This window comes from the organism of the source record quoted next, unplaced genomic scaffold (genome assembly GCF_019419815.1).
Source record: "Pyrus x bretschneideri cultivar Hongxiangsu unplaced genomic scaffold, Pyrus_bretschneideri_v1 Contig32, whole genome shotgun sequence".
NCBI classification, from domain to species: domain Eukaryota; kingdom Viridiplantae; phylum Streptophyta; class Magnoliopsida; order Rosales; family Rosaceae; genus Pyrus; species Pyrus x bretschneideri.
This window is the reverse complement of record NW_025999635.1, coordinates 3,393,612-3,916,990: the sequence shown is the minus strand read 5'-3', so window position 1 is coordinate 3,916,990 and position 523,379 is coordinate 3,393,612. Positions and strand designations below refer to the sequence as shown.

The 523,379-nt window shown below is 36.8% G+C and overlaps 72 protein-coding genes, 8 long non-coding RNA genes, 1 other non-coding gene and 6 pseudogenes across 121 annotated transcripts; 41 read left to right on the top strand and 46 right to left on the bottom strand.

Annotated features, from left to right (window-relative positions):
- Positions 1-6,172: 6,172 nt before the first annotated feature.
- Positions 6,173-10,947, top strand: LOC103952795 (cytochrome P450 714A1). Its single transcript, XM_009364478.3, has 5 exons — positions 6,173-6,522; positions 8,871-9,097; positions 9,200-9,444; positions 9,574-9,925; positions 10,139-10,947. Exons 1-5 carry the CDS (start codon positions 6,225-6,227, stop codon positions 10,565-10,567), a joined length of 1,551 nt encoding a protein of 516 aa, XP_009362753.1. The 5' UTR covers positions 6,173-6,224; the 3' UTR covers positions 10,568-10,947.
- Positions 10,948-11,719: 772 nt separating this feature from the next.
- On the top strand, positions 11,720-18,278 carry LOC103952796 (homeotic protein female sterile). 11 transcript variants are annotated; one of them, XM_009364479.3, is made up of 13 exons: positions 11,728-12,194; positions 12,313-12,404; positions 13,080-13,125; positions 13,293-13,339; positions 13,505-13,602; positions 15,187-15,420; positions 15,751-15,793; positions 15,920-15,986; positions 16,162-16,207; positions 16,285-16,383; positions 16,734-16,802; positions 16,906-17,077; positions 17,221-18,278. In XM_009364479.3, the coding sequence occupies exons 6-13, from the start codon at positions 15,211-15,213 to the stop codon at positions 18,078-18,080; spliced, it is 1,566 nt and encodes a 521-aa protein (XP_009362754.2). In that variant the 5' UTR covers positions 11,728-12,194; positions 12,313-12,404; positions 13,080-13,125; positions 13,293-13,339; positions 13,505-13,602; positions 15,187-15,210; the 3' UTR covers positions 18,081-18,278. The 11 variants fall into 11 exon arrangements, with proteins under 11 accessions (XP_048446744.1, XP_009362754.2, XP_018504332.2 ...); XM_018648816.2 differs by having other exon boundaries at positions 13,252-13,339; XM_048590787.1 differs by having other exon boundaries at positions 11,720-12,194; positions 13,080-13,339; positions 16,906-17,071.
- Positions 18,279-19,941: 1,663 nt separating this feature from the next.
- On the top strand, positions 19,942-22,124 carry LOC125480202 (annotated as a pseudogene).
- Positions 22,125-22,565: 441 nt separating this feature from the next.
- On the top strand, positions 22,566-25,806 carry LOC103952798 (annotated as a pseudogene).
- A 1,957-nt stretch (positions 25,807-27,763) lies between these two features.
- Positions 27,764-29,194, top strand: LOC103952801 (protein SRC2 homolog). The gene is made up of 2 exons (XM_009364490.3): positions 27,764-28,364; positions 28,455-29,194. Exons 1-2 carry the CDS (start codon positions 27,908-27,910, stop codon positions 29,045-29,047), a joined length of 1,050 nt encoding a protein of 349 aa, XP_009362765.1. The 5' UTR covers positions 27,764-27,907; the 3' UTR covers positions 29,048-29,194.
- A 191-nt stretch (positions 29,195-29,385) lies between these two features.
- LOC103952800 (autophagy-related protein 18c) lies at positions 29,386-32,260 on the bottom strand. The gene is made up of 5 exons (XM_048590607.1): positions 31,974-32,260; positions 30,642-31,502; positions 30,210-30,465; positions 29,910-30,033; positions 29,386-29,618 (listed from the first exon to the last, which is right to left on the bottom strand). The coding sequence occupies exons 2-5, from the start codon at positions 31,395-31,397 to the stop codon at positions 29,525-29,527; spliced, it is 1,230 nt and encodes a 409-aa protein (XP_048446564.1). The 5' UTR covers positions 31,398-31,502; positions 31,974-32,260; the 3' UTR covers positions 29,386-29,524.
- Positions 32,261-34,342: 2,082 nt separating this feature from the next.
- LOC103952802 lies at positions 34,343-38,301 on the bottom strand. 2 transcript variants are annotated; one of them, XR_007260574.1, is made up of 2 exons: positions 37,756-38,301; positions 34,343-36,963 (listed from the first exon to the last, which is right to left on the bottom strand). It is a non-coding gene; the product is annotated as an uncharacterized LOC103952802 (long non-coding RNA). The 2 variants fall into 2 exon arrangements; XR_007260573.1 differs by having other exon boundaries at positions 37,783-38,301.
- A 3,564-nt stretch (positions 38,302-41,865) lies between these two features.
- LOC103952803 (RING finger and transmembrane domain-containing protein 2) lies at positions 41,866-46,665 on the bottom strand. The gene is made up of 8 exons (XM_009364491.3): positions 45,724-46,665; positions 44,751-44,827; positions 44,475-44,643; positions 44,013-44,101; positions 43,749-43,913; positions 43,570-43,647; positions 42,750-42,853; positions 41,866-42,326 (listed from the first exon to the last, which is right to left on the bottom strand). Exons 1-8 carry the CDS (start codon positions 46,340-46,342, stop codon positions 42,221-42,223), a joined length of 1,407 nt encoding a protein of 468 aa, XP_009362766.1. The 5' UTR covers positions 46,343-46,665; the 3' UTR covers positions 41,866-42,220.
- A 6,475-nt stretch (positions 46,666-53,140) lies between these two features.
- Positions 53,141-55,827, bottom strand: LOC103952804 (hydroxyacylglutathione hydrolase cytoplasmic). Its single transcript, XM_009364492.2, has 7 exons — positions 55,674-55,827; positions 55,436-55,558; positions 54,769-54,930; positions 54,265-54,343; positions 53,917-54,030; positions 53,647-53,823; positions 53,141-53,465 (listed from the first exon to the last, which is right to left on the bottom strand). Exons 1-7 carry the CDS (start codon positions 55,718-55,720, stop codon positions 53,391-53,393), a joined length of 777 nt encoding a protein of 258 aa, XP_009362767.1. The 5' UTR covers positions 55,721-55,827; the 3' UTR covers positions 53,141-53,390.
- Positions 55,828-56,624: 797 nt separating this feature from the next.
- On the top strand, positions 56,625-58,540 carry LOC103952805 (60S ribosomal protein L10). The gene is made up of 4 exons (XM_009364493.3): positions 56,625-56,734; positions 57,258-57,759; positions 58,032-58,113; positions 58,302-58,540. The coding sequence occupies exons 1-4, from the start codon at positions 56,725-56,727 to the stop codon at positions 58,380-58,382; spliced, it is 675 nt and encodes a 224-aa protein (XP_009362768.1). The 5' UTR covers positions 56,625-56,724; the 3' UTR covers positions 58,383-58,540.
- A 1,075-nt stretch (positions 58,541-59,615) lies between these two features.
- Positions 59,616-62,028, top strand: LOC103952807. The gene is made up of 4 exons (XM_048590778.1): positions 59,616-59,621; positions 59,784-60,257; positions 60,640-60,912; positions 61,334-62,028. The coding sequence occupies exons 1-4, from the start codon at positions 59,616-59,618 to the stop codon at positions 61,601-61,603; spliced, it is 1,023 nt and encodes a 340-aa protein (XP_048446735.1). The 3' UTR covers positions 61,604-62,028.
- Positions 62,029-65,955: 3,927 nt separating this feature from the next.
- LOC103952808 (probable inactive receptor kinase At5g58300) lies at positions 65,956-69,748 on the top strand. Of its 5 annotated transcripts, none has more exons than XM_048590709.1 (4): positions 65,956-66,084; positions 66,171-66,522; positions 67,676-68,975; positions 69,093-69,748. In XM_048590709.1, the coding sequence occupies exons 2-4, from the start codon at positions 66,472-66,474 to the stop codon at positions 69,704-69,706; spliced, it is 1,965 nt and encodes a 654-aa protein (XP_048446666.1). In that variant the 5' UTR covers positions 65,956-66,084; positions 66,171-66,471; the 3' UTR covers positions 69,707-69,748. The 5 variants fall into 5 exon arrangements, with proteins under 5 accessions (XP_048446666.1, XP_048446668.1, XP_048446667.1 ...); XM_048590711.1 differs by having other exon boundaries at positions 65,961-66,306; positions 66,447-66,522; XM_048590710.1 differs by having other exon boundaries at positions 65,961-66,306; positions 66,439-66,522.
- A 3,599-nt stretch (positions 69,749-73,347) lies between these two features.
- LOC103952848 (probable inactive receptor kinase At5g58300) lies at positions 73,348-75,433 on the top strand. Its single transcript, XM_048590408.1, is given in 4 exon segments — positions 73,348-74,069; positions 74,072-74,214; positions 74,217-74,598; positions 74,708-75,433. Coding segments are annotated over 4 exon segments (1,641 nt in total). The 5' UTR covers positions 73,348-73,558; the 3' UTR covers positions 75,313-75,433.
- Positions 75,434-76,773: 1,340 nt separating this feature from the next.
- Positions 76,774-77,743, top strand: LOC103952809 (thioredoxin H-type-like). Its single transcript, XM_009364496.3, has 4 exons — positions 76,774-76,794; positions 76,882-77,010; positions 77,233-77,355; positions 77,461-77,743. Exons 1-4 carry the CDS (start codon positions 76,774-76,776, stop codon positions 77,623-77,625), a joined length of 438 nt encoding a protein of 145 aa, XP_009362771.2. The 3' UTR covers positions 77,626-77,743.
- A 217-nt stretch (positions 77,744-77,960) lies between these two features.
- On the top strand, positions 77,961-80,041 carry LOC103952849 (annotated as a pseudogene).
- Positions 80,042-80,553: 512 nt separating this feature from the next.
- Positions 80,554-83,179, bottom strand: LOC103952810 (methylesterase 17). Its single transcript, XM_009364498.3, has 4 exons — positions 82,741-83,179; positions 82,497-82,637; positions 81,719-81,853; positions 80,554-81,043 (listed from the first exon to the last, which is right to left on the bottom strand). Exons 1-4 carry the CDS (start codon positions 83,026-83,028, stop codon positions 80,762-80,764), a joined length of 846 nt encoding a protein of 281 aa, XP_009362773.2. The 5' UTR covers positions 83,029-83,179; the 3' UTR covers positions 80,554-80,761.
- Positions 83,180-91,993: 8,814 nt separating this feature from the next.
- Positions 91,994-94,978, bottom strand: LOC103943708 (protein FAR1-RELATED SEQUENCE 5-like). The gene is made up of 5 exons (XM_048590777.1): positions 94,882-94,978; positions 92,606-94,735; positions 92,441-92,517; positions 92,295-92,357; positions 91,994-92,044 (listed from the first exon to the last, which is right to left on the bottom strand). The coding sequence occupies exons 1-5, from the start codon at positions 94,976-94,978 to the stop codon at positions 91,994-91,996; spliced, it is 2,418 nt and encodes an 805-aa protein (XP_048446734.1).
- A 480-nt stretch (positions 94,979-95,458) lies between these two features.
- LOC103952811 (protein NETWORKED 4A) lies at positions 95,459-98,822 on the top strand. Of its 3 annotated transcripts, XM_048590410.1 has the most exons (4): positions 95,459-95,597; positions 96,154-96,262; positions 96,389-97,917; positions 98,266-98,822. In XM_048590410.1, the coding sequence occupies exons 2-3, from the start codon at positions 96,154-96,156 to the stop codon at positions 97,888-97,890; spliced, it is 1,611 nt and encodes a 536-aa protein (XP_048446367.1). In that variant the 5' UTR covers positions 95,459-95,597; the 3' UTR covers positions 97,891-97,917; positions 98,266-98,822. The 3 variants fall into 3 exon arrangements, with proteins under 3 accessions (XP_048446367.1, XP_009362774.2, XP_048446366.1); XM_009364499.3 differs by lacking the exon at positions 98,266-98,822 and having other exon boundaries at positions 96,389-98,112; XM_048590409.1 differs by lacking the exons at positions 95,459-95,597; positions 98,266-98,822 and having other exon boundaries at positions 95,689-96,262; positions 96,389-98,112.
- Positions 98,823-100,560: 1,738 nt separating this feature from the next.
- LOC108867625 (protein ENHANCED DISEASE RESISTANCE 4-like) lies at positions 100,561-102,298 on the top strand. Its single transcript, XM_018648822.2, has 3 exons — positions 100,561-101,029; positions 101,186-101,387; positions 101,869-102,298. Exons 2-3 carry the CDS (start codon positions 101,267-101,269, stop codon positions 102,153-102,155), a joined length of 408 nt encoding a protein of 135 aa, XP_018504338.2. The 5' UTR covers positions 100,561-101,029; positions 101,186-101,266; the 3' UTR covers positions 102,156-102,298.
- Positions 102,299-107,601: 5,303 nt separating this feature from the next.
- LOC103952812 lies at positions 107,602-112,691 on the top strand. 3 transcript variants are annotated; one of them, XM_048590504.1, is made up of 4 exons: positions 107,602-107,968; positions 108,122-108,323; positions 108,763-108,788; positions 108,879-112,691. In XM_048590504.1, exons 2-4 carry the CDS (start codon positions 108,203-108,205, stop codon positions 112,317-112,319), a joined length of 3,588 nt encoding a protein of 1,195 aa, XP_048446461.1. In that variant the 5' UTR covers positions 107,602-107,968; positions 108,122-108,202; the 3' UTR covers positions 112,320-112,691. The 3 variants fall into 3 exon arrangements, with proteins under 3 accessions (XP_048446461.1, XP_048446462.1, XP_048446460.1); XM_048590505.1 differs by having other exon boundaries at positions 108,763-110,288; positions 110,391-112,691; XM_048590503.1 differs by having other exon boundaries at positions 108,763-112,691.
- A 99-nt stretch (positions 112,692-112,790) lies between these two features.
- Positions 112,791-117,145, bottom strand: LOC103952813 (uncharacterized aarF domain-containing protein kinase At5g05200, chloroplastic). Its single transcript, XM_009364500.3, is given in 11 exon segments — positions 112,791-113,140; positions 113,267-113,383; positions 113,709-113,887; positions 114,256-114,353; positions 114,457-114,722; positions 114,974-115,129; positions 115,216-115,404; positions 115,557-115,670; positions 115,906-115,967; positions 115,970-116,047; positions 116,586-117,145. Coding segments are annotated over 11 exon segments (1,662 nt in total). The 5' UTR covers positions 116,809-117,145; the 3' UTR covers positions 112,791-112,960.
- Positions 117,146-117,603: 458 nt separating this feature from the next.
- On the bottom strand, positions 117,604-119,176 carry LOC103952814 (probable RNA-binding protein EIF1AD). Its single transcript, XM_009364501.2, has 4 exons — positions 119,019-119,176; positions 118,691-118,766; positions 118,476-118,602; positions 117,604-118,014 (listed from the first exon to the last, which is right to left on the bottom strand). The coding sequence occupies exons 1-4, from the start codon at positions 119,130-119,132 to the stop codon at positions 117,822-117,824; spliced, it is 510 nt and encodes a 169-aa protein (XP_009362776.2). The 5' UTR covers positions 119,133-119,176; the 3' UTR covers positions 117,604-117,821.
- A 566-nt stretch (positions 119,177-119,742) lies between these two features.
- LOC103952815 (E3 ubiquitin-protein ligase SHPRH) lies at positions 119,743-129,359 on the top strand. The gene is given in 20 exon segments (XM_048590488.1): positions 119,743-121,012; positions 121,114-121,320; positions 121,441-121,502; positions 122,051-122,516; positions 122,798-122,997; positions 123,445-123,725; positions 124,019-124,259; positions 124,373-124,542; positions 124,614-125,189; positions 125,422-125,588; positions 125,769-125,985; positions 126,084-126,278; positions 126,422-126,499; positions 126,501-126,539; positions 126,747-126,989; positions 127,200-127,404; positions 127,825-128,030; positions 128,198-128,349; positions 128,444-128,705; positions 128,829-129,359. Coding segments are annotated over 20 exon segments (5,070 nt in total). The 5' UTR covers positions 119,743-120,197; the 3' UTR covers positions 129,117-129,359.
- Positions 129,360-133,209: 3,850 nt separating this feature from the next.
- LOC103952821 (transcription elongation factor TFIIS-like) lies at positions 133,210-135,114 on the bottom strand. Its single transcript, XM_048590382.1, has 2 exons — positions 134,911-135,114; positions 133,210-134,478 (listed from the first exon to the last, which is right to left on the bottom strand). The coding sequence occupies exons 1-2, from the start codon at positions 135,064-135,066 to the stop codon at positions 133,495-133,497; spliced, it is 1,140 nt and encodes a 379-aa protein (XP_048446339.1). The 5' UTR covers positions 135,067-135,114; the 3' UTR covers positions 133,210-133,494.
- A 1,191-nt stretch (positions 135,115-136,305) lies between these two features.
- Positions 136,306-141,313, bottom strand: LOC103952819 (rhodanese-like domain-containing protein 7). The gene is given in 7 exon segments (XM_009364506.3): positions 136,306-136,608; positions 137,908-139,345; positions 139,467-139,760; positions 140,074-140,172; positions 140,277-140,416; positions 140,419-140,527; positions 140,897-141,313. Coding segments are annotated over 6 exon segments (1,371 nt in total). The 5' UTR covers positions 141,260-141,313; the 3' UTR covers positions 136,306-136,608; positions 137,908-138,979.
- A 4,261-nt stretch (positions 141,314-145,574) lies between these two features.
- LOC103952818 (WRKY DNA-binding transcription factor 70) lies at positions 145,575-149,067 on the top strand. The gene is made up of 3 exons (XM_009364504.3): positions 145,575-146,352; positions 147,270-147,371; positions 148,425-149,067. The coding sequence occupies exons 1-3, from the start codon at positions 146,015-146,017 to the stop codon at positions 148,891-148,893; spliced, it is 909 nt and encodes a 302-aa protein (XP_009362779.2). The 5' UTR covers positions 145,575-146,014; the 3' UTR covers positions 148,894-149,067.
- Positions 149,068-149,712: 645 nt separating this feature from the next.
- On the bottom strand, positions 149,713-152,565 carry LOC103952822 (WRKY transcription factor 55). Its single transcript, XM_009364509.3, has 3 exons — positions 151,990-152,565; positions 151,362-151,493; positions 149,713-150,436 (listed from the first exon to the last, which is right to left on the bottom strand). Exons 1-3 carry the CDS (start codon positions 152,469-152,471, stop codon positions 149,953-149,955), a joined length of 1,098 nt encoding a protein of 365 aa, XP_009362784.2. The 5' UTR covers positions 152,472-152,565; the 3' UTR covers positions 149,713-149,952.
- Positions 152,566-156,105: 3,540 nt separating this feature from the next.
- Positions 156,106-159,742, top strand: LOC103952823 (transmembrane protein 87A-like). Its single transcript, XM_009364510.3, has 5 exons — positions 156,106-156,479; positions 157,191-158,124; positions 158,525-158,620; positions 158,756-158,892; positions 159,156-159,742. Exons 1-5 carry the CDS (start codon positions 156,199-156,201, stop codon positions 159,343-159,345), a joined length of 1,638 nt encoding a protein of 545 aa, XP_009362785.2. The 5' UTR covers positions 156,106-156,198; the 3' UTR covers positions 159,346-159,742.
- Positions 159,743-159,969: 227 nt separating this feature from the next.
- LOC108867626 lies at positions 159,970-161,851 on the top strand. Its single transcript, XR_001953587.2, has 2 exons — positions 159,970-160,390; positions 161,242-161,851. It is a non-coding gene; the product is annotated as an uncharacterized LOC108867626 (long non-coding RNA).
- Positions 161,852-165,161: 3,310 nt separating this feature from the next.
- LOC103940652 (putative F-box protein At3g16210) lies at positions 165,162-166,885 on the top strand. The gene has a single exon (XM_009350807.3). It carries the CDS (start codon positions 165,249-165,251, stop codon positions 166,626-166,628), a length of 1,380 nt encoding a protein of 459 aa, XP_009349082.2. The 5' UTR covers positions 165,162-165,248; the 3' UTR covers positions 166,629-166,885.
- A 4,186-nt stretch (positions 166,886-171,071) lies between these two features.
- LOC103952825 (two-component response regulator ARR17-like) lies at positions 171,072-172,357 on the bottom strand. Its single transcript, XM_009364512.3, has 5 exons — positions 172,219-172,357; positions 171,787-171,866; positions 171,613-171,696; positions 171,448-171,518; positions 171,072-171,361 (listed from the first exon to the last, which is right to left on the bottom strand). The coding sequence occupies exons 1-5, from the start codon at positions 172,355-172,357 to the stop codon at positions 171,265-171,267; spliced, it is 471 nt and encodes a 156-aa protein (XP_009362787.2). The 3' UTR covers positions 171,072-171,264.
- A 2,619-nt stretch (positions 172,358-174,976) lies between these two features.
- LOC103940650 (tRNA-aminoacylation cofactor arc1) lies at positions 174,977-179,259 on the bottom strand. Its single transcript, XM_048590381.1, has 12 exons — positions 179,100-179,259; positions 178,910-179,011; positions 178,640-178,810; positions 178,343-178,408; positions 178,011-178,076; positions 177,702-177,836; positions 176,550-176,743; positions 176,290-176,380; positions 176,076-176,144; positions 175,664-175,755; positions 175,515-175,578; positions 174,977-175,225 (listed from the first exon to the last, which is right to left on the bottom strand). The coding sequence occupies exons 1-12, from the start codon at positions 179,178-179,180 to the stop codon at positions 175,121-175,123; spliced, it is 1,236 nt and encodes a 411-aa protein (XP_048446338.1). The 5' UTR covers positions 179,181-179,259; the 3' UTR covers positions 174,977-175,120.
- Positions 179,260-184,316: 5,057 nt separating this feature from the next.
- LOC103940656 (probable LRR receptor-like serine/threonine-protein kinase IRK) lies at positions 184,317-188,308 on the top strand. Its single transcript, XM_009350810.3, has 2 exons — positions 184,317-186,302; positions 186,558-188,308. Exons 1-2 carry the CDS (start codon positions 184,897-184,899, stop codon positions 188,008-188,010), a joined length of 2,859 nt encoding a protein of 952 aa, XP_009349085.2. The 5' UTR covers positions 184,317-184,896; the 3' UTR covers positions 188,011-188,308.
- A 4,614-nt stretch (positions 188,309-192,922) lies between these two features.
- LOC103952827 (U-box domain-containing protein 62) lies at positions 192,923-197,169 on the top strand. The gene is given in 8 exon segments (XM_048590713.1): positions 192,923-193,926; positions 194,045-194,369; positions 194,462-194,543; positions 195,614-195,671; positions 196,202-196,294; positions 196,398-196,492; positions 196,577-196,647; positions 196,766-197,169. Coding segments are annotated over 8 exon segments (1,329 nt in total). The 5' UTR covers positions 192,923-193,445; the 3' UTR covers positions 196,890-197,169.
- A 335-nt stretch (positions 197,170-197,504) lies between these two features.
- On the bottom strand, positions 197,505-200,949 carry LOC103940654. The gene is made up of 7 exons (XM_009350809.3): positions 200,407-200,949; positions 200,215-200,320; positions 198,704-199,804; positions 198,464-198,526; positions 198,163-198,383; positions 197,955-198,073; positions 197,505-197,824 (listed from the first exon to the last, which is right to left on the bottom strand). Exons 1-7 carry the CDS (start codon positions 200,473-200,475, stop codon positions 197,716-197,718), a joined length of 1,788 nt encoding a protein of 595 aa, XP_009349084.3. The 5' UTR covers positions 200,476-200,949; the 3' UTR covers positions 197,505-197,715.
- A 763-nt stretch (positions 200,950-201,712) lies between these two features.
- LOC103940649 lies at positions 201,713-202,955 on the bottom strand. The gene has a single exon (XM_009350804.3). It carries the CDS (start codon positions 202,619-202,621, stop codon positions 201,899-201,901), a length of 723 nt encoding a protein of 240 aa, XP_009349079.1. The 5' UTR covers positions 202,622-202,955; the 3' UTR covers positions 201,713-201,898.
- Positions 202,956-208,483: 5,528 nt separating this feature from the next.
- On the bottom strand, positions 208,484-211,317 carry LOC125480201. The gene is made up of 5 exons (XM_048590775.1): positions 211,296-211,317; positions 210,154-210,373; positions 209,910-209,997; positions 208,923-208,992; positions 208,484-208,763 (listed from the first exon to the last, which is right to left on the bottom strand). The coding sequence occupies exons 1-5, from the start codon at positions 211,315-211,317 to the stop codon at positions 208,726-208,728; spliced, it is 438 nt and encodes a 145-aa protein (XP_048446732.1). The 3' UTR covers positions 208,484-208,725.
- Positions 211,318-214,108: 2,791 nt separating this feature from the next.
- LOC103940646 (chalcone isomerase-like protein 2) lies at positions 214,109-215,748 on the top strand. 2 transcript variants are annotated; one of them, XM_009350801.3, is made up of 5 exons: positions 214,109-214,264; positions 214,407-214,490; positions 214,599-214,754; positions 214,946-215,172; positions 215,438-215,748. In XM_009350801.3, coding segments are annotated over exons 1-5 (630 nt in total). In that variant the 5' UTR covers positions 214,109-214,263; the 3' UTR covers positions 215,600-215,748. The 2 variants fall into 2 exon arrangements, with proteins under 2 accessions (XP_009349076.2, XP_009349075.2); XM_009350800.3 differs by having other exon boundaries at positions 214,111-214,270.
- A 1,961-nt stretch (positions 215,749-217,709) lies between these two features.
- On the bottom strand, positions 217,710-218,732 carry LOC103940645 (RING-H2 finger protein ATL74). The gene has a single exon (XM_048590616.1). It carries the CDS (start codon positions 218,649-218,651, stop codon positions 217,998-218,000), a length of 654 nt encoding a protein of 217 aa, XP_048446573.1. The 5' UTR covers positions 218,652-218,732; the 3' UTR covers positions 217,710-217,997.
- Positions 218,733-226,042: 7,310 nt separating this feature from the next.
- LOC103940643 (transcription factor RF2b-like) lies at positions 226,043-229,249 on the top strand. The gene is made up of 4 exons (XM_009350798.3): positions 226,043-226,630; positions 227,522-227,654; positions 227,886-227,970; positions 228,427-229,249. Exons 1-4 carry the CDS (start codon positions 226,140-226,142, stop codon positions 228,801-228,803), a joined length of 1,086 nt encoding a protein of 361 aa, XP_009349073.2. The 5' UTR covers positions 226,043-226,139; the 3' UTR covers positions 228,804-229,249.
- A 5,682-nt stretch (positions 229,250-234,931) lies between these two features.
- Positions 234,932-236,813, top strand: EXP2 (expansin). Its single transcript, NM_001302280.1, is given in 3 exon segments — positions 234,932-235,146; positions 235,451-235,763; positions 236,194-236,813. Coding segments are annotated over 3 exon segments (762 nt in total). The 5' UTR covers positions 234,932-235,001; the 3' UTR covers positions 236,498-236,813.
- A 666-nt stretch (positions 236,814-237,479) lies between these two features.
- Positions 237,480-241,559, bottom strand: LOC103940641 (mini-chromosome maintenance complex-binding protein). The gene is made up of 14 exons (XM_009350794.3): positions 241,235-241,559; positions 240,897-241,010; positions 240,699-240,806; positions 240,338-240,469; positions 239,894-239,938; positions 239,676-239,795; positions 239,422-239,580; positions 239,179-239,253; positions 238,898-239,011; positions 238,530-238,732; positions 238,323-238,458; positions 238,010-238,234; positions 237,787-237,854; positions 237,480-237,702 (listed from the first exon to the last, which is right to left on the bottom strand). The coding sequence occupies exons 1-14, from the start codon at positions 241,400-241,402 to the stop codon at positions 237,588-237,590; spliced, it is 1,782 nt and encodes a 593-aa protein (XP_009349069.2). The 5' UTR covers positions 241,403-241,559; the 3' UTR covers positions 237,480-237,587.
- A 778-nt stretch (positions 241,560-242,337) lies between these two features.
- Positions 242,338-243,372, bottom strand: LOC103940653 (glucan endo-1,3-beta-glucosidase-like). The gene has a single exon (XM_009350808.1). It carries the CDS (start codon positions 243,370-243,372, stop codon positions 242,338-242,340), a length of 1,035 nt encoding a protein of 344 aa, XP_009349083.1.
- A 7,158-nt stretch (positions 243,373-250,530) lies between these two features.
- LOC125480227 lies at positions 250,531-268,404 on the top strand. 2 transcript variants are annotated; one of them, XR_007260618.1, is made up of 3 exons: positions 250,531-250,979; positions 252,747-252,832; positions 267,863-268,404. It is a non-coding gene; the product is annotated as an uncharacterized LOC125480227 (long non-coding RNA). The 2 variants fall into 2 exon arrangements; XR_007260619.1 differs by having other exon boundaries at positions 250,531-250,670; positions 267,863-268,403.
- On the bottom strand, positions 253,001-258,167 carry LOC103940642. Of its 3 annotated transcripts, XR_007260615.1 has the most exons (5): positions 255,803-258,162; positions 255,229-255,641; positions 254,816-255,127; positions 253,626-253,742; positions 253,001-253,472 (listed from the first exon to the last, which is right to left on the bottom strand). It is a non-coding gene; the product is annotated as an uncharacterized LOC103940642 (long non-coding RNA). The 3 variants fall into 3 exon arrangements; XR_007260616.1 differs by having other exon boundaries at positions 254,816-255,638; positions 255,803-258,167; XR_007260614.1 differs by having other exon boundaries at positions 254,816-255,641; positions 255,803-258,164.
- Positions 266,440-337,428, bottom strand: LOC103953755 (superoxide dismutase [Mn], mitochondrial-like). 2 transcript variants are annotated; one of them, XM_048590821.1, is made up of 6 exons: positions 337,053-337,428; positions 336,602-336,648; positions 336,388-336,513; positions 267,855-267,908; positions 267,409-267,489; positions 266,440-266,785 (listed from the first exon to the last, which is right to left on the bottom strand). In XM_048590821.1, exons 1-6 carry the CDS (start codon positions 337,348-337,350, stop codon positions 266,717-266,719), a joined length of 675 nt encoding a protein of 224 aa, XP_048446778.1. In that variant the 5' UTR covers positions 337,351-337,428; the 3' UTR covers positions 266,440-266,716. The 2 variants fall into 2 exon arrangements, with proteins under 2 accessions (XP_048446778.1, XP_009363817.2); XM_009365542.3 differs by lacking the exons at positions 266,440-266,785; positions 267,409-267,489; positions 267,855-267,908 and adding exons at positions 334,704-335,071; positions 335,675-335,752; positions 336,224-336,280 and having other exon boundaries at positions 337,053-337,409.
- Positions 271,205-274,007, bottom strand: LOC125480223. Of its 2 annotated transcripts, none has more exons than XR_007260612.1 (5): positions 273,739-274,007; positions 272,256-272,507; positions 271,887-272,169; positions 271,640-271,802; positions 271,205-271,506 (listed from the first exon to the last, which is right to left on the bottom strand). XR_007260612.1 is itself a non-coding variant. In XM_048590820.1 (5 exons), the coding sequence occupies exons 1-4, from the start codon at positions 274,005-274,007 to the stop codon at positions 271,669-271,671; spliced, it is 933 nt and encodes a 310-aa protein (XP_048446777.1). In that variant the 3' UTR covers positions 271,205-271,506; positions 271,640-271,668. The 2 variants fall into 2 exon arrangements, 1 of the variants encoding a protein (XP_048446777.1); XM_048590820.1 differs by having other exon boundaries at positions 271,640-271,797.
- Positions 272,516-274,302, top strand: LOC125480228. The gene is made up of 2 exons (XR_007260620.1): positions 272,516-273,640; positions 273,749-274,302. It is a non-coding gene; the product is annotated as an uncharacterized LOC125480228 (long non-coding RNA).
- Positions 280,045-281,276, bottom strand: LOC125480190 (glucan endo-1,3-beta-glucosidase-like). Its single transcript, XM_048590759.1, has one exon. The coding sequence runs from the start codon at positions 281,274-281,276 to the stop codon at positions 280,149-280,151; it is 1,128 nt and encodes a 375-aa protein (XP_048446716.1). The 3' UTR covers positions 280,045-280,148.
- On the bottom strand, positions 281,713-283,362 carry LOC125480224. The gene is made up of 4 exons (XM_048590822.1): positions 283,084-283,362; positions 282,863-282,903; positions 282,471-282,534; positions 281,713-282,082 (listed from the first exon to the last, which is right to left on the bottom strand). The coding sequence occupies exons 1-4, from the start codon at positions 283,337-283,339 to the stop codon at positions 281,913-281,915; spliced, it is 531 nt and encodes a 176-aa protein (XP_048446779.1). The 5' UTR covers positions 283,340-283,362; the 3' UTR covers positions 281,713-281,912.
- Positions 283,895-289,608, bottom strand: LOC125468164 (potassium transporter 2-like). Of its 4 annotated transcripts, none has more exons than XM_048590811.1 (10): positions 289,320-289,608; positions 287,580-287,681; positions 287,169-287,403; positions 286,847-287,092; positions 286,710-286,763; positions 286,296-286,556; positions 285,958-286,010; positions 285,747-285,864; positions 285,282-285,536; positions 283,895-285,132 (listed from the first exon to the last, which is right to left on the bottom strand). In XM_048590811.1, exons 2-10 carry the CDS (start codon positions 287,616-287,618, stop codon positions 283,910-283,912), a joined length of 2,484 nt encoding a protein of 827 aa, XP_048446768.1. In that variant the 5' UTR covers positions 287,619-287,681; positions 289,320-289,608; the 3' UTR covers positions 283,895-283,909. The 4 variants fall into 4 exon arrangements, with proteins under 4 accessions (XP_048446768.1, XP_048446770.1, XP_048446767.1 ...); XM_048590813.1 differs by lacking the exon at positions 289,320-289,608 and adding an exon at positions 288,670-288,724; XM_048590810.1 differs by lacking the exon at positions 289,320-289,608 and adding an exon at positions 287,843-288,579.
- On the bottom strand, positions 299,550-299,744 carry LOC125480271. The gene has a single exon (XR_007260650.1). It is a non-coding gene; the product is annotated as a U2 spliceosomal RNA (small nuclear RNA).
- On the bottom strand, positions 301,625-302,226 carry LOC125480226. The gene is made up of 3 exons (XR_007260613.1): positions 302,062-302,226; positions 301,875-301,952; positions 301,625-301,783 (listed from the first exon to the last, which is right to left on the bottom strand). It is a non-coding gene; the product is annotated as an uncharacterized LOC125480226 (long non-coding RNA).
- Positions 302,646-305,515, top strand: LOC125480144 (annotated as a pseudogene).
- LOC103953750 (alpha-galactosidase 3-like) lies at positions 314,091-318,717 on the top strand. Its single transcript, XM_048590819.1, is given in 16 exon segments — positions 314,091-314,422; positions 314,719-314,777; positions 315,036-315,092; positions 315,177-315,208; positions 315,515-315,578; positions 315,581-315,617; positions 315,716-315,788; positions 316,201-316,259; positions 316,349-316,414; positions 316,506-316,589; positions 316,964-317,028; positions 317,125-317,207; positions 317,592-317,682; positions 317,790-317,848; positions 318,093-318,233; positions 318,354-318,717. Coding segments are annotated over 16 exon segments (1,293 nt in total). The 5' UTR covers positions 314,091-314,213; the 3' UTR covers positions 318,468-318,717.
- LOC125468176 lies at positions 318,693-328,272 on the bottom strand. 2 transcript variants are annotated; one of them, XM_048590815.1, is made up of 9 exons: positions 327,845-328,272; positions 323,571-323,765; positions 322,195-322,287; positions 321,263-321,445; positions 321,074-321,176; positions 320,808-320,990; positions 319,664-320,073; positions 319,071-319,525; positions 318,693-318,986 (listed from the first exon to the last, which is right to left on the bottom strand). In XM_048590815.1, exons 2-9 carry the CDS (start codon positions 323,667-323,669, stop codon positions 318,929-318,931), a joined length of 1,584 nt encoding a protein of 527 aa, XP_048446772.1. In that variant the 5' UTR covers positions 323,670-323,765; positions 327,845-328,272; the 3' UTR covers positions 318,693-318,928. The 2 variants fall into 2 exon arrangements, with proteins under 2 accessions (XP_048446772.1, XP_048446771.1); XM_048590814.1 differs by lacking the exon at positions 327,845-328,272 and adding an exon at positions 324,894-325,092.
- LOC103953757 (tRNA (guanine(26)-N(2))-dimethyltransferase) lies at positions 328,629-332,039 on the top strand. 3 transcript variants are annotated; one of them, XM_048590818.1, is made up of 6 exons: positions 328,629-329,287; positions 329,547-329,747; positions 329,845-329,944; positions 330,199-330,399; positions 330,490-330,552; positions 330,720-331,134. In XM_048590818.1, the coding sequence occupies exons 1-6, from the start codon at positions 328,647-328,649 to the stop codon at positions 330,747-330,749; spliced, it is 1,236 nt and encodes a 411-aa protein (XP_048446775.1). In that variant the 5' UTR covers positions 328,629-328,646; the 3' UTR covers positions 330,750-331,134. The 3 variants fall into 3 exon arrangements, with proteins under 3 accessions (XP_048446775.1, XP_048446774.1, XP_048446773.1); XM_048590817.1 differs by having other exon boundaries at positions 330,717-331,134; XM_048590816.1 differs by lacking the exon at positions 330,720-331,134 and adding an exon at positions 331,499-332,039 and having other exon boundaries at positions 328,632-329,287.
- Positions 332,208-333,941, bottom strand: LOC103953756 (40S ribosomal protein S26-1). The gene is made up of 5 exons (XM_009365543.3): positions 333,786-333,941; positions 333,606-333,698; positions 333,418-333,502; positions 333,099-333,232; positions 332,208-332,471 (listed from the first exon to the last, which is right to left on the bottom strand). Exons 1-5 carry the CDS (start codon positions 333,786-333,788, stop codon positions 332,397-332,399), a joined length of 390 nt encoding a protein of 129 aa, XP_009363818.2. The 5' UTR covers positions 333,789-333,941; the 3' UTR covers positions 332,208-332,396.
- Positions 337,429-347,036: 9,608 nt separating the features above from the next.
- Positions 347,037-348,038, top strand: LOC125480200 (putative F-box/LRR-repeat protein 21). The gene is made up of 3 exons (XM_048590774.1): positions 347,037-347,406; positions 347,544-347,619; positions 347,724-348,038. The coding sequence occupies exons 1-3, from the start codon at positions 347,069-347,071 to the stop codon at positions 348,036-348,038; spliced, it is 729 nt and encodes a 242-aa protein (XP_048446731.1). The 5' UTR covers positions 347,037-347,068.
- Positions 348,039-348,441: 403 nt separating this feature from the next.
- Positions 348,442-352,741, bottom strand: LOC103953753 (UDP-xylose transporter 3). 3 transcript variants are annotated; one of them, XM_009365538.3, is made up of 9 exons: positions 352,602-352,741; positions 352,314-352,507; positions 351,618-351,765; positions 350,871-351,055; positions 350,692-350,759; positions 349,883-350,015; positions 349,328-349,489; positions 348,976-349,248; positions 348,442-348,847 (listed from the first exon to the last, which is right to left on the bottom strand). In XM_009365538.3, exons 3-9 carry the CDS (start codon positions 351,736-351,738, stop codon positions 348,731-348,733), a joined length of 1,059 nt encoding a protein of 352 aa, XP_009363813.2. In that variant the 5' UTR covers positions 351,739-351,765; positions 352,314-352,507; positions 352,602-352,741; the 3' UTR covers positions 348,442-348,730. The 3 variants fall into 3 exon arrangements, with proteins under 3 accessions (XP_009363813.2, XP_048446813.1, XP_009363815.2); XM_048590856.1 differs by lacking the exons at positions 352,314-352,507; positions 352,602-352,741 and adding an exon at positions 352,125-352,223; XM_009365540.3 differs by lacking the exons at positions 352,314-352,507; positions 352,602-352,741 and adding an exon at positions 352,167-352,223.
- A 915-nt stretch (positions 352,742-353,656) lies between these two features.
- On the top strand, positions 353,657-356,332 carry LOC125480259 (reticulon-like protein B16). Of its 3 annotated transcripts, none has more exons than XM_048590878.1 (5): positions 353,657-353,995; positions 355,365-355,428; positions 355,518-355,659; positions 355,806-355,875; positions 356,099-356,332. In XM_048590878.1, the coding sequence occupies exons 1-5, from the start codon at positions 353,842-353,844 to the stop codon at positions 356,275-356,277; spliced, it is 609 nt and encodes a 202-aa protein (XP_048446835.1). In that variant the 5' UTR covers positions 353,657-353,841; the 3' UTR covers positions 356,278-356,332. The 3 variants fall into 3 exon arrangements, with proteins under 3 accessions (XP_048446835.1, XP_048446833.1, XP_048446834.1); XM_048590876.1 differs by having other exon boundaries at positions 353,672-353,995; positions 355,248-355,428; XM_048590877.1 differs by having other exon boundaries at positions 353,677-353,995; positions 355,248-355,428; positions 356,062-356,332.
- Positions 356,333-356,503: 171 nt separating this feature from the next.
- Positions 356,504-358,549, bottom strand: LOC125480261 (macro domain-containing protein VPA0103). Its single transcript, XM_048590879.1, has 7 exons — positions 358,260-358,549; positions 357,660-357,708; positions 357,478-357,580; positions 357,273-357,368; positions 357,114-357,188; positions 356,889-356,958; positions 356,504-356,801 (listed from the first exon to the last, which is right to left on the bottom strand). Exons 1-7 carry the CDS (start codon positions 358,476-358,478, stop codon positions 356,727-356,729), a joined length of 687 nt encoding a protein of 228 aa, XP_048446836.1. The 5' UTR covers positions 358,479-358,549; the 3' UTR covers positions 356,504-356,726.
- LOC108865358 lies at positions 358,546-362,782 on the top strand. The gene is made up of 13 exons (XM_048590873.1): positions 358,546-358,825; positions 358,933-359,097; positions 359,454-359,549; positions 359,655-359,789; positions 359,920-359,988; positions 360,067-360,163; positions 360,268-360,370; positions 360,798-361,005; positions 361,212-361,325; positions 361,831-361,962; positions 362,172-362,252; positions 362,382-362,498; positions 362,600-362,782. The coding sequence occupies exons 1-13, from the start codon at positions 358,703-358,705 to the stop codon at positions 362,684-362,686; spliced, it is 1,527 nt and encodes a 508-aa protein (XP_048446830.1). The 5' UTR covers positions 358,546-358,702; the 3' UTR covers positions 362,687-362,782.
- A 214-nt stretch (positions 362,783-362,996) lies between these two features.
- LOC103953827 (phosphoglucan phosphatase LSF2, chloroplastic) lies at positions 362,997-365,853 on the bottom strand. 2 transcript variants are annotated; one of them, XM_048590875.1, is made up of 5 exons: positions 365,375-365,853; positions 364,392-364,597; positions 363,987-364,157; positions 363,535-363,746; positions 362,997-363,328 (listed from the first exon to the last, which is right to left on the bottom strand). In XM_048590875.1, the coding sequence occupies exons 1-4, from the start codon at positions 365,634-365,636 to the stop codon at positions 363,543-363,545; spliced, it is 843 nt and encodes a 280-aa protein (XP_048446832.1). In that variant the 5' UTR covers positions 365,637-365,853; the 3' UTR covers positions 362,997-363,328; positions 363,535-363,542. The 2 variants fall into 2 exon arrangements, with proteins under 2 accessions (XP_048446832.1, XP_048446831.1); XM_048590874.1 differs by having other exon boundaries at positions 362,997-363,318; positions 365,375-365,848.
- A 3,413-nt stretch (positions 365,854-369,266) lies between these two features.
- Positions 369,267-371,405, bottom strand: LOC103953761 (adenine/guanine permease AZG1-like). Its single transcript, XM_009365550.3, has one exon. The coding sequence runs from the start codon at positions 371,195-371,197 to the stop codon at positions 369,467-369,469; it is 1,731 nt and encodes a 576-aa protein (XP_009363825.2). The 5' UTR covers positions 371,198-371,405; the 3' UTR covers positions 369,267-369,466.
- Positions 371,406-380,882: 9,477 nt separating this feature from the next.
- LOC125480244 lies at positions 380,883-382,839 on the bottom strand (annotated as a pseudogene).
- Positions 382,840-384,682: 1,843 nt separating this feature from the next.
- LOC103953762 (uroporphyrinogen decarboxylase) lies at positions 384,683-387,452 on the bottom strand. The gene is made up of 6 exons (XM_048590773.1): positions 387,196-387,452; positions 386,640-386,761; positions 386,427-386,537; positions 386,050-386,295; positions 385,558-385,716; positions 384,683-385,236 (listed from the first exon to the last, which is right to left on the bottom strand). The coding sequence occupies exons 1-6, from the start codon at positions 387,308-387,310 to the stop codon at positions 384,721-384,723; spliced, it is 1,269 nt and encodes a 422-aa protein (XP_048446730.1). The 5' UTR covers positions 387,311-387,452; the 3' UTR covers positions 384,683-384,720.
- Positions 387,453-388,059: 607 nt separating this feature from the next.
- LOC103958684 (5-amino-6-(5-phospho-D-ribitylamino)uracil phosphatase, chloroplastic) lies at positions 388,060-390,996 on the bottom strand. The gene is made up of 11 exons (XM_018650245.2): positions 390,827-390,996; positions 390,640-390,759; positions 390,331-390,399; positions 390,105-390,209; positions 389,895-389,949; positions 389,676-389,749; positions 389,443-389,526; positions 389,213-389,353; positions 388,955-389,020; positions 388,619-388,728; positions 388,060-388,408 (listed from the first exon to the last, which is right to left on the bottom strand). The coding sequence occupies exons 1-11, from the start codon at positions 390,929-390,931 to the stop codon at positions 388,240-388,242; spliced, it is 1,098 nt and encodes a 365-aa protein (XP_018505761.2). The 5' UTR covers positions 390,932-390,996; the 3' UTR covers positions 388,060-388,239.
- A 3,516-nt stretch (positions 390,997-394,512) lies between these two features.
- Positions 394,513-397,052, bottom strand: LOC125480189. Its single transcript, XM_048590757.1, has 7 exons — positions 396,895-397,052; positions 396,638-396,793; positions 395,903-395,990; positions 395,720-395,806; positions 395,420-395,476; positions 395,219-395,304; positions 394,513-395,060 (listed from the first exon to the last, which is right to left on the bottom strand). The coding sequence occupies exons 1-7, from the start codon at positions 396,966-396,968 to the stop codon at positions 395,033-395,035; spliced, it is 576 nt and encodes a 191-aa protein (XP_048446714.1). The 5' UTR covers positions 396,969-397,052; the 3' UTR covers positions 394,513-395,032.
- A 3,676-nt stretch (positions 397,053-400,728) lies between these two features.
- LOC103953765 (WEB family protein At2g40480-like) lies at positions 400,729-403,585 on the bottom strand. Its single transcript, XM_009365556.3, is given in 5 exon segments — positions 400,729-401,707; positions 401,710-401,815; positions 401,817-401,941; positions 401,944-402,475; positions 402,967-403,585. Coding segments are annotated over 5 exon segments (1,764 nt in total). The 5' UTR covers positions 403,222-403,585; the 3' UTR covers positions 400,729-400,961.
- Positions 403,586-409,998: 6,413 nt separating this feature from the next.
- LOC103958682 lies at positions 409,999-411,122 on the top strand. Its single transcript, XM_009370983.3, has one exon. It carries the CDS (start codon positions 410,258-410,260, stop codon positions 410,897-410,899), a length of 642 nt encoding a protein of 213 aa, XP_009369258.2. The 5' UTR covers positions 409,999-410,257; the 3' UTR covers positions 410,900-411,122.
- A 6,544-nt stretch (positions 411,123-417,666) lies between these two features.
- Positions 417,667-419,618, top strand: LOC125480131 (LOB domain-containing protein 15-like). The gene is made up of 3 exons (XM_048590474.1): positions 417,667-418,135; positions 418,359-418,611; positions 418,931-419,618. Exons 1-3 carry the CDS (start codon positions 418,122-418,124, stop codon positions 419,336-419,338), a joined length of 675 nt encoding a protein of 224 aa, XP_048446431.1. The 5' UTR covers positions 417,667-418,121; the 3' UTR covers positions 419,339-419,618.
- A 9,354-nt stretch (positions 419,619-428,972) lies between these two features.
- Positions 428,973-431,022, bottom strand: LOC125480127 (peroxidase P7-like). Its single transcript, XM_048590449.1, has 4 exons — positions 430,746-431,022; positions 430,247-430,438; positions 429,964-430,129; positions 428,973-429,627 (listed from the first exon to the last, which is right to left on the bottom strand). The coding sequence occupies exons 1-4, from the start codon at positions 430,953-430,955 to the stop codon at positions 429,236-429,238; spliced, it is 960 nt and encodes a 319-aa protein (XP_048446406.1). The 5' UTR covers positions 430,956-431,022; the 3' UTR covers positions 428,973-429,235.
- Positions 431,023-433,817: 2,795 nt separating this feature from the next.
- On the bottom strand, positions 433,818-438,348 carry LOC125480239 (protein NRT1/ PTR FAMILY 5.1-like). Its single transcript, XM_048590835.1, has 4 exons — positions 438,164-438,348; positions 437,844-438,061; positions 436,109-436,665; positions 433,818-434,815 (listed from the first exon to the last, which is right to left on the bottom strand). The coding sequence occupies exons 1-4, from the start codon at positions 438,270-438,272 to the stop codon at positions 433,924-433,926; spliced, it is 1,776 nt and encodes a 591-aa protein (XP_048446792.1). The 5' UTR covers positions 438,273-438,348; the 3' UTR covers positions 433,818-433,923.
- Positions 438,349-453,955: 15,607 nt separating this feature from the next.
- Positions 453,956-455,523, top strand: LOC103958678 (peroxidase P7-like). Its single transcript, XM_048590800.1, has 3 exons — positions 453,956-454,228; positions 454,315-454,506; positions 454,796-455,523. The coding sequence occupies exons 1-3, from the start codon at positions 454,019-454,021 to the stop codon at positions 455,348-455,350; spliced, it is 957 nt and encodes a 318-aa protein (XP_048446757.1). The 5' UTR covers positions 453,956-454,018; the 3' UTR covers positions 455,351-455,523.
- A 136-nt stretch (positions 455,524-455,659) lies between these two features.
- On the bottom strand, positions 455,660-458,147 carry LOC125480217 (MAP7 domain-containing protein 1-like). Its single transcript, XM_048590801.1, has 4 exons — positions 457,754-458,147; positions 457,258-457,393; positions 456,768-456,831; positions 455,660-456,164 (listed from the first exon to the last, which is right to left on the bottom strand). Exons 1-4 carry the CDS (start codon positions 458,040-458,042, stop codon positions 456,036-456,038), a joined length of 618 nt encoding a protein of 205 aa, XP_048446758.1. The 5' UTR covers positions 458,043-458,147; the 3' UTR covers positions 455,660-456,035.
- Positions 458,148-460,366: 2,219 nt separating this feature from the next.
- Positions 460,367-461,055, bottom strand: LOC125480105. The gene is made up of 2 exons (XR_007260496.1): positions 460,800-461,055; positions 460,367-460,657 (listed from the first exon to the last, which is right to left on the bottom strand). It is a non-coding gene; the product is annotated as an uncharacterized LOC125480105 (long non-coding RNA).
- Positions 461,056-465,142: 4,087 nt separating this feature from the next.
- Positions 465,143-466,239, top strand: LOC125480230. The gene is made up of 2 exons (XR_007260621.1): positions 465,143-465,339; positions 465,833-466,239. It is a non-coding gene; the product is annotated as an uncharacterized LOC125480230 (long non-coding RNA).
- Positions 466,240-472,304: 6,065 nt separating this feature from the next.
- On the top strand, positions 472,305-474,664 carry LOC125480241 (BTB/POZ domain-containing protein At3g56230-like). 2 transcript variants are annotated; one of them, XM_048590837.1, is made up of 4 exons: positions 472,305-472,717; positions 472,955-473,131; positions 473,422-473,641; positions 474,307-474,664. In XM_048590837.1, the coding sequence occupies exons 1-4, from the start codon at positions 472,556-472,558 to the stop codon at positions 474,501-474,503; spliced, it is 756 nt and encodes a 251-aa protein (XP_048446794.1). In that variant the 5' UTR covers positions 472,305-472,555; the 3' UTR covers positions 474,504-474,664. The 2 variants fall into 2 exon arrangements, with proteins under 2 accessions (XP_048446794.1, XP_048446793.1); XM_048590836.1 differs by lacking the exon at positions 474,307-474,664 and having other exon boundaries at positions 472,314-472,717; positions 473,422-474,041.
- A 12,288-nt stretch (positions 474,665-486,952) lies between these two features.
- Positions 486,953-489,090, bottom strand: LOC103958674 (transcription factor SCREAM2-like). Of its 3 annotated transcripts, none has more exons than XM_048590405.1 (4): positions 488,833-489,090; positions 487,734-487,871; positions 487,421-487,594; positions 486,953-487,342 (listed from the first exon to the last, which is right to left on the bottom strand). In XM_048590405.1, exons 1-4 carry the CDS (start codon positions 488,908-488,910, stop codon positions 487,328-487,330), a joined length of 405 nt encoding a protein of 134 aa, XP_048446362.1. In that variant the 5' UTR covers positions 488,911-489,090; the 3' UTR covers positions 486,953-487,327. The 3 variants fall into 3 exon arrangements, with proteins under 3 accessions (XP_048446362.1, XP_009369246.2, XP_009369249.2); XM_009370971.2 differs by having other exon boundaries at positions 486,953-487,320; positions 488,833-489,085; XM_009370974.2 differs by having other exon boundaries at positions 486,953-487,320; positions 487,421-487,591; positions 488,833-489,084.
- Positions 489,091-495,528: 6,438 nt separating this feature from the next.
- LOC125480175 lies at positions 495,529-497,936 on the bottom strand (annotated as a pseudogene).
- Positions 497,937-498,049: 113 nt separating this feature from the next.
- Positions 498,050-501,479, top strand: LOC125480176 (ribosome biogenesis protein NOP53). The gene is made up of 12 exons (XM_048590676.1): positions 498,050-498,374; positions 499,051-499,223; positions 499,302-499,347; positions 499,455-499,480; positions 499,723-499,803; positions 499,911-500,021; positions 500,177-500,247; positions 500,358-500,477; positions 500,560-500,682; positions 500,767-500,833; positions 500,940-501,016; positions 501,139-501,479. Exons 1-12 carry the CDS (start codon positions 498,206-498,208, stop codon positions 501,143-501,145), a joined length of 1,071 nt encoding a protein of 356 aa, XP_048446633.1. The 5' UTR covers positions 498,050-498,205; the 3' UTR covers positions 501,146-501,479.
- A 634-nt stretch (positions 501,480-502,113) lies between these two features.
- On the top strand, positions 502,114-504,063 carry LOC125480237. Its single transcript, XM_048590833.1, has 6 exons — positions 502,114-502,271; positions 502,374-502,449; positions 502,556-502,663; positions 502,783-502,881; positions 503,158-503,283; positions 503,751-504,063. Exons 1-6 carry the CDS (start codon positions 502,242-502,244, stop codon positions 503,921-503,923), a joined length of 612 nt encoding a protein of 203 aa, XP_048446790.1. The 5' UTR covers positions 502,114-502,241; the 3' UTR covers positions 503,924-504,063.
- A 161-nt stretch (positions 504,064-504,224) lies between these two features.
- On the bottom strand, positions 504,225-506,962 carry LOC125480236 (amino acid transporter AVT6C-like). Its single transcript, XM_048590832.1, has 5 exons — positions 506,590-506,962; positions 506,186-506,338; positions 505,692-505,895; positions 504,909-505,374; positions 504,225-504,473 (listed from the first exon to the last, which is right to left on the bottom strand). The coding sequence occupies exons 1-5, from the start codon at positions 506,945-506,947 to the stop codon at positions 504,347-504,349; spliced, it is 1,308 nt and encodes a 435-aa protein (XP_048446789.1). The 5' UTR covers positions 506,948-506,962; the 3' UTR covers positions 504,225-504,346.
- Positions 506,963-510,449: 3,487 nt separating this feature from the next.
- LOC125480154 (amino acid transporter AVT6C-like) lies at positions 510,450-513,491 on the bottom strand. Of its 2 annotated transcripts, XM_048590562.1 has the most exons (6): positions 513,309-513,491; positions 512,628-513,211; positions 511,732-511,884; positions 511,437-511,640; positions 510,860-511,325; positions 510,450-510,763 (listed from the first exon to the last, which is right to left on the bottom strand). In XM_048590562.1, exons 2-6 carry the CDS (start codon positions 513,025-513,027, stop codon positions 510,643-510,645), a joined length of 1,344 nt encoding a protein of 447 aa, XP_048446519.1. In that variant the 5' UTR covers positions 513,028-513,211; positions 513,309-513,491; the 3' UTR covers positions 510,450-510,642. The 2 variants fall into 2 exon arrangements, with proteins under 2 accessions (XP_048446519.1, XP_048446518.1); XM_048590561.1 differs by having other exon boundaries at positions 512,628-513,491.
- Positions 513,492-515,090: 1,599 nt separating this feature from the next.
- Positions 515,091-518,964, top strand: LOC125480155 (alpha-soluble NSF attachment protein 2-like). The gene is made up of 9 exons (XM_048590563.1): positions 515,091-515,253; positions 516,107-516,156; positions 516,244-516,316; positions 516,845-516,924; positions 517,463-517,614; positions 517,995-518,154; positions 518,239-518,286; positions 518,421-518,501; positions 518,634-518,964. The coding sequence occupies exons 1-9, from the start codon at positions 515,109-515,111 to the stop codon at positions 518,712-518,714; spliced, it is 870 nt and encodes a 289-aa protein (XP_048446520.1). The 5' UTR covers positions 515,091-515,108; the 3' UTR covers positions 518,715-518,964.
- Positions 518,965-519,839: 875 nt separating this feature from the next.
- Positions 519,840-522,648, top strand: LOC125480164. The gene is made up of 2 exons (XM_048590643.1): positions 519,840-520,250; positions 520,803-522,648. Exon 2 carries the CDS (start codon positions 520,898-520,900, stop codon positions 522,563-522,565), a length of 1,668 nt encoding a protein of 555 aa, XP_048446600.1. The 5' UTR covers positions 519,840-520,250; positions 520,803-520,897; the 3' UTR covers positions 522,566-522,648.
- The last annotated feature ends 731 nt before the right edge of the window (positions 522,649-523,379 follow it).

The following is a 523,379-nucleotide window of genomic DNA, read 5'->3' as shown; positions in this document are numbered from 1 at the left end:
TTTTCTTCCAAATGTAGGTAGAAGCCTTTTGGGTTTCCATAAGGTGCTTTAGCCCTTTTATAAATAGGGCTCACTTGGAAGTGCTTTTAAAATAACTAAAAGCGCATTAAGAAGAAAATGTTTTTGGGTTCCAAAAGCACTTCAAGTGTTTTTATAAAATTTACTTGCATTTTTATAAAAATTGGTTCAAAAAATATTTTCACTAAAAGAAGTTTCAATCATTTTAAAAGTAATTCCAAACAAATCTGTAATCTCTAACATGGTGCAAGTGTTTGTGTAAGAAATACTTATGCTCCTAAATGATTTGTTAGAAGCATGTTTATTGGAAGCACAACAAATGTTTTCTTAAAATTCCAAGTGACTTCTGAAGAAGAGTTATTTCTTCAGCCAGCACAAATAAATTCTTTTATAATTTAGAAGCACTTTTTTATTTTTTCACATGTCGCAATAAAATACTTTTTTATTATCTGAAAACGCTTTCTTCTAATAACGGCGTCAAAAAATGCATAAATATCTTGTAGTGTCATACATTATGCCTAAATTCCAAACTGCATGTATGGAAATGGCAATGTGAGATTTATTTAGTACAACATACATAAAGTATAATGTTATTTAGTATTTTGTTCTCTCTTATTGGAGGTAACAAGATAGTATCACCACTTTATCCAACCAAGAGATCTATTTCTGTCTTGGTGTAACCAATTATTGAACCATATAGTCCAACACGAATAGATAGTTAGATAGTGATGAACTCATCCATCTAACGGCTACGATTATGTTCTTACTTAAGGACTACCATGCAAAAGTGATTGTTTAAACTGTTGTGTTAGACAAAATGCAATAGATTATGACGAACTTATATTGCACTAAAGAACGATGAACTCGTCAATATAGCGTATAAAATGGTGTTGGCTTAAGCGACAGTTAGCATGTATAGACTTGGCATTTAAAACTATCGTGCTGACACAAACTCAACTGATTATGATAAATTGAAACGTTAAAAAAAATGATGAACTCATCAATCTAACAGCTACAACCTCGTCCATTCACCCAACAATTCACCAGTGAAACTGACAATTGAGTTCACTGAACTCATTCTGTGATTTATGGAAGATGGTGGATCCCTCTCATTCCTCTCTACGCCCAAGTGTGTGTGTTGTATGGTTCAAAATTGTTGAGACGAAGTGTAATGAAGCTGGCTCTTGTCCTTCAAAAAAAAAAGAACCCCAACCTGTCTGATGGACAACAGGGAGTATCCCTAGTCCCCACACATTGTTTAGCCACGGGTCAATCCTATGTTCAAAGGACGGCGCGGTCCACCGGTTCCTGTACTTTCAACGTGCATCCAATAAAAGACGATCCCAAACTTATAAGGATCTCTGCTTTACAAGGGTCGGAGAAGGAACGTCTGTTGTACATAACCTTAACTTGTTTTGCAAATAAGCTATTTTTACAACTCATATCAGTGATCTTTTTATCATAAAAGAGCAACATTTTCATTGCATAAAAAGTCGCCCTCTCTATTTGTACTCAATAATGCATAAAAAAACATTGCTGATTATTGAAGCATCATACTTGTGCTACTATTCCTATAGTCCCCTACAACCAATAGCCATTAGCTGGCACCTGGCAATCACCGTTTGAACCGTCAGATCAACAAAATTACCTTGATTTAGTAATACCGGAAGTAATTGGATAAATAATAATAATAATAATAATCCAAGAAATGTGTGCGTAGCACACCACATAATTGTACAATGTCAAGAGGAATTTTCTCGTGCAATTGTTGTCTGGATCGTTAAATTATGTTAATTTACCAATTAAAGATGTGTTTGCGTAATTAATAATAGTGATTTGAGCTATTAGATCATTATAGATGTGCTTGTATAACGGTACCCTCTGTACGTTCGTATAACAAACAATCTCGGCCGCAAGTGCGATTAGGGCATAATTAGTTGAGATTGGAAACAAGAAGATAGTTTCAAAGCCTCTCAAACAAGATCAATTCACAGGATTAAGTTTGGTCACTTCTGTGGTCCATTAGATCATTGAGATAACTCAAGTATAAATTATGAAGTGGTCCTAAAAAGTAATTAGGAACCTCGAAGATCTTTTGTCAATTTCTCACATACGAGTGTGTGCGAATTGCAATGCATGTGTTATTTTCTAGTAAGAAAAATATTAAGATATTCTTTTAAAGTGAGACTCTTTATAAACTCTCAGTCATCTCACCCGGCCAACGTTACAAAAAACAGTGTGCTAAAACACGAATTGACAAATAGTTCATATAGAGTTTCACTTTTGAAATAGTTTCCTTAGCATTTCTATTTTAGTGATTAAGATAGTCTTTAGCGAGTTTCGCTGCAGACAATTTTTTTGTGGTGGGCGATTTATAAAAACTAAAAAAAAAAAAAGGAGCTAAGATCTTTTTGTAAGTTTTGAAAAAGACTTGTGGTATGAACTGTCCTTGAAATAAGATATCGTACCCTTCCCCTTCCCCTAAACATTTTGTTTTCAAAAAAAAAAAATTAAGACAGTTCTTAGGTAATGCTAATCAAACTAAGAGAAGTACTAAGGAGACTTTCTTAAAGTAAAACTCTTTATGGACTTTTTGATACCTCAATGTTTGACGTCAATTATCATGCCAACATTATAAAATATTATGCAAAAAAAATTGAGGTAACAAAAAACTCATAAAAAGTCGTACTTTTAAGAGTGTCTCTTTAATATTTCTCTTAAACTAATTAAGTTAATTATAATTGCATTTCTCATGTAGTTAAATTAATGTTTTGTAAATCACTATTTTTGTGTAGCTAGCTAGCTTAGGTGGAGCCCGGGATCGCCAGTTGCACTGTTGCCGCTCCCACATTACTATAGCCCATCCCGCGTGCATCTACAACAGTGATGGTTGTTGAAGGGACTCGAAGCGTGTGATTCACATAGTTTTGGAGTCGCCATCTATTATTCCAAGATTAAAATCCGTTGTTTAGTCTATGTTTTTAAAATACTTTATTAATATAATATTGACAAGATGTTTTATGGTCTGTTCGGTGTCATATTCAAAAAAATTTATCGTTTCTCTAAATACTTTTCAGAAGCATTATTTAAAAATAAAAAAAAAATTCTTTAAGATTTAAAATTTTGTTTGATATGAGATTTAAAACTTTTAAATCTTAAAACTTGAAGTGGATAAAAAGATCCAAAGAGAGAAGTCGCAGGAGTGGGAGAAAGATGAGAGAGAAGGAAAGAACGAAAGATAGAGGATCGAAGGAGATAAAGAGATAGAGGGGAGAGATAAAGAAGAAAGAAGAGAGTGGACCGGAGGAGTGAGAAAGAAGAAAAAAAATTAAGTTTTAACGAAACACTCATATTACTGTTCACTTTTAACAAAAATAATATTTTTATTCTGAAAAGTCACTCTTGGTACTATTCACTCACAACATATTTTTGTCATTTTGATTAAAATTCAAAGTTTTCAAGTCATTTTCATTAGTTTTCCTAAATATAAAAAAAAAAAAGAAAAAGGTGTAAAGAAAGAAGAAAAGAGAGAGATTCGGAGTGAGAGGGGTAGAGAGAAAAGCGAAAAAGGAAGAAAAAGAAAAAAATGGATTTTAAGTTTAAAAACTCTAAAAAATCACTTTTAATGTGTTTAAATTAGTTTTGAGTTTAGTTTTGAGTCATACCAAATAAGTTTTTAAGACCTAAAACTTGAAAAATATTTTTTAATTTAAAAAATGGTATTCAAATAGAGTACCAAATATGTTCTTACTTTCTTACATGTACTATTGCTAATTTGAAACAAAATTTTAAAAAGTTTATTTTTGGGAGAGTGTAATTTTTGCTCACCCCTATATTAATTATTATTGGATTGATTTGAATTTTAAAATTTGTGTAATAGATAAATTAAATTAAATTCATCCAGTTGTAATAATAGAGTGGTGGATATCATCATTACTTTAAAACGATGAGCACAAATATTTCTTTTTTAGGATAGGACTCTACCTAACCTACTCGTGTTGAGTGGGTGTGAGAGAGGTTTCACTTTGTAATTGTGCTCCATTTTTACTAAAATGTTATCTTTGCTTCTTCATTTTTTGACACATTATAAATAATTTACAATAAATTTGAGGGCTTTTTTCTCTCGCTTCCACTATCAAGCCCAACAAACAGGAAACCGTTTCTACGGTTGCAAGCAACAGGCTCTAAGCATCTTGTTTCGTCACGTATGAATTCCGATTCTTCTAACTCGAGTGTAAAAAGGAAAGTATATTGTTCAAACTAACTTGACTAAATTGTTTCGGAGACGACAGCTCTTCATATGTATCAAAACATATGCTGAACATCTATACCGAACTTCCTTTTTTTAATTTTGAATCTTATTATATGTAAAAATGCATGTCATCAGCACCGTATTTAACTTGCGGACATCAATGTCTAAGATTGCCGACTAACCCTAATAAAATTAAATTCAATGAATTTGATTTTGTCCATTTCGTCAATCATGTCATCGGCGCAACAAGTACATGATCATTCATTATGATAAAAGAGTTAAAACGTGCCTTTGTTTTGCTGCTCCTTTTTGGGCTTCATGCCTACCGACTTGCAAATAATGCTAATCCATCCACGTTAAGAGAAATGATTATGAGACTTTTTTAAAAATAAATTTTTGGTGGACTTTTAGTTTTTTTGTGTTTTTTGGCACAACATTTTATAATATTAGTATAGAAATTAACGTTAAACTATTAAATGGTAAAAAATTTTACTCTAAAAGAATCTCGTTAGCATTTTTCTCTCTCTTTTATTCTCTTCCCTCCTGTTAAAAATGGTAAGCTCTTCAACCTTTTATGTGTTTCCACGTACAGATTATTTTGTACAGATTTACTGGGCACAGCCCTATTTTATCTCAATAATGCTAGACATATCAAATCTGTATACAATTTTCCTCATTGATGATTTAGTACATATGTCAATATCTTGCCCGTCAAAGTAAAGGACAAGAGAAGTTGGTTACTATTTGCATTTAAATTTGAATGAAGTAAAAAAAATCAAGAAGAATTAAGAATCGGAAATAAATACAGGTATATAAAAGGAGAAAAATGATGTATAAAATTGTGAGGAATGGTATCTATTTTTTTCATTTGCTTTACTCAATGTATCTTTTCTACTGATTACTTGGTATGTGTATTCTACTAACAAATTAAATTACATAATTAATCCATTAAAATCATAGTTTCTAATTTTCTACCTCAAAAACATGAATTATGTAGTTCAATTTGTCAGTAGAATACACGTGTCAAGTGATGAGTAAAAATAAATAAATAAGAAAATGAAAATAGGGAAAGTAGCTAGCATTCTTCAAAAATCATTTCTCAAAAATAAATTATTTTCAAAGTGGATCCAAATTAGAATAGATAAGGTCGTATCACTTGCTTAGTAAACAAAAGGGGGTCGGAACCTTGGTACCAATTTTTTTACATAACTTTTAACACATATTTTTGTGAGAATCATTCCGTAATGTATTTTAATGATTCGAACCATCCATCTTTTAGAATATCATTCATAGATTATCTTTTGTAAAAATAAAAAATAAAAAAATAGACAAATCGAAAACCAAAAAGACATTCATTTGTAGTAAAGAAAATAGATGAATACAGTTTTAAATTTGAGTGAATTTTGGTAGACATGATATTTGAGAAACAACCTAAAAGATAGAGGATTCGGATGGTTGAAATACTTTACGAAATAAACTCCACAAAAAACATGTATAAAAAAATAGTGTTACGAGTCTGTCTCCTAAACAAAATTGGTAAATGCTTCAGTTCTATATAGAAAAATATTAAGCTCTTTATATATATATATAAGTCGTTCTTTCTTCTTTTTTTGTCGAATATATAAGTCGTTCTTCATTGCACACAAACTAGAATTGACATGTTTTTTTTTTTTTTTTTTTTTTTTTTTGCTTCAATAAAATATTTATAATGTGATTTACAATTAAGAAAGAAATAAATACATCTTTACTTGTATGGAGCTAAGCAACTGTGGTAATAGTTTTTTGTTAGACAATTAGTACATTTTATAATATTCAAAATAAATATAAGTATATTTACTTCAATAATTCAAAATGACAAACGTTTGATAAGAACATTTCTGCTGGTTCATAGCCTATATATATCATCACTCTAGCTAGCTACAACTGAAACTGAGAGAGAGAGAGAGAGAGAGAGATGGAGGTGTCTCTTCTGTTGAGAATAATTTCTTCCATGGCTGTCGTGGGACTGGTTGGCTTCTTCCTCCACCTCTACAGCACTGTTTGGCTAAAATCCGAGAGGGTCAGAAGGAAGCTCCGACTGCAAGGCATCAAAGGCCCTGCACCTTCTTTTCTGTATGGGAATCTTCCCGAGATGCAGAAAATCCAACAACTGCAAGAGTTGAAGCCTCCAAACCTGCTGGCTGCTGAGTTTGTAGCCCATGACTACACCTCCACTCTCTTCCCATACTTCGAACACTGGAGAAAACAATACGGTATTCATTAATCCTTCTCTGCTTGTTATAATTAGTCCCATCAAATCCCATCCGATCCAATGTTTGTTCTTTAAGCATTTATCTGTGGCCTGCTATATATGTTATATATATGAATTTTTTTACGTAACACAAAAGGCTATGACTCCTACATATTTCTGTAATTTTTTTTTTTTATTAAACATGAAAACGGATAATTTAATTATCAGGGAAATAAATCCAAACAAATGAATGGATATAATAAAGCTAGAAGAAAATAGAGTTCATAAGAATTTGATTTTTGCTGGGATATGTCGAATATTTTGGAGATTGGAGAGGGGAGTCAAGGGTCCCGGTCAATCAAATGGGATTTGGCGGAATCTGGCCTATGCAAACCATTTTTAAGATGCTTGGATTCCATACACACCTGTCATGTTTGACTAGTGCATGTCAAAGCTAAACCATGTTAGAGTTGTGGATATGTTTTTTCTAGAAATATTAGAGAAATCAAAATTTTAAATCAAATTTTATGAATATATTGTTGTCTGTGATTATTCTTTGTCTTCGAAAAGATGAACTGTCATGGCAGAAGCTACTATTTAGTTCCCTTAAAAAAATAATATGGTTGTTGATACTTATTTTATATTGGTAATACATCATTTAGTTTGTAAATTTAATTCAAATTTTGATCTACCTTACGTTTACCCTTTAGCCAATTAGTATGAACAATGTGTCTTTTCAATTCATGTTTCAATCTTATATAAGTTAAAATAGATAAAAATATCGTGTGTTTTTTTTTCCGACAAGAAGCGATAGAGAGATTTGTTAATACATAACAAGTACAAGATGCCGAATGAGTACAGCTTTTTCAAAGATCAATTTCTGGATTCGAAGTGAATAACACACACTTAACAATGAAGGTAAAAAGAAAATATCATAGTCTGCAAATGCTTAAGCCAATGTTTATACAATGTATTCATTCTTCTGTATTTATGTTCAAATTTCATTTCTTTTGCTAATAAATAAACATCATGTCAATTTCTCGGGCCCTAGAACTAATGAATAGAATCCAAGGTGTACAAATAGAGAAATATTAAATCTTGTTACTTTCAAATTATATTCTCTTTATTTTAAGATACAATTAAATATGGGATGTCAATTTTTTAAACTAAGTAAAATAATAATTTTTTTTTTATATTTTTACTGCATACGATATTATCTACACAAATAAGCGGGAGAGTTAGTTAAGTCTCACAATGGACTAGCCATAATAATCTGGTTCGAATTCTTCTTTGGTGAGAATCAGTTTAAGACCTCTCACTTACAAATATAGATAAATATCTTTAGATCGTAGCTTTAAGTGACCACTTTGTTTAAAATTTTAATGCAATATTCTAGAATTTTACTGTTTTATTTAGGATGATTGGAACATTGGAGGGCCACATCTACTATATAGTAGTATTAGATTATAAAAATACTTATTCTCAAAATTATCAACCAAAATTGTTGATGTGGCATGTCACATCCCGGCCCGGGTCCCCACCACAACCCTGGCCCGATCCACCACCGTAGCACGATATTGTCCGCTTTGGGTCCCGACCACGCCCTCACGGTTTTGTTTCTGGGAACTCACACGAGAACTTCCCGATGGGTCACCCATCCTGGGAGTGCTCTCGCGCGCTACTCGCTTAACTTCGGAGTTCCTATGGAACCCGAAGCCAGTGAGCTCCCAAAAAGCCTCGTGCTAGATAGAGATGGGAATATACATATAAGGATCACGCCCCTGGGCGATGTGGGATGTCACATGGCATGATTGATAATATAACAAAAAATAAAAGTTACTTAATAAAAGTTTGAAGATTTGGATGAAGGTTTACGAGTATTAAGTAATGATTAAAATGGTTGTACCATGGGAGGGCCATATCTGAACTACTCGAATGATCAAAATTGGCTTCATTTCTGTTCTTTATTACCTTGTTCAATTCCTTTGGTAAGTGGGCATATCCTCCAAATCATGTATTAATATGCTCATGATCAATTCATAACTATTTTTTCAAATGACTAAAAACGCTTGAACATAACTGTAAACGCTCTAACATGATTTGGTTAGAAAAAGTCAAAATTCAAAAGTGTTTTGTCAGGAATGATGGGAAGAATTTTCAGATTTTTAATGAATTTTCCGATGTGCCTCTAATAATAGTGTGTTCAGCAATAACACTTAAAAGCAAAAGTGTTTCCTTCATAAATATTCTCAAAGAAGCTCTTATCTTACTGTACTTTCTCTTTCGAACGTTGAAAGATGTTCCAAGTTATAATCTCTCTTTTATCTGATGGTAAGAAAAGTAGTGACATGAAGTACGAAATGCTTGCAGGTCCAGTGTACACATATTCCACAGGAATGAGGCAACATTTGTATGTGAACAACCCAGAGATAGTGAAGGAGATGAACCAGTGTATGAATTTGGATTTAGGCAAGCCTTCTTATGTAAGCAAGAGACTTGCACCCATGCTTGGCAATGGCATTTTGAGGTCCAATGGCATTGTTTGGTCACAGCAAAGGAAGATTGTTGCCCCCGAGTTCTTCTCAGACAAAGTCAAGGTAATTAAACCCAGTTTCGAATCAAAATTTCGAAAGATGAAAAATTGTTTTATTCCATGACTAATATGTAAACTAAGACTTATCATTGAGATAATGTGGCAGGGCATGGTGTGGCTGATGATGGAGTCTGGACAGACATTGCTTAGAAAATGGGAGGACTCCATTGAAGCACAAGGCGGTGTGAGAGCGGAGATTCAGGTGGATGAGGATTTGAGAGATTTCTCTGCAGATGTTATATCAAGAGCTTGTTTTGGAAGCTCTTACGTAAAGGGCAAAGAGATTTTCAAAAAACTTAGAAGTCTTCAAGAAGTGATATCCAAGCAAAACTTCCTCTTTAGTAATTTGGGGTACGTAAACTTTCCATTATTTAACAATGTACACTAAACTGCAGATCTGAGCGTAGCCAAATTGGCAGTTTAGATTACATTAGATTGTCACTACACGAAAAAATAATTCATAAATGTTGAACAATGCAGTGGATTGAAGAAGACAAACGAGATAGGCTGTTTGGAGAGGGAGATTGAGTCTTTGATCTGGGAGGCAGTGGAAGAAAGAGAAGGCTCATGTGACCAAAAAGATTTGTTGCAGACAATACTAGAGGGAGCCATCAATGACCAAACCCTAGGGAAATGTTCATCCAAGCGCTTCATAGTTGACAACTGCAAGAACATATATTTTGCAGGCCATGAATCCACAGCTGTTGCTGCCTCTTGGTGTTTGATGCTTCTCGCTTTACATCCCGAGTGGCAAGCCCGAATCAGGACGGAGTTGGTTCAAGCTTGCCCGGATGGCCTGCCGGACGCAAACTCCCTCCCTCAGTTGAAAACGGTACGGGTGTTTACATTGCTCGTTATGTTACTTAATTATGTTCAATGTGAGTAATGTTTTGATACCATACTATGTTGTCACTATACATTCAAACAAAGTCTTACTAAGTTGACGATCCAGATTGACAGTGTGACAATACAACTACGTATTGTCTCCACATTGAAACAATAGTCCACCTGAAAACATAACATGTTAGATTGTTTGACCATGCAGATGGCCATGGTTATTCAAGAAGTCATGCGTCTATATCCGCCAGCCGCATTTGTGTCGAGAGAGGCACTCGAAGACACTCAAGTGGGAAACATGACCGTTCCAAAAGGCTTATGCTTATGGACATTGATCCCAACATTGCACAGAGACACAGAAATTTGGGGACCAGATGCAAATGAGTTCAAACCAGAGAGGTTCACTGATGGAGTCTCAAAGGCATGCAAGTTTCCCCAAGCTTATATACCATTCGGGTTGGGGCCTAGGACATGTTTGGGCAAAAACTTAGCCATGGTTGAACTGAAGGTTGTGCTCTCACTTGTTATCTCCAAGTTTTCTTTCTCTCTATCTCCAAAATACAAGCATTCCCCTGCCTACAAAATGATTGTGGGGCCAGGAAATGGTGTACATATTATTCTCCAGAAAATCTGTTGACAGATTTAAAAATAAGCCAAAATGATTCAAGCAGATGGAAGAGTATCTTCTCCGGATTCATTTTGTAGGGATTTTAGGGATCTCCACATCTTAGCCGTTCACTATACATCATGCAGTCAGTATTCGTCAAGTAGTATTTGTGTTTAATTTTAAATAAAAAGGTCAAATAATTTCTGACCAGACGATGTACGATGAATAACTAAGATGTGAAGATCCCTAGGATCTTCACAATTTGGGTCCGGATGGGATCCAAATCCCAAGCAGATAGCTAGGTGTTTGTTGATCGGAATTATATCGATAAGATATGTCATGTTTGCAAAATGTGGGATGGTGGAATGTAGATGAACGTTTTCTTATATAAATTATTGTTCTTTTTAAAATTTCGTTGCCCGATTACTATCTAGTATTTATATACATATGTCAAGTTTTGATTTACTTGTAATAAAAACTGACTCGTTATTTATTAGGAGTTGAAATTTCTTCACATTTCATCTCACTTGAAGGTGTTAACAACATTTACTCATGAAATCAATAGTAATTGTTTCATAACCAAATAAACAATACAGAAAGCAAATTCAGACATAACTTAGTGAATTTACATCGTCATTCCAATAGGGCGATAATATGCATTCGAATGAAATTCGCAAATTTACATCGTCATTATAATCGACCGATCTATGGATCTAAAAGAAAAATGTACATTACATTCGGATAAGAGGAATGCACTCAAACAAAGTCATCATGAACTTCTCTCTAATAAACCAAATAAGAGAAAAATAAGTGCATGATAAGGTGTCACGGAGTTAATAACAATCTCCTTATAAAATCATGGAGTCACATACAACATAAAAGAATGCACAACAATTTTTGGTAATGCTATCTACACATTTTTTTTCACGTCTCATAACATTCTTTATTAATTTTTTTTATTCTCATTAATGCATTCGATTTGATAACTAAAAATTGATAAAAGTACATAAAATATAAAAAAGAATGTGTGAATAATCCAACCCTAATTAAATTTTTTTTTTTTGTATTGTTGACAAAAATTCCTTGGTGTAACCCTAGAAAATTGATGTAATGTAAGAATATGTGGGTGATTAATGTAATTTCACGAAAAATAAAAAAATTGTAGGAAAGGAAAACTTGAAGAAGTCGTAGTGTCGTACCAAATTTACGCGAAACATGATTGAATTGGCGCCTATGTTGTTTCTGTTGCAACTTTGTAACTTGCATTGAAACCATCACGAGATTTTTTAGACGCTTTGCAAATTGCAATTCTATACAAGCGTATCGAACTCCTCCTCCTCCACCGTGTTTCCTGAAATTCACAGAGACCAAAGAAGCAGCATCGATTCAGCACCGCCTTCTTTTACTTCAATGGCGATAATGGTGTCAGATTCCGACCCAGAAGAAGGAGGTCAGTGCAACCCATCAAAGTTATGGACTTTTGGGCTCTCAATCCTCCCTTCATATGAAGAACCACTGAAATTACCCCAAAAGATCACAACTTTGAGTGCTCCAGCTGCTTGGAAAATCTTCAGACTCTCAGAGTGTGCAAGAACACCTTATCATTCATCTGGGTCCAACAATTCTGGGGCTTTCATCATTGCTTACAAATTTGAGAGTGAGTATTTGTAAGAAGACCCATAATTTTTATTTTTATTCTACTCTGTCTTTCTCTCTTAGGGTTTTGTTAATTTTCAGCATAGGCAGTTTATGCAATTATTGAATTGATTTTGCAGTGAGAGTAGATATTGCAAGAATCTTCTTTAGTACTTGGGATTGGTTCAAACCACCATAAGTCGGTTTCCAATGGTTGCCGAGATGGATACTGGTATGCCCGCCTCTGCATTTTCCTGTTTATTTAAGTGCCGTTTTTAACAAAAATTTAACATAATTGACTTGATTTTTAGTCATGAATGGTTACTTACTTTTTTCGTTGTAGTATGTACCATATGAACTAGCCTTATCACATAATTGATTCGTGTTCGAAAGCATTGAGCACAAGGCATTGATCAATAAATAGATGTAGAAACTAATGTGGTTTAATCAAGAGCTTCTAAAAGTCCAATAGTGTATTAGTTCTAGTCTCTAACGAATGAAGTATATTTGGGAAACACACAAGGAGTTTGTAGGCATTATCAAGTGCTTCATTTACTGATTTAGTTCAAAAGTTCTATAACGGATGATGCATTTTTCAGAAATCATATCTAAGCTAGATATGTGTTTTTCTTTTTTGTTCATTCATCAAGAGAGTTACTTAGAAATTGCCATAATAGTGAAGATTTGGTTTGTAAAGGCTTCTGAGGAATGAATTCAAAATCACACATAGAAATGAAACAAAGTAATAATTTGTTACTCCTCATTTTATTTTCATTTACATGACTTTTGAAAAAATTAAAGCTCTTGTTCATTTTAATCGCTTTTATCACCGCGAAGTAAATCTGAGTTTAACCGCTAAGTTTTGTTTTTGAACCATGCATTATTCTCACTATCAGTGTTTTGCCAGATGTGACAAATGCCACTGCGCTTGTTCAGCAGAACGCATTTGTCAGGTAAAGTGCTTCATGCGCCGGGTGTCCCGTGCTAGTCATTATTCGTTCATATCCAATAAAATCCACCTAGCTTACCTTAAATGGGGGTGGTATTTATTGAGGCACTTTATAAAATGGCCTTCTTAGGGTTTGTTTGAGCAATGAGGATTGACGTTATCGCGGCGCAGGTCTTGTAAATTCTTTCTCTGGTCGGTTTCTTGAAGAAGAGCAATTGGTAACTATTGCTTTTCTTTTTTGAATGAAAGTCTTGCATTTTGTCTTCAGTTGTGTTTGATGGCCGTAGGAGAGTCTACGAAGAACAATTGCAGATCCTGATTGCTCTTTGATAATCTTTCTATGTTTTTGTATTTTCACTAATCATTTTTGCTGCCATGATCAGGATATAAAGGGATTGAAGGTTTACCAGTGGTGAATTGTTTTGAGTAGATCAGTTGCACGTATATCAGATTTACAATAATCAAGGTAATCTGCCGGTAGGTGAGTCCTGCTAGAAAGGAAGAGTATTTCTGATAATCATAAATATAAGAGTGAAATTTTTTTTTTTAGCCCATCCCAAAAGGCTTTGTACCTTGTTGATTCTTTAACTGTTTTTATATCAAGTGGTGTTTTGGGCTTAATTGGATTCAATCCTATCATTTATGTTGTGGTTGTCATCAATTTATGATATTGATGTGTTAAGATTTTGCCTCTTAGAGAAGCTCTGATGCCAAAAATGTTGTGATTGGTAAGAATTGATGGATTTGGAGTAGTCCTGGAACTTCATTGATGTAAAAATTGTTGCGGCTGGTACAAAAAATGATAGATTTGGAGTAGGCTTGGAACCAGTTGCTTTGGCATCAGATCTTCAAGCACACTAGCTTGATATAAAGCTAAACCCAGAGTCGTATTACTTTTGGCATCTGAGCTTAGTTCCAACTTCCAACACCTGATTGCTTATCAGATTGTTAAACAGTTCATGCCCAAGGGGGAGAAGTCAAATGGATGGAGGGAAAGAAAACTTTGTATACTCTACTTTGGTTATAAATTAGAATGTCAAAGGATCATAGGGTTCTGCCATGTCCTAATTCGAATCCAAGTCCAGAATGCAGGTTGAGGGATTTCTAGGTGCAAAAGACAGAAAATTTCCTCATAGAAAAAACAGGTCCATCAAATTAGCAATATAATGAAGAAACAAATAAATAAGGAAAAAGCACATTTGCTTTGTTCATTATGTAGCCTGTCATTCAGTATGCGTTTTTTTTTTTCATGCGTCTTCTTTTGTGGAAAATGCCAAAATATGGTGGTGGTAGTACTCATTGATGCAGAAACAGGTTGCCTGTTGTTCTTTTGGAATACGTATTCTACTAGAATTGGACTAGAAAATTCCCTGAAGTGTCGTTTTAGGAGATTGAACTGCGAATAAGAAATTTAGCTTAAGAAAGTTAACATAATTACTCATATTTCACTGTGAATAAGAAATTTAGCTTATGAAAGTTAACATAATTACTCATATTTCATTCTTCAGAATAAAAGACGATTGTGGATTTGCTTTTTTGGGTTTGCATTTATTGTAAAACTTGCAATGTTTCAGTTGAGTAATACTGAATTTGTGTTTTATCACTAAATCTAAGATCAGGTGGCATCAGTTCATTCAATTTTTTCCGATTTTTCTTTTATAATGCAAATCAGTTTTTTAAATGAGATGAAAAGGGGGTCCAATCTAAAAAATGCCTGAAAGATGTGATGGTTTCCTATCTAAGAGGATGTGAGAGAATATGAAAGTTCAGTGAGTTTTCTAACTATGCTCTTAAGTGAGTTTTGTAGTAAGAAGAGCACCTATCAACTTGGTTTTGTGAAGTCTGAGAACCTCCCCACAAATTAGTTTAGGAACAAATATATCCAATGTAACCCTTACCTGTCTACTAAAACTAATTTTTTGTGGAATCACAAGGAATTTCAGTGCCTTTAATTTTTCTGATACTTTTACTTTTCCAAAATTGAATATATAACATGAATATCTAATAGTCTTCTTGAAATTACCATGCTTCATCCCTAATATTTATCACTTGATTTATGGATCAGGAGCCTGGAAAATAACAAATAGCAATGATGTCGAATGGGGAAAGAAGAAGAAGTGCGAGATTGGTGGAGCTTGAATCAAGGGCGGAAAGTAAGGGCACAGTAATATGTTATGCAGAAGAGGATGTGTCTTCTGAAGAAGATGCTTCCTGCCAGAAACGGAGAAGAAAAAGGGTTAAGAGTAGACCTGTCCAAGATCTGGCTGCAAGTAGAAATGAGCATCCATTGATAACAGAGGTATGTCTTAGTAATGCTATGAAAACTGGAACAGTTATTGAACAAGAGGTGGAAATGTTGAAGTGTGTTAACATAATATGTATTTATGTATGTATACCTGATATAAAATAAATATATCAGACTATATGACGATTAATTTATTGTTTTGAGTTTTTTTAATCAAGCATAATTTCTTAGTAATAAAATCTGATAGGCACTCTGCATTATTTTCTAAATACTTATATTTATTTAAGTTATTTTATTTTGAATGGAAGGACAAGTTTATTTATTGTGGATTTTGCACAGGTGTCATTGTTTTTTATTCTTTTTTCTTTTGTTCATAAATTGTAGGTTGGTAATTCGAGCAACAACAATAGTACAAATGCCGGTGGTGGTATGTACTTCTTCTTTTAAGATTTAAATTGCAACTTGATATATATATATATATATATATATATATATATATATGCTATGATGGAAAAGACTCACTAATTCATTTTTCTTGTATTTAATCAAATAGCTGTGCCATCGGAGACGCCTCTACCAGAATCAGGGAAGCTTGAACTGCTTCTTAGTGTTCTGCAAAAGTAAACATTGGGTTATGACATCTTTTCTTAATGAGTATTTATAGTTAGCCATGCTATAATATTTATGATGTGAAATTTTTCTTTTCTTTTGCTCGTATAAGTGATTAGCCCCTTCTTCAGTGAATTCCTCATCAAGAAAGTTAATGCCTTTATCTTTCTTCAACTTTAACTACAGGAAAGACTTGTACAATATGTTTGCAAAACCAGTAAACCCACAAGAGGTTTGCCTTCTTTATTTATGGTCTTTCCAAGTGTATATACTTGTGTAGTTGCTAATATATGGTTCTTGATGTGAAAGGTTAAGGGGTACAATGATATCATTAAAGAGCCAATGGATTTCGGCACGATTTCAGAAAAACTCAGTGGAGGAACCTACAGAACACTGGAAGAATTTCAGGTGTGATTCTATACTCCTTAGTTCTCTACTTGTTTTTCCTTTCAGTAAGGCTCGGAAGAGAGAACTGGTATTTGAGCTTCTGTATTTAATCTGCTCTCCCTTTCTGTATTTGCTGAAAATTTGAGTCAGCATGTGTGTACACATTTGTTTCAGGCGTAAACAGGTCGGCTGGGTTTGGTTCATAAGTTTCCTTATCAAATTTAGTCTTTGTTCTACTTTATGGTGGTAGGATTAAAACAAACTGTGTTCCATATCACATATGTGATTGTAACCTTAATAGTGAATTATTTGTTAATACTGATACACAAATCTGGTGCTTTAGTTTTGATGTTCATTTGGTTGATGTACAGCATGATGTGTTTTTGGTATTCAGTAATGCAATGTCATACAACGCTCCATCTTCCATTTTTAATCGAAAGGTCAGTCCACTGAGCACTGTTGTTATTGTCAAGGTTGACCAACATTTTATGCTCTTGAAATCTCCATTTTCTCCTTAACTATATTCAATTTATGGTTGTCCAGGCTTGTGATATGAAAAATCTAGCAGTGGAGTTGTTTGAAGCCCTAGAGAAAGATTATAAAAGTTTTGAAAGTGCATGTTCCTCGAAAATATCTCGAGCTGGTAAGAGGAGCAAGAACATCATGAACAGTTCTGCTGATAGGTCAACTAATGGGATGCCTTTAAGGGGTCGGTGTAAGTACAAACTACGCATGCCCTAAGTTCAACTTTGAAATTTTCATTTTGGCTACAGTAATTATAAAGTACTTGACTACTCTTATTTCATATGAGATATTGATCAAAGACTTAATTCAGTATTCTGCATTTGCTTGTAACAGCGCAAGGGGTTGCTGAGCAGAAGTTACAAAAAGCCGGAGTTCTTAATCCTTGTAATTCAACTTCAAACTTTCAGTTTAGTGATCTAGATCTTAATGTGGCATTATTTCAGAATGGCATCATAAATACTCAACCTTCAACTATCCTTCGGAGGTCCACCCCATCTCTATACTCCGGTGCTCAAACAAACATTGAGCACCATAATGGTCAGTTTATTGGGACTGCACCCTCAATCAATGCCTTGTTTAACAACAGCATTGGGAATGATGTTGGTAGGGGTAGGAATCCTTTTATAGCTGATCTGCCTGCTTCAGATCTAAAGGGGGACTGTGAAAAGGTTTATGGCCAGTCACCGTCTTCTTCCATATGGTGGCGATGCCCTCCAATTATTTCTAATTCAAGTCGGAGCCCAGCCTTTGGCTCCACACATGGGCTGAACTCAAATTGTTTTGGAGGTATACAGCATCAATTTCAACCTATGGGTGGTAGTGGAAGCACACCGTATGGAAGTAATAGTTTCGAGCAGGCGAGCCAAGGTCTGAACGGGTTGAGGCAAGCGGGGCTAGGACCACAAATACCTGACTTTAAACCATTCCAGCAGCAAGGGCAAGGCTCGGGCACACCAGCCTCTGGAATCAGCATGAGGCCTATAAATTTGTCAGACATAGATCAATGGTTTGGGCATGGTCGGAGTGGAGGGGGATCAAACACTGGAGCTCCTCCTGCAAGCTCACAAGGGCTAGGTGCCGCGGAAACAAACATGTTTCCTTGTGACTTTCAGCACTCACGGGGATCAAATGCTGGAGCTCTTCGTGCAAGCTCTGAGGGATGTGATTGGAACCCGTGGAACTTTCGGCCATGAAGGTTGGATGAATATGTTGCGTGACTAAACATGTCAGTGTGCCCTCAGTTCTATTTTACTGTACCATTTCCATTTCGTGAGAACATAAGAGTTTGAAGTTATGCTTTGTTGTTTTTATGAAAATGCTGAGATGAACTCAACTTTCGGTTTTGGTTTTTCCTAGACAATTACAATCCATCTCCTGCTTGTTGCTTTCAATTGCCAACTTTTTGATTGATAACATTAGCTTGACTAAGATCGGAGCATCGTTGATAACCATCCACATTGGTTCAAAGGCTTGTAGTTAAAAAGGTTAACATTTGCTTCTGTCTCGAAGGTTGTAAGTTCAAATTTCCTCTCTCATTATCGCTTGTATATATATAGTTGTACACGGGTTGGATTTACTAAGCTCGCTGCCTTAGCTGGCCTGTGGACAACTGAAGGAAGGCACGACATTTGAAAATTTGATGAAACCAAGTATGTCCCCGGCTGCAAAAATGGGCAATTTTCGAACAAGAAAACAGAGCTATCTTGGGATCAAAGTCAAATCGTGAAACATAATATGTTTTATTTAAGCTAGTATAAATAAATAAAAGACTAATTCTTTGAAATTACGATGACAAAAAATTTGAATTTTGATCGACCTGGGACTGGAAGCATGCACTGTTTTCTATTCCACTTTCAGACTCCGGTCGTATGCTGGGCAATCACTGAACCATTCAAAGTTTGAAGGTCTAAATATTCCAACCTACTAATATCAAGCATTACCTAAAAACTGCTTCTACTCTATATTAAATATTATATGATTACGATTCACAAGTGCTTTTGTTCCATCATTCAAACAGAAAAACTCCTCTCTCCCCTCCCATGTGTTAATATTTTTCTATTCACATTACCACTTTTCACTACTACAGTGCAATTTTGTAACAATGAAATTATGATACGTTATTATTTGAAATCATCCTCGTTATGATATGAGTGTAAACCATGCTATACTAAAATTTTGCTAGTTATTTTTTGGGTTGCCGCCACTAGAAGAACTTCTAGCTCCGTCCTTTATGAAATGGGGTGAACTGACTCGTGAAAAATAAGGACGGGGCTTTGTTCTAGTGGTAAAAGTCAAAATACTCGTACGTTTTCTTACTTCATCAGGGTGAAAAAGACCATCTCTATTTAGTCTTATTCATGAATTGACCCCAAGTATAACACACACATGTATGTATTGTATAAATACACATAAGTTTGTTTACTAATTCAATAATTTGAGTGTTCCAGGATTCTGTCATATTTTCCACCACAAGTTTTGTAAACACATACTTTCTTTCTAACAATATGTATATTTTGTTTGCAGATGTAATACATGTATAAACACTATTCTTTGACACATATTTTCAATTCTTTCTGCACCTTAGACAATATTTTTAATCTCATAGTAACACGCGAGCATAACTATTTGTACAATCTAAATCAAAGCTCTAACAATTGGATATTGAGTAGTTCACCGTTCATGCTTGAACGTAAAACGTTGAAATTTCAAATCTTGAAATATTTCAACCTTATTTCCTAGTTTCTATGATTTATTATTATTGACTAGATTTTTAATTTATGCGCATAAACTAAATATCTTGTCAATAATAATAAATCATAGAAACTAGGAAATAAGGTTGAAATATTTCAACCTTTGACGTTCAAGATTTGAAATCTAGTCAATAATGTGGACTAAAAATAAGTTTATATTCCTTAAATAAAGATTATATAACTTCTTTAAGAAATTTGTTGTGGAAATTGTTAATCTAGAAATATATATATGTGTGTGTGTGTGTGTGTGTGTGTGTGTGTGTACACCCTCATTGCTCATACTTGATTCATATAACTCAACTTTATGGAGAACCCCATGAGAGCTGGTTTACCTTTGATGATCAGGTTTCTAACTATTGCAACCATTATTCCATTTTTCAGTGTCGGTTTACGCAGTGGAAGTCCGGGTGTGCCTTGCAAGAAGGTCAGAAGCGAGCGCTTCTGATGTTGAAGAGTGATCTTAAGGATCCTTCAAATCGGCTCTCGTCATGGACTAGTGATGGAGACTGCTGCAATTGGACTGGAGTTGTCTGTGATCACTTAACTGGTCATGTTCGCGAGCTCCGCCTCACTAATCCCAATTCCCATCAGGACATCCATGAGTCTTTTGGAGATAACTACTACAGTAATACTTGGTTGGGTGGTAAGGTAAATCCTTCCTTGCTTCATTTGAAGCATCTTAAGTACTTGGACTCGAGTTACAACAAGTTTCAAGGATTGCAGATTCCTAGCTTCTTTGGTTCTCTTAAAACTTTAAGATATCTTAACATCTCAGAAGCTGGTTTCCAAGGATTAATTCCTCCTCAACAGGGAAACCTCACAAATCTAACGATATCTTGGCCTCCACGATGACACACTGAAGGCTGAGAATCTCGAATGGATTTCTGGTCATCCCCACTTGAAACACCTAGATATGAGTTTTGTTAATCTTAGCAAAGCATCTAATTGGTTGAGACCAGTAAACATGCTCCCCTCTTTGGTAGTGTTACGTATGGTCATTTGTCAACTCGATCACATTCCACTTATTCTACCTGCCATAAATTTTACTTCGCTTTCCATCCTTGATCTTTCCGAGAACAGATTTAATTCTTTGATGCCTAGGTGGGCTTTCAGTCTTACAAATCTTGTCTCTCTTTCTCTCAAAGGTTGTGATTTCCAAGGTTCTGTTTCGACCCATCCCTCCACAAATACCACTACTTCTCTCAAGGGAACTTTAAATCTCTCTCACAACCAAATGTATGGGAACCTTCAAAATATAGTTGTGGGACGTCATATTGACCTAAGTTCTAGCCAATTCAATGGGTCATTGCCTTTGGTTTCCTCCTCAGTAAGGATACTAAATCTTGCAAACTCTTCACTTTCTGGATCTCTCTTCCACTTCTTCTGTGATAGGATGGATGAGCCAAAAGAACTTACTTCTCTTTATCTTGGGGACAATCTTCTCACTGGAGAAATTCCTAATTGTTTGATGAACTAGAAATGGTTGTTAACTTTAAACTTGAAAGGCAACAAGTTAACTGGGAATATTCCAATCTCCATAGGGTACTGGAAACAGCTGAAAGCACTGCAGTTGCAAGATAATCATCTATCCGGAGAATTGCGTTTGTCCATGCAAAACTGTTCGAATTTGCTTCTTGTTGACCTTGGCCAAAATAAGCTTTCCGGAAGCCTTCCAACATGGATTGGAGAGAGCCTTTCGAATTTGAGGGTTCTGAACATTCGTTCAAATAAGCTTCAAGGACACATTCCTCATGAATTCTGTCAGCTGAAAAGTCTCCAAGTATTGGACCTTGCACATAACAACCTTTCCGGAATAATACCAAGATGCTTCAACAATTTCAGTGCCATGACCAACACGCCAGATGTTTACAAGGTATTGTTGATGTACGACACTTATCTGGATAATGTAAAGTTGGTGACAAAGGGGAGAGAAGCAGAATATGGTTGGATAATGCTTAGATTGGTAGTAATCATGGACCTTTCAAAGAACATGATATCGGGAGAGATCCCTGAGGAACTGACCAGCCTCCACGGTTTGCAATCATTGAATTTATCCAAAACTCTTTTGACCGGAAGAATCCCTTCAAAACTTGGTAACATGAAATGGTTAAGAGTCTGTGGATTTATCAATGAACCAACTTGATGGTGGGATTCCCCAAAGCACGAGGAGTTTGACATTTCCGAGCAACTTAAACTTGTCCTGCAACAATTTGAAACTACTCTAAGGAACTTGCGGAGCTCCACTGGACAAGAATTGCAGTGCAGATAGGATGGTGCCGCCAACAGTTGAGCAAGACAGAGGAGGAGGATACCGTTTACTTGAAGATAAGTGGTTCTACCTGAGCTTGGGACTAGGATTCTTCTTCGGTTTTTGGAGCGTGCTTGGTTCTTTGCTGGTAAACATGCCATGGAGCATTCTTCTTTCGGGATTCCTGAATAGTTAAACTTCACGATGTAGTTTTTCAATACATGGAGCTACTTTTATAGATTGCAAGACTTGGTTTTTACCCGTTGAATATAAAAGTTTGTATTTCGACTACATTTCTCATGTGATTGTTCTATATAACTTGTATTCACGAGTGAGCTGCCACTTGTGAACTTTTTTATTAATACTAGTATTGGCTGATTGTTCGACACCACCGACCACTCAATTTGGTCAGAGCACCACTTCGAGATTTCCTGTGTTCCGATGGAACGCTGATCCGTCACTTTTCAAGAAAACGAAGGCTGGTGACTTTGCCTTCCATTAATTTCGGGAGAAGATGAAAGTCCAAAAAAAGAAAAAGAGAAATCAAAGCTTTGATTATTTCTGTATGAATTTTCAACCTTTCAACATTGTCAAAGGTTCAACAAGTCTGACTGTCTGCCATTGTGCATGTGTATATATATACGGGCGCGCACATCACCTACTTCATAAACTAACACTTTATGGACATAACCATGAGAGTTGTTTTCCTTCTAGTCAGGGCTCTAGCTATTGCAACCATTTCAATTAGTTTTGGTTCCTGCAATGAAAATCTGGGCTGGACTTCGCTTTGCAAAGAAAGCGAAAAGCAATCCCTTTTGATGTTCAAGCAAGATCTGAAGGACCCTGCAAATCGGCTTTCTTCGTGGGTTGATGAAGAAGATTCCGACTGTTGTACTTGGACCGGAGTTATCTGCGATGACTTAACTGGTCACATCCAGCAAGCTTCATCTTGGTAATTCCAACCCTTCATTGAATTTCAACTCTTCCTTGGGTGGCAAGGTAAGTCATTCTTTGCTCAATTTAAAGCATCTCAACTACTTGGACTTAAGCAACAATGATTTTCAAGAAGCACAGGTTCCAAAGTTCTTTGGTTCTCTTAGAAGTTTAAGATATCTTAACCTCTCAAAAGCAGGATTCGCGGGAATAATTTCTCATCAGTTGGGAAATCTCTCGAGTCTACGCTACCTCTCTCTCAGTGATTACAAGCTTAAGGCTGAGAACCTTCAATGGATTTCTGGTCTCTCTCATTTGGAACACCTGGACATGAACTCTGTTGATCTTAGCAAAGCATCCGACTGGTTGCAAGTCACAAGCATGCTCCCTCTTTGAAAGAGTTGCATATGTTCGACTGCAGACTTGATCGCATTCCACCTCTGCCTTCAATCAATTTTACTTCACTTGCCATTCTCGATCTTTCTGCAAACATGTTTGCTTCTTCGATTCCCAAATGGGTTTTCAGTCTTGAAAATCTAGTTTCTCTTTCCCTCGGTAACTGTGGTTTCCAGGGTCCAATCCCAAACTATCCACAAAACATCAGCTTTCTCAGGGAAATTGATTTCTCGTTGAACAATCTCAGTCTTCCGATACCCAAATGGCTGTTCAACCATAAAGACCTTGCTTCTTTGAATCTAGGATACAATTCTCTTGAAGGACCAATTCCACATGGTATTCTAAATATGACTGGTCTTAAAGTTCTTAATCTCGAGTCGAACCTCTTCAATTGTACTATACCTGAATGGCTGTACAGTTTTAGCAATCTCGAGTCCTTGTTTCTTTCTAGCAATCACTTGCAGGGTGAAATTTCAAGCTCTGTTGGAAAATTGACATCCATTGTTAGTCTTCGGTTGGATAATAATCAGCTGGAAGGGAAAATCCCAAAGTCATTGGAAAAGCTTTGTAAGTTGATGGATCTTGATCTGTCAATGAACAACTTCACAGTTGGAAAGGTATCAGAAATCATCGACAGTTTGTCCGGTGCGTGTGCTTCAGCTAGAATGAAGTCTTTGTCGTTGAGTTATTGCAATCTTTCTGGTCATTTGACAGAGAAGATAGGAGATTTTAAAAATTTAAGCAACCTTGATCTTTCTGGTAATTCAATATCAGGTCCCGTTCCAGCGTCACTAGGAACTTGTCATTCTTATTAAACCTAGACATCTCTGACAATCAATTCAATGGGACTCTTCCAGAAATTATTGGTCAGCTCGAGTTTCTTACGAATTTGGACGTGTCATATAATTCATTAGAAGGCGTGGTGTCTGAAGTCCATTTTACTAGGCTCACAAGACTGCTGGAGTTCAATGCAAAAGGAAACTCATTAATTCTGAATACTAGTAAAAACTGGCTTCCTCCTTTTCAACTTCACCAGTTATACTTAGATTCTTGGCATTTGGGGCCTGAATTGCCTAACTGGCTTCGATCACAAACTCAAGTTTGGTCTCTAAGCTTGTCGAATACAGGGCTTTCGGGCGCAATTCCAACTTGGTTTTGGAACTTATCTTCCCAATTACTTTATTTGAATATCTCTCACAATTAATTGTGTGGAGAGGTTCAAGATATGGTGGTTGGCACTTCGTTAGTGATCGACATGGGTTCTAACCGGTTCAATGGTTCATTACCTTTGGTTCCCTCCACAGTTTATCTGCTAGATCTTTCCAATTCATCCTTTTCCGGATCTGTCTCCCGCTTCTTTTGTGATAGTGTGGACGAACCAAAAGAACTCTATCTTCTCAATCTTGGAAAAAATCTTCTCACCGGAAAAATTCCTGATTGTTGGATGAATTGGCAAAACTTGGCGGTCTTAAATTTGGAAAGCAACAATTTAACTGGGTACATTCCAAGCTCCATTGGATACTTGTTCAACCTCAAATCATTGCAGTTGCTCAATAATCAGCTATCCGGAGAAGTGCCTCTGTCCCTACAGAACTGTACCGAGTTGTCTGTTGTTGACCTTGGTGGGAATAAGTTTATCGGAAGCTTACCAATGTGGATAGGGAAAAGCCTCTCAAATTTGATGCTTCTGAACATCCGTTCGAACCAGCTTCATGGAGACATTCCTCATGAACTCTGTAATCTCATAAATCTCCAAATCTTGGACCTCGCGGATAATGATCTTTCAGGGACAATACCAAGATGCTTCCACAATTTTAGTGCCATGGCCACCTTGTCAAATTCGAACAGTCCGAATATTTTGTTGTTTGACATTTTTTCTTATGGGAGGTACCTAGTCGAAGCAATCTTGGTGACCAAGGGTAGAAAAGTGGAATATCGCGAAATTCTTGGATTGGTAACTAGCATGGACCTTTCGAACAACATTATATCCGGAGAGATCCCTGAGGAACTGACCAGCCTACTCCATTTACGTACACTGAACTTATCAAAAAATCTTTTGACTGGAGGAATCCCTTCAAAGATTGGAAACATGAGACGAATTGAATCTCTTGACTTTTCAATGAACCAGCTTGATGGAGAAATTCCTCAAAGCATGAGGAGTTTGACATTCTTGAGTCACTTAAACTTGTCTGACAACAATTTGACGGGACAGATTCCAGAAAGCACTCAGCTCCAGAGCCTTGATCCATCCAGCTTTATCGGCAATGAACTCTGTGGTGCTCCACTCGACGATTGCAGTGCAACAGGGGTGATACCGGCAGCCGTTGAGCAAGACAGAGAATACAATCTGCTTGAAGACAAGTGGTTCTATGTTAGCTTGGGATTGGGATTCATGTTCGGTTTTTGGAGTTTACTTGGTTTGTTGCTGGTAGACACGCCATTGAGCAATGTTATCTTAAGATTCCTAAATAGTATAGTAGGAAAAATTTATGGTGTAATTGTTGAATAATTTTGACACAATGCTGTTCTTTTGCTTGGTTGTAATTTTGTCGCAAATGTTACAATAAGAATTACAATGACACAATCTTTTCACTTTGATATGACCTGAAAGCATTGTTTTCAAATTTTCGTTGCACCAAGTTTCTGTTTAAACATCGATATAGAGATGTCTCATGGATTCATCCCCATCACGTACTTGATTCATTTAAGTTATATAACACAACTTCATGGCGATGCTGATTAGAGCTGTTATACACACACACACACACACTACTGATGATCAGGTTTCTAACTTTGCAACCATTCCCGAATTTTGAGTGTTGGTTTATGCAATGGATATCTGCGCGTGCGTTGGTGAAATACAAGCACTTATGATGTTCAAACAAGCACTTCTATTGTTATTTGCCAGTTCCCAGCCGGAACTCAGAAGATTAATTTGGTGATTATCCACTTTTATGATGATAAAAGTGAAATTTGATTAAGCAGAAAGCCTTGTTTTCACCTCTAATGGTGTTCAATTAGTGAACCATTCAAATCTTCATTGCTGACCACAGTTTGAATGGTTCAGGGAGAAATTCCACAAAGCATGAGGAGTTTGACATTTCTGAGTCCTACAACATTTTGACTGGAGAAATTCTAATAAGCACTCGGTTTCAAAGTCTTGATTTGTCTGGCTTTATCGGAAATGAACTTTGAGGACCACCATTGAACAAGAATTTTAGTGCAAATAGGATGGTACTACGAATAGTTGAGCAAGATGGAGGAGGATACCATTTACTTGACTTTGAAAGCTAGTCGAGATTGGATTCCTCCTTTTCAACTTCAGCGTTTATGGTTGGATTATTGGCATCCAGGGCCTGAATTTCCTATGTGGAATCAGACAAACGCAATTGGTGGTTCTAATCCTACCCAATACAGGAATTTCAGATACCATTCCGACTTGGTTTTGGAACATATCTTCGCAGTTGCATACTATAAACCTCTCTCACAACCAATTTCCTATGTGGATTAGAATATCGCTCGAATAAGAAAAAAGCTTTCCATTACTTGTTGCAGAATACTCACAAGTAGAGACATCTATGACATAGCAGCCCTTTGCTCGGAAGATGAGAGGTAACAAATTATACCAATCTCGTTTGAATGCCGAAAAGCTTTCCATTACTTGTTTCAGGTCATTCTTCTAAGGGTGTGGCTCTGGGGATGTCATTTTGGCATCCATTGCAATGATGTATATATGAAGTGTTCCAACTGATCCTGAAGGCAATCAACAGATGAATAAACGTGCGGGTCGAAAGCTATTGCAAGCTCCACCCCTTTTAAATACCTTAGAATGCAAGAAGACTAAGAAATCGTCAACCCCAGCCTCGATATACCCTTGGCTGAAGCATCGACATTCGAGACCCAAAATGGACTCTTTTCTTGAAGGAGGGAGGGAGTAAGCTAGTCTAGCTGTAAGCTTAATAGTCTCATTGTTACAGATAGCCTTCAAAGTCATATTTGTTGGATTTTTTAGGACATGAGCTAGAGTGGGGGAATCCGTCAGGTGTGGAATTTTATCACAAAATGCCTCGATATTAGTTAGAGTGGGGCAATCATATTTAAACCCATTATTTTCCTTTGCACCCACCGATGTGGGATTCCAACACTCCTCTCACGCGTAACCCCATTTAGTGGTTCACACATGAAAATCTACACAGGTCAGCTCTATGTTAAGAGTCTAGACTTGTTTTCAATGAAACTCAAAGGCCGACTCTCTGTTAAGGGTCATGGCTTGTTTCCTTCTTGGTGACAAGCTCATTGGCATGCACGGGCTCGAACTTGGCTTTGATACCATGTTGGATTTTTGGATCAGCAAGTCTGTTGGGCTCTACTCTAACAACACTGATATTGTCCTTAACTTTACCAGCTGTCCAATCCATTAAATATGTTTTTTTTTTTTTTTTTTTTTTTTTTTTTGAGTTGAGCGTTTTCTATTGTTAATTAATAATTACCGATTCCTGCCCATCTGTGAAGCACTTTTGGCTGGGAAGAAGTTTGACAAAAGGGGTTACCGTTACCCCACAATGTCGGTACGGTATAAATGTTATCTCACCTCCAAAGTAAAGTAGCAGTTCAGATAATGCTAAACAGCTTCCCTTCTTTTTCTTCAAGAAAGTTGTCTCTCAGCTCCTCGCTTTCCTTCAACTAGCCTGGCATGGGGAAGCTCTGGGTTGAAGTGTGCTTGATATCCGCCCGAGGGCTTAGGCGTTCGTCTTCGTTGTGGAAGCTCCAGTGGTATGCTGTTGGGTGGACTAATCCGAATAACAAGTACTGCACCAAGATCGATGCCTCTGGAAATGAGAATCCGGTGTGGAGAACCAAGTTTGCTACCTTGATTGAGGGCTCGGAGGCGGACTTGCAGGATCTGGCTCTGCAGGTTGAGGTGTACAGCAGAGAGCCTATCTTCCTCCGGGAAAAGCTTCAGGGGACGGCAACTATTGTCCTGAGAGAGTTTCTGGCTAAGCATAACAAGAACTCTGAGGCTCCGAGGCATGGAGCTGAAGAAGTTGGGAGCTACCAGTTGCGGAAAAAGAATTCCAACAAACCTCAAGGGTTCGTCGATGTCTCAATACGTATTTCTGAGGATATGGAAGCTCGAACCTCGTACACAGGTATTCATAATTCATTGAAAAACTTCCAAAGATCTTGTATAAATTGAGTTTCGAATGTGATGTGATTATCGACTGCAATTCTGTTTTTAGGCAGTGAAGGAGGACCTATGGATAACAGCATTACTATCACCTTTGCTACCGGAGACGGATCTGCACCAGCGATACGACCTGTAGCTCGACAACAAAGGCCGGAAGATCAATTCCGTATCAACTCCCTAAATGCACAACCAATGCCTTTCCTTCCAAACTATTCCAATCCATCTGCAGTCGGACCAAGCTACCCACCAGCCAGCGCAACAAGTTACCCGCCGGCAGGCAGACCAAACTACCTGCCAGCAAACAGACCAAGCTACCCCCCAGCAGGGGGGCCAAGCTACCCACCAGCAGGCGGGCCGAGCTATCAGCCGCCTAGAACTCCATCACCGCCTCCCCCACCTTCTAATGTTGGCTACATACCTACTTTTATCCCGAGAACAGATCGAATGCAGGAGACGTATATCAACATGCCATCATCTGGAGCACCGCCTGGTCGTAGAGGAGCAGCTGGTGTTGGAATGGGAATCGGTGCTGGAGCGCTGGCGGCAGGTGCTGTGATCTTTGGTGATGACTTCATGTCAGGATTCGATGTTCCTTCTGGCTTACAGGATGCTAGTCTTACCATATCAACTGATCCTCCTTTCTGACCATGTTTGTAATTAGCGTCAGCTTATGAAATGAAAATCTGTTGGTTGCTTTTTAATTACAACTATTAAACATCCAAACAGAGATTTGTAATGGAAAGGGTTTTACAGATATTGTAATTATTCTTCAATATACAAGTATTTCCCATACGACCATTGTACTGGACTAATAGACTTTTCAAGCCAGAACCTGGAACATTTGGACAAAATGCACGATCAAGATTGTTCGAGAAACCAGATTGTTTCGGTTTCAATGTTTTGCGCCGTTTCTGAAGCTGAAACAACACTGTTATGATTGATAATCCTAGCAATTTATGGGACAGGTTTTGCTTCTGGCAATGTAGCTATAAAGATTGCTTTATTTTACGAGATGCGGTGAAAAGGAACACAACACTTCCAAATATTTACATCCAACAGAGATTCCGTATCAATATTTACACAGGATGAAAGAATGTATAGTTGCATGAATCATTCGAAAGTCTATCTTGGCCTGCCTTCGGTTTTTAGAAAGCGTACATATTCCTGCTGCACCATCTCACCTCCATTCACTGGATCAAAACTGCATTTGTAGAAACTGATAAACCAGAAGAAGAAAAAAAATCAGCGAAGCAGGTGTGGGAGACAAATGAATGGGTAAAAAAGAAGGGGACAACTTAAGGGGGATCAATTTTAAGTAAACTTCATTACGAAACAAAACTACTTATAATTTCAATCATGGACCTAGATGAACTGTTGAGGAATAACTTGTAATTTCAATCATGGACCTAGATGAACCGTTGAGGAATAATTACTCGAATATTTCAACTATTTTAGGCTAGCGGAAAATGCAAGGACAAATAGAAACACATAGAAAGAGGGAGCATACCTCCCATCCATGCCAACAATGATGACACTGTTTTGAGAACCAAATGCGGTAATGAATTGAGTGTCTTCTGGCAAGTGGAACTGAGCAAATGACCATTCGGAGCTAAAATATTTTGGTAAAACCCCTGCAATTGTCCAAGAGATTATTTTTAGAAGAAAACACTTAAAACCATTCAAGGGCAAGAAGTTACGGAAAAATCCAAACCAAAGTCCCTTGAACACTTTAACAAATAGACACGAAGTATCCAAGCAGATGACACATAGTAGTCTTGAAAAGAAATTTTGAGCACAATTTTATTACCTCTCATGAAAGACAATGACGAACTAGAATTGGCACCGGTGTTTGGAGAAATAAGAGGATCCAGGGAATTTGAAGAGTTCTGCTGAAACATTGCTGGCCCTTGAGCAGAATTATGAGCAGATAAATCCTCCCCGAGTACTCTAACTCTGAGGCTGAATATATGCACAGTACCTTTGTCACTCGATGCTGCCAACCACTGGACATTTGGAGATAGAGCAATACTGTAAATTTCGGCTCTATCCACTCCTCTGCGTACCTACAGAAAGGCAACAGATTAATATATAAATACAAATGAACTTTGTTCTTCTATTCAGTAATTCACAACATGCTAGTTTAAAAAATTCATTTTGTCATACGGAATCTGAAGCCATTCATCATAAACTTGAAGAACAACCATAACATATTACTAAAAGTTCACATGCAATATGCTACCTCTTGTAAATGAGTCCCATCCATTGTGTTGAATATTCTTATCAAAGTACCCTTATTACTAGCAGTTGCAAGAAGCAGCCCGTCCATTGTCAGGGTGAAGCATGCAATATGAGAATCATGAGCATTGATTAACTTCGTCACATTCAGCCCAAAATGTTCAATTCGAACTTGTCCTCGTTGAAGGCCTGGGCAAGCCAGCACAGATGTATTTGGATGGTGTGAAAGGCAGCACAATCCCCTAGGATTTGCTACAGTCTCAATCTGATGCAGCAGCTTCAGATCCATAAAGTTATAAGCATATATCTTGTGCTCAAGAACAACTACTATGCGATCGCGCCTTAACTTTACTGCACGAATCTCAGACCTGAATGAAAATTCACCAATACATCGGCTCTGATGATCATCCCAAATCATAACCTTGTGAGGCGGATATTGTGAATTGTCCCAGCTACCAACAAGTACAAGAATGTTGCATCGGAATAGCATCTCCACAATTTTGAATCCCCCACTTTTCAAATCACGTCTAAAAGTTTCTTTGAAAGGCTCGCAGTTGTAGATGCGAAATCCATTGCTTGTGCCGGCAGAGAAGCAACCGTTGTCTTGATTCCAAAACACAGAGAGCAACTCCGTTTCACTGTCATTAATGTCTGGTTCAATCAGGCTAAAAGAACCAGAAGCCCCAGAATCCGGTGATTTGTGCCTGGCAAGCCTTGCGGGTGAATGTATTCCTCGAGATGTTGACACTGTTGAACTCATGTCGGAATCAGGCTCATTTACAAGTTACAACCCATTTCCACAATCAATAATCATGTGACACGACAGATAACCCGGAATCAAAGATGGATAACCACAAGATCAACTCTGCCATTCCAATAAAAAAAAAACAAAAAATCAATGCTAGATTCTTCAAATACAAGAAAAGCAGTTTATATCAGTTAAAGCTGAGAGGAGATGACCAATTACTCATCAGGAGCAACAATGTCAAACAGAAAGTATAAAAACTGAATAACAATATCAAATCAACCTTGTGAAGAATGCTAAATCCAACTAATTCGAAACAAAAAGTAACCCGAAAGAGATAAAACTTAAAAATTCTATATAAATTATCATCCTTTAGAGAAAATCTCCAATACCCATTATCAAATTAAACTAATTGGATTTAAAACCTAGCAAATCACCATTAAATTAAGCACATTTCGCAATAAATTATCCATCTTTTCACAGTACAAGCAATGAGAAGATCATGATCAAGTAAATCTGGACAGCTTGATTTTCAGATACGATCATATTCCAGCAATCAATAACCATAATTACGAATTTTCACAAACTTACAGTTGCTACATCGCCAGTGATCAGCAAAAAATTGAATCTTTCTTGGAGCCGCAGATGTTCTATCAGAAAAAAAAAAATGATTAATCGAATTAATTAATTATATTCATGGGAGAAAGAGAGAGGAGGGGAGTGGAGGAGAACAGCAGGAAGGAGACGAAATTAGATTCAGAGTTTGAGAGTCGATTGCTGAATTTCGATCTAAAACTGGCCATCAGCACCAGACGAGGCGAGAGGAGACGACAAGGAGACGTCTGTTTTTCCCTTTTTTATTTTATTTTCGATTTTCTCTTTTTATTTCCTTTCCCCTCTCTATTTAGTTTTAATTTTTTAAGGTTTGTTTTAACCGAAATAATCATGAGATTGCTATAACTCTTTACTTAGGTCATTGAGATTTAAAATCAATAAATATGATTATGAGATTGTTCATCGTCAATCATTTTGGTTCTTTTGTGAAAAATCTCGGTTAAATTGAAAAAACCATCAGTTCAAATGAAAATGTTGATTTGACAAAAATACCCTCAATTGAATAGAGATTTTTCACAGAATAAGCAAAATAGTTGACGGTTGGCAGTTTCAAGGACCAAAGTAAAGAGTTATAATAATCTCATGAACCATTTTAAATTAAAAAAAAACTTTTTTTTTTATTGAAAATTAGCCCAATTAGGCGTTTTGGTCTTTGAACTGATATTTATAAGGTTCCTTCTCGTCTCAATTAGTCACAATATTTATATGTATTTTGTATCCAAACGGCAGGAATAGGATTTTCTCTCTTTTTTTTTTTATTATATTCTTTTTTCTTATTTGAAAAGCCACGATTAAATTATATCAATATCTTATATCAATTTTTTATAAATAAATAAATAAAGACAAAATAAAAAATATAAGAGGCGGAGAAGAAATGCGAAGGCAATAAGAAGAGAAGAAATCTTGCTCCCAATCGGCGATTCGGTAGCCAACCCAGGGGTAATTATCAAGATTGAACAAGGATGGATGAGAGGCTAAAATGAGTATTTATTCTTTGGGGCTTTTGGATCTAGGTCCAAAAACTTAGATAGTTTTTGGGACCGAGTCCAGTTATCCAATTACTTATTTTGATATCAATTTTACCCTTTCAGATAAAAATATTTAAATTCTTTAATTTTTTTTATCATTTATTCAGTTTTTAAATTTTGAATATTTAAATACTCAAACTAAAATATTATCTAGTAACTACCTACTATTTATGAAGAAAACAAGACCGATATAATCTAGTAACTACCTACCTATTGTATAGGAAGAAAATGTTTTATACCTACAAAGCAGATATAATCTACATGCAAAACAAAAATAAACTACCTATTGTATTGGAAGAAAAATGCTGGCAACCTACATGGCGGAACATAAAAATATAAATATGATATAATATACCTCCATTAAAGGAACGGATTTGGAGGGAAGAACACAAAAATATCACCAATGAAAAGAAGAGACAAAAAAGAGGAGGATTGATAAAGGGAATTGTTTGGAAGAAGGAAAAAATGAGGGATGAAACAGACTGGGGGTTGAGGTGATTATACGGCTATAACTAATCCTACAATTAAGGGATTAGTTAAACCACAAATTATCTCATAATTAAGAAATTTTGTGTATTTACTACAATTCGTAAGCCTAAGGGGTAAATATGGTACAAACCATAAATAAACATACATGGAATCTCAATTATTGGACCTATTTCAATGAAGTGGACTAATTCTACTAATGGCTCACAAAATTGGATCTATATCAAGTTATCCCTTATTCTTTCCCTTTCCTTTTTGTTAAAAGCTGTATTGGAGGAGTGAAAACTGATCATCTAATGCAAATGATATATAAAAATAATAGCAACCTTGTGTACTAACCTTTTCAAATTGCAAGTCTTTTTTTTTATTTTTTTATTTGAACAAATGATATTGTCCTCACTAAGAAGGAGGAGATGTAGTTAGCCTCTAAATAAATAGACAAGCAATACTGTAGTTAAAATTATATTTTCTATTTTCATCATTTAATATTCTTTCTAAACACCAAAACCTAAAAATTCTATGTTCTTAACAACTGCTTTATAATTGAATTACCACCAGCAAATATTGGTCATTTATCATTACTCAAAAAAAAAAAACAAAAAACACACACACAAAAAGAATCGTGTAAACGGTGAAAATAATAAAAGTTTTGATTATTTTTCAGACCAAATTTGTAAACCGTATTATAAGTCACAAATATGAAATAAGCATGTTAATCAAAACTTAAGTAATAATTCAATCATCAACAACCACGTCATATGATTTACAGAATGACTATTGTTATAGCGACTCTTAATTGACGCTCTACCAACTCATATTTTGGGCACAATATTTTATAATGTTAGCACGAAATTAACATTATATTATAAAATTACAAAGAGTCCATGAAGTATTACACTATTGAAAAAAATCTCCTTCACATTTCTTACGAAACTTAAATTATAGTCAATAATAAAACAATAAATTTGAACTGATCCTAATGAAGTACAGTACTGGAGCTGCATCAACCACATTGGAACTTGAAACTCCTGAAAAGAAAAATAAATAATAAAAGGATCACAATGATAAAACAACCTAGTTCAGTCTGCAGCACATTCTACAGATGCTAGTGGACGCACTCCAAGCTTGTCTCAGCAATTTTCCTTAAAACGAAAGCTGATTTCCAAAAGAGGACTTAAGGAATGAACTCCATTCGTTCCAAATATGGAAATATACAGTCATCACATCGCCACATAATCAAACTTTAAACACCACTCACCGTCCAGTTCCAGAAATAACTAAAAAATACAGACCCAACTCCAACAAAGCTTTGATTCGAATATATAAAATGCTGGCTTTAATTTCCTTACTTGTTCCACAAATATGGCAATTATTTTTAAAGTATCTGGTTAAGTACGGATTAAGCATCTGATATTACTAGATAAATCGCTGTAATTAAAAATTAATAATAAATCAACGAAAGACAAGACAGCATAGAAGACCGGACGGCTCAACTCCAGATGAAGTTAAAAATGTGACAAAAGGTACGTCTTTCGATGAACACATGCAATGCAGGAATGAGAATCGAGGCCTTCTGCCTCAAATATACATATATATATATATATATAATACGTGTATACCTACACACACACAGACACAAATAAGCAGAGCAATGCTTGGCCAATATTGCAGAAAACGCAGTTTTTTGTAACCTTAGAAAAAGAGCACAGTTTCATGGAAAATTTTCAGTGAAATGTTATGAATGGTGAGTGCAAGCATGGTACTTGATGCTGCTGCATGTTACTGGCACGGCATGCACATGATCTGAACTTTGAAGTACATGAGGAAAAGGGAAAAGTTACTGACTGAAAACATTATCTAGAAAAATGGGAAGGTAAATAGAGATAAAAGCACCTGCCCAAGATTTTCTTGTCGGGTGAAAAAAGCAGAGGAAATGAAGGGGACTGGGTAAACTGATTACAGGAGGACAATGGGAAAGCTGTGATCAACTCAATGGACAAGAGAAGGCACTCGACGTAGGCCCCTTCTTCATATGCATGGTCATTAGTCCTAGCTAGAGTACACCTACTAGAAAGTAGAACCCATGAAGTTCAGCAACTGGGATCATCTCCGGATCTTACTCTCGAAAGCAAACTAAGCAAAACATCTCATTCTTTCATTTTTGATACTATGGCCAAAAATAAATTTAAATATTTAAAAATTCTCACGCAAAACAAAGCAAGATAAAAATGAAAGGATAGAATGCTTTGCTTAGTTTGCTCTAAAAGCTGGGATTAGGTGATCCCAGTCCAAAATTCAGGACGGGCTTTTTACTATTGAAACAAAACAAGTGCATGTATACATGGAGGCAGATTCTCTACCTTCTCATTTTTCATGCTCTCCTGTTTTGTGTAGTTACGGTTAAACTATGTCAACATTTTATATTATTTTTTTATAGAGATAATAAGATAAAAATAAATAATAATATAAAATGTTGACATAGTTTAACCGTGACCACACAAATAGAGAGCACAGGAGGAGGGCACGGGAAGTGGGAAGGCAGAGAATCTGCCTGCTGTATACATCCAACAATTTACTTGCCAAACTATAAATTTGAACTACAACACTTTTCAACAAGAGACCACCTAATCTACGGGTCAGATTGACAGTTGCTAACAGTATTTCTTGCGAGAGAATATCAAATGGTTAATCATCACTTAACTTTAGCACGTAAGATATGGGAAAGAATGACGATGATAATGATCAACTCTTTTAACTGATATATAAGCATATGAAACTAATTAAAATTTTGGCAGCTAAACCTTAACTAAAGTATGGAGAAAAGTGGAGAGAATGGAAAGGAGGAGCTCCCTTCAGTCCAAGCGCAGAGAAAGAGGGATGTAAAATATCTCCCGCATCATTCACACAACCACAGTAGCAAATTGTCTGATGATTTCGGAAAGGCACAAGTCCCACATCCGATGACGGTCCATCTGCAGTCGCTTCTAGTCCGGTCTGGAAGTGCCACATCTGAGAGCAACATATGTATGTGCAGCAGGAATGAAGGAAAGTAATAAGACAAGCCGGATACTCCTTTAATCTCTACTGAGTGCTTGAGTGAATGAGTCGGCAGCTACTTCGACAACCCTATCAAATCCTATCCATGTGTGGACTGAGGAAAGCTCTCTCTCACCATTTCTTCATTATTCACCATGTAACTTTAGACCTAATTGATGTATTGCATAGTAATTTTGTATCAATTAATAAAGCAAAACCCACCATGCAACATTTTAATTTCTACTGGCCTACACATTCACTCCTTCAATCCGTCGTACGGTAAGTTGCTTTCTGACATTCATAGAAACCAATAAATTAAGCTCATGGAAATTAAACCCACCATGTAACTGCAACTAGTGCTACTGTGCACCACTTTCACTACGAAGCACTCAAATCAATGAAACCAACATCAGCATCTGCAAATTAAAAACAAACACATATTGAATTCTTAGTCCAAAAAAGAGATTTGAGTTCGTTAGTCAAATTTTCATATGGAAGTGGGCTAGCTTGCTATTTCATTATATCGAGAGCTGTTTCCATTAAAAAAATGCCCAAGGCTTAGCTTAATTAAGAGCAACCCTAATCCTTTCCATGGATTCTTAGGGGGAAAAGGGAAGATCTAAATAGGTAAAGATATATAGACTTCAAAAGTGCGAATATTTTTCTCAGCCCGAAATATGGCTATTTATCACTACCCACAAAATTTTCTAATTCATTGAGTAGGTCAAACACGCACAATTTAAAGTTATGATTATCTCAGATTCTCATGAATCCCAGAAGGCTACAATAAATTAAGACTGTCTATTTCAGAAATCTAGAGTAGTTTACTGATAAGAACCCAAGTTTCATCACGAGCATATAAATTTACAGTTAAAAAATAACTCGTTAAGTGAATTTAAATAGAAGATGGCATATTTTTTTACAGTTGAAAAAAAAATTGGTTCTTTGAGGAGGCTAAGCTAACAAGTGAATCTTTAGCAAACTGAAATACAAAGAGGCCTAATCATACAAGAACCCTATATCGCTTAAAAGAAGAGGCTAATAGTAATATAAACAGACTTAAATCTTACAAATAAAACCCATTTTCTGCTTCAGACTAAATCAATTTAAACAAAATTCAAATGGACCAAATACAAAATCAGACCAAAGTACTGCAGCTAGAAGAGAGAGTAAAACCCCCCCAATCCCAATAAAAACTACATAAGTACCAATATATAGAGAGACAGGAAAGAAACCATTGACTTGTGATGAAACTTCCAAGCAGCTAGTAGTATTCCATATCTGCAGAATATAGGATCCACAAACAGTGCACAAAATAGTGGAAGAGACTACTACGAAACCCTAGAATCTAAGTAATTAGAGGCGTTGTTCAAAACCCTAATCCATATTATTTTCCTGGCAGGTGAAGAAGAAAAGGGATTTGCAGAGAAGAGAGAGAGAGTTTTAATATGTCCAAGGCAAAAGCAAATGATGGGTCATTGTCGCCATGGCCATATGAGAGTCAGACACAGGAAAGCGACTCAAGATCTAAGCAAATCTAACGCAGGCGAGAGAGGAGAGAGGGTGGTCACCTTTCTTCTTTCAGGAGATTTTTCACCATAAGATAATCACGAAGATAACCAAGAAAGGATTTGTGAGAGATAATACTAAGCAGTCTCTCCTCTCTCTCATTCTCTCTCTCTCTCTCTCTCAAACGCACACACGGTCACACTCACCCACCCCAACACGCACATGTAAACAACACTATGGCTGACGCAAACAAAGGAGAAGAATACACACACACACGCACACACACACATAATACATGGATTGGATATGAGTTGGGGGTTGGTACTGTAGCATTTTGTCATCATGGTACATAACATACATCAATCCTAATTTGACCCAAAAAAATCAACACAAATGTGATTTCCACTACATATACATAGAAGGAGATCATCTTCGGATCTTTCCTTCCAAAATTCAGGATCAAGTGATCTGGATCTTTATCAAACGGTTAAAAACAGAGAAGTTAGCAAAAACTTTTAAAAGCTATAATAATTTTTGGCCGTTGAATCAAATTTTAAAAATCCAGATCACTTGATCCTGGACTTTAGAGGGAAAAATCCGGAAATGATCTCTTTCCCATATACATTTACTTTCCACCACTGCAGTAAAGCTTCATCTTATACAAAGCAATTTATTTGAGCAAAGACAATAAAATATGGTAAAAATAGGGTTAACTATATGTTACACATTTGGATGTCGTTTGCAAAATAAAACACGCGGTTTTAATTTTTACATTATATCACACTACATGGTTTCTGAATTGCACTAATTTAACATCTCCGTCAATTTCACAAACTAATTAGACTGTTAAATGCTAATATGACATAGACTTAGCTCACATTTAAAGCACACGTTAACTATCAATTTCATAAAATGATTAAAAGAGTAAAGTACTATACACTAAAATTGATGGTCAACACATGCTTAAAATGTGCCTTAAGTCTATGCTACATTAACACTTAAAGTTTAATTAGACGGTAAAATTGACAAAAAAGTTAAATTAATGCAATTCAAAAACTACGTGATGTATTATGCAAAAATTGAAAACTCATAGCGGATTTTACAAATGACTCCCAAACTTCTTGTGTAAAATACAATTAACCCAAAAAAATATTATGGAATGTGGACAACCGACAGCCCACGTCTCTCTCTGAGAGCCTACTGCGTGCACTACCACAGTCCCACTCCCACTGTAGCTACCACTTGGGGTTTTCCTTTCAAAGCCTCTGCGAGCAATCAATGAAGGATGTAAATTGTTCTGTTTCTAAACAGTAAACACCACAGTGGCAGTAGTAGCCAGTAGGGGGGCATCCTTTCAGTTTTAGGGTTGGTATGTACGCACAAAAGACAAACAAATTCATAAGTCAAGTCCATGTCCTTTATATCGTTTTCTACCGAGACAGGTTTACTATCATCCTGTTTCACGTGATGTACGAGAAACGCTATCATTGTTAACAATTTTTTCACCATAGGTACTGTTTCTTTGGGATGAAATTTTTTGAAAAAAATGGACAAATTTACATGACAGCCATAGCCCTTGCCTAGCACAGCTATTCCGTCATCGAGTTCGGACCTAGCTATAGCTACAGTTCCAGATTCTGATTGTATCGGGTGTTAAGGAGGGAATGCACAAATTCAGTCGGTTCTCTGATTGTGGAAACCAGACGGGCATCTGTGCATTTTTTTAGCTAGTCTTGTTTGCCATCATCATATTGTATACAATGTCTGAGCCTCTGAGAGACTGCAATATTCCGATTTTTCACCATGGCATAAAATCTACACACACTCATTGCTCAATGGGGAAGTGCGCAAGAATCAAATCAATTGCTGAACGACTGTCAGTCCTGCGTTATCGTAGCCACTACCAAAAGACCAGATGGTCTCAATTTTCAGTCTGGTTTTAGCGTCATGGCCAACTAGAAATCAAATTACAACGAGAATGTTTGCGGGTGCTGATGTTTTAGGGTTTTGTTAGAATCGGTTTTATTAGAAACATATTGGAACTTTTGTAAACGCTATTATATATAAAAGTGTTTTTGATATACAAAAAGCACTTTTGATTTTTTAGAAGCCCGAGAGTCTATGACTATTTTATGTAGAAAGCACTTTTGTTCAAAAACGTTTATGCTAAAAGTGTTTAAAATTTGAACATGTTTAAGTCTAGCTAGTGTTTTTCCAGAAAACGCTTCTACAAACTATAGCTCTTTAAATTTTATGTTAGATGTAATCAGAAGTGTTTTTAATTAGTTGTAAAAGAAAAAACTTTTAACCCTTTCAGAAGCAATCTCAAACACATCATTAACTATTCTAAAAAAACTCTCAAGTAGGCCTATCAAGTTACATGTACAATAAGGAAATAGATGCTTATTAGTAAAGATGTTGGGGAAACCCTAGCCTGCTGGTCCAAAGATTCTTCGAAGGCTCTATTGCTGGTAAACATGAAGGGGAAATATTGTAATAAACTGATAGCAGTCAGAAACTTCCAATGCCCAAGAAGCCAAAAAAATAACCAAATGATGCAAATTATAGGAGTCAACTCCTCAGCCAAAGATCCATTATGCAAAAACAAATAAAGGGTTTTGCCAAATTGTGGTCCCAAAAGACTGAAACTATTTGATTAGCATAAGGAAAGTGAACAAGTAAAATATTGGATTATTGACCAAATGTGTGAATGCATGAGCCGTTTTTGTATTACTTTTTTCAGCACTAAAAAATGACATGAAGATTGGACGGATGACCACGATGGTACTACTTTGATTCCACAATTCTGGAGCCATATACTGTGGGGAGCAGCAACAGCAAGCCAGGCTATGTCATTGGACCACCAACAATTCTGGATCCTGCATTATCCTTGTTAGATTCATGTCACTCATAAAATAAAAATAAAAAAAAAACCACCTTAAAAAGTTTATTGACTTTGAATGTAAAAGCTAATGGACCACTTAGGCTTCTTATATATTGCATTTCGTGGCATGCAGCTACGTCATGAAGTGTAATGGCATGTTTGGACCAGGAATTTTCAAATAGCAAGGCAATTGGACAATAGTTAGAAACGAGCCCTACAGATAATTAAATGGAGGGTTTTGAAAGGATTATGCAATAGCATGTTCACTTACGTGAAATGATATCGGTCGTTTTGATTCTTGATTTTTCTGCATTTACTAAAACATGAGTATTATAATTATTTCACGTTCTAATTATCTTAAGTTTACTAACGTATGGAATATATAAAAAGGGTGTGGATTTCTGCTACAAATCCACTTCAAATCCATATTCCAATGCAATATAAATAAAAGATCATATTAACTGGGAGGCTTCTTGATCTCATTCTCATTTCTTCGTTTGCGGATTCATAACTTCACCCACTCAAAGTATGTAAACATGTGAAGGAATTAGTAACTCTTATTTATGTCCTTGTAAAGGTTATGTAAGGAGTGCATTTCATACTCCAATAATTTTGTTTTCCCTTTTTTGTCAAGCAACATTCTTTTAGATTATTTCTAACTCGTTTAACCTTGATCTTTTGTTACTTGCTAATCTCACATCGGAAATAGGGCAAGTGCCTCGGCTGTTCATCACTTCACCTTTGTATAAAACCCCTAATCAGTTTCTCGTAACAGGAAGAATTCTTTAGTCCGCAGTTACGGGACACAGGAGTTAAGTGCGACCAAAATACAAGGTAGGTGAGGTATTTTGTGTTATTTTGTGTTCGCGATTAGACAGTCAAGTTGTTTTTGCACCCAAAATCCTCTCCACTTAGAGAAGAGAGATGCATGAGAATGACTTGTAATTATTAGTGAAGAGAGAGGAGAGTTGTATCTGTACAAAGGAGATAACACATGAAAAGAGGTCCCCCGGTTATCAGAGGTTACGGTTTTGCATCTACTGTTTTTCATCATCCATTCGGATCATGGATGACCTCATGATTGCAACATATTGACATAATATCGATCCGCATCTCGTCTCCTCTAGTTATACCTTGCATCTGATTACCTGGAGGCAACCTAATGATGATACAACGCTATCAGACATACTTTCATTTTTGCCTATATAACAAAACCAAAGCGAGACCGTCTCAAGAATGCTGCTCATATATCTACGCTCCACACGTAGAACACTCGGAGTTCAGAAAAACTGGAAAAATAAACTCGTTGATCCGTCCCCAAATGTTCGCAAATCTGCAGGTTTTACTACTGACCTGCATAGCGGGCAAGTTCTTTCTCTCTCAAACCTGAAAAAAGGTAAGTAGTTGTTAGTTAGTTGAAAGGGTTAAAAGGTGAACATAAGCGAAGCACTACGACATTGTAAAACAGTTGAAACATAAAAAATATCAAGCCACAGCCAGTAGTGACCTAGTAGGATTCTAGTTTAATTACAAAGCAACAACATCCACAAAAAGTGTCATGCAGTTGACCCAACTAGCAAATAGATGGGTCCCTACTACTTGGCGCGAAGCAAAACTTGCCGCAGAATTTTGTTCCAAGGCCATGACCATTTTAAAGAGAGTTATTTGGCTCATCATTAATACTTATAAACAACAGGCAAGAATCATTACAAGACAAACCATAAGAAACTCACATTCCAATATTTCTGATATAATAACGCGATCATTGATTTTAAAACTTGATGAGAAACATAAGGAAAATAAGCTAACCATTCAGAGACACAATCCTCGCAGAAAATATGTTTACAGCGCAACAGAATCGGAGCATGCATCTTCTCCTGGCAAATGGCGCAAAGGTCTCCCGCTGTATTTACCTGATTCAATACACGTGTGAGCTAGAATGCGTAAGTAACAGCTTAGGCAGAAAAACAATAACAGTATTCACTACGTAACACTAAACATGCTTTAATGCATGCAGAAGCAAGGGAGGAACCAGACTTGAAACTACGGACCTAGGGAGAAAACAACTCCCAAGTTCTAACCAAAGTGTCTCCTAGGGGACAAGAACAATTACCCACCTTTCTAGGTGACAAATGTTAAGCTATAACTGGCCATTCCATAGACATGCTTGCATGCATAAAAACATATGTGCACATACAAGGAAAATCATCATCATTGCTTATTAGATGAACTCGTAGCATGAAAAGAGATATCAATGTTTTGATTTGAGCTAGGAAAGAAGCCTCAAAGTTGTTCCAGTAAACAAGTTAACCAAGAAACTTAAGGATAAGGCACACCACTACCAAAAGGCAGGAAGATGTTACTTATAAATAAAAGATTAGAACTTATAAAAACTTCAAAATTTATGTTACTAACAAGATTCTACTTTGGTATCAGGACAATACAAACCAAGAGTAGTATGTCAAAGATTAACATTAAACAAGGATAAATAAAGGATGGGTAGAGCTTGTTTTTCCTTGGGTAATGAAGGATGATAACTTGAGGCTAAACTCGTCAAAGAAAAAAAAAAAGTGATCTCAACCCTTTCCAGAATCCAAAGTAAATCAAATAATTCAGTTCGATGTCATACCTCTTCTAATGTTGCATGAGACCCATAATGGATATCCTTTCGTGACAATGCTCTTATGGAAGCAAAAAAGGATTGGACCTAAAAGGCAATATAACAAAATATAACTAATAGATTGAATTCAAGTGCCACAGAGTATATCATTATCTTCCAGTACAACAGCTTACTATTTATAGGCTTACCTTCTCAACAACAGATGTTAGCTTAAAAGTTAAATATAATCCCGTCGTAAGTGAGGAGAAGAGGCTCCCATTGTCTTTGTTGAGGAAAAATCTGTACCAAACAGGTGTTGGTAACAAGGCCCGGTACAGCAACAGTGAATACTCAACTACAGTTAACATTTGACCCTTCAAAATGAGATAGCAACGTTCAGAGAGTAATTCCAAATTATGAGATACTTGAAGATGATATGATTATGGAAATTCATAGTCTCAGCATCATATCACCTGCCGACGATAATTATGGCCTCTGCCATTCTTGTAGTATATAAGCAACAAACACTTGAAAGCCATCCCTGCCTGCCTCACCATGGTATCTGAAAGTAATAGAATTTAGAGAAACTCTCCCACAAATTCAAAGAATGACAAGCATTGCACTACAATAGCAGTGGGCCAGTGGCATAGCGCAAATAAACAGGCAACATTAAAGGGGCAAACAGAGGACAGAAGCATGAATTCTATATAGAACCAGAAAAAGCAACTGCTCAACCCCACATTAACAGATGGGTTCTAAGTTAACAAGTTGATGATTTCAATACAAAACTTAAAACATATTGTCATTTTATCCCCAACATCCACTACATCCTCTTCTTACGGTTGCAACAGATCAGCCGTCTTCTCTACATCTAATATATCAGTAAAACAATTGTATTCACAAAATAATTATAGCAAAAAAGACCGTTTCCTTACCATTTACCAAAATGGTGAATATGGCATGCCAGAAAGGCGGTATGGCTTTTGGAGGAAGCATTGCCAATGGGTACAGAAGATCATCACTTCGATACCACCAGTAAACACCAACTACATGAAGCACAAAAGCACCAGCAATACTTACAAGAACTGAGATTTTTCTATCTCCCTGCAGAAACCAATGATTGTCTAAGATATTTGATCTGGCATTTGAGCATATCTTAGAGCGGAAGAATCTACAAAAAATCTCATAGAATTAAAGATGTATTAAATCACCTTTAGAGCAGTCTGCTTCTTAACAACATCATTTGACCTATACATGACAGCTGACACCCATATAGTGACAAAGAAACCTGCAAGTTCACAATCCAATAAGCAAATGAATACAGCACTGCAGTAATAAAAAAAGTGTAGTGCTATCCAGTATCCACACACCCATTTTAACTTCTCACACACTCTTCTCAATTTCGGTCATCGGATCAAATGAATTGAAGAAGATCAATAGCCAAAAATTAACAAGGGTGTGAGAGAAGTAAAAATGGGTGTGTGAATAATTTTAGCCTAAAAAAAATGCAAGAGAAATGCATTAAAACCATTTAGGTGAAAAAGTGATCGCCATTCATTTGCATAGATAATGCCATTGACAGCTTAATCACACCATTTATGAGAAAGGATATTTTTTAGCAACCGACAAGCTTAATATTCAGACTTAGTTATTCTTAGGACTGAAAACTATTAAGCGGCCTGGCGGAAAAAAAAACTTGCTATCAAGATTTCAAGTGTTCGTGTACGATGGTACAGTCTCTCACATTGGCATCTCTATGATAGTTGATAATAAGAACAAAGCACTGAGCTCCCTAAAGCTAGTATTTCTATTTTATGTCACCGACTATTAGAAACAGTTTCTATATCTTTAACATCAACTGTTAACGTTACCAAAGAACATGGATATGACTCAACTCCAAATGGGCCAAGAAAATCCTAGCTCCATCCAAACTGCAAAACAAAGATACACTAGAGAATGCAAAGCATAGGCCCTCTAAAGTAACATAAACAGAACCGAAAACACTACAGCTGCACACTTACAAAGCAAAGGCCGAGTTTTTCGTTACACATTAGTTGATTCAAACGTAAAGCTAAAGCCAAAATCCTAGCAAATTATAGCTGATTGCAAATTAAGAACAACTAGAATAACCCACAACAGGCACTTAAAATTTGAAGTTAGTAAGCAAGTGGTGAAAGTCTGTACCTTGCAAATGCTGACGAATGAAGACAACGAGCAAGAGCAACGAAAACGGAAGAATCTGCTCAATCCACCTAGCTATCTGCTGAATATCATATCTCTGGTAAGCAGAATCCCTAGAACTATCCTCCGCGCCATTCCCAGTATCCCCAGCGTGGTCCGGAGACGACGGAGCCACCAAGGGGACTCTCTCGTCCGACCCGACCCCATTGACCGTACCCGCCTGATTATCCAACGAATGAAGCCTACCCAGCGACCCACCATTCTCCTCCCCTTGAACAGGCACCGTCGCACCCCCGTTCCCACGGTCCACATGCTCGCCGGCGCCGATAATCCGAATTGAAACCTCCCTGGTGTTGCTTGACCCGGAGGTGCAGGCCGTAGGGGAGTGTGGCCGAGAATCGGCAGCGACTCCAGCGTTGACCACGGGAGCATCGGAATCGCGGCGGGAAGAGCTGGGAGAGAGTATTCCGGAGTAATCCAATACGAATGAGAGCGGCGACTGGAAGAACCGGAGGGCGGGGAATTGCCTAGACCCAAACGACGACGTATTGCTGTTACTGTTGCTGTTATTCCCAGTGGCTCCCCCACTGGCGGGACTACTACTTCCGGAAGAAACCTCCATGAAAACCGAAAACCCTAAAAATATTCTCTTTGGGGTTTCAGAAGAACCAACCTTTCGGTTTTGTACCGACGAAACGGCGACGGATTCAGAGACGACCGACCGTTGAAGAAGAAGCACTCAAAAAACGACAGACCAGACTGAATAAAACGGGGCCGCCCTATTTACTGAGAGAGCTGCGACTGGAAATTCCAAAGCTTGAACCAAAATTTGGGGATCAAAGCTTTCGTTTTCTTGCTCGAGTAAGATGAACGGTAAGCTACGCATCGTCGGCTTCCTCGTTGGTCCCTCCTCTCCCCTCTTTTTTCTGTCTTGCTTTTTGTTTATTTATTTTATTTTATTTATTTATTCATCGTCATTGCATTGGCATTGTTTTGGCCGTTAGCAGTAACGTGTTGACTTTATTCCACCTTCGGCGTGGTCACCAATCCGGTCGAACTTACCGAACCGGTCAGTTCAAACGGATTGACCGGTCTATCAGGTTGGCTAATTTGATTTGGTTTTGATAAAATGTCTATGAGTATTTAACCGAATCAAATCAATTAGCCTCAGTTAAACTAAATTACTCGGTTACGTATTAATCTTTAAATTATTCTGGTTTGCACGTGTAGTATATTCATTGGTTTGTGATTAGATAACAATTTTGAAGTGCAATAAATTGAAAAGGGATCCTCTCTGGATCTCTTCCACCAAGTTCACCCATCAAGGTTACTGAAATTTAATCAAACGGCTATAAACATGAAGCTCCTTTAAATATTATTATAATTTTAGCCGTTGAATCAAATTTTAATGATCCGGATAGGTGAACTTGGTGGAAGGGATCTGGAGGAGAGGATCCCTTTCCTAAGAAATTGTTAAATGTTGAAGTTTGAAGTTTGCTCACTGGTTAAATTTTAAGACGATTTACTGAACAAATGAAAATTGTAGAACACTACTAAAAAAAGTTTAAAAATGCAAAAGAAAAAAATAATTAGGTTGAAGGCAAACATCGCCTAAATCTACTTGTCTAACATATCTTCGGTATGGTTCGATTTCTTCATTTTTTTTTTTTTTGTTAAACCTAAATCGAACGATTCTATTGTAATTGATACATCCTCAAATTTAGGGTGAAAATGATTCAACTGTACAACATTTCTTCAGTTTAGTTCTATTTCTTCAATTATTTGTTAAAACTAAACCAAACGATTCTATCGTAGTTGACATGTTCTCAATTTTAGGATGAAACCGATTCAATCCCGATCCGGAGTTTGGACAATGCAATCGACCAACAACTCCACTAATTATTTCTCTTTTTTTAATTGCATTTCCCAGGTGCCATATGCTTTTATTTAATTTCTTTAATGAGGGTCATTTTCTATAAAGAAAATTCATAATATGGATTCGAATTATGAGATTACTTGTAGGTAGGAATGAGCAAATACTCATTGGTTATGGGTAACTGCGGTTATCTGTCCATTTAAATTTGACGGTTACAGTTATGGGTAACCGTTTAGATAAATAAACGATTATGGGTATAACCATTTACCCGTGAAGTTTAAATGGGCGGTTATGGGTATTACTCGTGGTTATAAATTGATACCCATTTAACCGTTTATTTTAATATATGTAAAACTAAAAAAAAATAAAAATTAGTTTCTAACTAGGTTTAGTATCCCGATATATAATTGGTTATAAGGGGCCATATAATATATATATATATATATGCCTCACTTGAGAGAAAAATATAGTTGATAGAACGGGTTAATGTTTAATATATGTGATTGAATGTGCTAAAACATTAGATTGTTCGACAAATTTGTTTTGAAGTTTTTTGGAGCTTTGACCAATTCAAGATAACAATTACCTTGAGCATTTAGAAACATGTTATTATCAGATGATGCGTACATATATATATTATCAGAGTTGTTAGAGATTGAAGTGAAACGGGAGCCATGTATTATTCTATTTATTTTCTTCAGTAGTATCAGATAAGAGAAATGAATGTAGAGAAGGACAAATAAGGAAAACATGATTAATACTTTCTGCTTTTCATCTTTTTGTACTACTCATACGATACAAGCATACGTCTCTTTTAATGCATGTAAAAGACCTACATACCAAAACAATAAAAACCAAACTTCTACCATTTAAGCAATATTATTTTGACTTCTATTCTTTCACTTTCCACCCTAAGCCATATGTGGTTGTTTTCTTTATGTGGGCATTCACACCAATTTTACAACATAAATCATTACTTGAGTATTTATAATTTCAACAACTACTAATGTTAGTGAGAAACAATTCAAAAAATAATTACAAAAAACAAAAAGACACAACTTTGTATTACTTGTAGGGCAAGTAACCCTATTATTTTTCTTTAAAAAGGCACAAGGTACAGAGAAATATTATCACAGTCATTCCCAAGCCTATCTTTTCTCTTTATGCAGCTGCACCCCTCTCTCTCTCCTTCAGTTAAATTTAGGTCACAACGTATTGTTAAACACGCTCCTGACACTGAGCTAAGGAACTGAATGCTTGTTTACTACAAAGCCATTCACAATATTCATCAAGCAATCCAAGTAATCTATAAACCATAGTTTCAATTTCGATATTTTTTCAACAATGATTGCATGAAACATTTACCATGAAGCATGAACTCTAATTTTACGTTTTTTTTTTCTTCAAATTATGGATTCAACTTAAATTTGTTGTTCTTATAATTGTGGTGAATTGAATATGCGTGAATAAGAGAAGAAAAAAAATGGGATTTTTCAAACCCTGCACGCATGGGAGCCGTAGTCTAAAGCCGCGCTGCCCGAGCCACCAAGTCGTTCCTGCTCCAAAACTCTAAGATCCAAAACAAAGCCGTTTCGCATCACCTTTCTTACAGACCTGGGCTGCCTACAATCGACCCTCAACCCAATTGGGCATATGCACCAAACCGTCCCACTTGTTTTTTTTTTTTTTTTCTTTTTGCCTTGTTTTTTTTTTAGCTTGCATGACATAACAAGCCCATGAGTTAGGCCTTGTTTTTCACTTTTCCTTCTTAGCCCAATAATTGGGTATATAATATGTTAACCCATTTACTTCTACTTTGTTGCTCAGCAACCCAACAACCACTATTTTGGCCCTGCAAGCCACGATGGTCCCATATTTTGAGTTGTCACTCATTCTTTTCACACATAGGTCCTGAAGCTATTCCCGTTCACTACATATGTATATTATGTTTGTTTGCAGGTATCATGAACATAGAGTTCGTACTTAAACTCGAACTTGAAGTTTTGAAAATAAGTGCCATAGAAATTAGAAGATTCATAAAACAATACACGAGTAAAAATCCGAAGTTCTTGTAGGTGATTTGTCAGGATTACATGTAGATGATGATTTTAAAAACAACTGTAAAATTTAGTTTGTGCAAATTACTTTATTGTCCATAATTTTATTTTGTAATAAAAGACAAAAATGTTTTTTCACCCTCTTATAGTTGACAAAAAGAGTTTCATTAATATGTGTTTAATTAAGTTCTTCTTACAAATCTGTTATGTAACTTAAAATAGGTCCAATTTTACGGAAAGAGATCTTCTCCAGATCCCTTCCACCAAATCCATCCAATCAATCAATCCAGATTCTTGAAATTTAATCCAACGGCTACAAACAGGGGGCCCCTTTAATAGTTATAATAACTTTAGCCGTTGGACTAAATTTCAAGGATCCGAATTAGGTGATTAGGTGGAAGAGATCCGGAAAGGATCCCTTTCCCAATTTTATGGCCTAACAATTAGATTAGTCCAATTTTTAGTTATTTTTTCTATTTAGGTCTATGAATAGGACTCCATGTGTCAGCACTTTATGTTGTTAGGTTGATACTTTGCATTGTGATTACTATTTTACTCTACTATAGCTATTCAATGGAAAAAGAAAAAAAATAGAAAATAATACGATCGGTACTTTTCCAGCTACTGTCCTTGATTATAATCGCTAAAAAGATAGCGACTAACTACAGAAAAAGTCGCTATCTTCATACCGATCGCTCCCTTTTCAAAAATTTTTTAATATTTTTTTTCAGTTTGTTATTTTTATTTTTTATTTTGTTAATGTTGCTTTTATTTCTCTTAACATAACAACAAACTATCATATTCGTGTTTTTCAAAATATATTTTTTCCATGCAAAATATATTATAATTCATTTTTAAACACTTGTAATCAATGATTTAAAACCCAAATTTAAAGATATTTTTCTATTTTCTCACTTTAAGAATCAATAAAAATAGTTTAAGTACCTAATAATCGGTAGGATCACATCCAAAGGTTTTGCAATATTTTCCTTAACTCCAGTGCAAAATATTTCTTAAAGCTAAAAATTTCAAAAATTTTTTTTCACAAAAAAATTGTGTGCTATAAGCCAAAGTTAGAGTCATTTTATTCGCACCACATATTTCTAAAATTAATTTAGGACATTTCCAAAATTTCGGACACCTATAAATCTCTTGGGGGGCCTCACTATTAGTTATGTTATTTTTCTATTTTTTTTTTCAACTCAGGTACCCTATTAATTGGCATAAACCTACATTTCAGCTGATCTTTTACAATATAAACTACCTATCATATAAGTACTTTTACAGTCTAAACTACATGTCATATAAGTACTTGTACAAGCTAAACTACCTATCATATTATAATATTAGTCGGCATAAACTTATATTTCAACTGATCTTTTATAATATAAACTACCTATCATATTGTAACTACCTATCATGGTGGAATAAGTAATTTTACATGATTCTAACAGTAAGATGTAGTCCTCCATCTTGGTAACGTTAAAAGCCCCTGAAGCTAACACAATCAGTGTCTAAAGCCTCTTGAGCAATTACTTACATAAGACAATCAATGTATAATGCTGGCGAATCATGTAGACTAGAATCATGAAACAAATACCAGAAAAAATGAAGCTTACTGTTGTAAACGACTCAACGAAAACATGTAAAATTACTTGTAGTTCTCATAGCTTCATGTGAATTCAAATTCAAATTTGGATACTAATATGTAGGAATTGTGAGAAAAATTCAAAACTGGAGTCGGATAGAGTTTCTGATGAAAAGACGAGATTTGATGAGTAATTTTTTTTTTTTTAATACAACGATATATTTTACACTAAAAAAGATGAGAGTTTTTTATGAAATGATGAGATTTGATGTGTAATTTAAAGTTCCATGTTAATTTTGGAAGAGTCATGATAAAACATTCAACGGCAGTCGGTGCAATTTTGTTTTCAAATTATGAACACTTTAATTGCTCTACTTATTAGACCCTACCTATAACTGTGCAATACATTAGATCCATATCAAAACATGCGGATCATGATCCTTTCCTGAGTAAAGGGTGATGATCCTCTTGACCAAGCCCATCGGACCGTTGAAATTTTATCCAACGGCTACAAATAGGGAGCTCCTCTAAAAGTTATAATAATTGTAGCCGTTAGATAAAATTTCAACGGGTCGATGGGCTTGGTCAAGAGGATCCTCACTAGGGATGGGCAAATACCCATTAGTTATGGGTAACTACGGTTATCCACTCATTTAAATTTGACGGTTATGGTTATGGGTAACCGTTTAGATAAATAAATTATTATGGGTATAACCATTTACCCGTGAAATTTAAATGAGCGGTTATGGGTATTACCTGCAGTTATAAACGGGTACCCATTTAACCGTTTATTTTAACATATGTAAAACTAACAAATAAATAAATTAGTTTCTAACTAGGTTTAGTATCCCCGAGATATATTTGGTTATAAAGGGTCATAATATATATATATATATATATATATATATATTTATGCCTCTCTTGAGAGAAAAATATAGTTGATAGAATGGGCTAATGTTTAATATATGTGATTGAATGTGATAAAGCATTAGTGTTCGACAATTTTGTTTTAGAATCTTTTGAAGCTTTGACCAATTCAAGATAATAATTACCTTAAGCATTTAGAAACATGTTATTATTAGATGATGAGTACCTCTATATATATATATATATATATATATATTTAATTGGCCTCGAGTTTTCAATAAATATTTAACCCCAAAATTAGAAATCGATTAAATGGCTTGGATTGATGAACATATGTTTCTAAATAAAAATCCAAATATTTATCAAATTAGCCTTTTAGCATACTGAAGCGTACATACATACATACATACATACATATATATATATATGTATACAAGAATATTAATTATTCTACAACCATGCATGATTCTTGTAATAGATTGATCGTCAAATAATTGGAAGACATCGCATATATTCATAAATAATATTGACGTTAATATAAAAATACATGTTAAATGTACTTATAATGGTATTTAATAGTTAGAAAAAAAAATTAGGACAAATTTCTTTTTAATTTTCAAGTTGTTAAAAAAATAGTTAGACGGGTAAAAAAAAAAAAAAGTAAACAGGTACCCGATTATAGGTAAATATGTATGCAGTTATGAGTATGGTTAACCGTTTATAAACGGTTATGAGTATGAATATACCCGTTTATATAAATATCCAACGGGTAAACAGTTATGTGGATAAAAGCTTAAACGGTTACGAGTAAATAATCGCGGTTACCCGTCCGCCATAACCGTTGCCCATCCCTACTTGTCGGAGAAGAAAAGGCCCCACCAAGCTTTTTGAACAAGTAATATTATCTGCATCTCATAATGAACCGGTAATAATGTGTTTCAAACTCATTTTTAACGAGAAACAAACAGACTGTATTATTAAGTGGCACCACTAAGTTATATTTTAATAAAAAAAATTCAGAGAGACCAGAAATCAAACAATAATCAACTTACCTGCCCACTCTCATGGGGTAGGTTGGCCGAAATCAACAATAATAAAGCCAATAATTATACATCAAAAGGAAAGGAACCGTTTTAGGTGTCGACTGTCGACATATGTTTTACAGACATTCATGGTCCAACCAACAAGTAACAATAACAAAAGACATTGTCTTTACATATATAAGGTCCGATTTCTGTTGAAACGAAAAACCGAAAGAAAGATGACATGTACGGAGTGTCAATTAACCCCTCCAATTGTCCTTCCGCTGCCTTATCTCCCGAAGAGCTTCAACGGCAGTTTTGCAACCGACCCTTTCCTGTAAAACAAGTAAATATTTCTTCACAAGGAAGCATTGTATGGCACAACTTGGCGATAAAATGCGTGCTGTTGGACAACACTTCGGGTTCAGTTACAAACTGTGACATCAGTTTCCATAAGATTTCATCTGTTATTTTATTCCAATTGCGAACCATGAAATGGTAGGAGAATAAGCAAACCTGAAGCTCTGGTAGATCGGCACGGATAAAAGGGTTTGTCTCCATCTCTTCCTCGATGGTTGAAGGAACTGTGGGAAGGCCTGCTTGACGCTGCTGCTGTGCCCATGATAGCTTCTGCTTTATCTTCGCATTGTCCGGTTCAACCGTTTGAGCAAATTGCAAGTTCTTCACAGTGTACTGGAACAATACAAAACATATCATTAAGTTTCTGATCCGAATACAACTTCTAATAGTATTGACTATGTCACTATAACCAGAGTCTTCTTTTACCTCGTGGCCACAGTAAACTCGGGTTGGCTTTGGCAATGAAGCCAAAGTTACGCATAGTGACTGATGCATCTGCTCTGCGGTTCCTTCGAAAAATTTCCCGCAACCAGCAATGAACTACACACAGGACAGTCAGAACATATCTAATGGTAAAGGCAAGGGCTAAAGATAAAATCTAGCCGCCCGCACCCCACACAAAACTGACACCATTCATGAAATCTAGCTTTTCAAACTATTTGGAAATCCATGACAGATGAGATATCGACTTCATTATGCAAGGCAATAACTCATATTTTGCACAGTGCATTCAGATAAAAACTTAGACTAAGGAACTCAAGTATGCAAACTTACCAGTGTGTCTCCAGTAAAAACAGCTGGGTCCTCTCCCTCTTTGCTAGTCACATAATAACTTATGTGACCTTTAGTGTGGCTAGTGAAAGCAAGACCGAAATTATAAACATCGAAAAGGTTTTGGTACATACATTGAAAAGGTTAAATCATCCACTAAATAAACCATCAAGCTTAAAGGGCAAATGTAGAATTACAATTTGCTAAGATAGCATGGAAGCAACAAATCAATTGATCAGCTGGTTCTACAACTCAAATATATTTTTAGATTGCCTCTTATTCTCTATCACAACTATATGCACCCATGCTTCGATCCCAAACAAATGCAGAACTTGAAAACAATCGTGTACCCGAAAGGCAATGATACGCTGTTGCTACTTTCAAAGCACACAGTCCAAAAATAGGAAAGGAATTAGTGCAGAGACCAATACATTGTTATCACACGGCAGATTTATGAAAATTAGATACTGATGAACGAAATATCTATATCTATAGGAAGGCGTATACCAAGGTGTGTGAAGACACAATATATGAACATCAGCCCCGAGCGAAATCTTATCACCATTTTCCACCTTATTGGTGCAGCCGTTCACATTATCAATAGAACCGCCATACACCTTAATCACCGGCACCAACTGCTTTATCTTTTCATTCCCACCAGCGTGATCCCTATCACATACGTTCAGTATCAGCACAACAGCAAACACAATTAAACCACATCATGTACCGGGATGCATTTTTGCTCACCACCATCAAGTTGTGGTAACGCTCACCACCATATTTACTTATGAGTTTAAATTTTGAGATTTGTGTCTATCCATTGCACATATCTCAAAAATTAAACTCATCTAACAGTAATAAACAGGATGTTGAGCTCCACCATCACTTGGAGAACTTTTTTAGTGTGCTGGTAACATAGCCCAATACAACAAGTGTCATAATACAAGTAGTTGAATTTTTTTTTTCCAGGTATCATGACGTGTACCCGGCCGTGTTTCCACACACTGAAAATTCTCTCCACTTGATGGGTGGTGGGCAAAAATATTCAATCATCCACCCAACTAAGATATATATCCCCATATATCCATTTCTGGAAAGTATTAAATACCCAAAACAAATATGGTATGAATATGAGGGATTGAATGGTAAATTGGATGATGAAGTCTAAACATACCAGTGGTGGTGAGTGGTGAGGACGAGCTTGATATCGACGCCGTGTTCTTGGGCTGCTTTCAGAACCTTCTCAGGCTCAACTGGATCCACAACCGCCGCTTCTTTTGTACTCTCGTCAATAATTCTAATCGCAAAGAACAATTGATTTTAGAACTGAGCAATAATTAAGCATAGTTAATTGATAAAACCCTAATTAGGAAAATCAGAAATTCAGATGAAAAGGAGGGAATCGGGCTTACAGGTATGAGTAGTTGTCCTCCAAGCAAGCTACGTGATGGATTTTCATCGTCCCTTTTTTGGAGATTTTCTGGAATCCTCTGGGTCTGTGGTGAACAGTTCAGGCAGGAGCTAGCAGCTAAAGAAATGAATAAAAAAAAAGAAAAAAAAAGAAATACACAACAAGTCAGCAGGGAGGGCCACGTTGGTACTAGCTTACACGTGTCGCTAGGCTATGTAAGTCATGCGGCGAGAAGTGTAAGCTAATACCAACTACTAGGGTCGGATCCTTTTCTAAGAATCATGTGATCTCATCTGATTATCGTATATTGTACGGTTAGTTTTTGTTAGGTACTATTTATATTTAATTTTAAATTTTAAAATTTGAAATGATTTCTGATCACACGGTGTACGATGAATGGGTGAGATCATTGGATCCCTAAAATCCCTCGGATCCTTTTCCAACTACTAGTAGGTCTGGCAAACAGATGTGTTTGTCATGTTCATTTCTTTTTTGTATCATATTCGTATCTTAACGAATCGAGTCGTGTTAAACTGGTTATCGTAATAGGTTCTTTATAGTTGATTTTATAACGACAATATTCCTTAAAGTCGTATCATTTTGTGTCGAATTAGCAGATAAGAAATTGTCATTTCTATTGTCTACCTTTGATAAACGATGTGTTATCGAGTTCTTAACAGTCATCAGATAACGATTCAACATGTTTATAGATTTTTAACAAGTTATTCGAACAAGTTGATCTAAAATCTTTTATTTTGTATCGAGTTAGTGGATCATATAAGAAATTATCGGCGGACAGGCCGACCAACCAGGGAGCGGAAGAATGAAATACATAACAGGCAGCAAGCAGGCAATCCGACGCACAACAGTTCAGAGCCCGGTTGACCCTAATTAAAAATATTTTGGGCCTTTAATTGGGCCTTTGTGATGAAAACACTTGGGCCGGAGTAGGGTTTTCGCGGGGAGCCGAGTATAAAATGCCCGCGATAAGGTTTGTGAGGCGAGTTCCTCCGTGAAGCGTAAACAGGAGGAGGAGAATCGAAGAGCTCGCCATGGGGAGGAGTGAGTCCTTCTTTCTTGCTTTTATCTTATTTTTCATATTATTATTTCTTCCTTCTTCGCACATCGATGTATTATACATGTATCTATCGAGTTTTGTATGTTAAGATCCAATCGAGTTTACCATTTTGTTAGTGCTGGATGGATTTTGATGTCGATCTAACCTTATGTGCTTGTAATTGAACCGATTTTCGTAATTTTTCTCTGAATTTTGTGTTCTTAATCTGGAAGTTTATGTTTTTAAACGATTTTTACGTGGATTTCAGTTTTTTAACACAGAAATGGGATTATTTTGTACGTGATTAATTTGTTAATACTGAGATTATCTGTTGTTAAGATGCTGTGATTTCGGTTTAGTATGATTAATTTCTGTGTAAACTTTGCAATTTCTTTGTTGCGTGAGAAGATCGTACGTTTTTTAATTGGATTTGTATAAATGCGATTCGTTTAGATTGGATATTTGTAAAGTCTTTTGTGCGGTAATCATGTTTTGGTGATAATGTGGTTCTGGTTGGTAATGTTGTAGGGCCTGCGAGGTGCTATAGGCAGATTAAGAACAAGCCATACCCGAAATCGCGTTTCTGTCGCGGTGTCCCTGATCCCAAGATCAGAATTTATGATGTTGGAATGAAGAAGAGGGGTGTTGATGAGTTCCCCTTCTGTGTCCATCTTGTGAGTTGGGAGAAGGAGAATGTCTCGAGTGAGGCGCTTGAGGCAGCTCGCATCGCTTGCAACAAGTACATGACAAAGTATGCTGGGAAAGATACTTTCCATTTGAGAGTGAGGGTGCATCCGTTCCATGTTCTGCGCATCAACAAGATGCTTTCATGTGCTGGAGCTGATAGGCTCCAGACTGGAATGAGAGGTGCGTTTGGCAAGCCACTGGGAACATGTGCTCGAGTTGCTATTGGGCAAGTCCTCTTGTCTGTTCGCTGCAGGGATAGCAACAGTCAACATGCACAGGAGGCCCTCCGCCGCGCAAAGTTCAAGTTTCCTGGTCGCCAAAAGATTATTGTCAGCAGGAAGTGGTATGCTTTTGTTATTTTGCCTTTTTATGTTTCTGCCTTGCAAGTTCAAGTCTTGATGCAATTTGATTTTTTCGAGATGGTATGCTTCTTACGGAATTTGGTATCAATGTGCCATAGGCTTTAAATTTTATTGGAAATAAGTAGATTTCTAGGTGGAACCTCAAAGTAATTATCTACCAAAACTCCGAGTTGCAATTAGTTGTTAGGGACATTGTTCACGAAAGAATCTTTCAGTTTTTATTGCTGATGCTTCTTGATATCCTTTCTCTCAGGGGTTTCACTAAGTTTAGCCGTGCTGATTACGTGAATTACAAGAAGGAAGGCCGAATACAGCCAGATGGTGTTAACGCTAAGGTAATACACGATTTTTTCATTATATCCTACATTCTATTATTTGTTATGCAAGTTATCAAAAATGGAAAGGTTGGATGCCGATTTCTGTGTTGTCATCCTTCAACCTTACTATTTACTTTAGTTTCCGAAAGGTTTACATGTATGATCAGCCCTTCGTAACTAATGATTCTTAATATTTGATTGTGCAGCTTCTTGGATGCCATGGTCCTCTGGCCAATCGTCAACCCGGAAAAGCATTCCTCACTCAACCTTCCTCATCGACTGCTTGAAATATGATATTGCTTTTGTCGTAGCATCTATGTAGAACTCATGCTGAGTATTTCTTTTGGGGTTCGTCTAGTTCGAATCAAACGAATATGGTATTTGGTATTTGCGATTTGTGAATGCCGGTTAGACTTATCTAAAGATGCAGTATCATTTCACTAAATGTTTGGTTTATCATTTTGTTGTGCATTCTTTGGAGGTATTTTGCCACTCGTTGCATCCTGACCACTGTCGGTCTACTCTTTTGTGAACGATTTCGACTCCCGACCACCGTCGGACTGGCAACACGGTTGCTCGAGTTAACCTTGTATCAAGGGCTTGATTTTTTGGTACAAATAGTGTGCAATTTATCATGACTTGGGATCCAAGATTCATCTCCTCGTGCATTGATTCTCCTAAAGAGTTCTAGTTACTTATGCCTTATTTTTTAAAGGAAGTTTTAATGAAATACTTCTGGTATTGTTCACTTTTAACGAAAAATCACATTTTTACCTTTTTGTTGGTACTATTTACTGCACCTTTATTTGTCTTTTTTCATTAAAATTAAAGTTTTTTTGAACTTTTCGTTAGTTTTCTTTTTGTAGAAGGAAGAATCATAATTTGATTCCAATTTGATTGAGCGCGTAGATTGATTAGTATATAATTAGCAAGTAGTGAAGTCACTTATACACTTAATTTCTGACCTTTTTGATTAATTGTTGACGAGCATGTATGTTGTATGGAAACTGACAATAGTACAATTATCTAGCTCAAAATAGTTAGAAAAATTACAGTACCACGATGTATTTAATAAAGCGTATAAATAAACGAATCGAAATCCTCTTTAAATCTTGTAGTTCGAAGTTAAGAAACCAAATTAGTCGAATTACTCATCTCAAATTTTATTATCATCGCTAATCTATCTCACTGGTCCACCTTACAAAAATCAAGAATCGCAATTTCTCTCCCTATCTCGATTACGCAGTCTGTCGGCTTTGGACGAGATCCGTAGGGGATCTGAATTCAAAATAAACGGGGTGAGAATTGTAGCCAAGTCCCGTATGTCGCAGCTTCTCGCACTAATGCTAAGACTTTGACCAACTCCCAATTGAGCTAAGGTCCATTTGCAGGGTTTTTCATTTTCCATTGGAAACAACGGTTACCTGCCAGAATCCATGGCGGCTTCCCAAAATTCACCGCGCGCTTAGGAGTCTTCACCCAAGAGTGCAAAGAAAATAACCAATTTTTAATGGTGGGAAATGCGGGCAGGTGAAAAAAGCCGTTGAATTTGGTAAATCGAAATCCGACTGGAGTCTCTGCATTTTGGTGAAGCTGAATCCGAATCCCTAATCGAATCCCCAAATCACACGCACGCCCAAAATTCAAATGTCAAAACCCTCGTCTGGGATCATCCAAGGCCTGCTTAGATTCCACCGCAATCAAATCTCAAAACCCTCGTCTCCGTCTCCGCCTCCGTTCTCCACCGCCAGGAGGAGCTACCACTCCACCAATGGGCCTCCTCCCCAATTCCCCTCTCACCCAAAACCAGTTCCCGGCAGCGGTGGCGGAAGCTACTCCGGGCCGGGACTCGGTTACGGCCTGGGCATGAGGTTCTTCTCCGTCAAGCCATCGAATTTCAGCAAAATCGATGCAAGAAGGTGTTTGATAAGCCGCTCTCCGCGGTGTCATCGGCTCTCTCGCGGTATCAGGGGGCCATTGGGTTGCAGATTGAGGCGTTCTGGAAGAGGAACAATCTGGTGCTGTTGGGAATTGGCGCAGTGTTGGTGTGTGCTCTGCTTTGGCGGCTCATGTTTGGGATTGCTAGCACCTTCATTGGACTCTCTGAAGGCATGGCCAAGTATGGCTTCCTCGCCCTTTCTACCGCCATTGTCGCATTCGCTGTAAGTTCCTTTGAATCCCTAGCTGATCTTGTAATGACATAGAAGTAGCAGAGAATGCACAAATTGCTAGTCAATTTAATGATTTATAAGTAGCTAAGAATGCACAAATTGCTACTCAAGTTAATCATTTAGAACTATAGTTTACAAGCTCTAGTGGTCGATTTGTAATGAAGTTATTCAGATTCTTTTCCAATGGGTTTAGTTTTACTGTTTTTCGGAGTCTATGTATGATCAAAAGTTGAAGCCTTTACAGATAGGATAGCATGAACTGAAATTGTGATATTTTCTTATTTGGTGTATTTGTTTTCCTGGTAGAGGACAATCTTGCTTTTCGTTATAGATTACTACTTGAGAGTTATGTGCTCTTTTTTACTACTCTTAGGGCCTTCACATCCGCTCGAGATTCACAATCAATCCTGATAAAGTTTATAGAGTCGCCATGAGGAAGCTTAATACATCTGCTGGGATTCTCGAGGTTATGGGTGCTCCTCTCTCTGGATCAGATCTAAGAGCCTATGTAATGTCCGGAGGTGGGGTTACACTGAAGAAGTTCAAGCCAACTTTTAGGAGCAAGCGGTGTTTCCTCATTTTCCCTGTGCGAGGTTCTGAGAGGAAGGGTCTGGTTAGTGTAGAAGTAAAGAAGAAAAAAGGCCAGGTTTGTACTTGTGCTATGCTGGATGCTCCCAAATTTTTCTCTTCATAAGCATGCGTTTTTATTTCAAATTTCTTCCTTGATCTCCTTGTGTGCTTGCAAGTAGAAGTTGAAACTAAACTAATTTCATGCACTGGTTGATGGTGCGTAAATGTACATTGCTAGAATGTATCTTGGTAAAATTATACTGCAGTGTGTGCTGTGATTCTTCTGGTAAAAAGTTTCCTCGTTAAACAACAGATTAAGTGCCTGTCAAACAGAGCAGATTGAGTGCATGCTCTGGGACATGACTAATCAAATGATGCTTTGCATTAGTTAGTTAGTAGATGGAGGTGTTGAAAAGCCGTATATTTTGATCTTATGACTTGAAGGGTACTTGGATGGCCAAGTTTTTCTCATTGAAGGGTGTCATCTTCTTATGCAGTATGATATGAAGCTACTGGCAGTTGACATTCCCATGGCATCAGGACCTGACCAGCGTTTGTTCCTGATTGGTGATGAAGAAGAGTACAAAGTTGGCGGTGGACTTATAGCTGAGCTTAGAGATCCGGTTGTGAAAGCAATGGCTGCAACCAAGGAATTCGATAATCTTGACCAGATTGAAGAAGAGGAGGATGCTGAAAAAGCACTTCAGGAGGCCGAAAGAAAGCACCATGAAGAAATTGAAAAGCTTGAAAAGACCCCTTCACAGTGATTGTTTTTCTAGATTTTGTTCATGCCCCTTCCAAATACAGGAGTTTGTAAGTAATGCGCAAGTCTTCGGCCATCATATCAGATTGTTGGTGTCGGCTACCCTTGCATTGTTTTGCAGAGTTGAGTTTTACTGGTTGAAGTTACCTTGTACCACAAACAGCCAGCTTTGGAAATTTCGAAGTTAAGATGGCCCCAAAGAGGCAAATAAGAATGACAGACTAACAGCTGAAGCAGAAAGAATGGCTTTGATTCTTTGTTTCTCTGATTTGTATATTCATCCTCTTTCGAAACTTTGTGATCTTACTTCCGATTGTTTTGACTGTTTTTTATGTGGATGAAGGGTGAAAGGTCTTGTAATTTTCCAGCACTTTCAATTCGAGCTCTTGCTTGGTCATCAAACATTGTTAATTTGATTCTTCTTTTCAAGTGAGTGTCCCTTCCATTTGGGAAGGGCTTACATACACTGCTGTAGCGTCCGCTCCATGTAGGTTGCTCTCCATTTGGGACTGCAGAAAACACCTAAAGCTGTTGGCAGAAGCCATAAAGCACCTTTAATTTTACGTTATAAGATGTAATATTTAAGCCATATTCTTAGGAGCTATGCGAGCATTTGTGATTGAAACTTTCAATTTCTCCATGAAATTAACAAACAAGTTGAACCGGCCCATGATCTTTTAAAGTTCACTCTTAAATCTGCTTCAGTTCTCAAAGCTCCTATGGTGTTGAACCATAATCCATGAAACTGCAAAGACTAATATGCGAAGTCCGTGAAAAACTTCAGTATGGGCTTCCAAACCACATAGCCCGTGTGCCGGAACACACAAACCAGTAGGGGTGGACACGGTTTGGTTTGGTGCGGTTTTGAGTGAAACCGAAATCGAAACTGAATTTTTTTGCGCTTCAGTTCGGTGCGGTTTCAAACGGTTTTCGGTTTGGTTTTTAAGAAAAAATGTACAATTTGCAATTTAACATATTAATAAGCATTTCCCAATAGCAATGGGAAAAAGACATAAGCATTTCCCAACAGCAATAGGAAAAAGACATTTGTTATGTAAACAATTAGCATGTTGCATGCAGTTGTGATGTTAAAACATGTTTGTGCAACAAAAGGGTGTCCCTAACAATGTTTATCATAAAAAAAGTTGAATAAATTTGAATTCATTAAATGTGAGCGAAACTTTCATATTAGAATATGTGATATCATGCTTCAAATGAGTGGACTTCATTAGATCATTGTTCGACTGTTGATAACAAGATTAGTCCACCCTTATACATATATGTGTGTGTGATGGTATAAAATAACAAAGGTCCTTCAAGTTAATGAACGAAAGAAAGTGATGAATGATGATATTCTAGTGTGGTTGAGTCCGTACTAAGTGTATAGATTTTAACAAACAACCAATTAAAACATGAAATTTAATATGGACATTTAATTAAATATTTATTAATATTTACGGTGCGGTTCGGTTTCGGTGCGGTTTTCAAAAGCCAAACCAAAATCAAACCGTTTTCTATGTTGCGGTTAGGTTTCAAAATCGCAAAACCAAACCGTTCGATGTGATTCGATTTGGTTCGTGTTTCGGTTTCGGTTCTAAGTGCCCACCCCTACAAACCAACCCTCTTATTCTTGAGAGCAATTTACATATAACAGGTTCATCGTCATGTAATGTCCGATCCAATAATATAAGTGTTAAAAACTCTTACACCGAATTCCGTATTATTAGAATGAAAACCCTAATTCTATCTCACTCACTGTTGTCCGTAGTGCGCAACCCTACAAAATAGTCCCTTGCAACTGCAAGTGAAAGAACTGTCACGCGGCGTGAGTTTGTCCATCCATCGCACTGCATTGGTTGTCTAGATAACATCAGCTTGATAACATTACCAGAGAAAGGATATCAAATACAGACGGATCCCTTTCCACCAAATCTACCTAATCAATAAATCTGAACTCTTGAAATTTGATATAACGGCTAAAGTTATTATAACTTTTAAAGGGACCTCCTATTTTTAGCCTTTGGATAGGGCTCATCTTTACTGATTTGGTGGAAGAGATCTGGAGATGATCCCTTTCCATCAAATACGAGAACAGCAACAACAAACTACTCATACAATAAGGTTAGTCTTAGTCACTGACATCAATTTCAGATCAAATATCTTTCCTCGTCTTAGTTCATATACTATATTTTCTTGTCACTCAATGTGGCTCAATTAAATGTCAAATTCAATACTTGATTATGGATGACGCATTTGATATAATTCATATGATGTCTTCTCTTCATTGATGAGTGAAATGTATACAATTTGACTTATTTAACTGACGAGTTTAATACTTAATTATGAATGACAAGTTTAATATTATTCTTTTGCTTTTTTTTTTTTTTCACTGATAAATTAAACGTACAAAATTGAAAGCACTTTTAATAAGAAGTTAATACTTGATTATGAATCACGAGTTCGGTATTCCTGTTTTCCTGGCAGTACTAGTACTGAAGTTGTTGGGAATTACCAACTCTCGGAAGAGACAAATTACCGTGATATGCTTCTGTTGAGGGACCATGTTTTCCATCAGAAAAGTTTCAGAAATTAGACCCTTTTACTATATAGAGGACCCTACCATGTGAGAGTTGACGACTTCTTTTTATTTAATTAGGGTTCTGAACTCCGAGGCAGATTCTCTGCTCTCTTACTTTTCATATTCTTTTATCTTGTGTGGTCTTTATTTTGTGTGGTCACAGTTAAGTTACGTTAACATTTTATATTAATTTTTTTATAGAAATAATAAGATAAAAATGAATAGTAATATAAAATGTTGACGTGATTTAATTGTGACCACACAAATCAAAAAGCACGAAAAGTGAGAGGTCACAGAATCTGCCTCCTTTAAACTCTGGTGGTGTAAAGTGTTGGGTTTGAAGTCAAATCAAGGATAATTATAATGGAAATGTATCATCTACGTATCATTTTCATCAAATCCACCTCATCAATTAATTTGAATTCTTAAAATTTAATTAAACGATTAAAGTTATTATAACTTTGATTTGAGATGGTAACTAAAGATGTGTAACTCTTAAAAAAAAAGTACAAAGGTTTTTGTTTCGGGACAAGCCCTTATACTAGAGAAAGAATTGGTCTCATAGCGTCATATATATAACACGTCTCAAAATTGTATACAAGGCACCTCCCAAAAAGCATGAGAAGTCATGTATTTTGGTCACATTTAAGTTAACCCTCCCACCAATCCACTTGGGACGCCCCAAATTTCAAATCTGGTTTCAATACTACAAAGAAAGGAGGGTAGAATTGGAATTTTGAAAAATTTATTTTAAATGTTATTGTTCACCTGTGTCATGAGATGAAAAAACTGATTTAAGATATTTACCAAACAATTAAAAGGCATCAACTTTTTTAAAAATTTCAGCAATACCAAATTAGTACTTAATGTGAAAATTACTCTAATCCACAGTCCTACCAAAATTTATCTCTTCATGCGGTATGCGAGTTTTGTGGCAAGAATTGTGCAATAATGATTTGTCCCAACTCCTAACCAATACCAAATAAAATGACAAGTAAGAGGCAGGATAATGACATGGGAGCAGTTTGCTCTCCAGTTCCTGTTCCAACTCTCCTCATTGGAGATGAATTGTCTGCCCTCCTGTTTGTGTGGTCACGGTTAAGCCACTCAATATTTTTTTATTCTTATTACTTTTTATTTTATTATTTTTATAAAAAATTAATATAAAAAATTAACGTATCTTAATCGTGACCATACATCACAAAAAAACCTAAAAAAAATATGAAAATAAAAGGGCAGACAATCCACCTCCCTCCTCATTCATTACTTTGACTGAAGCATGCCTTCATGGATTCTGTTCCCTATCCCACTATATTTATTTATTTTATATTAAAGCAGCTTTTAGCTTTTCTGGTTGAGAAATGTTCTGTTGCAATTCCTGTATATACAAGGGATATTATATTCACATCCGAAATTACTTCTTCTACATTTTTTTAATTTTTTAATATTTTTTTATCAAGTGTTAGTAGTGTGTAGAAAATATTAAAAAATTAAAAAGGTATGAAAAAAATAATTTAGGATGTATGAATATAATCTCTCTATGTATAATTGCCGACGTTACTGTTAAAGAATAAGTTGATTGCTCTATTTAATCATATCAATTATACTCCATAACTGACATTTTTACCTCATAACTCCTCGAATCCAATCGTCAATCCATTAACTACCCTAGAATGATTGAGTGGTTGGAACAAATTTTAGATCTGTGTTTCACACGTCTCGTTCCAAGTTCTATTTCTAACGATAATGAATCATAAGATGATCATTAGGAACTAAAAAACCATTGCGAAACATCTCGACTCTCAAAAAAAAGGGATTATCTTAGCTTTGTCACCAGCTGATCCTCTTTTTATAATGAAAAAACAACCACCAATTCATCAAATAATTTCGTTTCTCTATCAGTTATGGTATATTTATTTTATTTTCGTAGGAGAAAATAAAAATTATATTCCCGTTTTATTCAAATAATTAGTTCATTTTCCTTTGGCTTTAGTCCTCAGAAAAGTAGGTGCAAGAAGCTGGTGTCTCACTCACTCTCACCCTCTTCAGCCTCTTATACTTTGCTTATTTTCACACACCTTGATTTCCAAGTAGCACAGAAATCTGTGACAAATTGATCAGATTTTCAGGTAGATTCTTTCTGAGCCTCATGGGATTAAATTTTAGATATAAGTTCTTCTTTTCCACAGTTGTATAGCGCATCAGTGTATTTGTATATTTCTGAGTTGGTATTTCTGGCATTGTTACTTTTATTTTGTAAGATCTGCAGCAACACTTTGGCTCAAAATGCATGAATGATCATCGCAAGTCAAATTACGTCGTGGAAATTACTTGGCTCCTTACATGTAAGAATTCGGGATTGTTCAATTTATAGTTTCGCAGCAGTAACTTTTCTTTTCGTGCTTCTTCAATTGTGTATATGTATCAGCAAGTGATTGACAATTTAAAATGAATGACTCGTTATAGGTAAAGAGTCAAGTACCGTTCTTTTTTTTTTTTTTAGCAAACCTGCAACAAAAGGCAAACAAGTCATGTGAACTTCTGCACAATACCAAGGGAAACCTGTAGCACACAACAAACCTTCCATCTTTCACAGAATATTGAGCTTTTCCCTTTTTCTTTAGGAAGATTATCTTCTTGGATTCGATCTTAGTCACCACTTTGCTTTGTATATTTGATTGCTTTTCCCACTTGTTTTAAACTTTGAAGTGCATAATTTTTTTCTTTTAGGGGAAAAGGTTCACTGTAGCTTATATTTTGGTGATGATCAAGCTCTCTTTTCTTTTTTTCTTTTTCTTTTGGCTAAAGATGGTGCACTTTGCTTTTTCCGAATTTACAAAAGTTGGTAGAGAGATGCCATTCCTTTTTTTCTATATGTTTGAACCATGAAATTTTGCAGTTAATTTGAACCCATGATTAATCCGTCTAAATATGAGATTACTTGTCACTAATCCATGTCTTTGTTTTTAATCTTCTGTGCTTTCCTAGTAGGTAAAAATCGATGCAACGCGTCAACAACCACTGTAATTTTTTGAAAGAAATTCAATAAATTTCTTATGTTAATCATAAGAATTAAGACAGGCTAGCTAGCATGTTTATTTTTCGGAGAACTTTTTTTTTTTTTTTTTTTTTTTTTGGAGAAAGTAGCTAGCTTGTTTATTTGTCCCTAATGGAATCTGTCTCAAGTTATGTGACCTTTGATGCTGAGTTGAGTGGGTTTTATTTTATCACCTTTTTGTTTGGGTTGTGTTTGATTTGATCCGAAGTTTGAAATCACTAAGGCATAAAGCGAGGCGTTTTATCTAGCACAACGCTTTTCAAACACAGTTGTGATCAATCCTCTGGGATTTTCCCAAGTCATTGAGTGGTTCTTTGCCACTCTTTGCCATCCTAACCCCGAAATGTAGACGAATTTTCGCTGCTATCTGTATCCCTTTTGCATGATTCGTTAACTTTGTTTTCGAAGTTTTCTAATTGTATCATTTTCTTTCTGAGCAGAAAATCATGAAGCTTCAGGTCTCCTTTTGCACGCTTATCTTCCTTTTCCTTATTCCGCCCTTCCCTTCCTCGGTTTTTTCTGACCTGAACTCCGACAGACAAGCCCTCCTCAACTTTGCTGCCACCGTTGTCCACATCAAAAAACTCAACTGGAATGCTTCCACACCAGTTTGCACGTCTTGGGTTGGAATCACTTGCAGTCTAAACAAAACGAGTGTGACTGCCATCCATCTTCCGGCGATTGGACTTTTCGGTTCCATCCCTTCCAACAGTATAGGGAAGCTTCATGCCCTTCAAGTCCTCAGCCTCCGCTCCAACTTCCTCTATGGAAGTCTGCCTTCTGATATCCTATCCATTCCTTCCTTGGAGTACCTTTACCTCCAACACAATAATTTCTCCGGCGTGCTTCCTGCCTCTTTGCCTCCTAACCTCGTTGTCTTGGACTTCTCCTTCAACTCCTTTTCCGGAAGCATTCCAACCAAAATCCAGAATCTTACACGCCTCACTACGTTGTACCTCCAAAACAATTTCATCTCTGGAGCCATCCCCAATCTGAATCTCCCCGCACTTAAGCTTTTGAATTTGAGCTACAATAACTTGAATGGCTCGGTTCCATATTCCCTCGAAAAATATTCGAACTCTTCATTTGTTGGGAATCCTCAGTTATGTGGAGAACCTCTCAACAATTGTTCTAAAACCACCTCCTCTACCCCATCTGCATACTCTGCTTTCTTGCCACCCTCGCCAACCATTCTGAAAAATCACCATGCTACACTCATAAAAAAACTCAGCCCGGGATCCATTATTGCAATGGCATTTGGGTGCTCTGCAGTGTTTATTCTTCTAGTCCTGGTGGTTGGCATATGCTGCTGGAAACGGACTAACAAAGTAGGTGGCGGGATGTTGAAAGGGAAGGCTGCGGGTGATGGAAAGGGTGAGATGCCTAAGGATTTCGGGAGTGGAGTGCAAGAAGCTGAGAAGAACAAGCTGTTCTTCTTTGAAGGTTGCTACTACAATTTTGATCTTGAGGATCTACTGAGAGCGTCAGCTGAAGTTCTCGGCAAAGGAAGTTTCGGAACAACTTACAAAGCTGTGTTGGATGAGGAAACAACGGTTGTGGTGAAGCGGTTGAGGGAAGTTGTGGTGGGGAAGAGGGAGTTTGAGCAGCATATGGAGCTGGTGGAGAAGGTAGGGAAGCACCCGAATGTCCTGCCTCCTCACGCTTATTATTTTTCCAAAGATGAGAAGCTTTTGGTGTACAACTACATTCCAACAGGAAGCTTGTTTGCACACTTGCATGGTATGATGCCTAATCCAAGTCCTAATGTCTAATTATAGTTACTTTAATTTATTTCGTTGTTTCGATGGATAAGGCTTTGTTGTTATTGTTGTTGTTGTTGTTCCAATGGATTTGTAGGAAGCAGTGATGCTGGGAGGTCTCCACTAGACTGGGATTCAAGAGTAAAGATTTCGCTCGGAATTGCCAAGGGACTTGCCCACATTCATTCTGAGGGTGCAAAATCTAGCCATGGCAATATAAAGTCCACAAACGTCCTCCTCACCCAAGAACTCGAGGCTTGCATCTCGGACGTAGGGTTGAGTCCTCTAATGAACTTCCCTCCAGCCATGTCCCGGGCCATGGGATATCGTGCTCCAGAGGCAATTGACATGCGGAAAATCACTCACAAATCTGATGTCTATAGCTTTGGTGTGCTCCTCTTAGAAATGCTGACAGGCAAAATAACGCTTCAATATCCGAGTTATGATTGCGTGGTTGACCTCCCGCGTTGGGTTAAGTCTGTTGTGCGTGAGGAGTGGACAGCTGAGGTTTTTGATTTGGAACTTCTAAAACAGCAACACAGTGAAGAAGAGATGGTGCAGATGCTGCAGATTGCTCTGGCATGCGTAACAAAATTGCCCGAAACACGCCCCAACATGGAGGAAGTAGTCAGAATGATAGAGGAACTCCGGCAATCCGACACGAAAACTAGGCAATCCTCCGAGTCGGAATTTAATGTGCAAACCCCATGAAAAAAACTCTAGTACTCATTTTTTTTTTTTTTTTTTTTTTTTTTTTTTTTTTTTCTGTTTAAGCATTGTCATCTTGTTTTGGAATGCAATTGGAAATTTGGAAATAATGTTCAATGCTATTGTGTTTTCAGCATCACAATCTCCAATATTACTTCTATAAAACTAATCACGCTTGTAATACCGTTTGAAGAAGGGGCTCTTTAAAGCACTTAAATTTTTATGAAAAATTTGACGTATTTCTAATAAAAGATAAGCACTTGTGCTTCTTAAAAAAACATTTGAAATGGTACCTAAAGGTGTGTGAATCTTAAATTTTTTAAAGGTTTTGTCTTGGACAAGCCCTTCTACTAGAGAAAAAAATTGGTCTGATCACGTCATATGTAGGATGCCTCTCAAAATCATATATAAGGGACCTCCCAAAAATAAATAAGAAATCATGTATTTTGGTCACACTTGACCCTCTCACTAATCCACTTAGGATGCCCCAAATTTCTGATTTGGTTCGAGATTGATAGCGTATAGAGAACGGAGGGCAGAATTGTAATCTTGAAAAATTCATTTCAAATGTTACTGTTCATCCGTTTATGAGATGAACATGACTGTTTTCTAAAACTGTCTTTACAGTTTCAGCTTTTTGGCTTTTTTTTTTACCTAAATATGTGAAGAAAAAAAACGATTTAAAATGTTTACAAAACACTTAATCGCATGCTAGTTTTGTTTAAAATTTCAACAATACCAAGCTGGTACTTAATGTGAGAACTACCCCAATCCTACAGCCCTAACAAAATTCATCTCTTCGCACATTATGCGAGTTTTGTGGCAAGAATTGTGCAACAATGATTTGTCCCAACTCCTAACCAATACCAAATAAAATGACGAGTAAGAGGCTGGACAATGACATGGGAGCAGTTTGCTCTCCAGTCCCTATTCCAACTCTCCTCGGTCCTTTCTTTGAGTAAAGCATGCTTCCATGGATTCTGTTCCCCATTGCCCTGTATTTATTTATTTATTTTATATTAAAGCTGCATTTAGCTTTTCTGGTTTGTTATTCCTACGTATAATTGCCAATGTTACTGTTGAAGAATAAATTGACCCCTCTGTTTAATAATATTTTAATTATTTCCTTTATACTCCATACCTCACATTCTTACCCTCCAATCACCAATTCATTAATTACTATATAGTGGTTTAGTGGTTGGAGCGAATTCTATGCCTGATTTTATATAACTCGTTTTGAGTTTGATTTTTGATGCTAATGATCTACAAGATGGTGGTCAAGAGAGGTTAAAATGTTTTATGAGTCTTCACAACTCCTAAAATAATAGACTGTTATAACTTCGGCACCTGCTTATCCCCTTTTTTAAAGAAAAAAAAATCAACAATTTATCAAAAAATCCGTTTCTCTATCAATTATGGTATATTTATTATTATTTTCATTAAACTAAGGGGAAAAAAAATTATATTCCCGTTTTATTTAAATAATAAGTTCATTTTCCATTGGTTTTCGTCCTGAGAAAAGCAAGTGCAAGAACCAGGTGTCTCACTCACTCTCAGCCTCTTCAAATATTTTCACACCCCTTGACTTTCAAGTAGCACAGAAATCTGTGACAGATTGATCAGATTTTCAGGTAGAATTTTTTTCTGAGCCTCATATGATTAAATTTTAGATATAAGTTCTTCTTTTCCACAATTGTATAAAGCATCAGTGTATTTGTATATTTCTGGCATTGTTCTTTACTGAGTTTACTTTTGTTTTGTAAGATCTGCCGGAACACTTTGGCTTAAAACGCATGAATGATCATCCCAAGTCAAATTACGTCATGGAAATTACTTGGCTTCTTACCTGTAAGAATTCGGGATTGTTCGATTTACAGTTTAGCAGCAGTAACTTTTCTTTTCGTGCTTCTCCAATTGTATATATGTATCAGCAAATGATTGACAGTTTAAAATGAATGACTCATTATAGGTAAAGAGCCAAGTAACTGTTCTTTTTTTAGCAAACCTGCAACAAAAGGCAACTAAATCATGTGAAATTCGGAAGTTTTAACGAAACACTTATGGTACTGTTTATGTTTAACGAAAATGATATTTTTACTCTAAAAGTCACTCATGATACTATTTACTTACAATATCTTTTTATCCTTTTGATTAAAATTCAAAGTTTCTAAACATTTTTCGTTAGTTTTTCTTTTCTTTTTCTTTAGGAAGATTATCTTCTTGGATTCCATCTTTGTCACCACTTAACCTTGTATATTTGATTGCTTTTCCCACTTGTTTTAAACTTTGAAGTGCATAATTTTTTTCTTTTAGGGGAAAAGGTTCACTGTAGCTTATATTTTGGTAATGATCAAGCTCTCTTTTCTTTTCTTTTCTTTTTTTCTTTTTTCTTTTGGCTAAAGATGGTGCACTTTGCTTTTTCCCAATTTACAAAAGTCGGTAGAGATGCCATTCCTTTTTCCTCTATATGTTTGAACCTTGAAATTTTCCAGTTAATTTAAACCCATGATTAATGAGGAGGAACACCGTTAGTGTTCTACCTGTAAAGTTTTGTATCTTGTTGAGAATTTTATTTATTGGTCAAGAAAGATGTCGACTGCCGAAGACGAAAGCGCTGCAGCACAAGTCCTAAAGGAAATGATGGAGAAGCTGGACGCAGTCAAGCAAGGCCAGGTTTCGTATCGTCAGATAACTCTAGCGCCTGATGTATCAAGTCCTTTATTCAACTGGCAAGATCAAGACCCGGTTCCCCCTGGCAGTGCTCCGCCCCTGCCACCAACCACTCCTCCAGTGGTTACCTCTCCTCAGATTGGGCAGCCCACTTCAAGCTCTGCAACTGCGGATCGCCCTGTCTCGTCAACCAGCCAGTTTCCGGTCAATATGTATGGGATACCTGTCAACAATCCTATAGAGGGTCAAGTCACACCGACACCTCCTGCGGCCTTTCCATCCCAGTTAGACTTACCTCCTACCGACCCAAAGTTGGTGTTGGCAGAATGGAAGAAGAAATTTGGTTGAAATCATGGTTTTTTTTTTTTCTTTTTTTTTTTTCTTATATCTAATTATTACACATATAATTAAACTAATGACATTATAGAGGACACACCAATATCAACTTTATTTGTTCATTAATTAATACCAAAGCCATTAATACTTATAAAGTCAATACACTAGAATTTTCTTTGAAAGAAAATTCTAGTGTAATGACTTTATAAGTATTAATGAACAAATAAAGTTGATATTGGTGTGTCCTATATAATGTCATTAGCTTAATTATGTGTGTAATAATTATATTTAAGAAAAAAAAAAAAGAAAAAAAAATCCATGATTAATCCGTCTAAATATAGAGATTACTTTTCACTAATCCATGTTTTTGTTTTTAATCTTCTGTGCTTTCCTAGTAGGTAAAAATTGATGCAACGCGTTGAATTTGTATTTGAACAGCCAATTGAAAGAAATTCAATCAATTTCTTATGTTAATCATAAGAATTAAGACAGGCTAGCTAGCATATTTATTTGTCCCTAATGTAATCTGTCTCAAGTTATGTGACCTTTGATGCTGAGTGGAGTGGGTTTTCTTTTATCACCTTTTTATTTGAGTTGTGTTTGATCCGAAGTTTGAAATCGCTGAGGCATAAAGCGAGGCGTTTTATCTAGCACAACACTTTTCAAACACAGTTGTGATCAATCCTCTGGGATTTTCCCAAGTCATTGAGTGGTTCTTTGCCACTCTTTGCCATCCTAAACCTGAAATGTAGACGAATTTTCGCTGCTATCTGTATCCCTTCTGCATGATTCGTTAACTTTGTTTTCGGAGTTTTCTAATTGTATCATTTTCTTTTTGAGCAGAAAATCATGAAGCTTCAGGTCTCCATTTGCACGCTTATCTTCCTTATCCTTATTCCGCCTTTCCCTTCATTGCTTTTTTCTTACCTGAACTCGGATAGACAAGCCCTCCTCAACTTTGCTGCCACCGTTGTCCACATCCGAAAACTCAACTGGAATGCTTCCACACCAGTTTGCACGTCTTGGGTTGGAATCACTTGCAATCTGAACAAAACGAGCGTGACTGCCATCCATCTTCCGGGGATTGGACTTTTCGGTTCCATCCCTTCCAACAGTATAGGGAAGCTTCATGCTCTTCGAGTCCTCAGCCTCCGCTCCAACTTCCTCTATGGAAGTCTGCCTTCTGATATCCCATCCATTCCTTCCTTGGAGTACCTTTACCTCCAACACAATAATTTCTCCGGCGTGCTTCCTGCCTCTCTGCCTCCCAACCTCGTTGTCTTCGACTTCTCCTTCAACTCCTTTTCCGGAAGCATTCCAACAGAAGTCCAGAACCTTACACGCCTCACTACGCTGCACCTCCAAACAATTTCATCACTGGAGACATCCCCAATCTGAACCTCCCCGCACTTAAGTTTTTGAATTTGAGCTACAACAACTTGAATGGCTCGGTTCCATATTCCCTCGAAAAATATTCGAACTCTTCATTTGTTGAGAATCCTCAGTTATGATGGAGTGCAAGGGTGAGATGCCTAAGGATTTAGGGGGTGGAGTGCAAGAGGCTGAGAAGAACAAGCTGTTCTTCTTTGAAGGTTGCTATTACAATTTTGATCTTGAGGATCTGCCTAGAGCGTCAGCTGAAGTTCTCGGCAAAGGAAGTTTCGGAACAACTTACAAAGCTGTATTGGATGAGGAAACAACGGTTGTAGTGAAGCGGTTGGAGGAAGTTGTGGTGGGGAAGAGGGAGTTTGAGCAGCATATGGAGGTGGTGGAGAGGGTAGGGAAGCACCCGAATGTCCTGACTCCTCGCGCTTATTATTTCTCCAAAGATGAGAAGCTTTTGGTGTACAACTACGTGCCAACAGGAAGCTTGTTTGCACCCTTGCATGGTATGATGCCTAATCTAAATCCTAATGTATAATTATAGTTACTTTAATTTATTTTTGTTGTTTCAATGGACAAGGCTTTGATGTTGTTGTTTTTCCGATGGATTTGTAGGAAGCAGTGATGCTGGGAGGTCTCCACTAGACCGGGATTCAAGAGTAAAGATTTCGCTCGGGATTGCCAAGGGACTTGCCCACATTCATTCCGAGGGTGCAAAATCTAGCCATGACAATATAAAGTCCACAAACGTCCTCCTCACCCAAGAACTCGAGGCTTGCATCTCGGACGTAGGGTTGAGTCCTCTAATGAACTTCCCTCCAGCCATGTCACGGGCCATGGGATATCGCGCTCCAGAGGCAATTGACATGCGGAAAATCACTCACAAATCTGATGTCTATAGCTTTGGTGTGCTCCTCTTAGAAATGCTGACAGGCAAAACCACGCTTCAATATCCGAGTTATGATTGCGTGGTTGACCTCCCGCGTTGGGTTAAGTCTGTTGTGCGTGAGGAGTGGACAGCTGAGGTTTTTGATTTGGAACTTCTAAAACAGCAACACAGTGAAGAAGAGATGGTGCAGATGGTGCAGATTGCTTTGGCATGCGTAACAAAATTGCCCGAAACACGCCCCAACATGGATGCAGTAGTCAGAATGATAGAGGAACTCCGCATAAAAACTAGGCAATCCTCCGAGTCTGAATTTGATGTGCAAACCCCATAAAAAAAACTCTAGTACTCTTTTTTTTTTTTTTTTTTTTTTTTCAGTTTAAGCATTGTCATCTTGTTTTTGGAATGCAATTGGAAATTTGGAAATAATGTTCAATGCTATTGTGTTTTCAGCATCACAATCTCCAACATTATTTTAGAACTTGCATTGTGCAAGAATATCAGTTACAACTCCGTAAGTCTGTAATAGGTTTTTCTCGTTGATACAAGCGATATTAAGGATGAGAGTACCGAATACAAAATTTCGGTGCAAGGTCTAACTCAATTCCCTAAAAATGGTATAGTCATAGTTAGGTATGTAAAGTCAAACAATTCAATTTGAAATTACTTCTAAATAATATGACAACTAATTTTCCGTAACAAACATTAACAATTTATTTTTGCAAACAATTGGACGTACTAGGTTTTTTCCACCATTATCAATCAAAGACAAAATCAAAACATTTTCCCTCATTATATTTCAGTTCGGATTTTTACAACTCATAACTTCTGTTTAGAAACTTGAAGGCGTTAATAAAAATGCAAGTAATTATGGAAAAACACTTAAAATATTTCCTATAAGGCTACAAGAAGGCATAACTAGTGTTTCTTGCAAGAAGCATTTCGAGTGCCTTTATAACTTGTTAACTTTTCTCTAAAAACACTTTCAATCATTTAGAAACGCCTTTCAAACGAACCCTTAATATTACTTCATATTGTCATATTATTTGTGTTTAGTCCAAATAAAAACTCCAAATATCTGATGATTTGTATGAATTACACCTTATATGGCAAGCCAGCTCTGCTGTCGTTTGAGCAATATATAATTTTCCCATTTTTCTTGAATCGACGTCCACAAATTCAACTTTCCTATCATAATCCCTTTCTTCCATCTTCTTAATCCCAATTTCTGGGGTTTTTTTTTCTTTATCCTTGGTTGCGGATTAAGCTTTAATCACCATGAAGATTAAAGCTTGTCAAAGGTAAATCTTCTAATTAATCCAAACCCATCTCTTTGTTGACATAATGCCATTGTTTTGATCAAACATTTCCCTTCATCCTCCATAATTTGGATATTTTTTCATGTAATTAATAAAATTTTACATGAGCATTCCACTCATTGAAATTATTGTTTCATGAAATTAACATCAATTAGCCTTGTATTGTCTATCTTTTTTACTTGGCATTGAAATTCGAAAGCTCAAAGTAATACGAAAAATGAGGGTGTTCAGGTTTGTTTGCTCTTCATTTCAAATGTAACACTGCCTGTAAATTTCCACGGAGAAAAAGTTGGAGGAATGAAGAACGGGACCCTTTTTCGGAGGGTTTTTTATTCATTTTATGCTAAGCGGATGTCTCTAGACCAAATTGACACGATAAGTCGCAATAGCATGTATTGGCTGCCTGACAAGGTTTTCATTTTTACTTTGATAGATGTTTCTGGTAAATATATTCCTAGTTCATCTGTGCACACTCAATGGGAATTTGCTGCTCTATGGTAAGTTTCTTTGTATGCAAATAGAAGCCTCTCAGGTAAATGACATTTTTCTGCATATCTTCTGACAAAATGCTTCAATTCTTGCAGTGTTCCGGACACAATATCGATGAGGTTCATCAAGAGGGTCATCATCTTGCTGGCGGAAATGTGCACCTTATAAAGACCATGGAAAGTTGGGAGGAAAAGTTATCAGAAGCAATCAAGGATGGAAAAATTGTAGGTTTGCAGCACTCTTAACTTCCTGATTTCGTGAATTCACTTAATTTACATTTTCTTACCGTCATTTCACATAATGTAATGACCTGTTCACATCATGATAAACAAGCAAACCTTCGTGCACCAAATGTAACCAAAATGGGGCTCATAAGAGATGATGTGTAACCCTAAACCCGAATATTCTCTCTCATAAGATCTTCTCTATTGAAAACTGTCCAACAGGTTGTTGCAAATTTCAGTGCATCTTGGTGTAGGCCCTGTATTATGATTGCACCAGCCTACTGTGAGCTTGCAGATAAATATCCTTCTCTCTTATTTCTAACCTTGGATGTTGATGTTCTCGCTGTAAGTGCGAATGATTTCTTATTTTATTGCATGATTTGAGTAGACCAGATTTATAGAATTGCAGCTGCCAATGAAACGTTCCTTCCATTTAATCTGGGGTTGCAGGAGTTGAGTACTTCATGGGATATAAAGGCCACTCCGACATTCGTTTTTCTCAAAGATGGAAGACAAGTGGACAAACTCGTTGGAGGAAACAAGCCTGAGCTCCAGAAGAAGACAGCAGCCGTCGTGGCTCAATTAGCAACCCAGTCTCCAAGATACCTCTTGTGATGAATTTTTTCGTTTTTCATTTCTTCTGGATATTCTCATGAAAATCAATCTGGCCTCAGCGTGTAGAATGATGTCCATATGAACTAGATACATAATCAAATCAGAGATTTTTGAGATCTTCTCTTCCATAAATATATCTTTGTTGCTTGCAGCACAAGGTTTCTGGAGCTGAAGGAAACTGAATGCTATTTTAGTAACCCTACATAGACAAGGTAACTGCAGTACAAGGTTCTGTTAAAGCCCTACATAGACAAACTCTTGACACCGATACTCCCACACTCACAAACAGCTCATATAAAAGTTGATATTAAATTCAATTTGCATCCGAATGAAAAATGATAAGAAGACCACATTTGGACAAAATTCAGAATTATTTGAGAGGAAATCTCTATGAAAATGAAGAAAAAAACCAATTTTACATACATCCGAATACGTTTCTTGTATGTCAAGCTTTCTCAAACTATGTACCGGTTCAGCATTGCCAATTTGTATACCAGACAAGAAGGGACAGAGAGAGACAGACATATATATAGAAAATTGTCCCAGACATTAGTGTCCTTTTGGTACTAACGGCTTTTCAAACAAATTAATCGTTAATCACAGTGCAAATTTCTCGAAATATAGTAAAGGAAAACCAAAATCTGTCAAAGTTCCAAAATCAAAAACAAAACAGAGGAATCTCCGCCCCATTGATCTTCTTAAATCATCACTTATATCTTTAGCAAACCCTTCCCGAATCCGTCACTCAGTCGCCGAAAAATACAACTTTCTGCCATGGCAGGTGGAAAAAAAAAAAAAAACCATATTTTCGTCTCTCAACAATGCCAAGACTCAACTCTACCATTACAAGGCGATTGTCATTGCCGGCATGGGATTTTTCACCGATGCTTATGACCTCTTCTGTATCACTGCCGTCACAAAACTCATAGGCCGCCTTTACCACTACGACCCTTCAAAGAACAAGCCCCGCGCTCTGCCTAACCACATCAACAATGCCATAACAGGGGTTGCTTTGTTCGGGACTAGCAGGGAAACTCTCCTTTGGCTGGCTTGGAGACAAACTCGGTAGAAAAAAAGTTTATGGAATCACATTAGTCACAATAGTGGATGTGCTCTGGCCTCCGGCCTTTCCTTTGGCCACAGTACTCAAGGCGTAGTCACAACTCTCTGTTTCTTCCGATTTTGGCTCGGATTTGGAATTAGAGGGGACTACCCCCTCTCGGCTGTGATCTTGTCCGAATACGCCAACCCAAAAACCCAAGGTGGGTTCATTGCAGCTGTGTCTGCAATGCAAGGAATCGGCATTTTGGTTGCAGGAGCCGTGGCCACGTTCGTGTCCAAACTATACTTGCTAGCCTATCGGCTGATGATTTTTGGACTAATCCTGTCTTCTCCACTAGGCCAGAAGACGATTTTGTGTGGCGAATCGATGCAGTCCCTGCAGTTCTGACCTTCTATTGGAGACTAAAAATGCCCGAGACTGCAAGGTACACTGCCTTGGTTGCGGGAGATCATGACAAGGCCAATGCAGACATGGCCAAAGTCCTCGAAAGGGACATACGGGTCGGAGAATCTGGTACCAAACCCCTAGTTGATCCAAATTCCACATATGAATTGTTTACTAGGGAGTTTCTTATGCGGCACGGCCACCACCTGGTTCTTGCTAGACATTGCATTTTACAGCCTCCAGCTCACTCAGAAAGATATTTACCCTTCAAGTGGACTTTTACCTAGGCCTTCGACAATGAATGCAACTGAAGAAGTCTACAAGCTCTCCAGAGCAATGCTGCTAGTAGCACTTTTTGCCACGGTTCCCCGGTTACTGGTTTACTGTGTTCACAATTGACAAGCTTGGAAGAAAACTGATCCAGCTCGGCGGGTTTGTACTGATGTCGATTTTCATGGGAGTTCTAGGGTTTCAGTACGGAAATCTTAGGGGATAGGAGTGTGAGGATAAAAAATCCACCTTTGAGTTCTGCAAGGGTCACACCAAATTGTTCACTTTGTTATATGGGCTGACATTTTTTTCGCAAACTTTGGACCCAACAGCACGACTTTCATCGTGCCGGCCAAGCTTTTCCCGGCTAGATTTCGGTCCACATGCCACGAGGTGTCAGCGGCCGTGGGCAAAGCGGGGGCTATACTTGCTGCATTTGTGCTGCAGAGTTACACTCATGAGGTTGAAGGGGTGCAAAAGGCGATCCAGGCGCTTGCTGTGATTAATTTGGTCGGATTCTTCTTTAATTTCTTGGTGCCAGAGACGAAGGGCCGGTCGCTTGAGGAGGTTTCGGGGGAGGAAAATGATTTTGGAGGCAATGGTGTGACAGCCGTTAGTGCAGATGAGAAGGCAGTTGAAACTAGTGCTGCCCTTGTTAGCAAAGATAAAGTTCCAGAAGCTGAAATAGTAATGGTTTAGAGATATTTCGTGCGATTTGTGTATCCCAAAAAGGTCTCCTTTTCAATGAGGTTTATAGTTTGCATGTTTGATCACATTTTCCTCACTATCTTTCTGATTTATCGAAAAATGAGATGTCAAAGTGATGTTATTTCAAATGATTTCCTTAAAATTTTAGATGAATAATTTTGATTGTGGATGATTTTTAATAGAGATAAATCTTCAAGAATCTTCAAGAATTTCCAAGTGTGTTTAATCCTACCACCATGAATTAAAGATTTACAAGAAGCCACCAAGTTAAAGAGAGGATGCAAAGGATCACAAGCACCATACATATCTCCTGTAATTTTAAAATCATACTCAATAAAAAGAGGAAATCAATTATGTAGAGAAGCCACTCTTAATCCATGTAAAATCGTTCCTAACTCAGCTTGCAACATAGAACCACGACCAAGATAGAAAAACTCGATGATATTAATTAGCAGAAGCAACAAAAACAAAAGCAATTATATGAAAATGTCTCACACTCCAAAGACGTAACCAAACAATTCATATACTAATTGTACCCAAAATAAAAAACATAAATTCATGTTTACCATGCACAATCATTTTATTACAACTATGTTCCCACACATCCAATTGGTGAAATTTAAATCTTCTTATTCCCCAATGTTATTTAAAAAAAAAAAAGAAAAAAAAAGCCAATTAAATATGAAAAATCCAGGCTCCTAGTCCTAGCTACTATTTAAGTCCACCAAAAGAAGCCGCTGCTTTTACAAGGAAGCCAAACAGCAAAAATGGGGTGGAGAACATGGGGCTGTGATCACTATCCAAAACATAGACCTCCGACGGTGGCCACCTCTTTACCATCGCTTCTTGTTGCCCTGGTTTTACGACATGGTCATGCAGCGTTCTAAAGTAAACTCGCGGCACTTTGTCAACGACGCTGTCCTCTGCGAAACGGGCTGACGTTATTGCCAAGAGCGGTCCTGGCCTCAAAAGCATAGCAGCTAGCGTCGAATCCTGTGTGAAAATCGGGATGATATTATTATTAACATGCGTGCATGAGCTGCATATGCTACCGACAGTCCATGCTTTGACGGTTAATCGTAGTAGGACTCTCGTTTTATCAACAACAAGAAATCATCACGAGTGCATGGACGATTGATAGGAAAATCCTAACATGTTTGTGTTATACTAATTAAGATGAACTAAAACTTGAATGCAAGTACATCAATCATGTGAAGGGCGGTTTTGTGCATGACGTATTATCTCTTAGGAATGTGGAATAAACTAAAAACTAACCTAGCTAAACCCAAAAGAATTAACCATACTAGAACCCTAAAGTAATCTAAGCTCTTCATGATGATTCTACATGTTAAGAATTTACCATGTCAATAAATTAGACAAAATTAACAACAACAAAAGATCGAATAAAAGAAATTTTCTCAGCACGTCAGTCTATAAAAAAATAATTTAAAAAAAAAAAAAGTAATTCAGTGCACATATTGGAATTCATCATGTGAAGGATGCTGATGCACAAGTTCAAGACCATCCAATTTGCTTCAAAAGCAAAGCAAAGGACTAACACAAATTGCCAAGAGGCCACCACTAAAAGAAGAAAGAAGAAAGAAAAGGTTGGCACAACCTACTATTCAATCCACTTGTGATAGAATTATTGGTTTATATTATTTATACCTCTTGAGGACTCAATTGGTATGAGATTTTGCGTTGGAATTCTTTCTTGACAATGGCGCTTGTTGGAGGTTTATCAGATCCCAATCCAAACCCTAACTCATACACATCACCAAACTCAGATAAATCTGGCACCCCCTGTTTCACACAAACATTATTATCAATAAATTAATTAATTAATGATAAAGACTTGGAACTTAGTTAACTAATTAAGAGTATTCATCGTTGAAACTGAACTTCAGAATTCGATTTTTCTACCTTTGTTATTGCTTGTAAAAAAAAAAAAAAAAAAAAAAAAAACAATAGAGAGAGGTAATTGGCCCCATCTCATTCATTTGGGCTTGATTGGAAACATGATGCCTTAATTTGACTATATGATTGCTATGCATTGTGATAGAATAAAAAAATTTGAAAGGCTACTAATGACTTTGTAATCAAAATTTAATCAGTTTCCACAATACCAACTTTGGGTTTGTTTCTTCACCAAATGTGCTTCAAAGACTAATGGTGTAATTAATTATTTAATTATTTCTTAGGAGATAATTAAGGCCGAACAACCATTTTGTTTTTTATTGCAGTTGGCAGCCATTACCAACATTGGGATCTTACAAACTACAGCAGACCTGACTAATTAGTAATTTCCAATCAAAATTGTATTCAACCTGTCATGCATGACTGCCTACTCACAGTTTAATTCCCATGTAAAATTCAAATTAAATCATAATAAAAATATAGTTTAATTAAAAAAGGAATTAAGTAGGAATTAAAAAATATATATTACATCTTTAAAATCTTGATCACTGGAGAACCCAAGTTTGAGCATTGTGGCTGCAACATAGACTGCTAAGAGAATTTTCTTTGGGAACTTGAGAGTGGCCTGAGTTACATTCAGCCCTCCAGCACTGTGTCCCACCAGAATTACCTGCACAGAAAATATTAATCAAGTAGACAAAACAATCCCCCAATCATGTTTCCAATAATTAAACATGGAAAAAAAATCATGATTAGTGAACCAAATAAAAGACCTTTTCATTCTCAGGGAGAGCAGACAGCAAGTCCAGGAGTGGCTTGTTGTAATCATCAAAAGAAAGGACTGAATTTGCATCGGATTGATCGACGCCGGCGCTCTTCAGATCGACACACGAAACTTTGTAGCCGGAACTCTCCATGAGACACCGGATTTTGTACCAACACCATGCCCCGTGACTTATGCCATGGACCAGCACAAAGTGAGTAGTAGCCCCCAAGGGTTCTTCTGATATTTCCTTGTCCGCATCTACCATGGTTTCTTCCGTAGCCTTCTCCTTTACCATGCCTTCTGCTTCCCAAAAGCCACTGCTCTCCAAAGCTCTTTTATTTTCCTCTTTCCCAGAGCCCGTCTCTCTATATATACATGCAGTTGAAATAGTTTAATTTTCTGCACTTGTCATGAGTTTTGCTTTTATTCTAATCATGCGCATAGTCAAATATTAATTAAGGTAAAGGATATACAGCTTGATGATGTAGAATGTGAATCATTTATTACCAGGATAATGAGTTACATAAGATAATAAGATAATGATTTACATAAAATGAAAACGCCAAGATAACAATGCCCAAACTAATCATACGATGCCAAATGAAACATAGTGTCTCTTATCTCCATTCTCAACTCTTACTTTATGCAGGTCAACTACATTGCCAAGCAACAAGCATCACCAATGAATCAAATTGGATCAAAGTCGTATGCCACTTGGCACCAGTGCGGAGTCACTTCAACGCAGCTTTTCGTATGCTGCACTCATATGCTAGACATGTTAGAAATAAACAATATAGCAGTCCTGACAAAACGATATCTTTGAAAATGGAGGCTCTGTCATCGCATACAGCCTCCTTCTACGGTTTATAAAAATAAAAATAAAATAGTCGGTTATTAAATATCATTTCCTTGTTGTATTATCCATATATTGCAGGCCAACAATATGCTGGGACTTTTCTACTTGTCAATCATTATCTGACTCAAATTAATAAGCCAGTTGTTTGCCCTTAATTATTATTCTTTTTCCTTCTTTCCGAATTGACTTGGATACACTTGGCAAAAAAAAATTTCTCAACCGTGTAATGAGGAAAATTAAAGTACGTGGAATTTGAATCCTCTTTGGATGTTTATTTTTAAAGCCGGACAATAAAGAAATTTAACCTTTAGTTTATATATGAAAGAGAGATTAGGGCTCTTACTTTGTGTCAAGTGAGCTACTGTAATAAATTAACGGTGATCGTCAAATTCAATTGAGTAATTCAGATTGCTTGTCTTTAGAGTCTGGATGGTAAAATTCGGAGAAAATCTTGATCCGAAATTTACTGTTTACCTCATTTATCTATATGTTCTTGCATCCTCGATTGCACTCAAAATTTTACCGAATTTTACCAAAAGCATAATTGGTGTGAAAAAAAAACTATACCCAAGGTAAATAATCATAGTGAATAGTGAATGACCCAGTTGACTGTTTGAGCCTCCAGAAAGTTAGGAATTTTTAGGGAAAGAAAAAGATTAGCTAAAAAAAGTCTAAAAGATGGATCATGATTGAGCAATTACAATAGTGTCTTTCCAGTTTTCATCCTTTTTTTTTTTTTTTTTTCTGAAAAGTTGAGACAGTGAACAGAGCATCTACCTCTCTCTTTCTTCTGATCTTTTATCTTTGGAAAAGGGCGCCTTGGTGATGGGAGCATATAACTGCCAGCCGAGCGATGTCAACTACAAGTTGATCAGAAAAATTGAGTCCCATTTGAGCTATTTAAGTAGTAAAAAGATAGTCTCTTTACAATGCAATGCATAGAAAATAATGCTAAATACAAGTGGAAGGGACATGAAAAAAAGTCATGGAAGCAAGGGAGAGATATTTTAATTAAGTGTAGCTGTCATATATACATATTGTACACAAAAGACTTTTATTGTGACAATTTAGGGTTTAAGTCGTTCAACTCTTTTCCAATTGCACTAATATCGATCTCCAACTTTACCGTTCATGTCTATATGTGACTGGCTCCATGCACGGACGCATTAGGTCAAAAGGTACTGGTGCAATTGGACACTACTAGAATCAATTTTTTGAATGAGTCATTTCACTTTGATATTAATCCATGGACAATCTCATCTCTAACGTGTGACAATTATATCTGATTCACAATACCTAAGTAACAATTGCTTCTTAATGATAGTCTTTGAATATCAGAATTGGTGGCGGTTTAAGTTGATATGGGACTGGCAATATAGGTGTACTTGGAAGACATTAATCATATCACAGGACCAACAGGATCCTCTTCGGATCCTTTTGGTGAGGATCCTGAAGATCCATGAATCGTGTCGACCCGTTCATCGTACATTGTGCAATCAGTTTTTGTTAAGTACTGTTTGTGTTTCATTTTAAATAAAAATATTTAAAATAATTTGTGATCACACGATATATGATAAACGAATAAGATTGACGGATCCTTGGAATTCTCACAAAGAGGATCCGGATTCATCACAAGAAGTGAAGTTTTGTTGGGCAGTTTTTATCTTTGATTTGATATGCCTCCTAATTGTCCCTTCTAAATTAGAAACTGACAAGAAGTATTAGCTAAAGTCCATTGGCATTTTTATTATTTCCACTTACTTGTTGGTTGAGAAGACCACTTCCACTTTGAAGAATATTGAGACAATGAAAACGTCTAAATTAGTGCCATTATTTGATCTTTGATTTTAATTTAAGTACTGGAAACACGGTTTCTGTATCATATATCACAGACAACATTGTTTTTGCTTCTCCATTTTCTGAAGCAAACATTTACATCGTTTGTATTGGCCTCTTGCAAATCCAGGTTATGATTATTTGTTGAACCAAGAGTTTTGCGTTTTCGTAGTAAAACAGTTTTTCGAGTAGGAAATGATTTCCGCACTTATTTTTCTTCTTCTAGCCTGCACTCGTTTCTTTTATTCTAAACTGTTGGATTGAACAAATTAGAGAAGAACCAATGAACAAAATGAAAGAATAAATAAATGGAAGTGCAAAAAACATCTCCTATTATCATCTTTAATTTGAAATTTCACCATTTAAAATTAGAGAAATGTTAAGGAGACTCTTTTAAAAGTGGAATTCTCTATAAACTTTCTACCGCGTCATGTTTTTGGCATACTATTTTATAGGGTAAATTACACTTTACCACTTTAGGTTTGGGGTCGATTTCAATTCCTTACAACATCTTTAAAACATTTTAATTTCATACCTCAACTACTATTTTATTTCAATATAATACATCCGTTATTTTCCATCCATTAATCCGTTAAGAGCTGACGTGGCTGCCACATTTATGCCATGTGGCAATTTTTTTTTAAATTTAAAAAAAAAAAAAAAAAACCAAGAAACCCAGAATCCCATCCCTTCCCCGCAAACCACCCCCCCCCCCCGCGACTCATCTCCTCCACTCTCTTCACCTCCCCCGACCCCAGAACCCAGCCCATTTGAGCTACTCCACATCATCTATTCCCTTCTCTCTCTGGCTTTTCAATTCCAGAAAATCCATTCCAAAAATCAAAGGGCAATGGAATCAAAAACAAAAACCAACAAAAGTGCAAGAAACCTAGAAGAAAGAATGGTCCTTGCAGGACTTCGAGATCGGAAAACCCATCTCCTCCACTCTCTTCTTCTTCCGCTTCTTCTTCCCTCTCAACCCACTTGGCGATGCCGCGAAGAGGCCCGTCTCGAATATGACTTTCCCCGACAAAGTCGACAGCGAGGAAGAAGGTTTTGTCAATGGGGATCTAGGTCGAAGATCCGAGACCAAAATGTAGCGGCAGCGAGGCGGTGGGTTTGTGGGGATGGAGACGTCAGTGGGCAAGGATGGAAGAGTAAAGGGTTGGTGGGTTGGAGAAGAAGGAGAGAGATGGGGGAGGTGGGGGTTGGGTTCTGCGTTTTTCGTTTGCTTTTTTTTTTTTTAAAAAAAAAGAAGATTTAGGTTTTTTTTTTTAAAAATTTAAAAAAAAAAAAATTTGCCACGTGGCATAGCCACGTCAACTCTTAACGAATCAATTGATGGAAAATGTAATAGATGTATTATATTGAAATAAAATAGTACTTGAGGTATGAAATTGAAATGTTTTAAAGATGTTATAAGGAATTGAAATCGATCCCAAACATAAGGTGGTAAAGTGTAATTTACCTTATTTTATAATATTGGCACAATATTGACAATAAATTGTGAAATGACAAAAAATCTGTGAAAAGTCATCTTTTTAATAATCTTCTTGGCATTTCTCTTAAATTATCCAAAGTCACATTATTTTATATATTTTATAAGATTCGATATGCGCAACTTTGATCTTCCACAACACCATGTGTTTGAAACCAATGATTTGTATATTGCCATTACCAAAGCGAATTATTAGCAGAAGCTGAAGAGGACGACGAAGTAAAGACTAATACTCTATTACTAATAGGATTCTTCCTTGACTACATCCACTACTACAAGTCAAGAACTGCAATTTGCAAAAAGTGGATTAATAATTTAATCTGCTTCTTTTGCCACAGACAGTGTTACGTGACGTTGTGACAGCTTCCAAAGTTAGTGATCTTATTCAAAAGACATGTAGTCCCGCACTGGAAAAGTAAATTGACTCATCAAATTCCAAGATCACAAAAGCCATTTCGAAAAAGAAAGGATGTGTATCTGTTAATTATTAAGGAACAGAAAAGAACGAGATAAAAAATTGCAACATGACAAATACAAAAAATTGCAGAGAACTGCAGCCTGACAGCTGAATTTTGTAATAATTAAACCAAGACTCGGGTAATTTTTAGGAAAATAGTTGTTTGGTTCATGGATGGGTTATATACGTACATGCATGTATTGAAGCAACTGCATCCTGCATGGATGCATATACAAAAAGCCTGTCGTTCTTGTGGGCACGCAAAGTTCTCGATTAAAAATTAAATAGTGCTACAGAGTCCCCGGTACGTCCAATGTGGTTCTGGTGCTGTACTGGTCGCTATGGATGGATGAGAATATGCATCTATATATATGTTATATATATAGGGTTAAGTCCAAGTTTGGTTGTCTCCGTCACGAATTGAGATTGTCTTCGGATCTCTGTATTTGGAGTAGACGGATTCAAAGATTCGGATTACTTATTTTAAATCCTACATCCTATTAGCCTATCCACTAACTCACTTTACACAAACTAAGGGTTTTGATCTCTCTCCCTCTTTTAAATGATCCGAATTTTTGAATCCGCTAACTACAAACTTCGAGATTTGAAGAGGATATCGATTCCTTCACCACACGTTTGGTAGTCTCCACCAAACAATACACACACACACACACACACAAGTTTCTTCCAAATAAGATATCGAAGTGGTAAGTCCACGTTTGGTTGTCTCCCCCACGAGTGCCGGACTGCATTTTCCATCTCTTCCATTTGCGTTGAGGGAAATGACATATGCAAATTCTTGTTTTATTCTACTAAATCACAATTAGATTAGACTGTGTTTGGTGTGCTTAATTGCTATCAATACTTATTACGGAAAAACTCAGGTTACCCAAACATAACATAAACCTAAACCTAACCCTAAATTTTGCAAGGTCTCGTAAAACTGAGTAAAAGCAGCAGGAATGAAAATCGGAAAAGTCAATACTGTCCTTATTGTTTCTGTAACCTATCAGGGTAAAGAGATTATATATTTCCTAGATTCACTAATTAACCCTAGAGTTCTTTGTCGTACTTGGCTGTATTTATACAATGATTAGTGATTTTTACTCTTTTTTCCTGCACTCGTCACCTTGCAAGTGATGAAATGTCCTAACGGTTAGAATTTTTTTTTTTTTTTTTTTTTCAATCTATTGCATCTTGAGTTCGAACTCTACTTATCACTTATAAATTATAACAAAAAAAACTCGATAGAAAGCGTTTGACAAAAAAAAATAAATAAATAAATAAAGGCTAAATAAAAAAGAAGAAACTAGTCCGAAAGCAAAGGATGACAAGGTTGCTAGGGCGGTAAGGCCCTTGAAGAAAGCAAAGCATGGCTGCATCCCACTTCATTTTTTTATTCTGTTTTTGGGTCAAGAACTAAAAGCCCATATCTTCAACATGTTTAATGAGTTAAAACTCTTTACATGAAAAAATAAATGAAATCAAATTTGGATGCGTAAAAGGGAGCCCATTTATTCTGTACGATGTTCCTACGATCAATGTAGATTAAGAATTGAAAACTCTAAGTAATACGAGCTTCAAATATGAGTGTATATTGAGAAAAAAAAAGGTTGGTTAAAGATGAAAACTTAAAATAACAAATAATTAGCACAAGTAACATGCATTTTGAACGTCAATCGAAACTAACTTATAGAGATAGACAACAAGTCTAACAAGAAAAAGACTAAAATTATAAAGTTAGAATATGCAGTTAGATAAAATATGGGGTCGTATGTTTTGAATAAAGAATGTGATAAAATTCTAAAAGAAATAACTTTGTTTAGCCTATGTGTTGTGGGTTCCCACCTTGATGAAAATAATGGAAAACAAAAGGAGATAATCTTATAAATTTGAAATATCAAAATTAGATAAAATTGCCAAAATTATTTAAATAATTTCGGTGTACCACAAATTCAACTCTAGTTATTTTGTTGAATAATCAAAGTTGCTTAGACTTGTGACATTCTTACGTAATTTTTATTTTTTCGAGTTTTGTGTTTGAAAAAATTTGAGATTTCATTATAAAATTAATTAGCAATATAGAAAGTAGTCCAACTTAATTATAAATCTATGCAAGACCCTCCTCCCATCAATGTGAAATTTATTCTTAACACACTCTTTCACGTACAGTGAATTTTCAATCATATTACGTGTACAACACAAATGAGGTGATGTGGAGTGTGTGTGCCCGTTAGACTTCACACGTGAGACAATTTGACTCCGATACCATGACGTGAGATTCATTTTCAACAATGTTAACAAAAAAAAATTGTTTACTCACATCCCCTAGTAAGAGTAGATAAGATATGTTTTGCAAATAGAAATAAAATAAAATCAGATTTTTTTATCAAGTTTGGAATGTTTTCCCGCCATAAATCTTTGGCTGTTCCGCTGGCAGTGACGGGACGCCGCTGGTCCATCATGCGTTACAGCCCTACTTGTGGAGAAATTTTTGAGAGTGACGGGAACACCACCTCAACAAAGTCAGGTGGTGTTCCCAACCAATTAAATGTTGACAGCTAGATGTTGTCATTTGTTCACTTAAAAAATACTTGAAAAAGCTGAAAATTCAAAAACCAAAAGATTCCTCATAACTCTGTTAACATCTCCGTTTCTTTGTTTCAAATCAAAAGCTTTTTGCAAACTTCAAGGGAAGTTGCAGACTCAATTCCCTCTTCTTTCTTTGAAAAATAACAACAATTCCCTCCATTTCTCACAAACTCAAACCCAGACCAAGGTATTATGAATGGAGACTTAAACCCAGACCAAGGTATTACGGATGGAGACTCAAACCCAGACGAAGGTAGACTCAAAGAGGTGGAGGAGGAAGAGGAAGAAGAGGAGCCCTATGTGGAGTTCTGGGACGAGGAACCGGAGGGCTGGAGGTTGAGCTAGGCCCTGGAACCGTAAAGGATGATGGCGGCCCGGTTGTAGGAGCGGGCAGCGTGGCAAAGGTCCCGAGCCACTTGTGCGTGCGCTTACGCAACTCACGAATCTCAGCCACCCATTTACCCCAGCTCCGCTAACGCACGCTGCGGTACCTGAACTTCTTGTTGTCAAGGCCTCCGTTGCCCTTACACTTTATGTTGTTGTTGTTGGTTATTTTTGTTGTGGCGGTGCAAGCGGTGGTAGAGCTGCCCTAAACCTAATTTAGCTTTCTGCATGTATGATTTTTAATTTTGTTAGATTTTTATGGGTAGAATAAGTGGTCTGAAAACCTTAAATGTTGAAGTTGTTTTCTCAGACTCAAACCTAAATTTCAATTGAAAAGAGCTTTGCGTCGTCGGGTGATCACAACAGGGCAACTGCCAAATCTTTTTGCTTTTCCAGTTTAGGGGTTTTCCAAATTCTGGATGGAGACTTGGCCTCATCACAACAGGGTTGCCAGCAATCTGAAGTCCATCTTCTTCCTCATCCTTATGGTTCTTAGTCTTTATCATTTAATTGGTGTAGCTTTGCTAGGATCTCTGTTCCGGCAGTGTGTGATTAGTGCTAATGGAATTTCAGCACTGTTTCTGAGCTACTGTTCGAATTGTTTTATCTAAGTATGCATTATACATTCAATTGAGCCAATGAGGCATGTGTGCCAACGAATTTTGAAGAGTTCGGCTTGGTTTTCTCTCTTTGTTCTTTAATATTTAAGTGTGAGGCGCCTGTTTGTTGACTAACCGAGTCCCTTCTCTAAGTTTTTTTAGTAGATATTGTGTAATTTGTTTTTATGAGCACTTCTTTAAGCTGTCAAGTTCCCAAAATGTACAAGGAGATATTAAGTTTAATAAGTCAGGAACTATGATCAATCCAAATGCAGTGAAATTAGGGATTTTACACTAAAAACCAGTTAGCTTTAGACCATAGGATTAGCATTTTGCACATGTGAGTATCATTGAACACAGCCTGTGCTCTGTTCCTTCCTCATACAACACTTGCAGAACTTCAAACAAACTCTATTTATTACCTGTTCACAACTCGAAAACAAGAAAACCTTATGCCGTTTTACTGGAGCTACCAAATGCAATCTAGAGGTCTAAGCAAGAAAATTGGATGATCAATGGTTCGTTATCAACTTCATTGATCATCTCTAGTCTCCACTAAATGGTTGAATATATCGATCCAATCCATTAAACAAATGTCACCCCAAGATTTAATGAAGGTAAAGTTACAAGACTTCTTATGTCCGTGTCCTGCATTCTATATTTGCAAATCTGACACTTTAAGCACTATATGGGGTTAAATCCCAAACTCATTTCTGGGGTTAAACCAAACTTCTTGTACTATCACATTTTAATCTAAAATCAACTTTAACCATTTTCAAGTCATATGTATTCTAATGTCAAATTCCAAACTTCTTGTACCATCACATTTTAATCTAAAATCAACTTTAACCATTTTCAAGTCATATGTATTCTAATGTCAAATTCCAAACTTCCAAGCTACATATTCTAATGTCAAATTATGGAGCTTCAGATTTATGATAATAAGTCTAACATAGTACAACAAGAAAACATTCTTTCATGAACTTGATGTTTGTCAAAACCACTGAAATCTTGACGTGAATTCTAAAATGATCAGAATTAGGAGTTACAAGCATCTTCATGTTCCTCAAAGCCACAAGGAAAGGCATCCTGCATTACATAGAATTTAACTTCAACAAAGAATTTACACAAATACCTAATTCAAAGCAAAAGGTAGAAGGAAAAACACAATACCTGATTTAAATGTTCATACAGTTTTGACTTTGGAGCACATTGGTGAAGGCAAAGTTTGGTGGGGAACATGACCAACTGTAGTTGGGACTCTAAAAGAAAAATGAAAATTGTAATATATAAATATTGACAACACCAACACAAATTTCAAACCTATATACTTGTTTACCTGATTAGATAAAGGCAAACTAGTCTGGACATTGGTGGTTGACAATCTCGTGGTTGGATAGAACTACAAACATTGATACGAGACCCAACATAAATAATTAAATAAAATATATAAAATATACTTAATCAAACATAGAACTAGTTTACCTGATTAGTTGAAGGGAAACGAGCATTGGCATTGGCGGTATGTGAAGGACCACCACTACTTCGTGGTTTGGTTTTCTCTGAACCAGTAAATAACAACTACTATTAATATATATATATCAGAAGAATAACACAGATGTGAACATTTAAAATGTACAAGTTTCTTACTAGATGAGCCAAGAACATTTGATGTCTTCTTTTTACGTTTCTCCATATGACTTTTCAATCTAGCATTACTTATTCCCTTTGGCCTCACACTCGGAGGATTCAACACCGGTGCCTCATCAGCTGAGTTATTGACTCCATCAGTATCACGAACAGTAGCATCATTCAAAACGTCATTGCTTTCTTTATTAGCAATTTCTTCCCCATTTGACTTCATTTCTTTGTCAAGCAATTGTGCCATTTCTTTCAATTTTTTCATTGCAATTCTATGACAACTTTCTGTCTCAACTCCCATACTCAATATACCATAAGCAATCCGCATCAAAGTATTCCAACGTAACGTCACTAACAAATTGTCACTTACATGTAAAGATTCTCCATGCTCATTTTCATTCCATTCTTTCTTTGCGTCTTTCGTCCACCGCTTCAATATGTATTGATTGGGTATTTGAGAAACTTCTTTTACATTCATTACCCGTAGAGCATGACGACATAACAAACCCATGGATTCAAACCTCTTGCAACTACATGAGATGTTGAAAGTTGAGGAATTGAATTTGACAACATAAACTGTTCTGTGACCCTCCTCATTAAGTTCAAAGGTTTGGAGGGTTCCATCACTTTCAACTTCACGCATTTTAAATTTATAAATTTTTCTCGTGTAGACACTTGCAGCACGTTTAAGAAAACCACTGTTTTTAGCTGCTGTAGAAGGCAAACCTTGCTTGCAACGAAAGGTTTCTTCTAATTCTTTTGAACGCATGCCATTTGCTTGTTTTTCATAATGAAGCACAAATTCAGTAAGAGTCATCGTTTTAGTAGACATACGGTGGAAAACATTATTCATGCTCTCACTTCTTTGTGTGGATTTTATCCTCACAGAGAAAGCATCTTGGCTAAACACTGGACACCACTTCTCACGAATGGCATAAAGACCTTTAAGCCATTTTTTTTGTGCAACGTTAAATTCCTCAATCATTGCATCCCAAGTATGCTGAAATTCTAACTCTGTTTGACATCCGTCAAGACACTTGTTGAATAGCTTTTTGAACTCAGGGATTCCATAAAGTGTTGGTATATTTCTTGTAGCATTCGTTGATATATGCCATGTGCATAAACGATGGCATGTCCCAGGAAACACCACCATAATGGCATTTGCCATAGCTTGACATTGGTCAGTGAAAATGGTTATAGGCTTTTGATTCCCCATTGATTCTAAGAATGCCTCAAACAACCATTCAAATGTAGCAGTCTTCTCATCCAACAAAAAGGCACAACCCAGCAACACATTACTCCAGTGATGGTTAACTCCAACGAAAGGAGCACAAATCATGTTGTACTTATTGGTTCGATATGTAGTATCAAATACTACTACGTCCCCGAAGCACTCATAATCAATTTTGGACCTTCCATCCCTCCAGAAAAAGTTAGTCATTCGGTTTTCTTGATCAACTTGCACCGTGTAGAAGAACATTGGATCTTCAGCTTGCTTGCGCTTAAAATGATTGATCAAGCTTTGAGCATCCCCTGCTTCAAGCATAATTCTTTTTTCCCTACTAACAAAATTGTAGCAATCTGTTTTCGTAAACCCAACATTTTGAGACCCACCGACTTCTTCTGCTAAATATAAGTACGTATTTGTAGTTCTTATACCTGCATTCGCCATGGTTTTAATCACACCCATATGAGCTTCTGAAATTTTACGATTTGATCTTAAAAATTGTCTTTCCTCTGGCATTGCAAGTTCATGATTGTGTTCAGGATCAAAGGTAGAGACTTTCCACTCACCATCTTCTAGTAAAAATCGAATTTTGGCTTGGCAGCCTGTTTTCTCGTCCAATCTCTTAGTCTTTTTCTCTTCACAAGGGTCACTATCTTGCCGAAAACCTTCTTTTGAACAACAAAAATTAAGTGTTGAAAGATCTCCATTTTTGTCATATCTTCTTTGTTTCTTTCGAATGCTAAAGCCAATGCGTGCTGCATACTCATTATATAGATCATAAGCTTCTTGCTCATTTTTCACAATCTTTCCATACAAATCTCCAACATAACTCTCTTCAAGACTTACAATAGGTGGAGTTTTTTCTCGAGCATTGCATTGAATATTTTCTACATTGCTTTCAATATCAATGACTGCATTATTCATTGGGAGATCAACAATAATCAGATTTTATTAAAAATAAATATCATGGCCAAAAGCAAAAAAGCAATGTCCTATAATCATGCAAAATGTTTTCAGACCTCACACATACAACTTATTCAAAGGCAAAATCAAATACCTTCATCTGGGTTTGAGGCTACCTGCAGAAAGCTACCTTCGTCTGGGTTTGAGTCTTCATCCGTAATACCTTGGTCTGGGTTTAAGTCTCCATCCATAATACCTTGGTCTGGGTTTGAGTTTGTGAGAAATGGAGGGAATTGTTGTTATTTTTCAAAGAAAGAAGAGGGAATTGAGTCTGCAACTTCCCTTGAAGTTTGCAAAAAGCTTTTGATTTGAAACAAAGAAACGGAGATGTTAACAGAGTTACGAGGAATCTTTTGGTTTTTGAGTTTTCAGCTTTTTCAAGTATTTTTTAAGTGAACAAATGACAACATCTAGCTGTCAACATTTAATTGGTTGGGAACACCACCTAACTTTGTTGAGGTGGTGTTCCCGTCACTCCCAAAAATTTCTCCTACTTGTGAGGGTTTAATTATTGGAGTAGTTGGTTAAGTTACGAAAATACCCATCGACACAAATTACGACACTGAAAAGAAATGGTGGGTGGGAGGGCATTTTGGGCACATAGAAATCCGTGACAGAATGCGCGGGCAACAAATTTTTCTCGTTGTCCCCAACCAAATGTATCCATTTTGAATTTTGAAAAAAGCCGCTTTTAGCTCAAAACGCAAAAGCACCGATTAATCGCTTCGGTTATCCTTCTGATTCGGGCAGGTATTGGATCTGGAGCTCTCTCTCTCTCTCTGAGTCGCTTCACCTCTGTTGCAGCAAAAGGTGAGTGACATTTCGCTCACTCTTCTAGTTGATCTGTCAATTCACCTTTTCGGCTTTTGAGTTTATAGAATCGATTGCGTACAGATTATGCTTTTTTCAGAATCGCTTTTTGTTTTAATTCTTGCATGTGGTTTGGTGACTTGTCAGCTGCAATGGCATATTCGATGCTTTCGTTTAAATTACTAATTAGAAATGTATAGGAATTCTTATCTCGGATCTGATTCGAGATTTGATTGATTTGATTTTGCATCTTTCTCATGTGAATATGTGTTTAAAAGAGTACTTAATTGCCTAATAGAGAGTTAAACTAGCAACTCTTGGTCGCTCTGAGTGATTAAGAGCGTTTATCCTTTCACCCGAGGTTCTGTGTTTGAATTCCTTCCAAATATCGCTTTGTATAGAACTAAGAAGAATGCTAGCTACCGTTCTCCGTTCACCTCTTCCACAGAACTTCCTGTTCTCATCCGAATCGGTGTCAGAATTTAGATATCTACTAATTTTTCCTGTTTTTTCTGAGGATTTATGTGGTGTGTTTTTCATCATTTGACGCCAATAGATGGTTGATATGGAGAGAACAGAACTGAAGGAGTCAGATTCAACAGAACTGGACAATGGTATCACCCCAGATCGTTCTACTTCTATGTGGCTGGTAGAAAATCTTGAAGGTAAGTGGCTATTTTCGAGCCCGTCTGGTTTGTTGTTCTCTGTCTTGCTGATTATATATTGTTCCTTACCGTAATGTTTCTGTGCTGATTTGTCCTAATAAGTGTTCAAAATGTTGGTTCTTATAGAGATGGACCAAAGGATTAAGCAAATGATGAAGCTGATCAAAGAAGATGGCGTTTCTTTGCCAATGAATGACAAAACGTTTTCTCAGAAGAAGCCTGAATTGGTTGAGGAATTTCACAGAATGTATCGATCGCTGGCTGGATGCTATGAACACTTGACCAAAGAAGCGCATAAGGGGTTTGGGGATTCTGAATATGGTTTCGACCAACGCTCTCCTCTGCTGACTCCGGATGCTAAACATGGTCTGCAGAAATCCGGCCATCAAGTTGTTGGGTTAGATATATCACCAAGCTCAGATGGTTCTAGCCCAGCTCTTTCTTTAAAGAATGGCAGTGAATCATCTTCCTCATCATCATCGGGATCCGAGTCAGAATCTCTTAACTCCTTCGTCAGCAATTACTTGGTTCCACCTCCGAACGATGATTTTGACAGCCAGGGATGGCAGCAGAAGATTACTGAGCTTGAAACCGAACTTTCTAGCTTGAGAGAGAAGCTCCAAATGAGGGAGGCTGACCTTAAAATGGAGAAAATGCGGGTGTTTGAGCTGCAAAATCAGATAGTTGAGTTGAAGAGTCTGGCATCAGACAGAGAAAATGAGATTGGGAGATTGGTGGGAGACTTGGAAGTGACTAAAGAAAGGCTTAAGGGGTTGGACGAAGAGATTGTAAAGTTGAAGGATGAACATGCCCATAGAATTTCCAAAGGCACTCATCAAATGCAAGGTCTGGAAGCCCAACTTGACTTGGAGAGAAAGCATGTTTCGGAGCTGGAGGAGAGGATAGTGAGGTTCAATGCTGATATACACGGCCGTGATCTTGAGGTGATGCAGCTGAAGAGTGCATTGCATGATGCACAGGAACAATTCTCTCTTGAGAAAGCAAACCTGCAGGCTGACATTTCAAGTTTTTCAGAGAAACAAATCCTTTTGGATACAAGAGTCGAAGAATTGAGCTTCAGAAGCAAGAGTTTAGAAGACGAAATAAGGCAATGTGAAACGGATAAGATGGAAATGGAAAGGCTGCATGTTGTCCGCGAGATGGCATTGCAAGATGAAATAAGCCGCTTGAAAGTAGAACTTGCTGACAGAAATGGACATGTGGAAGCTGTAAATAAAGACTTCGACAGGTTTAAACTGAAATATGATATGCTGATGGCGGAGAAAGATGAGCTCAATGCTAGGACTCAAACTCTTATGGCGAATGTGAGTTCCCGCGACAATCAGATTCAGGAAATGGCGGGACATCTTAGTCTGTTACGAACAGAACACGAGGGTGTGATTGTTGGATCCGAATGTGCACATAGACTAGTAGATGAGTTGAAATCGAGAGTGGAGGAGTTGCAGCAAGAGGTGACAAGGCAGAGTGTTGTGATCTCGGATGGGGCTGAGGAGAAAAGAGAGGTGATCCGGCAGCTTTGCTTCTCGCTGGAGCACTACAGGAGCGGATACCAAGAGCTTCGTCAAGCATTTACCGCGCACAGGCGGCGGGCGGTTGCAGCTGCGTAAACTCGGTTTCTTCTATGGAATGCTCTAGTATGTTTCTGAGGCTCACTTGATGTCTCTTGCATGATGTGCTGTGTTTTTGTTTAGGGTCAAAAGGTCAATTCAGGTGGGATGTTATATCAATGTTTAGTTAATTATGATAATAAATGCTCTAGATTTTGAATGTTAAAGAACAAAAATGGCATGAAAAAGCTTTGCTAATTGTTGATTAAGGTGTTAAACTCAGTCTTCTCATTTGTTTAGGGGATAAAATGGTCAAAACATTACCATTGAAAGAGGTTTAATAATCTATTGTCTCTGCCAGTGAACATACAAGGCAAAAATAATACTAATAATAATGTACTCGATTACGCATTAGGGTGTCTTTGATGTGGTCAGGCTGCCAAAGGGGAGATTTTGTCATGCCAGCATCGCTCAATTTTGTGAGCTCCTACAAAACTTATTTCACCTCACATGGCCTCCATATGCACAAGTGACTTCAAAGTTCAATCTGTTTGTTTGGTCGGTGTCAGAAACTAAACAAAAGGTAAACACATGCGGACATTTCAATGATTATGTCGAGTGTAAGCTCTTGTTAAAAAAAAAAAAAAGATTTTTTAGTGTGTTCGGAATACGGAAGGATACAAGTGGAGGAAACTTTTTTTTCAAATGTTTTTTCAATTGTATAAAGACATAGAGTATTCTTCCGTGTTCTGAGCATATTGAAAAATCTATTCTAAAAAAGTAGGTAAAAGTTAGAGAGATCTCATGGGCCAATCCATTATCCAATGGGTCTTAATTGGATTCATTACACAATTTGATCTCATGATAAAAGTCATTCATTCTTGAAGTACTTACTATAAATCTTCCTTACCCATTGAACAATTGATCAAATATTTTATTAATAACATTGTTTGTCTACTTGTGATCATAATTAGATTGTTAATATTTTTTTATTTGAGGTCTCCAATATGTTTTGTTCAAATCATAATAATTATTGTGGACGTGCTTATTTTAGTAAAAAAATATTACATTAACTTACTAACTAGTTAGCATTTTTGCTACTAATGACATATCTATGATATCGGCTATATATTCAATAATATGTAACCTAGATTTCGCTTACTATTGTAATTGTAATTACCTTAATAATTTTCTTTCTTTTTTTTTTAAAAAAAAAAGACCAGCTAGTGATCGAGTCACGATAATCTATATTTTTTGGGTTGTAAAGATTTACAGAGGTATCTTAGTTACTATCGTGTGATTCGACAACGTCATGAATCAAATCTTGAACAAGTAATGTGAAATACAAATTTGAAATTTGTCTCAACCATGATGCCAACCCCTTGGTGGTTAATTAACCTAATAATTTAATTTGACTTGTTTTATGTGTTAATCCCCTAAAGTCAAAATTTGGACCCACACAAAAAACATACCGACTCTCCTCTCCCAAAGGGGAGATAATCTTCTCCGGATCCACTTTGTAAGAATATTATAAATTCTCACATCTTAGTTATTTATCATACATTGTATGATCAGTTTTTATCAAGTATTGTTTATGTTTACTTTTAAATAAAAAAATATTTTATCGCACAATAAATATTAAATAATTAAAATGCGAGAGTCTTTGGATTTCCACACTTTGAAATCCAAATCCCTCCTAAAGTGCCGGACCTACGAATGCCACGTATGAGAGACAGCTCATACACTTCTAGAAGTTTGACTTTGCAAGCCAATGGGAATTTTTTTTAGAGAGTTTTAACGAAAAATTTACGTTATTGTTTACTTTAACGAAAAATCATATTTTTACACTAAAAAATTAATTATGATACTATTTACTTTAGCCTTTATTTTTCTTTATTATTAAAACTCAAAATTTTCAAACTATTTTCATTAGTTTTCTTTTTTTTAAAGGGAAAACTGTTCTGGGATTTCCCAGCAAAAACCCAGAAACAGGGTTGGGAGGAGGCTGAGTGGCTGAGGCAGTTGACTTTCACTTGGAGACTTGGAGTTTAGTAAAATACCAAAAATACCCTACTTATATAACGGTCATGCCAGCAAGGTAAAAAGTGGTTCGTTATTATCTCTAATAATTAATGAAATCTTTTTTTTATCAATTATGAAAAGATAAATTAATCTTTTATCACACAAAAAAAAATGATGAGCAATAATGTAATTTCACATGTTTAAATTTTACTGTTTTTTATTGAAACCTCACCTACAAGTGATGTTAAAATACCTCTAATATTAAAAAAAAAATTAAAAAATAAAACCAAAAACAAAAAACAAAAATCTCTCACTCCCCCACCAAAAGGGAAAGGACCCAAATAAAAGGCTAGAGTGGAGGGGAGTTGGTATGGAAGGGTCTACCACCACTCTATAACGTTACCATAACATCATAAATAACATAAATTATTTTTCTCACAAAAACGCTTCATGATTAATTCGATGTATCATCACTTTATGTCGATCTAAAAACAATGTTATCCATGCTTCCACTCACATCCAAACACATGGCTTTGTGTTTCGTTGCTGAAAGTAAGATGGTGGTAGACCTTATTACACATGAGATGTTCTCAGGTAATCAAAGACACCACATATGAACAATATTAAATAGTTGCTTTACTTTTGAAAATATGTGACAAATATTTATCGGTCAGATGACGCTACTTGGACTATGTTTTAGTTGCAAGAAATAGTCTTTGGTAAATTATAGGGGTTTCACTAGTTTTTTTGTGTGGGCATAGGATAACATAGTTCTCCATCTAAACACAAGAATTTCTCGTAAGCTAATCTCGAAGTTATTTATCTCTCTCTCTTCTCTGTAAGTCTTTGAGCTTGGGCGTGTCTCTGACGGTCAGCAGTGGTCCGACCTGATAGAAGCTTGTTCACCACGGAAAATAAGGCCAATTCCAAATCCTCTATCATCAATTCCTCTGTTTGGAAATCAAAGACTTACCCCTTTCCACACTCCCAAAGACTTTGAGGAGCTTTTCCATTACTTTATTTTTATTTTTATTTTTCAACATTTTTGCCAGCACCTTCCTTTGCCTTCTTCACCCATTTCATGAAAACCAAACACACCAACAAATCCATTGCCTTTTTCTGTCTCTCTCTCTCTCTCTCTCGGATCTCTCTGAGGTTTCACTTCTGTTTTGTTCAGGTACCGCTTCCTTAATTTCTTCAAATTCTGGCTCAGAATTTCCTGTTTTTATATCTTTTTGTTATTCTTGTTGTTATTTCATGGATGTAATTTTTTTTTTTTTGGGAGAATCAGCTTTTGTTCTGATGCCATAAACATGTTGTGATTGCATTGCAGATGGTGTTTGGAGTTCAATAAGTTCAAAGTTTGAGACTTTTTTGTTGGAACTGGAAACCCTGTTGTTTGTGTTGGACAAAGATGTCTTCTGAATTGACAACAAAAGTTCGACTGGTTCGATGTCCGGAATGCCGGCAGCTTCTTGCGGAGTTGCCCGAAACTCCGGTCTACAAGTGTGGCGGATGTGGCGTCACTCTCCAAGGTATTCAAAATCAAATCATCCCACTAATTTAATCTGCTATCCACTTTCTTGTCTAATTCATTTCCCACTGTAAACAATGGCATATACTATTGCGGTTTTCTGCGATATTTTTATTGATAACGCGATATTCTGTTCCAAACTTCTACAATTTATGAGGCCGGAGATTCAAACTCGGGTGCAGGGGACCTGGCCAACTGGCCTAACCCCGTCAGTGAGATTTTCCGCAAGATTAAGATAAAAAAAATTCTGAAGTGCTAATAGATTAAACGACTAAATTGTCTTCTTGGATTGCTTAATCTGTTTAATATACGAAATTGCATGTTGGACCGATCATTTCTGTCTATTGATTCAACGTTCTGAGTAATTGAGCTCCGTCTTTTTTCATCCGCGCCGTTTTATGGATAATAACTTCCGCATGTTGCTACTCAGTTTTTTAGTTTATGGTTCGGATTAGTTTCCTAAACCATCCTTCTGAATGCAGCGAAAAGTCGAATAAATGGGCTGAGAAGCAAGAGCGCTAGCGTAAACGACACTGAGGCAGCTCATAGGATTGGTTTGGATCGCGCTTCTGAAGATGGAAAATCCAGAAGCTCAGGTCGTAATGCAGCTCTTCCCGAATCCGGAGAATGCTTTTCAGACCAAGACAATGAGCGGGATCAGATTATGTCTTCCGAAGTCAATGAGTCTGGAAATTGGTTTTATGATGTGTTGTTTTTGTATGGTAGAAGTTTTTGTTTAGGGTCATATGGTCAAATCAGTACTTATTAGAGAGTCTGCCAGTTAACAAAGGAAAATAATAGCCCCTCATTATTATGGTACGATGATATTCTTTTTTATTTGGAAGTGAAATGTTTTAAGTTCGAATTTTATGGATGGCGAATTCGATACCAAATTAGGTTGCATTGTGTGGTTTAGCCGAACTTTTTTTCCTTTAGTGTAAAAATATCGATGTACTAAAAAAAAAAAACAAAGGAAAATTATAACAATAATGTACTCAATTAGGCATTAAGGGTGTCTTTGTAAATGTATGCAAATTTATTTTATATTATACATGCCTTTGTAGAATTAAGTAGCACAAGTCATAAATTCTCACATGAGTGATTGTATGCAATTGATGAGTTGTGATTATAGGACCTGAATTGTTTGCCCTCACATCCCATACTCTTCTATCCCCTTTTATTTTTGTGGTCACGGTTAAGCTACGGCAACATTTTATATTCCTATTACTTTTTGTCTTATTATTTCTATAAAAAAAATTAAGGGATTTTTGAACTTTAATCCTTCAAGAAGATTAAAATTAAAAAAAAACCTGGTGTTAGATTGAATATTGATTTTAGTCTCTAATGTGTCCTTAATTCAAAATAATTAATGTGCATTTTATTTAATGTCTCCCATTAAATATTTAAATTTATTAATACAAAAATTTTAATTTATTTTCTGATAAAAAAAGAGTTTTTTATTTTTATTTAACATTCTTCAAACTTGAATTAATGTACCTAAATGTTAGTACTGAAATATATTATATTGAACTAATATATTTAAATGTTAGTACCGAAATGTATGTACCTAAATATATACACCGAAATGTATTAATATTAAATAATGTACCTAAATGTGTGTACCGAAATGTATGCACCGAAATGTTAGTACCGAAAATGTATTATATTGAATTAATCTACCTAAATGTTTGTATCTAAAGTACATCGAAATATATTGTATAACAAAAATTAGTTTATCTAAATGTTCACAACAAAATATATTACGATGAATGAAATGAAAATAAAAATTATAATGAAATCAAATTAATACATTAAAAATTAGAAAGAAAGAGATAAACAATTAGTCTGGAAATTGGTTTTATGATGTGTTTGTATGGTAGAAGTTTTTGTTTAGGGTCATATGGTCAAATCAGTACTTATTAGAGTCTGCCAGTTAACAACGGAAAATAATAGACACTCAGTATTATGGTCTGGTGATATTTTTCTTCATTTAGAAGTGAGAGGTCTTATGTGACATCCCACATCGCCCAGGGGAGCGATCCTTAAATGTATATTCCCATCCCTACCTAGCACGAGGCCTTTTGGGAGCTCACTGACTTCGGGTTCCGTAGGAACTCCGAAATTAAGCGAGAAGGGGGCTAGAGCAATCCCATGATGGGTGACCCACTGGGAAGTTGCTCGTGAGTTCCCAAAAACAAAACCGTGAGGGAATGGTAAGCCCAAAGCGGACAATATTGTGCTACGGTGGTGGAATGGGCCCGGGAAGTGGTCCACCCCGAGCCGGGATGTGACAATTGGTATCAGAGGTTAATCCTGGCTGTGGTGTGCCGACGAGGACGTCGGGCCCTTAAGGGGGGTGGATTGTGACATCCCACATCGCCCAGGGGAGCGATCCTTAAATGTATATTCTCATCCCTACCTAGCACGAGGCCTTTTGGGAGCTCACTGACTTCGGATTCCATAGGAACTCCAAAGTTAAGCGAGAAAGGGGCTAGAGCAATCCCATGATGGGTGACCCACTGGGAAGTTGCTCGTGAGTTCCCAAAAACAAAACCGTGAGGGAATAGTAAGCCCAAAGCGGACAATATCGTGCTACGGTGGTGGAATGGGCCCGGGAAGTGATCCACCCTGGGCCGGGATGTGACATCTTAAGTTCGAATTTTGTGGATGGTGAATTCGATACCAAATTAGGTTGCATTGTGTGGTTTAGCCGAACTTTCTTTCCCTTAGAGTAAAAATATCAATGTACTTAAAAAAAAAAAAAACAAAGAAAAATAATAACAATAATGTACTCAATTGGGCATTAAGGCTGTCTTTGTAAATGTATGCAATTTATTTAATATTATACATGCCTTCGTAGGATTAAGTAGCACAAGTCATAAATTCTCACATGAGTGATTGTATGCGGTTGATGAGTTGTGATTATAAATACACAGACTCGCTATAGTAACATCATGAACAACTATGATGACATTGCTCGATTTTGTGAACTCTACCCATCAATGATCTACAATATAGATGACCATGCTAGCATGAGAAAATCAAGAGATTTTTTAATGTGACTGGAACACGGAGTGGTACATCACGTATCATCATATCAATGGTAGAATATGTGTGCTAAAAAGTTAATAACTTAAAAAATACAATTTATCACCACTTTAAAAAAAAAATTACTCGGTGTATCACCCATATTCCTATCATAATAAAAAATTTCTCAAAAAAATTCCAAATAGGACAGCCTAACCACGTCCTCGGTGAGATAACTCTCACAAACAAGCAAGACTGCTTGCATTCTTCCACCAAACCAGACAATTCCCCCACCCCATCCAACACCTACACCCGCTTCGTACACTTAGTAGAGCTACAATGCATATGACGTGGTCACAAATTAGAGTTTTTCATGCTAGCATTGCTCAATTTAGTGAGCCCCTATAAAACTTAGGAAAACTTATTTCACCTCACATGGCCTCCAATTGCACAGGAGACTTCAATCTGTTTGTTTGGTGGATGTAGGAACTAAAAAAAGGTAAAAACATGCGGACATTTCAATAATTATGTCTGAGTGTTGAGATGCTATAAAAAGCGGTAAAAGCTAATGAGTTCTCATAGGCCAATCCATTATCCCATACGTTTTGTTTATTGGCATTCGAGTGTAAATTTATGAGTGTGTCGGAAAAACGGTCTAATACATTAAATGTACTAATACAATTAGTTAGAACTTGAAAAATAAAAAAATTTCAACCAATTGTACCAAAAGAAATATTAAGAAGATTCTCTAATACGTAGTGACCTTGTATAGACTATGGACTATATGTCACATCATGTTTTGTGTACAATGTTTTATAATATTGATATAAAAATTGACTGTTAAATAGTAAGGTAGCAGAGAGTTCATAGAGAGTCTCACTTTAAGAAAGTCTTCTTAGCATTTATCTTATACTAATTACACTTAATGTACTTGATCGTGTTCTAGTACATTAAAATATCTTTCCAAATTGTTTTTTGGGTTACCAAGAAGGACAACAAGGCATGCAAATGCAAAGCAAAATACTTGGGAACACAAACAAGAATAAAACAGGAATAAGAGAACAACGGAGAAATGTTTGATAAATAAAATGACTTATGTAGGGGTTGAAATGTCAGTCAAGTCCCCGCATGGAAACATTCATGCGCGTCAGGACGTCGAAATCAAGTCGTCACATGGAGAAATGCTGAAACCTTCTTTCCCTTGTGAATGCAAAGCCATGTTTCGAAGCACGAGCGGCCGCGTCTTTTTCCAAGAGGTACCCTTGCTTAGAGGAAATCTTTGGTTTTATACTTGAGATTCATCAACTCACTTATAATTGCGCTCAAACGCTAACTAATTAATAAGTTAATACGACATTAACTACTTAATTGAATTCGTTCCACAATTTAATATCAAGATCAAAGTCATTCATCCTTTAGGTATTCACTAGAAAAATCTTTCTTACAAAATTTCACTCAAATAAAACATCGTTAAGTCATTGAAAATTTGACAAACGTTTCATTGATTATTTAGTACTTTGTGTTTGTCTATTTGTGGTCATAATTAGATTGTTAAACACTTTTTAATTTAAGGTCACCAATATGATTGGTTTAAATCGTCATAAATATTGTGAAATGTGCTTATACCTGTAAAAAAAAAAATATTGCATTAACTTACTAACTAGTAAGCATTTTTCCTACTAATCACATATCTATTATATCGTTTATACATTCAACAATATATATCCCAACTTCCGCTTACTATTGTAATTGTAATTAACCTAATAATTTTTATTTTTTTCATTTTGCATAAAAATGGATTAGCTGGTGGCATAGTTTGAGGCATTTCAATCACCCCATAAGCACTATCATGTGATTCACTAACGCTAAAAATCATACTCAGAACAAACCGTGTAAAATACAAGCTTGAAATTCGCACCAATCATTGAATTACCTCGTAGTGGTTAATTAACCTAATATTTTGATTTGACTTGGTTTATGTGTTGATCCCCTATTGTCAAAATTTGGACCCACCCAAAAAACGTACCTACTCTCCTCTCCTATAGTGCCAGACTTACGAATGCATGTATGAGAGACAGCACGTACACTTCCAGAAGTTTTGACTTTGCAACCCTTTCTCTGTTTTTTCTGGGATTCTTAGTAGCCAATGCGGATTTTAGAAAACTGAAAACTCCCCTGGCATTTCCCATCAAAAACCCAGAAACAGGATTTGGAGGAGGCTGAGTGGCCGAGGAAGTTGACTTTGACCTAGAGACATTGGAGTTTAGTAAAATAACAAAAATACCTACTTATAACGGTCGTGCCAGCAAGGGAAAGAGTAGTTGGCTATTATGGCCAACTGGTAACCACCAAAAGCGAAGGACTCAAATTAAAAGGCTATAGAACCACGACAAGTAGTCTAGTTCAAAATTGCGGACATCAATTTTCTAAAGAAAATAATTAAAGGTCTTGGGTTTGATATTTTGTAAGTTGCGAATCTGCTTGATTGTAATCACGTCTAAGGAGCAATTCTCAACTAATTATCTGAATTCAAAATAGATGAATAATCATGATTGGTTGTTAGTTGTTCTCCTTTTAAAAAAAATAAAAAATTAAATGGCTATAATATTTTGCTTTACATTGATTGATTTGAATTATGAGGGGGAAGGGAGTTAGTATAAAAGGGCCTACCTACGCTCTATAACGTTGCCCTAGCATTTTTGAATTGATAACATAAATTATTTGTCTCACAAAATCACTCTATGATTAGTTGAGATATCGTCACTTTAGAAACTTGTATCCGTCTGAGAATCATGTTATCCATGCTCCCACTCACAGCCAAACCGATTGTTTTGTGCTTGGTTGGTTAAAGTGGGATGGTGATGGATACTCTCATGTAATCAAGGACGCCGCGTATCAACAATGTTAAATAGTTATTGTACTTTTTGAACACGTGACAAATATTTATTGGTCAAGTAACTCCACTTAAACTGTATTTTAATTTCAAAAGAGAATCTTTGATAAATTACAGGGTTCTCACTAGTTTTGTCTACAAATATAACAATAACTTAGTTTTCTGCCTAAACACAAGAATTTCTCGTAACTTTGACATTTCAATTCCCTATTTTAATCTCAGAGTTAGCAATAGGATGACACGTCAACAGTGACGCTTTAAATATGGTCGGCGGAGACATAATTCATCTCTCTCTCTCTCTTCTCTCTAAGTCTTTGAGCTTGGCCGTGTTTCTGACGGTAAGCCGTGGTCTGAACAGATAGAAGCTTCTTTGCCACGGAAAAAAAGACCAATTCCAAATCCTCCATCATCAAATTCCTCTGTTTGGAAATCAAAGACTTACACTTTTCCACACTCCCAAAGACTTTGAGGAGCTTTGCCATTAGTTATTTATTTATTTTTTTCAACATTTTTGCCAAATAACTCCCTTTGCCTTTGCCTTCTTCACCCATTTCTCGAAAACCAAACACCCCAACAAATCCATTGCCTCTCTCTCTCTCTCTCTCTCTCTCTCTCTCTCTCTCTCTCGGATCTCTCTGAAGTTTCACTTCTGTTTCGTTCAGGTACCGCTTCCTTAATTTCTTCAAATTCTGGTTCAGAATTTCCTGTTTTTATGTTTTTTTGTCGTTCTTCTTGTTATTTCATGGATCTAATTTTGTTTTTTTGGAGAGTTAGTTTTTGTTCTGATGCCAGAAACATGTTTTGATTGCATTCAGATGGTGTTTGGAGTTCAATAAGTTCAAAGTTCGAGACTTTTTTGTTGGAACTGTAAGCCCTTTTGTTTGTGCTGGACAAAGATGTCTCCTGAATTGACAACAAAAGTTCGACTGGTTCGATGTCCGAAATGCCGGCTGCTTCTTGCGGAGTTGCCCGAAATTCCGGTCTACAAGTGTGGCGGATGTGGCGTCACTCTCCAAGGTATTAAATCAAATCATCCCACTAATTTAATTTGCTATCCACTTTCTTGTCTAATTCATTTCTCACTGTAAACAATGCCATACTACTGAGGTTTTCTGCGATATTTTAATTGATAACGCGATAATCTGTTCTAAACTACTACAGTTTATGGGCTGGGGGATTCAAACTTGGGTGCAGGGCCTGGCCAACTGGCCTGACCCTGTAAGCGAGATTTTCTGCAGGATTAAGATAAAAAAAATTCTGAATTGCTAATAGATTAAAAGACTTAGTTGTGTTCTTGGATTGCTTAATTTGTTTAGTATATGAAATTGCATGTTCTGTCTGTTGATTCACGTTCTGAGTAATTGAGCTCCTCCTTTTTTCATCTGTGGCGTTTTATAGATTTGGATTTTTGGTTTATGATTCGGATTAGTTTCCTAAACTATCCTTCTGAATGCAGCGAAAAGTCGAATAAATGGATTGAAAAGCAAGAGCGCTAGCGTAAATGACACTGAGGCAGCTCAGAGGATTCGTTTGGATCATGGTTCGGAAGATAAAAAATCCAGAAGCTCAGGTTGCAATGCAACTCTTCCTGAATCTGGAGAATGCTCTTCAGACCAAGACAATGAGAGGGATCAGAGTAAGTCTTCCGAAGGCAACGAGTCTAGCACCTCAAGTACTCCTAAGGCTGCTTATCCTGAATCAGGAAATTGCTTTTCGAAACAAAACAACGAGAAGAATGAAGACAAGCCTTCCGAAGAACAGAAATCTAGCATCTCAAGTCAGAATGCAGCTCTTCCATACCAAAACAATGAGAGGCATGAGAGTAAATCTTCAGAAGGCAACGAATCTATCAGCTCAAGTACTCGTACAGTTACTTTTGTTGACTCAGAAAAAAGCTTTTCGGACCAAAACAACGAGAAGAGAAAAGATGCGGCTTTCGAGGACAAAGAGTCTAGCATCTCAACTCATAATGCAAGTCTCTCGAACCCAGGAGAGTCCCTTTCAGACCAAAACAATGAGAAGAGTGAAGATAAGTCTTCCGAAGACAAAGAATTGAGCTCTTCAAGTAATAATGCAAGTCTTTTGATGTCAGGAGAATCCTCTTCAGACCAAAACAATGAGAGGGGCCAGAGTAAATCTTCGGAAGGTTATGAATCTAGCAGCCTAAGTCCTGAGGCTACTTTTCCAGGAGAATGTTTATCGGACAACCAAAACAATGAGAAGGATCAGATTAAGTCTTCAGAAGGCAACAGATTTAGCAGTTCAAGTCCAAAAGCTACTTATCTTGACTTGGGAGAATGTCTACCGGACCAAAACAACGAAAGCAATATGGTTGAGTCTTCAGAAGGCAACAAGTTTAGCAGCTCAAGTCCTGAGGCAACTTTTCCTGACTCGGGAAAATGCTTCTCAGAACAAGACAATAACAAGAGTGAAATCAAGTCTTCTGAATACCAAGAATTTGGCAGCTCAAGTCATGGGGCTACTCTTCAAGATTCAGGAGAGTGCACTTCAGATCAAACCAGTATGAAGGATCCTGATAAGTCTTCTGAAAATTGTGGTCGTGAACAAGTTGGAGATATAAACTTACCAAATGAAGACCAATATAATCAGAGTGATCGAAATGATTCTCGTGATTTTGATAGTGAGCAACTTGAAGTTTCCAGTGAATTTTGTTCATCGACTGAGTTTGCAAGTGATGAAGTTAAGGAGACATTACCAAAAACACAAAAAGGTGCAGAAGTATTAACAAATGATGGGAGCTCACCTTTAGGAGAAACAAATGTGGAGGTAGACATCAACAAGGAGATTGATTCTGATTTCCAGAACTCAAATACTGTAAATCCAGGAGATGCGAGGGGAAGTAGTTCAATTGTTACTGCTCATACAGCCGTACGGGAAAGCATTTCATCGGATTCCTTTGAATCTTCTCCTAATGGACGACAGGAGGAACCTCAGAATAGTGTTCCCAATGGCTTTGATCATGTAAGGTCTCCTGATGCATTTGAAAATATAGTTACTGCTCATATGCCGGAAAAGGAAAGCGTTTCATTGGATTCCCTGACATCTTCTCCTAATGGACAACAGGTGGAACCTCAGAACAGTGTTCCCATTGGCTTTGATCACGTAAGGTCTCCTGATGCATTTGAAAAGAGAGTTACTGTTCATATGCCGGCAAGGGAAAGCGTTTCATTGGATTCCCTGACATCTTCTCCTGATGGACAACTGGAGGAACCTCAGAATAGTGCTTTTTCCAATGGCTTTGATCATGTAAGGTCTCCTGATGTATTTGAAAATACGGAGTTCTTCCCCAGCATTGATCGTAGCGGTGCACCAAGAGATCTGTCAAAGTCCCCAGCAAATAGAAGTCATCATGCTTATGATGCCAGTGTTTCTTCTTATGATGGCATGGATGATCAGTACCTCAACCGAACTGCACGTTCAAATATTTTTCATTCTGAAGAACGAACCAGATGGGATAAATTCATGGCAAGTAGCATGATGAATAAAGATTCAGGATTGCAACATCAACCAAGGGATCCCTGGTCAAATTTGCCCATGAAGAATGATCGTGCCATGAGATACAGAAAGCGGGATCAAGATGCATCACTGCCGCCTAGAAGACAAGGTCATCCAAGCAGAGATTGGAACAGATTGCAAAGTGATGAATCTATGTATAGGATGGCTTTCCCTCGAAGAGTTTCCCAAGGTGGATACGAAAATGGAGGCCCTACAAGTCAACTCCATAATGAGTACCAGCACAATTCAGGCTACCAATCATCTGAAATGTCTGTGGAGGCTGAACAGGACAAGATGACACTATTGAGAATGGTTTATGAACTGCAGGATCAAGTTAACAGTTTGAATGGAAAGGCGAGTGGAAGGGTTGCCGGAGGAGCCACTTGGAAGGAGAAGAACATGCCCCAGTACCGTAGCTATGAGGCATTCGAGAAGGAACTCTATCATGATCCAAACTATCAGAGGTATCCGAGAAGACACAGGCCAGGCAGCCTCTATCCCCCCCAGCACCACCGCAAAAACATGCGCATACCTTTCTCGAGTCAGGCAACAACCAGCAGGCACCAACCTGATTCTTCATATTTGCATTATGGCCCCCAAGACTGGCAGTGCTCAGCACCATTGTCTCAACCCGTTCGTTGCAGCAACAACAGGTTATGTAGGGTTCACCCTGGTCACAGTTGCTGGACATCCTATGACAAGTCTCGTCCTTCAACTCCTGAACGGTATATGGGAACTCCTGAACGGTATATGGGATCTGATTCTCCTCTTTGGGGCCATGAAACAATGTCTGATGATCTGAGGCACCAAAGGCATGATGCGAAGAAGCTTTACAGAGAGACACAACGTTTGGCTAAACGACATTTCCGCCCCATAGCAGGTGGAGCCCCAATCATAACTTGTTACAACTGCTCAGAACTGCTGCAGATACCTGCAGATTTTCTCCTTTTCAAAAGGAGATACCATAGACTTCGATGTGGGGCTTGTTCGGAGGTGCTCAAGTTTTCGCTCCAAAAGAGAGCTCATATTGTCCCCTACGAACAGAATGCTATAGCCCCTCTGAGTGAAGTTGGCGACTATAATGCTGCCGCTAATGGCAGTAACTTGGCTCACCATGCGGATCCTGTTTCATGCTCTGATGATTATGGTTATGGACCCTCTTACTACCATAGTTACTCTTCTGACGGTGATCCTGGAGCTTTTGCACCCTCCAACTCTCCCCAAGGTGATTCAGAGGACCAAAATATGTCACATAATTCATTGGATCCAATGAGAGAGAGGAAGAAGCTTGCTTTGAGAGAGCCTCAGAACAAAGATAAGAATCCAATTGTAACATTTGTGTCAGCAAGACCGTCGTTATCCTCAGAAATCGAAGAGCTGCCAGCAAAGTCGAGTTCACCACTTCATCGACTCATGGGCTACGCTTCGCCAAGCCTAGTGATTAGAGGGTCTGGAACATCTCGGACAGGGAGAAGCTCATACCCATTGCACAGATAACTTTGAACCCAAGTAACTAACAGATTCCTCAGAGTATGATTATATGAAGCTCCCGAGGGTTTTCCTCAAACGGAAGAGCTTCTTCGTCTCACTCACCGGACCCTGAAGCATTGCAATGTTGGATAAAGTGGATAGAGCCCTGACGGAAGCAAAGGTTTCCCGGAAGTGATTCGACGACAGACACTGCTTTGTTTTTGCCATATCTACATGTTAGGACTTGGAATTTTTTCGCGAAAGGACTTCCCTTTCGTTCTTTCTGATATAGTATCCCACAAGTGAGTATATGTTATATGTAGAAATCAAGCTTTCGATTGTTGTGTGTATGTACATGTTTACCAGACTACTATTTGATTTATTTGTTCATATGCAACATATCCTTTGCAATTTGACAAAAAAAATAACACATCTAGTGCAATTATATGGTTCCTTGTTTGCTTCTAGTAGCAGTTATCAAAGAGGAGAAGGATCCCATATGATCAATTCCTACGTAAAACCATACATGCTTTGCTTTCGTAAAGTATTAGATTACAATCTGTTTCTTGTTCTCGACATTGTTTCTATTGAATGTAACCCCGAATGCAGGAGTACTTTTTATTTATATTTACACAACTTACCAGAAGCTGCATCTGCACTTCCTAGGTTCATCTGAAATCGTTCCTGTAGTTGGTTCTCCGATTAGAAGCGATGGAAATCCTTTGGTCTTGGAGCATATTCAAGTCCGGGGCCAACAAACGGGTGTACCGGTCAAAATACAAAAGCTGCTTCAGGAGAAGTGCAAACTCTCGAGGAAATTTCAATCCATATGATTCACTAACCCGAATCTGAAATAAGAGCATGCAAGCAGCTCATGACATCGGAACAATTAGTTAAAAAAATGATGGCATATGCTGCGGTAGTACCGATATATAATGCTGGCATGTAAACCTAAAAGGGAGTCAACGGCTTACCACATCGAGAAAAAGTGCATTCATTTGTCTCTCATCAACAACTAGATTTGCTGAGACAGCGGTTGCATTTGTAGATGGCTCCCTGGCAGTTGCTATGACTACTTCTGTATCCAAATCCTGCACATGAGGAATTGTTAGAAGGAATGTGATTGCTATCAATAAGCTTGTTTCAGATTCAAACAAACAGCTATGCCACTTCCGTTCTATATTCTAAATTCGGTATTTTCTAGCTATGGCACAGCACAGCTCTTTTAGGCAGCATTCTTTTCTGCAATGGAATATTTACAGGCAAGGAAAAAAAAAGTTATCTTTTGGCTGCACCGTTCTGCGAAACATTATTTCCCCTCAGCTCCAAAATTGTCCCAGGAGAAGTGCAGACCAAAAAGATAACCCTATTTGGAAAGCAAAACACAATTACCAAACTCATGAGTTTAATGCTTGCCTTTATTGACGAGAACATCTTTTCCAAGTCACTTGCAAAAGCCTTAACATCAACATTTGTGCCTGTAGCACCCATTTCAATCAGTGCGGATGCCATTGATTCATATTCTTCAGTTGCAATTGACGCCAGAAAGATTTCCATGGCACCTCATGTTTTTGGAGATATACGGCCAACGATTCCTGTAAATTTAAGTCAAACGCAAGAATGATTTCACATAACTGAAAGGCAACAAACCAAAAAAATAACGTCAATAACATTTGAACGGTGGACAAATACAGAGTACTTCTAAAACTATCAAGCAAATGGTAGGTACTGCATATTGGGACTATGCACGGTTGTTAAAGAACAGACAATTACCAAGTCCACAAAGATATACATTATACACTGACAAAAAAAAATATCGATATCTTTACTCGATCCTTTTTTCTGCACAGTAGATAAAGTATAAACCTTAAGTCATATTTGTGGAGATTGTATAAACAACTGAAACATTGAAAGAAACCGACGACAATCACAACTATAAGTACAGCAATGAGTACAATTATACCAAAATCAAGAAACCCAATGCGGCCATCACGCAGCAACCAAAGATTGCCTGCATGCACATCTGCATGGAAGCTTTCACAGGCAAGCAAACTGCCAAACCTACAGAGACATTTCATACCAAACGACGAGGTAAAAATTTGACAAATAAATGAACACAAAAACTACAAGCACATGAATGGTGGATAAAATATTCTAGTCCTACAACACATTAAGGGCAGTTATGAGACTGGTCTCCGGATTAGAGACAAAGGAACTTATACTGTTCAAGTCAGTAAGAGGAATTCCATACAGCCTCTCCATTGTTAAAATTCGTTTGCTGCTGCATTGGTGATACATTTTTGGAGCCGTAGCCTGCCTTGTGAGTCCCATAGCTTCTAAATATCTCCTAAAGGACTCAACGTTTGCAGCCTCCTTGTAGAAATCAACTTCTTCAAGCATGGACTCCCGTATATCTTGCACAATACCAACCTACTGAAACGATGAACAGATTACAATGGAAACTTCTATCTTCCATCATTTTCCAACATATGAACCAAAGATGCTGACATCATCCCAAAGATGTTATGCTTTCGGAGAATATAACTTGTAAGTTGTAACTGAAGAAACTAGCAGTGTAAATTATTTCTAAGAGTATGAAAATATTTACTATGCTTATACCTGTCATCCAATATAAGTGTTAAAGTCATTTGTTGCATATGCAGAAATTTATGTGCACATACCAATGAAGCGCGGTTTATATCAGGATTCAAGAATTCCAAAATGCAGACAACAACGTAGATAAAATTGAGATCGGCAACCAACATATCTTCTATTCCAGGTTTCAAGATCTTTATTAATACATCTTCTTCGGAGCCTCTTAGCCTTGCACCATGAACCTAAACAAAATACATCACAATTCTTATTCCTAAGCTTAGCGAATGGTTTGAGGAACATGAGAAATTTGATAGGAAGAGAAAAGAACTTGTGCTATCGAGGCCGAAGCGAGTGGGGTTGGGTCGACATAGTCATAAACGCTTTCAATTGGTCTCCCCAATTACTGATGCAAGATTGCTTGAATCTCCGCAAAGGGTACTGCAGGAGTTCTGTCAAAGCAGTTCTGAAATTCTTCGACATATTCTGATGGGAACAATGTTGGAGCAGATGCAATGAACTACCATTTGTAAGTAGCATAGCATAGTGATTGTGTACGTTGAATGAACAAAGATAGAAAAGTAAAATAATAATCTTTTGCTAATTTACAATGGATATAATGAATAAAGTTATGGAGTGGCGATCAATAAACAAGAATACAACAAGAGTTACCTGACCCAACTTAACGTAGGTCACCCCCATGCGCTCAAACATTTTCCTCAAATAAAGGGGGGACAGCAATCCAAGCTGCAGTTGGGTTGGTAATCCAGCAGATGAGTTTGCTGACTACAAACAAAAGGAAGGGTCATTTACAAGTATGCTCTTGAAGAGTTTGCTTATTCAGATAAAAGGGTCAGTATTAATGAATGCCTAGGTGTTAACAGAACACTCAACTGAGTGAAGTCTTAATCCCAAGTTATTGGACTTGGCTATATAAACGCATTTTTCCATTGAGCCGTTTCAAGAACTATACCAATTGACAATTGAACAAGGTGAAAGCCAAGCAAGCAGTTCCTGTTACCTTTGATACATCGGCAAGCCACTCCCCACCAACCCCAATAAACGCCTGAATACCTTGGACATCCTAAGAGCGCCATGTGGACCTGTGCTTACTGATGTTTGGAGAATGTCCTCCACCAGTTTAGGCAAGTCTTCAAACCTATCTGGTAACAGCATGAAATTTCAGCTTCAGCTTAAAACCTCAAACGAATAGAGTGATCAAGAAAGAAAAGAATTCAAGCCTAAAGAACACAGATGCTCATGACAAGGTCTAAATAAAGGCGTAAATCAAAGTTTCCTTCCCATTCTGAGAGGTGATGCAATTAATTGATAACTGCATGCCAAACAGAGGAGTTGTACTTCTACTTCAACAGTTTTTACACCTAAGTTTCACTTCTGCATGTCCATGAAAAGGCAACAGCCAATCACTCACTCAAAGAAGTGAAAAAATGAACATCTTTCGAGGTACCCATCAAGCAAAACACTGAGAAGTTCGCAACTTCATGATTCAAAATATCAATGTGACCAGAGTATAACCATTACCAGAAGTATAATCTACTATTCATGTTCATATAGGTAACAAATAAATTATTAGAAAAAAAAAAGCCCATAAATCAAATAAAGATTTAAGCTTGAGATAAACCCAGAATCCAAAATGCAAACCCAAAATCCAAAAGTTACCGGGAGAGAGAAATTAAGCACCTTGAAGGCGGGAGGAGTAAAGATCCTGAGTTTGTGAGTAACGGGCAAAGAGAGTGAAACCCTTTGAGTTTGAGCTGCAAATGAGCTGCTTCAATGATTTTAACGAACCCCAACTACCAATAATCGACGACGACGTGGAGCTTAGAATCATCTGACGGCGGTGATGATGGTGCAGTGACGGCAAACGACCGCCTCTCACGGCTGAGACCATCGCCACAGCCATCTCTTCACTTCCACAACAACGAAAATATTAAAATTTCAGGAAGTGAAATCGGAGCTTGGCATTTGGAAACCTTCACGACGTGGTTCTGACAATTGCTCTTCGTCTCTGTCAGCTTGCGAGTGTCCGCTAACTACTATCTCCGTCTCAGTCCCTCCGTCATCGCTGAGAGAGAAAAAAAGAACAAGAAAAATCCTTTGCATTTCTGTGTAACGTTAAACGAGTTGTAAGTGAAAGGGAGGACGCCACGTGGCTAGGCTGTTCCCTGTTGGCGCCATTCTGAGACCTCCTCTTACCCTCCGTTAGATTTCTCTCCAGTCCGGAACTGCTTCAATTTTTGTTAAAGTGCAATTTGTCTCCGAGACACAGTGGTTAAAAACAAAGAAATTTTAATGAAATACTTTCGATACTGTTTATTTTTAACGAAAACCATATTTTTATCTTTATATGATAATATTCACTACATCTTTATTTATCATTTTTCATTAAAACTAAAATTTTTTTGAACTTTTCATTAGTTTTCTTTAAAAAACAAAGGTCGTATACAATTACACGGGCAAAAAAATTGATATGGGCATTTTACCATTTTTCTTAGCTAGAACGTTCTGCAATGACTAAATGTAAATTATTCATCTTTTGTCGATAGTTGTAAATAAAAATGTATATATTTACATGATTACATCTCTGGGAGATGTGAAAGTGTTTGAGATGCTCATATCAAAACCGATAAATGTAACTAAATTACTTAGGACTCATTGTTTTGAAAAATACGAAAAAATGCGAAATTGGATACTCGAATGATACGACACCGAGGCCTAAAGTCCAGTTCCAAAATTTCAATCATAAAAGTTAGGACATTCTGTGTATTGTATTGGAATACAAGATTACATACATAGTCAACCCAACAAAAATTCTGGACTAAAATTTGAACTGTTATCCTCACTTCAGGTGATTCATCTACATCCACTGCAGAACTACTCAAAAATCACTTTCTGAACTCAAAGTCCTAATCTGACTTATGTTGAATCGGAATCCGATTCTGTATCCGATTTCCAGTCAGCTGGTTTATTCCTGTTTGTATTGGCCTCTAGTGGAGGAAGTCCATCATCATCGCTTGAGTCGTCGAGCTCATTGTCTTCTTTTTGGGAGGTGTCTCCCTGCAAATTTCCATCGCATCCGTCTGAAACTTCGGATTTGAAGAGTTCTGGCCTGAAATTGGGCGGCAAAAGCAAATATAAGGAACAAAAGATCACTAAAAACAACACTGAGAATCTTATGATCACATAAACACCTTAAAGGGTTAAACAAGAAGTGCCACAAAGGCTACAGATTTTACCCACACTTCCACGAGCAACCTTTTCCATCCCTCAATACAATTATGTGCAATGCGCAAAACTACGGTGGCTTGTGGATTACTATTTTATAAGAACAAAACTTTTTGACATTTTCAGCTTTCTCAAGTTGTGATACAATGCTGAATCAGTATACACTTAACCATAAAAAGAGAAAGTCAGAGCAAACATTGAGTTTGTTCGCGGGACATTTCAAAGTTCAATATGAAGTAGCCGAAACATAAAAAGGTCATCGCACTATTAAATGTGTAAGCAACACAAGCTGCCCTTTTGTTGAGATAGTGACAAATAATCTTAGCATGGGAAGAGAATACACACCAGTCTGGCAATTTCTTCAGCACTCGTACTTGTTCGTAAAATAGAACTTGCGAAACAATGCATGCCACCTTGCTGCCAGATTCAAGAACCTTCTCCTTCCCACTTGCATCAACCACAACATAACTCCCTGCCAATCGAAAATCGACTCAAAATTTCGCCTTTTGGCTACATTTGCTAGAATACGTTGAAATGAGATACGTATATAGGAAACCAACCTCGTTTAATCCACATGCTCTTTGAAAACTTGGCCGGAAACAGCGCCAAAGATTTCTCTCCCTTTGCATCCATTACCTTAAACAATTACAGCAGAATCAGAAGCAAGTTCAGCAATTCTAAACACATTATGCAATCCAAGCTCACATTTTTGTTTTGTTACAGCATCTGAATCTAAAAACTAGCCCAAACCCACATCATTTTTTTACAAATTGATCGATAACCACTACTGCATTTTCACAAAGAGAACGATTTGGGATTTAGGGTTTTAAAAGGGTTTTTATTTCCGGGCCAAAAACCCTAAAATTGAATTGGAATAGAAGCGCCCACCTCGATGAGATTCGAGCCGCGGAGAGAGAGCACCTGCATTACAGAGTGACCATCTTCGAGCGTAAAGCTCTGTTGCTCCACTGCCCTCTTCAGATTCTTCCTTCCTCCTTTCATTTGGGGACTCAAATTAAAAACCCTAGTAATTGATCAAGACTCGGCCTTTAAACCCTATTTCCTAAAATTGTACCGAAACGGCGCCGTTCGGGGTAAAAGATATGACGTAACTAACTGCAATGTATTTACGGAGCGAAATTGGATGACCTTTTGTAACTATCCTAACCGACTTTATCTGGATTCAATAAATGGCTGTAACCCAAGAAAATATAACGGGCCAATCAAAATGCTAGAAACTGTAGAAAAACCGAGAGGCCGTTGACTTGGCCGTGAAGTTACGTGAGTTTAAAAAAAAAAAAAAAAAAAAAAACTAATAAAAAGCCTTTAAAAACTTTAATTTTAATAAAATAAATAAATAAAAGTATAAGAAAATAGTACTAGAAAAGATAAAAGTATAATTTTTTGTTAAAAATAAACAGTTGTATTTGATTAAAACTCTTTTTTTTTTTAACAGGGGCACAAGATAATACGCAAAAAGTCGAATACAAAGTGTGCGCCTTGCCGAGTCGCAATTCGCGCGTGAGCTCAGTGTACGCGGGAGGAGGGAGAGAGAGACTCCACGCCTCTCTTGAATCCACTGCTCACACAAACAAGAAGTTATCAGGTTCGAAATTCTCCATAAATTCTTGTGTTTTTGTTCGATTTTTAATTTCCTTTGAATTAATTCGTCGTTTCCGTTTTTGTACTTCCACTTAATTACATTGTTCCAGTGATGAACATATCTGGATAATCAAAGCTCGTTAATTTAATCATATGGGGTTAAAATTCTGTGGCTTTTTGAATTCCTGAATTTCCCAATTGTAATTTGTCAATGCTTCTCGAATTTCAAGGCAAAGCTTTCTCTTTTGTTGGTTAAATTGTGTATTTAATTAGTTTTTAGTTTTTTTTTTTTTTTGGGTGTTTTGTTGTTTAATTTTTGAATGACGAATTGATAATCATGAATCTGGGTAGTGATTACTTTCCACGTTTAGGGCGCATGCCTTATTGAGATTTATGGTTAATGATAATTAAAGTGTGTGCTTTTGAATTCAGAGTGCGTGAATTAGGTTTTTTTTGCTTAGAGTGATGGGTAGAAGGAAGCAAAGGCGGCCGCACCGATCCGGTGGGGTTATATTGGAGAGTCAAAGCAATGCCGATCAGGCAGAATTGGATGGAATCAAGATTTCAAATGGGGAATCAGGAAAGAATGAACTGGATAAAGTTGATGAGCCGTATTTTGTGGAAGTTGATCGGTCTTGTTGGGTTTCGGACGAGCACCTTGATATTGCTGAAGTTGTTTTGACAAATTTGAATTTCGGAGAAGGGTTTTCTGGTGATGGATTGAATGGGGATTTTAATCAGGATGATTACTCATTAAGGTTTCGAGTGTGCAACGTGAATGAGTTTATTGGCCGTATGAAGTTAGGCCATTGGCCTGTATTATCCTCTGCTGATATATCTTTGGAATTCATTAAGAAGTGTCCAACAGAGGATACGGGCGAGTGCTCAGTGATTTTATCGGGGAGTTTTGATGGACCGGATGAAGGTATCTCTGGTCTTGTTCACTTGGCAAGTTTGAGGTTTATGACCCTAAGGCCAGTTCGGTGGGTTGTGTCGATTGATATGTCCACCGTCACGGTTAGGGTGGAGATACTTAAGCGTGCATTTGATGCTTGTCAGTCACTTCTGGACATTACTAGGCAAGTCTGGAAAAAAAGTATGAGGAATGTCATGGGTTGGCTTCATCCAGAAGTAATGACATCAGAGGCTAGGTACAGAGTCAGTAAATCAACAGAAATGGAAATTGATTTGCGTACTGAAAATGGATATGCTAATTCAGACCCTAGTAAACTAGCAAGGTTTGATGTCTCTGGGTTCTATGAAGCCATTAAGCGATCAAAGTGAGTATCACCACTTTTCAATTTTATAGTCTATTTCCAACTTCTGAGGCTATTATGTCTGTCAATCTTTGAGTTTAATTTCTATTATATCTTGTGTACAGAGCAGATGCAATGCTTCAAGCTGACATGCCCGATTTGCTTCCTGAGTTGAAGCCCTATCAGCGCCGTGCAGCTTACTGGATGGTACATAGAGAGAAAGGATATGCAGAAAGTCCGGTCAAAAAGGGGAACAGTCAGTTCATATCACCTTTATGTTTGCCCTTGGAATTTCTTGACACATGTTCAAAAATGTTCTACAACCCATTCAGGTAGTGGGTTTCTCAAATATGTTGGTTTACCTTTTAAGCAAGTTCTTGCGTTCTACATCCTTCTCCTCTTCCATCTCCTCCCTATCTAACGATTACTGCAAATTTGATAATGTATTCCAGTGGAAATGTTTCGTTGCACCCAGAGAATGATTCAGCTTATGTCTCTGGTGGTATTCTTGCTGGTAAATCCACTACTCTACATTTTCTTGCATGTGTTTAGATTTTTTTTTCAGATTTTACAGATGTCGAATTTCGCTTTTGTCCAGAAATCTAGTTTTGCACACTATTGGATGTATTACTGTTAAACAATTGAAGTTAATTCTAAAAACATGAGGGATCAGTGGTATTTAATGATGATATAAATAGAGTAATGCCTTATCAAACAATCAGAATCTGTCACTTCTACATGACAATCTATTGTCATGTGAGCGCCTAGGTTTCTTAAATAGCTTAGTCATAAAGCCCTACCTGAACGAAAAAGCTAGGAATGAAACAAATATCACAAGAAGTTGTTGGAAATTTCCATTTACCAGCTCCTAAAGTTTCTTCTACCACATATTTAGTGAAGTTCTCTATCAACTAGTCTTTGGCCTTTTCAAAATATCTATGGCTGTTTTTGGTAATAGAATGTGTTTTATCTTCTTAAGCATTTTATATCTCATTCTGAAGGGAAGACTGGTGTTCCCCGAATTGCTTTCTGTGTGACGTTTTTCTTTTGTGACGATCACAGATGAGATGGGCATGGGGAAAACTGTTGAACTTCTTGCTTGTATATTTGCGCATCCGAAGTCGGCAGATGAAGACAACATATTTGCTGATTCTGAATCTCAAGCTACCGAAGATCAGAAAATCAATCTTAAAAGATTAAAAAGGGAGCGAGTTGAATGTGTATGTGGAGCTGTGAGTGAAAATATGTCATACACAGGATTATGGGTACAGTGTGACATATGCGATGCATGGCAACATGCAGACTGTGTGGGTTATTCAGCTGATGGAAAATCCATCAAATCCAATGAGGCCTCTCAAAAGCACCTGAAGAGGAAAAATACAACCACTGTAGTTGAAAGAGATGGAAAATATATTTGCCAGCTGTGCTCAGAACTGATACAGGCTACTAACTCTCCTGTGGCTACTGCTGCCACTCTTATAATTTGTCCAGCTTCTATTTTGCTCCAATGGCATTCTGAAATTATACGGTATATTTTATGCCTAGACTATAATTATACGGTATATTTTATGTTAATTTTGTTTTGTTAAACTGTATAAATATTTCGTATGCTATCCTTCAATCTTCTTAGATGACTCATTTTGTGATAAATTGATTCGATTTTGATCGTGTTTATTGCTTAACATGGTGTTTGAGATGTTTCTAAATTATTTATCACCAGATCGTGGATGTTGTAGCTATTACTCACTACATCAAAAAAATTCCATTAATGAAAGATGTAAATCCTACTAACTTATCTTATCACCCCAGTCATACCCGTGCAGGTTCTTTGAAAACATGTATCTATGAAGGTGTGAGGGAGACTTCTTTTTCAAGCGCGTCGGAAATTGATATCAGTGAACTTGTTAGCGCTGACATTGTATTGACAACATATGATGTGCTTAAAGAGGACCTGTCACACGACTCTGATAGGCATGAAGGTGATCGGCGCTTGATGAGATTCATAAAAGGTTCCTTCAAAACTTGTGATGCTCTTGCTTTTGTTTTTTTTTCTTTGCTCAAAAATTGGCTACACTAGTTTGAACTGATTTTTCAAACAATTGGATAAGATCTTTGCCTGATTGCTTGCAAGGATGTTGCATAATTTTGATGTTTTCCCTTACATTAGGATGATTTGTTTGGAATGATACATATTTGGTTTAAAAATAATTTCCCAGTTGCCAGCCACTTATTTTATTAATTGCTGCCCCTCATCATGAACTCTTGAAGCAAATGTACTTAAATGCCATCATGTTCTTGTAAACGATCAGTGTTCAAGTTGTAAAGAATTTGCTTTATTTTCTTGTTTTCTTTCTCCTTTCTTATTAGGGTTTAAGTTTACATATTTCAGTGCTTTACCTTAGAACATCATTGGGTTGATTTAGAAGCGAATTTCTCTTGGACCTGTATTTTTCGAGATGATGACCTGCCATTTTGTTTTAGGTACCCTGTTGTTCCTACCGTTCTGACCAGAATATTCTGGTGGAGAGTTTGTTTGGATGAGGCTCAAATGGTGGAGAATAATGCTGCTGCAGCCACAGAAATGGCTATGCGGTTGTATACTAAGCACCGTTGGTGCATTACAGGGACTCCTATACAACGTAAACTTGATGACTTATATGGACTTCTACGATTTCTCAAAGCATGCCCATTTGATGGTTCTAGGTGGTGGGTTGAAGTTATACGAGATCCATATGAGGTATGAAGTTCAGTGCATCCTTTCGTGTTTCAATTCCAAATCTTTTCAAAAGTTCTAAGATGCCAGATAACTGGAACCATTAGGATAAAATCTAAAGTTTAATGTATAATTTTTAGCCAAGTTGACACTTTGATTCAAGAAAAGACGCCCATTTATCATGAGCGCATCCTTCTATTACTTTATCGACATTTAGGGCTCTAAGTGTTTTCTCATGATTTTCCCAAAGACTTCATTCTTGCTTTCTCCTGCTAGTTTTAGTCACTTCCTTAATTTTTTTAAATTTGCCTTTTCAGAGGAAAGATGTGGCAGCTATGGAATTTGCACATAAATTTTTCAAGAAAATTATGTGGCGATCTTTGAAAGTGCATGTTGCAGATGAGTTGGAGCTTCCTCCTCAGGAGGAGTGCCTCTCTTGGCTCACTTTATCTCCAATAGAAGAACACTTTTACCAAAGGCAACATGAAACTTGTGTGAGTTATGCCCGAGAAGTCATTGACAGTCTGAAAGATGATATTCGGAAAAGAGAAGTCACAGGTTGTTAATGATTATTTTGCAACTTCATTTAAGAGTCATTCTATAAGTAACCCTAAAGTTTGCATGTGAAGATGCAACTTTAAGGTCTGACATTTTTCATGCTTTCTGTCCAGGATGCTTAGCATCTAATGATTCATCAGATCCACTCATCACACACGCAGAGGCAGGAAAGCTTCTGAATACACTGTTGAAGCTTCGCCAAGCCTGCTGCCACCCTCAAGTAGGAAGCTTTGGGCTTCGTTCTCTGCAACAGTCGCCCATGACTATGGAGGAAATACTAATGGTGTGTTTCTGTACTTTATTACTAAAATTTTGTGATTGATTCTTTTTGTTTTATGGGATCTTGTTCTATAGGTTCTTGTAGGTAAAACAAAGGTAGAAGGAGAGGAAGCGCTTAGGAGGTCAGTCGTCGCTCTCAATGGGCTTGCCGGGATAGCTATACTCGAACAAAACTTCACCCAAGCTCTATCCTTGTACAAGGAAGCGCTGGATTTAGCTGAAGAGCACAATGAGGATTTCCGCCTGGACCCTTTGTTGAGTATCCACATTTATCATAATCTTGCTGAAATCCTCCCTTCGGCAACAAACTGCTGCCCTTCAAAAGAACAGCTTCCTGGGAGCTCTAGGGAAATGGCCTCCAAGATACAGGGCATTGAAACTTGTGATCAACATGTAGCGAAGAGGCAAAAACTTTGTGGGAAAGAAGAAATCGCCAATGATGCCGGTAACTCACTGGAAGGTACATCTGAATTATCAGATAATGTTCCTACTGCTCACCAAGAATGCGATAATGGGGCCCAGCCATCATGTAGTTCTTTCAGTGATGCATCTTTGAGAATAGCCTGTGACAATATTAAACAGAAGTACTTGTCTGTATTCAGTTTAAAGCTATCCATGGCTCAACAAGAGTTTAACAAGTCTTACACACAGGTATTTTTCGCAACTGCTTCCATGTAGCACTTTATGATCCTCTATATAGGATTGTCTAGACAATCACACTTTGTATGCTAAATAATCGATGGTAGTTCATTTTAGTTCTCTTTCTTTTTTATGGTTTTGAGCAGGCTAAAAAAGTTCATGTATATTTTTTCCATATGTTGTTCTTTTCCGATCATCGCTTTGTTCTCTTTATATGTTAACATTTATATAAACTCTTTTGAAGGTTTGCAATGCAATCAGCGACAGAAAAGATCTAAGTACTGTTTGGTGGTTGGAAGCCCTTCTTCATGCTGAAAAGAGCATAGACCTCTCTAGGGATTTGATGAGAAAGATTGAAGAGGCCCTTGTAGGAACTCTAAACAATGGGAAGTCATCGAGAATTGCCTCTCGGTAAGTAAACATTTGGTCCTCTGCATCACATCTACTGCAGGGTCATATATTTGACTTTTTGCACTGTTTGTCTCTTCACCAGTATCTCAAGAATGTTGCTTGTGGCTTTCAATTTCAAGTAAACCGAATCTAGCTGTCTATATTGTGTGGATTCTGATTAGTTGTGTCCCTTTGATATAGTTTCCGAAGCATAAGTGGCCTGAAGTATCATGTGCAGACTGGTTTGGACCAATTAGCAGCATCTAGGAAGGCGTTGCTTGATCGACTTTTAGAAATTGATCAGACGATGGAGAAGCCAAAGGAGGAGGATATTCACCGCGTGAGAAACTGTCGAAATTGCAAGGGTTGTGATGATGGTCCTTTGTGTGTTCTCTGTGAACTAGATGAATTGTTTCGGGTTTGTTACTCTTCTTCTTCTTTTTTTTTTAATCCTGTTGATTTGCAGTATGGCTTAACATGTAGCATAGTTTTTACAATTTATGATTTCTTTACTAGGACTATGAAGCAAGGCTCTTTCGTAGTGAAAAAGTAGGCGGAGGGACAGCTACATGTGCTGAAGAGGCTGTGGCTTTGCAGAAGAAGAACTCTGAACTTAATCGTTTTTATCAGAATTTGTCACAGCCAAATAAAGATTCAACATCATCCAATTCTAATAAAGAGTCAAAGAAGAGAGATGCAGGAAAAGTTGTGGTCAGTCCCTTTATCTCACTATTAGTTTCATTCTTAAAAGGTGCTAAAATGCGGCCATCTTTCAGTTTATACTTTAAATGTGACTGAAACTAAGGTAGATGGAGCTTCTATAACTTGTCCTGTTTATCATATTCGGATGATAGGTTTCAAAAGCTCCATCTGAATTAGAGGTTGTTCTTGGAGTTATAAGAAATCATTGCAAGGCCCAATTAGGGAGGGACAGGTACATCAGAAGCCACAAAGCACCTCCACGTTCTTGAGGTATGTCCTGTATTGTAGTATTCTTTCAGCAGCAACTATTTGACTGCAGCTCTGAAACTAAGAACTCCTGTAGTTAATGGATCATAGAACGGAGCCTACTCGTGCTAAACTTTTGTTTTCTTTCTTTGGGATACTAATTGTCCCGCTAATAGTATTCCCGTTGGGCATTCGCAAAATATGATCCTTTTTCTTTCTTACCTGGTTTAGGGCATGCGCAAGGAGTATCCCCATGCAAGATCCTTGGCAATAGCCCAAGCTCAAATTCTACAAGCTTATGATGAGCTTAACATGGCAACCTCAAGATTGCGCCTGGCAGAAGATGAGGATGATAAAGCTCTTGATGCTTTAAGTGAAGAAGAATTACCTTCAGCTAGCGTCCTATATACTAGTGACAAGTTCACATCCTTGAATTCGTTGTCTGTTATAAAAGGGAAACTTCGTTATTTAAAGGTAGAAGCAAAAGTCCATTTTAATCATTCAGATTTAGATTTTCTTTTCTTGGGCGCAGAATTGTGTGCCCTTTGGTGGTATGCTTTGCTCACTGACCTTTCTACTTATTCTGTGTTGAAACTTAAACTACGAAAAACAGAATGTCTTTGTTGTTGTCTTTGTTGTTGCTACTGTCAGGAGTCGATACTAACTCTCTTTTATTGTTCCCAGGGTCTGGTACAAGCTAAACAAAAGGTGCCGTTGCAAAGTCCAAATCCTTCCTCGGTAGCTGAAGGGCCAGCCACTATTCCAACATCCACAGAACAGAAAAATGTATGCATACCTACAGGCGATAAAGAAACATGCCCGGTTTGTCAAGATCCATTAACCATTCGGAAGATGGTTTTTCCGTGTGGGCATCTTACATGCTGTAAATGTAAGTATTCACCGTACCATCTCCATGATAAAACCATTGCCTCAAGAAATAGGAGACATACTTCTATTATTTTGTTACCAAAAAAAAAATGAAATATGGACTATGGCCACGAAAGACCTAGAATGCTAGTCTGTATCTCTCAAAATCTTCAGTCTTCTGCTAAATCTACGAGAGCCTTCCTTGGTTCACCAAAAATGTGATTCGGCAGACTAGAACTGTAGCTATTGGGAAACCTTACGTGAGTCATCAGCGGCAACCTTCTATCTATGTCTCCATCTTGCTAATTGCCTTTTGTCCTACTTTTGCTATTATTATTATTTTTTTTTTTTTTTTTTTTCTTGGTGTGTCTCTTCCTTGATAATTCGTTATGTTCTCTTAAATAACTGTCATTTAATTCGAGTTCACAACCGTTCCTGCTAGGTTTATTTGCAATTACTGAACGGAATAACAAGGTTCAAGATAAGTGGGTAAAATGCCCAACATGTCGACAACATACTGATGTTGGAAACATTGCTTATGCCGACGATGGACAGAGTGAAACTAGTACATCTTCTGTGCTTCATACAACTGAAAGTCGTGAAATGTCTGAAGCATCTGTTATGGTGCAAGGTTCATATGGAACAAAGGTACGTGTTCTACTGTCCTCAATTTTGTAGATGTGGTTCCCTGACCAAACAAATAAGAACTCTAGCATACCACTTCCTCATTTTCCGCTGACCCTTACCATTTTATTAGTGCAGTTTGTGTCAGCAAGTTTAGATTAATGTTCATTTTTGGGGGTGTATTTGTGCAGATTGAAGCAGTGACGAGAAGAATCCTGTGGATAAAGTCTACGGATCCAGAGGCTAAAGTTCTTGTTTTCTCAAGCTGGCATGATGTGCTCGACGTATTGGAGCATGCCTTCACTGCTAATGACATTACGCATGTTCGGATGAAAGGAGGAAGGTAAGTTGCCATTATCGAATTCAGAGCAGATAAAATATACTGAAGTTCGAATTGCTTCTCCATTTTTCTTAATATGGCTGCTGTGTAAGTGCAGGAAATCACAAGTTGCCATTAGCGAATTTAAAGGCGAAAAGATAAGTGCAAGAGGAAATCACAAGATACGTGGGCAGAAAGAGCAAAGATCTTTCCAAGTGTTACTGCTCTTGATTCAACATGGAGCTAACGGCCTCAATCTTCTGGAAGCGAAGCATGTTATTCTTGTCGAGCCGCTTCTCAATCCAGCAGTAGAAGCACAGGCAATCAGCCGGGTCCACCGAATTGGACAGAAAAGCAAAACCATAGCTCATCGTTTCATAGTACGTGCATCTCCCTTTCCGATACTTCTGTGTTTCATAGAATAACATGTTTTCATGATTCACGAACACAATCATCTCTGCATTTTCGATATTTAATCACGCTTATCCATCTTGTGGGGTTAGGTTAAAGACACGGTCGAAGAGAGTATATATAAACTCAACAAAAGCCGGAACAGCACTGCGTTCATCGGGAACACGAAGAATCAAGATCAGCCTATCTTCACATTAAAAGACATTGAATCCTTATTCGCAACAGTGCCACCCCCAGCACCAGAAACTCAGGAAAAGGCAACTGAAGTTCCCGACGAGAACCCAACGGAAAGTTTACGGCATTTGCCACCTTCTGTGGCTGCTGCCATAGCAGCTGAGAAGAGACATAAGGAGCAGCATGCATCTTCTTTGCGACCATAACTTAGCAGCTCAAGTTAGCAGCAATTTCGTAGAAACACATGGCAACTCAAGATAAAATATATTTTGTTAGGCTATTAACCATGTTTTTTTTTTTTTTTTTTTAATTAGGATTTTAGTTTCGAAACTATTATTTTTCTTGTATATATTGAATCCTTCATTATTTATTGCTATTTTTTTGGATGTCTGTGATGTTAACGGCACACATGCTAGTCAATAAATAATAAAATCTCTCTCTCTGTAGTATTCTTTTGGTCTAAGAGTTGATTTGCGGCTGGTACTAGTTGCATGGAAATATCAGAAAAATTAAAGAAAAATATGGAAATTGAAGGTGAAGTCTAATAAACTTCATTAGATATTGGAAAAATTCTTAAATTTCTGCTAAAATTGATAGATTTGTTGATATTTTTGATATACCGGTTAAATATCGACAAATTGTCATTTGATATTCTTCAAAGTTGTATTTTAAATGTCCACGTGTTTTAGCAAATTTTCATTATTTTCATCGAAGACAACCAATATTGATCTCAATATATCCATCAATATTTTTACAAACTTGCACATTGATGTTTCTACCAGTACCTATACTTTAAACACTGACTAGGTTTATTGCCACCGAAGTCTTAGTTCAGCCCTCATATAACGAGCTCAAAACTAAATTATTATTGTTCCGTACGATTTAGTCCAAACTTTTAATGAGCTCAAAACTAAATTATTGTCAATCCATACAACTTAGTCCAAACTTTTATCCCGAAAAAAATAAATTGATTTGTCAAGACGGAAGAAGTCGTATTGGGTAGGTTTTATCAGCATCTCCATATTCTTCATGGGAACTGTGACAGGGTATGGAAGATATCGGAAGATACAAAACGGTGTGTTTGACCCGTCTCTTTGTATGGTTTGCAGTAATTTGGCTCCTACCTATTCACACCACAAGGCTAATTTCCAAACAAAACGTAAAGACAACAGGCTTCTGTTCAAATTTGAAGTGTCAAAGCAAAGAGTTCAAAACTTGGAAGCTGGACAAAGAAATAGCAGGAAAAAGAGGGGCGATATTTGAAGTGTCAAAGCAAAGAGTTCAAAACTTGGAAGTTGGACAAAGAAATAGCAGGAAAAAGAGGGGCGATATTTTATCTGATTAGGGTTTCGTTGATGAGTCCCTTTCTTTTATGGTAGGAGAGACTTAAAAGCATCAGTTTCTTTCTTTTTGAGTATTGAGTTTCTTTCGTTAGCTAAAATATCAACACAAGAATCATTTTACTTTCGATCTTTATTCAGTTAAATCCATGTAGAATTCATAATTGTTTGAAAACCGTAATCAAATAGCTAAAATAAGAGATTATATTAAATTAGGTTGCTCATTGTGTGGCCTAACCGAACTTTCCTTTCTCGTTTAGTGTAAAAATATTGATTTACTAAAAAAATAAGGGATCATACCAATTAGGGGGCTAGTTGATCCAAGTTTGTTTATTTATCTTCAGTTTCTTATTCAAGTGGTTTTTGAGATTGGGATAACTCCTCATTTTGTTCCATGAGATTTGAAATCATTATAAGTGGTTTTTGACTTTATCCAACAGCAATCATTTTGGTCTTCCGTGAAAAATTCTGTTAAATAATAACTAAAATGACAAAAATACGCTCAATTTAATAAATAATTATTCAAATAATTTGATAAAAATTGAGGGTGTTTTTGTCATCTTATTTTTACTTAATGGAGATTTTTACAAAATGATCAAAATAATTGATGGTAGCAAACTCAGAACCATCTCTATCAATTCTAAATCTTAAGAACCAAAATGAAGAATTATGTAAATCTGAATCATCATTTTGAATAAATTACACAATAAATATTATAACTCATTATCATGAGAATTTGAAAATTTTAATTATTAGTCATTGAGTCGTCGTCGTTACTTGTATAATTTGATTTCTATAACGATTCTCGATAAAACATTAAACAGTCGTTCCCTTGAATTGAATGAGGATTCTCTTCAAATCCTCTTATTCTAGTAATTCTCTAATCATGTTCGTTCATCGTATATTGTGCTATTATAAATTATTGTAAATGTTTTTGTTTAAAATTGAATATTAACAGTACAACAACAATAAAGCATTTTCCCACTATATGGGGAAAATTGAATATTAACAGTATCTAACAAAAATTAATAACACAATATACGATAAATGAATATGATTTAATGATCTTCAAAATCCACACAAAGAGGATCCAAAGAAGATCATCCTTCCTTGAATTAGTCATAAACAACACACCCGCAAGGATTCGGAGTGCTGACGTGGCCCATGAAACTTTGACAAGTATGCCTCTTTGTATCAACAACGAAGAAAAACATCCCACACCCTCTGCAAACATCATCTCGGTTCTCGAAACCTTTATCTAACACGTGCCTCCTCGCCATGTCACGTGTCCAAGACAGGTGGAGCAACAAGAACACCGCCACCGACCCTCTCACACCCTCCATCCCCTATATATACATATATATATATATATCTATCCCAACCTAACGAACCCCATTGACTTAAAAATTAGGCTTCGACAATGGAGATCCCTCTCTGTCGCACAAAAACGCTCAACTTTCGCCCAACCATCCTCCCCACACGCACAGCCAGGGCCCCTACAACTCCCAACAGTTTAGGTTTGAGGCCTACGACCTGGCAGAATCGTGGGGCGATCTTCAGGCAGCAAAGCTTGGACCGCAAGAAACCGGCGGTGGCGGTGAGGTGCGGGGACGTGGAATGCTCATCCGAGGTGGAAAGCGAATTGGAGGCGGAGCTGCGGTCGGAAGAAGAAGAGGAGTGGATGAGGGAAGGGAGGTGGAGTGAGAAGTGCGGAGACAGAGGAGTGGTGGAGCTTTTGGAATGTTTGGAGCGTGAAGCGATCATGGGGGAAGATGAAGGCAAAGAACCTAACGACTACCATAGAAGGGCTCAAATATTTTACAAGAGCTCTAGGGTTTTTCAGGCTCTCAAGAAACGTTCCCAATCTTGATTTTCCTTTTTTAATTTGGTTTTAACTTTTAAATGTTGTGTTTAATTTGTAATCAATAATCCAACCGTCTAATGTTTGAGGCTTACCCCTCTCCTCCCATCTTGTTGTGTGTTTTAATTTCAAGAAGTATTGTTCATACAAAGTTGTAAAAGCAAGGAAGGGTTAGAAGAGCGAAAAGCACTTCCAGAACAAATGCATTGTAAAACTATTCCGAAATAACCCAGTCTTATTCGGTATTTATCCACTAAAAGTTCATTAAAGTTCGGCAGAATTATGGATATCTTGATACAAAATTGAGGGTGGCTAGAAAGCTCCCAATTGTTTTTGTGTTTTCTAGATTATAAAAGTACTTCTTGTTTGCCACTTAGTACAACAGTTTAGGAATATTCTTTTTCAGTTAATTGTGAGGCTTACCGTTTCTTATTCCTCTTGTGTAAATAATATTGGTTGTTAAAAATAAAAAAAATTGAAAAAAAAAAAAAAAACACTTATGGTTCAGATTGTCCCAAGTTATGTAGTGCCAAGTTCTTGAGGAAGAATAACGCACTTTTGGTGCTAGGTATACTAATTTATGTCCTACCAACTTCCGCAGGATGAATCGACTCAGATTCCTAATAAAAATCTGTAAAGCATTTAATGTTTAAGCCCGAATTTTAATAACAAAATTAGCTGCGGTCCTAACAATGTTTTACAAGAAGTACTTCTCGTAAAAGCAAGCCCAAGGCGTACTCAGAAACACTTGCTTCAACATCGTCAAAAGCACGTGATTCCACTGTCAAAAGCAAACCAACACAAGCTTACTTGCTTCAACATTGTCAAAAGCACTTGCTTCCACTGTCAAAAGCAAACCAACAACTAAAGCTTGCGTGCAGAATAAAAATGATTTTCGCACTCCTTTTTTCTTCATTTTTCAGTTTTCTAATTTTTAAATTGACTAATCTAAAAAGAATCACGGGACAGAAAAAAAAAAAAAGTGCAGAAAGAGAAAATGAGAGTTGAACTCTGACGATTGAAACTAACCTCCTCCGGTAACTCACAACAAAAACAAGACAAAACAACCTGAAACACCATCCCAAGCCTGGAATAACATTCACACTAACACAGCGATATGAAATTATTAATCATCGGTGAAACGAAATAAAAGAGTCGATTCAATAAAAAGCAAACAAATTAAGCCCTACCAACCCTAGAAGAAGAAAACATGATCAACGAAAGAATTATATATGCTACAATATTCTGAACCGGATCCATCCGTCCGACTAGTTCCCATTCGTCCAACTGCCCTAATCGCACAACCACGGTACAAACTGCTCGTTTTATGACTCTTATGACGTCGAAACGGCAATAAAATGTCCATGGCTCCTACAAGAATCCCTAACAGAACTTCCAACGATTATTGCAGTTTACACATGTTACATACGTTGTCATAGGTTCATCCGCACTCCGGGTCTGCATTTGGTAGTAAGTGGTCTTGCGCTGTCCGCATCGACCGCATTTGAATTGATCGGTTGTGGCTTTTGGTGCACCTCCACGCTCGCACTCAAACAATGCTTTTTGTTCAAGCTTTTGGTTCTCCTCTTGCCTCTGATCACTTGCCATTTCCGCTGTTGACAGGTCCACGAGCCTCTCTGCCTTGATATGTCCAAGCAGAACTTTTCTGCGGAAATCTGGATTCTTTTGGTCCTTCAGGTTGAAGATCAAAGATCGATACTTGGCCTTCTGGGAACCGGTGGAACCACCCCAGTTCTCAAACAGCACAGATTCCACGGTGACAGCAACTCGAATAGGATCAGCTGCATTCACCTCATCCACAAACCTTTCATCACCCTCCTCAGAAACCTTGGACAAAGCCTCATGCAGCAGTACCCTCACTTTGTCCCGAGCTGTATCATTACACTTAATCATAGAGGTTAACTTTGGGGGATCAGAAGAGTTCAGTGCTGGTTTCTTCACGTCCTTCACTACCTTTTCAACCTTCACACTCTCCACTGAAGCAGCTTTCTCAGTCTTGACAGGATTAACATTTTGAACCTTTCTTTCTGTTTTGATAGTTCCGGAACTATAAGCTTTCTCAGAGCTTGGTTTGGCATCACGATCAACCTTCTTAACCTCAACAGGTTCAGCCTTGGAAACCTTCTCAACGTTCACAGCAGATGTCTTCTGAACCTTCTCAGGCCTGGGGCTGTCGGCACGTGGAGAATCACGTTTTAGAGAGTCTATTCTTTCCAAGTTTCCATTTTTTACATTTTTCCCTACCTCGCTCATAACAATCTCTTTCCATTTCTCCAACAGACCTGAAGCAACCGACTGTATTTTCTTTCTAGGATGTTTTGTGAGATGTCGAAGACGCTTTCCAACCTGAAATATTACACATCAAAGGTCAGAAGAACAAGCTTCAAATCCAATTTCGTGCCTTTCCAACCATGCACCATAGCAAAAGATATAGACAATGCAGCATTTTCGGGTCCTAAACGGACAAGTGCCTGGGGCGGGACATCTAGATACAGAACTTCAATTTAATCCTAAATGCAGCTATAATCTACGTCTCTTAGAACTGAAACTGCATACCATCGTTTCGGAAACAGTTGAATCCAAATAAGATAAAATACCAATTTGAACTTATCTTTCAGATCAAAAATTGATTCATGTTATCTAGACGTGAGTAATTGAATTAACAGTGGAGAATAAAATCAAAACAATATTTTGACCCAAAAAATGAAACCTAAATTCAAATTAAATTGAAATCTAAAGTCAAAATTAAATTGGGGGAAAAAAGAAAAAGGAACATACTTGGGTTGAGACGAGGATTTGATGAGTGACGGGAAAATTATTGAGCTGCTCGAAGGCCTCAAGGCATTCGCTTTCCTCGGCTCCTCCGTCGCAAGATGTGGCGGCGTCAGCCGATTTCTTCACGGCGTCGAACAACTCCAGAAGATCCTTCTCCATCGCCCCCAATTCGCAATTTTTCCTCTAAATTGAATTCCAAAATCCACCCTTTGATAAGTGAATCGAAGGGGAAAAAACCCACAAAACCTAGAAATCGAATCGACGGGGAGGAGTGAGAAACTTAGATAGAGAGAGAGAGAGGTCGTTGGGACTGTCGAAAGTCCTCTCCTTTATTTCGCTTCCGATAAAATTTCCTCTTCTGTTTCGAGAGGCGACGTAAACGTTTAGACTAAATCCTATTGTGATCAGGAGATCAACGGCCCATGTTGTGGCACGTGCGCTTTAGGGTTCGGTTTCCTGTTTGTTTCCATTGCTCTTACTTTTGTTATGGAGTTTGGCGCGTCTGCTTACGCGCCTTCTCGAGTGTACCACCAACTACGAAAACCTAAAATTAGAAAAAGAACAGGAATCCACAGATTGAGTTCGTTACTTTCGCACGCTTTTGCCTTTCCCTTTTTATTTTGAAATTTTTTTTTTTGTCAGTACAATAAATTTTATTAAATTAAATTTTAAATTAGCTCTTAACGGAATTCAGATTATCACCGTCATACAAGGATTCAACACATTTCCATAACTGTGGTAAAATGCCACTTGCATGACGATATTAACTTTAGTAGAGAATGAATTATCCCTTATCCTCACAATGAACCGGTAATTCAAATTCATTTTTTACAATAATCAAATACTTTTAAATTAAATAAAAAAATTGGTCTATCCAAACAAGGTCAGGTACCCAAATACAAAAATATTGCACGAGAGTCCCTTTAACTTTCCTGCTGCACTTCTCTTTTTATTTATGTCTCTTGATTTTTATTTATTCAATCCAAAGGATAGACAAAAGAGAAGAGGTGCACGACAAAAAAATAAAAAAGAAGTGTGAGAATCACTTCTTATTGCATGAGTGTCGTTCTATATACAAATTAGATTTTAGAAACTCCCAAATTTCGACCAGAAATGCTATTAAGAAGTGATTTCTCTTCAACTTCAAATCACTACCGGACACGAAAATAAGCAATTTTCCTTAAAATGCAAATCATTTTTAACTCGATTAAAATCAGAAAAAGAAAAGTTTTTTAACACACGTCAGACAGTAATTTGTCGGTAGAAGGAATGGCTACAGAACGGCTTGTTCATTTACAAAACGTGTGAATTTCATATACTTATTTATTTTCAACAGGGTTAGGAGATCACATTCACATGCCAAACAAAACACAGCTAAAAAAAAGTAAATAGCAAGAATGCACAAACAAAGACGCTATAATTAGTAAAATAATGCAAATAAAGTCCTTCGCATTGTAATTAACGATGATCAACACGTACTTAACGACGATCAACATGTAATTAACGACGATCAAGGGTACAAAAGTACAAGATTATTTGCATAAACTCTGCAACTGTAGTCTCATCAAAACATGATGTCCCATGGTTATATCAGTCCACAAAACAGAAACCCAAAAGTTTTACCAGAATGTTCAATTCCCTTCCTCACTTAGCTTCCGGCTCCGGCTTCTCAATAAACGTCTTCCTAATCCAATCAAACGGCTGCAAATAGAATCACAAACTATTAGACTTAATTGTTAGATTACTAACTTACAAAGGCAAAGTAACAACGATGTAAACATAGGTTCTGGGAAAGTGCAGACACACAACCAGAGCTCGGAGAAGTTCACGAAACTACCGACGGGTCGAAATTAAAGAAAATTAACAATGACAACAAGATAAATTGCATCTTGTGCACCAAATTGTAGATGGATTTCATCCAAGCATAACTCTCGTAAGCATCCACCAACACAAGTCCAACGAAATGCTGCTACGAGAGCTGATGATTTTAGTTCTTTACTTTCACACGATTATAATCATCCGCCAATGATTTCAAGTCCTTCACTTTTCATCCAAAACCTTCTTCTTTTTTTAATTCTCACACATAGCAAATGAAAACAAATCTCCAGCTGTGGTACTCGGTAATCTTTTCAGATGAAAACAGTTTTCGCGTGATTTCGAAATTATAAACCGATCAAAGTTTCAGCAACAAGCAGACTACTCAATCAGAAAACACATTCATCGGATTTTTTTTTTTTTTTTTTATCAGGCACATACATCAGAATGTGAAGCCATGGAAATCAGCTGTAGTTATCAGCAATTAAAAGCAACAACACAGAAATACAGTAAATATACAGTCCAATCGTTCGTTTTCATGCAAACGGAGTCATCATCCAAAAGGCGCTAGTCGGCCGGCTAGGCAGTTTTTTTTCAATTTTAATTAAATTTCTTATATACATAAATTGTACAATTGAATATCATTATAAAGTATTAGAACATTTTTTTTTTGTCACACTATAGATTTTGTTAGATTAGCTACCAACATAATTTGAACTCATGCAGCCATACAATGGCTTAACACTTCAACCACTGTAGTAAAATACCACTTACGTGTTGAAAACATTGATTCAAGTATCGAACAACACACTTCATTGAAAAAATAAAATGCATATAAAGGTTATTTATTTTTTGTTTAAACGAGACTTGCGATCTAGGATTTAGGTGGGTTAGGCAGACATCGATTTAGGTTTTTTCTTAATTTTTAAATCATTAGGAATTAATCCGACAATGACTAGCCGTCTAGTGCCTAAACAGAGCCAACATGACGCTAACCGGAAATTTTTAGATCAATGATCCGCAATCTTAATGCTACAATTCTTTAAAATAAAACATGGATTTCTGATAATCTTTGATCAAATTTGCACACGTGAAATGATTGATTTGATTTAAAAAAGAAGACAAAGGGCGCGATCAAACAGAGTGCATGGAAAATGGAAGTGACAGGGATGGGGATTTACAGACCTGCACGAGCCAAAGCGCACCGGTAAAGGCGGCAACGCCCCACCCGACGGCGGATTGGAGATCGGTAGTATGGGGACGAAGCCTTGGCTTCACGAACTTGAACATACTCAATTCACCTGCCATTTTCTCCGACTTTCTGTATTCTCAGCCCTAACGCTCTCAAAGTCACACAAATTAAATGAGCGAAAGCTTTGTTTCTCATGTCACTGCCAGAATGTTCCCTGCATAATAAAGCTAGATCCTTCCGGTGCGGTCGGTCACTGGGATACTGTATCACTTGATCATTAATCTTCTACCGTTAGATTGTTCTGATGGTTTGTGGGACCCAGAAATAATCTCACTTAATCAATGTGTCTATATTTTTTTTTTTTTTCTTTTTCATTTTTATCAGATTATTTTTAAGAATCCAAATCCCTTCCAGATCTAATGATTATGAACCTAAGAATCAAATGATCCGATAATTGAAATTTGATTTAACGGCTACAAACATGAAAGTCCTCTAAAAGTTATAATAATTATGATCGTTTGATTAAATTTCAATAATTCAAATCATTTAATCCTTAAGCAAAGGATTAGGGTTCATTTTTTAATCATTTTTGCTTTTTCCAATTTTTAAGGAATTGAATTGACCGTGTAAAATTCTGTTTCGAATGCGACTCTCATGGGCCAAAACTACGGAGAGAGACATGGAGTTGGGCCTATAAAACAAACACCTCAAATTGATCACATGACACCGTGAAAACATGAGCATAACCGCGTCATAGGAGTTCAGCTAAGTTCACTAGAGCAGTGTATCTCGTATGCACTCGTGTCTCTCTCATCTGCACTTAAGTTCGTGTCTCATAAGTGAAAGGTCGCAAGTTTGCCTCTCATTACAAGCTGCACCCCCTTTCCGAGAATTTATGCTCGAAACCGCATTCGAAAGGAATAATCAAGAAAACCAGCTACATGTGGAGTTTGCAACATTTCAGATGCTAGATTCTTAACAGAAAAACATCTCACGCCTGATTTATCATTCAACATGTCCATGTCGATTTTCGAAACATTCTTTTCTCCTTCTCTAAGTCTCTATTTAAACTGAATTTGAAAGTTGAGTAGCGTTCTGCTTGATACCATTCGGTTTGCGTCCCTTGTCCGGACCACCAATGATCCCCCATGTCTCAAACTGCCTTTGTCGAGCTCGTGCCCTCTCCTTCTCTTCATCAGATTTTGACAAGAAACAGTACGGACAAGTGACTCCGTATTCCCACTGAGGAGACTCCATATCTGCATCACTGACCGGTTGCTTACACCCATAGCATAACTTGTGAGTTCCCTGTGCTAAGCCATGCTCAACTGAGACCCTCTTGTCAAAGACGAAGCACTCTCCCTCCCACAGGCTCTCTGTCGGCGGAACTTCCTCAAGATACTTCAGAATTCCACCTTCTAGATGATAGACCTGAGAAACACAGATGTTCCAAATCAAACTATCAGCCAAGTTCGTTTTAACCTTCCCAACCTAATCCATTCTACAGATAAGATTTGTGGCATAAAATAAATACAAATTGAAAGATATTCACCTCTTCGAAGCCCTTGCTGAGGAGAAAACTTGAAGCTTTCTCACATCTAATGCCCCCAGTACAGTACATGGCAACTTTCAGAGATGTTTTTGGTTTTGATGTATCCAGCTGATTGTTGGGGCTTCCATTTGGACTCTTGACTTGCACCTCCGGATCACCATTCTCAGGTTCGGAAGGTTGAAATTGATCGTCTACCCAAGATGGGAACTCCCGGAATGCTTTAGTACTTGGATCAACTGCTCCTTTGAACTTCCCTATTCTAGTTTCATAATTATTCCGTACATCAATAACAACCTGGATATATGCATGTGTTAGGACTGCAATGAAATGCCGGCATTCATCAAAACTTCATAAAAACACAGTAAATTCTATATACACAGTATAAAGCTGTTAAAAACATGATTTTTCCAGATTAAAAGCGAGTCATGAAGGTCAACTTTTCTAATGCACTAGGTAGCGTTGGAAATTATACTGCTTAGTTTGCATTACACTACTCATAAATCAAATAACTGAACTCAAAAACAAAAGGACGTAACACATTCTGCATATTGATTACAGCTCAGTGACACAAGTATAAAGAAACCAATGTAAGAAAGAAAGTACTCACCGTATCTGGATCGCTAATTAATGTATTCCAATCCCGTGGACTCACATACTTTCCGACCTTTTCAATTGGCGATACATCAGGCATTCCAAGACTAACAATCTGATTAAACATGTGCAATGAGAAAATCAGAACCAACCACCTCATAACTGATAACAACAAAATATACACCCAAGTTCGCGATCAAGTTATGTTATAACCCGTACCTCCTTCTTCAACTTGACCCTCACATGATCCCATCTGAAAGGCGCGTCTTCCCCTGCCGCCAGAGGAGAACTACTAGTGTGTCCATGATGGATGGCTTCATCCTCAGGACTCACAGGTGACTCCAATCTTCTTAGTCCCTGAGGCGGTTATCACTCTGGATGAACTCAAGAACTTTCTCCACCGATTCTCTTGTCCCACAAATGCTCCCGTTTATCCCTTCCGGTGCAAGTATGATACCGCCTGAAACACGCTGGACATGATCAGCTTAGTAAGGTACGAACTACACAGTACATAAGCTCAGGGAGAGTAAAACAAACTCTAATCTGTAAAAGTGAAGGCTTTTGCGAATTACTATGCACAAATTAATAATTTAAACAATAAACTGATAGAATAAAAAACGAACTTTATCGAACTATCATATGCTAATTAGCCAACAAAATTAAGATCGACATTTTCTAATCCAACAAAGCTTTAATCCCCAGTAGTCCAACGATGCATTAAGATTTGAAATTTACTTCCTTTACAGAAATTACCACAATTTAATTTAAATTTCCTGCAAATTAACCATTAACAAACTAAAAATTAAAGAAATACAGAAATGCTGATGGAATGCGGGTACCAGTTCTTCGCAGAGCTGCTTCAATGGTTGCCGCAGACGAGCATGGTCAGGAAAATCAGCGAACTTGTAGAAGGAGACCACCACGAGAATCTGCGAATCCGAGTTATCCGACTCGGGTGACCTGGGAATCGGGACCGGACTGGTGGGCCCGGAGAAGCACCTGGAAAGCGTCATGCTTAGAGGGACGCCGCGAGAATCGGAGACCGGAATCCTACTGGGGTTGAAGAACGGCTGAGGAGGTCGATTGGAGGGCGGCGAAATTGAAGAAGCGTGGTGGAATCTAGGGTTAGGGCTCACGGAGTGCAGTGGAGGTGACGATAGCATCCTCAGCGACAGTGATGGAGGTGACCTCCACCTTGGCATAAAGTGGGCTGGTGGAGGTAGGGTTCACGTACGGCGCTGCGCTCGTTGGGTTTCTGCATTGCTCTCGATGTGTGAATTTACAATCGTGTCCGCTGTATGGAGGGGCCACGTGGTGGGTGTATAGTGGGTTAGATGCGTGGCTCTATCCTGCGAATTCTTCAAAAAAAAAATTGTCTTCCACTATTTCGAATAAGTGTTTAGTGCTATTGCCAGTTGTTCTGATTGGTAGTTAGTCGAGATTGGCATCGTCTGGATCTTCTTTGAGCTAAGAATCTATACTATCCAATCAATGCGTCGTATATTCTCTCAATCAATGTTTTAAAAATTGACTTCGACGGTAAATGCCCCTAGTGATTTAGGGCAAATTGTTTTGAAAAATCAATCTGGAGCTAGACGGTCCTAAGCGACGGACTAGGCGGCACCTAGGCGGTCATAGGTGGATTTGGTTTTTTATTCTTTTTAAAATTGTGTACTTTTTTATGTTTTAGTTTCATGATGGTATACTTATGGAAATGGTGTACCTAATTTGTAAATGATGAATTGACTACAAGTTTATCCAATTGTGAAATGAATTGGAGAACTTTTGAGGGAATACATACATACAAAAAAAAAAAAAAAAAAAAAAAAAAAAAAAGCTAGATACAACAACATTAAATAGTTTAGTCTATGTCCAATCCAATGCAAGGATCATAAACAAGAATAATTTAGTCTATCATCCAAGAATACTTCTCATTATGATTATATGCTTACTGTTTTTAAATATTGAACTTGTTGGATGGATGTACTTTGTGAATTTTTCTACTTCTATTTTTGCATTTTGTCATTGTTTATTATCCATACAAGTATAGTTTTTTTGTTTAAGTGTAAATAGGCACTTATTTACAAGATATATAATAAATTTACATAAATCCGACTAGGCGCTAAACCCTTACCTGCTACCCAACTAACACCTAATATTTTGTAGGACCTTGGTCTCAATTAGTAGGCTGTTTATCCCAAGCCAACCTTTTTTTATAATATTTTAGCTCTCATGACTTCTACAAATACATTGTACTTTGTCACACATAAATATATATAACAAGACACAAGTACAAATAACGGTTTACTGCAATGATAAAAATAGTTATATTTATAGTTGGTCCAAATTCGATCTTCATTCATTATTTTCCCTTCTAATAACTAACTATTTAACCCTAATGCCACCACTCTACTGAAAAACTCATTTCAATAAAAATCGGAATGTCCCATTCCAAAAGATGGATTAAATTATTATGGTTTTTTTTAGCCAAAATGGTATTAGAGATTGACATAACACCTCATTTTGATCCCTAAGATTAAGATTTGAAATCAAAGAAATGGTCTCTTAGTTTGTCTACCATCAATCATTTTGGTCATTTCATGAAAAATCTTTGTCAAATAAGGATCAAAATGAAAAAAATACTCTCATTTTAATGAACAATTGGCCAAATTGATTTGACAAAGTTTGAGGCAATTTTTTTTTTATCTTTATTTAACAGAGATTTTTCACAGAATGATCAAAATGATTGACGGTGGATAAATTCAGGGACCAATTCTATCTTTTTTTTTTTTTAAACATTTTTTTTCTACCCTACCCCGTCTCGAACCTAGGACCTTAAACTACCCCATCCCTTTACCCACAATAATCATAGACCAGTTCTATCAATTTTAAATTTCATATATCAAAGTAAAAAGTTATACTAATATCAAATGCCTTAAATTATTAATTGATGTGTTGGGAAAGATTTGAATTCTCACAAGTATAAAATCAAGTTCGTTGGTCAATAAAGCAAATGTCTTCTTATTTTTTAAGATTGTCGTACAATGATCAATGGACCAGCAAACCAAGTGGCCTCTAGAATCTAGATGAAAGGGTGGAAGTTGGTTTGTCAATAAAGTAATTGTTTTTGTATTTTTTAAGATTGTCGTACAATGATCAATGGACCAACAAGGTAAGTGGCCTCTAGAATATAGATAAAAGGGTGGTGGAGTTATGTTATATTATAATACATAGTTTTCCAAAAGGAAGGGTTACATTGAGAAGCGGTGAGCCTAAGGAGTATGGTGGCAATAATTTGTATTGGGAAACTTTGGCTACCATGTTAGCAACTAGGGTTCCATTGCAACTATGTATATTTTTGTAACATTTTAATCTGCCACCTACACTTTGATATTAACTTCAAAAAGTCCAAACACGTTGCCCAATTAAAATATCCCACTTTTAGAAATTAGAAAGCTCTCTTTTTTGCGAGTTTCACGTTGTGAAAGTGAGACTACATAAATTCTATTGAGTCGAATTCTCTCCCTTCCGAATTTCCTTCCGTTCTTTCCATTTCTCTCTCACTTTCTTCTTTGTCCTTATTTCCTTATAAAAAAATTAACAAATCATGTTAACGTGGTTTAATCGTAACCATTCAAGCAGGAATGAGTTGAAGAGGAGGGAATTTGGAGGCAAGAGAATCTTATTTTATAACAAGTTGTTGTATGTATATGCTTTTGGTTTTGAATGATTTTTTTGCTTTTTAATTAGTATTTTGATTTTGTAGGAGAAAGACTTATTTTAATCGTTTTAGTATGGTGCCGCATAATTGATTTGCAATGCCATATTAGAGCATGTTCATTCATGTATAAGTTTAAGGTCGTGAATTACATGACAAAAGTACATTATTGTTGCGAAAACATGTGGACATTTTTTGTCCACAAGGCATTTGTATCATGGACCTAACTTCTTTGCCCTCCCAGTTCTCATACACTCTCATCTCCTACTATTTGTGCGGTCACGGTTAAGCCACATCAACATTTCATATCACTATTGCTTTTTGCTTTATTATCTCTATAAAACAAATCAATATAAAATGTTGACGTAACTTAACCGTGACCGCACAAAATAGAAAGGAATGAAAATGCATGGAAACTGGATGGACGGGCAGAGAAGCTGGGTCCTTGTGTCATTACCACAAAAAGCTACAGTTTAGGGTTCAGGTGTATAAATGTCATGCAAGTTGTCATAATTTAAAGTATGCTTTAGTTAGGTCATAAATGTTTTAATTGGGTAATAAATATTTCAATTAGATTTAATTTAATTGCGACACTTACTCTCAACATCAAAGTGCGTCGCCGAGAATAGACATGGGATGGGCCAATTAGCAAAGGTCGTTGGTGGATGGCTACTTACCAGAGGAAGGAGTCGATGGCGAAAGCTGGGATTTTGGGTGAGTTTCGTGCAAGAGAAAAAGGGGGCTGGAGCAGCTAGGGTTGCGAGATGAGTAAACTAGTTTTGTGATGCTAGGAGTTACTGAGAGACCATTTCTTCCTCTTCAAAATCAAAAGCTCCTAAACAATTTCCAATTTGATAAGCAAGACAGGATGTGTGATTGAAGATAATTTTCAAATTTTTCTCTAAATTTTAATTAGGAACTCATTCAGATAGTCCATTAAAATGAACTTTGCGTTGATGTTCTATATAAATTATTTTTTAATGTAAGCAGGATAAACTGTTTTTTAAGATGAGGTTTTGAACCCACGCTATCTTACAAATGGTCATTTACCACAGTAGTGGAAATATGTTAAGCCCTTGCATAACGACGTGGATTCAAAACCTCATCTGTTGCTAATCTAACAAAATTCAGCGGTTGACAAAAAAAAAAAAAAAACCTAGTCATCAATAATTCTTTATAAAATATCTCCTAACTACCATTTTAAGTCCAATCTTTATTTTTCTCCAAAACAGAACACATTCTCCCAAAAACATATAAAGCATGAACTTTAACTTTAAGAATTATTCAAAAGCTTCCAACGTCTAAGATTAAAGTTGATTAGTGAAAAAAAAAAATATAAAGATAACTTAATATAATCAAAGTGTAGCTAGGTAGAATCTGACAAGCAGATATGCATTGAATGATTACTCGGACTTTACTACACCAAATAATATTTAAAGATAATCGCTAAGAAGAATTTTCATGAACTTTTTAAAATCTTAAAAGTGAAAGTATCTACGTGCTCTTTACTTTTTCATAATTTAACGATAATTCTTAAATCAACATTATAAAATATTATATAAAAAACATAAAATCACAAACAATTTATAAACAATTTCCCTTTAAAAGAATCTTCTTTGTAATCTCATATTCAAGAGAAAGCACGTAATTTGCACAACCTACCAGGTGGGAAAAATAAGTTTGGCATCAATGATATAAGCTTTGCATCACTCGATGACATCACCTCAGCCTTTGTCAGCATTTTTGGAACTTTCTCTCTTTAAATTATGGGAAAGGGGGGCTTCACCTCCTTCCTTACATCTTCGAGTGAATTGCTTCCCACCTTCCTCCTCTCACATCATAAAACCATATCCCCTTCTCTCACCTCATCCAAACAAACCCCAATTCAACCAAAAATATTCCATACAAAACAGAGCAAAAAAAAAGATCAGCCTAAAAGCCATCATCTTTCATGATTCACTTCCCACTCTCCAAAAGTTTGTTTGAATTTGTGTATGTAAGGAACGCTTCTGATAAGAACCGTCAAAGATAATCAGAAACGCTTTCAGTCATTTCAGAAGCAATTCAAACAGTAGTCTATCTCATACCATAAAAGCCATGTACCCTTGATCTCTTGCTCCATCTAAGCAAAACCCATTTCAGATTTTCCCTCAAAAACACAGAGAAAGAGAGAGAGAGAGAGAGAGAGAGAGAGGAGTTAAAGCTAGAAACAGAGGAAAAGCAGAGCATCCTAGAACCAATGGGAACCAACCACAAGAGACTGATCGAAGAGCTACATGAAGGCCGGAAGACGGCGGCGGAGCTTCAGATTCTGCTCCAGAATCAGTACGGAGACCGTGTCTTGGCGGAGGAGCTTTTGATGAAGATCATGATGGTATTCGCAGAGAGTCTTTCTGCTCTGACTGCTTCTGATGGCCATAACGATCACCAGTCTGCTGCTTCCGGTGAGGTTTATCAGGTCAAGCCGGAACCTTCCCAAGTGGAGCACTCGCATTGCTGTGACCGGAGCTCTGAAGATTCCGGTGAGAGTCGAAAGACTCAGGCTTTCAAGGATCGGAGAGGTTGCTACAAGAGGAGGTAATGAAGTGAAATATCTCAACCATAGATTCATATCTAAATAATTGTATGCCAATTTTCTTTTATTTGTTTAATTTCCTAGCCAGTATGATACACAGATCAGCGTTGTAATGTCAGTTACTAAAGGATTTGCAAATACCTTAGTTGTTTTTTTTTTTTTTTTTGGGGAAACTTGCAAATACCTTAGTTTTGATTTAGATTTAAAACTCGTTTTGAAAGTTCTTTTAAACTGTATTTCAAAAAAAAAAAAAAAATTGGAGTGTTTTTTTTAGATTTTTTTTGTATTTTTACTAAGAATTGATTTCAAAGATATTTTCACAAAAACATTTTTAATCATTTTAAAAACATCACCAATGAATCCTTAGCCTTTAACACATAGTTTAGTTGGCTGAAAAAGTGTATCTCTCTCTTGAAAGCGCGTTTGAATTGTCTTTTTGTAGCTCAGATTAGTATGAAATATCGTCTTGTAGCAAATATCAATTTTTTTAACAGAGTTATTTAGAATTTTTTATATAGATTTAGGTCGGTTTGAATTTTCTAATTAGATATCAATTTTATTATTAAGGATTTGAGCATATTCTCCCAAAAAAATAAAAAAGGATTTGCGCATAAATAAATTAGTTGGCTAGAAAAGTGTATCTCTCTTGAAAGCGCGTTTGTATTTATTGCTCAGGCTTGTATAAAATATTGTCTTGTAACAAATATCAATTTTTAATGGAGTTAATTAGAATTGTTTGATATTCAATAAGAATTTTTTTTTTATACTTTTAAAGAAAAAATGACCGGTGTAATTAAATTACTTAATATTTATTGGTTTTAAAAACTAATACAGAAAAATACGAAATTGTTTTTTAAACTGTTTTACTTCTTTTATATGACATGGAGACTAAAAGTTTGTTTCATGTTCATGGTTGCAGAAAGACATGTCAATCATGGACAGTAGCCTCGGACAAAATTGAAGATGGACAGGCTTGGAGAAAATATGGCCAAAAGATAATCCTCAATGCTCCATATCCAAGGTTTGTTTTTATTTTTAAGAATTTATGATCAATTTTTTGGGAAAATGATTTATTCAAACTATTTACTCATTTGTTTTGTTTTATTTAATAGTACAATTAAATTAAAGACGACATGGCAATATAGGGTATAATTGGTGTTTAAATTTGTTTGCATTGCATAACTCGTTGGATTCAGCGTATGCTAGAGTTAAAAAAAAAAAAAAATTAAATAATACTGATCCCTTTCAATACGCACAAATAATTGAATTAGAAAGCATAAAAGGAGTAGGAAACCCCAAGCAGAAAAGTTAGGTGGTCACTTCGTTTTGTGGTTCCAACAAAAGTTGGGTTCACATTTCCACTTTTGATGCGATGGACGATGCACACGTATAAAGTTAAAAACACCAGGCCCCAACAATTATTGCAGCAGTGCTAATTGAAGTGCATTCGACAAACAAACAGGAGAAATGGTTTTACCAATGCATATGCATATAGTTTAACGTAGGACCGGTGAAAATGTTGTTTTTGTTGTGTTCGTGTTATTTTTTTGTTATAATATGTTTTCTTAACATGTCGTGTCGTGTTAGTCTGTTATCTTAACGATTTTTAATAGGTGATCAGATAACGACCTGATTCGTTAGCGAGTCGGGTTGTTTCATGTCGTGTTAACGGGATGATGCAAGTTATTGTCATGCCAAATATATAGATTTGGCAAATGATATCTTATATTGTTTTTAATAGGTGATTCGGTAACTTATTAATAGATTCTTAACAGTTAATCTGATAACGACATGACTCATTAAAGGATTAATTAGAAACTTATTATTTTATTGCTAGATTAACATGTCATGCAAGAAAATATCAGACCACTTACTTATAACAAAATACAAAAATTAGAAGTGGTATTAGAGTGGATTTAATTTGTATCTAACCATTGAATATGGATTGACGCATTCTCAAATTATAAAAATATTAATTTATTTTCTCGTTTTCGTACTACGGAAACATTTTACGGTAAAAATTATAGAAAACGGTACCAGATGGACGCTAACGGTTTCATGATCTCAATCGCAGGGCTTACTTCAGATGCACAAGAAAATTTGACCAAGGTTGCAAGGCAACCAAACAAGTCCAACAAATCCAAGACAACCCACTCTCGTACCAAATCACCTACATCGGCGAGCACACGTGCAGAGCCATGATCAAACCTTCACCAATGATCATCGGCTCTAATCCCTGTGAATCTCAGACTGTTAGTTCAGAATCTGGGACCCCACATCACCAAAACCCTACTTTCTTTGGCACATCCGCACCGTCAATTCTCAACGCGAAACAAGAAGATTACAAAGTGGGGACACCAAGTGATCTAACGGACAACAGTATGTGGCATGATTTGAAGGATCACTTGGATTTATCAGAGCCTGTTGGGATCTGCGTGTCTTCCAACGAGGATGTGGTTTCAAACATGCACTGGGAGGAGGACATGGATTATGTGAAGTGTATTAATTTTGAGGATGTTTTTAATTTTGAGAGTTTCCAATGAACTCCTTGCAGTGACAGATTTGATGCTACTTCTTGTTAGCTTCTTGTAATAGCTAGGGTTGATGTGTCACTCAAGGCATTTTCCTAATAATGTTGTTCATAATCCATTTGAGTTGGAAAAAGTGTAATGTTGATTGAAGTCGAAATATTATGTGTCATATCTTTACGCATGAAACGAACTCAGTGCAATGCTACTTAGCTACACAAATATTAACCGATTAGTTCTTGATCTAGTGATATTGTTGACAAGAAAAAGGAAATCTTAAGTTGTGGTGGTAGACAAAAATTTCTTAACGATCACATTAGTCGTAAAGTGATATTGTTGACTGAGAAAAAGAAAACCCTAATTTACGGTGACAGACAAACATTCTTTAACGGTTGCATTAGTCATAAAGTGGTATTATTGACGAGAAAAAGAAAACCCTAATTTATGGCGGTAGACAAAAAATTATCTGACGATCGCATCAATCATAAAGTAATAAAGAATTAAGTTAAGTTTACATTATGGTTTCAAACTTGGCCCTAAAAAGAATTAGGCTTACAAAATAACATGAATTATCACATTGCACACTTTTAAAAGTTTAAACTAGACACATGTGAATTCAATTAATTGACTAGAATAATATATCTGTTTCATCTCACATTTCAGTTTAAATTATTGCTCTCGTAAAATAAAGTATCTTAATTTCAAACTTGTCATGGAAAGTAGTAGGCATGCACATAAGTGAATATAGTACACTTAAAAAATTAACAAAAATACAACCAATATGTTAGGACAATGTGCTAATTCTCTTGCTTTTGAACCTAAATCATCATCCTCTAAGGTTAAAACACTTTAAAATATCATTTTTCGAAATACATAAATAAAGTTTGCAAACAACTATTGACCATAAAAAAAAGTTTACAGACGCCTGTGTGAAATTACTTTAACTAACCTTCTTAGAAGATTAGGATGACTGACTCAGATTAATTTTGTTAATTAGCTCCTATAATCTTTTCATTGGCTAGACAACAATATAAAGAAAATTGACCTGCATACCCAAGTGCTAGCATTTCCTGCCTAGTGATCTAAATTTTTCTTGTCATCTGACTGCCATCTATGTTCAGCAGAATTGAAAATAAAATCCATGCTGCTGCTGCTGCTGCCTGAATTAAACATAGTATCGGCCAAATCCATCACAGGAAAGTCAACTTCTTTACCATAACGTGTGCCGGTGGATGTACCAACGCCATCACCGCTGCCACGACCACTGCCACGACCGCCACCGATCACACCACTGCTGCTGCCTCCTTGTCTAATAGGGTTAAAGTCCATGGAAAGCCATAGAGATGTTGGAGGCTCAGTGGTTGCTGACATATGATCTTGTGGAATATGATGGTCTGCTGTTGGTGGTGGTAGAGTTGAAGGTGCAGTGGCTGAGATGTGGCATGTGTGTTCACCTCTGTACATTACCTCAAATGTTAAGGGGTCATTGTCCAGCCTCTGGACTTGCTTCTTGGCTGGGCAATTGTACAGCTTTTGATGGGTGCATCTATAGTAACTCCTGAGAAAGAAACATGATATAATTAGTCAGTAAAAACACATAAAGTATCGTTTCAAAGATAAAGACAAAGAAAGTCCCATCTTCCATTCCAACAAACAAAAAAAGATAAAAGACAAAGAACTTATGGCACAGACATTAACAGTTAGCGGGCAATTGTACAACTATTGATGGGTGCATCTATAGTAACACTTAATTGTTGTGGCACAGACATTAACAGTTGGCAGGTGATAGAGGTTTTTTTTTTTTTTTTTAATTTTAACGAAAAGCTTCCGGTATTTTTTATTTTAACGAAAAATCATATTTTTACATTAAAAAATAATTATGGGACTATTCACTTTACCTTTTATTTTGTCTTTATCATTAAAACTCAAAGTTTTATAAATATTTTCATTAGTTTTCATTTTTTTTTTATGTAAACATTTCAGACGTCAAATTATAAGAACAAAGAACTTATTACCCATCACATACTAATCTCGTTGTCATAACGTTTATCATATGCTACCCTAGTAAAGTAATTATAAGTAAACTCTGACCCAACATTTGATTTTAGAGAATAGGACTAATTGAACATTCTCAAGTCAAGGCTCCACTCTGGGCAGGGGTCTTCCCATTTACTAAGCAGCAATTGGTCATAAGAAAAAATTAAGGACCGTTCGCCAAATTCGAATTAAAACTGATTGATTGCTGACCAAGTCAAGTCTGGTCAACGCCATGAATATTTCAATATTTCCATGACAAAATGACACTAAATAATTATACCAATTTGACCAAAAGGGCTCCAATATCTAGCATATATGGCATGCCTGAGCGTGGCCAACCCACTACGATGAAGTAGAAGTAGAAGAACGTTGCAAATATTTGAATTGAAAGTGTCAAACAAGATATAATTAACCTTAATCTATATGGTTATGGTCAAATTAATTACCTTGGGAATCTGCTGTTCATGATCTCCTTTTGGCCGTATTTTCTCCAGGTGAAGCCATCTTCTGGCGGGATTTCAGTGTTTCCAATCCTAGGTGCTGGCACTGTTATTTTGTTAATTACCCCTTGATCTTTCCTATTAAAGTAATCAAAATGAACATAAAATAATATGATTAGAAAACAAATGCATGCTGCCAAAATAGTTTGGAAAGAACTTTGATTGACACAGTGAAAGTTTATATGCTTTATCGGGGTCATTTTCTAAGAAGCAGCTTGGTAATGCTCTTCTGCTTTCAACGCATTTTCCCTCTTTCTTCTTAGCGAAGTTACTGTATTTGTACTTTCATACTCTAATTGTGGAACATACGTCTATTTTTATTGATAATGTGTTGATATCATCATCGTCAACAAAATGTATGTATAAGCTATTAGTAGATTCTCGACAATATTAAATACATTACTGACTATACGTGTATTGTTCAACAGCTATGCACACACAAAACAATAATCTTTTACGATGTTGTATTGTTTGCGTGACAATAATTCTAGACAATGTTTTTACGTATACATGCACAAATTAATTACGATCATGTTAAATCTAAGCTCTCAAATAAATTCGTAAATACGCATACCTTCGTCGCGGTCTTTGTGTGCTTGATGACGCAATGTTCACGTTAGAAGCTGACACATCTGCTGCCTGAAAACCCCCAATTACCGCCTCCGAAACCCGGACATCAACGCCGCCACTGACCTTTGCTTCGTTTCGATCAGCTGCTAGTTGGGTTTGGATTATATCCATTGCCTGCGTATTAGACCTCAGCCATTGTTCAACACTCGTTCCAATCTGCTGGTGCTCAAGTGTTAATAGGCTGTGAAGATATGAAGTACTACTTGAGCCTTGACTATGTAAAACCCTTTCTTTTGCTGAACCAAAAATCTTTGTGATTTCTTCCAAAGAATTGGAGAGTAAGTCAGGTTGGGTGGCCAAGTTGGGTAAGGTTTCTTTAAGCTTTCCGGCCAACATGCATCCATGGAGGATTAAAGAAATGATTTCTTCCATGGATTCTGGTTCTGGCAGCTTTTGCTTTTTTTGGGTTGGTTTCGATTCGAACATGCTATATGGTGGTGGTGGGGAAATTTAAAAGTGTTGTGAATATAAGCTGCTTTTGTGAGGCTTCTTCTGAGTTGGTGTTTCATGAAAAAGATAGAGAAATTGTTCAAAGGTATTTATGTTTATTTTACACGGTACAAAATTTGGAAAATATGCAAATTTGACTAAGTCTTGGTCAGATTGGAACAAGTGTGGTCTACTTAATTCGGATTTCAATTTCAACCCTTCTCTTTTCCATCGAGTCTAGAAGACGACTTGCTTCATTGAAACCAATTTTGTTGGATCCCTTAAGGAACTTCTCGGAGGTTTGAAGTAATTAACTTAGCCACAATTTTTTTACGTAACATATTTTAAACTAGCTATTTTAATTTACGGAGCAAAATTCAAACTTGTGTGTGAGGGGCGAGCATATTATCTTAATTAACTGACCTAATCAAAATATGCTACAACATATATATGTTTGAACATACATATATATGTTTGAAATAACTCATTTTAATGAGTCTTTTACTTATCTATAATGTGAAAAAAAATCCACATATGTTGTAGTGAATAAAGTAACCGAGTGTAACATATATATAAGATCATTTTGGTATAGAAAATGGTTAAGGAGTTTGAATTGTAGAAATTTTATACATTTATACGTTTGAATGAGTTTTTTACTTATCTATAATGTGAAAGTTAATTATCCACATATATTAACGCGAACAAAATTACCTAGCGTAACATACAAGATCATTTTAGTATAGAAAATGGTCAAAGAGTAGAATCGTGGAAATTTTAGTTATTCCTTAAAAAAAATGATGACTCAACCATTGCTTATACTAGACCATTGAGGAAAATGTTATTTAACAAGTTAACAATGTTAAATTAGTGTTAGAAACCCTTGCCCCTACGTCAAGTTTGTGTTGAAGGAAAATTGGTCCTCCACTGAAATCCTATACAAACCAATCACAGAGAGGTAGTCAAGATTCCATGAGTCCCCGACCCCATTACTCTCTTTCCATGAAATAGTGTAGGACAAGGGCAAACTTTACATATGGGCTGCTGGGAATAAGGATCCGCCCGGATCTTTTTTTTGTGAGAATTCCAAGAATTCGTGTATCGTGTCTGTTCATCGTATATCGTACGGTCAGAAACTATTTTAAATTTTATTATTTAAAATTGAACACAAACAGTATCTGACGAAAACTAACTACATGATGTACTATGAACGGACACGATTTACGAATCTTTGAGATCCTAACAAAGAGGATCCAGAGAGGATCCTGATTCGGCTGCTGGTATTACACCTCAAAAGTCTAATTTAAATAAACAACCAAAGGTTGTTAAGAACTACCATGCTTTTCAATTTTGTCATTGATCATTTCTGTTCATTTAAATTTCTTAAAAAATTTAAAATTTATGAGTTGTTTTTTCTATCCAAAAGCAATGGGAAAGGAGGTGGAGGAGGAGATAAAGGAAAAAGGAAATTAAACTTCTTTTTTGTAAAGACTAAACATGGGTAAGAGAAAAACGTACCCAGCAATTGAGGTCATCTGAACCCAATAACCCCACCTCGTACAGTCCAAGCTGGATATTTTAAGAGCTGGTGTGCCAAAAAAGTCGAGAGAATTTGTCTTGCTATTGCTATTGGTTGTATATTTGTACATGACAAAAGAGATAAACACAAGAATATACAACATGAGATAGTTGAGATAATCTCTCGCCCTTACAACTGTAAATGATTGTATATTCTGTCATCATACTGCGAAGTATTGGCCACATCACGGAGGTAGTACCTCGAAATCATGTCCGATTCTTGCTTGCAAGTTGAGACAGGTACACATGATCGTTAATGCTTCCAATTTAGTTTGGTTGTCTTCTTGTAATTTTGGTTTCTGCAGGAACCACAGCTCACAGCAAGTAAAAACTTTAAGCTGAAGAAGATATTCTCCCTGTGATTTTCGTCATCTGTTTTCGTTCTCCTGTTTTGTATACGAAAAAATGCAAGTCCACAGCACTATAAAATCACAGGCTTAATTAACAAGGAAAATGCATATTTATCACTTACATTACAATATTATGCTAAAATCATCTCATTATTCATGTCAAGAAGAAAACAGGAACTGAAGAAAAAAAAACTAGAAAAATCCGTAAAATAATAAATCATCTAGAAGCCATTCTTGAATCTGCATCTTGTGTTATCCTCGTGATTGTTTTGCAGTACCACGAGCGGCTTTCCCATCAGCTGCCTGCATTGCCTCTTGTACCTTGCATTGTCCTTCTTCGCCATCTGCTTGTATAACTGCAAAATACATTCTCATTATATCTCTTAATCTTCCCTTCTATCAAACTAAACTAATCGAAGAAAACTTAATTGTTCGTGATAATCCGAGAGAACGAGAGATTGCAGACCCTTTTTTCTCTCTGAGGGAGTTGGCACATTCGACCGAGTTGCTAACTTGTTTCGCCAAAAGAAGAAGATTTGGCCATACCCCAAGCGCCATAACAAAAAAAGCATAAGAAGTGATATTCGGGGAAAATATCATCACTCTTTCAAACAGATCACTCTTTACTCCATTTTCTTACCACAAGACCTAATCCTAGCTAGTCGATGACAATGGTATTCGAGGAAAATGTCACCCCACTTCTCAGCCTTGTCACTTTAATGTTACTCTCTCCATTCTTTCTTGTCTCACAAGACTTGGTGACTAAATTGCCATGATCTTCCGCTTCATTTGGGGTCATGTATGAAGAAAAACTCAAATTTTCAGCAGGAAGGGTTTTCGGGGAGGAGTAGGATTCTCTCCTCGCCAAATTACTCCCCCTTCTAGTTCCCTTCTATTTGAACGGTCACAATTAAGCTGCGTCAACATCTCATTTTTTACTTTTTTAGAGAAAGAGAGAAAAAGAAGAAAGTGAAAGAGGAGAAGACTGGAAGAGAGAAAATTTAGAAAAAAGAGAATCCTATTCATTTCACAGAAATACGCATTTGCATTTAGAGAGTTGGGGAGGCTGTGATTCTCATATCTAGAATTTCAAGTTCCCAGTGCCTTTGAATTGAACGGTGTCTATTCCATTATTTTTGTTTTCTTTTTTTACCGATAATTACTATTTATATCTACTTATTATAACAGAGGGAGCAATTGACATGTTTTAAAAAAGATTAGGAGGTTCGAATCAAAATTGAAAATTCAGGGGCAAGTTGAGGGGTAATGCCAACATTTTTCTTAAATAAAATTATAATCAATATTCTGATTTATTTTTCATACAAGCGATTGTTAGAGTGGGCACACGACGTTTGGAATTTTCATAAAAAACTCATGATCGCTTAACCTACAAACTCATTGGGTAATTCTCATTTAATTTTGATAAATTGATGCAAAGTCTCATGACTTGTTGAGGGATTTTTAAACGTGCTAGAATTTGGTGCAGAACGATACGTCATATATTATTATACAAGTAGTGATAAGTTTTTTTTTTTTGTTTTTTTTTATTTATTTTTATTCAAATGTCTTTAGTTGTATAATGACATATGACATAAGTGTGGCACACCGAAAAATATCTAGCGACTTGTTAGAGTAAAAAAAAAAAAAAAAAAAATTCTTTCTAAAATTAGAAGGTATAGAGGGTAAACTGAATTACTGAAATGTCTAACAGTCTGGTAACCCGGTTAAGCCAAATCTCGAAGTGTGCTAAACATCCTAAGATCCCATGATTCTATATCATTCCTTGTGATTGATTAACAATGTTGTCAGAGGAAGTGACACACAGAGACAAAGGCAAAATGGGTCACAGAGATCTGCCTTCTCCAAATTCATATGGATATTTTATACTGTTGGTGCTGATGCACTTCATTATTTTAGCATCTGCTTCGATCCATGACTACCAGGACGAGTCCTTCATCCGTCGTTCCAATTCCTTCTTCTTCCATGGCGGAAGTGAGGGCCTTTACGCTTCCAAGCTCGACTCTGGCAATGACAAGTCTAGCTCTGAGGATAAGCCCCTCAATGGCAAGTCATTCATCAGGTAAATGGATTAAGTTTCCACCTTTTTTTTATTGATCTGTTTTTTGGGGGAAATAATTTATGGGTTCTTTGTTATTTGTTTTGTTTGATAAGACAATATTCTAAAGTAATCTAATTTACGGGGCGATGGGTTAGAACTTTGGGTGCAAGGGACCGGACACACTGTCATAGATGGCCAAATAATGTGCATTGCTGATGGGTGATTGTTTTGATTGGAAAAGTTGAATTTTTGAGTGAATTGAATTGGGTTTGTGTTGGTGTATGTTGAAAGTTGTGGTTTATGGATTAAATGTGCAATGCATTGTGCAGTGATTGATTTGTTTCAAAGAGGGTTGGCTGTTGAAATGGCAGTGCTTCATGCTATGAAGTTGAAATCTAGAGATGAAGGAATGAATATAATGAGGGGACACCGCTTGTATCACTAATGTAGGGTGCGTTCGATAACTATTTTGATTTTAGTTTTCATGTTTTCTGCTAGAGATAGAGAGAAAGTATGTAGGAGAAATGAGGAACGGAGAAGGATGCAGGGACTGGTGGGAGGTAGGAAATGAAAGAGATTATACGAAAACAAAAACTTGAAGGGAAACAATATATGAGAAATTTCAAAGGTAGGTTTTTGTAGGTTAACCATTTTCGGTCAGAAGTATTTGTAGGTTTTTGTGTATAAACGAAACATTTCAAAGGGGTTTATCCTTTCCATATGTGAATGCAGGTTCGAATCGATCATCTTTCAAAGAACCCGGGAATCTGCTGAAAAGAAGAATGAGATGCAGCAGAGGACTGGCTTGGTAGAGGCTATTGTACTCGAGGTTAGGGACAGGGAGAAGATTGGAGGTTCTTACTTGAACTCCGTAGCAATATGCTGCACCCCAGAGCTGTCCAAGGATGGTTCCTGCAAGGTGGGAGAGGTTATCATCCAACAAAACCCAGACAACCCTGATGGGCCCAAAAGGATTCAGACCTTCTTCGAGGGTAAAAATGAAGAGGCTAATATGGATATCCAAACTATTGAGATCAACAGCACCGGAATGTACTATCTTTATTTTATGTTCTGTGATCCAGAACTTGTTGGCACATTAATCAGCGGAAGAACTGTTTGGAGGAACCCTGACGGTTATTTACCCGGAAAGATGTCCCCATTGATGACATTTTTTGGTCTAATGTCTTTAGCATATCTTGTCCTCGGTCTTTTCTGGTTTCTCCGCTTTTTACAGTATTGGAAAGACATAATACAGTTGCACTACCACATCAGTGCTGTAATTGGACTTGGAATGTGTGAAATGGCCCTTTGGTATTTTGAATATGCAAATTTTAATTCCACTGGGAGCAGACCAATGGGAATTACCATATGGGCGGTAACCTTCAGCGCCGTTAAGAAAACTGTCTCCCGGCTTCTTCTTCTGGTGGTTTCAATGGGCTATGGTGTTGTGCGGCCAACTCTTGGTGGTATAACCTCGAAAGTACTTCTCCTTGGGGTAATATATTTTGTAGCATCAGAAGCACTTGAGCTTGTTGAACATTTGGGGAATATCAATGACTTTTCTGGAAAAGCCAGGCTTTTTCTGGTGCTACCGGTTGCTCTTTTGGATGCCTGTTTTATTCTTTGGATCTTTTCCTCGTTATCTAAAACTTTGGAGAAGCTTCAGGTAACCTTATTTTTCATGTTCATCCTTTCCTACCTTGTTATCACTACATGAACTTACTTTTTGGCTTGACCTTGATCAGCACATTTGGTAACTAAGGCATCTGGATTTCCTGTCTTGGAAGTGTGTATGCATCATAGATACCTGGCCGATATATTTCCAATGGAAGTTGCATAGTTAGAATCCATCTGTGTTTTACAACATGACTATCTCTGAAGAAATTGTTTTACCTAGGTGTTATTTTAGTGCTTAGAAGCACGGTAGCATATATATATATATATATATGAGAATGTCTTACGTCTGTTACATACATGAAGATTCATTAGCTTGCTTTTGAATGCAACGCTTCGTATTCAGCTTGAGGAAACTAAGTGAATATGTCTCTGTCTACCAGTGCGCACAGATTCGAAGAAGCATGGCCAAACTTGAGCTGTACCGGAAGTTTACCAATTTCCTTGCAGTAACAGTGCTGCTCTCTGTTGCTTGGATTGGTTATGAGGTCTGTTTTGTTTTGTTTTGTTTTATGTTCTGTTCTACTTGTGTATGTGTTCCACTCTTCTCTTCCTTTTCTTTTCTTTTACGGTATTACTATCTGTATAACTAACAGTTAAACTTCTGATCCTTGTCTGTTCAGTTGTATTTCAACGCGACTGATCCGCTGAGTGAACTGTGGCGAAGAGCCTGGATCATCCCAGCTTTCTGGACCTTGCTTGCTTATTTGCTGTTGATGGTGATATGTGTTCTTTGGGCTCCATCCAATAACCCAACCGGGTACGCTTTAAGCCTCCTTTTCATTGCATCATCCAACTTTCTGAGTTTGCTTCCTTCAGCTTTTGCTTATCAAACACTAGTAAAACTGCTCACATTACACCAATTCAAGTTCTTCAAAGAGTTTTGTAATCATGCGTCAAATGCTCTCTGAGCGATGTTTACAAGACGTTCTCTAGATATTCAATTTCTTCAGTTTTCTCAACGAGCTTCTGACACACCTAGTGAGGATACTTTGAATTATGACTTAATGCGGGCTTCTGCAGATATGCATACTCGGAGGAGACTGCTGATGACTTCGACGACGAGGCTATCTCACTCACGGGAAGTGGAGTTAAGGTGGCGGGCGGAGACTTGGCAACCAAGTTAGAGAGAAAGGAAAGGAAGGCCTCGAGCGCAGCAGATCATCACGTGTTTGGGCTTGGGGAAGATCTAGAGGAGGACAAGAGAGAATAACGACCGGCTTTTCTTCCGATATTTCCATTTGACTCCCTTTGGATATTAGCATTCGTTTGCAGGAATGCACACCTTCACCATATTGTCAATGACTGGTAGAGAGCCCTTGGAGAAAGAAAAGGGAGAAGAGGAGTAGGTGGGAGGGTTGTACGAGAGAAAGCTTAGTGACTTAGAGTATATGCAGAGGAGATGTCAAATTTTAAGTAGAATGTCACGCAATTAAATTTGAAGATAGAAAGAAGCTTTAACGAATGTGTCAATTCTAGGTGAGTCGACATAAAAGTATTTTGCTGGCAATTTTGACATATGAGAAAAGGGGCTGTCAAATATTTTTTTTAAAATTGTTTTGTTGTGTGGATCCTATGCATTAATTATAAATCAATAAAATATATCTTAATTGATTTTTTTTTAAGTAGATCTTATACATATTATTATAACAAAAAAATATGGTTTGGAGAAAGTAAAAATTTAACATTGTTACCTGATAAGTCATCAAATTAACATTTAACGCTTATTTTTTGACATTTCTATTAAAGATGTTCTTCAACCCTAAAATTAGACTAAGTTAAACACTCGTGTAAAATTTTGTAGGGGTTGAAAAAAAATACCGAATATTCCAAAAAACACTTAAAAAATACCAAAATTTTCGAAACTTTTGATACCGAACCGATTTGGAAATTTCGGCATAGGAATCAGTCTCATATTTTCATTGGTTCGGTAATCCTGAACCGAATCGAAATAAAAAATATATATATTATTTAATTTTAAATATATATTTGGAATTGTAACCGTCATCAGATTTGGTTAAGATTTAATCTCAACCGTTGAATATAAATCAAACCCTCACACACTCAGTCACTCAGAACTCGGTCTCTCTCTCTCTCTGTCTCTCTCTCTCTCTCCCCGTCTCTCTACTGGACGTCTCGACCTCACCTCAGACCTCAGTACGTCACCACCCTCCACGCGATTTCTCTCTCCGTCTTGGAATCCGGCCACACCCACATCACACAACCTCGACTGATATGGAGGTTGATGATGAAATCAGGTAAATTTTGGAATTAATTTAGGGTTTGAAATTTAATTTAGGGTTCGAACTCTAGATTAGGGTTTGTGAAATTTAGCGCTTGGAAGATACTGATATGGAGGTTGATGATGAACGGTAGTTCAATTTATTCTCCTAAATTGGTGAATTAGGATTTTCTGCTTGTGCAAATACCCAATTGGTGAATTGGGATTTTCCTGTCAAATTTGATTCCTTTGGAGGTAAAATCAAAATCCCAACCCTGCCCATTTTCTCTTCTGTCACAATTGAAGCATAAATCTGAGAAAATCTTAAAGGGGGTTCTGCAACTTTCCTTTTCCCAGTTTCTAGGCTTCTAGGTCATTTGATTCAAAACTTGCAAGAGCTAGTTGTTATTTCCTTATAGGTAAATTGGTAGCCATTTTTATTAATTATTGTTATAAATTATAATATTCAATTGCTTGCAGCTTGGAGTGATTCTCCTTCTCCCTAATATTTTGGTCATAGTTTGGAGAGATTCAAAACCCCCTTTTCCATCTAGTTCCTTCAACAGATTGGTGTTTGAGTGAGCTGTTGATTATCACTTTTGAGCTTTACCACTTTTGTTGAACTCAATACATGTTATACATTTGTTATAGTTGCTTAGCCAAATGTACAAATGAAGGGGGAATGATTTCGTATAATTTCTTATTGGACGGTACACACTTGTCCTGCAGAGTGCTTAATTTGTTTGTGTCATTTTGTTCTTGCATGTCCATGTGTTGTTAGGTCGACCTTTTTAGCGTAATAGTGTTAATTACTATCTCTAATCGTGACATTCATTTCTTGTCCGATGGCATGTATGTGAATATTGTTCATCTGTTTTCGGGTTGCAGAGTCCCTTGGACACACTGTTCTGGGGTGGCGATCTGTTCCAACAGATAACTCAGACTTGGGGAATTCTGCTTTGCAGAATGAACCTGTTATTAAGCAAGTGTTCCTTACTGTGACCCCAACGTCGACGTCGAACGACAGGTTTTTTTTTTCCATTCCCTGCGCTAGAAGCTTGATCCTATGGTTTTTGAGGTCTTTAGGGTGGTGATTCGTTTGTTGCTAGTGATTAGATCAATTCTGTAATTGTGATGTAAAAGTAAAAGTAAAGTTAGCAAACATTTCTCATGTGCATAGGTGTGACAGAATTGAGTTTTGCAGAAATTCAATTAGCATGAGAAATGGTTTGAGATCCCGATTTGTCCTGAAATCCTGAAACTATTTCGGGATTCCCAAATATTTGGTTTGGGATCGGTCTTGAAATTGGGATTCCTGAAAATTTCGATTTGGGAATTGGAATATGGTTTTCGGTTATGTATCTCATACCGAACCAGCCCTAAAATTTTGTGTACAGCTCAAGTCATAATCTTGGGTGTCCCTGATAATGTATCCCGCGCCCACTTGATGAGAAAGGTAGAGAGAGATATGAATGTGCAACTAGTTGCACCGACATAATTCCTTGTGGCTAGTGGGGAAGCCACCCAAAGGCTAAAGTGCGGTTGTTGTGGCGCAGGAAACTTTTTGGTAAATTCATCCTTAATGGCTAATGTTAATATATGCAGCTTGTATAGCTCACTCAATTTCAATCCAAATTATTATTTAAGATATACAATGCAAGATAGTTAATAAAAAGGGGAAAAAGATCCTCGTCGGATATATAATGCAAGATAGGTAATAAAAAAGGAAAAAGGATCATTGTCAGATCATTTTTCTAGGGATCTCGTGATCTCATCCGTTCATCGTATATTTTACGGTTAATTTTTGTTAGATACTATTCATATATAATTTTAAATTTTAAATTTTAAAATGATTTTTGACCGTACGATATACGATGAACATGTGAGATCACGGGATTCTTAGGAAAAGGATTCGGTGAGGATCCTTTTCCATCACGTACTTCTGATGCTAAAAATAATACATGGGTTCTCTCTCTTCTTCCGCACCCTTTGATCCTATTTGTATAGAAAAAGACGTTTTACCCTATTCAATTTAGCCCGTGTGCTTCATACACAAGAAAAGAAAACGAATTTTTTCTTTTAATCCACCATTTGGTACGTTCTTAATTTCTTTATTCACTTATTCTTAATTTAATCAGTAGGTTAAGTTATTTATATGCATCGAATTTGTCTATTAAGGTAACGATTTTAAGAATAATTTAAAATGAAGAAGGTGATATTCGTTTTCCTTTCCGCATGCACCATTAGATTGGATCTGCCGTAAGAACAATGCTTTATCCCATTGTTTTACGTTGATTATTATACAATTTAATATCAACAAAAAAATTAAACATATAATTTATAGTACTAAATTCAACTTTCCCAACCAAAATCCTTTCGCCCTTGTTTGTGGCTGAGAGCTTTCAACCTGTAAATCTTGTAAGGTGGATGGAAGTGACGTGAGGTCGGGGGTTACATATTGGACTGGCCTAAAGCGATGAGCCACTCATTTTATTCCTTATTTATTTTCTGTCGTGGTTCTCGGCAGATCGTCAAACGTCTTGCTTTTTCTTTCTCCTTGTTCGGGGTTGGGTGATAAAGATGGTAACAGGAAAGGAGAGAATTCTTTTTTTTTCGGCAGATCGTCAAACGTTTTGTTTTTTCTTTCTTCTTGTTCGGGGCAGGCCGATAAAAGTGATAATAGAAAGGGAGAGAATCTTATTTTTTTGGGCAAATTGTCAAACCTTTTGCTTTTTCTTTCTTCTTGTTCGGGGCAGGGCAATAATAATTGTAATAGGATAGGAGGGAATCTTCTTTTTTTTTTCAAACATTTTGCTTTTTCTTTCTTCTTGTTCCGGGCAGGGTAATAATAATTGTAATAGGAAGGGAGAGAATTTTTTTTTTTTTTCAAACATTTTGCTTTTTCTTTCTTCTTGTTCGGGGCAGGGCAATAATAATTGTAATAGAGAGGGAGGGAATCTTTTTTTTTTTTTCAAACATTGTGCTTTTTCTTTCTTCTTTTTCCGGGCAGGGCAATAATAATTGTAATAGAGAGGGAGGGAATTTTTTTTTTTTTTCAAACATTTTGCTTTTTCTTTCTTCTTTTTCCGGGCAGGGCAATAATAGTTGTAATAAGAAGGGAGAGAATCTTTTTTTTTTTTTTTTCAAACATTTTGCTTTTTCTTTTTTCTTGTTCCGGGCAGGGCAATAATAGTTGTAATAAGAAGGGAGAGAATCTTTTTTATTTTTGGGTAGATCGTCAAATATTTTGGTTTTTCTTTCTTCTTGTTCGGGGCAGGGCAATAAAGATGATAATAGGAAGGGAGATAATCCTATTTTTTTGATAGATCGTCAAACATTTTGCTTTTTCTTTCTTCTTGTTCGGGGCAGAATAACGAAGATGGTAATAGAAGGATAGAGAATTCTACTTCTTTCGGCAGATCGTCAAACGTCTTGTTTTTTCTTTCTTCTGTTTCGGGGCAAGAGGGAAAAATAAAGTAGAAAAATACAAGTGGAGCAGTTAAAAAGTAAGAAAGAGAGAAAAGTGGAAGCTTTTAAAGGCATCAACCTAATAAACACGGAGGCCTCCAACCAACGCGGTGATGATTCGACTTCACATCACGATGGCTAACTAACCAACCAACAACCAAACCTCACCGGATCATTTTTCTATGGATTCCAGATATTTTGTAATCGTGATTGTTGATTGTGAAATCAGAAATTATTTTAAATTTTAAAATTAAATATAAATAATAGGCATTGTGATCGTTTATCGTACATCATGAGATCATAAATTATTTTAAAATTTAAAATTAAATATAAATAATAGCTAACGAAAATTAACTGCATAATGTACAATGAATGATCAAAATCACGGGATCTCTAAAAAAAAATTCGAGGCTCCTTTTCCCAACCAAACCACCGATTAACCATAAAGTGATTTTTATTATATATTGAGAAATGTTAAAGGAACACTCTTAAAGTGAGACTCACTCTCTCAATTTTTATATCATTATTATAAAATATTGTGTCAAAAACATAAAGTGATAGAGAGCTCATAAAAAATTACTTTTGAGAGAGTCACGTTAATGTTTCTCTTATATATTATATACAAGTAATATTAAAAAAATAAAGAATCCAACTTGAGATTTTAAATAAATGCTCTTACTCTTAATTACATGATGGAAATCATTGAACACAAAATCTCAAACGCAAAATAAATAGCCTTGCTCTTATCATGTGACAAAAATTCAACACAAAAAAACAATAAAATAGATAAATACTCTTAATCACGTAAAAAAAAAAAAAAAAAAAGATAGAATCAATACTTCAAATTCAAGTTGTTCAACAACGTGTGATCTACGAAATGAGTGCTCTTGCTTTCTAAGAGTGCATGATTGCTAACATTTGAATTTAACATCAAAAGTAAAAATAATAGAGATTCATTTTAAACATTTTATCTTTTGAGTACATTTTTGTTCATCATCATTTATGTGATATATGTTCATTATCATATTTATTACTATTAAATGAGTTTGAATTTTATGATTTGTAATTATCTACTACATGAATTTTGAAATTCAAACACATCTAATAATGATAAATAGAATGATGAACATACATCACACTAAACGATGATGATAAAAAATGCTCCCTTATCTTTTAACTCCCAATACCAAATCTGACAACGACAAAGAAGACGCGTGGGGGAGAGAGAGAGAGAGAAAGAGTAACAACTGACGAAGCGGAAGACAACACAAACAAGCAGCATCACTCTGCTTTCCACACATCACATGGGCGCTCGTTGTCTCGGGACAGATGGAAAGCTTTCCACGGCGCCGCGCCGACACCTCACCCCCAAGCCAGGAATACAAGATAGCCTTTGAGATTGTTTAGTCACGGAAGCCAACGCAAAGATGGGCACCTCGCCGCCACTCCACCCAACCCAACAAGAAAAACACACAACCCCAACCACCGCCAAACACCAGCCGCCGACGCCGCCGCTAAACCCAAACCCAATGGAGCTTCCGGAAGAACTCATCGTCGACATCCTCAAACGGCTTCCCCCCAAATCCCTCGTCCGATTCAGGTGCGTCTGCAAACCATGGTGCTCTCTGATTAAAAGCCCGAGTTTCGTCCAAGCCCTTCTGAAGAAAAACCGAGCCATGTTCCAATCCGAGCTGGGAACCAGCACCCGTGTGATTTTGTCGCGTTACTGCGACACCCTTTTGTCAATGGAGTCCGAAAACAACAGTGTTGTCGAGACTGTCGAGCTTGACTTCGATCTGGTTCGGAACTTGCCGTATTACGTAAAGGGACACTCCGATGGGCTGCTCTGTGTGGTTATCAATGATGGGATCGAGGGTGTGGCTGTAATTTACAACCCGACGATCCAGGAGTACCGGAAGCTCCCTTCTCCTCAGAATTTCAGAAGTACGAGGGAGGTGCTGGGTTTGGGTTACGATGCCTCAATCGATGATTACAAGGTTGTTCGAGTCCCGTCGAACTATTGCCGGCTGAAAGTTGCGGGTTACAAGCCGCAAGTCGAGGTATTGGAACTAAAAACCAATTTCTGGAGGAAGATTCCAGACGAGGATACGCCGCCGTTTTTCATTGAGCATATTTTCCAATCAACGGAAGTGAATGGCGGGTTGTATTGGATGGCAGAGGACCACAATTCGGGAAGGTGCCTGATCCTTCGATTCGATTTGGCCGAGGAGAAGTTTAAGGTGGTGCCGCCACCGCCAGATGAGAGTGGTCGGAGTATAGCATGGATTGGATCTTTGAAAGACCACCTTTGTGTTGTCCACACTCGGAGGTTGAGTGATGTTCATGTTTGGGGAACAAAAGATGACAAGAACTGGAGTAAGATCATCACCACTTCGAAGTTTCCAAGGATTCCGACCAAAGACCCGTTCCTCGATTCGTTTCGGTACATGCCGCTGTCTTTTACCAAGAAGGGAGCTTTGCTGATGAGCGTTGGAGGGGAGAGGTTTGTGACATTAGATACAAAAGACAATACATTCGAACACGTCGACATCAAGGGTGCGAATCATTGGCTGCAGGAGACAGTGTATTGCGAGACTCTTGTTTCGCCCGGTTGTGGTGTGAATCCGACAGAGTCGGCGGCGGGGTTGGGGTTGGATGTTGGTGCGTCAGAGGAAGAGGAAGAGGACCAATCAGACGGGGAAAGCGCGAGTAATAGCCTCAGGCAATTGCTGCTTGGTTTGAAGAGGGAAGTTCATAACTTGTTGGCTTGTACCGTTAGCCACAGGAATATCAGAGATGCGGATTGAGAAGACTGCATACTTGACTACACAAAACAATTTGATTAGTTTTGAATACCGTCGCAGTTGCAGTCGCATCCGCTGCAGGAAAGTTCCTCTCCAGCATGTTTGCTGGTATAAGTGTTGTGAGTTTGTTGCTTATAACCCACAAGATCTTCTCTTTTCTTTTGTAATAGACAGAGGCAACAAATTGTATGTGTTAAGTCAACGAGTTGTATGTGTAAGTCAACTTTTATATATAATATGCTATGTTATGTTGCATTTATCTAATTGGTCAGCGTCAATTATTTGATCAGATCAACAAGAAATCGTCCTCCTGTTTGAATTTAGGCGGAGATATGAACACAAAGGGGATGAATCTCAGTGTATGATGAATTCTGCTGTTTATAAAACCTCTGCAAAAAAGTGTAATCTGAATTTTGCAAAAACTCTCACTTGTGGTCAACAGGTTCAGACTTCTTCAACCTGCAGTTGGAAATGTAAAACCCTAATGAATTAACAACCAAAACCACAACTTATATTCTTGTTATCTAATGCAATGGGGAGAGGGAACGGAGGAGGACCTGAGGGAGGCTCATCAGCTGGACAACGGCTTTCGGGGTCCGTTCGTTTAGTTAGCTGTCGATATTCCGCGCAACTACGGTCAAAACCGGCATCTTCACGTTGTACTTCTGTGCCAGTGCAATCACAGCTCCTGCTGTTGATGCACCCTCTTCCACCTGATTCAAGCTGCTCCCCCGATACAAGACATGTAAGCATGTAAGCATAATGTCTCCAAATTCCTGATAGGCCAGTGATTGTTAAATGCTCGGGGGATGATCTGAGACATGGTACTCAACGTATTGAGCTCTAGGCCCTTGCTAATTGATATGAAGGGCAAGCCTGGACGTACATTTTCTGCAATTCCATCAAGAAGCGACAAGCGAAACTGTGATATCAGAGACGAGGATTCGGGTACTAGCCTCGGAGTAGAGCATTTTCAAGGTTGTCGATTAAGCAGCACACCAATCTTACATTGTCTGATAGGAAAGAGCTTAATCTAAACCTATCATGCAGAAGTGCTTTTCAGATATCGATTGAGAAAAGCTCCAAGGGCTCGTTTGGGACTACTTCTGTAGGAAGGTTAGAAGAGCTTATATTAGAGAAGATTTGAGATTTTCTTCGAGAAGCACACTTGGAACTTGGAAGTGCATTTCTACAAACGATAATCAAGTTTAGGTTTCTCTGCCAAATGTAGTAAGAAGAGCCTCTAGTTGTCGAGAAAATTTTATTTTTTAAGTTATTAACTTTTAGCACACATATCCCATAGTGATACGTGATGTACCATCCCGTGTATTGGTCACACTAAAAAATTTCTCCTGGCAGTCAAAAAGCGCTTTTAACCTCTAGAAGCAGTGTGAAACACGCCCTAAGTTAATAATGTAATACCAGGATAGGAAAGGGAATGAAAGACCTGCACAGAGACCGCATGAAAGCGATAATCGGCACCCGGCAAAGCAGCTTTGGCATCAGTTGTTGCAACTATATTTTCTGGTAGCCTGTGTTCTGGGAAGAAATGATAGCTTTCGGGTTATGCATAAAAGTTAATACTTCGTAAGTCTTACCGATTATAATGGTTGCTATTGATAGACTGGCAATTGGATGTATTGCATTTGGACCAAACAAACGACGTCAACCGATGAAAAGTGTGGGAGGCAATTATATAAAAAGGCCCCTTCAACAATTGCAAGCGCTTGCGCCCGAGTGAAAGCCCAGCAGGCAACCCCCCGGCGGGGGGAAGCCCAGCTGACTTTTTTATGCCGCAGCTCTTTGTGATCTTTGATTTCGAAAAATTGCCCAATCTAATAATTAGGATTAATCCAACTCTAAAAAAATCATAGAATTGTCAAAAAAAAAAATTAAAATAACTTACAAAATTCATACTTTAAAAATCTTGCAAAGTTCAACACACTTGCAAACTAAACATTCAACATTATTCAAAAATCTACAGCAATAAAAATATGTGAGAATAAGACGAAGCAAAGATTAAAAAATAAAAAATATATTTGTGAATAGTAATCGTCATTGTCTTATTCCTTCGAAACGAGTGAACTCGCACATAGACAATTACTGTTCAGAGTAAATAGTTAGTAAATAGTAAAAGCAATTTCATTGCCCTTGCCCTCCATCAACGGATGAAGATGCTCTAAGAGGAAGAGTGGATATGGAGGGGAAGTCGAGGCTGATTGAGGGTGGGGAGGGGAGGAGTGGGGTTTGTGATGGTCGGGGAGGGGTGTAATGTGTTATTAGTAACAAATTTTGTAGGGAACATGAAAAAATCATTGCCCTCCTAAAATATGCGAGAAATGAGACATAATTGACATAAATGACTTAATGTGCAATAAGTGACCAAATTTGAGGAGCACATAATCACAAATAAACTGCGGGAACGAAGCTCGGGCATTAATTTAAGAACCGATATTACAACTAACCCTAATTATAGACCCCAAAGTGAATATCTTTGTCATAAACAACTTCATAGATCATGTTTAATGTCTAATTTAATCTTTCCTTTTGCACCTAATGACACCTAATGTGTTAAGACCTTAACAATCTCTCTCCATACCAATGTAAAAAGTAGAAACCTAGCTATTAATTTATTACTTGCCGGGTTGAAGCGTAGACGAGCGAGTAGAGCTCAATAAATTGGAAGATCATAGACTGAGGGACCGGCGAAAGTCGCGATCCATAATGTGGGAATAAAACTTCCTATATAACCCATTCTCTGCTCCTAGGGGTCTTGTTACCATCATCGATCTGTTCGGACAGGACATGGTGTACATATTACAAATGTAGTTTCTTAATTTAGACTTTTAATACATTCTAGTCCAATAAGGATATGTGACTCGACAGAACATTTATCCTTAAACATTTAATTTCTACGCACACAAAAAAAATTGACTAAAATCGCAAAAGATTAGGAATGCCATTGCCAACCACACAAGCAACGCGCAAGAAAAAGATGCACCTTGCTTGTACAAATAACAAAGAACCTTGATCGCTATTTATCAAAAAAGCACGTTCTTTTGGCTTCTAGTTAATCACATCCATCCATAATTAAACAAATTTAATCAGTTGATTAATTTTTAAACTCCATCTTTTAATTTTAAGCAGCTTCCATTTCAACCTTCTAAATCAAATTGCATTGCTAAACAAGTTGTGATTCAATCTCTCTCTCTCTCTCTCTCTTGTCAAAACCAAGGGAGAAAATTGAAGCTCCCCATCGCCAACACCAAGAGTTTCTCAAGGTTTGTTAAGCAAAAATTGAAAAAAGCTATGAACATTGATTTTTTTTTTTTTTTTTCCTTTCTGTTTTAAACAATTGGGTCGTCAGTTTTTTGATATGAATGCATGGATTTTGGATTTTTTTAGGTGACTGCTAGTAGGTAATGGGAAAGCGTCAGCGTTGCGGTTCTCGCTGTGTTGGCCATGATCACTCCATCAACGGAATAAAGAAGAGCCTACGAAATCCAAAGAGGACGTGCCATTGTTTTTCAGTGTCCTCGATATCTAGAGGGATAGGGAGATGCGTGTTCGTGACATTGTTTCCTGTCATGCAGTGCTTTGGATTGGATAAGTGCCGCCACCACCACCACCATCACCACCATAGACATTTCCATGAGTTTTCATGACCTCAATTGTGCGTTGGTGGAAATGTTTGAGGTTTTGCTGCATCTTTTTTTATTTGGTACGTCCTGGATCCTTGTGTAAATAAATATACATGTCAAGGAAAGATCAAGGGTTGGACAAAAGCTTACATGGGTGATTGCGCGTATTTGAGGTTTACTTTCGAGGCCTTGTCTCTGATGAGGAAGTGAATCACGATATTTTCCTTGTTATCCTGCAGAATACGAAGGTTTGGGGTCCTTGGGGAGAGAACACATTTAGATATATAGAAAGTTAGGGATTTGGCATATGTCAAAAGTCTACAAGAATCCAAATTCCATCAATTAGAAATTGTTGCAGTTAGGAATTTTGATTTGAATATGATTGATTTTGATTGTACATCTCATGATTCTTTAGCTTTTTCTCTGCAAATTGCAAAGCAAATTATCCAAGAATCATATAGTTCATTGAATTTAGACTCTAATTTTCCTGTCCATTTTCTTTTCTTTTTAATCATTATATACAACTTCTGTACATATATAATAATTTCAAGAAATTGCATGATATGATGAGTGATTTCTACTTCTGCGCTCTTCTTAATCTGGCCATTGAATTTCCTTTGATTTGTTCAAACTAATGGCTAAAACAAAGACGATAAATACTAATTGGAAGCAATAGAATAGCATTCCTTCATTTTTCTAAAAAGTCAATTTGATAGTTTTTATTCCTAAACAAGATAAATACTAATTGGAAGTATTTGTGCCTCAAACAATAATTTAAAAAGGTGGAGATAACAAGTCCTGAACAAAACAAAACCCAAAGTTAAAAATTAGCATTTTGAACGAAGTTCCTATGTCATAGGGAAAATATAAAAATTTGATAGACTAAATCTCCAGTGCATACCATGCTATGTTCCACAGAAAAACTTATTAATTGAACTAGCTCTTAGGCTATTTGCAACTCTTTCTCCAGAGAAAGGAAAAAAAAAAGACACGTTTTTCTAGCTATTGCAGTTCATCAAATGATATCTCAATTTCTTTATATCTGACTGTTTCAGTGGCTTTAGCATGAACATTTGAGCTCCTTCCTCTAAGCACCTGTTGTTAATTAGAAATTAAAACCATAAATAAAACAAAACAAAAAAAAAAAATAAAGGAAAGAAAAATAATCAGTTCATATTTACTTGTCAATCCGATTCGGTACGTTTTCAGATGACATAATCACCACTGGAACCTCCTTCATGATTGATGATTCCTGCTTGCAAAAGGGTAATTAAGAAAATAAAGCACGATTATATATTAAACCATATTAATTACATGCTAAAAATTTAACAAAAAATCTGCAATACCTTGATTTTCTTGAGAAGTTCATAGCCTGTCATTCCGGGCATACAATAGTCAGTAATTACCAGATTTACCTTTGAGTTTGAAACCTGCAAGTAAGAACAAGACCCTTCTCCCTTCTCAGTGTAAAGCTTAAATATTGAATTAATACGATGGATTAATGGTAATTAGCTACTCACATTACTCTCCAAGCTATTGTGTTGTTGATCTCCTAAGCCCAGAAACTCCAACGCCCTTGCCCCATTTTCTGCAGTTGTCACTGCACCAAATAGAAGAAAATCATTAGCTTTTTTATTTACCAAGCAAAAATACACTCTGTTTTTAATATACTTTATTTCCATTAAACAGCTTAATATTAATTTAATTCACCATTATAAAGTCTTCTTAATCTTTCTATTAAGCAATAAATAAACCATTAAAATGTACAATATAGCGTTTCTTCCGGGAGGTGATTCCTACACTTATACTTTCTCCTCGTGCACGGAGAAAACAAGAGTGTAAAAATCACTACCATTTATTTTCAAGTAAATTAGCATGAGAATATAGAGCAAACTATAAAAAGAAAGAAGAAAATGGAGGGTTGTGCAGGATTCAAGCAGAGAGATTGTTACCTTTGCAAGACAAATTTGTGAGTAGCTTTTCGATCAGTTTTCGGTCGATGAGACTGTCATCGACGGCTAAAACATGGGGTTGCTCCACATTTGCCATGAAACCCTTTGAGGAGGAGGAGGAAGAAGAAGAAGCCTCCATATTTCTTAAACCCTAGAAATAATAACTCCTCTCACTCTCTCACCCACCAACTTACAAAAATAATAGCCAAAAGAAAGCAAAGACGTAACTGCAGAATGAGAGAGAGAGAGAGAGAGACTTATAACAAACGCAGTTGCTGTAGCCTGTAACCGTGTAACAGACACGATTTAATTACATAAGACCAAAAACGAAACGACTTGTCTGAATCTGACAGTAACAATTAAGCATATGGGGATTCAAATTCGTGCATTAAAACTTAAACAAACAAACTCATGGGAAATGTTTGAACAACACGTAATGTGGATTCTGGAAGGTGGGATTTTTGTATTTATAGAGATTTGAGAGAGAGAACTGAATCGAATCAAATCAAAGGTAGAAACCCAAAGAAGATCACGAAATATCTGTGACTTGGTATATTTTATTATCTTCTCTATCTCTATGATTTTCTCTCTCTGTGTGCAGAGAAAATTAGTCGGTATCAGAATTCAGCAATCTGCATGGATACAGCTGCTAAATTATGCCATTTGATTCATTTTATAGCAGGTTTTTACTGCTGCTGGCTGCTGATACAACAATAACCATGACCTCATTATTACCCCTTTTGGACCTTGCGACATAAATTCAAACCCCCAACAATTTTAAAATCCATAATTTTCGAGCATTCTTCTAATGTTACGTAGAACTCAATGTTTTTTACTGTTATATTTAATAACTATTACTAGTATATTTTCTACTTCTAATTTCAACCGCTCATTTTCTATATCACTCAATTATATTCTACATTATGAAAAAGTGCACCCCATCTTTTGTATTTGTAAATCTTGATTTTCAAGTTTTTTTTTTTCAGGATAATTTTCTAAATGCTAGTTCTATTTAGGAAGAAACATCAACTAGTGCTCTATGAAAACTTCGATTAATGGTTAAGGACAAGAGTGCCAAAGTGAATTTTGATTTTAATATTTCTTAAGTATATATCTACAAACATTTGACACAACACATATTTAATCGTTGAATTTGATTTAATAACTTGATTTAAGTAACAGAGGATTGCTCGATTAAATAGTGATAAAGTTTAGTCTTTAGTGCATATAGATACTCAAGAAGAATTGAGGAGACTTACGTTAATGTAGTCGATTTTGGACTCAAATTTGAATTTCCTTTCATAGTTTTGAAAAGGATGGATTGGATTGAAAAACAGCAAAATTGGTGGTTGCTTGAGTAAATCTGGTCAAAAGGATGGAGGGGGTGGAGTTACTACACCATATCACCATACGTCAAAAAGATCCGAATCCCATCTGTCTTGGTGCAGAATCCATGCATATCCGACACATACATATTACATATTACGTACGTAAATACACAGAACCTTTGTCATGTCTTTCCTTCTACTCAATACTCCAAACAACAGACAATTTGCACGGACCAAATAGTGAGTCTTTCAGTAACAATTACGCTCTGGTCTTAGATTCGAATAGAAGTGAGAGGTCTTAGATTCGAATCTTATGGATGACGAATTCAATACCAAATTAGACTGCTTATTGTGTGGCTTAACCGATCTCCCTCTCCCTTTAATGTAAAAAAATCGATGTACTAAAAAAAAAAAAAAACTATGTTTTGCTCGTCCCAAACTCACAGAAACACTATCTGAATCGTGAGCTTAAATATCCTTATTTCAACCGTAAGAAGGAAAAAAAAAAAAAAAGGCAATTACATAAAACGAGTTTGTTGTCTCTGTTTCTAGACATTAATTCATTTCAAGAAAGTATATCTTGGATGAAACATGTGGTTAACAAGTTAACAACGTAGTACATGTTCCGTTACTTATTTTAAAATATTACTAGCTGGTGCCTGCGGACTAGGGTCAAGAGCTGCGAAAATTTTTAGGTGTACCGGGTACACCAAATTTTTTTGGTGTACCCTCACTCATTAGAATTTTTTTGGTGTACAAAAAGTGAGGGTGCACCAAATTTTTTTGGTGCACCCTCACCATTATGAGTGAGGGTACACCAAATTTTTTTGGTGTGCCGGGTACACCGAAAAATCCCTCCAAGAGCTGAACCTTCAAATTTCAATGCGTGCTTTGTTCTGTAAATTGCAATTTAGAAAGCATACAGTACAATTTCAACAACAGATTACAGACAAAGACTGGTAAATCTATCTCGGATAACGACTTCTTGGTAACTGACGTTGACTTGTCCTTGCCGTTTGGTCCACTTGTTATGGCTTTGCCTAGCTTTTAAGGAAAAATGTGAGTTATATCAATCTCGTCGTGAGTAGTGGGAGAGTTTTTGGTATACTGAAATAGAAAATAATGCATCGCATGTCATAATATAAAATATACTTTAAAATAAGACATACAATGCGTTGCAGTATGCATTAAATTTCTCGTGATTGGTTCCCTCTTATCCTAATGAGGGTAAAACTTGACTCTGCTCGTGTGTACTTTTGTTTCACAAAACGGGTCTCTCCTCGCACATACAATTATGTACAAGTGACCTAAAAACGGGTGTAGACAGGTTTTTCTCGTAATCCTCTTAGCCTAATTTGAAATGGCACATCGGCACTTCATCTCCGGGTTCAAATTGATCGTGTGAAACCATTTGATATAACAGTATAAGCGACATGAAAGCAATTTTCTTTACCGAAAACGAAACATGAACCTGTAATTCCATAACATCTTCACATCTGATAAGTAGAACTAAATGGAGAGCGAGAACTTCCTTGAATAAGGAGAGTTACATTGGTTGTAAGGGCAAGTTATGATCATTTGATGGTTGCCTTGGGGATGGATGATGTACAAGGCCCAGCCGAGGTCATAAATGGAATACCCTTGAAGGTAGCCACGCCCTTATCGTCAGTGAAAAGATGCTGCAACGATGAAACACACATGAGATTCATATGCCCAATTTTAACTTTGAAGCATCATAAATGCAATGTGTAGAGATACTTAATGCAAAATTGATGAGAGGGGAGATTATGACTATTCTGACCAAATTGCCACAACTGTAATAACTGTCAATGCCTCCATAAAATTGCCACAACTGTAATAACTAGTCTAATTAAGTTGTGAACAGTCTAATTAAATTAGGCAGCACATCTATGGTTGTCCCCTAATCACACTAAGAAGATCCACAAAACGAGAGCAACGAATACATACAGGAGTGATCTTGTCCAGCTGTTTCTTTTTTGGGTTCAGAACATCTTCTGGCTTTCCATCAATCCTGAATAGAAAGAAGTGCACGTCAAGAGAAGTTACCAATGAAAGAAAATGTCTGTTTAAGCTCCAAGTAGTTTCAGCTAACTCACCCACAAAATGACACACGTTCCCCCGGTTTAGCCCCTTGTGGAGGGAGCAAAGGCTCTACAAGGGTGTGATCTTCGTTAGAAGCACATAGCACCTGAATACATGCATACAAATGAAATCCATACCTTTATATGTGTTTAGTAGAAGCTAAGTTTAGAAACATTCAGCTTTCACTAATAAAGGACTCTTCATAAGCCAATTTGGGATCTTATACTAGAGAATAGTAGGTGGGATTATAAATATTGCCTATGACCGATTGGAGTGAAAACTTGAATACTTTGAGTATAGATTTGATAATGAAGACATGATTTTGATTACTAGTTAAGCAGTGCAGGAGTAAACAACATCCCGTTTCCAACTCATAAAACTACCTCAGCAGCAAAAAATATAAGTTAAATGAGAAGAGACACGTACCAGTCCTTGTGACATCACATCCCGTAACTTCCCAGGTTTCACATTCGTAATCAGCACAACATGACGGTTCTGCATAGTGCATGCACCGAGTGGATACATCAGAAATTAAGTGTGACACTCATCTGTCTAAACTATGAAAATAAAATGAACAGAAAATATGCAAAAGATTATGTAAAAAACTGTCTAGTTCCAAAAGATCAAGTAGTAACCATACTGTCAACTCCTCTGGACTGATATATTTTGCCAAGCCGCTAACCACTTGCCGTAATTTAGCTTCTCCGACATCTATCTCCTCAACCAGTAAACTGTATCAAGTTTTAAAACATGGGTTATGACTGATTTTGCATCCTCCAGATATGCAATAGCATTCAGAGTCCAAACTTCAAGGTAAGACAGCCAGCAGTTTAATTAGCTTTTTAATGAATTAATGGGGCACCTAGACAAAAAGAAAGAGAAAAAATGTAGCCCACACACCTATCAGCAGACGGATGCTTCCAAGCTTTGTGCACGAGGCCAACCTGTATATTCAATAAACTGACACTTACTTCTTTGTCTTTCTCAACTGCCTCTGTTTCTGGCGATTTTTTCTTCTCTTCAGTAGCTTTCTTATCTGCTTTTTTATCTGCTTTCTTATCTGAAATAATTTTCTCATCTCCTGCTGCCTTTACCTAAAAATTCCAATAAAAAGGTCATCAAAGAACAGTATACCAAGGAAATCTGAAAGTAGAAGCATTGGTTCGGACTGTAATAGTTTACCATGTTTTTGTACCACATTTTCATACCACCTTAGGTGGCATTTGATGTGGACAGCCACTTCATATGAATTAATCGGATTTTTAAATTTAGTTCATTATTTAATAAAACAATAATTAAGAAAAACTAGTTAATTAAATGATGATTGTGGTATACAAGGAGTCTTTCTCCTTCCTTTCCTTGGGTTTTGCAAATTTTTCAAATGATGTGGCTGTCCACATCAGATGCCACCTAAGGTGGTATAGAAATGTGGTATAAAAACATGGTATGAATAGCATTACTCCAGAAACCCAACCATCTATATTTGAAATAGAGAGATCAGATATAATGTTGGTCAACTAACTGATGAAGGGCAAAATGGTTCTTCCCAGTTATATTTGAAAGGAACGGTATGGAAATTTCTATCTAGAAAGTTTAATTATACAACTAAAGTAGTTTTGTACAGATATCTCACATAGTAGTATGGGTATTGTTTGTAATAAAAGTTAAAGAACTTAGGTGGTGGATACCCATAATTATACATCTAGCTACTTGGTCTTCGGATAAGGAACAGTGGTGCATGAGCCTACTCTACTACACTGTTTGGTACCGTTAATTATTTCACAATTCTATGTTTTTTTTCTAAAAAGAAATTACATGAATTCATCTTTGCAGAAATCCAAAGCATTCTTAGAAGATAAGTTAGATAACCATATAAATTTTCTTCTCAAATAATTGAGTTTTTCTATTAACTACATGTATGAAGCATCATTATGCATCTACGTATAGCCATAGAATTTACAATTAATATGATTATAAAGAAACATCTCATATGTGGGTAAGATTATTTGATTGTACACGATAAGGAACGGGTGAAAATTTAAAAGGATGTACCCCAGCATCACTTTTCTTTGTGTTCAGGTCTGCCTCTGGCTTGTCTGCACTTTTTGCGCTTTGAACAGTCTTCTTTGCATTTGAATCAATTTCCACCTTACCCGCACTTTTTGTTCCCAGCAATTCATCCAACTTCTGCATGCATAACGATCAAAGGATATGGAGTAACATAAGTCAACTTTGTGATTTACAAGAAAACATTTTTTTTACTATCTTTTCAACATTTAATATTTCCCTTGTATTGCAATATCAGGTTCACAGAAGCAAAACTGAAATAGGGATTCAAGTTAAATAGTAGATTTTACTTACTCGAAAATCAAATTTATCCTTCTCTATCACTATCTTCTCAAGTATGTCCCCGAAATCCACCTTGTTCTGGAGGAGAAAAAAGTTGTGAGCACTAGTTGACTATGACATTTCTGAAAGCTACACACGGAAACAATAACAAGAAACTCATGTTTCTGCATCTAATGACAGAAGTTGTAACCACATGGTACTTTATTCCACCTGAAATTACTGGCACGGTTTGATAAGTGTTGCTCATAAACTTAAGGGAGAGCCCTGGACAGTGGACAGTGAGATTGAACCTTCACTGAGTCTGAATTAAAGATAAGAGCACTACTCACGACATGGGGACGTACCTGGATGTAATCCACCCATCTCAACAAATGCGGCAACTTTTGCCTATCTGAATTTGAAAGTCCAATCTGCATATAAACCACTCAACAAAATCACCAGTGATTTCAAGCGCCATTGCTGCCACATTGGGACAAAATGTGCGTGCGCGAATTCAAAAAGAATTCCAGAAAATACTAACAACTAAACAGTCTTGCATTTCTTAAGCAAAAACATCAACAGAGTTACAAATCGCAAAGGTATCGAAAAATGCGAAACAAGATCAAACGCATGCATGCAGAAGAACAATCCATTATCCATACCACAGAAGAATGCACTGCAGCAAACACAACAGCATCAGCTTCAGAGGGGGTGAACCCATTGCCCAAAAGCACTGACACATCAGCCAAGGTTTCATTCAACCCCTTGAGAGCTCCAGAGCATGCCTCGGAATCTGTAGGAAAACCCTCTGCATATCTTATCCAATTCACCACCTACAAACCCCAAAACACAAAACTTTTACTTGCAGATCACATAATAGTTACCAGAAATCCAATTCAACTAAGCTTTTGAGGCAGTGAAAAAAACATTACCCCATGTTTCAGTTCCCCTGCGGCGCCGTTTTTGGCTGATTTGAGTACGGTTGAGTACAAGCTCGTGACTTCATCGCCAGCGATGTTTTCTGGCAACGATTTCTGCAGATATCGAGCTCAAAACTTGAGCAATCAAAGTGGCAAAAAAGTTAAAAACTTGAAGCTGATTGAGAGATATGAAGTTGCTTACAGGATCGAGAGAGAAGTATTTGCAGAGAGCTGATAGTATCAGCTGCTTTCTGCTTACGCTGGTGCTTCCATTAACTGCCATCTCTTCCCTGCACAAATCAGAGCTCCACAATTTCTCAGTTCAGAGTTGACTCAGTTGAGTGTGCAAATTCAATTGGGAGATTTAGGGTTTTTGCATGATTTGGGCTTCCTTGGGCTCACCCATAAATAAAGACACTATTGAAAAGCCCAAATAGCCCATGAGAAATAAATAAAGTGAATGGGAGTAAATAGGTCATTTTCCAGTCACCGTCACATTGAAAAATTATCAACAACATGTTAAGTATGTCGCTCACTTATATTGTACCATGTAGTTTCATAATATTGAGCGATTGCTAGTGGTAGATTTAGGATTTGAACCTTAGGAGGTCATAGGGTTGATCTAGAAACAGAGCGCGAAGTGCGCAAAAAAAATTCATTTTTTCACTAAGGCATTTCGCCTAACAACTTGGTGGGCTTGTTTTCGTTAGTCAAACCATGTTGCGTGCATATCATCAAATATCGACATATGTCGAAACAATCTGATGATTGATATTGAGAGAATTTGTCAAGTGTTGTTGACGCAAGCTGTCAAGGTATACCCATCAAACATTATATCAAACACTTGGTAAGGACAAAAGAAACTAGTACCAAATATTAGAGAATAATCGGAAGACCTTCATATGTAAATTTTTCGAACTCCGTGTAATCTTGCGACCACCTTGATTCCAGTATACATCCGCCCCTAACTAGCGCACATGATTATTGATTCAGTGGCGCTAGGTATTCACTTTGTTGAAAGAGGTAATAGAAAAGAAAACTATTAAGCTATTACTCTTGTAGTTGTTAGGTTATTATAATGTGGAGTGCTTGATTGAAAATTGAAGAACCTATCCTAAGTCTCATAAGTGGGATGAACGTGCATGACTTCGCATGAAAAATTTTCTTTGATAATGACATAAATTGACTCAACATTATTTGGTTCAGTTTAACTTACGTTTTTTCAGAGCAAAGCAAATTAAATCGGATTGTACCCACCCCTACTTGTTACAGAGAATTCAAAGGCTAACATTTACCAACTATATGGATTATGGAAAGTCCCTCCACTAAAAAAGTTAAAAAAATGGTCCCATTCATGCATCGTCTTGTTCTTGTTAGTTTTTTCCTCCTCCTTCCAAGGCTGCCGGTATTCTTTTGGTCGAGAATTTGTGTCAACGAGGGCACACCACAGAAAAAGCACGTTAAAAACACAAAGACAAAGGTAAATAAATTGCAGAAAAAGCAAGTTATAAACACAAAGGCAAAGGTAAATACATTGCAGAAGGTGCCTCAATTGGACCATGTCGTTTTACTGTCAATTGTCTATATTTAGTATATTCCATACTTTTTATTTTACTTGGGATAAGAGAAAAAAGGTGAAAAAGTAAAAATAAAAATATCAAATAATAAAGTTAGGAGAAATGGTAAAGAGATTATTTCAAAAATAAATTTTTTAATGTAATCTCTATCATTTATTGACATAATGTTTTATAATATTAGTATAAAAATTAACGTTAAACTATGAGGTGACAGAGAGTCTGTAAAGAGTCTCACTTTGTGAGAGGCCCCTTAACATTTATCATAAAGTCAGATAAGAGAAATGCTAAGGGACCCTCTTAAAATTGACTCTCCATAAACTCTCTGTCACCTCATGTTTTTTACTCAGTCTTTTATAATATTGGCACATAAATTAACAATAAAATGTCATGACGACACATAGTCCATCGAAAATTCCACTTTAAAAGAGTTTTCTTAACATTCCTCAGTTAGATAAAGCAGTTGGCGCAGATAGAGAATTCTCCTTCCTGACCGCCACTTACAAAACTGGTGGAAAAAAAAGAATGCCCTAATGAGGTTTAGGGTTAGGGTTTTTTGGGCAATAGTGCTTGACATTTAGTCACCACATGTTCATTTTTCACCGTACTCTTTTTTTCTAAGAAAATTAGAACCGTAAAAGTGGTCGTTTAACTGTCGTTACATACATGGATTTACCTAAACAAGTATTGGGATTAATTTTGTATTAATTAATTAATCATTGTATTATAAAAAAATTAGGGTTTGTTGAGGGCGGGAGGGAGGAAGGAAGATGAATTAACAGTTTGGTCTGGTGTTGCAGAGGGTGGAGACAGCAGCAGCAGTTGGGGAAAATGCTTGACAGCCTGAACTTTGTAGTGCACAATGAACTCATTCTTTTGGTAGTTGAGTAACCTCCAAATTCTCACCATAAAAGGGTGAGCACTAAACCTCAACGCATAAAGACAACACAAAATGCTACTCCAATTCCAAAACTTCACAACCCTATCAATCCATCCCTTTCAAAACTTCGCTGATCATGTTGCATCTTTGAAGATCAGTAAAGCTCGAGAAGTGAGTAAGCGATTTATAAATCAAGTAGTTGAGAGTATATTATATCATATTTGTAGTTGAAATCCCGATTGCATTTAAAAGTGGATACGACATTCTTTCACAAAAATATTTATTTTTGAAAATTGAGCATGAAATATGTTTTATGAGATGAAATTGACATAATTTGAAGTCTCAAACTGTAAATTAATAAATAAAATCATTGACATAGAAGTTCTCTTCTTATTTGTGTTGCTTGGTAGAGGGAATTGGTACATTTTTCCCTCATGGCATGCCTTAACATGCAATCCTATTGAAAAAGAGTGACAAATCCAATTGGACCCAATGTGGTGATTTCCCAAAATTATGAAACCTTCACATCATAAAAGTAATCAAGGGAATGCCCAGTTTGATTTATGTACACGAGTACATTATTATAACGATATTTCAAATTATCAAATACAATACTCTATATTTTAACACATAATTACCACTACAATGATCTATTTGTTATAAACATCTCTCTTCTAAAACACGAGAAAGACTTCTTTACACCTCCCCATACGCTATGTTAGGATATCAAGTGTTGGTAAATTCATAAGTTCATTCTCTATAAGGATTTTTAGCTGAAATGATCTTTGAGATTGTCATAACTCTTCACCTTGATCTTTAAGATTTTAAGTCGATAGAACTAATCCCTGAATTTATCAATCATCAATCATTTTGGTCATTTCATGTAAAATCTTTGTTAAATAAGAATAAAATGATAAAAATACTCTCAATTTTTGTTATATCATTTTGGCCTATTCTTTATTAAATTGAAGATATGTTTGTCATTTTGGTCCTTACTTAACGAAAATTTTCCAGGCAATGACCAAAATGATCAATAGTAGACAAACTCATGGACTGTTTCTATCGATTTTAAATCTCAAAGACCAAAGTGATAAGTTACATCAATCTCCGAGACCATTTTGAATAATAATAAAAAAAAAAAATCCTTCTCTAAAATTAGAAAGCAACATGCATAAAATGAGTTCAACTCTGATTTTTCATGAAACATCTCAATCTAATAATGCAATGTAATTTAAGAAAAATAAAGGGCAAAGAAAGTTGAGTCCTTGTCACAACCAAGCAATCTGCACCACACCACTTCTGTCACATTTTCTTTATTTATTACACCACCCACCTTTCACCAACTATTTAATTGCCTTTATAGCTTTTTTGCCTCCACTTTTTCTGTTTATTCACTATCCACACCCAACTCTCATCTCACTTTTTCACTCAGCTCAGCTGTGCCTTCTGTTTATGGCAGCAAGCAACTTTGCAAATTAAACCCTACGCACCAGAAAATTACAATTACCCCTGCATGCCAACAATGCCCGACAATGTTTTGCACGATCCATAATCCGACACGAAAATAAAAAGTTTCAGTTAACTTGTTAACCTGACACGAAGCTACACAATAATAATAGGTTTAGGTCAACCCGTTAATGAGTTGGGTCATTATCGGGTCACCTGTTTAGAATCCGTTAACGATTTGGACGTTAAAAACCCATTAAGATAATGGGTATGATATGTAACGACATGAACACAACTTGTTTGTCCAGTCTAGACCTTAGGTAGGCATGACAATTTCTTGCATGATCAATTAATTCGACACGAAAAGACACAGGCTATTAACGAGTTGAGTCGTTATCAGGTCACCTATTGAGAATCCATTAAGATAACAAGTTAACTCGACACAATCCATTAAAATAACGGATATGACATGAAAACAACACATATTTTCAATTGATTTATCCTTTCAATTGGTTGGTATTTTTGTTTATCTTCGTACCTTTCAAAAATTGAAACTTAGGGAAGTGCTTTAGAAACATATGTATAAAAAGAACATATTTCATCTATCTCTTTCATGCCAAACATTACAAATAAACATGGTATTAAAATGGCAAATAAACATAAATGTTGATGTACAAGGCATGTTTTTATTTATTTATTAATTTAGTTTATGATTATGTTATCAACTGCCAGTCTAAAAGAGGGTGAATCATTGATTTAGGTAATCTGCATTATTGCTTATTTAATTAAGTTTGAACAAGTGCAAACAATGCAAAAAAAATGAGATCAAGATACCAAAATCCTAATCGAATTGCTAGGGGTCGAGTTTTATTATCCAGCTCCGCATGATTTTTATAATCTTGTTTATTTCGAAAATTTTGATTTTAATTTATTCAATGAATCGGAAAATTTGAATATAAAAATTAAATAATTTAAATACACCATTTTTGTTCTTTATGCAAACGCTTATTTATTTCTGATGTTTGAATCGAGTAAAGTGAAGAATTAAAAGACAATTTATAACATATGCCTGCGTTGCAGAAACAATTTTACCTGAAAAATGTTAGCAGCAACATATCATAACCGTAATTTCACACAGTTTTTCGGTCACATTCTGCTCCGTCGACGGTTACCGCCACTTGTGCCTTCCCGGTCATAAAGCGCCACCCGTAACGACGACTGGGCGTGTTCCACGTCGGACACCGTACACCCTTCAGGATCCCAACACGTGTCAAACACGTAATAAATAGGCAGGATGATCTTGAAAATCCTTAAATAGTATACGATCATCATATACCATCCGGTCAATTTTCGTCAAGTACTATTTATATTTAATTTAAAATAATTTCTGATCACATGATGTATGATGAACAAACATAATTTAAGAATCTTCGTAATCCCCACAAAAAAAATCCTTATTCATAAATAAGTCCCCATCTACCAGGCCGGTCCCGCCCTGCTCTGCCGTTAATGAGAAAATTTTTCTCTTTTCAGAAGCTCATTAGACTTTATACACTACGTAGTCACAGACACACACAGAAGAGAGAGAGAGAGATAGAGAGAGGGGAGAGAGAGAGAGAGAGAGAGAGAGAGAGAGTGAAGCTCTCAAGAAAGTTCCCTGAATACTCAAAGCCTTCAGCTTTGTCAAAACCCTAATTCTCCTCCTCCGTCGCCGGAGCTTTTCCCGCTGCAAATTCCGGCGTGTTTCCCCACCATTGCAGCATTCCCGGGCTGATATTCGAAAACTCCAGCATCGGCATTTGACGGTTCTCATATCGAACAAGCTCGGAGCTTCTTCTTTGACTTTTGTTGACTGTTCGAGCTCTGTAGCTCTACTGTGCTTCACTCGGGAGCGGTTAATTTCTGGGGTTTTTGGCTGTGAATTTTTCCCATTTCACGCCCTCTTTCGGTTTATTGGGCTTCTTACCGGCAAACAGTGCCGTTTTCCGGAGCACTTTCACCCATAAATCTAGCCGTTGGAGAAAGTTGTCTTCTTTCTTTTAGTTTTGAGCTCTCTGGTTTTTATGTCGTTCTAGTGGGGGGCCCTTGAGTACCGAACAATGCGACCCTTTTCAGGCATGAAAACGCTGCTCCTCCTATTCGCCGTCGTTGTTTTGTGTCCGGTTCTTGCGAGATCTCTGAACCCGTCTCTGAACGACGACGTGTTGGGGCTGATAGTGTTCAAGGCGAATATCCAAGATCCTAAGGGAAAGTTAGCGTCTTGGAGCGAAGACGACGACAGTGCTTGCAGTTGGGTCGGGGTAAAATGCCACCCGAGATCCAACCGGGTCATCGAGCTCAACCTCGACGACTTCTCGCTTTCGGGTCACATCGGGCGCGGCCTTCTGCAACTGCAAGCGCTCCGGAAGCTCTCGCTTTCGAAGAACAATCTCATCGGAAGCTTAACGCCTAACATTGCTCACATCGACAACCTCCGAGTTCTCGATTTGAGTGAGAACAGTTTCTCCGGTGATGTTCCAGAAGAGTTTTTCCGGCAATGTGGGTCACTGAGAGTGATTTCTCTGGCGAAAAACAAGTTTTCCGGGAAAATTCCAGAGAGTTTGGGCTCGTGTCCGAGTCTAGCATCTGTTAACTTGTCGTTGAACCAGTTTTCGGGTTCGGTTCCGGCTGGGGTTTGGTCCTTGAGTGGGATTAGATCACTGGATTTGTCTGATAACTTGTTGGAGGGTGGAATTCCAAAGGGGGTTGAAGGATTGAATAATTTGCGAGGAATTAATTTGGCCAGGAATCGGTTTACTGGGCAAGTTCCAGATGGAATTGGAAACTGGTTGCTCTTGAGGTCCATTGATCTGAGCGAGAATTCGTTCTCGGGTAACCTCCCTCAGACAATGCAGAAACTTGGCTTGTGCAGCTATCTGAATTTGCACCAGAACACATTTTCCGGTGAGGTTCCGGAGTGGATTGGAGAGATGAAGAGCCTGGAGACTTTGGACCTTTCTAGCAACCGATTTTTGGGTGAAGTTCCAAGCTCAATAGGCAATCTTGAGTCTTTGAAAGTATTGAATTTTTCTGCAAATGGGTTCACTGGTAGCTTGCCAAAGTCTCTGTCTTATTGCACAAACCTTCTGGGTTTAGATTTTAGCAAGAATTCGATGGCGGGTGAGCTTCCTGTGTGGATATTCGCGGCAGGTACAGAGGAAGTTTCACTTTCAGAGAAAAAACCAAGTGGAAGCAAGAACATCCCTCTATCTTCATCAGCTGGAAATGCACTAAAGAATCTCCAAGTCTTGGATTTATCCCTTAATCATTTTTCGGGTGAAATTACGTCTGACATTGGGGCCTTAAGCAGCTTGCACGTTTTGAACCTCTCTGGTAACTCTCTTGCTGGTCCTATTCCTGTGGCCATTGGAGACTTGAAGGTCCTGGACAATCTCGACTTGAGCGAGAATCGGCTCAATGGAACCATTCCAACTTCAATCGAGAACTGTTCTTCTCTAACCACTTTGTAAGTTCCCTTTGCTCTCTTACATTTCATTTTCGTGTCCTAATTTTTCTTAATCTTTAAGGGTAGTAACTTGTTAATTTTAGAAATCCTCTGCACTTACTTAATCAAGATATGAGAATGATTTTACGCACGAATCGTGTTTGGCTCATCACGAATCGTGTTTACCTTAATCCTAGTATGTTTTTCTGTTGTTTGAGATTCTTTGACAATTTATTTGTTGGTTTTTGATGTATTGGTTTTGGTTGAATTCTCCAGAATTGTATCACAGAACAGACTGACTGGTCCAATACCTGCGGCAATGTCCAAACTTACCAACTTACAAAATGTGGACTTGTCTTTCAATAGCCTCACAGGAGGACTGCCGAAGCAGTTAGCCAATCTTCCCAACCTTCTTTCCTTCAAAATTTCCCACAACAACCTCCAGGGTGAACTACCTGCGGGTGCCTTTTTCAACACCATCTCCCCTTCCTCCGTCTCTGGAAATCCATCTCTCTGTGGTTCTGCAGTTAACAAGTCTTGCCCGGGAGTCCTTCCCAAACCCATTGTCCTCAATCCCAATTCCTCTTCTGACTCCAGCACAGGAGAAATCTCATCAAATCTTGGTCATCGAAGAATCTTACTCAGTATTTCTTCGCTTATTGCCATTGCTGCAGCCGCTGTCATTGTCATTGGTGTAATTGCCATTACTGTGCTTAATCTCCGTGTCCGGTCTTCCTCTTCCACAACTCAACCGGCGGCAGCCCTCGCATTTTCAGGTGGGGATGACTTCAGCCATTCCCCTACAACAGATGGAAACTCTGGCAAGCTTGTCATGTTCTCAGGTGAGCCTGACTTCAGCACCAGCGCACATGCACTGCTCAACAAGGACTGTGAGCTTGGGCGAGGTGGGTTTGGAGCAGTCTACCGGACTGTTCTTCGAGATGGACGACCAGTTGCAATCAAGAAGCTCACTGTTTCTAGTCTTGTCAAATCTCAAGGAGAATTTGAAAGGGAAGTGAAGAAATTGGGGAAAGTGAGGCACGATAATCTTGTGGAGATCGAAGGCTATTACTGGACTCCATCATTACAGCTCATCATATACGAATATGTTGCCGGTGGTAGTTTATACAAGCATCTTCATGATGGAGCAGGTGGAAACTTCCTGTCGTGGAATGACCGGTTCAACATAATTCTTGGAACTGCAAAAAGTTTGGCTCATTTGCACCAGATGAACATAATTCACTACAATATAAAGTCCAGCAATGTCCTGATTGGCAGCTCAGGCGAACCCAAAGTGGGAGACTTTGGCCTGGCTAGGTTGTTGCCAATGCTTGACCGATATGTTCTGAGTAGCAAGATTCAGAGCGCCCTTGGCTACATGGCACCAGAGTTTGCTTGCAAAACGGTAAAGATAACCGAGAAATGTGATGTGTACGGGTTTGGGATTTTGGTTCTAGAGATTGTCACCGGGAAAAGACCTGTCGAGTACATGGAAGATGATGTTGTGGTGCTTTGTGACATGGTGAGAGAAGCACTGGAAGAAGGCAGGGTAGAAGAATGTGTTGATGCTCGGCTCCAAGGAATTTTCCCAGCAGAAGAGGCTATACCTGTGATGAAACTAGGCTTGATATGCACGTCACAAGTGCCATCAAACAGACCAGACATGGGGGAGGTCGTCAACATTTTGGAGCTGATCCGATGTCCTTCCGAAGGCCAAGAGGAGTTGTGATGGATTAAACTAATCTTAACAGATTTTCAGTGAAGGGATTCGCAACAAGTTATCCGGCACAGAAGAATCCAGTTTGTTCGTTCCATCGAGGGAGAAGGAAATTTTAATTGTTGGTTTTTCTTTTTCTGCATTGTTGTATTTGTTATCCTTCTGTTGTGGATTTCTTGTGTTACATTTCTGTAGTTTCTCCTCCATGCTACAAGTAGCTAGGTCACCAGATTCTCCTTTGCCGGATTCCGATTCGAGTCCCGGTCAGAAATTGTCATGACTAATCTTATGAACTCTTCCAATTTCTCTTTGTTCATGTTTCTTACCAGAGCTGATTGTATTTGTTAACTTCTAAATGCTTGGAAAGTTTTGCAACATTTCACTGATCCTACATTTTAGTTTGTCTGATTGTTATCGACGTGAATGTCATTTTAACGGTATTTCAAGCTTTAAGCGAATTACGTTGTAGACAAAGTTAAAACAAATTACGTTGTAAGAAAAAATTAAAATACACGACAAAATACAGTTTTATTGAAATACCGGCACAGTGGCACCCGTCTAGGGCAGAATTGACTTCCCAAGACACGTATGGGAAGGGGGGTTTGTTGTTATTCTCGCCCCATGTGTGTCCCAATGATGGGATATAAAATACAATTTCAAGAAGTCAAAAGTGAGTCGAGAGGCCTGAGACCAGAGAATCTTAGTGCCCACTTTAAAGGCAAATAAATTTAAAGAGCTCGGTAGAATACTGCAAAAGGGAGAAAAAACCAAAGTGGTAGGGCATATACAATTGTACGTTTATATATTATATATATGTATATATATAGATTATATATATATATATATATATAGATTAGGGAGCTCCCTGTCGGAATAGAAGCTATGTTTTTATATTTTACCACCCATTTATCTATATTATATTTATCTGCAGTAGCTATTTGTTTATTCCTCTTTAACTCCCGAATGTTTTCTTTCCAATGAATCGATGGTAACTTGCATAGATTTCCCCTCCTCTTGGGTAAAATTTCAATTAGACCGTCTAACCAGCTGAATGGTTAGACTAATTAATAAAACGAGAATTCGTTATTAATTATCTATTATGTAAACTTTCATTAATAAGTATATGGACGGTTTGATAACAGAAAAGAGATCATCTTCAAATCTCTTTCACCAAGACCACCAGATCAAGTAATCTGGACATTTGAAGCCCACATGTTTTAACACTTTAAAAGTTAAAATAATTTTTTGCCGTTAGATGAAATTTCAAAAGTTCAGATCACTTGATCTGATGGCCTTGATGAAAGAGATCCGGAGATGATCTTTTCTCTTGATAACATATCAATATGCTTGTCATTATCAAATAATCAGAAAAACGGTCTAACTCATCTTTCTCTCTCCTCTAGCCAAAGGCACAATAAACTTTTTTAATGCGTTGAGAACAAAGTTGAGTACACCATAAGTCATAATACAAGAAGTTATAAATTTTTTCTTTTAAACATCCAATCATTTATTTTATATTCGTTTGTATACGAAACTATATGTAAGAAAATATCTCCAAAAGCACAATAAAAAATGCGGCACTCCTAACAACTACAACGCCCATATTTGGTAAAGGTAGTCAAAGAATATAATAAATTTGCATAGCCATGCCATGTGCATAGACTTTGAGCAAATGCCAATGCCAATGAGTTGTCCCTAGCCATTAGCTAATGCTTTCAGCCAAATAAATATATGGTTTTGGGCCCAAGAGATTAATTAAATTAAATTATAAATACATTGGCATTTGAATTGCTCATGGCTCCTTCATAAATTATATGATTTTCTTTGGATTTGGATGACTATTGCAGGTCAAAGAAACAAGGATCAAATGCCCTAATTTTTTATTTATTTTTAATCATATAAATATTATTAGTGCGTGTTCAAGAAGCAATCTGTATTATAACCGGTTGGTTATTTCATTTTGTCTATTTATCTCATTATTAGAATGGAGAATGAGATGTAAAATCGGAAAGAGATTCTTCTATTCGGAAGTGTTTCTTGAAAAATTAATCTACTTTCTAACCGTTTGTACATCCTCTTTTATCGATTTTTTGCTTGTTAATTATCACAATGTTTATTTCCATGTAACGTTGAAAGTGAAGAAACCCACTACCTTTGATAGGACCAAAACATGAGCATTAAGCCCAAGAAGTGCTGTGGCATGGGCAGTCGGTCAAGGTCAAGACTTTGCTTTCACAATTCAAGTACTTCTAAATGCTTGGGAGGACTATTCAAATTACATAACTCATGGAAAAGCACTTAAACGAAAAGCTGTAAAAAGCTGCTTCTTTCTGCTTTCATTGTTTGGAGATAATAAAGAAATCTGCTTTTTTGTTTGGTAGTTTTCTTTGTTCATGCTTTTGCTTTGGTGAGGAGCAACAACATGATGTCCTCGTAAAACTAAAAGTCTCTAGCTTTTGGTCTCACAGCAGTTGAAACTGGAGCCTGTTGCTGCTGGGTTGCCTTGCCTTGATGGTAGGGGCACCACCTTCTATCACCTACCAACACATGCCCTTTAACTCTACCTGAGTAAGTTTATCTTACATTGCCGATTCCAAGCTCAAATAAAGAAGGAAGGGAAGGACGTCAGGTAATCGACAGCCGGCACTCCTATTCTACGTCGAATCCTTATGATAATGTTGTTTGATTTCATATTTCATATCGTCCAAGTGGTACATTATTTGTTTTATCGTATGAGGTGGTGCATTGCCTTTTCGGAATTGTGCATTACACTCAACACGATATTACCAATCGAAGTATCAACACTACCGCTTTAAACACCAACATTACTATTTTTCTCGCAATGTGTTTGTGTTTAGTGCAAACACATACTGAAGAAAAATTAGTGTACCCCAGCAAAGTAGGACGCAATTCTTTTGCAGAAATAAGAGCTTCAAAGAAATAAAACAAGGGTTTAGGAGGTGAGAAGTATATCAGACCAAATGCTTCAACTGCGATTAATTTGATCTCGGAAGCTCGAATTCTCGAAAGTGTGCTCAAGGTGCTTACTAAAACCATGAAAGGTAAGGTTATCTTCAACCAAAGGAGGGCCAAGGGCTCCTTTAGCCCTATAGTCCTGCAAGAAATTATATTTTAATGAACAATGCTCGACCATATTTTATATCATTTCCAATCAAGGGGGTCAAAGACCATAGGCCAAACATAATTTATTATTTTAATTAAATTAATATGGTTAATTAAATTAAACTACAATATTAAAATAAGGTTTTCAAACATATTTTAAGTGTCACTTGTCGCCAAATGTATAAGCTTTCAGATTTCTTATCTTTATATAATCTAAATAATTTTTTGAATAGAATTTTGAGTAACACGTGTCGCTCATGTGAGTAACTCTCTAGATTTCTTATCTTTATGAAATCTCAACAATTTTTCGGATAGGATTTCAAGTGACACGTGTCGCTAAAGCGAGTAACTCTCCAGATTTCTTATCCTTATGTAATCTTAATAATTTTTCGGATAGGATTTCGAGTGCCACGTGTTGAGATGTAATTGGTTGTGCAAATTTTAGATATGATTCTTATCTACGTGGTATTTCTTATCTTCAACTTTCAATGTTGTAGCAATGGTGTAGGTATTTATACGGAAAAAATAGATTTTTTTTTTAAATTCGTCCAAAAAAAAAAAAAATCAAATTCCAACGGTAACCTGACGGCAACATAACGTTAGCTAGTCGTTGCTAGCTAGCGTCATGCTGATGTCAAATAGTCGTTGGCATTCAAATAAGCTGAGTTGGAGGGTTGGCAAAATGTCAAGCTTGACATTCTGGAGCTGGAGGGTTGGCAAAATGTTAAGTTAGACATTCTAGCGTTGGAGGGCTGGTTGGCTGGCTATCTAGAAATGGCTAGCCCATTAGCCTGATTTGGGGGTTTGGGCCCGGTGGGGCCCACAAGTCTTTTGCCCTAACCCTCGGTTGAACACAGCTTTCGTGTCATTTGAAACTATTTTTAGCCCTATGACCCTTTGACCAAGTCGGTTGGAGATGGCCTAAGAATTCAAGCCATATTTTCACCAAGATCATGAAGGTTATCAGTTAAAGAGAGTGATCAGTTTACCAGAACATGTACCAAACTAATCTGATCCTGAACGTGTCTTGTTAAGAAAACTAAATCCGAAAAGAACATCATGATTACTGCACACACAAACCATTCATAAACATTCAAATGATCGCTTTCGCGATGGAGTTCAGAGGCAACACAACAATTTGAGAATAAACATTGGAAATGTAGTTGAAGCAAACTTTCATTTACAGGATTGCCTCCAGCTGATCTTTGATTCTCGAACGATTTTCATCATTTTTTTTTTAATTTGGTTAATCAGCTGGTTTGGTTTGATCCAGTAACTTATAAACGAGCATGCATTGCGCTCATCTTTCACACACGATAAAAATCCGATCATTCCCGATAAATGAAGAGAAACCAATGTGAGGATGTGAAGAACTGTCCCATCCCACGTTGAAAAATAAAGAGATTGTGGAGTCACTGATGGGGAAAATTGACACATATTTGACCATTGCATCTTAACCATTGAAACTAAGGTTAAATTGCAGCAAACAGACCCACAGTAAAACCACAAATTAACTCCAAAAGCAGTTGCATTTCTTTTCACCTTTACCAGAACTGGTTCTAAAAACTTAAACCCCTTACCTCAAATTTGCAAAATACTCATAACTTACCACATTCGAAGGAAATAAAAATGAAAATCATAAAACGCTCATTCGTTAAATTCACGTAATGAAAGAGATAGAGTGAGTGAAATATAACCCCGTAACATCTAAGAACTTTCCAGCTCATTCATTTCAGTGTCAACGTCAATGTCAATGTGGATTTTATGTACTTGTTTTGGTTTGTATGTGTGTCGGTTTCCTTGTCTTCTCCATCTTCCTCAATCCTCGTCAATGTCTTTAGTCCCCCCAAAGCTCTGTCCTTTGTTGTCTCATAACACAAACACCATTGCCACCTCATTCATTCGACGTTGTTCCAAGATGACATGGCCAGCTGCTCCAAATGCTTAACCATCTCCAAGAAGGAGAGTTCTAATTCTGAAGAAAATTCATATGATTTTGTAATTTCCCAATTTTACTGTGTTCCGAATTACAATTAAAATTTTGAGCTTTAAGTCCTTCACCTTTTCTAATTTCCACCTGAGCTCCCCAAATCTTAGAACCTTTCCACTTTTTCACTTTCCCCCTAAATTCCATGTAAGTGAGAGTAAACACTCTCTAGAGTGTCTTTTTCCCACCCAAATCAGTCTCCTAAAACCCTAATTCACTTTCCCCAAACCCTCCAAAAGCAGTTGAATTTCCCCTAATTTCAGTCCCCAAATCATGCCCAATTCCCCAAATTAGGGTTTCCAGTTCCCCAATTCCCCCAATTCCCCCAACCCCAAGGATGTCCTCCGAAGAATTGGGTCTGGTTTCGACCCAGAACGGGCTCAACTCTCCAATCGTGTTCCAAGACGAGAACTTGCGATTCAATTGCGGAGCTCCACCGCAGCGCCGGGTCGGGGACACGGGTCCCAAGACCCGCGAGCTCACCGGGTTCATCGACGACCGGTTCTTCGCGCCACAGAGCTCGGACTTCCGGCGGAGCATTTATAGCGAGAACTTGGATCGGCGGGACCCGCCCGAGCCGCGAAACTGGAACTCGAACGGAGCTGATACGACGCCGAGTGGCGAGGGATCGGACGAGGACGACGATGACGAGGACGACGACGACGAAGACGTGGACGACGATGATGAAGGTGATGGCGGGCTTGTCGGAGTGGAGAGCAGAAACAAGGGCATTGCCGGTAATAATGGGAGTAATGGGGAGGACAAAATGGGAAATGGGAAGGTTAAGCATCATCAGCAGCAGCACCTTTCTTCTTTTGGTAAGAGATTTTTGTGTAAAGTTTTGATCGTTTCATAAATTAGTTTCTAATTTTGGAAACCTTTGTCGAATGTTTGATTTTTGGAATGTTGTTTTTTGTTTTTTATGTTAATTTTAAGGTGGGACTGTGATAGTAGGATCAAGTAGAGAAGTGTTGGTGAAAGAACATAGTGCTGGACAGCAAACAGTGAATAACAACACAAGGGCTAGTCCCAGCAGTAATGCGCAGCAAGGAAGACTGGGGAATTACCACAATGCCGTCACGGTTGCTGAACCGGATGGCGACATGTATTATTCGCAGTATTTGCAGGGCTCTGACGGGTCTGGTTCTGCTCCGAAGGATTTGGTTGTGGAAAATGGTTGTGGTCTTAGTGGAAGAAAGGATGTTATGTACTCGAGCGATTCTGGAGAATCTTTGAGGGCCATTCTCTCTGATCCTGTGACGTGAGTTTTGTTTTTTCATATACTGGTTTTGCATTTGATTCATCTGAGTTTTAGAATTTGTGACTGAGTCTTTGAGGTGTGTTGAATTTCAGGGGAGCTCTGATGGACGACGCAATGATATTGCCTTGTGGACATTCCTTTGGAGGTGGTGGAATTCAGCATGTTATTAGAATGGTGAGTTCCTCGGAGTAGGACACACATTTTTCTCTCATATATAGGTGTGATCGTTTCTGTTTGCTTTGACAATATTTGGACGATCCTACACAAAAAAACATATATATTTCTCAAACATCATTGCTTTCTTGCTAGGAATTTTAACTTTCGTCACAACCTCTAAAGCTAGACCACAAGCTAACATATGTTCTCTGCTGTATTTTGGCTGTGTATGTGCATATGGTTCTACATCAAATCTAATAACATGCATAATTACAATCTCGGGTTAAACTTTGAAACAAAGATAGTCACGGCCCACAGTATTGTCGTTGCTTTGATTGTTTTCCTTTCTTCAGGGTGTCAACATGTTATCATATATGCATGTCATTAACTGTTTTCCGTGGAGGATGCATAATCATAATCATACAGTGATTAAATGGTGTGGCTTCATAATCATACAGTGGAGGATGCATTGAGGAGCATCCATGGATACCTTGGGTGCTGACCCTCCGAACTTCGGTGAATGTCCATGGATTCCTTGGGTGCTGCCCTTTTGAATATTAGAGTTGGCTTCATAAAAGGCCTCCAACTGTTTGATAAAATGTTTGAAAGAAGAGTGAATGAAATGGTGATCTTAGTGAATAACAAAGCATCCACAAACATATTAATGGGATGAAATGATATCAAACATTGTTAGTGTGTTCAAGATAAGTGTGTTTCTTTGTTAATCATTCATATGGAAGCAGTCTTGGAACATGTTAGTTACCCTCGCAAATGAGCATTAACAGGTTTGCAATATGCCTTTCCAAATGACTTGCCTACCAAGACTCGATAAAATGGCGATATGCATGCTATTTCTGGTAAAAAAAAAATTTGCGTGCTGCACGCACTATTCTAACATTATTTCCTAGATCCGCCACTGTAATCATATGTTTTTGCATTCACTATTTTGAACCTTTTGCTTACAAAGTATATCTGGTACATGCATGTGGGATTCTATGAACCAATAAAAAGTTTTGCCCTATCACTTGCAAATTTTTGTTTCGTTTTAATTGTCAATTTGAAGTTTTATTTTCTTTCATAATTTCCAGAAAGCTTGCTACACCTGTTCTCAGTCAATTTCAGAAGACTTAATTGCTCCAAATCTTTGTAAGTAAAAGTTTCTCATTGATGGTTTATAATCCCTTACCATGTCAAAATATATCTCTTTCTGACGAACTGTAACTGAAATTATATTGCTTGCACATCGTCAATGTAATGGAATGAGCAGCACATCATTTTCCGATTTCCTGGTTTTGTTTGTTACATGCTGAACTTCTCCATGCCAAAGTAGCATCAGTAGCCTGAAAAAAAGGAATTAATGTTAATGCGCTAGGAATCCATGGTGTAATATTCTCTGACGTAAACATCATTTAGTAAAACTCCAGTGTAGGAAAAATGTGGAAAAATTGAAATCTCAAAGAGAGAGATGGAATCAGAAACGTTGGAGTAAAATACCTAGGGATCATCAAGTGTCTTAGAAATAGAAAAACATTGACGTTTTAAGTGGAAAGATCAGGTTTTGGGGATCCTGTAGATGAAGAAAAAGGATGAAAGAATAACTGTCAGATGACAAACTATACAACATTTATTTGTTTTAGAAATCATTCTAGTATAACAGTTTTGTCTCACACGTGCAGCTCTTCGAGCTGCTGTGCAGGCATTCCGTCGGGAAGAAGAGTTACAGTTTTATCGCTCATCCAAAAGAAGAAGAGAAAGGTTTGACCAGGTTTGTCTTTTTTCATGATTCAGAAACGGTTGCATCATTAGGTTTAAAAAAAAACTGAGGAAAAGATTATCAAAACCTCGAAACCAAGTCTTTATTTTCTCATGTAGGAAAAGGTGGTGGTGGTGATTTAGTTTTCATGGATTCTCCAAGGGGTAGAGGTGTTCAGTTTCCGTTCGCTGTGACTGACAGAGTTATTATAAAGGTTAGCAGACTAAAGTCCCAATCTTGGCTCTCGTTCTTGTTCCATTGTTTGTTCGAACCAATAATTGGAGTGATATTGTCACAGGGGAACAAGAGGACACCACAACGCTTCGTTGGACGCGAGGCTATTGTGACAACACAATGCTTAAACGGATGGTTAGTCATATTTCTAATTTTATTCCACCTTAATGATATATATTGCTTGCCTTACATGCCTTTGTCAAATGAGATGCCGGCTTAGATTTGTTTTAATGTATACAAATTGCTTCAACAGGTATGTGGTAAAGACGTTGGATAACGCAGAGAGCGTGAAATTGCAGTATCGCTCCCTTGCCAAGGTAGCCGACGACCCAACGTCCAAGCCAATGTCAAGCAAGATGGCACCTAACTGGCTGTAGGCCATACTACTTCGTCGGCAATATGCCACGCTATAACTAACTTGGTTGTTTAAGAAGTTTCTGCCTCTGTTTAAGTTGTATTTTATCACGAGCAAACATGGTGACATTCCGCGTTGTAAATTATAGAAGCCATGTCACAACTTCTTCGACGAAAGCCCCTACAAATGTGAATTTAGATTGTACAAAATTATGTATCTATATGTCTTTATGTTGAGCAATGTTGTATTTGAATCCTGTGTAAACCTTTGAAGGTTGATATTCCATTCTTTGCTTATATGCCCCTTGCATCTTGCCCAAAGTCACACTTCGCTTTTCATTTTGTGTTTAATGTGATCTCATTTCGTCAAATTGGTCAGGAAAATCGTTAATTTGGCTAATTTGGAATTTGACGTTTTGTTCAAAACAAGGCATTTCTTTTTGTTTTTGCTCGTTCCACAACAACCAAGTTTAACTCTTTTCTTGATCAATTAACATGTCTGCGAAGCCACTCCCTCCAATTGAGAACTTACATAGCATGGGAACATAGTCAAGTGGCGTCCTGTGCCAATAAAACAAGAACATGTAGACAAAAACTTACTTGTCGTCACTTCATTGTTATCTAATAAAACCGCCAAATGTTCCAAACGGATTTAGCATTCAAATGTTCAAAAGATGCTGGGAATCGACAACTCATTGTTAGCCAAAATCAAAGTGATAAATCTCAAGAAAAAAGCCAGCAGATTACATGTTAATGTTACAGACTCAAACACTTAATGAACATAGCCTCAAGAACCTATTCTACTTAATTAGACAAAGATTGAAGGAAGGACTGCAGTCCTGAACAAGATCAGAAACACGGCATGTTTGTCGACAACAGGAAGTTGCACGTCGAGTAAATGGAAGCTGCAGCAGCCCTAACAGTTAATGCCTTTTCTGAGTTATCCAACATCAGTGGTCTGCAAGACAAACAAAAAGAAATATGATAAGATTACAGCATTTGCTTTAGTTGAAAAAATTGAATTACAATCTGACTCTAAGCAACTTTTGAGAAGAATTCTGCTTAGATTTATGAAAGCAAAAGTTTACCTGGCATCATTTTCAGATGTTCCGAAATGTTGAATGCCGGAAGCAGCATTCCATTGGACCAGTTGCAAGCCCTGGTCACAGTGAAGCTGCATTTCTTTTACTTGGTTCGACCAACTTTCCTGAAATTTATTACCAGTACGTTCTGTAAGGAAATGCGTGCAATAAACAAGCTATGAAATGAATTCAAGGTTTCTTTTCGAGCACTCACAAGTTGTTCCTCTTCCTCAGAAAGTGCTTTGTCCATTTGCTCAAACAGCGGAATCCACCTTGCTCTATGCATATCTGCAATAGCACATCTAGAAAATCCATGGGCGGAAGTTTTCATGATCTGAGAATTATTCTCCTGATCTGGTGAAAATTCTTTTGCCAGCAAAGATGGCAAATCTGTAGTTATTACATCTCGAACTCTCTTCCTACTGCGCCGCAATGCTGCAGTTACATAATAAATAACAGATAAGAATATGCTCCCTCGACAAGATCCACTAGTGATATAAGAGATAGAGCATTACCTTCAAGACGTCCTTTGACGTCCAGAAGAATAAGTTCCAACCATTGAGAAGCAATGGTAGCAGCTGCAAAAGAATGAAAACTTATATCAAATATCACATTCAACCTTTTTCAACAGTGTATTCATGTATGATCTTCCCTAACCATCACTTAACCACTAACTTATACCACTTGCATGCATTAATAAAGTACAACTAAATTACTGAACATTTAAGATTAAAAAAATGAAGAAATAAAATGACCTTTGATAGAGAGATAGGATGATGTTTCCTCACTAGACAAAGGGCTGTCATCGTCATGCGCCTGCATTGATGATGACAACTTCAATGCTAGCGAATCTTCCTCTCTTTCAGGGATGGAGTGCGATTCAAGACTTTTACCACTAAACCTCTTTGCTGTGGTTCGTTCAACATCTCCACCTTTGTCTACTGGAATCAAAGAAGATTTGTTCATCAATATAGACAGCCCTCTTGTCTGCCAGTCATGACAGACGGTATTTGGAGGCCGATTTTCATGATAGAGATGAATTGCAGAGTCATTCAAATTTCCAATGTCCTGCCCGTTCCCAATTTCAAAAGTTCCACTCTTCGGATGGGTTGTTTGCTTGTTTCCCAGGCGGTCATTTTCAAGTCTTTCTAATTTTACAAGGGACTCTATTATTGAACGGACCTGTTTTCTGTTCCTGACATGGTTGATAATCCCAGGGTTCAGTTCATTGAGCAGTCCACTTGGAGCAGCAACCTTCGCGAACCTGTCCACTTGCTCCCTCTTTGCGCGTTCCATCTTTTTCTTGACCTCGTCATTTTTAGTCTTCTTGGGATGCGGTTTTGGCACCGGTATGCCTCCATGAGTGGATGATAGGAAACCATTTTGCTTCATCTCCTTCCATACTTTCATTGGATCTTTCTCTTCGAGTGGGCCAGTGCAACTCCCACAATCAGAGGCAGCTCTTGGCTTCAAGGAATTGGTGCTTTTATAAGGATAAAATGGATCTTGTTTTTCTGAAGTAGAAACATCCGCTGCATTGAGATCCAATCCAATGCCTTTCGCCTTTTCACATTTACTCTGATCCCTAAGCAAGGTGATCTCAAAACTCTCGGTGCATTGCTGACTGTTGTTTAGAACCGTAGTTTTGCCAATGCACGCACCAGTAGTCAGATCTAGTCTAGAAGCATGATTGACTGGTACTGACAATGTATTTCTCCAAGACTTTCCAGCTTGGGAAGCATCTACACCCAAAGTTATAGGCACCTCAGTAACTTGAGACATCTCATCATCACCAGATTGAAATTGATCACTTGATTCCTTGTTTTTCAACGATGTTGGATTATCGGTCTGAATTCCTGCGGAATAAAGAGTAGGAGTTAAGCAGTGAACCCCAAACCACTCCAAAATGCAAACCCAAAACAACCTCGTTAATGATTTTCAAACACAACTCAATTGCAAATCCCATGAAGCTACTTACTACTTAAAATCTTGGACATCAAAGTCTCAGATAAATCATAACTTTTCAGGGGGTTTCAAATGCATTAAACTCTGACCTGTAAACTGAGTGCAATTTGCACAAGTACTTGTAATTGACCAATTTCTATAGCACGATAAAAGTACATGAAACATTAAAATTTAATAGGTTTAAAAATCAACACTTTAAGCGCCAAATAATTGAAAAATCATTCCTGAAAAGGGAGACAACATTCCACACCAATAGAATCAATACAGCAACAAGAAATTTCTTAAATTTAAGATAAATTACCTTCGGACCGGCACACTGTCTTAAGATCTCGCATTTTCGCCCGTTTGCGAGGTCCCAGCTCACGTTCTCGTCCCATCTCAGTACTGATTCGCTTCTCCCCAGCAATCTAGAACCCAATAAAATGAATCAAAAGCCAGAACACAAATGCCATAAATTTGAACCAAGCGCAGGAATTAAAAAAAAAAAACGCACCTTTGAATCGAATCTATGTATCGGGACTGCCCCGTCGGAAACTCTCCCCGAATCGCATCGATTCTCCATAACCTTCGAACCCAATTCAAAAAACGAAACTTTCAGGGCGACCCTTCTGCAAAAACCACTAAACGTATCTAATGGGCGCGAAAATTTGAAAACTTTCCACCCGGAAACGAAAAGGGTTTGTCACAAAACGACGAGTCTTCGTTCTTCCGAGGAGAAATCAAGAAATGGGAAGCGTGAGGTCGGAGATTTCGATTGGGAGGGAGGTGGGTTTGCTGGGGTTACGGTTTTTGATTGGGGGCGCGCAGGAGGGCAGATCTCCGTCGGACATTTTTATTATTATTTCGATTTCGAGATTATAAAATTTGAATTTTTGCAGGAGAAAAGAGAAGAGCGCGCACTCTCTCGCTACTGAGTTACAAACGTTGTTCGTTTGAAATTGTGATTTGGGAGAAATCTTTTAAGATTAAACAACGGCAAACAACGTGGGGAGTTTTCAAATTCAAACCAGGTTTTGGGATGGAGGGGTTTTTGATTGGCTTGGGCCCAAAGGGGGAAACGTCATGCTTTTCCTTTTCCCACGCGTTCCTTATTAGGGGATTGTTTGGTTGCATGGATAGGTTATAAGTGGTCAAAATTATCGAGAGAGAATCCTCGTCGGGTTCTCTTTGTGAGGATTTCGAAGATCTTCAAATCATATTTATTTATCGTGCATCATACGATCAGTTTTCGTCAAGTACTGTTTATATTCAATTTTAAATAAAAAAATTTACAATGATTTCTGATCGTACGATGCACGATAAATAAATATAATTTGAGCATCTCTGGAATTCTCACAAAGAGAATCCGGCGACAATCCTCACTCAAAATTATTACCCATCTAATTTTGTGCTGGGATCATGGGTTTGTAATAATTAGGACTTTATCTCACATCACACTAAAATCTTGGGTGGTGCTATTTACACACCCATTTTTACCCTCTTACACATAATTTTCATTTTCCAAACATCAAATCAACGAATATCAATAGACAAAATTTAACAAGATTTTCAATATCCGGATATCATATCAAATATATTGAAGAACATCAATGAAAACAAAAATTAACAAGCGTATGTGGAGGTAAAAAAAAGTGAATGGAACTACCCTAAAATCTTATCTCTAATTGTGTATTCATCAACCTTTTTTATGGAAAAGATGCCCATATACTTTAACCGCCAAATCTAATGCGAAAAACCTAAATCTCAATTGCATTCGTCCCTAAGTTCAAATATAATTAAATAATCAAACAAACAAAAACTAAAGGAAATGAGTTTCTACCTTCCCATTAAATTGGTTTCTTCTTGGTATATCATAATCATCATGAACTAAATCATTCAACTTAACATCAATTCATCTCCCTTTTTTACATTTTTGTTTTCTTCTGGAGAGATCAATCAATTTGGTATTAATTTACAATTGTGTTGGAATGGAATGGGAATTAGTTTCACTGGGCCTGGGCCTGCAATAACCAACAATTCTTGAGCTGCGACTGGGCCTTCTCCCTGAAACTGCTGACCCGAACCAAACAGAAATGAGTGCAACCCAAACCCATTCCCAGCCCGAAACCCGGCCCGCTATCCACTTTACTCGTCTTCAACAAGTAACAGGCGGGCGCACTCTCCTCCCCCCTCCCCTGCACCACTAACCCCCACGCCCTCGTGATCGCATCCCCTCCCTCATTGTTACCGCTGCCCTCTCCGTCACCGTTATCATCATCTAATTCTTCCACAAAGATAACGCCGTCCGGGAACGGCGCCACTCCCGCCTCCCATTTCCGTCTGAGCCCGTCCCAATTCTCCTCCTCCACCCGCTTCTCCGTCTCCAGCCTCGGCCTCCCGTCCGTGCTTCTCCCGTACACGTTAACCAACAGCGGTGCTTCCCGGAGATTCTTGACAATCTCCACAACCGACTCCCTCATCCACTCGTCCAACTTCTCATACGCCGCCGCTGCCGCGTCGCTCCCACCGCCTCGTCGCCGTTCCCGCCCCAGCGCCTCCAATCCCGCCCCCGCCATCGCCAGTACCTCACTTCCTCTTTTGCCCCCGCATCCACGTATCATCGAAACAGTCTGTTTGGAAGAAGGACTGCAGATGCAAAGACTGTTCTGACGGCGGTGATCAAGAACGGTGTTGTTATTCCTTCCGAACTGGACTCCCAGCGACGCCATTCGCAATCGCAGAGAAAACGTCGTCGTCCAAACAACTATCAGCGTTTTCTGGAAACGTTTTCTTGCCGCGGACGTCTTTGGAAACGTTTTCTTGCCGCGGACGTCTTTGAATCTGAGTCAGGATTTTGTGGTGGAAGCAGGAGCTGTTACTGTTAAATAGACGGCGAAGAGTGACGGAGTTGGATTCCGAATACAAAACCGACTGCTGTTTTTCTCGTTTCCGAGACCGGTTAGAATTCAAAGAGTCAGTTAATAAAGGAAGACGGCACGAGGCAGCGCGTGTTCGGATGCTTCGTCCCCACGCGGTACACGTGGACCGGGAGTATAAATCCTTGGCGTGGAACATGATCTTTTGATCCGGACCGTTGGTGGTGATGACTTCTGGTCAGATCAAGGGTGTTGGAGTTTTTAAATTGTGGCGTGCACATTTTAGTTATGGATTGAGTGGGATATGAAATAATGGAGGGGGAAGGATGGGTCCCATTTGGCGATGGGAGGACGTGGCACGTGCTGACTCGTGGAAATTGCAAGCAGCGCGGACGCTGGCACAGCCCGGACCGCTCCGTGGAAAGCTCGACCAATGAATCTAGAGAGAATTGACACGTTGGCAGAGCTGTTAGGATTTATATATCCACGTAGACAGAGTAAATCCACCTGGAATTTCGGCGTCTGTTTTGTTGCAAGAGATCGAGTGGATGTGAAGTGTATGCGATTGCAGTCAGCAGGCACCCACATCACATCATCATAGCCTCTCTTTTTCTCCATTGGCTTTAAACTGTACAACCCCAACTTCTTCTATGGCCCATTTTTGTATTTGTAGCGTGATGTTACACGATATTTTGATATACGTGATATATCATGTTTTATTATATAAATAATGAAATATGTGTGTTAAAATATTAATAACTTTAAAAATAAAATTTTCACCATTTACATAAAAACATGTGATATACCATCTATGTTCCCGTCATAATGAAAAATTTCTCGTGATGTTATCGATATATTTGCTGGTCTTTTGTTGAATTATAATTGAATTTTATCAATATATAACGTAGGTTGGAAGTTTTTGGATTGCAAAAATAGCAACGCATGAGAAGTTAGTGTATCATTATTTTATGTTACCTCTTTTAATATATTTCATTTTTGGATATGACATATGGAAGGTCCTATGTTCTATTGGAACAAAACAAAAACAAATAAAAAGAAAAAAGAAAGTTAATATATCAAATAAGGAATGTGATATTCACACACCTGATTTTACTTCTCACACATCTTTTTAATTTTCGACCATTGGATCGGATGAATTGAAGAAGATCAACGAACATAAATTATCAAAAGTTGTGTGAGAAATAAAATAGGATATGTGGATAACACATCCTATCAAATAATTACAACACAAGAAAAGCATGATTAAAAAACAGTACTCAAATATTGAGTATTTGAAACATGAAACTTGAAAGAAGGCTGCATCCTGCATGTGGGTGGTTGTATCAAGGAACTTGGTCAATCCCCTCAAATAAGACCCATACCCCTCGTAGATAAGACCCATACGATGGACTATTGAGGAAGACCTTGAACAAATCAAAGCTCCAGATTATGGTGTACGGAAAGGGATTCATTTTGGGATCCCTTCTACTAAATTCATCCAATCATTTAATTCATACCTTTGAAATTTGATCAAACAACTAAAATTATTATAACTTTTAAAAGACTCCCTGTTCGTAGCCGTTGAATCAAATTTCAAATATCCAGATTGATTAATTTGGTGAAAGCAATCCGGAGATGATCATTTTCCATGGTGTGTGTGGAAGAAAAATGATAACATTTTTTTTTAATTTTCTCACACACTTTTATTTAATTAATTATGCTTGTAATTTATGTTTGATTTATTCAATTTGATACCATAAATAAATAGGAGTACAAGAGAAGCTAAAAATAGTTTATAAAAATCACATATGAGAACATTATTGAACTATATGAAGTTCCAAATAACTTGTAACATGATACTGAAATATAAAATTAGGGGTTTTCATTACAAATGTTTCCTAAAATTGTCCCACTAAGCGGAGTTGGTGTTATCTTAGACTGCGGAAGAGTTAATCTAAAATAACATCAGCTCCATCCTCCGTCAAATTTGTCCTACATTTTCTGAAACTAATATTTAAGTATATAAAAGCTACAACTTGCATATTAATTTTCTTAGAACTTTTGATTCGTAGCATTACAACTAGCGTTTTCTTGCTTGTAGAATCTATTGGTGACATCTATGCTGACAGTCTCAACGTATCCATGTCCACAATCCACGGTGCTCAATTCAGTTGAACCAGACAAAGCACTTCAAGAACCTAAAATTCATTCTGATTAAGTGCAAAATGAGGTGTGGAACCTATGGTAGGCGGCAACAGGGAGGAGGTTATGGCAGAGATAGTGCAGGCTGATATCGATGATGACAGTACTGCTTCTGGTTCATCGAGAAAGAGAGAGCGCGAGTGAACAAATTGGATATGAGTACAAGAAAACTTTTTGCATAACTAGATTAACATCAATGAAGCCTGAATTCCAACTGTAGTAGCAAATTAGGAACAAGAACATGACATGCATCGTTTTAGTTCTATATACATGACTAAGTCTCTTTAACTATAAATACTAGGCCATTTTGAAATTGATATGACATCAGTATCAGGCCAGTGAGACTAAGTAAGACCTTTGACCAAATATTTTTCAACAATCAATTTCACATACTTTTCTACCACATTCAAATTCAAACATTAAGTATTTTTTATACTAAATGTTAGGTCTCAAGTTCCATCTAGTTGGAGACGACCGTGCTGCAAGCTGCAGCTTGCGTAGATTTCATCAGAGCTCTCTGATGCGGTGCTTGGCCCTAATGCGCCCATAATACATGAATTTCCAGTGCTTTGTGAAGCGTCGAGGGTGGAATATCAAGAACGCTTATTCCAAGTCCAGCTTTTCAACTATAAGGAAGAGTTCATCACTATGATAATTAATGTAGCGAATGTTTATGTAGAGGGATTCTTTGCTAATAACCGATATCACCGTTTAGGAGGCGCTTTTTCAAATGTAAATGCTTACCGATCTTTATTTCCCTACACTAAGGAGCTTAATTTTGGCGACATGTATGATGAACAAGAGCATGAGGCGAGAACAAAAAAGCTTAATCTTGAATTAGGACATGTGCAGTTAGATAATGCCATTTCCCAATTGTGCTTTATGAACCATGTTTCCTTTATAGCCGAATCACTTCTTTTGACCATTCAAATGATATCCAAAGAGGTAAGACTTAGTGCAATAAAGCGTCATATCGTTCTCACATAGACACGAGAACAACTTACATACTGACTATTTTGTCGGTTGATGTCTAACAAAATTAAGGATGGCTGTCTCGAGAGATACATGGTGCATGACCATTTGGAACGTTACAAAACTCTATTCAAATTGGAAATAGAGGATAGCAGTATGTCAAAATGGGTAGCTCCCATTCACCTAACCTTATTACATGTCTGGCCTTTATTACGCCACGTAAAAATCCGTGATGCGGCCCAAATACTAATGAGGACTCCAAGCAAATATGTATGACAAAAGTAACAGGATGGATTGCTGGTTTTGATGGCAAATGTCTTGAGGCAAATGATAACTTGACTTCCCCTATTTGTATTTGTCACAATGCAATGACACAAAACCTAACCAACAATGGACCTTCCAAACGTATGGTGAAATAATGTGGAAGGAGAGAGATTATATGAGCATCGCGTAGTAACATCGTCAATATTGTGTTAATAAATCATCATACAAAACCAAAGGCATTGGGTGAATCATCCATTGTCCTAATACCTAGCATCTCACAATCTATTAACACAACATTAACAATAATACTGCCCGATGCCCACACAATATCTATCCTTAAACACTAATTGCCCCATCTGTTTGGAAAGTTCACTATTGGTTGGCTTTCGTGCTATTGTACTGTGACAAATACAAATAAGAGGAGTTGAGTTATCACTTGCCTCAAGTACATTTGCCATCACAACCTGGCAACTCGTCCTATGACTTGTGCTATACACATTTGCTTGGAGTACTCGTTAGTATTTGGGCTGCATCGCATATTTATGTGAAGTAATAAGATCATACGTGTAATATGGTTAGCAAAATGGGTGCTACAAGTTTTGAATTGTTGGTAGTCCCTATTTCTAATATGAATGGGACTTTGGAACGTTTGAAAAGGTCTTGCACCATATATCTCTCGATGGCAGTCGGCCAAATTTTTTTTTTTTTTTTTTTTTGTCATCAACCAACTATATAGTCAGTATGTAAGTTGTTCTCATGCCTATGTGGGAAGCAATATGGCACTCTATTGCAATGAGCCTTACTACTTCAGATATCATCTGAATGATCAAAGGAAATGTCTAGCTATAGTGGAAACATGTTCCACAAATCGCAATTGGAAAATGGCATTGTATAAGGATTAAGCTTTTATGTTTATGCCTCATACTCTAGTTTATCATATTTGCCATTGAAATTAAGCTCCTCATTATAGGGAAATAAAGCTCAATAAGCATTTGCATTTGAAAAAACGTGTCTGAAGTCGCGATACTGGTTCTCAACGAAGAACCCCACCACGTAAACATTCACTACGTGAATTATCATAGTGAAGAACTCTTCGTTGTAGTTAAAAAGATGGACTTAGAAGAAATTTTCTCTATACTCCACCCTTGACGCATCATAAATTACTGAAAATTCATGTACTATCTATGGGCACATTGGAGAGCTCTGATGAAATCTGTGTATGTTGCAGTCTGTAGCACGGCCCCAACTAGAGGGAAGTTAAGACCCTAGTAACATTTAGTATTAAAAAATACTAATGTTGAAACTAAACTTATGCACATCCGTAGACGGAGGCGAGATCTAGTCGTAATCGTAATTGTCTATGATATCCGGCAAAAGGAGAATGAGGTTGATTATGGAAGGTGTGGTTGAATCCGAGAAGACTGCCTACATATATCTAAGGAGGAGAATTAAACCATTGGTGTCGTTCTAAGGACGAATAATGTGAAGTATGCACATTGTGAACCATCCTTAATGAATAGCCTATGAGTGGGTGTTAAGGACATGAGTCTTTGTTAGGCATAGAGATAATATTTGTGTAGTAGTCTTGTAGTGAAGATGAAGAATCCTTAGTTATGAGTGATTAGAGAATCCAAAAAAGTTCCCATATCCAAAGAAGAGTTCCTTTATAAATACTTAGGCTAGAGTATTTATAGAGATCTTGAGAATCTTTGTAGGGAGAGTAATCCCAAAATATCTAGGAGAGAATTTTGGATAGATGTCAAATTGTACTAGGATTGTGATTACATTGCTTAATCCCCAAAATATCCTATTTGACTTGAATTAGGGTTTCTTTACTTGGGTGACAAGTAGATCTTATGACTTATGCCTAGCATGTCAGACTACATTACATGGCTTATGAGCATTATGGTTCTTCTTGCCACCCAAGGTGCCACGTGTCATGGTCCTAGAAAATTATGGTCCCACAATTAGCACTTTCATCATCATGTTTGAATTTGAAAGTAGTCGAAAAATATGTGAATTTGATTATCCTCTAGCTTGGTTGAAGAAGATTTGATCAAGGGCCTAACTTAGTTCGAACATGATTTGGTCTTTTCTTGAGGAAAGTAAAGCCAGATGAGTGATGTGTATTCAATTTGAAAATGACCTAGTATTTATAGGTAAAGAGACTTGGTCATGTATATGGAAACTAAAACCATGCATGTCAGCTTCTTGTTCATGGAAAACCATACATGGAATGTTCTTGATCCTAATGTTCTTGGAAATAAGTAGATCCTATTTGCTCATGCGCGCTCTCTATCTAGGTTAGTCACTATAATTGTATGCTTCCCAAGCTGCAAAAATTCATCCATATTTTTTCTTTCGTAAAAACTGCTATTTGAATTTGTTGACGAAAACGATAACCCAAGATTTGGATTCAGTAACAAAAAGTTATTGGGCAAACTCACTCTTTGAATCGTCCACCTTCACTCGTTAATTCCTTCACCGTAGCACGAACGAGTTTGTCGTGAAAATCCATTTCACGCATCGCATCGATGGCTGCGTCCATTCAGGTGTCCTGCAAATACCAAGTGAAAGTGCAAAATCTGAGAAAACAGCTCCTAAAAATCTCTGAATAAAAACAAGAAGGAAATCAAATGTGAGAAAACAAAACTTATGGAAGAAAAATTGCGGGAAAAGGCGAGAAAGTGTGAGAAAATGAAAGTAGAGGCTGAACCTTTTTGCCTTGTGCTCTTGGACCTAGCCATTGTTGGAGCTCCGCCGCGCCACAATCTGAAGGCACAAATCTGTTTTGTTGCAAGAGATTGCGTGGATGTAAAGTGTATACGAGCTCAAATAAGACTCATATGATGGACTATTGAGAAGGACTTGAACAAATCAAAGCTCTAGATTATAGTCTGTATGCCCTTTATTCAAAAGGATCTCCATTTTTTGGTAAATGCATCCAGCCTCGAATCTAAGACCTCCTATACCCATATAGTTATCGTACTAATTGTTTAACTAAGCAAAGTGCGTGAGGATTTTGGGTTTTGTTTGAAATGTGAAATGGGTTTTGCATTAGGACAGTGAATCCATGGTTATTTATTAAAGATGGTTTTCATACGCTCTTGATCTAACAACTTCTTCAAAAAAGTGGAAGGAGAAGATGTTGAAAATAGGATAAGTTGATTGCTTTTGTTTCTGTGTGCTGAACCTGCTTCCCTTTAGGTTCGGAATCTCATGGATCTTCTTCATCTAGCTCTCAGACTCCAAGCGAAACGTCTCCCATACTGCAGTTGGAGATAGAGTTAGAGACGGAGTTAGTGGCCGTGCACTAGCGAGAAGAAGTGAGCCCTAACTCCATTTCTAACCGCTGCAGTATGGAAGACGCCCCCTGCTTGCCATCTGAGAGATAGATGAAGATGATCCCGAGATCCCCAACCTATGGAGAAACAACGAGTTCAGCATACAAAAACTACAAGAAGAAGAAACAGCAGCAATCAACTTATTCTAATTTCAACAGCATCTTATGGTTCTACTTTGTCAAGCAGTTGCTCAATCAAGAGCATGCAACAACCTCTTCTATAAATCTATTCACTGTCGTATTATTTCTCTTATCAACATGAAAGTAAACTCCTTTTCTCATTTCTAACAAAATCCCAAATCCTAAAGCGATTTCCTATGAGAAAATAATGAAAACACATATAAAAAAAAATAAACGAACCTTCAGTAATTCCTTCACCGCAGCACGGAGGAGTTTCTTGTCAAAACCCGTTTCACGGTTCGCATCAGTGCTGCGTCCATTCGGGACCCTGCAAATACAAAGTGAAAACGCAAAACGTAAGAAAATAGCTCCACCAAAACTCCATTTTTTTCTTTCTTTCTGAAGAATGGGAAAAAACAAGAAGGAAATCAAATGAGAAAACTAAACTTGTGGAAGAAAACACGAGCGAGAAAGTGCAGGATACCCGAATGGACGCAGCCATTGATGCACCGGTTTTGAATCGAGGTCGTGGAAGCCATTGTTGGAGCTCCATTGCTCCACAATTACCCAAATCTGCTGCTGTGTTGATTCTACTTGAAATGGAAAAAAATGGGAAGGAACTTGAGGGGTGCATGAGGTGAGAACAATAACTCTGAGTCTGCAAATTGTAGGTGGAAGTTTGATTGTCACACTAAACCTACGTACTTATTACCAAAAATCACCCCTATTAATTAATTTTTTTTTTTAATTTTCCATACAAGTCTCCTTCTTCCGCGTGAGCTACCTAAAACCCTAATCAACCCTGCACAAGTCATTCTTTTTAGGGGAAACTTAATACGAGTCCAATTTTATGAGCCATTATTAGTTATAGTCCAATTTTGTTTTAAATTTTGGGTTAGGTCCAGTGATTTATTATCCACTTAAGCTTATTTGTATTTTCTTGCCAAATTTACCCTCAAATTGACTAATTAAGTAATTATTATTTTTTTAATTTGTGATTAATGTTATCCTTAATTATAAGTTTAGGGATTGAAATCTCTTTTTTTCTTCTCATTTCCCCAACCGTTAATTTCTCTTTTCTTGTTTCTCCCTCACAATATCTTTCTCTTCCTATGTTATTTTGCTGAGTAATCTTCTTCCATAACATTCCTCTTCTCCTCCTCTTCCATAACAATGATGAATATACATTTGATTGGTTAAAAAAAAAAAAAATTGCATTAGTGTTTTGGATTCTTCGTTTTTTTTTTTTTTTTTTTTTTTGCTTCTTTTTCTTTTATATATGTATATATATATTTTATTTTTTCCGAAGTTCTATTGAATTAGCATTTTCTCTAGTGTTTCCTCCCTCAATATCATTTTTCTTTCCCATTTTTTTTATTTGTTTTATCTACCTATATCACTTGTCCTTTTTTATTTTTTTCATATTATAATGTACATGTATCATGAATAATTGTATTTATCTACCTATATATATATATATATATATATATATATTATATTCTATTGATAATTTAAGATTAATTGTGTTTATCTACCTATACCATAGGATTTTTTTTATAATACTCTACCCATATTAGAGATTAATTGCATATGTATCATATGTTTTTTTGTTTGTAAATTAACTACCTGCATCGCAGATTGATTGCATTGCCTACCTGCAACACAGATTAGTTGCATTATCTACCTACACTAGTTTGATTATATATTATTTAAATATATCTTCATGACATATTTTGTATTTATGTACCTATATCATAGGTTTTTTTCTTTTCGTAATCTACTGTTATCAAGAATGTATATCACAATAGATTTTGTTGTTGAAAAACATGGCATGAATTTTAATTTTAATTTTTTTTCCTTGGATATTGAATAGATTAAAGGCTTTAATGATTCAAATTTGGATAAATCAAGAAATTTAAATCTATTTTCATTTAGATTATAAAAGGGCAAAATAGACATAAAAAAATCAGTTATACCTAAACTGATAAGGCACATGGAATTGGACTCAATTGAAAAGTAGCTCAATTTTTTGGACTCGGATCTAAATGCCCCTTCTTTTTAATGCAGAGGGCACAGCGTCATCTTTACACGCTACCTACTCTTAAAGATATAACCTCATTTAAACCTTCTTTTGATCGACCACACTATTTGTATTAATTCCTTATTACTACTATTACTATTATTGGCCGCCTAATCGGATAAGTGGTTCCGCGGTCATAAAGTAGCCCACGTGGTAAAAGAATTCAAATTTAAATCCATGTGACATAAGTCTGTTAGAATTTATGCCAAAAATTAAAACTTATGTTATTCTAATATCGGATATAAATCCTAACAGACTTTAACCATAAGTCCACAGGGGTTTAAATCCAATTTTTTTTACCATAGAGGTTGTCTTCGGAATGCCTTATGATCATGGGAACTATTTATCCGATTATGCCTTAATAAAAAAACTGTTAGTATAAATTCCTTATTACTACTATTATTATTATTTAGGGACCAACATGGCACTCCAAGCACAACTGCAGTGGTATTTGCAAATATAACATGCATGGCCGATCGCGTTCATGCACCCCCCAGAACTAAACTGGAGAGGTTTTTAGATTTAGATACCTTGTTCCTCTATTTTTCGTATTAAACATGTAATGATGTATGCCTTTTAAATTTTTTATTAAACATTCTTGTACAATTTAAGTGTCACGTGTATAAGTCACGTTAACGTATATAAGCTAATTAATGAAAAACTGTTTGAGACATGATTCGTTATATAAGGTTAATTAACCATGCGAACGTTTGCAGCTCAAACAGGTAAAAATGTTTAACGCTACACTGCAAGTGAGTCACGTTAACGTTGGATTTTTAATAGCACAAAATGTGCATGTTAATATATGACAAGGTCGGCTACCAAAAAAAAAAATTGTTGGAGACAACATTTGCTTGCTCATGTACATTTGAAATTATATTAAACAATATATTGATGGTGTTAAGCGTGTACTCATGCATATTCTGGTGAATTTCAATTACTATAACGTATCGTATTTAAAATTTTCACTTCTCCTCCTGATTCCTAATAAGTCGCAAACTGATTTTATTTTTCCAGGTACCGGCCCGCCCCTTGGCAATGCTATTGGGCTTCTTATTATAATGTGGAGGCGGATCTAAGGATTGGCCCAATGCTATGGGGCTTCCATAAAATCCCACCCACAATATTGTCGCAGTATGGTTTGAGAGTTTTAACGAAACATTTCAGGTATTGTTCACTTTTAACGAAAATTCACATTTTTACTTTTTTCATAGTATTATTCACTACATCTTTATTTGTCATTTTTCATTAAAACTAAAATTTTGTTAGACTTTTCGTTAGTTTTTCTTTCTCTTTATGCTTTTGTCTTGGAGTACTAGAGTTGTAATTTGCAGTATGTTTATAAAAAGTGTAATTTTACAGGTTAGCCAAGTTGAATTTAAGTAGCAAGATGAATTTTAAAGACCTTACGAAGCCTCCTGCCTATTTAATTCAAACTTTTTTCGATGACTTCTATGTAGTCATTGAAGCTAAACTAATTATTCTTTAAAATTTATTTTTTGTTCTTAGGAGGGTGGACCCGTACGATGTTGATTTATAACTTGTGACAACAGAACAGAAGTGATGAATGAGGGTGGTTAGGTAGAAGGAACGGCCGATGCAAAACTTGAACTGTTGCACACGTGGGTAGCTGGAGGCCCTCCAATATAATTTTCAGCTAAAATAAAAATATTTATTATTTTCCGTAAATGCCCCTAACTAAATTCTTGATACGATAGGTAACAAATATTGAGGACTTGTTAGCAACTTTTGGAAGAATAATATGAAATATGAAAAGTGACTGTCTTGGTGCCTTGCAAACCAAGCGACACACTCTTGGCAATTTGGGAGGATTGAATTCTCACAATCCATTCCTCATCAATTACAATCTCTCTTCTGTATTTTGTAAATTTTAACCTCAATTCCTATTTGCTTTTATAAGCAATAATACTGAAGGGGAATTCAAATTACGAACATGTGCAAAAATAAATGTTATTAATCAAGTAATGGTAAACATTTTACCAACTCATTGTATGCTTATTTATTTCTACAAGTAACTCGGATCATCGAAAACTTATCTTACATCAAAGTATAACTGACGAATTTGTTTCGAGGTATATTATTAGCTAACAATTTATGTGTTATAATATGATCGAATCCATACCACATTTTAGTACTCTACAATTATACAATAATTACCCTAGGTTGTGCAAGTTACTAATTGAGGTGTCAACAAGCTAGGGACCCAAAATTTAGAAATTTGTAATCAAAATATGGGGTTGTTATTGTAATTTTAACAATTGCAAAGTTAAGTTGGAGAAAGTGAGATATGATCACAAGCTTTCTATCCTTCAAAATAGCACCACCTACCACTTGCTAGGAAGGCAATTGTCAGCTGAAAATCTCACGCCCCAAGATATATAGCCCCTCAAACAGCGGTTACATGCAATCCCAGTAGTTTTTTCAGACAAATATTTCCATCTCCTCCCTTTTTCTCCACAGCTTCCTGCTAATCATACCCCAAATCACAAAGCCAGTAAGAGTAATAGCTCTCTGCCTCTCTGCTAAATTGCTAATCACTCCCCCTAATGTTTATAGTCCCATTTATTTTTATATTTTTTATATTTTTTTTGGGTGGATTTTTTCATGATTAAAGTTTTAATCTTTGTGTTTTGCAGTGGGCACTGAAGTTGTAATGGTGGATGAAGTCCCTTTTCCTCCTCAGATCACAACCAGCAAGCTATTATCTCTGCTGGGTCAAGGTAAAGTCATCATCTTTTTCACATGCTATTAATTACATATCTGGGTTTTAACTTTAATTAGCAAAGTAAATCGAAAAATTACTGATGGGTAAATTGGGATTTTCGCAGGAATTACCGACATTGAGATTCACTTTCTTCAAATCAAGTTCACAGCAATTGGGGTTTACTTGGACCCTGAAGTTGCTTCACACCTTCAACAGTGGAAGGCCAAAAAGGCAGATGAACTTGCAGAAGATGATGACTTTTTTGATGCTCTTATTTCTGGTAAAGTTTCAATCTTTATCCGTCATATTCATTTGGCTAATAGCCCAATACCAATTTGATAAACGTGTGTCTGGTCAGTTGATCAGGTTAATGTTCATGTAGCTGGTGCTGAGAAATTAGAGTAGTTTAAAATATCGACCAAATTTGAAGTTAACCCAATTAGTTTTTGATCAAGTTGTGCGTTCATGTAGCCCCTGTTGAGAAGTTCATTAGGGTTGTGGTGATCAAGGAGATCAAAGGGTCACAATATGGAGTGCAGCTTGAGAGTGCAGTGAGGGACAGATTGGCAGCTGATGACAAATACGAGGAAGAGGAGGAGGAGGCCTTGGAAAAAGTTGTTGAGTTCTTCCAATCAAAGTACTTCAAGAAGGATTCCGTCATCACATTCCATTTTCCTGCAACTTCTGCCGCGGCCGAGGTAAAGAATCATCTTAATCAAAGGGTAGAAAGTAAAAAGTAACATGAATATTGTTGAACAACGTAAAATCCTCTACCGAGACATTTTGCGATGAAATCTCACACATGTTGTGCTGATAGGCAGTTAAACTTAAATGCACATTGAAGACGATATAAGTGTTGATTAGTAATTACTAATTAGTTGCTGACCCGACTCTGTGAAAGCTTTGGCAAACATCGTTACGAGCTATTGTTTAATTTGTACTTGAACTTTTATGTGTATGCAGATTGTGTTTAGCACCGAAGGGAAGCAAGAGTCGAAACTCAAAGTGGAGAATGCAAATGTGGTGGAGAACATCAAGAAATGGTATTTGGGTGGGACAAGAGGGGTGTCTCCTTCGACCATCTCCTCCCTGGCCAACGCACTCTCAGCTGAACTGAGCAAGTGAGTTAACTAAGGAAGGTCTAGTTCTTGGGGCTTATGGGATGTTACTGTTTGAATTGCAAGGCTCGTTTTGAAAGTTTGTGAAGGGGAAAAATCTGCGGTTTCTTGTTCTGTTTTGCGTAATAAAATGAATGATATATCGAGTTCTGTCCATTCAAATGTATTGTGCTGTTCGACAACATACATGACAATACATTATTAGTTTGAAATACTGTCACAGTGACGTATCTGGTATAGATAAGTGTTTCTCGTGAAGGAGAACGTCGGTCTTCGTACTCTTTACCGTTGAAAATGACTAATCCGTCCTGTCTGTCCTCAAACTTCTTAAAATCTGTTGAATTATTATATCAAGAAAACTTATTGGTAGCACATTGTTGATCATCCTGCTCATAGAGGTCAAATAATATGATCACAATATGAATATAACATTGTTGATTAGGAAATGGACCGGGCTTGATTTGGACTATTTTGGGCCGAGCCGACTTCAGGCTCAAAGTCTCAGCCCCACCTGCCTTATACGGGCCGGGTTGAACCTTGGCCCAATTAGAGTGGCACAATTGGTCCGACCCGTGAGCAGAAGAATTAATTTTTCTATTATTTCATACAATGATTATGGAGGATGATTTTGGCAAGCCAAGAGTCAACGATAATTAGGTATTAAACTCGAACTTGACATTCAGATGCAAACTTGATTACTTCTCGTCTTTCACTTACAAATATTGAAAAATATCATTACTTTGTAGTACTAATGACAAGATTAAATTCATTATCAACTCCATCCATATGATCTTCGAGACTTGGATAAAAAGATTGGCCTCAAATTCTCTCTTCCTAAATAAAAGAATACAAATAGTCCATGACGACACTATCATTCAATTGGTCATCCATGACAAGCTTTAGTAGATATTTTTTCAGTGTGTCTAGAATACAGATATATACGTCATATGTCATTATATAAATGAAAGGAGACTTGAAAAAAAAGAAAACGAATTGTCACCCCTTGTATACTGATGTATGGCATTTTGCTCCGTGTTAGGCACATTGAAAAAACTCTTTGAGCTTTAGATGTACCTTATTGGTACTTTTCATGTCCTCTCGTTTTTGGTGTACTAGTCATATATACCTAGTGGATCACTGCACATAAATTTAGTAATGCACACTTCTAGTGGACACATTGTTTGAAGATTCTACTTCAACCAAAAAGAAATTGCCACAAAGTAACGAAACCTGAGTGTATAATATATATCGTCCGTTAAGTGATTTTGACCATCCATTTAATTTCTGTAAATTATTCAATACACGTATTTCGTATTTCAGTCAAAATAGTGTTCCTCAAGTTTCTATACCAAATATTGCCTTGGCAGTAAAGTAATCTATGGAATCCAAGAAAAATCTCGAAGATGAAAGGTATATTTGATCAATCAAGTTGAAAAGAGGAGGGGGTCGTCCACTGATAAAATATGATGCTTAAGAAAATGCCTTCAGCTCCTCATTGCTTGAAAACATGGGTTTGAAATGAGATAGTGCAGGAATCAAATTTCTTGTGGGCCAACAAAAGGTGAAGAATGCAGGGGGAAAAGAGTTTGTGATTCCATTCTGTTAGCACAAAATGGTGGTTTCTTTTCCTTGTGTTCCTCATATAATTGCCCATCAATTCAAACAGGGAAATTCTAAGGTGCTTGGATCATGGTCATGGAAATGCTACTGCTTATGTTTTCATTAGCTTCCCACTTTTCTAACTTAACTTTTACTATCAGTTTTTCATCAACAAAAAGAGGGAGATTCGAACTTCAGATATTTTTCAACACCATGAAGAGAACTAACGCTAGACCAATATCTGGGTGATTTACATTCTCGTGGTGGAAACTAGAACAAGTATCACTAGATCCATTCTAAAATGTTTAGGTTGTGATTTGAAGTTGAAAATTTTCATGTTACATATATATGATATAATCACCATCTCGATGGTCAAATAATGATTGTATATAATACATATGTTTACATGAATTATATCTTACCGTCAAATTGTGGTTGTATTAAATATATGTACGTATTGTATTCAATCCCTAATTTTATATTCCTCAACTAATTGCAAAATAATCAGAAGACCTACATTAGTTTGACAAACTCCATCTTCCTTCTTTAACACATGTGATTAAAGAGACAATGGTATTGCCTCAAAATCCTCATATACAACAGAGAAACTTACGAGGATGCCACATTATGACGACATCTATTAAAATTAAGCACTGTCATTCATTTTAACTTAATCACATTGTAATATGTGATTAACTTAAAAATACTGTCACAATTGTATCCTCTAGTATAAGTCCTCCTCCAATTGTCCATATATAAGCATTGCCCTAGCACCCATTCTTAATAAAATACAAACACTCTATTAGCTAGCCAGCCTCATCAACGGAGATTGTCGCATCACCTTGTCCACCTGATGATACATTTCCAGCATGTCTAGCACCACCACCATCAACATTTTCGGCCGAATCCGAACTGCCTGCAGCCGGCTGCTCAAGCAACGAATGGCGGCAAATCGGGCACGACGAGTGTGACAAAAACCATGTGTCTATGCACCTGACATGAAATCCATGGCTGCATTTCGGCAGCAGCCTCACTTTCTGCCCGTCTGTAAACTCTCCAAGGCAAATTGGACAATCTGTGGAGGGAATATTTTGTCCAGTCCCATATACCACGATGGGAATCTGGCGCAATGTGCGCTTTCTAAGCCCCGTGGCCGCCAACCGCGCCGCCGTCTCGTCTGGTGTCTCAGAAGAGAACCTTCTGCTGCATCTCAGCGCACACCGGACTATTGAGTTTAGTCCCAATGCAAATATCAATGCGCACAGCAAGGCTGCTAGGATGATGACCATGTTGGTGTCAAAATTGGCATCATTGGCATACGTATCATGTGCCTTGCTCCCATTGGCTTCACTGACGTTTGTACCACGTGGTCTGCTCCCATGGGTTGGTGATGCTGGTGGTGTACTTGTTGGTTGGTCTAGAAGTAGGCGGTGTGGACGGTGGTGATGAAGAGTTACCATTGATTGATGAATGATGAACCTTTGATGGGTTACTTCAATTCACCAAAATTAAGACAACAAACTTGTAGCTCAGTTAGTTAACTGTATCCACTTCGTACAACTGAGGTTTCAAGTTCGTTTTTCACCAATTAAATATCGCTATATCAATTCACTAGGGACGCACTGCTTAATTGGTTGAGAGCATTCAACTAATACAATCCGAGATTCTAAGTTGGATTCCGCTCTCCCGCTAAATATCAGTTGACCAAAACTAAGAGAACCCAATTTCCTCTACTTGAAGAAAAGGTAAAAGAAGGTACCTTTTTGGTGAAGCTAGGCAAATAAGCTTGGAGTTTGACGTCTCCATGGCTTTTTAGCGCCAAATCGCACGACAAAGGAGACTGAGAGAAGGGATTTCATCTTCCCCATGTACAGCCAAGGCTTTCTCTTATTTTTGTTCCACTGTCTAGCTAGCTGAGAGAGAGAGAGAGAGAGAGAGAGGCCTTTAGGGTTGCTAGCAATGTCTACAAGGATTGCAATTAGATAAAAGGACTTTCTAGAAAAGCATATATATGGATATTGTGGTGTCGGTGATGAGGGAAGACGTGGTGAATAGTAAAAAAGCTGAAGCTTTCAAGGTAAATAATCACTTTTACTCCTAAGAAGAACAACCCTAAAACTCGAAAAGGACAAGATGAAGATCCAGAAAACTCAGAGGCTCAAAGGTTGAAGCTTGTTCTGCTTTCCTTCATTTCAAGAGAGAGAGAGAGAGAGAGAAAGAATTTGGTATTTTCAGCAGATTTGTGAGAGTTATATAGAGACCATTTTGTAGTATTTGGATTGTTTGTGGTTGAGGGGATTGCAGATAAGAGGATGCCAAACGAGATAAAGATGGTTGTCCTTTCAAATTCCAGTGTGTGCATTATTGTGGGCAGTGCAAAGGATTAAAGTGTAGAATCGAGTGGGGAAAAAGGTGGTGCTCTAATGACCTGGGTAATATAAGGGAAATTAAAATTTTAAACCGTATTTGCAGATTAAATAATGTGTTACAAATAGAAAATAAACATGTTAATTAACATTTAAATAGTAATTCAATCATCAATAAACAAATCATTTATTTTGTAAATTTGATTTAAAAAATTTAATTCCCTAGCATTACCTGTTACCAAAATTATTCAACAAAATAAAGTTAAAATGTTGAGAAAGGTTAAGATGATTCTCTAAAAAATAGGACTCTTCATGGACGCTCCGATACCTTATATTTTTATACAGTGTTTTATAATGTTGGTACGAAAATTAACATTAAACTGTGAAGTGACAAATAGTCAATAAAGAGTTCAACTTTGAGAAAGTTTCTTAGCATTTCTCTAAAATGTTTGATTAAGCTCTAATTTACCTCATCCACCTTATCCTAATCTCAATTGTGGCTTCAACAAGAAAGAAAGCCCTTATTTATTCCAAGCACTAATCCTCCTTCCACTTCTTCACTCTTCCCTCTCTTATTGAAAAGTAAAATCATTGTTCCCACAATTTAGATGACATAATTATTAATTAATGATAAATGTCCACATTTGCAATTGTAACAGCCCGTCCCGAAAATATCGAAAACGCATACGTGAAAAGACGGTTTTGTCCCTAGTTCGTTTCTTTTACGTCTATTGGTTGTTTTGGGTTGTGTTGGCATGTGTAGGGCCACACACTCACACCCTCACTTTCCCTATCCCTCTGTCCCTTTCCTTGTCTCTGTCCCGCGTCTCTCTCTCCTTTCCCATTCACCATAAACGTACGAACACACACACAATCACACTAAACACCCACAGATCGAGGGAACCAAGCACACCTTCGAGCTCGTGAGGCTCGTGGGAGTCCAGTCGTGCCATTTTCAGGTGAGAACTCTATCGTTTTCACGTCGTTTCGACGATGTCCGATTTGGGTACTATTCATGCAAACGTAATTCCTCACGTTTTTGGGAAAATGAAGCTTGTAGGTAGCTTGGTGAGGTCCCAAGGAGTCTCGGAGTAGTTCGTTTGAAGGAATTGGACGTCGGGATCACCGTGTTCGAAGTTAGCCGGATTTGGATTGTGTGGACAGGTGAGATCTCGTAGTTTTTAACCCTTGAAAGTGGTATATCGTTGTTCTCCTATGTCTAAGCTTCAATTTGGTGGTAATTTTATGAAATTTGGGTGAGAAACGACGGAGATATTAACGTTTGAAGTTTTCGCGATTTTCCGGCGCCGGCGACGTCACCGGAGTCTCGCCGGGGAAGAAGACGGAATATTCCGTCAAATCTGACGGAATATTCCTGACGCCGTTGACGAAATCCGTTAGAACTAACGGAATATTCCCTATGGCGTCAGTTGACCCCGTCAGCGTGCCAAGCATGTGCCTGCGCGTGGCCGGCGCGTGCGGCGGTGGAAAATTTTTCTAAAAATTTGGGTGTGATCCTGAGGTTGTGTAGAGCACTTTGGTATATTCAATTGTCCAATTTGAGCAATGTATGAGAAGTTATTACGAAAGGAAGGTTATGTGCTTTAAAATTAACGTTTTTATAGTATTTTCGCATATAGGTGAGACATACCCCGAGGACGAGCGTGGTCACTCGAGGCAGGGGGGCTACGACCCTTCCACATATCAATGAATGGGCTTTTGGTTTTCCGTATATACTTATATACTTATAATTCCCAGAAATTTATATAAATGTTTATTAGTTATATGCCATTCCTTTTATATGGTTGGTTAGTATGCATGATTAGTTGCATATATGTTTATTTATATATATTCATTTATATGTTCATATATATACATTGGTGCTGTGGATGCACAGGTAAGTGCCAGGTAAGCCTTATTTAGTAATTGCATTCCATAGTGATTAGAGATGCTTAGAGAGCTCATAACCTGCACCCCCGGTGTTAGTGCTCCCGCCCAGAGTAGGGCACAGTCCTTCACGTGTTGTTCACCTCCCGCACCACACGCTCAGCTTGGATCCAAGTTAGGTGCACAGTCTTGTCGTACAGACCACTTTAGGTGGTTCCGACTCGTAGGTGACCCGCGATTATTCGCACAACCTTCACGTGATCGTAGCACTAGAGCGTTTATATGTATTACACCCAGGCCTGTCGTACAAACCACTTTAGGTGGTTCCGACTCGTGGACAGGTTTAGTTATTGTGATTGAGATTTGAGCTCTAGATTCAGCCGTACAGGTCACTTTAGGTGACTCCGGCTGCCAGTTATATGTTGTTGATATGGTTTATACCTGAGCACCTGCTTTCCATTTTGAGTTTCTGGCATGGCATATTCTTGAGCATGGTTGATGTATATATTTATACGTATATATGGTTATTTTCTGGGAAGTATACAGGTTTTACGCGCGAGGGGTTAGAACTTATTTTGCTAAATGGTTTTTGAAAAGCTTTGTTTTTGCCCACTCACGTTTTTGTTTTGTGCCCCTCCAGGTTTTAGCTAGCTAGCAAGGTTGGTGGTTTCCCAGAGGGCTTTCCCGGCATTTCTGACAGACGATCACTAGCGTATGCCCACCTTCGGGTGCACTGTTGTAACGCTATTTAGTTTGGACTGCTTTAGGCGTTTTGGCTCTGAACTTAGCGTCTCACTTACGCTAGCACTTATTACTTTTATCTTATGTATGCTAGTTTTTAATTATTCGTACTTTTATGTTACTATTCTATTAGCTTCCGCACTGTGCACTTGGTTACGTCACCTTCTCGTGACGGCCAGCACGCTCATGGCCTCGGTCGGGGTGTGTCAGCAATTGTAAGAGGATTACCAATATTATAAGAGTATTTTTCTCACCACCATAGCTATGATATATGTTTACTATATACTTAATCACCTGTCACGTGTTTTCTCATTCTAGTTAATTTTCACATTAAATGTTAATTTTTGAATTTAAAAAAAAATAATTAAAATTAAGTGAAATGACACGTGGTAAATGATTAGGTGTATGATGTATGGTGGTGAGCAAAGGAAAGGGATCCTCTGGATCCCTTTCCACCTAATCCGAGATATGGGGCGTTGAAATTTGATCCAACGATTACAAACATAGGACCCCTTTAAAAGTGATAATAATTATAACCGTTGTATCAAATTTCGACGGTCTGAATTTCAAACTAGGTGGAAATGGATTATTTCCGTGAGCAAAAATGCTCCCAATACTATACATGTAAAACTTAACCCCCCACTTTATCAAAAAAAAGAAAAAGTTAACCCCCACGTCTAATTAACTAATATTAATACAATATTATGTCTCCGAGTGCGCTTGTGGATTTGAAGACATGTAAAATTTGCCCTATGCGTTATGAGACCCAATGCAGATTGGATCGTGTATTTCTCAATGAACAATTGTCATTGATGAGATTTAAACTCAAGATTTCATTCAATAAGTAAAGAATAAATGAGTGATTGTGGGTAGCTCATGGTTGACCCTAAGACTATCTCTAACCTTGGGGTTAAAATCTAAAATTTTTAGCCCAGAAAATTTAGGTTTTAACCCAGAAACAGCTTTTTTACTCAAACTTCTTTGGGTTAAGGTTTTAACCCCAGATTATTAAAGAATAAATTTAGGTTAATTTTTTCTTAAAGTAACTTTTTTACAAGAAAAAAAAATTATGTAGACTATTGTATTTAATTTTATGAACATTTTAACCTAAAAATATTTAGATTCCAATAAATATTGAAAAATCACTAACCGACATTATGGAACTCGTGAAACACTATGAAAAAATATGAAACGCATAAAAGATTTTTTTTTTAATTACCTTAGCCATTAGATTTAAATTTGGACCGTTAGATATTTTTTTTACCGTTGAATTTCATCAAATTAGATCTTAACCGTTGGATTAAATGAATTTATAAATATAAAACTAAAAAAAAATCCATATATGATGGACCAACCCTACTAACCCAAGGGGAAATCCTGGGCTAAATTTGACCCAGAAATGAGTTTTGAGTTTTAACTCATATTTATCCTAAGAGTTGGAACAAGTTGGAATAAGTTTAAAATCTAAAATTTGAGTTTTATTACAAGAGTTGGAATAGGTTTAGAACCTAAATTGTCGGCATTGACACATAGACATGCAAAAAGTCTAATTGTCAGCAAATCGTGGAATTTGACCAAGTAATTGGCTTCTATAAGCATCTAGAAAATGTCACCATGAGAAACGTTACAAAGATCCTCTTAAAAGTGAGATTTTTCAGCCATTTAATACTACGATTTAGTAATATTCTTCTTCACTTGTAGGTAAGATGTTTTATGTTCATTCTCGTTAAAAATGAATTTGAACCACATTATTACTAACCTATTGTGAAACTTAACTCACTTCCTCATTCTTTTATTATAAATAATATTATTGTTAAAAAAATAAGACTTTTTATATATTCTTTATGACATTATATTTTGGCATAATATTATTATAAAAAATTAATGTTAAATTGTAAATTGACGGAAACCCGGTGAAAGTAACTTTAAAGGAGCTTCGTCGGCATTTTCCATGTCTCTATACTAATTGGTAATCATATAAAATTGAACATTAATCACTCTCTTGACAATGACATGTTTATACTGTCAAGATACTTGTGGGTTGTGAGTGTGCGGCCATGAGTAGGGCACGTGATCATTCATACGGGAGATCAGATGACTGAGCGAGTTGATGGGTCCACACATGTCTCGTCCAAGTGTCCCAATGGGCCCTCAAAATTCAAGGGATAAACACATGTTATGCTTGGATTGACTAAACCCATACAAGTTCCATCAAGATCCATGTACAAATGTTAAAAAAATTGAATGGCCTACCGACTTTGCTAGCCTCCGCAAGTCTTCAACACCTTAATTGATTAGGTGAACATGTGGAGCAGCTTCAACCAATCATGCTAGCTAACTTCTCAAGCATGAAATAAGAATGTCTAATCAAGTGATTCGAAAAATAGTCCTTACAAAAATACGAGATTCTTTGTATTTTGATTTCACTTAATTGCACGCCGATTTTGTTGATGTAAGAACTCTCCTAATCAAGTTTATCAAAATGTCTCTCCTCACACGTTAACGTTCGTTTGTATTTATTCTGAATTCTAGTCAGTGGCAGATTCAAGCAAGATGTGAACTTAAGATCCTAATGTTAATGATTCAAGTTTTTTGAATATAAAGAGAGCGCAAGGCGATCAAACTTTAATTTTCAGTTTATTTTACTGAGGCATTTATTTGGACATTTGGTGAGCTTGTTGTCGTCAATTAAAGCATGTTGCACTATGTCAACATATATTGACATATGCTGAAACAACCTAATGAGTGATGTAGAGATTCGAGAGGTTTTGTTGAGTCTTGTCGACATAACTTGTTTAGATATGTTTAACATCTATTATATCAAACACTTAGTGCACACAAAAGGACCTAACCAAACGTTCAGATGATCTATTGAAGATCTTCACATGTATATCTTCTAGATTCTGAGTAGTCCTAGGATCACCTTGATCTCAATGTCTATCCGCCTTTAATTATGATGTCATTTGACGAGAAAAATAGCTGCCTTTGATTCTAATGTCATTTGACGTAAAAAAAATAGAGAACCATATGAAAGTGGCTGATAAAAGAAACCCAAATAGTTGTTTGGACCTAAATGTTTGCCTGCACCTAAAGACAACCTAACGTGTATATTGGAGACTTTGAAACATTCGTACTTTGGTTATGTAGGATCCTACTCAAAAAAGCCTCATTGTTGTAGCACGAGTACTACCAGTGTCACTGTCGCTTGCTTTCCCCAAGCCTCTCACTTCCAACCAAACCTTTCGAATTTCATGACAACTTTTTCACATCAAATTTTATGACAATTTTTGTTCACATCAAATTTAAACACTCCGACTTTGATGGTAATCAGACAGCATGTCTTTTATTTTATTTTAAATGTTGTCCTAATTTTTTATATTCACGTTAGTTTTTTTGTTATCTACCATCTTTTATTGATATATGTGAAAATATTGATATCAATATTGTTATCGATTGCTTTCAGTATAAATTATGAAAATTTGTAATGAAGTGCGTACATTAACTTATTCAGATTTAGAATTTCTGTGATGAATTGGTAATTATCGTCGATATTCATTGATTTTTTTATATTTTGCCGATTCATTGAGTGAAGTTTATATCTCACCCCTTCTTTCCCCACCTTTCCATATCGATCTTTAATTTTTTGACATAAATATCGATAATTTGATTAATATTTTGAACCCTGGGCGTAACGCACGAGCCTTAACTTAAAGCATACATTGGGTTTGGTGATATTTAGAGTCCTACAATCATAAATGTACTATCTTGAACCTTTAAGCCCAATCCACATGACTACGACGCCGTTTCATTCGTTTCTCAGTTTCGCTCCGAATTGTCCCTCCAACTTGATCTCGAGTGAAGAACACTCACTGTCAACGCATCTAGTACGGTCGCGAGGAGAGAGAGGAGGAGAGAGAGAGAGAGAGAGAGAGCTGAGTTCAAGACTCGACAAAAATGCAAGATCCGGCCAACCCGAAACCGGATCCGAGCTCCAGCTCTCAGGACTCTCAGCGCCCACGCATGGCGCCCCCGTTTCCGGACGCGACTCCGAGCCTTCCGTTCCGGGGCTCCTACCACCGTCGAGCCCAATCCGAGGTCCATTTCCGGATCCCCGACGACCTGGATCTGCTCCAGGACCCGTTCGACGGCCCGTCCGGCAGATTCGAGGAGCTGGGGGTCTCCGAGGAAGATATTTTCGGCATCTTCATGGATATGGAGAAGCTCGGATCAAAACTCGACGACGGGCCCTCCGACCCGAAACCCGAGAATGCCAGCGGTTCCCTGCACTCGGAGGGCGGCGGGTTTGGTGGAGAGATGAGCGCGAGGCCGAGGCATCGCCATAGCAACTCCGTGGACGCGTCTTTGGATAGCATAGAGGCTAAGAAGGCCATGGCTCCCGATAAGCTGGCTGAGCTCTGGACCGTCGATCCCAAACGAGCTAAGAGGTATTTCTTCAATCTGTTTCGATTGACATTGTGTTTCTTTGACTTTAATTGTTCCTTTTTTCTTGCATTTGGACTCGAATTTTGCATAATGTTCATGTTTTAGTTGGATATAATCAGCTTAGAAACAATTATTATAATAAAGAACAAATCTTTGTAGAGATTTGTGTTTGTTAAATCGCGACGAATGAAGCTAATAAGAAAGAAATAACTAATCCAGATATTGAAACACCATAATCTGCATTTTGCGGAAATCATTTCCCTAATTATAAGTTTAAGAATCATTCTTTATCAACAATGCTGAGGAAGCATTGTGAATTTATGATCTTTCTTAACCGGTCTGCTCGACAACCATTTATGAGCGGGTTGTTCCTAGAGGAAAAAACAACAGTTGCTCTAGATTCGCTCAAAGATAATTGCTTTTCATGGTTCCGATATTTACCAACAAATTGCCAACATAATTTTCAAACATTTAAGGATGTTTAGTGGAACATTATAGTTTTCATGTCTTCTAACAACTCGAGAAACCTAGATTTGAAGTACAAAGAGACAAAGAGCCGAGGAAATTCTCTCTCAAGTACATCTGGAAAAGGGTGATTCTCAAAATAAATGATTAGTGTTATCCTAATATTTGTCAAAGGCTTTGAGCATGTAACTTATTATTAGGATTTTGATTACCATCCAGAAGCTTAAAATATTGTGTGTATCGGGGTTGAAATACTTCATACTTGGATCTTCATTATACAGCTTAGCATATAGCATGTATCTCGTTAAGGTACTCAACGAGGTACACACACATATCTATAATATATGGATAATTGTAAAGTTAATTATTAGAGTGCAGTTCATGGTGGTGTTTTAAAAAAAAAGTTCATCGTGTACATATTGTTCCAGGATTTTGGCAAATCGGCAGTCTGCTGCTCGGTCAAAAGAGAGGAAGGCCCGGTACATATCAGAACTTGAAAGAAAAGTTCAGACGCTACAAACAGAAGCTACTACTCTATCAGCACAGCTCACTTTGTTCCAGGTTTGTACGGAAATGCTCATATGGCTTGTCTTATCTGATTATAGTAATGTAGTTCATTAAAATACAGTTGAGTGGCACGCACTAGCTTCATACCACCTCCAAGAGATTATTTTGATGTTTTACAGGACTTGTAGTTAGGAGTTTTTGACGTTGTACTCAGTACCCACATATTGCTTGTTCTCACCGACTGTTCTCTGAGAGATTTATTTGTTTCCTTGTGTTATTTTCTAGAGAGACACAACGGGCTTATCTTCTGAGAACACAGAGCTTAAGCTTCGGGTGCAAGCTATGGAACAACAAGCTCAATTACGTGATGGTATGTGTCATCCACTCAGTTTTGCAATTGTTGTCAACTTTTCACTGTAGATCTCAGTTCCAGGCTCCATTTATTGTTTTACTTGTTATGCATGTGGACAATGGATCATCATCTGGATATTGGTCTAAGGTGGTTCGGTGCTATATTTGTGGTTATTACCAGTTAAGATGCGCTAAGTCGATTGCTATCCCATATTTAGAAAATACTAGTATAGCACCTTCCTCTTTGAGTCTGGGGTGTCGAAAATTTAAAAGCTCTACCTTTGGGTCTGTTGTACTGTTAACCAATTCACTGGTTTACTATTTTGTTCTTGGTTATCTCCTTTGGGTTGAATCGGGTAACTGTACTTAAACGTGTGCGAGTATCTTTTCCATTTCCTTAAATTAAGTTTTCCCCAATAGTACTATGGTAATTGCTAAACATCGATACTCTTGTTCTACTGTTCCCATAATACAGCTCTCAATGATGCACTGAAGAAAGAACTTGAGAGGCTGAAGGTTGCAACTGGAGAACAATTAACACACACTGATTCATACAATCTGGGAATGCACCATTTTCCATATTCGCAGTCCCCCTTCTTTCCCAGTCAGTCACAGCCCGGGTCACGGGATTCCCAGAACATTCACATGCCACAGTTCCATCAATTCCAGCCTAATATGTCAGCTCCCCATCAGCCTATGCTTGGATCATCCCAGTCACATGCCTGCTTAGATATGTCACAGCAGGATCCTATTGGCCGATTTCAGGGGCTTGACATCAATAACAGAGGTTCTCATCTAGTGAGGCCTGAAGGGCCCTCAATATCTGCCGGCGAAAGCAACAGAAGATTTTAAAACCTAATCTACCTCAGGTCCACCTTATTTGTTGGATTGTTCATAGACTGACCTCAGCCAAAGGTATGGTTTAAACTTCTTTTACTGGACTTTGATTCTTTGAATTGATTGCTCCCAAAATTTTTGGTAGCTGCTTTAGGCCGTAAGTTGTTCATGAATGCTTATTGAATTCCAAATTCATTCGTTCGGGTTGCTCATGTGGGAATAGTGTTGTTCCCACTTCGCGGTGATTTTAAGAGATGCAGCTCGTCATGCTGGGGATCCCCCTTCCCCCCATGTATTCTCCTCGTTTGTAACCGTAGATAATTTGACATGCTGTGGAAATCTGTGTTGTGTTGTTCATCCGTTGTCGCTCGCAAATTATATTAACTTGCTTTTGATGTAACAACAATTGATGTTTTTTCCTTCTTCCCTTCCTGGTGAGAAATGCAGTCTGATTTTAACCACCGATCTATCGTATAACGCTATGAAACATTAGTCTGACTCGAACAATTGTTAATTTTACTTTTCTAACCCTCGAATTCTGTGTTGGGTTCTGAACTCCCACAGCCCATGGCTTTGTCGAAATTGTGGAGGGATCCACTCCCACCCGTATTTTGGGTGCAAATGACCAACGGGTATATGTGGCCGATGGTCTCCCTCTCTTGTCTGGTGTCATATTCGATGTCTAAACACAAGACTTTCTCCTCTCCACCCCCAACGGGTACATTAACAAATGATTTATGGGCTTCATTAGCCCATGATTAGTTATCAAAAAGAAATATTGGAAAATAGGAAAGGTTAAACCCGTCATCTAGATTGCGGGTAGCAGCTGAACTCATAGGCAGCAGCAGCGCAACTACAAGATAAGGACTTCGGACTTCTAATCTTTTCCCTACGAATATAGGGAGTTTTAACGAAAAACTTATAGTACTGTTTATTTTAACGAAAAACCACATTTTTATACTAAAAAATCAGTTTTGGTTCTATTCATTTTACCCTTTATTTTGTTCTTATTGTTAAAACTTAAAGTTTTCAAGCTATTTTCATTGGTTTTCCTATAAATCTATGCATGTAAGAGATCGTGTGGCCAAAAATGAACCTCTATCTTCAATTCGTCGTCTCCTTCCTCTCTGCAATCACCAAGGAAGCAAATGAGCTTCAATTTTGTGCCGATTTCCGCTCTGGGAGCAGAAGCCAGAGCAGGATCAATTGGAATCGCTAGAGTTCGGCTTAGTTATGGCTCAAATCATTTAGGGAGTGGCTCAGGAGACTTTGTGGGAATAATCGACAAGATCGATGATTGCAGCGGCAAAAAAGGAGGTGGCTTTTGCGATAGTAGGCTTGCAGCGGCGCGTTTAGGGTTGTGGTGAGAGAAGGAGAAAGCGACGGAGGGAGAGATTTGCAGCGTCGTGTTTCTTTTGCCCCGAGAGGACCTGCTTCAAAGAATTTGAGCTTTTGATCTCTTTCGGTACTTGAAAAAGAAGTATCACTAGCCCAAAGTTGGCAGAGGGTTTATGACACCAGACACAAGTAACATGTCACCAGGTTTGCAATGACCTACACTACAAGTTTTATCCACTAAATTCTCATGCCTGGTGTTGGAGGAGACTTGTAGTTTGAACAATATTTGCCCTAAATTGGAAGTTGGATTTACATGTGGGACTTCTTGTGGCTGCTACAACAGACCATGTTATTAACTACCCTAAAAAATTGACCACTCAAATCCTTATTGCCAATGACCAAATGGGTCCATTTGGGATTTTAGTTTCATGCAATTGGAGTTGGGCGACTAAATTAGGTAGACAACCCCAAGTGAAGGGCACTTGCATGGGTCCTCCACTCCCAACATTTCGACAATATCCACATGCCTTTTTGTGGATCTCAATTCAATCTCTTTCTACTTTGTTCAAAAGAGAAAACGAGGATAAAAATATATAAATTGTTAAAAGACAATGTTATTGACACTCTAAAATACTTATTACGCAGTAATTCAATTATTTGAGTCCGATTATTTTTGTATTTTTTTGAAAAATAGAGTGCAAGATAACGTATTTAGGCGTCGGTAACAAATGCAGGAACATCATGAACATCAATGCAATGCAATGGTACATTGGATTCTCGATCGAGAACAACTTTGTTCAAACTCCATGACCACAAAACCCAATACATATTTTATATGTTTACTATGTATTTTTCTCCTAACGACACTTAGATTCGTTAAAATTGAAGCCGCAAACTTTGACTTTGCACCGAATTCGTGTAGCATCACTCACTTTGGACCGTTGTCATTTTATTCACTTATTTACAAAAATTCCCAAAAAAAATAAAAAAAAAATAATAATAATGATCATGATTATAAAATGTATATTATTGATTTCCACGGTGTAGAGTAGGGAGGTGGATTGTCTACCCTTCCATTTTCATTCTCTCTCCATACTATTTTGTTTGTGTGGTCACGATTAAGCCACGTCAACATTTTATATTAATTTTTTATAGAAATAATAAAACAAAAAGTAATAGGAATATAAAATGTTGACGTGGCTTAACCGTGACCCCACAAACAAAATAGTATGGAGAGATAATGAAAATGGGAGGGCAGACAATCCACCTATGTAGCGTAGAGGTTTGATTTAGAAGGTGATAAGGATTTTTTTTTTTTTTAATTTTAATTATAAGGAACGGCCTAAATTTCATGCAATAAAGCAAAAAATAGGCTACTCGGACTTCGGTACAGGACAAGGACATATCCTCTTCAAGTGGATCACAGATTATAACAGGAAATTCATCCAATCAGGTAGAATCATCTTCAGAAATGGAGGGCAAAGCCGAAATGATCTTAAGCGAATCATTCTCAGATGATAAGCATCTTTTAAGTACAAAGGCTTCGTGTGTCACGGTATTCGGCCGAGTGTTCGAGCGTTTAGGGTTTATTTATTCTTGTCTATTTTGGTGCTTATTTATCTTAAGCGTACATGCGTGATTCTTCGCATGAGGAACTTCGTTATGTTGTAAATTTGTAATCCTATTCCTCATATATTGGTGGGAAACAATCCCACTTGACCAACTTTACTTTTTATCATATTATGGTGTTCCAATGTCAATATGTCGATTCTGAACTAATTTAAAGATCGAAACATAGTAATTCAAGTGATGTAACGATATTTTATTTTATTGAAGGAGACGTACATAATGCCCAAACGAACCGGCCTAATCGACATTAACAAAATGGAAAATGTACATGCGAGAAAAATGCGTGTGACGTAACAATCCTAGTGATTTTGATTCGACAAATCCATCCCCAAGATATTCCCTTACAGAAGAGACAAAAAGTTGATGATTTTGTTGAGGTTGAATCATGTCCTTTTTTATTTTCGAAATTTATTATAAAGTTCACAATTATTCTTTGTTTTTTATCTTCTAAAAGTCACTAGTCAAATATTTATTTTTCATTATTTTTTTATCTCTAGTTTCTGTTTCCTCCATGTTTTATTTATTTATCATTATCTTAGAAAACCGAAAAGCATCGCCAAAAATCATCTGAAAATGATGTGTGAACTAAAGGGACCACAAAGCCCGGGAACTGCATGTGCTGCTAACATGGTAGGGTTCAAATTTTCTAAATGTATTCCAAATTTTCAATTAAATAAAATCATCATTAATTTTAAGAATAAAGTCCCGATTATAAAAGGATAATACTTATCTCTATCGTTACATAGTAAAATTCAAAGTGCTAGAAGGCGCCGGATGCTAGTCGGATGGTGGACAGAAGCCTAACGCTTAGATGTCTAGGCAAAGGTCTAGTTGGTTTTTTTTTTTAAATTAAATTTAGGAAATTGTTATTAGCACTTCAAAATTTCATTTGGCACTCCAAACTTTCTATAATTAGAAAGAAGAATACACTTGTGAGGAGTGTCAGATGAGATTTTTAGAGTGCTAATAATAGTTTCCTAAATTTATTATGTAACATATAAATAATTGTCTATGTACACGTAAAAAAAATACATAGTTGTATTGAAATATATAAATTCCAAAAGAGAATGATACATAGATTATAAAGTATTAAAATATATTGAAAACATAAATAACAAACATATAATGAGTGTTCATCCGAGTATTCTACCGTCTTTCACAATTTATTGAAAAAATAAAATGTAAGAAGAAAGTTACTATTTTATATTTAAGTGAGAGTTGCGACCTAAATGGGTGTCTTGGTGGGACTAGGCGGCTAGGCAGGTCTAGACGTCTTTTCTTAATTTTTGAATGCTTAAAGATTAATGGGGCGGTGTCCAGCCGTATAGCGTTTAGACGCGACCTAGGCGGAGATTTTTAGAACAGTAGTAAAATCAGTGGGGATTTTAAGAACAGTGGTAAAATCAGTGGAGAGACTTTTTTTCATTGGAAAAAAAAGCTCTAAGGCAATTACAATTTACATACAACGATGTTAAAGTCACACATCGAATAACCAGACATTTTTCACTATCTACACAGTATGCCAACCTTATACCGGACTTCACCCCACCATTTTTACCCCGACATGCCAAAAAGCATATACTGTAAAATAATTGTCATCCACGTACTCTCGTAATCTTGATGATACGATTACATTGTCAACAAGTAACAAGCTAATCATATTCTAATTTCTTAATTTCGTCATCCTGCAGACGGTTGAGAATTACACATGAACCATACTTGGTTGGGTTGACAATTACTCTTTCTTAATAATGTTATTTTATTTCATAATTTCAACGACAAATTATTCCAGATCATCTATCTACTCTTTGCTTTTTTATTTTTCTAATGATTCGATGACTCGCCTATAATTATTTAAAATTTATTGGAAGAAATTAACAAGATTGGTAGATTTAGTTGTTTAATTAACTTGACTAATGCCATTAGTACAAAAACATATTTGCGCGACACAACAAATTTCTTCGTACAAAATATGTTTGCGCGATGCTAAACAGAAAACGTCGCACAAACATACTTTGTGCAACGACACTTTGTGCATAATAACACTTCAACAGATTCTTCTCAATCTCTTCAAATCATCAACACACGTGGGAACTGATATTGGTCAAGCATCTCGTAAAGACGGTAATGATTTTCATGTCGGATTTTCTAGCAGATCCTCTGCACCAGACAACAATGTTCAGTGCATTCTCCAAATGATGTTTTTTTGGGTAGTCCCTTTTAGAAAGGGTATCAAGCAAATCGAATATGAGTTCTCTTTGGATTTTTGTGTTCAAAGTTCAAGGGTCAGGAAATTCGAGCCCTTAGTTTGTGTGAAAGATAAATCAGAGCCTTTGGTTTATGTGAGCTGGACCAACAGAATGAGTTAATAGGGATTGTCAGATTCAATTTAAGTGCTCCGAATTGCTTGAATCTTGGGCTCCGATTGTAAAATCTCGAGTGGATCTCTGTTTAAACTATCATGACATGTAAAACATGTTTAAATTATAATACAAGTTTTATCTATCTTGCAACCGGTTGTATATCTCATGCGTACATCTCTTTTTGAAAATGATTTGCTACTCACTTAAAAGGGCGAGGTCGCCCTATTAACATGAGGAAGCAACACATGTTTAATTTGACTTTATCAGAACGTAATAATAAGTATCTTGTCCACTCGACTTAACATATGTATTGACCCTTTTAGTTACAAGTTTATGCTTACAAACTGAGTTTATAAACGTAAGAACGCAACTTAAGAAAACCAAGATTTTCTCCTTTCCAAAGCCACCAAATTGGACTCGTGATAGAACCTAAACACCCCAAATTGAGGGGATAAAGTTGTTGGTTAATTAATCTCCGTAACTTAAGGCAAATTAGGAAGAAGAAGAAAATACCAATTTCTACAAGTTATTTGTAGTTGTAGAAAACGGTTGAGAAATGCATGTGCAGGTAGGGTCATCGAGCTTAGCAGTTGGTAAGTCTAACTGGAACATTTGCATGTGCACATCGATTCTTGTAATATGACCTGAAAATATGAATCTGTGTTATGTGGCTCTCTCTCAAAGGTTATCAACATTGTGCTAAACTTGTCTCTTTCTGGTCACACTGCCTCTGCCCCATGACACACAACCCCAAATGCCTTCAACTCTCCTATATAAGCAAACCCCAAATCCATCCCCAATGCAACAACTCACCTCTCACTTTGCACTCAATACTTCCTCCTCCTCTCTCTCTCCTTGGTTTCTCTCTCTAAAAACGCAAACAATGGCTTTTACTTCTCACTCCACCATTGCTCTTCTGTTCTTTGTCCTCAATCTATGTCTTCAAGGTACTTTTGGTGACTATGGAGGTGGATGGGAGGGCGGCCATGCCACATTTTATGGTGGTGGTGATGCCTCTGGCACAATGGGTAAGTCCCAACTCACTTTATTTTTCACTTTAGGGTAACTTCATGTGGTAAAGGTAAAAATTTACTGTAATTTGAGATTCAATATGTTAAACCCAAATTCCACAGACGTGGACATAGTCACACATTGATTAAAGCAAATGTGCTCTTTCTATACACCTGACTTCAAATTTATCTCGCTGCAATTTAGATTAGTTTAAAATAGGATATCATTTGTACGTCAAAAAAAAACCAAAAACCCAAGATGCAAGATGGTAAATATTTTTTAGCATGAATGTTGATGGGGTTGTATATTTGGATATCGCAGGAGGTGCTTGTGGATATGGGAACTTGTATAGCCAAGGGTACGGAACCAACACTGCAGCACTGAGCACAGCTCTCTTCAACAATGGCTTGAGCTGCGGGTCTTGCTATGAGATGAAATGTGGCAGTGACCCCAAATGGTGCCTCCCCGGCAGCATCATCGTCACCGCCACCAACTTCTGCCCTCCCAACTTTGCGCAGGCCAACGACAATGGTGGCTGGTGCAACCCTCCTCTCCAGCACTTTGATTTGGCTGAGCCTGCTTTCTTGAAAATTGCCCAATACAGAGCTGGACTTGTCCCCATCTCCTTCAGAAGGTAAAAACAACATTAACTTAAACTGCCTCAGTAATTTTTCGGTGCGACTCTTACACGTGACCTTGAAGTTTACCTACAACGGAAATGCTAATATGGAAGCGTATAAAGTCAATCACACAACGCCATGCATTTTAGCCTTTTTGCATGAAAATGTGCGATTGACCTCGCTAAAACATTGTCACAGACTCACAATAGTATCTCCTTTGTATGGAAACACCTGCATACACTCTTTCTACCTCACCCATCTGCTCACCACGTCACGTAATAAGTGGGGCACGTAAAAGACGATATACAACTGTTACATTGGAGTTTTTCTCGCGAAAGTCACGTGGGACGGTCACACATAATAATTTATTTGTTTTGTTGTTGAAAGTTATTAATATTTTGTGAGGGTGGTGACACTGACATGCATGTGCTGGTATTTTTGTAGGGTTTCGTGTGTGAAGAAGGGAGGAATAAGGTTCACAATCAACGGCCACTCTTACTTCAACTTGGTTTTGATCACGAACGTCGGAGGAGCAGGAGACGTCCACTCTGTGTCGATCAAGGGTTCCAAGACAGGGTGGCAAGCCCTGTCAAGAAATTGGGGCCAGAACTGGCAGAGCAACTCTTACCTCAACGGCCAGAGCCTCTCCTTCCAGGTCACCACCAGCGACGGCAGAACTCTCACCGCCAACAATGTTGCGCCGGGAAACTGGCAGTTCGGACAAACATTTGAGGGCAGTCAATTCTGAGACTCCTCCGGCGGTAAAACAGTTAAAAAGTCTGGTGAATGGTGAATGGTGAAGGGTGAATTGTATATGGTAATTTGTACGTGGATGGGAAGAGGAGAGTTTGGGGGGTAGTTTTAGGAGAGGCAACTGATTGCTGAGGTGGCTAACTGGCACCCGCTAGTCCTATATATATAAATAATAATAATAATATTTATTTATATATAGTGAGGAGATTGTGAGTTTATAGTTAATTTATTAAAAATTTGTTAATCATAAGTAGAAGGACATGTAAGTTCTCGTATGAAAGGAACACAAGTACTATCGTTTCCAAATTTGACGAAGCATTTTGTACCTTTGGATGTGGTATGCAGGTTTTATTACTCATACCCAAAAGTAGGTACAGAACCCTGTTGGGGCAAATTTGTACTTCCCTCTTAATTATATACTTTGGTTGGTGCTCTTTTTTACTTAAAAGTAAGAGGTTTTAGATTCGATTCTCGTCAAAGATGAATTAGAACCACTTTATTACTAACTCATTGTGAGTCTAAGTCCACCCCCTTTCTCTTTAGTGTGGATAATATAGTTTGTTCAAAAAAAATAATTTTATATACTTTGGTTTAATAGGAAGACTTAATGGTTTCACTAATTTTCGTTTTAAAAAACTGTTATTGACACTCTAAAAAAATGATCATGCGAACTTGTGCTTTAAACCAAAGTGATTGACATGAGAAATAAGATGCCCTGTGAAATCTCCCTACCCGTATGGTAGACAGGTTCTCAAGACGGTTCGAGTATAATTCGTTTGTGCGGAACTTGAATAGTATTGGGTGATCGACGTTAACACTTGTGTTTAGCGGTTTTAACATCGTTGATCCGATTTTGGACATCAACATATTAAGTTTTGAAGAAAGTTAGCTTTACTCCTCATTCGATCAGAAAACCTAAAGAGGTATTCAGTAAACCAAACAGAAAGGGTCCACTCCAGAGTTTGAAGAGCCTGAAATTTGATGTCAATTGGCAGAGCATGTTAACATTAATGGCACAATATTTTCTTACAAAAACATCTGCACCCGTGGCCGGTAACAACAAATCTCAGTGGTGAATAGTACATTCACTTGAGTCTCTCTCTTCGTAACCTCTCGAGTTCCTTGACCATCTGCCAGTGTTCTAATGATAGGGAGGTTTCGCCGAAACTCATAGACAGCAATCGGCCCATTGTCAGCAATCTGCAAGCACGAGCAAGAAAATAATGAATGACTAACGAATCTCAAAAGAAGATAGAACATTTTGCAAATCTTTCAGTCTCTAACCTGCTGAAATCTTGGATTCCCAGTGTCCTATCTTCCTGCCTTGCCACAACCAAGTCATTTTCCATCACCTGTAAGGTTTCAGACAACGACATAAGCTAGAGGTGGATCCATCATTTTATCGTACATGGTGAAAAACATTTCTGAACTAAATTAGTAATCCTAAGTTCCTAACTCTATTGAAGTAGCAATTTCCGGGTATAAAATCATCCAAAACAACTATTACCTTCTGTATTTCTGGCTCAATAGAATGTGGCAATGATCTACGAGTAGCCAAGTACCATCTCCAAGCCTCTAGTGCTTCTGCGGTAATGTCAACAGAAGCCACTGAAGAAGGATGGAAAGGTAACACTACATCAGCTGGCAAAATGTTTGATTTGCCTTCCGACAGAACAAGCATTTGGATGTCTGCTGGCATGTCCAGTTTGTAGAACTTGAAATCATATTCCACCTGAAGAGGACAAATTAAAAAGTATCATGCCTCAGTGTGCATTTCGGTGCTATAAACTGACACATGTATAATAGAATAGAAAAATCACCTTTTGCAACTCTATTAAAGTTCTAAGCAATCTTGCATTTTCAACCCCAACAGAGTTAAGAATGCCAGCTTCCAACCGGGTCTCATCAAATATCATGTGTGAACCCTCAGCCAGCTGCAGAGCTCCGGTTATCAGCCTGGAGCAATGTGAAAAGTTAAAAACTAGAACAAAATTGACACTAAGGTACAGAATTAGAAATCTCATTACCTGCTTGTCTCATAATCCTTTCTTGGCGCAAGAGAAGCAGTGTTGAGATAATCCACTGTTAGGGATATACATTGTGTGAAAGGTAAAAGATTCTTGAGAGCACGGCCAATCCGAGTACCAAACACGGGTGCACTTTCTTTGCTTAAACAAGTAAGATTTAGTGAAAGCTTCCCCACAGCGACAGTTTCAACTCTAGAATACACCTGTCAAAAAGAGATTAAATCATATACCTCATAAGTAAAGGAGATGAGGAGAGATGTCCTTTAAAAGATTGAAATAGGACATGAAATCAAACGACATGATGAACAAAAATAGTATCATCATGTTGATCCAACACCGAAAATTTTGATATGAGAAGGACCATTTACCGTGGACATGAGATGCAACAGTATGAAATTAGCAGCTATGCCATCATTACCAAGAACAGCTGTAAGATGCCTCAAGAGAGATTCCCTGATCTCTTTCACCACCTTGGGCTTTGGCTATAAGGTAGACAATAATGGCATTTTCAAACACAATGTCTAAGTAATTAAGGGAAGAATGCGGAAGTGGGGAAATTTAGAGATCCCAGGTTTGCATATACACACGCAGACAGGCATAGAAGTCCTTTGTTTGAGGAAATATGAGACCATAATGAGCACAAAATCACCTCGATTGTAGGGGAACAAGGAAGGAAGTCGTGAACTGCAAGTTTCCTGTGAATAAAACAGTGGAGACGTGGTACCTACACCAAGGGAAAAATGTGAAACAAAAAAGAGAGTATAAAAATGTATGTACTTATAGTCCAATACCAAGTACTAACAAACAAGCTGTACAGAACCAAACATGCAAAATTTAGTGTTTTCTTATATATAGAGACCAACAATTTCATAAATGCAATATGAACCAATACCTTATTAGGGGGCAAGTGAACCAACACATCTTCGCTAAAACCATTTGTGAAATCATCTGATACATCCTTGTCCTCTTTAAACTCTGAATCGAAAGTGAAGACTCCAACAAACTCAAAAACCTCATTTAGCTTTAAGTCAGACTCCGGACAATCATATATCTGAAAGCAACAAGAGTTTCATCAGCTTTCACGAAAGGAGAGAACAAATCTCGGTTCATCATTTTTCTATTAGTACAATTAATTGTCCAATGTACCTTAATAAGGCAAGGAAGCAAATCCCTGTCGACATCAGGCACCATAATCACACTAGAGCTGGTGCCCTCAGTAATTGACTGCTGAGATGGAGTAGGGAGGGAAGAATGTCCACTCTCTTTCTGGAAAACGAGAAGAAATTCAGCATGAATAAGTATATGTTCCATCAGAATTGAAAACTAATGTTTTTTTTTATTCGAATAAAGTTGGTACAACTTACCAGCTTTTTGGGAGAAGGAGAACCTTCAATCCCATCATCTGAAACCTGTTATTTAATGCAGTATGTTAGGTAGACAAACAAGATGTCATGTTCCCAGTACAAAGCTGAGGGCACAATTCAGAGAATGGGAAGTGCAGAAAATAAAAATCATCTAGCCTATCAAGTAAATTATGACAATCCAATTAACTGAAACCCTTGCAGAGAGCTTCCTACTCATTTCGCTAACCAAAACTTCCTAAATTCAAATAACCGCTTTGAGCTGCTTTGCAGCCCATCACAAAGATGACCATAAGGAGGTTTTGCACTGTAATATAGTATGCATTTTCTACTTAATCAAGATTATCCTTTTAATAAAAAGAAACAGTTAAAATGCATACTTAATCACGATTATCCTTTCAATAAAGAAGACACAGTTAATATGCAGATTATGAAAATGGAAATTACATCGTAATCCATGATATCAGTAGCTTCAGTATCCACTCTCTGGCGCTTCTCTCTTTGTTGGGTTGCCGAATCCATACTTCTATACACCACCGCTTCGGAAGGAGATTCAGTCCATGAATTCAGTCCTGGCACCTAAAGACAAAAACAATATAACAAAATGAAAATCAAAAGAATGTCGGCCCGCAAATCCTTGCAGGCTCTTTGAAGTTAAAGGAATGTCATTTATCCTAACAAGGTGAAAACTCATATACCAAATACCAACACTAGACATATGCTTATGTGCTTCGAATTTCTATCACCATTTTACTAAAACTAAAGCATATGGTGCTATAAAGAAGAAAGAGTTTGAACATAGACTCACCGGTATGCAATAGATCATACGGCGTTCCCACAATCGCATATCGGGTGTAGAATCCATGGGGAATTGAGGAACATCGGTAAATTTGTTGGTCCTCCAAACAGAACCATCCTTCAATACAAACAATACATTGTTTTAGCACCAAGAAATCAGTCAGTATTGGATCATAAGAAAAATGATCAGAGGGCATAAGACTGCTACCTTATAAGCGCCAACGTAGAATTCATTTCCCAACATGTCTTGTATCATTCCGCGAAATCGAACCAGAGTGTTGAGCTGAACCCATCTTATACTTGCAGAATTCAGAATCGGCACCTAAATTTTCACAAGCAAATAAATAAATTTCAAATCTTCTTTTGCTATAGAAATAAATTCAATTGTTAATTGGCATCGCACACAGAATAATATTATATAAGCCCAGCTAAGAACAAGAGATTAATGGAGGAAAGGGGAAAAATACACAATTAGGGTTCAAGGAGAATAAAATGAGAAAATCAAAAGGCATATTAGCAATTGAAAGTGGGTATTAGGTTTTGGACCTGAGAGAGGCCGCCGTCGTCGTAAAGAAAGCTGCGGAAGACATCGACGGCGCCCCAGTCCTTGCCGCTGAAGGAGGCCGGGTCGGATCCCGACGCAATCGCCTTCTCGAAAGTGGATCGAACCGCTCCGAGAGGGTTCGCCAGACAGTCGTACGCTACTCCCACCATATCTGGTTCTCTCTCTCTCCTTTGAGTTCACTCGCTCTCACAGTCTCTCTCTCTGTCGATTTGTCGTTTGGGATCGGTTTCCCGCGCTTTTAAGTGAGGTCGTTGGGTCCGCTAAGAAGTGCTTGTTCCCGCCATTTTGGTCCTACGTTACCGGCTATCTTCTTACAACCTACAAAGAGTGTAGTGTAATGAGTTTTGGATCGTCGGATATCGCAGACGACTTTTGGATCGTTGGATGCGGGAAAGCTCAGTTTGGATGGAGAAATTTTTCATTGCACTGAGAATACGACTATTCATACTAACGGACAACTAACGGAAAAATCACTTGTGGACTAAATTTGCTAACGGACTACACCACGAGGGTTTAAATCCTAATTTTTTTACCACGAGGGCTATCTTCCGATAATCACCACGAGAACTACCTATCCGATTAGGCCTAATAAATATGAAAGGTGGGGGGTTTGAACTTAAGTTAGAGTCAATGTATTATTTTAGCTAACTTTGTTATGCCAAGGTTAAACTTAATTTTATTGACTAATTATTACATGACGATAAAATCCGATTTATTGCCATTTTGTTGTTGAAATCTTCGAACTTAATTGGGTATATAAAAATAACATAATGTTTTAGTTAATTTAGCTACACTGCTAATATTGAATTAACATAATGATAATAAATTCCGTGTTTTGTTGTCAGTTCATTGTTTGATTAATTTGTTGCTTAGCAATTCTCAAAAGCCTTCATTAGTTCCATCATCAGTTCATAAACGTAGAAGAGAATCGAATTGATAAACACATAAAAAATTAAAACAATCTAAGAATGTTACGATATTTGGAGACAAATCACATTCTAATTAAGAAAAAAGAGATTAAACAAAGACACAATATAACTGCACTTTGAGCTAATAGTGCACTCGCATTACTTTCCGTAACCGGCTACATCCTTTGTTCTTCAAAATTGATAGGATAAACGGGTCTCTTGTTCGGATAAAACAGACCCCATTGTCGCTCCACTGCTTCACCAGATTTCATGTTCTCGTTGAACATGGCAAACAAGTAAGTCTCGACGGGCTTTCCCAGCCGCCTTGGAGTGCCATGTGACGACAGGACGTGCCTAATTAGGTTAGAGTTGTATTTTTGCGCAGTGCTTGGTGTTGTCACGTTCCCATTCCCGCCGGAGGGCCAGCCCGTCTCCGACACCACCACTCGGACTTGGGGTGCGCCTGCTTTCTCCAACGATGCATAAACCGCATCCACCATGGCATCAAACAGGTTGTAATAACTCAGACCATCATCTATCACAACAGCGCTTTCGGAAGCGAACAATGCATAGGGTAGTGAAACGTCGCTAGGGTTTTCAACGTAGGTAAAGTAAGGGTACACATTGACTAGCAATGGTGCACCAATACTATTCAAGTATCGTGCGATCGGAACCATGTACGCTGCGGTGTCTTGAGAAAATGTTGCGGCCGAGGGAGGGTAAGACTCACCCAGTACCGACATTGCAACTGCGGTCGAGACCTTTATTTGCTCAATAGAGTTAAGAACCCCGGAGCTCAATGCACTGTGCAAGTTTTGCATTGCTGGGAGGACGTATCTCGCAACCTCTCCTGGGATGACCTCGTTCCCAACGGCTATGTATCGGAAATTGACTTGCGGCCAATAAGGACGAATGTAAGCTGCTACCCAGTCCTCAGCAGCGGATTCAGTGCTTGCAAGTTGTTGAAGTTCATCATTGCGAACTCCAACTAGGACGTTAATGCCGGAACCACGAAGGGCCTTGAGTGCTTCGTGGTTTGGTTCGTAAATTCTCATTAGACCAATTTGATTCAGTTTGTACATGTTGATTACTTCTGTTGGTGGTGGCAAGTCGTTGCCTAGCATTCCATAGCATACTCCGATCGGAGAACCGAGTGCTGTCGAAAGCGTGACGAAGAAGGCGAGACAAAGCAGTTGAAGATTACCGGCCATTGCAGAGATCGATTTAAGGACACAGGATTAGACAAGCTCTAACTCGGGCTGAATTGGTAGCGTGAGTAATTTGCAGGTTATTCAACTCTAAACCATGCTTTATATAGTTATCAAACCCCAATTCAACCAGTAAAAAAAGACATGATTTCCTGATGGACAAAAGGAAATCGAAACTCGAACTGCATTTTTGGAAAGGGAAACTTAAACTAACAAAAACAGGAAATTTCCTAAAATATTGAGGATTTCAACTCAGACTAGGAAAAGCTAAATTAATAAAAACGAAACGGGAATTGATATTAGACAAGAAAAACCTAAATTAATGAAAGCAAAGCGGGAATTGATATTAGCACTTAAAGAGCTGCATTGCTCTCTAGTGTAAAAAGTTAAGAGAAAAAGAGTGCAGGATGGACGTTTTTGTCAGATAGTCAGATAGACGGATCATTGATCCAATTCTAACCACACTGATATTGTCTCAACTTAACCACATATTCCTAAAGTTTTGAAAATGGAGAATGTGTGTTTCCAGTTAAAGTTTGTTGCCCGACTTGGCACGCAAGCAATCACCGACGTTAAATCCGATCATTGATGTACAATGAACGTATTTATGTTTAGGCTCTCTGGGACATCTGATGTACATAGCAAAGCAAACTAATGAGCCTTCATCGCCCAGAGAAAAGTCTGGTAAAAAAGTTGCTGGACCTGGATTTCTCCAAACAGGCCACATGAACATATATTCCAAGTTTGTCCACTTGCCTGGCCTCCCCAATTGTATTTTTCTTGCAAACGTTGCACGTTTTGTCCACCCAGCCCTCCTACATATTGCCCATACACTAATTTCAAGTAAAAAACAATTATCCAAATTAGCAAAATCATTTCAACAGATATTTTCTTTAGAAATCCAAATTAGCAAAATCATTTCAACCGATATTTTCTTTAGAAAAATACGCACACAAGCAAAACCGGTTACAAAATAAAATTTAAATGCACTAAACAAATAGGTTTTTATTGTGTGTTTAGTGTAGATTCGGCAATTTCTTGAATGATTCGTTGATCTGGTACAAAATGACATGAAAAACAAGTATAACACGACAAGATCTATTAAGATAACAAAGATGACAAGAAAACGACACGAACACGACAAACGCAACCCGTTTGCCAGGTCTAGTTTAGTGTCCTTCCGGTTCTTGTTTGTATTCAATTTTTGTGCTTATTTTCCTGAATTTCTTGGTAGAATATATGAATTTTTGATGTAACAAACCGTCTCGGGATTTACGGAATAAAAAGAGTATTTTTGTATTTTCACTAAATTTGAGGATATTTTCCTTTTAAAAATGGTTTTTGGGTCTTAAATGGTGTGCCCAAGGGGGCCCACCCCTGATTTGTGTCCCCAGTCTTTCTCTTCCTTTTCTCTTAGTTCTCTCTTCTCCCTCACTTTTCCTTATCACTCCCTCTCGAAGAAGACTCTAGCATTCAAAGTTTTTCATTTCTTGTTCGTTCGTAAAATTTTCATACATTCTTATTCCTAAATTTTTTTAATTCTTTGAATAGACGTAGGAGAAAAATACAATGGCTAGAAATTTAGAAACCACAACGAACGAAACTTCCTATGTTCAAAGATCCGGATCAAATGATGATAGAGATAGCAATGTAGCCCTACCACGACTATCCATGAGGCTCAATGCGATGGCAAGAAGAGTAACCTTGCAACCACTGAACACCACCACCACGGCAGCCACGTCAACCACCGTGGTAGCAGGGAGTGAGACAACTCTATGCAATGAGACCACGGTGAACAAGGAGCAACGAGGAAGCCATAAGTTTATTCCCACGCCACTTTACAGCAGCAGGCTCAAGCATCAGAGGCAGGCCAAGCCGCTGCCCCAGCAGTGCACAACCTAAGCCTTACTCGCAATCCAGCCCACTCTCGTGGCCCACCTAGCTACCCAAATCAGACTAAGATTGGTTCAACCGTCTCGGCTTCAGATTTCTGGACCGACGATTGAACCGGGGTAATTTTCACCTTGTTTTTCTACAGATTTGACATATCTCAACTCAAATCTCGCGCCCAAAGTTCATTACCCTTCCACCACTCAAGGCGACACATAATGTCCATGCTCTTCCACCCCAAACGATGAACAACACTTGTCCCGATAAGTCGTAGAGTTGACAAGTGCCCTCGTGTAGTAGACGATCTTGGTGAATTAGCTTTTGCAGCGCATTGAGATACAGTGTGCCCCAGACGAGGTGTCCTGAATCAGGATAAGGGCAAACGACGAACCTCACAAGCAGAGTCTCGGTAAGCAGCCCATTGACCAATCACAAACTGAGCGTTCTGATAATGTACATTCCTGCCTGAGCCCCCGAGATAACGTATACTTTCATCTTAGCGCGTGGACCAACGTTCACTCTCAGTTATGCTTATGGATGAGCATACATTCATGGTTGGCCCACTATTTGGTAATCAACATAGACAACCTTCTAGGCGAAGTGTTCATTCACGGCTAGGCTTATAAGGAGCATCATCCACCTCACATTGGAGTAGGCAGCACGACGAATAGAGATAAGCAATCACTCAATCCAGTGTAACGAAGTCGCTGACGAGGCGCTCCAATGAGACATGACTAACATAAGCAGGTCACATTTCATGGACGAGATTGAGTAGACAAAGCCTCCACACAAGTTAACCATGCCACATTTCACATCCTTCAAAGGAGATGGAGACCTGGAGAAGCACCTAAAGCACTAATGGAGTGCAATGATCCTTTATCGAAACAATGACGCCCCTCATGTGCAAGATATTCGCCACTACTTTTCAAGGCAAGTCCCATGATTGGTTCCACACCTTGTTACCACAATCCATTCGGAGTTTCAATGAGCTTTCTTTGGTTTTCACCAAGGAATACTCATCATATCGCTATATCAAAAAGAAGTCCGACCACTTGTTCAACATCAAGAATAATCCAAAGGAGTCGCTTCGCGACTATGTGAAGTGGTTCAAAGCAGAGAAGGTGAAGATAGTCGGATGCAACAACTCGATAACTAGTGCAGCCTTCTCAAAAGGACTCTTAGTAAACCACCCTCTATTCGGAAAATTGATCATGGTATAAGATCTAATTATGGCATAGTTATTTGCTCTGGTAGAGAAGTATGCACTTTGGGACAAGGCTCGGTTAGTAGACAAGGCACCCGAGTAGCCTAAAAAAAAATCTGCAATGGCTCAAAAGAAGGAAGACGAGATGCAGTACAACAACAAAAATAGGCAAGAGGCCAAGCGCAATGACCAATCCCAGACTAAAAGAGGCCCAACACCTAAGAACTATGCAAAGTTCTCGATCTTGATCCACCAAATCCTCCGTGACATCAAGAGCGAACCATAGTTCAAGTTGCTGAAGCAATCAAAGGGATATGCCTCTAAGTTGGATCACACTAAATACTCCGCATTCCATCGAGGTCCCGGTCACACAACTGATGATTGCTACATTTAGAGGAACTACTTAGAGAAGTTGGTGAAAGAAGGCAAGGTCAAAAGATACTTGGACAAGTTAGCTGCGTAACCTTGAAGGAACGTAGATGTCGACGAAGAGCTGTTGACCAAGACAATTCATATCAATGGCATTTTCACTGAATTCGAGCACTTAGGAGCCACCAACAACTCCAAGAAGAGGAAGATCCAACATGCTTTATTAGTCTCACAGGTCCAGGCAGTCGACACCAAACCTGGACCTACCGTTGGCTTCACTGTGTAGGATGCCGAAGGGGTTGACTTCCCACACGACGACGCTATAGTTGACAAAATGATGTTGACAACGAAAGTGCGGTCAACCTACTTTAGCTCTCAGTAATTCAGAAGATGGGCTTGGAAAACACAATCATATGCTAAGCGAAAGTTCGCACGGGATTCAACGGACACACCCCGATTGCCATTGGTAGCTTACACTTGATGTGAGAACAACGCCAATTGTCTCAAAGTAGAAGTTCACAATAGTAAGCAACCCGTCTCCCTACAATGGGGTTCTAGGGCGACCTTGGTTGATAAAGTTGTATGCCATAACATCCGTCAAGTATCAAAAGATCTTATTCCATATTCCAGGAGGAGGAGTCGGAGAAATCAAGTCTGACCAAGCCACATCTCAACGATGCATTGTGCAAGTACTGAAGGAGTCAAAGAAAAAGACTTTTACCCTAATAGAAGCCAAACATTCATTCTCTCAAAGTTTTTTACTTAAGCATTAGAGGTCATTTGAATAACCCCCAACTTATCGTGGGCATGTAAGGCTTTTGGTCTTTGATCAAAGGTGTTGGTTGTTTTGCAGGTGTAGTTTTGTTAATTAAATGAAGGCAAAATTTTGCATTGACAGCACTTGCATAGTTGACATCCACAAAATGGGAAAAAGTATATGTGAGAAAATGTACATGGCATCACAAGTCCTAGAGAGTTTGATTCGACAAATCCATCCCCGTAGTATTCCTTTACATAAGAGAGAGAGTTGATGATTTTGCTAGACCTGGCATTCGTGTCGTGTTTTTCATGTTCGTGTCGTTTTTGTGACATACCAGATATCATAACGGGTCGTGTCGTGTCGTGTCGTGTCTTGTCGTGTAACACCCATTAAAGTAAACGGGTAATATAACCCGACCCGGAATCGACACGTTAATATTATCAGGTAATATTACTCGATCCATTACCCGTTAAGGAAATATATCTTAAATCAATAAATAATGAAAATGAAAAACATAATTTGATCCCAAAAAAATTGAAAACATAAAATTTGCATATGTATATCACGTTGTCACATAAATATTACTTCAAAACATAAAAACAACATTTGTCTTTTAAGTATTATATGTCCTAAAATAAGAGTATAATGAAAAAACATTAGTACATTACCACAAAATACCAAATGTTCAAGGATATGCAAAATGAAAGGAACTGCGTTTCAAGTTTGAGAAAAACCTTAGACGTTTTTTACAATAAAACCTTTCAATTTCATCAATCACCAAGGGAAATAATATTGGTTTATTTTGAACTACCTTAAAAATACTATTCATAAGGCTTTGTATGGTTTGCATATTTTTTCACATTTTTCGAACTTGTAAATGAATTATTATATATTATTTTAATGTGTTTAGTATTTTTAAATTACTTGATATTTTTGTTTTTAATATGTTTTATAATTTTTCTAATCCCACTCTTTGCCAATAATATATCATAAAAATAAATAAAACTTAAAATTTTTAAATTTATATAGAATATTAATTATTTTAATATACAATATATACTTGTACATTATGCTTATTGTATTTTATAGTAAGTTTTTTTTAGTAGTTTAAAAAATTAAAACTATCAAAATAACTTTTTTTCTTAACGTTTTGAAACGAGTTATTCGCGTGTCACTCTTGTATAAACTTGTTAAGGATCCGTTATTAACGGGTTCTTATCGTGTGATCCGATAACAATCCGATTAGTTATCGTGTTGATCTGAAACTCATTATTTTTGTATCATTTACATGTCGTGTTAACCGATCGTGTAAAAAATTATAAAATCCAGACTTTGTTGAGGGGAAAATTGTAATCGAGCATTCGTAGATGTTATACCGACTTCAACCCACCACCAAAAAGTATTTGCTTTTAATAAAGGAGAATTTTCTTTAATAAAAGGAGATGTGATATGAACACATTGTCATAAAGTAGATCTGAAATTAAAGAAGTTGGCTTTTTAATGGGAGAATGATTCTCTCCCTTTTTTTTTGTTTTTTTTTTTCCTTTCCTTCTCTATTTTTTTATTTAAACGATTACAGTTAAATCACGTTAATGTTATATATTAATTTTTTATTAAAAAAATAAAATAAAAAGTGTAAAAGAAGAAAATGAAAGAGGATGGAAAGAAGAAAGAGAATCATAATCCTTTTTAGTAAGAGTGGAATTTTTAATAAAGTAGTAGTGGTGCCACTCCCATAGAGCATTTGCCTTTAATAAAGTAGAATTTGCTTGAGTAAAGGAGATGGGATATGATTACATTGTCATAAAGTCACTTTCCTGAACAAAAAAAAAAAAACCGAAGGGGCTGGCTTTAATAAAAAAGTCACTTTCCTACAATTGTTGAAATGGTTGAAATGTTGAAATGTGGATTCATGGGCTTCTTCTGAATCTAAGACTTTATCTCGTATATCCTCAGATTATTGCCCGTTTCTTTTGGTTTTATTAAAAAAAAAAAATTATTATGTGTTGATGTGATATATTAATATGTCACTCAAATTTTTTTTTAATAATTAATAAAAAGATTGTCAATCCAAAACTTTAGTCCCACAATCATTCCGATCCCAGTTCACATTCCTCTACCTCCATCTATGGTAGTCTTCCATGTCTATTCTCTAAAAAAAATTTTAATACATCCATATTTACACACTTTGACATTCTTCACCGAATTGGATCTAGATCGAGATCACCTTTGGTGACAACTTGGATTGGCAACCACTTCTGTGACATCACCGTTAATATTTAGACGGTCAACATCCTCACAACCTTAATCTTGGATAGCTTGTTGGACGCTTTCCTGGTGGTCTGGTGACGTAGAGAACAGAGAGATCTGCCTTAAGATAGTAAGGTTCTAATCGAGGCGCGTCTATTGTTGGTTGAAAATTATTTCCAAACCCTCTCTTAGACCTTGGTTAAGTCTTGTATCTTTGAGAATTTATTAAAGGGATATCTCTTCGGAGTAGGCCATACTATAAGAAGAAAAAAAAAATTGTGGAAAAAAAATATTTAGACAAATTTTTTAATTAATTATTAAACCCACATCAACACATAATAATTTATATATATATATATATATATATATAATTGGGGCATATTGACCATATTGATTTGTAACACCTATTTTCAAGGATTATATTGATTGATTTTCAATTTCAGGGACCATCTTGATGGTGTGGGTCAATTTCATGTAGCATTTGTAATAAAAACCGGTAAATCTTGTGAGACACATTTATGTTTCACATCAGCACTTAACAGAATTGTGACGAAATAACCACATTGATTTACGACACCTTTATTTATAACACAACGTCGATTTCAAGGATTACATTGATTGATTTTCAATTACAGAGATAATTTATAATAAAACCCCTTTATTTTTCAATACATACTATATTTTCGACCTCCGTGCTTGCCTTGAATTCAAGATGAAGATGAGTTATAGCCATTGGTTAACAAAATACGCTAAAACTGAAAGCATCGCTTCTTTCCCCAGCCCTTCTCTGGAGATCTGCCTGTGCGGCCATCGTCTCTCCAACTGAAAGTATTGCTTCTTCTCCAACTGAAAGGAGTTTTATCTTTTATTGTTTAATACGTATATATTTTCAACCTCCGTGCTTGCGTTGAATTCAAGATGAAGATGAGTTTTATACGACTCCGGTGTTTGATGCTATTATATGTTAATAGCCACCGGAAAATTTATTAGGGCAAGCCTATTTATACGGCTCCGTTTAACTTTTCCGCTCCAAAACCTCGGTATTATTTACTATTTAGTCGGTTCTCAAAATACGCTAAAACTGAAAGCATGGCTTCTTTCCCCAACCCTTCTCTGGCCAGCTTCTCCCAAGTGAAGGTATTGCTTCTTCTCCTACTTCTTTCTCTTTGGATTGATTTTACAAATTCTTTTCACTGCCTTTTGGGTTTTCTTCATCGCCATCACCAAGAACTTGGTCTTTTTACTGCAGACTCCTTCAAAACTTTTATTTTTGGATAAAAAGCTTGCTTTATTCATGGGTATTTGAGCTTCCTGCCTTTCTGGGTTCTAATTAAGTGAATCTTCGTCTAATTTGATATGGATTTTCTTTGGTTTTGCCATTTGTGGAGCTTTTAGTCTGGTTCTTGTAGTATGAGAAATTGAGAGGTGGAGTATTTTTGGATTGAATGGTTCATCAATGCCGGATCAAAGATGCTTATCAGATATGCCTATCCCTAAATTTTGTCGGTTTAAAGATTAAATCTTTTTTTTTTCTTTAGTTTTTTTCCTTTTTGCCATTTTCTTGCCTTGAAAGATGAAGATGAGTTTTATAGTTGGCTTCTTGAAAGAGGAGTTTTATAGGAAGTTTTCTGGCTTCTTTCGTAAAAGGAGTTTGTTAGAAAAAGTATCCAGCAAATCAAAGGAGTTGGCTTCATTTTTCAAAGCTATTTTAGCAATTATCTTGCATGGTTGCGACGACATGGGTTGTGTGGTAGATGTGAAATCTGTTCATGGGTCGGCGTTAAAATCCGAGCCTTCGGACCAGAACTTGCTGGAGGTGTTGAACCATGTAGCTCGTGCCTATTCGAAATGCTCGGATTTCGGCACAGGTCGTCGTGATGAAATGCCGCAGAGGAAAATATTTGACGGTGACAGAGAGCGGTTTGTTCCTTGATGGGTTTAAGTTCTTTTGCGATATGGTGGGATAAATTTGCTTATTCTGGGATTGTGTTGAATTGGGATGGAGGTTGTTGTACGAGGCGTTACGTCTGATACCTTTGCGGGATCTCCTTTTTTGTTTTTTTTTTTTTTGGATGAAACGATATTATGTACACGTGTGAGCTTAGTTTTTAGGCCCTCCACTGTCTTTTCATATCATGTTACATATAAATTGGCATTTCGGTTGTAAATTACTAGTAATATTTTTTTTTAATTTTATTGTTATTGTTGATGTAGATTTTTGTTTTCAGGAGACAAAATTTAAATTGAGCATCTTCATTATTTTAATGTTGTATTTTCTTTATTATTTATTATTTTTCAAATTTATTATCTATAAAATTAAAATATTACTAATGTTTCCTATTTTCAAAGGTTTTGAGTTCGAAACATATTGGATGTTTTTTTGTTATCTACTTTTTAAGTTTATAAAGTTAGTGCACCAAAATTAAGTTTGTTTGTTTGATTGGGTATGAGTGTTTGCAATCTTCAAAGTTAGGAAACTAACATGCAGTAGTATTATGATTCTTTGCACTGATATGTGAAAAATATTACTATATATATATGATTTTTTATTTACGTAAGAATCCTATACTAATTACAATTGAGAATAACATTTTTATAATACATGCTACAATTATAGAGATGTGTCTGAATTAATCAATTTTATTCTAACAAAAATGCAGAAAGAAGGAATTACGCCAAATTTGTATGCACTCATCAGCGTCTCGAAAGCAGCCGGGAAGTTAAGTAATATGTATGCACTCATCAGCGTCTCGAAAGCAGCCGGGAAGTTAAGTAATATTAACAAGATGAAAATTGCACATAATTAAGTCCCGTGTCTTGTCTGAAATGCTCTTTATATAATATGTACTCCAATTGTAAATCATCATCCGATGCAAGTTCTGTTTTTCACTTGAATTTCACCAGTTGCAAGACCAATCCGCCATGGAATGCTATGTGAGGGCTCGATCTCGCACCAACGGAAGGAATCGTGAGCCACCATCGGAGGCAGGGTAAGGCTTTTTTTTATTCTTTTATTTTTTATCTCGCTTTAAGGTGCTCATTGATTCATTCCTTGTTCTAGTTTTCTGTCCAAAATTCCAATAGAAACACAACACACCCTGAGTAGTATGATACGGGCTCAGCCTTGAGAATTTGAGGGTCCAGACTTATAGAATTTGAGGGCCTAGGCAAGCATTTGAAGTGGAGGTCCAGAATTCTCTGATTAGATAACTAAACTCACTCAAAAAAAAAAAAAAAAAAAAAAAGCCTATATTTTACTTTTTTTTATTTTTTTATCAAAGGTGACTTTCATTACTAACAACAAAATTTATAACACATGCCCAAAAACACAAACAAACAGCAGTGGGGCAACCAAACAAACCAAAAGAAGCCCAAACAAAAAGAAAACCAAAAACAACCGGATCCACTGTATCCTCCGCTGCAACCACCGCTGCAAGTTGCCGGGAAGAAAGTTGGCTGAGGTAAAAAAACCTTGATTAATTAAGAACAACTTATCTTAACAAGTGATACATCCAATATTACTGACTTTAGTGAACGTTACTCCATGAAAACTAGGTTCAGATGGCGTTGAAGCTAGCAAATGATAACACCCAATAAGAGCCCTCTTCTTCTTCTTCTTCTTCTTATTTACTGTATCAATAAAATAATAATCGATATCATTAAATAAATAAATAAAAACTATTTTTAATCTCTATTTATTGTATCAATAAAATAATAAAAGATATCAATAAAAAAAACCTATGCAATCGGTGTTAATCTGCATAGACATATACGAGATATTACCTCAGTATTTCAGTCAAGAAAATCCATGCTAGTATTCGTGCTAACTAGAAACTCGTACAAGTCGATCAGTCGAGTTGGAAACATTTTGGTCAGCTCGTTCTCGATTTCCTTTTCAGTCTGCATACAAATCAAATAATATGATAATGTAAATAGGAAACTTTATTCTAATCTTGCCAAGAAAACTTTTAGACTAAAACTATGAGTAAGATCAAAATTTAATTTTAATACCTTGACACATTAATCACCTCATTTATTAATTATATTATGTTGTTTTAATTATTTCTCTTTTGTCACTCGATATTACGGTTTGGTGGTATTCCTCTTCACTTGAAAGTGAGAGATCTTAGGTTCAAATCTCGTGGATAGCGAATTCGATATCAAATTAGGCTGCCCATTGTGTGGCTTAGCCAAACTGCTCCTCCTTTTAGTGTAAAAATATCGATGTAGTCAAAAAATTATTTCTCTTATTATTCCTAATTTTAATGTATTAATTATATTTCATTATAATTATTATTTTCATTTCATTCATCATAATATATTTTGTTGTAAACATTTAGATAAACTAATTTCTGTTATACAATATATTTCAATATACTTTGTCTTCTTCATTTAGGTACATTAATTCATTTAATATATTTTACTACATCAATTTTGGTACAACACATTTAGGTACATTAATTCATTTAATATATTTTAGTACATCAATTTTGGTACACACATTTAGGTATACTAATTCAATATAATACATTTAGATACATACATTTTGGTACAAATATTTAGGTACATTAATTCAAGATGATACATTTCGGTACTAACATTTAGGTACATTAATTGAGTCTTTCAAGTTTGAAGAATGTTAAATAAAATTAATAAATGAAAAAAACCTTTTTTGATAAAAAAAAAAAATTAAAATGTGTATATTAACAAATTCAAATATTTTAATGGGAGACATTGAATAAAATACACATTAAATAATTTGAATTAAGAACACATCAAATGACTATAATCAATAAGTAATCTAACGTCAGGTTTTTATTTAATTTCAATCTTTTTCAAGGATTAAAGTTAAAAACCCCTAATATAAAAACAAAAAAAATTGTAACATATGATTTAGATCACTTAATTTCTACTTTTCTAGTATTAGTAGAATTAATCAGTAATACACCTTGACAAGCAGAACAGAAGCATACCATGCGTGTTGTCGAATGCCGATAGATGTGATTAGCAACATTCTTTGAGAACTGCAAGACACCCACAACGGTATTTTTGTATCCCCTTCCCTGCTCATAATTAAGCACCGACTTGAGACCGTCTTTATAAAAAGATTTTTGGATCTGTGAATCAAAGTTAACCTCTCTTGTGTTGAACTTTTTTTCATACTCTTGTTTCCAATTCCGAGTTCTCCTGTTATTATTCAAGTGGTGTATAGCTCGGATTGGAAAATGAAGCGTTCGGCAGTTGATTGAAGGAGAGGATGATGGAACAACTTTTTGAATGTTATCCTGTTTTTTTAATTGAAGTAAAAATAAATGAAGTCATTACTACTATTAAGAAAAGAAAGATATTTAAAAATTTCGTAAATACTAATAAACTAAATCCTTACTCCCTTTTCCGGGCCATCTTGATGAAATGCGTTAGCTCTGATTTTTCCGGGTTATTTCTACGGCGGAGCATGCGGACAGTTAAAGGGATGAATTGTTCTCGGAATGTCTTTGGCGAATTTGGTGAAGATTCTATCCTTGGTTCTCCATTTGTTAGAAAGATACATTTCGGATTCAAGGAGCCACGATCATTGTCACGTCCGTACAATTCTTGTAAAACAAGCCTAGAGAATAAAAATAACAATTAGATGATATTCATTACCTATACAATAATCATAATCTAATTAAGATGTCAAATTAGTGCTTGAATCACTTGCCTGGTTATGTTCCGGTACCTATCACTGAGACGATCGCCATCCCATATAGATACCAGACCATCTCTCTGTAGAATAGAGTCTAAAGATAGCATATCCTGCTGTGAAACCAAAGCACAACATCCACCGTTACTTCATTTCATGTAAACTAAAACTACTGAGCAATGGAGACTGGTGTTTGAACATGAAGAAGAATAAACAGGATGTGGTCAATCACATAAAAATACTAATATAACTTTGACAAAATGTATATAATGCATACTGAGTGATCTCGCGCGCAGAGAGTTGATTAAATTTATCACCCAAGAGGCAAGAGGCAAGAGCCCCTTGTTCATCAGAAAGCCTTTTATACCAACATTATGCACCTCATTTATTGATTATATTTTAATGTTTTAATTAAGTAAATTTAGTAAAAGGTCAATAAAAACTTTACTCTTTAAATATTCTTATCTTCATTAGGAATGTTACTTGAGTTTCAAGCCCATATAAATAGTTATGAAATTACCCTTTTACCCCAAATTAAATCATAAAAAGTCCATGATCATGGAAATGGATCCTTATGCTAGTGATCCCCACATTTCAACCGTTCATTTTATATTGTGCGGCTAGTTTTCGTCAGTTACTATTTATGTTTAATTTCAAATAATAAAAATTAAATAATTTCTGACCGAACGATACACGATGAACGGCTGAGATGCAATGATCTCTAGGATCCCCACATAATGGATCCAGAGAGGATCCATTTCCCATGATCATCTCTCCCAAAAATGCTCCTTTTATGCGCGTGAAGATAACTCAAATCTCTCTCTCTCTCTCTCTCTCTCATGGATGAATCAATAAATATTTTCTTATGTGTCACTATTGTTTAATATTTTCTCATTTAGGCACATTTATAAAATATAATTGAAGAAAGTTAAATAAAATACATTAATAAATTAAAATATTTAATGGGGAACATTGAATAAAACACATTAGATAATAAAATAAAAATAGAATATGAATATGAACTAAAGTACACATCTATGGACTATAATCAATATGTAATCTAACACTAGATTTTTTTATTTATTAAATTTCAGTCTTTTTAAGTGCTAAAGTTCAAAAACCCCTTGTTTTGATCTTATAATGTGTAATACCAATGTTGAATATTTACGTACAATTGCATTAATAATGGTTAGATGAATATTTACTTACTACACAAATATTATGGGGTAATTACATTTTATCTCATCAGATTTGGATGCAATTGTAACCTTATATATTTTTAAAACATTTCAACCCTATATATTTTGTTATTATTTCAAGGGGTGTGCTATCCACGCACACCTCTTTTTACTTTTCACACACCCTTTTTTACTTCTCACACACTTCTTATTAATTTATAACCTTTGATCTTATTCAATTCATCCGATCCGATGATCGAAAATTAAAAAAATATGTGAGAAGTAAAAAAAGGTACGTGAATATCACATCTCTATTTCAATTGCAAGTCATCAATGGATTAAACGTTGATTGGGCCGAAATGTAAATTCCAGATCCAAACAAGGCGACAAAGATCTTTTCAAATACGATGGCTTCCTTGCGGCAATTACAGTTTACATGAAATGGCGTTGGTCACACATCTCGAATAACGCAACATTCTTTAAAAATCTTTACACGTATTTATATTCTACGCTCTTTTTGACCACTGAGACTTGTTCTCCACGGAATTGTACATTTTATAGAGCACCTTGGATGGACTTGCAATGCAAAGAAGGGTATCCACCGACAGTATAAATGTGGAAGAACATGAAACATTTTCTTTAAAAAGAAACAGACAAACACAACAGAAACAGATTAAGAGTTACAAAACTTACAAATATCTGATTTTGAACCATAAGGTATATCAGCAAGAAGCTCAGGACACATAGCTAGGAGTTCCGACAACCTGGATCAAGGGCTAATGATTCTTACCATATATAGATAACATACTAATATTTTTTTAGTCGAGCGATAACGTTAGTAAGTTAGATGTCAGATTAGTCACCGATAGGGTTCGAATCCACACCGTCATGCAAGGACACAACACCTTTCCACCATTGTGGTAAATTTTTCTTTTTGACCAACAAGAATAACCATGACTAAGACTTGTTCTCCTTTCCCCTTTCCGCGATTAATGCTTGTTGCTTAAAATAATTGCCATGAATCCACAATTGGAAGCCTAGCAATAAAAATCTCTTCGGTTGTAGTAGCGGGCATGAAAATCTCATCGCCGCCACTAAATTTGTTGATCAACTGTTACATCTCATCTATCTACCACTGAATTTAATTAATCCATGCTTAATCTCATCAATTCTTGGTTGGACAAGCGGTTGTCATTTGAGTTCATAATAGCAATGAGAGATCAAGAGGGGGGGTGTTGTTGTTTGAATTCATATACAGAAGGAGAAAGAATGGAAAAATTGAAATTAGTTTATTTTCAATTTGGGTCTTGTTTTAGGAATGTGCAAGTTGATTTTTTGGGATGGAGGAAGTGTGATATCCCACATCGCCCAGGGGAGTGATCCTTAAATGTATATTCCGATCCCTACCTAGAACGAGGCCTTTTGGGAGCTCACTGGCTTCGGGTTCCGTAGGAACTCCGAAGTTAAGCAAGAAAGAGGCTAGAGCAATCCCATGATGGGTGACCCACTAGGAAGTTGCTCGTGAGTTCCCAAAAACAAAACCGTGAGGGAATGGTAAGCCCAAAGCGGACAATATCGTGCTATGGTGGTGGAGTTAGGCTCGGGAGGTGGTCTCCCCCGGGTCGGGATGTGACAATTTGGTATCAGAGCCTAACCTTGGTCGCGAGTGTGCCGACGAGGACGTCGGGCCCCTAAGGGGGGTGGATTGTGATATCCCACATCGCCCAGAGGAGTGATCCTTAAATGTATATTCCGATCCCTACCTAGCACGAGGCCTTTTGGGAGCTCACTGGCTTCGGGTTCCGTAGGAACTCCGAAGTTAAGCAAGCAGGGGGCTAGAGCAATCCTATGATGGGTGACCCACTGGGAAGTTGCTCGTGAGTTCCCAAAAACAAAACCGTGAGGGAATGGTAAGCCCAAAGCGGACAATATCGTGCTACGGTGGTGGAGTTGGGCCCGGGAGGTGGTCTCCCCCGGGTCGGGATGTGATAGGAAGAAAGATAGATTGTAATTTGACATATTTTAATTGAAGCCCAAATCAGATATTGCATAAAAACAGAATCAGGAAACGGACATTGCATTGCAGTGTCTGAATTAAATGTAGGTATATTACAACAACAACAAAACTTTTTCCCACTAAGTGCGAAAAATGTAGGTATATTAATTCAATATAATATATTTCAATACAAAAATTTAGATACATCAATTCATTTTATTATATTTTCGATACACTTATGTATTTATATATTTTTCTTGTGTGTCAATGCTGTTTAATATTTTCTCATTTAGGCACATTTATAAAACATAATTGAAGAAAGTTAAATAAAATTAATAAATTCAAATGTGTATATTAATAAATTAAAATATTTAATGGGGAACATTGAATAAAACACATTAGATAATAAAATATAAATATGAATTAAAGTACACATGTAGTGAATATAATCAATATTTAATCTAACACTAGATTTTTAATAAATTTCAATCTTTTAAGGGTTAAAGTTCAAAAACCCCTTGTTTTGATCTTATAATGTGTAATACCAAGGTTGAATATTTTCGTACAGTTTTATTTGAACCCATATAACCTCTTTCTACACCCAACTTACTCTCTACACTCATATCAATTTTAATTAAAGAATCAATATCTCTTCAAACCCAAATTTACTACCAAAATTACCCTCACAAACCCAATTCAAAATGTCAATTTATTTTTGCACCCATTTAAAAAATAAAATCTCAAATTACTAATTTGGTGAAATTTCTACTGGTTTATGAGAATGAAAGCTTTCGAGTTTCTACTAAATACTTTTACTCATACTCTCTCTGAAAGAGTGAGGATCCTCGCTGGATCTTTTTTGTGAGGATCCCCGTACATCTTGCGGTCAGTTTTCATCAGGTACTGTTTATATTCAATTTTAAATAAAAAAATTTACAATGATTTTTGACCGCACGATGTACGATGAACAAATGTGATTTGAGAATTCTAGAATCCTCACAAAGACGATCCAGCGAGGATCCTCTCTCAGGCTCTTGTCACGTCAGAGCTCCCTACTGCAATTCACATAACTGCTCATAGTGAAATCAATTATCAGGGCAATTTTATAATATGTTAGTTTAAGTTTCTGAATCTCCCTCTGTATCCAACCTTTAATGTTCCTCATGTAATTCTCACCACTACTAGTTGAGTGGCTTCATCCACATCAGTTGGTTGGTTGTGTAATGGACAAGACTCTACAAATTTTTTTGCTCACTTTGTAAAACCCCACCAGGACTTGCTTATCATCTATATCTTCTTCATCGAAATGTTACTTAGAATCTCTTCATAATGAAGTATTTAAGTCTCACAATGGAAATACATCTCAGGCGGGGCGTAATCATAACTGACATTTATGTTCTGAAGGTGCTATTGGAAAGGGTATATATGGTGAGACGGAAATGGATGCCTTTTCTGTACCATATTCTACTCCTTCTGCAGTAACTATAATAATGCGCATGCCGCCTCGGGAACACTCACCTCGTTCTCAAGTTGGGCAAACACTTCTTCTCTGTTGAAATATTCAACCAAGAACACAGTCCACGTCCAAGGGGAGGCCTTGCCACCATCTACACAGTGAAACCCAAAAAATTCATCTTCTCAGCTTCCCGTGTTGAAAACGTGATTTGAAACTCAAAACCTATCTTTCAACTCTAAAAACATTTGAAATCAAACGAAAAAAATTTGAATAAATCGATTCATGCCTTAGTTGGAGGATTCAAAACTTCAAATTCAAAATCACCATACATCAATACAAAAAACTTCTTTTCTCTATGAGGGCTCTTAGGATTTTAGCGGAATGAATGTAGGATAAACATTGCTTGATATTAGGGTTTAGTTTGGGTGTGGGTTTATTGATAAATTTTAGTTTATTTATTAATTTCATTTTGTACTTGATGATAATTATGTAATAGGATAAAAATGATGAATCACATTTAAAATTTAAGTTGGGTGTAGAAAGAGATTATATGGGTTCAAATAAAATTTTCCTTGCGTTAATTATTGTTAGATGAATATTTATTTACTACACAAATATTAAAGGGTAATTACATTTTACCTCTTCAGATTTGGATGCAATGGTAACTTCATATATTTTTAAAACATTTCATCCTCATATTTTATTTATTTATTATTATTTCAATTGCAAGTCATCGATGATTAAGCATTCATTCGGCCAAAATGTAAATTCCAGGTTCAAACAAGGTGGTAAGCATCTTTTTACGTACGATGGCTTCCTTGTAGCAATTACAATTTACATGCAATGACGTTGAAGTCACATATCTCGAATAACACAACATTCTTTACAAATGTTACACGTATTTATATTCTACTCTCTTTTGACCACTAAGACTTGTTCTCCACGGAATTGTATATTTTATGGAGCACTTTGGATGGATTTGCAATGAAAGTAGGGTATCCACCAACAGTAATGATGTTATTTTTCGCCTTTATTTTTTTCCAATTTTTAGCCGATAATCGCTGTTTGTTGCCCCCTCTATTTCCTTGAGTATCAGTTTGTGCAGCCCAGTGGTAAAGAAATAAAATTTATTGTTTTCCTAGTAAATGAAAATAAAATTGATTTAACCATGATGAGGAGAAGACCAACAAGGCTTATTCCAAACTGAAATTTATAAATGCAGAGGAATATAAAACACTTTCTTTAACAAGAAACAGATTAAGAAAATACACACAACAGAAACAGACATGAGAAGTCATTTCATAGATACAGCATCCTGGACGAAATATGTTTAGTACAATACACATTGCAGCTAAAAAAGAACAATAATCCAGTGAGAGTATATGCAGACGGCATTTATTTTCTTGAGTATTACGGCCGAATGGTGCAGAAAAAAAATAAATTTATTACTTTCCTAGCAAAATAAAAGTGATTTAACCATGATGAGAAGGAGACCAACGATACTTTATTTCGAGCCTAGATATTTAATAGTAAAAAAAGTGAACCAAGAAACGGACACTACATTAAAATGTCTGAATCCAAATGTAAAAAATAGAATGAGAAAACGGACACTGCATTGCAATGTCTGAATGTAAATGTAAAATTAAGAGTCACGCAAGGTGTGAAGCATATGAGGCGTGTGAATGACAGAAAAAAACGAAACCAGAAAACGGACATTGCAACACATTGTCTGGATACAAATGTAAAAAACAAAATCAAGAAACGGACCTGCAACAAAGTGTCTGAATCCATATTCATCTATTCCAAAATATAAATAAATAAATAAAAAAAGAGAAATGAGATGTTAGTTGAAGTGAGTGACAGCTGTAGTGGTAGATTTTGTAATTTTTGTTTATTTTAAATGCATTTAAGTATCACAATACATTATTGACCTATTTATTAATATAAATATTGTTGATATATTGTTAATATTGTAACTTTTTATTGATTTTATACGAAATCACCCTAATTAAAATACTATTAAACAATAACAAAAATAAAACAAAGTTTGTTCATTTATGGTTCTTACCCATTTCGATCATTCCTTATCTGTCTGAGGAAGTCATTACACTCTGAAGTACGCGGTGCTCCAGGGTAGTCAAAAGTTTCTGATGCCAACACGTTTATCTGCCCTTTAAAGCCCTTGGTAAATACTTCTTTGTGAAGGATACAATATTCCATGGGTTATCCCTTCCTTCTCTAATCGGGCAAGTCTTTTAAAACACCTCTGACAAAAGCGAGTCCCTTCAGACTTGCTTTCATCTATTAAGAATCTCAATCTCTCCCCAGACTCATAAGTTAAGGGATTCAATTACTTTGTATATAACATACAATAAAATTGCATTACAAATGCGTGCATAATTGAACCATATTCTCTTGGCATCTCGTAATAGTAATGTAACAATATTTCATTAATGTAATTCGTAATCAACGAGAACGAAGACAATTTAATGTAATTTGTAATCAACGCCAATGAAGAAACAGCGGGATGGACACCTGTTCAAATTGGAGACAGAAGGATGAAGAATTTTTGCACCAATAATATTGTCATTGCTCTCTAACAGCTCTATATGCTGCTATTAGTACTATTAGGTCATGTAAATTAACGACTTAAAGTGTTTGCCACCACGCATGCAAATCTTTGTTAACTTCCCTACAGGGGAAATTTGAAGACCTAAAACTTAAATGCAAAAGGCATTTATTTAATGAAAATGACTTAAATTTTAATAAAAAGACTTAAACTTTAATAAAAATGCCAAAATAATTTAATATAATTAAAAAAAAAAATAAAACTAACTAAAATTGATGCACAGTCTCATGCATCACATCACTCTCTCTCTCTCCTCCCTCCTCGCTCTACTCGTACCAATTAGGAGTGGGTTGAAAAAATCGAATCAAACACAAAAAAAAAAAAAAAAAAAAGAACCAAATTAAGAAAACCGAACTGAACTAAAAGTTATTGGTTCGGTTTTGATGATTCAAAAACCGAACCAAACTGAATTAAATATAATTAATTTTATACATTTATTTAATATTTGAGTGTTTATATTCCAAGCCCAATTTTAAGTTTAGACCCAAGTTTTAAGATTTTATTTTAGGCCAACCATTAACCTATAATCCAAGTCCTTTTTATTCTCCCCCACCAACCCTCTTCTTTCTTCCATTTTCTTCTCCCCACTCGACCCTCTTCTTTCTTCCTTTTTTTTCTCCCCACCCGACCCTCCCTACATCTTCTTTCTCTTTGTTCCTTCTTGCATCTTCTTTCTCTTTCTCTTTTTTTTCTTCCTTTACTTTCTTTGAAATGGAAAAACTGGAAGCAAAGTTGTAGAGCATAGACCAATTTTCAAAAATTTAAAATAAATAGGTTTTATAAAAAATAAAAAAAAACCGAAGCGAACCGAAACCAAGCCGAAAAAAAATCGAACCGAAAAAAATGAATTGAACCGAATTGAACCAAAATTTCGATTTGGTTTCAGTTTCGGCAAAAAACCAAACCGATTGAAACTAAACCCACCCCTAGCACCAATCATATTATTTACCTATATTCCTCTCTCTCTCTCTCTCTCTCTCTCTCTACCCTCTTTCACATGTTCATATCAATTTTCTCTCTCCACTTTTTTTTCCCTCCTCACTCCTCCACATCAACTTTGGGCTCGTTTGGATGTGCTTTTAAAATGGCTGAAAGCGCTTTTATAGAAAATGTTTTTGGGTTCCAAAAGCACTTTAAGTGCTTTCTGCAAGAAGCACCATTTATGTGCTTCTTCTGGGAAGCACTTTAAGTGCTTTTTCAAGATTTACTTGCATTTTTACTAAGGATTGGTTCAAAAAATATTTTCACCAAAAGCGCTTTCAGTCATTTTAAAAGCACATTCAAACGAGCTCTTTATCTCTTATATCTCCTGTCACCTATTCTCACTCTCTCATGTCACTCTACTCTCACTTCATAAACAATATATTTTTTTATTTATTTTATTTTATTTTATTGTTTGTTTATTTGAACATTGTTTCATTATTTTTTTTTAGAACAAACTAAATAATAATATCACAAGACCAAATATGAAGAAATTTTTTATTTTTCAGTTTTAAAAGCAGTGCTAATTTTAATTTCGAAATAGTAGTTTTAACTTTAGTTTGGATAAATTATTATGTTTGTGTCATGTCATATGAACACTGACCATTTTTAGAATTGAACAATGATTATTTCTAGAATTGAACACAAAATATTTTTAGAAAAATTAATGAAAATGATTTCAAAAATTTGAATTTTAACTAAAAGTCATCTAACAAGTTTATTTAATGATAAGCACAAAAGAAAGAAAAGAAAAAAAACTCAACCAAAAGCGCATGGAAGGCGCACACCAATCTGTGTTCAGTTTCAGAAATAGTAACCGTGTTCAGTTTCAAAAATAGTGTAATTCCCATATTCAGTTTTAGAAATAGTGATAATACTAGTGTTTAGTTTAAGAAACAGTGATAATACCTATGTTCAATTTTTAGAAATAGTCAGTGTTTAGTTTTAGAAATAGTATAGTACCAATGTTCAATTTCAGAAATAGTCAATGTTCAGTAGTCAAATCGGGGATGGTTTTTTTTTTTATAGTGTCACTATTTCTTCCCTACAAAAAAATGCAGAGATTTTCTTTACATTAGAGCAAATTAGAATTCTCCCCTTGTCCAACATAATTTAGCATAGAATGCAAGATGTAAATTCGTGGGTTCACAAAATGTTTACCATAAGAAAATATTTATATTTGTAAAGTATGATGGTTTTTCGCTTTTACAAGTACCATTTGTAGCATGATATCCACAATAATATTTGAATGCAATGAACTCAAAAATCCTTTAATAATATGGAAAATAATGAATATATATTCGGTCCATCATAATTTAAAGGGACTTAGGAAATGAAAACACAAATATTTGTAATTAAGGTAGTGCATTCATGTAAACTTTATGTAAACACAATTATTTGTCCCGTTAGATGGATGGATGGATGAATATGGGGTCCCATCAGAACCGTCCATCACTTTTTATGAACTAAATGACTATAATTATTAGTCAGGTAAAATAAAGAAAACATTAAATTATTAGTCAGGTAAAATAAAGTAAACATTAAAAAAGTCACTTAGTACTACGATCTAGTGATTTTTTTCTTTACTTGTATCCCCATTTAAGGATTGGTTTTGCATGGCTTTTAGTTAGGATTTTTTTTTCCTGTCGTCTTATCATTAAATAAGGTTATTAGATGACTTCTAATTAAAATTCAAAATTTTAAAGTTCTTTTTACTAGTTTTCCTATAATGAGATCTTGAAATTCACAGGTTAACAAGGAGTGTGATATCCACTCACTCCTTGTTAATTTATGTCCTTTAATTCATCCGATCCGATGATCAAAAATTAAAAAAATATACGAGAAGTAAAAATGAGTATGTAGATATCCTCCGTAATTTTCCTTCAAAAAGAACATTTAGTGGTGGGATTTACCAATGCGACCTGTTTGAATTGCTAAAGGACCCAAATTTTATCTCCTTACTGCTTAATCGTTGAATTATGCTTCCATGCTCATTAAAGTTGAACGACAAATCGAAAGCTATAATATGTGGAATCACCAACAATAACTCCTCACCCTACCCAGGAATGAAGTTAGAAATCTGCATGCATAGGAGCATTTTCAAATAACAAAGTCACAAATTAAAAAGTTCAAGAATATATTAAAAGAACACTTATATATTAATCCTTAAGTTTTTCATACAAATATCCATCGATGCGTTTTTATGTTTTGTAAGCGTTATATGACAATCTCATTACCAATACCATCAAATATCTCTCTTTATAAAAATATTCATGTTATCATTCATTCATTGATCTTCTATACAATTTCACAATCGATCTTCAAAATTTTCATGACCGAAATTGCTCTTTCAATGATGAAAATATCACATAGAAGAGTTAATACTAATAACACAAATAACTGAAAGAGTACATTTTTTCACACAAAAATACCTGAGTGGGGGCATCCACCCCCTTTGAACTCAAGGTGACTCCGTCCATGACCCCACCCTTAAAAACAGAATATACAATTGCAATTGTTTCAAATGCACCCAAAAAAAATAAAAAAAGCACCAAAATTTCTATTTAATTATAGCAGCAACTTCATCAGTTTCATTTGTTTGCACGTAACTGATGAAATAAAACGCGTGGGCCACAAATTGAAACACCAACAAAAAATAACTGCAAATCCCTCAAACACAACAAGAAGCAAATTTCAGCCAGAAAAATAGACAAAAGCTCCAATGATGTAGCTTATTGTATCAAACCAGCAAATTAGTGGAACTTAAGAAAAAAGGTGATTAAATAAGTACATAAACTCATACACTAATCTGGTTTTCATATATGGGATGAGATGTATCCGTGATTAAATAAGCGTCCTCATTTGTCACGTTGGTCGTTTTGTTTTCATGAACTCAACCAGCTGCAAATGTCGCCACCTGATTTAGCTCAAGGGCTTTCTTTCTCGTACACTTAATTGGCATACTTCCAGCTGATGACCTTCCATATGTTCTTCAGATAATCTGGTCTCACATTCTTGTACTGCAACTTCGAAAAACAGATGCGTCTTAATTCAAACTTTCATATCGCATGATACACGAAAAGGATAGCAAGAAACTAAAAATATAGACAGCTAACAAGAGCAAACACCACTGACATGTATTCTACAAAAAATCATCATTTGACTAGGTAAAAAGTGACGACAGTTTTAAATTGAATAAACAATGAGCTTGTTTGAGGTCTCCGTGGCATTGCAGATGCTAATTCAAGTACTGACAGAAAAAGATGGAGGCTGTGTACAGACACCAAACATAATAGGAAAACAGAATCGGTGTCACTTCGTTAGTGTCTGAACAAAGGCCTAACTATAAACTTTTCATCGCACGAAAAGACCTATCCCTCGTAAACAATTTAACTCCAAGGAGCAAAAACTGATTTGTCCTTCACAAAGACAGTTTTAAGAACCCTCCTACCCAATCCACTTGTACTCCACAAAATAAACAATATCTTAGACTTCCAAGGCTCACCAATTAGGCAATTAAGAGAGTGTATCAATATGTATTGACTCTTATATACTGCACTTGCAAACTGATATGTGAAAATAAGTGAAGGATATACCTATTAGGAAAATATAGATGATGCAAATTGACTTTGCTCAAATTTACCTGCAAGTAGTACGCATGCTCCCAAACGTCAATACCAAGCAATGGAACCAAAGATGCTCCCTTAGTAACCAATGGGTCCTGTCACAAGTTAATCAAATTAAAGAAAATTCAGGCGAAACAAAAACCATAACTGTGTGCTGCATATGATATCGGTCAACTGCTACCGAGTTCTTTGGACAAAGCGATCCAGAACAGAAACATTTGTAAATCCCAAAGTCCTTAATGTTGAATAATTCTTGAGATGGGGTAACAAGAAAACAACAAATCTTCAACTTGAGTAGCTAAAGTTTCATATTAAGTCTAACCGTCATAAATCAACAGCCAACAGTAGCCTACATGATTACAGGAAACAAGATATACCCTTCCCTAAGGAACTAATAGTAACAGTTCATGAGGAGTCTAAACTACATCGTGCTGATTGAAGTGAATATTTTGGGGTTTATTTCATTTGCAGGGGTTTCAACCACAAGTTTCTTCAACTCTTTGTCTAGAGCAAGCCACTGCCAAGAAAGATCAAACAAGCGTGTGAACAGGTTGAATATCGATTGAAGCATCTAGTTGAATGACATGGAAAAAATGCTGTAAAATCAAGAAGATGCAAAACTTACCACCCATCCAGAACACCAATGTTTCAAAAGATCCGAAATTTGTGTCAATAGCCCAGCCCAGGTTACCATGACGGGGCTCACCACCACCTTGCTGCCAAGTCTATGTTAGAGTTGCAACTTGTAACGTCTCATACAAATTAAGGATTGTAGAGATTGATTTCAATAATACTTGTATGCTAATAAGGAGAGTGTATTATTAGGATTTATAGCTAAAGCAATCCTGATACGATTTGTAAACCTAATCAGATATGAATACTAAAGGTTAGGTGATAAAGTCTTGTTTGAATAGAATTACATGATGGGAAGTTCCCTACTCGGATTCCACCTCTTTTACCATATAACAAGGTCCCTACTCTCTCACTTGATATATAGAAATAACCCTTCTAGCTAGCCCCCATTGAATAGAGTTGTGATAAGGTAAGTGAAAGAGAGTAGAATATCATTTGTTTATGCTATGAAGTTGTCACGATACAAGGAGAATGCAGATACTCAGAAGATTGCTCAACGGAGGTTGTAATCTAGATAAGTGTTTTTAGTCGATTATGATTCCTTTTTTCATGTGGTATCATAATCACTCATAATACAACTAAAGATCTATTTGGTAAACCCTAAAATTTATAACCAAAGTCCACGACATGTTTTAGATTTCAATCGAGAAATAGATGTTTGGCTTTCAAACATATAACGGATACTTGAAATGTTGAAATCAATATTAAGAATGCAAATTGATGTTTTGGTGCCGTGTAGCTTGTGTAAGAATGACTTATATTTGAGTGTCATGTAAACTATAGTGTAATTATGTAAGTGGAAGTGTTGCATTGTATAAGGACTCAATTATATGAATTACACCGGATTAATTCTATATTAGAGGGAAAACTAAAGGTGGTTATCAATTTAAATAAAGAGCAGTTGTAACCTAAACAAATTGACAGCAACCGCACTCTAATAGGGAGATGCAGTTGCAGCATATAAGATTGATTTTGGCCTCTCTTCTCGGGTACTTCCTATTCTCATATCGAATACCAGTCATATTGAGATACTATTTCTGAATCCAAGAGAAGAGAACACAAAATCATGGCTTCATTGTCTTCCACTCCGAGTAAGTACACTCCTTATACTGTCATGAACCCTAATCATGCATGTACTATGTTTGTACCATACTTGACCAATCCCGAAACTACCAAGCACCGGTCAACGTCATACATTCAAGGACCCACTAAAGGGTTCATGCTGAGGCACCCCTACCAAAGCACAAGAGTTTCCTCCAACTAGGAGGCCAATTACATCATGACACGTGTCAACGTCAGAATAAAACTCCTAGAGTCCCCCATCGACCGTGAACGAAAGCCGGAGACTCTTCTCAACTATAAAAGAGGGTCATTCACCTACAATTAATTAACATTATTGTACTTAAACTCATCATTAGAACCCACTCATGATAATTATGCTTAAACCTATGTATTGTGTAAACTCCTCACTACTAATGAGAACTCCTCTACCCCGTGGACATAGCCAAACTTAAGGTGAACCACGTACATCAATCACATTTAATAAACATAGATTGATGGCTAAAAATAAAAATAAGAAATCACATATATTATAGTCACTAGTACGTAAATCGAGATACATGACATCACAATGAGTCCATTAAGCTCCATGAAATCTCAACGACACTAGAATAACTCGGGCTAGTTGACTAAAAAGTCAACCGTCGATCAAGGTCGAGGGTAGGGTCCACAACCGTAGTAATCTAATCCAGAAGATCTACCAATTAGATTTTTGATCTATAACTTCCCAAGAGTCTCGTTAATCTTCTAAAATAATATCATAAAATTTCAGAACGATCAAACGGTCGGATCTCTACCAATCGTTAAAATTAAATGGCGGTCGACATTTAGTTTTACAAACTTAGAAATTCAATTCGGGAAGATCCATACGTTAGATTCCCAATTTGTTAGTTCCTAATGTCCTCAAATATTACGTACTATCACGTATTAAAGTTTGGTGACGATCCAGTGATCGGATAGTCAATTCATATAATGATCAAGTGGCGGCCTCTATCAAAACTATGTTTAAACGACACGATTTCATCAATCGGACATGACATATGAAATCTGGGTATCAAATTTAGCCTAGGAAGGTTAGGTGAGGTCTCACCCTACGAATCGCCCCGACTCGCCGAAAAATTTTCCTAACTCCAAAAATTATCAAATTTTACAGGCAGGTAGATCTCAGTGAGGGAAGTAATTTTTATACCTGGGCCGAAGACCAATTCGGCCGGAAAACCCTCCGAAATTCATTCGATCCGTTGGAAACCCTAAAATGGGTGCACTTCGATTTGACGTCTCATCTGCTCTACTGCCCCCAACTTGTCTGGGTCTTGTTCATGGGCTTAAGAGGAAGCTAATGATGGTGCTAGTCGAAGGAATCATTCTCAGAAATGGTAGATCACAGCCTTGGCCCTCTCAGACCCGACGTCGTCGTCCTCTATGAAATAGGGACAAATTCTTGTATACTTAATGTGGAAAATGTAGAGGAAGGGGTCGGTGAGTCGTGTGGTAGTGATTGATTGCTGAAATTTGTTGGAAAATCAGTGAAATTCGTCGGAATCCCTCATTGAAAACCGGGTCCGATCGAGCCAGGAAATGGGTAGAGGGGAGGGTCTGGGTCAGTTCCCCTCCTTCTCCTTCTCGCTCATTTCCCCTCTTTCCCTCATTCTGATTGGGCATCTCCTCCTTCCCTAGTCATAGCCATCCACCTGGCTAAAAAAATAACGGGAAGGCTCCCAACTTTTCTGGAGCTTTCCAGAAAAATGGGCCAAATTTACCATTTTACCCCTAGCCTTTGCTCGTTTATATTTCATTCATTATAGCTCCAAATCACCTTCCGTTTACGCTCACACATTCGTATTGACGAGTACTATTCAAATATGTAAAGAAATGTGGAAAAATATATACACATCAAATGCGTTGTCAAAAATTATGTTTAGTCCGTTAAGGGCGTTTTCGTCCTTTTAACCTTTTTTTTTTTTTTTTGCCGCCGCAAATATAAACGCGTCAATCTTAAGAATAAGGAATTTTAAATAGTGAAATCCGGGGATGGGATTTCACAGAAGAAGAAAGAAACGAAAAATATTAGTGAGCTATACTAAGGTTAGAGTCGTTAGACAGAACAGAGAGAAATGGGCAATAATTAATTTTACACTCATATTGTTTCAAATAATAAAAAGAAACTACGGCTGTCCTGAGAACATAAACATCCTTGTCAAACCTCATAAACATTGTATCATGTTTACTTTATATTTTATAGTAGCGTCGATTTAAAAATAACATTATTTTTAAAACATGATAAATATGTTATACTTAACTCTTAAAATATGGGATCTGGGGTTTCACAGGGCCCACCGTCTTCCTTCTTATTCCTCTTTAACTTTCTCTACCAACCATTCCATTTTCCATGGCTGTCTTCTTATATCACTTTGACAGTCAACCTGCACAACATACCCAAAGTTATAAAAATACAACAATTCAACTTACTTGACCTATTAGTTTTATTATTAATTAAAAAAATAATAAAATATTATTCTTATTATTACTGTTACAGTACAATATCAAAATTCTCACCTTTCTCACTGAGGAGTCTAGTTGGTCATTTAGTCGACCAAGTTAACACTTTTAGGTTCAGATCTAGTGTCAGTTCCTTTATTAACCACAAACTTGTAGAAATCTAGCATCATTTTGGGGAAGAACACACTGAGCCTCTTGCCGACTTCCTCTTTACTCTACACTAATTTATAATAATAAAAATACTTTAGAGATAGGACTATCAAAATTCTAGAAATGAATAAAAAGGTAATATATATATCCATACAGGCTTTTCGTTCCGTCCAAAATACTCTCCAATATGGGCAACCACGTTTCTTGAGTACAAGAGTGCCCCTAGCGCGTTCTCTTCATAATAATAATCCGGAGAATGAAAAACATCTGAGTAACCCTTCAATTGACCAATTTTGTCGTAGATTTTTACGGGGTTTTTTCTGTAATTCAATTTCCAACCTTTATGTTCGATGTTCAATTTGACTATCTTTTCCAACAAAAAGTTCGCCTTTCCTTCATTTGATAGCAAGAAAGGGTGACTCTCCAATTGCTTAAAACTGAAAAGAAAAAAAAAGTTGATAAAAATGCTATTAAACAAAAATAAAATAAAATAAAACAAAGTTTGTTCATTTATTGTTCTTACTTATCTCCTGCATTGTGTATCTCTTTGAGGAAGTCCCTATACTCTATCTTATTATGCAGTGCTGCTGGGGCCTGAAAAATTTTTGATACCCAAATTTTGATCTGCTCTCTAAAGCGTCCCTGCCTAGGCTCATTCCGTGTAGGCTCATTCCGTATTGTCACTTTTGAACCTTTGTAAATAATTTGTGATGCATCCAATACTCCACAACTTATCCCTGCTTCCTCTAATTGGGCAACTCTTTTGATGAGACCTCTGAAAAAAGTAAGACAAATTCAGATTTCAAGAGATTCAAGATGAACTAGGTTCGAAGAATTATACACTTTCGGAGCTATGTTGCACATATATGATGACACCGCAAATTTAAAAAATAAGAGCACAGACACGGCAATTAAAATATAATAAATTTAGAATGTTGTTAGACTCATCATAGTGTCCTATTTTCTCACTTACATTATAATCTCACCCATCATAAAAGATTTAAAAATTGAAATGTCATTTCCCCACCCACCATTATTTCAAAATAACCAATATTTATTTATTTAAAATAACTCTAGCATATCTTTAAATAATAATAAAATAAATAAAAATAAAAAATGAAGGAAAATCTGAGACCCAAGACCTAGACCTTCATCATATTCTTCAAATCACGGCACCCCTTCCATCGTATTTCTTCCTACAGACAGATCCAAAATTCGTTGCCCGATCTCTCTCCATATCCCCACCCTCTATTTCCACCGAATTCCATATATATGGCCCAATACTCCCCCTCGACAAACCTCAGTACTCGCACCTATTGTTGCCTCTCGCAGGGATCCGAGATCCCAAACCTTTCTTCTTCCTACCTTTTTTCCAACGCCGCATATCTTACCCCCAGGTCTCTCTTTCCTCCGTCGAAGTTTCTTGCCTCTGTCGAGCACACACCCATTCCTTCCTCTTCTACCCCCAATCTTTCCCTCAGCCTCTCTCCGCCCACATCTTACACCCCTCCCACCATTTTTTATTTATTATTTTAAATTACTTTTTGGTTTTTTCAAAATTTTAGTAATTAATTAGATTGGAGTTTCAAAGTCTTTTCTTAAAAGATAAATATGTCATTCAGGGTATGGATGTCAGCACCATAAATATGTCCCTTCAGACTTGCTTTTACGTGTCAATTTTCTACATAAATCCACTTTGGCCGCTTAATCTTCCATTTTGTTTTCGCTTCGTTTCTTCCTTCCACACTCACTCTCTCTCTCTCTCTCTCCCTCTCTCTGACCACTCGATAAATATGTCAGACAGTTCGGGTGTCCGACACTCCGGGGTTTCAGGGTGTCCGAGGGTTTCGGGGTTTCGGAGTGTCCGTGCAGCATAGCTTGACAGTCTCTATAATTGCTTAAATTTCAGTGAGTTGAAAAAATTGAAAACTTGCTTTAATTTCAATTTCAGTTACTCTAAATTATTTAGCTAACTAATCTGGATTATTATTGCAAGCAAGGCTAACCTCAAAATAGCTCGACAAGTGACTGCAGGTTGGTTTCCCTCCCATGGACGTGTCCGCATAATCTCCTCGAGCGTCTTATTATCAGACGGAGTTGCTTGAACAACCTGGAGCGTCTTATCATCAGACGGAGTTGCCTGAGTTGCTGCTTGAACGGCCTGGAGCGTCTTATCATCAGACGGAGTTGCCTGAGTTGCCTGAACGGCCTGGAGCGTCTTATCATCAGACGGCGTTGCATGAGCGGCCTTTTTATTTGACTTTGTTTTCACCATGACGCTGAAACAGGTACGTGTCAAAACCAATCGGGACAAGCTTTTTATATAACTTAATTGGAGTGTTAAAACAATGACAGATAGTCACATACAACCATCAATCTAAGTCCTTGTAGTCATAATAGCAACCCCACTTTCATTACACAGTTTATCAAAAACGCATGATCGATCTCGGAGAATTTATGGGACAAGGCTTAGTGGGGTGGTTGTTGTATCAAATGGTGTAAAATTAATCTCGTAAATATTTACGTGGATAGTTTTTGTTGATATATATACATTGAAGTCTTTGATAATACGAGATGTTTCTAATAGCATGTACTAACACCCTCATAACACAATCATCAAACACTCCAGGATTCAATTACTTTGTATATAGTAGACATTAAAATTGCAGTACAAATGCGTACAAAATTGAACCATATTCTCTTGGAACCTAGGAATGGTAATAACATTCCATTATGCAACCCTCACTTGAACTAATGACACGCTAAGTCACTTACAACCATCAATCTAGGTCATTTAGTCATAGTAGCAACCCCCACTTTCATGGGTAAATTACATTTTCATACCTCAAGTTTGGGGTCTATTTCAATTCCTTACAACATTTTCAAAACATTTCACTTTCATATCTTAAGTACTATTTTATTTCAAAATAATACCTCCGTTATATTTTTCATCCATTGATCCGTTAAGTGCTGACGTGGCTGCCAAATGTCTGCCACGTGGTAAATTTTATTTTATTTTTTTAAAAAAAAAACCTGAATCTTCAACCAAAAAAAAAAAAAAAAAAAGTTAGAAAACTGATCCCATCACCCCACCCCCCCTCCCGGGGGAGTGTCGGAGCCTCATCATCTTCCATCCGTCGTTCGCACCCATCCTTCACCTCCTCCGCGCACCCATCTTCCCCCTTCCAACCTGAGCCCAACCTGCAACCCAGAAAGAAGAAAAAGAAAAAAAAACCCAGTGCACGCAGCCTCAAAATTCCTCTACACACCCCACTCCTTAAATCCACACTCATTGGGGAAGACGGGATCTAGGTTGTATGGAAATGGAGAGTGTTTTTTTTTTTTTTTTTCTGGGTTGCAAGTAGTGGGTGCGGTGGAGGAGGTGGAGGGTGGGTGCATGGTGGGTTTGGGGAAGATGGGAGGGGGAGGAAGATGAAAGATGGGTTTTTTTTTTCCCCCTCCTCTTCTTCTTCTGGGTTGCAGGTTGGGTTGGGGGGTAGGGTGGGATGAGGGTTGCGGGTTTAGCTTTTGTTTTTGGTTTTTTTATTTATTTTTTATTTTTTTTAGAAGATTCAATTTTTTTTTAAATTAAAAAAAAAAATTCAGCCACATGGCATATATGTGGCAACCACGTCAGCACTTAACGGATCAATGGATGGAAAATGTAATGGAGGTATTATTTTGAAATAAAATAGTACTTAAGGTATGAAAGTGAAATGTTTTGAAGATGTTGTAAAGAATTGAAATAGGCCCCAAACAAGTATGAAAATGTAATTTACCCCACTTTCATTATACAATTTATTAAAATTCACATTCTAGCATGATCGATCTGGGAGCATTTACGGGATAAAGCTTAATGGGATAAGGGTGGTTGTTGTATCAAATTGTGTAAAATTAAACTCGTAAATATTACGTGGATAGTTTTTTGAGTTAGCTCTATGGCTGCCCCATGGCCCTATGGCCCTATGGTCGGTCTGGTTGGAGGTAGCCTTCAAACCATCATTCTAGGTCATTTGGTCATAATATCAAACCCAACTTGCATTGTACAATTTATTAAAATTCACTTTCAAAGCATGTATGATTACAACATTCGATCATGCATCCCTCACTTGAACTCATGACTAAAGCTAAGTCACTTACAACCATCAATCTAGGTCAATTGGTCATGATATCAACCCCCACTTCCATTATACTTTAAAATTCACTTTCTAAGCATGATCGATCTCGGAGCATTTATGGGACAAGGCTTAGTGGGGTTGGTGGTTGTATCAAATTGTGTAAAATTAAACCCGTAAATGTTTAGGTGGATAGTTTTTGTTGATACATATACATTGAAGTCTGATAAAACGGGATGTTTCTAATAGCATGTACTAATACCCTTATAACACAATCATCAAACGCCCCAGGATTCTATTACTTCGTATATGATATGTAGAGCAAAAAATAATCAAGAAGCGACACGTGGATTTTTGGGTTAAAAGGACAAAATTACCTTCGAGGCACACTGGAATTCCTACGTGTGGACAATGGACAATCATCTCTCAATCAAGCCAAAAGTGCCCAAATAGGTATTTATTTATAACATATTTCATCCATCCCTCATCATATCTTCTCCACAAGAGAACCCCCCTAAATCATTCATTTTTTATTATATTAATTAGCTAATTAATTGATTAATTATTCAATTAATTTGCTAATTAAACACAACTCATTAACTTCACCCACAAAACCATCCAAGTGGCCGGTTCATCTCCTCCCAAGGTGGCCGGCCACACCCTTATATAAACACCCTCATTCTCTCCAAAACTCAATTCCAATTCTTTTGCAAAATTCTCTAAATTCTCCAAACATTTTTCCCTCAAAATTCTAACCTTGACATCGGAAGTTCTTTGGCCAAACTAGCCCCCCCTCCCAAATTCATCGTGGGCACGTGAGGCTCTTGGCCTTGACCTAAAGTGTTATTCGTTTTGAAGGTGCAATTTTGTCCGAGAACAAGGAGGAAATTTGCATCCACATGGTAGACAATAAAATTGCGTTACAAATGCGTACAAAATTAAACATATTCTCTTGGCACCGAGGAATGGTAACAGCATTCCATTATGCATCCCTCACTTGAACTAATTGTCAAGGGCAGACCGCATAGCTGTTCGAATTGGAGACAGAAGGGTGAAGAATTTTTGCAGTAAATTGTTATTGCTCTCCAACATCTCTATGTGCTGCTATTAGTATTTTTTTTTCTTTTCATTTTTTTGGAGAAAAGCTACCATTAGGTGTGTTAACGCTTGTATCTAGCAGATTTAACTTCGTTCATCCAATTTTGGACATCTACAAATTAGGTTTGAAGAAAGTTAGTGTTATTCCTCATATGATCAGAAAACCTAAAAGAGGTATTCAGTAAAACAAACAGAAAAGGGTCCACTCCAGAATTTGAAGAGTCTGAAATTTGATGTAAATTGGCAAAGCATGTTAACATTAATGACACAATATTTTCTTACAAAAACATCTGCACCTGTGGCCGGTAACAACAAATCTCAGTAGTTAATATTACATTTACTTGAGTCTCTCTCTTCGTAACCTCTCGAGTTCCTTGACCATCTGCCAGTGTTCTAATGATAGGGAGGTTTCGCCAAAACTCATAGACATCAATCGACCCATTGTCAGCAATCTGCAAGCACAAGCAACAGAATAATGGCTTACTAACGAATCTCAAAAGAAGAAAGAACATTTCGCAAATCTTTCAGTCTCTAACTTGCTGAAATCTTGGGTTCCCAGTGTCCTATCTTCCTGCCTTGCCGCAACCAAGTCATTTTCTATCACCTGTAAGGTTTCAGGCAAAGACATAAGCTAGAGGCGGATCCATCATTTTATCGTTACATGGAGAACGACACTTCTGAACTAAATTAGTAATCCAAAGTTCCCAAATTATCTTATCTTATTTTCTATTGTTAAGAGATAATATTATGGTTTTTAATCATAATAATTATCTTTTAATAAATTATTTCAATTTTCTTGTACAAAATAAGTGGGATGCAAATCACAACCTTAACGTAGAAGCAAGCAAAACAGTCCAAGTTAATTTGGATTTGGTAGCAGTGTACTGTGTGAATTAGAACAGCTCGGCTTGGACTCTTCACGTGGCATAGCATGGATTTGCAAGTTTTGGATAATGGTGAATAGAAAACCTAAGTAGGTTAGGTTGATTGACAAGTAGTCAGAAATGAATTTTAAATGGTTTGAAATTCATTAAATGGGATCAGGATGTATGGATGAGTGATAGAATTATGACAAGAAAAGAAAGCCTAGCTAGGCTAGGTTTTTAATTACGATGGGATAAGTCAAGGTGGGTTTTATTATCTTTGAAGAATCAACCATCTGAAGATAGGCTTTGGCACCTATGTCGCAGATCAGTTATTTTTACGAATTTGAGTTTCAGTCGGTTTCTACTTATTATCCAGACCGTGCCAAACAGAAAATATGTTCCTATAAATACAGATGACGTGCAGCAGAAGAGGGATCTCCAATTCAACACAGAACTGTCCTGCGCAAAACCTCTCAAACATCTTGAGATTTTTTATTTTCTTTTTCTCGCCGACACATCTTCAGTTTGGATAAACAGCACTATGAAGGCAATCGGCGAACACCTTCAGTTTGGATAAACAGCACTGTAGCCATAGAATCAGCCGACCGAGGAGCACCTTCAGTTTGGATAAACAGCACTGCGTCGAGGTCAACTGGTTACCTATCCAAGTCTCGGTCGAGAAGGGTTTTCGAATGCTTATTGGCAGAGGTCATCTTATTAGCCTTCTCGGCGAAGTAAGGTGTTACGAGTTACAACATTCGGCCTACTGGACGCCGAGTGCTTTTATGATTGGGTACTCACAAGTGAGTTTCAGAGTTCGGCATTCTGACGGCAGAACCACATTCACCATCAAGACATACATCATCTTTGAATACTTGTGTCTGTATAGTCTGGTGTCAATTCGACGTGCTTATACTCTTACGAATATAATCACTGTGACCGAATCTGACGCTGACAATTTGTGAACTTCGCAGAACTAACAACCTTGTCTTCAGGCTTGAGAATCCAAAGGCTGAGATTTGTTTCTTCCTCGGCCGCAGTCGCAAGATAAAGAAGTCAGCAACGCGTTTAACGCAACATCAACAAATTTTACTCCTCGGCCGAGCTCGGCTGACGAGTTGGCACGCCCCGCATTCAACTGAAAGACGTAGTTAACTTATTAGTTACTCGGTCTACGCGCTACGTAGGCTTTGTAATTTTTAGGGTCAACATCTATAGAAATAAATTCAATTGTTAATTGGCATCGCACACAGAATAATATTATATAAGCCCAGCTGAGAACATGAGATTAATGGGAAAAGGGGAAAAATACACAATTAGGGTTTCAAGGAGAACAAAATGAGAAAATCAAAAGGGCATATTAGCAATTGAAAGTGGGTATTAGGTTTTGGACCTGAGAGAGGCCGCCATCGTCGTAGAGAAAGCTGCGGAAGAGATCGACGGCGCCCCAGTCCTTGCCGCTGAAGAAGGCCGGGTCGGATCCCGACGCAATCGCCTTCTCGAAAGTGGGTCGAATCGCTCCGAGAGGGTTCGCCAGACAGTCGTTCGCTACTCCCACCATATCTGATTCTCTCTCTCTCTCTCTCTCTCTCTCTCTCCTTTCAGTTCACTCACTCTCACAGTGTCTCTCTCTGTCGATGTGCCGTTTGGGATTAGGTTTCCCGAGCTTTTAAGTGAGGTCGTTGGGTTTTTCCCGCTAAGAAGTGCTTGTTCCCGCCATTTTGGTCCTAGGTTACTGGCTCTATCTTCTTACTTACAAAGAGTATAATTTAATGAGTTTCGGATCGTCGGATGTCGCAGACGACTTTTGGATCGTTTGATGCCGGGAAAGCTAAGTTGTGTTTTGCTTTTGCTTGCTTACCTTGGGTGAGTTAAGCAAATTTTTATTTTTTAGATTTTAATATAATAAGTATGATAGAAGGATTCGAACTTAGGTTAGAGTCTGTGTATTATTTTAGTAAACTTAGTTACGCCAAGATTAAATTAAATTTTATTGGCTAATTATTTCATGACGATAGAATCCGTTTCTATTGCAATTTTATTGTTGAAATCGTTGAACTTAATTGGGTGTATAGAGATAGCATGTTGTTTAGTCATTTTAGCTACGCCTCTAATCTTCGATTACGATTAATTTTGCTGGTTAATTAGCATATGATAATAAACTCGGGTTTTTGTTGTGAGTTCTTTGTTTGATTAATTTGGTGCTTGGTAGTTCTGAAAAGCCTTCATTCGTTCCATCATCAGTTCATAAACGTAGAAGAGAATCAAATTGGACAAACACATAAATTTAAAAAATTTTAAAAAAAATCTAAGAATGTTACATTATTTGCAGACGAATTACATTCTAATTAAGAAAAAAGAAATTAAACAAAGACACAATATAACTGCACTTTGAGCTAGTAGTGCACTCGCATTACTTTCCGTTACCGGCTCCATCCTTTGTCCTTCAAAATTGATAGGATAAACGGGTCTCTTGTTCGGATAAAACAGACCCCATTGTCGCTCCACTGCTTCACCAGGTTTCATGTTCTCGTTAAACATGGCGAACAAGTAAGTCTCGACGGACTTTCCCGGCCGCCTTGGAGTGCCATGCGACGACAGCACGTGCCTTACTAGGTTAGAGTTGTACTTTTGCGCAATGCTTGGTGTTGTCACGTTCCCATTCCCGCCGGACGGCCAGCCTGTCTCGGACACCACCACTCGGACTTGGGGTGCGCCTGCTTTCTCCAACGATGCATAAACCGCATCCACCATGGCTTCAAACAGGTTGTAATAACTCAGACCATCATCTATCACAACAGCGCTTTCGGAAGCGAACAATGCATAGGTTAGGGAAACGTCGCTAGCTTTTTCCACGTAGGTAAAGTAAGGGTACACATTGACTAGCAATGGTGCACCAATGCTATTCAAGTATCGTGCGATCGGAACCATGTACGCTGCGGTGTCTTGAGAAAATGTTGCGGCCGAGGGAGGGTAAGACTCACCCAGTACCGACATTGCAACTGCGGTCGAGACCTTTATTTGCTCAATAGAGTTAAGAACCCCGGAGCTCAATGCATTGTGCAATTTTTGCATTGCTGGGAGGACGTATCTTGCAACCTCTCCTGGGATGACCTCGTTCCCAACGGCTATGTATCGGAAATTGACTTGCGGCCAATAAGGACGAATGTAAGCTGCTACCCAGTCTTCAGCAGCGGATTCAGTGCTTGCAAGTTGTTGAAGTTCATCATTACGAACTCCAACTAGGACGTTAATGCCAGAACCACGAAGGGCCTTGAGTGCTTCGTGGTTTGGTTCGTAAATTCTCGTTAGACCAATTTGATTCAATTTGTACATGTTGATTACTTCTGTTGGTGGTGGTAAGTCGTTGCCTAGCATTCCATAGCATACTCCAATCGGAGAACCGAGTGCTGTCGAAAGCATGACGAAGAAGGCGAGAAAAAGAAATAGAAGATCACCGGCCATTGCCGAGATCGATTCAATAACACAGGTTTAGACAAGTTCTAACGCGAGCTGAATTGGTAGTGTGACTAATTTGCAAATTATATAACTCTAAACCATGGATTATATAGTTATCATACCCCAATTCAACCAGGAAAAAAAAAAACACGATTTCCTGATGAACAAAGGAAATCGAAACTCGAACTGCATTGTCAGAAAAGGAAAGTTAAACTAACAAAAACTGGTATGTTTCTTAGAAAAACCTAAATTAAACGAGGAGTTCAACTCAGACTAGGAAAACCTAAATTAATAAAGACGAAACGGGAATTAATACTTGCACTCAAACAGCTGCATTGCTCTCTAATGTAAAAAGTTGAGCGCAAAAAAAGTGCAGGATGACGTTCTTAGAGTGCCAATTCACACTCTCAATCTTCGAACATAATTTTAAGGCCCTAAAAGATCTAATTTTCCAAACTTCACGTCGGAAGCCTTGAGTTCCGGAAACGGAGAATGTGTCTGTCCGGTTAAAATTTGTTGCCTGAATTGGCACGCAAGCAATCGGCGACGTTAAATCCGATAATTGATGTATAATGTACGTATTTCTGTTTAGGCTCTCCGGGACATCTGATAAACATAGCAAAGCAAACTGATGAGCCTTCATCATCCAGAGAAAAGTCCGGTAAAGAAATTGCCGGATTTTGATTTCTCCAAACAGGCCACATGAACGTATCTTCCAAGCTTGTCCACTTGCCTGGCCTCGCCACCCGTATCTTTCTTGCAAACCTTGCACGTTTTGTCCACCCACCCCTCCTCCACATATTGCCCATCCACTAATTTCAAGTAAAAAACAATTATCCAAATTAGCAAAATTATTTCAGCAAATATTTTTTAAAGAAAATACACACAAACGCGACCAGTTACAAAATAAAACTTAAATGCATTAAACGAATAGTTTTTTATTGTGTGTTTAGTGTGGGTCTAGTAATCTCTTGCATGATCCATTAATTTGACATGAAATGACATGAAAATAAGGGGTATAATAAGACACGATCCGTTAAGATAACGAATATGACATAAAAACAATATGAACGTATTAAACACGATCCGTTTACCGGACTTAGTGTCTTTCCAGTTCTCGTTTGTAAGCATTTTTTGTGCATATTGTCCTAAATTTCTTTGTAGAATATATGATTATTTGAAATTGCTGAAGCTACATACCCTCAACATAGTCTTTGAAGAAATCCTTGTACGTCCCTCCAATTTTCCTTCTCAGAGCCCCATACTGCATGAAAATAATGAAACTCTATTAGCAAATTTGTACAAGCATTCTAGTTTAATTCATTTTTATTTATTTTTGTTAATTGATCCCTCTTAAAATTAAGGCGTGATTCGGATTTGTTAGCTGGTTTTAAAATTGATTATGAGCTCCTTAATCTTGTTGAATGTGCTAATTTGCCATTTAAGTGAGAAAAACTTACGTAAAATGCGGTATATAGGACGGTGTGGGTAAATTTACACGTTATAAAAGATTAGAGGGCTCAGAACCAAATTGAAAGTTGAGAAGGCAAATTGAAGAAGGTGATGAGAATTTAATGAGTTAGTGATTATACCTGTTGTCTGGACATTCTCTCTCCAGATTTAGTGGCATCCCAAGGAGAAATTTTTTATTGTGACAGGAAATACAGATGGTACATCACGTGTTTTTATGTAAGTGGTGAGAAATTTTATTTGTTAAGTCATTAACTTTTTAACACATATATCACACCATTTGTATAGTGACACGTAGTGTATCACCTGGTGTGCCGTTCACATTTAAAAATCTCTCCATCCCTAACTTCTTCAATAAGCACAGCATCTTCTGTAGACCTGGTCTGAGAAAAATCAAGTGCTTCTGTCACACTGCTGAAGGACTGTTTGGTTTTCTTCTTCCTTCTCCCCCGTTTCTGTTTTGGCCAGCACTCTAAGCTGAGAGGACGAGCTCCTGCTGATAAATCCACTGTTTGGTAATCTCTCTGCAGCTCCCAAAAATTTGAAGGGAAGTTGCCATGGGGATAGCTCAGAGCAAGTGTTCTAATTAGGATTCCCATGTATGGATTAATTGCTTCTTCTCTGTTTGGTTGGAGGGTTTTTATGAACGAATGCCACTTTTTGCCAGTTTGGGGGACTAAGTAGTGGCCACTACTCGGAACTCATAAGACCAGGTGGTTTGTATAATACTACGTGGCCATTTGTCATAGCAGTCGTTTGGTGTTTTGTTTCCATGTCATTCGATCCAAACATGAAGTATCTGATAGAATCTTAAACTAATGGCCAATGAAAAACCAAGGTTTTGCTTTAACGAAAGTCTCACTTTCCTCCCTGAACTTAAAACGGTGTGACTTTACCTTTGGTGTTTTCATTTCATGTTCTAGGTATCTTATTTTATGAAGTAAAACGTGTAACTCGTTAACTTGGCTTATGAGGAATGAGGTGGCGTAAGGGCACTCATTTTTTTGGTCAGTTGAACATTATCGAAGTTAACGATTTTTTCTGAACAACTTGACATAGGAGGTAACATAGGTTTCCGAGAGGAACTGTAAGAGGCACAGTCATACAGTTGTAAGTTCAGGAGAACAACGAGATTTTCGTCAAAGGACGGGGCATAAAAGCAAATAAGCCTAACATGCTTCTAATAAAAACACTTCTAACAAGTCAAGCCTCATATCCACCCAAGAAAAAAGAAGTAACTTATACAATTTTCTGGTAGTAAATTTCGTCAATGAGACTGACATGATAAAAACCATATAAACCATGCCAACCTCGAGAAGAGACACGGGAGGGACCTTCAGCGCCACGTCTGGCCCCCTGCAATTCCTCCTCAGGCAGTTATAACCGAAGTTAATGGCGAATCTCTTCATAAAGGACGATCCTTGCTTGGCTTTAACGTGTGAGTGCCCAAGTATAAATGCAGTCCCAGCCTGTTGAGCTGCGTAGAGATCCTCAAGCTCTTCGCACATCTGCATTGTATTCTCAGGCCGGGTGTCAGGCTTAGACTCCTCGTCGATAACAAACCTCACTCTTCTTTCAACCGGTTCCATCTCAATAACTTCTGCTATACTTTCTATAGTTGGGAAACCAGCAGATACACTTGCCGGTTGAGTCTCCTCAATCTCATAAGCTGGTGCACCAGAAAATGCTACTGTTCCGATGACAGCTAGTCTACACTCGCTCGTGTCAGTAGACCTTGATGCATCATCCTCGGTGCATGAGCTGGTTCTCTGTGTTTGACACCAATCATATCGGATGAAATCAACCAGCCTTTCAACTAGTTCTGTTTCAAAGGAGTCAACATCTTGATGAACATCACGGTATCCATAACGAACAATGCACCTGTAGGACCGATGAGCTGCAGGACCAACGCGACCCACCAAGTATCGCTCATCAGGCGGCACATAAGGGACTGGGACTGATTTTACACACACAAAAACTAGGACGCGGTGGAAAGCAGGGAGGTTGGTTACAAAGCGGGAGAAGTTAGCAGGAATGCCGGAGGTGAGATCTGTGAACACTAAGCCAATGCCAGGGACCCGAGCGGTTCCCAAGCTTGGACCCAAAGCTAGAAGCCAGTCTAATGAAACCTTGTTGTGGAGGTCATATTCGTATTTCTTGATGGTTCCATAGTGCCATACAAACATGATAGTCATGAGGAACAGCGCAAGAAGGATGGGAAGCCAGGCACCCTCTCGGAACTTGGTGAGCGAAGCTGAGAAGTAGAGCAATTCAATGGAGCCAAAGAAGATTAGGAAGCAAAGGGCTACAATAGGCGGCTTGTGCCAACAAATGATAATCACCAAGGAAGTGAGGCATGTGGTAACCAACATAACTGTCATCACTGCTAGCCCTGCAATTAAAGATAACAACTGCTTAGTACTTCAAGCAACAAAAGTGATTAATTGACTTCTTCTTGGATGCATTTGTGTTTTGAAGTTTACGCAGGCTTTACGATCAAATATATAGTACGAGCTAGCAAAATATGCAAGGGTAACTTACCAGATGCGTTTCCCAGGTGTTTTGTGTCTCTAAATCCAATGGTCACTGCAATGCAGAGGATCATGAGCATCCAATTGATCTCGGGGATGTATATCTGGCCATGTACCTTGTCAGACGTGTGGATGACCTTGACTCTCGGAAAACAACCTAATGATTGGCTCTGGTTTATGATAGAAAATGTTCCGCTGATGATTGCTTGGCTTCCCACAACAGAAGCAAGAATGGCTAGTACAAGCACCGGCCATCTCACACTTTCTGTCCCAAAAAAAGAAGAGCTGTTACATCTTCCATATAAGTATATATACTAGACAACTACAGTATGATAGATATCCTAAAAGATTACTGCATGAACCCCCTGTAGTACAACGCAAACTAAATCATCCAATTCTCATGCAGCAGCATATCTGATTCTATTTCTACGGGTGCTGGATATATTCCTGCCTTTAAAACAAGAACGACACATACCTGGAACCGAGACATAGAAACTGATTCGGTGACTGGTGTGGTGATGTTGCGATAAGTAAGCAGCCTGCCCCATATATGCCAATATAAGCGCTGGATAAACCAAAAAGGTAAAAGCAACCTGCACAACGAAGGGGGTTGCAGCTTCTGTAATCAGTATGCAAATCAGCGTTCGAAATGCATAGAGAAGATATACTACGAAGGTATGAATTACCTGAATGGCATTATATGAGAAGTGGCCAAGATCAGCAAACATTGCCTCTGAGCCTGCAAGCGTAGTCACACATATCATTAGCATTTATTTGGTTTCTCTCTTTTCGTTTGCATTCATTTGCCATCAAATTATTTCAGGAAACGAATGTCAGTTCTATGAAATTATATCAGTTCACGTTTTCTGGAATTCCATGTTCAATGCTTTCTACCATATGGGATCTGGCATGCACTGGCAAACTTATGCTTTATGCATACGTTTTCCACAACTCATCAATATGCAGGACAAGCAACACGGCAAGATGTATATAGGGGAATATGATAACTATTCTCCAATGTTACCTGTTATGCACAGCAATATTCCACCTAGAGACATCCACCCACTTATCCTTGTCTTCCTCAAGAACTTGAACATGTAATACGGAGACAGAGCTTGATAGACATGCTGGTTCCAGTGAATTATATTATACAAGCCAAGAGCACTGATGCACAGAAGCCATGCCAACACCACTGGTGCAAAAAAGAATCCGATTCGATGGGTGCCATAGTGTTGAAGTGCAAATAGACATAACAATATGAAACAAGTAATTGGAACCACAGCATCTGAAAATTGGCAAGTGAAATTTACGCACATCAGTATAATCAAAGTAAAGTTGACATTTCACCATATACAAACCTTAAGAAAACAAAAACTGATTAATCCTACGCTCCTATTGACTGGAAATGGAAAATTGAGTAGGAGACGAGACTGCTTACACTGGTGATGTTCCTTGGACATGGATAATTCAAGGCCAGACACCGCAGAAAAGACTAAAATAAAGCAGACATGAATTAGTCATCAAACGAGAAGAGATTGCTGCATCTTTTATTCTTCAATACGAAATGCATTCTACCTGAAATGGCTGGAGTGAGCACTCCATCGCCAATTACCATACAAGTTCCAAGAAGAACAAGAATTAGCAAAGCAGTGTGCAAGGTCTTGCACTTCTCAAGTACGAATTTTACCCTCGAACTTTTTTCCTTCTCCGGTGGGTGCTCCAATTTATAAGTAGAAAGTGCCTCATCAGCAAGCTGCCGGTTGGGCAGAAGGCTTACTTTCGCATGCCTACATATCAACGAGTACAGTGCAAATGTACCACCTGCAGAAAATCATGCACCAAATGTTAAAGCCTAAATACAATACTTTTTTCATATAACTACTTGTTTAGTACTTACCCTCTCCATTATCATCAGCTCGAAGGACTATAAAGACATACTTGAACAGCGGGACTAAAGTAAGAGTCCAGAAGACAAAAGAAAGTACACCATAAATCTCTTCATTCGTATCCGAATGTTGAATGTCATCTGCAAATGCACTCTTGTAAACATAGAGAGGGGAAATGCTCAGGTCACCATACACTACTCCAAGGCTCTGGTAGGCCAACAGCATAACATTCTTCCAAGAATCCTTCTGGAAATTCAGTCCAACATACAAATTTCTGAGTGTTCGGGTCGATTCTAGGAACAATCATTCACCAAGTTTCTAAAACATAAATTGCTTTGCTTATATAAACTTATACAATCACAACCAGCAAGAAACATCAAAAGGGTTGATGAACATAAGCACAATGAAGATACAGCACTAACCTTTGAAGTGTCCCAACACTTAATTCTCCCAAGATCCATGGCGCTGCTCAAATTTCAGCATTGAGTGCTAGATTCATCAGTTGGAAGCAGTTATTTGCAGATCTGCATTGAGACAGTACAAGTTTCATTGGTTAACTCAAAGTGCAGATTCTGCAGAATCCAAATATTTAAAATCCACAGCTTTATAGAGTTCAAAGTATGAATAATCACACTTCCAAGAACATATTCACACACTTTCCAGTAAACCCACATGGAATCCATACCTGTACTCACATTCCCACCAAAAGTTTGAAAGCTCAGAGAAAAATCTTTTGCAAATTTGCAGGATAAGAATGAAAACTCAAAAGGGATAAAAACCCAAAAGCCAAAAAATAAAACAGAATTGGTGGTCAGCGCACTAGAAAGTCTAGAATTCTTCAGATACATGTCTCATAGAACTGAGTAAGGGGCCCTCAATCATACTATACGCAGCTTCCTGTCACCTTACCCTTCTCAACCTTCAATGGTTGGTAGGGTTAAAAAATAAAAACTTAGACCTTGTTGTCAACATTCTATGGGAAAAAGATGGAGAAACTTGAATTTAACTATGATGCATGTGACATAAAACTTCGCATTTTTCACAAGAAAAACATATGGAAATTGGAGAAATCAGCAAATGGCCAAAGAAAAAGTTGAGTAATGGAAACAAGGGCATAGCCACGTGAATCAGTAAGAAGAGTTCCATATACCCAAAAGAAAAGAAAATTCAGGGTCAGGCAACTGGTGCCCACGCAAATAAAGCTGATTTCAAGGACCATTTATCTCAGATTCACAGCCACTATCTTATCACCTCTCTCTCTCTCTCTTCTCTCTCTCTCTCTACCCACAACCCTTGATAAATTATTTCATTTATGAGTGTTCTGATTGTTCCATATTCCCACCTAACTGCTAAAACCCTTCATTTTCTTTTGCTTGTAAACCATGATATTGAAAGCTTGTGTATTTACAAGTTTTTTTACCAACACTGAAGGTAAACCGTCACTATCTCAATAAATAAACAAAGGGGTTTGCAGCTAACTGAAGAAATCAGCAAACAAGACCAAGAGCATACCAAAAATTAACTTCCAGAAACTTGTAAGATTACCCAAATGCCAGAGAAAGAAAAAAATTTGCAAAACAAGGACTATATAATCTAAATTATAGAGGCAATTGGCAAACCCATGTGAAATTAAGGACTTCTGAACATGCTAATGCTAGCTCAAAGGAGCTAACTTTTTCCCAACCCTTAAAGACAAACAACATGAGGGGATGAAAGGCTCAGACTTTTCAGATTCCATCACACCCAGTAGGATTGGCCTCTGTGGGCTCTTTCTTTCTGACCCACCCACCTTGTCCTTTCTTCATTTTAGCTAAACAACTTTTTGATTGCATCAGCTATCATCAATCTTTGCCGGGATTGAAGATTGTCACTTCCATTTTTGTCCAAATTACAGTTATTTGCTGGAAGATTCTGCCTTTGCAATTCTAAGTTATAACCCACCAATACAATATTAAAATTTGAGCTTGAAATTCAAGGAAATAACTTTAAATCTATCGGTTAAGCAGTTAGTAGGCAATGTGTCTTATCTCCTTTGGCTTAAGTTCGAATTTCCATCTCGTGAATTAGAGTAGTTTAGAATATCGATTCCTGGAAGAAAAAAAAAAAAATGGAACCAATAACAAAGAGAATGAAATATAGCTCGCATTACAAACTAAAATTACCTAAAATTTTCGCACCAGCAAATCAGCATAGATCTCCAGGCATTGAACAGAAAATGAGGCTTCTATATTCTGTTTTTCTTCTTCTTTACACAACCGTATTGGGAGACAGAAAAATCAAACTCAGGAACTCGAACGCAAGTTTGAATGCTCTTGTTAACCAACCGAGCTACAAACCCTTTCGCGTAAACGAGGTTTTTCTACTTGAGAGCACTTGAGCAGAGCCGCACACTTTTTTGCTCAGAGGTGACAACAACCGGCAACTGGGTGTTTTATCAGGCTTTGTCAAAGTAAACTGAAGCAGTAAACAGACGGGTCAAAGATTTGCGTGTTTATTCGGTTCGATAGGGGATGGATTTGATGTGTGTTTTGAGTGGAATGAAAAAGCTTGTGACAGTGAGTCACGGTGGATTCGGGTGCATTGCATGTCAAAGATTCAAAGTGTGTCGACCAACCGACCATAGCGAATGTTTCTCCATATATTATTCACTCATCGGTAAAGTGACAATATTATATGATTTATGAACGTGGGTGAGTTTGGGAGGATATTGATTGATTGTGTTCTTAAAATTGTTATGAGGAAACTAAAGTAAAGGTCGTGTCATACATGAGACTTATACAAATGGGAATGCATGTTTAGTTTATTAATACTAGCAATTGTACGTTATTAAAATTTTGAAAATTAAATTTATAAAAAAAGAAAATATAAAATGATCGTTAAAGATTTTTAGACGACCTTCAAACGATTTTTGATTGTTAAATAGGTCGTTCATATTTTTAGCTATTGTTTCTGGTTAACTATTTCGTCACTAAAAGTATTTTATTTGAGAGAAATCCGTGGAAGAGAGAGAGGAAGCTGAGAGAGGCAACTGATATGGTTACTTGACTGTGAGGGACAAAAAAGTGTTCGATTTAATACAAAGAAATGACCTATTTTGTTACCAAAATAGCATTTTTAGAATATGTACAGAACATGCATACCATATGCACAAGATTTCTTAATCTTGGGGACCAAAATAGAATTTTTCTAAAACATAAAATAACTTAATTGTCCCTGTATATAAATGAGTTATTTTCTCCAACCCAGTCAGCATTTGCACGTTTCTTCGAAAATCATCCCTCAATCTCCAACTCGAAGAACCCTAACCCCCAAACGGTGACCCTTTTCCTCTCCAAGACTTCAATTGTTTCGAAACATGGTTTCCTGGATATATACTGCACTTTGATTATTTTGAGTTTTCCGAGCATTGAACTTTGAAGCTGGTCCTCGGCGGCCAAAACCTACCTCGCCAAATTCGCATTAGTGCTGGAATCCTGTCATATCTCTTTTGTATATCGATCAGTTTAAGCATAAGTTGATTGTTAGCAAGATCAGGCCAGTCTTTTAGTTAGAGGATTCGACGATTCGACCTGCTTTTGTGAGCCTGTAAAAGGTGGTCGGGTGGTGGCTTGTTGCCTAGGAATTAATCGGCTTGAGTGGATTCTTATGACGGTCGATTCATGTAGAATATTTTAGAGTAATTTGTTTGGAGAAGCTGGTTACGAAGGTGGCTAGAGGACTGAATGAGATATCATTTTGCATATAAGGTGACTGCAGTGGTAGTAGGGTTGATTTACGTATAGTTTCTCCACTTTCAATACAATAGCAATGAAATGGGATTGAATCATTAAAATTTATGAGTTACTGTCGTTAGCACAACTCATGTATCACATTAGCACAAATAATTTGGTTTCACAATTCACACCCACCAACAGTTGCGATAGCGTTATAGGCGAGTAGCACAACTCCTAGGGTTTCACAGCCATGATCAAGGGCTATGATAGCGTCACACACGATTGAACTAGCACAAATCTTTAGGTTTCACATCCGTCGCCTATGATTGTGTCTCGTGCAACTGAAGCTAGCACAACACAACTTTCAGCAATTATAATAGCGTTGCATGCGACTACCGCTAACACAACTCTTTATATTTCACACCTTCCAAGGACTATGACGCTGCCACATGCGATGGACACTAGCGCACTCTACCAAAAGCATTATAGCTGACTCAATAATCCACATAGATTATAGAGGGTGGTGGTTAGGGTCCAATTGCATTGCAAATTTGCAGTGCATTCCATCCACCGTTAATATTGTGACACCGCACACCTCCTCATAACTTATAATTCACAGATTCCTTCCTATTTACCTAATAGGCAGATGAGGCCATTGCAAGAGCCCGCAAGGGATGAATCGCGGACAATAGTATCATCTGGAAATTCATCTTCAAGGTTTCTACGTCTGCTTCGTATTGCTGCTGCAGCGGCGAAGGCGGAGGCGGAGGCGGCAACATTCTTCTTCTTCTGCAGTGATTGGTAGTCAATGAGTTGGGGAAATCGAGAAGGGAGTGAATTGTGTGATTCCCAGCAATCGGCACGTCTAGAGGAGCGGTTGAAGAGAATCAGGACATTCTTGTTGTTGTCGTTGTCGTTGGTACGTGCTCGGTGCTTGTCGAAGAAATGGGGAGTGGAGATTAAGGCGCGCCATGACTTGCATACACAACGGAATCACAGGAGACATATGACCTGTAGCCACGAAAGTATCTCGACGATTATATCCTCGTTGTTGGAGGAGAAGATCGACAATTTTCCGTCATCATCCGCCATAAGTACTCAAAACGACGTCGATCTCTGTGTGGATATGATGAGAGAGCGGCTGAGGGATTAAAACTGCAGGCAGATTCTGTTGCTTGTCTGACAGCCCTAGCCAAATGCTTTGAAGGTGTCTGATTGGGCACAGCTGACTAAACGAATACTGTCACCAAAAGAAGAACGCTGTCATAAACAAGAAACGGGCAGATTCTTTTTCTGAGATGGTTCCTCAGTTCCTCTTCCTCAGAATTCTTTTGGTGTTGAAAATCTTGGGGTGCAGGTTGGATTCTTTAAGGTGTTCCGTATTTATACCACCAGTCTGGAATCCCGAAATCGTAGCGATTTGTACTGATTAGAGCAATTGTATTTTAGGGATGTAGTCACACTAAGATTTTAAAAGATTTTAAAGGATTTTAAAAGTGATAGATTTTATAGGATTTAAGAGGATTAGAGACTTCTACAAAATTCATATGGATTTTTAAAGAATTTGAATGGATTGTGGTGGAAGGATTTGAAATTCTAAGGGGTGAGGTTGGATTCTTTTTAGTCTTGGTTATATATACTTTTGACTTTCAAATCCCACAAAATCCACAACTTATTGAAATCATCCAAAATCTTAATTTTTTTAATACACTTAGATTTGGATGGATTTTTAAATTCTTTAAAATTTTTTAATTGACTACACCTAGATTTTAAAGGATTCTAAAATCCTTTAATTGACTACGCTTAGATTTGAATGGATTCTAAACTCCTTTAAAATCCTTTAATTGACTACATTAGAATTTTAAAGTCTTTTAAAATCCTCTCAAATCCGAGTTTGACTACACCTCCTTAGTGCACGATACTACGGATTTTATTTGTTTCCTTGTATAGCTAATTTACTTGTATAGACTATAGACTCCCCGTAATCCTATATATAGACTCCATTCAGAGAGGAATAAACATACATATGTGCCCATTTACAATTTAACTTATTGTGTGTCTAGTTTTTGTCAACTATTTTTTGTGTTCAATTTTAACTATATATTTTTTAAAATAATTTTTAACCGCACGATGTACAATGGATCCCCGAAATCCTCACAAATAAGATCCGGAAAGGATTCTCATTCATAAAAAGTCCATTCATCTCATAAGTCAAACTAAAACCACATAACTCTTTAAATATTCATACTAATTTCTATCAAATCTATTAATTTTAAAGCCTTTTAAAATTTATTAACAATAAAACAATTTTAGGGATGGAGTCAAATTAAGATTCGATAATAGACTTTAAAACTCGAATATAGACAGTACAAGAAAATATGAATTTTGTGAAAAAACGGGTTTCATCACATATTCATTGAAATTCGTCACATATATTTATATGTAATGAATATCACCTATGACGCGCCACCAATATACGTCACGAATTTTTCGTTCTTCACTTATTAGTTATTATGTGATCCAACTTTCCTCACACATTCTCAGCTCATATTCCATAGTTGAACCAAGGTGTCACTTATTCTTGAAATGTGTGATGACTTATGCTTTCGTCACATACTACGTTAAGTTCAATATAATTTTATAGGTAAATCACATTTTACCATTTTAATTTTGAACCACATAATATATTTATACCTCATTTTTTGAACACTGCGATTTCGTACATTAATTTACAAATTCGTTGCAATGTCATAAAAATTTCTGTGAGTTTAACCTTTAAATGATGATGTGACAAATGAGGATCCACATTTTTATGACATGGATAAGCCACGTGGACAAAAAACTAACTAATAAAAAAATTTTATTAATATTTCCTAATCTCTTCACTTTCGCCGCCGACTCCGACGACGCCGCCCCCGCTAAGTCCAAAAGCTCCGCGCTTCTTCCGCCATGTCGTTGCTCGAAGTCATTGCGAGAGGCTCGGCCTAATTTCAAACCAAATTCTCTACCATCGGATCCCATTGTTCTTGACCTGGAACCCATTTTTGAAAATTTGAAACTTAAATTCGACGACCCAACCCCTTCTTCTCCATCAACCTTAGGATCAGCCACACACCGTTTCCCGAACCCTGCATCGATCGAATCGCCGACACTGTCGGAAAGTACGAAGCTTTGGCTTGGATCTGTGGGGGTTTGAGTTGCTTTGCTGGTCTGGGTTTGTTCGTCGTGTGGAACGACAAGGCGTCCAAGATTCCATTTGCCCCAAAAGTGTCCCTTTGACAACCTGCGAGTGGAGCTCGCCGGAGAACCGTAGCTACATCCACGTCCAAGATCCCATTTTTCTGATACCCATTTGGATTCTTTTGTATTTCTGAAATTCTTTCTATTAATTTTTTTTTTATTTATATTGTGCAAAGTTGGCATCCGTGTCAACAAAAATATGGGCCTATATTTGCCACGTCATCATGTAATCACAAATTTGACATATTAATTAACAGATATCTGACATTGCAACAAATTTGTAAGGTGATGTATGACATTGTAATGTTCAAAAAATGAGGTAATTTTTACATTAGTAACATGTTTGATAAACTAAACATGCACAAAGAGAACAAATGTCGTTTAGAAACAATAAACTAAAGAAAAAAAAACCTAAAGCAACCTAAGTCTACCATACAGAATACTACGTGAAGCCCAACTAAACCATGAAGACCCTTTGCGTTGTTGCTACTGTTGGTTGAAGGATACTAGTAACTTAGCCGATAAAAATTTCTCATAAATCTGGGAAGATGCAAGAGAAAAAAAAATTAAGAACAATACGGATACCATAGGCAACAATTGCAAACACATGCAATTAATCTATGCTCAAGAGTGCACAAATTCTAGCTCGGTATAGTTCAATTTGATGCCAAGGAAAGTACTGTAAATAATAAGCCTGTAATTGAAAATAACAAGAAAAGAAGTCAGTCAACTAGCTATCAACCTGTAACTGAAAATCATTAACTAAAAATCAAAGAAGAAGAAGTTCATTCAAGCTAATTGATGTTCTTTTTCCAAAGGCCACAAGGCCAAGCCAGTACAAGACAAACGTGTATGTTTGGTGCTAGTGAATGGTGTGTCCTCAAGGCTTTAGATAGCAAAATGATTCTACAAGGCAAGGACAAGAAGCATGGATAAGGTTTTATGTGATTTTCAGAGGGAGAGGAGGAGAATGTGGGGTTGGAGTTGCAACCCCCGCTATTTGAACTGTTATTGTATAATCTAAGAGCTCAAATTCATATAAACATTACTTATGGCTCAGCCCCTATTCAATCCTCATAAACTTTCATAAGTTTTCTAAGACACCAAGGTAAAGTAAAATCATCATCAACAAGCAAAAGCACAACAACCATACCATGTCTAAAGCAAAGGCACAAATTATTCCTAGGAGAAAATTAAGCACAACTATTATGTATGGCAAAATTAGAGTAATTTGAAAAAATAATTGGACCTAATCTCAAATCAGTGAAAGAGTTATCTAGACCTTATCAAATGCTAGAGTTCTATCGGAAGAGATAGAAAACACATCTTAAATGAGCATACAATTAAACAAGCTTTTAGCTTCTACAAAATTTAAACAGAACACAACAACATGGAAATATAGGTGATGATCTAACGAATAGCATGATCAACCTGCAAAGACAGAAATGAATTCACGCACGTCATTTGCTGCCTAAGCTATTTGGACCTTTGGACCTTTGAAGAGACCATTCCTAAAAAACAGTGAAACCCAAATACTAAATCCCAATTATAAGGCAAAGCAATCATATAAGTGACACAGAATAATGGAAAACGGCATATTATCTTTTAGACCTTATGCATGAAAAGATAAAAATTTTAAAGCCTACGAATTGCTAAGCAGGTGGATGACTAATTAAAGCTTTTGGATTTTGTATTGCTTGTGGCCTGCTTTGGAGGTGATTGTATGCTTAAAAATGGGAGGTGTTGTTCTCAGAAGTGATTCTAACCTGCGCAAAAAGGGTCCCAATTTTTTCGTACATGTAATTTATTATTTTATCTATATAAATTCAATTAATTTTGTTAAAAACAATAAACAAAATGTATTCATAACTGATAATAAAATGCAAAACCAGATTACAAAATATAACTATACAAAAATTGAAATATTTCAAAAGGTTTTTTAACAGAATAAGTTTGGAACACTTAGAAAAAATTCAAATTGGAAATTCATAATTTTTGAAATTTGTAAATGCATTCCAATTAGGTTCTAATTTTTTGAAAAATATTCGAATTCGAAAATTTTACAGTCGGAGTCGAAAGCAGCGTTCCAACTTGCAACCCTATGTGTGTGTGATTGTAGTTGGAGCAACAAGTGAATTTCGTTAAAAAGCCACTTCGTAGGAAGTTGGAGCAATAATGTGACTTGTGAAGTACGTCAATTATTAGAATAATCAAGTTAGATTTGTAGCTATGAGTGTGCTAACAGATGGCTTAAAGAGGGTAATGGAAGTGATCGACATTGGAGCTCCTCTAAGTGTTTCAGTAGGCGGAGTGACTCTAGGACATAAAAAACTCCTTCACCGAAACCCATTTTGCCCACCTAAATGGCCTGAAACCGCCTTTTAAGGAAAGAAAAAAACAGAGCAGCGGTGGCCAAATCGTTTGGACATCCACTTAAAGTGGGCGACGTTGTTCCATTCAAATATAACAAATCCCCTTAAAGTCACGTACATAAAAAAAGGAGTAATTATCATTAATAGCCAAAATTTAACACCAAATTTCATAAATGTCACTTTTTATAAAAACTTTCAAATATAACAAAAAACTCACGTGAATAGACCTAAATACCCTCAAAATCCACATCCATATATAGAAGAAATTCAAGGAAGTTGTGATGCAAGATTGCAGTCATAGTGTATTCCTGACATTCCTGATGCCTGGAATGAATTGTTGTTTCTCCATTTGCTCCATTAGTATATTTGCATCTTGAACAAGCGCACCAATTCTAGTTTGCATGCCCATGCATCGTGTTTGTGCCATACTCAGTGCACAAATGAGTTAAAACATATGGTAATCAATTTTTTTCTGCATAATGATAACAAGATATACAGGCTGATTAATACCCAATTTTTTCCCAAAATTAAGGCTCGGTGTTGCTGTTCTCTCATAGTTGAAGCAAGATTGGGATCCTGCAGTTCTGAAAGCTCCACCTATAACATATATGGAGGAGAAGTAAAGATAAGCATGAATAAATTATCCAAAATTTTTACGAGAAAGTTTTGAAACAATGAATATTTGTGTTCTGTAAATTAATCTACCTCTGTTGACTACAAAAATTACAAAGCCTACGTGGCGCGCAGGCCGAGTAACTAATGAGCTAACTACGTCCTTCGGTTGAATGCGGGGCGTGCCAACTCGTCGGCCGAGCTCGGCCGAGGAGTAAAATTTGTTGATGTTGCGTTGAGCGCGTTGTTGACTTCTTTATCTTGCGACTGCGGCCGAGGAGGGAACAAATCTCGGCCTTTGGATTCTCGAGCCTGAAGACAAGGCTGCTAGTTCTACGAAGTTCAATATCAAATTCGGCTCTCAAGGTGCCGAATGTAGTAACCTGGTAACACCTCACTTCGCCGAGAAGGCTAATGGGATGACCTCTGCCAATAAGGATTTAAAAATCCTTCTCGACCGAGACTTGGATAGATAACCAGTCGGCCTCGACGCAGTGCTGTTTATCCAAACTGAAGGTGCTTCGGGAACGACTGATTCTACGGCAACAGTGCTGTTTATCCAAACTGAAGATGTTTTCCGGTTGCCTTCACAGTGCTGTTTATCCAAACTGAAGATGTGTCGGCGGAAAAAAGAAAATAAAAATCTCAAGATGTTTGAGAGGTTTTGCGCAGGGCAGTTGTGTGTTGAATTGGAGGTCCTTTGAATGATGCCCGTTGCACTGTATTTATAGAGTCTTGAATACCCAAGCCGTGCAAACCAATCCTAATTACATTGTGACTCTGAGTCCTTATTTGTTCTCATCTTATCAAAATTTTGTTGTCATCTTGCAACCTGATGCAATCCTGCTTTGACTAATAACCTTTATCCCTCATTATCATAACCTTCTGCCAAAGACCACATGCATGCATGACTCCTTCACCAATTCCTAGATAAGACCACGTGCACCAATCTCATCCATGAATTCCAAGTCACTTTGTTCCGAAACAACCACCTGGATATATCAAAAATTAGGTTTTAACTATCCTAGTTATTATTAAGATATAATATTACGATAAAAATCAAAATATTACTTCTCAATAATAACTAAAAATTATTTCAACCACTTCATCATCCAACGGTCTAAAATTCGCCTATTCAACGGTCTCGATTGCTCAGGCCGATGGTGTAATTTTGGGTCCAAACAACCTCACTAGCTAGAAGCAGACTAGGGCAATCATCTGCATTGGGTACGTAGAAAAACACTGTACAGCTGCCAAAAGTTATCTTCCTTCAGGATTGCTAACCTCAGATTCCAAACTTTCTGCCATCGACTATTTTTCCTCATTGAAAAACTATGTAGTTAGAAGAGGCCACAATTCAGAATTTTTTTCATTAAATTACCAACTACATCCTTATTTTATTTGGTTTTAATTTTCAGGGTATTTAAGTCTATTTAAGTGGATTTTATGTTATTTTTAAAATATTTTAGAAAAAGTGACATTTATGAAATTAGGTGTTAAATTTTGGCTATTATCGATAATTTCTCTAAAAGAAAGTTGTACGTATTACTTTATTGGTTCTGTTTGATTGACTTTTTATCGGTTTTTTTTTTTTTTCCTTTTATGAATTATGTTTATAATTTATAATACATATCTAAAAAATATCTATTACTTTACTTTAATTAATTGCACATTGTTGACAACTAATTTCTCTCAATTGTAAGTGGTGGAATGCTCTATAGTGATTAGAGCATTTCTCCTGAATCCACTTCTCTACTGTACATTAGTATAGAATACAATTTGTAATTAAAAAAAAATATTGTCACAGACAATGAAAGATTGTAAATTGTAATGTCGTAGACAAAAAAATAAAAACTTGGAAGCGTTTACACACTTGGCCAACCCAAGAAATCGGCTATTTTATTACGATCATGTGAGGCATTTTTAATTCCACGTACAAAATCATTTCTAATCAAGAAATCTGTTACTGTATTATGCTCATGTGATGTATTTTTAATTCCACGTACAAAATCATGTCTAATTAATTACACGCACAAAGTAATTTATAACAAAGTTCTTAGTAATTCCACGTACAAATCAATTTATACTTTGTTAGCTGCTGATGCATCTAATTCCACGAACGAAATCAATTCAAAGTTGACCCTCACCAAAGTTTAATTCCTTTAGCATTCTTAGAAATAACAAGTTATGAGTTTAATTAAGTTATCATAATCACGGATGAGGATCCCATCCGAATCCAAATGGTGAGGATCTTAGGGATCCAAATGGTGAGGATCTATCCTCACATCCTAGCCGTTAATCGTGCATAATCACGTATATTTTTTCACATGTAGAGATTATTTACTTCTAGTTCTAGTTTATTTTACTGAACTTTTTTATGTTTAAAAGAAACTCCAGATTCATATGGGCATAAGCCCATTGGGCTTCGTGAGAAAGAATATGACGTGAGATTTGGTGGGGTTGCGCGGGGCCCGAGCAGTAGGGCAACGCTGGGCGACGCTCAAGAACTCCAGCAGTAAGCTACTACAGTAGGCTCTCTTCCTTAAAAAATTAATTTAATATTGTGTGGACCATTAGTTCACGTATCGAATATTAAACTAATAAGAATTGATACTACACTTGATCCTAGCCAAATGGCCGAGAAAGGTATGAGCTTTAACACGCCGAGCCTTCGTTTTTATTTTACCTCCTTAGCACATTCCCATCTTCACTGGCTGATGTGAGACACCTAGAACTTTTTTTCTCTTTGGTCGTTAAACTCAGGTGTTCTTCAAAGTAAAATTTTGTAACCTCGAAACAACATGGCGTCAAGGATTCAGCGGGAGATGATTCGAAGGTGGAGAATGCATCTCCAAGGATCTGTTGCCTCAATTTGTTTAGTTAATCAAATTAAATTGGTAATTAAACTAAGACAAACTGTTGCTTCAACAAAACTCCAAGGCTCAACCAGAGACTCTCTTATTAACAAGACAATGAATTTCTTACGTATACAACACATTTGGGACTATACATCTCAGATATCATGTATATGATTTAACACCAAGAACTCGAACTCGCAGAGGATTTATTACAAAACGTATAGAGGGAAGAAAAAGAAAATCAATCCTAGTTAGGAAAGAATAAGCAATTCGTATATGTCTATACGATACCTTCTTAAGGGGATCCAGCTCTACTGTTCATGAAGCGTGGTAGATAGTTTTCTCATATTATCCGTCTGGTGACGTGTATTAACTATATGGTACCTTTATGGTGTGATCCCAAAATAGAGTGAAAACATTCAACTTTAACTAGTCACTATATGATCTGTACATGGTCACGGGACGTTCTAGACAAAGACGCGCACTATCTTATCCTACTCCATAAATAATGGAGTGAAATCCTTCTTATGAAGCTCTTCCTAATGGGAAAATATACATGTCTTACAAGAAGGTGGCACATAAAGAGAAAAACAAAACCCTTTAATTCTAATACAAAAAAAAACCCCTAAATCTCACTGGCCGGCCCTCTCGTATATGGTAAAACCGTGCCTTTTCTCCACTTTGAATTAAATACTTATTAGTTCAAATTTCAATTTGTTGTAAACTATTTGAGTTGTGATATCAACGCGTCTAATTCCTCCAATCCCTACCTCCAAACTAAACGTATCTCATTAATTAGTTAATGGGGTAGGTCAGGTGAGGTTCATATAGTCAAGCAAGTCTCCCATGCTCTAATATTATGCCCCAGTTGGCAGTGCACTCCAAATGAATCCAGTTAAGTAGTGACAAAATTCAAATGCGAGTCCTCAGCAACTTTCACTACTAGAAATTTGGCTAAAAGCCATCCTTTTCATTAGTGTGTATTGTCAAATGTGGACACTCTCATTGGTGGCAAACCTCAATGACCACTAAGCAGCCATTAAACTAGAAAATATGTCCTCTGTAGAGGACTCTATTGTAACAATGGCTACCAATATTGCATATAATTTTTCTAAAATTCAAAATATCTCATTGTCCGTCTTATTAGTGGCTAGATTTGAGACTAACATTGGTGCCTTTCATACTCATACACACACCAATCCTACGTGTGTATATTAGGATCAGTGGCTTTTAAAGTATAGGCACCAAAGTTGGTGTGAATCTACAGCATTCCAAATGGCCAGTAGGTTCGAATTGTATTACATGCATTTTAGGAATAGCTCTGCACTATATTAAAACTCAACTTGTTAATATAAAATTCACATGAAATTTAAATTTGCAAAAGGATTCACATTTCCAACCAACCACACTTTATATCCAATAGATTTATCAATAACAAGGTTTGTGCTACATAAGAAAGCATATTATATTCAACGATGTTGTCCAACACAACCCAGGACCCAAGGGTGATGACACTACATTTTATAATACCTATGTACCTATGCACATCCACCAACAACAAACTGATAACTAACAAAATCCACCTAATTGGCTCTATGCCTTCCCTATGTCATTTCTAGTATATACATCAAGTAAAATTCACAGAAAGGGATCATAGTTAACTTTTCACTTACTGAATTTCAATTATTCACAACAAATCCTACATAACTTACAAGTTACAACTAAGCCTTCTTCAGAATTCCATCCTCCCACTGCAAGCGTTGGACCTAAGTTCGTCAAGCAATGAAGCTCACTTAACCACATTCCCTTCTTGAGAGTCCCACAATTTTTTCTGAATTGAAAAATAAATCTTTTACAAAACATGGTAAAAATAAAACACGATGAATTAAGAACAATATATTGAAAACATACCAAGAGCTTACATCTTTGTGGAACATCTGAAGCAAGCATGACAGCATATGTGGAAGACTCGTCTCTGTCAGCTTCCACCTTCATTCCACCTGCAAATGTACAAAAAGAGTTCACAACACCAAACTACAACCCAGACCGAATTAAACGAATAACTTTGTATTTAGTAGGTCTTAATTCTACGAAGCCGAAATTCCTTACCAATGAGGCACACCACGGTTTCTCTTCTTGATAGGTCAATCACATGCTGAAACTCAAACAAAAAATCAACATTATAAATTCACGAAAAAACAATGCAATGATTTCAACGTATAATCATCCTTTCAGGTGGGCAATCATTAGATACAGATTGATGTGTTGAAATGCCACGGCTGCCAATTGATATAGTTTTTTTAGCATGCACACAAAAATTGTTCAGCCAAAACAATCTCTAATTAAAGCATCACAGTTTATTAAATTGAAGTTGAATCAATACCTGAGAATAGAGGCTAATCATAAGGTTAGGAACCTGTGAAAACAAAGGAAAATAACAATAATAAATTTGAATTTACTACAATTTTCTCTAAGACCATATTTCATATACTCTACTTAAAGATTCAATTCTCATCGTTCTCATCGTTAGATGTTTAACCCATTAAAAAAAATCAAAAACTTAAATTAAGAAACAACTGAAGAGATATGATATCAACACCCTTAGCAAGAATAAGGCCAAATCCTTTCCAAGAGAGCAAGGAAAATGCTAACAAGTTAAAAAGAAAAAAAATATTCCTAACATGAAGACGACAATGACTCGAGATTATATGACTACATTACATCTCCTTTGGTTAATCCATCATGTGATGATGAAGTACCGAATCATCCAAAAATCCTCGATTCTAGAGCAGGGGATGCTCCCATGGCTGAATTCAAATTAATGCTCCGTTACTCTTTTTTTTTTCAAGCAATGGAAATCTGCGTGTGCGTTGCAGGGAAGGTGACAAACGAGTGCTTCTTATGTTCAAGCAAGATCTTGAGGATCCTTCAAATTGGCTTTCGTCATGGACTAGTGATGGGGACTGTTGCAACTGGACTGGAGTTGTCTGTGATGATTTAACCGGTCACGTCCGTGAGCTTCACCTCGCTAATTGGTTGGGTGGTAAGATAAATCCTTCTTTGCTCCATTTCAAGCATCTCAACTATTTGGACTTAAGTTGCAACAATTTTCAAGGCATGATTCCTAGCTTCTTGGGTTCTCTTAAAACTTTGATATACCTTAACCTCTCAGTAGCTGGATTCCAAGGATTAATTCCTCCTCAATTGGGAAACCTCACAATTCTACATCTTCTCAGTCTCAGTTGTCAATCGCTGAAAGTTGAGAATCTCGAATGGATTTCCAGTCTTTCCCACTTTAAAAACCTAGACCTGAGTTTTATTAATCTTAGCAAAGCATCTAATAGGTTGCAAGCAATAAACGAGCTCCTTTTTTCGGTAGAGTTACATATGGTCAATTGTCAACTTGATCACATTCCCGCTCTTCCTATCATAAATTTTACTTCGCTTTCTGTCCTCGATCTTTCCTATGACAGTTTCGATTCTTTGATGCCTAGGTGGGTTTTCAGTCTTCGAAATTTAACTTCCCTTTATCTCAGTAGTTGTGGTTTCCAAGGTACATTCTCTAGCCATCCCAAGGAACCAGATCTTTCATTAGATAATCTGTGTGAGATGGACATTGATCTTTCGTACAACAATTTCAATGGAAACGTATCAGATATCTTTGAAAGCTTGTCTCTGTGTGGTCCAGACCGAATAAAGTCATTGTCGTCAGTGCGTAATAATTTTTCGGGTCATTTAACAAAGCAGTTAGGAGAGTTTAGAAACTTAAACCACCTTGATATCTATGGCAATTCAATATCAGGTCCCATCCCAATTTCATTAGGTAACCTATCATACTTGGAGTCCTTAAGCATTTCTAATGATCGGTTTAATGGAACTCTTCCGGAAGTGATTGGCCAACTGAAAATGCTGAGTTATTTGGAGATATCGGATAACTCATTAAAAGGTGTGGTGTCTGAAGCTCATTTTTCCCACCTCACAAAACTGAAGCATTTCATTGCAGCCAGGAATCCATTGACTTTGAAAACAAGTCGAGACTAGCTTCCTCCTTTCCAACTTGAGCGTTTATCTTTGGATTATTGGCATCTAGGGCATGAATTTCCTATGTGGCTTTGGACACAGACACAATTGAAGCTTCTAAGCCTAGCCAATACAGGAATTTCAGACACCATTCCGACTTGGTTTTGGAACATATCTTGGCAGTTGGATACTCTAAATCTCTCTAGCAACCAGTTGCATGGTGAGATTTAAGGAATAGCTGGGGGGAGACCAGTTTGATGGTTTGTTACCTTTGGTTTTGCTCCTCAGTAAGTGAACTAGATCCTTCCAGCTCATCATTTTCTGGATCTCTCTTCCACTTCTTTTGTGATAGGATGAACGAATTCGAACCAAAAGAACTTACCAAGCTTCATCTTAGGGACAATCTTCTCACCGGAGAAATTCCTACTTGTTTGATGAACTGGAAATGGTTGTCAACTTTAAACTTAAACAGCAACAAGCTGACTGGGAACATCCCAAGCTCCATAGGGTACTTAGAGAGACTGGTATCGTTGCATTTGCGCAATAATCATCTATATGGAGAATCACTTTTGTCGATGCAAAACTGTACGGATTTGTTACTTGTTGGCCTTGGCCAAAATAAATTTCTGGAAGCAATCCAACATGGATTGGGACAAGCCTTCCGAAATTGATGATTCTTAACATTCGTTCAAATAAGCTTCAAGGAGACATTCCTCATGAACTCTGTCATCAGAAAACTCTCCAAATCTTGGACCTTGCAAACAATAGCCTTTCAGGAGCAACACCAACATGCTTCCAAAATTTCAGTGCCATGGTCACCATGCCAGATGTATACAAGGTGCGGATTTTTTTTCCGTTTTCTTCTGGATTCTGTGATAGTGTTGACAAAAGGGAGACAAGACGAATATTATGGGACGTCAACACTTGGGTTGGTCATAGTTATGGACTTTTCAGACAACATGATATCTGGAGAGATCCCTGAGGAACTGACCAGCCTCCCTGGCTTGCAGTCCTTGAATTTATGGATAAATCTTTCGACTGAAAGAATCCCTTCAAAGATTGGTAACATGAAATAGTTACAGTCTATGGATTTATCCACGAACCAACTTGATGGTGAAATTCCCCAAAGCATGAGAAGTTTGACATTTTTGAGTCACTTAAACGTGTCCTACAACAATTTGACAGGAGAAATTCCGAAAAGCACTCGGCTTCAGAGCCTTGATCAGTCTAGCTTCATCGGCAATGAACTTTGCGGAGATCCACTCAACACGAATTGCAGCTCAGATAGGATGGTGCCACCAACAGTTGAGCAAGACAGAGGAGGATACCGTTTACTTGAAGACAAGTGGTTCTACCTGAGCTTGGGACTTGGATTCTTCGCGGGGTTTTGGATTGTGCTTGGTTCTTTGCTAGTAAACATGCCATGGAGCATTCTTCTTTCACAGTTGCTGAATAGGATGGTGCTTAAACTGTATCATGTATTTGAGTGAGCTTGTTGGCATTTTCCTTGCGGTGACAAATAACATACTTTTGTTTGATTGTATTTTCTTTTACTTTGTTTTAAAAATAGGATAGTGAGCAAATTTTATGATGTAAGATGAAGTCGCTTTTCTTTGTGTTTTTTACCTACTAATTGTGAACTTTTGATTAATCAAGAATCCTTCAACTGTTGATTGATTTAAGAGAGAGTATTATACATGTTTGATTGTGATTTATAATTGGCTACTTAATTTGGGCCTACAAATAGTCAAGAAATATGACTCAATGACTCAAGGATCGGATAAATATTACCCGTTTGGTAACATGTGTTGACTATATGGTACCTTTATGTTATGAAGCCAAAAATAAAGTGAAAATATTGTACTCTAACTAGTCACTATATTATCAATACTGATCACGAAACGTTCAAGACAAAATGCGCGCTATGTTACCCTACTCCATAAATAATGGAGCAGAATCCTTCTTATAAAGCTCCTTCTTGATGGGAAATATACATGTCTAACAAGAAGTTGGCACATTTGGAGTAAAACAAACCCCTTAAAAGGAAAATTAAAAACCCCATCAGAGCAGACTCACTTCATGATCATGATCGATCAGTGAGCAAAACCGGGGCTCGGAACATCGCCATACCGTCTGTAAAAATCGTAATCTCCATTGCCGACATCATAATCAGCAGTTTCTCCCGGAAAATCTTCCATAACCAAAACGCTTTCGCGACGATTTTAAAATTGTGGCTCCCGGGGTTGATATTTTCCACTATTGAGCCTGATAGTTGCCACCACAGCCCACAGGCAGAAGAAGAAAAATGAGCAGAACATCGAACAACTTCCTCCTCCCCATTTTTCAGTAGAATCGATATGGTAATTGAGAGTCGAAAGGGAGAAGAAGAAGCGAGACATGCACTACTTTAATAGGTGGTAAGGCCATATGCTCGTGAATTTGATTTATTAAGTTATTGCATGAACCATCATATGGTGCTAGTGTCATGTCATCCAATCTGGACAGAGATAAAGCTTCGTTAAAAAGTTGTCCTGCGGACCAACGTATAAAAGGTTGATGTAGAGACGCTACTAAGGATGTAAATTGGCCGAGTCAAGCCGAGTAGCAGAGTGCTCAAACTAAGCTCAGATGATATTATTCGTGTTCAAGTTCTGTTCAAATTCAAAAAAGGCTCATACGAGGACACCGAGATGGGCATCGCCACATGATGGAAGACATCCGAGGGTGACATAACCCATCTTATCATGTGTATGCTCTGAACATGTTCATACATTCTCATATTACGACAGAATGGCCCCTATTGACTAACTATCAAGGGTGATGCAAGCTACCATTTCATGTTTATGCTAAGAAGATGTAAATATCCATACAAATTTGTGCCGAATAAAATATGTATTTTTAAAATTAAAATATGAAAATACATGAATATGTTTAAAGCATACATATAATACGACCCTCAAATGTCAGCCAACACTAGGCCGGGGAGGACACCGAGATCGGCGCATGTCTTTTTTCAAGCTCGAACTTGGTTCTAATCGGCTTGTTTAAACCGATTACTTTTAATTTCTTTATTATTCTTTCGTAACGGGCAAAATGGTTTTAAAAAGTGCAATTTACTTGATATTATCTTATTGACTGTTACATTTTTGGCATATTAACGTCCAAAAGCTGAGTTTAAAATTCATTTAGAAGGGGAATTGGATCTGATCCAGATTTAAATTGTAGAGATCTTACGGATCTTTAAATTTTAGTCATTCATTGTGTATCTTACGGTCACAAATCATTTGATCTTCTTTTATTTAAAATTAAACACAAATAGTATTTAATGAAAACTAATCACACAATATATAATGAACGGTTAAGATGTTAAGATCCCCACAAAGTGGAGAGGATCATCTTCCAAAGAGGAATTTCTTTAGTACCACCGGATGTAATGACCGAAAAAAAGAAAAGTACCACTCTATGTCCCAAATGATGCACAACTGTGTGCGAATGACATATATTTTCTCAAAACTCTGTGCATTCGGATGGGATTTTGATCATCCGCCGAATGGTTTCTGTTGAGAGTTGTCTACGTTGATGAGGCATAAGGTTTATCATGTGCTAATATAATTTATTAAGTTATTTCTTATATTATCAATTAATTTTATGATAAAGCCTATTTCTCCTACTTTACCACAAAATCCGCACCACCCCATACCTCGCATCATACCATCCACACAACCAAACCCTATTCTCCCTACTTTACCACCAAATCCGCACCACCCCATACCTCCGACCATATCATCCACACAACCTAATCTTCCCTATTTCCCTATATTAAACAGTCTTATTCCATCCCCATCACCTATCTCCACTGTACCTTTTATCCCTGACCCTTTACCAACCCTATCCTCTACGATTGCAGTCCGTATTGCCCCTGTCTCATCTTCTTCTCAGATGCACACAGGTGGACAACAAGATGACGTGAAGCGCGTGTAGCCGTTAGGCTTCACACATGGACAACCTTGCTCTGATACTATGATGAAATTAGAATTCCACCGTAAAACCAATTGACAATATAAAAAGTAGTCTAATATCATGTAAGCACATAGCAAATTTTGTCCCTCACCAACATGGGAGAACTCTCAACAGTTTCTACATGTCGACACCGTTTTCCCTTTCAAGCTACTTGTGTATGCACGTACAAGCTAAGAGGTTACAAGCTATTGCAATTTTCAATGTATGCTGCTCATTCAAAAGAACTCACAAAAGCAAGGCAAATTTGGATGTCATAGTCGTACCATCACATACTAATACTCTAAGTGAACAACAAAATTTATATATTTCAGATGTGTTATAGCTAAGTGAATTAAACACGCGTTATAATGTGTTGATAACACTATGCATAAAAAAATTTCCAGTAGTATGGTATGTGCACCGTGTTTACGAGATGTGTTGGGAACTAGTTAGGATCGACTGTGACATTGCCATGAGGAAAGTTCCTGACTTCATTCTATGGCCATGTTGAGAACTAGCTTATGTAGTGAGCACATATCATGTACTTATCTGTAAAGTGATTCCCTTCCTCATAAACACTTTTAAGTTATGCGCTAATATAGTTAGAACGTTTTGTTTGTAAGAAAATACTTAACTTTTTCAAAAATACTTTTCAACTTTTTTAAAAGCATTCTCAAACAGCTCTTAAAACGGAATGAATAAGTAAATACATTTTTAATCTCATGCAGAATTTGCTCTAAGAGAATACAAGTGGTGCCATTGCACAGGACCTTCGTTTGAGTCTCAAGGCACAAAATCTTAGTGCTGGCCTTGATGTCATGCATGGTGCAACCGTGCCATTTCTCCACTTTGAATCAAATAATTGTTATTGGTTTCAAATTTCAATTTGTTGTATACTATTTGATGAATACAAGTTGTGACATCAACGCGGTTTAATTCCTACAATCCATATAGTCAAGCAAGTCTCCCGTGCTCTAATATTATGTTCCAATTGGGTGACACTTAGGGTCCAAATGAATCCAATTAAGTAGTGACAAAATTCAAATGCGATTCCTAAGCAACAGTCACTTTTTATAGATGCCTTGTTGATTGTTCAACCTTTTTTAAGTGCCATTTAAATTTCATTTTACAATCTATATGTTGTTCATCTCGAATACGTACATAGGGTTAGGCCAACTACTTAGAAGGGCACACTAGTCTATCTGCATTCGAACTCAACTTTTTTAGAGTAACTTTTTCTTTGTAAAAATGGAATAAAAATGGGATTAGCTAGTGGTTTCGTAAAAATTTTACTATTTCAGGAGTTGAGAAGACTTAAAGAGGTATTTCAACCTCCTTTAATCATAATCGTGCAATTCACTAAAGCTAAAAATCAAACTTAGAATGTACCGTATAAAATACGGATCTGAAATTATCATTAAACCACCTGCAGTGATTACTTTTTCAAAGTACTTTAAAACATCTATCATCATCCATTCTATACTGCATGGGCAAACAGTTTTGGGAATTTCTCTTGGGAAAAGGTAAATAAATTGCCAAAGCAGGCCTAGCAAACAGTTTTCCCCCTGTCCGGTCCAAATGTCCAGAAAGAAAAGGTTTCTGAGTTGTGACGGTGGCGACGTGGGCGAGAAGAACCGCTTACTCTCGGACGCGGACTGTTTGATGGACTAAAAGCTGACAAATTCTACGCGGTTAATTAAAATCTCCCTCCAGCTGACGTGGAGCCGATCGCATCTTATCTCGTCTGCAGTCGCTGGAACCTCCTCTCCCACTCCCTGTCCTCTTCACGCGCTTTCACCAAAATTATCGCACCACAAAAAAAAAAAATATATTAACATTTCAAAATTTTATTTTGGCTCTCAAAACTTTCTATATTTAGAAAGAAAAATACACTTCTGATGAGTATATAAAAAGATTTTTAGAATGCTAATAACAATTCCCAAAGAAAATAGTGAACATCTAAATTGGGTGGAGTTTTTATATGTGTCGAGAACACATCATGTTGCACCGCATATTATAATACAAATAGTTGGATACTTGAAAAACAAACTCTTAACTATTTTTATTATAATACTTAGTATACCAAACTGTATTTCCAGCCCACTAAATTTTTTTCTCAAATTAAGATGTACACTTTATATAGTTATATAAATTAGGATGCAATACCGTATTATGCGACAACAGTGATGCATAAACATCACATTGATTAATGTTATTATTTTGTTAAATGTGATTGAATAACCTATATAAGATGAGTTTTGTTCGAAGATATTTCTAAAGTTTTTAGACACAACAAGAATTAGACTGTAGTTTCAACTTTGGCGTCCTTAATATCAAAAGAAAAATGCTAAGTGAGAAAATATTTCGTACCATTCTATTCTACGTTGATTAATAATTTTATTTTATTCAATATTAATTGTATGCATCATTTAACATATCACGTCATGAAAAATATAAACTTCATAACCATAGTCAGTCCAAAATAATATTATGTTTGAAATTATGTAAATGATAAGGAGCCAACTTCCTAGTAAAGTCGTAGCAGCGCGTGACAAGTCTTTTGACAAGACTCCGTCAAACTGAAAAATCAACAGTTTGAGGTTCCAAAACACACTTTAAATTCACACAAAATCCGCATAAACCTCACACCTTCTTCAACACTGCACCCAAAACCCAAATTAACCAGCAGCTTATTTAGCTCACACCACTCTTCCTCCACCACCACCTCCTCCTCCTCCTCCTCATTCTTCCAATCCCATTACTTCCCTCCAAATCACTTCATATTCTCCAAGTTTTTCACAGAAACCCTAATGGCAAAAACGGTATTAATCCTCTTCCTCATAGTGTTGTCATCAGTGCTAACATCTTCTGCATCCGCTAGGCTTTTGAACGACCACCTTACGTTATTACCAGAAAACCCTTCACAACCACGGAAACAGCAAGTGTTGCCATACCACAAAGACGACAATACAGATATTCAAGCTTCTGCTGTTGAAAGTTCAAGATTTGGTGCTGCTGCAGCTGCAAAGTATGGACCGCTCGTTTTGAATCTTCTTCCCAAAGGGACAAAGCCGCCTTCTGGACCAAGCAAAGGAACCAACGACCTCAAGAACTAAACACATCGAGTGATACGAATCGAAGCAGATTTCATTTCTCTGTGTTTATTTATTTATTTATAGCAAGAAACAATAGTTTGATATTTCATTAATTAATCCAAACAAATACTGGTTTAAGTCGAGCATTAAGCAAGGTTTATCCACTAATGATCCATATCATGAGTCAAGCATTAAGCTAGGTTGTACGTTTTTTCTTTGATCTTTTTCAAAGGAAATGACCTCATTTCAAAACTATTAGAATGAAATACAATCCTTCAAATATAAAGTTCTGAATGAAATCAAGATAGTTTCCTCAAATCATGACAAGTTTATATTAACCAAATTTGTAGCGCATGACACCAAATTTATAATAACTTAAGTTCCATAAGCCATAAATTTTGTTTCAATTACTTTAAATTTGGTGCATGCATGGAAACTTAAGTTCCTACAAGCGTTACATGTTTCAAATATGAAAGCTTCATAACTTATAACAAAGCTATATACTTTAATTTACCCTCATTTCATTTATTTTTATCCTTCAAGTGGAGTAATTTAATCACAAAGTCTACTCCTGGTTTCAAACAATCAATTAACAATCAAGGGTGCCTGCAGACCATGATCTATAGCTAAACAATTTAATTGAATATTTCGGTTGAGAATAACAACACCTAATATATAAATTAAAAAATTGCAAAGAAGTTGACATTTCCTTGTGAAGATAGAAGTCTTTCTATAGTTGAAAGATTAAGAAATCAACGTTTGCTGTCCAATTTTGACTTTGATAGGTATAGCTACAGACTGCAGTTTAAAGAAAGACAGGGAACCTTAAGGAAAAACGAAAGATATTTAGGCCCCTCGAGTTTTTTTTTTTTTTTTTTTTTGATCAAAATGGTCTCTGAATTTTACATAATTTCTTACTTTGATATTGTAATGAAAATCGATAGTAAGTGGTTCATAAGTTTGTTCACTATAAATCTCATTTTGGTCATAGGCTGAAAAATTTGTCAATGTCATCATTTAATTGTCACTTGAATAGCTATGAGATTGCATTTTTAAGTGCATTTTTGTTAAACCAATCTCTCTACTTAACAAAGATATGAATTGACAGATTTTTTTATGAAATGACCAAAATGATTTACAGTGGACAAACTCAGAGACCACTTCTATCAATTTTCATCATCAGAAACTAAAGTGAAGAATTATGTCAATCTCAGAAACCATTTTAACTAAAAAGCCGAAAACAATGAGTATTCTTATTGTTGTTTTCTAATTAGATTAGTGATGAGATCATTAAGTGGGTCATTTTTTTTTTTCTTTTCAGTACATCGCTCTTTTACATTAATTAAGGGGGAGTCGACTAAGCCATATAATAGGTAACCTAATTTGGTATCGAATTTGTTATCCATAAGATTTGAATCTAAGATCTCTTATATTTAAATGAAGATGAATAACATCAAATCATAATACTGAATAGTTAAAGTAGGTTAGTTTTGAAATCAAGAAAGATGAACGTGAAGACGCAGCTGCTTGGTGCCCCAAGTAACAAAGCTGTTCAACCTACCAGTCAGTCAATTAGTCTATTAGACCTTGGTTTTAGAAGGCTTTGCAAGTAATCTCTATCCATTGGCACCCTTTGAAAAATTAGCAGATCAAGAAAGATGAACGTGAAGGCGCAGCTGCTTGGTGCCCTGAGTAACAAAACTGTACAACCTACCAGTCAAGTCAATTAGTCTATTAGACCTTGGTTTTAGAAAGCTTTGCAAGTAATCTCTATCCATTAGCACCCTTTGAAAAATCGGCAGATAATTACGTGGAGAACAAAGCTTCCCTTGTTTACTTTTTCTTTTTGGTCGAAAGCTTTACTTGTTTACCATCTTATGCTTATCAAGTGCGATATAGTCAACGACTTGATGTCATCTCCAAATGCCATGTTTGTAACGTAGTTCTACACTTAAGAAAAACTTATCTTTATGGATTCATTATTTTTTATCAAGTAATGTTAAATAAATTAAATTTATAGACAAAATTTGTAAACTAAATTACATTGAATTGACGATTGAATTATTCTTAATAGTTGATAAACATGCTCATTTTATATTGGTGATACATCATTTAACTTACAACTTTTATATATAAATTTAATCTTTCTAACATTATCCTTTTTCATTTGCTGCAAATCACAATTCACGTATATACAAAAATAACTTATATGAAGTAATGTTGAACATCATGCACGTTGTCTTTTCAGTTGTCACATGTAACAACACACACGAGTCACTCGCAAAACCAAAGAAAGCTAAAAAAAGCCTTCACCCAAATTACAAAGATCAAAATGATAATTTTTTTATACGAATAATAAAAAAAATACGTAAATCCAAAAATGAGATGATGAGTCATGACATGACATTTACGGGATAAGACTTAATTATTGCTTGATTCTTCGAGAATAATCTAATAATTTTTTTAACAAAAAAATATTATCTATTTTGAGAAGGAGACGTGCATTTAATCTTATACTGAACTAATTAATAATTAATTTGTAATAAAAAGAAGTAATGGTATAATAACTTCAATTTTCATATATTATTTGTACTATATTTCTAATAGAAATAGAGCTTACTAACATAAGTATCTTATTCTATTAGAGGAGAAATTTTTCAGATGTACTGGAATTATAGCCATGTACCTCAAGTGACATAAAAAAAGTGGTTAAATTTTTTTCTTCAAGTATCTAACTACTTGTATTGTAATATTTGGATGCACCGATTGTACTTTTGATACACTGTAAAATCTCTCACTAATAAATGTGGTAAGACTGATATTGTTGTTTTTTAAAAATAAATAAAAAATAGGTAATACTAGGAATTAAATTTATAAAAAAAATTTAATAAACTAAATGACATAAAAATTATTTATTGAATTATTGATAAACATACATAACATATCAATTTAATTTATAAATTTATCTTACAAATTTAGTGTCCTAATATTACCGATAAAAAATTGGCGGGTGTTTGGCCTTATATCCCATGTCGCTACTTTCCTTCTTTGTCGAATATTATGGGTTCCTTCCGATTCACGGACTCGCAGATTTAAAAAGCCAAAAGAAGATCGAGGAAGGGAAAAAGACAGAGCATTCATTCAACAATGGCGAAGAGGAAGATCACTCTCTCTCTCTACACTCTGATTCTCTCTCTATCGGTTGTCTCCTTGGCAGTTGCAGTCAGATTAACGCCTGTCCTGCAAACCCAGGAGAAGCCCAGTATTAAAAGACCAACATTTAATCGGATTTTTGATACTTCCAAGTATGGGATTTTGCAGCTCAACAACGGCTTGGCTCAAACGCCTCAGATGGGGTTCCTCTCTCTCTCTCTCTCTCTCTCCCTCTCTCTCTCTAACTTGTAGTCTTTGAAGTCTGTTCTTTCTTGGTCTGCTTACTCCTTCCCAGCTTTGGATTGTTTGTATTTGATGGAAAATATCAAATCTTTATGTGTTAATTGGAAAATTTTGTGGGTTTTTAGAATTGGGTAGCTTGGAATTACAGCTTTATAGTTACCCTTTTGGTGGTTTACTTCTTGTTGGATATATGAAGGGAATTTCACTTCTTGACATTGTAATTGTGTTTAATGAGTATTGTACTATATGTGGGCAGGTGGAATAGCTGGAATTTCTTTGCTTGCAATATTGATGAAACCGTGATCAAAGAAACCGGTAAATTTTGTGCTTTCATTGTTCATCTCCTTTCGTTGCGATTGATTCTGCTCCGATACCATTTATAGATCATTGGTTGCATTTCCTTATTGCATCAGTGTTTGTTTTTGTGCCGGTGTATCCGGCACATGGTGAAATATGCTTATATTAATTGGGAAAAATGACCATTATGATTCGATCGGTTCAATGAAGTATAACATTTCTTCATCCGCAATCGAATTTTGTGAAAGTACTAACATGTATTTTGATGATGGACAGCTGATGCGCTCATCTCAACTGGCTTAGCTGATTTAGGCTATGTTTATGTCAATATAGGTATCATTCTGGCAAACCTTAAGTATTTAGTAAACTTTAACATTTGCTCATACTTACGATGTAATGCAATGTCAATAAATGCAGATGATTGCTGGTGTCCAACACGAAATTCTGAGGTCAGTTGAATTGCATTACTTAACCAAGATATATTTCTCATTGTCTCTATAATTTTTGGTCTCTGGGGAATACCGGTCTTCATCGTAGATGAAGGCACTTCTGCTTTAAATTATTTAAGTGCAACTTTTCAAAATCATATCTCAGTCAGTAGCTATAAGTTCTTCTCCACTCTACCGATATATGCGCACAAACATGGAAGAATATAAATTTTCCGATAGAGGTTCTACCATGGAAATCGACGTCCTTGTAAAATTGTGAATTTGATGTATGCTTAGATTTTGAATTCCGAACTGTTCTTGTTTCAGGGTCAATTGGTCCCGGATCCTATAGCATTTCCATCGGGAATTAAAGCGCTTGCTGATTATATACATGGAAAGGACTCAAGCTTGGAATTTATTCTGACGCTGGGTAGGATGAATGAAACTCTTATGTATTTTTATTTGAATATCAAGTGTGTTATACTCAGTACAGTTTCCTGACTACTCCCCACTAATTCTATTTTGTAGGGCTTTTACATGTCAAGTTCGACCTGGATCACTTTATCATGAAAGTGATGATGCAAAGCTGTTTGCTTCTTGGGTTAGTTTCTGTTTCCTCGATTCAATTTTTGTTGAATGTATATATTGGTTTAGCGGGCATTCAATACCCTTGTGCACTGTTTCTGCATTTTTTATTGCTTTTGTAAGTCAAAGACTGAAATACAAGTAGAACAGATTCACCTCCGTGCAAATAGTGAGCTCATTACTACTAAATTTAAAGCCCTCTATTTTGATTACTCCTAATGTTAATAGACTTGATCGATGTTTGCAAAAAAGTGGAGTAGCTCGAATATTTGACAGTATGTAATCTTTTCCCCTTATCTCCTGCTCAACAATTGTTTGCAATCAAAGTTTGGGATGCATGAGTTTTGTTGAGATTATTATTTTGGAATTATAGCCATTCCTTTTCGTACGATATTACTTATAATCAAGGAGTAATGTTGTATTTTCAGGACGTGGATTATTTGAAGTATGACAACTGTTATAACCTGGGGATCCCTCCAAAAGAACGGTATTGGCTCTTCTTACTCTCAACTTTAATTGTGAGGGTATTGCATTCGGTAGCTATAAATTTATTTGATGTGGTTTCATACTTTCCAGATACCCACCAATGCGTGAGGCCCTAAATGTGTCTGGACGCACAATTTTCTATTCGATTTGTGAATGGTAATCCAGTTTCTTGATCTGTGTTATAATATTTGGATTAGTTCACTTTTAGTTTATGGAAATCCTGATTCATAAATTCTTTATTTGACAGGGGTGTTGACGACCCTGCTTTATGGGCTGGCAAGCTCGGAAATAGTTGGCGTACTACAGACGACATCAATGATAGTTGGGCGAGGTTATAACTCTTTATCCATTAACTTGGACAGTAACTTCACGGTGTCTGGGGGTTACATCATAGTTCTACTTGCACACACTGAAACCATCATTTGTAATTTTGTAGTAAACCCTCAGAAATGGTATGTGGTATATGCTTTCACCTTAGAGGACCCTTAAAAGTGCTTTGTAACTTCCAAGTTGATTGTTCATATATGTGCATTTATTTCAGAAATTGTAGAAATTGTACAAGAATGTCTCATATTTGTTGTCTATCGTTCTTTCTCGCTGTTATTATTTGGCTGCAAGGTTTTATATACATGATCCTGCAGTTTTACTGTTAATAAAATCTTCAGTGGTCATACTGATTAAGTTGTATGTTCTTATGTTATTTAGCATGACAGCAATTGCTGATTTGAATGACAAGTGGGCAGCATATGCAGGACCTGGTGGATGGAATGGTATAAACATGAGCTTTTTAAAACAGGCATAGATATTAGGTATCAGTACTCCAACTGTGATTTATTTTTCATGCCCCATCTTTTTATTTTGGGCAGATCCTGATATGTTGGAAGTTGGCAATGGAGGCATGACTTACCAGGAGTACCGTTCTCATTTTAGCATCTGGGCTTTGATGAAGGTCCTTAAACTTCTGCTCCTTTCTTCTTGGTTTGCATGTCGCTCCCATAATTCAGATTGAACCTTCATCCATTGTCTCGCAGAGTAGTGTCACAAAAATAATCTTATATGAGCAGTTCAAAGAAGCTACTTGTTTTCTCTCGGCTGCTTTATGTCATATTTAACATCAGTTTTGACCACGCTGTCTAGTCTGATTAAAAGTATCATTTTCGTAAATCTTAATGGCCTTTATTTGTTCTGCAGTCCATGTAACGAATTTAGTTCAATTCTATCTTGCACAAGGGGCATCATAATACATGTTGCATATGAACTGTTTTGTCCTTGGCTTGATTTCATATACTTTCTAGTTCTTCACATACTGATAATTGGGCGTTCGAATATCCAGGCCCCTCTTTTGATTGGTTGCGATGTGAGAAACATGACTGCAGAAACATTTGCGATTCTAAGCAATGCGGAGGTTATTGCTGTAAACCAAGGTGAGAATTTGGTGCTAATTGGTTCGGTTGAAAGTATCATTTTGCCATATCAGTCTTTTCAACTATGAAGTTCTGAAACTAAAAGAGGAATGTTTTTGTTTTTGCAGATCCACTTGGGGTTCAGGGAAGGAAGGTTAATGTTTCTGGACCAGATGGCTGCTATCAGGTTTCCCCCCCTTTCTTGTGCTGTACAAAGTTATAGTGATTGCTTAGTCGAAACTCGATAGGATAAAATTCGTATATCCGGTTGATAGATTTAGTATCTATGGTACTCTGACAGAATATATCTCCCTTCGCATGTATCATTACGAGCCAAGGGAAAAGTTCGTTACAACTTTTGGGATCTTTAACATAAGCCCGTTGTATATCAACTGTTTCGTTAAAACTTTGGCGATAATTCTGTTTTCCAGGTTTGGGCAGGTCCTCTATCAGGCCATCGATGGGCCGTTGTTCTCTGGAACCGTTGCTCGAAAGCAAATACTATAACAGCTACATGGGAAGCACTTGGACTCGAATCCGGCATTAGTGTCTCAGTGAGAGATTTGTGGCAGGTAACGAAACTGACCTATACGACTGCTAACAATTTCATCCATTGACAGCTTTAATTCGTTTCATTCTTCTTCTTTTAACTTATTCGTTTCATGCTTATATGGCATCCAAATTTCTTGCAGCACAAAGAAGTAGCGGTCGATGCAGTATCGTCATTTGGTGCTCAAGTTGATGCTCACGACTGCCTGATGTATATTTTTACTCCCCATACCGCCTCGCTCAGAAATATAGCTTAGCCTTAAAATGGTTCCAGCGAAAGGCAGCGTCCATCTGTTAACGCATCACAACCGTTGTCTGCAACAGTTCACGGCTGTAAATCTCTAGGGTTTTGCAGAACTTGGCGACGATAGAAGTGCCAATCTGTACTGTATATTGCTCACATAAAAGTATCGTACCGCAGTTTGTATATGACTATGTACTTATTCGGAACCATCAGCTGTTGAAATAATGAGACCTAAATGTGAAACTCCCAACATTCAACATTTATAGGATAATATCTCAGTAACCAGAAACCAAGGGAAAACTTCAACTTTTATACATAAGTTCAAATAGCGAAATCGGAAACACACAAAACGAAATTGATGTCTCAGCGTTTTTTTTTTTAAAACTTCAAAAGGATTTGAGATCGGACGCAAAGGGGTAGACACATTGTGCTGGCCAACTGAGCTAATCCACATTTGCCACCTCGGTGCCTCCATTAAGTCAAGGGGGGAAAGTCATTATCATTGTCTAGTTTGAACCTCTTAAAGCAAATCCTGCAGAGTTTACCATTTAAAAGGGTACATCAGTTGCTATCTTAAATATGGCAAGAAACTCTCAAGAGATGAGAATGGCCTTACGTTGCTGCGGTAACCTGTGGGAATTCCTTGGCTGGAGGAGATGCCAATTCAGTCTGAGCAGATTGATGTACATCTGATGATGAAGGCATTTGAGTGCCAGGAAGCTGTGGGAATTCTTCAGGTGAAAATTTAAACTGGGGAGCATTTTCACTTGGGCCTGTTTCGGTGGAAACCTCAACTTGGTTAGTCTTTTGAGGCGATTTCATCCTTGGACCACGGCTGCTAGACTCCGGGATCTTTCCCCTCGCTCTTGGAGACACATTGGTGGAATCATTTTGTTCTTCAGGTAAAAATTTAAACCGAGGAGCATTTCCACTCGGGCCTGCTTTGATGGAAACCTCAGCTTGGTTAGTCTTTTGAGGTGATTTCATCCTCAGACCGCAGCTGCTAGACTCCGGGACCTTTCCCCTTGCTCTTGGAGGCACATTGGTGGAATTATTTTGATTTTGCATTACCTGAAGTATTTTAGTTTTGGGATGAGAAAGCCAGTCAGTCGTCTTTTACAGTCCAAAGTTGAAACAAAAAAGGAAGAACAAATCAGCAGTATCTAAAATTTTAATTTGAACTAAAGAATTGAGTTGAATTCGATATACCTGGTGAGGAAGGAGACATGAAAAGATTTGTTCTGCATTTTCTGCCATTTGAAAAATGACATTCCCATCTTGTTGAGCCGTATGAACCAGGGCATTCCATTTGCTCATGTCATCGGCTTCAAAAGGTGGAGCACCGTTGTGTGTAATTGAAAACTGATATGCATTTGCAGACAACAGGCTATCACAATATTCTTCGTAGTCCCCAGTGAGGTCAGATTTTTCAGATGTTCGAGTACCAAATCCAGGGACAGGAGTTGCCAGATCTGCTCTCTGTCCACCCCCATTCCTATCTAGAGTGGTCGCGAAGAATTTCTCAAGTGTCATGCCTCTGCATTCACCTGGTAGCATTAATACTTCTCGAAGTTTTTTAGCCCCAAGGGAAAAAGCAGATCTTATACGACAGAAGTTTCCTGGAGAAGATTAGGTGGTTCAGCATGTCAGCTAATTAGCATACAGAACCGGTAAGAAATCGACATACACTAGAACCGAAAGTAAGCACTTTGAATAAGAGATTTTAAAAAATGGAAATCTATATGAATTAAAGATTATTAAAAATATACCAAATTTATGCTTTGTAAATCATACCTTATTAAGAAAATGTCATCGTCTTAAATACAAAATTTTGTCTAAGACCATAATTTAATTATTGGATAGTTATGCCAATTATCAAGGTAACTATAATCTACTCTACAAACATTTTCGGCATAAGGGCACATAGATTAGACTCTTAAAACAACAGCTTCATGCATAAAAATGTTAATAGTATGATATACTTAAATCTCTCCTTGAACATGCTTTAAATAAAAAAAGGACCCCAAGCTAACAAGGCTCTCCGCTTTGTGAGGGTTGGGGAGGGAACATCTATCGTACACAGCCTTACCCTTGCGTTGCAAAGAGGCTGCTTCCACGACTCGAACCTATGACCTTTTGGTCACAAAGGAGAAACCTTTAAATGATACAAACATATCCGTTGCGACTTTGTTATTCAGTAATATTCTGCTTCAAGTTTATCACATTAACGATGATGGAGGAAGAATAGATATTCCCACTTTCATTTACCAGGGATAATACAGTATATTGCAAATTCAGTCATCTCAAAATGAGTGAACAAAAAACTGATCCAGCAGGTGAAGTGGTCAAGTACCTTTACTGACGCTACGACCTAGATTGTTATTGTCCTTTAGAGGATCCACTATGTTGAGGAACTTAATTTGGAATTCATCAACTCTAGCTGCGTTTGCCACCACTGGATCTGGAAACGCCAGCCTGCACTCTCTTACAAACTCCTCACTCAGGAGAAATTCTTCCCCCTCGTTTTGGGGTGTAACTGTAGCAAATAATACAGATAAAAGATTCTAATCAATCAGTAAACAGATCAGTTACACATTCACATATTTAAGCATAAATTACCTATGATTTCTGGAAGGGAAGATAAGGCAAATGGACCATTTATACTGATACCATAGTTGCCCCAATCAAATGTGCTATAGTATTCCAAAAACCTATGCAGGACCTGTTCACACAATTTCATAGTCGTGTTTGAACACTTGCAGATGTAAATGTGACAGCCGAACTGAAGAAACAAAACAAAAAAAATACCTCTAAAGGACCACGGAGTGATGAATGAAAGCGATTGATGATAAACAACACCAATGTTTCCAGTCCATATGATGCAATCAGGCCATATTGGGCCCCAAGAATTCGACTCTCATAGTAGCACCAAGCTTTGGTTAAGATAATACTCTGTTTGTAAAGATGGTCTTTTCCGATCAGTTGGTCAACCTGAATAAAGCACCAGGCATGTCAGTTGAAGAGGAACATTAAAATTTTCAAATGAGAGTGAGAGAGAGAGAGAGTGTGTTTGGCGCATGCGCACGTGTGTGTTTATGTTAATAAGTTTTGTTGATATTAAGTATTGCCAAGTGTAGATATTTTGTTGGTTTACGACTACTACAAAAAGATTAAGCTGTTCGGATGAGTCTCCTCCACTACTGAAGAGCCAAAAAGCTTAAGCTAGAGGGATTCGAACTCAAGATCTTCAACATGTTAAATTGTTTGTTGGTTTACCACTATCCCGGAAAAATTAAGATGTTTGCACGTGGAACAATAATTATTTATGCGAATGAAGAGCTTGAAACGACCAAAAATAATAAATAAATAAATCAGATGGAGCTGACTACATTTACTGAACCATCAAAACATTGTCTATCTATGTAAATGGAGAGCTAAGCAAAGAAAGCGACAAAAAATTGGGGATAAGCCAACTTCAAACCTTCAAACAGATCAGAACCGAAAGTTGAAGTGAAGCATGTTAACATATACAGAAGAAATTCAAAGTAATTAAGTGCAAAAATTACAAGTGCAGCTAAGTTTATATTTACAATTATTAGTACGAAATTAACAAAGGCTGTAAAAAAATTCAAGCTAGCTGAAGGAAAGCTTTTAAGAATGCTAGTTATTACTCTAAGCTACTTTTCGTTAAACAGGAAAATAAATAATAGCTTCATATTATCAAGAATAAAGATTTTAACCTGCTCCAGAAAGCACAGTGTACTGAGGCCGGCCGTCTGATTGAAGGAGATGTCAATTGCCATGTTATTCACAAAGCATTTTACGACCTTAACCTACCACCCAAAATTCCAGCAAGAACAATATCAAAAAAGTACAGTGGATCCCCCCTTTTAAAGTTAAGAAATGATAATGACTCCTTTATGCAACATGATTGATTTATTAAGAAAGAAAGCAACTGAGGCAGTGAAAATGCTTCCCTTAAACTATGACAAAAGCATTAAAATAATTTGTCTACCATTCCAATAAATATTTCACATTAAACAGAAACCACCAAAAATAAAATTTCAGATAAAAAGTAAATCCAAACAGTTTGGCTTAGCAGTAGCTTGAGGATAGAAGAAATAAGTCCAAGAGAAGGTGACATTGAGCACAGTCGGGAAGTAGGATAGACGATATCAAGGAGGAGAAGAGGAAGAAGAGGTGGAGCAATGGGCTTTTGATCTCAATTCTTAGGTTTGAATCTTGAGGTTGTGATGTATGCCATCTTTGTCAATTTCTAGTTTTCCTTGTGCGCAGCCCCTGATCTCCCCCATCTTTCTGTTTGAGTTATCTATTTTCCTGGAATGTACTAAATCAACCCGTTCACACAATTTTCTAATAAATGGAAAATAATTATATCACAATTAGCATGCACAATCCATACATTTACAAACTTATTCACCCTTTCTATATCAGAACTGAACATTAATGGTTCAGGCTCATAAGCACGAAATTAACTTTTTGTTGAAGTTCTCACAACCTAAAAAGAATTTCAACAGTGGGAGCGGATAAAAACCACTCACGAGAACAAGGCACAAGTCTTTATACTCTGAACATAAACTAATAAGCTGTCTTTTAAGTCCCAAACAGGTGTTAGGCATGCACACATATGATGTGCTTTGTACAGGTGTAGCCTTGGTTGATGTGGTACCAGGGTGCGAGGATTGATTGAGTAGATATTTCTTCATTTTATCACACACTTTTGGGAATCACTACTTGTCAAGATGGAGAAAAATCCTACATAACAAGGGTCAGAAGTCACTCTTAGAGTACCAAGAGCAATTGGGGTCTAGAGTACTAATGTTGGTCTAATTTCAAGATACGGGGATAGGATGTGGCCCTCATGCTTAGCGTATAATGAGAAGAAAAGAAAGAACTGACAAACTTTTCACTTTTGGACATTTTCATTTGTGAAAGTAAAGGGGTAAATAGCCCTTAATGCGAATAACTGAAATAACAGACAATCAAGAATGAGGAAGGAAAATACTAAAAAGGATAGATGAAATATGTAACCAAAAATATAGCAAACATGCAGATCAATTATTGGAAAGGGTAAAAGGAGCTAAGAAATCTCAACCCGTGCGCGAATGTAGCGGACATCCTTAATCTGGAACTCAGAGTCCTGTGCTTGACGACTCCTGAGGATCGCACAGATTTTACGAGCAAGCCCCTCCATCAAGTTTGGACGGCAGAGAGCAGTCAAATCAATATCTCCATCAGGAAGATAGGCCTTCAATGGGAATGAGCCAAAGGAGTAGAACTGTAACGCAAGCTGTTCCACAAGCTCACATTAATTTAGGGATATTAAAATAGCAGCATACAATAATTGTAATGAATCAATCAAAGATTCCCCCACTAGGGTTTTCTTATTACAAATAGCAGTTAGAAGTTAAAACATCGAAATCCTGTATCTCTCAATTATATTAATTTCAGGTCCACGGAATGAAACACGTGGATTTCAAATATGAGTGACAATCAGATTCCAAAGTGAATGGCCACGTACGTTATGTATTGATCAAGAAAGAAGAGGAAAACCCTAAAAGCATATCCAACACATGCCAAACCCTAAAAGCATATCCAACACAAACAGTTAACGTACTGGATGCTTAATGTTATGGAAGCCGCATAAATAAGTTCTCTGAAGATAGGTCAGACTTTCATAGAACTAGAACCTATGAATACAACTTGTAATAAAAATGAAATACAAAACCCTCCAAGATGACATTGAAAGCTGGACATATGACGCTAGGTCATGTGGCAGTGGCATCGGAAGACATCAGCAAGATCTAAGGAATAACTCCGTGCTCTTTTTGTGACAGATAAGAGATACCAATTTCATTATCCAGACATGCTACAATGTCAAACAGTTACTTCATGTTGACACCTAAAACTTTGTTTGGTTTCGTTTGGCTGTAACGACAAACCACACTTCCATACGTGTAGCGCAGCTCTTTCCGCGCCAATGGGAAATCAAATAAATTACTAGGTATGCTGACTATACTTACAGAATCCAATTGATAAAGGTAACAATGGGAATGCTTCGAAATGCTAGGGAGGGAGCATACATCTAATCACAGAAATGGATACACATAGATAAATCCAGACCCTTTTATAGATTTTAATTTTACTGACATTCTTCCATCTTAAGACATTGAGATTTACCAATCTAGAAAACATACAGAGGTAATCAATGAACCCAAAATTATGAAGCACAGACCTATAGCAATGTGATGAAGTACAATTTTACTTCCTCACGAACAGACTTCAAAGAAGCATGGATTACAGTTATCAAAAATAGAATAACATAAAAAAAAATAAAAAATCCACCATCGTTGATTTCTCTTCGCGCCAAGAAGCAAAAATAGAAAAAAGAAAAGTAGGGAGCTGGGGAACTTCTCACCTCAGGTGGCAAATGACATACAAGAAGCCCCTGAACATAATTAGCAAAAATCCTCCGCCTCAACTCAGATTCAACATTTGGTTGAATAGTTCGTAAAATCTCTTGGGTCCTTTGTTCTAGAGAGGACCACAGTTCTGCATCCATCGACCTCAACAAGGTCTTAGTGGAGGACGAAGAAGATTGAAAATAAGGGGAATATGATTACCCCACCTGACAATCTTCCATAAATATAAAGGTAAGACTTTCAACTCTTCAAAAATGCAACCCAGGAAATCCACACAAACACTCTCCCAGTGATGATTTCAACAAATGAATGTTTACACGGTTTTAGGAACCTGCAAAACTAAGAAATTTAAAATAATGAGTTTTTGGTGCAGGGAGGGGGAGGAATGAGATGGGCTGGTTAAAAAAAAAAACTGAGAACAGAAAGAGAAGGATAGACCGGGGCACCTTCAGCAGATGAGTAGCAATTGAAATAGCTCACAGATCAGTAGAGCTTAATCCAGGATGTGCATTCAGCAGAAGAGAAAAAAACCAGCACTTAGATGCTTGAAATTCTATGCAGAGTTCGTCCATATCTGAACTCTGTATTTAAAGTCCTTGTCTGTGCTGAAAATTATGTGTTTTGGGGCTATTTTGACATGTGTGCTATGAGGATAGGGGAAAAGGAATCGTGAAATAACTGATGAAAAATAGAAAAGATTCCCAAGTCCTCAAGGGAAATTATCTGAAGAAACTCTACAAGCACGAAAAAATATAGAAGAAAAGGACAGAACTCAGAAGTGATATGAACTATCAAATAACGGAAAACACTCCTTTATGAGGAAGCTCCAAGCTCCAAGGCCAACTTAGAAGCAAAAGAGCAGAAGCGAAGCAAAATGATGAAGGGGAAAGAGATGGAATACTATGAATGCAAACACATCTTGCCACGAAAACATCTTGCCGCCAAGATAACTTAAAGTACAATCCAATGAAACGGTCTTAATCAAAGCTTACAACCATATAAAAGTTTAGTCTAACTTTTCTCAAATTTTCAGTTTTTTTCTGAAAACTAGATTCTTCTCCATAAATGAGTTAACAAACAAAGAAAAATGTAATGGGATTAAGAATACAAATTTCTGTGGCTTGCATACATGGTACTAATTAGTCCACCCTCAAATGTTTCTCATTGTTACCTCTCCAAGTTTTACCCTACTTAAATCCTCAGATGCATGACCCTAATTAATATCAAATCCTAAATTTCTCCTTCCTGAGTAAAATATTAATTGCATTGGTTACAAATAGATTTAGAATTTGTTTTCATACCCAATACTTGTCTTCCTACCAAAAACGTCAGTTTAACCTAGGGGCACTCATTGGGGCCCACAATCGACTATGCCACATTGACCACAACCAGTTGTTCCAGCTCCAGTGCGTGCAGGCATCTCTATAGTTCTCCTTTAATTCGGGCTCATAACCAGAAAAATTACTGAATGTCCCCACCCACCCCACTGTGATGGGCCCTACAATAAAAGTGGTTCCACATTGTTATTTTGATCCTGCCGCAATGTATCTAAATTACCCCATGACTAGCCAAGTCAAGATGGCCTGAAAATCATCTTCCATTAACTTCGAAGAGCACAGGTGTGAGAAAACAATACAGGTATGTATGAAAAACTATGATTGTTGGACAGGCGCCTGCCAACTTTATCCAAAAGAAGATGAACAAATGAACTTTCTAGACACCCTAATGTACCACAAAATTGTAAAGCACAGCTAGCGTAGTGATATCCACCAAAACAACTTCCTTGTTGGCCGGTTAGCTCTATAACATCCTTAACAATCATGTCTTGGTCGTAAAGGACAGAAACAACTCAATTTGAACTTCAGTTGTCTTTTCAAACATCCTTTGATCCAAGCTAAAGAAGATTGCACCAAAAAATGATTAAGGCTCTGAAAGGACTTAAAAATCACCTGGATACTTTGCTTTTAGACAACTCATGCTAAGATCACTCCCATTTGCTTACTGATAGGTAGGAGTCGTTGGGAGTTCTTTCATAGGTTACGAAACAATAACTTCATCTTGTTTTGGGAGTTCTTTCATAGGTTACGAAACAATAACCAAATCAGGTGAGCCATGAAGCTAATAGAGAATTCCACTTATCATATAAATCTCCCCTGTAACATATCCAAGAAGCTAAACTAGTATGCTGTTTTTCTTTTATGCCCAATGGTCTAATGTTTACCGACAAATCTATTATCTACAGACCAATCCCACTCTTGCAATGGTTTCCAGACTTAAAAGGTGACCTTTACATCATGGGTTTAATACGCAGAGTTAGAGTTAATCCTTCATGCTCCTCACACCCATATGGTTTGAAGGCCGTATATGAGGCATTCCGCTAACATGTTTCCATTTTCAGCTGACTATTATTTAGGAATAATATGCAATGATGTTAACTGAGATTGAAAAACTTAATACATTAAGTTTCCCATTAGATAAGTGATTGAAAAAATAAACTTTCTATTTCTCGTTCTCTTTTGTCGGTTCTCCATCATAAACTTTAATCTTGGAAAGAAAAAAACCACATCCAAAATCCAATCTAAGGGGTCGGTGCAATGCTCTCAGATTAGCAACATGTTTGTGCTTTCCTTATTTGGGTACGATGTTTTGAGTAACAACTAAACTGGGTAAGCTGCCTACCCAAAAAGCAAAGAAAAACCTACTACTATGGTGTCTTACAAACACATTAATCCATCATTAACTTGCTTATTGCAAACAAAGTCACAAGCTAGAAGCACTTTTCCAAACAGAACAATCGTAACATTTCGAATAAAAATCCCATCTTTCACAATAGGTAAAAACTACAACTGAAATTCTCCAAAACCCAGCTAAATATTTCAAAAAACAACCAAATATGGAAAAGCATTCACTGCGAACGAAAACAGCATTAAAGTTCAGAGCTTTCTACCTTTCATGGCGGTTTCCTTCTGCTCCTCCGCTTCATCTTCCGCTTTTGACCAGAACCCACTTCTTCGTGGGACCCACCAAACGCAAGCAAGTTCATCGCCACCATCTTCTTCGCTGGTCAAAACCCTAATTCCAGACCCAAAAGTAAAACCCCAGCAAAGAGCATATTCTCGAAACAGTGAAAGTCTTCACTGCTCCAATGGCAGTATAATTTCGAGGATAATACTTGCCTACTGATAGGTCAGTAACCAATTTTTACTGACCATTGTCTAGCTCAATAGAAATGCTACACCTGTCCATTTGATTGACATCCTTCTTGCTTCCATAACCTGATAACCAAACAACATTCTTCTTCCTCCCATAAACCCCACCAGACATGGCTGACCAACCCCTCACCTCCTCCAACCTCTGCCGTCCTACAACCCCACTCTAGTCTTCCTTTTCAGCCTCTTCCCGCCGACCCCACCTCGTCTCCTCTCTCCCATCCGGCGACCCCACCTCATCCCCTCCCCTATCTCTCTTCGTCGAAGGCCCCACCCTTAATCCACGCTCTTCTACCCCAAGGCAGCCATACCAGCAGAGTTTAGAGGAGAAAATGGTGCTTTCATGAGAAAGGAGATAGGGTTTTGGGATGGCGGGACCAGCTATACAAACAGACCGGGACCCATCTGATGACGTGGCTAAAATAAAAATCCGAGATTTAATCTTAGGCGTACATTCATACACGTGTGCAGTGGATAAACCCATTTTATTAAGACCCGCCAAAATTAGCCCCCCACCCTCCAACCCATTTAATTCCCGCCATGATAACTCTCTCTTCGCCTAAAACCCTATCTCCTTTCTCATTTCTCTGCAACCCCATCCCAAAACCCCAAATCCAAAACCCTAAATTCGCCGCGGTGACCCAATACTCAGACTCCAATTCGAAGCCAACCCTCGATTCCGATTGTGAATCGGTGTTCCAGACAGAGAGGGGTCTTAAATTCGACGTCGGCGGGACCTTCTTCCGCCACGAAAGCGCCACCGGCCGCGACCTCGGCGTGCTCGCCGCCGCTCTGTACAAGAAGTCCAAGGGCAAATTGCGAGTTCTCGATGCACTGTGTGGCTGCGGGATTCGGTCTCTTAGGTACCTCGTCGAGGCGGAGGCCGATTTTGTTTTGGCAAATGACGCGAATGATGAGAACAAGAAAGTTATCACGGAGAACTTGTCGCAAGTGGAGAGTGGTTCCGGGGACGAGGCGAGGTGGGAGGTGTCGCTTACGGATGCGAATCGGATCATGACCGAGTGTTATCTGAAAAGGGATTTCTTTGATTTGATTGACATTGATTCGTTTGGGAGCGATTCGTCGTTTTTGAGGTCGGCGTTTAATGCTTTGAAGTTGAATGGATTGTTGTATGTTACTTCAACTGATGGGTTCTCGTCCGGTGGTCGCAGGCCTCAACAGTGAGTGACAAATCTAATTTCAAGCAAAATGGTTGTTTCAATTCTCCATTCCTTTAAAGTTTGATGCTTTGCGCAATACCATGTTCATTTATTGACCAATTGGTATTGCAGCACTAACTGCATTTTTTCTTGATGCGTTCGAATTTGATATCGTAATTAAATGGGATTTACAATTGAACGAGAAGTTGGAGACTTTACATTTGAAGGTTGTATTGGTTGATCGCATACAATTCTGATATCTTTTACTTTGTTTCTGTAGAACTTTAGCTGCATATGGAGCTTATGTCCGGCCAATGCCATACTCGAATGAGCTCGGTTTGCGAATGCTTATTGGAGGCGCTGTGCGGGAAGCTTCAGTGCTGGGGTATCGAGTTACTCCGCTGTTTTCATACTATTCATATCATGGACCAATTTTCAGAGTCATGCTCCGAGTCAATCGGGGAAAGCTTCCTGATAACAAGTAAGGTGGTTGCATGATTTTGTATGTGTGTGAAAGCTGTGTGGTTTATTAGGCCTCTTATGTTGCTGCTGATCAATTTTTATACTTTCTCCGACAGACATTATGGGTTCATCAGCTACTGCAACAGCTGTGGAAGTTCTAAAGAGTACTCTTGGGCTGAACTTGGTCGGATCGGTTGCCCCTGCAGTGACTCAAAGGTATTGGATAATGTTTAGGTCGTATGATTTCGTTTTGTTGACTTCCCAAGTTTTTGTTCTTTCTTGCACTATAAAAGATTAATCTTGAATCTCTGAATATGATTCTTTAGTTTTTGTTTTTTTCACGAAAAGAATTACCGCCAAAATGATTTTTATTTAACGACCAAAGCTAAAACTCGGTCATAAGTTAAGGATCAATATTCCAATGTACTCTAATCTTAAATGAAATCTTAAGTTGTTTCGGTGTTTTGTAGGTCTCCAAGTCACTTGTTGTTTCTGGCCCTCTCTGGACAGGGCCGTTGCATGACACTGCTTATATTACAGAAATGTTAAGTTTGGCCGAGGAATGGGGATGGGCAGGCATTGAAACAGGAACTGATCCGGACAAACTTTTGAACCACATGGTGGCTGAGAGTGACCCCAGATTACCCTTTGGCTACACCAAGTTGGACGAGGTCCTCAGTAAAAAAAATTTACCACTTCACTATTGTTCCCAAAGTTGTTAATCTGGGAAAATGATGGATTTTCTGTTTTTACTGTCCCAGGTGGCAAGCCGTGCGAAAGTAAATTCTCCGTCACTGAGAGCCGTGATGTCCACCCTTCAAAAGGTAATTTCCACACTACTCCAGTGTGTCATATGAGTGCATGTTTGACATTTGTTTTGGGGGGTGTTGGGAATAGAGTAGGGTTCTCTCCCCTCCCATTCTTGCTCCTCCTTTCTCACTTTTCTTTTTGTCTCTCTCTTGTTTTCTCTCTCTCTCTCTCAATAAAGAAGTCAACACAAGATGTTGAAGTGGCTTCATGACTGTGCAAATATGACGGGAGAGAAGGGAAGGAGAATTCGGAGGGGAGAGAATCTTACTCCGTTGGATATATGGGTGCATGTTTTCCACTTGGGGTTTTAGGAGCTTTTGGGTATCAGTGCATGATGGACACTTGTTAGATATGGCCTTGCATGTTTGCCAATTGTACAAAGAAAAATTTGAGTAGAGCAGCATTATCGGTTACAAGTGCGTGTTGAATACTTGTTTAATTTGCAGTGCATGGTGGACGCTTGTTGGGTACGGTTTTGCATGTTTGCCCATTGTATGGTGAAAAAGTTGAGTTGGAAAGCCTGGTCAGTTACAAATGCTTGTTGACACTTGTCGGTATGGTTTTGCATGTATGCCATTTGATGGAGAAAAACTTGAGTATGACAGTCTAACCACTGACTACTTAGAAGTGCATGGTTGACACTTGTCGTGTATGAGTTACATGTTTGACAGCCTACTTTGGTAGTTATATAGAGAAAAACTTTGGTAGGTCAAAACCATTTTCACAAAGAGTATAACTGTGTGTATTGGGAGTTGTACTTGAAGTTGGATAAAAACACAACCCCGTTCCATTGTCAGAGTCCCTACATTGACTTGCTGCCACCTTATAGTTTTGGCCCGGAGGCTTGGCCCACTTGGGCAAAGAAAGTCTCATTAGCATTGAGTTAGGCGGGCTGTTGGGTTTAGGTTTTACTCTCAATAGTTTTTTCGTTTCAGTCCAAAGACTAATACTCTCTTGCAGGAAGGATATGCTGTGAGTAGGTCACACATTGAATCCAATGCAATCAAGACGAATTGTCCGATGGAAGACTGCATTAGAATTGCCAAGCAACTTCAGCAGCGCTGAATCACACCCGTGAGAAGACGAGTTTCCAGACGCATTGCACTTCCGTTAGGGTCGAGGGCACTGGCGAATCAAAGAAGAGCGGGGGACCTCTCACCTGGGCCAGTAAAGCAGCATCTCATTTTGTTGTGCGACGTGGAGGTGTTGTCACTCAATGAGAGCAGCAATGTTGTGGCTGCTCTGCTCTGCTCTGCTCAGCTCATGCTATAATGCAGTCTCACTGTGATATCGTATGTAACATTTTAGAGTCGGATTCATAAATTTGGTTTTGACACTTTTCGATACCCGAAACTCGGGAAAACCTTGCAAGTTTCCACAGAAAGCAATGATCTGAAACATTGATTGTAACTTGGGAGCAAATTGTTACATGTAAGAAACAGTTTGGGGGAGAAAATGGACTACTCTCGTATCAATGCTGTCAAATACTCGAATTCAACGATTTTGCATCACCGTGTAAACCTGCAAATCTGAGACTGCACATAAACGTCGGAGAACGAAAGAAACAATCAATTGAAAATTCACTTTGTGTTCTTCAAACTGTGGATTAGGGTTTAACTAAATAGATTAGGCGAGTTTATCTGAAAACAAAAGTGGAGAAACCATGATATAAAACCATAACGAATTCTAAAATTGCATTATCATCAAAATAAAACATCCAAAAACATTGTACTTTAATCCCCAAAACGTCTAAACAATAACACGAGAATCACAAAAAAGTGCTACGTAACTCAGTCCAGAAGATTGTGTAGATACTGGGAGGCGACCATCACATAATGAAAGGATCGATATGCTCAGATCAAGTACGAGCAGGAACACCAGCTCCAGCAGGTCGGGGAGCTTGACCAGGCTGACCGGGCCTTGGGGCATCATCCTGGAAATCCAAATACAAGCATATCAGGTAAACTAGAATAACATATCAACTGTAAGCATCGGCCACCAGGCTCCTTAGACATTAAAATATGTATGTGCCAAGAGCAAACCAAAAGCATGCAAGGAACACGAAATGCCTAGCAACACAATATAAAATAGACAGCCACGTAGATAAAATCGGTTGTGGAAAAGTACATTGAAAAACCAACACTATAGACACGAAATACAGTTCCGAATCAGCCAATGGAACTGTAAAGGCTTCGGAAAAATAAACTTAGATTCTACATGATTAAATTGTTTCTGGTAACAGCACCACAAATCTAACAGGGCTTAAGTTCTAGCCAAACATGGAATTAAAATAATTTTCAATCATCCATCACTCTGTCTTCAATGGTTGAACAAGCAGCATACAAACAATCAGTTAGGTAAAAATTTGGCGGGTCCTATTTCCTTGTACAAAATGGAGTTGCTTGGAGCAGGTTTCATGGAACAAACTATTCGGGATGTATATGTTTCAATTAGGTTTTGGGAATAACTTAATACGGCACAGTACATGCAATGAATCAATGACACCGTTATATAGAAGAGAACAAACATTGACAATCAAATATCAAACACGAGAACTCACCCTGCGTCTGATGAATCGCTGTGGTGGCTCACGGTTCCTCCTGTTGGTGCGGGATCGCACCCTCACAACATGGGAGTGAATTGCACAGGAAACACAGTACTGCATCTTGGCATACAGCTTAGGCAACGTGTATTCTACACATCACAAACAACACCAACAAAAAAATCAATCCTTTACATCTCCATATGATCTCAATATCCAAATGCAATAAACAATCTACAAATTTAACCAACCACCGCGATAATCGCATAAAAAAAACCGATAAATCAATAACAAATTAAGAAGAAACAGAGAAATGTGAGGGAAAATTGGAACTTACGCTCATAGATACAGGCTTCCTGAACATCTCTCACAGCAGCTTGCTCGACGATGTTCCTCACCAAGAATCTCTTGATGGCCTTGTCCTAGTTCATCACCAATACAAAATCAAATTCAATCAATCACGTATTTATACGATTCGTATACATATACGTATACAGAAACGTACAAATGTATACATATATATACCTTGGGGCAGCACTTGCCGCAGTTGGAGCAACGGATGAACTTGACGTGTCCGCGGCCGTGCTTGTTGCGACCTCCATTTCTGCGCTTGAAAGTCTGCAGAGAAAAAACACGAAAATTAAGCAAAAAGAAACAGAGGACGGAGAGATGGATCAAACGCGGCGTTTAGGGCGGAGCTCTGACCATGGCGTTCCGAGAGGAGGAGATCTGAGAGTTCTGGGGCCGTTTAGGGTTTTTCTCGCTGCTGCAGAAGCCAGAAAGTGAGTGGTTTTGGGAAGGCTTATGTTTTATACGGGAGAGCGGCCTGGCGCCCTAGCCCAGCAAAACGGGCCTTCGTTGTTGCACATTTGTAATTGCGTCCCCATTTTTTTTGTTTATTGACCTTTTGATCCCTATAATTTCTAATTAGAAACCAAAATTAATATTGAACTTGGGAAGAAAATCATAGCTGTTATCATCCTAAGGATTAGACAATGACATTACGGTATAATGATATTCTTACTCACTTATAAGTGGAAAATCTACGATTTTGTTAACTTACCTAATTTTTATATGATTTACATCAAATCTCCACCTTTTGAAGTAGAATATCATTGCATAAAAAAAATTTAAAGTATTGTAGTTTTTGCTCAGGTAAAAACCAATAACCACAATATCTTTGGCTGGAGAGGTTTTTTCAGAATTATGATCCGGTACATCAGGTGTGATAAAATAATTGGTTAGAAACTTGAGAAAAAAATTCTAATCAATTATATTATGATACTTGATATACCGAACCGTATTCTTTAAACACTAAAAAATTTGCTCCTTGGTTGAGATGAGTTGAAATTTGAAGCTCTTGATTTTTGGTTATTTTCCTGTAATTGTAATTCAATTTTGGGTTTTCATTTAATAATCTGCGCCATATTTTATTCTTTTATAAATAATTTTCTTTTGTTAAACAGAATGCCCAATGGACCAGAGGAGATATCATCTGCTCAGAAAACCCAATTGGACTAATCTTCTTTTAAGGACAACTCGGAAAAGATTGCGATAGCGTAGTGATTAGCACACCCGTTTTCTTCTTTTGTAAACTCTTCCTCTTGTGCGTGACAAGGAAAAGAGTGCGAAAATCACTTTCCGTTCATTGTATATCAATTGCAAACCCCTCAGTCATAACAAGAAGCAAATTTCAGCCAGAAAAACAGACAAAAGCTCCAATGATGCAGTATCAACAAAACATCAAATACTGGAACTTACAAAAACAGAGATTAAAAAAGTACAGAAACTCATAAACTTGGAACATATCCATGATTAAATAAGGGTCCTCATTTGTCACGTTGGTTGTTTTATCTTCATGAACTCAACCAGCTGCAAATCCGGCCACCTTGTTTTGCTCAAGGGCTTTCTTTCTCGTACACTTCACTGGCATACTTCCAGTTGATGACTTTCCATATGTTCTTCAGATAATCTGGTCTCACATTCTTGTACTGCAGCTCGAAAAATGGATGTGTCTTAATTCAAACTTTCATGTCGCATGATACACGAAAGGGATAGGAGGAAACTAATAATACAAACAGTTGACAAGAGCAAACACCACTTGACATGTATTCTACAAAAAAATCATCATTGGACTTGGATAAAATTGATGACAGTGATAAATTGAATAAACGATGAGCTTGTTTCAGGTCTCGGGGCATTTCAGATGCTAGTTCAAATAGTGACAGAAAAGGATGGAGGCTGTGTACAGACACCAAACATTATAGGAAAACGAGAATCAGTGTCACTTCCGTAGCGTCTGAATGAAAGCCTAACTATAAACTTCGTCCCAAGGAATGATCTATCCCCCATAAACAATTCAATTCCAAGGAGTAAAACCAATTTGTCCTTCACAAAGACAGTTTTAACAACCCTCCTACCTAATCCACTTGTACTCCACAAGACAAACAATATCTTAGACTTCCAAGGCTCGCCAATTAGGCAATAAGAGTGTGTCGATCTGTATTGACTCTTATATACTACACTTAGTCACTTAAAAACTGATAAGTGAAAATAACTGGTAAGTGTGTCAATCTGTATTGACTCTTATATACCTGTAAGTAGTACGCATGCTCCCAAACGTCAATACCAAGTAATGGAACCAAAGATGCTCCCTTAGTAACCAATGGATCCTGTAACAAGTTACTCAAATTAAAGAATATTCAGATGAAACAAATACCATAATTGTGTGATGCATATCAACTACTACAAGTGCTTTGGACAAAGAGATTCAGAACAGAAACCTTCGTAAATCCTAAAGTCCTGAATGTTGAATAATCCTTGAGATAGGGTAACAAGAAAACAAATCTTCAACATGAGTTCTATGCTCGAGCTAAAGTTTTAGACTAAGTCTAACCGTCATAAATCAACAGCCAACAGTAGCCTACATGATTACTGGAAAGAAGATATACCATTCCGTAAGGAACTAATAGTAACAATTCACGAGGAGTCTAAACTACATTGCTGAGAGGCTATCATTGCTATCAATGTAAAACAAATGGATTTGTGCAACTTGAATATGGCTAGAAGTAATGTTGAGTAGACCTAAAAGAAAATTCTGCGCTACTAGATTAGATGGTATTGAAGTAAATATTTGAATTTACCTGATTTGCGGTGGTTTCAACCACAAGTTTGTTAAACTCTTTGTCTAGAGCAAGCCACTGCCAAGAAAGATCAAACAAGCATGTGAACAGATTGAATGTCAATTGAAGCATCTAGTTGAATGACATGGAACAAATGCTGTAAAATCAAGAAGACGAAAACTTACCACCCATCCAGAACCCTGCAAAGCAGCGCCTTCTGCACTGATCTTTTGCACCAATGCTTCAAAAGTTCCAAAATTTGTGTCAATAGCCCAGCCCAGGTTACCATGAGGGGGCTCGCCACCACCGTGCTGCCATAAATAAAGCATTACTGTATTGGGTAAATGAGCGGTTAATAACCCGCTTGTAAGATAGAGAGAAAGGGTAACATGAACTCACACTAACAGGAGTCAGATTCTTCCAGAAAATCGAGTGGTTTACATGACCTGCGAGAAAAAAGAAACCCCTTTTACATTTATCTTTTAAAAGAAAAGACAATGCATTTCGGCATGGAAACAAACAAAATCATGAGCTTAAATCCTGAGATTAACAAGACATCCAAGAACTTGAAACCAAAGAATTAAATCAGCGGTTTCGATTGCGGTAATTCGTATAAGTAGCAGCCTAATTACGGGAAAACTAACACAATGCTAGCTAATTGAATTGCTACTTCTAATATCAGTTTACTTCCACAAACAATTATAATTCAACAAATATTTGAACATTTTAATCAAATTTAAACTTTTTTTTTTAACAAATTGAACAAAAATTCCTAATCTGAAAATGCAACAAATGAAAACAAATAGATAATTACAAAAATAGCACAGAGATACAGAGAGAGATGTTTGACCTCCGCCATTGAACTTGATGGCGCTCTGCAACTTAACAACGGCAGCAGCGTCGCCCTTGCCGATGGCGTCGTGGAGCTGCTCGAGAGCTTTGTTGTAGTTGGTGACGTAAGCCTGGTGGTGCTTCTGGTGGTGGATCTGCATGATCTCGCCGCTGATTGCAGGCTCCAGGGCGCCAAAGTCGTAGGGAAGGTCGGGGAGCGAGAAGGTCTGCAGGCCACGAGAATGGGCGAGGATTCTGGGCTGGCTCTGAAGACCTAATCGGAGGGCTTTACTGGCCATGACAGCTCGGAGAGCCATGGAAATGCTGCTTGCGAAGAACTTAGAGTGAGTAGAGAGAAACAGTACGAGAAGACGAGAGAAGACATGTGGAGAGTGGGGTACATATTTTAGGTGCGAATCTGTGGGCATAGTAGGGAAATGCAAACTATGGGGCAGATACATTGGGCCTCTTGTGGGCTTAATCCAATAATTCCTGCCTTAAATTTTTATTTTTTATTTTTAATAGAAGCGATTTTAGGACGGTGGAAGGATTGAATTTGTATACCAAAATGAATGTCCTTAACTAACTAAACTACAAATTATTTACTCTAGGGCCCTCCAAAGATTAATTCCTTTTGCATTCAAAAACTACCTTGTCATTAGTACTACGACTAGGTAGTTTTAGGTTCGACTGGTGGTCTTAAAATCAGTCTTGGCCAACAAGCTGAGGATTTTGGGGTTTCTTGGTACTTCCAGTTTGTGTTGCAAGCATGCCTACTCATTGCCCAAGGCCGGGTGAGTAAAGTGAAGTTGGTAATTTTTGATTGCGCTTGATCTGACTCTTTCAATGTGATTGAAGACCTAAACATGAAGAAAATCCCAACCCAATTCAATCCTAATTACCTTAAATCCCACCAGAGAAACCTCAATTTCTGGCTTTTCAATCCCTAGAATTTTTATGCCTTTGATGCCCAGACCTTATCAATCTTCAGCCTTTTCCCCAATCCCCTTCATGAACGACACCCTCTCTCCTCTGCCTTTTTGGCTTTGTCTGGTGTTTGAAAGGGGAAAAGGATTCTTGCCGGATTTTTTTCGTGGGGATCCCGATGATCTCTTGATCGTGTTACATTCAATTTTCTCCTTCTACACACACTCTTTTTGTTTTTTCTTTGATTTTTATTAAGTTCGGTGACTTAGAAAATAAAAGGTGCGAAATGTATAAATCGGTAATACTACACTTATCATCTAGTTGTACAGTCATTTATACTATCTCTCTAATATAAACCGCCAACACAACTCATTCTCACTTCTAACAACCCCGTGCTCTCTCTCCTGCAGCCGCACTCTCCCTTAGGTACTCTCCAGTTGATGACTTTCCATATGTTCTTCAGATAATCTGGTCTCACATTCTTGTACTGCAACTCGGAAAACATGTGTTTCTTAATTCAAACTTTCACTGGCATGATACACAAAAATGATAGGAAGAAACTTAATACAGACAGCTAACAAGAGCAAACACCACTGACATGTGTTGTACAAAAAATCATCATTGGACTTGGTAAAAAGTGATGACAATTTTAAGCTGAATAAACGATGAGCTTGTATGAGCTCTCCGTGGCATTTCAGATGCTAATTCAAGTACTGACAGAAAAGGATGGTGGCTGTGAACAGACACCAAATGTTATAGGAAAACAAGAATCAGTGTCACTTAGTGTCTGATCGAAAGCCTAACTATAAACTTCGTCGCTCGAAAAGACCTGTCCCCCATAAGCAATTCAACTCCAAGGAGCAAAAACTGATTTGCCCTTCACAAAGGCAGTTTTAACAACCCTCCTACCTAATCCACTTGTACACAAGATAACAATATCGTAGACTTCCAAGGCTCACCAATTAGGCAATCAAGAGACTGTCAACCTGTATTGGCGCTTAGACACTACACGTAGTTGCTTACAAACTGATAAGTAAAAATAACTGAAGGATATACCAGTAAGTAGTACACATGCTCCCGAACATCAATGCCAAGCAATGGAACCAAGATGCTTCCTTAGTAACCAACGGGTCCTGTCCTATAACAAGTTACTCAAAATAAAGAATATTCAGATGAAACAAAAACCATAATTGTGTGCTGCAGCCTGCATATCAGTCAACTACTACGAGTTCTTTGAACAAAGAGATCCAGAACAGAAACCTTTGTAAATCCTAAAGTCCTTAATGTTGAATAATCCTTTAGACGGGGTAACAAGAATATAACAAATCTTCAACATGAGTTCTACGCTAGAGTAAAGTTTATGATTTAGTCTAACCGTCATAAATCAACAACAAAAAGTACCCTACACGATAACTGGAAAGAAAATATATCGATCATCCCGTAAAGTAATAGTATCATTTCATGAGGAGTCTAAACTACAGTGTGCTGAGAGGCTATCATTGTTATCAATGTAAAACAACAGGCACATGGCTTTGTGCAATTTGAACATCGCCAGAAGTAATGTAAAGTAGACCTAAAAGGAAATTTTATGCTAATAAATTAGATGGTATAGAAGTAAATATTTTGAGGTTTACCTGATTTGCAGTGGTTTCAACCACAAGTTTCTTCAACTCTTTGTCTAGAGCAAGCCACTACCAAGAAAGATCAAACGAGCATGTGAAAGGTTGAATGTCGATTAAAGCATCTAGTTGAATGACATGCAACAAATGCTATAAAAGTTGATGGGTTGTAAAAGTTGAAGAAACTTATGGTTGAAACCACCGCAAATCAGGTAAACCTCAAATATTTACATCAATACCATCTAATCTAGTAGAGTAGAATTTTCTTATTCAAATTTAAGTAATGCCTTTTAAAACCGAAACAAAAATGAGTTTGAAGTGTAAACCCAGATAGTGCTTGAAGTGTTGATTTACTCCAAAAGCCTAGATAAAATCCTACTAACTGCTCTGATACAAACAAACACTTTTAAGTTAGCAAGTCTGTCATCATTTTCTGACTTGAACTAGTTAATGTTAGATGTCATGGAAGCTGGCCGATGATACACTCGATAAGATCATGTCTTCCTCCTAACTTTTACTTCTTCGTCTCCTAGCAAGGGATACAGGTTTTAAAGAAAAACCAAATAGAGTATAGACATTGGAGGTAGCGAATGCTAACAGCCATATAAAAACTATTTGAGTAGAGACATATGATATATGAGATACTGCCGTATTAGTTTGATAGAAAGACCATGCTAGTCCCCAAGGCAACCAGAAATTCAAAGAGGTCTGTTATTCTAGCCGACAACAATCTGGTCAGCTCGCGCTCTATTTCATCAAGCGTCTGCATAGAACATGCATATGATACTTCAAAAAAAAAAAAAAGGGTGGGGGAATTATCAATACCACAGACTTGAAAAACATAACCAAAGCATACCATCCGATTTTTCCCAAGCCTTTGCGCATGTTGATTCCGATGGTTTGCTGTATTTTTTGTGAAATCAAATATTTTTTGTGAAGGCTATATCCCAAAAAGACACAACTTTTGCTATATAGCATTCAACACAAAGGCTATAGGTGTCTTGATCCTATCACCAATCAAATTTACATATCCCGCCATGTTGTATTTGATGAAAGTACTTATCCATTTCGGTCACTACACCTCCAGAAACCACCATGTTCAAATAAGTCATCCATCTTCATCACCACCATGTTCATCCTGTCTGGATCTCTAATTTAGTAAACATATTCCCACTGATTCAAATCCTCCATCTTCATCACCACCTTGTGCTTCTGTGTCTGTTCCTATTACTCAACTTTCATCCTCCATTGAAACCATTTCAGTAGATAATTCTTCCAGTTCTATTCCCATTTCAGAACATTCATCTTTGTTACCAAATCAGCCATGTCATCCTCTTATTCAAGTTAATTCTCATCCTATGATTACAAGATCTAAGGTTGGTATATTCAAGTCTAGAGCCTATGCAGCAACAAAGCACCCACTTTCAGTTGATATTGACTATGTTCCTACTACATACTTGCAAGCTTCTAAACATGCTCATTGGAGGAAGGCTATGTAAGATGAATACAATGTCTTGCTATCCATTGGTACTTGGTCTCTAGTTCCCTCTCATCATTCTTAAAACATAGTAGGTTGTAAGTGGGTTTTTAGAGTTAAGAAAAAGCCAAATGGCACTGTTGATCGATACAAAGCCCAATTTGTAGCCAAGGGCTTCCATCAACAGAAAGGTATTAATTTTCAAGAAACTTTTAGTCCGGTTGCCAAACCGGTTACAATTCGGATACTTATCAACTTGGCTATTCAATATAATTGGTTTCTTAACCAATTGGACATTAATAATGTCTTCTTTCATAGAGACTTAAAGGAGGATGTCTACATACAACAGACCCCAGGTTTTGTTGACCCTCTATATCTTAATTATGTTTGTAAGTTGAGAAAATCTTTGTATGGACTCAAACAGGCTCCTCGAGCTTGGTTTGATAAATTGTTTCAAGCTATTCACTCTCTTAGGTTCAAACAATCCTCCTCAAATGCTTCTTTGTTTGTTCTCAATGGTCCTCAGTTGGTAATTGTTCTTATCTATGTTGACGATATTATTGTCACTGGACCAAGTTCTCAACTTTGTCAACAATTTATTCAGCAACTCAGTGCTCAATTTCTAGTGAAAGACCTTGGTCCTCTACACTATCTCTTGGGTTTAGAGGAACATAGATCCCCATAGGGCATATTTCTCCACCAAACCAAGTACTTACTGGATATTCTCAAGAAAACAAACATGGAGGGTGCAAAACCTTATTGCACTCCTCTTGGATCCAAGAAATTAGATCACAGTGGGCTCTCTTGTCCAATCCTAATGAATATCGTTCAATTGTTAGTGGTTTACAATATCTAACTTGGACTAGACCGGATCTTGCCTTTGTTATGAACCAGATCTGCCAATTCATGCGTTCTCCCATGGAACATCTTCAGGCAGCTAAAAGAGTTCTCAAGTTTCTTAAAGGCTCTGTTTCCTATGGTTTGTGGTTCACAAAGTGTCCTGTCCACCTTTTAGCATACTCTGATGCCGATTGGTTTGGCTGCACATTTGATAAGCGTTCTACCAGTGGCTATTGTGTGTTCCTAGGCTCTAATCTTATTAGCTAGAGTGCCAAGAAACAAAGCATTATTGCTCGTCCATCTACAGAAGCTGAATATCACTCCTTAGCTCACACAGCTATAGACATTACTTAGTTTGCAAGATTTTCAAAGATCTTCACTTCCTCTATCTACACTGCCTACACTTTGGTGTGACAACATCTCAGCTATATCCTTAGCATCTAATCTGTCTTTCATGCTAGAACAAAGCATATTGAGATCGATTATCACTATATTAGAGAATTGGTTCTGGAAAATCTCCTCAAAGTGCAGTTTGTTTGCAGTGAAGACCAATTAGCTGATCTTCACAGCAAGTCCCTATCTAAAAACAGATTCACCTATATGTGTTCCAAGCTTCCAATTAGAATCATTTCTGATTCCCCTTCTCGCTTGAGGGGGTGTATTGGGGAGAATGACAAGTCATCCATTCCAATTACTGTTAAAATTAAATGTAATTAGTTGTGGTTACCGTTGTGATTAGTTAAGACAATTATAAGATTAGCTAAGACAGTTAGGGGTATCTATGTAAATAGCCAAAAGGCTATATATACCAACACACTGTGTAATTCATTATTCAGTCAATACAAGAAGAAAACCTAGAGGAAGTTTTCTGTTTCAATAGAAACATTAGTCCACAAAAAGTGTTTCCTGTCGGTTTTCAACGATAGATCGCACAACAAAAACGGATACCAGGACAATGTGGTGGGTATATTTGATTTCACAAAAAATACAGCAAATCATGGGAATCAACATGCGCAAAGGCTGGGGAGAATCGGATGGTATGTTTTGGTTATGTTTTTCAAGTATGTCGTATATATGCATGTTCTATGTAGACACTTGATGAAATAGAGCGCGAGCTGACCAGATTGTTACCGGCTAGACTAACAAACCTCTTTGAATTTCTAGTTGCCTCGAGGACTAGCATGATCTTTCTATCAAACTAATAAGGCAGTATCTCATATATCATATGTCTCTACTCAAATAGTTTTTATATGGCTGTTAGCATTCGCTACCTCCAATGTCTATACTCTATTTGGTTTTTCTTTAAAACCAACACTGTTGTTTGTATCCCTTGCTAAGAGACGAAGAAGTAGAAGTTAGGAGGAAGACGGGATCTTATCGAGTGTATCATCGGCCAACTTCCATGACATCTAACATTAACTAGTTCAAGTCAGAAAATGATGATAGACTTGCTAACTTAAAAGTGTTTGTTTGTATCAGATCAGTTAGTAGGATTTTATCTAGACTTTTGGGGTAAATCAACACTTCAAGCACAATCTGGGTTTACACCTCAAACTCATTTTTGTTTTGGTTTTAAAAGGCATTACTTAAATTTGAATAAGAAAATTCTACTTTACTAGATTAGATGATATTGATGTAAATATTTGAGGTTTACCTAGTTTGCGGTGGTTTCAACCATAAGTTTGTTCAACTCTTACAACCCATCCAGAACCCTGCAGCAAATCGGGTGGTTGACATGATCTGCGAGAAAAAAGAAACCCCTTTTACATTAACCAACATTTCTCTTGTAAAACGAAATACAATGCATTTCTGCATGGAAACAAACAAAATCATGAGCTTAAATCCTGATATTAACAAGACATCCAAAAACTTGAAATCAAAGAATTAAATCAGCGGTTTCGATCGCGGTAATTAGTATAAGTAGCAGCCGAATTATGGGAAAACTAACACCATGCTACCTAATTGAATTGCTACTTCTAATATCAGTTTACTTCCACAAACAATTATAATCAAACAAATATTTAAACATTTTAATTAAATTTATACTTTATAGGACCCGAGGAAAAAGAAAAGGAATATGTAAAGAAACTACGAAATAAAATAACAATTCTTCATTCCTCATCTTCAGATGAACATAGTAGTTTAAAGGGGTGTGATATCCACACACTCTATTTTAATTCTCACACATCTTTTTAATTTTCGGCCGTCGAATCGAATGAATTGAAAAAGATCAACGGACAAAAAAACTACATGTTGGAAGAACCAGTGCTACAATTGAGTTAAAATTGGGAGGTAATTGCTACAATTTTCTCATTTAGTTTTTCATAATTTCCCTTTCATTCCACGTCACATATGTGGCACGTGAGTTATTTTATCAGAAGTTCTAACGGACTTACGAAAAGAACCGTAACTGAGTATTTTGATGAATTAAAAGACAAATAGTTACATATTTTAGTTAAAGAATTATTACTACAATTTCCTTCCTTTAACTTATTTAGCTAACTAATCTAAATTAATATTGTAAATAAGGCTAACCTCAAAGTAGTTCGATAAATGTCTGCAGGTTTGTCTCCTTCCCATGGAGGTACGGGTACCACATCCATAATCTCCTGGAATGTCCTGTTAAGACGCGGAGGTGCTCGACATGATGCTGAAACAGGTATACGTTAAAACCAATCAGCATGCTTTATACGATACTAATCTTATGTGACATGCATGTTGTCTGTCAAGACCTATGACACAAAGTAATGGAATATTTTCTCTCTTGCCCTTAATTTTTGAGTCTCAAAAACAAGTGCAGCTAAAAGAAGGATTAAAGCTTTTCCGTCACAGTGTTAATGGCCAAAATCTATCTTGGTCACTGTGTTTTTCATTTAGGCATTGGCTCACTGTTCTCCAACCTTTGCAATCTAAGAGCTCGTTTGGATGTACTTTTAAAATAACCGAAAGCACTTTTGGCAAAAATATTTTTAGAACTAATCCTTAGTAAAAATGCAAGTAAATTCTAGAAAAGTGGTTCCCTGGAAGAAGCACATAACTAATGTTTCTTGCAAAAAGCACTTTAAGTGCTTTTGGAATCCAAAAACATTTTCTCTAAAAACGCTTTCAGTTATTTTAAAAGCATATCTAAACGAGTCCTAAGTCACTTTCTATAAAACAATTTATTAAAATTCATTTTTCTAATTGAATAATAAAAAAATACTAATACAGTAAATATAGTAGTTATTAAATTCAAAGCCGAATGAGAATCAAACTGGGAAAATGATTCGACTGCACAAAGAGAGTAGTTTGTTTTCTGCAATTAGTTTATGTAGGCAATGTGAACTTTTGGATAACTTGCATAGTTACATTTGTGTTAACAGAATATGACAGAAAGAAAGGGAGGGAGGGTTAGCAATGAGATCTTGGTGTTGGGACGGAGACTACCTGAGGCTGGGGGTCTTGTCCGAGAGGGGAGTGCAGCTGCAAGAAGTGAGAATGAATAAGGATTGAACTGAAAAGAGGAGGTTATACATGTATATATGCTCTTATACACAACTTTTCATGCTCTGACACACACCATTTTCATTTTTCTGTTGGAATCTTGTTTGGCCTCTACAAATCATGAAAAGGAATTGTCACATTATAATTATAATCAGTTAGAGTTAATTATTAGGTTAACTTCCTTTAAGGTAGGACCTTAGGCAAACATGTTGAAGTGATGAAAAACCCCACGTCTCTAAGGATTGAGTAGTGCTTTCAGTTACCAACTGCTGTTCATAATAGGTGGAATGCAGTTTGGATCAGCATCTATATATGGAATGGTCCCTGCTTAAGAGGAAAATGTTTTATACGGAAACTAGCCCTATTCTAGTGAGAACATAAGGTTCCTACTGAGTAGAAAATTCTTCCTTATTCACCGTTTCACGGCTTTATCAAACATACAACAGGCAAAGGTGAGAAGTTATTTATTTATTTCCATCAAATGCATTTGGGTTGAATTGATAACCAAACTCTTGTTCAGATACATGTATGTGGATTGTGATTTAGGGTTCTTGCTAATTGTAACGTTCCAACATTTTCACCTTTCCATCTTTGGATATCTGGTCAAATGAAAGCAACGACGTGATTGGACATGGTATGCAGAAAGAGAAAATAGTGTGCTTTGTCATGTCCCAACTGAAAAACATGTATGTATACTTTCTACTAATATTAAATATATACATGAAGAAATTTAACGGTCGGATTGTCGTTTAAGAGTCGAAGATTATGAATATGATACACTTAGAAAATAACGTATGTTATACACAAATGTATGGTAGAAGCACTATTCAGCTTAATCTTACAACCTTCATGTTCTAAATACAATGTTTGCCACTATAAGTTTTGAGAACATGGCTAAATCGATTGAAATGAGGTTAATATGAGTTAGGTCAGCAAGTTAAAGCAGTGTGATTGTTTTCTTACACTCAAGTACAAAATATTCTTGTATTATCGATTTTCCAAAACTAAACAGGTATGAGTAGGTCAAAATAGTTTGATCGTTTTCTCACACTCGTGAATGTGAGTTAAGGTTTCAAAGTTACTTTTATCCAACCTCTTATCTACCCCTCTTTATATCTTCATGCTTGTCTACAACTATAATTTGAGTTGTCTGGGGTTGTTGTACTGCTCTCGACTTTGTATCCGTTAGAACTCATATTTTAATGATCTCCAGCCTTTTATTTTCCCGTAAGCTCCGTTTGGCAGCAGTCTTCTCTTCTCTATGGTACAACCATGACTTAGATAGTTACATTAATTTTAACATAATGCGACAGAAACTACCAGGAGGAGGATTGGAACGGGACCTTAGGTGCAAGGGTGAATGCCCCTAACCAATTGCGTTACAAGCCACTAACATGATAAACATTGTATTTACATGAAAACCTCAGGTGCAAGGCTGAGGTTTTCAGTCTTTTAGCATAACATTATTTCTCAAATTAATTTGATTAGTTGGAGTTTATTTTTATTTCCTTGTACAGCCACGTTAAGTTAAGGTTGAGTCATCATACCCTTTATTTTAGACCGTTGGAGGTTGACTTGTTGAGTCATCTTACACCTTATTTTAGAACATTGGATGAGAATTAATCTAAAGACTAAAAACAAGTGTAAACATATCCGTCGACCCTTTGTATTCTCAGTAAAGTAATTATCATGTGTATATATATTCGTTTTATTGTCTTAATCTTCAAAGAGACTACAAGAACCACAAGCGGAATGGGGAAGAAAAAGATCAAGAAAAGCCTCCGAGCAAAGCGTGTGCGAAACTGTCATACATGGACAGAACTAGCAGACGACCTTATAATATCGATAATGTCAAGGTTGACAACCTTGGAAATCCTGACGAGCGCTCAGGTGGTGTGCAAGGTGTGGTTCAACATCTGTAAGAACCCTCTCATGTGGCGCACCATTGACATGAGAGGAGATGACTTATATTCCTTAGGAAAAAAGTACAATTTGAAGAAAATGTGTCGACACGCGGAGCAGCTGTGGTAATTTGGTCGAGGTCAAGTTCGACCACTTCGACGACGCTGATAGGTATGTCAGTTTTGCATGTTTATATATTATTGTCACTTTAGAATTTGATTTTGTTGTACTTCGGTGGCTAAATTTTCAACCCTTTATGCAGTTCGAGTAGACTTAGAAGCCTCCGACTCGTGCAAATATTGTGTGGAACTGGGAAAAGTGGCTTCGAAGTTTCCATGGTTGGAGTACCTTGAAATTTCATTGTTTCCCGTAGGAATCTCACGTGAATCCTTGCTAGTGGTCGGACGCTCTTGTCCACTTTTGAAATCTCTTAAACTTAACAAAATCTGGTACACTGGACAACGCACTTGCAATAGCAGGAACTATGCACGGTTTGCAGCACCTCCAAGTTTTCGCAAATGAGCTGACAGATGAAGGCTTGCGAGAAATTCTTGACTGTTGTCCTCGTCTCGTGTCGCTCGGCCTGCGCTATTGTTTTAACCTTAAGGTCGATGGAGATTTGAGAATGAGATGTGCTGAAGGAATCAGAACATTGTGGCTGCCCGAAGATTCCATTGCCGACTATGAATTTGCTGAAGCAGCTCAAGACGACGTCATTTGTTCCGAGTTAGACTTATCAGGAACGTCGTCAGTATAGAAGGTATAATTATGATTATGATTATGATTACGATTATGATTATGATTATGATATCCCAACTTACGATGACTTTTATTTGAAAACAAAAGGGCCATACCCATCCAAGTAACATGGATCTTACTGTATTCTTTGTTAGAGTCTACTTTGATAGGGAATTTAGGAGCTGTTTTCCTTTGGGGTCAAGTTTGCTGTTGTTTTCCATCCTTTTTAAGGAGCAATACTTCGAAAAATAAAATTTCCGTCAACTTGTATAATGACATGTGGTATACAATCCCATTAAAACCTGAAAATGGCATGCAACCCCAAAAATTTTTACGTCAACTTCTGTCACCTTGTATAATGACATGCAAACCCAAAAATATTTACGCAGATACTTCATCAAAAACTCCGGGATTCGATGGAGTAACGGTAAAGGAGTTAATCAATTTGTATATAACAGACAATAAAATTGCATTACAAATGCGTACAAAATTGAACCATATTCTCTTGAACTAATTGTCCATCTATCAACTTAATGTAATTCGCAATCAACACGAACGAAGAAAGGGCGGGACGGACACCTGTTCGAACATGGAGACGCAAGGGTGAAGAATTTTTGCACAAATAATATTGTCATTGCTCTCTAACAGCTCTACATGCTGCTATTAGTACTCTTAGGTGGGTAAATTAACAAGATTTGAAAGTTTTCGCCATCACGCATGCAAATCTTTGTTCAACTTCCATACAGGGGCAATTTGGGGAGCAGAATCAGTTCCTACACCGCTTCCGTTTTCCACCCCCATTAGAGGATCAGACTCACCCTCTCCTGCCTGAAACCATTTCAAAGGAAAAGAGACGACTTCATACATCAATTCGTTATTCAATGTTTACGAAAATGATTCAGATATCTAGAAAGTACGTCATGCAATTACAGAGATTAAGCAAAGTGGGCTAGAACCTGTGGTGGCTGCGTTGCTTCTTCGGCAGCCTTTTTCTGACCCTCACGAGTGCAAAAGTAAGAATATAAAACCATCCCAGCAAGTGCGACTAATATTCCGAGGATGTTCCTCCAGTCAAATGGATCATGAAGCAAAATATAACCAAATGCCAGCACAAGGCATGTCTTTAGATGTCCAAGAACTTGATATGTGACAGGAGATGTCTTTCCAATCACAAGAAATGTGCTAAAGTTTACAGAGACGGAGATTAGGCAGGATATAATTATGAAAACCTGCAAAATCAGAGAGAGAACACAATCAGTAATGCTTTCTAGGGAAAAGGGGAAAAAAAATAATGATTTCAATTCTCACCAGCACTTGAGTTGTATACTTGAAAGCAAATACATTTTGATTCGTCAAGAACCAATCCAGAAACGGGCCAGTGATTAATAAAGTTCCTGATTGATATGGACATGATTGATACAGAAGTTGTGTTGAAGAAACCTTAAACTTCTTTTGGATGGTATTTGTCATCTGAAAGAAACTAGTCAAGGAAACAAAATTGGACAGCTGAGACCTATTGAAATGACCTAATAAGGGCATGCATGTCAGCTCTTTCTAATGGAAAGTATCCAGCACTATGAACTGTGAGACCTGAACAGCTTCAGACTCGTACATGTAAGTATGTTTTTCAAGACGGAGAAAACTAATACAGGCAGTGCTGGTGAATTTTTTTTCTTAAAGCAGTAAAAAATAGAAGTGATTTAGAGACTTTGCATCCATGACTTTAGACAATATCATTCAAGAATTCTTACGTCCAGGTATTTTCTTTCTTTAATTATGCAGTGGTATATGTGTCAATGGTTCATACTATAACACAAACTAGACAGAGATATTAGTCAAAAAAGAAAACTCTATCGAGGATACAATTTGGGCAACGCATGTTGTAATAACTGCAAGAAGAGACAAGATACTTCCAAGAGCATTAAGTTGAACATCAGTGACTGTTGCAATCCCAACACCAAGGAGCAGAACAAGGAGGGCAATCTGAATGCTCCTACTGCAATAGGAATTGAAGTTAAGATAATATTAGAATGGTAATAGGTAAGGAAATCAGAATATAAGATTATGGATTAACAATCAATGTTGCAGATTACGAGGAAACTAAATGCAGTACGTTTGAAAGTTGAACCGTGATGTGAAAAGAGTAAATGGATTGAAAGACATGAAGCAGTAGGTTCCTTAAGTACTGAATATCAGCTATCGCAGCAGGAAGTGAACTGAGGTGGTCAGAATCAGTGATGGCATATGATAAATTGGCATTCGACAGTGATAAATGGTAAGGAATGCACCATCATAACAAGACAAAACTCAACCCCTTGCCCCTCCTCTTCCTCATACTTATTTATTTAAGATATAACAGCATTACTTATTAAAATAAAATGAAAAAGAGGCACAGACAAATTGCCAAAGTACTGTAATTATACCTTTATATGAATTCAGAGGGAAGGAAAATACAAGAAAAACCACAATATCACAATTTTATATTTCGCGAAACAATTATATTTCCACTGGATCAAGAATATAAACACATCATAAGCAAATACAACAAGATTATATATGGGTAACATTGGGCAACAAATGGCTCCGTTATGAGTTTAAAACTTTGGATATGCTTGAATGACTCGGTAAACCAACATCTGAGTAAAAAAAATAAAAAATAAAAAAGGCTAAACCTGAATTTCTTCGCTAGGAAAAGGGTCTCCAATAGTACAGTACAAGGGATGATTGCCAGCTTAGTCATCTAGAATGCAAGAACAAAAGAGGATTTCAGAATTATCTGGAAAATGCTGAAACACCAAAGTTTTAGCTAGAAGCTACAAAGTCAAAATGAAATTGAAGGAAACAAATATACCTGATAAAAGCCAACTGAATTGAACCCCAGGCTCAGATTTAACAGTCCAATTGAGATTCCATTCAGAATGCCAAACCCCGTCACAGTCGTTTGATCAAGCGGTTTGTGCTCAAAGAATTTCATCTTTAAAGCCACGTGAAGGGAACAAAAGGTGACTAAAAGATGCCAGCTTGTCAAAGTTGTGGCTGCACAAATATGTATAACAATCTAATCAGTAATCACAGTAAATTCGGGTAAACCAAGTAAAAATTAACAGGATAGCAAAATCTTCCACATAACAATAGTGCACTCCCGTAATTTTCCTTCAAAAAGAACATTTAGCGGTGGGATTTACCAATGCGACCTGTTTGAATTGCTAAAGGACCCAAATTATATCTCCTTACTGCATCCTGGCTGAATTAAATTTCAATGCTGTTTAAAGTTGAACTACAAATCGAAAGCTATAATGAGTGGAATCACCAACAATAACTCCCCCGCCTTACCCTTTAAAACAGAAAATAAAATTGCAATTGTTTTGAAAGCTCCAAATTTTTGTTTCTATTTAAGTTTGTTATTCAATAGCAACAACTTCATCAGTTTTATTCGTTTGCCCACGAAACCTTCAAAGCGCATCATTCTTACCAAACTTAGATTTCTAAAAATTAAGGCAACCCAAGTAAATTCAGCATTGAATGCAATAAAACACATGGTCCAGAAGTTGAAATACCAACAAAAATAAGGCAACAATGGAGACATTGAAAAGCTTACCAAAAGTGAAACCCAAAGAACTAATGAGGGCCTTGTTGCAAATGACAATGGAGACCGACGAGACCACAGAGAGGGTCAACGCTCCCACTGTCCCCAACTGAAACCTCGCGCCTTCCCCCATCTTTTTTGCCTCCGACCCAACTTCAAGCTGTCCACAAACAACCCAAAAACTATAATAAAATATAAAAAAATCCATAAAATGAGAAGAAAACAAATGCGGAATATCAAGTGAGCTCACTAAGATTAGCAAAAACTGGGAAATGGGCAATCAGAGAAGCGGATATTAATGGGTTTAGAGGGGATCACAGTCTCAAACAACCCCAAAAACTCAAAATTTCAATCTTTTTTCTATGAAATAAGAGAAAAAAAGTTACGCAGAATATGAAGTGTACTCACTAAAGGTAGCAAAAACTGAGAAATGGAATATCATAGCAATAGAGATTAATGGGTTTTGAGGGGACAAAAGACTCAAACAACCCCAAAATCTCAAAAATCCAATCTTTTTACCATAAAACTAGAAACGAAATGCAGAAATTGAAGTGAACTCGCTGAGAATGGCAGAATCTGAGAAATGGGCAATCCAAGAAACATATAATAATGGGTTTTAAGTCGCAGAAAAACCCCAAAATCTTAAAAATTCAGCATCTTTGTCCATAAATCAGAAGAAAAATATTGCAGAATATGAAGTGAACTCACTGAGAGTGACAGAAGCCGATAAATGGGCAATCTGGAGAACTAGACGTTGAGTTGTTTGGAAGGGATCAGAGTCTCAGATCTGATGGATGGCTGAGATCAGTTGGAGGTCAATGCCCAATTGGTTGTGTTGTCTGTCTCTGTGATTTGCTTGTGGAATTGGAGACTATTGGTCAGCTGATTCAAGAGAGATGCACCTAACAATTTGCGTCCAACATAAAAAAATACTTGTAAGAGTGGGGGGGGAGAGAGAGAGAGAGAGAGAGAGAGAGGGAGGGAGGGAGGTCTCACAGCTGACAGAGAGCTGATGGTGAGGTCAGTGGGTTTCGTGTCTATTTCCTTTTATCTTTTCTTGCTGGAGAATGAGGGGGGAAGGACGCCGACGGTTAAAATACTGGATATATGACACTCGCAAAAGGTTGCAATCGGAACCGTCCCCTTCGGATCCAACCAAACTAAGCCACCTAATCAATAATTCGGATTGTTGATCCAATAGTTATAAACAGAGATTCCTTTAAAAGTTATAAAAATTGTAACCGTTTGATTAAATTTTAATTGTTTGGATTCATTGATTAGTGAACTCAATTTTAGTTGATCCGGAGATGATCCTATTCCGTTGATATTTTTATGATGCCCTAGTACGAGAATCTTCGGATTTTAACTGTTAGATAGTTGTTTAAAATATAAAAATTAAAATGTAACAGTTGAAAAATCTGAAACATTTTATACGGGGATTATAAAACTTTTATTAAAATTAGATAAAATTCTTGTATAAAAATAAAAAATAAAAAATGAAAATCAAATCGATTACCTCATAGCTTATTTCCTTCTTTATTTTGAGATATTGTATGCTGATTTTAAGGTAATATACATAGAGAAGTCATTAATTTGAATAATTTGTTCTTCTCCTACACATTCTTGGTGCTCATGGCTCATGAGAGGCGTAATTTCTTTGATAAAGGAGAAAAAATTTTGGTTGAGTAGCTCAACCAAATCATATGTGCGACCATATCACGAAGAAGGGAAACTCTCTGATCGTCTATTCAACTTAATATCATTTTCATATAGGCATTTCAATCTCTCATGACCACCATCATGCTATTAACCAGTGTCAGGAATCGAATTTAGGACTTGTCGTGTAGAACATGGGTCTAAAATTCGTCCCTAACCACTGGATCATCCCAAGAAACCTTTTTTTTTTTTTTTTTTAAAATTGTCAAACGATAGATTTTATTAAATTAAATGTTAAATTAGAAGAAACGAAGTTCAAACTTACAAATCCCTGTAATAAAAGACCGCTTACCGGCTTGTTACATGTTCATTGGTATCAAAGGACAAATATTTTGTCTAATTGTCCACTGTGGTCCCGCTAAACATCCATACTTATGGCACAGGGAATTTTGTGGATCTGAAGAAAGTAGTGACCAAAAAATAACCGAGGAACATGTTCTTTTCGTTTCAATTCTACGAGAAATACTGACGAATTTTATAACTCCTTACTCTTCGGAGAGACAGATATTTGAATTTCTTGATGGAGAATTCACAAGATTTATGCAGCACAGAGGGAGATGGGGATGGACGGAAGGATGTGGCTTCCACTTCTTACACCACCGCATGCGTCGGCGCTGCGTATCGGTTGTTTGGACGTCAAGAGTCAGTGCACAATTGCTTGGGCGGCTGTCAAGGTGACAAAAATTGAAACTTTTTGTTTTATTTTATCTTTAATTTAAAAAGATCGAAACTTTTAGGACATTTCTGGCGTTTGGATTTGTGGGGTTTCTCTATAATTTCCTTTCCATCTTTTAAACTTTTGGGTTTTGTAATTTGATTATCTGCGAAAACGAAAATGTTGTGCTTTTGGTTCTTGATTATCTGCAAAAACGAAAATTTTGTGCTTTTGGGTTCTTGATTATCTGATATGGAGCAATGTTGGGTTGCATTTACTGTGTAGAATTGATAGGTTAACTTGAATGTATCTCTGGTTTATCTCGGAGTGTCTATGTTGCCAATTGATTAGAAATTAGAGTGACGTTGGATGGTGAAAGCCAACGCATGAGTAAAGGTGTAATGTAGAGGTTGTGGTAAAGGGGGCAGTTGATCAGTGTGCTCTTTAGTTGAAAAGAAATGTGTCGTTAGTTACAACTGCCGGAGAAGCCTGAAAGTTAAAGAGTGGGAGAATGAAGGTTTTTTGGGCAATCGTTTTCAATTTTCTGTTAGTAGTTGAAGAAAAGAAAGAAAAACTGCGGGAAAAAAACAATGTATCTTGTAGCAATCAATGGCATTCTTGGAGTGCAAATTTGCAATCACTTGCATATTTTAGGGTAGGGGATAGATGTGTCGCAGGGCTTGTTGGGCTTGTTTTGTGAGTCAAGTGACCGTCTTTTTGTTCTACTTAGGGAAACTCAAGAGCAAGCTAACTTTAGCGGTTTGTTTGAGTTAATTTGCATCATATTGACTTTACCACCACATTTACTTTCCAAGAGTACTGTTGTTATCCGTGATAGAGAAGCAAATGACATCTTTCCATAGTGCAAGTGTAAACGCTGCATATTTTTATTATGATCTGATGCATGTAGACAAACTTAAATCAGGTACATATATAGCTAGGCTTCTAGTAGTGATCACCCAGTATGCCCCATTATCCAGTTGCTCGGAAATCTCACATTTGCCTATCAGTACGTGTGTACAACGCCTGATTCTTTTCCTGTCACATTTGCTCTTCCAGAAGTCTTTTGGAAATAGCTAGGCTAGTTGTTCCCTCGTTATTCATTCATGCATATGTGAACAACTTGAATGTAGGAATTGGATTTCAAGTATCTGAATATAGTAATGACTGACTCGAGAATGGTTTTCACTTGTTATTTGCATATCTACCTATCTTGTTTTGCCAACATTTTTCATAGTTCTATTCCTTAGTACATCTCTTTTTCCTTTTAGCTGCTGATGTTTTGTTGTGGAAGCGGGGACGTGTTTCTTTCGGCGCTATCATTGTTTCTACAGTTTCTTGGCTTGTGTTTGAGCGGTCTGGATTATCATTCTTATCAATTTGTGCAGACGTCTTGCTGATTTTGGTTGTACTCTTATTCCTTCGTGCCAACTATGCTGTTTATAGAAATAAGTACGAATTTTCTACTCTCCACTTGTATTATTATCAACCTTGCACAGAAACTGTTTACAATGAGGGTAACTATCATATTCTTTGAGTAGACAATTGCAAACATTACCGGAGTTAGTAATATCAGAGGAAATGGTTAACAATGCTGCAGCATCGTTTCGTGTTAAAATCAACAATGTGCTGCTTATGGCTCATGATATCACTCTTGGCAAAGATTTTAGACTGTTTTTCAAGGTCAGTGTTGCGTTGCATCTTACAATGATAATGTTTTTGGAATCTATTTTCTAGCTGAAACCACAAGGTGTTCTCTTTCGACTTCTCATTTTATCTGTTACCGATTCAAATTTATGACTTTTACGAAGCTACTATGCATTTGACAGGTGGTGGTTTGGCTGTGGCTCTTCTCCGTCATTGGAAGCTTTTTCTCCTTCTTTACACTTGCTTATATCAGTATGTGCATCCTCCTCCTGTGTCTGTCAAATGAATGATCTTTGTGACTGTCTCTTTTAAATTTTTGTATGTAAGTTGTCAAGTTCTGGACCCGTTAGGTCGAATATTTTTCTAGCAGAAACGAGGTGGTTGGCACATGTAAATTTCTTGTGAGATTTTATACTTGAACTTCTTTGATGGTGGCAGGTTCAATCTTATCAATAACACTTCCTGCCTTGTACAGCAAGCATGAAGAAACCGTGGATGGGTATTACGGAAAGATCCACCGGCAGTTTTCAAAGCATTACAAAATCGTGGACGAGGGTGTTTTTAACAGAGTCCCCAGAAATGTACCAAGGGACAAAGATTCCTAATCCGGAAAATTTAGATTCAAACTCTGTGTCATCAGTAGCATACCGTTGAGTTTGGGATTTTGTTATAAAGATCGATATGTTACAAGGCCTAGCGGATTTTTTCCCGTTGTTTTTGTTCTTGTTCTGTCATCTGCATGTTGCTTTCTAATTGGTGTTGGTCGGCATGTGAAACTTCAAGCTCCTTCGAGTGAAGTTTTCAGCGTAAAGCCATTTTCCCCGTTTCGCGTCTGAGTCTGGATTTGGTTTCTTGTGCAAAATGAACGTAAGCTTAGATGTATAGAACACAACACTCTGCAATGCATACATTTCATATAATTCCATGGTATTTTTTGCGATAATATCTCGAGTACATTGGCAATCTACGATATGCTTTATTTCACCATTTCGTTCTGCACATTACAAGCCAATAAACTTCGGTTCTACATAAGAGGTTCTGCATCCAATTACTCTGAAAGAAAGGTAGTCATATATCTGCTAATTGCTTGCTTGCGGTGCATATTAAGCCTTAAGCAATTGATTGGCCTTTTTCACCCAAACATCGTAAATATCGTCTGCAAAGAGAACAAAGTGCACCTGCAACGAACATCGAATGAAAATGCCAGTGAGTTTTAGAAGAATATTCAATTGATCCATGAAAATGTAGGGTACAAGCATACATACCTCCTTTAGGCCATCCACAAACTCCTTAATTGTGGATAAAGATACTGTAGCTGCTTCATCGTAAGGATATCTGGAACAAAATGACAGTCAAGACGAGATTAATCTGTTAGTCGCTTACAACTTTAATGTGACAAGTCAATGTGATCAGATGTTACTATGATTCTTATCCTTCAACTGTAAAGCTTACGTACTCGAACACCAATGGGAGTTTCGTTGTTAACTTACCCATACACACCACAAGAAATAGCAGGAAACGCGATATACTGAAGGTTGTTTGATTTGGCTAAGGTCAAGCTATTCCTGTAATCGATTTGCACAGGAGTTTTAATAAGGAATAAAGTACCAACACATTAAACTACATATCAGCAAGAAACAGATTACAACCTGTACGCAGCACTCAGAAAGGTTTCTGGGTTGCTGCCAGAACGGTACACGGGTCCAACAGTATGAATTACATGAGATGCAGGCAACTTAAAACCCCTGCATAGTATACAACGCAAGTGATCATTGATTATGTTCTCCACGAAACTACGAATCAAAACCAAGTGATGCCATATGCATAAATGGTGGCTAAATCATGAGAACTTACGGGGTGATCCTTGCTTCTCCGGTGGGACAGCGAATACCTGGCCTGACTTCTGGGACACTATAGCATGCTTGCAGAAGATCTGGACCAGCAGCCCTATGTATAGCTGGAAGATCATTCAAAATCAGTAAAGCTATGGCAGGTTCGCTTTGAAATGTCAATTCAAAATCGTAAAACAAAATTACCTCCATCTGCACCACCACCTCCTAGCATCAGCTCATTTGCTGGATTAACCTACAAAAATGCCCATCGATATGCTCACATTCATAGAACTGGATGCTGACCAAAGAACTAAATTGCATTGAACCGGATTATATATTATCGAAAACATGGCACAAGAACACAATGGGAGCAATTTGGGACATTCATGGAACGAAAATACAGTGTACTAACATGGAGCAAGAAACAATATGAACCGTAATCAACCGGTTTCGGTTTCGGGTTGGATGCAAACATTCTATCAATACGTGCACAAAGTTATATGCTACAAGCACACAGAAGCACAAACCGCAGAAAATAGCAATCAGAAATTGTAAAACTAAAACTAAATTTACACAGAATTTGATTTGATATTTTGATTTCCCAGTAACAGAAATTCAAACCCATCAATCACTTCAAAGTTAAGACCCCGAAAGGGTGCAAAGTTATCATCTTTTCTTTTCCTATTATTTTCTCGAGAAACAAACAGAAAAGAGAGAGAGAGAGAGAGAGAGAGAGAGAGAGAGAGAGAGAGAGAGAGAACGACACAGGAATCATAGAGTAAAGAGAAAGAGAGGAGGACTGACGATGGCGTCCGTGGAGCCGTCGACGGACCACTTGGTGATATCTCCCTTTTGGATTACGAGAGTGCTTGAAGCCGATAACGGGAAGCGAACAGCTCCTTCTCCCTTAGACATGGTCGAAAGCTTAACAGAGCAGCGAAATCTTGCAGGGTTCGAAGATGCGAGTCTGATCGTGGGAGCTGAGCTGAGAAATCTAGATGCTCTGCAGAGGTAGCTGGGCATCGCACATTGACTTGAGAGAGAGGGAGAGAGGAGAGAGAGAGAGAGAGTACGAGGTAGTGTTTCCAGAGACTACCTGATTCGTCAGTTATCTATTGGGCCAGCCCAGACCCCAGGCCCAGTCATATACTCTGACTTTCAAGCTAAGCTTTTTCAACCACGAACGTCGAACTGAAGCTTTTCTTCTTTTTTCATCGTAACAGTCATCCACCAAAATCCAGTTTTCCATGATTCCATTTGACACAGAAGCCATGAGCAGGTCCCGATTTGATACGATCCTCTCCACCTTCGTTTCGGTGCACCCTCACGAGACCTCAGCTCTCCTCCACTCTTCATCCTGCTTCTTCTTCGTAAGCTCTCCTAAATTCTCCAATCGTTTTTTCTAAATTTCAACGCTTTCTCAAATTTCAAGAACTGGGGTTTGGGATTTGAGATAAATTTTGATTTTTCAATGCAGATTCTGTGCGCTTACTTCGTGGTGCTTCCGCTGCGCGACGAGGGTGCAATTTCCTTAGGTCTGTCGAGCCTGCCGAGTCTGTTTGTGGGGTCATTGGCCCTCACCTCCATTGCCGCCCCAGTTGCAACTCTCATCTTCTCTCTGCCCAACGTTTCGAAAGGCAAGGTATGTGTGTATTTCCGCCATTTTTTCGACGTGGGGAGCTTTGAAATTGTTGTTTTCTTGTGGTAAAGATCGATTATTTTCATGTGGGGTGTCTCTGTAACTTGATAATTTGGTTGAAAAGCAAAAGGGTATAGCTGGTTCTTGCCAGATTTCGATATGCGTGGTTTCTTTTTTTTTCGATATGGGGAGTTCGAAATTATTGTTTTTGTTGTAAAAATTGATTCTTTTGATATGAGGTGTTTGTGTAACTTGATAATTTGGGTTGAAGAGTAAAAGGGTATAACTGGTTCTTTCCTTGTTTTTTATATGTGTTTGTTTGCATATCGCTCTGTAATGGTTGCTTCTTGAAATTCCAGGCTTTGGTTTTGATGCTCAGGTTTTTTAGTGTATCACTTGTTGCATTCTTCTTTCTATGGCGTGCTTCGTCAGCCGGATCACAAGCTGAGGTGAAGGTGAGATGAAGTCTCATCGGGCTTCAAGTTGTTTCTGATTTGGTTGCTTTAACACTCTAGAAATATGTTCATATTGTACTGAATAGCTGCCTTGTGTATGGCTAGGGCTTGGTCACTGTAGACTCCACGTCAGTAAATGACGAAAAGGTTGATGTGAGTCAAGCTGGCACTGCATATTCCATAGCGTGGGAGAATCTTGGCTGGTTCTATGTCTCGGTCAGAATTGCATTGTTCCTCTGGGTATGATGAATATATCTAAATTGCTTCTTCTTCTTTTTTCCAAAATCTATTAGAACCTATTTCTGAATATGTAAAGTTGTTTATTTATCAAACTTTATATGGTGATAAAAGTTTGTGCTGTTTTTTGAAGATTGCCTTACTTAATCTAATTACAATTTCTTCGACTTGGGCTAGAATAATCGATGTTATGGACAGTGAGGTATGTATCCTATCCCTGCCACACAAATTTGATTGCAATACAAAATTTTGTTACACGTGTAACTTGTTGGGTATTCAGTCAGGTTCAAGATTATTTGGTTTTATTGGTGCCGGTGCCACACTAGGCCAGCTTTTTGGGTCATTGTTGGCCACGGGAATGGCTAGGTTGGGGCCATGTATGTTTCCTTATTCCATCTTTTGGAATCTGACAGTTGCGATAGTTTAAGTGTATCTTTGTGTGTGTTTGATATGTCTTAAACCATGGATTGATTTGTTGCAGTTCTGCTACTGTTTTCTGCTTTGTTAATGGAATTTGCTGCACAGTCGTCCAAAGGGATAACCCTGGATTTATCCCATGTCCATGAGAAATTAACTCCGATCAGGTCAACTATATTATCATATTGTTTTGTCTCTGGATTCTCTGAAATTGTTGCATGCAACATTTTATAAAGCACAGACAAGAGCCAAGACTGAATTCTCTGTTACAATTTTGTAATAATCTGTGTAGTTCTTCCATATTAAGTGCATTATGAGCTATGGGCATCTCAAAAGAATGTCATACATGTTCTTGTCTTGGATTGTTGTTTCTTGTGTTAGAGCTGTGGAGTGAATCACATAACTGTTGCAGCAGACATCTTAGATTTAACAATTAAGCCAGTCAAGAATGAAATTTATTGGGTTTAAAAGTATTTCCGGTCTGCAGTTGAACAATCCCGAAAATTATGAGCTTGCATTCTTTGGCTTAATGTGTATAATATATGCGGTTATAAAACTTTGTCTTTCTTGACATGGTTTCTTTTTTGGCGTTAGAGAGTCTGAGCCTGATCGGAAAACTGAGCCTAATGGGCAAACCATTCGCAACAAAGGAAATTCTCCCAACTCACCTACTCCGGTAGTGAAGCCTCAGATGTGGGCCATTTTAGATGGATTTTGGCTTATATTGTCATCGTCTTACTTGTTGTATGTGTCCTTGTTCCTGTGGTTGAGTGCGGTTATCTCGTCATTCTTTTATTTTCAGGTAAGACCATCCACTATCACGAGGTCTAACTTAATTCTAAATTAGCCTCTCTATATTATCTGACTTGACTCAAAAGGGAGTCTTGTCTGTGGATATGTTGCTCTACCCATATATTTTCATCTTCCTTTTCTCCTGTTTTCTGTCTTCCTTCTGTCGTTATTTTTATCTTTACGCTGATTTTTATCTCTAATTTTTTGTAACTTCAGAAAGTGAGTGTAATTGCCATGACTGTTACTACCTCTCTTGGAAGGAGAAAATTGCTGGCTCAGATAAACAGCTTTATTGCTGTTTTTATCCTTGCCGGACAACTTACCATAACGGTATGCTGTTTTTCGGAGATTTTGTTATATAGCTGATACTTTGTGTAGTTTCTATAGTAACTAACGTGAGATATCCTTGGTAGAATATTTTCTTAGCTCATTTCTTGCTAAAAGCTGATTGCCCTAGTTTCATGTTTGCAGCTGTGTTTAACATTATTGCTTTTCTGCTTTTCTGCTTTTCTGCTTTCCTGCTGAAGGCAATCTGGTGTCCTATCTTGTTATGTTTGTGATTAATATGTTTCTTCTAGGCATCGCAATAAAAATTAAAGATTCTTGAAGCAAATTAGGGAGTGTTTCTATAAAGCTGACTTTTTGGATTTTGGTAGTGGTTCCAGGATGAATTTTCTTTGAAAGTGCAATACAACTCATCTATGACATTGTGAAACTGTTTATTTGCTGTCATAAAATTCGAACAAATGTTTCCACTGATGTGTATGCTTTGTATCATACATCATTATAGGTATTTATGTATAATCACATCCTGTGTTTTATGGCACTTTCACAGGGGCGTTTTCTAACTATAGTAGGGGTTACTACAGCTATTTGCGCGGCTCCATTTGTTGCCTTCTTAAATTTGGTTGCTATTGCTGTCTGGCCAACTTGGGTAGCTGTTGCAGTTTCTGAGACCTCGCGGAAGGTTTGTATTCTCTAAATTGCGCTTTCCCTTTAAGATAACTTAATCAAGACGGCAAGACGTATGCCTGTAAATTGCTAAAAACATGTTAAAACATACGTAATATGCATGGTGATTTTTCTTTCATTCAGATAGAAATGACAGTCAAAGTCTCAATATGAGAGAACATTGTGAAGTTGGATCTTAAGCTATTTTTTGGTCTTTCTCTGCAGTTTGTTACTTATGTTATGACCAGGCCCGGCAGAGAACTCCTGTTTACCGTTGTCTCGCAGGATGAAAAATACAAAGCCAAGGTACGAGTTTCTGAATTCTTTTTCACAGGATTTCTTATTTGGTGCCCTACATTGCGTTGATCCTGTACCGTGAAATTTTAAGCAAATCGCCCAACAATTTGAAACATTATTAAACCGAGTATATTGCAGGTTTGCATTGATGTATTTGTTCAAAGACTAGGAGATGCTACAGCCGCAGGAATGTACAAGCTACTTTTCAGCACTCTGAACGGAAGGGCACCAACTGTCTCTCTCTACGGCCTGCCTGTACGTTTAAATTTGCAAAGCATTTGCATTTTTTTCTTCCGGATTATTTCTATCGAACAAATAACGATGAACTAACGCTGGTCCTCTTTGTTCTTCTCCAGGTCTGTTTGCTATGGATAGTTACTGCATTTCATTTAGGTCGCCGTCAAGCAGAACTTGCAAAACTCCGGACACATTCCACTTCCTAATGTTTCTTGAACACTTTTTTTGCTGTTTATCTACTGTAAAGATGAATCGTTTATGAGCGTTTAAAGAACTAATTATAAAAGAGTTCTGTTAGCTCCTTTTTTCGAGCAACGGCAGCTTGCTGCTGTTTTGTCAAGAAAAACCGATAACAACGTAGAGCGTGTTGCCTCAGAAAAACCGAAAACAACATAGAGCATGTTGCTCCGGAGATGGATAAACAATGTTGTAGGAAATGCAAGTGCTTTCCGTACTGGGAACAAATCTGCCGAAGAAACACTGCGATGAACCGCACTTAAAATCTTGACCAAAATATGAAAAGAACTGCACTTTTATTAAACTTGTAGTTGCAGATTCATAAAATATCAGACTCGCAAGGACACAGCTTAAATATCGCAATCACCAATAAACCATTTCGATGCCACATAATTCTGCGTCTACATTATTTTGTTTAATCTTATACGCTAAGCTAAATAGTATATGATTGCACGGGGTAGATTGAAAAAAATGACGAGCATGCTTGATAGGCGTCCAGCATCGAGCATTGCCCAGAAATTAATCCGCCATCTATCCCCTGTACCAACTCTTTGCTGCATTGCCTTGATCAACGATGTTGAGCTTCTAATGGCATGGGAACCTGTCAAGAACCAACATACCTTCACAATATTAACAAAGGATAGTAAAAAGACAACCAAAAAACAGTGCAGAAACAGTTGTTTGGCCATGCGTTGGGATCGCTCGAAATCATTCAACACGAAAAGTATGTTTCAGAGCAATTTTCAGCACCAGTATCTTCGGACATGGTCCAAATATTCGAGAGTAGACTGTCCAGTGATTATAGATTGAAGTTTACCTAAGTGATCAAGTTCCACGGAGAGAATAGACGCGGTCTCTAATCAAGTTCCTTTCCCAGTCTGCTATATCCTCAAATGCAGACTCAGGAAGACTCTCAAAGGGCTCCTTCCATGGGTCAGTTTTGGTCAGATCGTAGGTAGCTCCGCGTATTGCCCTCTTATTTGGCCCGCAAGGTCTCTTGGAAGTTAGCTCATCGTACGATGCATTCAGCTGCACATGATCACAATAGCTATCAATTTCAAACTATTCGTTAACTGAAAACAGAAAATCTCAATTTTCTTGAATAATATGGGCATGTTTCAGATTTCATAGTCATTTAGACGTCATAGAGGCTTCAATACTTCACTGGAAGTCTGGAACACTAAAACGGTCGCATGTGACCAAAGGGTATGGCATTATGCGATTTCTTAATGGAAAGAAGCAGAAATATAGCGATGAACAAGGACTCACATTCATTCCAAGGAACCAGTACATGTAAGCAATTGCTACAGCCGGGGCCCTTCCCAATCCAGCAGTGCAATGCACATACACTTTTCCCTTTCCCTCTGAGATGGCCCATTCGAGTGATGAAACTGCTTTAGGTAGACCATTTCGCAAGGACTCTGGATCGAAATCCTTTGCCTGCAGTAGTCGATAAACAAAGTAAGGCAAATGCACAAAGGGTCCCAAAACTTATTTTGTTGTTGGTCTGGAATATTTTCCAGAATCAAGCACGATGCTTCTGCAATCCGAAATCATGATGTTGGTAAAAAGAAAGACTTTGCTATGTCTAGAAAGTTTGGGACTTTATCCAGGTCATTTTAGTATGAATGCACTTCATCTGTTAAATGAAAGTGGGAGGGGATATTTGCTCACAGGTCTCCTCATGTGCCGGATTCCAAGTTCTTTACACCTTTTTATTATCGACTGCAAGTCAATTCCCCAATATTCAACATCCGTGTCCTGCTGCAAGTTTAAAATGTATGCCACATTCTCTTCTTCCTTCAGGTGGTCTATATCCTCCGGTTTCTGAGGCTGGGAGCCGACTATCAAGTCATCAGTTATCGGTGTGTAGTTCATGCCTGAACATTGAACACAAGCAATCACATTAGTTGAAGCCACTGGAATAGATTACAAGGTGCTAATTCTATACTCTGAAATAGTACGGGATTTGTTTATTTTCTTCCCAAATGCAGAACCCAAAATTCCCTTAGGTTAAACTTAACTTATCACCATTGTCCCTACTCATTCTGAATTCGTAAAAAGACGTCCTGAATCACTGGTCAGTTATAAAAAGAAAAGTCCTAATCCTCAACAAATTCAGCAACAAGGCATTGCTGCTGCTGCTCAAAATCGTGGTAATCTACGCAGACTGACTTATATCTGATGAACTTTTCGCATCAAAGTACATCATAAGTACTGCAAATTAATGAACTTTTAGCATCTTGTCTCAAACTAAAAACAGTTTTCAGGACCAATAAGAAGGAAAAGCAAAGTTAATTGAACTGGTGCCAGAATTTCTTACAGAAAAGGTGCAATGAAAAGTTAATTAGTAACCATCTTAAAGCACTAAACCTACATTTAAGTAAAGATCAAAAGTGTGCAACTGGGTCATTTATATCACACAAAGACACAAAATTTAAAATCAAATAACATAAATTCAATTGGGTTTTGTCAATAAATTGCATTTAGCACTTTCAAGTTTCAATCTTTTGATCAAACTACACCACTAATCAGAAAATAGAGAAAACCCACAAAAGAAAACAAATTACAGAATCATCAATTGATAAAAAATAAAAAAAAATGAAATGCAACCTGAAATTACAGAAATTTATGCGTGGGGAAATTACGAGACTGACCCAGATCATGATGGTACTCATAGGGGTTCCTCATCATCTTCTTCATTGCAGCGTTGTATTCCTCCACCGTGTTCTTTGAAATGGAAGGTCTGCTGCTCGTGGGGTTTTCTGGCAATCCACAATAAATTTTGTTGGATTTGGAGGAATTATTGGATCCCATTAAAAAATTGCATGGAGATTTCTTAATCTTCTTTAAAAACGCATCGTTTTCAAGCGGAGCTAAGAAGACTGAACCAAAGCAACTGTTGCCAACAGTTGCCATTTCTCTCCACTTCTTTCTTCTTCTGCTGGAACCAGAAGTTTATACCAGACAGATGATTTGTCCAAAATACCCCTTGGAATCAAATAAAAATATCTAAGATGTGAGGGGCAGTGAATGTGAATCTACCAAGTTCCAAGATGATGATTTTCAAAATACAACAGATGGGTTTGGGATCATAAAATCAGGTTGCTCCTGGACCATATTATTGGTTCACTAAAGACCAGAATCTTTTGGCAAGCTCCTTTGGGCATATGGCTTTCACTTTTCCAAGAAGTTTTAGTTTAAACCACTTTTCAAGCCTTCACCTTTTGTCTACAACCATGCAATGGTTGACATCTAATTTTCTAATATTTATAAGAGGAACTTTGAATTCGATCCTTAGCCATTAATATTTTTTGACTAAAATTTTAATGATATTCAATTTTTTATTAAAGTTCCTTAATTATGTACATCTCATTATTGCTATTAATATGTATTTCCATATGTTTGATATTAATTACTTGAAATGTTATGAGATTTAAAATCTCATATTATATGGCATATAAATTAAAAACCATTACAATAAAAAAGAAAAAAATTTTGATTGAATAAATAGATAAAAAGAGGTAACAATATAACTTTGAATAATAAATGTCAAATGAATGTACTCATAGTGTTAAAAAAATGAAAAAGGGTAAATTTTATTATAAAATATGTATACATTATACATAAAAAATAAATAGATTTCACATTAAAAAATGGTACATTTACGGAAAAAAAGGGTAAATTTTACATATAACAAAAACGTTATATGTAAATTATGAGTATAAATAAAAATTTTGAAAATACGGGCACAAAATGAAAGTAATATATGGGTACAAATCAAAACTAAAAAGACAATTGGTACAAATTAAAAAAGGGTTGCCAATTAAAAATGGTGCAAACTAAAAATAGAAATATATGATATAAAGTTTAACCATAAATATAAATATGCCAAATGTAATTTTAGAAATAAATTATGTTGATATGTAAATAATATATAACTGAAATAATGATGCTCATTAAAAGTTAGGGACCTTGATAAAAAAAAAATTAAAAAGAAATAAGGTTTTAATCAATGCAATAGAAGAAAGAGGGATGATAACCTAATTTCTCCTTTTTATAAACTGTTGTTTATAGTAGGTTAAACTGCGACTTACACGAGAAAGACTTGCATACAATTGTTGCATTCAACGTTTTTCTCGTATTTACAACATTATATGAGTATGATATAATTGTATACGTGAAAGAGATGTTACATGCAAGTTTATTTCAACTTGCAATGACAAATATTAAGTCTCACTTGCACAAAGTGGAACTTTCTTATAGATCCCAAGATGCATATACCTCATGGTTTGATGTCACACGTAAACACACCAAGATATGAACAAATTTCGATTTGAATATATTAGGTTAAAGTTACACAAGAAATATACAACCTTTGCGTGCGACGTTTTTTTTTTTGTATTTGCAATATTTTGTGAGACATAATTGTATACGTGAAAGAGGTTGCATGTACATGCATTTTTTTTTTTTTTTTTTTCCAACTTGCAATGACAAATTTTAAGCCTCACTTGCACAAGGGCGAACTTTCTGATATATCCCAAGATGCATATACCTCATGGTTCGATGTCACACATAAACGCCCCGAGATATGAAGGAATTTCTTATTTGGATACATTCCTAACACCATCAAGTTAGTGCCAGACACACTCAAGAAAACATATATCTAACAAAACTGGTGTATATTCGCATGAAAATCCCTGCACACCTGTCACTACTGTGGCTACAAATTATCAAACCACATTCTTATTTATCTCTTGATTTGCCTTTGGAAAGAACTCCAAAGCATGACTTTTTAGGATTAGAGGACACATGCACCATGGTTTATGTTTCGTGTCAGTCCAACACCATGCAAAGAATATGTTCTCAGAACCCTACTTTGCAATTCTCTATCCTTTTTGCCTTTTTAATTTTCACTGCAGAATAGGAATTACGGTTATCAACTTATCATATAGTAGCACAAAAGAGTAATATTATCATCTGTTAGTTATCTGCTAAACTAGTCAATCACCTATCAAAAATCTCCTCCCAATGTACGTTTGTACGTATAATATTAGTCTCAATTATTTGTACACAGAAACAAAAAGTAGGATAAGTTCTCTGGTTGTGAGTTTGGTGCATACTTTTTGATCAATCAGTTAAAATCCCCACTAGAACAAGACAGGTGTTTGGTCAGTGGAGTGGTATCAAATATCCCCCCCACTAAGCACTGCCTGCTTGATTTAGATGGTCCCCCTTCAAGAACGTTTTAAGTTGTGGTTTTTATAGAGTCCAATTAGCCTAAGCAAAAGCTACTATGCTAGATCATGACTAATCAACTTTTGACCTAGTGACAGTTGTCTTCGCTTGGTTCGAAGAAGTTTCATATTCGATTCATATATACAAGTGTGAGATTGGTATTATACATGGTCAATCTAAAGATAGTTGGCTTTTATTATGATGGTCCAAGTTTAATCGGCTCTTTTGTGATGTTCGAGCTCTGTTGTGAAAGTGTAATCCAAGAACCTTTGAGAAGAGAATAATAGTTTGTTATACCGAATCTGAACTTGAGCCCGTTCTGGACCTCTGGTTTGCCGGATGGAAAGGCTAGTGCCATTATTTGCTTGGTTTTACTTTATGTCATTAATCATATCTTGTTGCAAAAACAAAACAAAAAATATATATACTTTATGGCTTATGCGCAACTTTTGTTTTCTTTTATGTTCTTATAATATAATAGTTATAGTTAATACTGGAAGAACAAATTATCCAGAGAACCCATGAAAAGTGATAGATCGAAGAAAGGGAAAATTACATTTATATATGCACTGTTGTTGTCTTTGGAAATACAGTAACAATGAGAGAGACTCAAAACCAATTTTGATGAAGACTTTGCAACCCATTTTCGTGAGGTATTAAGAGATAAATATCCTAATCCGGTTTTCTTTTTGGTTTTGGCAAATAATCCCGTGTGATTTCGAAAGAAAGCAAATAAATAGGGTTTGATTAAAGTGTTGATTAAGATAAAATTTTAGAGCACATCTACAAATTCTATGATGTGTTACCAATAGGAAATAAGCACGTTAATTAACACTCAAGTAATAATCCAATTATCAATAACCACGTCAGATGGTTTACAAAATATGATTTAAATAAATGGTCTACCCAAAAGATCAAGTCATCGAACATAACTAAGGGTATGTTTGCTATTGTTTTTTCACAACTCAAAGCGAATCTAACTACGTCTTACAAAAAAGATGGTGTTATTTGCATTCATTTTTACACACACACCTCCTAATTTTTGTATGTCGGATTGAGTGAATTGAAGAGGCCCAAATGACATAAATTAACATGAAGTATCTAAAAAGTAAAATGAGGTGTGTGGATAACACCACCTTACAGAAAAAAGAAAAAAAAAATAAAGAGCTTATGAGTGTTAAAAGAGATTACAAGTGCTTTTTAAGGAAGCACTTGGTTTGTCAACAAAACAATATAATTTACATATTTATAATAGAAAAGATATTTATCGTTTGTGAGTATAAGTATTTCATACAAATATTAAAAAAGAAATTTACAGGTCAAATGATTGTACCTTAAATTTAACTCTACGTTATTTGTATACAAAACAAAATAGATATCAATTTCAAAAAATAGAAACAAAAACAGAGATCCAAAAAGTCTAGCAAGACTTTTGAAACATGTAAAGTATGTACATGTATCTATGAACCCATTGACCCCAATTTTTGCTATATAGATGAAAATTGAAAAGTTTAAACTCCAACTTCAGCCACTTTTGCATCTTCTTCTCTAGTTTGATGATCATGTGCCCCATTGGTCACCCCACCACCTCCTCCCACCTTTACAATCCCTAATTTGACCAAAAGTTCTAGGCCCCAATCCCCTACGTGCAACACTATGAATGTTCCAATCCCACCAATCAGCCCATACGCTATGGAGTAAGTCAACGGCATTAAAATCAACGTCACAAAGGCCGGGATCGCCTGCCTCATGTCGTCCCACTCAATCTCCACCACGGATTTCATCATCAGCACCCCAACCAAAATCAGGGGCGGCCCCACTGCCCAAGCCGGTATCGACGCCAATAACGGCGTGAAGAAAAACGCCAAAAAGAAATACCCCGCCACCGTCAACGCCGTTAGTCCTGTACGTCCGCCCTCCCGTATACCTGTAGATGACTCAATAAATGCCGTCACAGGTGACGTGCCCAGCAAGGAACCCACCACAATGGACGAAGCATCCGACATGAAAGCAAAATATTGGCCCTCGAAATTGCCGTTGTCGTCGGTGAATCCGGCGAACCGGGCCATCGAGTACAAAGTACCGGTGGTGTCGAGTATGTCTACGTATAAAAACGTAATTAGTGCCTCCCAAAAATACCCCTTTCCAATATCCTTGAAGCTCAATGCCCCGGCCGTACTCTGGATCGTATGTATATCAACCACCTTTTTAAAGTATTCATACGCTGAGTCTCCCGCGTCCGTATTGGGAAACGCTGTTACTTTGGTGTTACGGAACCATGAAATGCCCGTCACGAAAATAATCCCGTAAATCATAGCCCCCTTCACATTTTTAACCAAACAATAGGCAATAATTACGAAGCCGACCACGCCGAGCCAAAACGTCGCGCTTTCCATTCGGTCCCGGAGGCACATAATATCCCCCGAAACGGTAGCGCCCTGGATCAAACTAACGGTGCCGTTAGCGGCCGTTATGACGGGAGCCAAAGATGCCCGCGAGGAAGCGGGGCAGGCTCCTAGCGTCACCAACGTCGACGAACTGTACCCGATTAACCCGATTCCCTCATTGTTCTGCAACCCGATAAACGCCAGAAAAAGTCCAATACCAGCGGAGGAGCTGATCCGAACCGGTTTCGGGATTAATTTTGCGAGCTTGGCGCGTAACCCGATTGCGGAGATGAAGAGGAAAATCAAGCCTTCGATAAACACCGCGGCCAATGCGCTCTTGTACGAGACATTACCCGATCCGTGAAACCCGACGACGGTGTATGCGAAATAGGCGTTGGTGCCCATACCCGGGGCTAAAGCCAGCGGGAGATTCGCGAAGGTGCCCATGATTACGCAGCCGATGAGTGAGGAGGCAACGGTGGCGACGATAAGATCTTTTCGAACTTTTTCTATGCAGGTGGAGTAACCAGGGTTGACTGGGTCATATTTGCACGTCGAGTCAGGTTGGATGACCGATCCGGTGCAGTTTTGGAGAGACTGTGTCGAGTCTGAGCAGAGAGGGATGCAGTCCGAGACGGAGCAGGTGCCGCCAGAGTCGGAAAGAATGGAGGCGTTGACTGCGAGGATGTAGGCCATGGTGAGAAACGTGGCGGTGCCGGCGCGGAGCTCGGTGGTGAAAGTGGAGTTGCGCTCGGCGAGTTTGAAGTGCTTGCCGACTCGGGTTTTGGCAACGTACTTGTTGAGCCGCGTTAGGGCTGACGGCGGCGGCCGCGGCTCGTGAGCCTCCACGTCCATCGAACTTTGTGTTGTTTTGTTGTGTTTGGAGAGATTGAGAGCTTGGACGTCTCTGCTACTGCGGTTGTTGTTTAGGTTGGCTTATACAAGGAAATAGTATTGTGGGGTTGTTTTATATAAATATAAATGGAAGGATGTATATAATCCATATATTTATATGTATCTATATGTAGAAGAGGTAGAGTAGTGGAGGACTAGTAATGACAAAACATTATGGGGTATGATATCCACACATCTTTTTTTACTTCTCACATACCTTTTTAAATTTCAGCCGTCGGATCGGATGGATTGAAGAAGATTAAATGATAGAAATTAACAAAAAGTATGTAAAAAGTAAAAATAGATGTGTGAATAGCATACCGCAATATTATTTGCGTGTTTGAGGGAAAGATTCCGAGAGGGAGAGGGAGAGGGAGAGGGGATCTTTTTTATGCAGTTTGGAAAGTATCTCCGTGTTGAAATTGTATTTCTATTTGGATACTGTTGATTTTGCGTTTATGGTTGTGCTTGCAACGGTCTATCATGCATGCAAATGGTTTATTACGAGTTTTTGCATTGTGAGACCTACTTGTAACAACGATTAATAGCTACTACCACGTGTGTGGGAATTAACAACCGTTTTCTTGCAATTCTCTTGTGTTTTTATATTAGGATAGTAGTTTTCTCACTTCTCATTTTCTTCGTGTACGTCTCATTTTTCTAGCTTTTTATCGAATAAATAAAGAAGAAAGATGCTGAAGGAGAAATCAAAACTGTGGAAATTAATACCGTGTATCTAAAACGATAAGCGTCCAGATCGATTCAAGTGAAATGGTTTCCCAAATACCAAACTAATCAACGGATTAGAATTCAAAATTCCTCTAAGTTTCCCAAATGAGTTAGGATTCTTATATGGACAGTTGTTGTTTTTCTTAAATAATTAAAATTAAGGTTTAAAGGAAAATTATTTTGGAAAGAACTTCAAAGAATATTCGTACTTGCCTGACTGGAAAAAGAAATATGTTGTATCTTGTGTTTTTCTTACTAATCATCATGTGCAATTTGAAATAAACCATGCATTGCATTTTCCCTTATTTGAAAAGTATAATTTGCCCACATGGGTACATTTTGAACGTTTTGTGGCAGTGTGATGTTAGAGAAACGAAAATTTTAAACCATTTTTTATAGATCGCATAATATGACGATTGATGATTAACCTTTTTTTTAAATCATTACAAAAGAAGCATAACCATCAACTATCACAACATATTGATCTACAAAAAAAATATCTAAAAATTTAGTTTTCCTAATATTTTCCTTTACAGAAACATTTTTATGTGGTCAGATAATGAAGAACGGTGACAAGTGTGAATGTGGTGTGAACAATAGTAGCAGTCTTTCGAAAGTTTGAAACAAAATCAAAACTTATTTCCCAATCGAACTATTAAAGATTAGTATGAAATTTGTGATCAAACCCACCTAGAACCTTATAACCAATCGTTACTCGTGTATATAACAGCAAAGGTTGTAAAAAGTTGAAAGTCAAACTATGACTTCATTCCACCCTAACCAGATTGATAAAGATATATTGCGACTTTTTAGTTTGTTTTAGGTATTTTTCTGAATTTTCAAGCATAAATTGCAGTCTATAGTCAACGGCCTGATCTATAATATACCAGCGGTGGTGGAGCCAAAATTTTTGTTAAAGAGAGTTCATTTTACGTGATTACAAAATTATGATAAATTGAGCTTATATGTGAATATTACTTAAAAATGATCATAAGTATAGAAAATATTCTAAATTTCCAACCTTGATATTGTTGTGATTTAACAAATTACATTATAGCAAAGTGACACTTTACAACAATTGCGAAAAACAATCATGCCTATGCACGTTGGTGCAAATTCGAATAAAAAGGGTATTAAATTAAACATATTTCATTTGATTAAGAGGTAAAGAATGAAATTATAAAATTAAGTGTTGGACCCTCAACTATGACCAAATTATATTTATAAGGAAGGTCAACTATAAATATATAAAAACCAAGCTATCTATATACCACATATAAATACAACATTTCCAAATATGTGAGAAAGGTCATATGCCCCTCCTAGGCTTTAACTGGCTCCGTCGGTGAATACAAGTAATATATGTACTAAACACGATAACATAATGTTGTTTTTCATTTAAATGATATAATGTCACATCCCGGCCCGGGTGGCACCACTTCCCGGGCCCACTCCACCACCGTAGCACGATATTGTCCGCTTTGGGCCCCGACCACACCCTCACGGTTTTGTTTCTGGGAACTCACACGAGAACTTCCCGATGGGTCACCCATCCTGGGAATGCTCTCGCGCGCTACTCGCTTAACTTCGGAGTTCCCATGGAACCCGAAGCCAGTGAGCTCCCAAAAGGCCTCATGCTAGGTAGGGATGAGAATATACATTTAAGGATCGCTCCCCTGGGCGATGTGGGATGCCACAATCCACCCCCCTTAGGGCCCCGACGTCCTCGTCGGCACACACGCGACCAGGGTTAGGCTCTGATACCAATTGTCACATCCCGGCCCGAGTGGCACCACTTCCCGGGCCCGCTCCACCACCGTAGCACGATATTGTCCGCTTTGGGCCCCGACCACGCCCTCACGGTTTTGTTTCTGGGAACTCACACGAGAACTTCCCGATGGGTCACCCATCCTGGGAATGCTCTCGCGCGCTACTCGCTTAACTTCGGAGTTCCCATGGAACCCGAAGCCAGTGAGCTCCCAAAAGGCCTCATGCTAGGTAGGGATGAGAATATACATTTAAGGATCGCTCCCCTGGGCGATGTGGGATGTCACATATAATATGTGAATTTGTTGGTTGTTAATAATTAACTTGTGAGATGTAACACAATAACTATGTTGGTTTATCTTATCATAACTTGTGTTCTTATTTTCATAAAAATATCTCCTCAATTATGCAGTTGTAAGATTCAAACTTTTTGGTTGTGACCATCAATAAAGGAACCACTAGTTTTAGTTCATAGAATGTGGGAGCATGTAGCAAAGTGGCTGCTGCTGTCCAGTTGCGAATTTTGTTTCTGAATTTGAAAAGTAATCGCTGGTGGAGACAAATAAACACAGCAAATAGGGAAAATTTTTAAAAATACAACACAGCAATGCCTTGAGGTTGAAGTTGACCTTCCCCCCTTGCTTTCAATATTCAGTATATGTGTGTGTATTTGGTCCACCAGAAAACTGCGGCATGCATGTTTATCATTTGCGAGAGATTTTTCAGTATACTTGAAATACAGTTTGGTATATTAAATGTAATAGTATAATTAGTTGAAAACTTGAAATTCTTTTTAACCAATTATATTAAATACTTGATATGCCGAACTATATTTTCAGCACACTAAAAAATTTCTTCTTGTTTATGTGATTTTTATACTCAACTTCGATACCACTCTCCCTAATAGTAATATTTTCTTTTTTTTCACATTATAAAATAAAACGGGTTTGGGAATGCGGGGATATTCAATTATTCATTGCTGATACTCTTGATTATTTTGTTTATTTTTAAAATGAACACGAGCAATTAATTTAAACCTAATTACCAATCGGAATCAAACCTTAAAGTAAATGATGCGTCTTACAAACGCAGCAACTGTGCGCAGCTGGATCTACAATGCGGTGGTCCAATTAACCAAAAGGGAGAAAGCTAGGGGTCAATGTGCAATAACTTCCGCCTTTCAAGGATCTAGCAGTGGATTCCAGGTAATTGACCAGTAAAACACATTCTATGAACTGATCATGGTAGTATGATGAAGGGGGTGGCAATATTCTTGAAATCAATATATTATTTTATTGGCACAACTGATGGAATAAATGATTATTGCGTATTTGGATAGTGCATTATATTTCGTTAGATAGTTGATACGTGGTGATACTAATTGCAAGAGAGAATTTCTTGTGACAATAGCTTGTATTCGAGTTTACTTATTTATATGTGTTGTGCTCTCGAGTTGACCAACGTGCAAACATATAAGTATGAGAATAACAATAAAAAATAAACTCATTATACTATTAATCATAAAAATAAGGAAAAGTTACATCACATTATACTATTGTATTATTATTATTTTTTTTTTTTTTTGGGGGCTCAATTATTGTAGTATTAGTTACAAGAGTTGTTAATAGTGTTAACCTTGTACATACATAAGGTGAAAGTTTCGGGTTGTTTCAAGGTGTCGTATCGTGTCTAAACATGCTTATGCACACAAAGTCAATTGCCATATGTCGGTATACAAATAATCTTGTTTATTTTAATTGGTTTGCAAGCAAATTTGTTTCTTCTAACTAGAGGGCTTAAAAGTCATTACTCATGCCCTCTTCTAAAGCTGCATGGAAAGGACATAAATGGATTGAAATCTCCCGTACGTATTCATGCAAAGTTACGACTACATATCATGATTCATGAGAACCCTAATTATTTGAACTGGTGAAAACAGATACTCATCGTCATCAAGTGTAAAGATAAGCTAGGTCTTCAATTATTAGGTGACAACTTCACGAGAGCAGCAGTGTCCTTGTTGGTCAGGGCACAGTGGTTTTCAGTATTGAATGCTGCATCTACTTCCATACAAAATCCGACAGGATATGGCAAGAAAAGAAGACTCAATGGTTTTTGGTCCTAGCTGCCCAGCAGCACAGAAAAATGCATGCACAATCGGGCTCAAAGTTGTTCGAGTCAGGTGTATTCTGAACAAATTTTCGATGTCTCGCAGCACGGTCATAAGGCATTGATGGTAGAATAATCTTCCTTTCATGCAGTCTCGATATATCATGAGACGGTAGAGTACTTTTGACTTCCGAAGCAAATGATATGCCATAACAAAGAGCCGGTGGTCAATCTGTAAGAGTCCGAACTCGAATTTGGAGTTCTGATTAGGTCTTTCCTTGTTCCACTAAACCAACTCCTTGGGATTGACGTTACTACTTTATGTAACACGTGCACTTGCTCTTTCATTAATATATATTAAAAATATGAAGTATCAATCATGTCGTCTATTCTTAACAAGTAGAATGATATACTATATGACTTGTATTTCTAGCACGGATAAAAATTTCTCTTGTTTTAAAGAAACCCTATAAGAAGCTGCCAGCTAGTGATGTTGAAAAAACGCTTTAATTTCCGTGCCAAACCGACCTACCTATTCCGTGACTTTCCACAAGCAAATCATTTTTACCTGTTTCCATGGTAATTAACTATAATAAGATGGTTTATGCAAATTAAAGCATGATTAGTTATGCTTAAGCTGGATGGCATTACTACTTTCTGTGGGTTAATTATAATTATATGGTAGTAATGTAAAATTTCCTTTAGATGATTATGACAAGCACATAGGATTAAATTTTAGATTAAGCAGTAATTTCTTGCTTTATATGAAAGGTTGGGCGCCATGCACCCCACCATTTGAGGAACTTTTCTAAGTTTCAAAGTCTCAAATAAGAAGTGATCGAGATACATTGTGTCATCTAAGACAAAGTTTCCTGCTAATTGTCTATGATGGAGCACAATTGAGAAATACATGAAGTTAATTAGTTTGAGAAAAATGACATCTCATACTGCCCACTTGTATAATCATGGCATCTAGTACTTGGCACATTTGTGCTTTATTTTGATTATATAATTGTTAAACTTAAATTAATAGTTGGTTGCACTTTCATCGACTGCTCTTTGATGTATAATTACTCGACGTTTATACACCAACGGTTGAAAATAATTTATGTGCGCATTTGCATACTATATATGTACAATTATCACATTATATAAAGCAAAGTTCATTTGTACTCGTAATTGAGATATACTTAATATAAGAAACATTTCTTATTCCCTAATCATAGGAGTTTCACTGAAATTCCCAACCAATTTAGACAAAAAGAAAATGAAATGCACTTATACACTTGGTATTGGACCCACAATGTCCATAGTGGCACTTCTCTCTGATACATCCATGGTGTGGAACTTTGAATGGCCAAGAAGAAGTAAGAGTTTATTTCTTCTTTTTTTTTTTTTTCTTTTAATCTGTGGCACTCCACAGTCCACACTCTATTTATTATATACACATTTTAGCATGCAGCAGGACAAAGATCTTTCGGCTTTGCTTTGTTTAGTGAAAGGTGATTTTATGTTGAAGTACAAGTTGCTTCAAATATCACAATCTTGTATCTCTCAATCCCATTTGCGTCCAACCATGACCATCCAAAAGATCTAAACTTTTCTTTCTAAACAATACTGGATCGGATCTACTAATTCATTTATACTTCAAACCATTTTTCATTTTATCAAAGTTAATTTAATGAGCAGATCATTGACTATTGTAATCCTAACTCATTTTTCGGTTTTCTTTAATCCGCTCGCTAACTCTAGGGTAAGGGCTTGAGGCTTAGAACTAAGTAAGATGTCTCATATAAGTTATTAGTGCCGGCTCTGAGGGTGTGCAAAAGATGTCACCGCACAAGGCCATCCTAATTGGAAAGGATCCCAATTTTCTTTACAAGTAAACACCTACATAACATATATTTAAATGTGCCGGATAGTACTAATAAATCTTCCAGCGCTAGCAGTGGAAGCTTTTTGTCTATTCGCCCAGATGCGGGGTTCGAATCCAAGATTGCAAACTGTTTCGAAGTGGAGACCTTTGAAGAAATAAAGCACTATTTTCCGCTCAAACAAACTTATTTTTAGTGCCGGCCCTGCTTTAAGTTATCCTTCTGCTAAAGCTAGGTTTTGGGTATTTAAAGGGAAACTAGACAAATGAAGAGGTGTAACTTCTTCCTTCAATGTATGACGGCATTCGTTTGCATAGTAATTACGTTTATGGTTGTCATGAGTTATATGACGGCTAAAATGGTTATATCTCATAGTAGTCTGACAGTTACATATGTGACATGATAATTAAGAGTGTATACAACATGGAACTCATCGATTTTTGAGTTGAGAATTAAGGATATTAACCCTACAAAATCAATTACTTAAAGTTTCAATCTTTTAGATAAATTACTTACTCGAAGTTTCAATATTTTAGATAAAAGTGGTAGAGCCCCTCATTCACATCAAGCAGATGAAAGTTTCAAGCATCTATTGATTCTATACATTTCTAGTGTCCAACTTTGAATATTTTTTTGGGTCACTCCCTCTATATCAATATTAATTATATTTAAATTAAATTAAATTATGTTTATGGACCAAATTAAAAACTGAAAAAAATGAAAAAAAGAGAGCATAATGCATGTGGTATGTAGGTTGATTTATATCAAAAGATTAGAACTCAAGAGAAGAGAGACTGAATGATGCAATAGCTTTAGCAAGTGGAGAACCCCCTCATGGCATGGGTTGGAGACAATTTAGGATGATTTATGATATATTTATACCATCTCTTTCTCCTGTCTTCTCTGTCCATTTTCAATGGGACAGTGGAGAACCAATTTTTGTTTTTATTCTATGATTTTCTAAGTATTTTTTATGATGGAAATCATGTGGGCTCACTCATCGTTACCCTTTAAATCTAATTGTAATTAGTCCCTTTAATGTAATGGGAAATTTTTTATTAAATCTCGATGGGGGATGATTCGAACTTAAGTTCAAGGGAATAGACTCAGTGTTCTATCAACTAATTTAACTTACATTCGTTAAAGCGAAAAACCTTAAGAACATGAACATAATAATAATAATGTTGTTAATTGTTCATCATCTTTTTAGAAACGAGAAAGTTTATTTTAACATAGCGTGATTCGAACTTAAATTCTAGAACTGCTAACTGTTGATAATCTTTTCCCCTGTAATCCCCGAGCCGACCAACCCTAACCTTTTTGATTAATTTGAATAATAAACAAAACGATTCGGATTCGGAATTTGAGTTGTGAGTCAAATCCCTGTGGGTTGCCAGCAAAATACCTGCTGCGATTCCACCAAGGATCACGTGGCCGAAGCATGTGATCCCAAGTTGATTCTCGTAGATCAGATTCTGATTAATTGTAACATCCCACATCGCCCAGGGGAGTGATCCTTATATGTATATTCTCATCCCTACCTAGCACGAGGCCTTTTGGGAGCTCACTGGCTTCGGGTTCCATGGGAACTCCGAAGTTAAGCGAGTAGCGCGCGAGAGCACTCCCAGGATGGGTGACCCATCGGGAAGTTCTCGTGTGAGTTCCCAGAAACAAAACCGTGAGGGCGTGATCGGGACCCAAAACGGACAATATCGTGCTACGGTGGTGGAGCGGGCCCGGGAAGTGGTGCCACCCGGGCCAGGATGTGACATTAATAAAAAAGGGTAATGTTAAAAAGATTTAATTTGTAGGTAAAATTTTAAAAATTAAATGACATAAAAATCGATGATTGATTTATTATTTAAACGATGATAAATACACTTATTCCTATTGATTACACATCATTTAATTTGTAAATTTAGTCTCTAAATTTAATTTCTCTAATGTTACTCCATAAAAAATAGTTAGCTTTTAAGTTCTTGGAATTTAAGAGGTGGCCCAAAAAAAAAAAAAAAAAAATATATATATATATATATATATATATATATGCTTCTGCTTTGCTTCCTCACAATATTAATCTGTGCATTTCTTTTTCTATGCGTCTTGCTCCATTTGGGTGCCACACAGCAATCAATATTGGAATATGCTAACATGGGGTCATATGCCAGCTGCTCCAAATGATGATGATAAAAGTTAGGCACCTTTATTAGAGTTCAAATTTTATGCATTCTTTTTATGTATGGTTTCTATTTAACCTCTATTATTGATTAATACATTTTAATAAACTTAATCTTTTTTAATTTTGTTGCCATAATTAAATTTAACATGCGTCAATTAATAAAGACAACAGAGATACCAGACACAAAATGAGTACAGAAAAATTAATCTTTCTTTATTATTACTAGTGACGCATTGGAGTGAAAATTCTCTTATGTAGACCCTAATAATGCATATTAGATGTAGAGCTCGTTCGGATATGTTTTTAAAATGACTGGAAACATTTTTGGTGAAAATGTTTTTAGAACCCATCTTTAGTAAAGGTGCAAATAAACCCTAGAAAAGCACTTTAAATGTTTTTGGAATCCAAAATCATTAAATTTCTCTAAAAGCACTTTCAATCATTTTAAAAGCACATCCAAACGAACCTGTAAATATGCATGGTTCTCCGATCGGCTGTATTGGTGCGTCTGTGAAGGCCAGTCAACTCGCTTATATATCTAATGCTTACTATTAGGGTTTACGTGAAAATCTGGCTTCTCAATGAAATACAAGCACTTCATTGACAGAAGATGGATGCATAGAATGTAGTGGTATGCATGGTCTGTTTAGTTTAAGTATACTTCACCTTGATATAAAATTGAAATGAATAAAATAATTAGTTTTGTTCGATTTTGGTTCGGTTTGAATATGGCTAATTAGTGAGTGGACCATAAAAAAGCGGACTGATCTCAATTCTGATTCACAAAATTGGAGTTACATTAAGTTTACTCATTGATTTTTTTCTGGTTTGGTTGCACCCTGTTTCATCTTTTTCTGGTTCAAATATCTACCCTTACTAAAACGGATATTGTAACGAACATCATAAGTACAATTTATGGTGTGAGCCCAAAAGGTCTAAACGAAACTTGGGATTGGTCAAATGGAACAAAAGATTGGAAAACCTCACTCATAATATGCAATCACGTGTAACTTCAAGCTTACAAAACCAATTGAGCCTTGATATAACAATAACTTCACAATAATTACAAGAAGAAATTCATCAAACAATAGTTTAAATTAGAAAAGCTTGAGATCATTCAAGTATGAGATGTGCAGACTTAAGAAGAATAATGCATATGCTGTTTTTGTTCTTGTTCTTGTTCTTGTTTCTGCTCTCCGTGCCATGCCCACACAACATCTTTGAGAGCTGGTCTTATATCATCTTCCAACATCTTCCTAAATTCCAATGTGTCGCCATTGGATTTCTTCATCTCAACTAAATGAAAAGATGAAGTGAACTCAAAAATCTCAGCCTCTATTGCCAATGCACCCTTCCTTCCGTTATCGGATTTCTCGAACTTCATTAACCCTCCATCTTTCTTGACTTTCAACTTCAAATGATGAGCAATGTTCTTCAGCTTGGATACAATTGATGAGGCAGATTGCACAGATGTGAACTTCACTTCTTTTTTCACATCTTGTTCTTGTCCCATAAACAAGCCAGACAAATCAAATCCACCAGAAAGAGAGATGATATCAAAAGCATTTAAACATGTAGGTCTAGGTCTAGCCAACTCTCGCTGCTTTGCCAGCTCAGTAGTCTGATCAACATCCGAAAAACCAGGGCTTCCGACTTCTTTTATAGTTGCAATTGATTTGGAGTTGAACCCTTTGCTAAACCAGGGATTTTGCATTATGTTTGACATGAAAATCCTTTTACTAGGGTAAGGGTTGAGGATTTTAGAGTAGACGTCGCGCTTCATTCGAAAACCACTTAGGGCATTCGTAATCTGCTCTTCCAATTTTCCTGTACATTTGTATCAGATTTGTTCCATGAAACGGCAGATAACCAGCCAAAAGCACATACAAAATCACATCACAAGACCAAATGTCAGCTTTTGCCCCATCATATGCTTTTCTCCCCACAACTTCAGGAGCTACATAAGCAGGAGTTCCACAAGTTGTGTGCGAAAGACCATCTTGCCTCTTGGATTCCGCAAGCGCACTCAACCCAAAATCCGACACCTTCAGCGTTCCATTTTCGTCCAGCAGCAAGTTCTCGGGCTTCAAATCGCGGTGGTAAACACCTCTGCTGTGGCAGAAATCCACAGCGCTGATCAGCTGCTGAAAGTACTTCCTTGCCATTTCCTCCTTGAGCCTCCCTTTCGACACCTTGTGGAAAAGCTCGCCGCCTTTGACATACTCTAAAACAAAATAGATCTTGGATTTCGTAGCCATGACCTCAAAAAGTTGCACTATATTCGGGTGCTTAACGAGTCTCATAACAGAAATCTCTCTTTTTGTTTGATCAATTAGTCCAACTTTCAGAACCTTTTCTTTGTTAATTACCTTAATCGCCACGCTATGGCCAGTTTGGACGTTTCTTGCATGATAAACTTTGGCAAAGTTTCCTTGCCCTAACATTCTCCCAATCTCATATTTTTGCATCAAAATCTTGCCCTTATTTTCCATTTTAAAATCTTAAACCCTAAACCTAATCCATAACAACAACAACAGCAACGCTAAATTTATTGCTAGAAATTATGCTACTATGAGAATTTTACTCACAGGGCAGGAGTCCTTCGGGCGCTTTCAACGCGACAGAAATTCTTTTAGCAGCTTCAATTTGCATTTGTACGATCCTGATCTCAACTTCACAGTGTGTTTAGGATCCAGCCTCATCGAGAACAAATTACAAGGGAAGCAGGCCAGATTGAGTTCTACTTCATAGGCTTGAATAATGAAAGAAAAAACGCATCTGTTTTGCATTCTCAGTTGCCGTATCTTGCTAAAAAATTCCAAAAAAAAAACCCGTTATCTATCTGATTCAAAGAACATCTGACAACGTTAATATTTGAATATGGTCACACATAATTTTTACGAAGTTAAAGCAGTCAATGAGAAAATTAAGAAAATTAAAGTAAAAAAAAAAAAATAGAAAAGTAAAGGGATTACCTTTTTTAGGAGAACACAAAGAGTCCAGAAGATCTGAACGTTGGAAGGAGAAAAGAGAGAAAATAAGGGGAGAAATAGGGATACAGAAAGCAGTGTGTATAGTTGTATATATATGTACGTTACGGCTGTTTGTATTATTTTCCACTAAATTCGAATTATGGTTGTTAAGGAAGGTCAATCGACCTTTGTCAGCATGCCCCTGTACCTTAGTTGGACACGCCAACCAAATTGTAACAGCTGAGTCGAGGCCCAAGGGTTATTATTTCTTTCTATAGAAGGCAAGTCGAGAGAGGTGGGATTTTAATACATAGAACATTAGGTGCATGAGTATACGCTCTTAAATACTCAAGCTATAAATTTTTTGTTCAATATCTACAAGTCTTTTATTCAAAGCCAGTTTGTTTGTGAATTGTTAAGATTACGAAGAGTTGTAGATTGATGGGAAGCGGGCCATAGGTGATAAATTGGAATGATCAGATGTTGCGTTGTGATCAGTGATTAGTGACGGTAAGATTCGATGGTTGCAAGGTTTATGTGATATCCATATATCTCATTTTATTTCTCACACACCTTTTTAATTTTCGGTCGTCGGATCGAATGAATTAAAGAAAATTAACAGACATAAATTATGAAGAGGTGTGTGAGAAGTAAAATATGATGTGTAGATAGCACACCCGTATGCTTAATTAGGTTTAAGATTAATTGTTGATATTCTCGTGTACCAACCTAGCTTGCTAGAAACAGGCATGCATGCTCATGCCCCATGGTATCAAACTTTGACAATTTTGCAATGCTAGTCTCTGTAGTTTATTAGTCATTATAAGGAGCCGTAGTGCGACTGATTAAGAACAATTACTCTATATTTGAGATCATGTGTTTGATTTTACCTTTTTCATTGCCGTTGTATAAAAAGTGACTCGTTAGTTATTCCAATAGTTTCGAAAAATAAGCACAGACCAACTGACCAACAAGAAAAATAAGAGCCTAAGAAGGAAAGCGAAAACCAACTAGGTTTTAGTCCAATGATAATTTTCTTTCCAATATCGAAGATGCCTAATGTTTGAATCTCTCTCCCAATTAATCAGATAAAAGGAAAAGCAAAAGGTTGGTCCATAGCATTAAGCAGTTAACCTAACAGGTTTGCACTAAATTATTCGCCAAGAAAAGAAAACACCAACAATTTAAGCAGGCGCTAATTATTCTAATTTTATTGTGCAATAGATGTACGAACAAATTCATCATTTTCTGGGACAAGGTTGGTTGGTGAACACATGCTTACGGACGAAATAAGAAAATATCTTCTCCATCCAGAATCCCAGAAAATGAGTGTTTGCCTACACGCGTTGAACATGCAATGTATGATTTTTCCTACACTAAATATAAAAGCGATAATTTAAGACCAAATACTAATTGAGGGCCATATTCAAGGAGTTGAAAAGGGCGAACCAACCCAACAAGCTCCCGCTTTGCGAGGATCAACTGGGGAGTGAGCGGGGGGTTTTGGGTTGGGGAGGGGAGGGGGGAGGGGAGAACGTTTATCATACGCAGCTTTACTTTTGCTTTGTAAAGATGCTGTTTTTACAACTCAAACTTGTGACTTTTTGGTAAAAAATGAGCAACATGCTGAAGGAGTTGCAGAAAGATGAATATCAATCGACTTTCCATGTTTGCCCATCAAGTCCTCAACAAATTACAATGAGCAGTTTTTTTTTTTTTTTTTTTTTTTTTTTTTTTGAAGAAACAAAGAGCCGTATTAATTAAGCAAATAATTAACAAGGACTAAAATGGGAACAAAAATTACAAAGGAAAGAGCTCAACTAAAGAGGAAATCAATTCAAGCTAAATATATTTTTAATATCTGATATCTTTAGCAACCTCAAAGAAATGGGCAACATTCTCCTCAGGTGTACCAACTACAATGCCGTGGCCAAGATTCAAAATATGTTTTCCTCTACCGGCTTTCCTCACCGTATCGTTTATTCTACTGGTGATGAATTCTTTCGAACCAAAAAGAACACCGGGATCCACATTACCTTGAACTGCTATATTTGGTCCCAGTCGTCTTCTACCTTCCGCCATATCAACTGTCCAGTCCAAGCTAACTACATCAACACCGGTCAAAGCTAGCCTCTCAAGCAAACCCCCAGATCCACTTGCGTAAAGGATTAAAGGGAGATCTGGATGGGTCTCCTTCACAGCATCCACGATTTTCTTCAAGTATGGCAGACTGAATTCCTCAAAATCCACAGGGCTGAGTTCTGTGGCCCATGAGTCAAAGATCTGAACGGCTTGAGCTCCATTATCAGCTTGGTATCGAATATACTTTGTCATCGAAGTTGTAAATTTCTGAAGTAATGCATGGAGGACCTGCGGAAAGAACCAAAGGTCAACAAAATTGGCATATACCGTAGGAAGCATCCCACGTTAAAAACCAAACAAGAATGATATGAAGGATATTCACACCTTTGCTAACAATGGAACACTCCCAGAAAACACCAAATATATAAATGATAAGTCGCAAGATGGGTTTGAAACGAAGGTGGGAATACCCTAAGAGCTACCAACCGATTGCTAAAGGACCCTACTTATTGGCACTCTCAATGTATGTAACCATGACGTTAACAAGTTAGGAGACAAAATTGAAAAAAAAAAAGTTGCGTACACCAGATATAGGCAGCCTAGAGTTACCTTTGGTTGAGAGAAGGCTAATCTCTTTATGTTTGAGAAATGCTTTGATGAACCACCTTCCACCACATACGATGCTAGGGTGAAAGGAGCCCCGACAAAACCTAGCACTGCTGCCTTATTATCTACCTGGAAAAGTAAAGATATCAGTAAGGATACCAAAGGTTATGATGCTGACTGAAGCAGAGAAACCAGTCTCAAATCACATCCAATATCAAACTCTATTAAGCTTCAAAATGTAAATTACACCATAATATAATAGCATTTAGGGCTCATAGCCATGGTATGCAGTGTTATATATCCGAGGTCCCTGCAGTCTAACATAATATTGTAAGCACTCAAATGAATCACACTTTCGTAAAGGATTCAGAGCTTAACTTTGAAATTTCATGTGATATATTTTCTTCTTTTTTATTCCTTTATGACAATATTATTGGCACCATAGCGGCAAGGTACTACTTTTAGTGAATTGTACATGTAACAATTCCAAGTTTACGATGAAATGAAAAATATATTCAAAGTTGGAACAGAATAAGTAGAGAAGATGTTAGACCTCCTTCGCAAGATTGTCAATGCTTCCCCAACATATGGAACTGATTCTTGTGGAACAAACTCTCTTACTTGATCAATATCATCAGCAGTATGCAGAGGATTGAATATTACAGGACCCTTACCTTTTACAATGTCAAATGGTATATTCATCCCGGAAAGAGGAGTTAGAATATCCGAGAACAAAATGACCTGTCACAACACATGGGGAGACTTGTGAGAAAAAGGAAACGAGCAACCCAACAGAAGGGATAACAAGATTATAACAGGTAAGTGGCTAAACTGGAAAACCACCAACACTGAATCCCAGAGTGACATCTTACACCATCAGGCTTGAAGACCTTCCAGGGCTGTAGCGAAATTTCGACAATGAGGTCAACATTTTCAGATCTTTCTCGAAACGAAGGGTACCTCTCACAGAGAGTTTGGTAACTCTGTCATATCAAAATGCTTAAATAAGTTAGTAAGCCAATTTACACTAAACCAGAACTAATTCAAAGTGAATGAGATGGTAATCGATATATGCATAAACCTGCCTTCATGTACCTCCCTGCTTGCCTCATGAGCCAAACTGGGGGTCTCTCAACATCGTCCCCGCGAACTGCATTGAGCAAAAGAGGCTCGGCAACGGAGGCAACTTGGGGTTCTGCCACACTCCCTGAAATGAACCATACAATTAGACAATTGGGCATTATCAAACTTATTAGCAAATTATTAAGTACAATTTGTGTGCTAAATGAAGAACCGAATTCGAACACACTCAAAATCAATTAGACAGTACCCCACAAAACCCAGCTGGAGTAGCTTCAAATTAAGCACGTGGGCATTATCGAACTTGATTAGCAACCATATTAAGTACACGATTAAGTATTAAACAAAGATCCCAAATTGGAGCAAACCCAACATCAATTACACCATATCTCAAATAACCCAGTTGGGGTAAGCTTCAAAGTTCATATTAAGCACAGAAACGACACCGTATCTTATATAAAGACCCCAAATTAGAAAACACCCAACACCAATCAGACCATTTCCCACAGAATCCAATAGTCGAAAGCTCCAAATTAAGCAACGACATCGTTTTGTAAGTACCTCCGAGGGCGCAGAGAAAGCGAGGCTTGTAGGCGCATCTGGATTTTGGCGAGAACGAAGGGGAGGTGGGAAGAGAGATGGAAGCTATGGAGCCGTAGCTGTGAATGCAAGCCATGTTCGGATGCGGAGGAGGAATTGAATTGCAAGTCTCTCTAATCCGAAGCTCTCTCAGCGATGGCGGAGAAGAAGGGAGAGGAAGTCTGTCAGAGCTGGATGACAATAACGATAAGGCGAAATTTCCCACCCGTGTTGATTTTTACCATTTCACCATGTGCTTTAACGGTCAACGGTAACGAAATTAAAAGCGTTTCGACGATTGTCGTATGTGTATTGCGACATGCCGTTTGCTTACGCTGGATAAAGGATAAGGGAGACTAGGACCCCCAATCTTATCCATTGATAATTGACTCAAGCAACAGACACGGACTGTTTTCTAGAACAACTTACGGAGATCAAAGATATCGACACACTAGCATTCTAGTCTAATAATACAATGCAACATAAAGTAAGATTAACATATAACATTAATAATTGGACCAGAATGTGTCGGTTCCGCTTACATTCTCCATGTAAGTTTTTTTCATTATTTCTCTTTCTTTTGATATGTAGGAGAGAGCAAATCAAACTTGAAACCCCTTTTGATATTCAAAAATGAGAATCGAACTTGAAACCTCGTAGAGATAGAATTAGTCAAGGTACAAATCAATATTTAATGGGAACCACATGTAGTTTGCTCTTATGCTAGAAATTGCATCTTTTATTGGAGATTTGATTTATCTAATCTATAAGATTACAAGGTTATTCAAACTTGGATACAAAGTTGCGGGCATACTGCTTTGGCCAATTGGTCTAACCAACATCTACTTGAACAATGCAACGTTGATACGAGTTTCTTTGATTTTTCACTATAAGAAGTTCGTATATCAAGAACACAAACAAACTTATGAGATCAATTACAAACCAAGGAAAAGAAGATGATCGGCTTGTAGATTACAAGAGTGGGTGAGAGGTAGAGAGGATGAATTACAAAAGGGAAAAAATGAATCAGAAAATAGTATCTACCGTAAGCTTCCTCTTCGGTGGAGATTTCTCTATAACCTGCTTCTGCAAGTCCATGAATGTAGAACCCTTGTTTGCAAACAGTCTTCTAAGATTGATCACTGAAAGTTCGTTAAAGCTAGCAACTGCAAGATCAGCCTGCACCAGGTCATACCTGCATGTGCCACCGTCGATCTCAATCAATCTCAGAGTGTAAAGTGCCACACCTTTGAACGTGGACAAAGGTGTACTTAACATATATGTATATTTACATGCGCGAGTGAATGCGTGTCTGTATGTGTATTCTGTTAATTGTATTTGATAAAACTTTTATATCAGAAGGATAAACAGCGCTATCAAGGGTGAAGAGGATGAGAGTACATACGCAGGGTGCGTGCCAATCAGTGCCACAGCCATCATTGTACAGTTGTGAGCAGCGGTTATACCCCTAGGCTCATCCTCAAACACAACGCACTTGGATGGCTTCCGATCCAGCTGCAAGGAGAAGAATGCATTTGGTCAGAGAGTCAGAGAATGATACCAGGGAATAAATCGAGTACGCAATTTTTTTATCCTACATGATAACATGTGAACATATAAATACTGACAGAATGACTCCAGACATGCGAGCATGCCTTAAGTGATGATCCAACCTTCCAATTCAAGAGTTACACTTGCAATCCATATATGTAAATTAATAATAGCAAGTTGCATACAATACCTTCACGGCAGCTGAAAGAAACCTATGAGCTATCGAATCCATTCCATCTTCCTCTGTCACAATTGCCTGTATCCGCACAAAGAGGAAATTGTTGATATAAGTCGAATCAACAAAAAACACATGAAGGATTCTGAGTTTATCATTTACATCTCAATGAAAAACAACAAATGAAGGGTGTGATGGTCTATGATTATGAAAGCATTCAACCCAACGGTAAATTTCAATAGAAACATTAGTGTAAGTCAAAAGCACACCAACCTGAAAATACTTCTTGAGACCCATTCGTTCTAGGGCTTCTGTCATGTTTCTCCTATCAAGACTTGAAACTACAGCACAAGGGATACGAGCCGTGGATACAGCATCTAACCACTCTTTGAGCCCCTCCACGGGTTGACTAAGCTGAAAAACAAGAAAAAGCAAGTAAGATCGTTGCATCTATGAGACAAACTGAACCCCCTCAAATAAGTTACAAGTGGCTTAGCACTCACCCTGAGAAGATTGTCACCGTATAATTGTGAAAACTTTAAAGCCAACCTATCCAGTTCTCCGTCTGCTTTATCCCAGAGTAAAAGCTGAACGTTTTTGGAAACTTGTGAGTTATTCATATAAGTATCAAGAATTGATGGTTCAGACGTCATCGGAAATAATCGTAATTTTTATTAGAGTAGAAATAGATAAATACAATCAGACAAAATTCCTGAAATGTACACTAATCCCAAACCTTATGCAACACATGATCAGCACCTGCATAAAGCATCTGTCTTTGCAAAGCTGCATCTTCGGGAATTTCCTTTCCTGACCAAGAGTCAAAATTTTAGGGAACGAAAAAAAGGTTTTACAAGCACATGAATCAGCATATACCAGTTCAACATATGATCCAATATTGAGAATCAATCGAAAGCCATGAATGGGCTATTTAAGAGAAGAAATGGAGATGTACCCTCTTCCGTGGCAAGCTGCTTCCAAGCATTTAATTTCAAAGTTCGAGTATCAGCCTGAAACACATATTTTACGCATCAATAATTGCACATTTAAAGTTTTTTCTTGATCCGTAAGATGTCATAAATATGATTTTCCACACTTCATTACATTTTCATTTCCAGACATCAGAACCTGAAACATATAGCTAATGAGCATTATAGAAACTTACCACGACATTGTCAAAAGAGAATATTAGACCATAAGCTTCATCTGGTTTCATGGCATATCGTATTCTTTTAAGAAACCCTTCTTGCAGTCTGTCGTTCAAAAAATCCTACTCGGAATAAGAATTAACAATAGTAAGTCTGGCAACAGAAAGTATAACAAGTAATTAAATTTCACAGAACACAAAAAAATATTTGAGTACTATACATATAGCTCCATAAGTTACTTACCACATCAACCTTAAGAGGTCCATCTGGTCTAAAAGTTTCAAAACCTTCTCCATATTCAGCTCCAATCGCCTAAAAACACCGAAAAGCGGAGGAAAAACATAAATTCATCAAAATTACCACCCAAAAATTTGTTAAAAATGGAAAATAATCAAAACCCAGAAGCTCTGGTTTCCAAATAACATTAAAATTGAAAATTCAAGCAAAACTGCAATTCAAAACCGAAAATTTTCAAGCTTTATAACCCATATAAAACACAAAAAAACCCCAACAAATAAAGAAAATATGAAAAGGGGCATGAGAAATCATTACCTCCTGCATGAAAAGCTTGCTGGGTATTACCGGAAACCCGTTGACGGAGCCATTTTCGTTGAACCCACAAGAACTCCTGACCACAGTTTGATGCTTCGCCATGTCCAAACGCTTCACTTTCTATGAAATTGAAGCAATTAACAACAAAAATACTGCAAGAAATTGCGGGAGAACGACAAGGGCTTACCATAAATTTGAGCTTGGAAGCGAAGGAAGTGTGCGGGTGAGGAGACGGTGATCGCCATGGAAGGAGCATAGACGAGCTTCTGAAACTGCTGCAGGCATAGTCCATCAGAGACGAATACAGAGCCGTTTGTACAAGCCTTTTCTGTACTTACAATTTTTATTGTTTATTTTAGTATTTTTAATTTAATATAATCTAATTATCTTGCATTTTGGGTATAATTATGAAAATTCATTTTTCTTGTTGGGAGGGTCGGTGTGAGATTGATATGGAGTCCACGTGACCATAAGTTGCTCCTTTCCGTGGGAATCACGTGATTTCAGAAAAAACCAATATTTAATTTGTGGTTTTTCCATAGGCCGATTTCAATATTTTTTCAATGAAATATTTGTCGTTTTAATTCGCACAAAAAGTCAATATCTCTAACAACATTTTAATTTTGAGACGTTTTGATATAAGCGCCTCGTTTTTTAATTTTTTTAGATTAAACATACACTTCTTTTGAAAATTTGATCAAACATTTTCTTCAAAATTTTGGTTATTAATTTCAGTTTTTCACATAAGTTCAATTTTGTTTAGAATTTTAGTTTTTCACGATTTTTCCTGGATATTTTGCTTTTTTTTTCTTTTCTTCTTATGCCTATATTTATGCATTTATTATCCATCTCTATGCATTTTTTTTTATTGTTTGTTATAATTTTACTTTTTTTTTTTGTGAATATAGTAGAATATTTATAAAAAAAATTGTCAGATTTTATTATTTAGAAGACCCAACACATAATAAAGATTTGTTTGATTATATAGCTACATCTAGTTACCTATAATATGGACACATTTAGTTTTATAGTGGATTTGATTTTTTGTATTTCTCGGTACATTTGGAATGTAAATGTACCAAAAGGGTTATATGATAGAGATATTTGGTTTTGTGGTATATTTATGATTTTTTGTTCATTTGGTCTTTTGGTACATTTGGAATCTAAACGTACCAAAAGGGTTACCTGACAATGGGCACATTTGGTTTTATGGTACATTTGAAATTTTGGTATATTTGGTTTCTTTGTACATTTGAAATCTAAACGTACCTGTTTGGACCCGATTTTATACTATCGGCCCGAGTAATCGAGACCGTTGAATAAGCAGAATTTTAGACTGTTGAATGACAAAGTGGTTGAAATAATTTTCAATTATTATCAGGAAATAATGTTGTGATTTTAATCATGATATTATCTCTTAATAATATATTAAATTATTTAAACCTAATATTTATCTAAATCCCCATTGATTTTGAACATATGGGATATTGGGATACGCACGGCAATGAAGCATGCAAGGATGGGATTATGCATACAATGAATGTATGTGTGAGTTAATGCGATAGGGTGATAAGCCTGGTGCTGTGACAAGCCTAGGTGTTGTTTTTGTTTTTTTAAAAGTCATGGATAATCATAAAGGACCTTGAGATTTTGTCAGATGGGTTTTGATAGAGAATGGTCTCTTAAAGTGATCAGGTTGTGTTGCAGATAAAATGCAATTTAGTATGCATGCACGGTTGCACCTAGACTAACATGGTGGAAAAAGAGAGTTTTAGTTGGAATAGGATGCTTTCATTTGGTGAGGTCACATTATGCAGAAGTATATATTTATTTTTTCAAGGGAAATGAGGAGATAGCTTTTATCATATCTTAGAGATATTTGATAGCCAAGATGATTAGACACCAGTTCTGAAGTGATGTTCAACATAGTTTCAGTTGCAAATGGACTCTACATGATTATCTAGCCGTGCCAAGCAAGTACTGTCAATCCTATAAATACAAATGCAAAGGCAACGGAAAAGAGGACTCTCCAATTCAACACACAATTACCATGCGCAAACCTCTCAAACATCTTAAGAATTTTTATTTTCTTTTTCCGCCAACACATCTTCAGTTTGGATAAACAGCACTATGAAGGCAACCGACTGAACATCTTCAGTTTGGATAAACAACACTATGTCGAGGCCGATTGGTTATCTATCCAAGTGTCGGTCGAGAAGGGTTTCCGAATCCTTATTAGCAGAGGTCATCTTATTAGCCTTATCGGCGAAGTAAAGTGTTACAAGTTACGACATTCGGCACATTGAACGCCGAGTGATTTTATGATTGGATACTCACAAGTGAGTTTCAGAGTTCGGCATTCTGACGGCCGAACCACATTTACCATCAAGACATACATTACCTTTAAGTACTTGTGTCCATATAGTCTAGTGTCGATTCGACGTGCTTATACTCTCACGAATATAATCACTGTGATCGAATCCAGCGCTGACGATTCGTGAACTTCGTAAAATTAGCAGCCTTGTCTTCAAGCTTGAGAATCCAAAAGCCGAGACTTGTTCCTTCCTCGGCCGCATTCGCAAGATCAACAAATCAGCAACGCGCTTAACGCAACATCAACAAATTGTACTCCTCGACCAGGCTTGGCCGACGAGTTGGCATGCCTTGCATCAACTGAAGGACGTAGTTAGCTCATTAGTTACTCAGCCTGCCCGCCACGTAGGCTTTGTAATTTTTAGGGTCAATAGTACCATAAGATTACATAACAATGGGTACATTTGGTTTTATGGTACATTTGAATTTTTGGTACATTTGATTTCTCGATACATTTGAAATCTAAACGTACCAAAAGTCGATACTTTTGTTCTCAAATGTACCGTAAGTTTTTAAGTATATTTTTTATATATCTATACGTGAAAAAATATGTATTGAAGACTTTTTATTGAGACATTTTTAATAGAAAGAGATTTAATTTTTTTTTTTTAAATACTGATAAGAAGGTAATGAGGAATTAGTTAATTAATTTTTTATTTTATTTTATTTAAAAAATATCATTTAATGCGTAGAAGGGGATTGACAAAATTAAATTCCTATATTATAGGCAATTAGTTGCTAAGCTACCTTATGCCTCTATATAAATGCATTTAACTTAATGACATCGAAATTAAATAAATAGAAAATTATTAAGGTGGCAATTGATCAAAACACCTTAATCAAATCTTTAAAAGAGATGAATGTTTAATCTAACAACTATAGAAAAGATGTAGGGCATTCTAATTTTTCCTTAAATTTTTCTTTCTTTTGTTTTCTTCTCTTTTATCCTCATTTTCCCAAAGCTTTAGTATTTTCACATAAGGAAGTAATTTTGCTATGCCTTCCTCAATTTCATCACGTGATAATATTCATTACATAAATGACGTTTCTAAGACCGTATTTTCTTTTTGAACATACGATATTATACAAACTAACGGGAGAAGTAAGCACAACCTCACAATAAAATAATAACAATATGGTTCAAGTTCACCTTTGATAATTGAGGTCAATATGTCTAGACATTTGATCAAATGTGCCAAAATTATACTGCCTCTGCTACGAAACTTCATTTTGTAGATTAGAGTAGTTTAATATAGTTAAAAAATTGAATTAAAATGGAATGGAAGTAGGTTGAATCCTGGTAAAGCATGCCTCTAACCCCCTTTCATCTAAAAAGATTCTAAACTAATCCAACCCTTGAAGTGAAGTTTTTTCTTGCACCAAGGAAAATAAATTACCTATACCATATCAGTCTCTATTTCTCTCGCCTTCTCTTAACGCAGAAAAAAGAAAGGAAAATACAACATATTACATGGATTATATAACAAATGAAGGCATAAATACGATAATGTAGACATTCTTTAAACCATAATATAAACACAAAATGTCTAGGTCTCAAGTATTTCACATCAAAAAGTAAAACTTTGTCAACTCTACATTGGAAAATAACTACCCCTTTGGTACTATACAATAGCCAAATGACTTGTTCTTGAAGAAACAGGTAACGGGAAAATTAATCTAAAAAATGATCGAATGCTTCCATTACCCCCAAAAATGATCAGTTAAAAAAAGCAATTTCTTAGCTTTAGAGTCCTCAAAAACCGGCCCTAAGTTTACTGTCCTCGCCACTAAAGATGTCAAATTAATTCATTAGGTTGTTAACAGATACCCATTAAGACCCATTTAATTTTCTTTCACCTTACACCATCATCACCACTATCCATCTCACCCTTGTATTAGAGCGATATCAAATTAAACAAATCTTAACATATATCCATTAACAACACAATGGTTTAATTTTCCACCTCTACCTGGCGACAACAGACCCGCGGGCTCAAAAACCATGCACCATTTTCCTGTTTCATGAGGTGCACTCATGCACTATAGGCCTGTTTCAAGAGGCAAATAAAGATAATAAAAAAAATTAGCAGGGCAATACAGACTACAAAAAAGAGAACAATAAAATTGGTACGTGATTTTCGCACTCAATTTCTCCAATTCCAAACATAAACACACATTTTGGAGAGAGAGAGAGAGAGAGAGAGACCCATGGTAGGTGTGCCAAGACCCGGTTGTAGCAGAGTGATCCCAAAATACATCAGAGCCGTCAGAATTCTCGTAGTCTTCATAAAACTGTGTCCCATCCATAAACAATCAGAACTAGATAGATGGTGATTAAAGTTTAACCCAACCAACCAGTACCGAGTAAACCACAATTTTATTCTGAGCCTTGAAGAAGCAAACATACCTCACCAGCCTTCCCATTGTTCCCGGCGGCCGCAGCTGAATCTGCCTCATCATCCACCTGCAAGATGAAACTACTCATTCAGTGAAGGTAGGTCTGCAAACCCAAAACTTTCACACGTCTAGGAGTGATAAAACGGGAATGTCATTGCGGCAATATCTCAAACCAATCACGCATTGTCATTGGTTTCATTTCCTCGTGTAGCATTGTGTGAACCAATCACGCACTACCATTGGTTTCGATTTCCACACAAACAGTCAAAACACAAAAACCAGGCATATACGTATTTAACATTGGATTTACCTCGAGTTTATCATTTTCTTCTTCAAGCAAAGCTTTCTGGTAAGCCTTGTCGATCTTTTCAGCTTCTGCAACATACGGTTGCCTCTCCTAACAAAACAAGTTCCAAATGTACATGGTAAAACACATGAAATCCATAGTATAACAACTGGGCAAGGCTCGTAAGAGTAAAGATCCGATCTTTACCTTCTCGGACATGTTCTTCCATGCCTCATACCCTTCTCTATTAATGTCAACCCAATTTCCAGCGTTGCTCGTCTTGGTATATTCTTTCCTTATAAACCCACAAAATTAGGATTTAGAAAGTACTTATGTCCATAAGCACTGTTACTGGATGCACTTATTTAATAAAAGTACGTCAACAATTTTAATAAAAGTTCAAGTGGTGTCTAGAGGAAGCAATTTATCAACAATTTTAATAAAAGTTCCAAGTGGTGTCTATATAAGCAATTGAAATTGCTTCCTAAAACAGCACTTGCTAGGTGCTTTTCTATTAAAGAAGCTCCCCAAGGTCCTGGAATTGCTTTTAAAAGGGCTAAAGTCCTATATAACAATCAAAACTGCTTATGGCAACGTTTGGCGGAAAATTTAAAAGTGCTACTAGACCATAAGCAATTCCTGAGAAAACATCCAACTTTCAGAAAGCACGAAGCACTCTCAAGTGCTTTGTCAAGAAGCACTCGTAATATTTTGACACCAATTTCTACATGCAATTACTTCTAGCAAAAGAGTGTAAACAAAAACAATCCCATACCTTTAACTTTGCTTTAAAGCATTGCCATAAATACTTTTAGTTGTCTAAAACCACTTTTAATTATAGTAAAAACACTTTCGAACAACCCCTAATCAACCGAGACAAAGAATAAATAACAGAATCAAGAAATTAAACAACTTCATAAACATATGAAAACAAAAACTCACATGAAGAAATGAAAAGGGGCAATGACTACGAGCTGGTCCCAAATGCTCTGTTTCTTAACATCCACGCCTACGCCTTTAAACCTCTTCACCTTCTCGTTGAATTCACAGTCGTGCATCCCAGCCAAAGCTATGGGCACTGAAGCTCCACAGGAATTGCTACAAACAAAATTATCAAAATCCCAAAATATTATCCAAATTAAATTATGAAAAAGTCAAAATTTAATTAAACGCAAAAAAAATTGCATTTTATGGCACACCACTTTTGAAAGGCACTTCCGTCGGGAGCTCGAGGGATTGGACGAACCCTCTTCCGGGTCCTCGGATTCACCATTGAGGACCGCTCTTCAACTCTGCAACTTTTTAACGTTAAATTTGCAGCTAATTTATAGGACTCGCGTAAATTAGTGGAAGACCAAAGGACGGGTGCAACTAGCTAAGATGCGCCGGTTGTTAAGTGCGCACATGATTATGCATTTTGCGGGCCGATCCACTTAATTTTAACCCACTATGCCGACGTGGTCTGGTTCCTAGGGCGTACGGTAGTGTAGTTCTATGTGGATTGCTAACTTGCGCGCGGATTTTTGGCGGGCGTGGCTTGCTGTAAAATTTAAAAGGGGAAATGACTTTTCCCGCGGTAACATTATAATGCGCGCAAAAGTGGAAATGACAGCATGGCGCACAATGATTTTTAATGACAGGTAACAATCCAAAGCACAATGCCCTTCATAATTTAAAGAAGGGTAGTTTCCAAAAAAAAAAAAGAACAATTTAAAGAAGGGTAAATTACACAAAATTACTTCAATCATGAGTCGAACCATAATTTCATATTTTATATTTTAAAAGTTACAATGTCATACCTTATATTATAAATTTTTTTAATGTCAGACTTCCGTTAGTTTTTTTGTCAATTTTTCTGTTAAATGCTAACATGGCTTGAAGTTGACCAGTTGGATTAAAAAAAATAATTAAATATTAAAATTTAAAAACAAAATCATTTTAATATTTTTGTAAAAGAATGTGGGACCCACATCCTATTTTCCCTTCTACCCGTCCCTTCCCTCCACCACCCAAATCAACATGAACGTGACCTACAAACTTAAACCTAGATCAACAGTTATAATCTTCCCTAACCCACCACCCAAAAAATTCAGAAAAACAAAATAAACTAACATTTTACAACAAACTCCACTTGACCCACCACGTGAAAACCATTAAAATCTAGAAAATATTCAAATAATATAAATTTAAATTTACAACTCAATCATATTAGAGTTCATCTTAGATTCAAAATTACTTATTTTCGTGACGTTGTTGAATCGAGAGCTCGAAGAAGAGCAGGATTTCGAGATCTGGTAGGGTCGGTTGGCAATGGTGGTTTTCTCGTTAACGGTGCATGTGGAGGTGGTGACTGAAACTTAGTTCTTTCCTCTCTTCTGATTCGAATTCCGGGTTCTTTTGCCTTCACATTTGTTCGAACACCTTTCTGGTGACGAGGTGGGGGATGGATGGAAAGGGGATGGAGGGTGAGGATGGATGTTCAAACCCATTCCCGTCGTCAAATCTCAAAAATTCCACGGTTCGATCCGCAATGAACGGCAGCAAACAGAGTGAAATCTGGGTGGGTCTTGTTCGTGTCACTGAGAACAGTGGAACAGTGGTGGTGGCAACAGTGCTTGTTGCTGGAGTTCGCCTTAAAGTCACATGGAAAGCTCGCCTAGGAAACGAGTCGGGGCAGACGGAAGGGAAAAGAAGAAAGGTTGGGGGAGATGGGAAGGGTGAAGGTGATGGGTTAGTAAGGTCCACAATTTTTTATAAAAATATTAAATTTTTTTTTTAAATATTTAATTAAATTGTTAATCCAATTGGACTAGGCAGCAAGGTTTGCTTCAAGCCACTTCAGCATTTAACAGAAAAAATTGACAAAAAAACTAACGGAGGTCTAACATTGAAACTAATTTGTAAGATGAGGTATTACATTATAACTTTTAAAACATGAGATATGAGATTATGATTCGACCCATAATTGAGGTAGTTTTGTGTAATTTACCCTTTAAAGAATTTGAAACTTCTATGAATTTGTTATTGGCGTTTTGAAAATTTTGGACTTGGATCATGTTCGAAGTGACAATAGCAACTCGTTTTTTCACTTGCAAAATTGATGTACAACAAATGGCCGAATGGATTGAAGACAAATTGGACTGAAAGAAGACAAAAGGACGCAACAGAAGTTCACAAATTTGGCATCTGTGCTCTGTTTATGACCCGTGATACCTTTTCGAAAAGAGCGTGTAGTCCCAGTTCAAACACACAACTATGTTGTGATGTATGATAAATTTTAGCTATCTGAAGTCGTTTCAGCTTCCAAAACAGTATTTAAAGTTTGTAATGAAAAATCGAACTTTTCATTTTACGTCTGATTCGTTTTCAATTCCCTAACGCTATGTTTGGATGAAGAAATTTAAAATTAATAAAGAATTTTAAAATGACGGAAATTGAAATGACAAAATTTTATTTTCTAGAATTTGTGAATTTTCTTGTTTGGTTAACCTCATTATGTTTGGATGAAGAAATTTAAGATTACTAAGGAATTTTGAAATGACGGAAATTGAAATGACGGGATTTTATTTTATAGAATTTGTGAATTTTCTTGTTTGGTTAACCTAAAAGAACAACGAAATTGAATACAGAATTTTTTATTTTTAAATTCTCGATCATAGAAATTGGAAAATAACACCTATTTACATAGAATTTAAACTTGGGAATCGGAGGTCTCAAATTCCAAGTTTTTTTTTTCCCACGATGAAATTCTAAATTTCCATGTTTATGAATCAAAACAAGAAAAATTAGTGCATGTCAATTTATAAATTCTGACTTTTATCCAAATTTCAAGTTTATTTTCATCATCTAAACATAATGTAAGACTTCATGGCTTCCCCAGGGTGATTAAGCTTATTTAAGCCATTTGACTTCCAATATAATATCAATATGGTACAACATAATGTATCAGTTCGGAATTAATAAAACAATCTTTGAGTTTTATTTAAACTATGGTGGATTCCAAAAAGCTTGGTTCTCCGAGGATTTACGTTCGCATCCCTAGACACTCGTGTTGCGTCACAAATAAGAAACTTGTCAAGAATGTGTCATCATATTTTATCCTTATATAGTGGATGTGTCGTCTTTGATTATTAATGACATGTACAATACGGATGAAACTCCATTGGTCAAAATTGGGAGAGGATCCTCTCTGGAGCCGGTTCCACTGGAACCTCCGGATCCTCCTCTTCCTCTTCTTTCTCTGCACTTTTTCGGCCTCCGGAGTCGGCGTCGTGGGTTCTCCGAAGTTAGTTATCGGCAACATCGTAGTAGTCATCGTCGACTGTGTAGTTTTGAAGTTTTCCGATAACTAGCTTAGAGAAGCTACGACGCCAACTCCAAGAGCTGAAAACCTGCAAAGAAAGAAGAGGAAAGAGGAGGATCTGGAGGCTCCGGAGAGGATCCTCTTCCATCAAAATTACCTCTCGGCATTTTTCCTTACTAAAACTAGGTACAATATGAAAAATGATTATTCAAATTCTTAACTTCTGTCACGTTTACTAACCACCTAAAAAATCAAAATGTAAGTCTCACCTTAAAATTAGTAATCAAATACTAAAAATTGAGAAGTAGAATAACCTAGGACGACTAGTTGATATGATTCGCATACATTACTTTCTTTGTTCATAAGCTTTCTGATTTACTTCCTCAATCCTAGTAAGTAAACATGCCATCTATATAAATCCAAGCATAGCTAACTACTGATGAATTATAGCAATAGTCCATGTGAATTTAAGTATGGAAAAGATCCTTTTCGAATCCTCTCTACCTAATCCTCCTCATTAAACAATTGGGGCCATTGAAATTTGATTAAACGGCTAATAACACGGACCCACTTTAAAAGTTATAATAACTTTTAGCGTTAGATCAAATTTCAAGGGTCCGAATTGTTTGATGAGGAGGATTAGGTGGAAGGGATCTAGAGATGATCCATTTCCTTTAAGTATGACCTAAAACCGCAACCCCAAGTAAAAGCTTCCCGCTTCACAAGGGTCGGAGGAAATGTCTATATAATTACACGTACAAATATTTTAGTAAAAAACTACACTCCAATGCATTAAACAAAGTAAAACAAATATCCAGCCTCACTGCATAATACAGATTAGTAGATCACCTATACAGACTGCCAAACAATAAAACAACACCTCCAAGACACTGACATAAGCAAAACCATAACTCAAAGAACAAAAGAACTGAACAGAAACTGTTAATGATCAATCTAATGTTGTCACACTGCATTCGAAGTTTGCATCTTTTTCTTACTCGGCTTCGACAAGGGAAGGGAAATCTGGATGAACCCGAATTTCTTCCTATGTGCTAAAACCGGCTTCTGATCATTTCCATCCTTCTCGACTTCCGAAGGGAATGTTACATCCTTCCTTAGAGCATGAAGCATTTCACTCAAAGCTACTCTGTGCGTTTCAGTCCGGCTGCGATCCATTTCCTTTGATGCCACAGCATCTTCGGGGAGAACTTGCTTCCTGCTAAGTACATCTCGCATTGAACATGTTGACCTTAAAACTGGCTTCGGACCATCATTTAGTAGGGCTGACTTGTTCATCCCGTTCATCGGAGACTTCAGGCTATAATCTGGCGATTGGAAGTTGTTTAGGTTGCGAATGTTATAACCTGATGCTTGTCCCTTCAGATCGTGCTCGGTTCCCCAACTCTGAAGAGCCTCTTCAGCAGCGAGTTGTTTTCGATTCGCAAGTTCTACTTTGTTCAGAGCCTCCTCCAAGAATTGCTTACTGTGTTTAACCTCTTCTGTTGCTTCTTTCAGCTTCCTCAATATAGCCAGATTAGAAGTATGAGCTTCATCGATTTGGCGCATAGCATCCACTAGCTTCTTCTTGAACAAGCCCTTAGCTTCTTGAGCTTTCGAGTTTAGAGGAGATTTCATCTGAGAACTAAAACTCATTTTCTCGGGCTCTAGAAGGACGTATCCTGACAAGCTCCCACCACTTGTAAAAGCCTGATTTCAGCAAGAGCAACGGCCTCGGCTGCCCTTGCCGCTTCTTCCATCTTTTTAGCTGCAATCCACCTCATTTCAGCAGTCTTCATAATGTTCGTGGCATACTCATTCCATAGACATTGCCCCGGATGCTTCAAAGTTCACAGTTTCCGGTATATTCCTAAACTGCATATGCTCCCTTGAAACAAATGCTGAATTGTCAAAGCCGCTCTTAGTATCTGTTTCTGCATCATCACTATTTGTTCCTTCACTTTTATGTTCTTCATCTCCTCCTCCAGCGACGACACCCCTGCAAACTGCGAAGTCAGCCTCTCCTGGGTCTTTTCAAGTAACACTTTCTCGTTTCGCATCTTCTTATTTAAACATTCGACAGAAGACTGAATCACCCCAAGATCGCTGATTGTTTTACCGAGGTTCAATTTTGCTTGCTTCAACTCCATCAAGATCAGATCAGGAGCATTCGGGTAGGGACTCGAATTTCCCATCATGTGTTCATGGTTATTTCCCGGAATCCTATAACTTTCCTTGTCCATTTCTTTGATGGCAGGGGATGATGAAATGTATTCTTCAAAATGGAAATCCGGGGGCAAGACTGTCAAGCATTTCAACGCCTCTTTCTGCAGCTGGCGCTTTAGCTCTTCCACGATCCTTTTCGTTGTTGACAGTTCCTCCAGGACATCAAGTGTCTCCAGTTCTTTCACAATCAGATTCTTCTCCAGCTCTGCTGCCTGCTCCTCCACTTTCTTTAGGTCAAACTCTTCAACTCCGTTCTGCTTATCACAATGTTATATCAAATCTGAATCAAAACAAACTAAACATCCGAAAGACCTTTGAATAACTGAATAATTCAAGAAGCAAGCATGATTTAGAAGTGGAAATACCACAATTCAGTAGGAAATGAAGAAATGCGTATATAGATCTCATTAGTTATTTTCTGGATAGGACGTTTGGTCAAAGACGTTCATTCTTTATTAACATTAAATGATGAACTATTAGTATAGTGTCGCAATAGTTTCGGTAAACTACATGTCACTACAAAAAAGCATCAACATACATTTTCTACGTTATTGTACAATATCGAGATTATCAATACAAAATATGCTTTAGTAAGACTATCGTCTTGCACCGAGAATTTCTACATCTCATAGCACAAAATCTTTGAACTTGTTTTATTTTTTTAACATATGTTACACAAATATGTCAAGCTAAAATTCCAATGTAACCAAAATTTAAATAGAAGAAAACAAGAAGCTAGACTTACATAGTTTTCTCCGAGCTTGTAGAATGGTATCCAAGACCCCTTCCCGCCAAAACGGGTGACAGCCTCCTCGACCGACCCGAAAGGCGGGGACGTATCAATCTCCGCTCTTAAACTCACCCTCCTTACCCCCGGCGGACACGGGGACCCGGGAGCTCCATGTCCATGACCCGAACCATTGCTAAAACGGAACTCCGTCCTGGTTTCGGACCTCATTTCTTTTATGGCGGGTGTACTCGGAACCGCTTCTGCGGCCATTGCAGAATGCTCTGAAATTGTTGAAGCGCAGTTCTCCGCAGCAACACGAAGGCTTTAAGGAGGAGATTTGGGACAAGGCCATGATGGGAAAAGAAAAAAAAAAAAAACATTCATTTTTGCTGTTGGGGGTGGGGGACCGAGTCGCGACTCTGATCGGTGAAGCCGGCTCCACTCAGTGAGTAAAGATTTGCAGTGGAAACGGGAAAGGGAGGGTCTTTTTGGTTTTCAGTGTGAGTGGGGTTAAAGTGATGGGGGTGATTATTAACGGCGTGGCGAACGAGAGATTAGTTGGAGGGAAAATCATTGATTGTTTTTGGACAAATGTTATTTCTAACAAGTTTTAAGTTTGACTTTCTGTGAGAATCAAATTCAATATAAATTCATCACTTCTAATCGTAAATTAATGGTTATTTATAAAGTATATGAATCGTGTTTATAAATTAATGGTTGAAATTATGGCAAAGTTTTTTTTTTTTTTTTTGTCAAATGAAGTTATTATTATTTTTTTTTAGGGTAATGACAATGTTAATTAAAGAAGCGTTTTATTTCGATTAAAAAAAAAAATCAAAGAGGCCTTTTAATTTAGACCCCATCAATATAATGAAATATGTAAAAAAAACCCACGTATTTTATTTTGTCCATTAAAAAGAGATGTCAAATTTTAAATTAAATTGAAGGCTTATGTGGTAATTTAATTTTAAAAAAAAATTCTCATTCAGATATGACAAATTTAAACTATTACGTTATTTACTTTTCATAATTGCAATAATTATTTCTAAAACAACAATAATAATAAAAATAAGGAAAAACATTTATTAATCACTAAAAATAAATTTAAAGTTAATGTCAAATTTGACAATATTTTTTTTTTTTTTTGTGTCAATTTATATCATGTCATATAGGAATTGGTATTTTAATTAAAAAATATTATAAATAACACTATCATTCACACACAACACTTCAATGGCCATATACTCATGCTAGAAAATGAGGATGAGGGAATGCAGTTGTTGACTAGTCTAGTTTTTGTGCTTTGGATCACAAGCGTGATTTGCGGTTTTTGGGAAAGTCATTACCCAGTAGAGTTTATGATTGACCTTTAAAAGTCGATGGAAAGTTCTTTTTGGTCGATAACTTAGTTTTTATGTTGTTTTGTTTTCTCTTTTTTATTTTGTAAAAGAGAAATTTTAAGAGATTCTCTTATAAGTAAGACTTTTTATAAATGGCAGAGTGTCAAAGTCCCACTTTTTAAGAGATTCTCTGATGTTTTTAGCATAATATTTTATAATGTATGCATTTGAAAATGACAAAGTGTCAAAAGTCTCACTTTTAAAAAAGTTACTTTAGCATTTCTCTTTGTAAACTTGATTTTTTATTAGCTTTTCTCAAAAGTAAAAGCGATTAAAGTGAGAAAGAAATCACTTATACATTCACATGGCAACATTATCCTAACAATCATATGGTGTAAATTTTTTTTTTTTAAATATGGAAATGGAGCTAATCCTCAAAACAAGTCATTTGGACTTGAACTTGGAAAGCCCATGTCAGATTAGTACTCAATGCATCCAAACCGTAATGAAATGAGCCTTTTCAGACCTCATTCACCTCAATGATCATTGATCCACTCGATCACAATTCGCAAGCCCATAATACTTCCTAGGCTCGACAGTTCCACAGAAATTCTCACATCCACACTGCGGTCGTAGACATGAGTTGTGCATGATCCATATTAACTGTATATCGATAAAATATCCCTACTGTATTAACAGTGTAAGGATATTGTTGTATTTCTTGACATGTTGTCGATATACTCTCAATACGAGTCATGCACAATGCATGCTTAAGGCCCGCGTGCGCATGAGAGAATTCCTTGACAGCTCCACGTCCCTCACCAGAAGTACGTACCGCAATTAAAATAAGAGGCTTCAAACGTACTACCAATCGATCTTATGTCAATAGAATATATTATTAGAGCTAATCCGGTGAGGCTAACTTACTGGGGGGATCAAATACAAGGGGTCATGTGTGTGGAGAGATTTTTCAGTGTGATTCTAGAACACGGAGTGGTACACTATGTGTCACTATAGAAATGATGAGATATATATGATAAAAAGTTAATAACTTAGAAAATAAAATTTTCACATTTTATATAAAAACACGTAATGTATCATTCGTGTTTCGATCACAATGAAAAATTTCTCATGTGTGTGAGTATCATCGCATTGTCAAGTGGTGAAACTGCCGCATCATAGATTTTCTCATATTCAAGAGCCTAGGAACATCTCCAATAAGCTATTTATGTCATTTTGTTTAGCTATTTTAATCTTTTAAAAAAAAAAAAAAAAAAAACTTGTCTCAAAATACTAGTACACCAATCTAAAATAGTTTTGTGGATAGTGGCTACCTAAGTTTGAAGAGAATTTATGGATGAGTGAATTTAAAATTATTAAGAAAAAAATTTAAAATGATGAAATTTTATTTTCTAGAATTTATGATTTTTATTGTCCAGCTAAATTAAATAAAAAATAAATTTTAATATGAATTTTAATGCATGTATAAAGTTATTAATATATAAATGAGAGTTTTTAGTTAAAAGATGTGCTAGTAATGGTGATCGTGCATATATATAGGTGATTTTTTTTTTTACCAATGCAAAGATATATGTATTTTTGTTGAGGATCTAAGCTAAACCATATAAGCAGAGGGGGGGGTTTTTTGGGGGGAGGGGGGGGGGTGGTGTGGAGAGCAAAAGATGCAGTCGCACATAGCCCTACATTTGAAGGGGATCCCAAAAATTTGCGATCTAGTATTATTATGTAATAATGTTCTATATTTAGAAAATAGATCTTGTTAGCATTTTAAAATCTAATTGCATTCCTTATAAGGGTAATTTTTTTTCCTTTTTAAATATAAAAGGGTAATGTTAGGAAGACTAAATTAAATGATGTGTCGTCAATACAAAATGAGCACGTATATCAACGCTTAAATAATAATCCAATCATCAATTCATATGTCTAATAATCCAATCATTAATTCATATGTCTAATTTACAAAATTTTGTTTACAAATTTAGTCACTTTAGCATTACTCAATATAAAATTTGAAGTACAATGAGATATTCTAATTGTCAATAATAACACCCCAACAAACGATGGTTTTTCAATCTTATTATAGAATAATGTCATATACAAGTGAAATTATTAAGTTAGGGTTTTGAAGTTTTTATCTATGTTTGGTTGTTTAAGATCGAACTGCTTTTGATTATTTAGTGAAGGTTATGTTTGCAGTTTTTTTTATTTATGATTAATGACATTTGTAAACTTGCAATCAGTGAATGCTAAAGTTTGTTTTGATTTAAGTGATTGTTTTCAAACATCAATACATTGTTCTACTTTTTTAAAAACTATCTTAAGGAGGAATCCTTTTATAAATTCCATACAGAACCCTCGAAATCTCAAAGGCGGTCCTACAAATAAGCGAGTTAAAACAATGCATAAGAAAAAGACTAGAGCTAATTGAAAGAGAGTTGCAGTAGTTAACTTCAAAAGCGACTAGCTTTTCAATCTTTTAGACTGGTTAACTCCAAATGAGGAGTTCCTATTGGAACTTGGAAGTCTACAAGAATTGATAAACAATCTACAAGAATTGATAAACAATTTAATAAACGCACGTCAACAACCACTTGATTAATTTCATTAAAAAAAACGTAATAACGTACCACCCTACACCATACGAATTGATCATTACATTAACTCATTTCATCAACCACATAACATAATATCATCAAAAAATGCGCTACTAGTACTTCTAGCATTATACTCTATTAATCATGAACCCATTTTTTGGCAACCAAGGTTGTGTCGTTCATCAATTCATGGACCACATCCACAATACTTAGTGAGTCACAATTTTGGACTTAAAAAAAGTTGAGGTTTTACCATAAAAACCATCGACAATATGAGAAGTAGTCCAATTACTTATACGCTCATGCAGGTTCCTCCTCCTATCAATGTGGGATTCATTCTCGACACGCTTCCTTACATGTAACATGTTTTCAAGCCTAACACATGGTCAACATAACATGCAAAACAACCTGCTCTGAAACCATAAAAAAATTGAGGTTCCACCATAAACCAATTGATAATATAGAAAGTAATTCAACTTACTTATAAACGTATGCAAAGTCCATCCACATTGTGGAATTCATTCTCATCAACACTTCCCTTTCACATTCAATTGAACATGAGACACATATACCAATATGCATGCCCTTGCATAACAGTAGTAGAGCATAATTTTCTTTGATACCCCAATGATAATTTCTTGCAACTTGGAGCACAGATAATGAAACGAAAATTTTATATGCTATGGAGTATTCAAGATATTAGCATGTTTGGCAGTAAGATTGATCATTGTATCTTTAAATAAAGATCTAACGATAAAAAATCTCAAAATATAAGGCATTCTAGAATATGCTAGAAAATCCTGATAATAAAATACAGCGAAAGTTTTGTACGATTTTCCGAAAACAGTAAAATAAAAAAGATAACATGTGATTCATGATCTAAAGTCGCGTTGGTTCCGCATTGCAGCATGCATGGTTGCTTTCTTGCTTGAATATATATATTCTTGGTCGATCGACGTGAGTTAGTTCACAGCTGACCACAAGCAAACGTCAATTCTATTAAGTACCTAAACGTAGAGAAAATTAATAAATCTGTAACTGCCCCAAGAATATATAATAACTAAACAGCCAATGATTTCATCATTCATGCAGAGACCAGGTCAGCAGGAAAGAATTAAGAGAAACCAAAGCATCTTATTCCCTTGTTTTTTTTTGTGGCAAAAGGGTTCAGAGTCTTCAGACTGGTTTTAAAGCCGTGGGTCATGAACTCATAATTTTTGGGCACAAAATCTGGTAGGGTTGTTGAACATTTTAATTAGGGCACATCAGCAGTAACTACACGCATTAGGAGGTTTGCTAGCTAAGTTCATTTCATGTACAATTTGATTGTACAAATTTGATGAATGTTTTTCCCAAGAAAGGAAATACTTGTTTATGTAATTGATTACACAGGATCAAAACATACACAAACAATATAAAGAGAGTGCACGTTTAGTTAACAGAAACGGAAGAAGGAATTAATCAGATAATTTAGAATTAGGTGAAGTAAAGAACGAGAATGATCAGATCAATTAGTTGACATGATTCCTGATATTTTAGGGTATTAATTTGATTACAAATTTCAATAAAAAAGACTCATGTTTCTGATTTTATGTGTTAGTATAGTAAACAGATGAGAAAATTAACATGTGAAATAAGTCTCATACCGATATTTTAGTAAAAACAGAAAAAATAATTTCAATTCTTAGTCTTGGTTAGTAAACATGCTATAGAATAGTTTAAAATAACACAAGTTCATGAAAATCTATTTCTATTTCTCTAATCACATGACGTGTCACATGATGAAAAAGAAATCACATGAACTCATTAATTTCTTGTACGTATTTCTCATCATGAGCCAGCCAATGCAGTTTGACATGGATTAGACTGTCTATTGACCTGTATTATTAGCATCATTATAATTATCTTCCTTGTTTGTAGCCTACGGGCCTAAATCAGTGTGGACTTCTCTTTGTAGCTGGAGTTGTAGCTCTCCTTGTTTGGGCATGTTCTCTATCTTATGTTTGCTTTGTTGTGTAGGATTTTGTACTCTGTTTAGGTTTAAACTTTTCTACCACAAATTATATCTTCCTTTCATTAATGAAGCTTCATTTTTGGCTAAAAAAAAAATTATAAATCACATTATCTGTGTGACATCCCAAAGAGAAATTGATCAAATTGTGCATAAGGCAAGTGGTCCCAAAGAAATATAAACCCTAAAAATTGCAACGATAAACATGTTTTTTGAACCAGCACAATCAGGCTTCCTCAGAGTTGTAGCTACCATCAAAAGAAGAACCACTCAGGCCGGGTAGTATACGATCTGCGACGAACTCTCATTTATGATACAGTGCTCATCGCTACCAGATCCCACACTTTCTCAACCGTTTTTCTTATGGCTATTATTTATGGTCCTGCTAAATCTCAGTCATCACATCAAATATTATTTTTCCCAAAAACTATTTATGATTTTGGTAGTTGCAATGCATCAATAATATTTTTTTAAAATTTATTTAATTGAAGATGCCACGTAAATATTGACTTAATACTATAATTTGGTGATATTTTTTTGGTGGACAATTTTATGTTTGAATTTTGTAAATGACGAATTCGTAACTAATAATTTATTCCTCCGTCACATTAGCGTACCTATCATTTGTATAAAAAAATGCCATGTATAAATAAATGAGTCTCAACTCCTTTTGCTGATTATGAACATATTATCACCTCTCCATTCTAACGGTTTGCTTGAGACTGTTTTTGAAAGGCTTGATGCATTTTTAGATCATAGAAACACTTTTAGAGATGCGCCTTTAATAAACATTTCCAAGAAGTATTTAGGCTTTTAATATGTTTTTTATTTTTGAGTTAAGCGTTTATGAACATAAGTGTTGAATACAAATACACTTTGATCAAATGAAACTTGAAAAGCTTAAGTATGAAATTTTTATTTAAAAGAATATATAACTTTATTAGAGTGCGAATAGCCAACTCTTTTAAGTTTTAAAATAGTTTCAGAAAATAGAAAAATATCTATAATCTCACAAATTCTTTTGAGAGATATAATCTCCCTAATTTTAAGCTCCTGAGATTTTCCTATATAAGAGACAAATTCCACAAATCAGCATCAAATGTGGAATTTGGTTTTGTGTATATATTAACATTTTATAAGCCCTACAATGTGTGGAACCTTAAATTAATACTAGACGACCCACATTCAACTGCAACCAGCACTCTACAAGATATTCTATTCAATTCAATATCATCAGCTACCTCGCTGCTTCTTCTTCGGATCTTGAAATTTCAGATCTGCTCTATCGCTAGCCAAGTAGCTAAGCCAGAGACTGTCAGAACCCAAAACCAGATTAAAAAATGGTGACTGAAAACAAGCACTTTTCCTCCAAGATTGTCACCAAGGAATCATCCGCGGCCAACGCTTCTTGCAGGGTTTACTATGGAGAAGCTGGTGCTATCCCATTCATGTGGGAGTCACAGCCGGGTACACCGAAGCACAAGTTTTCGCACTCGTCTCTTCCTCCTCTCACACCCCCACCTTCCTATTCCACTACCCCACCCAGCAAAAAACATATCCAGCAAAACCCTAGCTCCAAAGCAAAGTTTTTGGGCACCATTTTCCCAAGGCTTAGGAAAATGGTCAAGGCACATAACATGTTATCACCATTACCATCTCCATCGTTGTCATCGGCATCATCATCTTCGTCGGCATCATACTCATATTCATTATCATCATCATCATCAAATTCTTCATCAGGTTTGAGAACCAAAAAGGGTAGAAAAAATCGATGTTTTTCGGTTTCGAGGATGCCATTAGAGAATAATTACGAGGAAGATTATTATTATGATAATCATCATCGAAATTCTGGATCACCTACTTCAGCTTTATGCTCTGGTGGCAAACGCAAAGGTACGATTTCTACTAATTTTCATGGGATGCGAGGCTGCTATTCAGTGAGGAAAATAAAATTTGCATGTCTGTCCATTGTAAAACCATGAATCTGGCCGAGGTGCTGCTGCTTAATTAGAAATTTCTGTGGTCGTGTTAATTAAATCTTTTTTATTTTTGGGTTTTGCACTAGAATTTTAATTAATTCCAGAAGTGTAAGTGGGCATGCAGTGTGTGGACTACCAATGACAAGAACATGTGGAGGGTTCCATATTTGATGTCATATCTCATGATCAATATTCCAACATAATGCATTTGAAATTCAGTTTTCTATTTTATTGAATATTTACTTTTTACTGCCATTTCCTTTTCTTGTAAAGTTAAACTCTTTCATTGTGGATGTGAGATGAGGATGAATGTTGAAGTTATAAATCCCATTATTTTATGTGATAATTTATAAAGAAATATTACACAACGTAGCTTAATTTGCAGTAATGTTTATTTTGGGTGCTTAAATTATTGGACTGCAATTAATACTGTAAACAATATAGATTAAAGATATCACATATCACATTACTGACAAGAACCTACTGTTCTCGACCATAATTTGTGTATTTATCTAATTCTGCCATCGTCTTAATATTTGTCTACTTATCTTGTATCATTATCTCATGTATTTTGATTTATATTAATCTAAGAACATGAGATAATCTAATGACAGAAGATAAATAATTATTTATCGTGTAAATCATCTCTATTTTAGTAAGTTGTTTCAATCTCCTAGTCTAATAGGCTTCTGTACATGTTCATGAAAGTGAATACAACTAAGTAATACAATTAAGGCTTAAAGAACTCTTCAACTACTTTCACTTTTATCAGCGCCCTTCTATTATTTTAGAGTAACTCCACCGTTACAAAGGCCCCATAGGGTAAGTCACTATTGAATAGCCTTCAATGAACAGTAACTACCTTAATGAACAATAATTGCTTTTTGCATCTCTACTCCTACACTGAATAGCCCTGGCAATAGGTAATAAAATATTAGTATTTTTATTTTATAAAATAATACAAAATAATTTTATTTGTAATTTCGGATATGATTTTTAATCGGTTTCATTGTACCACGTGTCATTAAATAAGAAATTTCAACCCAAAGTATTTGAGAAAATATAAAATTATGGTGTAAGTTAGAAGATAATGATAACATATTTATAGAAAAATTAAATTTTTTTTTTAATTTTTAATTTTTTAATTATTTTTTTACTCTTTTTTTTAATTATTTTTTATATCTTTTTATTAATATTTTATATTTTTATTAATTTTATATTGTGGCTGACGTCACCCCTGACGTCATCCCTTGCGTCATATGGCCTTTAGGCTCTCGGGCTGGCAACTCGTGCCAAGCTTCTCTCCCTTGGGCCTATTCGGGCTCAATCGCCAGCACATACTGGACCAAGTTGCTCGAGCTTTCTAGCCTTGTTTGAGAGCCAGTCCATCGGGCTATTGCCCAAGGTGGAACTGCTATTAGAGTAGGTACAATTGTTGGTTCTTGTTGAAAATGAATCACATATTGATGAGAAGAGCGACTTTGCATTAGCTAATAAAAGGTTGGGCTACTCTCCATATTGTCAATTGGTTTTATGGTGGAACCTTAACTTTTGTCATGGTATCAAAGCAGGTTGTCCCTCGTGTGAAGTCCAATGGCTACATGTGCTCTACGTCACCCGATTTGTGTTGTTCACGTGTTAAGCTTGAAAATTCGCCACACGTGAGGGGATGTCAAATTTTAGGATTTATTGCTCTTTAGACCACTTATTTGAATTTTAACCTTTTTTTTTTCCTTCTTCAAGATTTGTGTTGTTACCTGACCTTTTTAACGGAGCTTATTATGCGTGACTTTAAGTATTATAACATGTGTGGTATATATCTTATGATTTTGCTAATGCTAACCACTTATTTTGTTCTCAAGAGTATAAGTCAAAATCATTGATTTAAAATGTATCTCAAATAAAGTTTTTCATTAAAGGGTCACCCGTTAAATGAATAATTAAATTTAATCGAGTTAATCAATTGTTGTTGGTAAGCTTAAAAGTTCGAGTTTAATAACTTGTTAAAATGTGATTTGTGGTTATTGGTTAACACGACACACGAAAAAAAACATGTTACCACTTCTAATTGAGAGTGATACAATTTTGTTTTCGCAAAGAAACTTATGATTATTGGATATATAGGCATGGTTGTAAAAGCCGGGAAATTAGTTGAAATAAGTATCTCAATAGCTAAATGATCAAAATCAAATCATGGATATATATTCATGACATTATCAATCATATTGACGACACATGGACAAAATTATGAAAAATTTATCATCTTAGCAATTGAAATTGTATTTTCGTCATTTCAACCAATATCTTAAACTAAACACCACTTGGAATCTGCCATTCACTTGATGAGAGATTGCCTACTTCTTGTGTTTGGATGGCTTCTCCACTTGGTCACCCTCCTAAAGGAAATCAGCAAATGTGTATCAATGAACGGGGCTCGTTCCTGGCCAACAACCTAAGTATCTCCAATTTTGACATTTGCTTGATGATCTGGTGGGCAGTGTGAAATTCAAGAAACAACTAATTATGGAAAGGGAAGACGTGTATCCCTGTTAACACCGCCTTTTCATTGTCAAATGGGTCAAACCTCCGCGCGGAAGACTTAAGATAAACGTAGGTGGTGCCTGGGTTGAAAACATCAAGGTTGGAGGTATCGGAGCTATTATTAGAGATGGGAACGGAGAGTTTGTGGCTGCTGCTGCTTCTGTGGAAAATGTTTTTTTTCTCCTTTGTTCGTGGAGGCTATCGCGGCTCGAGAAGGTTTAGTTTTGGAGGCTGAAAGGGGTTTACATGATTGTTGAGAGTAACTCGCTCCAGATTATTTATGCTTTGAAGGAGGCCTCCATCAACTTGTCCGACGTTGGTCCTATTGTGGAGGATGCCAAATCAATGATGTTTGCGAGCGCTGGTGTCTATCCTTGTCATGTGCACGCCAAGTCGACACAATTGCTCATCCGCTCATTATTCATATCGTCTGAGGGAAAGGTTCGTCCAATTTGGGCCTCCTAAGTTTAGGTTGGGCTTAAGATAATAATTCCTTTAAATTTGCCAAAAGTAGGGCAAAGTCTACCCATTAACAGTCCAGCCATGTCCACAGAATAATTTTTTTAAATTAATAACTAGCATATGGGCACACACAAAGTGTGTGAGAATATATATATATATTTTTTTTTGAAATAGAAGGAGAGAGGAAGAGAGTGATAGAGAATGTGGGAGTGTGAAGTTTTTGTTTTTATTTTAATTAGAGATATGTTAGGCTTAAATGTAGATGAGGCTTTGAAAAAAAAAAAAAAAGTAAAATTTGGTTATGTGAAATTACATTTCTGCCCTATATTTCTTATTCATGTTTTGTTTTAATTAGAGGGTTAAAATGGTAATTTCATAGGATTTTGGTTGACAATGAGTGTTTTATTAATTAGTAGAGATAATACTATACTACCTAATAAGGGGGCATTAATTAGACTTATATCTAATTTCTTCTTTTTAGAATAATAAAAAGAGAAATATATTAAGGATGTAGAGGACCTGGATGGAGAAGTCTCAGGTTTTTTATTAGTGACCAGTGGAAGAGATCTCATGCTATCATAGATTGACAATTTAACTAGATAGCAACGTTTTACAACCAAAGTTCATGCACACAGCTTACTTATAGATTTCTTGATATGGTTAGTTGGCTACCATATACATATGTTGACTTAATTATTTAAAAATTTGAAACGAATGTTTGTTCGGTATAAAGAGTTGAAAGCAAAAACGAAAATGTGTGGTAGCTTAGCCAGGCTTCATATCAAATCAAATAGAACCGCATATAGAGAAATTTTTTGTGTGGACTCAGAACACCGTTATGTGGTGTTATCACTATACTTGTTATGATATGGTTGGACAACACATGTTATATTACATTAAGTGAAATAGTAATATCACGTGAGAAGTTGTTCCAAGTAAAAAACAAATTACCCATGTGTATGACAACGAAGGCAAAAAAAAAGAAAAAAACTAAAGTTACTCTTTATTTGGAGGACCTTCAAACCTATTGGCATAAGTAAAATGGCGGATGATTTTTTATTTTTTGATAAGACGATAGCATTAGTGGTTAAATGTTAAATTAGAGAGCTGACGGGGTTCAAACCCATACTGAAATATAAGGGCACAACTCATTTTCAACACTATGATAAAGGACCACTTGTAAAATTACGGATAATTAAGTTATGGGTTTTGGTGCAGAAAGATACGAGAGTGAAAGTGTGAGAAAGTAGGTTGGGGATGAGAGAACATCGGGGCGACTTGCGAGCCTTAAAATACGGGTCAAACAAGATTGTAAGAGGGTGTCATTTTCTTACAGTCTAAGCAATGCACATATATGAATTTCACAAATCATAATAAATTAAAATATTAATCCCCTCCAATTCCTTACTAATTCCTTTCTCTTCAAAATCTATTATTTCTCTTCCTTTCCCTCCCTTTCACCACCCACCTTTGACATAACACTCCTCAAATTCACAACTAAGAATTTGCCCCATCTACAACTGACCAAATATATATTAATAGTATTCCTCCATCCCTAGTCTTTCCTCCATCCCTAGTCTTAGTAATTAGGTCATTGGAGACTTGGCTTAAGTATGTGTCTAATCTTATCATTTGTTATTTAATTCAATGATTTTAATTAATTAGATTGCACTACTGCTGTAGTTACATGCAGCTTTCATAGATATAAGAATGAGAGTCAATCGAGAAACTATTTGAAATTTTTTGCAAGATTTAACAAAGGGAATTTAATGGTCCACTACTAATGGGTCATGTACCGATATTGTTTTCAACTTAACCATATACCAACCCGATTGATGTTAGATTGTATCACAAAGACTTTAATGTAATTTGAAATAGTACTGTGCTTGATGCGAGTTATATTTTTATTTTGTCAAGTTTCTGATGTGAGATTTTTTTTCACATTCTTCAACACAATTTTTCTAGTCAAGCATGAGTGTGCCATGTTATAATGGCACACAACTCGAAATTAAGCCATTGGGTTTCTTCGTAAGCTAATTATTAATCAAATGAAAGAAAGAAAGAAAATCTGATGGCCAGCGGCTAGCCAGATGAGTCATTGAACAACGTACACAATCATTGAAGCTGTTGACAGCACTAGTTAAAATATGGACAACGCAGCATTTGGAGAGTTCAAATAGACAACCATGATAGATTAATCACAATGCTTTCCTTGTATGAAAATGTAGGTCAGCTGTCCAGAAAATTAGCACATATAGATCCATTATCCATATATCTGTCTTTATATATAACCTATCTTGAAGGGTGCCTAGTCTTTTTCTGTAAACATCACTGATGTGTTGAGTAAGTTTATAGAAGAGTAGTGAATTCCTTGAAGTAGGAGTTTAAGAGATGACTGAAAAGGGGAAGGAAAAAATATTTACAAGCAACTTTCGTGAATTAGTTCTTCGTCCCATCAATCAACCTCATTTGTCGCATTTTCCTTTGCATATGACTTCTAATGCCTATTCTTTTGATTTGTCCCAAAATTTATTGTTATGTGTGTGCTTCTTTTGCTTGTAAATATGACTTACTAAATTAGACAAATATATGTATAATTGACTTTAATTAACCTACATGTAGTTGCTCGCTATATCAGAAGGGGAAACAAGGGAGTGTTTAAATTAATTTGCTGATGATCCATACATATGGCTAGTTGTAAAGAAAGGGACAATCAATTTTTGACAGATTCAAGTTCTGAGTAAATGGGTTTATTGGTATTAGCCATCTTCAAGTACAAATTGTGGTTTTCATGCGGTGACCGATATAAAATGTCCTTTTCGGAGCAAGATCCCAGATACAGGCTTTTTCATCAAAGGTAGGTTCTTGATTTTGACAAGGAACTAACATGCCAATTACAACTTAATAAGGAGATATATCTCCTCGGTTATAAAATGTGAAAGAGAAGAAAATGTTTGGTACTGAGCGTACTAATCTATAGTTCCAGATCATTAACATTGTTGTTATACATATTTAGAAAATGATGAAATAGACAGGTGAGAGATTATATTTTACTCAAAATTACTCAATTCAGGTGAGATTTTATTACAAAAGACTTTTGATGTAATCAAAATAATACCACTTGATATAAGTTATATTTTATTTTGTCAAGTTTATGATGTGAAAGAGAAAAATATTGGTAATCTATAGTTTCTGATACATTAACATTGTTGTTATCCATATTGGAAAATAATGAAAAAGAGAAGTGAGAGATCTCTAATTTATTTCTAATAATAGCCTTTAGGAGGAAATTAAGTTTTCTTATCCTTTGTTGAGATTACGAATAGAAAGAAGAGATCTTGTATGTACTTATAACATCTATTTAATTAGGTTTGCTTGTTCAAGTAGAATTGATTTATTTATTGTTTGAATTAGCTTTGATTCTTATAAATTCTTTGTGGGGAAGAACAACAAATTATGTGAGTGTGTTCAACTATACAATGTACCATATATACCATAGATTCGCATTCAATATCAACAAATAGCAGATGTACTCTCTAATTCTGAGCACTGAGCTACTTTTGCATTTTCATTACTAGTTTGTCTTAACTTATTAATTAAAAAAACATTTGTATACTAAGATAATTCGTGTTCAACTTTCAAATAAAAAACAAAGAGAAAAACTAGTTAGGTCTTGCCATTTTTTTTTTTGGTCAAAATAAGTTAGGTCTTTCTGAGATGAAGAAAGAACCACATGCAGGCATGAAATCAAATGGCTGATCAAAAAGTCAAAACACATTAAGGAACCACACGTGAGCAAGAGAGAGAGAGAGAGAGAGAGAGAGAGAGAAAGGGGGGGAAGAGACCGAGAGTGTTGATGCCTTTGTCTCAGAGACCGAGAGTGCTCTGTTGATTTCTGGAGAACTATAATTTTCAAAATCCTCGTACATCAATCAAAGAAATCTTTACCATCACCAACAAACAAAAGTTTCTTAGCTTTCTGCTTCTCTTATAATTTCAGTCAGTACTTTGTAATCTAACACTCCAGCCACTTTTGTCTCCTATTGTTTTATAAACTATATTAACAGTGGACCACTTTTTTTTTATAGTGTACCTTGCCTTTGAAGTTCACTCATTATTAATTTGTAGCCCCCTATTTTATACTTCCTTCTTTCCTTCTATCCTTTTCTTTCTTCTTTAGCAACTCCACCTCCCTATCCTTACCCTGGGAGAGCATGCCTGGATGTCCAGAGAAAGGTAATAATTAATTTTCATGTAATTGCAACGTTTTCTATATCAGAACTGATTTTCACGCACATTTTTATCCCCTATTTGTTTCTGACTTCTGAAAAGAAAAGAATTAAAAGAGAACTGAGGAACGGAAATAAATAGGAGTGCTGTGCGGAAATCACCTTCCTATCTATAGTTGTATTATATGTGTCATCACAATTTTGTTTATGCATTTATTTTCTGCTTCTAGGGAGAGATTTGACGAGGTAGGCAAGAAGTTTAAAAGAGAAACTGATGCTTCCCATTATCAAATGGGAAGAAGACACATGTTGGGCCCTCCTGGAACCCTAAACACCATCACTCCTTGTGCTGCCTGTAAACTCCTCAGACGAAGGTGTGCACAGGAATGCCCATTCTCTCCTTACTTCTCTCCCCACGAACCCCAGAAGTTTGCCTCGGTCCATAAGGTCTTTGGTGCCAGCAACGTCTCGAAGATGCTCATGGTAAGTAAACTATAAACCCTAATTCTTTGCGTCATCATTATGCATTGATTATGTACATTCAATTTCGGAGAAAGCGTTTGATTCCGGTATCAATCTGCATCTTGTCCATATTTTGTTAACATTTGATTTTAGATAATAAATATTGACCGGTGTTGGTGTTTGGAGGGATGAAGGATAGCCTAATCCTTTCATTACCCTCACTGTAGATTAATTTCTATCCGGTAGCAGCCACTGGGATTTTATTATCTTGATTTTTAATTGCATTAATAATTAGTGATTTATTTTTTCTTGTGTGTGGTGCAATTAAACATTTAATCAGGAGGTGCCGGAGACTCAAAGAGCAGATGCAGCAAATAGTCTTGTTTATGAAGCAAATGTAAGGCTAAGAGATCCGGTGTATGGATGCATGGGTGTAATTTCAGCTTTGCAACAACAAGTTCAATCTTTACAAGCTGAGCTAAACGCAGTAAGGGGCGAGATACTTAAATACAAATATAGGGAAGCAGATCTCCTTCCTTCTAATTCTCATCATCATATGGCTTTATTCTCTACTTCCGGGGCTGTTTCCGTTGCTTCCTTGCCGCAGACCCCACAACCACTGCCGCCACCGTCACCACGACCTCCTTTACCTCCTACTTCTTCCTCTTCTTCTATGTACACTAATCAACAAACCAGTGCCGCGGACTATAGCTCCCTTCCAAGTGAAAATGTTTCCTTCTTTGGTTAAATTTTAATTTTTAGACTGAAATTAAGACATCGATCCCATTTAATTTTCTTATTATGATGATTCTTCAAGTGGAATAAAATGAAGATACAGAGAAATGTTTTATAATTGATATACGGTTTCTTGGGAGGTTTTTAGTTTCTTAGGTACTGTCTTAATCCATTTTAGGTCCTTATTTTGTCGCCAGATATTGTTGGTTGTTGTGTTCCTTTCCTCATGCTAAATTTAATTTCCACCACTTGTTCTTCTTCCTAGTTATTCAACGAAACTAAGGCATGTCCAAATTAAATCTCGTGCTCTAGCCACCAAAACCAAACCTGTTAATTTGTTCAATTGTCGCACATTATTCATGATATTATATGTTGAACATGCAGTATTACCTCTCTGCCATGTAACATGTTTTTGAATTATTTGATCCTCATATATGTTATTTACAAATTGAGTAATATCAAGATTTTAATGAAACCCTACTATAAGATATGTAGAATATGCCTGATAACATGTTGTATATCTCATTCTGTCTATCTTTATAATCGTATAATTAGTAATAAGCATATACACTGGATAGCTACGAATCTCTCCTCTAAATGCACGGAAGCAATGTCAGAAAACCCAACAAAACGAATATACTGGCAATCAAATTAGTAATTGAACCAAGACAAACTTGAGGCTGAAGGTTCTCTGACGTTAGGTTTGGTTGGGATTTGGGTTTAATCATGGTGTTATTTCGCGTGCGGGATCTAGTACATGTCTATGGACTATATAGACACTTGCACATGTTAATCCATGCCAATCAAGGATCCTGAATTATTGTTGATTTGAAGAAATTAATATTGAAGAGTGGGGAGGACATGGACGGAGCCAATGAAGGCTAGCTGGGGGCATATGACCCTACTCAAGTGATTCGTTTGTTAAGTTGTAGACTACAATTATACAATACACACGTGTTATCTTTGAAGAAAATATATGTATCTAATATCCAACATACTTTCATACTACATATACTCTATATTAAATATTATATGAGCAAAAGTGCTCTTGTTCTGTCATTCAAACTGAAAAACCTCTCCCGCGTAATCATGTATTAAGATTTTTCTTATCACTTTGTCACTTTCTACTACTGCATTGAAATTTTAGTAACATTGGAATTATGATGCATCATCATTTGAAATCATCCCTATTATCATATTAGGTATAAGCCATACTATAATAAGGTTTTCTTAGTTGATTTTCAGATTGCTCCCACTAGAAGAAATTTCTAGCTCCGACAATCAAAGGCTTGTGAATTGAGATCCTTAGCATTTTAGGGGTAAATTATAAACTTCTGCACAACTTAGTATACGTACGTACGTAGTTTCTACCAATATTTGCCGTTATTTAATATTTACTGCCCTTATATTGTAATGGGTACTGGAATACTGGAAACAGTAAGCTTCACTGTTCCTCCTTATTGTTGGATAACTTGTGTACTATTCTACTGATCACAAATTTGTTACAACGTAATAGAGTTTGCAGAGCAATTGGGAAGCAGATCATAAATATTTCATCAGACATATTCTGGATAAATCATGGCTTCTATTTGCTGAGTAAGATTTTAAGGCTTGTTGAGAGTGAATCCCACGTCGGAAGAATGACAGAAATGGCAACATAGCTTGATAGTAAAATAATAGACGGTTCTTATGTTATTAACTTCAACTATGTATATATTTTTTATTATAAAAAAACTTAATAATGATTTCTTGAAGTGATGAATTGTCTTGATTAGGGCTAAATTTTTTAACTTATTGCATCTGCGTTCAAACCACCAATCCTTTGTAGGATAGATTAATATATATATATATATATATATATATATATATATATATATTATAACAATAAAATTATGATTTCTCTTTATCCGGTGGTTCTTAATTAGTGAGGTCAAGAAATAATGGGATATCCTGCTCAAGTTGCATGATGATAGAATTGAAGGTTATATTTGAAACCTCATTGCTCCATCAAATGATAATTACAATTGATTTTTGAAATCCCATATGACGCTAATTTTTTTTTTTTTTTGTCAAACCATATGACGCTACTTCAAACCCTCAAGATTATTTTGAATCTTTATCAAAATTAAAAGAATTGAAAATGTGTCATGAACTTTTCCGTTAGATTAATTAGTTCATGCAGTTTTATTGGTGTTAGAACATTTCTAATTAATTAGCGAAATTTCATAGATTTCTACATTCTAAAAATTCGTATTACAGTGTCTGGAATAATATCTGGAATAATATCTGAAATAATTTGAGGAATAGATGAGGATTTCTACATTCTAAAAATTCATATTACATTATATACTTTTCTGCAACAATGCTAAATTAATGCATCAAGCTTGAACACAAGGTGGTCTTTATTATTGTTTGGGTGGTGGTGGTGGTGGTTTATATTTGGATCTGTTGTTTGGTGCTAGGTGAAAGGCCAGTTTAGTAAACTTAAATTATCAGTATAATCAGATAATGCATACATATATATTGCTATTTAGTGAAGTTACAGCATTTTGTGAAGTAGATGTATGTATTTACAATTGTTGAATGGTCAATGGTCTTGCCAGCTATATTAGTTTCTCAAAGCAGTTTTGTTTCCTTGGCGTGTGGGATTTCAACCCAAGTGGGAAGTAGGCAAAGAGGAACCTGATGAATCACACAAGCAAGATAACCAAATGGAGAAAATTAATAGTGACAAAATTTTCTCATTAATCAACACACACACACACACACACACACACACGTACGTATACTGAATTTGGCCTCCGTCGATCAAGATTCTAGAAACAATTAGATGTGATGGAATTTGGTCTTATGTCATGGTTGCTTACAATAGTGGCACCTTCTTTTGTTTTCATACAACTCCCTTTGATTCTCTCTATTGAAAATTGTTGAAAAAAACTGTCATATCCTCTTCAGTTTTTCCCAAAAGATCATATGTGCCCTACTTTACGGTGCAACTATACACTACTACAAAAAAAACACTTTGCGCGACCTAATAAGATTTGTAGCACAAAGTAAGATCTCGTTGCGCAAAGCTCGTGAAGATAGGGTTTGCACGACGAAAATTAATCTTCGTCACGCGAAGGTACTTTGCGCAACGAAATATTTCTTCGTCGCGCAAAGTTTTTAATATTTGGTAGTGCAAGATTCTGAGTGACAAAAGGTTTTTGTTTTTATTTTTTATTTAATTAAATTGACTTTTTGTTTTATTATTTCTATTATTTAATTTAATTATGGTAATTGTTTGCGCGACGAAATATTTGCTAGCACAAGATTTTTTGAATTTTTACTTTATTAATTTAATTTAATTGTATGGCTTTATTTTTTTAATTACTTAAATTTAAATTGACATATTCAAAATAAAATTACATTGAAAAATAGTGATCAAATTATCCATAATATACATTTTATTTTAAAATATACATATAAATTAACAAATTACAATAATAAAATCCTAATACAAGTCTATTGTGGTGGTGGGGGATGTGGTCCGATAGCGTCATAATCCTCCAGTCCTCAACTTTCACCGTCAAAGTCCCGACGATTTCCTACAAAAAAAAAAAGGTCAAATAACCAAAAAAAAAAAACATAAAATAATACAAAAAATTGGTCATAACCTCCCCTAAAATTGGCATACCCCAAACTCCACCCCTCACCCTATACCCAACCCCAAACCCCACCCAAACCCAAAATTAACTCCAAAAACACATATTAATGAAAAATAAATTAAAATTTAGAGAGAAAATACCTTTTGGAAAGATTAAGAGTGAGTGAGAGATAGGGAGAGAGGAGTAAGTGACAAATAGGGAGAGAGGAGCAAGTGTGAGAAGAGATAGTGAGAGAGTGAGAAAGATAGGAGAGATTGAGTGTGAAGGGGGGGGGGTTGGATTTGGGGAGAGGGAAAGATAGGAGAGGTAAGAGAACTAGAGAGATACATTGAGAAAATTGCGGAGGAGTTATTTTGGTTTTAAAAACTGTAGCACTTTGCACGACGAAGGATATGATTTTGCGTGACGAAAGATTGGTCGAGCAAAGTCTTAAAAAAATCCCCGCGCCCCATTTTTGGTGCCCACCCAAATTTTTAGGGTTTTGTGCAACGAAATATAGGTCGTGCAAAACTTTGCACGACAAAAGATTGGCCGCTCAAAGTTTTAAAAATTAAATTTTCCACATATCATTTTTAGCACCCACCCAAATTTAACGATTTTGAACGATGAAATATTGGTTCGTCTCAAAATTTATTTAATAAATTTTATTGGACAATTTAAACAAAATAAAAAATAAAAAATAAACAGGATTTATGCGATGAAATATTAGTATTCGTTGTGCAAAGTTTTTAAAAAATAATAAAAAATAAAATTATTTTATTTTACAATTTAAAATATAAATAAAATAAAATAAATAGGATCTAGACAACGAAATGTTGATTTGTCGTGCAAAGAAAATAATAAAAAATAATAAAAATAATATAGGTTAACAATATAAATATAAATTAATAAAATTAAATAAATAGGGTGTAGGCGACGAAATATTAATATTCGTCTCGCAAAGTTTAAAAAAAATAATAAAAAATAAAAATTAATTTATTTTACAATTTAAAATATAAAGTTAAATATAAAAGAAAATAAATCGGGTTCAGGCGACAAAATATTTGGATTTTGTCGTGCAAAGTTTAAAAATTTTTTTTTTAATTTTTTTTTTAAACATTTTGTGCGACAAAGTCTAAAATTTCGTCTTTCGTCGCACAAGGGGTTTTTTTAATAGTGGTAAGAATCTTTAAAAATAACAAAGAAAATGATGTCTGACCGATTTCAATAGTAAGCTTTCTCTATTTTGCAAAAACAATATGTTTGATTACAATAGAAACCTAAGTCCAATAATGAGCGTTTTTTCTAAGAGAGTAGTGACCACTATTTGTATAGACAAGCAATCGATATGACGCTTCTATTAGAATTCACATAGAACACAAAAATAGTCTCCTTATCAAATTACAAGTGGTAGAAACCAATTTACATACTAAATCCAATTCCATGTAAATTAGGACAAAGCAATCCTATTTTCATAAGACTTTTCATGTACCAATTTGAATTAATTGGCTATCACAATAATCTTTTGCTTATATTAGTTTCTTACATTCCCTCACTTAAGTATGAACCATGTTTCTAGCACAACTTTCAAATTATAACAGAAGTCATCACCAAGTCTTTTCATCAAAAGAGTTTATCATCACAAATAATCTGCCAATGCATTTTAAAGTATAAAACCAAAGAACCAGGGCTGAAAACATAATGCAGAACAGATTCTAAGATTACTGATATCTAATTTGCATAATCAACATTGTAATCAAACTGACAAAGCAAATTCAAAATAATTTGCCACTTATCAAGCCAAACTTAACAACAATAATTTTAAGCTTCATTTTAACAACAAACTTGGTTAACCTTCAAATTACATCAACATAATGAGTAATAAAGTAGTAATTCAACCAATTGGTTAACCTTCAAATTATATCAACATAATGAGTAATAAAGTAGTAATTCAACCAATTGCTTGATCAAACCACAACTTGATTCATAAGCATCAAGATGAATAATAACTTCACAATATTAAGTCTCAGTTAATAACAATTCTATTAACCAATAGTTATTCCAACACTATGAACAACTTATCAATAATTCAACCAATTACTTGAATAAAACTAAAAATTGTGGCTCCAAACATTCAAATGAATGAATTATCATATCAAAATTAATAGCCAGCCTAAAAACTCCTAGACTTACGGGTTTGAGGCTTCAAGTTGGTGAGTTTGCTTGAATATGGTGAGCGGGAGGCTGAAATGTTTTTATGACTCTTCCCGGCCCTCGAAGGGATGGACAACCATGTCTGGTCACTTGTTGTTGTCCTTTAAAAAAAAAAAGATAAAAAAACTCTTAGACTTATGCTACAATATTCGAATAATAATCTATTTTTGAAACCAAGGGGAGTTATCAATTATTTTATATATTGTTTAGATGTTCATATTCACTAAAGGTTTAATAGGGTCTGTTTGTATCCCTTATATATGAGAGGCTTCTGATAATTTGTTTTGATCAGTCTCGAATCTATCAATATGCATGTGAATAGAGGATTCCCAAGGCCTAGTATCTATTTAGTGATGAATATATGCATGTATGCATGCATGCCTGCTTAAAACTCACTTAATTAACACCTTGCAAATATTTTGAAGCATCATTAACTAATAATTGATCAATATATTTAATTTTCCGTATGCTGTAGGATAAATCCGACCACTCCATCCTACCATTTGGTTTAAACAAAGTATTTCAAACTTTTCACATGATATGATCACATATTTTATATAAAAATTCAAAGGGGAAAAAAAACGATAAAAAAAAAATTAAAATCTTATTTCATAAACACATAATTAAGAAACAAGAACACTACAAAGTTGCCAATGTAACCAAAAAAAAAAAAAAAAAAAAAACTTCTTGGGAAGACTTGATTCTATTGAGATGTATTTATAATACCTAATCCTAAAACAAACAGGAAAGCAATGTTAAACCCTAATAAAAAAGGAAATAAACCTCAAATATCCTTACCATAGCCTAAAATACCAAATTGCTAGCTACTCCCATCTTACCATTTGGTTATATAATTTGCTAAACAAAGTTTTTCAAAATTTTCACCTAATCTCACACATTTCATTTTTCTTTATAAGAAAATAAGATTGAAGGCTAATACAAAACAAGAAGGACATTAATTCTAATTGAACAACGAAATCAATTAACCTAAATCTAGAAAGATGAGGAAATTTAGACCCTATTTCTACCTGAATCTTAATTCAAGAGATTTTTTTTTGTACATCGATATTTTTACACTAGGGGAAGGGGGAGTTCGGCTAAGCCACATAATAAACCTAATTTGGTATTGAATTCGTCATCCATAAGATGCGAACCCAAAACCTCTCACTTCCAAGTGAATATGAATACCACCAGACCGTAGTATTGAGTGGTAATTCAAGAGATACTTAGAAAATAAAATATATCTCATAATTTACTAAGTCTAGAAAATAAAATATATCTCATAATGTAGTAAATCTAGTAATACTTGTTTTTTTATCTTCAGCTAGCGAAACTACTATGAGCCAGTTGAATGACATTTTGCGTGCTAATTTCTTTTCTCCTTGAAGGAAACAGACAAATGAGGAAAATAATATTAGTGTTAAGGGTCGGTATAATTTTATTATCGATGCAGTGCATATCACTGGACCAGATAATAATCCTGAATTTTCCTACTTAATTTGAAACTGTTGGACCCTGCAAACTTGTTTTTTCCATAGGAGATTTAGTATAGTATCGACCGCCATCTCAGTATATTTATATTTACTTCATAATCTATACCTAATATGTTTCTGATCCTTGTAAACAAGTTTCTGATCAAAATATAAGTTCAGAAATCAAATACTTGACCGATGTTTCCATCTCTCTCACAGTAGCACATGTTTGCTCTCAAATCTCGAGGGTGAAACTAAAGCAAATACGAGCTAGCTGTAGCCATGCATTGAGGAATTATCCGAACAAATGTTTAATTATAGTGATAGAATAAAGTAATATAACAAATTAAGCAACCCCACTTGTACAAATGGAAAATTCATTAGACTATACAGTTAACGTACAGCTTGTATTTTAATTTTTAACATGTTGGAGCACCTCCGACGCTGAGTTGTAAACAAAAGTGCACACAAGACTTTGGGAAGTTGAAGAATATTTGCATATCATTATATCTTTTTTAGATTCCCATGGCATTTATGTGGGTTGACAATGGGATTAAATTAACCAAAATTGTTTAATGTGATGGGACACTAAATTCTTAAAACAATTCAAGAGGTAACACATGTCATAACACCACAACTCCACACAATTACAAACTTATTCTTCAGCCTCTAAGCCTTTAAGGACTGTTATTAGTTGTCTTAAACCCAAAACCCTAGTCCCGATGACTAAACCTTGCAAGTCGAAGGACTAAAGGCACCATGAGATAAAAAATCGTACCACCCCGTGATGAACTTGTAATTGTCAACAAAGAAACTCTGCTATGAGTCACCTTCAACAAACGTCGAGCATTCTCCTCATAGTCCTTTGCTAAGCGCACAAACCACAAAAACCATCACCTCATATCATGACCATGATTACAAGTTACAACCATGAAAGGTCTTATCAACAAATCGAGGCCATAACCACAAAGACTCTCATCGACAAAGTGAGGACCACAATTGGAAACAAAGAGAGAAAGAGAGAGAAGAGATCAAGAAGGATTCCTAGAGCAAAGGCAAGACGTTGGTGGCTATAGTTTATCTTTGTGAATCGATATATTTTTTTAATTGTTTAACCAAAGTTGAAACATACCCCTAAACCCTGCAAAAAAAATAAAATTTGCACATCAATGTTTATAAAATGAACGTGATGGCGCATACAAACCTTTCATTTGGACAATTGCAAAATGTTGTTAATGACAATTTTTTTCCAGATGACATAAGATCATTTAGTTAAGATCATATGCATGTTTGTGCAATTTTAGCAGACCCGTATGTGTAAAGTCAACTAAACAAGAATGTCAATCTCTGAAACCCTTAATTAATTAGGATGATTATAAGTTATAAACAAACTAATGATTGATGGACAACAGTGTTAGTATAAAACCTATTCTAGTGGGATGGATGGGTAGTATAATTAGAAATTAAATTGCTTGTGAATTGAATAAACATGCGTAGCTACTAGTATTCCAATACGAGAAAGGGCAAAAAAGAAAAACCCAACCCATTTGTGGATCCAACCAGATGGCCTAGCCCTAACATTAACGCACACAAGTGGAGAGCCCATTTCGTTTGACTCTTTTTTTTCTATATTTTTCGGAGAAGAAAGACACCTATTCGGGGCTCTTTTTGGATTGCGGATCTGACGGTGGAGAATAGCCTTGGAGCCTTGGACAGGAGCTGGAGTAAAAATTGGTTGAAAGGTGACCGGTAGCACTAGTGGTTCCCATGGTCACAAGGATCAGAGGCAAGGTCAAAATGGTCATGAACAAAGGGGAAGCCATTGATGCTCAATATATTGTTGAAAACGATTGACAAATATGTTGGGATTTATACACACACAGGTCCTCTCCAGCCTCCAGGTGACTTGGGTCTGCAGCGTACCTAACACGTAGAAATCTTTGTTCATGGGTTTGATTATTCTGAGTTTAGTGAAAATAACATTACGGAAAGAAAGATTACAAAACGGGATTTTCTTTGTCAAAAACAGGATTTTAATTGTTACATATTTGATAAAGAAAATCCAAGGCACATAACAAATTTAGAAAATATGGATAAAAAAGTTGGCAGATCTTGTGACGAAATAGTATTAATTTATTGTAAATAATAATATTATAAGAGCGTGATTGTGTGAACTTAAAAGCAGTATCCACTAAGATTTTGGAGATCTTATCCTATGATGATGTACTCCTTGGAAGGCAAGCAAAACCTTATCTATGATTATCAATAGAGTGTATATATAACTATTTAGGGAACTTAGTAGATCTTAACAAAGATGAAAATGACACATTCTAAATTTCAAATGAAATTCTTAAATTCTTCAAGAGTAATGCTTCACTTAACACATTTTTCATACTATATTTATACCGCCTCTCTGATAGAGGTAGAATCCACCAACACATGTGAATCTCATCTCTATTAGAGAGATTTTAATGTGGTAAGAGTAGGCCATTAATTGCACCTTCTACACAAAAACCAAATACATACTAACAACAAAATCTCTCCAAAACAATTTTATTCTAAAGCCATAAATGCTAGTCAAACGTAGGGGCTGCTAGCTTAGTTTGTCTTCCTACAATTCTTCCTAATCTCCCCACTGGATCCAGTGAGAGGTTTGATGTCTCCCATCTTGATCATGGCACTCGCAAAGTCAGAACTGAAGGTGTTGTAGCTGTTGCTGTAGGTTCTCACTATCGAATCGGTGGAACCACCATTGAAGAGCTGCTGGTCAGAGTGGAGGAGACCTTTGTTCTGGATTAGGTTTTTGAAGTAGTTGTTGTCGAAAGAAGTAGGGGTTTGAAGATCAAGTGGAGCCAAATTGTTATCTCCTGAGCCAGAGGTTCTTGGACAGTTGGATCGCCTTGTTTGAGCGAAGGAACTGTCCAGATTGGTCTCGTTGTATATGCGAGGTCTGAATGATGTGCACCTTGCTTGCCCAATTGTATGGGATCCTGCTCATTTTACAAACACCAAATTAGTTGAGAAATGAATATATACTTGACGACTAGTGATAGTGATTTTCACACGTGTTTTTAACTTTTTAGATTCTTCCTATTAGTGCATAAAGAATTACAAAATACTCAGTTTTGAGAGCATACGGCTAAAATAGGAGTGTCAAAGTTGTTACCATACTTGATTATCGAGTGATTGTTGTGGACACCAAAATAGTTATATCTAGACATTAACTCTAGTGACAATTTTTTGGTGTCCAGAATAACAAAAGTTATGTATGTCTACATGCAGAAATTAGAATCACCGGAGAGAATGTTCATCGGAAAGTAGTATACCGGATAAAGCAACCAAGTCTCTGGTGGAAAGACCAACAGCACTGAATGTAGAGATGAGCTGGTTTAGGTTTCGGGTTGGAGGGGGGATGCTGTTGTTAGCAGCGGCTTGGCTTGCAGTCCTTGCGTCTCTTCTTCCCAACTTAACGTTCCAATTTGGCCCTCCAAGCTGCATTATTCGTTTGTGTCAAATAAGAACGTAGTTAAATTGGTTAACTAGCTGAAACATGAAATTTAAGATTGATCGAATGTAATAAGTAGGTAATTATAATAAAGACTGACTTACAGTGACAACTGAGTCTCTGGCAGCAATGGCTAATATATCAGCACATGACACCACGCCGGGGCACACGTTTTCCACTGCGGACTTTATGTTGTCAACCACGTCAAATCCCCGTGCAGAATTCCGATTAGGAGCTGCATTTTTCTCTCCGGTAAAGCTCGACGTGTCGTCAAGGAGAAGCGACCCGTCACATCCCTGCAGTTAAGTGGCATATCGATGAAAAAACTAGCTAGTTAGGGAAGGTCATTTTAGAGTACACATTTAATAACCAATGGATCTGAATATTGTACGTTCAAAAGCATGATATATAATGCTTGTACCTTAAACCTAGACAATTTTGTTGACCTTTTGGCTCATGAGTCATATTGTCACGTTTAAAAAAAAAAAAAAAAAAAAGAAAAAAGAAAAAAGAAAATATATATATATATATATATATGTATATCACTTTGAAAGCTACTACGTAACTATTTTTATAAACTAAACATTATTTGAATGTACATACATTAACAAAACAGTCGTGGAAGTGGAGCCGAAGAAGAGAGGCACCCATTCGGGCCTCTTTTTGTAAAGCGGATTGCACGGTGGATTTCACGGTTGAGAAGAGCCTGGGGCAAGAACTAGAGTAGAAATTTGTTGAAAGTTGAGCACTGGTGGTGCTCATGAGCACAAGGAAAACCAAGGTAAAAGTGGCCATGAAAGAAGAGGAAGCCATTGACGCTCAATGCAGTGTATTTTAAGTGAAGTGGAGAATGTAAAGCTAGCTTGTGTTGAAAACAAGGACACTATGGTGGTATTTATATAGAGGCCTTCTCAAGGTGACTTGGGTCGGCAGGTTACCTAACACGTAGAAATATTTGTGCATGGCTTTTGATTATTCGAAGCTGAAAAAGTAGTAAACAAAACTTTAAAAGCACCGTTATAGGAAAGTGATTATGACATAGTAAAGCCCATTAGCAAGAAACGCGGTTTTTCTTTTTGGGGCGGCAGCGATCTGCGAATCAGCAAGTTTAGACACTTCAATTTAGATTAATGCGAGTTTGTATGATTATTGATTACCTATATGCACGCCTCTAAAGTTAAGGATGTGTTTGGTAATAATTTCAGCTTTTAATTTTAATTTTCATCTTTCGTAATATAAAAATTGAAAACCAAAATGGGTTGTCAAATAACTTTTTACCGAATATAATATCCCCAATTCACTCGTAGATTTAAGTTTAAGCAAGATGGCTAGAAGTTAGAGCAGTGTGTTTTATCTTTTGTGTTCGAGTTTAAATATTTTCTCTGTATATTAGATAAATCTTAGTGTAATTATTTTATTATTTATAGAAAAAAATATTTATTTTTAGAGGTAACTAGAGCAATAGTCTCCGAACTTCAGCTCAATTGGAACTTTGATTCCTAAACTAAAAATAAGTGAATATTGGTCCCTAAATTTTTTATAATGTTGAGTAATGGTCAGTTTAACTAACTCCGTTAGAACTTCAATCCAAAATAAAGGGTTTAAAGGGACAAAAATGGATGAAAGTTCTAACGAAGTTAGTCAAAAGACCATTGCTCCATAATATTATAACAAGTTCATGAACTAATACACATATATTTTTAGCTTAAGGACCAAAGCTCCAATTGAACCAAAATTCAGATATCATTGCTTCAAGTTTTGTTTTATTTTTTTTATTTTAATGTTTTGCAATCTAATAAACTATTCGATATTTTCCTACAAGAGATGCATGCTGTTTCTTTTCATTTTTGAAGGAAGATTCCGGATTATCTTTTGCTCTATGCATGGCTGGCTAGACAGAAGCCTTACTTCTATTGGTGTCGAAGCGCATGCACTGATTGTCAACTTCCCTTTCATTTCGTTTTTAATCTCTCTTCCAGTAACTCATCATAATCGTACTGGTCAAAAGTGTATGGCTAGACTACTTTTGTCTAGAATTTTTTGATTGACTTCAACGTCTCGCTTCCAAACGGAGTCAAAATTTTATAAATATATGGACCCCAAAACATCTTTTGGCAGGTAAGCTACTACTGAAAATTTGAGCATGAATTGATCCTTTTCATTCGATCTTTTCCGTGTGTTTATACTTTGTACGCGACAGAAACGTATGTTTTTACTTGCCTTTTGTACAAATGGTACTATATTTCTACTTTAGGTTAATTAATTAAGATTGTAGTAAAATAAATCAGAACTTAGATATATAAAGAAGAGGACATATGTTCTACACACACACACACACACACACACATGTATAGATATTTGATTAGTCATTGCTATCATAGAATGAATTAATTTTACTAATTTGACTACTAATTGCACATATTGCACCATTGTCATTCGTAAAATTGAGTACTCAACCGTGTAATAATGTTCGAGTGAATCGGAATTTGAATAAATGACATTGGCAATTATTTGGTGAAGAAAACTTGATGATGTCTAGTATACTTCACTTTCATCAATCTACAATCTATAATCTGATATCTAAATCTAATTAGTCGATCATTAGTGTTTAATATGTGTCTCTTTCGCAATATATATACTGCTACCTATGCATACTGCCATACAAACTACGTTGTCAAGCTGGACTATGTCAATTAGTGTCCACATTGAAATATGTTTTACTTTAATTAATGTCGATTATAGATAATTTAATAATGAAAAGTTAACTTATCAATCTAGAACCCATGACATGTGCCACGAACCATGGATTGCAAAAGTTTGAAATTGAACACATGGCATCTTGGATAAATACGTACTCAGAGGATTCTAACTCTACGCGGAGGAATTGGTCTTGGTGGCTTTCAGTAGTGGTTGCTAACTACTACTCTATGTACACCGACTATATGTGAATCGGACTTTTGATGCAAGAATAAACGATTTTTCTTTCTTGATCACACACACTAATCTAATCGCGCTTCATCAAGGTCATAACTTAATTAGTTAATTACTCTTATGATCCTTGACTTTTCTGCATTGTACTTTCTGGTCGTAGAAATTAGCTAGTACTGCAATCATATTAATTTGATTGGAAAGTCGTAGTAGTTTAAGTAATTTCTTGAAGTGATATTTGTTCTTTGTGTTACCACAGAGATCACTGAATCTTACTTCTATCAAGGCTCGGGGAATTATTTACCAAACGAAAGAGAGTTGTTTGTCTACTAGCTTATTGTAATTTGACAAAAGTATGTTCATATTATTTCAGAATTTTTATAGGTATTATGATTATATACCATTTCAAAATTATTATAAGGGTCAACATATTCACATGCCTCATTTTTATAGAGAAAAAAACATTTTGTAATTTGAGGAGAATAATAACATTACATGACTATGTTAAAAGTACACTAAAAAGCTGTTCTATTAGAAAAAAAAAAAACAAAGCAATTTTTTAACAATTTTGTAAAAACAAATTCATGTGTTCTAATTTAAGGAGATCAATAACATTATGTGATTGTGTTTAAAGTACCGTAAATGATAACATTGTGTACTAATTTCAATCTAAAGAGATTGTCGTGTTTTGATTCCTCTTCTAGCTAAAGTGAAAAAGAAAAAGGGCCAGGACATCTAATAGAGTTGTGATATAACTGGATTGAAAGTAAAAAAAGTTCACATACATAAAAGTGGATTTATCATAATCCATATTACAACAATAGTCAATATACACCAAACATTTCAACTTTCTTTAGACTTGTAGTCCAAGTGGAGGAGCGGGGATTGCTTGACCCTCCACCATATTAAGTACACAGCCCTCCTCCACTTCCACATACTCCTTTTTGTAAATATATTTGCAAGATGCCCACAAAAATGCCCCTAAATTGAGAGTAGATATGACCATAAGAAATCCGTAGTGATAATCCAAGTGACAGTCATTCAAGTTATTCGCAATCCAACTTTTACCCCCATTTCTCCCGGTAACTTTATCCACCATAGTTACCAAAAAGCTATTCAAGAAGTTACCAACCCCAATCCCACTTGTGAAAAAAGTTGTCCCAAGACTCTGCATGTCCTCCGGTGACTGGTCATAGAAAAACTCTAACAACCCAATTGCATTGAACACATCAGCTATCCCTAGTAGCACATACTGGGGCAGCAACCAAAAAATGCTCATGGGTACCATTTCTTTAGGCCCGTTGACATGGTGCACTCTAATCACATGCATTCTCTTAACTTCCACAGCATAAGCAACTGCAATGGCTATAACTTGTATCAGAAATCCAATGCCAAGCCTTTGGAGAAGTGTGATTCCCCTAGGGTTTTTAGTTCTAGCACGTACGAGTGGCACAAAGTAACGGTCGTACAGAGGCACGGATAGAAGCATTGAGAGGGTCACAAAGCTCCCCAAGGAGGCTGCGGGGATTTGGAAGTGCCCACCTAAACTTCGGTCGAGGGTGGTACCTTGTTTGACAAAAAGAGTGTTGATTTGTGCCCAAATAGTACTAGGAATTAGCGTGACAAGCCATATTATGGCCATTCCTACAACAAGCTTTGTTCCTTCAACCTGAGTCACTGTGCATGGTGGCCTCGTTGAGGCGTCGGTGTTGCCGCCATATTTTATAGCAGCTTTGTCCAAAAACCTATCCAAACAAGAATTCTTTCGATTGATAACATATCATATTAGACTAACAGAAAATTATTATTATTTTTCTAGATATATCCTTTTTAAATGCTAATGAGAGGAGTATTGAGGTTGTATTCATAAACACCTTGTCTGGGTTTGAGACAATTAGTGGTGGGTATATCCAAGTGAATGATGCAATCCATATCAGAAACAACTTGACTGGGAGAGACTGTGACCATTCAAAGAAAGATACTACAAACGTAGTGTTATGAACAGTGCACATGGAAACAATTTATTAGAAGGAATGGTTACAAATGTCACAGAAAGCCCACCGTCGCATTTTCCACAGTAAATTTCCTAGATATGCACATAAAATGGGAGGTCCCCCCTTCACATTTGTTCATTCCACCAAGGCAGAGCTGTAAACTTTAAAGTAGTAAAGGACTCCAGAATCCATATGAGGGTCTGAATCTAATTGATATGTCCTTAGACTATTCCGCTCCAGATGGAAAAGGTAACTTTTTCCCCAAGCTACTACTACTTTTCACATGTATTTAGATTGCATATTGATTATAATCCCCATGTATCCTTAATTCAAAATAATTAATGTGCATTTTATTTAATGTGTCCCATTAAATATTTAAATTTATTAATATACAAATTTTAATTTATTTTTTGACAAAAAAAAAGTTTTTTTTTAATTTATTAATTTTATTTAATATTCTTCAAACTTGAAAGACTCAATTAATGTACCTAAATGTATGTACCGAAATGTATTATATTGAACTAATGTATTTAAATGTTAATACCAAAATGTATGTATTGAAATATTTGCACTGAAATGTATTATATTAAATTAATGTACCAAAATATATGCACCTAAATGTATGTACCAAAATGTATTATATTAAATTAATCTACCTAAATGTTTATACCAAAATGTGTGTACTTAAGTGTATGCACTGAAGTGTATTATAATGGATTTAATGTACCTAAATGAAGAAGACAAAATATATCGAATTATATTGTATAACTAAAATTAGTTTATCGAAATGTTTACAACAAAATATATTACGATAAATGAAATGAAAATTATAATTATAATGACATAAAATTACTACATTAAAATTAGGAAGAAAAAGAGAAATAATTAAAAAATGCAAATGTAATTAATAAATGAGGTTATTAATGTATCAAGGGACTAAAATTATATTTTGATCTTAGTCATGATTTTAGTCTAAAGGTCATCTTTACCAAGGATTAGAATGAAGTTTTCTATAATAATAATAGTATTAACAAAAAAACTTGCCTGAAAATCGGGGTGTGGTACATCTGGCGTGTACCGCTATTAGTGTAATGTTGCGGCTCAAACTCATGAAGCTGTGATGGATCGGTAGGGAGCTGAAGTTTTCGGTTTTTGTAGGCAGTAAAGGGAATTTGAATGAAATATCTTGCAGGGCTTTTGTTCTTACTAACTTTGCGCCTATATAATGGGGTTCCGAAATAAAAGATGAACAAGGATAACACGAGACCAACTGTGGGGATAGCATACCCTAACCCCCAACCCAAGTTTTCCTGAATATAAACAAGGCCAAGAGTTGCAACTAGGGCACCTAAGAAAGAGCTGAACATCCACCAGTTGAAAAATGAGGCCTTGAGCTGTTTCTCATGGGGGTCAAAATCGTCAAACTGGTCTGCCCCAAAGGTGGATATGTTGGGTTTTGTCCCTCCAGAACCTATGGCTATGGTGTAGAGAGAAATGTAGAAGAATGCAATCTGTGAAGTAGAGGCCTTGTTGCAAACGCCATTGATGCAGCTTGGTTTGAAGCTTTTGAGTGAAACAGCCATTGTCAGAAACATCATTCCCTGTATTCAAATAACTCTACAAATTAATATTGTTTTTATTAAATTGGGATTAGCTGTTGACATGTTGGTTTGTCTTTCTTTAAGCAGTAGATCAGTAGGGACCAAGTTTGGTGTGTCCCTTGATGAATACAAATAATTTCATGTCCTTTTTCTGTCAGTTGTAGTTCATTTTCCATCAACGTTGGAAGCATTAATAAAACAGAATATTATCCCCATATATATTATTTGTATTTTTATCGTCTATATATGGTACTTTAACTTATATGCAGTGGTGAAATTAGGATTTCATGTGTCAGGGCTTTTACAACATAGGTATTTTGAACTCAAAGTATGAAAGTTTGGAGTAACTTACATAAACATTGAAAGACCCTAAATTCATTAGAGTTTTTTTTTTTCTTTCTTTTTTACTTATTCTTTCTAAAAAAAAAAAAAAACAAATAAAAAGCGGTTTCATCCTGAATGAAACTATGAACTTGAACAAAAAACATAGTACAAACCCCTAGAAACCTGAATATGAGGTAAAGAGTAAGCAAGAATTTTTTTAAATATAAGTTAAAGCTAATGAAAAGTTGATAGAACATAGAGGGGAAGTGAAGTATGACCGCAGTACGAGGGATAGAGAGAAAAATGAGGCCTAGCCTAGATCAGAAAAAAGTTTGAATTGAGAATATACTTGAATTTTAAGGATAACAGACTGATATGCATCATCAACATTAGTTAGAATAACAAGAAAAAGAAAAAAAAAGGCAGGATGGGCCATGGATCAATTTGGTCCCTTAGTGGCTCCGCCCATGCATACATGGGGCCAATGCAAAAAATTAGATTAGCAATCAAAGGAGCCATGCATTAGTTCCACAAGAGAAACGAAGGAATCCGATTGGCCTTAATAAAATATGGTCAAGAAATTAAGATGGTGCGGTCTTCTTAACAAACCCTGAAGCATGTGGAACAGTCACCATCTTACCTTAACCATGGCCAAGAATTAAAATTATTGAAGCATAATATAAAATCTTGAAATTTTTTAGATCAAAAGAAACTTTTTTATTTAATTACAAGCCACGACTCTAATCTACAAATTACTAAAGGGATGAGGAGGCTCGAATTTGGAACTTGCTTAAGACTCCAACTACTGGATTAACCAACCACAGTGCAGAATAAACTTTCTTAAAGTAATTTACCATGACGTAAATGAGGGAGGAGACAGTGAAAGTCCAGAAACGACCCAAGTAAGAGTCAGCTATGTAAGCCCCTAGAACCGGTGTCATCCATACTGCTCCAGACCAATTATTGACATTCCTGACTGAAGAAACTGTGTCTTCATGAAGTTGGGTGGTCAAGTAATTCACCAAATTGGAAGCTATTCCATAGAAGGCCATCCTCTCAAATGCTTCGTATCCTGAAAGATTATACTTAACAAATTTATTTGAGGTTTGGAAAGGAAAAAAATAATTATTATATTCTTGTATAAATTAAGTATGAAATTGTTATGATAAATTACCAATAAGAAAAGAACAAGCTTTCCATTTTCCAGTCTCGGAGGCCAGCACAGGGCGGCCCCAGAGATCGACCGTGCCGTCTCGGGTGTAACCAGCAGCTTTGGCTTCCATCACACAGTTAAATTGATGAGAGTGATGATTGAAGGAAGAACCATATGATATAAGAGCTTAGCTTAGATAGCCAAAAATAGCTGGAAACACTATATTATACAAGAAGGGAAAGTGGTAAATCTTATTTATAGCCCTAAAAGGAGTAATGTAATTGTAATGCCACGTCATCATTCTAGTGGTTCGTGCTTGAAGTAGTCTATAAATTTCCTATAAAGTAATGTAGTTATGGAGTACCAATCGAAATCAATATGGCTTGTTTTCCGAGAGAGACTTGTAACTAAGAGTTTTTATCTTTACACTCAAGATCTTAAGTTCGGTTCTCCTTCCCTCACTATAGCTTCTACATAAAAAAAAATGTTGGAGAAAATGCGAAACACATTGTACTTGTTGAGAATGAGTCACACATTGATGGGAGGAGGGACCTTGCATGAGCTTATAAGTAAATTGGGTTTGCCAATTGGTTTTATGGTGAAACCTCAACTTTCTTCATGGTACTAGAGCAAGTTGTCTCACGTGTGAAGCTAAAAGACCACGCGCGCTTTATGTCACCCCATTGTGTTGTTCCTGTGTGGTCACCCCATTATGTTGTCCACATGTGGTCACCCCATTGTATTGTTCACGTGTAAGGTTTGAAAATTCACCACACGTGAGGAAGTGTGTTAAGAATGATTGTTAATTGATTTTATGGTGAAATCTCAACTTTCTTAAGTACTCACCAAGAAAATTAACAAGTTGGTGCCTTATCCTTAGTTTAAGTCTAATTTTCAATTAAACATTGCCCACCACCTCTTTGATATTTTTTTGATGTGGTCCTAATATGTATCCTTAATCCTTATTCAGGAATTGTGCATATTCACTAATGAAAAAAATGGAAATATTAATTAATCAAGATCTTAATCATCATACGCATATCGAATGCATTTCTTCTCATGGAACAAACATTGTTGCTTTCGACAAATGATTGAGATCATGACTTAAATTCCGAGAATCCTAGACAGACAGAAAACATATATAGCCATTTTTCTAGTGGTGCAAGCCTTTTGGTGATGTAAATTCTTGACAATGTATATGCGTATGATGATTTTATCTAGCATGTTATGTCATGTATTTGTGCGACAATTTTAGGTTGAACTACAACTCGTATGTTTTCTTTTTTTAATCAAAATCCGACATTGAGTGCTGAGTTGAAAACAGATTATCCTAATCAATTTAATTATACCCAAACGCCCTGACTTCAACGACTCATATTTCTAAGTTAGAATTTAGATGTCGATACCGATCCTTTTGGAATCTTGATGATAAGAAATGAGAGAAAAATATTCTAGCATCGCCTTTGAGGTCAATGCAAAATGATAATGGAGCACTACGTACTATATATGCACGCTTTGATTAATAATAAAAAATAATTCAATGAGCTCGTATGATAATTATTTTATTTTAGATTTTGTTTTTATTCTTAAAAATAAAAAACTAGAAGCCGTTTTTTTAGTTTTCAAAATTTGATTTGATTTTAGTTTTTAATTTTCATTTGAAAACATTTATTAAACAAAATTTCAATTAAAAAAATAAACACTAAAAACTCAAAAAAAAAGAATTAAAATGATTATCAAACAACAATGACCATCTGCAAATTGGTATTGCCAATTTACCTGTCCAAATAACACCCCGGACAAATGAGGTTTTACTCAAGCACTGTCCAACCCAAATCCAAATTTTTGTTTTGCCTGTCCTACACTCTATTGCATATGCTGTTAGACGAAGTCAACATTCAGTTAATATTCACGTAACTTGAGGAGTTTTGGTGTGCTTGGAAATCTCAATTCGTTGGTCTTCCATGTTTGTAGGACTTATTTTCAAATGTCTTTTGTAGTCAAACTATTTGTGATCTGTTTGTAACCTTTTCATCTTTTTCTTTTGTAATTTTCAAATTCAAAGTTCCATATAATTTGGGTTTTCAAACCCACGATGTAATCTTGAAGTTATTATAAATACATGCAACCTTCAGTTGTTTGGGTATGCAACTGAAGTGAAAAACCTGAGTTCCTAAGTTTTACATGGTTTCTAGAGCATTTTTTGTCTAACGACAACGATCATAGACCTGTTCTTTTTCCATCATTGCTTCCATGGCTCAAAACAACGATATTGCTTCCCAAACTACCAACCTTTTCCATCCTTTTCATCCTCCATGACTATTGTAGTGTACATTAAGCTTGATAAGACCAACTACCCACTGTGGTTGGCACAAATTCTTCCCATCCTAAAGAGTAGGGATTTAATGGGATATGTTGATGGCTCTCTAGTGTGTCTTCCTAAGCACCTACCTGGAGTTACCATTGTGAATCCTGCGTACATTGCCTGGGTGCAACATGACCAAATGATCCTTAGTTGGATCAATGGATCTTTGATTGCTTCTGTTTTGTCTGTGGTGGCAAGCAAACAGACTGCTCGAGCTACCTGGGAAGTTTTTGAGCAAAGGTATGCATCTTCTTTACAGAATCGCATTTTGTTTTTAAGAAATGAATTATTGCAGACCAAAAAAAGTGATCTATCTGTGGCGGATTACCTTGATCGCATGAATGCAATAGCTGAAAATCTTACCCTTGCTGGGCAACCCGTGAATGATGATGAACTAGTTCAGATTGTGTTGAATAATCTGGGGCCGACGTTTGAGATGACTGTTAGTGCTGCTCAAGCTCGTGACAGACCTATTACTTATCCCACCCTTGAGGTATTACTGTTGACTACGGAACGCAGAATGGCAAAGCAAAATCCTCGTGTGGTTGAGAATGTTCTTGTTAATGCCTTCACTGCTACAAGAGGCTATGATGGTGGACGAACTCGTGGCTCTGAAAAAGGTGGATTTCCATCAAACCATGGTGCAACCTTTAACCAACGAGGTTCTAACCCTCGTAACAACATTAACCAGCGTAATACATCAGGTAATATAGAAAAATTTGTTCCAAATGGTGATAGGATTGTGTGTCAAATTTATGGCAAATCTAAGCACCCCCCTACTTGATTACTACCAAATGATGAATGGTGCATATGAAGGTAGAATTCTTACCAAGCGTCTCTTAACAATGACGTCATCCTCTCTTATCACACTCAACAAGCAACCAAATGGAACATGGGTGCAAATGCACATATTACTCCAAAAATCCAAAACTTGGGCAATCTAAAGGAATACAGTGGTAATGATGGTGTAGGAGGTGTAGGTAACGATTATGGCATCCTTATATCTCACTATGGTTCTAATCAATTATATACTAATGCTTGCTCATTTCACTTAAATAACATTCTTCATTGTCCCACTGCCTCCACAAATATTATTTCTGCACACAGGTTACTTTAGATAACCATTGCTACCTACTCATATTTCCACATTTTTTCCTTGTTAAGGTCCTCAAGAGCGGAATACGCTTTTTCAAGGGAGATGTGGGAATGGGTTATACCCATTTCCAAGTGGTAGTGGACAAGTCAAATATCCAGTTTCAGCCTTTATGGGAATTAGAGTCTCAGTTCAAAAGTGGCATGCTCGACTTAGTCATCCTGCCAACTCAACAATAAAATTTTTAATTTCAAATAAGATGGTAACAATTCTTGGTACTTCAAATGTAACCTTTTGTGAATCGTGTCCTTTAGGAAAGAGTACTAGGTTACCTTTCAATGTCTTTGAGTCTGTTTCTCAATTTCCGTTGCAACTTTTACATTCGATGTATGGTGTTCTCCAATTATTTCCAATGAAGGTTTTCATTATTATTTGCTTTTTGTGGATTATTATTCTAGATATTCTTGGATTTTTCCCATGAAAAAAAAATCTCAAGTCTTTGAAATTTTTGTCGAATTTAAGCTAAAGTAGAAAAAATATTTAATTTGTCAATCAAAACCCTTCAATGTGATGAAGGTGGTGAATATAAAGGTCATGCTTTCCAAAAATTTCTTGCACTCAATGGCATTTCTCAACGATTTTCATGTCCCAAACATCCTGAACAGAATGGAACTTACGGAACGAAAACATCAACATATTGTTGAAACAAGAATTGTTATGCTTTCACAATCTCACTGTGCCCACAAAATTTTGGTTTGATGCATGCTTGATTGCCACATATTTAATAAATTGAATGCCAACTCGTATTTTGTCTACTTTGTCACCATATGAGAAACTTTTTCAAAGAAAACCCAATTTTGAAATGTTAAAAGTTTTTGGTTGTTGATGTTTTCCTTGGTTAATGCCTACACACAAAATAAGCTTCAACCAAAGTCGAAATCTTGTGTTTTCTTAGGGTATTCTTTGAACCATTAGGGCTACAAATGCATGGACTTGACCACGAGATGTATATATTTGTCTCGCCACGTTCTATTCGACGATGACAATTTCTCTTTTAAAGGACTCACATCTCCTTCAGAAAATGTTGCAAACAAGGTACAATTCCCTCCCTTGCCATATTATTTATGTTTCCCTTATCCCACTCTCCAAATCTGCCTTAATTACCTAACTCTAGCCAGCCTACTTTACACGTGACCCAATAAACCTCTTCTAATCTAACCACATCACATTCCACCACCTCTAAATTACCTAACTCTAGCCAGCCTACTTTACACCAGACTATTCCTACATATTCAACCCATGTAGAATCTACCAATCATATTCCCATCGTAACTTTACAACCTAACTAGCCTTTAGGATCCTTTTCACCATCAAATGAGCAAGTGTTAGCATATCCAAAACCTGTGCCAATGCAATCTGTGCCTCCCAATGCACCTAAGCATCATATGTTGACATGTTCCAAATCTGGGATTCAAAAACCAAATCCTAAGCAGTGTTCTAAAAATCGGCCTAGGCGGCCGCCTAGGCGCTCCACGGTGGCCACCCACCGCGATTAACCCAGAGTCAGAGGAAAAATCGGCAAAGAGATTAAGCAAGAGCCGAGGCTGCCTAGGCGGTGCTTGGGCGGCCTAAGCGGGTGACTAGGTGGTGGTCTGGGCGTTTCAGATATTTTTTTTGCATAACAGCAAGTTCTCTTTCTGGGTTCTGGTTCTGCATTTCAAATTCATGCCCATCAATGAAGACGAAAGGAAGAAGAAAGAGAAATGAGTTTCTCTCTCTTCCCATTCACAGCCCCGTGATGGACAAGACATAAGACCACCCAACCTTTTTGTTTAATTGTTTTTAAAATTGATTCCAATGGAATTGGGAAATGCAACTGACATAAATATATATTAAATATTCATGTGGTATGCCCCACCTCCCTTTTCTATTGCATATTATCTCATTTAAAAAATGCTTTCAACAGACTACAAATTTACACTACATATTTTGACTTTTCTTTTAAGTTCACTACATATTTATAATCTTTGAAAATATTTAATAAGTACTAAAAACTTATAATCCTTTAAACTTTCATCTAATATTATCAAATTCACCAAAATATTAATAATATAAAATAATTTACTCAAATCTGCCTTGTTTGCCTAGACCCCAGCTCACTACCCGACTAGTGCCTAGCATCATTTAGAACCTTGCTTTTTGCATTTTATCTTTCTTTTGATATCTTATCCATGGATTTCATACAAGTATATTTTTTTTTTGTAAGTGTCAATATGCGTTTATTTACAAGATATACAAGAAATTTACCTAAATCCGCCTAGGCCGCCTAGGAGCCTGCCTAGACTCCGCCTAGCTGCCTAGGCACTAGGCGCCAACCCGCTGCCGAACTAGCGCCTAACATTCTTTAGAACCTTGATCCTAAGCATGCTATGCATGTAATGTTGATCATTTTCTTGTTGAACCTACATGTTTTAGTTAAGCTGTCAAGCACCAAAACTGGAGGAATGCAATGGTTCTGGAATTCAATGCTTTGCAAAGATGTGGAATGTGGAGTTTGGTTCCATATCATCCCATGATGCCAAATAAATGGGTTTTCAAAATTAAGCGATGTGCAAATGATACCATAGAGAGACATAAAGCTTACCTAGTAGCTAATGGTTTTCATCAAAAATCTGGAGTGGATTTCAACAAAACATTCAGTCTCGTAGTCAAGCATAGCACTATAAGACTTGTGCTTAGTCTTGCAGTCTCAAAGAGGTGGCATGTTAGGCAACTCGATGTCCAGAAGGCTTTCCTGCATGGTTATTTAAATGAAGAAGTATATATACGCTAACCATTGCGGTTCGTTGACAAACAATTCCCAAATCATGTTTGCAAGTTGCAACGCTCCATTTATGGTTTAAAACAAGCCCCGAGGGCTTGGTTTCAATGGTTATCAGATTTTTTGATTCAGCTTGTCTTTCAAGAATCTACTTGTGATTACAGTTTTTTTGTCTACAATCATAAATGAGTGTATCTCATTTTGTTAATCTATGTAGATGATATATTGATCACAGGGAACAATTCTCATCAAATGGCACGACTGATTAAGAAACTGGGCACAATGTTCTCTATGAAGAATTTGGGACCACTAAATTACTTCATGGGTGTTGAAGTGATGTATGGTGGTAATTCTATGCATCTAAGTCAATCTAAGTATGCCTTGGATTTACTTACATGTACTAAATTAACAAAAGCCAAACCTATCTCAATTCTAGTTTCATTTGGACAGAAATTAAGTGCATATGTGGGTGATCCATTTGACAAACCAAAATTGTATCGAAGTGTTGTTGGAGCCCTATAGTACATAACTATTACTTGGCCACACTTGTCTTATGTCGTTAATCAAGTATGCCAATATATGCACTCCCTTAAAAATACTCACTAGATAGCTGTGAAGAGGATTCTTCATTACTTGAAGGCCACGCATAAGCATGGACTTGTATACAAGCCTGGAAGTTCACGGTTAATAGCGTTCTCAGACGCAGATTATGCTGGCAATCTGGACACACGACATTCCACAAGTGGCTTTTGTATTTACTTGGGTTCTAATCTCGTGTCTTGGAGTTCAAAGAAGCAGAAAATAGTTTCATGATCGAGTGTGGAAGTTGAGTATAGGTAATTGGCTAATACTGCAGTTGAATTATCCTGGCTCAGGTCTTTCTTCAAGGATCTGCACTTACATGTTGCATAGTCTACCATTTGGTGTGATAATATTTCCTTCATAGCCCTAGCTTCAAATCCAGTTTTTCATTCACACACTAAACATTCAGAAGTTGACTATCACTATGTAAGAGAGAAAGTGGTCCGTGGACAATTGTTGGTTAATTATATTTGTTCCCAGGATCAGCTTGCTGATGTGTTCACCAAAGGGTTGTCTTCATCTTGTTTTAAGTTGCTAGTGTCCAAGCTTCTAGTCGTTCCACTGCCTATTAGCTTGCGGGGTGCGGTTAGACAAAGTCAAAAATCAGTTAATATTAACGTAACTTAAGGAGTTTTGGTGTGCTTGGAGATCTTATCCCGTTGGTCTTCTATGTTTGTAGGACTTATTTTCAAATGTCTTTTGTAGTCAAACTGTTTGTGATCTGTTTGTAATCTTTTCATCTTTTTGTTTGTAATTTTCAAATTCAAAGTTCCATGTAATTTGGGTTTTCAAACCCACTATGTAATCTTGAAGTTATTATAAATACATGCAACCCATAGTTGTTTGGGTATGCAACTGAAGTGAAAAACCTGAGTTCCTAAGTTTTACAAATGCTTCATCATTTAGAACATCACCATATATGTCATGGTCCATCATAGTACTTTGATTGAATAATGTATTACCTCTGTCTTCGCCTAATTCATTATCATCCTTTTAATTAAAAAAAAAAAAAACCCCTATGTATGAGGTTATATATTAGATTGAAATGTTAACTACATATATGTCATTACCCATATTTTTCCTTTTTTGTTTATACGAACGATATTCTACACAAAATTTATCTTAACCTCATACATATTCAAACTTGAGTGGAGAAAAGTCACACTGCTCCAACTAACTTGGTTAAGTCCATATCTTCTTATGAACAAAAATGCTTTTTGGCTTAGGAGGAGCTAAAAGTCTCACCCTAAAACACTCTTTTGACAAAAAATAAAAAATAAGGATCTATTGTGTCCTAAGCTATTGACCACCATCATTTAGGTTTCGTATGCGTCGTTTTTGTCATCCTCTTCCTCAACTTAACCCCCATGTCCAATATCATTGCTTAGATTCAAAATAAAAGTTCTTTAAGTGAAAGAAGGAAGGAAGGAGAAGGGGAGTAAAAAAAAAAAAAAAAAAAAAAAAAAAAAGCAAAAGTAATAAGCTGCCTCGCCTACTTCCTCTCTCGCCTTATTTTGAGGAATAGAATAAGAGAATAAAGTAAAATAAAAATAAAAACAAGCTGCCTCGCCTACTTCCTCTTTCTCCCTCCTCTAATCACCTGAATCCCTTAAAACTCACAATGACGCTAGCAGTGGCGGAGCCACTTCAGGACTAAGGGAGGTTAGGTCCTAACCTAAAATTTTTTATTTTGTAGCTTATGTTTGTGTGCTTATGGTTGGATACTCTGCATTCTTCGACTTATGTGTTTTTGCTCCCATCTAGCTTTATTGTGTTTCTCTAATTGAAAAAAAAAGGTGTTTTACACTAGTATTGTTATGAAACAAAGCCTTATACCAACTAGCCTTCCTTAGTTAGTTCACTATTTTGTATGATAGAATGTTGTTTTACAGTGAAACCACGCATATATGGAATAGAGGATTAATATCTTGAAAGACAATTTTCTTAGTTGTAGTTTGAGTCATGATTATTAAATTTTGTTCAACTTCAATGTAAGAACTTATAAAGAAGTTCGGTGCTTATGATGCATTTCGTGACTTCATTACTCTCTTTTAATTAAATTTTTTTCATTCGACTACAAAAAATGAACCTTTTTTCGATTAATTATATTATTTTTCTTTCATATGGCTTACAGGCTCCTCACAGCTTCGATTTTTGGCTCCACGACTAGATGCCGGTTAACTAGATAAGAATCAGCAGCCTCAAATGAAACCTAGTGAAGGAAATAAGGAAAAGATTCTAGTTGGGGCCCTAATACCTTGAATTTTTTTTAGAAAATCAGTGGGAAAACTCTAGTTTTTTTTTCTCTGTAAAAAAAGAAAATATCATGGTAGGTTTCGGACCTTTCTGGTCCCTTCATGGCTCCATCCCTGTAAATATGTGAAACTGACGTTCAAATGGTAGAAGTTTATTAAATACCCATTCAGGGGCGGCACACCATCGCTTTAATCTTCTTTTCTCTTCTCAACTCCGGTTGATATCATACACATTTACTCTTCCGTTCACTTTACCTTAACAATGCCATTCGGACCTATCATTTATCATGATTTATGAACAGGGAACTTTTGACAAGAATAGCATGACATTAGGGTAAACAGCAACAGCAAGAGCAACAACAATATATAGCAACAGCATAACTAGACATATACAATCAAACCTAGTCACACCTGACCCTACACTCTTTTAGCTCTCAAGAACCCTATCTTGTAATTTGAAGTCTTTTCTTGTTTAATTTGTGGCCACAGAACCTATCTCTGCAATTGGATGTCCTAGCCTATTATCTCACACCTTAATGCGAGACAAGTTTTGGCGTTCCCAAAGGCAAAAACCCCACCATTTAAGACGGTGAATTGATGTTTAGGAGCCTTTATCAACTCATGCAGTGCAAATGCTAAATCACATAGCTAACTGGGTCCTTTTAACTTTTTGGAATATACTTGCATTAACCACGTGAATGCGCCCCAGTTTGTCTCTTCATTTACGTTATTGTATTTGTATTGTATAAATTTTATAAACGGAATTATTTATTTTTCTAATTATTATTAAAAGATCAGATGTGCAACAAATCAATTAAATTAGGGATATATGGTTAGATTTTTGTGTCAAATGAATGATTAATTCATCATGATGATGTTAATTAATTATTATTAATTAAAATCGTTAATTTGTTCAATATATAAATGACTAGACTATTTCTAATTTTATGTATCTTTGAAAAATACTATTTAAAGCACTGTGATTGAGAACATGTGTACGTGAAGAATACGTTAATCACTTGTGGATGTGCAAAATAGCACACTAGTTCATAATTAAAGTGGATGGAAGTATTTTCCTTTTTTCTTGTACTACTAGTTAGCCACATAATATTGAAATTACCAACTTGATGGTATGGCCAAACCAATTAATTAAGTTTAAGATATGCATGATCCAACACTCTTATATATCATAATACATCCAACACTCCTAATTAATCTTAAGCATTCTAGATGATTTATTAAAAGAAAATATTATCTATAGATATATCAAAATTTTAAGATGATTTATTAAATCAATTTTTTTTATTAAGAGAAGATTGCAAGAACACTATATAAGCATGTTTTAGAAAAAGCGTTCAAACTATTGCATCAAAGCAAATTTTTGCAAGATAGCAAGCCATATGAAGCTTTTTTTATTTTGACATTGAATATTTAAAAGGCAGCCAAAATTGCTTCCCCAGTTTTCAAACAGAGAATTCTCGCAGGAAGAGATGTTAGGAAAGAAACCTAATACTAATCAGCCAACCAAAAGGCTTCCAGCCTAACTCAAATCAGTAAAACAAGAGTTAACCCTTATCCCTTACTCATGCAATGGTTCAGTGCCATATTTGCCTCCATCTCCAACCGATGGCCAAACATTATTTATTATTTAAATTTAATGTTATTTAATGTCGTTTCATATTGTTTAATGTTGTTTCATGTTACTTAATTTAATTTAATGTTGAACAATGGCTTAGGAAGTTATAGGAAAAAAATAGAATTAAAAAATAAAAATAAAAAATTTTATTAAAAAAAAAGGCCTACCATTCATGTCGGATATAACCGACAAGAATAAATACAATGATGTCGGTCATATTCGATAGGAATAATGAAAATTCAGCCCTGCTTGTGGTTAGTTGAATTGGGCCAGCCGGTTGGCCCTTTGGTCCTTTCAGATTCCGTGGAACCCACGAGCCCTCTGGCCTATCCCTCAGTTGGAGACGGTTTTCGGGCTATTTTCGGCCCTCTGGACCCTTCGGTTGGAGATGGTCTTACAAAAACATCTTGTTTGAAACAGAGTCAATATCTATTAACCAATTAGGAGTTCCAATGACCAAACCAAAATTATTTACCATTCCATCCACATCGGAAAAGTCAAGAATAGGGTATTCTCATTCATCAACACAAACCTCTCTATTCCCAGCTACCAAATATTTAGTATAATTCCTATGGTTATATTGACGGATGGACTAACATTTTTCTTTGTCAAACTGAGGATTTCAGTCATTCATGGTTTATTGATTTTGAAAGTAAATTAAGGCCAAACTTCTTAGCTTGGTTTTCCAAGTGGTGGATTTCTCATGGCCCAACAGTCACTGTTAATCTGGAAACTCTCATGCAAAAAATTCAGGCATTTCTAGTACAAATACAAGAAAGACAAAAGTGAGATGGGTCTTAAAGTAAGAATAAGATGTCAACTATAAAGAAGTTTTCAGAGTCATCTCGGTCAAGTACTGGACAAATTCAACCAACAACAAATCATTGACCAGGTCCTCGAAAAGTTTCCAATTAAGCAATCTCGGGTTCCTCTAACACATTACTTTCAAAGATTTCCCCTTCATCTTCCTTCCAAGCAATGTCAAAATCATCTTCCTCAAACGAAAAGTCAGCCGCAGGATTACATATTGAGCTTATCAGCTACTTGCCAATCAGCCAGTTAACTTTTGAAAATGAATACGATTTGTCTTCTGAATCTTCAGATGCTTCCTCCCAGAAGTTGGCCACAACAGTTAAAACTGAACCAATAAAAGAAGAGCATAAGTTTGGATGGTCAAGACAATCAAGACCCTTATGAGTAAACTAACCAGAAGTTAAAATTGATTTTGGGGACCACTATTCATCCAGGATAGAAAATCAAACAATAATTCGACAAAGTACTCTTCATCTACGGTGCAGTTGTTGTGCCAATAATCATTCCACTTACAAGTTCAACAGTAAACTAACAAGATACTATTCATCTACAGTGCTGTCGTACCAATAATTACTCTACAACAGTCAAAATATTAATCATTTAAACAGACCATTATTCATGCACAAATCAACCGTCATCCGGCCCATGCTCCTATTGCCAATTGTGCAATCATTCATGCCTCATTCTCCCTTCCGAAGCCTAAGTTAGCAAGTTATACAAAATAGTATAAGTTATACAAGATAGTATTTCTGTTTAATTTTTTATTTTATTTGAAGTATATATATCGAGTTTTATGGGTGAAAATGATGATCTATTGCCAAGTCGGGTGCTGCATGGAACATTTGCAAATTGCGCAGCGTCGTCGCAATAATCGGGCAACTATTGAAATTGGTCCAACATCGGTGTTCGAACCCACAACAACAACAACGACAAGGTCAATGAACTTCCTTGGCTTCCTACAGCAATAGCTGCACGTCCAGCCATTTTTGTATCCATCTTTCGTTATATTCATGTAATTACAAGAACGTACGAACAAACCAAAAACAAAAGAAATTTATGTGAAACAAGAACACATAAGCATTCAATTTAAATCAAGAGTTGTCGACATGAAATGATAGACTCTTAGGGGGCGTTTGTTTGCCCGCACTAAGTTGGACTGGACTGGACTAGTTATTAGCCCAATACTGTGTTTGTTCCATGCTGGGACTAACATTAATGAGACTAAAGGGGACTAGCATGGACAAAACCCTTCACTAAGAGGTCTTAGCGAGACCCCCCAATAACCATGGGACTAGCTAAGACTATCCTCTCTTTCTCGTCCTTGTCATGCTCAACGACCACTCCCAACAGACTCCTCGTCATCTCCGGTCACCTAGATCAATCATTAACTTTTCGACTCTCTTTCAGATCCATTTCACAACCAACTTTCATATAAAATATACCAAATTGAAGCTGGGAGTGACAAGATTACGATTTTACCTGAATCGAGGCTAAAATGTGGTCGAATGTGGCCGGAAAATGGCCTGGAAGTCTCGGCCTGTTTGGGCTTCTTCAAATCCATGACAAATTCGAGCATTCAAAGCTAAGATCTTGGTCCAGGGATGGTGATGAATTTTTTGGCGGTGCTAACTTCATCCAATTTAACGAGGGTTGGCCAGAAAACATATCAGGAAACCTGCAACTCGTCAGGAAAATTGAAGCCGTGAGGTTCCGTTCGAACAACGCATAGCTACAGAGGGAGGGAGGGAGGACAGAGAAATAGAGATTGGAATCAATAAGGAGTTTGACCAGGAATGAGAAAGAGACATGAATTGAGAGGTCTAAGAGGAAAAAAAGAGGGAGAAGGTGGGATGATGAGAGAAGAGGAAAAGAGTGGGACGGAAATGGTAGGAAAAGATGGAGAAAAAGATAAGATCATAATAAAATATTAATAATTTATATATTAAATAATATAATATTAGAATTTGTTAGTCCAATACTGCACCAAACGCTTCACTAAGTTAATCCAGTTTAGTCTAGTCTAAGCCAGTCCAGCTTAATCCTTGAAGCTAATCCAGTCCGAGGTAGTCTGGCGCAACAAACGCCCTCTTAGAGTTAGGGTTTAGATAAACATTCACGCATGCATGCAGTTGGAGACAATTTGACATGAGAAATCGCACGCAACTAAGCATACAGTCAGTCCCATATGAATTTGGAATCTTTATATCTCTTATTCGATCGCTGAGGAAAATGCCAAAATGGTGCAAAGATATAATTGGCTAGCTTTACTAGCTTTAGCTAGATGGACTCTAGGATTAGATAATGAAGTGAACATATATATATACGAATGAATGATTTGGTCAACTTCGAGCAATATTGTATCGTGCAGCAGCACTATCGTAAAAGATAAAACAAACGAGAAAGGAAAGGGGAAAAAGCTGCTCCCTCTGCCTTTCAATTCTGGCAAACAAAGAAAAACAGGAGAATATATCTCAAATGGCACAATGAACAGGCCATCAGATTCATCTGTGACTATTCCACTTGGCATATGGGCTGTAGTTAAAATTCAACAACGACACAGCCATGGGAGAGTTCATTTGGGCTCGTCAATGAGGTACTCTTAAATTGGGTTGGGCATTCCCAAAATATTATTGGAATAAAGTCAAAAGTAAAAGTGTCGGTAATAAGCGTATCTTTAAGGGAGAGACTTTTGTTCCGATGTCGTATTAGAATGTTAAATTAACACTCTCAACACTACAAGCCGGTTTGCAAGATAAGGATATGGTACGTGTATAATCGGTTTGTATAGAAAAACGATGCCCAAAAGCTTGTAAGATCATCTCCAACTGAAAAGTTTAGAGCCAGATGATCAAAAATAGCCCGAAAACCAATATATGCTATAAATCTTCAACGATATATATTAGGTCCTAACAAGAACTTTAGCCGGCTTTTTATGGGAAACTGCACATTTTTTTGGAGACTAGTTGGAGAAGGATTGAATTAAGACAACCATCTCTCTAGTACGTAGTGCCGAACTTTGGCACAGCGCTGCGATAAAGCCTCTATTTCTTGATGCAACCATGCGTGATGGAACCTCTATATGACTCTGCAACTACAGGTTTCTCAAAAGACGGACATTACTGTCCGCAGGGGCCCTTCCTTGAGCTAAAAGACATAAATTAGACTAACGTGGAAAGTGTGGACAATAACAAAGCCAAAAGGTGGTCCAATAATTTGGATTTGTACAGAAAATTTGGAAATGTTTAATTAAATTACTTAATTGCTTACACATCTCATATCTTTTCATATTCATCTTTACACGGTATATGATTTATTAGGTTTTGTCTAGCAAGACAATAGAAGATTCTAACTCTTAGCAAGCGATTGTGAATTAAAGCTAACTTTCAATTTTTCCTCTGTTGAATATTAGGGATTACTAATGTTCAGGACTTTTACAAACTATAAGTGATACCAAGCAATATGTCATAGCTACACAATATATGTGACGTTTGAATCATTTAAATTAATTTTTTCTATGTTTACTAACACATACGAAATCAGACTAATTAATTCGATTTTCTTTCCTTACTTCTCTACGTTTAAGTTTCCCAATTCTTTAATTTTCATGATATAAACATGCCGCAAGTCTCTTATGTTGTGCATTATCAAGCTAGGACAAGAAAGAAAAAAATGACAAATACAGGAAGCGAATCTTGACACGCAAGTGATCCTAAAATTATTTCCTAGACAATGAAATTAGCCAAAGCAAAATATATGTATCAATCCAGCTTTACTTTAGTCGCTGTCCCAATAACGAAAAATAATTTACAGTAGATTCGTCTGCCTTTATGAAGCTTGTTGGTTTTTTCAAGTGCCTTTATGAAGCTTGTGGTTTCTCTTGAGTTGTGACTTGTGTGGTTACAAGGCATGAAGATATATATTTATATATTACACTGTTGTTTTACATATTTTTTAGACACGTTTTGTGAGGCCCACTTTCTAATTTATTTTAAAGATCTAAATCATTTATCTTTTAAACCATCATTCATAGATGTTCATTGCAAAAAATTAGACAAATCTAAAACTATTAAAACATTCATTTGTAGTGAATAAAATAGACCAATACAGTATGATTTCAGATTTTGGTGATTTTTTGTATGCATAATCTTTGAGGGAAGACTTAAATTATAGATGGTTCGGATTGTGGAAATACATTACAAAGTGGATCTTACAAAAACGTGTGCCAAAAATTGTGTAAAAATGGTGTCATGGATCCATCCCCTATATATGAATGTGTGTGTGTGATCTTCTACTAGCCCAGAGAAGTGTAACATGGCTTCCAATTACCACTTATTCCTACTTATCTTTGTCTTTGCTGGTGCATTTCTTGAATCCAACTGCAAGCTCACTCAAAATTTCTACAAATCCAAATGTCCAAAAGCATTGTCCATTGTGCAAGAAGGAGTTATAGCAGCCATAAAAAACGAAACGCGCGTCGGAGCTTCCTTGCTCCGTCTGCATTTCCACGATTGCTTCGTCAATGTAAGTATATTTACCTTCACTTACTGTGCTCGTGTTCAGCCATTCTTAACTGAAGGGGTTGGCTTACTTTCTTTGTTTAATCTCAGGGTTGTGATGCGTCGGTGCTGTTGGACGATACATCAAGCTTTGTTGGTGAGAAAACAGCAGCTCCTAACAACAACTCCATTAGAGGATTTGAAGTTGTTGATCGAATTAAAGCCAAGCTTGAGAAAGCATGCCCCGGAGTAGTCTCATGTGCTGATCTTCTGGCTCTTGCTGCGCGTGACTCGACAGTTCATGTAAGTAACCTATCTTAATTTCTTGTGAAACATGTACAAAATGAACTGGCTACAAAAAATTTCATCAAAAATGGAACTGACCGTCACTAAACACACAAGAAACCATACACATAATACGGTTTAGTATCCTTTATTGTCTGTTTAGTGTCTCTCAAGTCTATAACTCGTTCATGTGTGCATATATTCCCTGATCTCTTCCTCCAAAATCTCAAATTTCAATTAACATTGTCATAAATCTTCTCCATTGGCATCTATTTTTACATGTAAATTAATACTTTTGGAATTGCAGTTGGGAGGTCCTTCATGGAAAGTTGGTTTGGGAAGAAGAGATTCAACCACTGCTAGCAGAAGTGCTGCCAACACCTCCATTCCTCCACCAACTTCCAATGTAAGTGCTCTAATTTCAAGCTTCTCTGCGCACGGCCTCTCCTTAAGGGACTTGGTCGCTCTTTCGGGTTCTCACACAATTGGCCTTGCAAGATGCACATCATTCCGCTCACGCATCTACAACGACTCCGCCATCAACGCCACCTTTGCCAGTTCATTGCACAGAATTTGCCCAAGAAGCGGAAATAACAACAACCTTGCAAGACTTGACCTCCAGACCCCAACACATTTTGATAACTTGTACTACAAGAATTTGTTGAAAAAAAAGGGACTTCTTCATTCAGACCAGGAGCTCTTCAACGGAACAACTTCTACTGGTGCACTGGTTAAAATTTATGCAAGCAACACATTCACATTCTTCAAGGACTTTGCCGTGGCCATGGTCAAAATGGGAAACATCGATCCCCTTACGGGAAGGCAGGGCGAAATCAGAACTAATTGCAGAAAAGTGAACTAAAATTTTATGAGCTCATAGATAGAGAATGGAGTGCGAAAATCTTTTCATTTGTATAAAAGTACTCATGTGTTTGGACAAAAAAAAAAAAATAAGTCGGAGAAATGTGACTAAACCATAATGTGGGCAGTTAAACTTATTATCGATGTTATTCTAAGTCGAACTTTCCATTTAAATTTGTGGTTTTTGTTAATCTGTTTAAATTTTATTTAATTTTGCCACACTTACCTATTTTTACACAAATGATATTGGGAGAGAATTTCAAACTCGAGTCCAAAAACTACTTGAGCTATAATGCCCCAAACATGTCACTACACATTTAACAGCTATGCTTTCATTTCACTTCCACAATCAAATCAGATCAAATCCGATACAAAATTATGTAGGTTAAAGAGACGCTACAAAAAAAGGGTCCAGTGATTGTTCCACTACTTTAGGAAACTTTTACACTTTCTCATGCTTTCTTTCATTTACTTGCTTAGCCTTCATCTCTACTTCTCGAGTTGACTGTACACAGAGATAAAAGTGTTCTAACTATCAAGGACTTACATCGATGTAAATTGGTGAGCGGTGGTAGTTACATCAGAATTAGTCGATTGCACACTATTGTGACTACACAGAGAACACAACGGGTTTTGGCTCCCTTGCCTTTTCTATACGATGCACCATATAGCTCTTCCATTTTACTCTACTCAACTGAATCAACTTCCTCTTCTGACAGTTCAAATGCATCGATCTCTGCGAAGTATTTTCTCTTCTCCTCAATCTCTTCTAAGTAAGCTCTCTGCTTCTCGGAAGCTGGTACCGCACGCTGCTTCTGTAGAAATATCACAAACAGATTAAAAGTGAATAACTATAAACCCAGACCTTATTGTAAAATGGAACGTAACTTATTTCACCACAGGCTGTACAGATAGGAAAAGAACATGAACTCGTTTCAACAAACACAAAAACTTCCAGAACAAACTAAAGGTCACTTATAAGTTTGAGGACTGTTTAAACAAGTGAAACGACAAACAGACCATATAGTATTAAGTGGACTACATCCCCTCCCTTTTTGTCTTTCACTAGCATAGAAATAAAAACAAATAGACGATAAAGAAAAGTCAGCTCCAAAAATCTGCTGCCGGAATCAAAACTCTGAAAGAGATGTTATCTCTCAAACGGTAGCCCAAACGACTCAACCTCACAGTGAAGAACGAATCTTGCCATAGACATGCTCTTTGGGTGTCAATATTGAACCATGTTGTTTGACAGGCTTGTCGATATATAGAAATTCTAACTCTGATAGAATAATGTTGTTTTGGACTGATATGAAAGCACAGCAGAACTGATCAATTTATTGTAGGAACCAGACTCCAGATAAAACTAGCAGTTTCTACATGAAACAACGGGAAAGTTACCATAATCGTTAACAAACCTTTTTGTGAGGAGCCAATGATTCCTTGGATGCACTGTTGTGTCCGCTTTCCCTTGTTTGTTTCCTATTTTGAATGGGAGGAAGACACACAGAAGCATTAGCTTTAACAATACCCATACAAATAGAATATCAAATAGAAGCGTGCCAAAGGAAAAAGCGTATTTAGAGCATTCTCATTCAAGAAACAGCAAGGCGTTACAGTAGTCTCAGCAGATCACTCAAGTGGGACGACGGAAGACTTGGCGCAAAACCATGCACAATGGTGTTCTACAATTCATATAGCCGACCCACTTAGTGGGAAAAGGCTTGGTTGGTGTTGTATTGCTCTCAAAATGAATATCTTATCATATTCTTGTACTAACAACCTACAATGTTTTGATGAATAACCTCTTACAGCAAGGCATCTAACTTTTGAAAACTCCAAGCAGTGACGTCGTTTCCTCCCATTACTTCTACAATCCATAGCACTACACGGGAATTAGACACTTACCTAGCATTCCGGGTCTTTGGTGCAGGAGGACAACTCCAGGATCCAGCATTTTCCTTCCCTTTACCCTTCCTTTTTACTGCAGTCTGTCTTCGAGTATACACTGAACAAGGTTCAAGAGCCTCACGATCGCTGGTACCTAAACTCGAAAACCAGAATATACCAATAAGGTCTCAAACCACTTAGATTTTCAAAGAAAATGCACAGCTGAGTGTAAGAACAGCATCAAGTTCAATTCAAAATATGCACTCAATTGCGAACACAGAGCAACAAATTCAACTAATACCAACAGATTCAGGCTACAATTAAAATTCGAAACAAACAGATTCCAAGCGAACTGTTGTTCTTCTAGAGTTTCCGCTAATTTACAGCAGAAAATTTCCAAAGCGCATAGAAAACCCTAGATTCCCAAATTGAAATAAAAACCAGAACAAACAAAAATCGCAGCCCAAACCAACCAAGAAAACGAAGAAACCCAAATCCGGAGCAGAGAAATTACCAGAAGCGGAGGACGAGACGGGAGGAGGACGAGGAGGAGTGGACGGAATCGGCGGCGGGACTGCGGAGGGTTTAGGGGTTAAAGCCGAGAGGATGTTCCTAGTGACGGAGGCCAGCTTGGGATTCTGGCGTTTGAGCGCGGGGGTGGAGGCGGACGATGACTGAGAAGAGGCGGCGGTGGCTACGGTGGTGACCGTCGTGGTGGTGGTGGTGGTGGAGGAAATGGTGTTGGTGCAATCCGAGAGAGGGTTTCGGGATCGCAGTCTTCTTCTCGATGGCTCAGCTTCCATTTCTTTTTGTTTTTTTGCTACTTCATAATTTGCTTACTTCTTTATATATGAATGAATGAGTGAGTGAGTTCTGAGCGCAAAAGAGTGGCGGGAGAATTCTGTTCGGTTCTGGAATCTGGAATCCGGATGGTTCGTCGTTTTTCTTTACCGAGTTACGAGTAGTGGGTGCTCCCCGTTATGGGCCTAATCTAGGTTGGGTCGGCCTACTATAAAACTAGGCCTAAGTTTTTTTTCTCTTTTAGAAAAACCTATGGGCTGAGTAGAGGTTGGTGTCTCTGGGTCTATTGAATTAAAAAAGGGAGCATACCCGAATACCGAACCGAACGGTTTGGAAATAATTTGTTTTTTTGGGGTTTTTTTTTTAATGGTCTCCGAAATTGACTTGAATTCAGAATTGATCAATATCGTTCCTAAATTTGAATAGCGCGGTTTATTGTGGTTTTTTTATCTGAGTGTTGTACAGTAACAGGTTAATGTTTTTGATGTGATACATATGTGAACTCACACATCCAATTAAATAGCACCACGTGATTAAATGAAATTTTTTTTTATTGAAAGCAACTGTAGGATAGATTTCATTGATAAAGAAGAAACAGTTACAAAGTAAGGCCGGCAGAAGAAGCTGCCCCAAAGACAATCAACAGCAGGCAAATTAACAATAAAATCGGGGGGTTCTTCAAACCAAGAGCAGGAGGTATGGAGAGCAAAGCGGGCAAGGCGGTGAGCAGTACCATTGCCTTGGCGACGGATATGGGCAACCGAAGCTCCAGTAATCTTGAAAAGAGAAGCCTTAAGACTCTTCGATAAGATGCCCCAAGTTGGACATATTCAAAGAGTTCTCGAGCAAAGTTTTCACAATCTAGAGAGAATCACACTAAAAAAGGAAATCTTTAAAACCTCTTTCCATCATCAACGACAAGCCTTTCCAAGCAGCCAAAGCTTCCGCTTGAAGGGGAGAGAACACAAAACGAAACCGAATGGAAGCTCAAGTGGGGAACAATGTTTCTCCCAGTCTATCCAATGAATTTTTCTAGAATCATCAGCACCATTCCACCAAAATTTGGCAACCATTTTGTTGAGCTCGTCACAAAAGTACTTGGGAAGTAGGAAGCAATTCATAGTATAAAGCGGAATAGCCTGGGCAACCACTTTTATTAACAATTCTTGGCCTGCAACACTAAACAACTTGCCTTTCTAGCTTTATAATCTTTTCCATAATTGCTCTTTAATATGCCCGAAGCAGGCAACACGATTCCTACCGATCAGAGTTGGGAGCCCCAGATAATTAACATGTCTGTCAACCCTTTCAACACCCAAAAGGTTAGCCAAACGAATCTGATTTGGACGATTAACATTCCCACTGAAGGATTAAATGATTTAGATCCATGTAGAAAAGGTGATTGAAAATCATTATTGATTAATTAAAATCTTAAAGTATTGGTGTAATTATCCTCTGAAAATATTTCGCAAAAATGAACAATTCTGTGTACCTAAGATTTGCACTTTTCTCCAAGAAATTCAATGGCCTTGATGGTTTCGTCGGCAAATCCACATTTTCTTTGGTTAATCAATAATCGCACACGTGCTCATTGTCTGCAGATTCCATACTTTTGTATCTAACATGGGCAGTAAGAGCAGCCTCAAAACAAACAAACAAACAAAAATTATGATTTCCCAAATCCTAAGGTAGTTTCCTAGGTGAGTATGTATTATATTCATAAAATATTTTTTCTCCCATTGATCACGGTATATCTTACATTGCTAGTCTCAAATTAGAATAAAAGAAGAAAGAAAGTGCGTCAGATATCTGCAACAGACATTTCGTTTTTATATTGAATATCTATGACACTACTACAATATAGGCTATCACCGGCGGACCAAAAACCGACAAGAAACCCCGATTTCTGTCGGAAATTTGGCAAAAATCCGACATAAAACACTGCAATGTCGGATTGGAATAGCGACGCCATTGCTACCGTCACTAAAGGGCTTCAGCGTCGCTTTGTTCGCTTAATCCGCCACTACGCAGCGTCGGTTTAAAGCGACGCTGATGTTAACGTCGGTTTAAAGCGACGCTAGTCAACAATTAACTAAATAAAATATGCAAACTAGTGACGGTTTAAAGCGACGTTAGAGAACAATTAAATAAATAAAATATGCAAACTAGTGACGATTTAAAGCGACACCACCTTTGATAATAATAATTAAAAAAAAAGTCGAAATCTGTTTCTGTATTCGTTCTCAAATAATTATAACTCAAAAAAATTATATAATCGAAATAATAAATTTCAATTTTAGGCCAAAACAAACAATAATAAAAATAATTCAAAAGAAAAATAGTGCCATAATATACAAATGTTTTACATCTAACATTCCATATAATTTACAAAAATTCATCCTCCATGCTTTCCTGTGCTTGCCTTTGTCGAAGACCACATATTTTGTAGCTCCATAGTGCCATATATAATACTAGCAACTCCATGCTGCCATGCTTGCCATCAGATCAGTGCTCCAATACTTTACTACTTCAACATTAAGGCTCTAATCTCTATAGATTAAACTCAGGTTTTATACCTTTAAAAAATTATGGATCTGCGATTTCCAGTGTCCTTGCTCTTCAGATCCAACATGCATAAATACAAAAAAAACAATTAAAAACCAAGAAACAAAAATAAATTTTCAATTTAAGCATAAAACTATTTAGAATACAAAATAGAAACTAAAATTAATAATCATAATAATTTAAAAATGAACCACCTTCAAGCTCTTCCTCCTCGAATTGGAGTTCTTCAGAATGTTGATCTTCAAACTGGTGATCCAAAGCAAACGGGGAAGGAGTTGAGGAAAAAATGAAAAGGAGGAAGAAGGGGACGCACAGATGAAATGGGGAAGGAGAAGAAGAAAGTCTGAAATTGGGGGAGAAATGAAAGCACGGTTGAAATGGGAAAGAGAGGGGTTTAAATATGGGTACTTAGTTTGCGTCCGTTAAAACCGACGCAAACGTCTGACACTTTTTTTGAAATTCACATAGCGCCGCTTTAATGAAACTCGCGTCGCTTTAATGAAACTAGCGTCGCTTTAATGAAACTAGCGTCGCTTTTAACCGACGCCAACTTCTGACACACTTTTTGAAATTCACATAGCATCGCTTTAATGACACTAGCGTCGGTTAAAACCGACACTAAGTCTCTCCATCCATTCAAACAAGCGGGAAATTTCCCGCCTAATATTTCAAATACTATAATTTTATATATATTAATTTTATAACCCTAAAAAATACTATAATAATTATATATATTAATGTAACAATTTTATACCCCTAAAAACTATAATAATTATATATATATATTAAATTAAATTTTAAAAATTGGTGACCGTTGGATCAGTTTCAATATACATACCATTCAATTTCTTTAAGTGTTATACATACAAAATAAATAAATTTAAATCTACTTAATAAATATATATATATATATACACACACCATTGAACTTGATGGGATACAAATTCTATGGAACTTTTCGATGGTTATAAAACGAAAAACTAATTTAAATCAATATGTCGCTTAAAAGCGACACTGGGTTTCAAAATATTTAAAAAAACTAATTTAAATTGAAGATCGAATTCATTCATTCTATTCATATAGGGTCAAGGAATGTAGCTGTAAAAAATCATCGAAATCGGAGTTAAAATAACCGTTAAATCGTGATTTTTCGTTTATAACCGTCGAAAAGCTTTGTCTCGTTACTTGATCTCTGAATGTTTGTTTTTTGTGATTTTTTGCTGATGTGATCTTGAAGCATATGCAAACAAGTTTGACGGCTGGGATCGTTGAAATTAGTTTCGGAGAATTCGTATCCCATCAAAACAATAGATTGACTAATACTTAGAGTTTATTTATACTTTCATTAAGTATAACATAAGATTTGTGGTATCTACTTGTGTAAATATTTTAATTTGAAGATCGAATTCATTCATTGTATTCATATAGGGTCAAGGAGTGTAGCTGTAAAAAATCATCAAAATCGGAGTTAAAATAACCGTTAAATCGTGATTTTTCGTTTATAACCGTCGAAAAGCTTTGTCCCGTTACTTGATCTCTGAATGTTTGTTTTTTGTGATTTTTTGCTGACGTGATCTCGAAGCATATGCAAACAAGTTTGACGGTTGGGATTGTTGAAATTAGTTTCGGAGAATTCGTATCCCATCAAAACAATAGATTGACTAACACTTAGATTTTATTTATACTTTCATTAAGTATAACATAAGATTTTGTGATATTCACTTGTGTAAATATTTTAAATTGAAGATCGAATTCATTCATTCTATTCATATAGGGTCAAGGAATGTAGCTGTAAAAAATCATCAAAATCGGAGTTAAAATAACCGTTAAATCGTGATTTTTCGTTTATAACCGTCGAAAAGCTTTGTCCCGTTACTTGATCTCTGAATGTTTGTTTTTTGTGATTTTTTGCTGATGTGATCTTGAAGCATATGCAAACAAGTTTGACGGCTGGGATCGTTGAAATTAGTTTCGGAGAATTCGTATCCCATCAAAACAATAGATTGACTAATACTTAGAGTTTATTTATACTTTCATTAAGTATAACATAAGATTTTGTGGTATCTACTTGTGTAAATATTTTAATTTGAAGATCGAATTCATTCATTGTATTCATATAGGGTCAAGGAGTTTAGCTGTAAAAAATCATCAAAATCGGAGTTAAAATAACCGTTAAATCGTGATTTTTCGTTTATAACCGTCGAAAAGCTTTGTCCCGTTACTTGATCTCTGAATGTTTGTTTTTTGTGATTTTTTGCTGACATGATCTCGAAGCATATGCAAACAAGTTTGACGGTTGGGATCGTTGAAATTAGTTTCGGAGAATTCGTATCCCATCAAAACAATAGATTGACTAACACTTAGAGTTTATTTATACTTTCATTAAGTATAACATAAGATTTTGTGGTATCCACTTGTGTAAATATTTTAAATTGAAGATCGAATTCATTCATTCTATTCATATAGGGTCAAGGAATGTAGTTGTAAAAAATCATCAAAATCGGAGTTAAAATAACCGTTAAATCATGATTTTTCGTTTATAACCGTCGAAAAGCTTTGTCCCGTTACTTGATCTCTGAATGTTTGTTTTTTGTGATTTTTTGCTGATGTGATCTCGAAGCATATGCAAACAAGTTTGACGGTTGGGATCGTTGAAATTAGTTTCGGAGAATTTGTATCCCATCAAAACAATAGATTGACTAACACTTAGAGTTTATTTATACTTTCATTAAGTATAACATAAGATTTTGTGGTATCCACTTGTGTAAATATTTTAATTTGAAGATCGAATCCATTCATTGTATTCATATAGGGTCAGGAGTGTAGTTGTAAAAAATCATCAAAATCGGAGTTAAAATAACCGTTAAATCGTGATTTTTCGTTTATAACTGTCGAAATTAGTTTCATAGAATTCGTATCCAATCAAGTTCAATGGTGTGTGTGTGTGTATATATATATTAAGTAGATTTAAATTTATTTATTTTGTATGTATAACACTTAAGAAATTGAATCGTATGTATATTTAAGCCAATCCAATGATCACCAATTTTTTAAAATTTAATTTAATATATATATATATAATTATTATAGTTTTTAGGGATATAAAATTTAATTTAATATATATATAATTTAATATATATATATATACACACTTTATGTCACTTAAAAGCGACACTAGTATTTAAAAATTATTAAAATAATGTTTACGTCGGTTTAAAAGCGACACTAGTATTTAAAAATTATTAAAATATATGTTTACGTTGGTTTAAAAGCGACATAAACATTTAATAACGCTTATAAGCGACAGTAAATCCGACGTCATGTTCAGTTAGTATCGCAACTGCCTAATCCGCTACTATATTAGATTAAAGCGACACCACCCTCCGACACTATAGCCCCCTTTTGTAGTAGTGTGATCATGATATAATTATCAATTAAGTTATGTAATGGTAAATGTAACATACTATACATTGGTCCGCAAAATATCACTACATCGTTAATTGGAAACTTGAATTCCTCTTTATTCAGATGAACACTTATATTATAACAAGTATAGTAACAATATTTTGTAACAGTGTTATCTGCATATTAAAAAATTTATCTCCTTTAGCGATCCGATGATTTGATCAGTACGTGAGTGTGAACCACGTGTTAGCAAACCATCGTCTGAGACTCTGAAAGTGGATAGAAAAAACAGCAGACATGCACCACACCACTGAAGATTTTGAAAAACCGGGGTCCGTGTGGCATTTGGTTTACAGTTTCCAGTGTTCCAAGCAAAGAGAAAGAACCACGTAAACCAGGGGCCACACGAAATAAAAAAAAATCAAAAGCACACTTCTCAACATAAACCCTGCTGCTTCTGCTTATCGTTAGGGGTGGGCATAAAAACCGCAAAACCGCAAAACCGCATCGAACCGTAAGAAAAAAAATCGAAAAAAACCGTGTTGACCGGAAAAGTCAACTTTGAGTGAAAAACTGAACCGAACCGTTCAAACCGGTTCCGGTTCCGGTTTCGAATGACCAAGAACCGGCCGAACCGAACCGAACCGTTTTATTAATAATAAATAAATAAATTATATATACGCACACATGTCATAGTATAATAGGTTGAAAAATTGTGTACAGGAGCTGCTGCTTCTTGCTTGCTCTCTGAAGTCTGAAAACCTACAATTTGTTTCATCATTTTTTTGTTTGTTGACTGATTGACCAGTGCATATGTATTTTAGTTGTCTCTTTTTGTTGACTTGGTGCCACTACCAAAGACATTTGCATTAAAAAAGATGTGTTGTATGCAACTTTATGTAATTAGTTTTAGAAGATGTATTTGAATGCATAATGATTTGGTGTTCAAATAATTTATTATTAGAAACCGTAAACCGGCAAGAACCGAATCGGAACCGGTGTAGACCGAACCGTAATGTTCTAGTTATAAATTTAAGTGGAACCGCACCGAATCGAACCGTTAATATATTTCGGTTCCGGTTCTAGTTTAGGGGTGGAACCGCACCGAACCGCACCGTGCCCACCCCTACTTATCGTCTTCATCTATATAAATACCAACCCTCCTTTGCTTTCCACTTCATTCCATTCCACCTTATAAACTTACTCATAGGTTTCGCTTTATCAGTTTTCTGAGAACTTGGTTGGCAACAGAAGGAGAAGAAGAAGCAATCGAAATTCAAATGGAGGCAATTCAGTCCTGGGTTTCAGAACACAAGCTTACAAGCATTGGTGAGTACACCCAGCACTACTTTAATCTCCTTCTCTTTTAATATCAAACCCGTTTAAAAATGCTTTTTCAAAAAGTACTTTTTCCACCAACGCTTCTAGTAAAAACACTTGTATTAGAAGCACATTACTATTTGAACAAAAATGTAAGCCCGTTCTGAAGGAAAAAAACACTAAAGTTTTCTTGAACATGTACTTTATCTTTATTTATAAAACACTTCAAATATACTTTTTTTTATTTAAATTTCATAAGCGCTTTAAAATATTGTTAGGAGCGTTTTTGGTAATCTTGAAGTGTTTTTAGTTATTGTAAAAGGACTTCCAAATAAATCTTAACGCGTATTATCAGTCTAAGAGTTAAGTTTGTTAGAACAGTGTGCTTCTCTGCAAGACTGCAACCAACTTTGAAACCCCCCTTCAATAGTTTAAAATAGATTAGAAGGGATTAATAACAATGTTAATTAATCTCTTTGTTTCTGTGTAATCATTATTACAGGAGGAATATGGGCGTCAGCAGTTGGAGCATCTCTAGCCTATTCACGAACAAGAACACCCCTCAAGCCAAGCCTGAGGCTTATACATGCTAGGATGCACGCACAGGCCTTGACCCTGGCTGTCCTATCTGGTGCAGCAGTCTACCATTACTATGAGGAGCATTAAGCAGCTGCCCGCCACCATGGAGAAAACTAATGCTTCTCCAATAAGCACCTGCCTAAGTCAGTGCTCCATTGCATAATTCGACCATTTCTACTATTAAGTTGATCTTAATTACTTAAGAGTTAATCTGAACATTAATGTGTACGTTGTCTCTTAATCAATATTCTATCTTAGTTTCTTTATTTCACTTTTATTAGTTGCTGTACTGTACACCATATATATAAGGAGGCTTGGTTTATCTACGTATATCAATTCCAGTAGGTTCGAATCCCCTTCCTTATTAGGATAAAAATGGGTAGTACTATCCACACACTAATTTTTTATCTTCCACACACTTCTCTTAATTTCTGACCGTCAGATCGAAATAATTGAAGAAGATCAATCATCAAAATTTAACAAGGGTGTGTAGGAGGTCAAAATAGGCGTGTGAACTGAAAAATAATGAAATTCATCCTAACTAGTTCGAAAGATGATTGCGGGTTCTTGGTGAAAAAGAATGGTCTCGTTAAAACCTTTCCCGAAAAAGAGAAAAATCTGGTCTAGTTAAGGGAAAGCAAATTGGTTCACATGCGTTGTATATACAAAACGTGGTAATAAAAGAAAATTGTTATCAACACTAAAAATATGTTACTATACAAAAACGAGTGGGGAAATTGTACATGAAGAGTTGCCGAACGACTTCTTTTAGTGTCGATAAATTAGTGTGTGACTTACACCGTGAGGTTTTTTATTAATTTGTGCTTCTTTTTTCTTCAAATTTTTTGTTCGATTTTTGCTCATTTATCGGCGACACTCTAATTCTTGGATTAAAACTTCAATTTAAGTTTTGATTCAGAAATAATTTTCCTGCTCCAAATAGGTTAAATTTTAGTTCAAAATTATTAAAAAATTAATTTAGACTTTTTTTTAAATAATTTTTAAAAAAAATTATGTACACTATGTCACATCCCGGCCCGGGGCGGATCACTTCCCGGGCCCACTCCACCACCATAGCACGATATTGTCCGCTTTGGGCTTACCATTCCCTCACGGTTTTATTTTTGGGAACTCACGAGCAACTTCCCAGTGGGTCACCCATCATGGGATTGCTCTAGCCTCATTCTCGCTTAACTTCGGAGTTCCTACGGAACCCGAAGCCAGTGAGCTCCCAAAAGGCCTCGTTCTAGGTAGGGATGGGAATATACATATAAGGATCACACCCCTGGGCAATGTGGGATCACAATCCAACCCCCTTAGGGGCCCGACGTCCTCGTCGACACACCACGACCAGGGTTAGGCTCTGATACTAAATGTCGCATCCCGGCCCGGGGCGGAACCACTTCCTGGGCCCGCTCCACCACCGTAGCACGATATTGTTCGCTTTGGGCTTACCATTCCCTCACGGTTTTGTTTTTGGGAACTCACGAGCAACTTCCCAATGGGTCACCCATCATGGGAATGCTCTAGCCCCCTTCTCGCTTAACTTCGGAGTTCCTACGGAACCCGAAGCCAGTGAGCTCCCAAAAGGCCTCGTTCTAGGTAGGGATGGGAATATACATATAAGGATCACACCCCTGGGCGATGTGGGATGTCACACACTATCTAAACTTAATTTTATAGACGTTTTAATCTAAAAATATTTAGAATCCGATAAATATTGAAAAATCATCAAACCTGACACTTATTAACTACATAAAATTAATTAGTAAATCATAATTACTAATTACTAAACCATAACCTTTAGCTCTAGCAAATATTTTATGCGGGAATTAACAAAAATGTTCACTTGATGTGATTTTATCCTTTATTAAGCCCCGAAACTATTTCTCGTTAATTTTTTGAAGTTGAAAAATAGAAAGGAAAAAGAAAAAAAAAACTAACTGTGGGGTCTCGCAAAGAGATATGTAGGTGTCCAAAATCTTGGGAATGTGCTAAATTAATTTTAAGAAACATACGGTGCGAGTAAAATAACTATAACTTTGGCTTATAAGTTTATAACGAATATTGTAAAAGTTCTCAACATCGATTAGAGAACTATGGGTTGTAAATCACAGTTTTTGTGAAAATTTGAAATTTTTAGCTTTAGGAAATATTTGTGTCGGAGTTAAAGAAAATATTGGAAGACCTTTGGACGTGATACCGTTTATTAGGTCCTGAAACTATTTTTTTATTGATTTTTTCAAGTTGAAAATATGAGAGTATCTTTAAATTTAGGTTTTAAATCATTAATTTCAAGTGTTTAAATATTAATTATAAAAGATTTAGCATGGGATAATATATTTTGAAGAACATGAAATTTCAAGTGCTAGCGATTGTAACTGAGTGCAATCGCTAGCACGATGGCAACTCCCTTCAAGGAGGATCGGGATCAAAGTATCGATCGTAACATTTCCCCCCCCCCCCCGCCTTTTTCTTTTTCTTTTTCCATTGAATTTCTTCTTCTTAGTGCGTTACTTTTGTGACATCCCACATCGCTCAGGGGAGTGATCCTTAAATGTATATTCCCATCCCTACCTAGCATGAGGCCTTTTGGGAGCTCACTGGCTTTGGGTTCCATCGGAACTCCGAAGTTAAGCGAGAAGGGGGCTAGATGCGTGATCCATCAGGAAGTTCTCATGTGAGTTCCCAAAAACAAAACCGTGAGGGCGTGGTTGGGGCCCAAAGTGGACAATATCGTGCTACGGTGGTGGAGTCGAGCTCGGGTTGTGGTGGGGGCCCGGGTCGGGATGTGACAACTTTATTTAGATTCAAATACCTTTTATATTTGTATCCTTATTTTCATATTTTTTGACATGGATTATAAGAAAATTTTCACCAAAAATACATTTTGTAGAACATCAATATGATAGTTTCGTGTTGTGGTATGGGCAAGACGAAAATTTAACAAAAATAAAAAAAAAATAAAAGGAAAACTAATGAAAATGGCTTGAAAACTTTGAGTTTTAATGATAAAGACAAAATAAAGGGTAAAGTGAATAGTACCATGATTGATTTTTTAGTGTAAAAATGTGGTTTTTCGTTAAAGTGAACAGTACCGCGGACTTTTCGTTAAAACTCCCAAAAATAAAACTTTAAATAAATAAAATTAAAAGTTTAGACGTAGTCCAAACGTATGCCCACTAGAAAGTTCAAGCCACATTAGAAGCAGTGAAGGCCCATGAGGTTTAGTGTTTAGGGGCACATGAATAGTAACACCATGAGGTTTAGTGTTTAGGGGCGTGTTAATTTTATAGATGTTTTAATCTAAAAATATTTAGATTCCGATAAATATTGAAAATTCACTAAACCTGACACTTATTAACTACATAAAATTAATTAGTAAATTATTAAACCATAACCTTTAGCTCTAGCAAATATTTTACGCGGGAATTAACGAAAATGTTCACTTGATGTGATTTTATCCTTTATTAAGCCCATAAACTATTTCTCATTAATTTTTTGAAGTTGAAAAATAGAAAGGAAAAAAAAAAAAAACTAACAGTGGGGTCTCCCAAAGAGATTTGTAGGTGTCCAAAATCTTGGGAATGTGCTAAATTAATTTTAGGAAACATGTGGTGCGAGTAAAATAACTATAACTTTGGCTTAATTATAAGTTTATAACGGAGATTGTAAAAGTTCTCAACATCGATTAGAGAACTATGGGTTGTAAATCACAGTTTTGGTGAAAATTTGAAATTTTTAGCTTTATGAAATATTTGCGTCGGAGTTAAAGAAAATATTGGAAGACCTTTGGACGTGATAACGTTTATTAGGTCCCGAAACTATTTTTTTTATTGATTTTTTCAAGTTGAAAATATGAGAGTATCTTTAAATTTAGGTTTTAAATCATTAATTTCAAGTGTTTAAATATTAATTATAATAGATTTAGCATGGGATAATATATTTTGAATAACATGAATATGATAATTTGTAGTTATGGTAAGATAAATAAAATGAAATAAAATAAATAAAAAGAAAAAAATTGAAAATAGGAGGATCAGTATGAAGATAGCGACTTTAAATGATTTAAATTGCTAGAATGGTAGCGATTATAATCCAATACAATCGCTAGAACTATAGCAACTCCTTTCATAGAGGATCGGGAACAAAGTATCGATCGTAACATTTTTTCCCCCACCTTTTTCTTTTTCTTTTTCCATTGAATTTCTTTTTCTTTTCCCATTGAATTTATTTTTCTTAGTGCGTTACTTTATTTAGATTCAAATACCTTTTATATTTGTATCCTTATTTTCAAATTTTTTTTGACATGGATTAGAAGAAAATTTTCACCAAAAATACATTTTGTAGAACATCAAGATGATAGTTTTGTGTTGTGGTATGGGCAAGACGAAAATTTAACAAAAATAAAAAAATAAGAGGAAAACTAATGAAAATGGCTTAAAAACTTTGAGTTTTAATGATAAAGACAAAATAAAGGGTAAAGTGAATAGTACCATGATTGATTTTTTAGTGTAAAAATGTGATTTTTCGTTAAAGTGAACAGTATCGCGAACTTTTCGTTAAAACTCCCAAAAAATAAAAATTTAAATAAATAAAACTAATGGTTTAGACGTAGTCCAAACTCACGCCTAAGTCCAAACACATGCCCACTAAAAAGTTCAAGCTGCAGTAGAAGCAATCAAGGCCCATGAGGTTTAGTGTTTAGGGGCATGTGAATAATAACACCCTAAGTTCAAGTGTTTAGGGGCGTGTTAATTTTATAGATGTTTTAATCTAAAAATATTTATATTCCGATAAATATTGAAAAATCACTAAACCTAACACTTATTAACTACATAAAATTAATTAGTAAATCATAATTACTAATTATTAAACCATAACCTTTAGCTCTAGCAAATATTTTATGTGGGAATTAACGAAAATGTCCCTTGATGTGATTTTATCCTTTATTAAGCCCCGAAACTATTTCTCGTTAATTTTTTGAAGTTGAAAAATAGAAAGGAAAAAAAAAAAAACTAATAGTGGGGTCTCCCAAAGAGATTTGTAGGTGTCCAAAATCTTGGGAATGTGCTAAATTAATTTTAGGAAACATGTGGTGCGAGTAAAATGACTATAACTTTGGCTTATAAGTTTATAACGAATATTGTAAAAGTTATCAACATCGATTAGAGAACTATGGGTTGTAAATCACAGTTTTTGTGAAAATTTGAAATTTTTAGCTTTAGAAAATATTTGCGTCGGAGTTAAAGAAAATATTGGAAGACCTTTGGATGTGATACTGTTTATTAGGTCCTGAAACTATTTTTTTATTGATTTTTTCAAGTTGAAAATATGAGAGTATCTTTAAATTTAGGTTTTAAATCATTAATTTCAAGTGTTTAAATATTAATTATAATAGATTTAGCATGGGATAATATATTTTGAAGAACATGAATATGATAATTTGTAGTTATGGTAAGATAAATAAAATAAAATAAAATAAATAAAAAGAAAAAAATTGAAAAGAGGGGGATCGGTACGAAGCTAGCGACTGTAATTGAGTACAATTGCTAGTGTTATAGCGATTGTAATCCGATACAATCGCTAGTACTATAGCAACTCTCTTCAGGAAGGATCGGGATCAAAGTATCGATCATAACATTTTTCCCCCCGCCTTTTTCTTTTTTTTTTCCCTTGAATTTCTTTTTCTTAGTGCGTTACTTTATTTAGATTCAAATACCTTTTATATTTGTATCCTTATTTTCAAATTTTTTTTGACATGGATTAGAAGAAAATTTTCACCAAAAATACATTTTGTAGAACATCAAGATGATAGTTTTGTGTTGTGGTATGGGCAAGACGAAAATTTAACAAAAATAAAAAAAAATAAGAGGAAAACTAATGAAAATGACTTAAAAACTTTGAGTTTTAATAACAACTCCTGATAGAATTACATCCACGACCTACTGCAATCTTTAATCCCGTCGAAGGACTACCCAGCATGAAGGTGATGATGAACCATGACCGGTCAAATCATATTGGAGGGTGGTGTACAGACAAGCTAGGCTGGCTTATTTTTTAGGTCAATGAAATATTGTAGACTAATTGTGGAAGTTTATTAGTGTTAAAGTAGTTAGTAGGACGTGCTTTGCTTAGCACATATTTGCTGTTGTGAGGTTGGAAAGTCCTTTTCTTCTTCCTAACATTCCATCAGTTACCAATTCCCATTATTTTATTCCTTATATATCTTAAATTAAAACACACTCAAAAGAATTGGCCTACCAACTTCCCAATCTTCCCTAACTGACCATTACGCCCTCCAACTTGCCATTTTCAAGTGACTTTCCTCTGAACTTTCAAGGTTGGTTTTAGTCATTTCACTCAAACACAAAATAGTGCAATATTCTAATGAAGCCAATCATGGTTGTTCAAATTAATTAACTGAAGGATAAGGTGAAGTCCAACAAACTCTAGCTAGCAAGGGAAACAGAAAAGCCTTTGCTTAAATTCTGAGAACGTTGAAAAGAAGAATCAGCTTCTTCTTCTTCTTTTAGTACTACAAGAAAACTCCCCTCGTCCCGTCAAGATTTTCTCACCAAAACAAGATAAAGCTTCTTCTTCTTTCCCTACCATCCAGGTTTCCTCAAGGTTTTTGTAGGCAGATATGGACTGCACCATTTGTACTTCTATGCCAGTTATGCTAAGGCCTCCGAGGAATGTAATTTGCTCGACATGCTATGAGGGAGCTAGGAGCGTTATCTTCTTCATAAATAAACAGCTTCAAACTGCTCAAGGACCAGCTGATCAAAAACCAAATTTGTGTAAGGCAAGCTATCTGGTTCCAAACTTTTCTCTCTTTTATATATATGCTTGATCCTTTCTATTAGTCACACTCTGAGTTTCAACTTTTCATCCTCTTCATTTCGTAGTTACTATAGTTACATACGCATATACAAAAACCTATCATACAAATCAAAATACAATAGTTGAAAAGCAAAGTTAATCAAGAACAAACTCAAGTTATAGTGTCTTTTATGTGCTGCTAATTTATTTTCTTTTACAGACTCTTGAAAATGTGTCGAAATGGGTGCGTGACATGAAAGCAGAATCAGAAGAACTCAGTGAGAAGATTAGATTTCTAAGTGGATTTTCTGTTGCATTTAGGGATCAAATTCACACTGACATATTATTGCAACCTGGTGAAAGCGGCCCTCCAATTCCCGCCCATAAAGCCTTACTGGTGACTCTCATCTCTTTGTGTGGCAATGTTTTATCAATTACATATGAAAGTTTTTGTATGTTGTGGTTAACCTCATTTTTTAAATGCTGATATGTGGTTGATAAGTAGTCGATAAGCATGATATCGTTGAACTTACAGTTGTTAGTATGTGGTCAATAAGGTTGTTGATATGTCATGATATTTTTGTCTGTTGTGCAGTTAATGGCAATATTTAAGAGTATGTACATGTGATTACTGTTCAATGAGGAACCATTCCTAATTTTTAAATTTTTGTTATTAATATACTGTAGGCAATAAGATCAGAAGTATTTAACAACATTCTAGACTCAGATGGGTGCAAAGCTCCAGCAACCGACACCGTAAAACTGCCTGAGCTGAACCATGAAGAGCTGGAGTCTCTATTGGAATTTCTGTACAACGGAGACTTGCCTGAAGATAAGATGAACAAACACATCTACTCTTTGTCCCTTGCAGCTGATAAGTACGGAATCTCGTACTTGCAGAAGCTATGTGAGTGTCATATGCTCAAGTCTATGAGCCCAGCCAATGCTCTTGATGTCTTAGAGGTTGCGGATGTTTGTTCCAGCCTAAAACTGAAGGAGAATGCGTTGGACTACATTGTTAAAAACATGCATGATATAGTTTTTTCTGCAAAATATGATAGTTTTGCACTTCAGAATCCGCATCTATGTGTACAGATTTCAAGGGCATCATTAATGGACGCCAAAAGAAATTCAGTTTCCTAATATATTAGTCAAAGATCAGTTAGACAAAGCCAGCACGCACAATCAATTGTGTGGAGTTCTTACAATTTTGTGAGTATGTAAATCTAAATTGACCTAAGTAAGAACGTACGTATGTAATTTTTGTTTACTATTTTTTATCTTCAAATATTACTACGTACAAGTAATATTGTGTTCAAGATAGAAAAATTTTTGCGGAACACATTCTCCACATTTAAAATTTAAACCTTACTCTGTAAAATTCGCATAATCAATATATGAAATATATTGTTAAATTTTAGCTTAACCATAGAACCATGGGATAAGCCATGGATGTTACATATATATGGACCTACACGTATCTACATGATAACTTGTACATTATAATCGACTCCACTATCAAGATTCCATGTGCGTCAAATGGATTCTCTCACTTTTGTTGGATTCACGCAGATTCGAGCAAAATTGGATATGGCGGCGAGGCCTACATAGCTGACCAGAAGCTTTTCGAAATGGATCGTAACATAGATGCCATTTGCTCCATCTGTCAACTGCTGAAGATTATCCCGAACGTCAGCGGACTTGAAAAGCTTCAGAGTCCTCAAATTCTTTGTGTCCACAACCAGAGAAGCAAATTACTTTCCATGTAGAGCACTCTGAGGAATGATCGTTTGATTATTGTGATGTTTTTGAGGTCTGATTAAAGAAATATTCATCCAAATATATGTGAAATGCTGGGCGGATCGGTTTGCCTCCATGTATGGCTTGGCTGTTACTGATTTATTCATGTTCTTTCCCGTTTCAATTCGAATTCTAGTCTAATCACCATTTTTTTGTTGATCGTCGACCGTCTCTTCGAATTTGTAGGTGTCTGTTGTGATTTCTCATGGATTTTGTCAGAAGTGATCCAACAAGACCATGAAATCCAACCTGAAATTGAGTCCAAAAACTTAATTAATAAACTTGAGACAGTACACATTATGTCTGACACAAAGGTGTTACACCATATATCATTATAGAAGTGAAATGATGTTTTATTTGTTAAGCTATTAATTTTTTTTAACAAAAATAGCTCACCACTTATTTAATACCATGTGATGTACGTGTTTCGGGCAACTAAAAATTCTCTGACATGCGAGAAGAGAATGACGTTGGTACGTTATTTTAAAAATGTTAGGCGTTCCGTATTCATTTGGACAATGGCACTATTGTAAATTTATATGAATTAAATTGGTTTGGGCTATGTTGAAAAGTCAAAATGGGTTTTTTTTATTTTTATAAACTTGGGCATGGGGGTTTTTTCATAGACCAGGTGAGGATGAAGGGCTTAATTGTAGATGGCCTCTTTGCAGAAATCCAAAATTATATTTGTCGTTTTTTGGTATTCCAAACACATATACATCGGCCCTAATTAGCACAAAAACAAACATAAGCCCACATTTATCCAAAAAATAAAAAAAAATAGACAAACAAATATAAGCCCACAGATCATCCTACAAGAAAAACGTTGACAAAAGGGAAGGAAAACCTAACCAATACAAAACCCATTTTGACCAAAAAAAAAAAAACACTGAAAACCCTAGCCCATTGACCTAAAAGATTGGAAACTATAAATATCCTCTTCATGTCAACTAGAGCACACGCACCATTCTTCTAAGTTGACATACTCCAACTCTGAAATTCTCTCTAGTCTTATTGTTCAAGAGATTTTGAAAATATTCAAGGCATAATGGCGTACAGGTTTTGCAGCGTTTGTCATGACCAACACTTTCAACAATCTCGGTCAGACAGTGTTACCATGCAATATCCATCTCCGGTTATGACGCCACAGCCTGGGCATTTGACATCAGTTAATCCATCAGGATTATTAACTCAAAAAATTTATCATAATAATTCTGCAGATAATTACATATGCCTGAAATGCCTTCAAGAATTCCTGAGCGTTAGGAATACCATAAATAACCTTATACCTCCTCACGCGAAACTGTGCAAGGCAAGCTCTCTCTCTCTCTCTCTCTCCCCCTCTCTCTCCCTCTCTCTCCCTCTCTCTCTCTCGCCCCCTTTCGCTACGTTCGTAATTATGATTCGTTTGGCTTGATTTAGTAATTGGTTTTTTTTTTTTCCACTCGTCTTTGGCATTCACTGTTTCATAATCTTACGTGAAGAAAAATGGATATAAACTATTGAATATTTTTAATCAAGACTTACAATTCTGAAAATCAACACATGACAATGACATGGCATTGTTGGGTTAGGGAGCAGGACTAGGCAACCCTGGTCAGTCGTCCGAACTAAAAGTTTTCCTTAATTTGATTGCCCTAGGAATGGCGACATGCTTTTATTAAATTGGTATCGATGATTAATTTTGGCTAATTCCTTTTTTTCTTTTTCTTTTTCTTACCTCCAGACTCTCAAAGACGTGTTAGGATGGGTGTTAGAATCAGCCAAAGAAGTTAAAGCACAAACGGAGAAGTTGATTCCTAGCCTGGCCTTCATATGGAGATGTTCTTGCTTGCAGTGACTTACTTGTCCATCCTGGTGATAATATTGGACCTTCAATTCGTCCACATAAAATCATATTGGTAACCCCTTCTCCCTTTATCTCTAGATCTGTTAATAAATAGGCTGAATTAATCAATTTACAAAACCAAATTGTTGAAACAATCGCTTTCAAATGTTTTATTGATATGATTATTCTTTGACAATATATATCAAGTATTAATCAGCATAATTTATTACTCTAGGCGACTAGATCAAAAATCTTTGACACTATTACTCCAGACTCGTCTCAAAGTATAACACTGCCTGAGATGACGAACCATGAGGAGCTTGAGTCTCTCTTGGAATTTCTCTACCATGGGCAGTTGCCGGAAGAAAGGTTTAGCAAGCATATATACTCCTTGACGCTAGCAGCCCAAAAATATAAAATCCCATACTTGGAGGAGTTGTGTGGTCGTCACTTGAACTTATCCAATGTTCTTGATGTTTTAGAGCTTGCGAATTCTCGTGCCAGCAAAAGATTGAAGATGAATGCCTTGGAATACATTGCCGAACACAAGAGTGAAGTAGTTTCCTCTAACAAGTTTGATACATTTGCAATGAAGCATCCACATTTATGCTTGCAGATTTTAAAGGATTCCTTGTTCAAGTCTGGCTTGGATGGTCGACAATGAGTTCGGAGGATGGTTAAAATTAAAGGTTATTTGGCTAAAGGTCAATAAAATCTTTACTAATAGTGATATCAATGGTCAATTTTATTTTTGGGCATGATCAATGAAATATTTATAATAATTATGCATAGGTCAATGAAGCATGACACATGAGTTTAGGTTAGTTTTGCAAGATTTAAATGATTTAGTATTCGAAACCGTAACCCGACATAAACCAAATTGGAACCAACATGAACTGAACGGTACGATTTTAGTAATAAATTTAAATAGAACGGAACAAACTAAAATGTTGATATTTCTTGATTCCAATTTTAATTTTGAAAGTGGAACTGGGCCCAACCTCACCGTGCCACCACTAAAGAGCAGGTCTCATAAGTGGTGTTGATGGTGAGAAAATGGGAGAAAAAAGAGACCTATATATTCAAATGAGAAGAAAGAGACGTAAGTTTGAAGAGAGAGAGACCTAAATATTCAAGAAATAACCCAAAATATTTGAATGACCTAATTATATTTAAACGGGTTAGGCTCAATAGGATAAGAACAGATATGGAGTATAATAGGATAATATATTAACAGGTGTAGTTTAGGCCGTTGATACGAACTTTATATCAATTGTGAAATGAAGTGAAATAGCCAACATTTGAGGGTAATATATTTTTCTTTCTAAATATTATGATATACTTATACTAAGAGGTGAGGAATTATAGGCTGGCCACATAATGTGTTTATCATAATAATATGATAACAAACTCGCTATTCATGAAATTTATTCTACTTTGACAAGGATATAGGCTTCCATTCCTTCAGCAGCAGAAGGCCACACACAAAATCATAATGGCGTACGTAGGGTTATTTATTTTGATACCGAGTTTTGGGTTTGGGATTGGGATGTGGGATCAATTTTGTCGATGGCCCAGGGTTAGTTTTAGGCCCTGGTTGTTCGTTGATACGAAGCATTATATCAATTCTGGAAGAATTAGCCAACGTTGGAGGTTGAATTGTGGTGGTAATATTTACAAGGGCATAGTTTTTATACATAGATTTTGGACTGTTTTCATGCCAAAGATTTTCCTTTCTGGCCCAAAAAAAAAAAAAAAAAACAACAACCGATTAAGGAAAACACTATTTTAACCTCCTGGTTCTTTTGCAAAAGTCAAAGAGGCCTACAAAGGGTTTGAAAACGAGTCCTCCGAAGAAAAGTAAGAGTAGTATTATTTATACCACGTTTTTATATCACATTTTTATACCATCTGAGGTGGCATCTGATGTAGATAGCCACATCATTTAAAAAATTTGCAAAACTCAAGAGAAGGAAGGAAAAAAAAAACTCTTCGTATACCACAATCATAATTTAATTAACTAGTTTTTCTTAATTATTAGTTTATTAAATAATAAATTAAATTTAAAAATCTAATTAATTCAAATAATGTGGTTATCCATATCAAATATCACCTAAATTGGTATAAAAATATGATATAAAAACATAATACGAATAACTTTACTCGAAAAGTAAACCTAATAAATAATCCTACTGCCATTCCTTCAAGCTAACACAAGGGCGCACACATTACAGTATTATTGATTCTGCTTCTGGTCTGCAGCGCTGCTTTTATTGGAAAAATTAAATAAGCCATATAAATTATAGCGTACTGCTGCTGCATTTTCTCTCCGGCAATGCAACCTCCACCTAGTCATCAGCCACCGCCATAAGCGCGACCTCGATCGAACCCCATAAACTAATAGTTATGCCCTAATTATCCAACTGCATTAGTCAATACTTCTTAATTATCAGAAGATGTTCATTTACATATGCTTGAAAAGAAATTATGACTTGCGGAGTCCAGGACGTTTTTGAGATGGACAAACATGCTTGAATTTGATGAAGCAAAATTCTTGAAGTTGATTAAATGTCAGAAGATTAAATTCCTCACGGGACGTGCATTGTAGCTGTGCAAGAACACTTAATTAATTACTGCTGCGTCTAGTGGACTTGGCTTCTTTTCAGGTTAGTATTTTATGTTGTTAATTTATGGATCTTGCCGATTTGACATTGTTATATGTATTGTGAAGGTGAGCCATATATATAAGAATGTTTGTAGCTAACATGTAGATTTTAATTTAGCTAGACGTTATTTTGATTTTTTTTTTTTTTTTTAAGTCTCGGAAACTATTGGTCTAGTAAATTATAACGTTCATATAATTAATACAGATTTCTTATTCAGAACCACCAAGGTGGGTGTGGGATTGTTATTGCCTATTGGTTACTTGCAAGATAAGCCTTGTTCTCTAGTCATTTTCACTTTTTGTTTGGTCATGATATAGCTCCAATCATTTTGGGGCCTTCGGTTACATAAACCAACAGTACTCCAACCACTATGAAACGAAATGTCTTTGACCACTACGTACCCCAGAGCCAATCCTAAGATTTTAGGTATCATGTGTGAAAGTGAATTAGAAACCCTCAAATTGCGAATTTAATTTTTTTTTTTTTTTTCAATTTTCAGTTTTGCCTTCTATAAATTCTAATAGCACAAACAAATATAACAAATCAATTGACAAAAAGATGAATTATATTTTTTCTTAATTACTTAAAGGTCCAGCCACTTAGTACTACAATGTATTGGTATTCCTCTTCACTTATAAGTGAGAGGTCTTATGTTCGATTCTCGCCAAAGACAAGTTTGAACCACATCATTGCTAATTTATTGTGAGGCTAAGCCCAACCTCTTCTCCTTAGCGTAAATAATATCATTGGTTCAAAAAAAAAACAAAAAAAAAAAAAACTTAAAGGTCCAGGGTTAGAATTTTTATTTTAGTTTTATGGAATTTTTATATTATTTTTATGGAAGTTTATGCATTTAATAATAATAAAAGTAAAAATTGATGTAGGCAAAGCCTCGAACCCATTCCCAAACGGATTTAGAGAAACATAAGTACCACTTGTGCTAACAGTTGATATTATAATTTTTTTTACACATATTAGTACATATACGTATATTCATGTAAAATTGAAAAATCAAGGGCTCTTCCAATTTGGGAGCCCTATGCGGTGGCACCACTTGCACACCCTCAAGGCCAGCCCTGACATACCCTTACACTATAGGACCTTCATTTCATCAAAGGCACGCTTGAAATTCTACTTCTTGGACCCTTACTCTTAGTACTCTCTTGATTTTCTAGTAGCACGGTAAATATTTTATCTTAGTGGAACTGAAGCAAAGCATGATTGAATTTCAGTGGATTATGGTCACCCTGCCGCTTACAAGCACTCTAATGCTGGAATCCCACATCAGTGGGTGAAAAGAAAACAATGGGGGTTTAAATATGATTACCCCACTCCAACTAATATCGAGGTCTTTTGTGATAAAACCCCACACCTGACAGATTTGGCAGGCGATAAAGTTGGGGATAGTATTGGTGTTGTTAGAGTGGGGCCTTGTAGGCCCGTCAATCCAAAAATCCAACATAGTATCAAAGTCAAGGTCGGGCCCGTGCAAGCCAAATAGCTTGTCACCAAGAAGGAAACAAGCCAGGACTCTTAACAGAAAGCCGGCCTCTAAGTTCCATTGAAAAACTCTTAAAATAGAGCCGATTATGAGTTCCATTGAAAACAAGTATGGACTCTTAACATAGAGCCGACCTCTGATTGAAAACAAGTATGGGCTCTTAACATAGAGCCAACCTCTAAGTTTCAATTGCCTGTTGAAAAACACGCCCACTAGACCTTGTTCTTTAATGTGACCACCGAAAATAGACTAAACTAGCAAATATAGAAAAACTTAGAAACACACAAGAATTATATTGGTTCAGCATAACTTTTGCCTATGTCCAGTTGTGATTTCTCTAGGTAGAGAAATCACCGCTCATTTGATTAATAATAGAGATTACATAACTTTTGTAAACCCTAGAACTAATCTCAAAATTCTTGGCCGTCTCTAGCTGTTTTATCTCTAAAAATTAAGCTTTGCCGCACCCTATATATAGGCATAGGGTCAGCTTACATGTCCCAAGGCTGATTGAATTCCTAAGTGGACTAAGAAATTACACTTATCCAAATCCAAAGCTAAATTGAATAAGGAAAACTGAAATTCTTTCCTAATCCCTCTAGGACAAGAATCGGTATACCTCTAATTTTCCTAAAACAATCCTAAACCAATTAGGACATATTTGATGAACCAAAATCCTAACAATCTCCACCTTGGTGAGTCAAACCAAGTCTTGATCGTTACAACCCAGAGTATCTTTAAACCTTCTTGAAGTAGCTTTGGAAATCTTCAAAAGTCTTCACCTTGGAAATCTTCTTCTTGCCTCATTGCACCTCAAGTGAGGATGTTCTCCACTTTAATCAATCAACGAGATTGATTAAGTACAAGCAATGCCTGAGCTTTTTGGCCATCACTATCTTTGTAAGGAAATTTGCAGCATTGTTATCTGTATGAATCTTTTCAATCCAAATTCCTTTAGACTCCACCCAATCTCTAATTTTGTGATACCTTGCTTCAATGTGCTTTGATATTCTAGAAAAAAGCCTGAATCTTTGCCAAGTGAATGGCACTTTGACTATCACACTTAAGCTTCACACAATCTTGAGTGATTCCCATTTGACTTACTAAACATCTAAGCCAAATCGCTTCCTTTCCAGTTTCAGCCAATGCAATATACTCTGCCTTTGTGGTCGACAAAGATGTAGTTGGTTGTAGTAGTGCCCTCCAACTGATTGGTCCTCCTGCTCATGTAAACACATAACCAGAAGTTAACCTTCTTTTGTCCAAGTCCCTTGCATAATCGGCATCGACATATCCTAACACCCCTGCACTTTCCTTTTGCCTCTCAAACATAATCCTTTGTCACCAAGAATCCTTTAAATAACGCAAAATCCATTTGACTGCATCCCAATGTTGTTTTCCTGGATTTGCCATGTATTTGGAAACGACACTGATTGCTTGTGCTATGTCAGGCCGTTTGCATACCGTTGCATACATGAGGTAGCCCACGACATTAGCATAAGGCACCTTTTTCATTACTTGTTGTTCTTCCTTAGACTTAAGACATTGTTGCTAACTTAACCTGAAGTGAGCTGCCAAAGGAGTCGAAGCTACCTTTACTTCTTGCATGTTGAACTTCTCAAGAACCTTCTGAATATATTTGGCTTATGATATCCAAATCCTTCCAATGGTCCTATCTCTCTGAATTTCTATGCCAAGGATCTTCTGTGCAACACCTAGATCATTCATATTGAACTTCTCGCTCAACATCCTTTTTAAGTCTTGAATTATAGACTTGTCTTGACAAGCAATTAGCATGTCATCCACATATAGCAATAACAATATGATCATCCCATCTTGGAACACATGATAGTACACGCAACAGTCATATAAACATCTTCTAAAATTGCTTTTCAGCATGAATGAATCAAACCTCTTGTACCATTATCTTGGAGAATGTTTCAGGCCATACAGGGACTTTTTTAGTTGACATACTAGGTTCTCTTTCCCATATTCAACAAACCTTTCTGGTTGAGCCATGAAAATTGTCTCATCTAAATCCCTATGAAGAAACGATGTCTTCATATCCATCTGCTCAATCTCCATATCATGCTGAGCTACCATTGCTAAAAGCAATCTGATAGAAGTATGCTTGACTATAGGTGAAAAGATCGTATCATAATCCACCCATTCCTTTTGTGAGTACCCCTTAACCATAAGCCTCGCTTTGAATCTCACGACATCTTATTCATGTAGTCCTTCATTTTTCCTAAATACCCACTTCCATCCAACTAGCTTTTTGTCTTTGGGCTTAGGAATTAACTCCTAAACAGAGTTATTGTAAAGAGACTCAATTTTTTATGTCATAGCGCTTATCCAACTATCTCGCTCATCACTTGCTATAGCTTCTCGATAAGTAGTCAGATCTCCTTGATTAATGTTAAGAGCATAATTAACTTCGTCTTGGTCAAACCCAAATCTGTCAGGTTTCTTTTTGTTCCGATTAGGTTTGTCCAATGTTATGCATCTCTGGAATGCAGGTGGATTATTGGTTGGAGTTTGAACCCTTTGGGATGTCTGGCGGATTGAAGTGTCTTCAATATGTCTTGTTTCTTGCTCCACCTAATTCCTAACTGGTGAACGATGCTAATGTTTTTCTTCTTCCTTAAAACTATTAGATTCGGCCTTTTGCTCGATTTGCTCTACCTAAGCTTCTTCATCTGAACTAATTAATGGAATTTTTGTTACTTCAATTTTAGCATTGTCCGTCTTCTCCCTACTATTCTCGACTTTATTTAGAGGCATGGTTGTCTCATCAAAGACAACATCTCGACTGACAACCTTTTTCCTGTTGTTGAAATCCCAAAGCTTGAAACCCTTAACTTCTTTCTCAAAACCTAAGAATATGTAATGTGTAGACTTCGGTTTAAGCTTGGACCTTTCATCACTTAGAATATGTGCATAAGCACTACAGTCAAACACCCTGAGCTTGGAATAGTCTACCAGCTTCTCAGACCATACCTCTTCTGCACTTTTAAAACCAAGAGCTGTAGATGGTGACTGTCACATCCCGGCCCGTGCCCCCACCATATCCCTAACTCGACTCCACCGTAGCACGATATTGTCCGCTTTGGGCCCTGACCACACCCTTATGATTTTGTTTCTGGGAACTCACACTAAAACTTCCCAGTGGGTCACTTATCATGGGATTGCTCTCGTGCGAACTCGCTTAACTTCGGAGTTCCTACGGAATCCAAAACCAGTGAGCTTCCAAAAGGCCTAGTGCTAGGTAAAGATGGGAATATACATATAAGGCTTACAAGATCCAGACCCTTGGGCAATGTGGGATCTTAGAATTGTCACATCCCGGGCTCAACTCTACCGTAGCATGATATTGTCCGCTTTAGACCTCGACCACGCCCTCACAGTTTTATTTCTGGGAACTCACACAAGAACTTCCCAATGGATCACCTATCCTAGGAGTGCTCTCGAGTGAACTTGCTTTTCGGAGTTCCTACGAAATCCGAAACCGGTGAGCTCCCAAAAGGCCTCGTGCTAGGTAGAGATGAGAATATACATATAAGGCTTACAAGATCCACTCCCCTAGGCAATGTGGGATGTTACAGTGACCTATTAATCAAATAACTTGGATGATTAACAGCCTCTACCCAAAAATTATTAGGCAATCCTGCATGAAATCGCATGCTCATCTCCCTCTCTCTCTATAAGAGTTCGGTACATCCCCTCAGCAACTCCATTTTGTTGGGGATTCTTCTTTACTGTGAAGTGCCTTATGATGCCTTTCTGCTTGTAGTAATCGATAAAATCATACTTGTATATTCACCTCCATTGTCACTTCTCAGGTTCTTGATCTTTCTTCCAGTTTGATTCTCGGTTTCTGTTTTTCATTCCTTGAACTTTGCAAAAACCTCAGATTTCTGCTTCATAAAATAAACCCAAACCTTCCTAGAAAAATCATCCATGAAAGTAACAAAATACATGGCTCTATCATTTGATTTAGTTGATATAGGGCCCCAAACATCTGAGTGAATATAGCTAAGTTGCTCATTGTTTCGGTTATTTGCACTGCTACTTGCGAATGATACATGTCTTTGATTTTCAAGAACACAGTATTCACAAAAGTCCAGTTTGCAAGATGACACACCTTCCAACAGGCCTTGCTTGTGTAATTCTTGCAACCCTTTTTGGCTTATATGCCCGAGCCTATGATGCTAGAGTTCAGTCTTGTCTTCTACACTCTGATTTACAAAAACAACTACTACTCCGACTATAGTAGTCCTAATTAACTTATACAACTTATTGGGTTGTAGGTCACCCCGCATTACCACTGGCGATCCTTTGGTTACCTTGAGTCTTCCTTTTTTAGAGTTGTACCCATAACCGGCCTTATCTAAAGTACCCAAGGAAATCAAATTCTTTCTTAGTCTAGGGACACACATGACGTTCCCCAAAACTCGTATCATCCCATCGAACATTTTGATTTGAACAGTGCTGATTCCTCTTACAAGACATGAAGAATCGTCCCCCATTAAGACTTTTCCACTAATGACTTCCTGGTAAGTATCAAACCATTCTCTTATTGCACACGTATGAAACGTGCATTCGGTATCCAAAATCCAATTTGTGAAAACCTTGGAGCCTAATGTTACTAAAAGAAGCTCCCTATCACTTTCATGCTCGGTGACTGCATTAGCTGAACCTGAGCTTTCTTCCATCTTGGCTTTCTTCTCTTTCCAAATCTTGAAGTTCCTCTTCCCATGATCGGCTGAACCACATTCAAAGCAACCTTCCTTCTTTCCTTTTTTTTTTCTTAGATTTTGACCGACCTCTATTACCAGTTTTCTCTTCCTTTATCTTTTCCCACTCCTCTCCTTGCCTTTGGCATAAAGGCCTTAAGAGCTTTCAGTTATATAATCCAGTTTAGCATATGACGAAAAATCTTGAATTACATCTTTAAGCTTCAGGGACTCTTTTCCATACATTAGAGTTGTTCAAAAATGCTTGAAAAACGAAGGTAGAGACCTCAATAAGATGATAACCATATCATCATCTTTATAAGTTTCTTCGACCTTCTGAAGATTAGCTATGCAATTCTGGAACTGGCATACGTGATCTTCAATATCACCTACTTCTTCTAGTCAAAGCCCGAATAGTTCATCTTTTAGAAAAAGTTTATTGGACACGGTTTTGCCCATATAAACATTCTTCAACTTTTCCCATGCTTCCTAGGTAGTCATTTTTTCGGTGATGTGTGACCGAACTGATCTTGTGAGATGGATCTCGATGGAACTCTTGGCTTTCTTGAGAACCTTAGTCCATGCTACTTTTATCATGTTTTCTAGCTTCTCACCAGCGAATGCATCGTCCAAATCCTACTGTATCAGTACGTTCTTCATCATCATTTGCCAATCCGTGAAGTCATCCTTGCCGTCAAAAGGCTTTGACGCAGGTCCTGGATCCGCATTCATCTTCCTTTTTGACATCGTAGAACACCTTGATTCTAGCTCTGATACCAATTGTTGAAAAACATGCCCACTAGACCTTGTTCTTTAATGTAACCAATGGCAATAGACTAAACTAGCAAATATTGCAAAACTTAGAAACACACACGAATTAGACTAGTTCGGTAGAACTTTTGCCTACATTCAGTTGTGATTTCTCTAGGTAAAGAAATCACCGTACATTTGATTAATAATAGAGATTACAGAACTTTTGCAAACCCTAGAACTAATCTCAAAACTCTCGGCTGTCTCTAGTTGTTTTCTCTCTAAAAATTAAGCCTTGCCGCACCCTATTTATAGGCATAGGGTCGGCTTACACGTCCCAAGGCTGATTGAATTTCTATTTCTAAGTGGATTAGGAAATTACACTTATCCAAATCCAAATAGACTTCTAGAAATCCAAACCTAAATTGAATAAGGAAAACTGAAATTCTTTCCTAATCCCTCTAGGACAATAATCGGTATTCCTCTAATTTTCCTAAAACAATCATAAACCAATTAGGACATATTTGACGAGCCAAAATCCAAACATTGCCGACGTGTGGATCTCCATATGTAAACCACTAAATGGGGTTACATGTGAGGGGGAGTGTTGGAATCCCACATCGGTGGATGAAAAGAAAACAAAGGGGTTTAAATATGATTACCCCACTCTAACTAATATCGAGGTATTTTGTGATAAAACACCACACCTGATAGATTGGGCAAATGATAAAGTTGAGGACAGTATCGGTGTTGTTAGAGTAGGGTCCCACATGCCTACCGATCCAAAAATCCAACATCTAATATATTAATCAACTAGAGAATCAGAATTATTGATATTGATAAACCCGAAGTTGAATAATTAATTATTCTTTTTGTTTAACCAGGAGCTAATTTATCCCATTCATATTAAGAGGATCTATATATGATTGATCAAACATTCGTAACTAAGTTGTTTAAAGCTTTATTAATTCCTTCATAATCAACGCATTCAGCCATCCTAGCCAGCTATAGCTACAACTACAACGAAACTGGTCTAATTAAGTTGTTTGAAGCTTGATTAATTCTTTGATAATCAACATCATCATGCCAACCTAGCTAGCTACAACAAGAGAGAAGCCAAACGAGGATATTTATCCAAGAAAGCGAAAAATGATCATCATCGTCATCATGAACATAAATAGGTAGTTATGTATAGCAACCGAATCTTGATTACTAATTTTCGGTATTTTCGCTCCAGTTTTTTATAGCCACTGCCACTGCTTGCTTTACTGCATGCGCGTCAATGCTCTCACCTTCTTCTTCATTCTATACATCAAAGTGAAATAACCTTATAGGTGCAGTCATTAATATGTATATAATTCTTGCAGTAATTATTTATATATAGAGACGAATTGAAATGTCTTACTTCTCCTCCAACTGCCTGTAACCTGAAACTGTCTGCACAGGAAACCCTAGCTTCAAGGACATTGAGACCCAAGTCTTCGAAAGCTTCCAGAACAGACACAAGCAAACCTGGGCAACTCTTCTCAGAAAACACATTTATCAGAAATCCTTTTTCTAGGGTTTCCACTGTAACCTGCTGAATAATAAGGACATGTACAAATTATAACAAATTAAAACTCCATTATATATTACTACCCATACAACTAAAAAGGATACTGATTAAATTGATCATGGTACTGGATATGGAAAAGGGTGAATTCTGTCTGTATAAGTACCCCAGGCAATGGATTTTGGTCACTTGATGATGAAGAAGTAGTTTGTGCATTTGCAATATCTTGATTCAGTCTTTCCACCTTTTGCTTTAGCTCTTCGATGTACTTGGAGGCATCTACTATGATTGAGGTTTTGTTTAGCTGCGACATATGCACAAACAAAAACTATACTGTCATGTACATTTGATGATATCAATAATGAACATATATATACACACACACAGAGACAGAGGCACACGCATATATATATATATATATATAATCAACATATATGTATACATATATACACACACTCTCTCTCATAGATTTACATAATTAAAGAAGTACTGTCACGTAAGAACATCTTGCCATGGGTACAACTGACGGCTTGCTACTTATAATGAAATTCCAAATTAATTGATCTCTCCCTTTAGATATATAGATTTAAGTAAATTACACAAATAGCAACTAATCTAATTCTAATGTTCGACCGTAATCAAGATAACATATGGGATACTGAGATCTTTCAGAAAATGAATATCTATCGAATGGAAGCCATCACAGAGACAAACATACACACTAACTGTTAGAACTTTTAGCTTTGGAAGACTCACAGTACACTACTTATAATATTGTTTCAGTTTCTCTTGATAAGCTTAACAAACCATAGAAATAAATTGTTTTCGTATATAATATTAACATAAATGTTCTCATGGTATCAAGCAACAAGGAAACAGTATAATCACACTCACTCTTGGATTTGATATCAAAGGTGAAGAATAAATGATGTGCTTTTGTTGTTCTAATCTCAACCTTTGATATCAAATCTAAAGGTGGATGACCATGAATTCTTGGTTGCCAGATGACCATGATTTCTTGGTCGCTAGGTGACCATGAATCTTGGTCGACTCATAATATTAATTCTTCATCGGTTTGAAAATCAAGAGAGTGGTGCAGAAATCAGATATATTCAGGGGGTAGCCAACACAAAAATGAAACCAATTGCATGTATTTTGTGTTAATGGGAAGAACAAGTGTGGTTTAGTATATATAAAACTTGGAGAAATTTAGGCCAATACGATAAAGGGAAAGCCTGAGAAATGAATGCAGCAGGAGGAATTACAGCATGAGAGTTAGTAATAGAACGAAGAAGTTGCAGCTTCTCATAGAGTGCTGCCCTCTTGTGCTCCCTAGAAACCATGGAAACTGGAAAAAGTAGGATATCGGATTCGATATATATTTCAGATTTACCAGCTTTCTCTCTTGCCCCTCTTCTCTCTCTTCCTTACACAAGTCTCTGAAAAGCTCTGAAAGCTTTTTATAAGAGGGCGATGAGCTCTCAAATCTATATGATCACCTGTTTTCTTTCCTGCACATGACTACCTCAGTTTATTTTTTTCGAGTTTGGACAAATAGATAATAGATTCTAGCTGCAATTACTGACATGCCCTTCTATTTCATAGTACAAAATTGTTTCCTTTTTTTTCCCATATTATATCGCATGGCAAGGGATAACATTCCTCGTTAATCCTTAGGATGATTAATTGCACATAACTAATCATTTGTCTTATTATTATATTAATACTAATGGGCTTCTTAAACCTAAAGTTTACTTAATTTGTTGGTAGAACTAGGCACTAGACCAAATGGTTCCAGAAAAAGTGGAATTCAACATGATTTATTCGCTACACAACTTAATTTAACATGAAACATACATATTCATCATATCATGTATATACATGATAAAGTGGAATTCATCAATTATTGCTGAATAATTTTCAGATATAAAAGTTAAGTTAACCACCTTATAACATAAGATCACGTTAATGTCCTTGATTAAAGAAATGCATGCCAACCCAGGTGTCCTAAACTAATAATTTATGGGCACTTTCCAACATAATATTCAAGCTGTTCAGCATAAAATCATAGATCATAGCTGCAAAGTTGCTAATGATTAATAATTTAAGAATAGTATATATTCTTCGAGTTACTAATCAAATTATAAACACAAGTTTCCTTCTTACCTGTATATACATGTCTTAAATTATAAAGCCAAGTATTCTGTATATTATGTATCTGGTGATAAAAACAGTAATAGTGATATTAAGAGTGATCAGTTTCACATGCATGTTTTTGGAGTAGTCTGCAAGTTGATATGCACAAAGCTAAGGCCACTTGATCATAAGCTAGAAAACATTTAGGGTCGGATATAAGCTTGAAAACAAAACAGAGTTTCTGTCTTTCATTCATTCTGAATATTCATTATATATATATATATGCATCCACCAAAATTATAAATTATTAGTGAATATAGATGGAAAATGATACAGAGAAAGGGGTAGAAAGGGGAAAAAAAAAGAAGTGAAGGGCGGGCAGGAATGGGGGAATCATAATCTCGTGATGGAGATAGAGGGATCAGGTGGGAGTGGCAACTGTGGATTTGTGGAATAGGCCAGCCATCGAGCCATCGAAACAAGTGCATGAGAAGAGAAGCAACAAAATATGATCGATATATGTTTAGTTTGTGAGTTCTGGAATGCCTCCAAACACTCCTCACGGGGGGTTTTTTTAGCTTAGCCTCTTCCCCTCCTCTCCGTTTGCCCTTTTTGTCCTCTCCTTCTCTCTCTTCCTCTCTCTACACGTGCCATTTTACCTTCTCATCATCTCTAGCCTTCAAGTTCAATTTCATTAATTATACCTTTTTTGACAAATGATGAAATAATCTACATTACATATGATGATTCAAACTTGAGTGCAAGGAGAGGAACATATATACAACCTGGCCAAATTGGTTAAGCTCATATCTGCTCATCATGCTCCTTTTAATTTAATTTAATTTAATTTTTTTGAAACTCATATAAACATACAATCATAGATTCATAATATTAAACATTTATGCATGACGACAGTAGATTTCATCCTGTTCTCACTAGCTACTTGTTCTTTATACTTATCAATCATTAATCTAAGTCTACTTATAATTTATATCCATTGCATGGTATATGAAGTTTCACTGCAACTTGCTGATCAGACTGAGTTATATATAATTGAATTAGAAATTCATTAATCTTTTGGACAACGCATGCACATAAACTTATAAAGGATTAGTCAAATATTTCCAAAAATATATTTACTTCCATGGACAGGTACGTAGATGAGGAAAAAGAACATTGCACTAAATACCAATAAGCATGCAAGTATAATTCCAATTTCCATCTGCAGTCAATATATTTATGTACTTTTTATGTATCACGAGACCTTTATATTATGTATCAAACTTAGTCACTACGTGTATATATGTATAATGTAAATGTACATATAGGAGGCTTAAGAGCAAGAGTTTTCCCTACTAGCTAGTCCTTGTTGATTCGAGCATTGTCTCCATTCGCCACAGAGACAGATCACGTACTAACTCTATTCACATGTGTGCCCATTAATCATTACAACCAAACAATACTCTCCATACACATACCCTGCTCCCAACCCTTGTCTTTTGCCCTCCATAAGAATGTATAATTTGTGCACTTCCCTGACACATTCCATGATCAATTTCTAGGGTTTCCTTTAGCTTATTTAAAAAAATAAATTATTTCCAGGAATTAGGGTTTCCCTCAATTATTTTCCCAGTTTTGGTTGCATGTGCTTTGATTTTGTATTATATAAACAGATCCATCAGAATCTTGATTTGATTTTTCATAAATTTTACTGATCAGGTAGTAATGGGTTAATTTATTTTATCACCGTACATGAAATGTCCACCATTTGTAATTAATACGCTGAAAGGCATGAATCGAAATACTGAAGTTCAATAAGTTTGTCCAATGAGCGTGACCTGATGCTTATCGGTATCGTAATATACTGAAGAAAAGTAGGAAAAAAACAAGTTAAAACAGATAAGCAATAATTTGTCTTGATACAATTGAAACCTATTAGCTAGCATTTCTTTATCAAATTGAAGTGACTAATTTCTTTTTATTAATTTGTTCGGTGCTGTCCAATTCTTCTCAGGTCTTTTGTAACCCCTTTTTTTAACCATTTTACTTGATTTTGAAAACCTGAGGATGTATGCATGCAATTTCTAGTTGGTTGATGATGATGATGGATTAATTCATTCTGATTAATTCTACACGTAAATAGAGGGTTAGGCGATGTTAATTTATCGGATAGGACGATGTCGGACACAGAAGTTCACCCTCAAACCCGAAGGCAAAGGATCTTAAGCTCTATTTTCCCAAGGTAAATTATCTTAAGCTCTGTTTTATCATCGATTTGAGGGTGATAAATTAACGTATATTACGTACTCATCTTAGGGCTTGTTAGTTGCCAAAAAGTTGGAGGCTGATGCAGAAGATTCTTTAAGGATTTGAGTGTTCTCATTCACATGTTTCATAATGGAATGCTCTGGGGGTATAAACCCGACTAAAACAATCGTGCTTATATTTTATTTATTTTTAATTAATCAACGTAGAACATATGTACGTGCTAAACTCCGTTGTATTTGCGAGATCACAGCAACAATAAAATTCTTAATTGTTTATAATAATCTCAATTAGAAAAGTGATATGAAAGTTAATTATGGCATAACAATAAAAGTATTACTTTATTTAGAAATGCTTCTCGTGACATTCCATATTATTTGAAAATGGACTAAAAAAAACCCATATAATGACAAGCCTTGCCACAATCACCACATAGAGCTTGACACCAAATCTGTGCTCCTTCATATGGTTCCAAAATTTTGTAATTCACTTTGAAAAAAACCAAAGAAATAGTTACTATCACATACAAATACATAAACATTGTGTCCAAGAAATATTCTTTTATTTGTTTTAATAAATAAATTATCCTTTAGCATAGTAGTATGTATATATAGGATTCTTGTGGCTCTTGCTAGCAAAAACTCACGTGAGTTGAACTTCGGGAAAGTACATTCACATGCAAGTGTGTGACAATGGAAACAAAATTTAATTGAAGTATAAAGTTGAGTGATAAGTGCCTCTCTTGGTTGGACATATCACATACATACACATGATTTACATATATATATATATATATATTCATTCTAAGTTGTTGTTAACTAAATTTTCAAGCACAATATTAACGGTATCAACAATAACGACAACATATAGATCACATATCAAATGCATGTCCACATTTTCTTTAAATGCGGTTAATTGCAAACTAAAACATCTCTTTACATGCATAAATACTTACATATATATATATATATATATGACTAATTCGTTAAATAGATTGAAGAAGGGGTCATTTTCATTGAGGTCATTGTCGCAACTTCGTCATTCCATAATTTTTAGCTTACATATATAATGCCTACAAATTGCTTTGCTGTAAAAATCTTGTTGTGTGCAGAGAGAGCACCCATGCAAACAAATCAGCCAAAAACTTCATACAGCTATATTGCTTTGTCCTTTTTCAAGCCAAAAAAAAAATATTCTGCCAAATATTTGGAAAATGATATCGGCATGCATTGTTTTCTTCTTAAATTAATAACCTTTATACTTTCATTTCTGTAATATATGTTCTTAATTAATTAGAAAATTCAACCAACAAATAAGTTAAACCCTTATTTTGCGCTACCACAAGAGCTAAGAGCAAATAGTACAAATGGTACAAATTTGCCAAAAAGACATAGATGCGACAAATCTTACATTACATGCAAGCAAAAACCATTACTAAAACTAGCGAGGCCACAACAACTTGCCGTAGCAAGATATCACGAGTGTGTGAAGCGGGGATATCACAAAAATTTAAAAACTAACTAATCTACCGCTTCAAAAAATATCCATAGCATTCATCGAAAGAGCCACCATAGTGATACAATATGAGGCATGTACTATATATTTAAGGGTCAGTCACATTTTGCATCCCATTTTGCATCCTTGTGGTTTAGGGCATTCAATATATATTTTGGCTCTAGCTTTTTGAAATCGAGGTGAATATGGTGAATATAATGATGAATATAGATATAGATTATGCCCCTCCACTTGTATAATGACATATAACGTATGTGCCTGTATTTTGGGCACACTAAAAACTCTCTTGAGAAATATGTACTCATAATCTTGGAGGTGATCTACGTATCAATTACGACAAACAAAACAATGGACTATAATATAGCATTATGAAAATGCTAGGAAAACCACATATTTAGATCACATTTATGGATCATATAATGTGTCACAAATATAGAATAAGCTCGTTAATTAAACACTTAAGTAATAATTCAATTATCAATATCCACATCATGTGATTTAGAAAATATAATTTAAATAAATGTTCTTCCTAATATTTCTCGTAGCATATCCTTATGCATGGCCTTAAGTCACAAAGGGCACCTAATGTTCTATTTAGAGTTGAGCAATCAACCGCACTGAGTCATTGATCTTGACCCAGATAACAAAATAAAAATTATACAAACCAAAAATTAAAAAATTATAAAAATAAATAAAAATAGAGGTCACGGGGTTGGTTGTAGGCATCGAAGATGACATAATTGTAATTACAGTGATGAGAAAAGAAAATAATTTGCAAAAGTTGCATGGAGCATAGCAAAGCAGAGAAACCTGGATCATATGCATCATATGTAAGTGTCCCTAGCTATGTGTGTCTTGTTCATCACATGTAAATTGGAACCTGCAAGGATCCTCCCAGAGATGGCAGAAATATTAAGACCAGATAGGTGTGTGTGTGTATCTGAATATATAATGTCTACATGTATATATATGTACAAGCAAAGCAAGAGAGATATCTCAGAAGGAAGGGTGTTTTCAACTACTAGGTTGCTGTCTTTTTGTAGATTTTGAATGCTGTTTCAAAGGCACAGATTGCTGCCTTTCTTAGTGTTCATGTCCTGTTTTGGCTATCAAATTTTCTTATGCCCCACAAGCTTAAGCAAAAGCCCCACAAAGATAGGAGACACTGTTGAGATTTTGGGTTGGAGATTGGAAAAGCAAAAGAGTAAAAAAATTTTAGCCACCTTGTAGAGAAAAGGAAAATTCTAGAATGAGACTACACATGGCATCAACCACAAGGTGAATGAACAACTAAAGGTGCGATTAGTGGTTCGGTAGATGAAGATTGAATATTCAATGATCTCAATGTATCTTCTGCTTTGGTCCATACTAGAAAAACTCTAAGAGAAACTGTTTTAGTGTAACGGCCAAATCGTCACATGATGATTCAGGTTAAGGAGGCGCTATTATATAAAATTACTAACAACTAGAATTTAAGTTTTATAATATAATACATGCATTTTTTGAGTTATAATGCATGATCTAGCTTTAAATTTGTGGCTTATGGAATTCCTAAGTTAACGACGTTTTATGAAATCATTTAATTTTTTGGAAGTTATATTGTAAGCCTTTATTTATTTTTTATTTTTTATTTATTTTTTTGTCTTTTCATATTTCTCACTTTAAATTGTAAGCCTATAAATACTTGTATTTGTAAAGAAGAAGGGGAGGTTGTTTTGAATTATCATATTGATATTTAAGTTGTAAACTCGTTTTTATGTACCTTTCTCTTGTTTAAGAGTCTCTGCAGCTTTGTTCTTTCTAGTGTCTAAGTCGTAAGCTGGTACTAGAACCAAAGTTATTAGGGTTTTTAGGTCTCTCCTCGCACTAGGAGATAGTAGACACTACATATCCATCATATCTATCATTTTAATTCGTTCTATCTGACTGCGCATGCATCACATGATGATTGGTGTATTGCTCTATAAGATATAGTATGAGTGAACGACACAATTGATATGACATGTGAATTAGTTGCATCACATGGTGCAGTTCGTGGATATGAATGATTGAACCTCACTGATATTTTGATGTGAGTTCCTTCAGTAAACACAGTGCTGTAGATAAAATATGTCCCATCCCCATATAAAATTCAGGAAAAGTAATCAACCTCCTTTATCCAGCTCATTACATAAAACAAAGCTGAACCCTAAACAAATGAGTTGAAAAGCCTGACTTCAGAATAGGATTTCCACTTGGCAGTTTTATACCCTTTATCTGCACCTCTTATCACGAGGTATGAAATCCGGTGCAGCTGTACGGTTCAATAGCTTTGTATCGGTGGATGTTGGTGAATAGTTGTGAGCCCCAGGGTCCTTAATGATGAACTCAATCCTGCTACCTGACCCTATACACAGCCCCTTGAGTACATCTCCTGTGCCCGAAAAATATCTGTGATCAAAGAAGCCAAAAATCCACCATAGTCAATTGCACAATGATATTCAGTTGGCATTCATAGTTTTTCATCTGTAGCCTGCATGTACCTCGATGCTCCGCTCCCAAGCATGAAGAAGGGCTGAGCAGCTAAAGAAAAAAATCATTGAATGTACATGGTAGTTCCGCCCTCGGAATTTTATCATCTAAAGATTCATTTGCTCTTAGTTGCTGCCACTTCTCTTTAGGTTGATCATATATACCACACCTGAACATTTTGTCCCCCCAACTTGACATGCTTATACAAGAAATATTGAACAAATTGATGGTATTAATCTTTTCTATTCAGCAAGCTCATCCAGGCATCCCCCTTTTTTTTTTCTACGAAATTCACATCTTGTAATACATAACGCAAATCTGGAATGTAACCCATGGATTTGAGCTTCACTCTCAGCTCTTCTAACTTTGCGTAAATATCATGCTTTTCAGAATGTTGTTGATCCCCTGCATAAAATTTGTGGATTCTACCATTCACAGAGATCCAACTACAGCCTGGTTCCTCTTTCACACCTCGGTCTCTCATCACATCTCTCAGACTAAGTCCATCTTCATAACTCCCTGTCCTGATATAAGTGTTGGATAGAAGAACACAGGTATCCGAGGATTCTGGTGTGACCGAAAGAATCTTCTCAGCTGCAATCTCCCCCAACTCAACATTTTCATGTACCCTACATGCTCCCAACAAAGTCTGCCAGACCATTGCATTGAGCTCAATTGGCTTCCTTTCTATGAACTCCATTGCATCATTAAGACGGCCTACACGACCTAAGAGATCAACAATACAAGCATAATGTTCCATCTTTGGCACCACCCCATATGATTTTTCCATTTGATGAATATGATTGAGGCCTTCTTTTACCATACCACGGTGGCTGCATGCAAACAGTACACACAATAGTCTCACATCATTGGCCTTCACACCCATCTGCTCCATTCTCTTAAAGAGTTCAAGGGCATCCTCGACAAGCCCATGTTGAGCATAGCCTGATATAATAGCAGTCCATGAAACTGTATCCGGTTCAGAAATCCTCTCAAAGACCTCTTGCGCCTCAGCTATATCACCTAACTTCCCGACTGCTTTTAAGACGCTGATGAGTGTATACAAATTCGGTGTGATTCCTTCTTTCTGCATTCTTAGAAATTGATCAAATGCTTCAGAATGAAGGCCATTTGATGTTAAACCTGAAATCATTGCAGTCCAGGAAACTTTATTATGTTCTGTCATGGTATTAAACATCCTACATGAATCCTCAACCTTCCGAACTTTGCATACATGTTAAGAAGCGATGTACTAACAAAAGTATCAGCAGCAAAGCCTCTTACAACAACCTGCCGCATGCACCATTTTTTCCCAATTCAGTACAATCTAACCCAATGCATGTCTGGACAGTCGCGGCAAATTTATCCGGTAAAATTCCACTGTCCACCATATCACAAAAGAACATAAACCCATCAAGAAAAATGCCGCTCTCTGTCGACCCAACGATCATTGACCATCCAAGAAAGTATGTTCCTCTGCGGCATTTCATCAAACACTCGACGAGCTGTGTCGAAATCTGAGCATTTCGAATAGGCATGAGCTACATGGTTCAACACCACCAACAAGTCCCCGTCCGAAAGCTCAGATTTTAAAACCAACCCATGAACAGCCTTTACATTCCGTACAGAACCCACGTCCTCACAACCACGCAGGATATCAATTAAGGGTTGAATTTGAAACCTTTTATGAGTACTGAGCTGGGAAATTTGCTTCCATTTGGTTTCTGGGTTGTTGGAGATGATTGAATTAAAGTTGAATTTTTAGTCTGCAAGAAATTAATTTGATATTCTTGTTAACAGAGAAAGAGATACCACAACAGCAACACAGATAGAGAGAGATGGAGTTGCTTACTTTGTTTGTGGAAGTTGAGGCGGGAAGAACCAGAGGATGAGCAGGTTGAGGAAAGCCCAGTTTGACGGGGACATCCATGGCCTTCCGTCGCAGTTAGCCGATTGTTGTATGCCAGTGAGAGGTGGTGAAGTTGCTGATGCTGCGGAGGCAGTGCGACCCAGAGGGAGTACGGTTATCGGAAACATCTTTTCCGAAGCCCACCAATAGAACTAAAAACAAAAGAAAAGAAAAACTCTTTAGCGAAGTAACGACGTCGTTCTCCCGCCATTCAGCCGTTAGGGTTTATAAACTCACTCCCTAAACCCACAGAGAAAGCAGCGCACTTCGGAACTCGGAACTCACAACGAGAGAGAAAAGCTATGGGGAAGAAAGCCAAGACCTCCAGGAAGGGAAAGAAGGCATGGAGGGCAAACATCAGCACCGATGACATCCACGACTTCTTCGAGCAGTCCACCAAGGACGCTCTCTCCGGCGGCTCTCTTGCCTCCGCCCCCGCCGAGTCCCTCTTCTTCGAAGACAAGTCCAAAGGTACCTCCTTTCTCCGCCACGGTGCTTTTATCTTCATGCCCTTTTGGGTTTTCCAAATTTCCCAATCATTCCCCTTTTCCTGCAATTGCAAGCTGGTTGACATTGAATTAATTGGGGTTCTAAGGACTTGTGAGGTGAATTGGTGCGGAAATTAGAATTTGTTTTCTTCTGGGGTTTTTGGTTTAAACTTTTCGAAATACGAAGCCAACGAATAAATGGAAGAGTTTTATTGGAATTTCACATTATAGTGTGTTGTAAATTTGATTGGTTTGCTGCATTTTCTGTTGAAAGAGCTTTCTTTAACTTCATGTGATGGTGAAACGAACTCTGATATTTTACGAAGAACTGTTTTTTTTCTTTTTTTGGGAAGAAAATGAGGGCCATTTTGCTTGGCGGGAAAGAGAATGGGAATCAGAGGGGTAGATTATCTAGATTATGCTTGGATTTGTATAGAATTTAGTCAATCTGTCGTTTAAAGCTCCGAATGAATCTCATTGTATTCAATCCGGGTTTGACTACTGTATAGAAATCTGGAGTGAGTCAAATAGGCACTGATTGATAAGTATACTTACGAGTTTGGTCCAGTTCAGTTCCTTTCTTTTGTTTTATGCTCTCTGTAATCTTACTTATTTTCTTTAGTTAGTGGAACTGAACTTGTGTGCTTTGGTCTAACCAGATCTTTCGGTGAAGAGGAAGATTGAAAAACATAGACAGAAAGTACTCCACGTTGAGAGCATGCTGCAGAAAAACCCATTTGTACAACCAGTACCTTCTTCGACCCTGAAGAAATCCAAGAAAGCACATAAAAAGGTTCCAGAACTGATGGATGGATCTGAATGGAGTCCGAAGGTCAGTTGTTATATGTAAAACTGCAGACGTTATCTAGTTCTAGCGGTTTTGTATTAATTTTAGTTTGAAATCTCACAGGGTTCTGTCTCGCATTCTGGCATGGCTGACTTATGGGGATATACGGGTTCCTCAACCTTAACATCCATTGCATTGTTTCCACTATTTTATTACTTTTTTTCTTCTTTTATTATACGGTTCTGTGCATTACATTGACTGTTTTAACTCATGCAGGTGACGACAACAAAAAAACCAAGAAGGTAAGGCTCGTCGTTTAAGTTCAAGAATATGATCATATTGTTGTTCATATTGGTTCTTGTCTGTTTCTGTAACTCTAATTCCACTAGTGGTAATGCGCTAAGATGCATCATGGATCACATCTTATCTAGGAGTCATATAGAATCCGAAGCAGCATTTGGCTGCTGTGTTATTGTTTGAATAGTCACAGTTTAAGCAAACATTCCATGGCTCTTAGTTGATAGATTTTATTGAATTTTTGAAGATGAAGAAGCCATCAATTATTCCTGCTGTAGAAGTTGAGCCTCCAGGATCCTCATTCAATCCCACATTTGAAAGTCATCAGGTAATTTCTTAATTATCTGCCATTTGGTACTATTTTTTTTTTTTGGTTAACATTTTAGCTTGTATGGCATAAAGTTCTCTCATCTTTGCCTCGTTTTCTCAATCCAGGAAACATTGGCTCATGCTGTTGCAGAAGAAATGGGGAAAGTCTATAAAAAAGAGCTAGGACCTCAACCGGTTCCTTTAACTGTTCCTGGGGAGGCTGTTGATGAAGAAGAAGTGAGTGTCTTTCGTTCCTTTCATTTTTGTCACAATAAACCAGATAGACATGGAGTCATAACGACAAATATTTTATGTTAGTTTAATTTTTTTTGTACATAACTGTGAACCTTACGGTACTAATCTACTTTATTAGATGTTTTTTCTCGAGGCAGATGAAGGCACCTGATGATGATATGAATCCAGATAACTTGGATGAGAATGGGGATGCTGCATCCGAGAAAAGGTGAGCCTGATTTTTTTTTTTTTTATATTGCTAATATTCTGTTCCATGCATTATAAGGCCATCAAAACTAAAATGCCACGATTCATGTTGCTTGAAAAAACATGGTGCAGGCCTTTAAAAACAAAGAGGGTGACAACAGTCATCTTAAATAAGAGAGCTAGGCGTAAAGAACAGCTTAAAAAGGAAGCACAAGCGAGAGAGGCCAAGAAGCTTTCTAAAGAAATTGATGGGTAATATACTTATACAACTTTTATCTCTAGAGTACGCTGGTGAAGATTACACTCTAATAATTGCTTTGTCCCTCGGTCACAGCTTACCAGATATCATTGAGGAAATAGCTAAAGTGGACGAGGAGAGGCATAAAAGACATCTTCGACGAGTTGTAGCTAAAGAAGAAAAACGAAAGTCATGTCCCCCACGATTGGGGAAGCATAAGTATGTCTTAAGCAATGCTTTCTCTCTCACACCTTTAGTATCATTTGTGTTTTTATCTACCTATTTGTAATCCTTCTATTACAGGTTCGAGCCTGCCCCGGTTCAAGTCCTCTTGACTGAAGAAATAACTGGATCCCTCCGTAAGCTAAAGGTACAATGCACTTTTCTTGCTTACAAAAAATTTCGTCATTTTCTTTTTCTGTGTTCAGACAAGACTAGAGGGAAGTCTAATTGCTTCTTTCATTTATTCCCAAAAGGGTTGTTCCACCCTTGTCAAGGATCGGTTCAAGAGCCTCGAAAAAAGAGGACTAATCCCGCCAAAACCGAACAAAAGGTTTGCCAACATTCTCGTCATCTCTTAAACCAGGTTTCTTTGGGGGTTCATTGGACTTTTTTGAACTTGTAAGTTTAATCAAACTTGTTATTTTTTTACCTTTCCTGCACAAACTTCAACAGGAAATAGAGATTTTTTTCTTGATCTGAAGCGTGGATCCGAAGTCATCTTTTCTTGTTCATGGATAATCAGTGGACTCCATATAGTGAGATAAGACTTTGTTGTTGCTGACTTCGTGTTGTAAGGAAATCAGCTACGGTGATCAGCAGATTTTGTCGACAGTCGAGCTCAAAAGTTTTGTAGTTATCTTAATCCTACTCCTTTTCTGTTTTTAATTCTGTATTTGTTGCCCAAATTCGTAGTTCAAAAATAGATCCAGTTGTAATCGACAAAAATATGTATGATGCCAGTGCCTTTTTGGTTTTTTGGTTACAAGGTGAATTAAATTAATGAGTTACATTAACCTCGTCGTACAAAAGATTTTTGGCTATCTTCAATTGTATATCTCTCGAGTCTCGTTACATGATGAGAGTCAATGGCATACACCAAAAATTGGAAAGAAAAAAAATAGAGGAGAATTATAATTTTGTAGAGGAATGTAAATGAAATATAAGAAATTACGGAATCAGTTATAGTTGGTTGGAGTAGTGTGATCCTTCTTTTGTCCTCAATTCAAATTTACTGTCTTCTACTATGCACATAAATTTGAATTCTCCTATTTGTACTTGGCACTTTGCACGTAAGCTAAAAACTTTATTTATTTTGTTTTTTCTACACGTAAGTTAAAATTTTTATTTCTTTTTCTTTTTTTAACAAAAGTTATTATTACACTAAGGATAATATGGCAGGCTAAGTCTCATAATAAGCTAATAATAATGTGGTTCAAATTAGCTTTTGGCGAGAATCAAACTTAAGATCTCTCACTTACAAGTGAAAATGAATATCATTAAATCGTAGTATTAAGTGAAAAGTTAAAAACTTTAATTAAAATTTAAGTATTAATTAAAATTAAAAATAGAAAAACTAATTAATTTTCTAAAATTAAAAAAAAAAAGGTTTAAAGAGAAAATAATTTTATTTTTGGATTGTTAAGTAAAAGGCCCATTGGATATAGACCCAAAAGTAACAGAACCCTTCGCCCTTTTACACTTTCCCGGGAGTCCAAAGACGGACCTGCTCTTCGGTTCCACCGCACCGAGCTTCGGAGGAGTCACCTCTTCGCACCATGCGCACGTTAGCATCCAAGCTCACCGCTGTAAGCTCCCTCTTCGAATTGGTTTCCGTCCAACATTCCGTTCCTCTTTTTCTTCATTCGAACTTCTCCGTTCTGATTGTGATGTGAAAATTTCTTGATCAGTATTCGAAGTATTACTGTACAAGAAGCCCGGTGCGCAATGCGCCGCCCCGCAATTTCTCAACTCACAACGGCAGAGGTAATTCGAATGTTTGCCCATCTCAAGATTTCATCTTTGATTCCGTAATTTTCTGTTTGGTTGATGAGAAAATGAAGGAAAATTGAGCTCTGGTATTGGATTGCAGATGAACTCTCCCTCGAAGAGGAAGCTGAAAGAAAAATTGGATGGATGTTGAAGCTGATATTTGCTGGGACTGCAACTTGCGTAGCTTACAACATCATGCCTTATATGGGTATTGTAATCTTTAGCTAATTTATCTTAATTTTTGTTTTTAATTTATGAATCAATAAGAAATTTGTCAGTTACTCGGTTTTTGCTTGATTTTACTCTTGTATTTTACTACATTTCCAGGGGATACTTTGTTGCAACAGTCCGTTTCGCTGTTGACGGTCAAGGATCCTTTGTTTAAGAGAATGGGGGCTTCTCGATTGGCTCAGTTTGCGGTTGATGGTAACTTTCGTAGCTCGATTTTCTTTTCTGTCAGTGTCTAATTTTGAGAAAGCTCATTCATTTAGATGTATACCTGGTTGCCTTGTTGGTAAAGCAATTCACTTTTGATATTGTAAAGCACACCTGGTAATGAATTACCATTTACAGTTTGCGCTGGAATCGTTTTCAGAAACTTTCTTGTGTTTGAGCTGCGTAACATATAAGTGCTCGTTTCATTTATCTGATCTCCAGCTGTGAAATCAGGTTGTAAATTTTATGTCTTCTCTTGATTTACAGATGAAAGGAGAATGAAAATTGTGGAGATGGGTGGTGCTCAAGAGCTCGTGAATATGTTGGGGGCCGCTAAAGATGACAGCACAAGGAAGGAGGCTTTGAAAGCTCTTACCGCTCTATCACCCTCAGGTCAGACATTTTCATTCACAGTTGGTACTACATGCGCCTATGTTTATACCTTGAAATTTTGTTAATTTTATAGAATTGGTGTGTATCAACTTAAATTCCGGGATGCTAAAGATACTGCCATCATACATTCCTGGTGGTAAAGTGTAGCCTTAAAACATTTGGAGATGCACGAAGCTTATATTGTATGCCCCATACATTAACGTATTGAAACAATATAGCTGTTGCTGAGAGTTTTCACCTGTAAGAGTAAAATTTTGACAGTTCTGTTTCAGCATTTGTTAAGAGTTTGTGATAGAAGTGTTTAGAAAACATTATACATGTTAACAAAATTAATTTTGTGATTCTGCAAAACGTTAACTTCCTAAAGCTGCTTTGGCATAATGTATTGGATACGATTATATTAATGCTGTGTTAATCAGTTCTCTCTTGTTGCTTTCAGTTGTTTAATCTATATTCTGTAACTGCAGATAAAGCTCTTGGAGCTTTGCACCAAGCTGGGGCAATCTCAGTTATCAGATCCACCCCTGATTCTTTGGAGAACGCTGAAATCGAGAAATACAAGTTGGGCTTACTCAGGAGATTTCAAGATCTGAGATACGATTTTCCAACCGCAGATGTTTCAAGGTCGTTAGATTCTTAATCTCCAATTATACGCTGCATCACATCCTCTTCAACGCCATGTATCGATTTGTAAGAACAGATGGGTATGCCCCGTATCTTCCCTTTTGTCCCTTAAACGTAGTAAACAGAGTTTGAATTCAGCAAATTGGCTTTAACTCATACGAATGATCACCTTTTTATTGCCTGTGCATTTGCATGCTAGCTAGTTTTAAGTTTATTTGTAGTTCTCCATAGATGTTTCACCCGTGCACAAACCCTATTTCGACATTAGAAAACCATTGCATATTCAAACAATAGTCGATGAAAAGGGATCTGTAAAATGCCGGAATTTGGTCATAATGCCGTTTGATTTATGTTTTTGGTACAAACTTAGAAACAATACACGAAAATACAAGCCACCTCAACGACAACAAAAATGGTGAAAACAAAAAAGGAAAATCAATTAGGACTTGTTCCCAAAAAAGTTATATACATTGGTGGAAATGGCAGTCGCACTTGTTACTACTGCCAGGACTACCATTACAGTTGCCATGATCCTGTCCCTTCTTGTAGATATGCCATGTACATCCCTGTAATTTCATAGAACAAAAAGATTGTCAAGTTCCAGAAGAGACCATGTGACCAATTGGTCGAGCGGCACTTTGTACTTTCTTGACGAGGGTCTGTTTGAAAATGCTTATATAAAAGGCATTTTCGTTCATAAGGGTCTTTGCTAGAAGTGCTATTACAAGTAACACATTGAAATCTTGATCAATTTCATGTGCTTCCTTAGAAAGCAACTCTAGAAAGTGCTTTTATGACCTGTAAAAACTTGTTTGTAAGCTTTTTTATTAGAAGTGCTTTTACAAGCATCGCATTGAAATCTTTATTATAATTCCACGTGCATCCTTAAAAAACAGCTCCAGAAGCACTTTCGACTATTTCAAAAGGAGTCCCAAACAGGTCCTAAGTTCAAATCTCATAGATGAGAGAGTTGTTAATAAAAAGAAAAGTAGAGAGAGTACCTTAGAACAATTGCAGCCGGGAAAATGAAGGCAAGGCAGACAGCAGAAGTTGATCCCAAAAACTGAAAAACGTACCAAATGTCTGGGAAGGCAATTGCAGCCAGGTAAGAGAAAACCAGCAGGCCAAGAGTGAGAAGCAGAAATCTCCTAGTATCTGTGGTCAAAAGCGGCTTTTTGGGGAAAAGCAGTTCATCCAAATTTACCCTCAGAGAAAAGTTCAAGAGAGGAAAAACCAACATCAGATGGAGGGCATAGCTTAATCTGACCACATCATTCAGCACTGCCCCCATTGCTGAATCCGAGCTTCTGTCAAAGTTCACAAGTATGTCAGCCATGATTGCATCCCCAAACAAAAGGTACCCAAACAGTCCAATGGAGAAGTAGATGGTTGCACATAGCACCAGTGAGATCCTGACCGCTGATATCATATCCGACGGCTTCCCAAGCTCAAACCCAATTGGGTGCACTTCATGAAGTCAATCAGAGTACGCAATGGTCAGAAAGTTTGAGATGTTAATGGTAAATTGACGTAGAACAAATAGCAAAATGGATCGAAGAGCAGCTTGACATGCACAAGTCCTTAGACCTGGGCACGTTCCAACATAGTGCAAACGTCTAGAAAATTAGGTATTTAGTGCGAAGTTTTAAGACGTTAACCCTATCTAGTGACAATTACCCTTGTGGAAATTCCCAACTCCGTCCTAGAATTCTTTGAATTCTCTTCGATCCTTTGTGTCATCTGTTGTACATCGTAAATTGTTACTTAAATTCTACATTTCTTACCATTGAAGTGAAAAGTGAAGGCTGTGACAATGACTGGGACGGCAGTGAAAAGGTCAAAGAAGGAGGTTTGTTTGCCCAAGCTTGGTACCAATCTTGGGGTGTTGGTTTTCCCTTCAAAGATTGCACAGATTGCCATGGCTGAACTTATGCCAACAAAAACCACAGCAAGAAGAACTGATATGGCCGAACTGAACCTCAGAGATTCTGCAAATCGACAAATAAATATTAGAAAATTTGCAAAAGAAAAACCCCTAAAATGTTAAAGATTTATCATGACAACCAAGTAAAAGTTGGGGCGACCCCAAGCCAACAAGGTCCGTTGTTTTGCCAGGATGGAAAGAGAGCGTTTACCGTACGCAGCCTTACAGGACTTTGCAAATAGCCTATTTTCACAATTCAAACCTCTGACCTTTAGGCCACAAAGGAACACCACAGTAAAAGTTCTATACAAATTTAACAAAAAAGGGTTTGTGTACTTTGGTAAATTTACTGACCTACTCGCTTTAACAAAACCAATGGCAGGAAAATGAAAATAAGTGTGAATAGGAGGGCAATATCACGGGAGTTCCACCAATGACTTCCAAACCACTCTTGCAGGACTCCTGAATGTCCTTCTCCTGCAGACCCATTTCCAGATAGAACATCCCCTGAAAAACAAACAAAAATAAATAAAAATTATCCTTTGAATTTACGTGAGTTAGGTTAGTCAACCAGAACCAGAACAACGTATCCATCCCAGTAACCAATTTGATTCGCGTCCCGATGGATGCGAGTAATTATTCGCGTCCCGATAAATGCGAAGTAGTTTAGAATATAGAATACTAAAAAAAAAAAACCTCTTGTTAAGCTATATTTAGATACAGAAAATGCCCTTAAAACCAAGAAAATTGTAGCTTACCAATTATAATCTGGTACATAATTAAGCACCCAAGATTAGTAATCATGACACATATTTGTGTGGCAACCGATCCCAACTGCCCAAAAGACTCCCTCATAACGCCGGAATACGTCGTGGATTCGCCGGAATGCGTGAACCTCATCAGGAACTCCACCGAGACGTCGGCCAGCAAAGCAATGATCACAATAAGCACAAAACCCGGTATCACACCAAGCACCTTGAGAGTTGCTGGTATGGACATAATTCCGGCTCCAATTATGCTCGTGGACACGTTGAACACCGCCCCGGACACCGACCCCCGCCTCACCGGCTTTCTGTCCGACAGAAGTGGGACGTGGGCTCCGGCTGCCGGCGACATTCCGATGGCTCCTCGGTTTTCTGCTAGAGAGAGTGTTTTGGGGTATGTTGTCTTTTTGTACATGAAAAGCTTTTAATATTTTTGTGTGTATATATAAATATGTGATGACTCCTTTGAGGGTTCGGTTTAATTTACCAAAATGCCGTTAATGTGCGAGTGTGGTTAATTTGTGGATGTTTAACGGAGGGTAGGATTGGAATTTTAGGTTAGTTTAGTTACAGCTTGGAGAGTTGTATTATTATTGGGTATCATGGTAGATGACGAAATTGTACTTGGATGGAAAAGTGGGTTATGTGCTTGATTTTGTTTAGTGAAAATATTTTGGGGGTTTTCAAATCGGATTTGGATCCTTTCCTGAGCTTAAGGAGAGGATCCTCCTGACCAACCAATGTGGACCGTTAGATTTTTATCTAACAGCTACAAACAGAAGAATTCCTTTAAAGTTATATTATTTATAGTCGTTGGATGAAAATCCAACAGCCCACACTGCTTGGTCAAGAGGATCCTCTCCTTGGGCTCAGGAGAGGATCCAGATCCTTTTAGATCAATGGTTTGGAGGGGGAGTCCTTATTGGCAAATTTTTCAACCAATCAATTAGGTTTTTTATTTTGTTTGGAAATGATCAGTTGATGGTTTCGTTGTGCTGTCTATCTTTATAGGGGTTGAGAAGATTCACAAAATCATTTCAACTCTCATGTCTACAATTGTGTAATTCACAGTGCTAGGAACCAAACTTAGGACGTGACGAGTGAGATACGGGCCTTGAATTCATCCCCAACACCTGGTGCATTTTTGCTCACCACCCTACTTATTATCATTAAATTAATTTAAATTTTAAGATTTGTGTCTATTAACCATATGTATCTCAAAATTTAAACTTATTCAATTGTAATAAAAAAAACGGTGAGTATCTTCATCACTTGAAGGTGGTGAGCAACATTATTCCGTTTATTTTAATTAATTTGCCTAAAATGAAATCTAATGCCTAGTTGCTCATATTTTTAGCCTTACTAGGAGCAATTTTGATTTAAAATTCAACAAGTGTGAAGCTTTAATCTTATATAATTTGCACGTTGATCGTGCCAAAACTTAGATGTGACAGAACAATTATTTTGGGTCGATCAGATTCTTCTTCTTTTTCCTTTTCCTTGTTCGAGAAAAAGGTTGATGCGACTTTTTCACACATGAAACATGAATTTGAATACGCATGTAGATAATTTCTAGCTTAAGTGGTTTAAGTGTTTATTCATTGGCTTTTTATATTAGCATCTCATAAAATATTGAATGCATTATATATTAAAATTTAATATTAAATGACTTATTTACCTAATTATGTAATGACAATTTTAACCTTATTAGGTTTTAAAAAATATAAAAATTTCTAAATACACTCCAAATCACTTTTAGCGTATTATTTATCTTCTCAACTATCAAAACATTCTCACCCTCCATTGTTGAATAAAACCCTAACCAATGAAACTACAAACATGTTGATTGAGAAAAATTGTTTTTGACGAATGAAACACGAAATCGATGTTTTGGAAGCTTCACATGAGGTAAGACTTCATATTTTTCATAGTTTTAGTGATTTCGATGACATCAATTATTATTTAATCTTGCGTTTGTTGCGTTATTTAAACTTCTATATTCATATTCATTTTTTAGGGATCACAATGAGAGTTTACATGAAATCTCCTTACCTTTGTCCGTCCAAGAAATTTTTTCTCCAATTTCTCAGTGTTTGGAAGTAATGGATACCAATATTTTCCAAGTGCTCCACACTGCAGAAATGAAGTTTGTGAAAGTCAAAACAAAAATTGCATACCACGAAGTTCAATCTAACAATGAAGTCATTGCTGATGTTACCCTACCTAGCAAATTATCATTTTGAAATCATTCGGCAAACTAGATGTTCAGAAGATTTGAAATCTTTCAGCAAACTGAACGTTCAAATAGTTAGATTCAATCCCTAAAAATTAAAAATGAGTGTTATAAGATTTGAGAAATATGGGGTGCATAGAAAATGTAGGGTGTATGTACAAAATATAAGATGTATATTGAGAACGTGGGGTGTGAGGGTATTATGGAAAAGTATGTAGGGTGTATTAAGATATTTTTTTAAGTGAAAAAGTAAATGTGGAGTGTATTAAATATGTAAGGTTTATTCAACAATTTGTGATGTGTTAATATAATAAGCCTTATTCGTTTTGTAACATTCAGAACAATTATCTCCTCTTCTTCTACATGCTCTCAAAAGAAATAACACATTTAGAAAACGTGTGATAACCAGTTCATCTGTAATAATACAGTTGGACGCCATATACTTTAAGTTATAATATTAAGTAAGTAATTTATATGTTATAATATAAGTGAATTAATTATATGTGACTGTGTTATAACATGATTTTTTTTTTCCCTTAAAAAATGGACCGGCTAGTTTCAAAGCCACGGTATTGCACCATTCTGAAGACTGAAAAGACTCATATAATTACTTTACCCTCACTTTAACCACCATTGTGTGATTCAACAACAATAATAATCAATTTAGGACAAGCATGTATGAAATGAAATCTTGCAAATTGGAAAGTATACGAGATGCAACAAACAAAAAGGGAAGTGGGGGTATGGAAAGTTTCGTGGATTAGGGGTCCCTTCACTTTCTATCATTTTATGAAACATGTGGATGCCACTTGAACGCATCAGATTGTTCATATTAATAAACGTGGTACATATAAATCAAGTAAAAATAAAAGTTTTCTCCTTTTACCATTGTAACACTAATTTTATTACTGTAACACTACATGCACTGCTTCAGAGTCGGACCTTTGAATTAATGTATCGTTAACTAGCTAGATCAATAACAATGACTTGTTTGGACTATAGGATAGGGGTCTTGAAACTTCTCAAACGCTAACTTGGGCAAACAATATGATATTTACAGATATACTTCTACAGTAGATTGTAAACTAATCTACAATGAGCTATAATTATCGACAACTTAAAATCCAACTCATTAGCTACAAATATGTGTAGTTTTTTTTTTCTTTCTTTTTTTTAATTTTATATATATCTTTGTGAGTCGAATGTGAAATTTCTCCAACCAAGGGAGGGCGTCAATGTCACTAACAGACTAATAGTAGGCTTGCTCGTAGCAACAACGCAAGATAAGCATGCCACTAATAGTAGGCTTGTTTCAAGAGCATGCTTTTCTTGATGTATTTGCTTTCTTGCTGTTTCTTTCTTAGCTGACGTGGAAGATAAAAAGATAAGACAAATAATTTTGTAAGATAATATATAAAAATGTATCAATATGCCCCCCCTTCACATCAGCATGTTCTTGTTCATATAGTCCCAAACAAATCCTCAAAGGAGTTATAATATACGGAAATTCTTACATAATATACGGAAATTCTTACATATAACCGGGATATATATCTTTCTCTTATTTATCACGTGGTGACTGAGATAGAGAGAGCGGAGTATTTCCGCGATTAGACCGAAGTTTTTCTCCATGAACTGAGTTGGTTAAGAATGAACATTCGTTGCACATGATGTATCAAAGTTGTTGCAGATTTTAATGACCAAATATAATTACAACAAATACAAATTTGACGAATTCAATAGTTTGATTTTTTGTGGCTTGCAAGAACCTATGCCCCTCATCTGCCAATTAGTTGTTCGAATTCATAAGATGGCTAACCTTTAGCAGAGTTATACAAAGTGGTGGATATTGCAATTGAGCTCGTCGCCACGGCCAAAATAATCACGAAAATCGCGATGATCTTGTCCCTCCTCGTTGATATACCGTGTCCATCCCTGTCGAGAAATTAGAAACGAAAATCAAGCTAGATTAGTCACAAAAGAAAGTAGTACGCATGCGCGCGGGATAGAGAAGGAAGATGGAGTTTGTACCTGAGGATGAGAGATGCCGGGAATATAAACGAGAGGAAAACAACGGTGGTGGATCCCATGAACTGAAAGAAATACCAAATGTTTGGGATGGCTATTGCCACAATGTATGTGAAGGAGAGCAGGAAAAGAGTGAGGGGCAGAAATCTTGAGGTGTCTTCGGCTAAAACAGGCCTATTTCGGAAGAGTAATTCATCTATGTTGGCCCTCAAGGAAAAGTTCATGATAGGAAACACGAAAAGGAGGTGAACTGCGTAGCTTAATCGAACAACGTCATTGATTATCTGTCCGGATGTGGAATCAGAAGTTTGATCGAAGTTTACTAGAATATCGTCCATTATTGAGTCACCAAAGAGTAGGTATCCGAAGAATCCGATAGAAAAGTAAATGACAACACTGATCAGGAGAGCAATCCGAGTAGCTGATCTCATATCAGATGGTTTGCCGAGCTCTGCTCGAATTGGATGAACTGCATTCATTCGCACACATGGCACATTAACCATCTTTCAGATTCAGAAAGTTGCATAAGATAGCTCATATATAGACAGCACAATTAAGACTGAAAGTCATGTGCCCTCACCGTTGACATGGAATCCGAAACCTGTCACAAGAACTGGGATGGTGGTGAAAAGATCAAACACCGAGACTTGATTTGCAAAGTCTGGAAACAACCTCGGTTTCTGAGTCTTCCCTTTGCACAACGCGTAAATTGCCATTGCAGAACATATGACAACAAAAAGCACTGCTAGCAGAATGGATACTGCCGAAGTGTGCCTTAGTGAATCTGTAATTAGGCAACAAGCAACGAACAAACTAGGGTAACCTGATTTAACATTTACCATTCAGCATCAACTATTTAATCCAAGTATACTGACCTACTCGGCGTAACAAGACTAACGGAAGCATCACGAAGACTGCAACGAAGAGCAGTGCCCAAGCGCGAGAATTCCACCAGTGGATGCCGAACCATTCTTGCAGAATGCCCAAATGCAACGTTCCTCCAGACTGACTCCCACACAGCACATCCCCTAAAACCAAGGCAAGAAACTTCTTTCATTACTGTGTTCAGTATACACATTAATTACATAGACTAATTGTAATTAAAATGGATAACAAAATGATTAATTCTTCAATGCAGAATTAAATACCAAGTCCGATAAAGATTACAAATTGTTATCTTTCGGTTGTGTCCTAAAATGAATGCTAAAGTGACAGTTCTCAAAGTTTGTTAAGTGTCATCGTGTATCTTAACTTGATCACATGATATAGCGTAATTGATTTGGAATACCGCTACTTTAGTGTTACAGTTGCATAAAAGATATGGGAAGTATGGGATAATTTCATGTCCCTATCAGACACCAAACCTCCATTATAATACAGCATGGTCCAGTTGGTCTTCTTGTTTTATTCTAAAGCACAACCCAAAACTAAAGGGAATATTTTTATGCGTATTTTTCCTTTTATCATATCAACAATATGGATGACAATACGTCTACGAAGCGGAAGTCCATTCCTTTATTAAACATCGGACTAACGATAAGCCATTGACAATGCACATTAAGATATTCGTTACATTGTGCTTTGGCATTTTTTAGATTGTCAGATATGATCAAAAACATGTAAAACTTGACAATATATCTATGTGAATATGTTAATAAAAATGTGCTAACGTGTTATCGATGCAACTTACATGATTCCATCAAATCCAAAAAAACTTTACAAATTCCTTACTTAGGGATAACGCAAAGGTGGCGAAGAAAGCTTTACTTACCGATGATGATGAAATAAATGATGAGGCAACCAAGGTTGGTGACAATGACACAAATCTGCACAGCCACCGAACCCCACGCCCCAAAAGACTCCCCCACCATGCCGGCGTACGTTTCAGACTCACCGGAGTTGGTGTACCTGAGCAGGAACTCCACCGTGACTTCCACAAAGAAAGCGACCAACAGTATCAGAAGCAAGCCAGGAATTACGCCGAGGACCTTGGTGGTTGCCGGAATCGACATGATACCGGCACCAATCATTGTGGTCGATATGTTGAAGACAGCCCCGGAAAATGAGGCCCCTTGTTGCGACGAAGTTTGAGCTTCCAAGGACTTGGGGTCCTGTAAGAGTGGAAGGGCAAGGACTTGAGCTCCTCCATTGGTGTCTTGTTGTTTCACCATCTTTTAATTTGGTCTTTGGGGAGGTGATGTTTTGGATGGGGAATATATAGTTGACAACTCTCGTGTTGTGAGATTTTTTTAGTGGGACCGCCTCAACCGGATCGGAACTCCCTCGACCGAATCCGACCTTACCGGAATCGGCTCGGGACCCGACGGTTTGATAACTCCGACGATGTTTACCAATCTCGAAATCAATACGAAAGAAAAAGATGAAGAAGATTAAAACCCTTGTTTTAAATTCCTTAATCTGTTGTATGTAAAACGTCAGCAGAAATTCTCACTTGTTTAAGTTAGTCAATGCAATGGAGGGAGGGAACAGCTTTCTTCGGGGTCACTTCGTTGTCAATAATCCCAGCAACCGCCGTCGAATCCCTCCATTTCTTGGTTCTTGCAGAAAGAAGATGAGCTTAATTTTGGGGTGTTGGGTTACTTTATCTATGGATCTCCAAGTAGTTGATGACCCCAAATATCTACCCAATAACAAAACTTTTTGAGATTGGGCCTCCATTATTCACATTTGGGCCGTGGTTCTTTTTCTTTTATTTTTTCAAATCCTTTTAGGAATTTTATTGTTAAATATTTAAAATGAGTAATTATTGTTTGGGTTAATATTTAACAGTAGGTTTTACAAGTGACAAGGCCCAAGAATGCCAAATTGAATGAAGACTCGCCCGAGGCCTGTTTGACCATGTGCCTATAATTGAAATGACAGATGACAGGGACCAACTTACTATTAGCCAAAAAACATTTTCTAGTGGTAATACAAGTAAATAGCTGATGACTCACTACTCACCAAGAGTTTTTGGGCAATAACAATGCCAAGGTAGTAGGGCCAAATCGCCTAGAAAAGGGGAAACAAGCACTAGAGACAATGACATTCAACCAACTAATCAAAAGACTTTCAAACTCTGCTCTCAAGCCAATTCGCACCCAGAAAAGCTGAAATTTGCCCAGATTCAGTCCTTTAAGCAATAATCCCCTTAGAAAAGTCATCTTTTGTTTAGTATAAAAGCTTTGCTACCCTCCATAGTGTTATAGTATCAATTTCTTCATGTAAAACCTGTTTACCATCCATTATTCTTTAGCATATAACGTCTATCAACTCAAAGATAAGCGGCTGCAAGAAGTTCGACCTTGTCCGACAAGGTGAAATCTTGCATGAGTCTCTTTGTTCGTCCTTTAATTTAGTAGATATGTCACTTAATGTACTTTTCAGCATGTATTCAAGTTATTACCAACTGTTTTCTACCTAAGAGTTTTATTTTCATTTGGATCTGGTTAAGTTAATAAACCTGTTTTCATTAAAAACAAACTGGGATTGAGGAAATGGTTCAAAGGGCCCTGAACTCCCTTCATTTTGAACATACAAGATTATAAACTAAAAGTCCTTGTTTACAAGGCAAGAAAAAGAACTTAATGCAAACCTAACCCATCTGCGACAATTATTTGATAACAAGAAGTTTGAGTAACTTGGGGCGCAGGTAATCGACTTAAAACACATTTGTTCAACATCTATTATACTGAGATAACAGTGGCACTCTTAGCACTTTGTTAGTTTGATTACGAGCCTCAAGGCTTATACCTAAGGCCTCACAAACGCACCTTTCAAACTAACGTTAAACTCTTCTCACAACATACTAAGCAACAAGAACTCAATCAACAACAACCTTCATCCAAAGTGCCAAACCACTGGGGAGCTGTGCGAGGGGCCATCCTTTTGCCTCGAACAATTATTATAATTTTTTTTTAGCAAATGATATTATTTACATTAAAAGAAGGATAATAATTTTAACATTACAATAAATTAGTAATAATATGATTCAAATTTATTTTTAATGATAATACAACACTAAATGACATAATTATTACCATTTTTGAGCGAAAATATAACGAGACGAATAATCGTCCAAGATAACAAGCGTGACCAACCTTTCGTCTTCCGTGACTCCGTCCCTGAAAGAAACCTTCTAGAACTTTCTTGGACAAAGATTATTTCCCACCGCAACTTCTGTTTTACCTTTCCCCCTAAGCCTCCATCTCCAGAGCTCAGAAAAACTCGGAAAAAAAAAATTTGAAAAACAATGGGCGATCAGTTAGCCAGGGCGGAGGAATTCGAGAAGAAAGCAGAGAAGAAACTGAACAGCTGGGGATTTTTCGGGTCCAAACATGAAGACGCCGCCGAACTCTTCGACAAATCTGCCAATTCCTACAAGCTTGCCAAATCCTGTGAGTTTTCCCCGTTCTGCGTTCCTTCCGATCGTTTGATTTTTTTTTTCATTGGGTTTATTGGTGTGTTTTTTTCCCGAGAAAATTTGATTGGAAGGAAAATGAAAAAATTGATAATTGGGGATCTCTTATTGGGGGTTTTGATGTTTTGGTATCTGCGGCGATTGCATTGATTCAATCATGGGTTTGATCGATGAATGTGGATTTTCCCCTTTTTTTTACAGTTTTTTTTTATGTAGTGCAAATTTTCGAATTCTTCGATCTGGTGAAAAATTCTGTTAAATATTGAATTTTATGGTTTGCCTGATCTCCTTTTGCTGGAAAGGATTGAACTTTGTTTGAATTGGAGGTCTTGAGTTGAATGATATGAACAATGAATGGAGCGGCGCTCAGATGAATAGGCTTATTGGTGTAAGCCGTGTTGGATTTTGTTTTGGATTTACTGTTTGAAAGTTGGATTGGGTTGTTTAAATGTTTTAAATTTTGGTAGCAGCAAGCAAATTCCAAACTTTTCCTAAGAGAAGATAGATATAAATCTACAAATGGTGTTCAATTTACAACTAGTTCCTACTTAGTATCGGCGTTTTCTTTTTGCAATTTTATGAAAAGGATGAAATTGGGATATGGATCCTTACAATTGATGGGCATGGAAAACCGTACGGTTCACATGTATTTGTTGTAATATCAATATGATGGAACTGATGCCTCGTTCTCTAACAGATAAATCTCATATTGTTTGTTCCTGTGGTGGCTATTTGAAATACAAAATTTACAGTATTTTTGAGTTGCTTGAAACAAGATCTTGTCAGTGACCACTTCAATTGCTTCTAATCTTTACAAAATGGTGTTTCAGGGGACAAAGCTGGAGCAACATATGTCAAGTTGGCCAACTGTCATTTAAAGGTTAGTGGTTTTGATGTTTCGACTAGGCAATTTCTTTCATTTTTAATGTTTTTAACAAAACCTGATAGCAATGTTTTTCCATTATAGAGTGAAAGCAAACATGAAGCCGCCACAGCTTATGTTGATGCTGCACATTGCTACAAGAAAACAAATGTTAACGGTATGTATATGTATTATGTTGCATCTTACATATATGCTTCCTCACTGACCACAAAGTCCTGGAAGGGGAAATAATCATCTGGGAAATGAAGAGAATCAGCCAAACTGTTTGCTTTGTCTTTCATTTCCGCAAAAGAGATGGATCACAGAGAGAACTTCAGTCTGGAATCTCATCTTGGATACATCACATAAAGTCAAGTTTTTTACGTTAGCAATACAGAACTTGTTATATTAGTGCACCATAAGTAGCAGATCTTTTGGAAGAAATACCTTTGTTAGGCAAACAGTTTAAATCAAACTAAGCAACTTGGGTACAACGGCTGGTAGTGTTACTACTTTTACCTTGGTTTATCTTATTGTAATATGGTAGTAGTACTTTTGTGGTATGAATATTTTTTTGGTCCAGTTACGGTATAACACCATTTCTACTTGCATTTCATTCCCATTTATATCCTTCTTGTTCCATTGTGTTCATTTCTGATTAGGATAATTTTAATTGTAATCTGTAATTCATTCTGGTCTTCTGCAGAGGCCATTTCTTGCTTAGAGCAGGCGGTAAACATGCTGTGTGATATTGGAAGGCTTAATATGGCTGCAAGATACTATAAGGTATTGTTTTTCCAGCTATATAAGAATCAATCTTTTGTTTAAAGATGATATTTTAAATTTCTTCTTGCAATTGTGTGCTTTAATTTGGTGTCTCATTTGTAAGTTCTCAATATGCTGTTCCCTTTGTCATTCTACCATTGTTTGTAATACTATGCAGATAAGAGAAACAGTAAAGACATGTACATTGTAGCCGTGTAAGTTCACCCATAAACAAAGAGGATTAGTTAACATAGAAGGTAGAAGATCAAAGAAGCTGTCAAAGACTAACATGGGATCAGTTACGAACAGATCCAAAATATTAATTTGATAGGAGATAAGAGTGTGTAATAGTAAAATAATGGAAGGTGAGAATTCGTGTCTAACCCCATATATAGGGAGAAGGGGAGAAGGGCGGGGTGTGATGACAATAATTAATTCAAGCATTCATCTTTTGTACTCTTGGCATTGATGCTTTTCTTGCTGAATGCAAACGTAGTATATGATACTATGGAAACCAGAGGAGTCATTATTCGACATGGGATACATATTTTCCATGCAGGAAATTGCTGAACTATATGAATCTGAACAAGATATTAAGAAGGCTATGGAGTTCTTTGAAAGGGCAGCTGATTTCTTCCAAAATGAAGAAGTAACAACATCGGCCAACCAGTGCAAGCAGAAAGTTGCTCAGTTTGCTGCACAGATTGAACAGTAAGTCTCTCCCCACCATTTAATAGCAAAAACATTGTGTATTCTTGCCACTTTCCAGCATTACTTGGGGATTTCATTTTATTTAAAACCTTGTCTAGTTTAAAAGGGGTACTCATACTTTTGATAACACAAACATCTTGTGTACATTCTTTGCTTTTACGGCTTTACTTTTTCTTTTCTTTTTTTAATTAGAACCTTGTAGTTTTCTATCTTGGTTCCCATACTCGATACAAAGCTATAACCTACTCCAAATCACAGAGAAGGTAATAGCAGAAAGCTTGAAACGCTTTTTTTGCTTATGCTTATCTAGGAGACCTCTTTATAGCTTCTCATTGACACAAATGCTGGTAAATAACCGACAAATATGTTATATTCTGCAGGTACCCCAAGTCTATTGAAATTTATGAAGAAATTGCACGGCACTCACTCAACAACAACTTGCTTAAGTATGGAGTTAAGGGGCATCTTCTTAATGCTGGAATCTGCCAACTTTGCAAAGGAGATGTCGTTGCAATCACCAATGCATTAGAGCGATATCAGGTCTGAGTTTGGCTCTTGTTTAGGATTTTGATATTGCATACCTTATCAGTTGAAAAAATGACATGCTTTTTTGTACTTTTGCAGGAATTAGATCCTACTTTTTCAGGAACAAGGGAATACAGGTTCTTAGCGGTGAGTTACTATTATATTGGAAGTATTTTCGGTTTAATGATGTTTAGTTGTTTCATGTTGATTGATTAAAAAACATGAAAACAGCACTTAACAAGGTAGTAATTTTGAGAAAGTCATCGTCGTGTTTTATGCAGGATATTGCCGCTTCAATTGATGAGGAAGACATTGCGAAGTTCACTGACGTGGTCAAGGAATTTGATAGTATGACCCCACTGGTACGTCTCTTCCATTCGATGTTACGCGTTCAAGTTCAATAAACACCTATTGCATTCTCTGTGTTTTCTTTGCCATCGGTATACCTACTCAAATTCGATATTTTGATGTTCGGTGTTGGATTTCCCATGTAGGATTCATGGAAGACAACCTTGCTGCTGAGAGTGAAGGAAAAGCTGAAGTCCAAGGAACTCGAGGAGGACGATCTTACCTGAGTTGAAAAATTATGAAATGATGTTTGTGTGGTTTCTCCATTTGTAAGATTCGGTTTTTATATTACGCGTACATCGTTCCGTTACACTTCATTGACAATGTGTTGGAACTAAATTGTAGTTGATTTGGGATTTAATCACTGTGTTTTCGACTTTAATTGATCTCTGTGAGTCCGCCGGATTGTAATTTGTGTGTATATTCAAACCACTGTATGAATTGGGTTTGCTTCTAAAATGCATGGGGTTCTATTGATGCACCACTCTTCACTTTAACCCTTGTGTCAACCTGTCCATTACATGAGCATCGCTTGGTTTAACTTTATATATATTATTCATCCTTTTGGTTATTGGATTGAATGGAATCAACCGAAAATAACGAACATGATTAAACAAATGTATAGGAAAAGAATATAGTGCAAATCGGAATTTTGATTTCTATCCGATTTGTACTCATGACATGACAAACGGCTCCGATGGGAGGGAGTCTCTGTGCTGTCTGCATGTTATTTTAGATTGTATTATTAATCTAGAATGTCACTGTGGTATCTCAACAGTGCAACTAAGTCTTCCTCGTTTATTGGGTATGCATTACTTGCAATATTATCTATTTGCCCTTTTGCACGCGAGCTTTTCCTACCCTCGCATATGATTTGACCCAAAACCTTGTCCTTATTATTTCCCGACAAAGAGTGAAATTCTAAACCATTTTAATACATAAATTAATGCATCTTTCTAATCAACCAGTCTAATTCACGTCGTGGTTCTCCACCAAAACCTCAAAGACAAAGTATTAAAGTAAAAGCCGCGTTCTCAGTCATTTTCGCCGTGTCAAATTTCAGCAATGGATGAGTCCCACCCTTTCAAGTTCCACTTTTCTTGCCATCTCTCCATTTTGGATAACTTGATGGTTCTTCTACCTATAAGATATGACTCCAATGTCCGCCACTTGATTTTTCATCTTGTCCTTTTTCTTTAATTTCTATATTTTAATCAACCGATGATTGACCACGCACTTAATATTTATCGTAAAAAGGACAAATAATGAAAAAAAATTCGAAAACTTTTATCAACAAACAAATATTCCTAACTTCTAATCCAATCACACTCTTCCACGCACCACAATAATTTCCCACCTTCCAGCGCGAATACACACAGCAAACACAACATGGTTTTTACTTATTTTATTTAATTGCATTACTTGCCCCCGGAGTACTGCTTTTCAAAGCCTTCAGCTTTGACCTCCGTCAGAGGGAAACTTCATCAAACGACGCAGTCCTTGGCCAGCAATTCGTGCGGCGGTCGCCGTTTTGCAGATTGTCTCCCCGAGCCGGTCTCCGCCAACCGCTTTCCAAAGTTTGACCCTTTTGTAACTTGCAAAATCTTTTGGCGGTTTGTCGTTATTGGAAACTTGAGCGACCCCTATTTCTGTTTCAATGGAGGGTCTTTGATTCTTTACAAAAGAACAAGTCTTCAGGGGAAAAAGAAAAACTTTGAAAAGTTACAGTCATGGCTTCTTCTGGTTTCTCCGCCATTATTTAGGTATGTCTTGAGCACCGCCTTTTTACTTGCATAAAGTTAGTTTGATTCGTTTTTCTGGGCATCGATAATTTTCTTTTCTTTTTTTTAATTAAACTGTGTAATTTAACTTTCTGGGTGCCTTTCAATTGTACATCTGACCACTGTTTTGATGAAAATATGGGTTTTTTTTAAATTAGTTTCTGGATTTTTGAAGTATGATGATTTTTTTTACCTTGCAAAATCATGGGTCTTGATTAATATGTTGATGATTAGCTAATAGCTAATGAGGGTTTACTGTGGCAGCCTCTTGTTCTTTGTATATCATGAGCTTTTGATCATATTTTGTGTTTTTATGAATTGGGTTTAATTCTGTATGTGAAATTTCAGTCCTGGTTAATGGTTTTGGTTCTTTTGGGTTGCTTCCTGGAGATTGAAAGTCTTCTGTTTCAATGTTTTTATTTATTTTTTTTAACTTGTAGATTCCTTGCTTCTCTTCTTTCCGATAATGCTTTTAGTTGTGTATACTAGAAATCACATTCAATGTATTGATTTGTGTTCAAATTTTAACCTCAGTGGAAACGTTGAAGAAAGAGTGCGCATTGCGAAATTGATTTCACAACCCTGAATCTCTGACACCGATTGGAAGAAAATTGTTCTTTGATTTGAGAATGGTTTCGACTGATAATGGAAACCACAATGAGGAAATTGAAGAATCGAATGGTAGTGAAGTGATGGGTCAAATCCCCTTTGAGGTTTCAGCATCCCGGAAGACTTTTTTAACCAATGAGAAGTCTCCGAAAAGGTTCCCTCCTGATGCTCCTCTTAATAGAGTTAGTTTCTTCAAATTTGGCTCTGCATCTGCCAGGTTCAAGCGGTTGGCTGAGGAGAGAGATGAAATGTCACGATCTGTGGCTTCAAGTGGCCATGGCTTTAAAGAACGAATCCATGAGGTTTTTTCTAAGAAAATTGATTGGGTTTCACTCGTGAAAATGGGCAAAAAATGGATTAGAAACCCAATGAACATGGCTCTTTTTGCGTGGATCGTCTGTGTTGCTGTTTCGGGTGCAATTTTGTTCCTTGTGATGACTGGAATGTTGGACAAGGCAATACCCAAGAAGTCCCAGAGAGATGCATGGTTTGAAGTCAATAATCAAATTCTCAATGCACTTTTTACTCTTTTGTGTTTGTACAACCATCCGAAGCGATTCTACCACCTTGTACTTCTGTGTAGATGGAAACCAGAAGATATTTCCAGACTTCGAAAGGTTTACTGTAAAAATGGGACTTATAAGCCCCATGAATGGGCCCACATGATGGTTGTTGTTGCCCTGCTTCATCTGAATTGCTTTGCTCAGTATGCACTTTGTAGTTTAAACCTGGGTTACAGAAGAGCTCAACGACCACCGATAGGAGTTGCAATATGTGTATCTTTTGCTATTGGTGCACCTGCATTTGCTGGCATATACAACATTGTCAGCCCCCTCGGGAAGGATTATGATTTAGAAGTGGATGAGGAAGCACAGGTTCCAATCGGCACTGGTGAAGGAGCAGAAAAATTAAGGTCAAAAACATTTGAGAGAAAATATTCTTTTGCATTTAGGACTGAACAACGAGTCGTTGAGAGTAAACCACAATGGAGCGGAGGAGTACTTGACATTTGGGATGATATTTCTATAGCGTATGTTTCACTCTTTTGTAGTTTTTGTGTGTTCGGGTGGAATATGGAGAGGCTTGGATTCGGGAACATGTATGTTCATATTATGACATTTATTCTGTTTTGCCTAGCTCCGTTCTGGATTTTTAACTTGGCTGCTGTTAATATCGACAATGACACTGTTCGGGGGGCTCTTGGAGTTACTGGCCTAGTTCTATGTCTATTTGGTTTGCTCTATGGTGGCTTTTGGAGGATCCAAATGAGAAAGAGATTCAATTTGCCTTCTTATAACTTCTGCTTTGGTAAACCATCACTCTCTGATTGCACGTTGTGGCTTTGCTGTAGTTGGTGCTCTCTTGCTCAGGAAGTGAGGACCGGGAATTCCTATGACGTTGTGGAAGAAAAGTTTTATAGAAAACAACAGGAAAGTGAAAGCCTTCCACCAATTTCACCTTTGCCTCGTGAAGATGGATCGCTTGAGTTTAGATCTGGTCCGAATTCTCCTCTGGGGAACTACTTAAGCCCAACCAAGAATGGCATCGGTAGTTCTCTGAGTCCAAGCAGACTTTCAGCAGTGAAAGAAGAGTCCCATGTAAGAGGTAAGGATGAAACTATGACCCCACCTGCACCTTCATTGATACAAGGAAGAAACATAGCCCCAAAAACTAAGATAACGTTATGATTTGTGTATGAATTTCTGTAGTATAATTTTGAAACAAGTTTCTTTTCTTTGTGTTCAAGTGCATAAATGTTTTTCGTTCTTCAGTTTCTTTTTCACTTTTAGCTAACTTGTGATCGTTGATAGCTTAATAGCACTTGAGAAATTATCTACTCTATTATTACTACCGAGCAATATTTCTTTTCTGAGAGATGTAGTTGCCCATTTCTCTCTTTCTATTATTTTATCTGACTTAGGACTCTTAAGTTGCCTGTGTTTGAATCAGTAATTCTCTTTTGATTCTATTGAGATAGAAACATCTGATTTAAACTCCTGTCAAGTTAGCTGTATTTGTCGTCGAGTTTCTGAAAATGGTAGGGCTGCTTAGACGTTTTGATGACATTTACATGGTTTTGTAAAAGCCTCATCGACTTCAGAGCTCATCTTTCTTATTCCATTACCATAACTGATGCTTGCTTTTTAGCTCCTTAAGTATTGAGTTCAGGTGGTTCCACCTTCAGGGGCTTGGGTTAGCAATGAAATAGATGAATTATAGCTTCAGTTACTACAAGAAGTAATCTTAAAGGTTAAGACGAGTTAACATGTAAATGTGAACGAGTAATAGCTTGAAGCTTCTTCTCTTTCAGCCCAATCGTACAATTTATAGAGGATGTTTGTCGTAGGAAGATGTCCCAAGTGGTACATTTCTTCCTAACGTTGGAAGATGTCCCAAGTTCGAATGTTAGGTAAGGAGACTGATAAGTTAGTTTCTCGCACTTCCATTTTCTCGTTCTATACTCCTCTCGTTTATTTGTCTCTTGATTCTATTTGCACAAGT

What these genes read in the sequence shown, in the direction of transcription:
- LOC103952795 (XM_009364478.3), top strand. Translation starts at nt 6,225, where the DNA reads ATGGAGGTGTCTCTTCTGTTGAGAATAATTTCTTCCATGGCTGTCGTG. An exon ending in TCTTCTCAGACAAAGTCAAG is followed by an intron (nt 9,098 to 9,199) that starts GTAATTAAACCC and finishes ATAATGTGGCAG; the next exon opens with GGCATGGTGTGGCTGATGAT. An exon ending in TTCCTCTTTAGTAATTTGGG is followed by an intron (nt 9,445 to 9,573) that starts GTACGTAAACTT and finishes TGAACAATGCAG; the next exon opens with TGGATTGAAGAAGACAAACG.
- LOC103952796 (XM_009364485.3), top strand. Translation starts at nt 15,211, where the DNA reads ATGATGTCGAATGGGGAAAGAAGAAGAAGTGCGAGATTGGTGGAGCTT. An exon ending in TAGTACAAATGCCGGTGGTG is followed by an intron (nt 15,794 to 15,919) that starts GTATGTACTTCT and finishes TTAATCAAATAG; the next exon opens with CTGTGCCATCGGAGACGCCT. An exon ending in GATGCCTTTAAGGGGTCGGT is followed by an intron (nt 17,078 to 17,220) that starts GTAAGTACAAAC and finishes TGCTTGTAACAG; the next exon opens with CGCAAGGGGTTGCTGAGCAG.
- LOC103952801 (XM_009364490.3), top strand. Translation starts at nt 27,908, where the DNA reads ATGGGGAAGCTCTGGGTTGAAGTGTGCTTGATATCCGCCCGAGGGCTT. An exon ending in AGCTCGAACCTCGTACACAG is followed by an intron (nt 28,365 to 28,454) that starts GTATTCATAATT and finishes TTCTGTTTTTAG; the next exon opens with GCAGTGAAGGAGGACCTATG.
- LOC103952800 (XM_048590607.1), bottom strand. Translation starts at nt 31,397, where the DNA reads ATGAGTTCAACAGTGTCAACATCTCGAGGAATACATTCACCCGCAAGG. An exon ending in GTCATTGTCTTTCATGAGAG is followed by an intron (nt 30,034 to 30,209) that starts GTAATAAAATTG and finishes GGACAATTGCAG; the next exon opens with GGGTTTTACCAAAATATTTT. An exon ending in ATTGTTGGCATGGATGGGAG is followed by an intron (nt 29,619 to 29,909) that starts GTATGCTCCCTC and finishes CTGGTTTATCAG; the next exon opens with TTTCTACAAATGCAGTTTTG.
- LOC103952803 (XM_009364491.3), bottom strand. Translation starts at nt 46,342, where the DNA reads ATGGAGGTTTCTTCCGGAAGTAGTAGTCCCGCCAGTGGGGGAGCCACT. An exon ending in ATTCACCATTTTGGTAAATG is followed by an intron (nt 44,102 to 44,474) that starts GTAAGGAAACGG and finishes TATTACTTTCAG; the next exon opens with ATACCATGGTGAGGCAGGCA. An exon ending in GAGGATTGTGTCTCTGAATG is followed by an intron (nt 42,327 to 42,749) that starts GTTAGCTTATTT and finishes ACCTTTTTTCAG; the next exon opens with GTTTGAGAGAGAAAGAACTT.
- LOC103952804 (XM_009364492.2), bottom strand. Translation starts at nt 55,720, where the DNA reads ATGAAAATCCATCACGTAGCTTGCTTGGAGGACAACTACTCATACCT. An exon ending in GAGGACAACTACTCATACCT is followed by an intron (nt 55,559 to 55,673) that starts GTAAGCCCGATT and finishes CTTTGCGATTAG; the next exon opens with AATTATTGACGAGAGTACAA. An exon ending in TTGTGTCTTCACACACCTTG is followed by an intron (nt 54,344 to 54,768) that starts GTATACGCCTTC and finishes TGCTTTCACTAG; the next exon opens with CCACACTAAAGGTCACATAA.
- LOC103952805 (XM_009364493.3), top strand. An exon ending in ATTATTGTCAGCAGGAAGTG is followed by an intron (nt 57,760 to 58,031) that starts GTATGCTTTTGT and finishes CCTTTCTCTCAG; the next exon opens with GGGTTTCACTAAGTTTAGCC. An exon ending in CAGATGGTGTTAACGCTAAG is followed by an intron (nt 58,114 to 58,301) that starts GTAATACACGAT and finishes TTGATTGTGCAG; the next exon opens with CTTCTTGGATGCCATGGTCC.
- LOC103952807 (XM_048590778.1), top strand. An exon ending in CCGCCATTGTCGCATTCGCT is followed by an intron (nt 60,258 to 60,639) that starts GTAAGTTCCTTT and finishes TACTACTCTTAG; the next exon opens with GGCCTTCACATCCGCTCGAG. An exon ending in TAAAGAAGAAAAAAGGCCAG is followed by an intron (nt 60,913 to 61,333) that starts GTTTGTACTTGT and finishes CTTCTTATGCAG; the next exon opens with TATGATATGAAGCTACTGGC.
- LOC103952808 (XM_048590709.1), top strand. Translation starts at nt 66,472, where the DNA reads ATGATCATCGCAAGTCAAATTACGTCGTGGAAATTACTTGGCTCCTTA. An exon ending in AATTACTTGGCTCCTTACAT is followed by an intron (nt 66,523 to 67,675) that starts GTAAGAATTCGG and finishes CTTTCTGAGCAG; the next exon opens with AAAATCATGAAGCTTCAGGT. An exon ending in CTTGTTTGCACACTTGCATG is followed by an intron (nt 68,976 to 69,092) that starts GTATGATGCCTA and finishes ATGGATTTGTAG; the next exon opens with GAAGCAGTGATGCTGGGAGG.
- LOC103952809 (XM_009364496.3), top strand. Translation starts at nt 76,774, where the DNA reads ATGGGAATTTGCTGCTCTATG. An exon ending in TGGGAATTTGCTGCTCTATG is followed by an intron (nt 76,795 to 76,881) that starts GTAAGTTTCTTT and finishes CAATTCTTGCAG; the next exon opens with TGTTCCGGACACAATATCGA. An exon ending in CAATCAAGGATGGAAAAATT is followed by an intron (nt 77,011 to 77,232) that starts GTAGGTTTGCAG and finishes ACTGTCCAACAG; the next exon opens with GTTGTTGCAAATTTCAGTGC.
- LOC103952810 (XM_009364498.3), bottom strand. Translation starts at nt 83,028, where the DNA reads ATGGTAAAGGAGAAGGCTACGGAAGAAACCATGGTAGATGCGGACAAG. An exon ending in CTCTCCCTGAGAATGAAAAG is followed by an intron (nt 82,638 to 82,740) that starts GTCTTTTATTTG and finishes TTTTCTGTGCAG; the next exon opens with GTAATTCTGGTGGGACACAG. An exon ending in GTGATCAAGATTTTAAAGAT is followed by an intron (nt 81,854 to 82,496) that starts GTAATATATATT and finishes TGTGTGAAACAG; the next exon opens with GGGGTGCCAGATTTATCTGA.
- LOC103943708 (XM_048590777.1), bottom strand. Translation starts at nt 94,978, where the DNA reads ATGGATGGAGACTTAAACCCAGACCAAGGTATTACGGATGAAGACTCA. An exon ending in AGCCTCAAACCCAGATGAAG is followed by an intron (nt 94,736 to 94,881) that starts GTATTTGATTTT and finishes TGAATAATGCAG; the next exon opens with TCATTGATATTGAAAGCAAT. An exon ending in AAATGTTCTTGGCTCATCTA is followed by an intron (nt 92,518 to 92,605) that starts GTAAGAAACTTG and finishes TTACTGGTTCAG; the next exon opens with AGAAAACCAAACCACGAAGT.
- LOC103952811 (XM_048590410.1), top strand. Translation starts at nt 96,154, where the DNA reads ATGGTTGATATGGAGAGAACAGAACTGAAGGAGTCAGATTCAACAGAA. An exon ending in GCTGGTAGAAAATCTTGAAG is followed by an intron (nt 96,263 to 96,388) that starts GTAAGTGGCTAT and finishes TGGTTCTTATAG; the next exon opens with AGATGGACCAAAGGATTAAG.
- LOC108867625 (XM_018648822.2), top strand. Translation starts at nt 101,267, where the DNA reads ATGTCTTCTGAATTGACAACAAAAGTTCGACTGGTTCGATGTCCGGAA. An exon ending in ATGTGGCGTCACTCTCCAAG is followed by an intron (nt 101,388 to 101,868) that starts GTATTCAAAATC and finishes TTCTGAATGCAG; the next exon opens with CGAAAAGTCGAATAAATGGG.
- LOC103952812 (XM_048590503.1), top strand. Translation starts at nt 108,203, where the DNA reads ATGTCTCCTGAATTGACAACAAAAGTTCGACTGGTTCGATGTCCGAAA. An exon ending in ATGTGGCGTCACTCTCCAAG is followed by an intron (nt 108,324 to 108,762) that starts GTATTAAATCAA and finishes TTCTGAATGCAG; the next exon opens with CGAAAAGTCGAATAAATGGA.
- LOC103952814 (XM_009364501.2), bottom strand. Translation starts at nt 119,132, where the DNA reads ATGAAAGGAGGAAGGAAGAATCTGAAGAGGGCAGTGGAGCAACAGAGC. An exon ending in GAGCATGTGGATTAAACGAG is followed by an intron (nt 118,603 to 118,690) that starts GTTGGTTTCCTA and finishes TTCGATTGGCAG; the next exon opens with GGAGTTATGTTGTGGTTGAT. An exon ending in CTGAAGAAATTGCCAGACTG is followed by an intron (nt 118,015 to 118,475) that starts GTGTGTATTCTC and finishes GCCCAATTTCAG; the next exon opens with GCCAGAACTCTTCAAATCCG.
- LOC103952821 (XM_048590382.1), bottom strand. Translation starts at nt 135,066, where the DNA reads ATGGAGAAGGATCTTCTGGAGTTGTTCGACGCCGTGAAGAAATCGGCT. An exon ending in AAATCCTCGTCTCAACCCAA is followed by an intron (nt 134,479 to 134,910) that starts GTATGTTCCTTT and finishes GTAATATTTCAG; the next exon opens with GTTGGAAAGCGTCTTCGACA.
- LOC103952818 (XM_009364504.3), top strand. Translation starts at nt 146,015, where the DNA reads ATGGGAACCAACCACAAGAGACTGATCGAAGAGCTACATGAAGGCCGG. An exon ending in AGAGGTTGCTACAAGAGGAG is followed by an intron (nt 146,353 to 147,269) that starts GTAATGAAGTGA and finishes TCATGGTTGCAG; the next exon opens with AAAGACATGTCAATCATGGA. An exon ending in CTCAATGCTCCATATCCAAG is followed by an intron (nt 147,372 to 148,424) that starts GTTTGTTTTTAT and finishes TCTCAATCGCAG; the next exon opens with GGCTTACTTCAGATGCACAA.
- LOC103952822 (XM_009364509.3), bottom strand. Translation starts at nt 152,471, where the DNA reads ATGTTCGAATCGAAACCAACCCAAAAAAAGCAAAAGCTGCCAGAACCA. An exon ending in ACACAAAGACCGCGACGAAG is followed by an intron (nt 151,494 to 151,989) that starts GTATGCGTATTT and finishes TTACTTTAATAG; the next exon opens with GAAAGATCAAGGGGTAATTA. An exon ending in ATGAACAGCAGATTCCCAAG is followed by an intron (nt 150,437 to 151,361) that starts GTAATTAATTTG and finishes TTTCTTTCTCAG; the next exon opens with GAGTTACTATAGATGCACCC.
- LOC103952823 (XM_009364510.3), top strand. Translation starts at nt 156,199, where the DNA reads ATGTTGTCAGAGGAAGTGACACACAGAGACAAAGGCAAAATGGGTCAC. An exon ending in AAACTTTGGAGAAGCTTCAG is followed by an intron (nt 158,125 to 158,524) that starts GTAACCTTATTT and finishes CAGTGCGCACAG; the next exon opens with ATTCGAAGAAGCATGGCCAA. An exon ending in CCATCCAATAACCCAACCGG is followed by an intron (nt 158,893 to 159,155) that starts GTACGCTTTAAG and finishes GGGCTTCTGCAG; the next exon opens with ATATGCATACTCGGAGGAGA.
- LOC103940652 (XM_009350807.3), top strand. Translation starts at nt 165,249, where the DNA reads ATGGGCACCTCGCCGCCACTCCACCCAACCCAACAAGAAAAACACACA.
- LOC103952825 (XM_009364512.3), bottom strand. Translation starts at nt 172,357, where the DNA reads ATGGAGGCTTCTTCTTCTTCCTCCTCCTCCTCAAAGGGTTTCATGGCA. An exon ending in CACAAATTTGTCTTGCAAAG is followed by an intron (nt 171,867 to 172,218) that starts GTAACAATCTCT and finishes TATTTGGTGCAG; the next exon opens with TGACAACTGCAGAAAATGGG. An exon ending in AACTTCTCAAGAAAATCAAG is followed by an intron (nt 171,519 to 171,612) that starts GTATTGCAGATT and finishes TTTTGCAAGCAG; the next exon opens with GAATCATCAATCATGAAGGA.
- LOC103940650 (XM_048590381.1), bottom strand. Translation starts at nt 179,180, where the DNA reads ATGGCAGTTAATGGAAGCACCAGCGTAAGCAGAAAGCAGCTGATACTA. An exon ending in AATACTTCTCTCTCGATCCT is followed by an intron (nt 179,012 to 179,099) that starts GTAAGCAACTTC and finishes CGATATCTGCAG; the next exon opens with AAATCGTTGCCAGAAAACAT. An exon ending in GAACGTGTGTCATTTTGTGG is followed by an intron (nt 175,579 to 175,663) that starts GTGAGTTAGCTG and finishes CTTTCTATTCAG; the next exon opens with GATTGATGGAAAGCCAGAAG.
- LOC103940656 (XM_009350810.3), top strand. Translation starts at nt 184,897, where the DNA reads ATGCGACCCTTTTCAGGCATGAAAACGCTGCTCCTCCTATTCGCCGTC. An exon ending in TGTTCTTCTCTAACCACTTT is followed by an intron (nt 186,303 to 186,557) that starts GTAAGTTCCCTT and finishes TGAATTCTCCAG; the next exon opens with AATTGTATCACAGAACAGAC.
- LOC103940654 (XM_009350809.3), bottom strand. Translation starts at nt 200,475, where the DNA reads ATGGAGAATCGATGCGATTCGGGGAGAGTTTCCGACGGGGCAGTCCCG. An exon ending in ATCCTATCTCTCTATCAAAG is followed by an intron (nt 198,527 to 198,703) that starts GTCATTTTATTT and finishes ATTCTTTTGCAG; the next exon opens with CTGCTACCATTGCTTCTCAA. An exon ending in CGTCAAAGGACGTCTTGAAG is followed by an intron (nt 198,384 to 198,463) that starts GTAATGCTCTAT and finishes ATGTAACTGCAG; the next exon opens with CATTGCGGCGCAGTAGGAAG.
- LOC103940649 (XM_009350804.3), bottom strand. Translation starts at nt 202,621, where the DNA reads ATGGCGTCGCTGGGAGTCCAGTTCGGAAGGAATAACAACACCGTTCTT.
- LOC125480201 (XM_048590775.1), bottom strand. Translation starts at nt 211,317, where the DNA reads ATGCAATCAATCTGCGATGCAG. An exon ending in GCAATCAATCTGCGATGCAG is followed by an intron (nt 210,374 to 211,295) that starts GTAGTTAATTTA and finishes TTTGGTAATAAG; the next exon opens with TACGTAGGTTTAGTGTGACA. An exon ending in CAAGAGCACAAGGCAAAAAG is followed by an intron (nt 208,764 to 208,922) that starts GTTCAGCCTCTA and finishes TGGTATTTGCAG; the next exon opens with GACACCTGAATGGACGCAGC.
- LOC103940646 (XM_009350801.3), top strand. An exon ending in ATTATCTCTGCTGGGTCAAG is followed by an intron (nt 214,491 to 214,598) that starts GTAAAGTCATCA and finishes GGATTTTCGCAG; the next exon opens with GAATTACCGACATTGAGATT. An exon ending in CAACTTCTGCCGCGGCCGAG is followed by an intron (nt 215,173 to 215,437) that starts GTAAAGAATCAT and finishes ATGTGTATGCAG; the next exon opens with ATTGTGTTTAGCACCGAAGG.
- LOC103940645 (XM_048590616.1), bottom strand. Translation starts at nt 218,651, where the DNA reads ATGGTAACTCTTCATCACCACCGTCCACACCGCCTACTTCTAGACCAA.
- LOC103940643 (XM_009350798.3), top strand. Translation starts at nt 226,140, where the DNA reads ATGCAAGATCCGGCCAACCCGAAACCGGATCCGAGCTCCAGCTCTCAG. An exon ending in GATCCCAAACGAGCTAAGAG is followed by an intron (nt 226,631 to 227,521) that starts GTATTTCTTCAA and finishes ATATTGTTCCAG; the next exon opens with GATTTTGGCAAATCGGCAGT. An exon ending in ACAAGCTCAATTACGTGATG is followed by an intron (nt 227,971 to 228,426) that starts GTATGTGTCATC and finishes CCCATAATACAG; the next exon opens with CTCTCAATGATGCACTGAAG.
- LOC103940641 (XM_009350794.3), bottom strand. Translation starts at nt 241,402, where the DNA reads ATGGTGGGAGTAGCGTACGACTGTCTGGCGAACCCTCTCGGAGCGGTT. An exon ending in TGCTTCCTTGCCTTATTAAG is followed by an intron (nt 239,581 to 239,675) that starts GTACATTGGACA and finishes TGTTGCTTTCAG; the next exon opens with ATATATGATTGTCCGGAGTC. An exon ending in GGAATCCAAGATTTCAGCAG is followed by an intron (nt 237,703 to 237,786) that starts GTTAGAGACTGA and finishes TCGTGCTTGCAG; the next exon opens with ATTGCTGACAATGGGCCGAT.
- LOC103940653 (XM_009350808.1), bottom strand. Translation starts at nt 243,372, where the DNA reads ATGGCCGGTAATCTTCAACTGCTTTGTCTCGCCTTCTTCGTCACGCTT.
- LOC125480223 (XM_048590820.1), bottom strand. Translation starts at nt 274,007, where the DNA reads ATGGTGAAAACAAAGTCAAATAAAAAGGCCGCTCATGCAACGCCGTCT. An exon ending in ACTTGTCGAGCTATTTTGAG is followed by an intron (nt 272,508 to 273,738) that starts GTTAGCCTTGCT and finishes TACTTTTTTCAG; the next exon opens with AGGTCTCATCAAAAGAGTTG. An exon ending in ATACACAATGCAGGAGATAA is followed by an intron (nt 272,170 to 272,255) that starts GTAAGAACAATA and finishes TTTTCTTTTCAG; the next exon opens with TTTTAAGCAATTGGAGAGTC.
- LOC125480190 (XM_048590759.1), bottom strand. Translation starts at nt 281,276, where the DNA reads ATGGCCGGTGATCTTCTATTTCTTTTTCTCGCCTTCTTCGTCATGCTT.
- LOC125480224 (XM_048590822.1), bottom strand. Translation starts at nt 283,339, where the DNA reads ATGGGAATCCTAATTAGAACACTTGCTCTGAGCTATCCCCATGGCAAC. An exon ending in TGTGCTTATTGAAGAAGTTA is followed by an intron (nt 282,904 to 283,083) that starts GGGATGGAGAGA and finishes AAATTTCTCCTT; the next exon opens with GGGATGCCACTAAATCTGGA. An exon ending in CTTCAAAGACTATGTTGAGG is followed by an intron (nt 282,083 to 282,470) that starts GTATGTAGCTTC and finishes ACTTGAAATTAG; the next exon opens with TGGATGGGCAATATGTGGAG.
- LOC125468164 (XM_048590811.1), bottom strand. Translation starts at nt 287,618, where the DNA reads ATGGATCTTGGGAGAATTAAGTGTTGGGACACTTCAAAG. An exon ending in GTCCAAGGAACATCACCAGT is followed by an intron (nt 286,557 to 286,709) that starts GTAAGCAGTCTC and finishes GCCAATTTTCAG; the next exon opens with ATGCTGTGGTTCCAATTACT. An exon ending in AATATTGCTGTGCATAACAG is followed by an intron (nt 286,011 to 286,295) that starts GTAACATTGGAG and finishes CTACGCTTGCAG; the next exon opens with GCTCAGAGGCAATGTTTGCT.
- LOC125468176 (XM_048590814.1), bottom strand. Translation starts at nt 325,037, where the DNA reads ATGGATGCAGAACTGTGGTCCTCTCTAGAACAAAGGACCCAAGAGATT. An exon ending in CACTGTGCTTTCTGGAGCAG is followed by an intron (nt 321,446 to 322,194) that starts GTTAAAATCTTT and finishes TGCTTTATTCAG; the next exon opens with GTTGACCAACTGATCGGAAA. An exon ending in CCACAGGTTACCGCAGCAAC is followed by an intron (nt 318,987 to 319,070) that starts GTAAGGCCATTC and finishes TAAACTCTGCAG; the next exon opens with GATTTGCTTTAAGAGGTTCA.
- LOC103953757 (XM_048590816.1), top strand. Translation starts at nt 328,647, where the DNA reads ATGATAACTCTCTCTTCGCCTAAAACCCTATCTCCTTTCTCATTTCTC. An exon ending in GCCCCTGCAGTGACTCAAAG is followed by an intron (nt 329,945 to 330,198) that starts GTATTGGATAAT and finishes GGTGTTTTGTAG; the next exon opens with GTCTCCAAGTCACTTGTTGT. An exon ending in GCTACACCAAGTTGGACGAG is followed by an intron (nt 330,400 to 330,489) that starts GTCCTCAGTAAA and finishes TTACTGTCCCAG; the next exon opens with GTGGCAAGCCGTGCGAAAGT.
- LOC103953756 (XM_009365543.3), bottom strand. An exon ending in GCGGCAAGTGCTGCCCCAAG is followed by an intron (nt 333,503 to 333,605) that starts GTATATATATGT and finishes GTGATGAACTAG; the next exon opens with GACAAGGCCATCAAGAGATT. An exon ending in GGAAGCCTGTATCTATGAGC is followed by an intron (nt 333,233 to 333,417) that starts GTAAGTTCCAAT and finishes TGTGATGTGTAG; the next exon opens with AATACACGTTGCCTAAGCTG.
- LOC103953755 (XM_009365542.3), bottom strand. Translation starts at nt 337,350, where the DNA reads ATGGCTCTCCGAGCTGTCATGGCCAGTAAAGCCCTCCGATTAGGTCTT. An exon ending in CATCAAGTTCAATGGCGGAG is followed by an intron (nt 336,649 to 337,052) that starts GTCAAACATCTC and finishes TTTTTCTCGCAG; the next exon opens with GTCATGTAAACCACTCGATT. An exon ending in TGCAGGGTTCTGGATGGGTG is followed by an intron (nt 336,281 to 336,387) that starts GTAAGTTTTCGT and finishes CTTTCTTGGCAG; the next exon opens with TGGCTTGCTCTAGACAAAGA.
- LOC125480200 (XM_048590774.1), top strand. Translation starts at nt 347,069, where the DNA reads ATGTGTATATATATTCGTTTTATTGTCTTAATCTTCAAAGAGACTACA. An exon ending in CGACACGCGGAGCAGCTGTG is followed by an intron (nt 347,407 to 347,543) that starts GTAATTTGGTCG and finishes CCCTTTATGCAG; the next exon opens with TTCGAGTAGACTTAGAAGCC. An exon ending in GTGGCTTCGAAGTTTCCATG is followed by an intron (nt 347,620 to 347,723) that starts GTTGGAGTACCT and finishes TTAAACTTAACA; the next exon opens with AAATCTGGTACACTGGACAA.
- LOC103953753 (XM_048590856.1), bottom strand. Translation starts at nt 352,208, where the DNA reads ATGTTTCTTGGATTGCCCATTTCTCAGATTCTGCCATTCTCAGCGAGT. An exon ending in ATTTCGTTTCTAGTTTTATG is followed by an intron (nt 351,766 to 352,124) that starts GTAAAAAGATTG and finishes GTTTGTGGACAG; the next exon opens with CTTGAAGTTGGGTCGGAGGC. An exon ending in TTCTTTGGGTTTCACTTTTG is followed by an intron (nt 351,056 to 351,617) that starts GTAAGCTTTTCA and finishes ATATTTGTGCAG; the next exon opens with CCACAACTTTGACAAGCTGG.
- LOC125480259 (XM_048590876.1), top strand. Translation starts at nt 353,842, where the DNA reads ATGGAGAATTCACAAGATTTATGCAGCACAGAGGGAGATGGGGATGGA. An exon ending in TATGCTGTTTATAGAAATAA is followed by an intron (nt 355,429 to 355,517) that starts GTACGAATTTTC and finishes TTCTTTGAGTAG; the next exon opens with ACAATTGCAAACATTACCGG. An exon ending in CTTTACACTTGCTTATATCA is followed by an intron (nt 355,876 to 356,098) that starts GTATGTGCATCC and finishes TGCCTTGTACAG; the next exon opens with CAAGCATGAAGAAACCGTGG.
- LOC125480261 (XM_048590879.1), bottom strand. Translation starts at nt 358,478, where the DNA reads ATGCCCAGCTACCTCTGCAGAGCATCTAGATTTCTCAGCTCAGCTCCC. An exon ending in AGGTGGTGGTGCAGATGGAG is followed by an intron (nt 357,581 to 357,659) that starts GTAATTTTGTTT and finishes ATGATCTTCCAG; the next exon opens with CTATACATAGGGCTGCTGGT. An exon ending in TTGTGGATGGCCTAAAGGAG is followed by an intron (nt 356,802 to 356,888) that starts GTATGTATGCTT and finishes TGTTCGTTGCAG; the next exon opens with GTGCACTTTGTTCTCTTTGC.
- LOC108865358 (XM_048590873.1), top strand. Translation starts at nt 358,703, where the DNA reads ATGATTCCATTTGACACAGAAGCCATGAGCAGGTCCCGATTTGATACG. An exon ending in CCGGACAACTTACCATAACG is followed by an intron (nt 361,326 to 361,830) that starts GTATGCTGTTTT and finishes GCACTTTCACAG; the next exon opens with GGGCGTTTTCTAACTATAGT. An exon ending in ATGAAAAATACAAAGCCAAG is followed by an intron (nt 362,253 to 362,381) that starts GTACGAGTTTCT and finishes AGTATATTGCAG; the next exon opens with GTTTGCATTGATGTATTTGT.
- LOC103953827 (XM_048590875.1), bottom strand. Translation starts at nt 365,636, where the DNA reads ATGGCAACTGTTGGCAACAGTTGCTTTGGTTCAGTCTTCTTAGCTCCG. An exon ending in TGAGTACCATCATGATCTGG is followed by an intron (nt 364,598 to 365,374) that starts GTCAGTCTCGTA and finishes TTCAATGTTCAG; the next exon opens with GCATGAACTACACACCGATA. An exon ending in TCCGGCACATGAGGAGACCT is followed by an intron (nt 364,158 to 364,391) that starts GTGAGCAAATAT and finishes CGACTACTGCAG; the next exon opens with GCAAAGGATTTCGATCCAGA.
- LOC103953761 (XM_009365550.3), bottom strand. Translation starts at nt 371,197, where the DNA reads ATGGACGTGGAGGCTCACGAGCCGCGGCCGCCGCCGTCAGCCCTAACG.
- LOC103953762 (XM_048590773.1), bottom strand. Translation starts at nt 387,310, where the DNA reads ATGGCTTGCATTCACAGCTACGGCTCCATAGCTTCCATCTCTCTTCCC. An exon ending in CTTTCTCTGCGCCCTCGGAG is followed by an intron (nt 386,762 to 387,195) that starts GTACTTACAAAA and finishes GGTTCATTTCAG; the next exon opens with GGAGTGTGGCAGAACCCCAA. An exon ending in AGGTCTTCAAGCCTGATGGT is followed by an intron (nt 386,296 to 386,426) that starts GTAAGATGTCAC and finishes GTGTTGTGACAG; the next exon opens with GTCATTTTGTTCTCGGATAT.
- LOC103958684 (XM_018650245.2), bottom strand. Translation starts at nt 390,931, where the DNA reads ATGGACTATGCCTGCAGCAGTTTCAGAAGCTCGTCTATGCTCCTTCCA. An exon ending in GCAGCTTGCCACGGAAGAGG is followed by an intron (nt 389,750 to 389,894) that starts GTACATCTCCAT and finishes ACTCTTGGTCAG; the next exon opens with GAAAGGAAATTCCCGAAGAT. An exon ending in GTCTCAAGAAGTATTTTCAG is followed by an intron (nt 389,021 to 389,212) that starts GTTGGTGTGCTT and finishes GTGCGGATACAG; the next exon opens with GCAATTGTGACAGAGGAAGA.
- LOC125480189 (XM_048590757.1), bottom strand. Translation starts at nt 396,968, where the DNA reads ATGGTGAATCCGAGGACCCGGAAGAGGGTTCGTCCAATCCCTCGAGCT. An exon ending in AAGAAAATGATAAACTCGAG is followed by an intron (nt 395,477 to 395,719) that starts GTAAATCCAATG and finishes TTCATCTTGCAG; the next exon opens with GTGGATGATGAGGCAGATTC. An exon ending in ACAATGGGAAGGCTGGTGAG is followed by an intron (nt 395,305 to 395,419) that starts GTATGTTTGCTT and finishes GATGGGACACAG; the next exon opens with TTTTATGAAGACTACGAGAA.
- LOC103958682 (XM_009370983.3), top strand. Translation starts at nt 410,258, where the DNA reads ATGGTGACTGAAAACAAGCACTTTTCCTCCAAGATTGTCACCAAGGAA.
- LOC125480131 (XM_048590474.1), top strand. An exon ending in ACGTCTCGAAGATGCTCATG is followed by an intron (nt 418,612 to 418,930) that starts GTAAGTAAACTA and finishes ACATTTAATCAG; the next exon opens with GAGGTGCCGGAGACTCAAAG.
- LOC125480127 (XM_048590449.1), bottom strand. Translation starts at nt 430,955, where the DNA reads ATGGCTTCCTCTTCTTTCATGGCCACTTTTACCTTGGTTTTCCTTGTG. An exon ending in TCCACGACTGTTTTGTTAAT is followed by an intron (nt 430,439 to 430,745) that starts GTATGTACATTC and finishes ACTTAACTGCAG; the next exon opens with GGATGTGACGGGTCGCTTCT. An exon ending in AGACTTGGTTGCTTTATCCG is followed by an intron (nt 429,628 to 429,963) that starts GTATACTACTTT and finishes TAAAATGAGCAG; the next exon opens with GATCCCATACAATTGGGCAA.
- LOC125480239 (XM_048590835.1), bottom strand. Translation starts at nt 438,272, where the DNA reads ATGGAAGCCAAAGCTGCTGGTTACACCCGAGACGGCACGGTCGATCTC. An exon ending in CCTCCCTCATTTACGTCATG is followed by an intron (nt 436,666 to 437,843) that starts GTAAATTACTTT and finishes ATTTGAATACAG; the next exon opens with GGAATGATGTTTCTGACAAT. An exon ending in TACCACACCCCGATTTTCAG is followed by an intron (nt 434,816 to 436,108) that starts GCAAGTTTTTTT and finishes TTGTTTGGATAG; the next exon opens with GTTTTTGGACAAAGCTGCTA.
- LOC103958678 (XM_048590800.1), top strand. Translation starts at nt 454,019, where the DNA reads ATGGCTTCCAATTACCACTTATTCCTACTTATCTTTGTCTTTGCTGGT. An exon ending in TCCACGATTGCTTCGTCAAT is followed by an intron (nt 454,229 to 454,314) that starts GTAAGTATATTT and finishes GTTTAATCTCAG; the next exon opens with GGTTGTGATGCGTCGGTGCT. An exon ending in CGCGTGACTCGACAGTTCAT is followed by an intron (nt 454,507 to 454,795) that starts GTAAGTAACCTA and finishes TTGGAATTGCAG; the next exon opens with TTGGGAGGTCCTTCATGGAA.
- LOC125480217 (XM_048590801.1), bottom strand. Translation starts at nt 458,042, where the DNA reads ATGGAAGCTGAGCCATCGAGAAGAAGACTGCGATCCCGAAACCCTCTC. An exon ending in CCAAAGACCCGGAATGCTAG is followed by an intron (nt 456,832 to 457,257) that starts GTAAGTGTCTAA and finishes CATTCAAAATAG; the next exon opens with GAAACAAACAAGGGAAAGCG. An exon ending in CATTGGCTCCTCACAAAAAG is followed by an intron (nt 456,165 to 456,767) that starts GTTTGTTAACGA and finishes ATATTTCTACAG; the next exon opens with AAGCAGCGTGCGGTACCAGC.
- LOC125480241 (XM_048590836.1), top strand. Translation starts at nt 472,556, where the DNA reads ATGGACTGCACCATTTGTACTTCTATGCCAGTTATGCTAAGGCCTCCG. An exon ending in AAAAACCAAATTTGTGTAAG is followed by an intron (nt 472,718 to 472,954) that starts GCAAGCTATCTG and finishes TTTCTTTTACAG; the next exon opens with ACTCTTGAAAATGTGTCGAA. An exon ending in CCGCCCATAAAGCCTTACTG is followed by an intron (nt 473,132 to 473,421) that starts GTGACTCTCATC and finishes AATATACTGTAG; the next exon opens with GCAATAAGATCAGAAGTATT.
- LOC103958674 (XM_009370971.2), bottom strand. Translation starts at nt 488,910, where the DNA reads ATGGTTTCTAGGGAGCACAAGAGGGCAGCACTCTATGAGAAGCTGCAA. An exon ending in CTATTACTAACTCTCATGCT is followed by an intron (nt 487,872 to 488,832) that starts GTAATTCCTCCT and finishes CATATGTCGCAG; the next exon opens with CTAAACAAAACCTCAATCAT. An exon ending in TACAGGCAGTTGGAGGAGAA is followed by an intron (nt 487,321 to 487,420) that starts GTAAGACATTTC and finishes TTTGATGTATAG; the next exon opens with AATGAAGAAGAAGGTGAGAG.
- LOC125480176 (XM_048590676.1), top strand. Translation starts at nt 498,206, where the DNA reads ATGGGGAAGAAAGCCAAGACCTCCAGGAAGGGAAAGAAGGCATGGAGG. An exon ending in ACAACAAAAAAACCAAGAAG is followed by an intron (nt 499,481 to 499,722) that starts GTAAGGCTCGTC and finishes GAATTTTTGAAG; the next exon opens with ATGAAGAAGCCATCAATTAT. An exon ending in GATCCCTCCGTAAGCTAAAG is followed by an intron (nt 500,834 to 500,939) that starts GTACAATGCACT and finishes TATTCCCAAAAG; the next exon opens with GGTTGTTCCACCCTTGTCAA.
- LOC125480237 (XM_048590833.1), top strand. Translation starts at nt 502,242, where the DNA reads ATGCGCACGTTAGCATCCAAGCTCACCGCT. An exon ending in TAGCATCCAAGCTCACCGCT is followed by an intron (nt 502,272 to 502,373) that starts GTAAGCTCCCTC and finishes TTTCTTGATCAG; the next exon opens with TATTCGAAGTATTACTGTAC. An exon ending in GGCTCAGTTTGCGGTTGATG is followed by an intron (nt 502,882 to 503,157) that starts GTAACTTTCGTA and finishes CTTGATTTACAG; the next exon opens with ATGAAAGGAGAATGAAAATT.
- LOC125480236 (XM_048590832.1), bottom strand. Translation starts at nt 506,947, where the DNA reads ATGTCGCCGGCAGCCGGAGCCCACGTCCCACTTCTGTCGGACAGAAAG. An exon ending in TATGTACCAGATTATAATTG is followed by an intron (nt 506,339 to 506,589) that starts GTAAGCTACAAT and finishes TTTGTTTTTCAG; the next exon opens with GGGATGTTCTATCTGGAAAT. An exon ending in CTTCACTTTTCACTTCAATG is followed by an intron (nt 505,375 to 505,691) that starts GTAAGAAATGTA and finishes GACTTCATGAAG; the next exon opens with TGCACCCAATTGGGTTTGAG.
- LOC125480154 (XM_048590561.1), bottom strand. Translation starts at nt 513,027, where the DNA reads ATGGTGAAACAACAAGACACCAATGGAGGAGCTCAAGTCCTTGCCCTT. An exon ending in CATTTATTTCATCATCATCG is followed by an intron (nt 511,885 to 512,627) that starts GTAAGTAAAGCT and finishes CCTTGGTTTTAG; the next exon opens with GGGATGTGCTGTGTGGGAGT. An exon ending in TTTCGGATTCCATGTCAACG is followed by an intron (nt 511,326 to 511,436) that starts GTGAGGGCACAT and finishes GAATGAATGCAG; the next exon opens with TTCATCCAATTCGAGCAGAG.
- LOC125480155 (XM_048590563.1), top strand. Translation starts at nt 515,109, where the DNA reads ATGGGCGATCAGTTAGCCAGGGCGGAGGAATTCGAGAAGAAAGCAGAG. An exon ending in CTACAAGCTTGCCAAATCCT is followed by an intron (nt 515,254 to 516,106) that starts GTGAGTTTTCCC and finishes ATGGTGTTTCAG; the next exon opens with GGGACAAAGCTGGAGCAACA. An exon ending in TTGATAGTATGACCCCACTG is followed by an intron (nt 518,502 to 518,633) that starts GTACGTCTCTTC and finishes TTTCCCATGTAG; the next exon opens with GATTCATGGAAGACAACCTT.
- LOC125480164 (XM_048590643.1), top strand. Translation starts at nt 520,898, where the DNA reads ATGGTTTCGACTGATAATGGAAACCACAATGAGGAAATTGAAGAATCG.